Raw genomic sequence first — 470,394 nt, 5'->3', positions numbered from 1 at the left:
TTCCAGCTGGAAGCGGTGTTAATGGTGCCGGCGGTGGGGCGCTCGCCCTGAGGTCTGTGCGGGTCCCAATGCCCCAGTATAGTGACGGAGATGCTGTGTTGTAAAAGGGCGCTGTCTTTTGGATGAGATGTAAAACCGAGGTCACAGCGCTCTGTGGTCATTCAAAATGACCACCAAAACCTTTGACAAAAGCTCTTGGTAATTGATGGTCTTCAATAATGCTTCTCCTTTAGGTACATTTTAAATCAGCTGAAAAATGCTGTGAAATGGGGGGGCACTTCAGGCCAGTGTAGGATTTGGGTTACAAGAACCATGAAACTGCACGAGAAAGCCCGTACACTGAATTACACGGCTTTCTATTCAAAGGAGGACAAAAGAAATTCCCTGAGTTCGATTTTTTGCAGCACAGAGAGGAGCACTGTTGTGAGGCCGGTTAGCTCAGTTGGTTTGAGCGTGGTGCTAATAACGCCAAGGTCACGGGTTCGAGCCCCGTACTGGCCAGGTCCTTTTCTCCTCTCTTACCAAAGCTGTTAGGTTCCTTTCCGTGGTGAGAGGGGTTGTCATGCAACGCTGCCACATAGTGCCGACAGACAAGAGTGTTGCGGGAGAAGAGAAAAGTGTTTGAAGATTTAAGAGTGTCTTAGGTGGAGCCAAAATCAAGTGTCACAAATACAAGTGGGAGGATTTCCAATGTTTAATATGGTAAAAATAAGCGGAAGTTATCTGCCGGTCCGGCACAGTCTGCCATGCTTTTGTCATATACTGTAAAGTGGTGTCGAACTGGGTGTCGAACTGGAGCCTCACCATTTGCATATGTGAGGCTCCAGTTATACATCGAGTGTCACATTAAATGACAAAAATGAAGAGAGTTAAAGCAGCTGGAGAGGTTTTCTTACAACTTTTGAGCTGACACAGTTTTGGAAAATGTTTCCTTCACGCTGCACTGTACAACATAGGCAGCCAAGAGTCTCCAAAACAAAACAGAATTGACAGATAGGAGAAAATTCCCACTCATCCTGAAGTTCCCAAAATCCAGCACTGAGCGTAAACAAAGTGTCTAAGTAGCGTGGGAATGCTAACCCTAACCCTAGCTGGAGTTTGAGCAATCCAGCACTGAGCGTAAAAAGATGAGTCAAAGTAACGTCTAATCGGATTAGTTTCCTTAGAGCTGGTTCAGAGTCTGCTCAAGAGTTTACCTTTCACACATGCGCAAAGAAGAATGTTGGGGGTGCACGCTTCAAGGCGCCTTACAGCTGTAGGGAGTGATTCGAGACGATTCGTGGCGTGTGCTCGTTCCCATATACCGTACGCCCCGGGGTGCAGTGCTAGGATGATGTACAATACCGCTTGGGCACGTAACGGCGTTATACGCAAAGTTTTCGTTTGTTCGTTTTGTTTTGCTCTGCTTTGCTTTGTTTTGCTTTCCATCGCGTTGGTAAGAGCGTAAATAAAAAGGCGATTCCTGCGTCTACCACTAATGTAAGAGCTATTTCAAGTGCGACGTGGTGCGGCTTTTCAAATGCTTGTGGGCATTTCTCTGTTGTTGATTCTTTTTTTGTGTGTAACAAAGTGGCATTTTCATGTCCGGACGGGGAGACTTTATCATTCCGACATGAAGCCACCCTTAAGTCCTCTGAGGTGTGTCTGTCTGCAAGGCTTGTATTTTGGAAATGTTTTTTTGAAACGGAGAACGACTTTGAAATAGGCTTCCGCCGGCGCCTCGCGTTCCAGGTAAGATTGTAGCAAGAACGCAGCGGCAGTGGGGCTTGCTGTAGTCGTGGCCGAGTGGTTAAGGCGATGGACTAGAAATCCATTGGGGTCTCCCCGCGCAGGTTCGAATCCTGCCGACTACGTTATCCGCCTCCAGTCGGTGTGTTTCGGCGCAAGCAAAGAAGCGCGCCTCTTTGCTGTTCCTGGTGGTTTTAAAACGCCCAATCGCTTGTACCCGCTGCCTTGGAAATAAGTTCTTCAGCGTCCGCGAATGGCATTTTGCAGCTGGAAGCAGATGTCGACGCGTTTTGCACAGAGCACCAAAAAAGCGTCTTTTTTGACAGCCCAGGCACTGAGCATTAGTGGTTCAGTGGTAGAATTCTCGCCTGCCACGCGGGAGGCTCGGGTTCGATTCCCGGCCAATGCAGTGGCTTTTGCAGCGAGCGTCTCCATCACTTGCATCCCCTTGCAATTCGCAACTCAAAAAACCCACTGAAGCTAAGCAGGTGTGAGCCAGGTCAGTACCCGGATGAGGGTGAGCTACAGGGAAAAACAAAGCTTCCAGCTGGAAGCGGTGTTAATGGTGCCGGCGGTGGGGCGCTCGCCCTGAGGTCTGTGCGGGTCCCAATGCCCCAGTATAGTGACGGAGATGCTGTGTTGTAAAAGGGCGCTGTCTTTTGGATGAGATGTAAAACCGAGGTCACAGCGCTCTGTGGTCATTCAAAATGACCACCAAAACCTTTGACAAAAGCTCTTGGTAATTGATGGTCTTCAATAATGCTTCTCCTTTAGGTACATTTTAAATCAGCTGAAAAATGCTGTGAAATGGGGGGGCACTTCAGGCCAGTGTAGGATTTGGGTTACAAGAACCATGAAACTGCACGAGAAAGCCCGTACACTGAATTACACGGCTTTCTATTCAAAGGAGGACAAAAGAAATTCCCTGAGTTCGATTTTTTGCAGCACAGAGAGGAGCACTGTTGTGAGGCCGGTTAGCTCAGTTGGTTTGAGCGTGGTGCTAATAACGCCAAGGTCACGGGTTCGAGCCCTGTACTGGCCAGTTCCTTTTCTCCTCTCTTACCAAAGCTGTTAGGTTCCTTTCCGTGGTGAGAGGGGTTGTCATGCAACGCTGCCACATAGTGCCGACAGACAAGAGTGTTGCGGGAGAAAAGTGTTTGAAGATTTAAGAGTGTCTTAGGTGGAGCCAAAATCAAGTGTCACAAATACAAGTGGGAGGATTTCCAATGTTTAATATGGTAAAAATAAGCGGAAGTTATCTGCCGGTCCGGCACAGTCTGCCATGCTTTTGTCATATACTGTAAAGTGGTGTCGAACTGGGTGTCGAACTGGAGCCTCACCATTTGCATATGTGAGGCTCCAGTTATACATCGAGTGTCACATTAAATGACAAAAATGAAGAGAGTTAAAGCAGCTGGAGAGGTTTTCTTACAACTTTTGAGCTGACACAGTTTTGGAAAATGTTTCCTTCACGCTGCACTGTACAACATAGGCAGCCAAGAGTCTCCAAAACAAAACAGAATTGACAGATAGGAGAAAATTCCCACTCATCCTGAAGTTCCCAAAATCCAGCACTGAGCGTAAACAAAGTGTCTAAGTAGCGTGGGAATGCTAACCCTAACCCTAGCTGGAGTTTGAGCAATCCAGCACTGAGCGTAAAAAGATGAGTCAAAGTAACGTCTAATCGGATTAGTTTCCTTAGAGCTGGTTCAGAGTCTGCTCAAGAGTTTACCTTTCACACATGCGCAAAGAAGAATGTTGGGGGTGCACGCTTCAAGGCGCCTTACAGCTGTAGGGAGTGATTCGAGACGATTCGTGGCGTGTGCTCGTTCCCATATACCGTACGCCCCGGGGTGCAGTGCTAGGATGATGTACAATACCGCTTGGGCACGTAACGGCGTTATACGCAAGGTTTTCGTTTGTTCGTTTTGTTTTGCTCTGCTTTGCTTTGTTTTGCTTTCCATCGCGTTGGTAAGAGCGTAAATAAAAAGGCGATTCCTGCGTCTACCACTAATGTAAGAGCTATTTCAAGTGCAACGTGGTGCGGCTTTTCAAATGCTTGTGGGCATTTCTCTGTTGTTGATTCTTTTTTTGTGTGTAACAAAGTGGCATTTTCATGTCCGGACGGGGAGACTTTATCATTCCGACATGAAGCCACCCTTAAGTCCTCTGAGGCGTATCTGTCTGCAAGGCTTGTATTTTGGAAATGTTTTTTTGAAACAGAGAACGACTTTGAAATAGGCTTCCGCCGGCGCCTCGCGTTCCAGGTAAGATTGTAGCAAGAACGCAGCGGCAGTGGGGCTTGCTGTAGTCGTGGCCGAGTGGTTAAGGCGATGGACTAGAAATCCATTGGGGTCTCCCCGCGCAGGTTCGAATCCTGCCGACTACGTTATCCGCCTCCAGTCGGTGTGTTTCGGCGCAAGCAAAGAAGCGCGCCTCTTTGCTGTTCCTGGTGGTTTTAAAACGCCCAATCGCTTGTACCCGCTGCCTTGGAAATAAGTTCTTCAGCGTCCGCGAATGGCATTTTGCAGCTGGAAGCAGATGTCGACGCGTTTTGCACAGAGCACCAAAAAAGCGTCTTTTTTGAAGGCCCAGGCACTGAGCATTGGTGGTTCAGTGGTAGAATTCTCGCCTACCACGCGGGAGGCTCGGGTTCGATTCCCGGCCAATGTAGTGGCTTTTGCGGCGAGCGGCTCCATCACTTGCAACTCGCAACTGAAAACCTACTGAAGCTAAGCAGGTGTGAGCCAGGTCAGTACCCGGATGAGGGTGAGCTACAGGGAAAAACAAAGCTTCCAGCTGGAAGCGGTGTTAATGGTGCGCTCACCCTGACGTCACCCTTAACGCTCACCCTGAGGTCTGTGTGGGTCCCAATGCCACAGCATAGTGACAGACAAGAGTGTTGCGGGAGAAGAGAAATGTGTTTGAAGATTTAAGAGTGTCTTAGGTGCAGCAGAAATAAAGTGTCACAAATGCAAGTGGTTGGATTTCCATTGTTTAATATGGTAAAAATAAGCTGAAGTTATCTACCGGTCCGGCACAGTCTGCCATGCTTTTGTCATATACTGTAAAGTGGTGTCGAACTGGTAGTGTTACATTAAATGACAAAAATGAAGAGAGTTAAAGCAGCTGGAGAGGTTTTCTTACAACTTTTGAGCTGACACAGTTTTGGAAAATGTTTCCTTCACGCTGCACTGTACCACATAGGCAGCCAAGAGTCTCCAAAACAAAACAGAATTGACAGTCATATAATGTCCATTAACCCCGGTTTTAAAAGCAGCATCATGTCTGCCATCATAAGAATATGAGTCCAATATTTTAGAATATAGTCAGAATGACTTCTAACCTTACCTGTGGCGTCTTTAATCCCTATTGCTCAATGCACGGTGAAAGCATTGCATACGTGTCTGACAATGAGGAATGACAGTCATTTGCCTGTTTCACAAATGATCGTATTTTACTAGAGATTCTGTTTGGGATTCAGCTGTGCATTCGGACAGCAATCCCTTTCAAGAAATGATACGTTCTGGATGAGGTCAAAGGTGCTGAAACGCTGTATTTAGGATGTTTGCAGTGATTGTGTCTCCTGCTTCAACGCAGTGATATATAGATGTGCTCCTGTAATTTATTGGTACATGCCCTGGGCAGTAAGCAGTCTGAGGATTTATTTCCAGACGGCATAGAGCAGTGAAGTAGTGAAGTAGTGCAACACACTTTATCATTATATTATTAGAACCTATTCTACTTAAATTATAACATTATACACAATTTGAGTTCATTTTAAAAATTAAAAGGTAATGAAAGGAATGCATATTAATGAGAAAGATAATACCGATATGCATGTGATAATCTTCCTTATATCATGTAGTGCGTCATTTTGACACTTTGTGGGCATGAAATACAAAGAAAATCATGTTCTATGGTACAAGATAAATACAAAACTTAAGCTTTTATTTTAATAAGATTTGTTTATAAAGCATAAGCAATCATTTATTACATTAATATATGTGAAAATAACATTTTAGCATCATATTATTACATACAGGTCTTTAGCTTCAACACAGTGATATATATATATATGCTCACTGATTTTTTGGTACATGCCCAGGTCAATAATCAGAATGAGGATTTATTTCCAGACGGGCTACAGGTAGTGTTGTGAAATACTTCAACACACTGGATCGCAGATTTAGACCCCCTGCACTCTTACTCCTTAAAAACCAAAGAAATGAAGATATGTAGCAATCACATTGTAACAGGGGTGACAGTGACTTAATGCTTATACTAGTGGACTTCTGGTACCTTTAGGGTACGGTGTTCCCTGAAGGGCTCTCAAACCCCGCATTTCAGATGCCTAGCTGTATCGCTGATCTATTCCACCTCAGAATCACTTTTAAACCTTACCTCTGGTATCTTTAATCCCTATTGCTCAACGCATGGTGAAAGTATTGCATAAATGTGTCTGAAAATGAGCAATGGGCACCTGAGAGACTCATTTGCCTGTTTCACAAATGATCATATTTGACTAGAGATTCTGTTTGGGATTCAGTTGTGCATTCTGACAGCAATCCCTTTCAAAAAACGATACATTCTGGATGAGGTCAAAGGTGCAGGAACACTGTATTTAGGATGTGTTTTAAAATCCATTGACTGATCCCCGAATCCTGAAGTTTCTTCGCATGATATCGGGCTTGCAACCACTTTCTGAAAAATGATGAAAAATGCCAAAAATGAAAAAAAAGTTATCAATTCTAGAGCCTAATTTATATCTCCAAATAATTTTATGTGCTTCAGAAGAGCCCAGGAAAGTTTTTTGCATACATGAAACCACGCCCGTTTGCACGTAAGCAGACATGGTTGCACACACGACTTCATGAAAGCACGCGTGCATGCGAAGTCATCCTGTTGAGCATTTGAAAAGCCGCAACACGCCGCACTTGAAATAGCTCTTACATTAGTGGTAGACGCAGGAATCGCCTTTTTATTTACGCTCTTACCAACGCGATGGAAAGCAAAACAAAGCAAAGCAGAGCAAAACAACGAACAAACAAAAACCCTCACGTCCCGCACTTGCAAATAACGCCATTACGTGCCCAAGCGGTATTGTACGTCATCCTAGCACTGCACCCCCGGTGTACGGTATATGGGAACGAGCACACGCCACGAATCGTCTCGAATCACTCCCTACAGCTGTAAGGCACCTTGAAGCGTGCACCCCCAACATTCTTCTTTGCGCATCTGTGAAAGGGAAATTCTTGAGCAAACTCTGAACCAGCTCTAAGGAAAATAATCAGATTAGACATTACTTTGACTCATCTTTTTACGCTCAGTGCTGGATTGCTCAAACTCCAGCTAGGGTTAGGGTTAGCATTCCCACGCTACTTAGACACTTTGTTTATGCTCAGTGCTTGATTTTGGGAACTTCAGGACGAGTGGGAATTTTCTCCTATCTGTCAATTCTGTTTTGTTTTGGAGACTCTTGGCTGCCTATGTTGTACAGTGCAGCGTGAAGGAAACATTTTCCAAAACTGTGTCAGCTCAAAAGCTGTAAGAAAACCTCTCCAGCTGCTTTAACTCTCTTGATTTTTGTCATTTAACGTGACACTCGATGTATAACTGGAGCCTCACATATGCAAATGGTGAGGCTCCAGTTCGACACCCAGTTCCACACCACTTTACAGTATATGACAAAAGCATAGCAGACTGTGCCGGACCGGCAGATAACTTCTGCTTATTTTTACCATATTAAACATTGGAAATCCTCCCACTTGCATTTGTGACACTTGATTTTGGCTCCACCTAAGACACTCTTAAATCATCAAACACTTTTCTCTTCTCCCGCAACACTCTTGTCTGTCGGCACTATGTGGCAGCGTTGCATGACAACCCATCTCACCACGGAAAGGAACCTAACAGCTTTGGTAAGAGGGGAGAAAAGGACCTGGCCCGTACGGGGCTCGAACCCACGACCTTGGCGTTATTAGCACCACACTCTAACCAACTGAGCTAACCAGCCTCACGACAATGGTCCTCTCTGTGCTGACACTGCTCATGATGTTTCCCGAGCCGAAACACTGCGTTTTTCCAAGCCATTTGACAAAGCCCGCCCACTGAAAACTGCAGCAGATCGTGTAAAGACGTTCAACTTTGTAATTACTGCACGCACAGGAAGCAGAATAAATTCCTCTTTTCAAACTGTCAAAGGTTTGCTTTGCGAACGCTGCAGGACATCGCACAATCTCTTTTGAACGGGGACAAACGATTTCTTATGGGGCGCAGTAAGTACAGAAGATTAAAAAGCTCCACTCATGCCGACGATGCAGCATGAAGAAGCGCAACCTAACGTTTGACAGACAAAGGCCGGGCGCCGCTACGAGCAATATGAAATCAAACTGACAGCACACAGCGTTTCGCGCTTACTCAAAAGTGATCTCGACAGACGCTGTTCTCTGCATAACGCTGAAAGAGCTAAAGAGCGTTTCTGTTGAGACGTAACAAGCTCGTTTCTTTTTACCATGATGTCACCATGACAAAATCTGTCTTTAAACACCTTGCTCAGTCTCTGACGAGACTGTCAAAAATTGCTTTCGCCGATTGTATTGCAAACCGGCGGAAGCGGGGTATTGGGAAAAGTTTTCAACTAGCAATAATCGCGCCTCGGCTAAACCTCACAGGCTACGATACTGCCACTGCGCAAAGCTGATGGTTGCCAGGCAACCGCGGGGATCCTATGGAAATCGTTATCGATCGTCTCATGGCATGTCGTTGCTGTAACGCTTCATATTTGTCCTCTTCTTCATCTAGCTTGAGGTTTTGAAGAATTTCATGACAGACAAGGGCTCCGTCGGGAACAAAGGGCGTTGTGAGAAAACCGTTGCTTATTTTCAGCAGCAGAAATACAACCCTTTAAATACAAGATGACAGAACAATGACGAAGGGCATGCCGGGAGGAACTCATGCACTACAGAGGAAAGGGGGCGGGCACGTACAGTTCACATTCAAGCCACAAGTACTCTTCTCGGATGTTGCACAAACAAATCCTAACGTCTTGAAAGCATTGCAGCATGTTTGTGTCCCACTTCCCGTGGCTGCAGGACGACTGACACGAACGGACAAACACAATCTGTGGCGTTTAGCGTGACATAGTCTTGCAGGCATCGTGCTGTCTCACTGCAATACTATACCGCTGGAGGAAACAGTCCATCTGGCCATGAAACTCATTTAAACGTCTAGCTACAGCAACTAACTATATCATGATTTATTCAGGATGTGTGGAATCAGCACGTCCCGGAGACAGCTTCCGAAATCGTGAGCATTCTCTGGTGGTAGGGGCGTTCAAGATGGCGCTCAGGTGGGAGGTAAAGTTTAGTGGTTGAGGAGTTTTTTTGAGTTTTTCATGACCTGAATGTTAATTTTTGCTTTTTTTGACTACAGAAAAATAAAGACTTAACACTACTTGTTTAAACTTCAGTTATAATTGAAAGAAAAAAAAACGATTTTTTTTAGGTTTAAGAATTTCGATATGAGTAACACTGGGAAAAGAAAAGAGAGTGCTGGGTCCTCGAAGGAGAAATCTAAGATACCTCAATCGTATATGTATAGCACTACAAGAAAATCGATGGAACTACAGGGAAAAGTGAAGCAGCTGGAGGGGACGTGGAAAGAGTGCTGGAGATGCGCTCGTACGGTAGAGCCGGAGTCCCTGCCCAGCACCCCTGTGAAAACCCCGGCGGCCAAGAGAGGAAGGGGTGACCTGACGCTGGAGGAGCTCCAAACCAACATCTTTAACATGATGGGTGAGCTGAAGGAAATGATTCGATTTAATACAGTAGCAATCGAAAGTCTTAAAAAGTCCATGGACTGTGTGTTTAAAGAGGTTGAAGACTTAAAGAGTGAAGTAAAAGTTCTTAAACAAGTAAATACCGAACAAGAAAAGCATATTAAAGAACTTGAATTGAAAGTGAACGATGTAGATAGATACTGTCGACGATGGAATTTAAAATTATTTGGAGTTAAAGAGGAACGTGATAAGGACCTTGTTGCAACAGTGAAGGGTATCTGTAAAAGGACCCTGCCGGACCAGGAGGACGTAATATCGGCCATTGACTTTGTTCACAGGCTCGGGAGAGCGAACATGTCTGGGCAAGTGCGCCCCAGATCGATTATAATACAGTTCACCAAGAGGACGGCGAGGGACATGCTGTGGCGAGCGGCGAGGGGGAATGAGTATTTGAATGGGAACAAACTGAGGTTTGCAGAGGAACTGTCTGCCGCGGGCAGGAGCACCAGGAACCAGCTGTGGCCCCAGGTTGAAGCTGCCAGAAGAGAGGGGAGGAGAGCCTACTTTGTGGGAGCGAGGGCCTTTGTGGACGGGAAGGAGATTTGCTCTCAGTGACTGCTCAGTTAATGATTATGTTTGGTTTTATTTGTTATACCAGTATATACTAGTGTTTCTTTAGTGTTAGTTTGGAATGCTGTAGTTAAGTGTTAAGGACTGTTATAGTTCTGGTTCTTTGAAAAACTCAATAGTTTAGACAGTCTTAGAGTTAGTTATTTGCTTTTGTGTATGTCTTTTTCATGAATGCCAGAGGTACTCGAAATGTTGTTAAAAGAAAAACGTTTTTTTTGTTTTGTAAAAAACTGTGCTGAGTTTTATTTTTTTACAGGAAACGCATGCATGTTGAAACTAAAGTTTATAATTGAGAAATATTAAAGCAAGGAAAATATGATACGTGTAAAATATACAATTTGATCACATAATTACTTAATTACCTCTGGTAGTTAAATGTTTTTTTTTTCTGCTGCGTTTTTTTTCTCTTGTACATGACTCTGATCCTCTTGTTGTATTTGTATTTGTAAATTCTACATGTTTAATAAAAATAAAAAAAAAGCATTATAATCAAGTGCAGAAGCTGAGGGCTTTTGTTTTGTTTCGTTTTCCATGGCGTTCGTAAGCACGCAAATCAAAGGCAATTCTTGCGTCTAACACGAATGTAAATGCTTTTGAAAGTGCAGTGCAGGGAATGCGCCCTGCCCTACAAATAAAACAGGTCTACGGATCTGAAACCTGCTCCACGGAAAACAGTTCTGTTGCGCTTTTGATCAAAGGGAGATTCTCTGTTCTTACTTTTTGATGACATAACACCCAAAGGGGCTTCTTTGGAGCTGGATTCCAACCAACATCCTAAAGTTTCTTGGCGGTATCCTTTACAGTCCTCTGTTCGGTCGACAAGGAACAGAAGGGGGCAGCTTTCCTCAACATACAGCGCAATGTACTGTAGTGTTCCCCTTCATTGAATTCGCAGTTCTGCATCAGACCTCTAACTCGTTTCCTTAGCTTGGATTTAAGCCACGAAGCAGGCTTCTACTGTATAAACGTCTAGAGGAATCACAAACTATTTGAGAGGCCATCATCCCAGGGGGAACTGACAAAGTCTATCCCTAAACACCTAGCGCAGTCTCTCGAGAGACTGTCAAAAATCGCTTTCTCCGTTTGTGCTGCAAGTAAGTGAAAACGCGGTCTCAACCCAGAGCCACTTGGCAGCAGCGGCACGTAAATACTGTTACTGCCACTGCTCGATACCGACGTTAGCTTACTATACCATGTTCAGCCACCGCTAGAAAATGTAAGGCTCTAGTACTGGAGCAAACAAAGGGAGGGCCAACGTCGAACGGGCACACGTAGAGAGCAACGAAGATGGGACTCAAACCCATGCGTGCAGAGCACAATGGATTAGCAGTCCATCGCCTTAACCACTCAGCCACCTCGTCGACAAAACTGAGCTGTCCAGACATGGGTTGGCGCGCTCCAGATGATCTTTTTCTTTTTTTTCCCTCGTACTCGAGGGTCCTTTTCCTGTTCCACATGCGATTTCAACATTTTCCTTGGGAGATGTCAAGCCAGCAAGCCACTGCTGTGGTTCAGTGGCCAGTGTGGAGTTCAGTGGCCCTGTTGTACACAGAAAGCACATTGAGCTCCTTGGACATGAAAAGTTCCAGATAAAAGCCATTTGTCATCCTTTCTCTTGGTGTCGATGTTGCTATTGTATGTAAAGGTGGCAACTTGCTCAGCGAGCAGGCGGAGCACACACCGAATGCAGATGTGTCTGAGTGGTGTGTCCAAGTGGCTGCAAAAGGACAAGACTCCCGGGGCACCGTGGCTTAGTTGGTTAAAGCGCTTGTCTCTTAAACAGGAGATCCTGGGTCCGAATCCCAGTGGTGCCTTCTTTGTTCTGTCTTCTCGAACAGAACTGGTCCTTACAGACAACCGCCTATGGCTAGACTTAATTAGATGCAAGTATTCATTTCCTGTCTTTAACGCGACTTGTTTTTCTTAAAATGGATGGAACTTGCAAAACATGAAATACAAACATTGCTAATCAGCGCTAGCGGCTGGCAAAAAAAAAGAAGTCAGCAATGTTTTTTTTCTTTAACCTTAACCCTGCTAATAGAGAAGAGTTAAACGACCGAGTCTATGCAGCTTAAACGGTGCTCACGTCGGGTTCTTAGCTGAAACGGTGGTAAATCACGCTCACCGCAGTCCTTAATCTTTTAAAAGGATACAAAATTGAACCTAGTCGCCACATCACATACATCCTGTTCAACGATAAAAAGGTGACATCTATCCTCGATCCAGAGTAAATCTCACGTTGAGGGCATATTTTTTTCCACTTTACCATGAGTCAGGCTCAGCTGCACAGAGGCGAGAGCAGAGCAATGAGGTCACGGGGACAGGGGAGTCACACGCTGGCGGTTTAAACACGCGGAAGAAAACTGAGGGATCCACAGTATGTGGACCCTCCGTGCGCCATCAGTCCGCACTCCGGACTCTGAATCCTGCCATCCAAGTTAAGATCTCGGCGGAACCTGAGGCGCAGTTCCTTCTTAAAACGTAATCTGGTGAGCATTTCTAGAATCGTACTTGTATAGATGCAGCCCTTAATGTGTTGCTAGGTTAAAATTGATGACTTCTTGAACTTCAGTAGGCAACTGCCCTCTTGATTTCGGATTTAATTTCTTTATTACAGGGGCGCTTTTATGAAGACAGAGTCATGTTCAGGTACTTTGCTTGATGGAGGAAGCATATTTCGGACTCTGTGATCTGCTCACCTGGAAAGGTCTGCTGTACTACTACAAGAGAGAAGTAGAGTCTGGAAGAATGGACAATTTTATGATGCTTTGGAAGATAATGTTTTTTTTTCTTTGAAATCGAAATGAATCAGAATATCAGTGCAAAAGACAAACTCTTGGTTTGGTTTAAAGAGATATGGTTTTAAAACAGACAAAATGTAGAAAACAGGTGTTTCTCACTTTTGGAAAAGAATGGACCGGGGGTAATATTTTACTAGTTGCAGTGCTGATCTCACTGGGTTACAGTCCTGCAGTGTCACACCAGGGCCAGTGGTGCAATGGATAACGCGTCTGACTACGGCTCAGGAGATTGCAGGTTCGACTCCTGCCTGGCTCGGGTCGTTTTTAAACGCATCGGGCTACTCCCTAAGTAGTCTGTGCTACTTACTGCATTGTAATCGAACCCAGTAAGAGATTTCCTTCATGTAAATGAACTGCACCTGACAGCTTTAGAAAAACACCTGGGCTCAGTACGGTGCTGAGAGCTCAGCGTTGCTGTTCTAATTAGCACGCACTGCATCGACTATGAGCCCGAACTTTTCAATTATTCCGATCAGTAAGTCAACACGTAGTCCACATGAACGGTAGAAATATTCTCTTGTCTGTCTCTTGTTTGTATAGAACTGAATGTCCCTGACAATGTACTGTTAGTTTTAATTGAAGAACGGCATTTGTGTTCAAATATACCAGACAAGTTTATGTAACTGCTCATGCGACACTCAGTTGTAATTAGTCAAGAAATAAAGTCGAACAACAGCTGCGAGTTTGATTGTGAACGTATGAGATTGCAGCGCTTTTTACTTCCATTGACAAATGATAGATATTCGAAGAGAGATCCTTCAGACCAGCAAGCAAACCCACGGCTATTTCGGTTTTCTATCTAGGCAACGTTGGTGTCTGCAATAGCATACATGAAAGCGTGATGCAGGGTGAGCGCCCCCCCACCGGCACCATTAACACCGCTTCCAGCTGGAAACTTTGTTTTTCCCTGTAGCTCACCCTCATCCGGGTACTGACCTGGCTAACAAATGCTTTGCTTCAGTGGGTTTTCAGTTGCGAGTTGCAAGGGGATGCAAGTGATGGAGCCGCTCGCTGCAAAAGCTACTGCTTTGGCTGGGAATCGAACCAGAGCCTCCCACATGGTAAGCGAGAATTCTACCACTGAACCACCAATGCTCAGTACCCAGGCCTTCAAAAAAGACGCTTTTTTGGTGCTCTGTTAAAAAAGCGTCGACATTACCTCTTTCAAAAGGCTTCACTTTCCTAGTCACATTACAAGGCTCATTGAACCCGGGCTGTTTCCTCCAGCGGTATAGTATTGCAGTTAGACAGCACGATGCCTGCAAGACTATGTCACGCTCTGACGAGACTGTCAAAAATTGCTTTCGCCGATTGTATTGCAAACCGGCGGAAGCTGGGTATTGGGAAAAGTTTTCAACTAGCAATAATCGCGCCTCGGCTAAACCTCACAGGCTACGATACTGCCAATGCGCAAAGCTGACGGTTGCCAGGCAACCGCGGGGATCCTATGGAAATCGTCATCAATCGTCTCATGGCATGTCGTTGCTGTAACGCTTCATATTTGTCGTCTTCTTCTAGCTTGAGGTTTTGAAGAATGTCATGACAGACAAGGGCTCCGTCGGGAACAAAGGGCGTTGTGAGAAAACCGTTGCTTATTTTCAGCAGCAGAAATACAACCCTTTAAATACAAGATGACAGAATAATGACGAAGGGCATGCCGGGAGGAACTCATGCACTACAGAGGAAAGGGGGTGGGCACGTACAGTTCACATTCAAGCCACAAGTACTCTTCTCGGATGTTGCACAAACAAATCCTAACGTCCTGAAAGCATTGCAGCATGTTTGTGTCCCACTTCCCGTGGCTGCAGGACGACTGACACGAAGGGACAAACACAATCTGTGGCGTTTAGCGTGACATAGTCTTGCAGGCATCGTGCTGTCTCACTGCAATACTATACCGCTGGAGGAAACAGCCCGGGTTCGATGAGCATTGGAATGTGACTAGGAAAGTGAAGCCTTTTGAAAGAGGTAAAGCACTGCACAACGGAACTGAGGGAGAATCTTACAGGGGATTCTGAGCGGTGTCTGCATACACGCAGTCCGATACGGGTGCTGAAAGCTTGAGCTACTCTCAATGTCATGCTGCCTTTCCTCGGAGTAAATCTGTTACATTGAAAGAATGCTTCTGGCAGGTTCAAAAAGGGACCTTTGTTAATTGGAGAAATCAATGATTTCGAATGAATTCTGTATGCGTTAAAAGACAGCTATACACAGAAAACATGCAGGACACTGCTCATGATGTTTCCCGAGCCGAAACACAGTGCGTTTTTCCAAGCCATCTGACAAAGCCCGCCCACTGAAAACTGCAGCAGATCGTGTAAAGACGTTCAACTTTGTAACTACTGCACGCACAGGAAGCAGAATAAATTCCTCTTTTCAAACTGTCAAAGGTTTGCTTTGCGAACGCTGCAGGACATCGCACAATCTCTTTTGAACGGGGACAAACAATTTCTTATGGGGCGCAGTAAGTACAGACGTTTAAAAAGCTCCACTCATGCCGACGATGCAGCATGAAGAAGCGCAACCTAACGTTTGACAGACAAAGGCCGGGCGCCGCTATGAGCAATATGAAATCAAACTGACAGCACACGGCGTTTCGCGCTGACTCAAAAGTGATCTCGACAGACGCTGTTCTCTGCATAACGCTGAAAGAGCTAAAGAGCGTTTCTGTTGAGACGTAACAAGCTTGTTTCTTTCTACCATGATGTTACCATGACAAAATCTGTCTTTAAACACCTTGCTCAGTCTCTGACGAGACTGTCAAAAATTGCTTTCGCCGATTGTATTGCAAACCGGCGGAAGCGGGGTATTGGGAAAAGTTTTCAACTAGCAATAATCGCGCCTTGGCTAAACCTCACAGGCTACGATACTGCCACTGCGCAAAGCTGACGGTTGCCAGGCAACCGCGGGGATCCTATGGAAATCGTTGTCAATCGTCTCATGGCATGTCGTTGCTGTAACGCTTCATATTTGCGGCCGGACACTTCCCGCCTCCCAAAGAAAAGAGCGCCAATCAGACAGGCGGAGACCGAGGACTCGCAGAGCAGACGGCCACAGTCGCCGTAATAAGAGCGATTGTGAGCGGTTTTGTTTTCTCTCTTTGACCAGCCCAGCTGCGCCCCACCCGAAGGCAGGGAAGCACAAAAATTGTATGGAACTCATTCATGCTCCTCTCCATGGAAATCTTTAGTAAAAGGCAAAAGATTTGTACGAGATGAAGAGAAACCAGAGTGCGTGGCTGGACAGCTGCAGGAGCCCAGGCCGCCTTCAAGGCCTCTGCCCTGCCGGTCGTGGTTGGTAATGCACCTGGCCTTACAAACGAGCCAGTGGGGCCCGTTCAGCTCCGGGCTCATCGCCTGCGGCTCTCGGCTTACCTGGCAGGGGAGATACCTTGATCAGCCTGTAGTTGGAGTAGTTGGATTGTTTTCTTGTTTTGTGGAAGCAGTGTTTGTTTTGCAGTTTGAGATGGCAACCTTTGGATCCCGCAAGAATGCTGTACGTTTTGAGCTTTTGGGTGACCTCTTCATAGATAGATAGATAGATAGATACTTTATTGATCCCGTGAGGGAAATTGCAGTGCAACAGCAGCTTAACACACACAACACAGCCACAGTGTAGCGAATTATATACTAATAGTACAATACATACAATACAATACAAGAGTTACTCACAGTCCGGACACACAAGAGGAAACTAGAACAGAACAGTACACAGAAAATCGTATCACACGTATGAATATAAATATAGATGTAACCATAGATATAAATATAAATATAAATGTATTGCACAGGTCCCTGGCATATATTGCACAAAAGTGGTTGTAAACGGGAAAAAGAAAAAGAAAAAGAAAGAGAACAGATGTAGCAGTATATGTGTATATGCGTTTAGTCCAGAAACAGGTCACTGTCGCTGTTGCCTCTGCCAAGACGCAAGGTGGATGCGTTGTACAGTCTTATGGCAGACGGCAAGAATGACCTCCTGTAGCGCTCCCTGTCGCACCGTGGGTGAATCAGTCTATTGCTGAACATGCTCTTCATTCCTGCAAGCCTGTCATAGAGGGGATGGGAGAAGTTGTCCATGATGGCCTCCAGTTTGGACATCATTCTCCTCTCAGCCACTACCTCCAAGGGGTCCAGGTCAGACCCAATGACAGAGCTCGCTCTCCTGATGAGCTTGTTCAGCCTTTTGGAATCTACTGCTCTAATCCCAGAGCCCCAGCACACCACTGCGTAGAAAATGGCACTCGCTACCACCGACTGATAAAACATGTGTAGCATCTTACTACACACATTGAAGGACCTGAGCCTCCTCAAGAAGTAAAGTCGGCTCTGTCCGTTCTTATAGATGGCCTCGATGTTCTTAGACCATTCCAGTCTATCGTCGATGTGCACTCCCAGGTACTTGTACGAGTCCACCATCTCCACGCCACTCCCATGGATGTAGACAGGAGTAGGTTTGACCTTTTTCCTCCTGAAATCTACCACCAGTTCCTTTGTCTTTGTAACATTCAGTTCCAAGTGGTTCACCCCACACCACTCCACAAAGCTGCTGACCAGTCCTCTGTACTCCTCCTCCTGCTCACCCTTGATACACCCCACAATCGCAGAGTCATCTGAGAACTTTTGCAGGTGGCATGACTTTGAGTTGTACTTAAAGTCCGAAGTATAGAGGGTGAAGAGGAATGGAGAAAGAACTGTCCCTTGAGGTGCCCCTGTGTTACTCACTACCAGTTCAGACACGCAGTTCTGAAGTCTCACAGACTGTGGTCTGCCCGTCAGGTAGTCAGTGATCCACGAGGTCATGGAGGCATCGACTTGCATCTCCTCCAGCTTCCTCCTTAGAAGTAAGGGCTGGATGGTATTGAAGGCACTGGAGAAGTCGAAAAACATGATCCTTACAGTGTTGCCAGCCCTGTCCAGGTGTGAGTAGGCCCTTTGCAGCATGTAGATGATCGCATCCTCCACACCAACACTGGGCTGGTAGGCAAACTGTAGGGTGTCCAGTGATGAGCTGACCATGGGTCTCAGGTGGGATAAGACCAGTCTCTCCAGTGTCTTCATGATGTGAGAAGTCAGTGCAACTGGTCTGTAGTCGTTGAGGACAGAGGGGCGCCCTTTCTTTGGTACCGGGACCAGGCATGATGTCTTCCAGAGCACCGGGACTCTCTCCAAGCGCAGGCTCAGGTTGAACAGTCGCTGGAGCACTCCGCTCAGCTGATCAGCACAGGCCCTCAGAACTCTGGGACAGATGTTATCTGGTCCTGTGGCCTTACCCCCGTGCAGCCTCTTCAGCTCCTTCTTCACCTGGTCAGCTGTGATGGTCAGCCTGGCCCGGGGGATGATGCTCATAGTGCTTTCAGTGCCGGAGGTGTTAATGGCAGAGGTGTTGGAGAGTGGCAGCTGTGGGGGATGGGTGGGTGAGCAGCCGTCGGGGGTTGTAGCTGTAGGCGGCCATGTTTGTGGGGGGATGGAGGAGGTGTTGGGCAGTTGCAGCTGTGAAGGGTTAGGGAGCGTGTGGCTGTGGGGGGATGGGTGTTGCGCCACAGAGGACCCAGAATCAAACCTGTTAAAGAACTGGTTCAACTTGTTGGCCATCTCCAGGTTCCCTTCTGTTGCAACCCCAGCCTGTTTGAAGCCAGTGATCTCTCTCATGCTGCTCCATACATCTCTCACCCTATTCCTTTGCAGCTTGTCCTCTACCTTCCTCCTGTAGGCATCCTTGCTCTCTCTTAACTTCTGCTTTAGCTCCCTCTGTACACGCTTGACCTCTTCCTTATCTCCCCTCCTAAAGGCTCTCTTCTTGTCATTCAGAAGAGCCTTCAGGTCGCTGGTGATCCAGGGTTTGTTATTTGAAAAGCAGTGTACGTCTTTGGTGGGGATGGTGTTGTCTACGCAGAAGTTAATATAGTCAGTGACACAGTCCACCATGCTGTCTATGTCCTCCCCATGTGGTTCGCACAGCACATCCCAGTTGGTGGCCTCCAAAGCACCACGTAGATCCTCCATAGCCTCCTGAGACCATCTCCTCACGGTCCTCATGGTCACAGGTTGGCGCTGGACAATAGGCTTGTATAGTGGTGTAAGCAAGACAAGGTTGTGATCTGATCTGCCAAGGGGGGGAAGGGCTGTGGAACTATATGCATCCTTAGCATTGGCATATAATAAGTCCAGTGTTTTGTTTTCCCTGGTCGGGCACTTAACAAACTGGTGGAAAGTAGGCAGAGTGGTGGAAATAGATACGTGGTTAAAGTCTCCTGAAATAGCTATAAAAGCGCTTGGGTGCTTTGTTTGTAGCCTGGCTGTGACTGTGTTTATGACGTCACACGCTACCTCTGCATTTGCCGTAGGTGGAATGTAAACAACAACAAAGATGGCGCATGTAAACTCCCGCGGCAGATAGTACGGACGCAGTCCTACGGCTACCAGTTCAATGTCCGGGTTACAGACGCGCTCCTTAACATGAATATGTCCAGGATTACACCATCTGTTGTTTACAAGCACCGCGAGCCCCCCTCCTTTCCTCTTACCGCTTTCGGTATTTCTGTCCGCCCGCACCGTCTGAAAGCCGCCGATGGTAACGTTCGAGTCCGGAATAAGTTCCTGCAGCCACGTCTCGGTGAAACACATGATACTGCATTCACGATACTCCCTCTGGCTTCTCACCAATGCTCCCAGTTCGTCCATCTTGTTCGCTAAGGACCGCACATTTCCCATGATGATCGAAGGAAGGTAGGGTTTAAATCTCCTTCTCTTCGCCTTTCGCGTCGCACCAGCCCTACAGCCTCGGCTTCTCCTCCTCAGCTCCTCCGGCACCGATGGCTTCTCTCCAGTGAGTAGAGGCGGACGCGCTAGCGCGATCAGCTGGTCCCGCGTGTAGACAATGCCTCTGTGGCTATCGGCATTGCAACTCGATAGCCACAGAGGTCCGAGTATCAGAAAAAACAAGAAAAAGTTTCTCAGCTTCCTAGTATCCATCATGTTGTGATCGCAAATCTAGTTGCCGGCAAAGGTATGAAGAAAAAACACTAACACACTAGCATTTACTAACTGAAAGAAACAAAAAGACAACAAAAAGACACGGAGCTGCTGTAGCAGGCTGCCACTAACATGGCGCCATCTTGAATTACTGGCGTATGCAGTAATTGGATCGTATGCAGTTCAGCAGAAAAGTGTTACAGAAGGAACTTGGCTTTGAACCTCGGCACTTGGATTTCATCTTCGCTCTCCCAGGTCAGAAAGCATCTGAGGTTGTTTTTGCTACCTATTCTCTGTTTGAACAATGTGTGGATGTGTTTGAGGCAAAAAGAGGGAAAGTTCCTGCCCTTGAGAAGATCATCTTGCAGCCTCTGACACGGAGAGAGAGGAAAACGGTGCATGTTGTTGTGTTCTCGGAACTGGCAAAGACGGAGGACATTCACACCTGGCTTAACCAGTACTGCATCGTCCACCATGGAACTGAGGTTAGAGATGTTGACGGTATAAAAACAGGAGCAAGGAAATTCGAGGTTTGCTTGCTACCGGACAATGTAAATGGAGGCTTAAGGCACCTGCCCTCTACAATCCGGCTGGGCGCCTGCAATGGCTATGTTTTTTATGTGGGACAACCAAAGGTGTGTCGGCGCTGTGGTGCTGTGGGACACCTGGCATCGTCCTGCACTGTGAAATGCTGCAAGACCTGTGGCAAACAGGGACATTTAGCCTCTGACTGTTCAATGCTGCCAAAGTGCAATTTATGTGGCTCGGAAGGACACGTTTTTAAGAACTGCCCTCACGCCTACGCCAATAAACTCAAAATGAGAAAGGATGAGGCAGTGCTTGTTTCAGCCAAACCGGCCCGAAAAGCCAAAGCAAACAACAAGTCAAACAAAGAACCCTTGTTGGACAAAGAGTCTCAGGCTCCAGCCAGGATCAGTCCTGCTGTGGCGCTGGGGCCGGTGGAAGAGAAATCCACTACGCCCCCACAACCGCAGACTGCACCAGACAAGCACGAGGGTTTGAAAACCCCCGAGAACAGCGAGGACCCCTCCCCCATTCCTGCTCCTCAGAACGAGGGCCAGTGTGGGGCCCCCCGGTGGAGCGGGTCCAGCGAGGAGACCCAGGATTCAGCGGAGCTGCTTTTCTCAGACTCTGCAAGTGCTACAGATGCCCTCCTCTCCTCCATCCAGTCCATCACGGAGGATCTGCAGCAGCTGGTGGGTGAGGGGGAAGAGGAGACTGGTGCATTGGCTGCACCCCTTTCCCCTCAGTGCTCCCAGGAGCTGGACTTGAGGAAAAGGAAAAATGACCCTGTTTTCTCCCCGAGCGAGGAGGAAGGAGAGCATGGCGATGGGGACAGCTGGAACCCCTCCACCCCTCCCTCTACCCCCTTCCTTGAAATGGACTCCGTGAATGCTTTTACTGCTGCCACCCTGATGAAGGCTCATTCAGAGGATGGCTGGCAGGAAATTGGTAAGAAGAAAAAGAAAAAGAAGAAGGTAACTAGTGAGACAGAAAAGACTTTAAACTCTCAGACACATATAGATGTATATATCCCACAACAGCAGGATATACATGGTCAGGGAGGAATAGCAGCTCCAGAATTGACTATTGCTTTGTCTCAGAGAGAGTGAAAGTTGTTGGGGTCACTCTTCAGCCTGTCTTCTTCTCAGATCATCAGGCTTTAGGGTGTAGAGTGGAACTCCAGGGCGGGACTGTTTTTGGCCCAGGCCTCTGGAAACTCAACACAAAGCTGCTAGAGAACGAGGGGGTAGTATCCCGCTACAAGGAGAAACTATCACAGTGGCTGTCCTTGCAGTGTCTGTACGGGTCAGTAGGAGAGTGGTGGGAGGAGGTGAAGGTGAGGACAAAGGCCTTTTTCATGGCTGAGGGAAGGAAGGCTGCTGCCAGACGGAGAGGAGTGCTAGCCAGGAAACAGAGGCAGCTGCAGCGTCTCTACACGATGCTGCACAGTGGCTTCGATGTGCTCGAGGATATCGCCCTTTTAAAAAAGGACATCCGGAGCATAGCCGAAGAAAGTAGTCGAGGAGTGCTGTTAAGAAGCAGAGTGCAGTTCTTGGAAGAAAATGAGAAGTGTACTCGCTTCTTTTTCAGGAAAGTGGTAGGCTCCAAGTCTGTCATGGAAAGTGTAGTTGATGAGGAGGGACGAGAGAGAACAGAGCCGAGTGCTATTCTCTCCTGCACCGAGGCCTTCTACTCAAGACTGTACAGCTCTACAGAGGTAAAGGATGAAGAAATTCATTTTTTTACCTCAAAGCTAGAAAACGTTTTGAGTGAAGAAGATAGGGAAGTACTTGAGAGGGATTTGACAGTAGAAGAGCTGAGACAGGCTATGGAGAGCTTACAGCAGGGGAAAACTCCGGGTGCTGACGGGCTCCCTAAAGAATTTTATTGCACCTTTTGGGATCTGCTTCAGGATCCGCTACTGCTCCTATTCGTGGAAAGCTATAAGACAGAATTGCTGCCTGACTCCTTAAGAGAAGGCACTATCTCTCTCTTGTTTAAGAAAGGAGCAAAGAATAACATAAAGAACTGGAGACCCCTCAGCCTGTTAGGCGTGGACACTAAGATCCTCTCCAAAGCCCTTTTCCTGCGCCTACAAAATGTAGTGGCCTCACTGGTAGGGAAAGAACAGACTTGTGGGATAGCAGGACGCCTGATGAGCGACAACCTGGCCTTGTTGAGGGATGTCTGTCTGTACTCAGAGGATCGCTCCCTCCCTCTGTGCATTTTAAGTGTAGACCTAGAAAAGGCCTTTGACCGGTAGGCGGTGCGTGATTGGTTGACCGACAGGGGCACTCGTGGTCCATTGGTCTGTCGTAGAAAGACTTACTGTAAACGTCTTTACTGTGCCCGTTGTAGATATTGAATTTTGCCACTGAAGGGAAATCTTAGTACCTGAGCATAAAAAGAATAGGAGCATACTGTAACGCGTGTGAAGGCCATAAACGATATTAATTTTGGAACGTAAACATACAGTATATAGCTGGTCTTGGTACTTTAAAGAAAAAAATACACACCAGTATTCCATTTCTCCCTAACCATTGTAAGCTTCGAAGTCTTTAACTAACGTGATACCGGAGTCAACAAGCATACTTTTAGAATTTGATTAAAAGGGAATATAATATGGAATCACGTATCTCAAGAAATTAATAACGATATAATTATATTCATGTTGCAAAAGAACTGCAACGGACATAAAAACTCCCTTGCTTTTAACAGAGCGTTCCATAATTTCTAACTACGAAAATGCCAGGTGAAAGGATTTGTAAACATATTTTGTTAAAGCAAGTCAGTTTTTTCCGCAACACATAAAATACATTTTTCCAAGAAAGTTTAGCCTTTGTCACTAATGAAACCACTAAATAAAGACATAAATATAGAAATCTTAAGATTTGTTTTATTTAATGTTGGTAGCAGGATGAACTGTCAGAGTGTATATTTTGTCACAAAGTTGCTGCAAGATGTTAACAGTGAAAAAGGTATTTAGAAATGAGTTATTTCAAGATGAAAAAGAAAACATACACGAAACATGGTTTCATAACGACCAGAATCGGTCTTGAGATATTTTTAACTTGATTTACAGTATTTGAGAGGTATGTCTTAACACCGATACTACAGTGCTTAAGTACTGCTCACGTATATGTTTCTAGGTTTATATTATGCATTTCATACGGTCAAATTACTTTTGAGCAACTAATAAGAAGCGCGAAACGGTATGCGTTTTAGTTTCGTTTTGTGCTGGGACCCGTGGATTGATTAGAGATATCAAGTACATACAAGTCATTTTTTAAATGTTGTAGTTCGTCTTGAAAAAATGTTACGAGTACATCATCTATCAACAATTACACAGGTTCTGTTTCCATATTGCGGATTTTGGTTAGGTATTATCAAATCCAGTGGCGCTGTGTGTTAGTTTACTGAGTCCCATGTCACATGGTCTGTGATTGAAACCTGTAAAACCGGTTTAATTCGTCACAGCCAGCACTCTTCAGGTGTGAGGGTCTTCTGCTCAGAATGAAACGCTAAAATGTTTGTGTTTATTCTAATGGTAGTGGGGGCAGGGTGTGTGGGAACAGGTTTGGTTGAAATTGCATTGGACATCTATGTTCTTCACACCTGAAACATTTTCTCTGAAAGCATTTTCTTCGCAGTTTAACCGATCTTGTTACAGCATGTTACAGTTTACTATTATTAACCATATTAATTTTAAGTGCATTAAAGTGAATGTAAAATCTTGTAAAAATATATTTTCATTGTTCAAATATACATTAAGTCTGACTATCATATAATAAGTTAAATACAAAACTAAAGATAAAATAGGGTTAAATATAATTCAAAATATTTTGCTAACAATGTTAACTGTTTATGAATAATAAAATGTATTAACTAAGGAGTAGGATGGCACAGTTGTTAGTATGTTTTTTGTTTTGTTTCTTTTTCATAAATACAACAGTAGTACCTGATGTCTCAGTGGCTTTCAAAATTAAATTATGCATGCAAACCTGTGAACTTGAAAGATAACTAAGATATCCATCCATTATATTCCATAATATCCATGAAATATATGGCGCTGAAATATGTGTGACGCAGTGGTGGCCTGACACGGTGAGGTGCCCTGGCAGCTGTGTGATGCAGTGGTGGTCGGGTATGTAGAGGTGCACTGGCAGCTGTGTGTTGTGACGCAGTGGTGGCCTGGCACGGTGAGGTGCGCTGGCAGCTGTGTGATGCAGTGGTGGTCGGGTATGTAGAGGTGCACTGGCAGCTGTGTGTTGTGACGCAGTGGTGGCCTGGCACGGTGAGGTGCGCTGGCAGCTGTGTGATGCAGTGGTGGTCGGGTATGTAGAGGTGCACTGGCAGCTGTGTGTTGTGACGCAGTGGTGGCCTGGCACGGTGAGGTGCGCTGGAGCTGTGTGATGCAGTGGTGGTCGGGTATGTAGAGGTGCACTGGCAGCTGTGTGTTGTGACGCAGTGGTGGCCTGGCACGGTGAGGTGCGCTGGAGCTGTGTGATGCAGTGGTGGTCGGGTATGTAGAGGTGCACTGGCAGCTGTGTGTTGTGACGCAGTGGTGGCCTGGCACGGTGAGGTGCGCTGGAGCTGTGTGATGCAGTGGTGGTCGGGTATGTAGAGGTGCACTGGCAGCTGTGTGTTGTGACGCAGTGGTGGCCTGGCACGGTGAGGTGCGCTGGAGCTGTGTGATGCAGTGGTGGTCGGGTATGTAGAGGTGCACTGGCAGCTGTGTGTTGTGACGCAGTGGTGGCCTGGCACGGTGAGGTGCGCTGGCAGCTGTGTGATGCAGTGGTGGTCGGGTATGTAGAGGTGCACTGGCAGCTGTGTGTTGTGACGCAGTGGTGGCCTGGCACGGTGAGGTGCGCTGGCAGCTGTGTGATGCAGTGGTGGTCGGGTATGTAGAGGTGCACTGGCAGCTGTGTGTTGTGACACAGTGGTGGCCTGGCACGGTGAGGTGCGCTGGCAGCTGTGTGATGCAGTGGTGGTCGGGTATGTAGAGGTGCACTGGCAGCTGTGTGTTGTGACGCAGTGGTGGCCTGGCACGGTGAGGTGCGCTGGCAGCTGTGTGATGCAGTGGTGGTCGGGTATGTAGAGGTGCACTGGCAGCTGTGTGTTGTGACACAGTGGTGGCCTGGCACGGTGAGGTGCGCTGGCAGCTGTGTGATGCAGTGGTGGTCGGGTATGTAGAGGTGCACTGGCAGCTGTGTGTTGTGACGCAGTGGTGGCCTGGCACGGTGAGGTGCCCTGGCAGCTGTATGATGCAGTGGTGGCCTGGCACGGTGAGGTGCGCTTGCAGCTATATGACGCAGTGGTGGCCTGGTACGGTGAGGTGCGCTGGCAGCTGTGTGATGCACAGCTCAGTTGGTTTTGTCCAACTGAGCAATCTTGCTTTCATAAAATATACCAACATTTTAATGACTGATGATTAACATGCTGTAATACACAGTTCAAAATTAAAGGCTCAAATGCTGTACATGAGAGGTTAAGCTCCCCCTGGCGGTTTTACAAGGCGACGCCGGATAGTTAGTCACGTGACACACGTGAACCGCGTGATACCCCGGTGGGCGTGTCGCGGTATGCCGCGAAATACCTCACCCATTTTGAATGGCTGCATCTGTACGTTCAGAATCAAACCCGCAGCTGTTGTTTGACTTTATTTCTTGACTAATTACAACTGAGTGTCGCACGAGCAGTTACGTAAACTTGTCTGGTATATTTGAAAACAAATGCCGTTCTTCAATTAAAACTAACAGTACATTGTCAGGGACATTCAGTTCTATAAAAACAAGAGACAGACAAGAGAATATTTCTTCCTTTCATGTGGACTACGTGTTGACTTACTGGTCGGAATAATTGAAAAGTTCGGGTTCATAGCCGATGCAGTGCGTGCTAATTAGAACAGCAACGCTGAGTTCTCAGCACCGTACTGAGCCCAGGTGTTTTTCTAAAGCTGTCAGGTGCAGTTCATTTACATGAAGGAAATCTCTTACTGGGTGCAATTACAATGCAGTAAGTAGCACAGACTACTTAGGGAGCAGCCCGGTGCGTTTAAAAATGACCTGAGCCAGACAGGAGTCGAACCTACAATCTCCTGATTCGTAATCAGACGCGTTATCCATTGCACCACTGGACCTGGTGTGACACTGCAGGACTGTAACCCAGTGAGCTCAGCCCTGCAACTAGTAAAATATTACCCCCGGTCCATTCTTTTCCAAAAGTGAGAAACACCTGTTTTCTACATGTTGTCTGTTTTAAAACCATATCTCTTTAAACCAAACCAAGAGTTTGTCTTTTGCACTGCTATTCTGATTCATTTCGATTTCAAAGAAAAAAAAAACATTACCTTCCAAAGCATCATAAAATTGTCCCTTCTTCCAGACTCTACTTCTCTCTTGTAGTAGTACAGCAGACCTTTCCAGGTGAGCAGATCACAGAGTCCGAAATGAGCTTCCTCCATCAAGCAAAGTACCTGAACATGACTCTGTCATCATAAAAGCGCCCCTGTAATAAAGAAATTAAATCCGAAATCAAGAGGGCAGTTGCCTACTGAAATACAAGAAGTCATCAATTTTAACCTAGCAACACATTAAAGGCTGCATCTATACAAGTACGATTCTAGAAATGCTCACCAGATTACGTTTTAAGAAGGAACTGTGCCTCAGGTTCCGCCGAGATCTTAACTCGGATGGCAGGATTCAGAGTCCGGAGTGCGGACTGATGGCGCACGGAGGGTCCATATACTGTGGATCCCTCAGTGATCTTCCGCGTATTCAAACCGCCAGCGTGTGACTCCCCTGTCCCCGTGACCTCATTGCTCTGCTCTCTCCTCTGTGCAGCCGAGCCCGGCTCATGGTAAAGTGAAAAAAAATATGCCCTCAACGTGAGATTTAGTCTGGAGCGAGGATAGATGTTACCTTTTTATCATTGAACAGGATGTATGTGATGTGGCGATTAGGTTCAATTTTGTATCCTCTTTAAAAGATTAAGGACTGGGGTGAGCGTGATTTACCAGCTAAGAACCCGACGTGCGCACCGTTTAAGCTGCATAGACTCGGTCGTTTAACTCTTCTCCATTAGTAGGGTTAAGGTTAAAGAAAAAAACATTGCTGACTTATTTTTTTTTTTGCCAGCCGCTAGCGCTGATTAGCAAGGTTTGTATTTCATGTTTTGCAAGTTGCATCCATTTTAAGAAAAACAAGTCGCGTTAAAGACAGGAAATGAATACTTGCATTTAATTAAGTCTAGCTGTAGGCGGTTGTCCATAATGACCAGTACTGTTCAAGAAGACAGAACAAGGAAGGCACCGCTGGGATTCGAACCCAGGATCTCCTGTTTACTAGACAGGCACTTTAACCAACTAAGCCACAGCACCCCAGGAGTGTTGTCCTTTTGCAGCCACTTGGACACACCTTTAGAAAAACATTTTGTTAACAGGCATTCTGCCTCAGCCTAAACACCTATAGCTTGCAAAGCGCATGCTATTAGACAGGCACCTCTGCAAGACCTTAAGAGTCTCTTAAACTAGTGATAGTAAGGTGTTCCCAATGGGTGATGTTCGGCTTTCAAATCATCTCTCCGTGGAAGCGCCGAGATGCAGCTGTTTAAGGCTTAGAAGCAGCTGACTGTTTCACTACCTAGCTGATCACTGTCAGTCAGGGAGCTTAGAGGTGAAAAGCCTGTCTGAGAGACAATTCGCCGTCGATCAGTTCAATATGTTCCGTACCAGCTCGGCGCACCCGAGATCATCTTGGTAGCCGTGTAGCTCAGATGAGTGAGAGCTTGTGTGTATTTACCACCGTGATTGGATGCCGGCCCTTCTCAGGTCACAGTAAACCTTCTGCTCAAAAAAAGTGAGGTAAAACCTCACTCTGCACAGTAAAACCTAAAAAAGTGAGGTTTTATTTAATCTCTGACCAAGGGAAACGTTTCATTTTTTCAAAGAAATGTTTGTTAAAAAATAAAGTCATAGTTCCATGGGATTCAATCATAGACCGTGTGACATGGAAGTCAGGAACCTAACCCACTAAAGCACTACAGAAACATTATCGACAGACAATGTACAGCGTGTACTATTCTTGTGTTGTGGTACATGAATATAATTATATCGTTATTAATTTCAAATTTATAACTTTATTAACTTTATAAATTTATTAACGTTATTAATTAATTTCACGACGCACAGACAGAGCGTGGGGAGCTGCCGCCTGCAAACACGGCTCCAGGCAGGACTCCGCTCTGCAGGAGCCGCAGAGCAGAGGAGATGGGGGCAGCTTAGCTCCTGTGCAGAGACCTGAGCTGTTGTTGCTGCGGACGCTGTCTTTTCTGCACTCGGGGTAGGAGTGAATGTTGAGTTGCCCTTAGAAATGAAGCAAAGCACTTCAACGGCACGGGTGTGTGTGTGTGCGCCCTGGTGATTCTGGGAGACAGATCGAACCTGGGCTAAAAGAGAGGGGGCTTAGCCCTCTTCCATTTGCTACTTCAAAGTTGTACAACCCATTTGTATCTGCTAGGCGGCGCAGTCGTCGTGCACAAAGAACGCTTTGAAAAGCGTCAAAGGCAAGTCATTCTGAGTTGGTCGTTTGTGTTTTCCGTTCAGACGCGAAATGCTGAAATGATCTCTCGGCTCCTCGGTTGTCATTTCTGCTCCGTAAAGGAATCACAGCACGCGTCGGCTTCCAGCACGGTGGGTCAGGACACGATGCCGGGGGGTCGGAGAGAGCGATGTCTTCCTCGTTAGTATAGGACCTGTCACCTGTCCCCACCTGTCACGCGGGAGCAAGGGGTACATCAGGACGCGCATTGAAGTGAAAGCAGGATGCGCTGCGACATGCACTGTGCAGATCCTGCCACACTAAGAGGTGAGTGGGTCTGTTCGATCACAGCGCTAGGCGAATCCCCAATCCCCTTTTGTGCGTGGCGACAAAAGAAATCTGTTTGTTTTTCGCCCGGTTTCGAACTGGGGACCTTTCGCGTGTGAGGCGAACGTGATAACCACTACACTACGGAAACTGTGGTAAGACATGCCCAGCGGCCCAGTGCTGAGCTTCGCCAATGCGATTCAGCTGCTTCCAGTGCCTTTATTGGAGTGCGCTGATGGACCGTGCTCTCTCTCCAGAGACCAGCACGCCTCTCATGGACGGAGCAGGAAAGGCGGCGTCACATTCTACAGCCCTCTCCACGCAATCGACGAAATCGGGCTACTGACGTGGAGAAAATCGCCTCTCCAGAAAGTGCAAATATCATCTTGGAGAGTATAAATCCTATTGCCGAAGGTCAGCCCTGTCTACCAGAGTAACCCTCCCACCTCCTGCAGCGATGGTCAGCTGGTCTCACACGCGAGAAGTTTCGGCTGGAAACAAGCGCCCCCTCTTCTCGCACGTTTTGCACGTTCGAGTAGTTTTAATGCGGCTCCTTCGTACACGGTGCTGATCTTTTGGAAAGCAGGAGGCAAAACTGACACGTTCCCATACCAGGAGTCGAACCAGGGCCGCCTGGGTGAAAACCAGGAATCCTAACCACTAGACCATATGGCAGCGAACAACCCTGCTGTTCCCGGCATCATGCAAGCAAACTACATAAATATGAGAAAACACGCAAGAGAGTTGTCACTCAGAGTGTCGAAGGGTCGATGTATACTGGGACTCAGTTGAAATGCAACGTCAGGACTTTTCCGTTTATGTCACACGAAGAGAGCACAGCCTTTTCCGCCCTGCCACGTGTGTATCGGTAACTCGACGTGATCGTATAGTGGTCAGTACTTTGCGTTGTGGCCGCAACAACCCTGGTTCAAATCTGGGTCACGGCAGAATAGGGGTGTTTGCTTTTACTACTTGCATGAATGAAGGCAAAAAAAAGCCAATCGATGTGAACGAACGGCGCTTTACAGAGGAGTACTGCCTGACTGGATCGTTGATGAACGACAGAGGCCACTCCGACCTCTTCTCGGGGTTTCTTCAATGACTTACTAAGGATCTTCTTCACATTCGCCCATGCAGGGGAAGCCAGTTACACCATAGCAAACGCAGGAAAGTGCATTTCATGCAGAGACCAGGAGGGACCTGTTTACACCAAGAGTGGTCGGAGTATGGAACAATGCGCCCAGCCCTGTTGCTGGAGTCGATTCTTGATTAGATCTTGGGCTCACTAAGAGGCCCCCGCTGGGTACTAATCTTTCTGTTGTTCTCGCAGGTGTTGCGCTGCTTTTGAGCCGACAGAGCTCGTCTTGGTCTGTCGGGACAGCCCAATTGCAAATGATCGGCTCCAGGTACAGAAAAAACGTGCGTTTGGTACAAGAGTGCATGAAGGCACCGGAAATACATTGGGAACAAATGACTGGTGGTTCAAGACCTCTGTGAAGTGCAGGAGCGTGCAAGAAGAGGCTGTTTGCACCCGGTCTCGAACCTGGGACCTTTCACATGTTAGGCAAACGTGATAACCACTACACTACGGAAACCTGTAGGGTTTGTTGCTGGTGTATCGCTTGCGTTTCGGGCTGAGAAAGGGACGCGTCATTTTAGGCAGGGGGCGCTGGAGAGAGGAACAAAGGGAGCGATGAAACAAAATGCCGAAACCCGGGATCGAGCCAAGGACCTTTAGAACATACTCTCACGAATCGTTAGAATATGTGCGTTTGATCATCAATTGCGTAACAACCACATTCGTTCGACTTGAGCCATCAAGCTCATAGTTTTCAAATCTTGAAAGCTGTCATTGAGCACATCATAGTCTGCAGTACGCCCCGTAACTTGCGTACTTCAACAGAAAGAAGAGCAGACAGCTCCATAAATATGCGAGGCGCAGAGAGTGCAAGGCGAGCCGCACACGTTTCGGTGGCTGAGAGAGGGCAGTTTTTGCTTCTGCATTTCCCAAGTAAGGACGCATGACAACAAGCGATCGCGGTGCTCATTTACGACATAGTGGTGATGAGTTTTCAGTACGTGTTCTTTTGAACGAGCAATGAGGTTGCTGCCTTGGACAGCTGACTGCACGCTCTCATTGTGCCACGTGATGAGTATTCACCAGGCTCGTTCAGTCATTAGTCACATTCCATTGTTTGCCATAAGCAGATGCTGCAAGGTGATGTGGATATCAGTTCCCAGTCTTGTGGACGAGGACAGAAAGAGCACACAAGGGCTCAGCCGGGAGTTGAACCCGGGACCTCCCACACCCTAAGCGAGAATCATACCCCTAAACCAATGAGCCACAGCAGCACTTTCTATTTTATCCTGTCAGCGAGCTTGAGGATGGGGGAGAGGCGTCATTCGCTCGTCCAGTCAGACCTTCATCAATAAGTCAAGAAAGCCGCAATTACACGACTGCCTTGCAGACGAAGGGCAGTGAACTGCACCCGGTAAGAGGGGAACAAGCGGCACTAGGCGACACTGAGGCATGAGCCCCAGCGAGGGGGGTTAGCTTGCATGGTACAGCGCTCGCTTTGCATGCGAGAGGTAGCGGGATCGTTTCCCACGTCCTCCAGGTGTGTGCTTAGAGCTTGATGTGCCGAAAGGTGTCCTTTAGCCTGTGGTCACACCTTGCATGGAGAGCGTCATGCAGCTGTCAATCATTTCGCAGCCACGCCCCCTCTTCATCTTCTCTCTGCCTTAAGCGTCTCCGCCACTCTCTCTTGACATTTCATGTCAGCATGTCAGAAGTCCGAGTGACGTTTTTAATGGCTGAGTGAGGGCACGATGCTGAAGCAGAGAGGCCACTTCAGCCAGAGAGACTTGTGCTAGGTGAGATCTGAAAAACGGACTCGCAACAGAAACAGACCAAAAAAGTATCGGTGAGATCAAAAGGCAAATGCAACATCCAGCAGAGGGCGTCTAAAGATTAGGGAACGGGCGACTGAAATCCATATGAGGCAAACTTTCCGGCTGTGCACTGCAGCTGGCCTCGTTGGCGTAGTTGGTAGCGTGTCAGTCTCTTCATCTGAAGGTCCTGAGTTTGATCCTCACACGGGGCAGGGCTGCTTCTTCTCTTGCTCTTTTCAAACACTTGCGGCAACTGTTCGCTCATAACCACGTCTGGAATGCGTGACCTTTACACGGGGGAGAAGCAACGCCGCATCCCTTTTCTAAAGAACATTCACATTCAGAAATAAGTCAAGAAATTTGCCATTACTTTTGCTGTCAGCCTGCCCATGTTGCCAAAGAAAGATTCACTCGGCGTCAACATGACAGAACAGCGATCACTTGAAAACACTGTTCCACACTCCGTAAGCAAGAACTTCAGTGTTTGCAGTCACCCGATATGCCGATAGTCAAAGGAGCACAAAACACGAAACGTCAAAAGACAAGATGAGTTGATGGAAAGAGCGTTGAATTGATGAGCACAAAAGTTCAGCTCGTACAATAGGCAACGAAGGTCCCGGCGTCATCATCGCACTTGAAAGGACTGCCTTGCAGACTAAGGGCAGTGGGAGGTTGCTGTTTTGAGATGGAGGCATTGGGATGGTGGGCCGAGATCTATTCTTCTTAAGGAATTCTTCATCGTGAAAGATCGGTCCACAGATCATCCAAAGAACTTACAAATTTTTTTGACTCAGGGAATCACGTCTTGAAAATACGGCTTGGACGCGTAACGGCATTCTATCCAACTATCCAACTGCAGGACTTGAGGGTTTTTTGTGCTTTGTTCTGTTTTCGTTGACATCGCATTCGTAAGAGCGTCAAAAAAAGGCAATTCCAGCATCTAACACGAATAAAAGGGCTATTGAAACTGCAGGGCTGCGCAGCTTCTAAAATCCTTGCACACAATTCTCCGTTATTGTTACTTCCTTCTTTCTGTCTAACAAAGTTCCCTTTTCCTGACCGGACGGGGAGACTATCATTCCAACTTGAAGCCAGCCTTAAGTTCTCCGAGGCGCATTTGTCTGCTAGCATGCATTTTGTGAAATTTTTTTTTGTTGTTGTTAAACCGAAAGCGACTTTGAAAAAGGGTTCCGCCGCCGCCCGGCACTCTATGTTAGACTGTATCAAGAAGGCAGCGCGTGCTGCAGCCGTGGCCGAGTGGTTAGGGCGATGGATTAGAAAGCCGTCGGGGTCTCCCCGCGAAGCTTCAAGTCCTGCCGCCTACGGTGTCGTCGTGTGTCTGCGCAACAAAGGAAAAGCACCCGTTTCGCTTTTCCCGCGACTTTTAAAACACGAATGATCTGGATTTCTAAATGAATGGCTCTTAAAATGTGATCTGATCTTCATCTGACGCATAATAATAAATAAAGACAGTCTTGTTTAACAAACAACACACAACATTTTACATTGTCAATTCAGTTCAAATCAATGTATTTCTATATAGCGCCTTTCACAACAAGGTTGTCCCAAGGCACTTAACAATGCAAGTTGTTAAGAGCCTTGTGTCTAATATGCCGCCTAGGTTACGTGCTGTCTCTTTGAGGCAAATGTTTAAATCCTCTGAGTTAAGTGCTGAAGTTATAGTAGTCCTATCAGTATTGTTGCCTCCGATCAACAGATCCTCAGTTTTCTCAGAGTTGAGTAACAAAAAGTTTTCACACATCCAAGTCTTTCCTTCATTAATGCATTTAACTAAAGTGATAATAGAAGAGTTGTCGTTTGGTGTAAACAAAATGTTTATTTGAGTGTCATCAGCATATGAATGGAAGTTCATATTATTTTTTCGTATTATCCTACCTAGCAGCAGCATGTAGAGAGAGAGAGCAATATTGGTCCCGGCACTGATCCGTCTGGTACCCCAAATTGAACTGGTGACGTTGATGAAGCAGTACAATTATTAGATATTTGAACATAATGAAAACGATGAGTAAAATGTGAAGTAAACCACTGAAGGACGGTTCCAGATAAGCCAACCTCAAACTCAAGCCTGTGTAACAAAACAGAGAGGTCAACCGTGTCAAAGGCAGCTCTAAGATCTAGAAGCACAAGCACTGTTGCATTCCCTGCATCAGTAGCTAAGAGAATATCATTTACGACTCTCGTTAATGCAGTTTCAGAAACCAGACTGAAATTTCTCAATTATATTATTTGAATCCAGATACGATTGACGTTGGGCAACAACTATTCTCTCAAGACTTTTAGATTGAAATGGGACCTTTGAGACAGGCCTGTAGTTGTTAAGAACTTGTGGATCCAAATTTGACTTCTTAAGGAGCGGTCTAACAACTGCTACCTTAAATTGATCAGGTACAACGCCTGACGCAAGCGATGCATTCATCATACTAATTATAGGTCCTGCCAGTCCTTCGAGGGAATCTTTGACTAGCTGAGTGGGGATGGGATCTAGCGAACAGGTGGTTGACTTTGTCTTACGTCTGTGTTCATGAGTCCACCATAAGAAGAAATCTGAACAGGAGTGGTGATCATCCGAGGTCACCACGGAGGAAACCACTGATCTCCCCAACAAAAAAACCACCACTGCCCCTCTCAAGTTTGCTAAAGACCACATGGATGTTCCACAGCAACTCCTGGAACAATGTTCTGTGGACAGACGTGACAAAAGTTGAACTTGTTGGTAAATGTGCACAGCGTTATGTTTGGAGATAACAAAACACTGCATACCAACTCCAAAACCTCATCCCACCTGGGAAGCATGGCGGAGGCTGTAGGGCTTGCAATCATCGAGGGACCGATGAATTCCAAGATGTATCAGGAAATTCTACAGCAGAATGTCAGGGTGTCTGCCTGTGATCTAAAACTCGAAAGACGCTGGGTCATGCAGCATGACAAAAACAAAGGAGTACATCAACAACAGAGTGGCTGAAACAGAAGAAATTCCGTATTTTGGGATGGCCAAGTAAGAGTCCTGACCCCAATCCCATTGAAGTGCTGTGGCATGATCTGAAGCAGGCCGTTCAGCGCAAGACATCCCAAAAATATACATGAACTGAAAGTTTTGCATAGAGGAATAGGCCAAAATACCTCCTAACCGCTGCTCAGGTCTGACCAGCCGCTACAGAAAGTGGGGGTTGAGGTTTTTGTCAATAAAGGAGGTTCCACTAGCTCCTTAATATAAGGGTTCACGTACTTTTTCCATCAATGACCTTGATTGTTTAAAACATTTGTTAAAACAGCAATGTCAAATGTTGGGCGTGTGTTGTTTGTTAAATCAGACTCTCTTTATTGATTATTAAGACTAAGATAAAGATAAGATCACATGTTAGGAGCCATTCATGCAGAAATCCACATCATTCCGAAGGGCTGTTTACAAAAGTTTTTCTCCCAACTGTATGTGAGAGAAAAGCAGAGACGCTCACTGAGTAAGGTGGGGTTGCAGCTTCGCAAATTGCAAGGACATTTGTACTCTCAAAAGGGGACAGGAGCAACCCAGATGGGACTCGAACCCACAATCCCTGGCTTAGAGTGCCAGTGCCTTAGCCATTAGGCCACTGCGCCACACTGGGTGAGGTTGATCACGCTGATGAAGAGCCAGTTTTTTTTTCCTTTGCTTTTTCAAAGGGATCCCCAAAAATAAGGGAAGTTAGGCAGCAGAAGGTTTACTGTGACCTGAGAAGGACCGGCATCCAATCACGGTGGTACACACACACACGCTCTCGCTCATCTGAGCTACACGGCTACCAAGATGATCTCAGGTGCGCCGAGCTGGTACGGAACATATTGAACTCATCGACGGCGAATTGTCTCTCAGACAGGCTTTTCACCTCTGAGCTCCCTGACTGACAGTGATCAGCTAGGTAGTGAAACAGTCAGCTGCTTCTAAGCCTTAAACAGCTGCATCTCGGCGCTTCCAAGGAGAGATGATTTGAAAGCCGAACATCGCCCATTGGGAACACCTTACTATCACTAGTTTAAGAGACTCTTAAGGTCTTGCAGAGGTGCCTGTCTAATAGCATGCGCTTTTCAAGCTATAGGTGTTTAGGCTGAGGCAGAATGCCTGTTAACAAAATGTTTTTCTAAAGGGGCCTCGCACTCTTTTCCAAGCAATGGTCACCATCCCCACCGAGTGTCACAATGTAGTCATGTCCTAGGACGTCACCTGTTAGTCTCCATTTGTCTGCCACCAACACTTTCGGTTACGGGGTCACAACCGCACCCCGGAGAGCAGAGGAGCCGTTGGCGTTCTGGTGGCGCAGATTGGGCTGAAGGTGGGGCGCTTGAATCTCGCTGTTGGAGGCCGTCTGAAACTGACCCAAGCCTTTCCCTTGAATTAAATGTAAATAAGAAATGAACACCAGATGCACATGGAATCAATCACGTGTTTCCTTTGAGCCGTTTCAAAGACTGCTCCAGAGTTTACCTTGCACAGATGCGCAAAGATTAATGATGGGGGTGCATGCTTCCAGGCGCCTTACAACTGTAGGGACTGATTAGAGACAATTCGTAGCGTGTGTTCGTTTCCATATACGCCCCGTGTTGCAATGGTAGGATGAAGTCAAATACGGCTTGGACGTGTAACGGCATTCTATCCAACTGCAGGGCTTGAGGGTTTTTTTGTGCTTTGTTCTGTTTTCGTTGACATCGCATTCGTAAGAGCGTCAAAAATAGGCAATTCCAGCATCTAACACGAATAAAAGGGCTATTGAAACTGCAGGGCTGCGCAGCTTCTAAAATCCTTGCACACAATTCTCCGTTATTGTTACTTCCTTCTTTCTGTCTAACAAAGTTCCCTTTTCCTAACCGGACGGGGAGACTTTATCATTCCAACTTGAAGCCAGCCTTAAGTCCTCTGAGGCGCATTTGTCTGCTAGCATGATTTTGTGAAAGTTCAAATTCGGACAAACACAATCTGTGGCGTTTAGCGTGACATAGTCTTGCAGGCATCGTGCTGTCTCACTGCAATACTATACCGCTGGAGGAAACAGTCCATCTGGCCATGAAACTCATTTGAACGTCTAGCTACAGCAACTAACAATATCATGATTTATTCAGGATGTGTGGAATCAGAACGTCCCGGAGACAGCTTCCGAAATCGTGATCATTCTCTGGTGGTGTCCTGCTGGGATCCTGTGGGCGTGTGTTGGTGGTATAGTGGTGAGCATGCAAAAGCCACTGCATTGGCCAGGAATCGAACCCGAGCCTCTTACTTGGCAGGCAAGAATTCTTCCACTGAACCACCAATGCTCAATACCTGTACCTTCAAAAAAGACGCTTTTTTGGTGCTCTGTTCAAAAAGCGTCGACATCTGTTTCCAGCTGCAAAATGCCATCCGCGGACGCTGAAGAATTTATTTATTTAGACACTGCTCAGAATCCCCTGTAAGATTCTCCCTCAGTTCCTTTGAGCAGTGTTTTACCTCTTTCAAAAGGCTTCACTTTCCAAGTCACATTCCAAGGCTCATCGAACCCGGGCTGTTTCCTCCAGCGGTATAGTATTGCAGTGAGACAGCACGATGCCTGCAAGACTATGTCACTCTAAACGCCACAGATTGTGTTTGTCCGTTCGTGTCAGTCGTCGTGCAACCACGGGAAGTGGGACACAAACATGCTGCAATGCTTTCAGGACGTTAGGATTTGTTTATGCAACATCCGAGAAGAGTACTTGTGGCTTGAATGTGAACTGTACGTGCCCGCCCCCTTTCCTCTGTAGTGCATGAGTTCCTCCCGGCATGCCCTTCGTCATTGTTCTGTCATCTTGTATTTAAAGGGTTGTATTCCTGCTGCTGAAAATAAGCAACGGTTTTCTCACAACGGCCTTTGTTTCCGACGTTGCCCTTGTCTGTCATGAAATTCTTCAAAACCTCAAGCTAGAAGAAGAAGACGACAAATATGAAGCGTTACAGCAACGACATGCCATGAGACGATTGATAACGATTTCCGTAGGATCCCCGCGGTTTCCTGGCAACCGTCAGCTTTGCGCAGTGGCAGTATCGTAGCCTGTGAGGTTTAGCCGAGGCGCGATTATTACTAGTTGAAAACTTTTCCCAATACCCCCCTTCCACCGGTTTGCAATACAATCGGCGAAAGCAATTTTTGACAGTCTCGTCAGAGACTGAGCAAGGTGTTTAAAGACAGATTTTGTCATGGTGACATCATGATAGAAAGAAACGAGCTTGTTACGTTTCAACAGAAACGCTCTTTAGCTCTTTCAGCGTTATGCAGAGAACAGCGTCTGTCGAGATCACTTTTGAGTCAGCGCGAAACGCCGTGTGCTGTCAGTTTGATTTCATATTGCTCGTAGCGGCCCCCGGCTTTTGTCTGTCAAACGTTAGGTTGCGCTTCTTCATGCTGCATCGTCGGCATGAGTGGAGCTTTATAAACGTCTGTACTTACTGCGCCCCATAAGAAATCGTTTGTCCCCGTTCAAAAGAGATTGTGCGATGTCCTGCAGCATACCTTTGACAGTTTGAAAAGAGGAATTTATTCTGCTTCCTGTGCGTGCAGTAGTTACAAAGTTGAACGCCTTTACACGATCTGCTGCAGTTTTCAGTGGGCGGGCTTTGTCAAATGGCTTGGAAAAACGCACTGTGTTTCGGCTCGGGAAACATCATGAGCAGTGTCCTGCATGTTTTCTGTGTATAGCTGTCTTTTAACGCATACAGAATTCATTCGAAATCATTGATTTCTCCAATTAACAAGGGTCCCTTAAAGGATGAGTCAAAGTAACGTCTAATCGGATTAGTTTCCTTAGAGCTGGTTCAGAGTTTGCTCAAGAGTTTACCTTTCACAGATGCGCAAAGAAGAATGTTGGGGGTGCACGCTTCAAAGCGCCTTACAGCTGTAGGGAGTGATTCGAGACGATTCATGGCGTGTGCTCGTTCCCATATACCGTACGCCCCGGGGTGCAGTGCTAGGATGACATACAATACCGCTTGGGCACGTAACGGCGTTATATGCAAGTGCGGGACGTGAGGGTTTTCGTTTGTTCGTTTTGTTTTGCTCTGCTTTGCTTTGTTTCGTGGTCAAGAGGCGTAAGGTAAGTCGTAATCCAGGGAGAACACTGGTGGCAAACAGTCCGAGGTGAGAGGCGAGGTCCAAAGTCGAAAAGGCAGAAGGGGAGTCCAATATCCAGAATAAACGAGGTAATGGAAAAACGCCAGGTAGAGCTCTCAAGGAGTAGACTCAATACCGAGCAGCGGGAAGCAGGTAAAGATGGTAAAAATAGCACTGCGTACCGCACGGTGGAGTGTGTGCAGGTGGGTTAACTCGTGCGGCGGCGTTTGTTAATAATCACCCACTGCTGGTGCTGATTAGATCGCTTATGAGTTGGTCTTAACTGCCTGGCGGTCATGACAAGCTCCTCTTTAAGCTGTGGTTTAGTTTTGCATTCATGTGTTTCTAGAGCAGTTATTTATAGGGGTGGGTGGGTCTTTCACAGAGGCTCAGGACAAATCCCCCACATGAAATTTTACTGTGTGCGTTCAGACAGTCACAGGTCAAGAGCCAGGCAGGAGGACAGTGGACAGAAGAGCCAACGAACTAAAAATAAAAGAACGAATATGAAAAAGCCACCATCTTTTTCTTTTTGACATTTTCCGACTTTCATGCAAGCCAGGACAAAGTTGCTCGTACAGATGCAGCCATTCAAAGTAAGCGGTACAGACACGTACCGCAGGTAAGATGACACGCGATACCGGGGTGCGTGATTGGTTGACCGACAGGGGCACTCGTGGTCCGTTGGTCTGTCGTAGAAAGACTTACTGTAAACGTCTTTACTGTGCCCGTTGTAGATATTGAATTTTACCACTGAAGGGAAATCTTAGTAGCTGAGCATAAAAAGAATAGGAGCATACTGTAACGCGTGTGAAGGCCATAAACGATATTAATTTTGGAACGTAAACATACAGTATATAGCTGGTCTTGGTACTTTAAAGAAAAAAATACACACCAGTATTCCATTTCTCCCTAAACATTGTAAGCTTCGAAGTCTTTAACTAACGTGATACCGGAGTCAACAAGCATACTTTTAGAATTTGATTAAAAGGGAATATAATATGGAATCGCGTATCTAAAGAATTTAATAACGGTATGATTATATCCGTGTACTGCGGCAGAGCTATGTAGGGCTGTTTCGCCTGCCTGATCATGCGAGCTTTCTTGTAGCCTACTGGTCTAGGTGCGTGACTACCAACTGGCAGGTTGTGTGTTTGAATCCAGCTGCTGCTGGACTTTTCATTTTTATTTATTTATTTTTTAATCGCGTAACATAAACATATTACCGTATGCAAACTGTACTGTATACAGTATGTATATGTATATTTAATGTCTTAACTGTGCCCGTTTAATTGAATTAAAAAAAAAATTATTTAACACGAACATTAAGCTGTTTACATCTTCCGCCTGAGAACAGTCACCCGTTGCTACCCAACGCAGAATGGTGATTGGCTGACACCATCTGACACCCCTCTGATTGGAGAAAAAAGACGTGCTGGTGTGCTATACCAGGAAGAGGATTTCTTTCTATTCAAAACGTGTATTTTAAAAGTTTAAGAAGTAAAAACCTTACAGCGTACACAGATTTCTAAACTGATCAGGATCGTTATCTTTGTCTTATGCATAATAATGTTCACCGCTCTGTCCAGCAAATTAATAATAAACTTTATTTTATATAGCTTTTTAAACGAATAAGTAATTAGATTGCTCATAAACCTAATCACTTGCTTTTTCTTTTTATTTAGGCTCAGATTTCAACTATAGATCGTATTATTAATAACCATAATAACAACCAACCAACAAAAACAACCATATAAACATAATACCAACCAAAAACATAGATAACAACCACAATACAAAATCAAATAATCAAACCATTTTACACTCGCAAAGTCCTCCAATTATCATAATCCCGCCCCTTATGCAAAACCAAACCTTCCTCCCATCCCAGTTTATCCTGTTTATCATAAACAAAATCCACCTCAATTTTCAACATAAAGCATTACACAAAATCAATACCTCAACACTCCATACTCAACAACGATAATTCACAAACAGCCAGAACATGTAACTACACATTCCCAAACATACCTACTTTCCATAGCCCCGCCCCTTATGCAAAACCAACATCCCTCCCCTGTTCTCTCTTTCCCCTGGCGGTTGTAATTGTTTTTATTTTCAAATAAATTTTAGCAAAGTCATGTATTTTAAAAATCTTAAGATTTTTCTATTTATGTCTTTATTTAGTGGTTTCATTAGTGACAAAGGCTAAACTTTCTTGGAAAAATGTCTTTTATGTAAACCATGTTTGCTATTAATTCATTCAGGGCTAAAATATGTTCATTGTCTTCTAATGAAAGAAGGGTTCCTTTCGCCGTAGTCGGGAGCCTAGCCTTTAACTAGTAAGTACTGTATTTACTGGGTTTTTGAGGGGGTGTCTTTCGCTGGAAATCTCGCCTCCTACTTTGAAAATACCCGTGAAACCGGTTCAATTCGTCACAGCCAGCACTCCTGCAGAGAGTTGGGTTGTACAGTACTTGCAGTGTATACAGTACACGCGTTATGCTCTTCGTTAATGTCTGTGAAGTTTTATTTAATCTCTGAGCCATACTGATTCTTCTGGAAGCACACCAGTATTCCACTTTCTCCCTAAACATTTTTAGGATCAGAGTCTTACATGTGGTTATTTCGAAAACGTTTGTACGTGCTCCTTCTTACCATGTTACTGTTTACCGTTACTGACCATATTAAGTTTAAGTGCCTGTGGGCACTTTTCCTGTCCGTGGGGGGTGGACCGTCTTTCATTAGAAGGTTAGTCTGTTCTACTCTGAGAATGTAGAGGGGGTGGGAAGTGCCCGCGGTCATTTAATTAGTATTAAAATCTTAGTTATCTTTCTAGTTCACAGGTTTACATGCATAATTTAATTTTGAAAGCCACTGAGACATCAGGTACTACTGTTGTATTTATGAAAAAGAAACAAAACAAAAAACATACTAACAACTGTGCCATCCTACTCCTTAGTTAATACATTTTATTATTCATAAACAGTTAACATTGTTAGCAAAATATTTTGAATTATATTTAACCCTATTTTTTTCTTTAGTTTTGTATTTAACTTATTATATGATAGTCAGACTTAATGTATATTAATGTATATTTGAACAATGAAAATATATTTTTACAAGATTTTACATTAAGCACTTAAAATTAATATGGTTAATAATAGTAAACTGTAACATGCTGTAACAAGATCGGTTAAACTTCGAAGAAAATCCTTTCAGAGAAAATGTTTCAGGTGTGAAGAACAAACCTGTTCCCCCACACCCTGCCCCTACTACCATTAGAATATACACAAACATTTTAGCGTTTCATTCTGAGCAGAAGACCCTCACACCTGAAGAGTGCTGGCTGTGACGAATTAAACCGGTTTTACAGGTTTCAATCACAGATTGTGACTCAGTAAAGTAACACACAGCGCCACTGGATTTGATAATACTGTACCTAACCAAAATCCGCAATATGGAAACAGAACCTGTGTAATTGTTGATAGATGATGTACTCGTAACATTTTTTCAAGACGAACTACAACATTTAAAAAATGACTTGTATGTACTTGATATCTCTAATCAATCCACGGGTTCCAGCACAAAACGAAACTAAAACGCATACCGTTTCGCGCTTCTTATTAGTTGCTCAAAAGTAATTTGACCGTATGAAATGCATAATATAAACCTAGAAACATATACGTGAGCAGTACTTAAGCACTGTAGTATCGGTGTTAAGACATACCTCTCAAATACTGTAAATCAAGTTAAAAATATCTCAAGACCGATTCTGGTCGTAATGAAACCATGTTTCGTGTATGTTTTCTTTTTCATCTTCAAATAACTCATTTCTAAATACCTTTTTCACTGTTAACATCTTGTAGCAACTTTGCGACAAAATATACACTCTGACAGTTCATCCTGCTACCAACATTAAATAAAACAAATCTTAAGATTTCTATATTTATGTCTTTATTTAGTGGTTTCATTCGAAGCTTTAGGGAGAAATGGAATACTGGTGTGTATTTTTTTCTTTAAAGTACCGAGACCAGCCATATACTGTATGTTTATGTTAAGATTTCCCTTCATTAGATATTCATTAGATATGAATATTCAATACTTAAACGGGCACAGTTAAGACATTAAATAAACATATACATATTGTATACAGTACAGTTTGCATACGGTAATATGTTTATGTTACGCGATTAAAAAATAAATAAATAAAACTGGAAGGTCCAGCACCACCATTATGTTTATATGGTTGTTTTTGTTGGTTGGTTGTTATTATGGTTATTAATAATACGATCTATAGTTGAAATCTGAGCCTAAATAAAAAGAAAAAGCAAGTGATTAGGTTTATGAGCAATCTAATTACTTATTTGTTTAAAACGCTATATAAAATAAAGTTTATTATTAATTTGCTGGACAGAGCGGTGAACATTATTATGCATAAGACAAAGATAACGATCCTGATCAGTTTAGAAATCTGTGTACGCTGTAAGGTTTTTACTTCTTAAACTTTTAAAATACACGTTTTGAATAGAAAGAAATCCTCTTCCTGGTATAGCACACCAGCACGTCTTTTTTCTCCAATCAGAGGGGTGTCAGATAGTGTCAGCCAATCATCATTCTGCGTTGGGTAGCAACGGGTGACTGTTCTCAGGCGGAAGATGTAAACAGCTTAATGTTCGTGTTAAATATTTTTTTTTTTAATTCAATTAAACGGGCACAGTTAAGACATTAAATAAACATATACATATTGTATACAGTACAGTTTGCATACGGTAATATGTTTATGTTACGCGATTAAAAAATAAATAAATAAAAATGAAAAGTCCAGCAGCAGCTGGATTCGAACACACAACCTACCAGTTGGTAGTCATGCACCTAGACCAGTAGGCTACAAGACAGCTCGCATGATCAAGCAGGCGAAACAGCCCTACACAGTTCTGCCGCAGTAAACGGATATAATCATACCGTTATTAAATTCTTGAGATACGCGATTCCATATTATATTCCCTTTTAATCAAATTCTAAAAGTATGCTTGTTGACGTATCCGGTATCACGTTAGTTAAAGACTTCGAAGCTTACAATGTTTAGGGAGAAATGGAATACCGGTGTGTATTTTTCCTTGTGATATTTTAAGCTCTAGTTGAATGATAGGTGTCGCATTTTAAATCATTCTCGTAGTAGAAATTATGAAACGCCCTGTTAAAAGCAAGGAAGTTTTTATGCCCCGTTGAAGTAAAACAAAATGCCTGACAAAGTATGGCTTGGACAGATTCCAAGTGCTTGTACAAATGTGCTAAAGAAATTATACTTTGAGTATACAGCTTGTCCAAAGTCATCCATTATTAATACTATTAGTAATATCTTCAGTAAAGGCTTTGATGCATAAATATTTCTGATAAAGGTAGGTTGTGTACTTTTGTCCAACTGAGCAATCTTGCTTTCATAAAATATACCAACATTTGAATGACTGATGATTAACATGCTGTGATACACAGTTCAAAATTAAAGGCTCGAATGCTGTACATGAGAGGTTAAGCTCCCCCTGGCGGTTTTACAAGGCGACGCCGGATAGCTAGTCACGTGACACACGTGATACCGCGTGATACCCCGGTGGGCGTGTCGCGGTTTGCCGTGAAATACCTCACCCATTTTGAATGGCTGCATCTGTAGCTACTTGTGGATTCAAATACTCTATCGAGTGCTTTGATGAGTTTTTGCAATTTGATTGTCGTCCTGTCAGCCTGTTTCTGTTTTTTTTTTCAATCTAGTGATGGAAAGTAAGAGGGAAATGATGGAGCAATCCATAACCGCTCCGTAAAAATGGCAGAAAGAAATGGCCCGTCACTAAGGACATTTGTGAAGCAGAGGAGTGACATCACCACAAAGTGAATTATTCTGCTGATCGTTTTGGTGAATAATGATTGAGGCGCGTTAAGAGAAAGGTAGCTGCGTCAGCATGCTTAGGCTGCAAAGGATCAAGCAAAGGTTTACTCCATGCTGAAAAGAGAAGAAAAGAAGCACAACGTTTCGACTGTGGAGCCTTCTGCGCCATCTTCTTTAGCGGTGATGATGTTTACATTGGAAAAACTGAGACATGCGTCCCTGGGTGGGCTTGAACCACCAACCTTTCGGTTAACAGCCGAACGCGCTAACCGATTGCGCCACAGAGACTGACGGCCGCTTGTGCTCCCTACATTTGCAGGTTTATGGTCAAAGAAAACAATCACTTGCGCTTCTTGCAGCCGGCAATCTTTTTCCACTGACAACCAAGAAATGGATTTCATCTTTCACAAGCTGTATGGATTTCTTCAAAAACAAGTTATTCCAGAAAGGAAATGAATTCTTGCATTAAACTGAACCAAGCTGTACATGTTTGTCTGAAATGATACATTCGGCACAACAAGACACGGAGAGAGGCACCGCTGGTAATCAGACCCAGGATCGCCTGCTTACTAGGCGGGCACTTTAAGCCACTAGGGAACAGCGCCAGCGGAGCACCGCGCTTTTACAGACACTTGGACACATCTGCGTTCGGTGTGCACTTAACCTGCTCTCTGAGCCCGTTGCCTCCGTCCCATTTAATAGCAGAACTGACGCCAAGAGAAATGATGAGAAATGGCATTTATCGGGCACTTTTCATGTCCAAGCTGTGCATTCTTTGGCGACACCATTTTTTCTTTTGTTTAATTTCTATACTTATTGATAGAATAAAAACGATATGTCATGTACTGTAAGGGAAATGTCTCTTTTTTTTAATGGGGAAAGCTAGCACCAGCAAATGTTGTGTTTAGAAGAAGTGATTTAACATGACACGTGACCTAATTTACCGGAGCAAAAGTTCACCCAGCAAGCCCTGCTTTACTTCTACAGGAGAGAAGTACTGTAGAGTCTGCAAGATGTTCAGCTGGGTAGCTACGTCAGCATGCCTCGGCTGCAAAGGAACAAGCAATAGGTTTATTGCATGCTGAAAAGAGAAGAACGGAAACAGCGTTTCGACTGTGAGGTCTTCTCACACCTGTAAAAGGCTCCATGGTTTTCTTTCTTCTCTTTTCAACATGGAATACACCTATTGTCTGCAAGATGTGACAATTTCATGGTGTTTTGGAAGAAAACCTTTTTTCTTTGAATTCAAAATCAATCGGAATTTCAGCACGACACATCAACACTTTTTCTGTTTTAAGGAGATGATATTTTAAACCTGATAAAAATAGTAGGAAACACAAGTTTCTTGCTGTGAAAATTTAGATGGGGAAGTGTACTACTAGTAGCAGTGTAGAGCTCTCTGTGGTGGAGTGCAAGCGCATGTTCTATGGGCCAGTGGCGTAATGGATAACGCGTTTGACTTCGGATCAGAAGATTGTGGGTTCGAGTCCTGCCTGGCTCGTGAGGCTTTTAAACCTCTAAGGTTCCTCGGTAACAGGTTGCCGTCATGTATATGAACTATAGAAAAGCATTTGCCACAACCCGTAAATTAGCACGCAAGTGCGGGCTAGTGAACACAGAACTGTATGGAGATCATCTCCAGCTCCGAGCTCAATTGCAATGAAAAAACATGCAGAACAGAACTGGAGAGCAGCTGAATTTGTGCTCGGTAGGGTGGGGAGGACTCAGCATTGCTATTGTTCTAATTGGCATGAACTGCAGGGGATCTGAATCAGAACATGTCAGTTAGTTCGATCATTGCGTCAATATGTAGGCCACGTTAATACAGAATTATTACTTTGTCTGTCTCGTCTTTGTATATAGCTGAATGTCCCTGACAATTTCATGTTAGTTTTTAAGAACGACATTGATGCTAATATATACATATATAGCATATAAGGAACACGTAAAAGTTTAGTCCATGCTGAAAAGATAAGAAAACCGCCACAACGTTTCATCTTGGAATAAATCTTTACTTGTTGTTTTGCAGCCTACCCATTCTGACCTAACTCCTCCCTTGAAATTCCCTAACAGATAAGGGTACGTAACGGCTCATGCGATGCTGAGTTGCAATTTGTCCCAAAACAAACAAGAACAGCAGCTGAGGGTTTGAGTTTGAACATGCACTGTATTAAAGCAGCTTTTATTTCCATTGATAAATGCTAGATATTCCTACAGAGATTCTCCAGGTGAGTAAGCGATTCCTGTTTCTGTTTCTATTTCTGTTTCATATATAAATATATACAGTATATATATATAAGTTACATGTGTCTCTGCAATAGTATAAATGTGTTATACACTATCAGGGGCTGCTTTTTTGTGCACCTCATCTACATCAAGGGTTTTTTTTTCATTTGTTTGTGGACCTTCACCATTTGAGGAAGTGAGTTAGATAAGAAAGTTACAGGTATGGTGAGCAATGACTGACAAAGGCACGTACTGCGTATTCCTTACAGAAGTGTAAGCAATTTGTTCTAAAAAACACCGGCTAAAGTCCAACATCGTTAGCAATCTTATTACTTAAACAGAATTAACATCAATAAACTGTAAGGTGCTGGTACATGCGAGTAGATTTGATCTTCTATTAAACAAAAATGCAATTACAGCTCTAAAAAGGTCAACCTAGACTTCTGTAACAGATCTGTTCAGGTCATCGCTGTTCCTCTGACCTTGTGAGTCTTTGGAATTTTAAAAGTGTATTTTGCTTGCCTTTCATGTGGTCTGTGTACAAGTCACTGTGGCATATGCGGTCCTACACAGCCTTGCTATAGACGTGACGAGCCTCCGCTATGTTGCAATGGAGAACAGGTTCAGTACGGAGCTGCCGAGAAAATTCAGCTGGAAAGCTCGTTGCAGAAAAGCATCGGTATCTGTGTCCAGCGGCAAAGCGTCCTTCGTGGGTGCTGAAGAATCGATTTCACAGGCTGCGGGTCCAGGCGATTTAGAGTGTTAAAGGTCCCAGCGAAAACGAAACGGCGCTGGTCCTTTTACACGCACGCACGCAACCAAATGCAAAGGACACCGTAGTCGGCAGGATTTGAACCTGCGCGGGGAGACCCCAACGGATTTCAAGTCCGTAACCTTAACCACTCGGCCACGACTACGGCGGGCGCCGCGGCCGCTGCCTTCTTGCTACAATCGAACAGGGAGTGCGAGGCGGCGGCGGCAGCGGAGGCAACTTTTTTCAAGTTCGCTCTCCGTTTAAGAAACCTTTTACGCCATACGTGCAAGCACACACACACACACCTCAGAGGACTTAAGGGTGGCTTCAAGTTGGAATGATAAAGTCTTCCCGTTCGGACATGAAAACAGAACGTTCTTAGACAGAAAGCAATCAACAACGGAGACATGTGGACGACGATTTTAGTCACTGCACTTTGAATAGCATTTTTGCTCCAGTTACAGGAGATGCACCAATGGCCCTTGACCTACGCTCTTACCAATGCCTTGAACATTCAAACAAAACAGCCCTCAAGTCCTGCGGTTTAATATAACGCTGTTACGTGTCGAGGCAGTATTTGACTCTGTCCTACCGTTGAGACACGGGGCGTATATGGAAACGAACACATGCTACGGATCGTCTCTAATCGGTCCCTACAGTTGGAAGGCTCCTTGAAGCGTGCACCCCCATCATTCATCTTTGCGCATCTGTGAAAGGTAGACTCTTGAGCAATGTTTGAGCCAGCTCTAAGGCAACTAGTGCTATTGGACAGAGACCTCTGGAAGATCCTAAGAGTCTCTTAACACCACTTCCAGCAGCAAGCTTAATTGTTCGCTGGAGGTCTCCCACCCAGGTACTGACCAGGCAAAGAATCACCACTACATTGAATGAGGAAGTTAATCCTGAAATCCAATTACATATCTCAAGGTAAGACAAATCCATAAGAACATGTCTTAGTATTACTTCGTTTACATTAGTATGGCACTGAGTTGGAGCTCCTCTTTAAGCTGTTGTTTAGTTTTGCATTCATGTGTTTCTAGACCAGTTATTTATGGGGGTGGGTGGGTCTTTCACAGAGGCTCAGGACAAATCCCCCGCCTGAAAGTCTAATGTGTGCGTTCAGACAGTCACAGGTCAAGAGCCAGGCAGGAGGACAATGGACAGAAGAGCCAACGAACTAAAAATAAAAGAACAGATATGGAAAAGCCACCATCTTTTTCTTTTTGACATTTTCCGACTTTCATGCAAGCCAGGACAAAGTCTCTCGTAGCTACTTGTGGATTCAAATACTCTATCGAGTGCTTTGATGAGTTTTTGCAATTTGATTGTCGTCCTGTCAGCCTGTTTCTTTTTTTTTTTTTCAATCTAGGGATGGAAAGTATGAGGGAAATGATGGAGCAATCAATAACCGCTCCGGAAAAATGGCAGAAAGAAATGGTCCATCACTAAGGACATTTGTGAAGCAGAGGAGTGACATCACCACAAAGGCGACACATTCTGCTGATGGTTTTGGTGAATAATGATTGAGGCGCGTTAAGAGAAAGGTAGCTGTGTCAGCATGCGTAGGCTGCAAAGGATCAAGCAAAGGTTTACACCATGCTGAAAAGAGAAGAAAAGAAGCACAACGTTTCGACTGTGGAGCCTTCTGTGCCATCTTCTTTAGCGGTGATGATGTTTACTTTGGAAAAACTGAGACAGGCGTCCCTGGGTGGGCTTGAACCACCAACCTTTCGGTTAACAGCCGAACGCGCTAACCGATTGCGCCACAGAGACTGACAGCCGCTTGTGCTCCCTACATTTGCAGGTTTATGGTCAAAGAAAACAATCACTTGCGCTTCTTGCAGCCGGCAATCTTTTTCCACTGACAACCAAGAAATGGATTTCATCTTTCACAAGCTGTATGGATTTATTCAAAAACAAGTTATTCCAGAAAGGAAATGAATTATTGCATTAAACTGAACCAAGCTGTACATGTTTGTCTGAAATGAGACATTCGGCACAACAAGACACGGAGAGAGGCACCGCTGGTATTCAGACCCAGGATCGCCTGCTTACTAGGCAGGCACTTTAAGCCACTAGGGAACAGCGTCAGCGGAGCACCGCGCTTTTACAGACACTTGGACACATCTGCGTTCGGTGTGCACTCTGCTCTCTGAGCCCGTTGCCTCCGTCCCATTTAATAGCAGAACTGACGCCAAGAGAAATGATGAGAAATGGCATTTATCGGGCACTTTTCATGTCCAAGGAGCTCAATGCCCTTGACACCTCCCCAGGGCGACAGAGCTGTGCATTCTTTGGCGACACCATTTTTTCTTTTGTTTAATTTCTATACTTATTGATAGAATAAAAACGATATGTCATGTACTGTAAGGGAAATGTCTCTTTTCATGGGGAAAGCTAGCACCAGCAAATGTTGTGTTTAGAAGAAGTGATTTAACATGACACGTGACCTAATTTACCGGAGCAAAAGCTCACCCAGCAAGCCCTGCTTTACTTCTACAGGAGAGAAGTACTGTAGAGTCTGCAAGATGTTCAGCTGGGTAGCTACGTCAGCATGCCTCGGCTGCAAAGGAACAAGTAATAGGTTTATTGCATGCTGAAAAGAGAAGAACGGAAACACAGCGTTTCGACTGTGAGGTCTTCTCACACCTGAAGAAGCCTCACACCTGTAAAAGGCTCCATGGTTTTCTTTCTTCTCTTTTCAACATGGAATACACCTATTGTCTGCAAGATGTGACAATTTCATGGTGTTTTGGAAGAAAACCTTTTTTCTTTGAATTCAAAATCAATCGGAATTTCAGCACGACACATCAACACTTTTTCTGTTTTAAGGAGATGATATTTTAAACCTGATAAAAATAGTAGGAAACACAAGTTTCTTGCTGTGAAAATTTAGATGGGGAAGTGTACTACTAGTAGCAGTGTAGAGCTCTCTGTGGTGGAGTGCAAGCGCATGTTCTATGGGCCAGTGGCGTAATGTATAACGCGTCTGACTTCAGATCAGAAGGTTGTAGGTTCGAGTCCTGCCTGGCTCGTGAGGCTTTTAAACCTCTCAGGTTCCTCGGTAACAGGTTGCCGTCATGTATATGAACTATAGAAAAGCATTTGCCACAACCCGTAAATTAGCACGCAAGTGCGGGCTAGTGAACACAGAACTGTATGGAGATCATTTCCAGCTCCGAGCTCAATTGCAATGAAAAAACATGCAGAACAGAACTGGAGAGCAGCTGAATTTGTGCTCGGTAGGGTGGGGAGGACTCAGCATTGCTATTGTTCTAATTGGCATGAACTGCAGGGGATCTGAATCAGAACATGTCAGTTAGTTCGATCATTGCGTCAATATGTAGGCCACGTTAATACAGAATTATTACTTTGTCTGTCTCGTCTTTGTATATAGCTGAATGTCCCTGACAATTTCATGTTAGTTTTTAAGAACGACATTGATGCTAATATATACATATATAGCATATAAGGAACACGTAAAAGTTTAGTCCATGCTGAAAAGATAAGAAAACCGCCACAACGTTTCATCTTGGAATAAATCTTTACTTGTTGTTTTGCAGCCTACCCATTCTGACCTAACTCCTCCCTTGAAATTCCCTAACAGATAAGGGTACGTAACGGCTCATGCGATGCTCAGTTGCAATTTGTCCCAAAACAAACAAGAACAGCAGCTGAGGGTTTGAGTTTGAACATGCACTGTATTAAAGCAGCTTTTATTTCCATTGATAAATGCTAGATATTCCTACAGAGATTCTCCAGGTGAGTAAGCGATTCCTGTTTCTGTTTCTATTTCTGTTTCATATATAAATATATACAGTATATATATATGTTACATGTGTCTCTGCAATAGTACAAATGTGTTATACACTATCAGGGGCTGCTTTTTTGTGCACCTCATCTACAACAAGGGTTTTTTTTTCATTTATGTTTGTGGACCTTCACCATTTGAGGAAGTGAGTTAGATAAGAAAGTTACAGGTATGGTGAGCAATGACTGACAAAGGCACGTACTGCGTATTCCTTACAGAAGTGTAAGCAATTTGTTCTAAAAAACACCGGCTAAAGTCCAACATCGTTAGCAATCTTATTACTTAAACAGAATTAACATCAATAAACTGTAAGGTGCTGGTACATGCGAGTAGATTTGATCTTCTATTAAACAAAAATGCAATTACAGCTCTAAAAAGGTCAACCTAGACTTCTGTAACAGATCTGTTCAGGTCATCGCTGTTCCTCTGACCTTGTGAGTCTTTGGAATTTTAAAAGTGTATTTTGCTTGCCTTTCATGTGGTCTGTGTACAAGTCACTGTGGCATATGCGGTCCTACACAGCCTTGCTATAGACGTGACGAGCCTCCGCTATGTTGCAATGGAGAACAGGTTCAGTACGGAGCTGCCGAGAAAATTCAGCTGGAAAGCTCGTTGCAGAAAAGCATCGGTATCTGTGTCCAGCGGCAAAGCGTCCTTCGTGGGTGCTGAAGAATCGATTTCACAGGCTGCGGGTCCAGGCGATTTAGAGTGTTAAAGGTCCCAGCGAAAACGAAACGGCGCTGGTCCTTTTACACGCACGCACGCAACCAAATGCAAAGGACACCGTAGTCGGCAGGATTTGAACCTGCGCGGGGAGACCCCAACGGATTTCAAGTCCGTTACCTTAACCACTCGGCCACGACTACGGCGAGCGCCGCGGCCGCTGCCTTCTTGCTAAAATCGAACAGGGAGTGCGAGGCGGCGGCGGCAGCGGAGGCAACTTTTTTCAAGTTCGCTCTCCGTTTAAGAAACCTTTTACGCCATACGTGCAAGCACACACACACACACCTCAGAGGACTTAAGGGTGGCTTCAAGTTGGAATGATAAAGTCTCCCCGTTCGGACATGAAAACAGAACGTTCTTAGACAGAAAGCAATCAACAACGGAGACATGTGGACGACGATTTTAGTCACTGCACTTTGAATAGCATTTTTGCTCCAGTTACAGGAGATGCACCAATGGCCCTTGACCTACGCTCTTACCAATGCCTTGAACATTCAAACGAAACAGCCCTCAAGTCCTGCGGTTTAATATAACGCTGTTACGTGTCGAGGCAGTATTTGACTCTGTTCTACCGTTGAGACACGGGGCGTATATGGAAACGAACACATGCTACGGATCGTCTCTAATCGGTCCCTACAGTTGGAAGGCTCCTTGAAGCGTGCACCCCCATCATTCATCTTTGCGCATCTGTGAAAGGTAGACTCTTGAGCAATGTTTGAGCCAGCTCTAAGGCAACTAGTGCTATTGGACAGAGACCTCTGGAAGATCCTAAGAGTCTCTTAACACCACTTCCAGCAGCAAGCTTAATTGTTCGCTGGAGGTCTCCCACCCAGGTACTGACCAGGCAAAGAATCACCACTACATTGAATGAGGAAGTTAATCCTGAAATCCAATTACATATCTCAAGGTAAGACAAATCCATAAGAACATGTCTTAGTATTACTTCGTTTACATTAGTATGGCACTGAGATGGTGCTCCTCTTTAAGCTGTGGTTTAGTTTTGCATTCATCTAGACCAGTTATTTATGGGGGTGGGTGGGTCTTTCACAGAGGCTCAGGACAAATCCCCCGCCTGAAAGTCTAATGTGTGCGTTCAGACAGTCACAGGTCAAGAGCCAGGCAGGAGGACAATGGACAGAAGAGCCAACGAACTAAAAATGAAAGAACAAATATGAAAAAGCCACCATCTTTTTCTTTTTGACATTTTCCGACTTTCATGCAAGCCAGGACAAAGTTGCTCGTAGCTACTTGTGGATTCAAATACTCTATTGAGTGCTTTGATGAGTTTTTGCAATTTGATTGTCGTCCTGTCAGCCTGTTTCTGTTTTTTTTTTTCAATCTAGGGATGGAAAGTATGAGGGAAATGATGGAGCAATCAATAACCGCTCCGGAAAAATGGCAGAAAGAAATGGTCCGTCACTAAGGACATTTGTGAAGCAGAGGAGTGACATCACCACAAAGGCGACACATTCTGCAGATGGTTTTGGTGAATAATGATTGAGGCGCGTTAAGAGAAAGGTAGCTGTGTCAGCATGCGTAGGCTGCAAAGGATCAAGCAAAGGTTTACTCCATGCTGAAAAGAGAAGAAAAGAAGCACAACGTTTCGACTGTGGAGCCTTCTGCGCCATCTTCTTTAGCGGTGATGATGTTTACATTGGAAAAACTGAGACACGCGTCCCTGGGTGGGCTTGAACCACCAACCTTTCGGTTAACAGCCGAACGCGCTAACCGATTGCGCCACAGAGACTGACAGCCGCTCGTGCTCCCTACATTTGCAGGTTTATGGTCAAAGAAAACAATCACTTGCGCTTCTTGCAGCCGGCAATCTTTTTCCACTGACAACCAAGAAATGGATTTCATCTTTCACAAGCTGTATGGATTTCTTCAAAAACAAGTTATTCCAGAAAGGAAATGAATTCTTGCATTAAAATGAACCAAGCTGTACATGTTTGTCTGAAATGAGACATTCGGCACAACAAGACACGGAGAGAGGCACCGCTGGTATTCAGACCCAGGAATGCCTGCTTACTAGGCAGGCACTTTAAGCCACTAGGGAACAGCGCCAGCAGAGCACCGCGCTTTTACAGACACTTGGACACATCTGCGTTCGGTGTGCACTTAACCTGCTCTCTGAGCCCGTTGCCTCCGTCCCATTTAACAGCAAAACTGACGCCAAGAGAAATGATGAGAAATGGAATTTATCGGGCACTTTTCATGTCCAACTGCTGCAGTTTTCAGTGGGCGGGCTTTGTCAGATGGCTTGGAAAAAACGCACTGTGTTTCGGCTCGGGAAACATCATGAGCAGTGTCCTGCATGTTTTCTGTGTATAGCTGTCTTTTAATACAGAATTCATTCGAAATCATTGATTTCTCCAATTAACAAGGGTCCCTTTTTGAACCTGCCAGAAGCATTCTTTCAATGTAACAGATTCACTCCGGGGAAAGGCAGCATGACATTAAGAGTAGCTTTCAGCACCCGTATCGGACTGCGTGTATGCAGACACCGCTCAGAATCCCCTGTAAGATTCTCCTTCAATTCCGTTTTGCAGTGCTTTAGCTCTTTCAAAAGGCTTTGCTTTGCTAGTCACAATCCGAGGCTCATGACAGCATTTGGAACCAATCGCCACTGCGTTGGCTGGGAATCGAACCCAGGTCAACTGCTTGGAAGGCAGCTATGCTCACCACTATACCACCAACGCACACCCACAGGAGGCCTGCAGGACACCACCAGAGAATGCTCACGATTTCGGAAGCTGTCTCCGGGACGTGCTGATTCCACACATCCTGAATAAATCATGATATTCTTAGTTGCTGTAGCTAGACGTTCAAATGAGTTTCATGGCCAGATGGACTGTTTCCTCCAGCGGTATAGTATTGCAGTGAGACAGCACGATGCCTGCAAGACTATGTCACGCTAAACGCCACAGATTGTGTTTGTCCGTTCGTGTCAGTCGTCCTGCAGCCACGGGAAGTGGGACACAAACATGCTGCAATGCTTTCAGGACGTTAGGATTTGTTTGTGCAACATCCGAGAAGAGTACTTGTGGCTTGAATGTGAACTGTACGTGCCCACCCCCTTTCCTCTGTAGTGCATGAGTTCCTCCCGGCATGCCCTTCGTCATTGTTCTGTCATCTTGTATTTAAAGGGTTGTATTTCTGCTGCTAAAAAGAAGCAACGGTTTTCTCACAACGCCCTTTGTTCCCAACGGAGCCCTTGTCTGTCATGACATTCTTCAAAACCTCAAGCTAGAAGAACGTGAAATTAGAAAATAATATTACGTAACCAAAATTCGCAATATGGAAACAGAACCTGTGTAATTGTTGACAGATTATGTACTTGTAACATTTTTACAAGACGAACTACAACATTTAAAAAATGACTTGTATGTACTTGATATCTCTAATCAATCCACTGCACTGCATTAAAACAAAACGAAAACTAAAACGCCCTGGGCATACCGTTTCGCGCCACTGTAAAACGTCTTCTCCACTTGTCCTGCATATGTATTCGCTAATGAAGCTGTGTGTTCTGAGCCTGGATCTCTACATTTCTGTATGAACCAGCTTAGAGGGCTAAAGACAGCTTGTGTTTAAATTTAGTGTAAGGTAATTTATGCTTCTAAACTCATGGTCAGCATTTATTATTGTACTGTGCTGTAAACTTCTTCTGTGCCTAATTACATTATTTTATAGCTTTATCAAATTTGTACATTGTCGATAATGTTTCTGTAGTTTTCAGCCCTCAGCATGCGACTGGTGGTGCTGTGGGTTAGGTTCCTGACTTCCATGTCACATGGTCTGTGATTGAATCCCATGGAACTATGACTTTATTTTTTAACAAACATTTCTTTGAAAAAATTAAACGTTTCCCTGGGTCAGAGATTAAATAAAACCTCACTCGCACCAAACAAATTTATATTTCTAAATATCACAACATGATCGAATTTAAGTCTTTTTAATAACAATGAATAGTCACCTATGCGTTACAAAATAAACATTTATATTGATTTGAATCACGTTTTGATTTAAATCGTAAACGCGTGTTTAAATATATGTGTTTAAAGGCGACATACTGTATAAAAGCGCTGATTCTTATGGAATGTGTTCCGCCAGGGATTCACATTTTTTTATTTTTTTTAATCGCGTATCTAAGGAAAATTGCAGTATAACTTTGTTCATGCACATCATTATACAGTATCTCATTTTGTATTTCTATAAAAAAAAATCGTTTGCCCAGCCACTATTGTTGTTATTGTTTTTATCCTGTAAAGCGCTTTGAGGAGCACAGCTTTCTCACCACTTAGATTACTTTTTGACACCATCCTTACACAAAGCAGAAACTGATTGTATTTTCCGATGACATACAAGTGAAAAGATTACAGATTTTAATCGTCTTTTTTCTGAACCAGGGAAAATCTGATCATGTTTCTCTATAACAATAATAAAAAACTTTATTTTACATATCACCTTTAAAAGTGGCATCTCAAAACAATACAGTAGATGTAAACCACAGATTACAAAGTAAATACCCAGACAAACGCAAACGCGTTTTTAATAAAATGCTTTCATTCATTCAACAGAGAGAGAGAGCGTAAAACCTGGGTGTAACAGCTGTTCCTTTTTCTGATCACTCGCTCTCTGGATAAATGTCTCGCCTGTCCAGTTCTTTGTTTTCCTAATTTGCCAATTATGCCTGCTGTGATCCACTCCTACCCTCACACCTAAAGAAGACTATTTTAAATTTCTTTGCGCATAAATTTTATTGCACATAAAGGTGATATGTAAAATAATGTTTTTTTTTATTGTTGTTATAGAGAAACATGATCAGATTTTCCCTGGTTCTTCCTGTGCGTGCAGTAGTTACAAAGTTGAACGTCTTTACACGATCTGCTGCAGTTTTCAGTGGGCGGGCTTTGTCAGATGGCTTGGAAAAACGCACTGTGTTTCGGCTCGGGAAACATCATGAGCAGTGTCCTGCATGTTTTCTGTGTATAGCTGTCTTTTAACGCATACAGAATTCATTCGAAATCATTGATTTCTCCAATTAACAAGGGTCCCTTTTTGAACCTGCCAGAAGCATTCTTTCAATGTAACAGATTTACTCCGGGGAAAGGCAGCATGACATTGAGAGTAGCTCAAGCTTTCAGCACCCGTATCGGACTGCATGTTTGCAGACACCGCTCAGAATCCCCTGTAAGATTCTCTTTCAATTCCGTTTTGCAGTGCTTTAGCTCTTTCAAAAGGCTTCGCTTTGCTAGTCACAATCCAAGGCTCATGACAGCATTTGAAAACATTTTTCTGCTTGGAAGGCAGCTATGCTCACCACTATACCACCAACGCACGCCCACAGGAGGCCTGCAGGACACCACCAGAGAATGCTCACGATTTCGGAAGCTGTCTCCGGGACGTGCTGATTCCACACATCCTGAATAAATCATGATATTGTTATTTGCTGTAGCTAGACGTTCAAATGAGTTTCATGGCCAGATGGACTGTTTCCTCCAGCGGTATAGTATTGCAGTGAGACAGCACGATGCCTGCAAGACTATGTCACGCTACACGCCACAGATTGTGTTTGTCCGTTCGTGTCAGTCGTCCTGCAGCCACGAGAAGTGGGACACAAACATGCTGCAATGCTTTCAGGACGTTAGGATTTGTTTGTGCAACATCCAAGAAGAGTACTTGTGGCTTGAATGTGAACTGTACGTGCCCGCCCCCTTTCCTCTGTAGTGCATGAGTTCCTCCCGGCATGCCCTTCGTCATTGTTCTGTCATCTTGTATTTAAAGGGTTGTATTTCTGCTGCTAAAAAGAAGCAACGGTTTTCTCACAACGCCCTTTGTTCCCAACAGAGCCCTTGTCTGTCATGAAATTCTTCAAAACCTCAAGCTAGAAGAAGAAGAACACGACAAATATGAAGCGTTACCGCAACGACATGCCATGGGACGATCGATAACGATTTCCATAGGATCCCCGCGGTTGCCTGGCAACCGTCAGCTTTGCGCAGTGGCAGTATCGTAGCCTGTGAGGTTTAGCCGAGGCGCGATTATTGCTAGTTGAAAACTTTTCCCAATACCCCGCTTCCGCCGGTTTGCAATACAATCGGCGAAAGCAATTTTTGACAGTCTCGTCAGAGACTGAGCAAGGTGTTTAAAGACAGATTTGGTCATGGTGACATCATGGTAGAAAGAAACGAGCTTGTTACGTCTCAACAGAAACGCTCTTTAGCTCTTTCAGCGTTATGCAGAGAACAGCGTCTGTCGAGATCACTTTTGAGTCAGCGCGAAACGCCGTGTGCTGTCAGTTTGATTTCATATTGCTCGTCGCGGCGCCCGGCTTTTGTCTGTCAAACGTTAGGTTGCGCTTCTTCATGCTGCATCGTCGGCATGAGTGGAGCTTTTTAAACGTCTGTACTTACTGTATATGGTATATATACAGTATATGGCTGGTCTCGGTACTTTAAAGAAAACATACACGAAAGATGGTTTCATTATGACCAGTATCGGTCTTGAGATATTTTTAACTTGATTTACAGAAGCGCGAAACGGTATGCCCAGGGCGTTTTAGTTTTCGTTTTGTTTTAATGCAGTGCAGTGGATTGATTAGAGATATCAAGTACATACAAGTCATTTTTTAAATGTTGTAGTTCGTCTTGTAAAAATGTTACAAGTACATAATCTGTCAACAATTACACAGGTTCTGTTTCCATATTGCGAATTTTGGTTACGTAATATTATTTTCTAATTTCACGTTGTGAATATATGATTTGGGCAAACAGAGCCGCAAAGAAGTACATTATGGGTTGTTGTTTTTTTTTTGCAGTTTTATCTAGAACAAGCGATGCTTAAACCTTTGTCTGATTCTTGTGAAACTATCCACACGACAGTTACCTAGGAGTTGACTTCAGTGATGTCACTGATGGGATGTTTCTAAAAATCCATCCACTGTAAAACGTCTTCTCCACTTGTCCTGCATATGTATTCGCTAATGAAGCTGTGTGTTCTGAGCCTGGATCTCTACATTTCTGTATGAACCAGCTTAGAGGGCTAAAGACAGCTTGTGTTTAAATTTAGTGTAAGGTAATTTATGCTTCTAAACTCATGGTCAGCATTTATTATTGTACTGTGCTGTAAACTTCTTCTGTGCCTAATTACATTATTTTATAGCTTTATCAAATTTGTACATTGTCGATAATGTTTCTGTAGTTTTCAGCCCTCAGCATGCGACTGGTGGTGCTGTGGGTTAGGTTCCTGACTTCCATGTCACATGGTCTGTGATTGAATCCCATGGAACTATGACTTTATTTTTTAACAAACATTTCTTTGAAAAAATTAAACGTTTCCCTGGGTCAGAGATTAAATAAAACCTCACTCGCACCAAACAAATTTATATTTCTAAATATCACAACATGATCGAATTTAAGTCTTTTTAATAACAATGAATAGTCACCTATGCGTTACAAAATAAACATTTATATTGATTTGAATCACGTTTTGATTTAAATCGTAAACGCGTGTTTAAATATATGTGTTTAAAGGCGACATACTGTATAAAAGCGCTGATTCTTATGGAATGTGTTCCGCCAGGGATTCACATTTTTTTATTTTTTTTAATCGCGTATCTAAGGAAAATTGCAGTATAACTTTGTTCATGCACATCATTATACAGTATCTCATTTTGTATTTCTATAAAAAAAAATCGTTTGCCCAGCCACTATTGTTGTTATTGTTTTTATCCTGTAAAGCGCTTTGAGGAGCACAGCTTTCTCACCACTTAGATTACTTTTTGACACCATCCTTACACAAAGCAGAAACTGATTGTATTTTCCGATGACATACAAGTGAAAAGATTACAGATTTTAATCGTCTTTTTTCTGAACCAGGGAAAATCTGATCATGTTTCTCTATAACAATAATAAAAAACTTTATTTTACATATCACCTTTAAAAGTGGCATCTCAAAACAATACAGTAGATGTAAACCACAGATTACAAAGTAAATACCCAGACAAACGCAAACGCGTTTTTAATAAAATGCTTTCATTCATTCAACAGAGAGAGAGAGCGTAAAACCTGGGTGTAACAGCTGTTCCTTTTTCTGATCACTCGCTCTCTGGATAAATGTCTCGCCTGTCCAGTTCTTTGTTTTCCTAATTTGCCAATTATGCCTGCTGTGATCCACTCCTACCCTCACACCTAAAGAAGACTATTTTAAATTTATTTGCGCATAAATTTTATTGCACATAAAGGTGATATGTAAAATAATGTTTTTTTTTATTGTTGTTATAGAGAAACATGATCAGATTTTCCCTGGTTCTTCCTGTGCGTGCAGTAGTTACAAAGTTGAACGTCTTTACACGATCTGCTGCAGTTTTCAGTGGGCGGGCTTTGTCAGATGGCTTGGAAAAACGCACTGTGTTTCGGCTCGGGAAACATCATGAGCAGTGTCCTGCATGTTTTCTGTGTATAGCTGTCTTTTAACGCATACAGAATTCATTCGAAATCATTGATTTCTCCAATTAACAAGGGTCCCTTTTTGAACCTGCCAGAAGCATTCTTTCAATGTAACAGATTTACTCCGGGGAAAGGCAGCATGACATTGAGAGTAGCTCAAGCTTTCAGCACCCGTATCGGACTGCATGTTTGCAGACACCGCTCAGAATCCCCTGTAAGATTCTCTTTCAATTCCGTTTTGCAGTGCTTTAGCTCTTTCAAAAGGCTTCGCTTTGCTAGTCACAATCCAAGGCTCATGACAGCATTTGAAAACATTTTTCTGCTTGGAAGGCAGCTATGCTCACCACTATACCACCAACGCACGCCCACAGGAGGCCTGCAGGACACCACCAGAGAATGCTCACGATTTCGGAAGCTGTCTCCGGGACGTGCTGATTCCACACATCCTGAATAAATCATGATATTCTTAGTTGCTGTAGCTAGACGTTCAAATGAGTTTCATGGCCAGATGGACTGTTTCCTCCAGCGGTATAGTATTGCAGTGAGACAGCACGATGCCTGCAAGACTATGTCACGCTACACGCCACAGATTGTGTTTGTCCGTTCGTGTCAGTCGTCCTGCAGCCACGGGAAGTGGGACACAAACATGCTGCAATGCTTTCAGGACGTTAGGATTTGTTTGTGCAACATCCAAGAAGAGTACTTGTGGCTTGAATGTGAACTGTACGTGCCCGCCCCCTTTCCTCTGTAGTGCATGAGTTCCTCCCGGCATGCCCTTCGTCATTGTTCTGTCATCTTGTATTTAAAGGGTTGTATTTCTGCTGCTAAAAAGAAGCAACGGTTTTCTCACAACGCCCTTTGTTCCCAACGGAGCCCTTGTCTGTCATGAAATTCTTCAAAACCTCAAGCTAGAAGAAGAAGAACACGACAAATATGAAGCGTTACCGCAACGACATGCCATGGGACGATCGATAACGATTTCCATAGGATCCCCGCGGTTGCCTGGCAACCGTCAGCTTTGCGCAGTGGCAGTATCGTAGCCTGTGAGGTTTAGCTAAGGCGCGATTATTGCTAGTTGAAAACTTTTCCCAATACCCCGCTTCCGCCGGTTTGCAATACAATCGGCGAAAGCAATTTTTGACAGTCTCGTCAGAGACTGAGCAAGGTGTTTAAAGACAGATTTGGTCATGGTGACATCATGGTAGAAAGAAACGAGCTTGTTACGTCTCAACAGAAACGCTCTTTAGCTCTTTCAGCGTTATGCAGAGAACAGCGTCTGTCGAGATCACTTTTGAGTCAGCGCGAAACGCCGTGTGCTGTCAGTTTGATTTCATATTGCTCGTCGCGGCGCCCGGCTTTTGTTTGTCAAAGTTAGGTTGCGCTTCTTCATGCTGCATCGTCGGCATGAGTGGAGCTTTTAAAACGTCTGTACTTACTGTATATGGTTTATATACAGTATATGGCTGGTCTCGGTACTTTAAAGAAAACATACACGAAAGATGGTTTCATTATGACCAGTATCGGTCTTGAGATATTTTTAACTTGATTTACAGAAGCGCGAAACGGTATGCCCAGGGCGTTTTAGTTTTCGTTTTGTTTTAATGCAGTGCAGTGGATTGATTAGAGATATCAAGTACATACAAGTCATTTTTTAAATGTTGTAGTTCGTCTTGTAAAAATGTTACAAGTACATAATCTGTCAACAATTACACAGGTTCTGTTTCCATATTGCGAATTTTGGTTACGTAATATTATTTTCTAATTTCACGTTGTGAATATATGATTTGGGCAAACAGAGCCGCAAAGAAGTACATTATGGGTTGTTGTTTTTTTTTTGCAGTTTTATCTAGAACAAGCGATGCTTAAACCTTTGTCTGATTCTTGTGAAACTATCCACACGACAGTTACCTAGGAGTTGACTTCAGTGATGTCACTGATGGGATGTTTCTAAAAATCCATCCACTGTAAAACGTCTTCTCCACTTGTCCTGCATATGTATTCGCTAATGAAGCTGTGTGTTCTGAGCCTGGATCTCTACATTTCTGTATGAACCAGCTTAGAGGGCTAAAGACAGGTTGTGTTTAAATTTAGTGTAAGGTAATTTATGCTTCTAAACTCATGGTCAGCATTTATTATTGTACTGTGCTGTAAACTTCTTCTGTGCCTAATTACATTATTTTATAGCTTTATCAAATTTGTACATTGTCGATAATGTTTCTGTAGTTTTCAGCCCTCAGCATGCGACTGGTGGTGCTGTGGGTTAGGTTCCTGACTTCCATGTCACATGGTCTGTGATTGAATCCCATGGAACTATGACTTTATTTTTTAACAAACATTTCTTTGAAAAAATTAAACGTTTCCCTGGGTCAGAGATTAAATAAAACCTCACTCGCACCAAACAAATTTATATTTCTAAATATCACAACATGATCGAATTTAAGTCTTTTTAATAACAATGAATAGTCACCTATGCGTTACAAAATAAACATTTATATTGATTTGAATCACGTTTTGATTTAAATCGTAAACGCGTGTTTAAATATATGTGTTTAAAGGCGACATACTGTATAAAAGCGCTGATTCTTATGGAATGTGTTCCGCCAGGGATTCACATTTTTTTATTTTTTTTAATCGCGTATCTAAGGAAAATTGCAGTATAACTTTGTTCATGCACATCATTATACAGTATCTCATTTTGTATTTCTATAAAAAAAAATCGTTTGCCCAGCCACTATTGTTGTTATTGTTTTTATCCTGTAAAGCGCTTTGAGGAGCACAGCTTTCTCACCACTTAGATTACTTTTTGACACCATCCTTACACAAAGCAGAAACTGATTGTATTTTCCGATGACATACAAGTGAAAAGATTACAGATTTTAATCGTCTTTTTTCTGAACCAGGGAAAATCTGATCATGTTTCTCTATAACAATAATAAAAAACTTTATTTTACATATCACCTTTAAAAGTGGCATCTCAAAACAATACAGTAGATGTAAACCACAGATTACAAAGTAAATACCCAGACAAACGCAAACGCGTTTTTAATAAAATGCTTTCATTCATTCAACAGAGAGAGAGAGCGTAAAACCTGGGTGTAACAGCTGTTCCTTTTTCTGATCACTCGCTCTCTGGATAAATGTCTCGCCTGTCCAGTTCTTTGTTTTCCTAATTTGCCAATTATGCCTGCTGTGATCCACTCCTACCCTCACACCTAAAGAAGACTATTTTAAATTTCTTTGCGCATAAATTTTATTGCACATAAAGGTGATATGTAAAATAATGTTTTTTTTTATTGTTGTTATAGAGAAACATGATCAGATTTTCCCTGGTTCTTCCTGTGCGTGCAGTAGTTACAAAGTTGAACGTCTTTACACGATCTGCTGCAGTTTTCAGTGGGCGGGCTTTGTCAGATGGCTTGGAAAAACGCACTGTGTTTCGGCTCGGGAAACATCATGAGCAGTGTCCTGCATGTTTTCTGTGTATAGCTGTCTTTTAACGCATACAGAATTCATTCGAAATCATTGATTTCTCCAATTAACAAGGGTCCCTTTTTGAACCTGCCAGAAGCATTCTTTCAATGTAACAGATTTACTCCGGGGAAAGGCAGCATGACATTGAGAGTAGCTCAAGCTTTCAGCACCCGTATCGGACTGCATGTTTGCAGACACCGCTCAGAATCCCCTGTAAGATTCTCTTTCAATTCCGTTTTGCAGTGCTTTAGCTCTTTCAAAAGGCTTCGCTTTGCTAGTCACAATCCAAGGCTCATGACAGCATTTGAAAACATTTTTCTGCTTGGAAGGCAGCTATGCTCACCACTATACCACCAACGCACGCCCACAGGAGGCCTGCAGGACACCACCAGAGAATGCTCACGATTTCGGAAGCTGTCTCCGGGACGTGCTGATTCCACACATCCTGAATAAATCATGATATTGTTATTTGCTGTAGCTAGACGTTCAAATGAGTTTCATGGCCAGATGGACTGTTTCCTCCAGCGGTATAGTATTGCAGTGAGACAGCACGATGCCTGCAAGACTATGTCACGCTACACGCCACAGATTGTGTTTGTCCGTTCGTGTCAGTCGTCCTGCAGCCACGAGAAGTGGGACACAAACATGCTGCAATGCTTTCAGGACGTTAGGATTTGTTTGTGCAACATCCAAGAAGAGTACTTGTGGCTTGAATGTGAACTGTACGTGCCCGCCCCCTTTCCTCTGTAGTGCATGAGTTCCTCCCGGCATGCCCTTCGTCATTGTTCTGTCATCTTGTATTTAAAGGGTTGTATTTCTGCTGCTAAAAAGAAGCAACGGTTTTCTCACAACGCCCTTTGTTCCCAACAGAGCCCTTGTCTGTCATGAAATTCTTCAAAACCTCAAGCTAGAAGAAGAAGAACACGACAAATATGAAGCGTTACCGCAACGACATGCCATGGGACGATCGATAACGATTTCCATAGGATCCCCGCGGTTGCCTGGCAACCGTCAGCTTTGCGCAGTGGCAGTATCGTAGCCTGTGAGGTTTAGCCGAGGCGCGATTATTGCTAGTTGAAAACTTTTCCCAATACCCCGCTTCCGCCGGTTTGCAATACAATCGGCGAAAGCAATTTTTGACAGTCTCGTCAGAGACTGAGCAAGGTGTTTAAAGACAGATTTGGTCATGGTGACATCATGGTAGAAAGAAACGAGCTTGTTACGTCTCAACAGAAACGCTCTTTAGCTCTTTCAGCGTTATGCAGAGAACAGCGTCTGTCGAGATCACTTTTGAGTCAGCGCGAAACGCCGTGTGCTGTCAGTTTGATTTCATATTGCTCGTCGCGGCGCCCGGCTTTTGTCTGTCAAACGTTAGGTTGCGCTTCTTCATGCTGCATCGTCGGCATGAGTGGAGCTTTTTAAACGTCTGTACTTACTGTATATGGTATATATACAGTATATGGCTGGTCTCGGTACTTTAAAGAAAACATACACGAAAGATGGTTTCATTATGACCAGTATCGGTCTTGAGATATTTTTAACTTGATTTACAGAAGCGCGAAACGGTATGCCCAGGGCGTTTTAGTTTTCGTTTTGTTTTAATGCAGTGCAGTGGATTGATTAGAGATATCAAGTACATACAAGTCATTTTTTAAATGTTGTAGTTCGTCTTGTAAAAATGAATGTTACAAGTACATAATCTGTCAACAATTACACAGGTTCTGTTTCCATATTGCGAATTTTGGTTACGTAATATTATTTTCTAATTTCACGTTGTGAATATATGATTTGGGCAAACAGAGCCGCAAAGAAGTACATTATGGGTTGTTGTTTTTTTTTTGCAGTTTTATCTAGAACAAGCGATGCTTAAACCTTTGTCTGATTCTTGTGAAACTATCCACACGACAGTTACCTAGGAGTTGACTTCAGTGATGTCACTGATGGGATGTTTCTAAAAATCCATCCACTGTAAAACGTCTTCTCCACTTGTCCTGCATATGTATTCGCTAATGAAGCTGTGTGTTCTGAGCCTGGATCTCTACATTTCTGTATGAACCAGCTTAGAGGGCTAAAGACAGCTTGTGTTTAAATTTAGTGTAAGGTAATTTATGCTTCTAAACTCATGGTCAGCATTTATTATTGTACTGTGCTGTAAACTTCTTCTGTGCCTAATTACATTATTTTATAGCTTTATCAAATTTGTACATTGTCGATAATGTTTCTGTAGTTTTCAGCCCTCAGCATGCGACTGGTGGTGCTGTGGGTTAGGTTCCTGACTTCCATGTCACATGGTCTGTGATTGAATCCCATGGAACTATGACTTTATTTTTTAACAAACATTTCTTTGAAAAAATTAAACGTTTCCCTGGGTCAGAGATTAAATAAAACCTCACTCGCACCAAACAAATTTATATTTCTAAATATCACAACATGATCGAATTTAAGTCTTTTTAATAACAATGAATAGTCACCTATGCGTTACAAAATAAACATTTATATTGATTTGAATCACGTTTTGATTTAAATCGTAAACGCGTGTTTAAATATATGTGTTTAAAGGCGACATACTGTATAAAAGCGCTGATTCTTATGGAATGTGTTCCGCCAGGGATTCACATTTTTTTATTTTTTTTAATCGCGTATCTAAGGAAAATTGCAGTATAACTTTGTTCATGCACATCATTATACAGTATCTCATTTTGTATTTCTATAAAAAAAAATCGTTTGCCCAGCCACTATTGTTGTTATTGTTTTTATCCTGTAAAGCGCTTTGAGGAGCACAGCTTTCTCACCACTTAGATTACTTTTTGACACCATCCTTACACAAAGCAGAAACTGATTGTATTTTCCGATGACATACAAGTGAAAAGATTACAGATTTTAATCGTCTTTTTTCTGAACCAGGGAAAATCTGATCATGTTTCTCTATAACAATAATAAAAAACTTTATTTTACATATCACCTTTAAAAGTGGCATCTCAAAACAATACAGTAGATGTAAACCACAGATTACAAAGTAAATACCCAGACAAACGCAAACGCGTTTTTAATAAAATGCTTTCATTCATTCAACAGAGAGAGAGAGCGTAAAACCTGGGTGTAACAGCTGTTCCTTTTTCTGATCACTCGCTCTCTGGATAAATGTCTCGCCTGTCCAGTTCTTTGTTTTCCTAATTTGCCAATTATGCCTGCTGTGATCCACTCCTACCCTCACACCTAAAGAAGACTATTTTAAATTTCTTTGCGCATAAATTTTATTGCACATAAAGGTGATATGTAAAATAATGTTTTTTTTTATTGTTGTTATAGAGAAACATGATCAGATTTTCCCTGGTTCTTCCTGTGCGTGCAGTAGTTACAAAGTTGAACGTCTTTACACGATCTGCTGCAGTTTTCAGTGGGCGGGCTTTGTCAGATGGCTTGGAAAAACGCACTGTGTTTCGGCTCGGGAAACATCATGAGCAGTGTCCTGCATGTTTTCTGTGTATAGCTGTCTTTTAACGCATACAGAATTCATTCGAAATCATTGATTTCTCCAATTAACAAGGGTCCCTTTTTGAACCTGCCAGAAGCATTCTTTCAATGTAACAGATTTACTCCGGGGAAAGGCAGCATGACATTGAGAGTAGCTCAAGCTTTCAGCACCCGTATCGGACTGCATGTTTGCAGACACCGCTCAGAATCCCCTGTAAGATTCTCTTTCAATTCCGTTTTGCAGTGCTTTAGCTCTTTCAAAAGGCTTCGCTTTGCTAGTCACAATCCAAGGCTCATGACAGCATTTGAAAACATTTTTCTGCTTGGAAGGCAGCTATGCTCACCACTATACCACCAACGCACGCCCACAGGAGGCCTGCAGGACACCACCAGAGAATGCTCACGATTTCGGAAGCTGTCTCCGGGACGTGCTGATTCCACACATCCTGAATAAATCATGATATTGTTATTTGCTGTAGCTAGACGTTCAAATGAGTTTCATGGCCAGATGGACTGTTTCCTCCAGCGGTATAGTATTGCAGTGAGACAGCACGATGCCTGCAAGACTATGTCACGCTACACGCCACAGATTGTGTTTGTCCGTTCGTGTCAGTCGTCCTGCAGCCACGAGAAGTGGGACACAAACATGCTGCAATGCTTTCAGGACGTTAGGATTTGTTTGTGCAACATCCAAGAAGAGTACTTGTGGCTTGAATGTGAACTGTACGTGCCCGCCCCCTTTCCTCTGTAGTGCATGAGTTCCTCCCGGCATGCCCTTCGTCATTGTTCTGTCATCTTGTATTTAAAGGGTTGTATTTCTGCTGCTAAAAAGAAGCAACGGTTTTCTCACAACGCCCTTTGTTCCCAACGGAGCCCTTGTCTGTCATGAAATTCTTCAAAACCTCAAGCTAGAAGAAGAAGAACACGACAAATATGAAGCGTTACCGCAACGACATGCCATGGGATGATCGATAACGATTTCCATAGGATCCCCGCGGTTGCCTGGCAACCGTCAGCTTTGCGCAGTGGCAGTATCGTAGCCTGTGAGGTTTAGCTGAGGCGCGATTATTGCTAGTTGAAAACTTTTCCCAATACCCCGCTTCCGCCGGTTTGCAATACAATCGGCGAAAGCAATTTTTGACAGTCTCGTCAGAGACTGAGCAAGGTGTTTAAAGACAGATTTGGTCATGGTGACATCATGGTAGAAAGAAACGAGCTTGTTACGTCTCAACAGAAACGCTCTTTAGCTCTTTCAGCGTTATGCAGAGAACAGCGTCTGTCGAGATCACTTTTGAGTCAGCGCGAAACGCCGTGTGCTGTCAGTTTGATTTCATATTGCTCGTCGCGGCGCCCGGCTTTTGTCTGTCAAACGTTAGGTTGCGCTTCTTCATGCTGCATCGTCGGCATGAGTGGAGCTTTTTAAACGTCTGTACTTACTGTATATGGTATATATACAGTATATGGCTGGTCTCGGTACTTTAAAGAAAACATACACGAAAGATGGTTTCATTATGACCAGTATCGGTCTTGAGATATTTTTAACTTGATTTACAGAAGCGCGAAACGGTATCCCCAGGGCGTTTTAGTTTTCGTTTTGTTTTAATGCAGTGCAGTGGATTGATTAGAGATATCAAGTACATACAAGTCATTTTTTAAATGTTGTAGTTCGTCTTGTAAAAATGAATGTTACAAGTACATAATCTGTCAACAATTACACAGGTTCTGTTTCCATATTGCGAATTTTGGTTACGTAATATTATTTTCTAATTTCACGTTGTGAATATATGATTTGGGCAAACAGAGCCGCAAAGAAGTACATTATGGGTTGTTGTTTTTTTTTTGCAGTTTTATCTAGAACAAGCGATGCTTAAACCTTTGTCTGATTCTTGTGAAACTATCCACACGACAGTTACCTAGGAGTTGACTTCAGTGATGTCACTGATGGGATGTTTCTAAAAATCCATCCACTGTAAAACGTCTTCTCCACTTGTCCTGCATATGTATTCGCTAATGAAGCTGTGTGTTCTGAGCCTGGATCTCTACATTTCTGTATGAACCAGCTTAGAGGGCTAAAGACAGCTTGTGTTTAAATTTAGTGTAAGGTAATTTATGCTTCTAAACTCATGGTCAGCATTTATTATTGTACTGTGCTGTAAACTTCTTCTGTGCCTAATTACATTATTTTATAGCTTTATCAAATTTGTACATTGTCGATAATGTTTCTGTAGTTTTCAGCCCTCAGCATGCGACTGGTGGTGCTGTGGGTTAGGTTCCTGACTTCCATGTCACATGGTCTGTGATTGAATCCCATGGAACTATGACTTTATTTTTTAACAAACATTTCTTTGAAAAAATTAAACGTTTCCCTGGGTCAGAGATTAAATAAAACCTCACTCGCACCAAACAAATTTATATTTCTAAATATCACAACATGATCGAATTTAAGTCTTTTTAATAACAATGAATAGTCACCTATGCGTTACAAAATAAACATTTATATTGATTTGAATCACGTTTTGATTTAAATCGTAAACGCGTGTTTAAATATATGTGTTTAAAGGCGACATACTGTATAAAAGCGCTGATTCTTATGGAATGTGTTCCGCCAGGGATTCACATTTTTTTATTTTTTTTAATCGCGTATCTAAGGAAAATTGCAGTATAACTTTGTTCATGCACATCATTATACAGTATCTCATTTTGTATTTCTATAAAAAAAAATCGTTTGCCCAGCCACTATTGTTGTTATTGTTTTTATCCTGTAAAGCGCTTTGAGGAGCACAGCTTTCTCACCACTTAGATTACTTTTTGACACCATCCTTACACAAAGCAGAAACTGATTGTATTTTCCGATGACATACAAGTGAAAAGATTACAGATTTTAATCGTCTTTTTTCTGAACCAGGGAAAATCTGATCATGTTTCTCTATAACAATAATAAAAAACTTTATTTTACATATCACCTTTAAAAGTGGCATCTCAAAACAATACAGTAGATGTAAACCACAGATTACAAAGTAAATACCCAGACAAACGCAAACGCGTTTTTAATAAAATGCTTTCATTCATTCAACAGAGAGAGAGAGCGTAAAACCTGGGTGTAACAGCTGTTCCTTTTTCTGATCACTCGCTCTCTGGATAAATGTCTCGCCTGTCCAGTTCTTTGTTTTCCTAATTTGCCAATTATGCCTGCTGTGATCCACTCCTACCCTCACACCTAAAGAAGACTATTTTAAATTTCTTTGCGCATAAATTTTATTGCACATAAAGGTGATATGTAAAATAATGTTTTTTTTTTATTGTTGTTATAGAGAAACATGATCAGATTTTCCCTGGTTCTTCCTGTGCGTGCAGTAGTTACAAAGTTGAACGTCTTTACACGATCTGCTGCAGTTTTCAGTGGGCGGGCTTTGTCAGATGGCTTGGAAAAACGCAGTGTTTCGGCTCGGGAAACATCATGAGCAGTGTCCTGCATGTTTTCTGTGTATAGCTGTCTTTTAACGCATACAGAATTCATTCGAAATCATTGATTTCTCCAATTAACAAGGGTCCCTTTTTGAACCTGCCAGAAGCATTCTTTCAATGTAACAGATTTACTCCGGGGAAAGGCAGCATGACATTGAGAGTAGCTCAAGCTTTCAGCACCCGTATCGGACTGCATGTTTGCAGACACCGCTCAGAATCCCCTGTAAGATTCTCTTTCAATTCCGTTTTGCAGTGCTTTAGCTCTTTCAAAAGGCTTCGCTTTGCTAGTCACAATCCAAGGCTCATGACAGCATTTGAAAACATTTTTCTGCTTGGAAGGCAGCTATGCTCACCACTATACCACCAACGCACGCCCACAGGAGGCCTGCAGGACACCACCAGAGAATGCTCACGATTTCGGAAGCTGTCTCCGGGACGTGCTGATTCCACACATCCTGAATAAATCATGATATTGTTATTTGCTGTAGCTAGACGTTCAAATGAGTTTCATGGCCAGATGGACTGTTTCCTCCAGCGGTATAGTATTGCAGTGAGACAGCACGATGCCTGCAAGACTATGTCACGCTACACGCCACAGATTGTGTTTGTCCGTTCGTGTCAGTCGTCCTGCAGCCACGAGAAGTGGGACACAAACATGCTGCAATGCTTTCAGGACGTTAGGATTTGTTTGTGCAACATCCAAGAAGAGTACTTGTGGCTTGAATGTGAACTGTACGTGCCCGCCCCCTTTCCTCTGTAGTGCATGAGTTCCTCCCGGCATGCCCTTCGTCATTGTTCTGTCATCTTGTATTTAAAGGGTTGTATTTCTGCTGCTAAAAAGAAGCAACGGTTTTCTCACAACGCCCTTTGTTCCCAACGGAGCCCTTGTCTGTCATGAAATTCTTCAAAACCTCAAGCTAGAAGAAGAAGAACACGACAAATATGAAGCGTTACCGCAACGACATGCCATGGGACGATCGATAACGATTTCCATAGGATCCCCGCGGTTGCCTGGCAACCGTCAGCTTTGCGCAGTGGCAGTATCGTAGCCTGTGAGGTTTAGCCGAGGCGCGATTATTGCTAGTTGAAAACTTTTCCCAATACCCCGCTTCCGCCGGTTTGCAATACAATCGGCGAAAGCAATTTTTGACAGTCTCGTCAGAGACTGAGCAAGGTGTTTAAAGACAGATTTGGTCATGGTGACATCATGGTAGAAAGAAACGAGCTTGTTACGTCTCAACAGAAACGCTCTTTAGCTCTTTCAGCGTTATGCAGAGAACAGCGTCTGTCGAGATCACTTTTGAGTCAGCGCGAAACGCCGTGTGCTGTCAGTTTGATTTCATATTGCTCGTCGCGGCGCCCGGCTTTTGTCTGTCAAACGTTAGGTTGCGCTTCTTCATGCTGCATCGTCGGCATGAGTGGAGCTTTTTAAACGTCTGTACTTACTGTATATGGTATATATACAGTATATGGCTGGTCTCGGTACTTTAAAGAAAACATACACGAAAGATGGTTTCATTATGACCAGTATCGGTCTTGAGATATTTTTAACTTGATTTACAGAAGCGCGAAACGGTATGCCCAGGGCGTTTTAGTTTTCGTTTTGTTTTAATGCAGTGCAGTGGATTGATTAGAGATATCAAGTACATACAAGTCATTTTTTAAATGTTGTAGTTCGTCTTGTAAAAATGTTACAAGTACATAATCTGTCAACAATTACACAGGTTCTGTTTCCATATTGCGAATTTTGGTTACGTAATATTATTTTCTAATTTCACGTTGTGAATATATGATTTGGGCAAACAGAGCCGCAAAGAAGTACATTATGGGTTGTTGTTTTTTTTTTGCAGTTTTATCTAGAACAAGCGATGCTTAAACCTTTGTCTGATTCTTGTGAAACTATCCACACGACAGTTACCTAGGAGTTGACTTCAGTGATGTCACTGATGGGATGTTTCTAAAAATCCATCCACTGTAAAACGTCTTCTCCACTTGTCCTGCATATGTATTCGCTAATGAAGCTGTGTGTTCTGAGCCTGGATCTCTACATTTCTGTATGAACCAGCTTAGAGGGCTAAAGACAGCTTGTGTTTAAATTTAGTGTAAGGTAATTTATGCTTCTAAACTCATGGTCAGCATTTATTATTGTACTGTGCTGTAAACTTCTTCTGTGCCTAATTACATTATTTTATAGCTTTATCAAATTTGTACATTGTCGATAATGTTTCTGTAGTTTTCAGCCCTCAGCATGCGACTGGTGGTGCTGTGGGTTAGGTTCCTGACTTCCATGTCACATGGTCTGTGATTGAATCCCATGGAACTATGACTTTATTTTTTAACAAACATTTCTTTGAAAAAATTAAACGTTTCCCTGGGTCAGAGATTAAATAAAACCTCACTCGCACCAAACAAATTTATATTTCTAAATATCACAACATGATCGAATTTAAGTCTTTTTAATAACAATGAATAGTCACCTATGCGTTACAAAATAAACATTTATATTGATTTGAATCACGTTTTGATTTAAATCGTAAACGCGTGTTTAAATATATGTGTTTAAAGGCGACATACTGTATAAAAGCGCTGATTCTTATGGAATGTGTTCCGCCAGGGATTCACATTTTTTTATTTTTTTTAATCGCGTATCTAAGGAAAATTGCAGTATAACTTTGTTCATGCACATCATTATACAGTATCTCATTTTGTATTTCTATAAAAAAAAATCGTTTGCCCAGCCACTATTGTTGTTATTGTTTTTATCCTGTAAAGCGCTTTGAGGAGCACAGCTTTCTCACCACTTAGATTACTTTTTGACACCATCCTTACACAAAGCAGAAACTGATTGTATTTTCCGATGACATACAAGTGAAAAGATTACAGATTTTAATCGTCTTTTTTCTGAACCAGGGAAAATCTGATCATGTTTCTCTATAACAATAATAAAAAACTTTATTTTACATATCACCTTTAAAAGTGGCATCTCAAAACAATACAGTAGATGTAAACCACAGATTACAAAGTAAATACCCAGACAAACGCAAACGCGTTTTTAATAAAATGCTTTCATTCATTCAACAGAGAGAGAGAGCGTAAAACCTGGGTGTAACAGCTGTTCCTTTTTCTGATCACTCGCTCTCTGGATAAATGTCTCGCCTGTCCAGTTCTTTGTTTTCCTAATTTGCCAATTATGCCTGCTGTGATCCACTCCTACCCTCACACCTAAAGAAGACTATTTTAAATTTATTTGCGCATAAATTTTATTGCACATAAAGGTGATATGTAAAATAATGTTTTTTTTTATTGTTGTTATAGAGAAACATGATCAGATTTTCCCTGGTTCTTCCTGTGCGTGCAGTAGTTACAAAGTTGAACGTCTTTACACGATCTGCTGCAGTTTTCAGTGGGCGGGCTTTGTCAGATGGCTTGGAAAAACGCACTGTGTTTCGGCTCGGGAAACATCATGAGCAGTGTCCTGCATGTTTTCTGTGTATAGCTGTCTTTTAACGCATACAGAATTCATTCGAAATCATTGATTTCTCCAATTAACAAGGGTCCCTTTTTGAACCTGCCAGAAGCATTCTTTCAATGTAACAGATTTACTCCGGGGAAAGGCAGCATGACATTGAGAGTAGCTCAAGCTTTCAGCACCCGTATCGGACTGCATGTTTGCAGACACCGCTCAGAATCCCCTGTAAGATTCTCTTTCAATTCCGTTTTGCAGTGCTTTAGCTCTTTCAAAAGGCTTCGCTTTGCTAGTCACAATCCAAGGCTCATGACAGCATTTGAAAACATTTTTCTGCTTGGAAGGCAGCTATGCTCACCACTATACCACCAACGCACGCCCACAGGAGGCCTGCAGGACACCACCAGAGAATGCTCACGATTTCGGAAGCTGTCTCCGGGACGTGCTGATTCCACACATCCTGAATAAATCATGATATTCTTAGTTGCTGTAGCTAGACGTTCAAATGAGTTTCATGGCCAGATGGACTGTTTCCTCCAGCGGTATAGTATTGCAGTGAGACAGCACGATGCCTGCAAGACTATGTCACGCTACACGCCACAGATTGTGTTTGTCCGTTCGTGTCAGTCGTCCTGCAGCCACGGGAAGTGGGACACAAACATGCTGCAATGCTTTCAGGACGTTAGGATTTGTTTGTGCAACATCCAAGAAGAGTACTTGTGGCTTGAATGTGAACTGTACGTGCCCGCCCCCTTTCCTCTGTAGTGCATGAGTTCCTCCCGGCATGCCCTTCGTCATTGTTCTGTCATCTTGTATTTAAAGGGTTGTATTTCTGCTGCTAAAAAGAAGCAACGGTTTTCTCACAACGCCCTTTGTTCCCAACGGAGCCCTTGTCTGTCATGAAATTCTTCAAAACCTCAAGCTAGAAGAAGAAGAACACGACAAATATGAAGCGTTACCGCAACGACATGCCATGGGACGATCGATAACGATTTCCATAGGATCCCCGCGGTTGCCTGGCAACCGTCAGCTTTGCGCAGTGGCAGTATCGTAGCCTGTGAGGTTTAGCCGAGGCGTGATTATTGCTAGTTGAAAACTTTTCCCAATACCCCGCTTCCGCCGGTTTGCAATACAATCGGCGAAAGCAATTTTTGACAGTCTCGTCAGAGACTGAGCAAGGTGTTTAAAGACAGATTTGGTCATGGTGACATCATGGTAGAAAAAAACGAGCTTGTTACGTCTCAACAGAAACGCTCTTTAGCTCTTTCAGCGTTATGCAGAGAACAGCGTCTGTCGAGATCACTTTTGAGTCAGCGCGAAACGCCGTGTGCTGTCAGTTTGATTTCATATTGCTCGTCGCGGCGCCCGGCTTTTGTTTGTCAAAGTTAGGTTGCGCTTCTTCATGCTGCATCGTCGGCATGAGTGGAGCTTTTTAAACGTCTGTACTTACTGTATATGGTTTATATACAGTATATGGCTGGTCTCGGTACTTTAAAGAAAACATACACGAAAGATGGTTTCATTATGACCAGTATCGGTCTTGAGATATTTTTAACTTGATTTACAGAAGCGCGAAACGGTATGCCCAGGGCGTTTTAGTTTTCGTTTTGTTTTAATGCAGTGCAGTGGATTGATTAGAGATATCAAGTACATACAAGTCATTTTTTAAATGTTGTAGTTCGTCTTGTAAAAATGTTACAAGTACATAATCTGTCAACAATTACACAGGTTCTGTTTCCATATTGCGAATTTTGGTTACGTAATATTATTTTCTAATTTCACGTTGTGAATATATGATTTGGGCAAACAGAGCCGCAAAGAAGTACATTATGGGTTGTTGTTTTTTTTTTGCAGTTTTATCTAGAACAAGCGATGCTTAAACCTTTGTCTGATTCTTGTGAAACTATCCACACGACAGTTACCTAGGAGTTGACTTCAGTGATGTCACTGATGGGATGTTTCTAAAAATCCATCCACTGTAAAACGTCTTCTCCACTTGTCCTGCATATGTATTCGCTAATGAAGCTGTGTGTTCTGAGCCTGGATCTCTACATTTCTGTATGAACCAGCTTAGAGGGCTAAAGACAGCTTGTGTTTAAATTTAGTGTAAGGTAATTTATGCTTCTAAACTCATGGTCAGCATTTATTATTGTACTGTGCTGTAAACTTCTTCTGTGCCTAATTACATTATTTTATAGCTTTATCAAATTTGTACATTGTCGATAATGTTTCTGTAGTTTTCAGCCCTCAGCATGCGACTGGTGGTGCTGTGGGTTAGGTTCCTGACTTCCATGTCACATGGTCTGTGATTGAATCCCATGGAACTATGACTTTATTTTTTAACAAACATTTCTTTGAAAAAATTAAACGTTTCCCTGGGTCAGAGATTAAATAAAACCTCACTCGCACCAAACAAATTTATATTTCTAAATATCACAACATGATCGAATTTAAGTCTTTTTAATAACAATGAATAGTCACCTATGCGTTACAAAATAAACATTTATATTGATTTGAATCACGTTTTGATTTAAATCGTAAACGCGTGTTTAAATATATGTGTTTAAAGGCGACATACTGTATAAAAGCGCTGATTCTTATGGAATGTGTTCCGCCAGGGATTCACATTTTTTTATTTTTTTTAATCGCGTATCTAAGGAAAATTGCAGTATAACTTTGTTCATGCACATCATTATACAGTATCTCATTTTGTATTTCTATAAAAAAAAATCGTTTGCCCAGCCACTATTGTTGTTATTGTTTTTATCCTGTAAAGCGCTTTGAGGAGCACAGCTTTCTCACCACTTAGATTACTTTTTGACACCATCCTTACACAAAGCAGAAACTGATTGTATTTTCCGATGACATACAAGTGAAAAGATTACAGATTTTAATCGTCTTTTTTCTGAACCAGGGAAAATCTGATCATGTTTCTCTATAACAATAATAAAAAACTTTATTTTACATATCACCTTTAAAAGTGGCATCTCAAAACAATACAGTAGATGTAAACCACAGATTACAAAGTAAATACCCAGACAAACGCAAACGCGTTTTTAATAAAATGCTTTCATTCATTCAACAGAGAGAGAGAGCGTAAAACCTGGGTGTAACAGCTGTTCCTTTTTCTGATCACTCGCTCTCTGGATAAATGTCTCGCCTGTCCAGTTCTTTGTTTTCCTAATTTGCCAATTATGCCTGCTGTGATCCACTCCTACCCTCACACCTAAAGAAGACTATTTTAAATTTCTTTGCGCATAAATTTTATTGCACATAAAGGTGATATGTAAAATAATGTTTTTTTTTATTGTTGTTATAGAGAAACATGATCAGATTTTCCCTGGTTCTTCCTGTGCGTGCAGTAGTTACAAAGTTGAACGTCTTTACACGATCTGCTGCAGTTTTCAGTGGGCGGGCTTTGTCAGATGGCTTGGAAAAACGCACTGTGTTTCGGCTCGGGAAACATCATGAGCAGTGTCCTGCATGTTTTCTGTGTATAGCTGTCTTTTAACGCATACAGAATTCATTCGAAATCATTGATTTCTCCAATTAACAAGGGTCCCTTTTTGAACCTGCCAGAAGCATTCTTTCAATGTAACAGATTTACTCCGGGGAAAGGCAGCATGACATTGAGAGTAGCTCAAGCTTTCAGCACCCGTATCGGACTGCATGTTTGCAGACACCGCTCAGAATCCCCTGTAAGATTCTCTTTCAATTCCGTTTTGCAGTGCTTTAGCTCTTTCAAAAGGCTTCGCTTTGCTAGTCACAATCCAAGGCTCATGACAGCATTTGAAAACATTTTTCTGCTTGGAAGGCAGCTATGCTCACCACTATACCACCAACGCACGCCCACAGGAGGCCTGCAGGACACCACCAGAGAATGCTCACGATTTCGGAAGCTGTCTCCGGGACGTGCTGATTCCACACATCCTGAATAAATCATGATATTGTTATTTGCTGTAGCTAGACGTTCAAATGAGTTTCATGGCCAGATGGACTGTTTCCTCCAGCGGTATAGTATTGCAGTGAGACAGCACGATGCCTGCAAGACTATGTCACGCTACACGCCACAGATTGTGTTTGTCCGTTCGTGTCAGTCGTCCTGCAGCCACGAGAAGTGGGACACAAACATGCTGCAATGCTTTCAGGACGTTAGGATTTGTTTGTGCAACATCCAAGAAGAGTACTTGTGGCTTGAATGTGAACTGTACGTGCCCGCCCCCTTTCCTCTGTAGTGCATGAGTTCCTCCCGGCATGCCCTTCGTCATTGTTCTGTCATCTTGTATTTAAAGGGTTGTATTTCTGCTGCTAAAAAGAAGCAACGGTTTTCTCACAACGCCCTTTGTTCCCAACAGAGCCCTTGTCTGTCATGAAATTCTTCAAAACCTCAAGCTAGAAGAAGAAGAACACGACAAATATGAAGCGTTACCGCAACGACATGCCATGGGACGATCGATAACGATTTCCATAGGATCCCCGCGGTTGCCTGGCAATCGTCAGCTTTGCGCAGTGGTAGTATCGTAGCCTGTGAGGTTTAGCCGAGGCGCGATTATTGCTAGTTGAAAACTTTTCCCAATACCCCGCTTCCGCCGGTTTGCAATACAATCGGCGAAAGCAATTTTTGACAGTCTCGTCAGAGACTGAGCAAGGTGTTTAAAGACAGATTTGGTCATGGTGACATCATGGTAGAAAGAAACGAGCTTGTTACGTCTCAACAGAAACGCTCTTTAGCTCTTTCAGCGTTATGCAGAGAACAGCGTCTGTCGAGATCACTTTTGAGTCAGCGCGAAACGCCGTGTGCTGTCAGTTTGATTTCATATTGCTCGTCGCGGCGCCCGGCTTTTGTCTGTCAAACGTTAGGTTGCGCTTCTTCATGCTGCATCGTCGGCATGAGTGGAGCTTTTTAAACGTCTGTACTTACTGTATATGGTATATATACAGTATATGGCTGGTCTCGGTACTTTAAAGAAAACATACACGAAAGATGGTTTCATTATGACCAGTATCGGTCTTGAGATATTTTTAACTTGATTTACAGAAGCGCGAAACGGTATGCCCAGGGCGTTTTAGTTTTCGTTTTGTTTTAATGCAGTGCAGTGGATTGATTAGAGATATCAAGTACATACAAGTCATTTTTTAAATGTTGTAGTTCGTCTTGTAAAAATGTTACAAGTACATAATCTGTCAACAATTACACAGGTTCTGTTTCCATATTGCGAATTTTGGTTACGTAATATTATTTTCTAATTTCACGTTGTGAATATATGATTTGGGCAAACAGAGCCGCAAAGAAGTACATTATGGGTTGTTGTTTTTTTTTTGCAGTTTTATCTAGAACAAGCGATGCTTAAACCTTTGTCTGATTCTTGTGAAACTATCCACACGACAGTTACCTAGGAGTTGACTTCAGTGATGTCACTGATGGGATGTTTCTAAAAATCCATCCACTGTAAAACGTCTTCTCCACTTGTCCTGCATATGTATTCGCTAATGAAGCTGTGTGTTCTGAGCCTGGATCTCTACATTTCTGTATGAACCAGCTTAGAGGGCTAAAGACAGCTTGTGTTTAAATTTAGTGTAAGGTAATTTATGCTTCTAAACTCATGGTCAGCATTTATTATTGTACTGTGCTGTAAACTTCTTCTGTGCCTAATTACATTATTTTATAGCTTTATCAAATTTGTACATTGTCGATAATGTTTCTGTAGTTTTCAGCCCTCAGCATGCGACTGGTGGTGCTGTGGGTTAGGTTCCTGACTTCCATGTCACATGGTCTGTGATTGAATCCCATGGAACTATGACTTTATTTTTTAACAAACATTTCTTTGAAAAAATTAAACGTTTCCCTGGGTCAGAGATTAAATAAAACCTCACTCGCACCAAACAAATTTATATTTCTAAATATCACAACATGATCGAATTTAAGTCTTTTTAATAACAATGAATAGTCACCTATGCGTTACAAAATAAACATTTATATTGATTTGAATCACGTTTTGATTTAAATCGTAAACGCGTGTTTAAATATATGTGTTTAAAGGCGACATACTGTATAAAAGCGCTGATTCTTATGGAATGTGTTCCGCCAGGGATTCACATTTTTTTATTTTTTTTAATCGCGTATCTAAGGAAAATTGCAGTATAACTTTGTTCATGCACATCATTATACAGTATCTCATTTTGTATTTCTATAAAAAAAAATCGTTTGCCCAGCCACTATTGTTGTTATTGTTTTTATCCTGTAAAGCGCTTTGAGGAGCACAGCTTTCTCACCACTTAGATTACTTTTTGACACCATCCTTACACAAAGCAGAAACTGATTGTATTTTCCGATGACATACAAGTGAAAAGATTACAGATTTTAATCGTCTTTTTTCTGAACCAGGGAAAATCTGATCATGTTTCTCTATAACAATAATAAAAAACTTTATTTTACATATCACCTTTAAAAGTGGCATCTCAAAACAATACAGTAGATGTAAACCACAGATTACAAAGTAAATACCCAGACAAACGCAAACGCGTTTTTAATAAAATGCTTTCATTCATTCAACAGAGAGAGAGAGCGTAAAACCTGGGTGTAACAGCTGTTCCTTTTTCTGATCACTCGCTCTCTGGATAAATGTCTCGCCTGTCCAGTTCTTTGTTTTCCTAATTTGCCAATTATGCCTGCTGTGATCCACTCCTACCCTCACACCTAAAGAAGACTATTTTAAATTTCTTTGCGCATAAATTTTATTGCACATAAAGGTGATATGTAAAATAATGTTTTTTTTTATTGTTGTTATAGAGAAACATGATCAGATTTTCCCTGGTTCTTCCTGTGCGTGCAGTAGTTACAAAGTTGAACGTCTTTACACGATCTGCTGCAGTTTTCAGTGGGCGGGCTTTGTCAGATGGCTTGGAAAAACGCACTGTGTTTCGGCTCGGGAAACATCATGAGCAGTGTCCTGCATGTTTTCTGTGTATAGCTGTCTTTTAACGCATACAGAATTCATTCGAAATCATTGATTTCTCCAATTAACAAGGGTCCCTTTTTGAACCTGCCAGAAGCATTCTTTCAATGTAACAGATTTACTCCGGGGAAAGGCAGCATGACATTGAGAGTAGCTCAAGCTTTCAGCACCCGTATCGGACTGCATGTTTGCAGACACCGCTCAGAATCCCCTGTAAGATTCTCTTTCAATTCCGTTTTGCAGTGCTTTAGCTCTTTCAAAAGGCTTCGCTTTGCTAGTCACAATCCAAGGCTCATGACAGCATTTGAAAACATTTTTCTGCTTGGAAGGCAGCTATGCTCACCACTATACCACCAACGCACGCCCACAGGAGGCCTGCAGGACACCACCAGAGAATGCTCACGATTTCGGAAGCTGTCTCCGGGACGTGCTGATTCCACACATCCTGAATAAATCATGATATTGTTATTTGCTGTAGCTAGACGTTCAAATGAGTTTCATGGCCAGATGGACTGTTTCCTCCAGCGGTATAGTATTGCAGTGAGACAGCACGATGCCTGCAAGACTATGTCACGCTACACGCCACAGATTGTGTTTGTCCGTTCGTGTCAGTCGTCCTGCAGCCACGAGAAGTGGGACACAAACATGCTGCAATGCTTTCAGGACGTTAGGATTTGTTTGTGCAACATCCAAGAAGAGTACTTGTGGCTTGAATGTGAACTGTACGTGCCCGCCCCCTTTCCTCTGTAGTGCATGAGTTCCTCCCGGCATGCCCTTCGTCATTGTTCTGTCATCTTGTATTTAAAGGGTTGTATTTCTGCTGCTAAAAAGAAGCAACGGTTTTCTCACAACGCCCTTTGTTCCCAACAGAGCCCTTGTCTGTCATGAAATTCTTCAAAACCTCAAGCTAGAAGAAGAAGAACACGACAAATATGAAGCGTTACCGCAACGACATGCCATGGGACGATCGATAACGATTTCCATAGGATCCCCGCGGTTGCCTGGCAACCGTCAGCTTTGCGCAGTGGCAGTATCGTAGCCTGTGAGGTTTAGCCGAGGCGCGATTATTGCTAGTTGAAAACTTTTCCCAATACCCCGCTTCCGCCGGTTTGCAATACAATCGGCGAAAGCAATTTTTGACAGTCTCGTCAGAGACTGAGCAAGGTGTTTAAAGACAGATTTGGTCATGGTGACATCATGGTAGAAAGAAACGAGCTTGTTACGTCTCAACAGAAACGCTCTTTAGCTCTTTCAGCGTTATGCAGAGAACAGCGTCTGTCGAGATCACTTTTGAGTCAGCGCGAAACGCCGTGTGCTGTCAGTTTGATTTCATATTGCTCGTCGCGGCGCCCGGCTTTTGTCTGTCAAACGTTAGGTTGCGCTTCTTCATGCTGCATCGTCGGCATGAGTGGAGCTTTTTAAACGTCTGTACTTACTGTATATGGTATATATACAGTATATGGCTGGTCTCGGTACTTTAAAGAAAACATACACGAAAGATGGTTTCATTATGACCAGTATCGGTCTTGAGATATTTTTAACTTGATTTACAGAAGCGCGAAACGGTATGCCCAGGGCGTTTTAGTTTTCGTTTTGTTTTAATGCAGTGCAGTGGATTGATTAGAGATATCAAGTACATACAAGTCATTTTTTAAATGTTGTAGTTCGTCTTGTAAAAATGTTACAAGTACATAATCTGTCAACAATTACACAGGTTCTGTTTCCATATTGCGAATTTTGGTTACGTAATATTATTTTCTAATTTCACGTTGTGAATATATGATTTGGGCAAACAGAGCCGCAAAGAAGTACATTATGGGTTGTTGTTTTTTTTTTGCAGTTTTATCTAGAACAAGCGATGCTTAAACCTTTGTCTGATTCTTGTGAAACTATCCACACGACAGTTACCTAGGAGTTGACTTCAGTGATGTCACTGATGGGATGTTTCTAAAAATCCATCCACTGTAAAACGTCTTCTCCACTTGTCCTGCATATGTATTCGCTAATGAAGCTGTGTGTTCTGAGCCTGGATCTCTACATTTCTGTATGAACCAGCTTAGAGGGCTAAAGACAGCTTGTGTTTAAATTTAGTGTAAGGTAATTTATGCTTCTAAACTCATGGTCAGCATTTATTATTGTACTGTGCTGTAAACTTCTTCTGTGCCTAATTACATTATTTTATAGCTTTATCAAATTTGTACATTGTCGATAATGTTTCTGTAGTTTTCAGCCCTCAGCATGCGACTGGTGGTGCTGTGGGTTAGGTTCCTGACTTCCATGTCACATGGTCTGTGATTGAATCCCATGGAACTATGACTTTATTTTTTAACAAACATTTCTTTGAAAAAATTAAACGTTTCCCTGGGTCAGAGATTAAATAAAACCTCACTCGCACCAAACAAATTTATATTTCTAAATATCACAACATGATCGAATTTAAGTCTTTTTAATAACAATGAATAGTCACCTATGCGTTACAAAATAAACATTTATATTGATTTGAATCACGTTTTGATTTAAATCGTAAACGCGTGTTTAAATATATGTGTTTAAAGGCGACATACTGTATAAAAGCGCTGATTCTTATGGAATGTGTTCCGCCAGGGATTCACATTTTTTTATTTTTTTTAATCGCGTATCTAAGGAAAATTGCAGTATAACTTTGTTCATGCACATCATTATACAGTATCTCATTTTGTATTTCTATAAAAAAAAATCGTTTGCCCAGCCACTATTGTTGTTATTGTTTTTATCCTGTAAAGCGCTTTGAGGAGCACAGCTTTCTCACCACTTAGATTACTTTTTGACACCATCCTTACACAAAGCAGAAACTGATTGTATTTTCCGATGACATACAAGTGAAAAGATTACAGATTTTAATCGTCTTTTTTCTGAACCAGGGAAAATCTGATCATGTTTCTCTATAACAATAATAAAAAACTTTATTTTACATATCACCTTTAAAAGTGGCATCTCAAAACAATACAGTAGATGTAAACCACAGATTACAAAGTAAATACCCAGACAAACGCAAACGCGTTTTTAATAAAATGCTTTCATTCATTCAACAGAGAGAGAGAGCGTAAAACCTGGGTGTAACAGCTGTTCCTTTTTCTGATCACTCGCTCTCTGGATAAATGTCTCGCCTGTCCAGTTCTTTGTTTTCCTAATTTGCCAATTATGCCTGCTGTGATCCACTCCTACCCTCACACCTAAAGAAGACTATTTTAAATTTCTTTGCGCATAAATTTTATTGCACATAAAGGTGATATGTAAAATAATGTTTTTTTTTATTGTTGTTATAGAGAAACATGATCAGATTTTCCCTGGTTCTTCCTGTGCGTGCAGTAGTTACAAAGTTGAACGTCTTTACACGATCTGCTGCAGTTTTCAGTGGGCGGGCTTTGTCAGATGGCTTGGAAAAACGCACTGTGTTTCGGCTCGGGAAACATCATGAGCAGTGTCCTGCATGTTTTCTGTGTATAGCTGTCTTTTAACGCATACAGAATTCATTCGAAATCATTGATTTCTCCAATTAACAAGGGTCCCTTTTTGAACCTGCCAGAAGCATTCTTTCAATGTAACAGATTTACTCCGGGGAAAGGCAGCATGACATTGAGAGTAGCTCAAGCTTTCAGCACCCGTATCGGACTGCATGTTTGCAGACACCGCTCAGAATCCCCTGTAAGATTCTCTTTCAATTCCGTTTTGCAGTGCTTTAGCTCTTTCAAAAGGCTTCGCTTTGCTAGTCACAATCCAAGGCTCATGACAGCATTTGAAAACATTTTTCTGCTTGGAAGGCAGCTATGCTCACCACTATACCACCAACGCACGCCCACAGGAGGCCTGCAGGACACCACCAGAGAATGCTCACGATTTCGGAAGCTGTCTCCGGGACGTGCTGATTCCACACATCCTGAATAAATCATGATATTGTTATTTGCTGTAGCTAGACGTTCAAATGAGTTTCATGGCCAGATGGACTGTTTCCTCCAGCGGTATAGTATTGCAGTGAGACAGCACGATGCCTGCAAGACTATGTCACGCTACACGCCACAGATTGTGTTTGTCCGTTCGTGTCAGTCGTCCTGCAGCCACGAGAAGTGGGACACAAACATGCTGCAATGCTTTCAGGACGTTAGGATTTGTTTGTGCAACATCCAAGAAGAGTACTTGTGGCTTGAATGTGAACTGTACGTGCCCGCCCCCTTTCCTCTGTAGTGCATGAGTTCCTCCCGGCATGCCCTTCGTCATTGTTCTGTCATCTTGTATTTAAAGGGTTGTATTTCTGCTGCTAAAAAGAAGCAACGGTTTTCTCACAACGCCCTTTGTTCCCAACAGAGCCCTTGTCTGTCATGAAATTCTTCAAAACCTCAAGCTAGAAGAAGAAGAACACGACAAATATGAAGCGTTACCGCAACGACATGCCATGGGACGATCGATAACGATTTCCATAGGATCCCCGCGGTTGCCTGGCAACCGTCAGCTTTGCGCAGTGGCAGTATCGTAGCCTGTGAGGTTTAGCCGAGGCGCGATTATTGCTAGTTGAAAACTTTTCCCAATACCCCGCTTCCGCCGGTTTGCAATACAATCGGCGAAAGCAATTTTTGACAGTCTCGTCAGAGACTGAGCAAGGTGTTTAAAGACAGATTTGGTCATGGTGACATCATGGTAGAAAGAAACGAGCTTGTTACGTCTCAACAGAAACGCTCTTTAGCTCTTTCAGCGTTATGCAGAGAACAGCGTCTGTCGAGATCACTTTTGAGTCAGCGCGAAACGCCGTGTGCTGTCAGTTTGATTTCATATTGCTCGTCGCGGCGCCCGGCTTTTGTCTGTCAAACGTTAGGTTGCGCTTCTTCATGCTGCATCGTCGGCATGAGTGGAGCTTTTTAAACGTCTGTACTTACTGTATATGGTATATATACAGTATATGGCTGGTCTCGGTACTTTAAAGAAAACATACACGAAAGATGGTTTCATTATGACCAGTATCGGTCTTGAGATATTTTTAACTTGATTTACAGAAGCGCGAAACGGTATGCCCAGGGCGTTTTAGTTTTCGTTTTGTTTTAATGCAGTGCAGTGGATTGATTAGAGATATCAAGTACATACAAGTCATTTTTTAAATGTTGTAGTTCGTCTTGTAAAAATGTTACAAGTACATAATCTGTCAACAATTACACAGGTTCTGTTTCCATATTGCGAATTTTGGTTACGTAATATTATTTTCTAATTTCACGTTGTGAATATATGATTTGGGCAAACAGAGCCGCAAAGAAGTACATTATGGGTTGTTGTTTTTTTTTTGCAGTTTTATCTAGAACAAGCGATGCTTAAACCTTTGTCTGATTCTTGTGAAACTATCCACACGACAGTTACCTAGGAGTTGACTTCAGTGATGTCACTGATGGGATGTTTCTAAAAATCCATCCACTGTAAAACGTCTTCTCCACTTGTCCTGCATATGTATTCGCTAATGAAGCTGTGTGTTCTGAGCCTGGATCTCTACATTTCTGTATGAACCAGCTTAGAGGGCTAAAGACAGCTTGTGTTTAAATTTAGTGTAAGGTAATTTATGCTTCTAAACTCATGGTCAGCATTTATTATTGTACTGTGCTGTAAACTTCTTCTGTGCCTAATTACATTATTTTATAGCTTTATCAAATTTGTACATTGTCGATAATGTTTCTGTAGTTTTCAGCCCTCAGCATGCGACTGGTGGTGCTGTGGGTTAGGTTCCTGACTTCCATGTCACATGGTCTGTGATTGAATCCCATGGAACTATGACTTTATTTTTTAACAAACATTTCTTTGAAAAAATTAAACGTTTCCCTGGGTCAGAGATTAAATAAAACCTCACTCGCACCAAACAAATTTATATTTCTAAATATCACAACATGATCGAATTTAAGTCTTTTTAATAACAATGAATAGTCACCTATGCGTTACAAAATAAACATTTATATTGATTTGAATCACGTTTTGATTTAAATCGTAAACGCGTGTTTAAATATATGTGTTTAAAGGCGACATACTGTATAAAAGCGCTGATTCTTATGGAATGTGTTCCGCCAGGGATTCACATTTTTTTATTTTTTTTAATCGCGTATCTAAGGAAAATTGCAGTATAACTTTGTTCATGCACATCATTATACAGTATCTCATTTTGTATTTCTATAAAAAAAAATCGTTTGCCCAGCCACTATTGTTGTTATTGTTTTTATCCTGTAAAGCGCTTTGAGGAGCACAGCTTTCTCACCACTTAGATTACTTTTTGACACCATCCTTACACAAAGCAGAAACTGATTGTATTTTCCGATGACATACAAGTGAAAAGATTACAGATTTTAATCGTCTTTTTTCTGAACCAGGGAAAATCTGATCATGTTTCTCTATAACAATAATAAAAAACTTTATTTTACATATCACCTTTAAAAGTGGCATCTCAAAACAATACAGTAGATGTAAACCACAGATTACAAAGTAAATACCCAGACAAACGCAAACGCGTTTTTAATAAAATGCTTTCATTCATTCAACAGAGAGAGAGAGCGTAAAACCTGGGTGTAACAGCTGTTCCTTTTTCTGATCACTCGCTCTCTGGATAAATGTCTCGCCTGTCCAGTTCTTTGTTTTCCTAATTTGCCAATTATGCCTGCTGTGATCCACTCCTACCCTCACACCTAAAGAAGACTATTTTAAATTTCTTTGCGCATAAATTTTATTGCACATAAAGGTGATATGTAAAATAATGTTTTTTTTTATTGTTGTTATAGAGAAACATGATCAGATTTTCCCTGGTTCTTCCTGTGCGTGCAGTAGTTACAAAGTTGAACGTCTTTACACGATCTGCTGCAGTTTTCAGTGGGCGGGCTTTGTCAGATGGCTTGGAAAAACGCACTGTGTTTCGGCTCGGGAAACATCATGAGCAGTGTCCTGCATGTTTTCTGTGTATAGCTGTCTTTTAACGCATACAGAATTCATTCGAAATCATTGATTTCTCCAATTAACAAGGGTCCCTTTTTGAACCTGCCAGAAGCATTCTTTCAATGTAACAGATTTACTCCGGGGAAAGGCAGCATGACATTGAGAGTAGCTCAAGCTTTCAGCACCCGTATCGGACTGCATGTTTGCAGACACCGCTCAGAATCCCCTGTAAGATTCTCTTTCAATTCCGTTTTGCAGTGCTTTAGCTCTTTCAAAAGGCTTCGCTTTGCTAGTCACAATCCAAGGCTCATGACAGCATTTGAAAACATTTTTCTGCTTGGAAGGCAGCTATGCTCACCACTATACCACCAACGCACGCCCACAGGAGGCCTGCAGGACACCACCAGAGAATGCTCACGATTTCGGAAGCTGTCTCCGGGACGTGCTGATTCCACACATCCTGAATAAATCATGATATTGTTATTTGCTGTAGCTAGACGTTCAAATGAGTTTCATGGCCAGATGGACTGTTTCCTCCAGCGGTATAGTATTGCAGTGAGACAGCACGATGCCTGCAAGACTATGTCACGCTACACGCCACAGATTGTGTTTGTCCGTTCGTGTCAGTCGTCCTGCAGCCACGAGAAGTGGGACACAAACATGCTGCAATGCTTTCAGGACGTTAGGATTTGTTTGTGCAACATCCGAGAAGAGTACTTGTGGCTTGAATGTGAACTGTACGTGCCCACCCCCTTTCCTCTGTAGTGCATGAGTTCCTCCCGGCATGCCCTTCGTCATTGTTCTGTCATCTTGTATTTAAAGGGTTGTATTTCTGCTGCTAAAAAGAAGCAACGGTTTTCTCACAACGCCCTTTGTTCCCAACGGAGCCCTTGTCTGTCATGAAATTCTTCAAAACCTCAAGCTAGAAGAAGAAGAACACGACAAATATGAAGCGTTACCGCAACGACATGCCATGGGATGATCGATAACGATTTCCATAGGATCCCCGCGGTTGCCTGGCAACCGTCAGCTTTGCGCAGTGGCAGTATCGTAGCCTGTGAGGTTTAGCTAAGGCGCGATTATTGCTAGTTGAAAACTTTTCCCAATACCCCGCTTCCGCCGGTTTGCAATACAATCGGCGAAAGCAATTTTTGACAGTCTCGTCAGAGACTGAGCAAGGTGTTTAAAGACAGATTTGGTCATGGTGACATCATGGTAGAAAGAAACGAGCTTGTTACGTCTCAACAGAAACGCTCTTTAGCTCTTTCAGCGTTATGCAGAGAACAGCGTCTGTCGAGATCACTTTTGAGTCAGCGCGAAACGCCGTGTGCTGTCAGTTTGATTTCATATTGCTCGTCGCGGCGCCCGGCTTTTGTCTGTCAAACGTTAGGTTGCGCTTCTTCATGCTGCATCGTCGGCATGAGTGGAGCTTTTTAAACGTCTGTACTTACTGTATATGGTATATATACAGTATATGGCTGGTCTCGGTACTTTAAAGAAAACATACACGAAAGATGGTTTCATTATGACCAGTATCGGTCTTGAGATATTTTTAACTTGATTTACAGAAGCGCGAAACGGTATGCCCAGGGCGTTTTAGTTTTCGTTTTGTTTTAATGCAGTGCAGTGGATTGATTAGAGATATCAAGTACATACAAGTCATTTTTTAAATGTTGTAGTTCGTCTTGTAAAAATGTTACAAGTACATAATCTGTCAACAATTACACAGGTTCTGTTTCCATATTGCGAATTTTGGTTACGTAATATTATTTTCTAATTTCACGTTGTGAATATATGATTTGGGCAAACAGAGCCGCAAAGAAGTACATTATGGGTTGTTGTTTTTTTTTTGCAGTTTTATCTAGAACAAGCGATGCTTAAACCTTTGTCTGATTCTTGTGAAACTATCCACACGACAGTTACCTAGGAGTTGACTTCAGTGATGTCACTGATGGGATGTTTCTAAAAATCCATCCACTGTAAAACGTCTTCTCCACTTGTCCTGCATATGTATTCGCTAATGAAGCTGTGTGTTCTGAGCCTGGATCTCTACATTTCTGTATGAACCAGCTTAGAGGGCTAAAGACAGCTTGTGTTTAAATTTAGTGTAAGGTAATTTATGCTTCTAAACTCATGGTCAGCATTTATTATTGTACTGTGCTGTAAACTTCTTCTGTGCCTAATTACATTATTTTATAGCTTTATCAAATTTGTACATTGTCGATAATGTTTCTGTAGTTTTCAGCCCTCAGCATGCGACTGGTGGTGCTGTGGGTTAGGTTCCTGACTTCCATGTCACATGGTCTGTGATTGAATCCCATGGAACTATGACTTTATTTTTTAACAAACATTTCTTTGAAAAAATTAAACGTTTCCCTGGGTCAGAGATTAAATAAAACCTCACTCGCACCAAACAAATTTATATTTCTAAATATCACAACATGATCGAATTTAAGTCTTTTTAATAACAATGAATAGTCACCTATGCGTTACAAAATAAACATTTATATTGATTTGAATCACGTTTTGATTTAAATCGTAAACGCGTGTTTAAATATATGTGTTTAAAGGCGACATACTGTATAAAAGCGCTGATTCTTATGGAATGTGTTCCGCCAGGGATTCACATTTTTTTATTTTTTTTAATCGCGTATCTAAGGAAAATTGCAGTATAACTTTGTTCATGCACATCATTATACAGTATCTCATTTTGTATTTCTATAAAAAAAAATCGTTTGCCCAGCCACTATTGTTGTTATTGTTTTTATCCTGTAAAGCGCTTTGAGGAGCACAGCTTTCTCACCACTTAGATTACTTTTTGACACCATCCTTACACAAAGCAGAAACTGATTGTATTTTCCGATGACATACAAGTGAAAAGATTACAGATTTTAATCGTCTTTTTTCTGAACCAGGGAAAATCTGATCATGTTTCTCTATAACAATAATAAAAAACTTTATTTTACATATCACCTTTAAAAGTGGCATCTCAAAACAATACAGTAGATGTAAACCACAGATTACAAAGTAAATACCCAGACAAACGCAAACGCGTTTTTAATAAAATGCTTTCATTCATTCAACAGAGAGAGAGAGCGTAAAACCTGGGTGTAACAGCTGTTCCTTTTTCTGATCACTCGCTCTCTGGATAAATGTCTCGCCTGTCCAGTTCTTTGTTTTCCTAATTTGCCAATTATGCCTGCTGTGATCCACTCCTACCCTCACACCTAAAGAAGACTATTTTAAATTTCTTTGCGCATAAATTTTATTGCACATAAAGGTGATATGTAAAATAATGTTTTTTTTTATTGTTGTTATAGAGAAACATGATCAGATTTTCCCTGGTTCTTCCTGTGCGTGCAGTAGTTACAAAGTTGAACGTCTTTACACGATCTGCTGCAGTTTTCAGTGGGCGGGCTTTGTCAGATGGCTTGGAAAAACGCACTGTGTTTCGGCTCGGGAAACATCATGAGCAGTGTCCTGCATGTTTTCTGTGTATAGCTGTCTTTTAACGCATACAGAATTCATTCGAAATCATTGATTTCTCCAATTAACAAGGGTCCCTTTTTGAACCTGCCAGAAGCATTCTTTCAATGTAACAGATTTACTCCGGGGAAAGGCAGCATGACATTGAGAGTAGCTCAAGCTTTCAGCACCCGTATCGGACTGCATGTTTGCAGACACCGCTCAGAATCCCCTGTAAGATTCTCTTTCAATTCCGTTTTGCAGTGCTTTAGCTCTTTCAAAAGGCTTCGCTTTGCTAGTCACAATCCAAGGCTCATGACAGCATTTGAAAACATTTTTCTGCTTGGAAGGCAGCTATGCTCACCACTATACCACCAACGCACGCCCACAGGAGGCCTGCAGGACACCACCAGAGAATGCTCACGATTTCGGAAGCTGTCTCCGGGACGTGCTGATTCCACACATCCTGAATAAATCATGATATTGTTATTTGCTGTAGCTAGACGTTCAAATGAGTTTCATGGCCAGATGGACTGTTTCCTCCAGCGGTATAGTATTGCAGTGAGACAGCACGATGCCTGCAAGACTATGTCACGCTACACGCCACAGATTGTGTTTGTCCGTTCGTGTCAGTCGTCCTGCAGCCACGAGAAGTGGGACACAAACATGCTGCAATGCTTTCAGGACGTTAGGATTTGTTTGTGCAACATCCGAGAAGAGTACTTGTGGCTTGAATGTGAACTGTACGTGCCCACCCCCTTTCCTCTGTAGTGCATGAGTTCCTCCCGGCATGCCCTTCGTCATTGTTCTGTCATCTTGTATTTAAAGGGTTGTATTTCTGCTGCTAAAAAGAAGCAACGGTTTTCTCACAACGCCCTTTGTTCCCAACGGAGCCCTTGTCTGTCATGAAATTCTTCAAAACCTCAAGCTAGAAGAAGAAGAACACGACAAATATGAAGCGTTACCGCAACGACATGCCATGGGATGATCGATAACGATTTCCATAGGATCCCCGCGGTTGCCTGGCAACCGTCAGCTTTGCGCAGTGGCAGTATCGTAGCCTGTGAGGTTTAGCTAAGGCGCGATTATTGCTAGTTGAAAACTTTTCCCAATACCCCGCTTCCGCCGGTTTGCAATACAATCGGCGAAAGCAATTTTTGACAGTCTCGTCAGAGACTGAGCAAGGTGTTTAAAGACAGATTTGGTCATGGTGACATCATGGTAGAAAGAAACGAGCTTGTTACGTCTCAACAGAAACGCTCTTTAGCTCTTTCAGCGTTATGCAGAGAACAGCGTCTGTCGAGATCACTTTTGAGTCAGCGCGAAACGCCGTGTGCTGTCAGTTTGATTTCATATTGCTCGTCGCGGCGCCCGGCTTTTGTCTGTCAAACGTTAGGTTGCGCTTCTTCATGCTGCATCGTCGGCATGAGTGGAGCTTTTTAAACGTCTGTACTTACTGTATATGGTATATATACAGTATATGGCTGGTCTCGGTACTTTAAAGAAAACATACACGAAAGATGGTTTCATTATGACCAGTATCGGTCTTGAGATATTTTTAACTTGATTTACAGAAGCGCGAAACGGTATGCCCAGGGCGTTTTAGTTTTCGTTTTGTTTTAATGCAGTGCAGTGGATTGATTAGAGATATCAAGTACATACAAGTCATTTTTTAAATGTTGTAGTTCGTCTTGTAAAAATGTTACAAGTACATAATCTGTCAACAATTACACAGGTTCTGTTTCCATATTGCGAATTTTGGTTACGTAATATTATTTTCTAATTTCACGTTGTGAATATATGATTTGGGCAAACAGAGCCGCAAAGAAGTACATTATGGGTTGTTGTTTTTTTTTTGCAGTTTTATCTAGAACAAGCGATGCTTAAACCTTTGTCTGATTCTTGTGAAACTATCCACACGACAGTTACCTAGGAGTTGACTTCAGTGATGTCACTGATGGGATGTTTCTAAAAATCCATCCACTGTAAAACGTCTTCTCCACTTGTCCTGCATATGTATTCGCTAATGAAGCTGTGTGTTCTGAGCCTGGATCTCTACATTTCTGTATGAACCAGCTTAGAGGGCTAAAGACAGCTTGTGTTTAAATTTAGTGTAAGGTAATTTATGCTTCTAAACTCATGGTCAGCATTTATTATTGTACTGTGCTGTAAACTTCTTCTGTGCCTAATTACATTATTTTATAGCTTTATCAAATTTGTACATTGTCGATAATGTTTCTGTAGTTTTCAGCCCTCAGCATGCGACTGGTGGTGCTGTGGGTTAGGTTCCTGACTTCCATGTCACATGGTCTGTGATTGAATCCCATGGAACTATGACTTTATTTTTTAACAAACATTTCTTTGAAAAAATTAAACGTTTCCCTGGGTCAGAGATTAAATAAAACCTCACTCGCACCAAACAAATTTATATTTCTAAATATCACAACATGATCGAATTTAAGTCTTTTTAATAACAATGAATAGTCACCTATGCGTTACAAAATAAACATTTATATTGATTTGAATCACGTTTTGATTTAAATCGTAAACGCGTGTTTAAATATATGTGTTTAAAGGCGACATACTGTATAAAAGCGCTGATTCTTATGGAATGTGTTCCGCCAGGGATTCACATTTTTTTATTTTTTTTAATCGCGTATCTAAGGAAAATTGCAGTATAACTTTGTTCATGCACATCATTATACAGTATCTCATTTTGTATTTCTATAAAAAAAAATCGTTTGCCCAGCCACTATTGTTGTTATTGTTTTTATCCTGTAAAGCGCTTTGAGGAGCACAGCTTTCTCACCACTTAGATTACTTTTTGACACCATCCTTACACAAAGCAGAAACTGATTGTATTTTCCGATGACATACAAGTGAAAAGATTACAGATTTTAATCGTCTTTTTTCTGAACCAGGGAAAATCTGATCATGTTTCTCTATAACAATATTAAAAAACTTTATTTTACATATCACCTTTAAAAGTGGCATCTCAAAACAATACAGTAGATGTAAACCACAGATTACAAAGTAAATACCCAGACAAACGCAAACGCGTTTTTAATAAAATGCTTTCATTCATTCAACAGAGAGAGAGCGTAAAACCTGGGTGTAACAGCTGTTCCTTTTTCTGATCACTCGCTCTCTGGATAAATGTCTCGCCTGTCCAGTTCTTTGTTTTCCTAATTTGCCAATTATGCCTGCTGTGATCCACTCCTACCCTCACACCTAAAGAAGACTATTTTAAATTTCTTTGCGCATAAATTTTATTGCACATAAAGGTGATATGTAAAATAATGTTTTTTTTTTATTGTTGTTGTAGAGAAACATGATCAGATTTTCCCTGGTTCTTCCTGTGCGTGCAGTAGTTACAAAGTTGAACGTCTTTACACGATCTGCTGCAGTTTTCAGTGGGCGGGCTTTGTCAGATGGCTTGGAAAAACGCACTGTGTTTCGGCTCGGGAAACATCATGAGCAGTGTCCTGCATGTTTTCTGTGTATAGCTGTCTTTTAACGCATACAGAATGCATTCGAAATCATTGATTTCTTCAATTAACAAGGGTCCCTTTTTGAACCTGCCAGAAGCATTCTTTCAATGAAACAGATTTACTCCGGGGAAAGGCAGCATGACATTGAGAGTAGCTCAAGCTTTCAGCACCCGTATCGGACTGCATGTTTGCAGACACCGCTCAGAATCCCCTGTAAGATTCTCTTTCAATTCCGTTTTGCAGTGCTTTAGCTCTTTCAAAAGGCTTCGCTTTGCTAGTCACAATCCAAGGCTCATGACAGCATTTGAAAACATTTTTCTGCTTGGAAGGCAGCTATGCTCACCACTATACCACCAACGTACGCCCACAGGCGCCCTGCAGGACACCACCAGAGAATGCTCACGATTTCGGAAGCTGTCTCCGGGACGTGCTGATTCCACACATCCTGAATAAATCATGATATTGTTAGTTGCTGTAGCTAGACGTTCAAATGAGTTTCATGGCCAGATGGACTGTTTCCTCCAGCGGTATAGTATTGCAGTGAGACAGCACGATGCCTGCAAGACTATGTCACGCTAAACGCCACAGATTGTGTTTGTCCGTTCGTGTCAGTCGTCCTGCAGCCACGGGAAGTGGGACACAAACATGCTGCAATGCTTTCAAGACGTTAGGATTTGTTTGTGTAACATCCGAGAAGAGTACTTGTGGCTTGAATGTGAACTGTACGTGCCCACCCCCTTTCCTCTGTAGTGCATGAGTTCCTCCCGGCACGCCCTTCGTCATTGTTCTGTCATCTTGTATTTAAAGGGTTGTATTTCTGCTGCTGAAAATAAGCAACGGTTTTCTCACAACGCCCTTTGTTCCCAACGGAGCCCTTGTCTGTCATGAAATTCTTCAAAACCTCAAGCTAGAAGAAGAAGAAGAAGACGACAAATATGAAGCGTTACCGCAACGACATGCCATGAGACGATCGATAACGATTTCCATAGGATCCCCGCGGTTGCCTGGCTACTGTCAGCTTTGCGCAGTGGCAGTATCGCAGCCTGTGAGGTTTAGCCGAGGCGCGATTATTGCTAGTTGAAAACTTTTCCCAATACCCCGCTTCCGCCGGTTTGCAATACAATCGGCGAAAGCAATTTTTGACAGTCTCATCAGAGACTGAGCAAGGTGTTTAAAGACAGATTTGGTCATGGTGACATCATGGTAGAAAGAAACGAGCTTGTTACGTCTCAACAGAAACGCTCTTTAGCTCTTTCAGCGTTATGCAGAGAACAGCGTCTGTCGAGATCACTTTTGAGTCAGCGCGAAACGCCGTGTGCTGTCAGTTTGATTTCATATTGCTCGTAGCGGCGCCCGGCTTTTGTCTGTCAAACGTTAGGTTGCGCTTCTTCATGCTGTATCGTCGGCATGAGTGGAGCTTTTTAAACGTCTGTACTTACTGCGCCCCATAAGAAATGGTTTGTCCCCATTCAAAAGAGATTGTGCGATGTCCTGCAGCGTTCGCAAAGCACATCTTTGACAGTTTGAAAAGAGGAATTTATTCTGCTTCCTGTGTGTGCAGTAGTTACAAAGTTGAACGTCTTTACACGATGTGCTGCAGTTTTCAGTGGGCGGGCTTTGTCAGATGGCTTGGAAAAAACGCACTGAGACATCATGAGCAGTGTCCTGCATGTTTTCTGTGTATAGCTGTCTTTTAACGCTTACAGAATTCATTCGAAATCATTGATTTCTCCAATTAACAAGGGTCCCTTTTTGAACCTGCCAGAAGCATTCTTTCAATGTAACAGATTTACTCGGGGGAAAGGCAGCATGACATTGAGAGTAGCTCAAGCTTTCAGCACCCATATCGGACTGCGTGTATGCAGACACCGCTCAGAATCCCCTGTAAGATTCTCCTTCAATTCCGTTTTGCAGTGCTTTAGCTCTTTCAAAAGGCTTCGCTTTGCTAGTCACAATCCAAGGCTCATGACAGCATTTAGAACCAATCGCCACTGCGTTGGCCGGGAATCGAACCCGGGTCAACTGTTTGGAAGGCAGCTATGCTCACCACTATACCACCAACGCACACCCGCAAAAGCCCTGCAGGACACCACCAGAGAATGCTCACGATTTCGGAAGCTGTCTCCGGGACGTGCTGATTCCACAAATCCTGAATAAATCATGATATTGTTAGTTGCTGTAGCTAGACGTTCAAATGAGTTTCATGGCCAGATGGACTGTTTCCTCCAGCGGTATAGTATTGCAGTGAGACAGCACGATGCCTGCAAGACTATGTCACGCTAAACACTACAGATTGTGTTTGTGTTGGACAGTTGGACCCTACAGCTGGATCCTCGTCGACAACCTGAATAGCTTATTCAGAAGCAGTGCTGGTCCGGGAACGAACCAGCTTCTTCCCAGGCACAAGAGTGACTTGTGAGGACTCGCGGTCACACTCTGTGCATAGAGACTTTCTACCAGCCAGCCGGACTGCTGGTAGATCCCCTCGGAGCAACGACTGCCCTGCGCGCTGCAGTCAGATTCCTCCGCTCGTCCTACTCCGAGCTGCACCTTGACTGGTTGGCCGGTAGCCAGAGGACGCCGGGACAACGCCCATTGGACAACCGCTGGAACAGAGGCTGCAACAGAGCCTGTCAGCTGGTTTGGTGTTCGTGCCGGGAAATTCCAAATCCATACACAGTGGATAAGTAAACCCCATGTTCTACATTGCGTCTCGAGAATTCAATTGTACCTCAACACAAGTTGTTATCAATTTAATTCATGAGTAATGTATTTACTTCCGAGTTTAGAGTAACAGTGGGTAATAACACTGATTAGCGATTTGGTAACCGAACGATATATATTGACATATATTCTCTGTTGTGTATCTCTTTGTGTTTGCATCTCTTCGGGATTATATACCTTGTATATTGATAACACTCACAGTAAGGTCTGCCACTCGTATCCAGGCAGACTAGTATATGTTTGGTGCACAATTTATATTAATAAATGTATCTAGTGTATTGAACCCCTGTGTGTGCGTTGTTAGTTGTTCTGACGATTGATTTTCTAAAAGCCCCAACTAACAACCTTGTGATTACTGCTACAATAAATAATTGTCTCAGTAAACCCATCAAACCATTACATTTAATGGCGTCCCTGGGTGGGCGAGTTTAGAATGAAATGAGAATCAGTCGCACAGAATAACTGATGTTGCTGTGAGTTCAAGTTCAGCACAGCACCGCGGCTTCTATACGCGAATACCGGGTGTGCTGATAACTGCGTAAAGAAATCCCCCTGTTTTCTAGCGTTTAGTGTAACGTGTGCTGATTGGAAATCCATCTGCTCGGGTGTCTAGATTCCATACTGTATTTTGGAAAAAGAAAAAAAAAAGTAATACTCTTAAAGTTTCTCTGACGTGTAGCGGTGAGGCTTATTAATAGAAAGAATTAAGTGTTCTGAGCCTTCCCAAATGAGGCCCCATTTCTCTGTTCATCTCTGTGGTGCAGCCACAGAGAAACTATTCATGCAAGATGTTTTCTTTTGATAAGGACAGCTCCCAAAGGGGGATGCACTTAGCTAAGCCTGGCTATCATGATCAATGGTCATCCATTGGCGCCTATCTGTCTAGGGAGTGCCAGTTGGACATCTGGACTGCATTACTAAGTGTCAGGAGTAAGTGACTCATATCTCACCTTGATCAACCAATCAGGGACTGGTAGGGCCGAGTAACCCACATGGGACTCTGATGCCCATGGAACTTTCAGCCAATCAATGAGCTGAAGTTCCTCCAGGTAAAAACAGGCAACACAGAGAGCCTGGAGATTCAGATTCAGAAGGGAAGATTCAACAAGATTCAGATTCAGATTCAGATTCAACAATTCTAAAGGGAATTCAAAGGAGAATCCCAAGGGCAGGACATTCTCGCAGCGCGCCTCCTGACCATCCTGAGACTCAGCCCGGACAACCATGGAACGGCCAGTATGTCCGAGTGCCAGAACCTTCCTTTGTTCTAAGAGTCTAGAGTGGAGGTTGCCAGAGAGTAACCAGCAGCAGGCCTTGTGAACAGGTCGGAACTGTGGACAGCTGAATCACTATTCAGAACTAGCTCTTCATCAGGAACGAACCGGTCCTCTTCCTGACTTGCTGGGACCCACAGTCATCTTTTCTCCTGTGCACAAACTTTGCTAGTTAAAGCCAACAGTGAGCATCAGCAGCGCACCGTCGCAAGCCGCACAGCACAGCCTGGCACGGAGCCAGAGAGCGCGGATTGGACAGCAACAGCCTGCAACTGTTTCTTTGAGTCCGCAGGAGATCTGAATCCCCAAAGATTGGATGAGTATTCAACTTCAATGCATTACAGCTCGAGAATTCAATTGTTATCCCAACCAGTTGATATCAATTTAATTCCTAAGAGTTATGTACTTGTTTTGAGTATCTAATGTAGAAGTTGTAACCAAGTTCATTTATGAAACGGTCTTAATGAATGATATACTGAACGTATGTCCTCTTGATATGTGTAACACTTTGTAACTGATTGAATATATACCTTTTGTATTCTGATAACCCTCTCGATAAGATCTGTTAGGTTTATATGCATATTCTATGTATTAATAAATGTATCCTCGTGTATTAGTACCTGTGTGTGTGCGTTGTTTGAGTTATATCGCATGGTTGGATTCTAAAGCCATCAAAAGAATCAACTTTGTGATTTACTGCTACAATTAATAATTGTCTCAGTAAATGCCCAAACCCTACAGAACTGGTGCCTTCAGAGAGCCACTATGATTACATATTTGGCGTCCCTGAACCGGTTTTCCCTACAGACGTAATGACAATGGCTGCTAAAATGTCTGAAGTGGAGTCGCTTATAAGTACTATTTCTAGCGACGACAATCCTGGTTACTGGAGTGGTATCAAAAAGTTGAACTTTGATGATATTGAGAAGCTGCAAGTAGATTTAGTAGCTAAGGTAGCGAACCAGCTTAACACAGGAGGGTCTGTGAAAGCAGTTCTGGTCCTATCGAGTTTCACCTTAAATCTAGCTAAACAGCTGGAACTGTCTTTGTCCGAGCTGACAAAGTTTCAAAAGCTTCAGTGAACGCTAGAAAGATATAAGGCGGAGCGAGTTGAGTTGTTGGATATAATCAGAGAAAAGAGAGTGAAAAATGAGGAAAGTGAAGACTGACTCAGGGAAGTTTTAGGTAAATTAGATGACTTGTCTGCTAGAGAAACTGCGGCTGAGGTAGCTAGGAGAGACCTGGAAGCGAGCTTGAAAGAAAAAGAAAAAGAAATTGAGAGTTTAAATGAGCTCAGCCAGGAAAGGCAAAAGGAGTCAGATGCTGCCGTACTGGAAGCAAAATAGACTAGATCCCACTTGCATGCCAGCCCACCTAGCAGCCCGGAGCGCTCACCCAGCGCGCCGGGAGGAGGTTTCTCCCGGCCAGGGTCTGTGGTCGGATCGGCATGGGGGAGATCGCCGAGTCCTGCGCGAAACGCAAGGGCGAGTCAGTTCAGGCATAGACCCCCTGCTCCTGATCACGGCCGTCTCCCTGCCCGCGGAGAAACCGTAAAAATTAACCTCCACTCCCTGAGGCAGTTAGCCAAAGATGTAGAAAGGTTTGACCCGTCAGTGTCAGGGAATAATGTGGAGACCTACATCGATGAGCTGAGATATACTTTGCAGTTTATGCCCGAAGCGTCCGAACAGGAAAAGGCTATGTTAGTAAGGAAAACTACCAGCCGAGTGGTCCACGAGTGGATGTCTAGACAAGGACCGGAGGTCTGTAATAGCTTTGAGGAGCTGTGTCAGGCAATGATTGGAGAATTTTCGGCTTTTATCGATCCCATAGCTGCCGTGGCCGCTGTGCACCATATTAAGCACGAAAAAGCTGAAGCCCCTCGCGACTATTATCAGAGGCTTAGGCGCACTTATTTTGCAGGGCGGAATGAAGAGGGTTGCGAAGAGAACGTGAATTTCAAAGGTTTATTCATTGCTAATCTGCATCCCTCAGTCAGGAAAATGATTGTGATGCACACTGATGCAAAAGCGATGAAAATGTCTGACATTAGAAGGTTGGCTCAAAAAGCCTGGGGAGCTGAAGTCTCTGCTTCCTCAGAGCAAAAACCTGCTTAAACGGCCGTGTTCGCCACTAAAGCCAGCAGGGTTGACGACTCGCCTCAGCTCGAGGCAGCTGAGGTTCCTGAGCTCGCTAAGCCCCGGCGCAAAATAGGCAGGCAGGACCGCACTAAGCGTCAGAGCCGCCGTGAGCGCTACGGGGAAGGCAAGGGCTCAGGCAGAGCCTATCATAAGACTGGATGAAGGGAGTCAACTGCAGCCCGCCTGGCCAGGCTTGAACAAGCCCTGCCTGAGAGATCAGGACAGGGTAAACCTTCCGCACCGAATGCCGGAAGTGTGAATGAGCTTAGGGGGACCACGCCCCTTCTCACTGGAGGAGGCGGGGATCCGTCCCAAGCCCCTCCCTCAGTCTATCTGATTGGGTGGGAGGGTTCCTGCCTGGAAGAAGGCTGTGACTCTGAGTTGGGCGCTGACCCCGCCCCTGAAGTCAAAGAAAAGGCAGGCTTCCTACAATTCTTAGGGAATCTCAGCCAGAAAGGCAAAGCAAGGCGTATTTATATCAAGGTTTCTCTTGAAAACGTCTTAGATAGAGAAGCACTGATTGACACTGGGGCTGAAATTAGTTTGATGTCAGCCGATCTACTCAGCGAGCTCAAACGAGTAGCGAAAGGAAAAGGCATCAGACTTAAGGTAGAACCGTGTAAGATAGATATTTCCAGCTATACCCAGGATCATGCCAGGATCACACACCGAGTGTGGGTGGCACTTAGGTTCGGGCCAATGAACGTGGTGCATCCTGTTTACATCTCTAGGTTTAAAACAGAGCCACTACTCATTGGCCAAGACCTGCTTGACAGGCTGGAGCCTCTGGTGGACTGCCAGCGTGGAAAATTGTGGGCTCAGGTCAAAAACCCTAAGCCTGTTGCACAGCAAAAAGGGGGATTCAGTGGTTATGCTGTGATCACACAGTGCCCACTGAACACTATAGCTGAGTTGGAGGTTCCTCCTGGTTCCTCTGGACGAGAATAAATGTCTCTTCTTGCTTTCCAAAGCTACAGGGAAGTCCTGCCCAGGCCAGCACTCCCACGGTCTCCTAACTACAGGAGCAGTGCTCCAAGCAGCTGCTTGACCCGCCAGGTAAAGCACACCCCCTTTTCATCCCTGAAGAAGAGTGGATCTCCCTGTCCGGTAATGAATGGGAGTCCTTTCTGTGCACCCTGGTACCTCAGGGGGTCCAGGACTACCACCCCATGGTGGTGGGAGGGGGTCCAGGTGGCAGAAGTGCAGGTTGATGATGTAATTCTTAGCCTCAGCTCTGAGAAGTCCATAATCAGTGAAGGTCTGTTCGAGGACCTGTCGCGAAGCTGTCAGGTGACCCTGGTGACGCAGTCACAGGTTCTGTGGTGGGCACCCCCATCTCATAGGTCCATTTGGAGCAAAGGAAGCTGTGTAGCTTCCATCTCCATCGGAAAAAGGAAGTTTGCTCACTACTTCCTATTGGAAGTACCTATTGGTTCGACTGGGCGCCCAGCTGGACACAGTAAACAGTGTGCTGTGGACACGGGTGGACCCAGATGCCCACTCTCTAAGCGGTGACCCCGAGAACATTCGGTCAGGTCAGACGATTCCTCAGGCCTGCCAGGTAGTAAACGAATCGGACCTGATCGTTCCTGCGTCAACAGCAGGGTTTCCAGTACGCCTTGTCCTAAAGAAGGGACAGAGAATGGACGCTGAGATGGTTTTCTTCCAACCATCAGCTCAGTTTATCAGACTGAACCTAGCAGTCTGTTGTACCCCCAGACTGGAACGGAATGGCCGAGCCACCTGCCTGTTGGTGCAGAACATAGCAAAACAAGATGTCAAAATCCCTGCTCGCACTGACATGGGACTGGTAATTGACAATGGTTTCTATGATTTCGAACTAGCCATCCCAGTACTGGGGCAGCTCCCTGGTCCCTTGGCCAGGGAGGGGGGAACCGAGCAGGTGTACTACACCTACCCCCGGCGGATGATTGCAATTATGCCAATAGAGGGATTCTGCAACCAGGAGGTGTGCAGGGTGGACCTTAGCGATAAGGATGAGATGGTTGTGTACACAGTACACGCAGGTGTTCCGATGGACCACTCAGCCGAGAGTACGACCCGGGATACCGCCATGCCGTCAAAAGCGGGGTTCCTAGAGCAGGTACAGGAACAGGTTGGCAAGGCAGATGCCCTGGAAACGGAAAGCCAGCGTCAGCAGCTGCGTCAGAATTTCCAGGATTTCCGGGAAGTGTTTGCACGGGACGCCTATGACTGCGGGGTGACGGATTTGAACACAGTGCGCATTCCAACGGCCCCTGGCGCCCGCCCAACCTATGTCAGGCAGTATCGCATTCCCCTCACGGCATACGAGTCCATAAAGCAGACGTTGGATGCTCTACTAGAGCGTCAGATCATAAGGGAGTGTAACTCCACTTATAACTCCCCACTGTGGCCGGTGCTGAAACCCAATGGTAAATGGCGTCTGACCATTGACTACCGGCAGCTGAATAAACAGGTTCCTTTGTCACGATGGCCAATGATCTACCTAGATCAGGAGTTATTCAAGGTGACAACAGCGAAATATTTCACCACAGTGGATGTGGCCAATGGGTTCTGGACCCTTAAGGTAGAACCAACAGACCAGTACAAACTGGCCTTTTCCTTTGGAAACAGGCAGTTCACCTGGAGTCGATGCCCCTTTGGGTATTCCAACTCCCCAGCGGAGTTCAACATATTTCTGCACAAAGCCATGAGTCATGCAGCCGCCAGGGGCAACCTGGTCTATGTGGACGATATTCTGATGAGGAGTCAGACCTGGGAAGAACACATGGCCGAGATCAGGCATGTGTTGACCCAGCTCTCCTGTGCAGGGGCCAAACTGTCCCTGGCTAAGGGACAGTGGTGTAGGACCCAAGTGGAGTACGTGGGACTGTTGGTTGGAGCCCAAGGCATACAGCCACAGTCCAGCAGAGTCCAAGCTATCCAGAATATGAAGTCGCCCACTAACCTGTCTGAACTGCGCAGCTTTCTGGGAGTATGTAATTATTCCCAGCAGTTCATTGAGGATTACACTGAAATAGCAAGGCCCCTCCACAAGCTGTTGCAGAAAGACGTGCCCTTTGAGTGGGGGCCTTCCCCAGAACAGGCTGTGATGGAGCTGAAGCGCAGACTCGGTAGTGCGCCGAGCTTGGCCTACCCTGACACAAATAAGGTCTTCTACCTTGAAGCAGGGTTCTCAGAGCACTGCCTTGGGGCTGCTCTGAGTCAGGAATATAACCAAGAGCGAAGGGTGGTGGCATATGCCAGTCGAGCCCTGAGCCCAGTGGAGCAAAAGTTCTTGGACTGCGAGAAGGCCCTGTTGTCTACGGTCTGGTCGGTAGAACACTTCCGTAGTTATGTTGGGGGACAAAAGATCATCATCGAAACCTGCCACCAACCTGTGACATTCCTGCATAGCCAGAGACTGAAAGCGGGCAGGGTGTCAAATAGCAGGATTGTGGCATGAATGATGGCCCTACAAGGCTATGAGATAGAGGTACGTTATGCACAGAGCAAGAAAATGTACCTGGGACAGGGCCTGGCTTTGGGCCAAGTGTGTCACGGCTGTGACACTGACATGGAAGCTCCAGAAACAATTCCCGCTGCTGAGCTACCGAACAATCATCGGTACTACGATGAGAACGTGGGCCAGGGCTTACCCATGGCCTATGTTGACGGTTGCTCTTTTCGCCACGAACAGCAGGTGCTAGCAGGGGTAGGAGTAGTCTGGCAAGACAATACTCCCTGTGGGCCGACCCGCTATAAGCTAGGACCAAAGACTAGTCAGTATGCGGAAGTAGCTGGGGTGCTGATCACCCTCCAGCAGGCCCTGACACATGGCCTTAAACAGTTTGTCATCTGTAGTGACTCGAACTACGCCCGACATAGCTTCGTGTCTCACGTTCCGTATTGGAAAGGTAACGGCATGAAAAATGCCCGGGGCAAGGAAGTAAAGAACAAAGAGTTGTTCCTGGCCAGTGACAAGCTCACGACCGAGGCTGGAATGATGGTTTACTGGAGGAAGGTGAAGGGACACTCCCAGGTGAAGGGACCCGACAAAGACGGGAATGATGAGGCCGACCGGTTGGCCAAATCTGGCGCCTTAGAGGGTGAACCCTGGCAGTTCCAGCAGGAATGGCTACCCCCAGAATTCGTGGCTGAGGTCAAGGCGGTCACCCGAAGCAGGGCTAGACAGGATGTCGGAGCTGACCCTCAATCTGTAGTGCTTGGGTCACAGGGTTTTAACACCGATCTTGCGGAAATGCAGAAACAGGACCCAGCAATTGGGCAAATGTATCAGCATATCGCTGACCCAGTGCGTCAACCTCTTTCGGAGCAGGTGCTGAGCCAGTCTCTGGAGCTGAAGGAGCTGGCAGAGGTGAAAGACAACCTAAAAATTATAAAGGGGTTGTTGGTTTGTGTACCAGTTGCACAAGGTGTCCCAAAGTGGGTAGTTCCCCACTGTCATCGGGGGGTCATGATCCAACACGCTCATGACGAACCCTGTGGGGGTCACCGGGGAATCAAGGCTACATACGACACTATCCAGCAGGTGGCATTCTGGCCTCACATGGGCCAAGACATCGCCGCGTATGTAAAGGGGTGTCTGACGTGTAGCCAGTTCCAACCATCACGGCCCTTGCACCGTGCACCACTCCAGAAAAAGGGCATGACATTCACCTGGTCCAATCTTCAAATGGATTGGGTGGGGCCGCTGGTGAGGTCATCCAGAGGGAACAAATATTTCCTCACTGTTACGTGTGCATTCACAAAATGGATTGAGTGCCTCCCAGCACCCAACGTCACGGCAGAGACAACTGCAGTGCTGTTGGTGAACCATGTGTTCAGTCGATGGGGATTCCCCCTGACCGTGGTCTCGGATCGGGGAACCCATTTCACAGCTACAGTAATGGCAACCCTGTGGAATATGCTTGGGGTCAAGACCCAGTTGCATATCTCCTACCACCCTCAATCCTCGGGCCAGGCAGAAAGGGCAAACCGAACGGTGGTTAGTATGCTCAAAAAGTTTGTCTCCAACAGCAGTAGGGACTGAGACATTAAGCTGCCCCTGGTTCTGATGGCCATCCGAGGTAAGCCCCATTGCTCTACGGGGGTCCCACCTTTTGAGATGATGACAGGTCGGAAGATGACTCTTCCCCTACACTGTCTTTATGGGGTGGAGGACCTGAGCACGACGGGGGCTGCTACGGCCCATCAGTATGTGTCAGACCTGCGAGCACATCTGCAGGCAACCTTTGCTTTTGCCCAGAACAATCTGGGAAGGAGTGCAGAGGGTAGGAAAGCATACTATGACCGAAAGGCAGTTAACCAGGAACTCCAAGTAGGAGACAAGGACCTGTACTTCCAATTTGCCAAACCCACAGGGGTGGCCCGGAAGTTCTTACCCAGTTGGACAGGACCCCACGAGATTGTCGATAAGGTATCACCGGTAGCTTATCGAATTCAGATTGAGAAGGGAAGGCAATCTCTGGTCTACAAGTGGGTGCATCGCAACCACCTCCGGTTGTATCGCCCACCTCAAATGGCGCCGGAGAACACAGAATAGGGTTAAACGTCCAAACCCGATCAAAGAGGGGGGTGCCCCTTTGTAGCTGCAGGTAGTTAGGTACTGTACTGTAGGTCCTGCTAGGAAAATATATTCAAAATTATAGTGGAACTGTACCATGTGCCTCATCTATGTTCCAGAATGGGAATCCTAAAACTGCCAGGGCTGGTCCTGACAGTACTGTGGATCGCCTCGACACAGCCCCTTGAAGTTGTGGAACCTGGTCCTCCTACCGGCATAGTCCTGCAGGAAACCATAGTCCTCTCCATGGAAATCTTTATGGTACAATCTTTTTTTTTTCTTATAAAATATACTTTATTCCGAAAAAAAACACATCTCAAAGGGAAACGTCTCACACGATAACACTCCACAAAATTAAAACATCGGCGGAACGGCGGTGATTGTCCGTTATCAATCCTTGCAAGGGTGGGCGGATTTGCGCTATTATGAGAGTCCCTCCAAACCCTACCGCTTGCTGTAAACCATTAATCCCTGTACAGGGTCCATAGGCCTTTCCAGTGCTCCTTTGCCGTGGGGAAACCCCATTTAGCAACGTCGCGCTTCATCCTCCTCCTGAGGTCCGCCAGGATCCTCTCTTCCAGCTCCCTCGCTCCCCACTTGTTGTTGTGCCGGATGAGATTGTTTCTCGCGTCCCACAGGCCTTTCTTTGTGAGGGACAGCAGCAGCCACATCAGGAACTGCGTCCCCCTGTCCAGTCCGGTAGGTGCCAGCCCCAGCAGAATGTACTGGTAGCTGAGCACCGCATTCGTTTCCAGGAGTTGCATTATGTTGTCCATTCTGCCCCACACCGCCTTGGCGAAGGGGCAGCTCCTTCACTTTATTAAGATACTGAAGAAAGATGTGGAGACGGGGGTTTGAATTTAATCCTTTCTGTAGGGGGTTTAGACTTTCAAGTCACAAACTGGGGTTTATGGCAGGAAAGGGGGGTTAACTGATAAGGATTGCAGATGCAAGCTAGGAACCCCCCTGGGTGTAATGTTAAACTGACCATTTGTCCAGAACATCGTAAACTGGCCAAATACCATGAACCCCCCTCTTTACCATCAGACCGAGTGACGTCAGAAACGGAGTTGAAAACACTATATAACCCAAAAGTTTGTAACAGTACGGGGAACAATACTTCGGTTTTGTTGTTTCTTGCGGGAAACAAGACTTCGGCTTTATTGTTCCTTGCATGCAATAAACTCATCTGTTTTACTTCATCTCGGGATCAAGAACCTTATTTCTTCTGTTACAACAAATTTGGCGTAGTCGGCGGATGCTCCAGAAGGCGCAGAACTTCCCATCGGCAGGAGAGATGGTCAGCGCGCACATAACTAAGAGGTAAGGACTCCTCTTTTATTTAAAAGTCCCGACTCTCTCTGACCGATTGGGAAATCTCTGCTCCCTGCGAGAATCGCCCGAGATGACGGAGTAAACGTGAGTTTCTGAATTCCTCTGGCCCGGGGAAGACACTGGTGTATGTAATGGGTTGTTTGCTGTAAGCCCAGAATTTGGTCTGGCAGGGGTTCCGCGGTATTGTGTACAGGCGTTCGAAGCTGGTTTATGCCTTAATTGCGCGTGGAGTTTTTGAACGGGTTTTGGACCCTTACCGTGAAGTTCAGGACTGGTGTGGGCCTTAATTGCGCCCGGAGTTCTGAAGGTCAGAACTGGTTTGGGCCTTAATTGCGCCCGGAGTTCTGAGGCTCAGGATCGGTGTGGGCCTTAATTGCCTGATTAAGGCCTTAAATGGCCTTAATCAGCCATGCACTCTGGTTTCTTTTCATCTCGTACAAATCTTTCGCCTTTTACTAAAGATTTCCTTGGAGAGGAGCATGAATGAGTTCCATGCAATTTTTGCGCTTCCCTGCCTTCGGGTGGGTCGCAGCTGGGTTGGTCAAAGAGAGAAAACAAGCACGTTCGCAATCGCTCTTGTAATGGTGATTGTGGCCGTCTGCTCCGCGAGTCCTCGGTCTCCGGCCGTCTGATTGGCGCTCTTTTCTTTGGGGGGCGGGAAGTGTCCGGCCGCAGGGGATCTTGGGACCTCGCTTTGCATAGCGGCTTCCCAGAGTTCGTCGTTTCCGGCACAGTGTGGCCGGGTGTTTTCCGAGTTATCGCACGGATTGGGCAAGCTCGCAAGCCGTAAGCCGCAGGCGATGAGCCCGGAGCTGAACGGGCCCCACTGGCTAGTTTGTAAGGCCAGGTGCATTGCCAACCACGACCGGCAGGGCAGAGGCCTTGAAGGCGGCCTGGGCTCCTGCAGCTGTGCAGCCACGCACTCTGGTTTCTCTTCATCTCGTACAAATCTTTCGCCTTTTACTAAAGATTTCCGTGGAGAGAAGCATAAATGAGTTCCATGCAATTTTTGCGCTTCCCTGCCTTCGGGTGGGGCTCAGCCTAGCTGGTCAAAGAGAGAAAACAAAAACGCTTGCAATCGGTCTTGTTATGGCAATTGTGGCAGTCTGCTCGATGATTTCTCGGTCTCCGGCCGTCTGATTGGCGCTCTTTTCTTTGGTGGGTGGGAAGTGTCCGGCCGCAGGGGATCTTGGGACCTTGCTTGCATAGCGGCTTCCCAGAGTGCGTCGTTTCCGGCACAGTGACCGCACTTTTACAGACACTTGGACACATCTGCGTTCGGTGTGCACTTAACATGCCTTATGAGCCTGTTGCCTCCGTCCCATTTAATAGCAGAACTGACGCCAAGAGAAATGATGAGAAATGGCATTTATCTGGCACTTCTCATGTCCAAGGAGCTCAATGCCCTTGACACCTCCCCAAGGCGACAGAGCTGTGCATTCTTTGGCGACAACATTTTTTCTTTTGTTTTATTTGTATACTTATTGATAGAATACAAACGATATGTCATGTACTGTAAGGGAAATGTCTCTTTTCATGGGGAAAGCTAGCACCAGCAAATGTTGTGTTTAGAAGAAGTGATTTAACATGACACGTGACCTAATTTACCGGAGCAAAAGCTCACCCAGCAAGCCCTGCTTTACTTCTACAGGAGAGAAGTACTGTAGAGTCTGCAAGATGTTCAGCTGGGTAGCTACGTCAGCATGCCTCGGCTGCAAAGGAACAAGTAATAGGTTTATTGCATGCTGAAAAGAGAAGAACGGAAACACAGCGTTTCGGCCGTGAGGTCTTCTCACACCTGAAGAAGCCTCACACCTGTAAAAGGCTCCATGGTTTTCTTTCTTCTCTTTTCAACATGGAATACACCTATTGTCTGCAAGATGTGACAATTTCACAGTGTTTTGGAAGAAAACCTTTTTTCTTTGATTTCAAAATCAATCAGAATTTCAGCACGACACACCAACACTTTTTCTGTTTTAAGGAGATGATATTTTAAACCTGATAAAAATAGTAGGAAACACAAGTTTCTTGCTGTGAAAATTTAGATGGGGAAGTGTACTACTAGTAGCAGTGTAGAGCTCTCTGTGGTGGAGTGCAAGCGCGTGTTCTATGGGCCAGTGGCGTAATGGATAACACGTCTGACTTTGGATCAGAAGATTGTAGGTTCGAGTCCTGCCTGGCTCGTGAGGCTTTTAAACCTCTCAGGTTCCTCGGTAACAGGTTGCCGTCATGTATATGAACTATAGAAAAGCATCTGCCACAACCCGTAAATTAGCACGCAAGTGCTGGTTAGTTAACACAGAACTGTATGGAGATCATCTCCAGCTCCGAGCTCAATTGCAATGAAAAAACATGCAGAACAGAACTGGAGAGCAGCTGAATTTGTGCTCATTAGGGTGGGGAGGACTCAGCATTGCTATTGTTCTAATTGGCATGAACTGCAGGGGATCTGAATCAGAACACGTCAGTCAGTTCGATCATTGCGTCAATATGTAGGCCACGTTAATACAGAATTATTACTTTGTCTGTCTCGTCTTTGTATATAGCTGAATGTCCCTGACAATTTCATGTTAGTTTTTAAGAACGACATTGGTGCTAATATACACATATATAGCATATAAGGAACACATAAAAGTTTAGTCCATGCTGAAAAGATAAGAAAACCGCCACAACGTTTCATCTTGGAATAAATCTTTACTTGTTGTTTTGCAGCCTACCCATTCTGACCTAACTCCTCCCTTGAAATTCCCTAACAGATAAGGGTACGTAACGGCTCATGCGATGCTCAGTTGCAATTTGTCCCAAAACAAACAAGAACAGCAGCTGAGGGTTTGAGTTTGAACATGCACTGTATTAAAGCAGCTTTTATTTCCATTGATAAATGCTAGATATTCCTACAGAGATTCTCCAGGTGAGTAAGCGATTCCTGTTTCTGTTTCTATTTCTGTTTCATATATATATACAGTATATATACAGTATTGTACTATTATTATATAATTCGTTACACTGTGGCTGTGTTGTGTGTGTTAAGCTGCTGTTGCACTGCAATTTCCCTCACGGGATCAATAAAGTATCTATCTATAAGAAGACATTACCAACAACGACCACAAGATGGAGATATTGTCTAGACATTACCAACAATGACCACAAGATGGAGATATTGTCCAAAGAGGCAAGAAGGGCAAAGCCGCGATAAGGTTAAATCATTTTTTGTAAGAGATTGCTGTCAGAATGCACATCTGTATCCCAAAGAGAATCTCTAGTAAAATATGATCATTTGTGAAACAGGCAAATGAGTGTCTGCTACAATATGATTGCTACAGATGCAGCCATTCAAAATGCGCGGGCGATACCGCATTATTTTCCGGTACGCTGTACGCAGTCTACCTCGAGTTACCGGTAAATACCGCGAGTTACCGGTAAATACCGCTAGCAAAATAATAGTATCCGGAATTTCCGCAAGGTGGAGCTAATAAAGCTCAACTTCTCATGTTTGAGCTGTAGCCATCAAAGTCTTTAATGAAGTTATTACTAATAGTATTAATAATAAATGACCTTGGACAAGCTGTAAACTCAAAGTATTGCCCTGGTCCACATTATTTTTTTCATTGACCGTCTTTGTAAAAGTAACACCACAGCATTTCGCAATCACGCATTTTTTTCCAATCATGCAAAGTACAGTAATTTTTGAGAATCGATTCACCATGCCTTTCACATGCTCATAAAAGAGATTGATTTAGGAACATAAACATATTACCGTATGCAAACTGTACTGTATACAGTTTGTATATGTATATGTATAGGTATATTTAATGTCTTAACTGTGCCCGTTTAAGTATTGAATATTTATATGGAATTTTACCACTGAAGGGAAATCTTAGTGCCTGAGCATAAAAAGAATAGGAGCGTAATGCAACGCGTGTGAAGGCCATAAACGATATTAATTTTGGAACATAAACATACAGTATATGGCTGGTCTCGGTACTTTAAAGAAAACATACACGAAACATGGTTTCATTATGACCAGAATCGGTCTTGAGATATTTTTAACTTGATTTACAGTATTTGAGAGGTATGTCTTGACACCGATACTACGTAAATACTCCTCACGTATATGTTTCTAGGTTTATATTATGCATTTCATACGGTCAAATTGCTTTTGAGCAACTGATAAGAAGCGCGAAACGGTATGCCCAGGGCGTTTTAGTTTTCGTTTTGTTTTAATGCAGTGCAGTGGATTGATTAGAGATATCAAGTACATACAAGTCATTTTTTAAATGTTGTAGTTCGTCTTGTAAAAATGTTACGAGTACATCATCTGTCAACAATTACACAGGTTCTGTTTCCATATTGCGGTTTTTGGTTACGTAATACTATTTTCTAATTTCACGTTGTGAATATATGATTTGGGCAAACAGAGCCGCAAAGAAGTACATTATGGGTTGTTGTTGTTTTTTTGCAGTTTTATCTAAAATAAGCGATGCTTAAACCTTTGTCTGATTCTTGTGAAACTATCCACACGACAGTTACCTAGGAGTTGACTTCAGTGATGTCACTGATGGGATGTTTCTAAAAATCCATCCTCTGTAAAACATCTTCTCTAGTTGTTCTGCATATGTATTCGCTAATGAAGCTGTGTGTTCTGAGCCTGGTTCTCTACATTTCTGTATGAACCAGCTTAGAGGGCTAAAGACAGCTTGTGTTTAAATTGAGTGTAAGGTAATTTATGCTTCTAAAGTCATGGTCAGCATTTATTATTGTACTGTGCTGTAAACTTCTTCTGTGCCTAATTACATTATTTTATAGTCGATAATGTTTCTGTAGTGCTTTTTCAGCCCTCAGCATGTGACTGCGCTGGTGGTGCTGTGGGTTAGGTTCCTGACTCCTATGTCACATGGTCTGTGGTTGAATCTCATGGAACTATGACTTTAATTTTTAACAAACATTTCTTTGAAAAAATGAAACATTTCCCTTGGTCAGAGATTAAATAAAACCTCACTCGCATCAAAACAAATTTATATTTCTAAATATCACAACATGATCGAATTTACGTCTTTTTAATAACAATGAATAGTCACCTATGCGTTACAAAATAAACATTTATATTGATTTGAATCGAGTTTTGATTTAAATCGTAAACGCGTGTTTAAAGGCGATATACTGTATAAAAGCGCTGATTCTTATGGAATGTGTTTGGCCGGGGATTCAAAAAAATTATTTTTTTTAATCGCGTATCTAAGGAAAATTGCAGTATAACTTTGTTCATGCACAAACAGTGGCATGTTACATTATAATTTGGGTGTCTCCTCTTGCCAGAAAGCTCTAAATTGGATTTTGAGTGCGGTTTTTGACTTTTTCTAAATTGCAACCCATAAATAAAGCTGATACAGTTTAGACTTACTGTATTCTAAACTGTATTACAACATCACATTGGACAATGCAACGTAAATTGCAAAAATGCACTTGGAATCTGTCCAAGCCCTACTACGAAAATTATTAAAACTGCGACACTTATCATTCATCTTTAAATAAACTTTATTTTATATAGCGTTTTAAGCGAATAGGTAATTAGATTGCTCATAAACCTAATCGCTTTTTCTACATAAACACAGCGTGATTGCTCTCTGAAAATGCTTTTTTCTTTATATTTAGGCTCAGATTTCAACTATAGATTGTATTATTATAAACTTTCTTGGAAAAATGTCTTTTATGTAAACCATGTTTGCTATTAATTCATTTAGGGCTAAAATACGTTCATTGTCTTCCAATCGAGTCGAGTTGACATTGGAAGCTTGCCACGCCCGGACTGTTACACCAACGCATTAGCATGTTGAAGCGATTTCATTGAGGAGGCCATCTACTAGTTAACACTGTACTTCCTACTTTGAAAACACCTGTGAAATTGGTTTAATTCGTCACAGCCAGCACTCCGGCAGAGAGGGGGGTTGTACTCGTTAATGTCTGATGACATACAAGTGGAAAGATTACAGATTTTAATCGTTTTTTTTCTGAACCAGGGAAAATCTGATCATGTTTCTCTATAACAATAATAAAAAACTTTATTTTAAATTATTTTACATATCCCGCTTGCACATCGCACGACTTTAATAAATCTATTCTTTATTAATACTAAATAAATAATACTAAAAATACTACAGCAAAGAGGTCACTTGATTTTTGGAATAATTCCAAATAGCACAATGATCCACTGGCATTCCTGAAGTCTGTTTAGTGCATAATCTTCCAAATACAATCACTAAGCAATTATAAGAATTATACCATCATCGGCATCTGGGATCAGGTGTGTCCACAGTGCAGTAGTCTCAGCGTCCAGCTGGACCTCCTGTCTAACCTGTGAATGTTGCACCAGGGGCACCTGGCGGTGGCCCTGTGACAGCTGCTCAAGCAGATCCTCACTAATAGAGGACCTCTCAGGGCTAAGGGTGAGGGCTACATCACCAACCTGCTCTCCTGCCATCTGGATCCCTTCCACCACTGCAGGGTGGTGTTCCTGACCCCTCTTGGGTGCCAGGGTGCACAGGGAAAGCTCCTTTTCATCGCCAGGTGGGGAGATCTGCTCCTCTTTAGGGATGTAAAAGGTGTGTGCTTTACCTGGTGGATCAGGCGGCTGCTTGGAGCACCGCTCCTGTGGCATGGAGTCTGTTGGGACCTTGGCCGGGACACGACTTCCCTGTATATCCGGGGAACAAGGAAATATTTTTATTTCTTGTCCAGAGGGAACAGAAGGAATCTCCACATAGGCTTCTGTGTTCGGTGGGCACTGTGTGAGCACAGTCTGCCTCTTGGCCCCCCTTTCCTTCTGTACAGAAGGCTTAGGAGCCTTGACCTGTTTCCACACTTTGCCTTTCTGGTGATCCACCAAAGGTTCCTCTCTGAGTCGCATGCCCTTTTCTTTTTCAACCCGTTTGAGCTTGCCGTGTGACATCAAACACCTTTCAACCTCAGTGTCAATCAGTGTCTCACTGTGTAAGACATCTCCCATGGCAGCCTTGAGGTAAAAGCTACTTGCTTTTCCTCTGTGTTTTACTGCCTGCTCTGTGACTTCAGGGGTGGAGTCAGCACTGACTTGGGAGTGGCTGAATTCATCCAGGCAGGAACCCTTCCGCTCAATCAGATAGACTGAGGGAGGGAGAGGGGGCGGGTCTCCGCCTCCTCCAGTGGAGAGTATCAGCTCATTCACGCTTCCGGCAGCCTTGGGGAGCGGTTGTCCCTGTCCTAATAAAGCTTGTTCAAGCCTGGCCAGGCGGGCGGCTACTGAATCCTTTTGTTCGGCTTTATCTAGCCCTTTCCCTCCCCCGGTGTTCTCATGGCACTTAGGACACTGGGTGCGGTCCTGTGTGCATGCTTTGGAACGGGGCTTAGCCAGCTCAGGAGCCTGTGCTCCTTCGAGCAGGGGGGAATTAACCCTGCTGGCTCTGACGGCAAACACAGTCACTTTAACAGCTTTTTGCTCAGAGCGACTTTGGACATCATACTCCCAGGCTTTCTGCACGAATCTCTTAATATCAGTCATTTTCATGGTCTGTGCATCTGTATGCATTAAGATCATCTTTTTGACTGATTCGCAATGAATAAACCCTTGAAATGTGTGTTCTCTTCGCAACCCTCATCATTTCGCCCTGCAAAATAAGTTCGTCTAAGTCTCTCGTAATATTCGCGAGGGGACTCTGCTCTCTCGTGCTTAATGTTAAGAGCGGCGGCTATCGCAGCAGTCGGGTCAATAAACGCACTGTATTCTTCAATAAGTGCTTGACAAAGCTTCTCAAAATCATTACAGACTTCTTTCATCTGCCTAGCCATCCACTCATGTACAGCTCTGCTGGTAGTTTTCCTGACCAGAAACACTTTCTCCTGTTCTGTGGCGTTTGGCAGATACTGCAGGGTATACCTGAGGTCCTGAATATAACTCTCGATATTATTCTCTGACACTGCGGGGTCAAATCTCTCTATGTCCTTCGCTAGCTCTCTCAGAGAATGGAGATTTATCCTTCTAGCTTCTCCGCTGACGGAGATATGGAAGAGATCGTGGTCAGACCTGTCGCTGCTAGAGAGAGTGCTTAATAGCGACTCGAATTCAGACCTTTTAGCAACCATCGTTAAACTTAAAGAGTATTACTTTTAAGTACGAAATCACAGTTTTACCACAGAAAACCACAAGATCAAGTATGCAATCAACCCGGTAGATCGCAAAAGATCACAAAACAATCAAGCACTGCTTAAAGAGCAAGGGGAACTTTTTTTTCTTTCGGCTTTCAGCACACCGTATTGTTGTGTATGAAACCAGCGGCGTTTTATATTGAATTATTCCGCTTGGTTGACTCATTTCAGTCTTGCCACGCCCACCCAGGGACGCCAAATAATGTAAGAAAACCGGCTCAGGGACGCCAAATATGTAATGTTGCCATAGCAAAATTAAATGTAGTGGCTCTCTGAAGGCACCAGTTCTGTAGGGTTTGGGCATTTACTGAGACAATTATTAATTGTAGCAGTAAATCACAAAGTTGATTCTTTTGATGGCTTTAGAATCCAACCATGCGACATAACTCAAACAACGCGCACACACAGGTACTAATACACGAGGATACATTTATTAATACATAAAATATGCATGTAAACCTAACAGATCTTATCGAGAGGGTTATCAGAATACAAAAGATATATATTCAGTCAGTTACGAAGTGTTACACATATCAGGAGGACATACGTTCAGTATATATTTCATTAAGACCGTTTCGTTAATGAACTTGGTTATAACTTCTACATTAGATACTCAAACAAGTACATAACTCTTAGGAATTAAATTGATATCAACTGGTTGGGATAACAATTGAATTCTCGAGCTGTAATGCATTGAAGTTGAATACTCATCCAATCTTTGGGGATTCAGATCTTCCTGCGGGCACAAAGAAACAGTTGCAGGCTGTTGCTGTCCAATCCGCGCTCTCTGGCTCCGTGCCAGGCTGTGCTGTGCGGCTTGCGACGCTGCGCTGCTGATGCTCACTGACCGGCTAGTTAGTGTTGGCTTTAACTAGCAAAGTTTGTGCACAGGAGAAAAGATGACTGTGGGTCCGAGCAAGTCAGGAAGAGGACCGGTTCGTTTCTGATGAAGAGCTAGTTCTGAATAGTGATTCAGCTGTCCACAGTTCTGACCTGTTCACAAGGCCTGCTGCTGGTGCTAACCTCGGGTGGATCCTCTGGTTATTCTCTGGCAACCTCCGCTCTAGACTCTTAGAATAAAGGAAAGTTCTGGCACTCGGACACACTGGCCGTTCCGTGGTTGTCCGGGCTGAGTCTCAGGATGGTCAGGAGGCGCGCTGCGAGAATGTCCTGCCCTTGGGAGCCTTCTGCTCCTGGGCCGTCCTGCCCTGGAATTCTCCTTTGAATTCCCTTTAGAATTGTCCACAGAATCCTCTGAATCCTCCCTTCTGAATCTTACTGAATCTCACAGGCTCTCTGTGTTGCCTGTTTTTACCTGGAGGAACTTCAGCTCATTGATTGGCTGAAAGTTCCATGGGCATCAGAGTCCCACGTGGGTTACTCGGCCCTACCAGTCCCTGATTGATTGATCAAGGTGAGATATGAGTCACTTAGTCCTGACACTTAGTAATGCAGTCCAGATGTCCAACTGGCACTCCCTAGACAGATAGGCGCCAATGGATGACCATTGATCATGATAGCCAGGCTTAGCTAAGTGCATCCCCCTTTGGGAGCTGTCCTAGGACCTTAAATCACCCTGCATGAATAGTCTCTCTGTGGCTGCACCACAGAGATGAACAGAGAAATGGGGCCTCATTTGGGAAGGCTCAGAACACTTAATTCTGCCTTATTAATAAGCCTCGCCGCTATACACATATATTAATATAATAAATGATTGCTTATGCTTTATAAACAAATCTAATTAAAATAAAAGCTTAAGTTTTGTATTTATCTTGTACCATAGAACATGATTTTCTTTGTATTTCAATCCCACAAAGTGTCCAAATGACGCACTACATGATATAAGGAAGATTATCACATGCATATCGGTATTATCTTTCTTACGAAAATGCATTCCTTTCATTACCTTTTACTTTTTAAAATGAACTCAAATTGTGTATAATGTAATAATTTAAGTAGAATAGATTCTAATAATATAATGATCCAGTGTGTTGCACTACTTCACTGCTTCACTGCTCTATGCCGTCTGGAAATAAATCCTCAGACTGCTTACTGCCCTGGGCATGTACCAATGAATTACAGGAGCACATCTATTTCTCACTGCGTTGAAGCAGGAGACACACAGTCTCTGCAAACACATCCTAAATACAGTGTTCCAGCACCTTTGACCTCATCCAGAACGTATCATTTCTTGAAAGGGATTGCTGTCCGAATGCACATCTGAATCCCAAACAGAATCTCTAGTAAAATACGATCATTTGTGAAACAGGCAAATGACTGTCTCAGGGGCCCATTCCTCATTGTCAGACATATGTATGCAATGCTTTCACCGTGCATTGAGCAATAGGGATTAAAAACACAGCAGGTAAGGTTAGATGTCATGTTCTATGATCATTTCTTTCAGCATTAGGGACTAAATATACTAAACGTATGATACTAAAATGTTATTTTCACATATATTAATGTAATAAATGATTGCTTATGCTTTATAAATAAATCTAATTAAAATAAAAGCTTAAGTTTTGTATTTATCTTGTCCCATAGAACATGATTTTCTTTGTATTTCAAGCCCACAAAGTGTCCTTTGATCTCTATTCTGTGGTAATCCACGATGACCCCGTTCTTCAGGTGATTCATCATGTCCTCCCTCACCTGTTGAGAGGCCACCTGATCTCTTCTGCCGTGGCGTGCTTCATACACGCCCTCTTGAAGTGAGCAGGAAGCTGATCAAAAGTATTCAGGCACATCTTGCACACCAGGGGAATCCTCGCGGGTTTCCTTTGAAAAAAAATAATACCATCTGTGTATAGAAACAAGCTAAGACTGATTTCTTAAATTATCCTTAAAATTCTCTCTCATAGTTTGAGCATAATGATTTTATTGCATTCATATAAGAATTGCTCATTGCTCCAAAATAAATAATGGTCTCAGTCACAGACTTTCCAATAGAAGCCATTGTGGAGTTCAGCAACTGCAGGTCCTAGAAGTGGGGAAGGAATTTTAAAAGAGAAATTGAATTACAATACAGAAGGAATGGCTGAGGGTTCACTGAAATGTATAAATATACAAATTCCAAAGACTGAGTCCATATAGAAACAACTACTTTTCATTTTCAGTATAAGAAAAAAAAAACATTATCTTCCAAAGCATCATAAAATTGTCCCTTCTTCCAGACCCTACTTCTCTCTTGTAGTAGTACAGCAGACCTTTCCAGGTGAGCAGATCACAGAGTCCGAAATGAGCTTCCTCCATCAAGCAAAGTACCTGAACATGACTCTGTCTTCATAAAAGCGCCCCTGTAATAAAGAAATTCAATCCAAAATCAAGAGGGCAGTTGCCTACTGAAATACAAGAAGTCATCAATTTTAACCTAGCAACACATTAAAGGCTGCATCTATACAAGTGCGATTCTAGAAATGCTCACCAGATTACGTTTTAAGAAGGAACTGCGCCTCAGGTTCCGCCGAGATCTTAACTCGGATGGCAGGATTCAGAGTCCGGAGTGTGGACTGATGGCGAACGGAGGGTCCACATACTGTGGATCCCTCAGTGATCTTCCGCGTATTCAAACCGCCAGAGTGTGACTCCCCTGTCCCTGTGATCTCATTGCTCTGCTCTCTCCTCTGTGCAGCCGAGCCTGACTCACGGTAAAGTGAAAAAAAAGATGCCCTCAACGTGAGATTTACTCTGGAGCGAGGATAGATGTTACCTTTTTATCATTTAACAGGATGTATGTGATGTGGCGACTAGGTTCAATTTTGTATCCTCTTTTAAAGATTAAGGACTGGGGTGAGCGTGATTTACCACCCTATCAGCTAAGAACCCGACGTGCGCACCGTTTAAGCTGCATAGACTTGGTCGTTTAACTCTTCTCCATTAGGAGGGTTAAGGTTAAAGAAAAAAAACATTGCTGACTTTTTTTTTTTTGCCAGCTGCTAGCGCTGATTAGCAAGGTTTGTATTTCATGTTTTGCAAGTTGCATCCATTTTAAGAAAAACAAGTCGTGTTAAAGACAGGAAATGAATACTTGCATTTAATTAAGTCTAGCCGTAGGCGGTTGTCTGTAAGGACCAGTTCCGTTCGAGAAGACACAAAGAAGGCACCGCTGGGATTCGAACCCAGGATCTCCTGTTTACTAGACAGGCGCTTTAACCAACTAAGCCACGGTGCCCCAGGAGTGCTGTCCTTTTGCAGCCACTTGGACACACCACTCAGACACATCTGCATTCGGTGTGTGCTCCGCCTGCTCGCTGAGCAAGTTGCCACCTTTACATACAATAGCAACATCGACACCAAGAGAAAGGATGACAAATGGCTTTTATCTGGAACTTTTCATGTCCAAGGAGCTCAATGTGCTTTCTGTGTACAACAGGGCCACTGAACTCCACATTGGCCACTGAACCACAGCAGTGGCTTGCTGGCTTGACATCTCCCAAGGAAAATGTTGAAATCACATGTGGAACAGGAAAATGACCCTCGAGTACGTGGGGAAAAAAAGAAAAAGATCATCTGGAGCGCGCCAACCCATGTCCGGACAGCCCAGTTTTGTCGACAAGGTGGCTGAGTGGTTAAGGTGATGGACTGCTAATCCATTGTGCTCTGCAGGCATGGGTTCGAATCCCATTCTCATCGGTCTCCATGACTGACATGTATGCCTGTTCGACGTCGGCCCTCCTGTTGTTTGCTCCGGTGCTAGAGCCATACATTTTCTAGCAGTGGCTGAACATGGTATAGTAGGCCAACGTCGGTATCGAGCAGTGACAGTAACAGTACTTACTGCGCCCCATAAGAAATCGTTTGTCCCTGTTCAAAAGAGATTGTGCGATGTCCTGCGGCGTTCGTAAAGCAAACCTTTGACAGTTTGAAAAGAGGAATTTATTCTGCTTCCTGTGCGTGCAGTAGTTACAAAGTTGAACGTCTTTACACGATCTGCCGCAGTTTTCAGTGGGCGGGCTTTGTCAGATAGCTTGAAAAAACGCACTGTGTTTCAGCTCGGGAAACATCATGAGCTGTGTCCTGCATGTTTTCTGTGTATAGCTGTCTTTTAACGCATACAGAATTCATTCAAAATCATTGATTTCTCCAATTAACAAGGGTCCCTTTTTGAACCTGCGAGAAGCATTCTTTCAATGTAACAGATTTACTCCGGGGAAAAGCAGCATGACATTGAGAGTAGCTCAAGCTTTCAGCACCTGTATCGGACTGCGTGTTTGCAGACACCGCTCAGAATCCCCTGTAAGATTCTCCTTCAATTCCGTTTTTCAGTGCTTTAGCTCTTTCAAAAGGCTTCACTTTGCTAGTCACAATCCAAGGCTCATGACAGCATTTGAAAACATTCGCCACTGCGTTGGCCGGGAATCGAACCCGGGTCAACTGCTTGGAAGGCAGCTATGCTCACCACTATACCACCAACGCACACCCACAGGAAGCCTGCAGGACACCACCAGAGAATGCTTTTTTCAATTTTTTTTTTATTAAACAGAATTTACAAATACAAATACAACAAGAGGATCAGAGTCATGTACAAGAGAAAAAAAACGCAGCAGAAAAAAGCATTTAACTACCAGAGGTAATTAAGTAATTATGTGATCAAATTGTATATTTTACACGTATCATATTTTCCTTGCTTTAATATTTCTCAATTATTTATAAACTTTAGTTTCAACATGCATGCGTTTCCTGTAAAAAATAAAACTCAGCACACAGTTTTTCTTTTAACAACATTTCGAGTACCTCTGGCATTCATGAAAAAGACATACACAAAAGCAAATAACTAACTCTAAGACTGTCTAAACTATTGAGTTTTTCAAAGAACCAGAACTATAACAGTCCTTAACACTTAACTACACCATTCCAAACTAACACTAAAGAAACACTAGTATATACTGGTATAACAAATATAACCAAACATAATCATTAACTGAGCAGTCACTGGGAGCAAATCTCCTTCCCGTCCACAAAGGCCCTCGCTCCCACAAAGTAGGCTCTCCTCCCCTCTCTTCTGGCAGCTTCAACCTGGGGCCACAGCTGGTTCCTGGTACTCCTGTCCGCGGCAGACAGGTCCTCTGCAAACCTCAGTTTGTTCCCATTCAAATACTCATTCCCCCTCGCCGCTTGCCACAGCATGTCCCTCGCCGTCCTCTTGGTGAACTGTATTATAATCGATCTGGGGCGCACTTGCCCAGACATGTTCGCTCTCCCGAGCCTGTGAACAAAGTCAATGGCCGATATTACGTCCTCCTGGTCCGGCAGGGTCCTTTTACAGATACCCTTCACTGTTGCAACAAGGTCCTTATCACGTTCCTTTTTAACTCCAAATAATTTTAAATTCCATCATCGACGGTATCTATCTACATCGTTCACTTTCAATTCAAGTTCTTTAATATGCTTTTCTTGTTTGGTATTTACTTGTTTAAGAACTTTTACTTCACTCTTTAAGTACGCTGGGCAAACGTCCCGAGATCGAATTCTTCCGCGACGGGGGTACCTTTAAAGCGGAGACGACGGCACCGAAAATTTTTGGCGCGCCTTCTCTTTAAAGCCCTGGCCAAATACGAAGACAGTACGTACAGTTATAATTCAAACGGAATTAAAAACTACACATCCCAGTTACCATGGTGGTGCTTGTGATCATTGCGTTTAACCAACGAAACAGGGCGAAAAATCAGTCACATGACTTTGGGGCAGAGTTTCGAAAGCTTAACCTATCAGCAACAAAGCGAAATTTACACGATAGGCTACCTCAAACTGTCAGTTACACGACTGTGTATGTCGCTTAAGCCACTCCTATTTGGCATTTTAGTTATGGAGGCGAGACGACGCCCCCCCCCCCCCCTCTCTGGGTGCCTGATTTGCCGCCATCTTTAACCGCTTCGTGTCCAAATCGCAGTAGCTACGCGTACGAAATAAAGTTCATCCCAGCTACAAAACATATATATTTTTGTGGTAAGAGGGAGCAAAACATCAGTATTTACTGCTATTAATTAGTGTACGATTTATAGTTGAAATCTGAGCCTAAATATAAAGTTAAAATCTCGACAAAGCAATGTAGGAAATACAGAGAAAAGAAATCCTTTCTGACATCTAAAATCAGTTTCGATCAAGGTCTCTAAAACGAACAAGAAAAAGAGGATTTTCGGAGGGCAATTACGCTGTGTTTATATAGGATAAGTGATCTATGAGCAATCTAATTTCTTGTTCGTTTAAAACAGTGAAATGTCAGCTGCAAAAGATCGCACCAGAAACAGCACTCTCTCTGCCTGTCATAGACGTTCAGGAAAGGCTGAATGAAGTCATGTCAAGAACAATAATTCGGTGATCAATAATAACAGTTGTAGGACAAGAAACAAAAGATAATGAAAACTTCTTTAGGCTAAAACTCAAGTTCATTCTACAAATTAAGGCAAATGAAAATTCAGGATGTTAAAGTGCTAGAGGTGTAAAAAATACAAAAATGCACATGAGTAAAAAGTTTTAGAAATGGAGCAGGTGTTGCTTTGAAATAAGCAAACAGAAAAAAAGCCATGACTAAAGTGCAGAAGAGGGATGCAGGAACACTTGCTTAGATATACAAAAAAAATCACAAAAAGGTGTATGTTACAAAAGAACATGCAAACATGTTCATCATGTACATCAATTTCCCTTCACGATCAATAAATTCTTATCTATAAACATGAAACAGAGTGAGGAATCAGAAAATTAGCATGCATAAAAAACAGCAATTCTGTCAATAAGCCCTAAATGAATTAATAGCAACCATGGTTTCATGGAGGGCTTCTCAGATAGTTGGGCATTCAGGTAGATTGCCAGGTGAAAGGATTTGTAAACATACTTTGTTAAAGCAAGTCAGTTTTTTCTGCAACACATAAAAGACATTTTTCCAAGAAAGTTTAGCCTTTGTCACTAATGAAACCACTAAATAAAGACATAAATATAGAAATCTTAAGATTTTGTTATTCAATGTTGGTAGCAGGATGAACTGTGCTAAGTGTATATTTTGTCGCAGCTTTGCTGCAAGATGTTAACAGTGAAAAAAGGTATTTAGAAATGAGTTATTTCAAGAAGAAAATGTTCAGAATAATTGCAAATCTAGCAGGATAGAGAAAGCACAGAAAACAGGCAGTTAGATTGATCAGATTAATATGAAAAGTTATTTAGCAAAGGGAATGAGAAGAGTGACAAACTAGTATGCTTTAGATCTTTTTACAGTATCTGGACCAGGGAAAACTGATCATGTTTCTCTATAACAATAATAAAAAACTTTATTTTATATATCACCTTTAAAAGTGGCATCTCAAAGCAATACAGTAGATATAAAAACAGATAAAAGGACCACAGATTACAAAGTAAATACATATAAGAAAGACAAGCAGTTAGAGGTGCTACCAAAATTAGAAAATGAAGCAGATACAGACACTAAGTCTTCTGAAAAGAAAGGTTCTGAGGTTAGATTTACATGCACTCAGGGTACGTGACTGATATCACTGGGAATACAAATTGAGAGCTCTGGGGTGCAGCTAGAGAAGACCCTGTCACCCACAGAATGTAGATGTTCTTGAGGACAGCTAGAAGACCAGAGTCAGACGGACAAAGGTGGGGAGTAGACAGATAATAAGCCATATACTGTAGGTACTGAATGAGGATGAGGATTTTGAAGTTGACTCAAAACCTGATAGGTAACCAATGCAAGGACTTGAAAACAGGTGTAATGCATCCCTGATAGGATTCTCGCTGTCATATTCTGAACATATTGAAGATTGCTCAGTGTGGATTTAATTTCCCCAGTGAACAGGATGTGCATTTATTAATTCTAGAAAAAAAAGCCTTTCTTGATTTCTCTAGTTCTTAGTTTCTCTAGTTCCCTTTAAAATAAACTATTATTCCACAATGCAGATTATTATATGGACAGTATTTACACATGATATTTGTGATTTAAAGAAATGAACACAAGCAGCTTTTCGAGATTTAAGTGTTGGCTGAGTTATTGCAGGATAAAAAACTAGAGATGTTGGTAAGAAGATAATTTTGGGATAGCTGAGGAATACACTGATAACAAGAACACTTCCTAATGGGGTTAGGCATACTTTTGATGAAGATGATGAAGTTAACAGACTGTATGTTTACATAGATACTGAAATGAGGATTGTATTTTAGATTTTGTGTAGTTGCTAGCATTGAACTGTGTGTTGGATGGACATGAATTGAAGGAATGGGCAAACATCGCTGATGCGGATCCACAGAGCCAGCATATTAAGATGTTTATAATTAGAGGCAATTTGTTTAAATAACTAGGTATGGATACTGATGTGCAAGAGAGTTGGAAAGGCTGTTTACTTAAGCCAGCACTATAAAATATTTTATTCTCAGTGAGATGCTGCCATTTCATAGTGGGTTTCTAACACTGTGTATAGTTCAATCCACACAGTGCCTTTACTTCCATCCATTTCTAATCTCTTTATCCAGTACAGAGGATTTGGAGCCTATCCCAGTAAGCAACGGACACAAGGCAGAATACACCCTGGACATAGCGCCAGTCCATCACAGGACAGACAGACACAAACACACACACACCAGGGCCAGTTTTCCCATAAACCAATTAACTTACCAGTATGTTTTGGAGTGCAAGAGGGAGTCATATCACACATATGGAGAAAAACCATGTAACCCAGAGAGAACATGCAAACCCCACACACACAGGATGGGACCTGGGACCCCAGTGCTCCAAGATAGCAATGCTAACCACTTTGCCACCATTATAAATGGATGGATATCTTAGTTATCTTTCTAGTTCACAGGTTTGCATGCAAAATTTAATTTTGAAAGCCACTGAGACATCAGGTACTACTGTTGTATTTATGAAAAAGAAACAAAACAAAAAGCATACTAACAACTGTGCCATCCTACTCTTTAGTTAATACAATTTATTATTTATAAATAGTTAACATTGTTAGCAAAATATTTTGAATTATATTTAACCCTATTTTTTCTTTAGTTTTGTATTTAACTTATTATATGATAGTCAGATTTAATGTATATTTGAACAATGAAAATATATTTTTACAAGATGCGGGGGAAAGTGCAACAAATTATTACAGTGCTAAATTTAATATTGATTGCTAATAGTTTATGCTAACACCTAACTTTCTTAATTAGATGTATTTAAAACAGTGAACTAAGTGTAACATACCATTCAGAAATACAATCGAGAATAGTTTTGTGGTGTTTGTATGGATGAAACGTTTCTAAAATGTATAACGTAACAAAATTAAAGACGATTAAAATCTGTAATCTTTCCACTTGTAATGTCATTAGACAGAACAAGACGTTTCTGCTTTGTCTAAGGATGGTATCAAAAAGTAGTCTAGGTGGTGAGAAAGCTGTGTTTAATGATAATTAAGTGACTTAAAAGTAAAAAGAGATGGTTCATATTGCTTGATTAATTTTAAAAACTAAGTTATAAATGCAGACGCGATCGCTGCCGTAAGCGCTCCAGGCAGTAGAACGTTCGTTCTGTACTGCTGCGCTCCGCGCCTCCTCCCTCTCTCGGTGCCGCGCCCCTCTCTGACGGAGGGCAGTGGGCGGTACGCTATTTTCAGAGCCTCTGATTGGGAAAAAAAGACCTGCTGATCAGTTTCACACACCAGGAAGAGAAAAGAATGGGATTTTTTCTCTTCGAAACGTGTGTTGTCTTTATGAAATTCGTGTATTTTAAACGTTTAATTAAGAAGTAAAAACCTTACAGCGTACACAAAGATTCTGAGCTGATCACGAGGAAGAAAAATCACCCATTTTTCGCGCATAAAAAGTGGTTTTTAACTCTCGAAACCTGTTTTTATATGTTTTAAAGTCGTGCAATGTCTAAGTTAAGCAGGAAAACATCATTATATCTCATTATTTATTTATTTTTTTTAAAATTTAAAAATCGTTTGCCCAGCCTACTTTAAGTCTTCAACCTCTTTAAACACACAGTCCATGGACTTTTTAAGACTTTCGATTGCGACTGTATTAGATCAAATCACTTCCTTCAGCTCACCCATGCTCTGTGCCATCATGTTGAAGATGTTGGTCTGGAGCTCCTCCAGCGTCAGGTCGCCCCTTCCTCTCTTGGCTGCCGGGGTTTTCACAGGTGTGCTGGGCAGGGACTCCGGCTCTTCCTCTGGCAGCTGAGTCTCACTTGGGCTGCGAGCGCTCGCGTACGAGCGCATCTCCAGCACTCTTTCCACGTCCCCTCCAGCTGCTTCACTTTTCCCTTTAGTTGCCATCAATTTTCTTGTAGTGCTATACATATACGATTGAGGTTTCTTAGACTTCTCCTTCGAAGACCCAGCACTCTCTTTTCTTTTCCCAGTGTTACTCATATCGAAATTCTTAAACCTAAAAAAAATCGTTTTTTTTTCTTTCAATTATAACTGAAGTTTAAACAAGTAGTGTTAAGTCCTTATTTTTCTGTAGTCAAAAAAAGCAAAAATTAACATTTAGGTCATGAAAAACTCAAAAAAAATCCTCAACCACTAAACTTTACCTCCCACCTGAGCGCCATCTTGAACGCCCCTACCACCAGAGAATGCTCACGATTTCGGAAGCTGTCTCCGGGACGTGCTGATTCCACACATCCTGAATAAATCATGATATTGTTAGTTGCTGTAGCTAGACGTTCAAATGAGTTTCATGGCCAGATGGACTGTTTCCTCCAGCGGTATAGTATTGCAGTGAGACAGCACGATGCCTGCAAGACTATGTCACGCTAAACGCCACAGATTGTGTTTGTCCGTTCGTGTCAGTCATCCTGCAGCCACGGGAAGTGGGACACAAACATCCCGCAATGCTTTCAAGACGTTAGGATTTGTTTGTGCAACATCCGAGAAGAGTACTTGTGGCTTGAATGTGAACTGTACGTGCCCGCCCCCTTTCCTCTGTAGTGCATGAGTTCCTCCCGGCATGCCCTTCGTCATTGTTCTGTCATCTTGTATTTAAAGGGTTGTATTTCTGCTGCTGAAAAGAATCAACGGGTTTCTTTGTTCCCAACGGAGCCCTTGTCTGTCATGAAATTCTTCAAAACCTCAAGCTAGAAGAAGACGACAAATATGAAGCGTTACAGCAACGACATGCCATGAGACGATTGATAACGATTTCCATAGGATCCCCGCGGTTGCCTGGCAACCGTCAGCTTTGCGCAGTGGCAGTATCGTAGCCTGTGAGGGTTAGCCGAGGCGTGATTATTGCTAGTTGAAAACTTTTCCCAATACCCCGCTTCCGCCGGTTTGCAATACAATCGGCGAAAGCAATTTTTGACAGTCTCGTTAGAGACTGAGCAAGGTGTTTAAAGACAGATTTGGTCATGGTGACATCATGGTAGAAAGAAGCGAGCTTGTTCCCAGTGGGCATTGATTCGTCGAATATACGTATATTTACGGCGAACGTACGGCTATACGTATATATACGTCGCCTCAACGTCGAATTGCAACCGTAAAATTGACGACATTAACAAACGCATATATAACGTCGAAAACACATCTAACACAGTGCCTGAGGCTTTTTACTGTATGTATCGTGTGTGCCGCAACTAGGAGTATACGGCACTCTGCACAGTGTACGAAGTAAATTATTTTCGCAGCAATTTATTTGCACGTGTATAATAAATATAGTAAATATAATAAATTAATTACTGCGAAAATAATTTACTTCGTACACTGTGCAGAGTGCCGTATACTCCTAGTTGCGGCACACACGATACATACAGTAAAAAGCCTCAGGCACTGTGTTAGATGTGTTTTCGACGTTATATATGCGTTTATTCATGTCGTCGATTTTACGGTTGCAATTCGACGTTGATTATACGAACCCAGCATATTTTCCGGTTATATACCACAATGCATTGCTAGTATTCGTTGGTCACCATTTTGGACACGTTTTTCAAACGTAGAAGTATATCCGCAAATATCTCAGATATCCTCTTTTGACGAGTAAGTATGAACAATAATAATACTATCTGAATACACACAGATCTTTCTTAATATTATTTTGATTAAAATAGTATGTGAATAAGCAAAAAAATGGCACATAAAATAGTGTGAATGGGGAAGATGACACAAAATCGTTTTGCCGTTTCTCTTATTCTTATTCTATGTTGTACTTTCAAACTTTGGGTACTCTTTAATTAGGACAGACTTTATTGCTCAACTGCTATGATGCAAGCCAAATTTTATACATTTATTTCAGCTTTGAGCTTTCAGCTTTGACCAACCTTGAACTCACCGGCCGTGGTTAACGCGTGTTGGATTTTAACGGGCTCTGTGTGTTCGATGTACATAAGCCACTGAATGCTGGGTGTAGAAAATCGTTTTTGCTGGTGGTGGTAATTGTCATGGGGTAGCAACGCTATCGTCTCTTCCTGTAAAAACATAAGTCTGAACATGGCCATGCAGACACTAGCGATGGTCACAAACTGAAAGGGGTCGATGCACACAACGCAGGCGGCCCCTGACTCAGTCACGCGTGTCTGTCTGGTCATATTCATGACCTCGTCCCAAAACCTGACACAGCCTTCTCTTAGAATTGCCACATCCAACTGGCAGTAACGTTTCAACTCTCTCTGTAAGTTAAACACACTTCCCTTGCATTCTTCATACCAAACCAAAAACTCGGCTTTCTCCCTCGGCAGCATGTAGTTAACGCCGTAAAGTTCTGGCGGCGGCATCGGGCTGACATAATTTTGGTTTTCTGAAGTGTTCATCAAGTGTGGAAAATGACCCTTACCCCCGGGGAACCCCATGGCGGCCGACAGTTTGCTTAATTTCATAGGTAGAAAGTTTAAAGAATCGATAAATCTGATGTTCAGAGCTTTTACGGTCATACACATTATCTTACCACCCTGATTAATTAGTTCAACGTCCATCTTTTCATCTTACAACTGTCTGATTACTAGGTAATTGTCATATCCCTTGCCATTGTGCGATATGAATGTATGGTTTTTGAAACGTCTATCGATAAATTTACACACAAAATCCTTTAGACAAGTTTCACCATAAAATTCCCAGCTTCGTTTATTGTTAATATGAAGGGCATGGATGTAATTTGGTATGTGTGTCCCCGTTTCTTGCATGCATTCAAAGTAAAAAAAAATGTACTTGTTTGAAATTTTGGGGTTGTCCAAAGGCAGTATGTAGCACAAATGTGTGTCAGGGGTGTCGATCACGTTGTTACAATGCGAGCACAGTTTCTCTTTACATTTGTGACTAGAGAGGTTATAAACCTCACATTTCTCACAAAAGACCCTGCGCTCACACTTACTAACACCCGTCGCTGCATTCCGAAAGTGTCTCGCCAAACATTGAGAGCTACGACAAAAGACCTTACAGGCCGGGCAATTCTGAATTTCTGCATCAATTTCGCAACACTGGGGATCTAAACAGGTTTTACAAGCTTTAACACAGGCGTGTGCGTTCTTGTGGCTATACGCCGCATGGTAGTTAGTGCAAAAATATGCCGCCCCCACAAAAGCTTTAATATTTAAAACCCCATAAAAATGCTCTTCATGCAGTAGAACAAAAAGTATTTTAGAATTAGGTGGTGTGGGCCCCGTTGTAAAATATTTTCAATCACCCTGGTCGTGGTACAAAATTTTAATGACCACCTTTAAATGTTTTTCAAAAGCGGTAATGTCTGACAAACTCATTTTCTGATTCTCTGAAAAACCCAACTCTTGAAAGGAATGCATTTTCATAAGAAAGATAATACCGATATGCATGTGATAATCTTCCTTATATCATGTAGTGCATCATTTGGACACTTTGTGGGCTTCAAATACAAAGAAAATCATGTTCTATGGTACAAGATAAATACAAAACTTAAGCTTTTATTTTAATTAGATTTCTTTATAAAGCATAAGCAATCATTTATTACATCGCTTCTTGAATTAAATCTTTTGACAAGAGGTAAGACTTCTGTTACATTTAAACCCATGTTTAGCTGTGTTTTTTAGATTTAACTGAACCAATTTCTGTGTGTGATAATGTCCTTGAATTCTGACAACATCACACTAAATTACATGATATAAAACAGCTAATGTTTCTAGAGATAAAGTTTCTGAGATGCTTCTAATTACTTTTTATTACCAGGGACAGTTTAATTCACCTTGTACAGTACTGTAAGACCAAGATGCTTTTTTTAAAAGTTATTTAACATTTTATAGAACTTTGTCTACTATGGCAACATGATGTGCTTGGTGAAACTTGGAAAAATACTGCTTGGCCACTTATCTTAAGATAAAGATAGGATAAAGGTTTATCTTTTGCACCTACCTGACCCCCAGGGAAGGCCAATGCTTTCTAAGTTGATGGTTCCCTACAGTAGACTGTACTTTAATTTCAAAGGTAATGTATATTGACCCAAATCAGTTTTGGAATCCAATCTACTGACGAGATGGAGCACATCCTTTTTTCAGGATTTTAGCATCATACGTTTGGTATATTTAGTCCCTAATGCTGAAAGAAATGATCATAGAACATTTGGACACTTTGTGGGCTTGAAATACAAAGCAAATCATGTTCTATGGTACAAGATAAATACAAAACTTAAGCTTTTATTTTAATTAGATTTGTTTATAAAGCATAAGCAATCATTTATTACATTAATATATGTAAAAATAACATTTTAGCATCATACGTTTAGTATATTTAGTCCCTAATGCTGAAAGAAATGATCATAGAACATGACATCTAACCTTACCTGCGGTGTTTTTAATCCCTATTGCTCAATGCACGGTGAAAGCATTCCATACATGTGTCTGACAATGAGGAATGGGCCCCTGAGACAGTCATTTGCCTGTTTCACAAATGATCGTATTTTACTAGAGATTCTGCTTGGGATTCAGATGTGCATTCGGACAGCAATCCCTTTCAAGAAATGATATGTTCTGGATGAGGTCAAAGGTGCTGGAACACTGTATCTAGGATGTGTTTGCAGAGACTGTGTGTCTCCTGCTTCAACGCAGTGATAAACAGATGTGCTCCTTTAATTTATTGGTACATGCCCAGGGCAGTAAGCAGTCTGAGGATTTATTTCCAGATGGCATAGAGCAGTGAAGCAGTGAAGTAGTGCAAAACACTGGATCATTATATTATTAGAATCTATTCTACTTAAATTATTACATTATACTCAATTTGAGTTCATTTTAAAAAGTAAAAGGTAATGAAAGGAATGCATTTTCATAAGAAAGATAATACCGATATGCATGTGATAATCTTCCTTATATCATGTAGTGCGTCATTTGGACACTTTGTGGGCTTGAAATACAAAGAAAATCATGTTCTATGGTACAAGATAAATACAAAACTTAAGCTTTTATTTTAATTAGATTTGTTTCTAAAGCATAAGCAATCATTTATTACATTAATATATGTGAAAATAACATTTTAGCATCATATGTTTAGTATATTTAGTCCCTAATGCCGAAAGAAATGATCATTTGTTTAACATGCACGGGTCTGTCTCAAAGGATGCAGTACTCCTGAAGGGTCTCAAACCCTACATTTCGGATGCCTAGCTGTATCCCTCACCTGTGGCACCTCAGAATGACTTCTAACCTTACCTGTGGTGTATTCAGTCCCTATTGCTCAATGCACGGTGTACATACTGCATACATGTGTCTTGAGAATGAGGAATGGGCCCCTGAGACAGTCATTTGCCTGTTTCACAAACAGGGACCTGGACCTAGACCTGGCCCGTACAGGGCTCAAACCCGCGACCTTGGCGTTATTAGCACCACGCTCTAACCAACTGAGCTAACCAGCCTCACGACAGTGCTCCTCTCTGTGCTGCAAAAAATCAAACTCAGGGAATTTCTTTTGTCCTCCTTTGAATAGAAAGCCGTGTAATCAGTGTACGGGCTTTCTCGTGCAGTTTCATGGTTCTTGTAACCCAAATCCTACACTGGCCTGAAGTGCCCCCCCATTTCACAGCATTTTTCAGCTGATTTAAAATGTACCTAAAGGAGAAGCATTATTGAAGACCATCAATTACCAAGAGCTTTTGTCAAAGGTTTTGGTGGTCATTTTGAATGACCACAGAGCGCTGTGACCTCGGTTTTACATCTCATCCAAAAGACAGCGCCCTTTTACAACACAGCATCTCCGTCACTATACTGGGGCATTGGGACCCGCACAGACCTCAGGGTGAGCGCCCCCCCGCCGGCACCATTAACACCGCTTCCAGCTGGAAGCTTTGTTTTTCCCTGTAGCTCATCCTCATCCAGGTACTGACCTGGCTCACACCTGCTTAGCTTCAGTGGGTTTTCAGTTGCGAGTTGCAAGGGGATGCAAGTGATGGAGCCGCTCGCTGCAAAAGCCACTGCATTGGCCGGGAATCGAACCCGAGCCTCCCGCGTGGCAGGCGAGAATTCTACCACTGAACCACCAATGCTCAGTGCCTGGGCCTTCAAAAAAGACGCTTTTTTGGTGCTCTGTGCAAAACGCGTCGACATCTGCTTCCAGCTGCAAAATGCCATTTGCGGACGCTGAAGAACTTATTTCTAAGGCAGCGGGTACAAGCGATTGGGCGTTTTAAAACCACCAGGAACAGCAAAGAGGCGCGCTTCTTTGCTTGTGCCGAAACACACCGACTGAAAGCGGACAACGTAGTCGGCAGGATTGGAACCTGTGCGGGGAGACCCCAATGGATTTCTAGTCCATTGCCTTAACCACTCAGCCACGACTACAGCAAGCCCCACTGCCGCTGCGTTCTTGCTACAATCTTACCTGGATCGCGAGGCGCCGGCGGAAGCCTATTTCAAAGTCGTTCTCCGTTTCAAAAAAACATTTCCAAAATACAAGCCTTGCAGACAGACACGCCTCAGAGGACTTAAGGGTGGCTTCATGTCGGAATGATAAAGTCTCCCCGTCCGGACATGAAAATGCCACTTTGTTACACACAAAAAAAGAATCAACAACAGAGAAATGCCCACAAGCATTTGAAAAGCCGCACCACGTCGCACTTGAAATAGCTCTTACATTAGTGGTAGACACAGGAATCGCCTTTTTATTTACGCTCTTACCAACGCGATGGAAAGCAAAACAAAGCAAAGCAGAGCAAAACAAAACGAACAAACGAAAACCCTCACGTCCTGCACTTGCATATAACCCCGTTACGTGCCCAAGCGGTATTGTACGTCATCCTAGCACTGCACCCCGGGTCGTACGGTATATGGGAACGAGCACACGCCACGAATCGTCTCGAATCACTCCCTACAGCTGTAAGGCGCCTTGAAGCGTGCACCCCCAACATTCTTCTTTGCGCATCTGTGAAAGGTAAACTCTTGAGCAAACTCTGAACCAGCTCTAAGGAAACTAATCCGATTAGACGTTACTTTGACTCATCTTCTTACGCTCAGTGCCGGATTGCTCAAACTCCAGCTAGGGTTAGGGTTAGCATTCCCACGCTACTTAGACACTTTGTTTACGCTCAGTGCTGGATTTTGGGAACTTCAGGACGAGTGGGAATTTTCTCCTATCTGTCCATTCTGTTTTGTTTTGGAGACTCTTGGCTGCCTATGTTGTTCAGTGCACCGTGAAGGAAACATTTTCCAAAACTGTGTCAGCTCAAAAGTTGTAAGAAAACCTCTCCAGGTGCTTTAACTCTCTTCATTTTTGTCATTTAATGTGACACTCGATGTATAACTGGAGCCTCACATATGCAAATGGTGAGGCTCCAGTTCGACACCCAGTTCCACACCACTTTACAGTATATGACAAAAGCATGGCAGACTGTGCCGGACCAGCTGGTAACTTCCGCTTATTTTGACCATATTAAACATTGGAAATCTTCCCACTTGCATTTGTGACACTTGATTTTGGCTCCACCTAAGACACTCTTAAATCTTCAAACACTTTTCTCTTCTCCCGCAACACACTTGTCTGTCGGCACTATGTGGCAGCGTTGCATGACAACCCATCTCACCACGGAAAGGAACCTAACAGCTTTGGTAAGAGAGTAGAATTACCTGAAGAACTGCTTTCCATGGAAGCAGGACCAAGCGATGTAGCATTTTTATAGTACCAGGAAAGGAGAAGCGGCACTTCGCCTTTGCCGCACAGGCACAAGGTGACGTGCGGCAGACGCCGTAGTCGGCAGGATTCGAACCTGAGCGGGGAGTCCCCAATGGATTTCAAATCCATCGCCTTAACTACTCGGCCACGACTACAGCGAGCTCGCCGCCGCCGCATTCCTCCTATAATCTAACACGGAGTGCGAGGTGGCTGCGGAAACCTTTTTAAAGTCGCTCTCTGTTAAAAAAAAAACCTTTCACAAGATACATGCCGGCAGACAGACACGCCTCAGAGGGTTTAAGGCTGGCTTCACGTTCAAATGATAAAGTCTCCCCGTCCGGATGTCAAAATGCAACTTTGGCAGACAGAAAAAACATCAACAAACCACAAATGTGGACAAGGATTTTACAAGCTGCACCACACTGCACTTTCAAAAGCATTTACATTCGTGTTAGACGCAGGAATTGTCTTTGTTTTGCGCGCTTACGAACGCCATAGAAAACGAAACAAAACAAAAGCCCTCAGCTCCTGTACTTGATTATAACGCCGTTACGTGTCGAAGCTGGAATTTACGTCATCTTACCACTGCAACATGGGGAATAGAGGGAAATGAACACACGCTACGAATCGTCTCAATCACTCCCTAGAGTCGTAAGGCACATTGAAGGGTGCACCCCCATCATTAATCGTTGGGCCTCTGTAAAAGGAAAGCTGTTGAGCAGTCTTTGAAACAGCTCGGATGAAACACTTGATTGCTTCCATGTGCATCTGGAGCCCACTTCTTATTTTCACTTCACGCCGCCCAAAGCATTTCTAAAACAGGAGATTCGCGTTTGGGAATGCGCCCTGCCCTACAAATAAAACAGGTCTACGGGTCTGAAACCTGCTCCACGGAAAACAGTTCTGTTGCGCTTTTGATCAAAGGGAGATTCTCTGTTCTTACTTTTTGATTACATAACACCCAAAGGGGCTTCTTTGGAGCTGGATTCCAACCAGCATCCTAAAGTTTCTTGGCGGTATCCTTTACAGTCCTCTGTTCGGTCGACAAGGAACAGTAGGGGGCAGCTTTCCTCACACATACAGTGCAATGTACTGTAGTGTTCCCCTTCATTGAATTCGCAGTTCTGCATCAGACCTCTAACTCGTTTCCTTAGCTTGGATTTAAGCCACGAAGCAGGCTTCTACTGTATAAACGTCTAGAGGAATCACAAACTATTTGAGAGGCCATCATCCCAGGGGGAACTGACAAAGTCTATCCCTAAACACCTAGCGCAGTCTCTCGAGAGACTGTCAAAAATCGCTTTCTCCGTTTGTGCTGCAAGTAAGTGAAAACGCGGTCTCAACCCAGAGCCACTTGGCAGCAGCGGCACGTAAATACTGTTACTACCACTGCTCGATACCAACGTTAGCCTACTATACCATGTTCAGCCACCGCTAGAAAATGTAAGGCTCTAGTACTGGAGCAAACAAAAGGAGAGCCAACGTCAAACGTAGAGAGCGACGAAGATGGGATTCGAACCCATGCGTGCAGAGCACAATGGATTAGCAGTCCATCGCCTTAACCACTCGGCCACCTCGTCGATGAAACTGGGCTGTCCAGACATGGGTTGGCGCGCTCCAGATGATCTTTTTCTTTTTTTTCCCTCGTACTCAAGGGTCCTTTTCCTGTTCCACATGCGATTTCAACATTTTCCTTGGGAGATGTCAAGCCAGCAAGCCACTGCTGTGGTTCAGTGGCCATTGTGGAGTTCAGTGGCCCTGTTGTACACAGAAAGCACATTGAGCTCCTTGGACATGAAAAGTTCCAGATAAAAGCCATTTGTCATCCTTTCTCTTGGTGTCGATGTTGCTATTGTATGTAAAGGTGGCAACTTGCTCAGCGAGCAGGCGGAGCACACACCGAATGCAGATGTGTCTGAGTGGTGTGTCCAAGTGGCTGCAAAAGGACAACACTACCGGGGCGCCGTTGCTTAGTTGGTTAAAGCGCTTGTCTCTTAAACAGGAGATCCTGAGTCCGAATCCCAGTGGTGCCTTCTTTGTTCTGTCTTCTCGAACAGAACTGGTCCTTACAGACAACCGCCTACGGCTAGACTTAATTAAATGCAAGTATTCATTTCCTGTCTTTAACGCGACTTGTTTTTCTTAAAATGGATGGAACTTGCAAAACATGAAATACAAACATTGCTAATCAGCGCTAGCGGCTGGCAAAAAAAAAGAAGTCAGCAATGTTTTTTTTCTTTAACCTTAACCCTGCTAATGGAGAAGAGTTAAACGACCGAGTCTATGCAGCTTAAACGGTGCTCATGTCGGGTTCTTAGCTGAAAGGGTGGTAAATCACGCTCACCCCAGTCCTTAATCTTTTAAAAGGATACAATATTGAACCTAGTCGCCACATCACATACATCCTGTTCAACGATAAAAAAGTGACATCTATCCTCGATCCAGAGTAAATCCCACGATGAGGGCATATTTTTTTCCACTTTACCATGAGTCGGGCTCAGCTGCACAGAGGCGAGAGCAGAGCAATGAGGTCACAGGGACAGGGGAGTCACACGCTGGCGGTTTGAACACGCGGAAGATCACTGAGGGATCCACAGTATATGGACCCTCCGTGCGCCATCAGTCCACACTCCGGACTCTGAATCCTGCCATCCGAGTTAAGATCTCGGCGGAACCTGAGGCACAGTTCCTTCTTAAAACGTAATCTGGTGAGCATTTCTAGAATCGTACTTGTATAGATGCAGCCTTTAATGTGTTGCTGGGTTAAAATTGATGACTTCTTGAACTTCAGTAGGCAACTGCCCTCTTGATTTCGGATTTAATTTCTTTATTACAGGGGCGCTTTTATGAAGACAGAGTCATGTTCAGGTACTTTGCTTGATGGAGGAAGCATATTTCGGACTCTGTGATCTGCTCACCTGGAAAGGTCTGCTGTACTACTACAAGAGAGAAGTAGAGTCTGGAAGAATGGACAATTTTATGATGCTTTGGAAGATAATGTTTTTTTTTTCTTTGAAATCGAAATGAATCAGAATATCAGTGCAAAAGACAAACTCTTGGTTTGGTTTAAAGAGATATGGTTTTAAAACAGACAAAATGTAGAAAACAGGTGTTTCTCACTTTTGGAAAAGAATGGACCGGGGGTAATATTTTACTAGGTGCAGTGCTCATCTCACTGGGTTACAGTCGTGCAGTGTCACACCAGGGCCAGTGGCGCAATGGATAACGCGTCTGACTACGGATCAGGAGATTGCAGGTTCGACTCCTGCCTGGCTCGGGTTGTTTTTAAACACATCGGGCTACTCCCTAAGTAGTCTGTGCTACTTACTGCATTGTAATCGTACCCAGTAAGATATTTCCTTCATGTAAATGAACTGCACCTGACAGCTTTAGAAAAACACCTGGGCTCAGTACGGTGCTGAGAGCTTAGCGTTGCTGTTCTAATTAGCACGCACTGCATCGGCTATGAGCCCGAACCTTTCAATTATTCCGATCAGTAAGTCAACACGTAGTCCACATGAACGGTAGAAATATTCTCTTGTCTGTCTCTTGTTTGTATAGAACTGAATGTCCCTGACAATGTACTGTTAGTTTTAATTGAAGAACGGCATTTGTGTTCAAATATACCAGACAAGTTTATGTAACTGCTCATGCGACACTCAGTTGTAATTAGTCAAGAAAAAAAAAGTCGAACAACAGCTGCGGGTTTGATTCTGAACGTATGAGATTGCAGCGCCTTTTACTTCCATTGACAAATGATAGAGATTCGAAGAGAGATCCTTCAGACCAGCAAGCAAACCCACGGCTTTTTCGGTTTTCTATCTAGGCAACGTTGGTGTCTGCAATAGCATACATGAAAGCGTGATGCAATTTCTGTGGCTACATTTGTTGCACGTCATGCACAGTAAGAGTGTTTCTAACACCAAATAAAAAGTCAACAATTAGCGATCACGCCTTCTCCTCAGTTAACCCACTGAAACCCTTGCTGTTAACAGTTCTTTACTGCGTGCTTTACCAGCACCTACATATCGTGTCGGTTCTTTCAGCTTTATTCATTAGGTTTTCAAAGGCATAAGTAGAGCACCAGAGGTGCGAACGCAAAATGTGTAGTTATCTGAAGAATTGATTTCCATGGCAGCGGGTCCAAGCGATTTCGCGTTGTTATAGTACCAGGAAAGGAAAAGCGGCACTTCGCCTCTGCCGCGCAGGCACAAGGCGACGTGCGGCAGACGCCGGAGTCAGCAGGTTTCGCACCTGCGCGGGGAAGCCCCAACGCATTTCGAGCCCATCGCCTTAACCACTCGAGCACGACAAATGCGAGCTCGCCGCCGCCGCATTCCTCCTATAATCAAACACGGACTGCGATTTGGCTGCGGAAACCTTTTTAAAGTTGCTCTCCGTTAAAAAAAATACCTTTCACAAGATTCGTGCCGGCAGACAGACACGCCTCAGAGGGTTTAAGGCTGGCTTCACGTTCAAATGATAAAGTCCCCCAGTCCGGATGTCAAAATGCAACTTTGGCAGACAGAAAAAACATCAACAAACCAAAAATGTGGACAAGGATTTTACAAGCTGCACCACACTGCACTTTCAAAAGCATTTACATTCGTGTTAGACGCAGGAATTGCCTTTGATTTGCGCGCTTACGAACGCCATAGAAAACGAAACAAAACTAAAGCCCTCAGCTCCTGCACTTGATTATAATGCCGTTACGTGTCGAAGCAGGAATTTACGTCATCCTACCACTGCAACACGGGGAATAGAGGGAAATGAGCACAAGCTACGAATTGTCTCTAATCAGTCCCTACAGTTGTAAGACGCCTGGAAGCGTGCACCCCCATCATTAATCTTTGCGCATCTGTGCAAGGTAAACTCTGGAGCAGTCTCTGAAACGGCTCAAAGGAAACACGTGATTGATTCCATATGCATCTGGGGTTCATTTCTTATTTACATTTAATTCAAGGGAAAGGCTTGGGTCAGTTTCAGACGGCCTCCAACAGCGAGATTCAAGCGCCCCACCTTCAGCCCAATCTGCGCCGCCAGAACGACAACAGCTCCTCTGGTCTTTGGGGTGCGGTTGTGACCCCGTAACCTAAAGTGTTGGTGGCAGACAAATGGAGACTAACAGGTGATGTCCTAGGACATGACTACATTGTGACACTCGGTGGGGATGGTGACCATTGCTTGGAAAAGAGTGCGAGGCCCCTTTAGAAAAACATTTTGTTAACAGGCATTCTGCCTCAGCCTAAACACCTATAGCTTGCATAGCGCATGCTATTAGACAGGCACCTCTGCAAGACCTTAAGAGTCTCTTAAACTAGTGATAGTAAGGTGTTCCCAATGGGCGATGTTTGGCTTTCAAATCATCTCTCTGTGGAAGCGCCGAGATGCAGCTGTTTAAGGCTTAGAAGCAGCTGACTGTTTCACTACCTAGCTGATTACTGTCAGTCAGGGAGCTCAGAGGTGAAAAGCCTGTCTGAGAGACAATTCGCCGTCGATGAGTTCAATATGTTCCGTACCAGCTCGGCGCAACTGAGATCATCTTGGTAGCCGTGTAGCTCAGATGAGTGAGAGCGTGTGTGTGTGTACCACCGTGATTGGATGCCGGTCCTTCTCAGGTCACAGTAAACCTTCTGCTGCCTAACTTCCCTAATTTTGGGGATCCCTTTGAAAAAGCAAAGGAAAAAAAACTGGCTCTTCATCAGCATGATCGACCTCACCCAGTGTGGCGCAGTGGCCTAATGGCTAAGACACTGGCCTCCTAAGCCAGGGATTGTGGGTTTGAGTACCATCTGGGGTGCTCCTGTCCCATTTTGAGCGTACAAATGTCCTTTTGATTTGCAAAGCTACAACCCCACCTTACTCAGTGAGCGTCTCTTCTTTTCTCTCACATACAGTTGGGAGAAAAACTTTTGTAAACAGCCCTTCGGAATGATGTGGATTTCTGCATGAATGGCTCCTAACATGTGATCTTATCTTTATCTAAGTCATAATAATTAATAAAGAGAGTCTGATTTAACAAACAACACACGCCCAACATTTGACATTGCTGTTTCTTTATTGACCAAATGGTTTAAACAATCAAGGTCATTGATGGAAAAAGTACGTGAACCCTTATATTAAGGAGCTAGTGGAACCTCCTTTATGACAAAAACCTCAATCCCCACTTTCTGTAGCGGCTGGTCAGACCTGAGCAGCAGTTAGGAGGTATTTTGGCCTATTCCTCTATGCAAAACTGTTTCAGTTCATGTATATTTTTGGGATGTCTTGCGCTGAACGGCCTGCTTCAGATCACGCCACAGCACTTCAATGGGACTGGGGTCAGGACTCTTACTTGGCCATCCCAAAATACGGAATTTCTTCTGTTTCAGCCACTCTGTTGTTGATGTACTCCTTTGTTTTTGTCATGCTGCATGACCCAGCCTCTTTCGAGTTTTAGATCACAGGCAGACACCCTGACATTCTGCTGTAGAATTTCCTGATACATCTTGGAATTCATCGGTCCCTCGATGATTGCAAGCCGTACAGCCTCCGCCATGTTTCCCAGGTGGGATGAGGTTTTGGAGTTGGTATGCAGTGTTTTGTTATCTCCAAACATAACGCTGTGCACATTTACCAACAAGTTCAACTTTTGTCATGTCTGTCCACAGAACATTGTTCCAGGAGTTGCTGTGGAACATCCATGTGGTCTTTAGCAAACTTGAGAGGGGCAGTGGTGGTTTTTTTGGGGGGGAGAGCAGTGGTTTCCTCCGTGGTGACCTCGCATGATCACCGCTCCTGTTCAGATTTCTTCTTATGGTGGACTCATGGACATAGACGTAAGACAAAGTCAACCACCTGTTCGCTAGATCCCATCCCCACTCAGCTAGTCAAAGATTCCCTCGAAGGACTGGCAGGACCTATAATTAGTATGATGAATGCATCGCTTGCGTCAGGCGTTGTACCTGATCAATTTAAGGTAGCGGTTGTTAGACCGCTCCTTAAGAAGTCAAATTTGGATCCACAAGTTCTTAACAACTACAGGCCTGTCTCAAAGGTCCCATTTCAATCTAAAAGTTTTGAGAGAATAGTTGTTGCCCAATGTCAATCGTATCTGGATTCAAATAATATACTTGAGAAATTTCAGTCTGCTTTCTGAAACTGCATTAACGAGAGTCGTAAATGATATTCTCTTAGCTACTGATGTGGGGAATGCAACAGTGCTTGTGCTTCTAGATCTTAGAGCTGCCTTTGACACGGTTGACCTCTCTGTTTTGTTACACAGGCTTGAGTTTGAGGTTGGCTTATCTGGAACCGTCCTTCAGTGGTTTACTTCACATTTTACTCATCGTTTTCATTATGTTCAAATATCTAATAATTGTACTGCTTCATCAACGTCACCAGTTCAATTTGGGGTACCAGACGGATCAGTGCCGGGGCCAATATTGCTCTCTCTCTCTACATGCTGCTGCTAGGTAGGATAATACGAAAAAATAATATGAACTTTCATTCATATGCTGATGACACTCAAATAAACATTTTGTTCACACCAAACGACAACTTTTCTATTATCACTTTAGTTAAATGCATTAATGAAGGAAAGACTTGGATGTGTGAAAACTTTTTGTTACTCAACTCTGAGAAAACTGAGGATCTGTTGATCGGAGGCAACAATACTGATAGGACTACTATAACTTCAGCACTTAACTCAGAGGATTTAAACATTTGCCTCAAAGAGACAGCACGTAACCTAAGTGGCATATTAGACACAAGGCTCTTAACAACTTGCATTGTTAAGTGCCTTGAGACAACCTTGTTGTGAAAGGTGCTATATAGAAATACATTGATTTGAACTGAATTGACAATGTAAAATGTTGTGTGTGTTGTTTGTTAAACAAGACTGTCTTTATTTATTATTATGCGTCAGATGAAGATCAGATCACATTTTAAGAGCCAATCATGTAGAAATCCAGATCATTCGCGTTTTAAAAGTTGCGGGAAAAGCAAAACAGGTGCTTTTCCTTTGTTGCGCAGACACACGACGACACCGTAGGCGGCAGGACTCGAAGCTTCGCAGGGAGACCCCGATGGCTTTCTAGTCCATCGCCCTAACCACTCGGCCACCACCGCCACCACTGCCTTTTTGATGCAGTCTAACATAGAGTGCCGGGCAGCGGCGGAAACCTTTTTCAAAGTCGCTTTCCGTTTAACAACAACAAAAAAAACTTTCACAAAATGCATGCTAGCAGACAAATGCGCCTCAGAGGACTTAAGGCTGGCTTCAAGTTGGAATGATAAAGTCTCCCCGTTCGGACATGAAAACAGAACGTTCTTAGACTGAAAGCAATCAACAACGGAGACATGTGGACGACGATTTTAGTCACTGCACTTTGAATAGCATTTTTACTCCAGTTACAGGAGATGCACCAATGGCCCTTGACCTACGCTCTTACCAATGCCTTGAACATTCAAACAAAACAGCCCTCAAGTCCTGCGGTTTAATATAACGCTGTTACGTGTCGAGGCAGTATTTGACTCTGTCCTACCATTGCAACACGGGGCGTATATGGAAACGAACACACGCTACGAATTGTCTCTAATCAGTCCCTACAGTTGTAAGGCGCCTGGAAGCGTGCACCCCCATCATTAATCTTTGCGCATCTGTGCAAGGTAAACTCTGGAGCAGTCTTTGAAACGGCTCAAAGGAAACACGTGATTGATTCCATGTGCATCTGGGGTTCATTTATTTATTTACATTTAATTCAAGGGAAAGGCTTGGGTCAGTTTCAGACGGCCTCCAACAGCGAGATTCAAGCGCCCCACCTTCAGCCCAATCTGCGCCGCCAGAACGCCAACGGCTCCTCTGGTCTTTGGGGTGCGGTTGTGACCCCTTAACCTAAAGTGTTGGTGGCAGACAAATGGAGACTAACAGGTGATGTCCTAGGACATGACTACATTGTGACACTCGGTGGGGATGGTGACCATTGCTTGGAAAAGAGTGCGAGGCCCCTTTAGAAAAACATTTTGTTAACAGGCATTCTGCCTCAGCCTAAACACCTATAGCTTGCAAAGCGCATGCTATTAGACAGGCACCTCTGCAAGACCTTAAGAGTCTCTTAAACTAGTGATAGTAAGGTGTTCCCAATGGGCGATGTTTGGCTTTCAAATCATCTCTCTGTGGAAGCGCCGAGATGCAGCTGTTTAAGGCTTAGAAGCAGCTGACTGTTTCACTACCTAGCTGATTACTGTCAGTCAGGGAGCTCAGAGGTGAAAAGCCTGTCTGAGAGACAATTCGCCGTCGATCAGTTCAATATGTTCCGTACCAGCTCGGCGCACCTGAGATCATCTTGGTAGCCGTGTAGCTCAGATGAGTGAGAGCGTGTGTGTGTGTACCACCGTGATTGGATGCCGGTCCTTCTCAGGTCACAGTAAACCTTCTGCTGCCTAACTTTCCTAATTTTGGGGATCCCTTTGAAAAAGCAAAGGAAAAAAAAAACTGGCTCTTCATCAGCGTGATCGACCCAACCCAGTGTGCCCCAGTGGCCTAATGGATAAGGCACTGGCCTCCTAAGCCAGGGATTGTGGGTTCGAGTCCCATCTGGGGTGCTACTGTCCCTTTTTGAGCGTACAAATGTCCTTTTGATTTGCAAAGCTGCAACCCCACCTTACTCAGTGAGCGTCTCTGCTTTTCTCTCACATACAGTTGGGAGATGTCTTGCACTGAACGGCCTGCTTCAGATCACGCCACAGCACTTCAATGGGATTGGGGTCAGGACTCTTACTCGGCCATCCCAAAATACGGAATTTCTATTGTTTCAGCCACTCTGTTGTTGATGTACTCCTTTGTTTTTGTCATGCTGCATGACCCAGCGTCTTTCGAGTTTTAGATCACAGGCAGACACCCTGACATTCTGCTGTAGAATTTCCTGATACATCTTGGAATTCATCGGTCCCTCGATGATTGCAAGCCGTACAGCCTCCGCTATGCTTCCCAGGTGGGATGAGGTTTTGGAGTTGGTATGCAGTGTTTTGTTATCTCCAAACATAACGTTGTGCACATTTACCAACATGTTCAACTTTTGTCACTGTCCACAGAACATTGTTCCAGGAGTTGCTGTGGAACATCCATGTGGTCTTTAGCAAACTTGAGAGGGGCAGTGGTGGTTTTTTTGGGGGGGAGAGCAGTGGTTTCCTCCATGGTGACCTCGCATGATCACCACTCCTGTTCAGATTTCTTCTTATGGTGGACTCATAAACACAGACGTAAGACAAAGTCAACCACCTGTTCGCTAGATCCCATCCCCACTCAGCTAGTCAAAGATTCCCTCGAAGGACTGGCAGGACCTATAATTAGTATGATGAATGCATCGCTTGCGTCAGGCGTTGTACCTGATCAATTTAAGGTAGCGGTTGTTAGACCGCTCTTAAGAAGTCAAATTTGGATCAACAAGTTCTTAACAACTACAGGCCTGTCTCAAAGGTCCCATTTCAATCTAAAAGTCTTGGGAGAATAGTTGTTGCCCAACGTCAATCATATCTGGATTCAAATAATATACTTGAGAAATTTTAGTCTGGTTTCTGAAACTGCATTAACAAGAGTCGTAAATGATATTCTCTTAGCTACTGATGCAGGGAATGCAACAGTGCTTGTGCTTTGCTTCTAGATCTTAGAGCTGCCTTTGACACGGTTGACCTCTCTGTTTTGTTACACAGGCTTGAGTTTGAGGTTGGCTTATCTGGAACCGTCCTTCAGTGGTTTACTTCACATTTTACTCATCGTTTTCATTATGTTCAAATATCTAATAATTGTACTGCTTCATCAATGTCACCAGTTCAATTTGGGGTACCAGAAGATCAGTGCTGGGACCAATATTGCTCTCTCTCTCTACATGCTGCTGCTAGGTAGGATAATATGAAAAAATAATATGAACTTTCATTCATATGCTGATGACACTCAAATAAACATTTTGTTTACACCAAACGACAACTCTTCTATTATCAGTTTAGTTAAATGCATTAAGGAAGGAAATACTTGGATGTGTGAAAACTTTTTGTTACTCAACTCTGAGAAAAATGAGGATCTGTTGATCGGAGGCAACAATACTGATAGGACTACTATAACTTCAGCACTTAACTCAGAGGATTTAAACATCTGCCTCAAAGAGACAGCACGTTACCTAGGCGGCATATTAGACACAAGGCTCTTAACAACTTGCATTGTTAAGTGCCTTGGGACAACCTTGTTGTGAAAGGTGCTATATAGAAATACATTGATTTGAATTGAATTGACAATGTAAAATGTTGTGTGTGTTGTTTGTTAAACAAGACTGTCTTTATTTATCAAAAAATAAAAGGAATTTGCTAGGAATGCAAACGTTAGGTTGCGCTTCTTCATGCTGCATCGTCGGCATGAGTGGAGCTTTTTAAACGTCTGTACTTACTGTGCCCCATAAGAAATCGTTTGTCCCCATTCAAAAGAGATTGTGCGATGTCCTGCAGTGTTCGCAAAGCAAACCTTTGACAGTTTGAAAAGAGGAATTTATTCTGCTTCCTGTGCGTGCAGTAGTTACAAAGTTGAACGTCTTTACACGATCTGCTGCAGTTTTCAGTGGGCGGGCTTTGTCAGAGGGCTTGGAAAAACGCACTGTGTTTCGGCTCGGGAAACATCATGAGAAGTGTCCTGCATGTTTTCTGTGTATAGCTGTCTTTTAACGCATACAGAATTCATTCGAAATCATTGATTTCTCCAATTAACAAGGTTCCCTTAAAGGATGAGTCAAAGTAACGTCTAATCGGATTAGTTTCCTTAGAGCTGGTTCAGAGTTTGCTCAAGAGTTTACCTTTCACAGATGCGCAAAGAAAAATGTTGGGGGTGCACGCTTCAAGGTGCCTTACAGCTGTAGGGAGTGATTCGAGACGATTTGTGGCGTGTGCTCGTTCCCATATACCGTACGCCCCGGGGTGCAGTGCTAAGATGAAGTACAATACCGCTTGGGCACGTAACGGCGTTACACGCAAGTGCGGGACGTGAGGCTTTTCGTTTGTTCATTTTGTTTTGCTCTGCTTTGCTTTGTTTCGTGGTCAAGAGGCGTAAGGTAAGTCGTAATCCAGGGAGAACACTGGTGGCAAACAGTCCGAGGTGAGAGGCGAGGTCCAAAGTCGAAAAGGCAGAAGGGGAGTCCAATATCCAGAATAAACGAGGTAATGGAAAAAACGCCAGGTAGAGCTCTCAAGGAGTAGACTCAATACCAGCGGGAAGCAAGTAAAGATGGTAAAAATAGCACTGCGTACCCCACGGTGGAGTGTGTGCAGGTGGGTTAACTCGTGCGGCGGCGTTTGTTAATAATCACCCTCTGCTGGTGCTGTTTAGATTGCTTAAGAGTTGGTCTTAACTGCCTGGCGGTCATGACAAGCTCCTCTTTAAGCTGTGGTTTAGTTTTGCATTCATGTGTTTCTAGAGCAGTTATTTATGGGGGTGGGTGGGTCCTTCACAGAGGCTCAGGACAAATCCCCTGCATGAAAGTCTACTGTGTGCGTTCAAACAGTCACAGGTCAAGAGCCAGGCAGGAGGACAATGGACAGATGAGCCAACGAACTAAAAATAAAAGAACAGATATGAAAAAGCCACCATCTTTTTCTTTTTGACATTTTCCGACTTTCATGCAAGCCAGGACAAAGTTGCTCGTAGCTACTTGTGGATTCAAATACTCTATCGAGTGCTTTGATGAGTTTTTGCAATTTGATTGTCGTCCTGTCAGCCTGTTTCTGTTTTTTTTTTTTCAATCTAGGGATGGAAAGTATGAGGGAAATGATGGAGCAATCAATAACCGCTCCGGAAAAATGGCAGAAAGAAATGGTCCGTCACTAAGGACATTTGTGAAGCAGAGGAGTGACATCACCACAAAGGCGACTTATTCTGCTGATCGTTTTGGTGAATAATGATTGAGGCGTGTTAAGAGAAAGGTAGCTGCGTCAGCATGCTTAGGCTGCAAAGGATAAAGCAAAGGTTTACTCCATGCTGAAAAGAGAAGAAAAGAAGCACAACGTTTCGACTGTGGAGCCTTCTGCGCCATCTTCTTTAGCGATGGTGATGATGTTTACATTGGAAAAACTGAGACACGCATACTGGAGGGGCTTGAACCACCAACTTTTCAGCACCACAGAGTCTGACAGTCTTTTGTGCACCCTACATTTGCAGGTTTATGGTCAAAGAAAACAATCACTTGCGCTCCTTGCAGCCGGCAATCTTTTTCCACTGACAACCAAGAAATGGATTTCATCTTTCACAAGCTGTATGGATTTCTTCAAAAACAAGTTATTCCAGAAAGGAAATGAATTCTTGCATTAAACTGAACCAAGCTGTACATGTTTGTCTGAAATGATACATTCGGCACAACAAGACACGGAGAGAGGCACCGCTGGTATTCAGACCCAGGATCGCCTGCTTACTAGGCGGGCACTTTAAGCCACTAGGGAACAGCGCCAGCGGAGCACCGCGCTTTTACAGACACTTGGACACATCTGCGTTCGGTGTGCACTTAACCTGCTCTCTGAGCCCGTTGCCTCCGTCCCATTTAATAGCAGAACTGACGCCAAGAGAAATGATGAGAAATGGCATTTATCGGGCACTTTTCATGTCCAAGGAGCTCAATGCCCTTGACACCTCCCCAAGGCGACAGAGCTGTGCATTCTTTGGCGACACCATTTTTTCTTTTGTTTAATTTCTATACTTATTGATAGAATAAAAACGATATGTCATGTACTGTAAGGGAAATGTCTCTTTTCATGGGGAAAGCTAGCACCAGCAAATGTTGTGTTTAGAAGAAGTGATTTAACATGACACGTGACCTAATTTACCGGAGCAAAAGCTCACCCAGCAAGCCCTGCTTTACTTCTACAGGAGAGAAGTACTGTAGAGTCTGCAAGATGTTCAGCTGGGTAGCTACGTCAGCATGCCTCGGCTGCAAAGGAACAAGTACTAGGTTTATTGCATGCTGAAAAGAGAAGAACGGAAACACAGCGTTTCGACTGTGAGGTCTTCGCACACCTGAAGAAGCCTCACACCTGTAAAAGGCTCCATGGTTTTCTTTCTTCTCTTTTCAACATGGAATACACCTATTGTCTGCAAGATGTGACAATTTCATGGTGTTTTGGAAGAAAACCTTTTTTCTTTGAATTCAAAATCAATCGGAATTTCAGCACGACACATCAACACTTTTTCTGTTTTAAGGAGATGATATTTTAAACCTGACAAAAATAGTAGGAAACACAAGTTTCTTGCTGTGAAAATTTAGATGGGGAAGTGTACTACTAGTAGCAGTGTAGAGCTCTCTGTGGTGGAGTGCAAGCACATGTTCTATGGGCCAGTGGCGTAATGGATAACGCGTCTGACTTCGGATCAGAAGATTGGAGGTTCGAGTCCTGCCTGGCTCGTGAGGCTTTTAAACCTCTCAGGTTCCTCGGTAACAGGTTGCCGTCATGTATATGAACTATAGAAAAGCATTTGCCACAACCCGTAAATTAGCACGCAAGTGCGGGCTGGTGAACACAGAACTGTATGGAGATCATCTCCAGCTCCGAGCTCAATTGCAATGAAAAAACATGCAGAACAGAACTGGAGAGCAGCTGAATTTGTGCTCGGTAGGGTGGGGAGGACTCAGCATTGCTATTGTTCTAATTGGCATGAACTGCAGGGGATCTGAATCAGAACATGTCAGTTAGTTCGATCATTGCGTCAGTATGTAGGCCACGTTAATACAGAATTATTACTTTGTCTGTCTCGTCTTTGTATATAGCTGAATGTCCCTGACAATTTCATGTTAGTTTTTAAGAACGACATTGGTGCTAATATATACATATATAGCATATAAGGAACACGTAAAAGTTTAGTCCATGCTGAAAAGATAAGAAAACCGCCACAACGTTTCATCTTGGAATAAATCTTTACTTGTTGTTTTGCAGCCTACCCATTCTGACCTAACTCCTCCCTTGAAATTCCCTAACAGATAAGGGTACGTAACGGCTCATGCGATGCTCAGTTGCAATTTGTCCCAAAACAAACAAGAACAGCAGCTGAGGGTTTGAGTTTGAACATGCACTGTATTAAAGCAGCTTTTATTTCCATTGATAAATGCTAGATATTCCTACAGAGATTCTCCAGGTGAGTAAGCGATTCCTGTTTCTGTTTCTATTTCTGTTTCATATATATATACAGTATATATATGTTACATGTGTCTCTGCAATAGTATAAATGTGTTATACACTATCAGGGGCTGCTTTTTTGTGCACCTCATCTACAACAAGGGTTTTTTTTTTCATTTATGTTTGTGGACCTTCACCATTTGAGGAAGTGAGTTAGATAAGAAAGTTACAGGTATGGTGAGCAATGACTGACAAAGGCACGTACTGCGTATTCCTTACAGAAGTGTAAGCAATTTGTTCTAAAAAACACCGGCTAAAGTCCAACATCGTTAGCAATCTTATTACTTAAACAGAATTAACATCAATAAACTGTAAGGTGCTGGTACATGCGAGTAGATTTGATCTTCTATTAAACAAAAATGCAATTACAGCTCTAAAAAGGTCAACCCAGACTTCTGTAACAGATCTGTTCAGGTCATCGCTGTTTCTCTGACCTTGTGAGTCTTTGGAATTTTAAAAGTGTATTTTGCTTGCCTTTCATGTGGTCTGTGTACAAGTCACTGTGGCGTATGAGGTCCTACACAGCCTTGCTATAGACGTGACGAGCCTCCGCTATGTTGCAATGGAGAACAGGTTCAGTACGGAGCTGCCGAGAAAATTCAGCTGGAAAGCTCGTTGCAGAAAAGCATCGTTCTCTGTGTCCAGCGGCAAAGCGTCCATCGTGGGTGCTGAAGAATCGATTTCACAGGCTGTGGGTCCAGGCGATTTAGAGTGTTAAAGGTCCCAGCGAAAACGAAACGGCGCTGGTCCTTTTACACGCACGCACGCAACCAAATGCAAAGGACGCCGTAGTCGGCAGGATTTGAACCTGCGCGGGGAGACCCCAACGGATTTCAAGTCTGTCACCTTAACCACTCGGCCACGACTACAGCAAGCACCGCGGCCGCTGCCTTCTTGCTACAATCGAACAGGGAGTGCGAGGCGGCGGCGGCAGCGGAGGCAACTTTTTTCAAGTTCGCTCTCCGTTTAAGAAACCTTTTACGCCATACGTGCAAGCACACACACACACACCTCAGAGGACTTAAGGGTGGCTTCAAGTTGGAATGATAAAGTCTCCCCGTTCGGACATGAAAACAGAACGTTCTTAGACAGAAAGCAATCAACAACAGAGACATCTGGACGACGATTTTAGTCACTGCACTTTGAATAGCATTTTTACTCCAGTTACAGGAGATGCACCAATGGCCCTTGACCTACGCTCTTACCAATGCCTTGAACATTCAAACAAAACAGCCCTCAAGTCCTGCGGTTTAATATAACGCTGTTACGTGTCGAGGCAGTATTTGACTCTGTCCTACCGTTGAGACACGGGGCGTATATGGAAATGAACACATGCTACGGATCGTCTCTAATCGGTCCCTACAGTTGGAAGGCTCCTTGAAGCGTGCACCCCCATCATTCATCTTTGCGCATCTGTGAAAGGTAGACTCTTGAGCAATGTTTGAGCCAGCTCTAAGGCAACTAGTGCTATTGGACAGACACCTCTGGAAGATCCTAAGAGTCTCTTAACACCACTTCCAGCAGCAAGCTTAATTGTTCGCTGGAGGTCTCCCACCCAGGTACTGACCAGGCAAAGAATCACCAGTACATTGAATGAGGAAGTTAATCCTGAAATCCAATTACATATCTCAAGGTAAGACAAATCCATAAGAACATGTCTTAGTATTACTTCGTTTACATTAGTATGGCACTGAGTTGGAGCTCCTCTTTAAGCTGTGGTTTAGTTTTGCATTCATGTGTTTCTAGAGCAGTTATTTATGGGGGTGGGTGGGTCTTTCACAGAGGCTCAGGACAAATCCCCCGCCTGAAAGTCTAATGTGTGCGTTCAGACAGTCACAGGTCAAGAGCCAGGCAGGAGGACAATGGACAGAAGAGCCAACGAACTAAAAATAAAAGAACAGATATGAAAAAGCCACCATCTTTTTCTTTTTGACATTTTCCGACTTTCATGCAAGCCAGGACAAAGTTGCTCGTAGCTACTTGTGGATTCAAATACTCTATCGAGTGCTTTGATGAGTTTTTGCAATTTGATTGTCGTCCTATCAGCCTGTTTCTGTTTTTTTTTTTCAATCTTGGGATGGAAAGTATGAGGGAAATGATGGAGCAATCAATAACCGCTCCGGAAAAATGGCAGAATGAAATGGTCCGTCACTAAGGACATTTGTGAAGCAGAGGAGTGACATCACCACAAAGGCGACACATTCTGCTGATGGTTTTGGTGAATAATGATTGAGGTGCGTTAAGAGAAAGGTAGCTGTGTCAGCATGCGTAGGCTGCAAAGGATCAAGCAAAGGTTTACTCCATGCTGAAAAGAGAAGAAAAGAAGCACAACGTTTCGACTGTGGAGCCTTCTGCGCCATCTTCTTTACCGGTGATGATGATTACATTGGAAAAACTGAGACATGCGTCCCTGGGTGGGCTTGAACCACCAACTTTTCGGTTAACAGCCGAACGCGCTAACCGATTGCGCCACAGAGACTGACGGCCGCTTGTGCTCCCTACATTTGCAGGTTTATGGTCAAAGAAAACAATCACTTGCGCTTCTTGCAGCCGGCAATCTTTTTCCACTGACAACCAAGAAATGGATTTCATCTTTCACAAGCTGTATGGATTTCTTCAAAAACAAGTTATTCCAGAAAGGAAATGAATTCTTGCATTAAACTGAACCAAGCTGTACATGTTTGTCTGAAATGAGACATTCGGCACAACAAGACACGGAGAGAGGCACCGCTGGTATTCAGACCCAGGATCGCCTGCTTACTAGGCGGGCACTTTAAGCCACTAGGGAACAGCGCCAGCGGAGCACCGCGCTTTTACAGACACTTGGACACATCTGCGTTCGGTGTGCACTTAACCTGCTCTCTGAGCCCGTTGCCTCCGTCCCATTTAATAGCAGAACTGACGCCAAGAGAAACGATGAGAAATGGCATTTATCGGGCACTTTTCATGTCCAAGGAGCTCAATGCCCTTGACACCTCCCCAAGGCGACAGAGCTGTGCATTCTTTGGCGACACCATTTTTTCTTTTGTTTAATTTCTATACTTATTGATAGAATAAAAACGATATGTCATGTACTGTAAGGGAAATGTCTCTTTTCATGGGGAAAGCTAGCACCAGCAAATGTTGTGTTTAGAAGAAGTGATTTAACATGACACGTGACCTAATTTACCGGAGCAAAAGCTCACCCAGCAAGCCCTGCTTTACTTCTACAGGAGAGAAGTACTGTAGAGTCTGCAAGATGTTCAGCTGGGTAGCTACGTCAGCATGCCTCGGCTGCAAAGGAACAAGTACTAGGTTTATTGCATGCTGAAAAGAGAAGAACGGAAACACAGCGTTTCGACTGTGAGGTCTTCTCACACCTGAAGAAGCCTCACACCTGTAAAAGGCTCCATGGTTTTCTTTCTTCTCTTTTCAACATGGAATACACCTATTGTCTGCAAGATGTGACAATTTCATGGTGTTTTGGAAGAAAACCTTTTTTCTTTGAATTCAAAATCAATCGGAATTTCAGCACGACACATCAACACTTTTTCTGTTTTAAGGAGATGATATTTTAAACCTGACAAAAATAGTAGGAAACACAAGTTTCTTGCTGTGAAAATTTAGATGGGGAAGTGTACTACTAGTAGCAGTGTAGAGCTCTCTGTGGTGGAGTGCAAGCACATGTTCTATGGGCCAGTGGCGTAATGGATAACGCGTCTGACTTTGGATGAGAAGATTGGAGGTTCGAGTCCTGCCTGGCTCGTGAGGCTTTTAAACCTCTCAGGTTCCTCGGTAACAGGTTGCCGTCATGTATATGAACTATAGAAAAGCATTTGCCACAACCCGTAAATTAGCACGCAAGTGCGGGCTGGTGAACACAGAACTGTATGGAGATCATCTCCAGCTCCGAGCTCAATTGCAATGAAAAAACATGCAGAACAGAACTGGAGAGCAGCTGAATTTGTGCTCGGTAGGGTGGGGAGGACTCAGCATTGCTATTGTTCTAATTGGCATGAACTGCAGGGGATCTGAATCAGAACATGTCAGTTAGTTCGATCATTGCGTCAGTATGTAGGCCACGTTAATACAGAATTATTACTTTGTCTGTCTCGTCTTTGTATATAGCTGAATGTCCCTGACAATTTCATGTTAGTTTTTAAGAACGACATTGGTGCTAATATATACATATATAGCATATAAGGAACACGTAAAAGTTTAGTCCATGCTGAAAAGATAAGAAAACCGCCACAACGTTTCATCTTGGAATAAATCTTTACTTGTTGTTTTGCAGCCTACCCATTCTGACCTAACTCCTCCCTTGAAATTCCCTAACAGATAAGGGTACGTAACGGCTCATGCGATGCTCAGTTGCAATTTGTCCCAAAACAAACAAGAACAGCAGCTGAGGGTTTGAGTTTGAACATGCACTGTATTAAAGCAGCTTTTATTTCCATTGATAAATGCTAGATATTCCTACAGAGATTCTCCAGGTGAGTAAGCGATTCCTGTTTCTGTTTCTATTTCTGTTTCATATATACAGTATATATATGTTACATGTGTCTCTGCAATAGTATAAATGTGTTATACACTATCAGGGGCTGCTTTTTTGTGCACCTCATCTACAACAAGGGTTTTTTTTTCATTTATGTTTGTGGACCTTCACCATTTGAGGAAGTGAGTTAGATAAGAAAGTTACAGGTATGGTGAGCAATGACTGACAAAGGCACGTACTGCGTATTCCTTACAGAAGTGTAAGCAATTTGTTCTAAAAAACACCGGCTAAAGTCCAACATCGTTAGCAATCTTATTACTTAAACAGAATTAACATCAATAAACTGTAAGGTGCTGGTACATGCGAGTAGATTTGATCTTCTATTAAACAAAAATGCAATTACAGCTCTAAAAAGGTCAACCTAGACTTCTGTAACAGATCTGTTCAGGTCATCGCTGTTTCTCTGACCTTGTGAGTCTTTGGAATTTTAAAAGTGTATTTTGCTTGCCTTTCATGTGGTCTGTGTACAAGTCACTGTGGCGTATGCGGTCCTAACCAGCCTTGCTATAGACGTGACGAGCCTCCGCTATGTTGCAATGGAGAACAGGTTCAGTACGGAGCTGCCGAGAAAATTCAGCTGGAAAGCTCGTTGCAGAAAAGCATCGTTCTCTGTGTCCAGCGGCAAAGCGTCCATCGTGGGTGCTGAAGAATCGATTTCACAGGCTGTGGGTCCAGGCGATTTAGAGTGTTAAAGGTCCCAGCGAAAACGAAACGGCGCTGGTCCTTTTACACGCACGCACGCAACCAAATGCAAAGGACGCCGTAGTCGGCAGGATTTGAACCTGCGCGGGGAGACCCCAACGGATTTCAAGTCCGTCACCTTAACCACTCGGCCACGACTACAGCAAGCGCCGCGGCCACTGCCTTCTTGCTACAATCGAACAGGGAGTGCGAGGCGGCGGCGGCAGCGGAGGCAACTTTTTTCAAGTTCGCTCTCCGTTTAAGAAACCTTTTACGCCATACGTGCAAGCACGCACACACACACACACCTCAGAGGACTTAAGGGTGGCTTCAAGTTGGAATGATAAAGTCTCCCCGTTCGGACATGAAAACAGAACGTTCTTAGACAGAAAGCAATCAACAACAGAGACATCTGGACGACGATTTTAGTCACTGCACTTTGAATAGCATTTTTACTCCAGTTACAGGAGATGCACCAATGGCCCTTGACCTACGCTCTTACCAATGCCTTGAACATTCAAACAAAACAGCCCTCAAGTCCTGCGGTTTAATATAACGCTGTTACGTGTCGAGGCAGTATTTGACTCTGTCCTACCGTTGAGACACGGGGCGTATATGGAAATGAACACATGCTACGGATCGTCTCTAATCGGTCCCTACAGTTGGAAGGCTCCTTGAAGCGTGCACCCCCATCATTCATCTTTGCGCATCTGTGAAAGGTAGACTCTTGAGCAATGTTTGAGCCAGCTCTAAGGCAACTAGTGCTATTGGACAGACACCTCTGGAAGATCCTAAGAGTCTCTTAACACCACTTCCAGCAGCAAGCTTAATTGTTCGCTGGAGGTCTCCCACCCAGGTACTGACCAGGCAAAGAATCACCAGTACATTGAATGAGGAAGTTAATCCTGAAATCCAATTACATATCTCAAGGTAAGACAAATCCATAAGAACATGTCTTAGTATTACTTCGTTTACATTAGTATGGCACTGAGTTGGAGCTCCTCTTTAAGCTGTGGTTTAGTTTTGCATTCATGTGTTTCTAGAGCAGTTATTTATGGGGGTGGGTGGGTCTTCCACAGAGGCTCAGGACAAATCCCCCGCCTGAAAGTCTAATGTGTGCGTTCAGACAGTCACAGGTCAAGAGCCAGGCAGGAGGACAATGGACAGAAGAGCCAACGAACTAAAAATAAAAGAACAGATATGAAAAAGCCACCATCTTTTTCTTTTTGACATTTTCCGACTTTCATGCAAGCCAGGACAAAGTTGCTCGTAGCTACTTGTGGATTCAAATACTCTATCGAGTGCTTTGATGAGTTTTTGCAATTTGATTGTCGTCCTATCAGCCTGTTTCTGTTTTTTTTTTTCAATCTTGGGATGGAAAGTATGAGGGAAATGATGGAGCAATCAATAACCGCTCCGGAAAAATGGCAGAATGAAATGGTCCGTCACTAAGGACATTTGTGAAGCAGAGGAGTGACATCACCACAAAGGCGACACATTCTGCTGATGGTTTTGGTGAATAATGATTGAGGTGCGTTAAGAGAAAGGTAGCTGTGTCAGCATGCGTAGGCTGCAAAGGATCAAGCAAAGGTTTACTCCATGCTGAAAAGAGAAGAAAAGAAGCACAACGTTTCGACTGTGGAGCCTTCTGCGCCATCTTCTTTAGCGGTGATGATGTTTACATTGGAAAAACTGAGACATGCGTCCCTGGGTGGGCTTGAACCACCAACCTTTCGGTTAACAGCCGAACGCGCTAACCGATTGCGCCACAGAGACTGACGGCCGCTTGTGCTCCCTACATTTGCAGGTTTATGGTCAAAGAAAACAATCACTTGCGCTTCTTGCAGCCGGCAATCTTTTTCCACTGACAACCAAGAAATGGATTTCATCTTTCACAAGCTGTATGGATTTCTTCAAAAACAAGTTATTCCAGAAAGGAAATGAATTCTTGCATTAAACTGAACCAAGCTGTACATGTTTGTCTGAAATGAGACATTCGGCACAACAAGACACGGAGAGAGGCACCGCTGGTATTCAGACCCAGGATCGCCTGCTTACTAGGCGGGCACTTTAAGCCACTAGGGAACAGCGCCAGCGGAGCACCGCGCTTTTACAGACACTTGGACACATCTGCGTTCGGTGTGCACTTAACCTGCTCTCTGAGCCCGTTGCCTCCGTCCCATTTAATAGCAGAACTGACGCCAAGAGAAATGATGAGAAATGGCATTTAACGGGCACTTTTCATATCCAAGGAGCTCAATGCCCTTGACACCTCCCCAAGGCGACAGAGCTGTGCATTCTTTGGCGACACCATTTTTTCTTTTGTTTAATTTCTATACTTATTGATAGAATAAAAACGATATGTCATGTACTGTAAGGGAAATGTCTCTTTTCATGGGGAAAGCTAGCACCAGCAAATGTTGTGTTTAGAAGAAGTGATTTAACATGACACGTGACCTAATTTACCGGAGCAAAAGCTCACCCAGCAAGCCCTGCTTTACTTCTACAGGAGAGAAGTACTGTAGAGTCTGCAAGATGTTCAGCTGGGTAGCTACGTCAGCATGCCTCGGCTGCAAAGGAACAAGTACTAGGTTTATTGCATGCTGAAAAGAGAAGAACGGAAACACAGCGTTTCGACTGTGAGGTCTTCTCACACCTGAAGAAGCCTCACACCTGTAAAAGGCTCCATGGTTTTCTTTCTTCTCTTTTCAACATGGAATACACCTATTGTCTGCAAGATGTGACAATTTCATGGTGTTTTGGAAGAAAACCTTTTTTCTTTGAATTCAAAATCAATCGGAATTTCAGCACAACACATCAACACTTTTTCTGTTTTAAGGAGATGATATTTTAAACCTGACAAAAATAGTAGGAAACACAAGTTTCTTGCTGTGAAAATTTAGATGGGGAAGTGTACTACTAGTAGCAGTGTAGAGCTCTCTGTGGTGGAGTGCAAGCACATGTTCTATGGGCCAGTGGCGTAATGGATAACGCGTCTGACTTCGGATCAGAAGATTGGAGGTTCGAGTCCTGCCTGGCTCGTGAGGCTTTTAAACCTCTCAGGTTCCTAGGTAACAGGTTGCCGTCATGTATATGAACTATAGAAAAGCATTTGCCACAACCCGTAAATTAGCACGCAAGTGCGGGCTGGTGAACACAGAACTGTATGGAGATCATCTCCAGCTCCGAGCTCAATTGCAATGAAAAAACATGCAGAACAGAACTGGAGAGCAGCTGAATTTGTGCTCAGTAGGGTGGGGAGGACTCAGCATTGCTATTGTTCTAATTGGCATGAACTGCAGGGGATCTGAATCAGAACATGTCAGTCAGTTTGATCATTGCGTCAATATGTAGGCCACGTTAATACAGAATTATTACCTTGTCTGTCTCGTCTTTGTATATAGCTGAATGTCCCTGACAATTTCATGTTAGTTTTTAAGAACGACATTGGTGCTAATATATACATATATAGCATATAAGGAACACGTAAAAGTTTAGTCCATGCTGAAAAGATAAGAAAACCGCCACAACGTTTCATCTTGGAATAAATCTTTACTTGTTGTTTTGCAGCCTACCCATTCTGACCTAACTCCTCCCTTGAAATTCCCTAACAGATAAGGGTACGTAACGGCTCATGCGATGCTCAGTTGCAATTTGTCCCAAAACAAACAAGAACAGCAGCTGAGGGTTTGAGTTTGAACATGCACTGTATTAAAGCAGCTTTTATTTCCATTGATAAATGCTAGATATTCCTACAGAGATTCTCCAGGTGAGTAAGCGATTCCTGTTTCTGTTTCTATTTCTGTTTCATATATACAGTATATATATGTTACATGTGTCTCTGCAATAGTATAAATGTGTTATACACTATCAGGGGCTGCTTTTTTGTGCACCTCATCTACAACAAGGGTTTTTTTTTCATTTATGTTTGTGGACCTTCACCATTTGAGGAAGTGAGTTAGATAAGAAAGTTACAGGTATGGTGAGCAATGACTGACAAAGGCACGTACTGCGTATTCCTTACAGAAGTGTAAGCAATTTGTTCTAAAAAACACCGGCTAAAGTCCAACATCGTTAGCAATCTTATTACTTAAACAGAATTAACATCAATAAACTGTAAGGTGCTGGTACATGCGAGTAGATTTGATCTTCTATTAAACAAAAATGCAATTACAGCTCTAAAAAGGTCAACCTAGACTTCTGTAACAGATCTGTTCAGGTCATCGCTGTTTCTCTGACCTTGTGAGTCTTTGGAATTTTAAAAGTGTATTTTGCTTGCCTTTCATGTGGTCTGTGTACAAGTCACTGTGGCGTATGCGGTCCTACACAGCCTTGCTATAGACGTGACGAGCCTCCGCTATGTTGCAATGGAGAACAGGTTCAGTACGGAGCTGCCGAGAAAATTCAGCTGGAAAGCTCGTTGCAGAAAAGCATCGTTCTCTGTGTCCAGCGGCAAAGCGTCCATCGTGGGTGCTGAAGAATCGATTTCACAGGCTGTGGGTCCAGGCGATTTAGAGTGTTAAAGGTCCCAGCGAAAACGAAACGGCGCTGGTCCTTTTACACGCACGCACGCAACCAAATGCAAAGGACGCCGTAGTCGGCAGGATTTGAACCTGCGCGGGGAGACCCCAACGGATTTCAAGTCCGTCACCTTAACCACTCGGCCACGACTACAGCAAGCGCCGCGGCCGCTGCCTTCTTGCTACAATCGAACAGGGAGTGCGAGGCGGCGGCGGCAGCGGAGGCAACTTTTTTCAAGTTCGCTCTCCGTTTAAGAAACCTTTTACGCCATACGTGCAAGCACACACACACACACCTCAGAGGACTTAAGGGTGGCTTCAAGTTGGAATGATAAAGTCTTCCCGTTCGGACATGAAAACAGAACGTTCTTAGACAGAAAGCAATCAACAACAGAGACATCTGGACGACGATTTTAGTCACTGCACTTTGAATAGCATTTTTACTCCAGTTACAGGAGATGCACCAATGGCCCTTGACCTACGCTCTTACCAATGCCTTGAACATTCAAACAAAACAGCCCTCAAGTCCTGCGGTTTAATATAACGCTGTTACGTGTCGAGGCAGTATTTGACTCTGTCCTACCGTTGAGACACGGGGCGTATATGGAAATGAACACATGCTACGGATCGTCTCTAATCGGTCCCTACAGTTGGAAGGCTCCTTGAAGCGTGCACCCCCATCATTCATCTTTGCGCATCTGTGAAAGGTAGACTCTTGAGCAATGTTTGAGCCAGCTCTAAGGCAACTAGTGCTATTGGACAGACACCTCTGGAAGATCCTAAGAGTCTCTTAACACCACTTCCAGCAGCAAGCTTAATTGTTCGCTGGAGGTCTCCCACCCAGGTACTGACCAGGCAAAGAATCACCAGTACATTGAATGAGGAAGTTAATCCTGAAATCCAATTACATATCTCAAGGTAAGACAAATCCATAAGAACATGTCTTAGTATTACTTCGTTTACATTAGTATGGCACTGAGTTGGAGCTCCTCTTTAAGCTGTGGTTTAGTTTTGCATTCATGTGTTTCTAGAGCAGTTATTTATGGGGGTGGGTGGGTCTTTCACAGAGGCTCAGGACAAATCCCCCGCCTGAAAGTCTAATGTGTGCGTTCAGACAGTCACAGGTCAAGAGCCAGGCAGGAGGACAATGGACAGAAGAGCCAACGAACTAAAAATAAAAGAACAGATATGAAAAAGCCACCATCTTTTTCTTTTTGACATTTTCTGACTTTCATGCAAGCCAGGACAAAGTTGCTCGTAGCTACTTGTGGATTCAAATACTCTATCGAGTGCTTTGATGAGTTTTTGCAATTTGATTGTCGTCCTATCAGCCTGTTTCTGTTTTTTTTTTTCAATCTTGGGATGGAAAGTATGAGGGAAATGATGGAGCAATCAATAACCGCTCCGGAAAAATGGCAGAATGAAATGGTCCGTCACTAAGGACATTTGTGAAGCAGAGGAGTGACATCACCACAAAGGCGACACATTCTGCTGATGGTTTTGGTGAATAATGATTGAGGTGCGTTAAGAGAAAGGTAGCTGTGTCAGCATGCGTAGGCTGCAAAGGATCAAGCAAAGGTTTACTCCATGCTGAAAAGAGAAGAAAAGAAGCACAACGTTTCGACTGTGGAGCCTTCTGCGCCATCTTCTTTAGCGGTGATGATGTTTACATTGGAAAAACTGAGACATGCGTCCCTGGGTGGGCTTGAACCACCAACCTTTCGGTTAACAGCCGAACGCGCTAACCGATTGCGCCACAGAGACTGACGGCCGCTTGTGCTCCCTACATTTGCAGGTTTATGGTCAAAGAAAACAATCACTTGCGCTTCTTGCAGCCGGCAATCTTTTTCCACTGACAACCAAGAAATGGATTTCATCTTTCACAAGCTGTATGGATTTCTTCAAAAACAAGTTATTCCAGAAAGGAAATGAATTCTTGCATTAAACTGAACCAAGCTGTACATGTTTGTCTGAAATGAGACATTCGGCACAACAAGACACGGAGAGAGGCACCGCTGGTATTCAGACCCAGGATCGCCTGCTTACTAGGCGGGCACTTTAAGCCACTAGGGAACAGCGCCAGCGGAGCACCGCGCTTTTACAGACACTTGGACACATCTGCGTTCGGTGTGCACTTAACCTGCTCTCTGAGCCCGTTGCCTCCGTCCCATTTAATAGCAGAACTGACGCCAAGAGAAATGATGAGAAATGGCATTTATCGGGCACTTTTCATGTCCAAGGAGTTCAATGCCCTTGACACCTCCCCAAGGCGACAGAGCTGTGCATTCTTTGGCGACACCATTTTTTCTTTTGTTTAATTTCTATACTTATTGATAGAATAAAAACGATATGTCATGTACTGTAAGGGAAATGTCTCTTTTCATGGGGAAAGCTAGCACCAGCAAATGTTGTGTTTAGAAGAAGTGATTTAACATGACACGTGACCTAATTTACCGGAGCAAAAGCTCACCCAGCAAGCCCTGCTTTACTTCTACAGGAGAGAAGTACTGTAGAGTCTGCAAGATGTTCAGCTGGGTAGCTACGTCAGCATGCCTCGGCTGCAAAGGAACAAGTACTAGGTTTATTGCATGCTGAAAAGAGAAGAACGGAAACACAGCGTTTCGACTGTGAGGTCTTCTCACACCTGAAGAAGCCTCACACCTGTAAAAGGCTCCATGGTTTTCTTTCTTCTCTTTTCAACATGGAATACACCTATTGTCTGCAAGATGTGACAATTTCATGGTGTTTTGGAAGAAAACCTTTTTTCTTTGAATTCAAAATCAATCGGAATTTCAGCACAACACATCAACACTTTTTCTGTTTTAAGGAGATGATATTTTAAACCTGACAAAAATAGTAGGAAACACAAGTTTCTTGCTGTGAAAATTTAGATGGGGAAGTGTACTACTAGTAGCAGTGTAGAGCTCTCTGTGGTGGAGTGCAAGCGCATGTTCTATGGGCCAGTGGCGTAATGGATAACGCGTCTGACTTCGGATCAGAAGATTGTAGGTTTGAGTCCTGCCTGGCTCGTGAGGCTTTTAAACCTCTCAGGTTCCTAGGTAACAGGTTGCCGTCATGTATATGAACTATAGAAAAGCATTTGCCACAACCCGTAAATTAGCACGCAAGTGCGGGCTGGTGAACACAGAACTGTATGGAGATCATCTCCAGCTCCGAGCTCAATTGCAATGAAAAAACATGCAGAACAGAACTGGAGAGCAGCTGAATTTGTGCTCAGTAGGGTGGGGAGGACTCAGCATTGCTATTGTTCTAATTGGCATGAACTGCAGGGGATCTGAATCAGAACATGTCAGTCAGTTTGATCATTGCGTCAATATGTAGGCCACGTTAATACAGAATTATTACTTTGTCTGTCTCGTCTTTGTATATAGCTGAATGTCCCTGACAATTTCATGTTAGTTTTTAAGAACGACATTGGTGCTAATATATACATATATAGCATATAAGGAACACGTAAAAGTTTAGTCCATGCTGAAAAGATAAGAAAACCGCCACAACGTTTCATCTTGGAATAAATCTTTACTTGTTGTTTTGCAGCCTACCCATTCTGACCTAACTCCTCCCTTGAAATTCCCTAACAGATAAGGGTACGTAACGGCTCATGCGATGCTCAGTTGCAATTTGTCCCAAAACAAACAAGAACAGCAGCTGAGGGTTTGAGTTTGAACATGCACTGTATTAAAGCAGCTTTTATTTCCATTGATAAATGCTAGATATTCCTACAGAGATTCTCCAGGTGAGTAAGCGATTCCTGTTTCTGTTTCTATTTCTGTTTCATATATACAGTATATATATGTTACATGTGTCTCTGCAATAGTATAAATGTGTTATACACTATCAGGGGCTGCTTTTTTGTGCACCTCATCTACAACAAGGGTTTTTTTTTCATTTATGTTTGTGGACCTTCACCATTTGAGGAAGTGAGTTAGATAAGAAAGTTACAGGTATGGTGAGCAATGACTGACAAAGGCACGTACTGCGTATTCCTTACAGAAGTGTAAGCAATTTGTTCTAAAAAACACCGGCTAAAGTCCAACATCGTTAGCAATCTTATTACTTAAACAGAATTAACATCAATAAACTGTAAGGTGCTGGTACATGCGAGTAGATTTGATCTTCTATTAAACAAAAATGCAATTACAGCTCTAAAAAGGTCAACCTAGACTTCTGTAACAGATCTGTTCAGGTCATCGCTGTTTCTCTGACCTTGTGAGTCTTTGGAATTTTAAAAGTGTATTTTGCTTGCCTTTCATGTGGTCTGTGTACAAGTCACTGTGGCGTATGCGGTCCTACACAGCCTTGCTATAGACGTGACGAGCCTCCGCTATGTTGCAATGGAGAACAGGTTCAGTACGGAGCTGCCGAGAAAATTCAGCTGGAAAGCTCGTTGCAGAAAAGCATCGTTCTCTGTGTCCAGCGGCAAAGCGTCCATCGTGGGTGCTGAAGAATCGATTTCACAGGCTGTGGGTCCAGGCGATTTAGAGTGTTAAAGGTCCCAGCGAAAACGAAACGGCGCTGGTCCTTTTACACGCACGCACGCAACCAAATGCAAAGGACGCCGTAGTCGGCAGGATTTGAACCTGCGCGGGGAGACCCCAACGGATTTCAAGTCCGTCACCTTAACCACTCGGCCACGACTACAGCAAGCGCCGCGGCCGCTGCCTTCTTGCTACAATCGAACAGGGAGTGCGAGGCGGCGGCGGCAGCGGAGGCAACTTTTTTCAAGTTCGCTCTCCGTTTAAGAAACCTTTTACGCCATACGTGCAAGCACACACACACACACCTCAGAGGACTTAAGGGTGGCTTCAAGTTGGAATGATAAAGTCTCCCCGTTCGGACATGAAAACAGAACGTTCTTAGACAGAAAGCAATCAACAACAGAGACATCTGGACGACGATTTTAGTCACTGCACTTTGAATAGCATTTTTACTCCAGTTACAGGAGATGCACCAATGGCCCTTGACCTACGCTCTTACCAATGCCTTGAACATTCAAACAAAACAGCCCTCAAGTCCTGCGGTTTAATATGACGCTGTTACGTGTCGAGGCAGTATTTGACTCTGTCCTACCGTTGAGACACGGGGCGTATATGGAAATGAACACATGCTACGGATCGTCTCTAATCGGTCCCTACAGTTGGAAGGCTCCTTGAAGCGTGCACCCCCATCATTCATCTTTGCGCATCTGTGAAAGGTAGACTCTTGAGCAATGTTTGAGCCAGCTCTAAGGCAACTAGTGCTATTGGACAGACACCTCTGGAAGATCCTAAGAGTCTCTTAACACCACTTCCAGCAGCAAGCTTAATTGTTCGCTGGAGGTCTCCCACCCAGGTACTGACCAGGCAAAGAATCACCAGTACATTGAATGAGGAAGTTAATCCTGAAATCCAATTACATATCTCAAGGTAAGACAAATCCATAAGAACATGTCTTAGTATTACTTCGTTTACATTAGTATGGCACTGAGTTGGAGCTCCTCTTTAAGCTGTGGTTTAGTTTTGCATTCATGTGTTTCTAGAGCAGTTATTTATGGGGGTGGGTGGGTCTTTCACAGAGGCTCAGGACAAATCCCCCGCCTGAAAGTCTAATGTGTGCGTTCAGACAGTCACAGGTCAAGAGCCAGGCAGGAGGACAATGGACAGAAGAGCCAACGAACTAAAAATAAAAGAACAGATATGAAAAAGCCACCATCTTTTTCTTTTTGACATTTTCCGACTTTCATGCAAGCCAGGACAAAGTTGCTCGTAGCTACTTGTGGATTCAAATACTCTATCGAGTGCTTTGATGAGTTTTTGCAATTTGATTGTCGTCCTATCAGCCTGTTTCTGTTTTTTTTTTTCAATCTTGGGATGGAAAGTATGAGGGAAATGATGGAGCAATCAATAACCGCTCCGGAAAAATGGCAGAATGAAATGGTCCGTCACTAAGGACATTTGTGAAGCAGAGGAGTGACATCACCACAAAGGCGACACATTCTGCTGATGGTTTTGGTGAATAATGATTGAGGTGCGTTAAGAGAAAGGTAGCTGTGTCAGCATGCGTAGGCTGCAAAGGATCAAGCAAAGGTTTACTCCATGCTGAAAAGAGAAGAAAAGAAGCACAACGTTTCGACTGTGGAGCCTTCTGCGCCATCTTCTTTAGCGGTGATGATGTTTACATTGGAAAAACTGAGACATGCGTCCCTGGGTGGGCTTGAACCACCAACCTTTCGGTTAACAGCCGAACGCGCTAACCGATTGCGCCACAGAGACTGACGGCCGCTTGTGCTCCCTACATTTGCAGGTTTATGGTCAAAGAAAACAATCACTTGCGCTTCTTGCAGCCGGCAATCTTTTTCCACTGACAACCAAGAAATGGATTTCATCTTTCACAAGCTGTATGGATTTCTTCAAAAACAAGTTATTCCAGAAAGGAAATGAATTCTTGCATTAAACTGAACCAAGCTGTACATGTTTGTCTGAAATGAGACATTCGGCACAACAAGACACGGAGAGAGGCACCGCTGGTATTCAGACCCAGGATCGCCTGCTTACTAGGCGGGCACTTTAAGCCACTAGGGAACAGCGCCAGCGGAGCACCGCGCTTTTACAGACACTTGGACACATCTGCGTTCGGTGTGCACTTAACCTGCTCTCTGAGCCCGTTGCCTCCGTCCCATTTAATAGCAGAACTGACGCCAAGAGAAATGATGAGAAATGGCATTTATCGGGCACTTTTCATGTCCAAGGAGTTCAATGCCCTTGACACCTCCCCAAGGCGACAGAGCTGTGCATTCTTTGGCGACACCATTTTTTCTTTTGTTTAATTTCTATACTTATTGATAGAATAAAAACGATATGTCATGTACTGTAAGGGAAATGTCTCTTTTCATGGGGAAAGCTAGCACCAGCAAATGTTGTGTTTAGAAGAAGTGATTTAACATGACACGTGACCTAATTTACCGGAGCAAAAGCTCACCCAGCAAGCCCTGCTTTACTTCTACAGGAGAGAAGTACTGTAGAGTCTGCAAGATGTTCAGCTGGGTAGCTACGTCAGCATGCCTCGGCTGCAAAGGAACAAGTACTAGGTTTATTGCATGCTGAAAAGAGAAGAACGGAAACACAGCGTTTCGACTGTGAGGTCTTCTCACACCTGAAGAAGCCTCACACCTGTAAAAGGCTCCATGGTTTTCTTTCTTCTCTTTTCAACATGGAATACACCTATTGTCTGCAAGATGTGACAATTTCATGGTGTTTTGGAAGAAAACCTTTTTTCTTTGAATTCAAAATCAATCGGAATTTCAGCACAACACATCAACACTTTTTCTGTTTTAAGGAGATGATATTTTAAACCTGACAAAAATAGTAGGAAACACAAGTTTCTTGCTGTGAAAATTTAGATGGGGAAGTGTACTACTAGTAGCAGTGTAGAGCTCTCTGTGGTGGAGTGCAAGCGCATGTTCTATGGGCCAGTGGCGTAATGGATAACGCGTCTGACTTCGGATCAGAAGATTGTAGGTTTGAGTCCTGCCTGGCTCGTGAGGCTTTTAAACCTCTCAGGTTCCTAGGTAACAGGTTGCCGTCATGTATATGAACTATAGAAAAGCATTTGCCACAACCCGTAAATTAGCACGCAAGTGCGGGCTGGTGAACACAGAACTGTATGGAGATCATCTCCAGCTCCGAGCTCAATTGCAATGAAAAAACATGCAGAACAGAACTGGAGAGCAGCTGAATTTGTGCTCAGTAGGGTGGGGAGGACTCAGCATTGCTATTGTTCTAATTGGCATGAACTGCAGGGGATCTGAATCAGAACATGTCAGTCAGTTTGATCATTGCGTCAATATGTAGGCCACGTTAATACAGAATTATTACTTTGTCTGTCTCGTCTTTGTATATAGCTGAATGTCCCTGACAATTTCATGTTAGTTTTTAAGAACGACATTGGTGCTAATATATACATATATAGCATATAAGGAACACGTAAAAGTTTAGTCCATGCTGAAAAGATAAGAAAACCGCCACAACGTTTCATCTTGGAATAAATCTTTACTTGTTGTTTTGCAGCCTACCCATTCTGACCTAACTCCTCCCTTGAAATTCCCTAACAGATAATGGTACGTAACGGCTCATGCGATGCTCAGTTGCAATTTGTCCCAAAACAAACAAGAACAGCAGCTGAGGGTTTGAGTTTGAACATGCACTGTATTAAAGCAGCTTTTATTTCCATTGATAAATGCTAGATATTCCTACAGAGATTCTCCAGGTGAGTAAGCGATTCCTGTTTCTGTTTCTATTTCTGTTTCATATATACAGTATATATATGTTACATGTGTCTCTGCAATAGTATAAATGTGTTATACACTATCAGGGGCTGCTTTTTTGTGCACCTCATCTACAACAAGGGTTTTTTTTTCATTTATGTTTGTGGACCTTCACCATTTGAGGAAGTGAGTTAGATAAGAAAGTTACAGGTATGGTGAGCAATGACTGACAAAGGCACGTACTGCGTATTCCTTACAGAAGTGTAAGCAATTTGTTCTAAAAAACACCGGCTAAAGTCCAACATCGTTAGCAATCTTATTACTTAAACAGAATTAACATCAATAAACTGTAAGGTGCTGGTACATGCGAGTAGATTTGATCTTCTATTAAACAAAAATGCAATTACAGCTCTAAAAAGGTCAACCTAGACTTCTGTAACAGATCTGTTCAGGTCATCGCTGTTTCTCTGACCTTGTGAGTCTTTGGAATTTTAAAAGTGTATTTTGCTTGCCTTTCATGTGGTCTGTGTACAAGTCACTGTGGCGTATGCGGTCCTACACAGCCTTGCTATAGACGTGACGAGCCTCCGCTATGTTGCAATGGAGAACAGGTTCAGTACGGAGCTGCCGAGAAAATTCAGCTGGAAAGCTCGTTGCAGAAAAGCATCGTTCTCTGTGTCCAGCGGCAAAGCGTCCATCGTGGGTGCTGAAGAATCGATTTCACAGGCTGTGGGTCCAGGCGATTTAGAGTGTTAAAGGTCCCAGCGAAAACGAAACGGCGCTGGTCCTTTTACACGCACGCACGCAACCAAATGCAAAGGACGCCGTAGTCGGCAGGATTTGAACCTGCGCGGGGAGACCCCAACGGATTTCAAGTCCGTCACCTTAACCACTCGGCCACGACTACAGCAAGCGCCGCGGCCGCTGCCTTCTTGCTACAATCGAACAGGGAGTGCGAGGCGGCGGCGGCAGCGGAGGCAACTTTTTTCAAGTTCGCTCTCCGTTTAAGAAACCTTTTACGCCATACGTGCAAGCACACACACACACACCTCAGAGGACTTAAGGGTGGCTTCAAGTTGGAATGATAAAGTCTCCCCGTTCGGACATGAAAACAGAACGTTCTTAGACAGAAAGCAATCAACAACAGAGACATCTGGACGACGATTTTAGTCACTGCACTTTGAATAGCATTTTTACTCCAGTTACAGGAGATGCACCAATGGCCCTTGACCTACGCTCTTACCAATGCCTTGAACATTCAAACAAAACAGCCCTCAAGTCCTGCGGTTTAATATAACGCTGTTACGTGTCGAGGCAGTATTTGACTCTGTCCTACCGTTGAGACACGGGGCGTATATGGAAATGAACACATGCTACGGATCGTCTCTAATCGGTCCCTACAGTTGGAAGGCTCCTTGAAGCGTGCACCCCCATCATTCATCTTTGCGCATCTGTGAAAGGTAGACTCTTGAGCAATGTTTGAGCCAGCTCTAAGGCAACTAGTGCTATTGGACAGACACCTCTGGAAGATCCTAAGAGTCTCTTAACACCACTTCCAGCAGCAAGCTTAATTGTTCGCTGGAGGTCTCCCACCCAGGTACTGACCAGGCAAAGAATCACCAGTACATTGAATGAGGAAGTTAATCCTGAAATCCAATTACATATCTCAAGGTAAGACAAATCCATAAGAACATGTCTTAGTATTACTTCGTTTACATTAGTATGGCACTGAGTTGGAGCTCCTCTTTAAGCTGTGGTTTAGTTTTGCATTCATGTGTTTCTAGAGCAGTTATTTATGGGGGTGGGTGGGTCTTTCACAGAGGCTCAGGACAAATCCCCCGCCTGAAAGTCTAATGTGTGCGTTCAGACAGTCACAGGTCAAGAGCCAGGCAGGAGGACAATGGACAGAAGAGCCAACGAACTAAAAATAAAAGAACAGATATGAAAAAGCCACCATCTTTTTCTTTTTGACATTTTCCGACTTTCATGCAAGCCAGGACAAAGTTGCTCGTAGCTACTTGTGGATTCAAATACTCTATCGAGTGCTTTGATGAGTTTTTGCAATTTGATTGTCGTCCTATCAGCCTGTTTCTGTTTTTTTTTTTCAATCTTGGGATGGAAAGTATGAGGGAAATGATGGAGCAATCAATAACCGCTCCGGAAAAATGGCAGAATGAAATGGTCCGTCACTAAGGACATTTGTGAAGCAGAGGAGTGACATCACCACAAAGGCGACACATTCTGCTGATGGTTTTGGTGAATAATGATTGAGGTGCGTTAAGAGAAAGGTAGCTGTGTCAGCATGCGTAGGCTGCAAAGGATCAAGCAAAGGTTTACTCCATGCTGAAAAGAGAAGAAAAGAAGCACAACGTTTCGACTGTGGAGCCTTCTGCGCCATCTTCTTTAGCGGTGATGATGTTTACATTGGAAAAACTGAGACATGCGTCCCTGGGTGGGCTTGAACCACCAACCTTTCGGTTAACAGCCGAACGCGCTAACCGATTGCGCCACAGAGACTGACGGCCGCTTGTGCTCCCTACATTTGCAGGTTTATGGTCAAAGAAAACAATCACTTGCGCTTCTTGCAGCCGGCAATCTTTTTCCACTGACAACCAAGAAATGGATTTCATCTTTCACAAGCTGTATGGATTTCTTCAAAAACAAGTTATTCCAGAAAGGAAATGAATTCTTGCATTAAACTGAACCAAGCTGTACATGTTTGTCTGAAATGAGACATTCGGCACAACAAGACACGGAGAGAGGCACCGCTGGTATTCAGACCCAGGATCGCCTGCTTACTAGGCGGGCACTTTAAGCCACTAGGGAACAGCGCCAGCGGAGCACCGCGCTTTTACAGACACTTGGACACATCTGCGTTCGGTGTGCACTTAACCTGCTCTCTGAGCCCGTTGCCTCCGTCCCATTTAATAGCAGAACTGACGCCAAGAGAAATGATGAGAAATGGCATTTATCGGGCACTTTTCATGTCCAAGGAGTTCAATGCCCTTGACACCTCCCCAAGGCGACAGAGCTGTGCATTCTTTGGCGACACCATTTTTTCTTTTGTTTAATTTCTATACTTATTGATAGAATAAAAACGATATGTCATGTACTGTAAGGGAAATGTCTCTTTTCATGGGGAAAGCTAGCACCAGCAAATGTTGTGTTTAGAAGAAGTGATTTAACATGACACGTGACCTAATTTACCGGAGCAAAAGCTCACCCAGCAAGCCCTGCTTTACTTCTACAGGAGAGAAGTACTGTAGAGTCTGCAAGATGTTCAGCTGGGTAGCTACGTCAGCATGCCTCGGCTGCAAAGGAACAAGTACTAGGTTTATTGCATGCTGAAAAGAGAAGAACGGAAACACAGCGTTTCGACTGTGAGGTCTTCTCACACCTGAAGAAGCCTCACACCTGTAAAAGGCTCCATGGTTTTCTTTCTTCTCTTTTCAACATGGAATACACCTATTGTCTGCAAGATGTGACAATTTCATGGTGTTTTGGAAGAAAACCTTTTTTCTTTGAATTCAAAATCAATCGGAATTTCAGCACAACACATCAACACTTTTTCTGTTTTAAGGAGATGATATTTTAAACCTGACAAAAATAGTAGGAAACACAAGTTTCTTGCTGTGAAAATTTAGATGGGGAAGTGTACTACTAGTAGCAGTGTAGAGCTCTCTGTGGTGGAGTGCAAGCGCATGTTCTATGGGCCAGTGGCGTAATGGATAACGCGTCTGACTTCGGATCAGAAGATTGTAGGTTCGAGTCCTGCCTGGCTCGTGAGGCTTTTAAACCTCTCAGGTTCCTAGGTAACAGGTTGCCGTCATGTATATGAACTATAGAAAAGCATTTGCCACAACCCGTAAATTAGCACGCAAGTGCGGGCTGGTGAACACAGAACTGTATGGAGATCATCTCCAGCTCCGAGCTCAATTGCAATGAAAAAACATGCAGAACAGAACTGGAGAGCAGCTGAATTTGTGCTCAGTAGGGTGGGGAGGACTCAGCATTGCTATTGTTCTAATTGGCATGAACTGCAGGGGATCTGAATCAGAACATGTCAGTCAGTTTGATCATTGCGTCAATATGTAGGCCACGTTAATACAGAATTATTACTTTGTCTGTCTCGTCTTTGTATATAGCTGAATGTCCCTGACAATTTCATGTTAGTTTTTAAGAACGACATTGGTGCTAATATATACATATATAGCATATAAGGAACACGTAAAAGTTTAGTCCATGCTGAAAAGATAAGAAAACCGCCACAACGTTTCATCTTGGAATAAATCTTTACTTGTTGTTTTGCAGCCTACCCATTCTGACCTAACTCCTCCCTTGAAATTCCCTAACAGATAAGGGTACGTAACGGCTCATGCGATGCTCAGTTGCAATTTGTCCCAAAACAAACAAGAACAGCAGCTGAGGGTTTGAGTTTGAACATGCACTGTATTAAAGCAGCTTTTATTTCCATTGATAAATGCTAGATATTCCTACAGAGATTCTCCAGGTGAGTAAGCGATTCCTGTTTCTGTTTCTATTTCTGTTTCATATATACAGTATATATATGTTACATGTGTCTCTGCAATAGTATAAATGTGTTATACACTATCAGGGGCTGCTTTTTTGTGCACCTCATCTACAACAAGGGTTTTTTTTTCATTTATGTTTGTGGACCTTCACCATTTGAGGAAGTGAGTTAGATAAGAAAGTTACAGGTATGGTGAGCAATGACTGACAAAGGCACGTACTGCGTATTCCTTACAGAAGTGTAAGCAATTTGTTCTAAAAAACACCGGCTAAAGTCCAACATCGTTAGCAATCTTATTACTTAAACAGAATTAACATCAATAAACTGTAAGGTGCTGGTACATGCGAGTAGATTTGATCTTCTATTAAACAAAAATGCAATTACAGCTCTAAAAAGGTCAACCTAGACTTCTGTAACAGATCTGTTCAGGTCATCGCTGTTTCTCTGACCTTGTGAGTCTTTGGAATTTTAAAAGTGTATTTTGCTTGCCTTTCATGTGGTCTGTGTACAAGTCACTGTGGCGTATGCGGTCCTACACAGCCTTGCTATAGACGTGACGAGCCTCCGCTATGTTGCAATGGAGAACAGGTTCAGTACGGAGCTGCCGAGAAAATTCAGCTGGAAAGCTCGTTGCAGAAAAGCATCGTTCTCTGTGTCCAGCGGCAAAGCGTCCATCGTGGGTGCTGAAGAATCGATTTCACAGGCTGTGGGTCCAGGCGATTTAGAGTGTTAAAGGTCCCAGCGAAAACGAAACGGCGTTGGTCCTTTTACACGCACGCACGCAACCAAATGCAAAGGACGCCGTAGTCGGCAGGATTTGAACCTGCGCGGGGAGACCCCAACGGATTTCAAGTCCGTCACCTTAACCACTCGGCCACGACTACAGCAAGCGCCGCGGCCGCTGCCTTCTTGCTACAATCGAACAGGGAGTGCGAGGCGGCGGCGGCAGCGGAGGCAACTTTTTTCAAGTTCGCTCTCCGTTTAAGAAACCTTTTACGCCATACGTGCAAGCACACACACACACACCTCAGAGGACTTAAGGGTGGCTTCAAGTTGGAATGATAAAGTCTCCCCGTTCGGACATGAAAACAGAACGTTCTTAGACAGAAAGCAATCAACAACAGAGACATCTGGACGACGATTTTAGTCACTGCACTTTGAATAGCATTTTTACTCCAGTTACAGGAGATGCACCAATGGCCCTTGACCTACGCTCTTACCAATGCCTTGAACATTCAAACAAAACAGCCCTCAAGTCCTGCGGTTTAATATAACGCTGTTACGTGTCGAGGCAGTATTTGACTCTGTCCTACCGTTGAGACACGGGGCGTATATGGAAATGAACACATGCTACGGATCGTCTCTAATCGGTCCCTACAGTTGGAAGGCTCCTTGAAGCGTGCACCCCCATCATTCATCTTTGCGCATCTGTGAAAGGTAGACTCTTGAGCAATGTTTGAGCCAGCTCTAAGGCAACTAGTGCTATTGGACAGACACCTCTGGAAGATCCTAAGAGTCTCTTAACACCACTTCCAGCAGCAAGCTTAATTGTTCGCTGGAGGTCTCCCACCCAGGTACTGACCAGGCAAAGAATCACCAGTACATTGAATGAGGAAGTTAATCCTGAAATCCAATTACATATCTCAAGGTAAGACAAATCCATAAGAACATGTCTTAGTATTACTTCGTTTACATTAGTATGGCACTGAGTTGGAGCTCCTCTTTAAGCTGTGGTTTAGTTTTGCATTCATGTGTTTCTAGAGCAGTTATTTATGGGGGTGGGTGGGTCTTTCACAGAGGCTCAGGACAAATCCCCCGCCTGAAAGTCTAATGTGTGCGTTCAGACAGTCACAGGTCAAGAGCCAGGCAGGAGGACAATGGACAGAAGAGCCAACGAACTAAAAATAAAAGAACAGATATGAAAAAGCCACCATCTTTTTCTTTTTGACATTTTCCGACTTTCATGCAAGCCAGGACAAAGTTGCTCGTAGCTACTTGTGGATTCAAATACTCTATCGAGTGCTTTGATGAGTTTTTGCAATTTGATTGTCGTCCTATCAGCCTGTTTCTGTTTTTTTTTTTCAATCTTGGGATGGAAAGTATGAGGGAAATGATGGAGCAATCAATAACCGCTCCGGAAAAATGGCAGAATGAAATGGTCCGTCACTAAGGACATTTGTGAAGCAGAGGAGTGACATCACCACAAAGGCGACACATTCTGCTGATGGTTTTGGTGAATAATGATTGAGGTGCGTTAAGAGAAAGGTAGCTGTGTCAGCATGCGTAGGCTGCAAAGGATCAAGCAAAGGTTTACTCCATGCTGAAAAGAGAAGAAAAGAAGCACAACGTTTCGACTGTGGAGCCTTCTGCGCCATCTTCTTTAGCGGTGATGATGTTTACATTGGAAAAACTGAGACATGCGTCCCTGGGTGGGCTTGAACCACCAACCTTTCGGTTAACAGCCGAACGCGCTAACCGATTGCGCCACAGAGACTGACGGCCGCTTGTGCTCCCTACATTTGCAGGTTTATGGTCAAAGAAAACAATCACTTGCGCTTCTTGCAGCCGGCAATCTTTTTCCACTGACAACCAAGAAATGGATTTCATCTTTCACAAGCTGTATGGATTTCTTCAAAAACAAGTTATTCCAGAAAGGAAATGAATTCTTGCATTAAACTGAACCAAGCTGTACATGTTTGTCTGAAATGAGACATTCGGCACAACAAGACACGGAGAGAGGCACCGCTGGTATTCAGACCCAGGATCGCCTGCTTACTAGGCGGGCACTTTAAGCCACTAGGGAACAGCGCCAGCGGAGCACCGCGCTTTTACAGACACTTGGACACATCTGCGTTCGGTGTGCACTTAACCTGCTCTCTGAGCCCGTTGCCTCCGTCCCATTTAATAGCAGAACTGACGCCAAGAGAAATGATGAGAAATGGCATTTATCGGGCACTTTTCATGTCCAAGGAGTTCAATGCCCTTGACACCTCCCCAAGGCGACAGAGCTGTGCATTCTTTGGCGACACCATTTTTTCTTTTGTTTAATTTCTATACTTATTGATAGAATAAAAACGATATGTCATGTACTGTAAGGGAAATGTCTCTTTTCATGGGGAAAGCTAGCACCAGCAAATGTTGTGTTTAGAAGAAGTGATTTAACATGACACGTGACCTAATTTACCGGAGCAAAAGCTCACCCAGCAAGCCCTGCTTTACTTCTACAGGAGAGAAGTACTGTAGAGTCTGCAAGATGTTCAGCTGGGTAGCTACGTCAGCATGCCTCGGCTGCAAAGGAACAAGTACTAGGTTTATTGCATGCTGAAAAGAGAAGAACGGAAACACAGCGTTTCGACTGTGAGGTCTTCGCACACCTGAAGAAGCCTCACACCTGTAAAAGGCTCCATGGTTTTCTTTCTTCTCTTTTCAACATGGAATACACCTATTGTCTGCAAGATGTGACAATTTCATGGTGTTTTGGAAGAAAACCTTTTTTCTTTGAATTCAAAATCAATCGGAATTTCAGCACGACACATCAACACTTTTTCTGTTTTAAGGAGATGATATTTTAAACCTGACAAAAATAGTAGGAAACACAAGTTTCTTGCTGTGAAAATTTAGATGGGGAAGTGTACTACTAGTAGCAGTGTAGAGCTCTCTGTGGTGGAGTGCAAGCACATGTTCTATGGGCCAGTGGCGTAATGGATAACGCGTCTGACTTCGGATCAGAAGATTGGAGGTTCGAGTCCTGCCTGGCTCGTGAGGCTTTTAAACCTCTCAGGTTCCTCGGTAACAGGTTGCCGTCATGTATATGAACTATAGAAAAGCATTTGCCACAACCCGTAAATTAGCACGCAAGTGCGGGCTGGTGAACACAGAACTGTATGGAGATCATCTCCAGCTCCGAGCTCAATTGCAATGAAAAAACATGCAGAACAGAACTGGAGAGCAGCTGAATTTGTGCTCGGTAGGGTGGGGAGGACTCAGCATTGCTATTGTTCTAATTGGCATGAACTGCAGGGGATCTGAATCAGAACATGTCAGTTAGTTCGATCATTGCGTCAGTATGTAGGCCACGTTAATACAGAATTATTACTTTGTCTGTCTCGTCTTTGTATATAGCTGAATGTCCCTGACAATTTCATGTTAGTTTTTAAGAACGACATTGGTGCTAATATATACATATATAGCATATAAGGAACACGTAAAAGTTTAGTCCATGCTGAAAAGATAAGAAAACCGCCACAACGTTTCATCTTGGAATAAATCTTTACTTGTTGTTTTGCAGCCTACCCATTCTGACCTAACTCCTCCCTTGAAATTCCCTAACAGATAAGGGTACGTAACGGCTCATGCGATGCTCAGTTGCAATTTGTCCCAAAACAAACAAGAACAGCAGCTGAGGGTTTGAGTTTGAACATGCACTGTATTAAAGCAGCTTTTATTTCCATTGATAAATGCTAGATATTCCTACAGAGATTCTCCAGGTGAGTAAGCGATTCCTGTTTCTGTTTCTATTTCTGTTTCATATATACAGTATATATATGTTACATGTGTCTCTGCAATAGTATAAATGTGTTATACACTATCAGGGGCTGCTTTTTTGTGCACCTCATCTACAACAAGGGTTTTTTTTTCATTTATGTTTGTGGACCTTCACCATTTGAGGAAGTGAGTTAGATAAGAAAGTTACAGGTATGGTGAGCAATGACTGACAAAGGCACGTACTGCGTATTCCTTACAGAAGTGTAAGCAATTTGTTCTAAAAAACACCGGCTAAAGTCCAACATCGTTAGCAATCTTATTACTTAAACAGAATTAACATCAATAAACTGTAAGGTGCTGGTACATGCGAGTAGATTTGATCTTCTATTAAACAAAAATGCAATTACAGCTCTAAAAAGATCAACCTAGACTTCTGTAACAGATCTGTTCAGGTCATCGCTGTTTCTCTGACCTTGTGAGTCTTTGGAATTTTAAAAGTGTATTTTGCTTGCCTTTCATGTGGTCTGTGTACAAGTCACTGTGGCGTATGCGGTCCTACACAGCCTTGCTATAGACGTGACGAGCCTCCGCTATGTTGCAATGGAGAACAGGTTCAGTACGGAGCTGCCGAGAAAATTCAGCTGGAAAGCTCGTTGCAGAAAAGCATCGTTCTCTGTGTCCAGCGGCAAAGCGTCCATCGTGGGTGCTGAAGAATCGATTTCACAGGCTGTGGGTCCAGGCGATTTAGAGTGTTAAAGGTCCCAGCGAAAACGAAACGGCGCTGGTCCTTTTACACGCACGCACGCAACCAAATGCAAAGGACGCCGTAGTCGGCAGGATTTGAACCTGCGCGGGGAGACCCCAACGGATTTCAAGTCCGTCACCTTAACCACTCGGCCACGACTACAGCAAGCGCCGCGGCCGCTGCCTTCTTGCTACAATCGAACAGGGAGTGCGAGGCGGCGGCGGCAGCGGAGGCAACTTTTTTCAAGTTCGCTCTCCGTTTAAGAAACCTTTTACGCCATACGTGCAAGCACACACACACACACCTCAGAGGACTTAAGGGTGGCTTCAAGTTGGAATGATAAAGTCTCCCCGTTCGGACATGAAAACAGAACGTTCTTAGACAGAAAGCAATCAACAACAGAGACATGTGGACGACGATTTTAGTCACTGCACTTTGAATAGCATTTTTACTCCAGTTACAGGAGATGCACCAATGGCCCTTGACCTACGCTCTTACCAATGCCTTGAACATTCAAACAAAACAGCCCTCAAGTCCTGCGGTTTAATATAACGCTGTTACGTGTCGAGGCAGTATTTGACTCTGTCCTACCGTTGAGACACGGGGCAGATATGGAAATGAACACATGCTACGGATCGTCTCTAATCGGTCCCTACAGTTGGAAGGCTCCTTGAAGCGTGCACCCCCATCATTCATCTTTGCGCATCTGTGAAAGGTAGACTCTTGAGCAATGTTTGAGCCAGCTCTAAGGCAACTAGTGCTATTGGACAGACACCTCTGGAAGATCCTAAGAGTCTCTTAACACCACTTCCAGCAGCAAGCTTAATTGTTCGCTGGAGGTCTCCCACCCAGGTACTGACCAGGCAAAGAATCACCAGTACATTGAATGAGGAAGTTAATCCTGAAATCCAATTACATATCTCAAGGTAAGACAAATCCATAAGAACATGTCTTAGTATTACTTCGTTTACATTAGTATGGCACTGAGTTGGAGCTCCTCTTTAAGCTGTGGTTTAGTTTTGCATTCATGTGTTTCTAGAGCAGTTATTTATGGGGGTGGGTGGGTCTTCCACAGAGGCTCAGGACAAATCCCCCGCCTGAAAGTCTAATGTGTGCGTTCAGACAGTCACAGGTCAAGAGCCAGGCAGGAGGACAATGGACAGAAGAGCCAACGAACTAAAAATGAAAGAACAAATATGAAAAAGCCACCATCTTTTTCTTTTTGACATTTTCCGACTTTCATGCAAGCCAGGACAAAGTTGCTCGTAGCTACTTGTGGATTCAAATACTCTATCGAGTGCTTTGATGAGTTTTTGCAATTTGATTGTCGTCCTGTCAGCCTGTTTCTGTTTTTTTTTTTTCAATCTAGGGATGGAAAGTATGAGGGAAATGATGGAGCAATCAATAACCGCTCCGGAAAAATGGCAGAAAGAAATGGTCCGTCACTAAGGACATTTGTGAAGCAGAGGAGTGACATCACCACAAAGGCGACACATTCTGCTGATGGTTTTGGTGAATAATGATTGAGGCGCGTTAAGAGAAAGGCAGCTGTGTCAGCATGCGTAGGCTGCAAACGATCAAGCAAAGGTTTACTCCATGCTGAAAAGAGAAGAAAAGAAGCACAACGTTTCGACTGTGGAGCCTTCTGCGCCATCTTCTTTAGCGGTGATGATGTTTACATTGGAAAAACGGAGACATGCGTCCCTGGGTGGGCTTGAACCACCAACCTTTCGGTTAACAGCAGAACGCGCTAACCGATTGCGCCACAGAGACTGACGGCCGCTTGTGTTCCCTACATTTGCAGGTTTATGGTCAAAGAAAACAATCACTTGCGCTTCTTGCAGCCGGCAATCTTTTTCCACTGACAACCAAGAAATGGATTTCATCTTTCACAAGCTGTATGGATTTCTTCAAAAACAAGTTATTCCAGAAAGGAAATGAATTCTTACATTAAACTGAACCAAGCTGTACATGTTTGTCTGAAATGAGACATTCGGCACAACAAGACACGGAGAGAGGCACCGCTGGTATTCAGACCCAGGATCGCCTGCTTACTAGGCGGGCACTTTAAGCCACTAGGGAACAGCGCCAGCGGAGCACCGCGCTTTTACAGACACTTGGACACATCTGCGTTCGGTGTGCACTTAACCTGCTCTCTGAGCCCGTTGCCTCCGTCCCATTTAATAGCAGAACTGACGCCAAGAGAAATGATGAGAAATGGCATTTATCGGGCACTTTTCATGTCCAAGGAGCTCAATGCCCTTGACACCTCCACAAGGCGACAGAGCTGTGCATTCTTTGGCGACACCATTTTTTCTTTTGTTTAATTTCTATACTTATTGATAGAATAAAAATGATATGTCATGTACTGTAAGGGAAATGTCTCTTTTCATGGGGAAAGCTAGCACCAGCAAATGTTGTGTTTAGAAGAAGTGATTTAACATGACACGTGACCTAATTTACCGGAGCAAAAGCTCACCCAGCAAGCCCTGCTTTACTTCTACAGGAGAGAAGTACTGTAGAGTCTGCAAGATGTTCAGCTGGGTAGCTACGTCAGCATGCCTCGGCTGCAAAGGAACAAGTACTAGGTTTATTGCATGCTGAAAAGAGAAGAACGGAAACACAGCGTTTCGACTGTGAGGTCTTCTCACACCTGAAGAAGCCTCACACCTGTAAAAGGCTCCATTGTTTTCTTTTTTCTCTTTTCAACATGGAATACACCTATTGTCTGCAAGATGTGACAATTTCACGGTGTTTTGGAAGAAAACGTTTTTTCTTTGAATTCAAAATCAATCGGAATTTCAGCACGACACATCAACACTTTTTCTGTTTTAAGGAGATGATATTTTAAACCTGATAAAAATAGTAGGAAACACAAGTTTCTTGCTGTGAAAATTTAGATGGGGAGGTGTACTACTAGTAGCAGTGTAGAGCTCTCTGTGGTGGAGTGCAAGCGCCTGTTCTATGGGCCAGTGGCGTAATGGATAACGCGTCTGACTTCGGATCAGAAGATTGTAGGTTCGAGTCCTGCCTGGCTCGTGAGGCTTTTAAACCTCTCAGGTTCCTCGGTAACAGGTTGCCGTCATGTATATGAACTATAGAAAAGCATCTGCCACAACCCGTAAATTAGCACGCAAGTGCGGGCTAGTTAACACAGAACTGTATGGAGATCATCTCCAGCTCCGAGCTCAATTGCAATGAAAAAACATGCAGAACAGAACTGGAGAGCAGCTGAATTTGTGCTCAGTAGGGTGGGGAGGACTCAGCATTGCTATTGTTCTAATTGGCATGAACTGCAGGGGATGTGAATCAGAACATGTCAGTTAGTTCGATCATTGCGTCAATATGTAGGCCACGTTAATACAGAATTATTACTTTGTCTGTCTCGTCTTTGTATATAGCTGAATGTCCCTGACAATTTCATGTTAGTTTTTAAGAACGACATTGGTGCTAATATATACATATATAGCATATAAGGAACACGTAAAAGTTTAGTCCATGCTGAAAAGATAAGAAAACCGCCACAACGTTTCATCTTGGAATAAATCTTTACTTGTTGTTTTGCAGCCTACCCATTCTGACCTAACTCCTCCCTTGAAATTGCCAAACAGATAAGGGTACGTAACGGCTCATGCGATGCTCAGTTGCAATTTGTCCCAAAACAAACAAGAACAGCAGCTGAGGGTTTGAGTTTGAACATGCACTGTATTAAAGCAGCTTTTATTTCCATTGATAAATGCTATATATTCCTACAGAGATTCTCCAGGTGAGTAAGCGATTCCTGTTTCTGTTTCTATTTCTGTTTCATATATATATATACAGTATATATACAGTATTGTACTATTATTATATAATTCGTTACACTGTGGCTGTGTTGTGTGTGTTAAGCTGCTGTTGCACTGCAATTTCCCTCACGGGATCAATAAAGTATCTATCTATAAGAAGACATTACCAACAACGACCACAAGATGGAGATATTGTCTAGACATTACCAACAACGACCACAAGATGGAGATATATTCCAAAGAGGCAAGAAGGGCAAAGCCGCGATAAGGTAAAATCATTTTTTGTAAGAGATTGCTGTCAGAATGCACATCCGTATCCCAAACAGAATCTCTAGTAAAATATGATCATTTGTGAAACAGGCAAATTAGTGTCTGCTACAATATGATTGCTACAGATGCAGCCATTCAAAATGTGCGGGCGATACTGCATTATTTTCCGGTACGCTGTACGCAGTCTACCGCGAGTTACCGGTAAATACCGCGAGTTACCGGTAAATACCGCTAGCAAAATAATAGTATCCGGAATTTCCGCAAGGTGGAGCTAATAAAGCTCAACTTCTCATGTTTGAGCTGTAGCCATCAAAGTCTTTAATGAAGATATTACTAATAGTATTAATAATAAATGACCTTGGACAAGCTGTAAACTCAAAGTATTGCCCTGGTCCACATTATTTTTTTCACTGACCTTCTTTGTAAAAGTAACACCACAGCATTTCGCAATCACGCATTTTTTTCCAATCATGCAAAGTACAGTAATTTTTGAGAATCGATTCACCATGCCTTTCACATGCTCATAAAAGAGATTGATTTAGGAACATAAACATATTACCGTATGCAAACTGTACTGTATACAGTTTGTATATGTATATGTATATGTATATGTATATTTAATGTCTTAACTGTGCCCGTTTAAGTATTGAATATTTATATGGAATTTTACCACTGAAGGGAAATCTTAGTGCCTGAGCATAAAAAGAATAGGAGCGTAATGCAACGCGTGTGAAGGCCATAAACGATATTAATTTTGGAACATAAACATACAGTATATGGCTGGTCTCGGTACTTTAAAGAAAACATACACGAAACATGGTTTCATTATGACCAGAATCAGTCTTGAGATATTTTTAACTTGATTTACAGTATTTGAGAGGTATGTCTTGACACCGATACTACGTAAATACTCCTCACGTATATGTTTCTAGGTTTATATTATGCATTTCATACGGTCAAATTGCTTTTGAGCAACTGATAAGAAGCGCGAAACGGTATGCCCAGGGCGTTTTAGTTTTTGTTTTGTTTTAATGCAGTGCAGTGGATTGATTAGAGATATCAAGTACATACAAGTCATTTTTTAAATGTTGTAGTTCGTCTTGTAAAAATGTTACGAGTACATCATCTGTCAACAATTACACAGGTTCTGTTTCCATATTGCGGTTTTTGGTTACGTAATACTATTTTCTAATTTCACGTTGTGAATATATGATTTGGGCAAACAGAGCCGCAAAGAAGTACATTATGGGTTGTTGTTGTTTTTTTGCAGTTTTATCTAAAATAAGCGATGCTTAAACCTTTGTCTGATTCTTGTGAAACTATCCACACGACAGTTACCTAGGAGTTGACTTCAGTGATGTCACTGATGGGATGTTTCTAAAAATCCATCCTCTGTAAAACATCTTCTCTAGTTGTTCTGCATATGTATTCGCTAATGAAGCTGTGTGTTCTGAGCCTGGTTCTCTACATTTCTGTATGAACCAGCTTAGAGGGCTAAAGACAGCTTGTGTTTAAATTGAGTGTAAGGTAATTTATGCTTCTAAAGTCATGGTCAGCATTTATTATTGTACTGTGCTGTAAACTTCTTCTGTGCCTAATTACATTATTTTATAGTCGATAATGTTTCTGTAGTGCTTTTTCAGCCCTCAGCATGTGACTGCGCTGGTGGTGCTGTGGGTTAGGTTCCTGACTCCTATGTCACATGGTCTGTGGTTGAATCTCATGGAACTATGACTTTAATTTTTAACAAACATTTCTTTGAAAAAATGAAACATTTCCCTTGGTCAGAGATTAAATAAAACCTCACTCGCATCAAAACAAATTTATATTTCTAAATATCACAACATGATCGAATTTACGTCTTTTTAATAACAATGAATAGTCACCTATGCGTTACAAAATAAACATTTATATTGATTTGAATCGAGTTTTGATTTAAATCGTAAACGCGTGTTTAAAGGCGATATACTGTATAAAAGCGCTGATTCTTATGGAATGTGTTTGGCCGGGGATTCAAAAAAATTATTTTTTTTAATCGCGTATCTAAGGAAAATTGCAGTATAACTTTGTTCATGCACAAACAGTGGCATGTTACATTATAATTTGGGTGTCTCCTCTTGCCAGAAAGCTCTAAATTGGATTTTGAGTGCGGTTTTTGACTTTTTCTAAATTGCAACCCATAAATAAAGCTGATACAGTTTAGACTTACTGTATTCTAAACTGTATTACAACATCACATTGGACAATGCAACGTAAATTGCAAAAATGCACTTGGAATCTGTCCAAGCCCTACTACGAAAATTATTAAAACTGCGACACTTATCATTCATCTTTAAATAAACTTTATTTTATATAGCGTTTTAAGCGAATAGGTAATTAGATTGCTCATAAACCTAATCGCTTTTTCTACATAAACACAGCGTGATTGCTCTCTGAAAATGCTTTTTTCTTTATATTTAGGCTCAGATTTCAACTATAGATTGTATTATTATAAACTTTCTTGGAAAAATGTCTTTTATGTAAACCATGTTTGCTATTAATTCATTTAGGGCTAAAATACGTTCATTGTCTTCCAATCGAGTCGAGTTGACATTGGAAGCTTGCCACGCCCGGACTGTTACACCAACGCATTAGCATGTTGAAGCGATTTCATTGAGGAGGCCATCTACTAGTTAACACTGTACTTCCTACTTTGAAAACACCTGTGAAATTGGTTTAATTCGTCACAGCCAGCACTCCGGCAGAGAGGGGGGTTGTACTCGTTAATGTCTGATGACATACAAGTGGAAAGATTACAGATTTTAATCGTTTTTTTTCTGAACCAGGGAAAATCTGATCATGTTTCTCTATAACAATAATAAAAAACTTTATTTTAAATTATTTTACATATCCCGCTTGCACATCGCACGACTTTAATAAATCTATTCTTTATTAATACTAAATAAATAATACTAAAAATACTACAGCAAAGAGGTCACTTGATTTTTGGAATAATTCCAAATAGCACAATGATCCACTGGCATTCCTGAAGTCTGTTTAGTGCATAATCTTCCAAATACAATCACTAAGCAATTATAAGAATTATACCATCCTATTTCTTTGTGATGTCCTGTAAAAACTAAACCTATTTTTATAAGGCTTTTACTCAAAAGGTTTCCAAACACACAAAGCATTTGTGAAGTACTATAGTATTTCTAAAGGTTACTGGTACAACATCAATCATTAAAGCTTAACAATAAAGTTTAGATTGCTGACTATGGACTAACTACATTAACTAACTGCAATGCAACATTATACATTTTACAAGAATATCTGGTTGAATTCTTGCATTTGTAGCCAATTTAATGCGAGAGAAATAAGCCAATTTAATTATTTCACAAAAAATAATGTAATATAAAATGGATGTTTTTAACTTTATTGTAGTGTTTTAGAAACTAATATGTCTTCAAAAATGGTTGTTTTTCACTCCTAGGAATGAAAGCTGTTGTTATATGATGTTTATTTTCAAATTTGGAAAAATCAAAGGATTCTAGCTTTCTCCCCTTGCAGGCATCGGACACAGAGAACCTCATGGTTTTCCTAAAAATCATTTTTTATGTTCCCTGGTGTTCCAAACTTAGTTTTAATTTGTTATTATGTTAAAAACAGGGTAATAAATTTCTAATTGGACTATAAATAATGTCATATTGTCTGCTATAAAACTGATGTTTTCAACTCTATTGTAGAGATTCTAGAATCATCTAATAGAGAATTGAAATAAAAAAAGGGCATAAGAAAACATTACCAACAACGACCACAAGATGGAGATATTGTCTAGACATTACCAACAACGACCACAAGATGGAAATATTGTCCAAAAAGGCAAGAAGGGCAAAGCCGCGATAAGGTAAAATCATTTTTTGAAAGAGATTGCTGTCAGAATGCACAACTGAATCCCAAACAGAATCTCTAGTCAAATATGATCATTTGTGAAACAGGCAAATGAGTCTCTCAGGTGCCCATTGCTCATTTTCAGACACATTTATGCAATACTTTCACCATGCGTTGAGCAATAGGGATTAAAGATACCAGAGGTAAGGTTTAAAAGTGATTCTGAGGTGCAACACATCAGCAATACAGCTAGGCATCTGAAATGCGGGGTTTGAGAGCCCTTCAGGGAACACCGTACCCTAAAGGTACCAGAAGTCCAGTAGTATAAGCATTAAGTCACTGTCACCCCTGTTACAATGTGATTGCTACATATCTTCATTTCTTTGGTTTTTAAGGAGTAAGAGTGCAGGGGGTCTAAATCTGCGATCCAGTGTGTTGAAGTATTTCACAACATTACCTGTAGCCCGTATGGAAATAAATACTAATTCTGATTATTGCCCTGGGCATGTACCAATAAATCACTGAGCATATATATATATATCACTGTGTTGAAGCTAGAGACCTGTATGTAATATTATGGTGCTAAAATGTCATTTTCACATATATTAATGTAATAAATGATTGCTTATGCTTTATAAACAAATCTAATTAAAATAAATGATTAAGTTTTGTATTTATCTTGTACCATAGAACATGATTTTCTTTGTATTTCAAGCCCACAAAGTGTCCAAATGACGCACTACATGATATAAGGAAGATTATCACATGCATATCGGTATTATCTTTCTTATGAAAATGCATTCCTTTCATTACCTTTTACTTTTTAAAATGAACTCAAATTGTGTATAATGTAATAATTTAAGTAGAAGTGCTTCACTGCTCTATGCCGTCTGGAAATAAATCCTCAGACTACTTACTGCCCTGGGCATGTACCAATAAATTACAGGAGCACATCTATATATCACTGCGTTGAAGCAGGAGACACACAATCACTGCAAACACATCCTAAATACAGTGTTCTAGCACCTTTGACCTCATCCAGAACATATCATTTCTTGAAAGGGATTGCTGTCCGAATGCACATCTGAATCCCAAACAGAATCTCTAGTAAAATACGATCATTTGTGAAACAGGCAAATGACTGTCTCAGGGGCCCATTCCTCATTCTCAAGACACATGTATGCAGTACGTACACCATGCATTGAGCAATAGGGATTAAAGACACCACAGCTAAGGTTAGAAGTCATTCTGACTATATTCTAAAATATTGGACTCATATTCTTATGATGGCAGACATGATGCTGCGTTTAAAACCGGGGTTAATGGACATTATATGACTGTCAATTCTGTTTTGTTTTGGAGACTCTTGGCTGCCTATATGGTACACTGCAGCGTGAAGGAATTATTTTCCAAAACTGTGTCAGCTCAAAAGTTGTAAGAGAACCTCTCCAGCTGCTTTAACTCTCTTCATTTTTGTCATTTAATTGTCTGTCGGCACTATGTGGCAGCGTTGCATGACAACCCCTCTCACCACGGAAAGGAACCTAACAGCTTTGGTAAGAGAGGAGAAAAGGACCTGGCCAGTAAGGGGCACCAACCCGTGACTTTGGCGTTATTAGCACCATGCTCTAACCAACTGAGCTAACCGGCCTCACGACAGTGGCTCTCTCTGTGCTGCAAAAAATCGAACTCAGGGAATTTCTTTTGCCCTCCTTTGAATAGAAAGCCGTGTAATTCAGTGTACGGGCTTTCTCATGCAGTTTCATGGTTCTTGTAACCCAAATCCTACACTGGCCTGAAGTGCCCCCCATTTCACAGAATTTTTCAGCTGATTTAAAATGTACCTAAAGGAGAAGCATTATTGAAGACGATCAATTACCAAGAGCTTTTGTCAAAGGTTTTGGTGGTCATTTTTAATGACCACAGAGCGCTGTGACCTCGGTTTTACATCTCATCCAAAAGACAGCACCCTTTTACAACACAGCGTCTCCGTCACTATGCTGGGGCATTGGGACCCGCACTGACCTCAGGGTGAGCGCCCCACCGCCAGCACCATTAACACCGCTTCCAGCTGGAAGCTTTGTTTTTCCCTGTAGCTCACCCTCATCCGGGTACTGACCTGGCTCACACCTGCTTTGCTTCAGTGGGTTTTCAGTTGCGAGTTGCAAGGGGATGCAAGTGATGGAGCAGCTCGCTGCAAAAGCCACTGCATTGGCCGGGAATCAAAGCCGAGCCTCCCGCGTGGCAGGCGAGAATTCTACCACTGAACCACCAACGCTCAGAACCCGGGCCTTCAAAAAAGACGCTTTTTTGGTGCTCTGTGCAAAAAGCGTCGACATCTGCTTCCAGCTGTAAAATGCCATTCGCGGACGCTGAAGAACTTATTTGCAAGGGAGCGGGTACAAGCAATTTGGCATTTTAAAACCACCAGGAACACCGAACAGGCGCGCTTCTTTGCTTGCGCCGAAACACAACGACAGGAGGTGGACAACGTAGTCGGCAGGATTCGAACCTCTTTCTGTCTATTATATACTAAATGTTCTCTTGTCTGTCTTTTGTTTGTATAGAACTGAATGTCCCTGACAATGTACTGTTAGTTTTAATTGAAGAACGGCATTTGTGTTCAAATATATCAGACAAGTTTACGTAACTGCTCATGCGACACTCAGTTGTAATTAGTCAAGAAATAAAGTCGAACAACAGCTGCGGGTTTGATTCTGAACGTATCAGATTGCAGCACCTTTTACTTCCATTGACAAATGATAGAGATTCGAAGAGAGATCCTTCAGACCAGCAAGCAAACCCACGGCTATTTCGGTTTTCTATCTAGGCAACGTTGGTGTCTGCAATAGCATACATGAAAGCCTGATGCAATTTCTGTGGCTAAATTTGTTGCACGTCATGCACAGTAAGAGTGTTTCTAACACCAAATAAAAAGTCAACAATTAGCGATCACGCCTTCTCCTCAGTTAACCCACTGAAACCCTTGCTGTTAACAGTTCTTTAATGCATGCTTTACGAGCACCTACATATTGTGTCGGTTCTTTCAGTTTTATTCATTAGGTTTTCAAAGGCATAAGTAGAACACCAGAGGTGCGAACGCAAGATGTGTGGTTATCTGAAGAACTCATTTCCATGGCAGCGGGGCCAAGCTATTTAGTGTTTTTATAGTACCAGGGAAGGAGAAGCGGCACTTCACCTTTGCCGCGCAGGCACAAGGAGACGTGCGGCAGACGTCGTAGTCGGCAAGATTTGAACCTGCATGGGGAGTCCCCAACGGATTTCGAGTCCATCGCCTTAACCACTCGGCCACGACTACAGCGAGTTCACCATCGCCGCATTCCTCCTTTAATCTAACACGGAGTGCGACGTGGCTGCGGAAACCTTTTCAAAGTCGCTCTCCGTTAAAAAAAAATAATACCTTTGACAAAATACGTGCCGGCAGACAGACACGCCTCAGAGGGTTTAAGGCTGGCTTCATGTCGGAATGATAAAGTCTCCCCGTCCGGACATGAAAATGCCACTTTGTTACACACAAAAAAAGAATCAACAACAGAGAAATGCCCACAAGCATTTGAAAAGCCGCACCACGTCGCACTTGAAATAGCTCTTACATTAGTGGTAGACGCAGGAATCGCATTTTTATTTACGCTCTTACCAACGCGATGGAAAGCAAAACAAAGCAAAGCAGAGCAAAACAAAACGAACAAACGAAAACCCTGCACATAACGCCGTTACGTGCCCAAGTGGTATTGTACGTCATCCTAGCACTGCACCCCGGGGCGTACGGTACATGGGAACGAGCACACGCCACGAATCGTCTCGAATCACTCCCTACAGCTGTAAGGCGCCTTGAAGCGTGCACCCCCAACATTCTTCTTTGCGCATCTGTGAAAGGTAAACTCTTGAGCAAACTCTGAACCAGCTCTAAGGAAACTAATCCGATTAGACGTAACTTTGACTCATCTTTTTACGCTCAGTGCTGGATTGCTCAAACTCCAGCTAGGGTTAGGGTTAGCATTACCACGCTACTTAGACACTTTGTTTACGCTCAGTGCTGGATTTTGGGAACTTCAGGACGAGTGGGAATTTTCTCCTATCTGTCCATTCTGTTTTGTTTTGGAGACTCTTGGCTGCCTATGTTGTACAGTGCAGCGTGAAGGAAACATTTTCCAAAACTGTGTCAGCTCAAGAGTTGTAAGAAAACCTCTCCAGCTGCTACAACTCTCTTCATTTTTGTCATTTAATGTGACACTCGATGTATAACTGGAGCCTCACATATGCAAATGGTGCGGCTCCAGTTCGACACCCAGTTCGACACCACTTTACAGTATATGACAAAAGCATGGCAAACTGTGCCGGACCAGCAGATAACTTCCGCTTATTTTGACCATATTAAACATTGGAAATCTTCCCACTTGCATTTGTGACACTTGATTTTGGCTCCACCTAAGAAACTCTTAAATCTTCTAACACTTTTCTCTTCTCCCGCAACACACTTGTCTGTCGGCACTATGTGGAAGCGTTGCATGACAACCCATCTCACCACGGAAAGGAACCTAACAGCTTTGGTAAGAGAGTAGAATTACCTGAAGAACTGCTTTCCATGGAAGCAGGACCAAGCGATGTAGCATTTTTATAGTACCAGGAAAGGAGAAGCGGCACTTCGCCTTTGCCACACAGGCACAAGGCGACGTGCAGCAGACGCCGTAGTCAGCAGGATTCGAACCTGAGCGGGGAGTCCTCAATGGATTTCAAGTCCATCGCCTTAACTACTCGGCCACAACTACAGCGAGCTCGCCGCCGCCGCATTCCTCCTCCGGAGTGCGAGGTGTCTGCGGAAACCTTTTTAAAGTCGCTCTCCGTTAAAAAAAAAATACCTTTCACAAGATACATGCCGGCAGACAGACACGCCTCAGAGGGTTTAAGGCTGGCTTCACGTTCAAATGATAAAGTCTCACCGTCCGGATGTCAAAATGCAACTTTGGCAGACAGAAAAAAAACATCAACAAACCACAAATGTGGACAAGGATTTTACAAGCTGCACCACACTGCACTTTCAAAAGCATTTACATTCGTGTTAGACGCAGGAATTGTCCTTGTTTTGCGCGCTTACGAACGCCATACAAATAAAACAGGTCTACGGGTCTGAAACCTGCTCCACGGAAAACAGTTCTGTTGCGCTTTTGATCAAAGGGAGATTCTCTGTTCTTACTTTTTCATGACATAACACCCAAAGGGGCTTCTTTGGAGCTGGATTCCAACCAGCATCCTAAAGTTTCTTGGTCGTATCCTTTACAGTCCTCTGTTCGGTCGACATGGAACAGAAGGGGGCAGCTTTCCTCACACATACAGTGCAGTTCTGCATCAGACCTCTAACTCGTTTCCTTAGCTTGGATTTAAGCCACGAAGCAGGCTTCTACTGTATAAACGTCTAGAGGAATCACAAACTATTTGAGAGGCCATCATCCCAGGGGGAACTGACAAAGTCTATCCCTAAACACCTAGCGCAGTCTCTCGAGAGACTGTCAAAAATCGCTTTCTCCGTTTGTGCTGCAAGTAAGTGAAAATGCGGTCTCAACCCAGAGCCACTTGGCAGCAGCGGCACGTAAATACTGTTACTGCCACTGCTCGATACCGACGTTAGCCTACTATACCATGTTCAGCCACCGCTAGAAAATGTACAGCTCTAGTACTGGAGCAAACAGAAGGAGGGCCAACATCTAACAGGCACACGTGTCAGACATAGAGAGCGCCGAGGATGGGATTCGAACCCATGCGTGCAGAGCACAATGGATTAGCAGTCCATCGCCTTAACCACTCGGCCACCTCGTCAATGAAACTGGGCTGTCCAGACACGGGTTGGCACGCTCCAGATGATCTTTTTCTTTTTTTTCCCTCGTACTCGAGGGTCCTTTTCCTGTTCCACATGCGATTTCAACATTTTCCTTGGGAGATGTCAAGCCAGCAAGCCACTGCTGTGGTTCAGTGGCCAGTGTGGAGTTCAGTGGCCCTGTTGTACACAGAAAGCACATTGAGCTCCTTGGACATGAAAAGTTCCAGATAAAAGCCATTTGTCATCCTTTCTCTTGGTGTCGATGTTGCTATTGTATGTAAAGGTGGCAACTTGCTCAGCGAGCAGGCGGAGCACACACCGAATGCAGATGTGTCTGAGTGGTGTGTCCAAGTGGCTGCAAAAAAACAGTACTCCCGGGGCGCCGTGGCTTAGTTGGTTAAAGCGCCTGTCTAGTAAACAAGAAATCCTGGGTCCGAATCCCAGCGGTGCCTTTTTTTGTGCTGTGTTCTCGAACAGAACTGGTCATTATGGACAACCGCATACGCCTAGACTTAATTAAATGCAAGTATTCATTTCCTGTCTTGAACGACTTGTTTTTCTTAAAATGGATGCAACTTGCAAAACATGAAATACAAACCTCGCTAATCAGCGCTCGCGGCTGGCAAAAAAAAAAGAAGTCAGCAATGTTTTTTTTCTTTAACCTTAACCCTGCTAATGGAGAAGAGTTAAACGACCGAGTCTATGCAGCTTAAACGGTGCTCACGTCGGGTTCTTAGCTGAAAGGGTGATAAATCCCGCTCACCCCAGTCCTTAATCTTTTAAAAGGATACAAAATTGAACCTAGTCGCCACATCACATACATCCTGTTCAACGATAAAAAGGTGACATCTATCCTCGATCCAGAGTAAATCCCACGTTGAGGGCATATTTTTTTCCACTTTACCATGAGTCGGGCTCGGCTGCACAGAGGCGAGAGCAGAGCAATGAGGTCACGGGGACAGGAGAGCCACACGCTGGCGGTTTAAACACGCGGAAGAAAACTGAGGGATCCACAGTATGTGGACCCTCCGTGCGCCAACAGTCCGCACTCCGGACTCTGAATCCTGCCATCCGAGTTAAGATCTCGGCGGAACCTGAGGCGCAGTTCTTTCTTAAAACGTAATCTGGTGAGCATTTCTAGAATCGTACTTGTATAGATGCAGCCTTTAATGTGTTGCTAGGTTAAAATTGATGACTTCTTGAACTTCAGTAGGCAACTGCCCTCTTGATTTTGGATTTAATTTCTTTATTACAGGGGCGCTTTTATGAAGACCGAGTCATGTTCAGGTACTTTGCTTGATGGAGGAAGCATATTTCGGACTCTGTGATCTGCTCACCTGGAAAGGTCTGCTGTACTACTACAAGAGAGAAGTAGAGTCTGGAAGAATGGACAATTTTATGATGCTTTGGAAGATAATGTTTTTTTTTTTCTTTGAAATTGAAATGAATCAGAATATCAGTGCAAAAGACAAACTCTTGGTTTGGTTTAAAGAGATATGGTTTTAAAACAGACAAAATGTAGAAAACAGGTGTTTCTCACTTTTGGAAGAGAATGGACCGGGGGTAATATTTTACAAGTTATATAATAGTAAAATATTATATAATAGGGGTAATAGTCGCGAGGGGCTTCAGCTTTTTCGTGCTTAATATGGTGCGCTGTGGCCACGGCAGATATGGGATCTATAAAAGCCGAAAATTCTCCGATCATTGCCTGACACAGCTCCTCAAAGCTATTACAGACCTCAGGTCCTTGTCTAGACATCCACTCGTGGACCGCTCGGCTGGTAGTTTTCCTTACTAACATAGCCTTTTCCTGTTCGGACGCTTCGGGCATAAACTGCAAAGTATATCTCAGCTCATCAATGTAGGTCTCCACATTATTCCCTGACACTGTCGGGTCAAACCTTTCTACATCTTTGGCTAACTGCCTCAGGGAGTGGAGGTTAATTTTTACAGTTTCTCCGTGGGCAGGGAGACGGCCGTGATCAGGAGCAGGGGGTCTATGCCTGAATTGAATCGCCCTTGCGTCTCGCGCAGGACTCGGCGATCTCCCCCATGCCGATCCGACCACAGACCCTGGCCGGGAGAAACCTCCTGGGTGAGCGCTCCGGGCTGCTAGGTGGGCTGGCATGTAAGTGGGATCTAGCCTGTTTGGCTTCCAGTACGGCAGCATCTAACTCCTTTTGCCTTTCCTGGCTGAGCTCATTTAAACTCTCAATTTCTTTTTCTTTTTCTTTCAAGCTCGCTTCTAGGTCTCTCCTAGCTACCTCAGCCGCAGTTTCTCTAGCAGACAGGTCATCTAATTTACCTAAAACTTCCCTGAGTCTGTCTTCACTTTCCTCACTTTTCACTCTCTTTTCTCTGATTATATCCAACAACTCAACTCGCTCCGCCTTATATCTTTCTAGCTTTCCCTGAAGCGTTTGAAACTTTGTCAGCTCGGACAAAGACAGTTCCAGCTGTTTAGCTAGATTTAAGGCGAAACTAGATAGGACCTGAACTGCGTTCACAGACCCTCCTGTGTTAAGCTGGTTCGCTACCTTAGCTACTAAATCTACTTGCAGCTTCTCAATATCATCAAAGTTCAACTTTTCGATACCGCTCCAGTAACCAGGATTGTCGTCGCTAGAAATAGTACTTATAAGCGACTCCACTTCAGACATTTTAGCAGCCATTGTCATTACGTCAGAGAAACTTTAAGAGTATTACTTTTTTTCCTTTTACCAAAATACAGTATGGAATCTAAACACCCGAGCAGATGGATTTCCAATCAGCACACGTTACACTAAACGCTAGAAAACAGGGGGATTTCTTTACGCAGTTATCAGCACACCCGGTATTCGCGTATAAAAGCCACGGTGCTGTGCTGAACTTGAACTCACAGCAACATCAGTTATTCTGTGCGATTGAGTCTCATTTCATTCTAAACTCGCCCACCCAGGGACGCCATTAAATGTAGTGGTTTGATGGGTTTACTGAGACACTTATTAATTGTAGCAGTAATCACGAGGTTGTTCGTTGGGGCTTTTAGAAAATCAATCGCCAGAACAACTAACAACGCACACACACGGGTTCAATACACGAGATACATTTATTAATATAAATTGTGCACCAAACATATACTAGTCTGCCTGGATACGAGCGGCAGACCTTACTGTGAGGGTTATCAATATACAAGATATATAATCTCGAAGAGATGCAAACACAAAGAGATACACAACAGAGAATATATGTCAATATATATCGTTCGGTTACCAAATCGCTAATCAGTGTTATTACCCATTGTTACTCTAAACTCGGAAGTAAATACATTACTCATGAATTAAATTGATAACAACTTGTGTTGAGGTACAATTGAATTCTCGAGACGCAATGTAGAACATGGGGTTAACTTATCCACTGTGTATGGATTTGGAATTTCCCGGCACGAACACCAAACCAGCTGACAAGCTCTGTTGCAGCCTCTGTTCCAGCGGTTGTCCAATGGGCGTTGTGTCGGCGTCCTCTGGCTACCAGCCAACCAGTCAAGGTGCAGCTCGGAGTAGGACGGGCGGAGGAATCTGACTGCGGCGCGCAGGGCAGTCGTTGCTCCGAGGGGATCTACCAGCAGTCCGGCTGGCTAGTAGAAAGTCTCTATGCACAGAGTTTGACCGCGAGTCCTCACAAGTCACTCTTTTGCCTGGGAAGAAACTGGTTCGTTCCCGGTCCAGCGCTGCTTCTGAATAAGCTATTCAGGTTGTCGGCGAGGGTCCAACTGTAGGCTGCCGTTGATCAAACGGAGCATTCACGTTAGTAGAATTCTGAGTACGTACGGGATGCTTGGCCTCGCGCTTAGAACAAAGTCCAAGTCCCTATGCAGACAACAGCAGTTGTCACGTGATTGTCTCTGAGGATGCGCGAAAATGGCCAAGGAGAGCCCCGATCTGAGCTTGCGCTCCCTTTTTGACCAAGACACAGATGTGTGCTGATTGGTTGAGAGTTTGGCGGGCATTGGAGACCCACGTGGTATTACCACGCCCTGCCAGTCCCTGATTGGTTGGTCAAGGTGAGATATAAGTCACTTACTCTTGACACTTAAGAATGCAGTCCAGATGTCCATTCAGCACTCCCTAGACAGATAGGCGCCAATGGATGACCATTGATCATGATAGCCAGGCTTAGCTAAGTGCATCCCTGTCTGGGAGCTGTTCCCTATCAAAAGAAAACAACTTAAATCAGTCTGCATGAATACTTTCTCTGTGGCTGCACCACAGAGATGGGGGGTGAGATGGGGCTTCATTTAGGACAGCATACCAACGCTTAATTCTGTCTTATTAACAAGCATTGCCGCTACACTTGTATCCCAACTTTTGCAACTCGCAACTGAAAACCCACTGAAGCTAAGCAGGTGTGAGCCAGGTCAGTACCAGGATGAGGGTGAGCTACAGGGAAAAACAAAGCTTCCAGCTGGAAGTGGTGTTAATGGGCGCTCACTCTGAGGTCTGTACGGGTCCCAATGTCCCAATATAGTGACGGAGAAGCTGTGTTGGAAAAAGGGCGCTGTCTTTTGGATGAGATGTAAAACCGAGGTCATAGTGCTCTGTGGTCATTAAAAATGACCACCAAAACCTTTGACAAAAGCTCTTGGTAATTGATGGTCTTCAATAATGCTTCTCCTTTAGGTACATTTTAAATCAGCTGAAAAATGCTGTGAAATGGGGGGGCACTTCAGGCCAGTGTAGGATTTGGGTTACAAGAACTATGAACTGCACGAGAAAGCCCGTACACTGAATTACACGGCTTTCTATTCAAAGGACAAAAGAAATTCCCTGAGCTTGATTTTTTGCAGCACAGAGAGGACCACTGTTGTGAGGTCGGTTAGCTCAGTTGGTTAGATGGTGGTGCTAGTAACGCCAAGGTTGCGGGTTTGAGCCGCGTACGGGCCAGGTCCTTTTCTCCTCTCTTACCAAAGCTGTTAGGTTCCTTTCCGTGGTGAGATGGGTTGTCATGCAACGCTGCCACATAGCGCCGACAGACAAGAGTGTTGCGGGAGAAGAGAAATGTGTTTGAAGATTTAAGAGTGTCTTAGGTGCAGCCAAAATCAAGTGTCACAAATGCAAGTGGTTGGATTTCCATTGTTTAATGTGGTAAAAATAAGCGGAAGTAATCTGCCGGTCCGGCACAGTCTGCCATGCTTTTGTCATTTACTGTAAAGTGGTATTGAACTGGGTGTCGAACTGGAGCCTCACCATTTGCATATGTGAGGCTCCAGTTATACATCGAGTGTCACATTAAATGACAAAAATGAAGAGAGTTAAAGCAGCTGGAGAGGTTTTCTTACAACTTTTGAGCTGACAGTTTTGGAAAATGTTTCCTTCACGCTGCACTGTACAACATAGGCAGCCAAGAGTCTCCAAAACAAAACAGAATTGACAGATAGGAGAAAATTCCCACTCGTCCTGAAGTTCCCAAAATCAAGCACTGAGCGTAAACAAAGTGTCTAAGTAGCGTGGGAATGCTAACCCTAACCCTAGCGTAAAAAGATGAGTCAAAGTAACGTCTAATCGGATTAGTTTCCTTAGAGCTGGTTCAGAGTTTGCTGAAGAGTTTACCCAGTGGGCACTGATTCGTCGAATATACGTATATTCACGGCGAAAATACGGCTATACGTATATATACGTCGCCTCGACGTATAATCAAAGTCGAATTGCAACCGTAAAATCGACGACATTAATAAACGCATATATAACGTCGAAAACACATCTAACACAGTGCCTGAGGCTTTTTACTGTATGTAGCGTGTGTGCCGCAACTAGGAGTATACGGCACTCTGCACAGTGTACGAAGTAAATTATTTTCGCAGTAATTAATTTACACGTGTATAATAAATATAGTAAATATAATAAATTAATTACTGCGAAAATTACTTCGTACACTGTGCAGAGTGCCGTATACTCCTAGGTAAGTTAGGTACATCTTTTTGCCCAAAACTGAAGGGGCGACATTCCTCCCTCCCCCCGTGATGCCAGGCCTGTCCCCATCCTATTCCATAATGTCATTATACTGTATATAATACCATACAACAGTGACCGATCCTTACTAACTGCATGCGTTAAAATTGCACATCAGCTCATAGCAGGGGGCACATAGCCGCGATGTATTATCAATGTTAAATTTCAACCATAATATCGACAACATTAATAAACGCATACGTTGAGAAAATATCGAACCCAGCATATTTTCCGGTTATATACCACAATGCATTGCTAGTATTCGTTGGTCACCATTTTGGACACGTTTTTCAAACGTAGAAGTATATCCGCAAATATCTCAGCAATCCTCTTTTGACGAGTAAGTATGAACAATAATAATACTATCTGAATACATACAGATCTTTCTTAATATTATTTTGATTAAAATAGTAAGTGAATAAGCAAAAAATGGCACATAAAAATAGTGGAGCTTTTTAAACGTCTGTACTTACTGCGCCCCATAAGAAATCGTTTGTCCCCGTTCAAAAGAGGTTGTGCGATGTCCTGCAGCGTTCGCAAAGCAAACCTTTGACAGTTTGAAAAGAGGAATTTATTCTGCTTCCTGTGCGTGCAGTAGTTACAAAGTTGAACGTCTTTACACGATCTGCTGCAGTTTTCAGTGGGCGGGCGTTGTCAAATGGCTTGGAAAAACGCACTGTGTTTCGGCTCGGCAAACATCGTGAGCAGTGTCCTGCATGTTTTCTGTGTATAGCTGTCTTTTAACGCATACAGAATTCATTCGAAATGGGGAATGGTGTGAATGGGGAAGATGACACTAAATCGTTTTGCCGTTTCTCTATTCTTATTCTATGTTGTACTTTCAAACTTTGGGTACTCTTTAATTAGGACAGACTTTATTGCTCAACTTCTATGATGCAAGCCAAATTTTATACATTTATTTCAGCTTTGAGCTTAGTAAACCGTTCATTTTTTAGATTATACTAAAGAAGATATTAATCATCATTAATTTGGGAAGTAATATTATATAATTTTCTCCTAGCTGCGGTGCTGAAGTCCCGCCCTAAATCAGCAGAAAAAGAAATAAAGGAGCACGCAATGTGTTACTTGAAGAATGCATATGCAAGGCAGGGGGCCAGGAGATCTGGACACTGAAAATACTAGGTTTTTGGTTCTAACTGTTAGGACAATTACACAGGGTTTGCAAATAGTGGACAAAAATCGTCTTAACTTCCATTGTAATATTTTTTTTCTTGGAAATATAGAAGTTGTACATTTTAAAATGTATATTTGAATCAAAATGTGGTTTTGAGTTAGTGTGTTAATGTAATTAGTTTGTGTTTGCCGTTACTATACTGTATATTGCCATATTACCAGAATTTGTAGCTGAAGTTTAAGACTAGTTGTGTTTTTTATGATTATTGCCCATATGTTGATTGTTGATTGATTGTATACAATGTATAATTTGAAATACATATTTTTCAGGTGTGAATGTGTATTTTCAGAATAAATTTCTAAACCAAATCATTGGGTTGATTTACTAGTTTCTACACCTGTAAAACCTAACTTTGATGTATAATAGACCTCTACCCATATACGTATAATAGACCTCTAAAGTTATCCGTATAATAGACCTCTAACCATATACATATAATAGACCTCTAAAGTTATCCGTATAATAGACCTCTACCCATATACGTATAATAGACCTCTAAAGTTATCCGTATAATAGACCTCCAACCATATACGTAGAATAGTCCTCTAAAGTTATCTGGAACTCCTACCATATATGTATAATAGTCCTCTAAATTTATCCGTATAATAGAACTCCAACCATTTACGTATAATGAACATCTAATCATAGACGTATAATTGACGTATAACAATAGACGTATATTAGAATTTCATTCTAGACGAATTGCAGACCACATTTAGACGTCTAAGGTATGCGTTTAATAGACGTATATTATACATCTTTTGCCCACTGGGTTACGTCTCAACAGAAACGCTCTTTAGCTCTTTCAGTGTTATGCAGAGAACAGCGTCTGTCGAGATCACTTTTGAGTCAGCGCGAAACGCCGTGTGCTGTCAGTTTGATTTCATATTGCTCGTAGCGGCGCCCGGCTTTTGTCTGTCAAACGTTAGGTTGCGCTTCTTCATGCTGCATCGTCGGCATGAGTGGAGCTTTTTAAACGTCTGTACTTACTGCGCCCCATAAGAAATCGTTTGTCCCCGTTCAAAAGAGATTTTGCGATGTCCTGCAGAGTTCGCAAAGTAAACCTTTGACAGTTTGAAAAGAGGAATTTATTCTGCTTCCTGTGCGTGCAGTAGTTACAAAGTTGAACGTCTTTACACGATCTGCTGCAGTTTTCAGTGGGCGGGCTTTGTCAGATGGCTTGGAAAAACGCACTGTGTTTCGGCTCGGGAAACATCATGAGCAGTGTCCTGCATGTTTTCTGTGTATAGCTGTCTTTTGACGCATACAGAATTCATTCGAAATCATTGATTTCTCCAATTATCAAGGGTCCCTTAAAGGATGAGTCAAAGTAACGTCTAATCGGATTAGTTTCCTTAGAGCTGGTTCAGAGTTTGCTCAAGAGTTTACCTTTCACAGATGTGCAAAGAAGAATGTTGGGGGTGCACGCTTCAAGGTGCCTTACAGTGCGTTGTTTCCGACACAGTGTGGCCGGGTGTTTTCCGAGTTATCGCACGGATTGGGCACGCCCACAAGCCGAGAGCCGCAGGCGATGAGCCCGGGGCTGAACGGGCCCCACTGGCTAGTTTGTAAGGCCAGGTGCATTGCCAACCACGACCGGCAGCGCAGAGGCTTTGAAGGCGGTCTGGGCTCCTGCAGCTGTGCAGCCACGCACTCTGGTTTCTCTTCATCTCGTACAAATCTTTCGCCTTTTATTAAAGATTTCCGTGGAGAGGAGCATGAATAAGTTCCATGCAATTTTTGTGCTTCCCTGCCTTCGGGTGGGGCGCAGCCTGGCTGGTCAAAGAGAGAAAACAAAAACGTTCGCAATCACTCTTGTTATGGCAATTGTGGCCGTCTGCTCCGCGAGTCCTCGGTCTCCGGCTGTCTGATTGGCGCTCTTTTCTTTGGGGGGCGGGAAGTGTCCGGCCGCAGGGGATCTTGGGACCTCGCTTTGCATAGCGGCTTCCCAGAGTGCGTCGTTTCCGGCACAGTGTGGCTGGGTGTTTTCCGACTTATCGCACGGATTGGGCACGGCCGCAAGCTGAGAGCCGCAGGCGATGAGCCCGGAGCTGAACGGGCCCCACTGGCTCGTTTGTAAGGCCAGGTGTATTGCCAACCATGACCGGCAGCGCAGAGGCTTTGAAGGCGGACTGGGCTCCTGCAGCTGTGCAGCCACGCACTCTGGTTTCTCTTCATCTCGTACAAATCTTTCGCCTTTTACTAAAGATTTCCGTGGAGAGGAGCATGAATGAGTTCCATGCAATTTTTGTGCTTCCCTGCCTTCGGGTGGGGCGCAGCCTGGCTGGTCAAAGAGAGAAAACAAAAACGCTCGCAATCGGTCTTGTTATGGCGATTGTGGCAGTCTGCTCCGCGAGTCCTCGGTCTCCGGCCGTCTGATTGGCGCTCTTTTCTTTGGGGGGTGGGAAGTGTCCGGCCGCAGGGGATCTTGGGACCTCGCTTTGCATAGTGGCTTCCCAGAGTGCGTCGTTTCCGGCACAGTGTGGCCGGGTGTTTTCCGAGTTATCGCACGGATTGGGCACGCTCGCAAACCGTGAGCCGCAGGCGATGAGCCCGGAGCTGAACGGGCCCCACTGGCTCGTTTGTAAGGCCAGGTGTATTGCCAACCACGACCGGCAGGGCAGAGGCCTTGAAGGCGGCCTGGGCTCCTGCAGCTGTGCAGCCATGCACTCTGGTTTCTCTTCATCTCGTACAACTCTTTCGCCTTTTACTAAAGATTTCCGTGGAGAGGAGCACGAATGAGTTCCCTGCAATTTTTGTGATTTCCTGCTTTCGGGTCGCGGGCAGCTGGGCTGGTCAAAGAGAGAAAACAAGCACGTTCGCAATCGCTCTTGTAATGGTGATTGTGGCCGTCTGCTCCGCGAGTCCTCGATCTCCGGCCGTCTGATTGGCGCTCTTTTCTTTGGGGGGCGGGAAGTGTCCGGCCGCAGGGGAGCTTGGGACCTCGCTTTGCATAGCGGCTTCCCAGAGTGCGTCGTTTCCGGCACAGTGTGGCCGGGTGTTTTCCGAGTTATCGCACGGATTGGGCACGCTCGCAAGCCGTGAGCCGCAGGCGATGAGCCCCGAGCTGAACGGGCCCCACTGGCTCGTTTGTAAGATCTGCGGCAGATCGTATAAAGACGTTCAACTTTGTAACTACTGCACGCACAGGAAGCAGAATAAATTCCTCTTTCAAACTGTCAAAGGTTTGCTTTGCGAACGCTGCAGGACATCGCACAATCTGTTTTGAACGGGGACAAACGATTTCTTATGAGGCGCAGTAAATACAGACGTTTAAAAAGCTCCACTCATGCCGACGATGCAGCATGAAGAAGGGCAACCTAACGTTTGACAGACAAAAGCCGGGCGCCGCTACGAGCAATATGAAATCAAACTGACAGCACACGGCGTTTCGCGCTGACTCAAAAGTGATCTCGACAGACGCTGTTCTCTGCATAACGCTGAAAGAGCTAAAGAGTGTTTCTGTTGAGACGTAACAAGCTTGTTTCTTTCTACCATGATGTTACCATGACAAAATCTGTCTTTAAACACCTTGCTCAGTCTCTGACGAGACTGTCAAGAATTGCTTTCGCCGATTGTATTGCAAACCGGCGGAAGCGGGGTATTGGGAAAAGTTTTCAACTAGCAATAATCGCGCATCGGCTAAACCTCACAGGCTACGATACTGCCACTGCGCAAAGCTGACGGTTGCCAGGCAACCGCGTGGATCCTATGGAAATCGTTATCAATCGTCTCATGGCATGTCGTTGCTGTAACGCTTCATATTTGCGGCCGGACACTTCCCGCCCCCCAAAGAAAAGAGCACCAATCAGACAGGCGGAGACCGAGGACTCGCAGAGCAGACGGCCACAGTCGCAGTAATAAGAGTGATTGTGAGCGGTTTTGTTTTCTCTCTTTGACCAGCCCAGCTGCGCCCCACCCGAAGGCAGGAAAGCACAAAAATTGTATGGAACTCATTCATGCTCCTCTTCATGGAAATCTTTAGTAAAAGGCAAAAGATTTGTACGAGATGAAGAGAAACCAGAGTGCGTGGCTGGACAGCTGCAGGAGCCCAGGCTGCCTTCAAGGCCTCTGCCCTGCCGGTCGTGGTTGGCAATGCACCTGGCCTTACAAACGAGCCAGTGGGGCCCGTTCAGCTCCGGGCTCATCGCCTGCGGCTCTCGGCTTACCTGGCAGGGGAGATACCTTGATCAGCCTGTAGTTGGAGTAGTTGGATTGTTTTCTTGTTTTGTGGAAGCAGTGTTTGTTTTGCAGTTTGAGATGGCAACCTTTGGATCCCGCAAGAATGCTGTACGTTTTGAGCTTTTGGATGACCTGTTCATGGATCGTATGCAGTTCAGCAGAAAAGTGTTACAGAAGGAACTTGGCTTTGAACCTCGGCACTTGGATTTCATCTTTGCTCTCCCAGGTCAGAAAGCATTTGAGGTTGTATTTGGTACCTATCCTCTGTTTGAACAATGCGTGGATGTGTTTGAGGCAAAAAGAGGGAAAGTTCCTGCACTTGAGAAGATCAACTTGCAGCCTCTGACACAGAGAGAGAGGAAAACGGTGCATGTTGTTATGTTCTCGGAACTGGCAAAGACGGAGGACATTCACACCTGGCTTAACCAGTACTGCACCGTCCACCATGGAACTGAGGTTAGAGATGTTGACGGTATAAAAACAGGAGCAAGGAAATTCGAGGTTCGCTTACTACCGGACAATGTAAATGGAGGCTTAAGGCACCTGCCCTCTACAATCCGGCTGGGCGCCTGCAATGGCTATGTTTTTTATGTGGGACAACCAAAGGTGTGTCGGCGCTGTGGTGCTGTGGGACACCTGGCATCTTCCTGCACTGTGAAATGCTGCAAGACCTGTGGCAAACAGGGACATTTAGCCTCTGACTGTTCAATGCTGCCAAAGTGCAATTTATGTGGCTCGGAAGGACACGTTTTTAAGAACTGCCCTCACGCCTACGCCAATAAACTCAAAATGAGAAAGGATGAGGCAGTGCTTGTTTCAGCCAAACCGGCCCGAAAAGCCAAAGCAAACAACAAGTCAAACAAAGAACCCTTGTTGGACAAAGAGTCTCAGCCTCCAGCCAGGATCAGTCCTGCTGTGGCTCCGGGGCCGGTGGAAGAGAAATCCACTACGCTCCCACAACCGCAGACTGCACCAGACAAGCACGAGGGTTTGAAAACCCCCGAGAACAGCGAGGACCCCTCCCCCACTCCTGCTCCTCAGAACGAGGGCCAGTGTGGGGCCCCCCGGTGGAGCGGGTCCAGCGACGATACCCAGGATTCAGCGGAGCTGCTTTTCTCAGACTCTGCAAGTGCTACAGATGCCCTCCTCTCCTCCATCCAGTCCATCACGGAGGATCTGCAACAGCTGGTGGGTGAGGGGGAAGAGGAGACTGGTGCATCGGCTGCACCCCTTTCCCCTCAGTGCTCCCAGGAGCTGGACTTGAGGAAAAGGAAAAATGACTCTGTTTTCTCCCCGAGCGAGGAGGAAGGAGAGAATGGTGATGGGGACAGCTGGAACCCCTCCACCCCTCCCTCTACCCCCTTCCTTGAAATGGACTCCGTGAATGCTTTTACTGCTGCCACCCTGATGAAGGCTCATTCAGAGGATGGCTGGCAGGAAATTGGTAAGAAGAAAAAGAAAAAGAAGAAGGTAACAGGTGAGACCGAAGAGAAATGTGTTTTGTAAAGACTGGTTCCACTTTCTTATGTAATATGGCTCTAAACATAATTTCTCTTAACACCAGAGGTATCAATGACGGAGTTAAATGTCAGTGTGTCTTTGATTACCTCCAGCAGAGAGAGGGAGATGTGTTGATGTTGCAGGAGTGTGCTTTAGCCTATCAAGAGAGGTATAAAAGCTTTGAAGATAGGTGGGATAAAGGGCCTTCTGTTTGGTCAGGGGACAATAACAACAGAGCCTCTGGCGTGGCCATTCTTTTCAAAGGATGGGCTTTCAAATTGAAAAGTATTCAGAGGGTCATAGATGGCAGGTTGCTGTGTGTGGATGTGGAATGGGGGACCGTTAACCTGCGGCTAATCAATGTGTATTGTCCTACTGACGTGGGAGGAAGGGTGGAGCTACTCAAGGCACTCTCTCCCCTATTGTTAAGTAGCACAGACGTGATAGTGGGAGGGGATTTTAATTGTATCTTAGAGCACAGAGACAGGCAGTCTAGCTCTCCGATAAAATTGGATTCCAGCTCACTGGCCCTGCAAAACTTAGTTCAAGACTTTAAACTCTCAGACACATATAGATGTATATATCCCACAACAGCAGGATATGCATGGTCAGGGAGGAATAGCAGCTCCAGAATTGACTATTGCTTTGTCTCAGAGAGAGTGAAAGTTGTTGGGGTCACTCTTCAGCCTGTCTTCTTCTCAGATCATCAGGCTTTAGGGTGTAGAGTGGAACTCCAGGGCGGGACTGTCTTTGGCCCAGGCCTCTGGAAACTCAACACAAAGCTGCTAGAGAACGAGGGGGTAGTATCCCGCTACAAGGAGAAACTATCACAGTGGCTGTCCTTGCAGTGTCTGTACGGGTCAGTAGGAGAGTGGTGGGAGGAGGTGAAGATGAGGACAAAGACCTTTTTCATGGCTGAGGGAAGGAGGGCTGCTGCCAGACGGAGAGGAGTGCTAGCCAGGAAACAGAGGCAGCTGCAGCGTCTCTACACGATGCTGCACAGTGGCTTCGATGTGCTCGAGGATATCACCCTTTTAAAAAAGGACATCCGGAGCATAGCCGAAGAAAGTAGTCGAGGAGTGCTGTTAAGAGGCAGAGTGCAGTTCTTGGAAGAAAATGAGAAGTGTACTCGCTTCTTTTTCAGGAAAGTGGTAGGCTCCAAGTCTGTCATGGAAAGTGTAGTTGATGAGGAGGGACGAGAGAGAACAGAGCCGAGTGCTATCCTCTCCTGCACCAAGGCCTTCTACTCAAGACTGTACAGCTCTACAGAGGTAAAGGATGAAGAAATTCATTTTTTTACCTCAAAGCTAGAAAACGTTTTGAGTGAAGAAGATAGGGAAGTACTTGAGAGGGATTTGACAGTAGAAGAGCTGAGACAGGCTATGGAGAGCTTACAGAAGGGGAAAACTCCAGGTGCTGACGGGCTCCCTAAAGAATTTTATTGCACCTTTTGGGATCTGCTTCAGGATCCGCTACTGGTCCTATTCGAGGAAAGATATAAGACAGAATTGCTGCCTGACTCCTTAAGAGAAGGCACTATCTCTCTCTTGTTTAAGAAAGGAGCAAAAAATGACATAAAGAACTGGAGACCCCTCAGCCTGTTAGGCGTGGACACTAAGATCCTGTCCAAAGCCCTTTTCCTGCACCTACAAAATGTAGTGGCCTCACTGGTAGGGAAAGAACAGACTTGTGGGATAGCAGGACGCCTGATGAGCGACAACCTGGCCTTGTTGAGGGATGTCTGTCTGTACTCTGAGGATCGCTCCCTCCCTCTTTGCATTTTAGGTGTAGACCTAGAAAAGGCCTTTGACCGCCTAAACCGGCAGTACTTAACATCGGGACTTGAGCACATGAAGTTTGGCCCCATCATGAGAAAGTGGATTAACCTGCTGTACACAGGTAGCAACAGCAGAGTCATGGTTAATGGCAATAGATCACGCCCCTTTGAAGTCTGTTCAGGGGTGAGGCAGGGCTGCCCATTATCCCCCTTGTTATGCGTTTTGGCTATGGAGCCCTTAGCCTGTGCCTTGCGCCAGGATCAGGCCATTAATGGGATACCAGTGCCTGGAAGTGGGGGAGGAGAGGTAAAGACATCTCTATACATGGATGACGTCACCCTGCTCCTCTCTGACAATGCCTCAATTAGCAGAGCTCTGCAGTGCTGTGATCGTTTCTCTTTGGCTTCCTCCGCAAAAATTAACAAATCTAAGAGTGAGATTTTTTATCAGAACTGGAGGGAGCCAAAAGAAGGACATGATCTCAGGCTGCAAGAGAAGAGAATTAAGGTCCTGGGGGTGTATTTTGGAGAAGAGATGGGAACAGTAAATTGGCAGAACAAATTGCCAATCTTAAACAAAAAACTGATGCAATGGAAGGACCGAGACCTCACCATGACAGGGAAGGTGCTGGTCATCAAAGCCGAGCTCTTGCCTGTCTTGAATTTTCTGGCTTCTACCTTCCCAATCCCACACCGTGTTGCGGCGGTGATGAGGAGATTGATGTTTCAATTTCTATGGGGTGGGAAGCAGGAAAGACTCAGAAGGGAAATAATGTACAGGCCGCTACCCTCAGGGGGGAAGTCTGTCCCAGATATTGCTACGAAGCTGCTGTGCATTTTCCTGGCCTCTGTGCTGAGAGGCTTTGCAACAGCACCTGCAGCGCGTACCTGGACTTATTTTTCCAGGCTCTGGGTAGGTAGGGAGGTGTTCAGAGTGTGGGGTGTCAGACCCAAGCTGGACGTCCCACTCTCTGACACATGCCCTTCAATTTATGGGACAGTTAAAAGTTTTCTAAGATCTCACCCAATTGGCCATATTCCCCTCCGAGATGTCAGCGTCCAAAAACTGGAAGATTTCGTTGCACCCCAGAACAATAGGCAGACCCATGTGGGCATTTTAACATCAGCCCAAACAAGGAAGGTGTGGAAACACACATCCTCTAAGTTTCTGTGCAACATTCACAGAGATTTAGCCTGGAGTGTCGTCCACCAGTGCTTACCGGTACGAACTTTCTTGTACCGTAGGGGCCTCACCCCCAGCCCTCGCTGCGTTAGGGTGGGCTGCGGCGAGGAGGAGACTGTATCCCATCTCCTGTGGTCCTGCTTTTTTGCTAAGGCCTTCTGGGCACAGTTTGAAGATTGGTTGCTGGCTCTCTCGCCCCAATTTACCCTGACCGCTGCTTTCGTCATATACGGCATCTCTCCTGTCAAACTTCCTCCTGACGTGTTTGACAGGATCTGGGCCGTGGTGAACAGTGGGAAAGTTGCCCTGTGGAGAGTGAGGAACATGGGGCTGTTCAAAGGCATCGAGATCCCAGTCAAGGCAGCAGGTAGCCTGGCCCTGTTCATCACCCGAGAGAACTATTACCTCAGAGATCTGTGGAGAGAAGGGAGGGAGGAAGCAGAAAATCTGTGGGAAATAGAGAGCATAGGTCAATATCTCAAGAAACTGTGAAAAACATTATCAAGTTTAAGTAAAGAATGTGATTTGCACCAGAAAAAAAGAAAATTGTTGCTATGTAACTGTTACCATGTCAAAATGTAATGAGATGTGATCATATATACTGTTTTAAGTATGTATATGAATGTAAAGCTTTCTGATTTGTGATGTCCTGTATTTTTTTGTGAAAAGAAAATAAAGTTCTTAAAAATCGAAATCGGTTCACCCAGGGCGAGGCTCGGCCATTGCACTCCGGCTGTGCTGACCCCTGCGAATTCCCCAAATGTGGGAATCTCGACTGCATAATTTCTGGTAGTGGGGGACTGCGTTCGCGCTCTCCCCTGATGTGCTTGGTCCAAAATCAGATACGGGAGGGTTAGGACACCACGAGCTGCGTGGCTGCGGAAGGATCCCGGTTCGAAAGGAGTCGACGCCGCTGCTGGTTCTCGCTGGCTTTTAGTTAGGGGTCCGGAGAAGCATCTCAAGCTAGTTCCACTACTCCTTCCGGACGTTCATTCCCTTTTCAAAGTCAGTCGTTTTGCTATAGTCTGCGTTCTTTAGGCTGATTATCGAGGTTAGCCTTTATTTGGTCATGGGGGGCCTCGGTACTGTATGCTGAGTCTAAAGACAGTTTCACCCGTTTTCTGATTGCTCGGTTCTGTACCAGTGCAGACATGTCAAACAGTGAATGGCTGTACCTCTATTGTATCCGTGCTCAATGAATGAAATCGGTAACAAATGAATATATGTCTAGTTATACGAAAAACGAGTGGTTTATCGACTCATCTTCATTTGCAGATTTAGAGGCAGCTTCGATATTCGTTTTACAGACGGGTTTTTTTTTGGGAATATGGGTCACACACATGCCACAGCAACAAAACATCTCTAGAGATGAGGCTATAGATCACCTTTCCATCCTGCAGGTTTTCCTCCCAAAGCCTACGGCACCAACGGCGACCCCTGCTGGCCGGGAGAGCAAAAGCTTACAGCACCTGGTATTCCCAGGCAGTCTCCCATCCAAGTACTAACCAGGCCCGACGCTGCTTAGCTTCCGAGATCAGACGAGATCGGGCGTGTTCAGGGTGGTGTGGCCGTAAGCGAAAGCCCCAGCGCCTGACTCGCTACTTGAAGCTGTGTGTGGCGGGGGTTCCGTGCCCCCCGAGCGGGACTGAAGGATCGTTCGTGTGCAACTCTTTGGAAAGGAGCTGCTTTCCAAATCGCATTGCGTGCCTGGATGTTGGCGAATGCGCTCCCTTGTGTTGGCTCGTCCCGCACTGGAGGAGGACAAACAATCTGCACGGAGGAGCACCAGGCAAGTCTTCACCAGACAAAAACCTCCAGTGCACAGCACTCTGGAAACATTTCGGGGCTTTCGCGTGTTTATTTCAGCACGTAAAGCGCACCGGTCCAACACGTCGGCCGGGCGCGCGGCGCCTCCGCTCTCTTGTGGCCTTGCGGCGTCAGAGCAAGAGGCTCCTTCTCGCTGCTCTTCCGCTGTGTTGCAGGGCCCCGAGAGGGAACCCGGAGCGCGCACTTTGTGGGGGGCGGGGGACCGCGTTCGCGCTCTGCCCCCGGTCTCTTGCGCGAGTACTAAATCTCACGGACAGGGGGGCCTCGTCATTGATTGTTACAGGTGAGACGGGGATTAGGAGGAGACCCCGACTGATGTGTAAAGGGGAGCACTAACACCAGAGGGACACCCCCGGCGTCTCTTTTTGAGAGACGCCCTGGGGTTTCCTAATGGCCAAGGAGGGTCGGGACCTCGGTTTGACGCCTCCCCCGAAGGACGGCGCCTGTTTGTGCAGCAGAGTGTCGCCATCAGAAGGCTGGGGCGTAAGAGAGCCACACAGCCCGCAGGGTGAGCGCTCCCTACTGGTCCCAGTCACACCTCTTGCAGGAGCAGCAGCAACCGGAGCTTTTCCGGGGTGGAATCTCCCATCCGGGTGCCGGCCAGGCTCACACCTGCTGGGCTGCCCCGGGGGTGAGCCCAGTCGAGAGTCGCAGGGCCAGATCTAGTCACCGGGGAGAAACGATACAAGTGAAGGATTGCTCGGCTCTCGGCACTTGAAAAGACCGACAAATGTCTCGTTCCCGCCGGAGCTGAATGTACCCGCATGTGTGGTGTCGTCTTCTTCCCCCGCCCCGCTGTGTTTGCTGTATTGTCTCTGAAGCCGGCCCCCCCGAGACGAGACGGGCTGTTCCTGTGCCCCAATTAACACTTTACAGGTGCCATTCCCCGGCATTGTGGCCATTGTCGGTGCTCACACGCGATAAGATAAGGCGGAGGAGAGCGGGGCATGCCCAGCGGCAGACATTCAAGGAGGGGGCAGTGCGAGGTGAGGTGAGGTCCGACACGCCGGAGCCCCGACGCAGCTAATGCGGAGCACTTGTTGGACTGGCATCGAAAGGACGTGTGCGCACGGAGCGAGCCTTCCCTGCGGCGGAGCGCGGGAACTTTCTCCCCCCCTCCCGCTGCAGGAGTTGTGTGCGCTGCAGCTGTGCCGAGAGAAAAGCACAGAAGGCAGCAGGCTCTGGAGAGCAGGTAAGAGACGGAGCCTTGTGGGCAGGCGAGCAGGCCCGTTTTTTGGAAATTGCTGATAAGGTTTGTTCGGTGTGTGGCAGGCGCACGTCGCGAGCTTGCGTGGCGATCTGCCGGTCTGGAGTTATGCAAATGAGGCCGAATTGCATCCCGGGACATGCTGCGAATGCGCAACGGCGACTGCAGATGTGTAGGAAACGGCGCGCTCGTTTTCTCGTTTTGCCCACACTTTTGAGTGTTAGTGTGGCGTGTGAGTGTGTGAAAGAGTGGGCCCAGCAGGAGGCGGTGGCGTGCGGGGCGAGGAGGTGGCCTAGGTTGCGCGATTTGTGCTGTGGGTGCGGGCCGCTTGCAGGGGCCTGTTTAACTCATACTTACCTGGCAGGGGAGATACCTTGATCAAGAAGGAGGTTCACCCAGGGCGAGGCTCGGCCATTGCACTCCGGCTGTGCTGACCCCTGCGAATTCCCCAAATGTGGGAATCTCGACTGCATAATTTCTGGTAGTGGGGGACTGCGTTCGCGCTCTCCCCTGATGTGCTTGGTCCAAAATCAGATACGGGAGGGTTAGGACACCACGAGCTGCGTGGCTGCGGAAGGATCCCGGTTCGACAGGAGTGGACGCCGCTGCTGGTTCTCGCTGGCTTTTAGTTAGGGGTCCGGAGAAGCATCTCAAGCTAGTTCCACTACTCCTTCCGGACGTTCATTCCCTTTTCAAAGTCAGTCGTTTTGCTGTAGTCTGCGTTCTTTAGGCTGATTATCGAGGTTAGCCTTTATTTGGTCATGGGGGGCCTCGGTACTGTATGCTGAGTCTAAAGACAGTTTCACCCGTTTTCTGATTGCTCGGTTCTGTACCAGTGCAGACATGTCAAACAGTGAATGGCTGTACCTCTATTGTATCCGTGCTCAATGAATGAAATCGGTAACAAATGAATATATGTCTAGTTATACGAAAAACGAGTGGTTTATCGACTCATCTTCATTTGCAGATTTAGAGGCAGCTTCGATATTCGTTTTACAGACGGGTTTTTTTTTTTGAATATGGGTCACACACATGCCACAGCAACAAAACATCTCTAGAGATGAGGCTATAGATCACCTTTCCATCCTGCAGGTTTTCCTCCCAAAGCCTACGGCACCAACGGCGACCCCTGCTGGCCGGGAGAGCAAAAGCTTACAGCACCTGGTATTCCCAGGCAGTCTCCCATCCAAGTACTAACCAGGCCCGACGCTGCTTAGCTTCCGAGATCAGACGAGATCGGGCGTGTTCAGGGTGGTGTGGCCGTAAGCGAAAGCCCTGGCGCCTGACTCGCTACTTGAAGCTGTGTGTGGCGGGGGTTCCGTGCCCCCCGAGCGGGACTGAAGGATCGTTCGTGTGCAACTCTTTGGAAAGGAGCTGCTTTCCAAATCGCATTGCGTGCCTGGATGTTGGCGAATACGCTCCCTTGTGTTGGCTCGTCCCACACTGGAGGAGGACAAACAATCTGCACGGAGGAGCACCAGGCAAGTCTTCACCAGACAAAAACCTCCAGTGCACAGCACTCTGGAAACATTTCGGGGCTTTCGGGTGTTTATTTCAGCACGTAAAGCGCACCGGTCCAACACGTCGGCCGGGCGCGCGGCGCCTCCGCCCTCTTGTGGCCTTGCAGCGTCAGAGCAAGAGGCTCCTTCTCGCTGCCCTTCCGCTGTGTTGCAGGGCCCCGAGAGGGAACCCGGAGCGCGCACTTTGTGGGGGGCGGGGGACCGCGTTCGCGCTCTGCCCCCGGTCTCTTGCGCGAGTACTAAATCTCACGGACAGGGGGGCCTCGTCATTGATTGTTACAGGTGAGACGGGGATTAGGAGGAGACCCCGACTGATGGGTAAAGTGGAGCACTAACACCAGAGGGACACCCCCGGCGTCTCTTTTTGAGAGACGCCCTGGGGTTTCCTAATGGCCAAGGAGGGTCGGGACCTCGGTTTGACGCCTCCCCCGAAGGACGGCGCCTGTTTGTGCAGCAGAGTGTCGCCATCAGGAGGCTGGGGCGTAAGAGAGCCACACAGCCCGCAGGGTGAGCGCTCCCTACTGGTCCCAGTCACACCTCTTGCAGGAGCAGCAGCAACCGGAGCTTTTCCGGGGTGGAATCTCCCATCCGGGTGCCGGCCAGGCTCACACCTGCTGGGCTGCCCCGGGGGTGAGCCCAGTCGAGAGTCGCAGGGCCAGATCTAGTCACCGGGGAGAAACGATACAAGTGAAGGATTGCTCGGCTCTCGGCACTTGAAAAGACCGACAAATGTCTCGTTCCCACCGGAGCTGAATGTACCCGCATGTGTGGTGTCGTCTTCTTCCCCCGCCCCGCTGTGTTTGCTGTATTGTCTCTGAAGCCGGCCCCCCCGAGACGAGACGGGCTGTTCCTGTGCCCCAATTAACACTTTACAGGTGCCATTCCCCGGCATTGTGGCCATTGTCGGTGCTCACACGCGATAAGATAAGGCGGAGGAGAGCGGGGCATGCCCAGCGGCAGACATTCAAGGAGGGGGCAGTGCGAGGTGAGGTGAGGTGCGACACGCCGGAGCCCCGACACAGCTAATGCGGAGCACTTGTTGGACTGGCATCGAAAGGACGTGTGCGCACGGAGCGAGCCTTCCCTGCGGCGGAGCGCGGGAACTTTCTCCCCCCCTCCCGCTGCAGGAGTTGTGTGCGCTGCAGCGGTGCCGAGAGAAAAGCACAGAAGGCAGCAGGCTCTGGAGAGCAGGTAAGAGACGGAGCCTTGTGGGCAGGCGAGCAGGCCCGTTTTTTGGAAATTGCTGAAAAGGTTTGTTCGGTGTGTGGCAGGCGCACGTCGCGAGCTTGCGTGGCCTAGGCTGCGCGATTTGTGCTGTGGGTGCGGGCCGCTTGCAGGTGCCTGTTTAACTCATACTTACCTGGCAGGGGAGATACCTTGATCAAGAAGGAGGTTCACCCAGGGTGAGGCTCGGCCATTGCACTCCGGCTGTGCTGACCCCTGCGAATTCCCCAAATGTGGGAATCTCGACTGCATAATTTCTGGTAGTGGGGGACTGCGTTCGCGCTCTCCCCTGATGTGCTTGGTCCAAAATCAGATACGGGAGGGTAAGGACACCACGAGCTGCGTGGCTGCGGAAGGATCCCGGTTCGACAGGAGTGGACGCCGCTGCTGGTTCTCGCTGGCTTTTAGTTAGGGGTCCGGAGAAGCATCTCAAGCTTGTTCCACTACTCCTTCCGGACGTTCATTCCCTTTTCAAAGTCAGTCGTTTTGCTGTAGTCTGCGTTCTTTAGGCTGATTATCGAGGTTAGCCTTTATTTGGTCATGGGGGGCCTCGGTACTGTATGCTGAGTCTAAAGACAGTTTCACCCGTTTTCTGATTGCTCGGTTCTGTACCAGTGCAGACATGTCAAACAGTGAATGGCTGTACCTCTATTGTATCCGTGCTCAATGAATGAAATCGGTAACAAATGAATATATGTCTAGTTATACGAAAAACGAGTGGTTTATCGACTCATCTTCATTTGCAGATTTAGAGGCAGCTTCGATATTCGTTTTACAGACGGGTTTTTTTTTTTGAATATGGGTCACACACATGCCACAGCAACAAAACATCTCTAGAGATGAGGCTATAGATCACCTTTCCATCCTGCAGGTTTTCCTCCCAAAGCCTACGGCACCAACGGCGACCCCTGCTGGCCGGGAGAGCAAAAGCTTACAGCACCTGGTATTCCCAGGCAGTTTCCCATCCAAGTACTAACCAGGCCCGACGCTGCTTAGCTTCCGAGATCAGACGAGATCGGGCGTGTTCAGGGTGGTGTGGCCATAAGCGAAAGCCCCGGCGCCTGACTCGCTACTTGAAGCTGTGTGTGGCGGGGGTTCCGTGCCCCCCGAGCGGGACTGAAGGATCGTTCGTGTGCCACTCTTTGGAAAGGAGCTGCTTTCCAAATCGCATTGCGTGCCTGGATGTTGGCGAATGCGCTCCCTTGTGTTGGCTCGTCCCGCACTGGAGGAGGACAAACAATCTGCACGGAGGAGCACCAGGCAAGTCTTCACCAGACAAAAACCTCCAGTGCACAGCACTCTGGAAACATTTCGGGGCTTTCGCGTGTTTATTTCAGCACGTAAAGCGCACCGGTCCAACACGTCGGCCGGGCGCGCGGCGCCTCCGCCCTCTTGTGGCCTTGCGGCGTCAGAGCAAGAGGCTCCTTCTCGCTGCCCTTCCGCTGTGTTGCAGGGCCCCGAGAGGGAACCCGGAGCGCGCACTTTGTGGGGGGCGGGGGACCGCGTTCGCGCTCTGCCCCCGGTCTCTTGCGCGAGTACTAAATCTCACGGACAGGGGGGCCTCGTCATTGATTATTACAGGTGAGACGGGGATTAGGAGGAGACCCCGACTGATGGGTAAAGGGGAGCACTAACACCAGAGGGACACCCCCGGCGTCTCTTTTTGAGAGACGCCCTGGGGTTTCCTAATGGCCAAGGAGGGTCGGAACCTCGGTTTGACGCCTCCCCCGAAGGACGGCGCCTGTTTGTGCAGCAGAGTGTCGCCATCAGGAGGCTGGGGCGTAAGAGAGCCACACAGCCCGCAGGGTGAGCGCTCCCTACTGGTCCCAGTCACACCTCTTGCAGGAGCAGCAGCAACCGGAGCTTTTCCGGGGTGGAATATCCCATCCGGGTGCCGGCCAGGCTCACACCTGCTGGGCTGCCCCGGGGGTGAGCCCAGTCGAGAGTCGCAGGGCCAGATCTAGTCACCGGGGAGAAACGATACAAGTGAAGGATTGCTCGGCTCTCGGCACTTGAAAAGACCGACAAATGTCTCGTTCCCGCCGGAGCTGAATGTACCCGCATGTGTGGTGTCGTCTTCTTCCCCCGCCCCGCTGTGTTTGCTGTATTGTCTCTGAAGCCGGCCCCCCCGAGACGAGACGGGCTGTTCCTGTGCCCCAATTAACACTTTACAGGTGCCATTCCCCGGCATTGTGGCCATTGTCGGTGCTCACACGCGATAAGATAAGGCGGAGGAGAGCGGGGCATGCCCAGCGGCAGACATTCAAGGAGGGGGCAGTGCGAGGTGAGGTGAGGTGCGACACGCCGGAGCCCCGACACAGCTAATGCGGAGCACTTGTTGGACTGGCATCGAAAGGACGTGTGCGCACGGAGCGAGCCTTCCCTGCGGCGGAGCGCGGGAACTTTCTCCCCCCCTCCCGCTGCAAGAGTTGTGTGCGCTGCAGCGGTGCCGAGAGAAAAGCACAGAAGGCAGCAGGCTCTGGAGAGCAGGTAAGAGACGGAGCCTTGTGGGCAGGCGAGCAGGCCCGTTTTTTGGAAATTGCTGAAAAGGTTTGTTCGGTGTGTGGCAGGCGCACGTCGCGAGCTTGCGTGGCCTAGGCTGCGCGATTTGTGCTGTGGGTGCGGGCCGCTTGCAGGGGCCTGTTTAACTCATACTTACCTGGCAGGGGAGATACCTTGATCAAGAAGGAGGTTCACCCAGGGTGAGGCTCGGCCATTGCACTCCGGCTGTGCTGACCCCTGCGAATTCCCCAAATGTGGGAATCTCGACTGCATAATTTCTGGTAGTGGGGGACTGCGTTCGCGCTCTCCCCTGATGTGCTTGGTCCAAAATCAGATAAGGGAGGGTTAGGACACCACGAGCTGCGTGGCTGCGGAAGGATCCCGGTTCGACAGGAGTGGACGCCGCTGCTGGTTCTCGCTGGCTTTTAGTTAGGGGTCCGGAGAAGCATCTCAAGCTAGTTCCACTACTCCTTCCGGACGTTCATTCCCTTTTCAAAGTCAGTCGTTTTGCTGTAGTCTGCGTTCTTTAGGCTGATTATCGAGGTTAGCCTTTATTTGGTCATGGGGGGCCTCGGTACTGTATGCTGAGTCTAAAGACAGTTTCACCCGTTTTCTGATTGCTCGGTTCTGTACCAGTGCAGACATGTCAAACAGTGAATGGCTGTACCTCTATTGTATCCGTGCTCAATGAATGAAATCGGTAACAAATGAATATATGTCTAGTTATACGAAAAACGAGTGGTTTATCGACTCATCTTCATTTGCAGATTTAGAGGCAGCTTCGATATTCGTTTTACAGACGGGTTTTTTTTTTTGAATATGGGTCACACACATGCCACAGCAACAAAACATCTCTAGAGATGAGGCTATAGATCACCTTTCCATCCTGCAGGTTTTCCTCCCAAAGCCTACGGCACCAACGGCGACCCCTGCTGGCCGGGAGAGCAAAAGCTTACAGCACCTGGTATTCCCAGGCAGTCTCCCATCCAAGTACTAACCAGGCCCGACGCTGCTTAGTTTCCGAGATCAGACAAGATCGGGCGTGTTCAGGGTGGTGTGGCCGTAAGCGAAAGCCCCGGCGCCTGACTCGCTACTTGAAGCTGTGTGTGGCGGGGGTTCCGTGCCCCCCGAGCGGGACTGAAGGATCGTTCGTGTGCCACTCTTTGGAAAGGAGCTGCTTTCCAAATCGCATTGCGTGCCTGGATGTTGGCGAATGCGCTCCCTTGTGTTGGCTCGTCCCGCACTGGAGGAGGACAAACAATCTGCACGGAGGAGCACCAGGCAAGTCTTCACCAGACAAAAACCTCCAGTGCACAGCACTCTGGAAACATTTCGGGGCTTTCGCGTGTTTATTTCAGCACGTAAAGCGCACCGGTCCAACACGTCGGCCGGGCGCGCGGCGCCTCTGCCCTCTGGTGGCCTTGCGGCGTCAGAGCAAGAGGCTCCTTCTCGCTGCCCTTCCGCTGTGTTGCAGGGCCCCGAGAGGGAACCCGGAGCGCGCACTTTGTGGGGGGCGGGGGACCGCGTTCGCGCTCTGCCCCCGGTCTCTTGCGCGAGTACTAAATCTCACGGACAGGGGGGCCTCGTCATTGATTATTACAGGTGAGACGGGGATTAGGAGGAGACCCCGACTGATGGGTAAAGGGGAGCACTAACACCAGAGGGACACCCCCGGCGTCTCTTTTTGAGAGACGCCCTGGGGTTTCCTAATGGCCAAGGAGGGTCGGAACCTCGGTTTGACGCCTCCCCCGAAGGACGGCGCCTGTTTGTGCAGCAGAGTGTCGCCATCAGGAGGCTGGGGCGTAAGAGAGCCACACAGCCCGCAGGGTGAGCGCTCCCTACTGGTCCCAGTCACACCTCTTGCAGGAGCAGCAGCAACCGGAGCTTTTCCGGGGTGGAATATCCCATCCGGGTGCCGGCCAGGCTCACACCTGCTGGGCTGCCCCGGGGGTGAGCCCAGTCGAGAGTCGCAGGGCCAGATCTAGTCACCGGGGAGAAACGATACAAGTGAAGGATTGCTCGGCTCTCGGCACTTGAAAAGACCGACAAATGTCTCGTTCCCGCCGGAGCTGAATGTACCCGCATGTGTGGTGTCGTCTTCTTCCCCCGCCCCGCTGTGTTTGCTGTATTGTCTCTGAAGCCGGCCCCCCCGAGACGAGACGGGCTGTTCCTGTGCCCCAATTAACACTTTACAGGTGCCATTCCCCGGCATTGTGGCCATTGTCGGTGCTCACACGCGATAAGATAAGGCGGAGGAGAGCGGGGCATGCCCAGCGGCAGACATTCAAGGAGGGGGCAGTGCGAGGTGAGGTGAGGTGCGACACGCCGGAGCCCCGACGCAGCTAATGCGGAGCACTTGTTGGACTGGCATCGAAAGGACGCGTGCGCACGGAGCGAGCCTTCCCTGCGGCGGAGCGCGGGAACTTTCTCCCCCCCTCCCGCTGCAGGAGTTGTGTGCGCTGCAGCGGTGCCGAGAGAAAAGCACAGAAGGCAGCAGGCTCTGGAGAGCAGGTAAGAGACGGAGCCTTGTGGGCAGGCGAGCAGGCCCGTTTTTTGGAAATTGCTGAAAAGGTTTGTTCGGTGTGTGGCAGGCGCACGTCGCGAGCTTGCGTGGCGATCTGCCGGTCTGGAGTTATGCAAATGAGGCCGAATTGCATCCCGGGACATGCTGCGAATGCGCAACGGCGACTGCAGATGTGTAGGAAACGGCGCGCTCGTTTTCTCGTTTTGCCCACACTTTTGAGTGTTAGTGTGGCGTGTGAGTGTGTGAAAGAGTGGGCCCAGCAGGAGGCGGTGGCGTGCGGGGCGAGGAGGTGGCCTAGGCTGCGCGATTTGTGCTGTGGGTGCGGGCCGCTTGCAGGGGCCTGTTTAACTCATACTTACCTGGCAGGGGAGATACCTTGATCAAGAAGGAGGTTCACCCAGGGTGAGGCTCGGCCATTGCACTCCGGCTGTGCTGACCCCTGCGAATTCCCCAAATGTGGGAATCTCGACTGCATAATTTCTGGTAGTGGGGGACTGCGTTCGCGCTCTCCCCTGATGTGCTTGGTCCAAAATCAGATACGGGAGGGTTAGGACACCACGAGCTGCGTGGCTGCGGAAGGATCCCGGTTCGACAGGAGTGGACGCCGCTGCTGGTTCTCGCTGGCTTTTAGTTAGGGGTCCGGAGAAGCATCTCAAGCTAGTTCCACTACTCCTTCCGGACGTTCATTCCCTTTTCAAAGTCAGTCGTTTTGCTGTAGTCTGCGTTCTTTAGGCTGATTATCGAGGTTAGCCTTTATTTGGTCATGGGGGGCCTCGGTACTGTATGCTGAGTCTAAAGACAGTTTCACCCGTTTTCTGATTGCTCGGTTCTGTACCAGTGCAGACATGTCAAACAGTGAATGGCTGTACCTCTATTGTATCCGTGCTCAATGAATGAAATCGGTAACAAATGAATATATGTCTAGTTATACGAAAAACGAGTGGTTTATCGACTCATCTTCATTTGCAGATTTAGAGGCAGCTTCGATATTCGTTTTACAGACGGGTTTTTTTTTTTGAATATGGGTCACACACATGCCACAGCAACAAAACATCTCTAGAGATGAGGCTATAGATCACCTTTCCATCCTGCAGGTTTTCCTCCCAAAGCCTACGGCACCAACGGCGACCCCTGCTGGCCGGGAGAGCAAAAGCTTACAGCACCTGGTATTCCCAGGCAGTTTCCCATCCAAGTACTAACCAGGCCCGACGCTGCTTAGCTTCCGAGATCAGACGAGATCGGGCGTGTTCAGGGTGGTGTGGCCATAAGCGAAAGCCCCGGCGCCTGACTCGCTACTTGAAGCTGTGTGTGGCGGGGGTTCCGTGCCCCCCGAGCGGGACTGAAGGATCGTTCGTGTGCCACTCTTTGGAAAGGAGCTGCTTTCCAAATCGCATTGCGTGCCTGGATGTTGGCGAATGCGCTCCCTTGTGTTGGCTCGTCCCGCACTGGAGGAGGACAAACAATCTGCACGGAGGAGCACCAGGCAAGTCTTCACCAGACAAAAACCTCCAGTGCACAGCACTCTGGAAACATTTCGGGGCTTTCGCGTGTTTATTTCAGCACGTAAAGCGCACCGGTCCAACACGTCGGCCGGGCGCGCGGCGCCTCCGCCCTCTTGTGGCCTTGCGGCGTCAGAGCAAGAGGCTCCTTCTCGCTGCCCTTCCGCTGTGTTGCAGGGCCCCGAGAGGGAACCCGGAGCGCGCACTTTGTGGGGGGCGGGGGACCGCGTTCGCGCTCTGCCCCCGGTCTCTTGCGCGAGTACTAAATCTCACGGACAGGGGGGCCTCGTCATTGATTATTACAGGTGAGACGGGGATTAGGAGGAGACCCCGACTGATGGGTAAAGGGGAGCACTAACACCAGAGGGACACCCCCGGCGTCTCTTTTTGAGAGACGCCCTGGGGTTTCCTAATGGCCAAGGAGGGTCGGAACCTCGGTTTGACGCCTCCCCCGAAGGACGGCGCCTGTTTGTGCAGCAGAGTGTCGCCATCAGGAGGCTGGGGCGTAAGAGAGCCACACAGCCCGCAGGGTGAGCGCTCCCTACTGGTCCCAGTCACACCTCTTGCAGGAGCAGCAGCAACCGGAGCTTTTCCGGGGTGGAATATCCCATCCGGGTGCCGGCCAGGCTCACACCTGCTGGGCTGCCCCGGGGGTGAGCCCAGTCGAGAGTCGCAGGGCCAGATCTAGTCACCGGGGAGAAACGATACAAGTGAAGGATTGCTCGGCTCTCGGCACTTGAAAAGACCGACAAATGTCTCGTTCCCGCCGGAGCTGAATGTACCCGCATGTGTGGTGTCGTCTTCTTCCCCCGCCCCGCTGTGTTTGCTGTATTGTCTCTGAAGCCGGCCCCCCCGAGACGAGACGGGCTGTTCCTGTGCCCCAATTAACACTTTACAGGTGCCATTCCCCGGCATTGTGGCCATTGTCGGTGCTCACACGCGATAAGATAAGGCGGAGGAGAGCGGGGCATGCCCAGCGGCAGACATTCAAGGAGGGGGCAGTGCGAGGTGAGGTGAGGTGCGACACGCCGGAGCCCCGACACAGCTAATGCGGAGCACTTGTTGGACTGGCATCGAAAGGACGTGTGCGCACGGAGCGAGCCTTCCCTGCGGCGGAGCGCGGGAACTTTCTCCCCCCCTCCCGCTGCAAGAGTTGTGTGCGCTGCAGCGGTGCCGAGAGAAAAGCACAGAAGGCAGCAGGCTCTGGAGAGCAGGTAAGAGACGGAGCCTTGTGGGCAGGCGAGCAGGCCCGTTTTTTGGAAATTGCTGAAAAGGTTTGTTCGGTGTGTGGCAGGCGCACGTCGCGAGCTTGCGTGGCCTAGGCTGCGCGATTTGTGCTGTGGGTGCGGGCCGCTTGCAGGGGCCTGTTTAACTCATACTTACCTGGCAGGGGAGATACCTTGATCAAGAAGGAGGTTCACCCAGGGTGAGGCTCGGCCATTGCACTCCGGCTGTGCTGACCCCTGCGAATTCCCCAAATGTGGGAATCTCGACTGCATAATTTCTGGTAGTGGGGGACTGCGTTCGCGCTCTCCCCTGATGTGCTTGGTCCAAAATCAGATAAGGGAGGGTTAGGACACCACGAGCTGCGTGGCTGCGGAAGGATCCCGGTTCGACAGGAGTGGACGCCGCTGCTGGTTCTCGCTGGCTTTTAGTTAGGGGTCCGGAGAAGCATCTCAAGCTAGTTCCACTACTCCTTCCGGACGTTCATTCCCTTTTCAAAGTCAGTCGTTTTGCTGTAGTCTGCGTTCTTTAGGCTGATTATCGAGGTTAGCCTTTATTTGGTCATGGGGGGCCTCGGTACTGTATGCTGAGTCTAAAGACAGTTTCACCCGTTTTCTGATTGCTCGGTTCTGTACCAGTGCAGACATGTCAAACAGTGAATGGCTGTACCTCTATTGTATCCGTGCTCAATGAATGAAATCGGTAACAAATGAATATATGTCTAGTTATACGAAAAACGAGTGGTTTATCGACTCATCTTCATTTGCAGATTTAGAGGCAGCTTCGATATTCGTTTTACAGACGGGTTTTTTTTTTTGAATATGGGTCACACACATGCCACAGCAACAAAACATCTCTAGAGATGAGGCTATAGATCACCTTTCCATCCTGCAGGTTTTCCTCCCAAAGCCTACGGCACCAACGGCGACCCCTGCTGGCCGGGAGAGCAAAAGCTTACAGCACCTGGTATTCCCAGGCAGTCTCCCATCCAAGTACTAACCAGGCCCGACGCTGCTTAGTTTCCGAGATCAGACAAGATCGGGCGTGTTCAGGGTGGTGTGGCCGTAAGCGAAAGCCCCGGCGCCTGACTCGCTACTTGAAGCTGTGTGTGGCGGGGGTTCCGTGCCCCCCGAGCGGGACTGAAGGATCGTTCGTGTGCCACTCTTTGGAAAGGAGCTGCTTTCCAAATCGCATTGCGTGCCTGGATGTTGGCGAATGCGCTCCCTTGTGTTGGCTCGTCCCGCACTGGAGGAGGACAAACAATCTGCACGGAGGAGCACCAGGCAAGTCTTCACCAGACAAAAACCTCCAGTGCACAGCACTCTGGAAACATTTCGGGGCTTTCGCGTGTTTATTTCAGCACGTAAAGCGCACCGGTCCAACACGTCGGCCGGGCGCGCGGCGCCTCTGCCCTCTGGTGGCCTTGCGGCGTCAGAGCAAGAGGCTCCTTCTCGCTGCCCTTCCGCTGTGTTGCAGGGCCCCGAGAGGGAACCCGGAGCGCGCACTTTGTGGGGGGCGGGGGACCGCGTTCGCGCTCTGCCCCCGGTCTCTTGCGCGAGTACTAAATCTCACGGACAGGGGGGCCTCGTCATTGATTATTACAGGTGAGACGGGGATTAGGAGGAGACCCCGACTGATGGGTAAAGGGGAGCACTAACACCAGAGGGACACCCCCGGCGTCTCTTTTTGAGAGACGCCCTGGGGTTTCCTAATGGCCAAGGAGGGTCGGAACCTCGGTTTGACGCCTCCCCCGAAGGACGGCGCCTGTTTGTGCAGCAGAGTGTCGCCATCAGGAGGCTGGGGCGTAAGAGAGCCACACAGCCCGCAGGGTGAGCGCTCCCTACTGGTCCCAGTCACACCTCTTGCAGGAGCAGCAGCAACCGGAGCTTTTCCGGGGTGGAATATCCCATCCGGGTGCCGGCCAGGCTCACACCTGCTGGGCTGCCCCGGGGGTGAGCCCAGTCGAGAGTCGCAGGGCCAGATCTAGTCACCGGGGAGAAACGATACAAGTGAAGGATTGCTCGGCTCTCGGCACTTGAAAAGACCGACAAATGTCTCGTTCCCGCCGGAGCTGAATGTACCCGCATGTGTGGTGTCGTCTTCTTCCCCCGCCCCGCTGTGTTTGCTGTATTGTCTCTGAAGCCGGCCCCCCCGAGACGAGACGGGCTGTTCCTGTGCCCCAATTAACACTTTACAGGTGCCATTCCCCGGCATTGTGGCCATTGTCGGTGCTCACACGCGATAAGATAAGGCGGAGGAGAGCGGGGCATGCCCAGCGGCAGACATTCAAGGAGGGGGCAGTGCGAGGTGAGGTGAGGTGCGACACGCCGGAGCCCCGACGCAGCTAATGCGGAGCACTTGTTGGACTGGCATCGAAAGGACGCGTGCGCACGGAGCGAGCCTTCCCTGCGGCGGAGCGCGGGAACTTTCTCCCCCCCTCCCGCTGCAGGAGTTGTGTGCGCTGCAGCGGTGCCGAGAGAAAAGCACAGAAGGCAGCAGGCTCTGGAGAGCAGGTAAGAGACGGAGCCTTGTGGGCAGGCGAGCAGGCCCGTTTTTTGGAAATTGCTGAAAAGGTTTGTTCGGTGTGTGGCAGGCGCACGTCGCGAGCTTGCGTGGCGATCTGCCGGTCTGGAGTTATGCAAATGAGGCCGAATTGCATCCCGGGACATGCTGCGAATGCGCAACGGCGACTGCAGATGTGTAGGAAACGGCGCGCTCGTTTTCTCGTTTTGCCCACACTTTTGAGTGTTAGTGTGGCGTGTGAGTGTGTGAAAGAGTGGGCCCAGCAGGAGGCGGTGGCGTGCGGGGCGAGGAGGTGGCCTAGGCTGCGCGATTTGTGCTGTGGGTGCGGGCCGCTTGCAGGGGCCTGTTTAACTCATACTTACCTGGCAGGGGAGATACCTTGATCAAGAAGGAGGTTCACCCAGGGTGAGGCTCGGCCATTGCACTCCGGCTGTGCTGACCCCTGCGAATTCCCCAAATGTGGGAATCTCGACTGCATAATTTCTGGTAGTGGGGGACTGCGTTCGCGCTCTCCCCTGATGTGCTTGGTCCAAAATCAGATACGGGAGGGTTAGGACACCACGAGCTGCGTGGCTGCGGAAGGATCCCGGTTCGACAGGAGTGGACGCCGCTGCTGGTTCTCGCTGGCTTTTAGTTAGGGGTCCGGAGAAGCATCTCAAGCTAGTTCCACTACTCCTTCCGGACGTTCATTCCCTTTTCAAAGTCAGTCGTTTTGCTGTAGTCTGCGTTCTTTAGGCTGATTATCGAGGTTAGCCTTTATTTGGTCATGGGGGGCCTCGGTACTGTATGCTGAGTCTAAAGACAGTTTCACCCGTTTTCTGATTGCTCGGTTCTGTACCAGTGCAGACATGTCAAACAGTGAATGGCTGTACCTCTATTGTATCCGTGCTCAATGAATGAAATCGGTAACAAATGAATATATGTCTAGTTATACGAAAAACGAGTGGTTTATCGACTCATCTTCATTTGCAGATTTAGAGGCAGCTTCGATATTCGTTTTACAGACGGGTTTTTTTTTTTGAATATGGGTCACACACATGCCACAGCAACAAAACATCTCTAGAGATGAGGCTATAGATCACCTTTCCATCCTGCAGGTTTTCCTCCCAAAGCCTACGGCACCAACGGCGACCCCTGCTGGCCGGGAGAGCAAAAGCTTACAGCACCTGGTATTCCCAGGCAGTTTCCCATCCAAGTACTAACCAGGCCCGACGCTGCTTAGCTTCCGAGATCAGACGAGATCGGGCGTGTTCAGGGTGGTGTGGCCATAAGCGAAAGCCCCGGCGCCTGACTCGCTACTTGAAGCTGTGTGTGGCGGGGGTTCCGTGCCCCCCGAGCGGGACTGAAGGATCGTTCGTGTGCCACTCTTTGGAAAGGAGCTGCTTTCCAAATCGCATTGCGTGCCTGGATGTTGGCGAATGCGCTCCCTTGTGTTGGCTCGTCCCGCACTGGAGGAGGACAAACAATCTGCACGGAGGAGCACCAGGCAAGTCTTCACCAGACAAAAACCTCCAGTGCACAGCACTCTGGAAACATTTCGGGGCTTTCGCGTGTTTATTTCAGCACGTAAAGCGCACCGGTCCAACACGTCGGCCGGGCGCGCGGCGCCTCCGCCCTCTTGTGGCCTTGCGGCGTCAGAGCAAGAGGCTCCTTCTCGCTGCCCTTCCGCTGTGTTGCAGGACCCGGAGCGCGCACTTTGTGGGGGGCGGGGGACCGCGTTCGCGCTCTGCCCCCGGTCTCTTGCACGAGTACTAAATCTCACGGACAGGGGGGCCTCGTCATTGATTGTTACAGGTGAGACGGGGATTAGGAGGAGACCCCGACTGATGGGTAAAGGGGAGCACTTACACCAGAGGGACACCCCCGGCATCTCTTTTTGAGAGACGCCCTGGGGTTTCCTAATGGCCAAGGAGGGTCGGGACCTCGGTTTGACCTCTGTTTGTGCAGCAGAGTGTCGCCATCAGGAGGCTGGGGCGTAAGAGAGCCACACAGCCCGCAGGGTGAGCGCTCCCTACTGGTCCCAGTCACACCTCTTGCAGGAGCAGCAGCAACCGGAGCTTTTCCGGGGTGGAATCTCCCATCCGGGTGCCGGCCAGGCTCACACCTGCTGGGCTGCCCCGGGGGTGAGCCCAGTCGAGAGTCGCAGGGCCAGATCTAGTCACCGGGGAGAAACGATACAAGTGAAGGATTGCTCGGCTCTCGGCACTTGAAAAGACCGACAAATGTCTCGTTCCCGCCGGAGCTGAATGTACCCGCATGTGTGGTGTCGTCTTCTTCCCCCGCCCCGCTGTGTTTGCTGTATTGTCTCTGAAGCCGGCCCCCCCGAGACGAGACGGGCTGTTCCTGTGCCCCAATTAACACTTTACAGGTGCCATTCCCCGGCATTGTGGCCATTGTCGGTGCTCACACGCGATAAGATAAGGCGGAGGAGAGCGGGGCATGCCCAGCGGCAGACATTCAAGGAGGGGGCAGTGCGAGGTGAGGTGAGGTGCGACACGCCGGAGCCCCGACGCAGCTAATGCGGAGCACTTGTTGGACTGGCATCGAAAGGACGTGTGCGCACGGAGCGAGCCTTCCCTGCGGCGGAGCGCGGGAACTTTCTCCCCCCCTCCTGCTGCAGGAGTTGTGTGCGCTGCAGCGGTGCCGAGAGAAAAGCACAGAAGGCAGCAGGCTCTGGAGAGCAGGTAAGAGACGGAGCCTTGTGGGCAGGCGAGCAGGCCCGTTTTTTGGAAATTGCTGAAAAGGTTTGTTCGGTGTGTGGCAGGCGCACGTCGCGAGCTTGCGTGGCGATCTGCCGGTCTGGAGTTATGCAAATGAGGCCGAATTGCATCCCGGGACATGCTGCGAATGCGCAACGGCGACTGCAGATGTGTAGGAAACGGCGCGCTCGTTTTCTCGTTTTGCCCACACTTTTGAGTGTTAGTGTGGCGTGTGAGTGTGTGAAAGAGTGGGCCCAGCAGGAGGCGGTGGCGTGCGGGGCGAGGAGGTGGCCTAGGCTGCGCGATTTGTGCTGTGGGTGCGGGCCGCTTGCAGGGGCCTGTTTAACTCATACTTACCTGGCAGGGGAGATACCTTGATCAAGAAGGAGGTTCACCCAGGGTGAGGCTCGGCCATTGCACTCCGGCTGTGCTGACCCCTGCGAATTCCCCAAATGTGGGAATCTCGACTGCATAATTTCTGGTAGTGGGGGACTGCGTTCGCGCTCTCCCCTGATGTGCTTGGTCCAAAATCAGATACGGGAGGGTTAGGACACCACGAGCTGCGTGGCTGCGGAAGGATCCCGGTTCGACAGGAGTGGACGCCGCTGCTGGTTCTCGCTGGCTTTTAGTTAGGGGTCCGGAGAAGCATCTCAAGCTAGTTCCACTACTCCTTCCGGACGTTCATTCCCTTTTCAAAGTCAGTCGTTTTGCTGTAGTCTGCGTTCTTTAGGCTGATTATCGAGGTTAGCCTTTATTTGGTCATGGGGGGCCTCGGTACTGTATGCTGAGTCTAAAGACAGTTTCACCCGTTTTCTGATTGCTCGGTTCTGTACCAGTGCAGACATGTCAAACAGTGAATGGCTGTACCTCTATTGTATCCGTGCTCAATGAATGAAATCGGTAACAAATGAATATATGTCTAGTTATACGAAAAACGAGTGGTTTATCGACTCATCTTCATTTGCAGATTTAGAGGCAGCTTCGATATTCGTTTTACAGACGGGTTTTTTTTTTTGAATATGGGTCACACACATGCCACAGCAACAAAACATCTCTAGAGATGAGGCTATAGATCACCTTTCCATCCTGCAGGTTTTCCTCCCAAAGCCTACGGCACCAACGGCGACCCCTGCTGGCCGGGAGAGCAAAAGCTTACAGCACCTGGTATTCCCAGGCAGTTTCCCATCCAAGTACTAACCAGGCCCGACGCTGCTTAGCTTCCGAGATCAGACGAGATCGGGCGTGTTCAGGGTGGTGTGGCCATAAGCGAAAGCCCCGGCGCCTGACTCGCTACTTGAAGCTGTGTGTGGCGGGGGTTCCGTGCCCCCCGAGCGGGACTGAAGGATCGTTCGTGTGCCACTCTTTGGAAAGGAGCTGCTTTCCAAATCGCATTGCGTGCCTGGATGTTGGCGAATGCGCTCCCTTGTGTTGGCTCGTCCCGCACTGGAGGAGGACAAACAATCTGCACGGAGGAGCACCAGGCAAGTCTTCACCAGACAAAAACCTCCAGTGCACAGCACTCTGGAAACATTTCGGGGCTTTCGCGTGTTTATTTCAGCACGTAAAGCGCACCGGTCCAACACGTCGGCCGGGCGCGCGGCGCCTCCGCCCTCTTGTGGCCTTGCGGCGTCAGAGCAAGAGGCTCCTTCTCGCTGCCCTTCCGCTGTGTTGCAGGACCCGGAGCGCGCACTTTGTGGGGGGCGGGGGACCGTGTTCGCGCTCTGCCCCCGGTCTCTTGCGCGAGTACTAAATCTCACGGACAGGGGGGCCTCGTCATTGATTGTTACAGGTGAGACGGGGATTAGGAGGAGACCCCGACTGATGGGTAAAGGGGAGCACTTACACCAGAGGGACACCCCCGGCATCTCTTTTTGAGAGACGCCCTGGGGTTTCCTAATGGCCAAGGAGGGTCGGGACCTCGGTTTGACCTCTGTTTGTGCAGCAGAGTGTCGCCATCAGGAGGCTGGGGCGTAAGAGAGCCACACAGCCCGCAGGGTGAGCGCTCCCTACTGGTCCCAGTCACACCTCTTGCAGGAGCAGCAGCAACCGGAGCTTTTCCGGGGTGGAATCTCCCATCCGGGTGCCGGCCAGGCTCACACCTGCTGGGCTGCCCCGGGGGTGAGCCCAGTCGAGAGTCGCAGGGCCAGATCTAGTCACCGGGGAGAAACGATACAAGTGAAGGATTGCTCGGCTCTCTGCACTTGAAAAGACCGACAAATGTCTCGTTCCCGCCGGAGCTGAATGTACCCGCATGTGTGGTGTCGTCTTCTTCCCCCGCCCCGCTGTGTTTGCTGTATTGTCTCTGAAGCCGGCCCCCCCGAGACGAGACGGGCTGTTCCTGTGCCCCAATTAACACTTTACAGGTGCCATTCCCCGGCATTGTGGCCATTGTCGGTGCTCACACGCGATAAGATAAGGCGGAGGAGAGCGGGGCATGCCCAGCGGCAGACATTCAAGGAGGGGGCAGTGCGAGGTGAGGTGAGGTGCGACACGCCGGAGCCCCGACGCAGCTAATGCGGAGCACTTGTTGGACTGGCATCGAAAGGACGTGTGCGCACGGAGCGAGCCTTCCCTGCGGCGGAGCGCGGGAACTTTCTCCCCCCCTCCCGCTGCAGGAGTTGTGTGCGCTGCAGCGGTGCCGAGAGAAAAGCACAGAAGGCAGCAGGCTCTGGAGAGCAGGTAAGAGACGGAGCCTTGTGGGCAGGCGAGCAGGCCCGTTTTTTGGAAATTGCTGAAAAGGTTTGTTCGGTGTGTGGCAGGCGCACGTCGCGAGCTTGCGTGGCGATCTGCCGGTCTGGAGTTATGCAAATGAGGCCGAATTGCATCCCGGGACATGCTGCGAATGCGCAACGGCGACTGCAGATGTGTAGGAAACGGCGCGCTCGTTTTCTCGTTTTGCCCACACTTTTGAGTGTTAGTGTGGCGTGTGAGTGTGTGAAAGAGTGGGCCCAGCAGGAGGCGGTGGCGTGCGGGGCGAGGAGGTGGCCTAGGCTGCGCGATTTGTGCTGTGGGTGCGGGCCGCTTGCAGGGGCCTGTTTAACTCATACTTACCTGGCAGGGGAGATACCTTGATCAAGAAGGAGGTTCACCCAGGGTGAGGCTCGGCCATTGCACTCCGGCTGTGCTGACCCCTGCGAATTCCCCAAATGTGGGAATCTCGACTGCATAATTTCTGGTAGTGGGGGACTGCGTTCGCGCTCTCCCCTGATGTGCTTGGTCCAAAATCAGATACGGGAGGGTTAGGACACCACGAGCTGCGAGGCTGCGGAAGGATCCCGGTTCGACAGGAGTGGACGCCGCTGCTGGTTCTCGCTGGCTTTTAGTTAGGGGTCCGGAGAAGCATCTCAAGCTAGTTCCACTACTCCTTCCGGACGTTCATTCCCTTTTCAAAGTCAGTCGTTTTGCTGTAGTCTGCGTTCTTTAGGCTGATTATCGAGGTTAGCCTTTATTTGGTCATGGGGGGCCTCGGTACTGTATGCTGAGTCTAAAGACAGTTTCACCCGTTTTCTGATTGCTCGGTTCTGTACCAGTGCAGACATGTCAAACAGTGAATGGCTGTACCTCTATTGTATCCGTGCTCAATGAATGAAATCGGTAACAAATGAATATATGTCTAGTTATACGAAAAACGAGTGGTTTATCGACTCATCTTCATTTGCAGATTTAGAGGCAGCTTCGATATTCGTTTTACAGACGGGTTTTTTTTTTTGAATATGGGTCACACACATGCCACAGCAACAAAACATCTCTAGAGATGAGGCTATAGATCACCTTTCCATCCTGCAGGTTTTCCTCCCAAAGCCTACGGCACCAACGGCGACCCCTGCTGGCCGGGAGAGCAAAAGCTTACAGCACCTGGTATTCCCAGGCAGTCTCCCATCCAAGTACTAACCAGGCCCGACGCTGCTTAGCTTCCGAGATCAGACGAGATCGGGCGTGTTCAGGGTGGTGTGGCCGTAAGCGAAAGCCCCGGCGCCTGACTCGCTACTTGAAGCTGTGTGTGGCGGGGGTTCCGTGCCCCCCGAGCGGGACTGAAGGATCGTTCGTGTGCCACTCTTTGGAAAGGAGCTGCTTTCCAAATCGCATTGCGTGCCTGGATGTTGGCGAATGCGCTCCCTTGTGTTGGCTCGTCCCGCACTGGAGGAGGACAAACAATCTGCACGGAGGAGCACCAGGCAAGTCTTCACCAGACAAAAACCTCCAGTGCACAGCACTCTGGAAACATTTCGGGGCTTTCGCGTGTTTATTTCAGCACGTAAAGCGCACCGGTCCAACACGTCGGCCGGGCGCGCGGCGCCTCCGCCCTCTTGTGGCCTTGCGGCGTCAGAGCAAGAGGCTCCTTCTCGCTGCCCTTCCGCTGTGTTGCAGGACCCGGAGCGCGCACTTTGTGGGGGGCGGGGGACCGCGTTCGCGCTCTGCCCCCGGTCTCTTGCGCGAGTACTAAATCTCACGGACAGGGGGGCCTCGTCATTGATTGTTACAGGTGAGACGGGGATTAGGAGGAGACCCCGACTGATGGGTAAAGGGGAGCACTTACACCAGAGGGACACCCCCGGCATCTCTTTTTGAGAGACGCCCTGGGGTTTCCTAATGGCCAAGGAGAGTCGGGACCTCGGTTTGACCTCTGTTTGTGCAGCAGAGTGTCGCCATCAGGAGGCTGGGGCGTAAGAGAGCCACACAGCCCGCAGGGTGAGCGCTCCCTACTGGTCCCAGTCACACCTCTTGCAGGAGCAGCAGCAACCGGAGCTTTTCCGGGGTGGAATATCCCATCCGGGTGCCGGCCAGGCTCACACCTGCTGGGCTGCCCCGGGGGTGAGCCCAGTCGAGAGTCGCAGGGCCAGATCTAGTCACCGGGGAGAAACGATACAAGTGAAGGATTGCTCGGCTCTCGGCACTTGAAAAGACCGACAAATGTCTCGTTCCCGCCGGAGCTGAATGTACCCGCATGTGTGGTGTCGTCTTCTTCCCCCGCCCCGCTGTGTTTGCTGTATTGTCTCTGAAGCCGGCCCCCCCGAGACGAGACGGGCTGTTCCTGTGCCCCAATTAACACTTTACAGGTGCCATTCCCCGGCATTGTGGCCATTGTCGGTGCTCACACGCGATAAGATAAGGCGGAGGAGAGCGGGGCATGCCCAGCGGCAGACATTCAAGGAGGGGGCAGTGCGAGGTGAGGTGAGGTGCGACACGCCGGAGCCCCGACGCAGCTAATGCGGAGCACTTGTTGGACTGGCATCGAAAGGACGTGTGCGCACGGAGCGAGCCTTCCCTGCGGCGGAGCGCGGGAACTTTCTCCCCCCCTCCCGCTGCAGGAGTTGTGTGCGCTGCAGCGGTGCCGAGAGAAAAGCACAGAAGGCAGCAGGCTCTGGAGAGCAGGTAAGAGACGGAGCCTTGTGGGCAGGCGAGCAGGCCCGTTTTTTGGAAATTGCTGAAAAGGTTTGTTCGGTGTGTGGCAGGCGCACGTCGCGAGCTTGCGTGGCGATCTGCCGGTCTGGAGTTATGCAAATGAGGCCGAATTGCATCCCGGGACATGCTGCGAATGCGCAACGGCGACTGCAGATGTGTAGGAAACAGCGCGCTCGTTTTCTCGTTTTGCCCACACTTTTGAGTGTTAGTGTGGCGTGTGAGTGTGTGAAAGAGTGGGCCCAGCAGGAGGCGGTGGCGTGCGGGGCGAGGAGGTGGCCTAGGCTGCGCGATTTGTGCTGTGGGTGCGGGCCGCTTGCAGGGGCCTGTTTAACTCATACTTACCTGGCAGGGGAGATACCTTGATCAAGAAGGAGGTTCACCCAGGGTGAGGCTCGGCCATTGCACTCCGGCTGTGCTGACCCCTGCGAATTCCCCAAATGTGGGAATCTCGACTGCATAATTTCTGGTAGTGGGGGACTGCGTTCGCGCTCTCCCCTGATGTGCTTGGTCCAAAATCAGATACGGGAGGGTTAGGACACCACGAGCTGCGTGGCTGCGGAAGGATCCCGGTTCGACAGGAGTGGACGCCGCTGCTGGTTCTTGCTGGCTTTTAGTTAGGGGTCCGGAGAAGCATCTCAAGCTAGTTCCACTACTCCTTCCGGACGTTCATTCCCTTTTCAAAGTCAGTCGTTTTGCTGTAGTCTGCGTTCTTTAGGCTGATTATCGAGGTTAGCCTTTATTTGGTCATGGGGGGCCTCGGTACTGTATGCTGAGTCTAAAGACAGTTTCACCCGTTTTCTGATTGCTCGGTTCTGTACCAGTGCAGACATGTCAAACAGTGAATGGCTGTACCTCTATTGTATCCGTGCTCAATGAATGAAATCGGTAACAAATGAATATATGTCTAGTTATACGAAAAACGAGTGGTTTATCGACTCATCTTCATTTGCAGATTTAGAGGCAGCTTCGATATTCGTTTTACAGACGGGTTTTTTTTTTTGAATATGGGTCACACACATGCCACAGCAACAAAACATCTCTAGAGATGAGGCTATAGATCACCTTTCCATCCTGCAGGTTTTCCTCCCAAAGCCTACGGCACCAACGGCGACCCCTGCTGGCCGGGAGAGCAAAAGCTTACAGCACCTGGTATTCCCAGGCAGTCTCCCATCCAAGTACTAACCAGGCCCGACGCTGCTTAGCTTCCGAGATCAGACGAGATCGGGCGTGTTCAGGGTGGTGTGGCCGTAAGCGAAAGCCCCGGCGCCTGACTCGCTACTTGAAGCTGTGTGTGGCGGGGGTTCCGTGCCCCCCGAGCGGGACTGAAGGATCGTTCGTGTGCCACTCTTTGGAAAGGAGCTGCTTTCCAAATCGCATTGCGTGCCTGGATGTTGGCGAATGCGCTCCCTTGTGTTGGCTCGTCCCGCACTGGAGGAGGACAAACAATCTGCACGGAGGAGCACCAGGCAAGTCTTCACCAGACAAAAACCTCCAGTGCACAGCACTCTGGAAACATTTCGGGGCTTTCGCGTGTTTATTTCAGCACGTAAAGCGCACCGGTCCAACACGTCGGCCGGGCGCGCGGCGCCTCCGCCCTCTTGTGGCCTTGCGGCGTCAGAGCAAGAGGCTCCTTCTCGCTGCCCTTCCGCTGTGTTGCAGGACCCGGAGCGCGCACTTTGTGGGGGGCGGGGGACCGCGTTCGCGCTCTGCCCCCGGTCTCTTGCGCGAGTACTAAATCTCACGGACAGGGGGGCCTCGTCATTGATTGTTACAGGTGAGACGGGGATTAGGAGGAGACCCCGACTGATGGGTAAAGGGGAGCACTTACACCAGAGGGACACCCCCGGCATCTCTTTTTGAGAGACGCCCTGGGGTTTCCTAATGGCCAAGGAGGGTCGGGACCTCGGTTTGACCTCTGTTTGTGCAGCAGAGTGTCGCCATCAGGAGGCTGGGGCGTAAGAGAGCCACACAGCCCGCAGGGTGAGCGCTCCCTACTGGTCCCAGTCACACCTCTTGCAGGAGCAGCAGCAACCGGAGCTTTTCCGGGGTGGAATCTCCCATCCGGGTGCCGGCCAGGCTCACACCTGCTGGGCTGCCCCGGGGGTGAGCCCAGTCGAGAGTCGCAGGGCCAGATCTAGTCACCGGGGAGAAACGATACAAGTGAAGGATTGCTCGGCTCTCGGCACTTGAAAAGACCGACAAATGTCTCGTTCCCGCCGGAGCTGAATGTACCCGCATGTGTGGTGTCGTCTTCTTCCCCCGCCCCGCTGTGTTTGCTGTATTGTCTCTGAAGCCGGCCCCCCCGAGACGAGACGGGCTGTTCCTGTGCCCCAATTAACACTTTACAGGTGCCATTCCCCGGCATTGTGGCCATTGTCGGTGCTCACACGCGATAAGATAAGGCGGAGGAGAGCGGGGCATGCCCAGCGGCAGACATTCAAGGAGGGGGCAGTGCGAGGTGAGGTGAGGTGCGACACGCCGGAGCCCCGACGCAGCTAATGCGGAGCACTTGTTGGACTGGCATCGAAAGGACGCGTGCGCACGGAGCGAGCCTTCCCTGCGGCGGAGCGCGGGAACTTTCTCCCCCCCTCCCGCTGCAGGAGTTGTGTGCGCTGCAGCGGTGCCGAGAGAAAAGCACAGAAGGCAGCAGGCTCTGGAGAGCAGGTAAGAGACGGAGCCTTGTGGGCAGGCGAGCAGGCCCGTTTTTTGGAAATTGCTGAAAAGGTTTGTTCGGTGTGTGGCAGGCGCACGTCGCGAGCTTGCGTGGCGATCTGCCGGTCTGGAGTTATGCAAATGAGGCCGAATTGCATCCCGGGACATGCTGCGAATGCGCAACGGCGACTGCAGATGTGTAGGAAACGGCGCGCTCGTTTTCTCGTTTTGCCCACACTTTTGAGTGTTAGTGTGGCGTGTGAGTGTGTGAAAGAGTGGGCCCAGCAGGAGGCGGTGGCGTGCGGGGCGAGGAGGTGGCCTAGGCTGCGCGATTTGTGCTGTGGGTGCGGGCCGCTTGCAGGGGCCTGTTTAACTCATACTTACCTGGCAGGGGAGATACCTTGATCAGCCTGTAGGTGGAGTAGTTGGATTGTTTTTCTTTTGTTGGAAGCAGTGTTCGATTTGCGGTTTTTGAAATGGCAACCTTTGGATCCCGTAAGAATGCTGTACGTTTTGAGCTCTTGGATGACCTCTTCATGGATCGTATGCAGTTCAGCAGAAAAGTGTTACAGAAGGAACTTGGCTTTGAACCTCGGCACTTGGATTTCATCTTCGCTCTCCCAGGTCAGAAAGCATTTGAGGTTGTATTTGCTACCTATCCTCTGTTTGAACAATGCGTGGATGTGTTTGAGGCAAAAAGAGGCAAAGTTCCTGCACTTGAGAAGATCAACTTGCAGCCTCTGACACAGAGAGAGAGGAAAACGGTGCATGTTGTTATGTTCTCGGAACTGGCAAAGACGGAGGACATTCACACCTGGCTTAACCAGTACTGCACCGTCCACCATGGAACTGAGGTTAGAGATGTTGATGGTATAAAAACAGGAGCAAGGAAATTCGAGGTTCGCTTGCTACCGGACAGCGTAAATGGAGGCTTAAGGCACCTGCCCTCTACAATCCGGCTGGGCGCCTGCAATGGCTATGTGTTTTATGTGGGACAACCAAAGGTGTGTCGGCGCTGTGGTGCTGTGGGACACCTGGCATCGTCCTGCACTGTGAAATGCTGCAAGACCTGTGGCAAACAGGGACATTTAGCCTCTGACTGTTCAATGCTGCCAAAGTGCAATTTATGTGGCTCGGAAGGACACGTTTTTAAGAACTGCCCTCACGCCTACGCCAATAAACTCAAAATGAGAAAGGATGAGGCAGTGCTTGTTTCAGCCAAACCGGCCCGAAAATCCAAAGCAAACAACAAGTCAAACAAAGAACCCTTGTTGGACAAAGACTCTCAGCCTCCAGCCAGGATCAGTCCTGCTGTGGCTCCGGGGCTGGTGGAAGAGAAATCCACTACGCCCCCACAACCGCAGACTGCACCAGACAAGCACGAGGGTTTGAAAACCCCCGAGAACAGCGAGGACCCCTCCCCCACTCCTGCTCCTCAGAACGAGGGCCAGTGTGGGGCCCCCCGGTGGAGCGGGTCCAGCGAGGATACCCAGGATTCAGCGGAGCTGCTTTTCTCAGACTCTGCAAGTGCTACAGATGCCCTCCTCTCCTCCATCCAGTCCATCACGGAGGATCTGCAGCAGCTGGTGGGTGAGGGGGAAGAGGAGACTGGTGCATCGGCTGCACCCCTTTCCCCTCAGTGCTCCCAGGAGCTGGACTTGAGGAAAAGAAAAAATGACTCTGTTTTCTCCCCGAGCGAGGAGGAAGGAGAGCATGGCGATGGGGACAGCTGGAACCTCTCCATCCCTCCCTCTACCCCCTTCCTTGAAATGGACTCTGTGAACGCTTTTACTGCTGCCACCCTGATGAAGGCTCATTCAGAGGATGGCTGGCAGGAAATTGGTAAGAAGAAAAAGAAAAAGAAAAAGGTAACAGGTGAGACCGAAGAGAAATGTGTTTTGTAAAGACTGGTTCCACTTTCTTATGTAATATGGCTCTTAACATAATTTCTCTTAACACAAGAGGTATCAATGACAGAGTTAAATGCCAGTCTGTCTTTGATTACCTCCAGCAGAGAGAGGGAGATGTGTTGATGTTGCAGGAGTGTGCTTTAGCCTATCAAGAGAGGTATAAAAGTTTTGAAGATAGGTGGGATAAAGGGCCTTCTGTTTGGTCAGGGGACAATAACAACAGAGCCTCTGGCGTGGCCATTCTTTTCAAAGGATGGGCATTCAAATTGAAAAGTATTCAGAGGGTCATAGATGGCAGGTTGCTGTGTGTGGATGTGGAATGGGGGACCGTTAACCTGCGGCTAATCAATGTGTATTGCCCTACTGACGTAGGAGGAAGGGTGGAGCTACTCAAGGCACTCTCCCCCCTATTGTTATGCAGCACAGACGTGATAGTGGGAGGGGATTTTAATTGTATCTTAGAGCACACAGACAGGCAGTCTAGCTCGCCGATAAAATTGGATTCCAGCTCACTGGCCCTGCAAAACTTAGTTCAAGACTTTAAACTCTCAGACACATATAGATGTATATATCCCACAACAGCAGGATATACATGGTCAGGGAGGAATAGCAGCTCCAGAATTGACTATTGCTTTGCCTCAGAGAGAGTGAAAGTTGTTGGGGTCACTCTTCAGCCTGTCTTCTTCTCAGATCATCAGGCTTTAGGGTGTAGAGTGGAACTCCAGGGCGGGACTGTCTTTGGCCCAGGCCTCTGGAAACTCAACACAAAACTGCTAGAGAACGAGGAGGTAGTATCCCGCTACAAGGAGAAACTATCACAGTGGCTGTCCTTGCAGTGTCTGTACGGGTCAGTAGGAGAGTGGTGGGAGGAGGTGAAGGTGAGGACAAAGGCCTTTTTCATGGCTGAGGGAAGGAAGGCTGCTGCCAGACGGAGAGGAGTGCTAGCCAGGAAACAGAGGCAGCTGCAGCGTCTCTACACGATGCTGCACAGTGGCTTCGATGTGCTCGAGGATATCGCCCTTTTAAAAAAGGACATCCGGAGCATAGCCGAAGAAAGTAGTCGAGGAGTGCTGTTAAGAAGCAGAGTGCAGTTCTTGGAAGAAAATGAGAAGTGTACTCGCTTCTTTTTCAGGAAAGTGGTAGGCTCCAAGACTGTCATGGAAAGTGTAGTTGATGAGGAGGGACGAGAGAGAACAGAGCCGAGTGCTATCCTCTCCTGCACCGAGGCCTTCTACTCAAGACTGTACAGCTCTACAGAGGTAAAGGATGAAGATATTCATTTTTTTACCTCAAAGCTAGAAAACATTTTGAGTGAAGAAGATAGGGAAGTACTTGAGAGGGATTTGACAGTAGAAGAGCTGAGACAGGCTATGGAGAGCTTACAGAAGGGAAAAACTCCGGGTGCTGACGGGCTCCCTAAAGAATTTTATTGCACCTTTTGGGATCTGCTTCAGGATCCGCTACTGCTCCTATTCGAGGAAAGCTACAAGACAGAATTGCTGCCTGACTCCTTAAGAGAAGGCACTATCTCTCTCTTGTTTAAGAAAGGAGCAAAAAATGACATAAAGAACTGGAGACCCCTCAGCCTGTTAGGCGTGGACACTAAGATCCTGTCCAAAGCCCTTTTCCTGCGCCTACAAAATGTAGTGGCCTCACTGGTAGGGAAAGAACAGACTTGTGGGATAGCAGGACGCCTGATGAGCGACAACCTGGCCTTGTTGAGGGATGTCTGTCTGTACTCTGAGGATCGCTCCCTCCCTCTGTGCATTTTAGGTGTAGACCTAGAAAAGGCCTTTGACCGCCTAAACCGGCAGTACTTAACATCGGTACTTGAGCACATGAAGTTTGGCCCCATCATGAGAAAGTGGATTAACCTGCTGTACACAGGTAGCAACAGCAGAGTCATGGTTAATGGCAATAGATCACGCACCTTTGAAGTCTGTTCAGGGGTGAGGCAGGGCTGCCCATTATCCCCCTTGTTATTCGTTTTGGCTATGGAGCCCTTAGCCTGTGCCTTGCGCCAGGATCAGGCCATTAATGGGATACCAGTGCCTGGAAGTGGGGGAGGAGAGGTAAAGACATCTCTATACATGGATGACGTCACCCTGCTCCTCTCTGACAATGCCTCAATTAGCAGAGCTCTGCAGTGCTGTGATCGGTTCTCTTTGGCTTCCTCCGCAAAAATTAACACATCTAAGAGTGAGATTTTTTATCAGAACTGGAGGGAGCCAAAAGAAGGACATGATCTCAGGCTGCAAGAGAAGAGAATTAAGGTCCTGGGGGTGTATTTTGGAGAAGAGATGGGAACAGTAAATTGGCAGAACAAATTGCCAATCTTAAACAAAAAACTGATGCAATGGAAGGACCGAGACCTCACCATGACAGGGAAGGTGCTGGTCATCAAAGCCGAGCTCTTGCCTGTCTTGAATTTTCTGGCTTCTACCTTCCCAATCCCACACCGTGTTGCGGCGGTGCTGAGGAGATTGATGTTTCAATTTCTATGGGGTGGGAAGCAGGAAAGACTCAGAAGGGAAATAATGTACAGGCCGCTACCCTCAGGGGGGAAGTCTGTCCCAGATATTGCTATGAAGCTGCTGTGCATTTTCCTGGCCTCTGTGCTGAGAGGCTTTGCAACAGCACCTGCAGCGCGTACCTGGACTTATTTTTCCAGGCTCTGGGTAGGTAGGGAGGTGTTCAGAGTGTGGGGTGTCAGACCCAAGCTGGACGTCCCACTCTCTGACACATGCCCTGCAATTTATGGGACAGTTAAAAGTTTTCTAAGATCTCACCCAATTGGCCATATTCCCCTCCGAGATGTCAGCGTCCAAAAACTGGAAGATTTCGTAGCACCCCAGAACAATAGGCAGACCCCTGTGGGCATTTTAACATCAGCCCAAACAAGGAAGGTGTGGAAACACACATCCTCTAAATTTCTGTGCAACATTCACAGAGATTTAGCCTGGAGTGTCGTCCACCAGTGCTTACCGGTACGAACTTTCTTGTACCGTAGGGGCCTCACCCCCAGCCCTCGCTGCGTTAGGGTGGGCTGCGGCGAGGAGGAGACTGTGACCCATCTCCTGTGGTCCTGCTTTTTTGCGAAGGCCTTCTGGGCCCAGTTTGAAGATTGGTTGCAGGCTCTCTCGCCCCAATTTACCCTGACCGCCGCTTTCATCATATACGGCATCTCTCCTGTCAAACTTCCCCCTGACGTGTTTGACAGGATCTGGGCCGTGGTGAACAGTGGGAAAGACGCCCTGTGGAGAGTGAGGAACATGGGGCTGTTCAAAGGCATCGAGGTCCCAGTCAAGGCAGCAGGTAGCCTGGCCCTGTTCATCACCCGAGAGAACTATTACCTCAGAGATCTGTGGAGAGAAGGGAGGGAGGAAGCAGAAAATCTGTGGGAAATAGAGAGCATAGGTCAACATCTCAAGAAACTGTGAAAAACATTATCATGTTTAAATAAAGAATGTGATTTGCACCAGAAAAAAAGAAAATTGTTGCTATGTAACTGTTACCGTGTCAAAATGTAATGAGATGTGATCATATATACTGTTTTAAGTATGTATATTAATGTAAAGCTTTCTGATTTGTGATTTCCTGTATTTTTTTGTGAAAAGAAAATAAAGTTCTTAAAAATCGAAATCGGTTCACCCAGGGTGAGGCTCGGCCATTGCACTCCGGCTGTGCTGACCCCTGCGAATTCCCCAAATGTGGGAATCTCGACTGCATAATTTCTGGTAGTGGGGGACTGCGTTCGCGCTCTCCCCTGATGTGCTTGGTCCAAAATCAGATACGGGAGGGTTAGGACACCACGAGCTGCGTGGCTGCGGAAGGATCCCGGTTCGACAGGAGTGGACGCCGCTGCTGGTTCTCGCTGGCTTTTAGTTAGGGGTCCGGAGAAGCATCTCAAGCTAGTTCCACTACTCCTTCCGGACGTTCATTCCCTTTTCAAAGTCAGTCGTTTTGCTGTAGTCTGCGTTCTTTAGGCTGATTATCGAGGTTAGCCTTTATTTGGTCATGGGGGGCCTCGGTACTGTATGCTGAGTCTAAAGACAGTTTCACCCGTTTTCTGATTGCTCGGTTCTGTACCAGTGCAGACATGTCAAACAGTGAATGGCTGTACCTCTATTGTATCCGTGCTCAATGAATGAAATCGGTAACAAATTAATATATGTCTAGTTATACGAAAAACGAGTGGTTTATCGACTCATCTTCATTTGCAGATTTAGAGGCAGCTTCGATATTCGTTTTACAGACGGGTTTTATTTTTGAATATGGGTCACACACATGCCACAGCAACAAAACATCTCTAGAGATGAGGCTATAGATCACCTTTCCATCCTGCAGGTTTTCCTCCCAAAGCCTACGGCACCAACGGCGACCCCTGCTGGCCGGGAGAGCAAAAGCTTACAGCACCTGGTATTCCCAGGCAGTCTCCCATCCAAGTACTAACCAGGCCCGACGCTGCTTAGCTTCCGAGATCAGACGAGATCGGGCGTGTTCAGGGTGGTGTGGCCGTAAGCAAAAGCCCCGGCGCCTGACTCGCTACTTGAAGCTGTGTGTGGCGGGGGTTCCGTGCCCCCCGAGCGGGACTGAAGGATCGTTCGTGTGCCACTCTTTGGAAAGGAGCTGCTTTCCAAATCGCATTGCGTGCCTGGATGTTGGCGAATGCGCTCCCTTGTGTTGGCTCGTCCCGCACTGGAGGAGGACAAACAATCTGCACGGAGGAGCACCAGGCAAGTCTTCACCAGACAAAAACCTCCAGTGCACAGCACTCTGGAAACATTTCGGGGCTTTCGCGTGTTTATTTCAGCACGTAAAGCGCACCGGTCCAACACGTCGGCCGGGCGCGCGGCGCCTCCGCCCTCTTGTGGCCTTGCGGCGTCAGAGCAAGAGGCTCCTTCTCGCTGCCCTTCCGCTGTGTTGCAGGACCCGGAGCGCGCACTTTGTGGGGGGCGGGGGACCGCGTTCGCGCTCTGCCCCCGGTCTCTTGCGCGAGTACTAAATCTCACGGACAGGGGGGCCTCGTCATTGATTGTTACAGGTGAGACGGGGATTAGGAGGAGACCCCGACTGATGGGTAAAGGGGAGCACTTACACCAGAGGGACACCCCCGGCATCTCTTTTTGAGAGACGCCCTGGGGTTTCCTAATGGCCAAGGAGGGTCGGGACCTCGGTTTGACCTCTGTTTGTGCAGCAGAGTGTCGCCATCAGGAGGCTGGGGCGTAAGAGAGCCACACAGCCCGCAGGGTGAGCGCTCCCTACTGGTCCCAGTCACACCTCTTGCAGGAGCAGCAGCAACCGGAGCTTTTCCGGGGTGGAATCTCCCATCCGGGTGCCGGCCAGGCTCACACCTGCTGGGCTGCCCCGGGGGTGAGCCCAGTCGAGAGTCGCAGGGCCAGATCTAGTCACCGGGGAGAAACGATACAAGTGAAGGATTGCTCGGCTCTCGGCACTTGAAAAGACCGACAAATGTCTCGTTCCCGCCGGAGCTGAATGTACCCGCATGTGTGGTGTCGTCTTCTTCCCCCGCCCCGCTGTGTTTGCTGTATTGTCTCTGAAGCCGGCCCCCCCGAGACGAGACGGGCTGTTCCTGTGCCCCAATTAACACTTTACAGGTGCCATTCCCCGGCATTGTGGCCATTGTCGGTGCTCACACGCGATAAGATAAGGCGGAGGAGAGCGGGGCATGCCCAGCGGCAGACATTCAAGGAGGGGGCAGTGCGAGGTGAGGTGAGGTGCGACACGCCGGAGCCCCGACGCAGCTAATGCGGAGCACTTGTTGGACTGGCATCGAAAGGACGTGTGCGCACGGAGCGAGCCTTCCCTGCGGCGGAGCGCGGGAACTTTCTCCCCCCCTCCCGCTGCAGGAGTTGTGTGCGCTGCAGCGGTGCCGAGAGAAAAGCACAGAAGGCAGCAGGCTCTGGAGAGCAGGTAAGAGACGGAGCCTTGTGGGCAGGCGAGCAGGCCCGTTTTTTGGAAATTGCTGAAAAGGTTTGTTCGGTGTGTGGCAGGCGCACGTCGCGAGCTTGCGTGGCGATCTGCCGGTCTGGAGTTATGCAAATGAGGCCGAATTGCATCCCGGGACATGCTGCGAATGCGCAACGGCGACTGCAGATGTGTAGGAAACGGCGCGCTCGTTTTCTCGTTTTGCCCACACTTTTGAGTGTTAGTGTGGCGTGTGAGTGTGTGAAAGAGTGGGCCCAGCAGGAGGCGGTGGCGTGCGGGGCGAGGAGGTGGCCTAGGCTGCGCGATTTGTGCTGTGGGTGCGGGCCGCTTGCAGGGGCCTGTTTAACTCATACTTACCTGGCAGGGGAGATACCTTGATCAAGAAGGAGGTTCACCCAGGGTGAGGCTCGGCCATTGCACTCCGGCTGTGCTGACCCCTGCGAATTCCCCAAATGTGGGAATCTCGACTGCATAATTTCTGGTAGTGGGGGACTGCGTTCGCGCTCTCCCCTGATGTGCTTGGTCCAAAATCAGATACGGGAGGGTTAGGACACCACGAGCTGCGTGGCTGCGGAAGGATCCCGGTTCGACAGGAGTGGACGCCGCTGCTGGTTCTCGCTGGCTTTTAGTTAGGGGTCCGGAGAAGCATCTCAAGCTAGTTCCACTACTCCTTCCGGACGTTCATTCCCTTTTCAAAGTCAGTCGTTTTGCTGTAGTCTGCGTTCTTTAGGCTGATTATCGAGGTTAGCCTTTATTTGGTCATGGGGGGCCTCGGTACTGTATGCTGAGTCTAAAGACAGTTTCACCCGTTTTCTGATTGCTCGGTTCTGTACCAGTGCAGACATGTCAAACAGTGAATGGCTGTACCTCTATTGTATCCGTGCTCAATGAATGAAATCGGTAACAAATGAATATATGTCTAGTTATACGAAAAACGAGTGGTTTATCGACTCATCTTCATTTGCAGATTTAGAGGCAGCTTCGATATTCGTTTTACAGACGGGGTTTTTTTTTTTGAATATGGGTCACACACATGCCACAGCAACAAAACGTCTCTAGAGATGAGGCTATAGATCACCTTTCCATCCTGCAGGTTTTCCTCCCAAAGCCTACGGCACCAACGGCGACCCCTGCTGGCCGGGAGAGCAAGAGCTTATAGCACCTGGTATTCCCAGGCAGTCTCCCATCCAAGTACTAACCAGGACCAACCCTGCTTAGCTTCCAAGATCAGACGAGATCAGGCGTGTTCAGGGTGGTGTGGCCGTAAGCGAAAACCCCGCCACCTGACTCGCTACTTGAAGCTGTGTGTGGCGGGGGCTCCGTGTCCCCCGAGCGGGACTGAAGGATCGTTCGTGTGCAACTCTTTGGAAAGGAGCTGCTTTCCAAATCGCATTGCGTGCCTGGATGTTGGCGAATGCGCTCCCTTGTGTTGGCTCGTCCCGCACTGGAGGAGGACAAACAATCTGCACGGAGGAGCACCAGGCAAGTCTTCAGTGCACAGCCCTCTTGCTGCCCCTGCAGCTGCTTCACTTTTCCCTTTAGTTGCCATCGATTTTTTTGTAGTGCTATACATATACGATTGAGGTATCTTAGAATTCTCCTTCGAAGACCCAGCACTCTCTTTTCTTTTCCCAGTGTTACTCATATCAGACTTTTTAAACCTAAAAAAAAATCGTTTTTTCTTTCAATTATAACTGAAGTTTAAACAACTAGTGTTAAGTCCTTATTTTTCTGTAGTCAAAAAAAGCAAAAATTAACATTCAGGTCATGAAAAACTCAAAAAAACTCCCCAACCACTAAAGTTTACCTCCCACCTGAGCACCATCTTGAACGCCCCTACCACCAGAGAATGCTCACGATTTCGGAAGCTGTCTCCGGGACGTGCTGATTCCACACATCCTGAATAAATCATGATATTGTTAGTTGCTGTAGCTAGACGTTCAAATGAGTTTCATGGCCAGATGGACTGTTTCCTCCAGCGGTATAATATTGCAGTGAGACAGCACGATGCCTGCACGACTATGTCACGCTAAACGCCACAGATTGTGTTTTTCCGTTCGTGTCAGTCGTCCCGCAGCCACGGGAAGTGGGACACAAACATGCTGCAATGCTTTCAAGACGTTAGGATTTGTTTGTGCAACATCCAAGAAGAGTACTTGTGGCTTGAATGTGAACTGTACGTGCCCGCCCCCTTTCCTCTGTAGTGCATGAGTTCCTCCCGGCACGCCCTTCGTCATTGTTCTGTCATCTTGTATTTAAAGGGTTGTATTTCTGCTGCTGAAAATAAGCAACGGTTTTCTCACAACGCCCTTTGTTCCCAACGGAGCCCTTGTCTGTCATGAAATTCTTCAAAACCTCAAGCTAGAAGAAGAAGAAGACGACAAATATGAAGCGTTATAGCAACGACATGCCATGAGACAATCGATAACGATTTCCATAGGATCCCCGCGGTTGCCTGGCAACCGTCAGCTTTGCGCAGTGGCAGTATCGTAGCCTGTGAGGTTTATCCGAGGCGCGATTATTGCTAGTTGAAAACTTTTCCCAATACCCCACTTCCGCCGGTTTGCAATACAATCGGCGAAAGCAATTTTTGACAGTCTCGTCAGAGACTGAGCAAGGTGTTTAAAGACAGATTTGGTCACGGTGATATCATGGTAGAAAGAAACGGTCTTTAGCTCTTTCAGCTTTATGCAGAGAACAGCGTCTGTCGAGATTACTTTTGTGTCAGCGCGAAACGCCGTGTGCTGTCAGTATGATTTCATATTGCTCGTAGCGGCGCCTGGCTTTTGTCTGTCAAACGTTAGGTTGCGCTTCTTCATGCTGCATCGTCGGCATGAGTGGAGCATTTTAAACGTCTGTACTTACTGCGCCCCATAAGAAATCGTTTGTCCCCATTCAAAAGAGATTGTGCGATGTCCTGCAGCGTTCGCAAAGCAAACCTTTGACAGTTTGAAAAGAGGAATTTATTCTGCTTCCTGTGCGTGCAGTAGTTACAAAGTTGAACGTCTTTACACGATCTGCTGCAGTTTTCAGTGGGTGGGCTTTGTCAAATGGCTTGGAAAAACGCACTGTGTTTCGGCTCGGGAAACATCATGAGCAGTGTCCTGCATGTTTTCTGTGTATAGCTGTCTTTTAACGCATACAGAATTCATTCGAAATCATTGATTTCTCCAATTAACAAGGGTCCCTTTTTGAACCTGCCAGAAGCATTCTTTCAATGTAACAGATTTACTCCGGGGAAGGGCAGCATGACATTGAGAGTAGCTCAAGCTTTCAGCACCTTTATCTGACTGCATGTATGCAGACACTGCTCAGAATCCCCTGTAAGATTCTCCTTCAATTCCGTTTTGCAGTGCTTTAGCTCTTTCAAAAGGCTTCGTTTTGCTAGTCACAATCCAAGGCTCATGACAGCATTTGAAAACATTCGCTAATGCGTTGGCCGGGAATCGAACCTGGGTTAACTGCTTTGAAGGCAGCTATGCACAACACTGGCTCGCTCCAGAATAAATCTCACGTCGAGGACATATTTTTTTCCATTTTACCGTGAGTCGGGCTCAGCTGCACAGAGGAGAGAGCAGAGCAATGAGGTCACGGGGACAGGGGAGTCACACGCTGGCGGTTTGAATACGCGGAAGATCACTGAGGGATCCACAGTATATGGACCCTCCGTGCGCCATCAGTCCGCACTCCGTACTCTGAATCCTGCCATCCGAGTTAAGATCTCGGCGGAACCTGAGGCGCAGTTCCTTCTTAAAACGTAATCTGGTGAGCATTTCTAGAATCGTACTTGTATAGATGCAGCCTTTAATGTGTTGCTAGGTTAAAATTGATGACTTCTTGTATTTCAGTAGGCAACTGCCCTCTTGATTTCGGATTTAATTTCTTTATTACAGGGGCACTTTTATGAAGACAGAGTCATGTTCAGGTACTTTGCTTGATGGAGGAAGCTCATTTCGGACTCTGTGATCTGCTCACCTGGAAAGGTCTGCTATACTACTACAAGAGAGAAGTAGAGTCTGGAAGAAGGGACAATTTTATGATGCTTTGGAAGATAATGTTTTTTTTTTTATACTGAAAATGAAAGGTAGTTGTTTCTATATGGACTCAGTCTTTGGAATTTATATATATATATTTCAGTGATCCCTCAGCCATTCCTTCTGTATTGTAATTCAATTTCTCTTTTAAAATTCCTTCCCCACTTCTAGGACCTGCAGTTGCTGAACTCCACAATGGCTTCTATTGGAAAGTCTGTGACTGAGACCAAGTAAGTGTTCACTTTTTTATGAAACCATTATTTATTTAGGAGCAATGAGCAATTCTTATATAAATGCAATAAAATCATTATGCTCAAACTATGAGAGAGAAAATTAAGGATAATTTAAGAAATCAGTCTTAGCTTGTTTCTATACACAGATGGTATTATTTATTTTCAAAGGAAACCCGCGAGGATTCCCCTGGTGTGCAAGATGTGCCTGAATACTCTTGATCAGCTTCCTGCTCACTTGAAGAGGGCGTGTATGAAGCACGCCACGGCAGAAAAGATCAGGATGGCCTCTCAACAGGCGAGGGAGGACATGATGAATCACCTGAAGAACGGGGTCATCGTGGATTACCACAGAATAGAGATCGTGTCTGGTGAGGCAAACAGGATAGTGGTTGTAAGACTGCTAGAGTCCTTGGGCCTTTTTGTACATGGGAAGCCTGAAGACACATTGGCAAGGTGAGATATTTTTAATCTGTAAGGCTTCTGTAGTTTCTTTTTGAAATCATTGTTACAACATATTATGTAAAAGCATGTTGAAAAGAATCTACCTGCATTCCAGCGGCCCTGAGCAAGAGGCCGCTGTCCAGGAGGAAGAGATGCCAGAGGTTGCTCTAGAAACTGAAACAGAAGCGGATAAGGAAGGGGAAGATGTGAGCTCTGAAGAACTCTATCAGCAGTAAGACTTTTTATTATTCAGATGTATCTATTTTTTACTAAAATTCTAATTTGTCTTATAGGTATAAAATGTTTAAACCGGTGTTTTATATCCTTACAGGCCCTGAGTAGTTAAAAAGTATCAGCAGGCCGGAAGAGAGTGGCCCAAGCTGGACTCTATAGAAAGCACTCCCTGGATGCTCCTCTCCTGATTGGATTCAAACAGTACCTTACCAAGGATCTGGGAGTGGCAAATTATTCTCAGGAGGTATTTATTTTTTAAAGGCATTTAAAATTAAGCAATGGTATCTTCATTGTAAATGTTTTTATTTCTTAGCTTAAAATTCACCCATGTGAAATGATGTCAGCCATAAACATCATGACTCTATATTTCCTACCTGAATCTATTCTACTTAAATTATTACATTATACACAATTTGAGTTCATTTTAAAAAGTAAAAGGTAATGAAAGGAATGCATTTTCATAAGAAAGATAATACCGATATGCATGTGATAATCTTCCTTATATCATGTAGTGCATCATTTGGACACTTTGTGGGCTTCAAATACAAAGAAAATCATGTTCTATGGTACAAGATAAATACAAAACTTAAGCTTTTATTTTAATTAGATTTCTTTATAAAGCATAAGCAATCATTTATTACATCGCTTATTGAATTAAATCTTTTGACAAGAGGTAAGACTTCTGTTACATTTAAACCCATGTTTAGCTGTGTTTTTTAGATTTAACTGAACCAATTTCTGTGTGTGATAATGTCCTTGAATTCTGACAACATCACACTAAATTACATGATATAAAACAGCTAATGTTTCTAGAGATAAAGTTTCTGAGATGCTTCTAATTACTTTTTATTACCAGGGACAGTTTAATTCACCTTGTACAGTACTGTAAGACCAAGATGCTTTTTTTAAAAGTTATTTAACATTTTATAGAACTTTGTCTACTATGGCAACATGATGTGCTTGATGAAACTTGGAAAAATACTGCTTGGCCACTTATCTTAAGATAAAGATAGGATAAAGGTTTATCTTTTGCACCTACCTGACCCCCAGGGAAGGCCAATGCTTTCTAAGTTGATGGTTCCCTACAGTAGACTGTACTTTAATTTCAAAGGTAATGTATATTGACCCAAATCAGTTTTGGAATCCAATCTACTGACGAGATGGAGCACATCCTTTTTTCAGGATTTTAGCATCATACGTTTGGTATATTTAGTCCCTAATGCTAAAAGAAATGATCATAGAACATTTGGACACTTTGTGGGCTTGAAATACAAAGAAAATCATGTTCTATGGTACAAGATAAATACAAAACTTAAGCTTTTATTTTAATTAGATTTGTTTATAAAGCATAAGCAATCATTTATTACATTAATATATGTAAAAATAACATTTTAGCATCATATGTTTAGTATATTTAGTCCCTAATGCCGAAAGAAATGATCATTTGTTTAACATGCACGGGTCTGTCTCAAAGGATGCAGTACTCCTGAAGGGTCTCAAACCCTACATTTTGGATGCCTAGCTGTATCCCTCACTTGTGGCACCTCAGAATGACTTCTAACCTTACCTGTGGTGTATTCAGTCCCTATTGCTCAATGCACAGTGTACATACTGCATACATGTGTCTTGAGAATGAGGAATGGGCCCCTGAGACAGTCATTTGCCTGTTTCACAAACAGGGACCTGGACCTGGACCTAGACCTAGACCTGGCCCGTACAGGGCTCAAACCCACGACCTTGGTGTTATTAGCACCACGCTCTAACCAACTGAGCTAACCTGCCTCACGACAGTGCTCCTCTCTGTGCTGCAAAAAATCAAACTCAGGGAATTTCTTTTGTCCTCCTTTGAATAGAAAGCCGTGTAATTCAGTGTACGGGCTTTCTCGTGCAGTTTCATGGTTCTTGTAACCCAAATCCTACACTGGCCTGAAGTGCCCCCCCATTTCACAGCATTTTTCAGCTGATTTAAAATGTACCTAAAGGAGAAGCATTATTGAAGACCATCAATTACCAAGAGCTTTTGTCAAAGGTTTTGGTGGTCATTTTGAATGACCACATAGCGCTGTGACCTCGGTTTTACATCTCATCCAAAAGACAGCACCCTTTTACAACACAGCATCTCCGTCACTATACTGGGGCATTGGGACCCGCACAGACCTCAGGGTGAGCGCCCCCCCGCCGGCACCATTAACACCACTTCCAGCTGGAAGCTTTGTTTTTCCCTGTAGCTCATCCTCATCCAGGAACTGACCTGGCTCACACCTGCTTAGCTTCAGTGGGTTTTTTGAGTTGCGAGTTGCAAGGGGATGCAAGTGATGGAGCCGCTTGCTGCAAAAGCCACTGCATTGGCCGGGAATCGAACCCGAGCCTCCCACGTGACAGGCGAGAATTCTACCACTGAACCACCAATGCTCAGTGCCTGGGCCTTCAAAAAAGGAGGTTTTTTGGTGCTCTGTGCAAAACGCGTCGACATCTGCTTCCAGCTGCAAAATGCCATTTGCGGACGCTGAAGAACTTATTTCCAAGGCAGCGGGTACAAGCGATTGGGCGGTTTAAAACCACCAGGAACAGCAAAGAGGCGCGCTTCTTTGCTTGTGCCGAAACAAACCGACTGAAGGCGGACAACGTAGTCGGCAGGATTGGAACCTGTGCGGGGAGACCCCAATGGATTTCTAGTCCATCGCCTTAACCACTCAGCCACGACTACAGCAAGCCCCACTGCCGCTGTGTTCTTGCTACAATCTTACCTGGATCGCGAGGCGCCGGCGGAAGCCTATTTCAAAGTCGTTCTCCGTTTCAAAAAAACATTTCCAAAATACAAGCCTTGCAGACAGACACGCCTCAGAGGACTTAAGGGTGGCTTCATGTCAGAATGATAAAGTCTCCCCGTCCGGACATGAAAATGCCACTTTGTTACACACAAAAAAAGAATCAACAACAGAGAAATGCCCACAAGCATTTGAAAAGCCGCACCACGTCGCACTTGAAATAGCTCTTACATTAGTGGTAGACACAGGAATCGCCTTTTTCTTTACGCTCTTACCAACGCGATGGAAAGCAAAACAAAGCAAAGCAGAGCAAAACAAAACAAACAAACGAAAACCCTCACGTCCTGCACTTGCATATAACGCCGTTACGTGCCCAAGCGGTATTGTACGTCATCCTAGCACTGCACCCCGGGTCGTACGGTATATGGGAACGAGCACACCCCACGAATCGTCTCGAATCACTCCCTACAGCTGTAAGGCGCCTTGAAGCGTGCACCCCCAACATTCTTCTTTGCGCATCTGTGAAAGGTAAACTCTTGAGCAAACTCTGAACCAGCTCTAAGGAAACTAATCCGATTAGACGTTACTTTGACTCATCTTCTTACGCTCAGTGCCGGATTGCTCAAACTCCAGCTAGGGTTAGGGTTAGCATTCCCACGCTACTTAGACACTTTGTTTACGCTCAGTGCTGGATTTTGGGAACTTCAGGACGAATGGGAATTTTCTCCTATCTGTCCATTCTGTTTTGTTTTGGAGACTCTTGGCTGCCTATGTTGTTCAGTGCAGCGTGAAGGAAACATTTTCCAAAACTGTGTCAGCTCAAAAGTTGTAAGAAAACCTCTCCAGGTGCTTTAACTCTCTTCATTTTTGTCATTTAATGTGACACTCGATGTATAACTGGAGCCTCACATATGCAAATGGTGAGGCTCCAGTTCGACACCCAGTTCCACACCACTTTCCAGTATATGACAAAAGCATGGCAGACTGTGCCGGACCAGCTGGTAACTTCCGCTTATTTTGACCATATTAAACATTGGAAATCTTCCCACTTGCATTTGTGACACTTGATTTTGGCTCCACCTAAGACACTCTTAAATCTTCAAACACTTTTCTCTTCTCCCGCAACACACTTGTCTGTCGGCACTATGTGGCAGCGTTGCATGACAACCCATCTCACCACGGAAAGGAACCTAACAGCTTTGGTAAGAGAGTAGAACTACCTGAAGAACTGCTTTCCATGGAAGCAGGACCAAGCGATGTAGCATTTTTATAGTACCAGGAAAGGAGAAGCAGCACTTCGCCTTAGCCGCACAGGCACAAGGTGACGTGCGGCAGACGCCGTAGTCGGCAGGATTCGAACCTGAGTGGGGAGTCCCCAATGGATTTCAAATCCATCGCCTTAACTACTCGGCCACGACTACAGCGAGCTCGCCGCCGCCGCATTCCTCCTATAATCTAACACGGAGTGTGAGGTGGCTGCGGAAACCTTTTTAAAGTCGCTCTCCGTTAAAAAAAAAAATACCTTTCACAAGATACATGCCGGCAGACAGACACGCCTCAGAGGGTTTAAGGCTGGCTTCACGTTCAAATGATAAAGTCTCCCCGTCCGGATGTCAAAATGCAACTTTGGCAGACAGAAAAAACATCAACAAACCACAAATGTGGACAAGGATTTTACAAGCTGCACCACACTGCACTTTCAAAAGCATTTACATTCGTGTTAGACGCAGGAATTGTCTTTGTTTTGCGCGCTTATGAACGCCATAGAAAATGAAACAAAACAAAAGCCCTCAGCTCCTGTACTTGATTATAATGCCGTTACGTGTCGAAGCAGGAATTTACGTCATCTTACCACTGCAACATGGGGAATAGAGGGAAATGAACACACGCTACGAATCGTCTCAATCACTCCCTAGAGTCGTAAGGCACATTGAAGGGTGCACCCCCATCATTAATCGTTGGGCCTCTGTAAAAGGAAAGCTGTTGAGCAGTCTTTGAAACAGCTCGGATGAAACACTTGATTGCTTCCATGTGCATCTGGAGCCCACTTCTTATTTTCACTTCACGCCGCCCAAAGCATTTCTAAAACAGGAGATTCGCGTTTGGGAATGCGCCCTGCCCTACAAATAAAACAGGTCTACGGGTCTGAAACCTGCTCCACGGAAAACAGTTCTGTTGCGCTTTTGATCAAAGGGAGATTCTCTGTTCTTACTTTTTGATTACATAACACCCAAAGGGGCTTCTTTGGAGCTGGATTCCAACCAGCATCCTAAAGTTTCTTGGCGGTATCCTTTACAGTCCTCTGTTCGGTCGACAAGGAACAGAAGGGGGCAGCTTTCCTCACACATACAGTGCAATGTACTGTAGTGTTCCCCTTCATTGAATTTGCAGTTCTGCATCAGACCTCTAACTCGTTTCCTTAGCTTGGATTTAAGCCACGAAGCAGGCCTCTACTGTATAAACGTCTAGAGGAATCACAAACTATTTGAGAGGCCATCATCCCAGGGGGAACTGACAAAGTCTATCCCTAAACACCTAGCGCAGTCTCTCGAGAGACTGTCAAAAATCGCTTTCTCCGTTTGTGCTGCAAGTAAGTGAAAACGCGGTCTCAACCCAGAGCCACTTGGCAGCAGCGGCACGTAAATACTGTTACTACCACTGCTCGATACCAACGTTAGCCTACTATACCATGTTCAGCCACCGCTAGAAAATGTAAGGCTCTAGTACTGGAGCAAACAAAAGGAGAGCCAACGTCAAACGTAGAGAGCGACGAGGATGGGATTCGAACCCATGCGTGCAGAGCACAATAGATTAGCAGTCCATCGCCTTAACCACTCGGCCACCTCGTCGATGAAACTGGGCTGTCCAGACATGGGTTGGCGCGCTCCAGATGATCTTTTTCTTTTTTTTCCCTCATACTCGAGGGTCATTTTCCTGTTCCACATGCGATTTCAACATTTTCCTTGGGAGATGTCAAGCCAGCAAGCCACTGCTGTGGTTCAGTGGCCAGTGTGGAGTTCAGTGGCCCTGTTGTACACAGAAAGCACATTGAGCTCCTTGGACATGAAAAGTTCCAGATAAAAGCCATTTGTCATCCTTTCTCTTGGTGTCGATGTTGCTATTGTATGTAAAGGTGGCAACTTGCTCAGCGAGCAGGCGGAGCACACACCGAATGCAGATGTGTCTGAGTGGTGTGTCCAAGTGGCTGCAAAAGGACAACACTACCGGGGCGCCATTGCTTAGTTGGTTAAAGCGCTTGTCTCTTAAACAGGAGATCCTGAGTCCGAATCCCAGTGTTGCCTTCTTTGTTCTGTCTTCTCGAACAGAACTGGTCCTTACAGACAACCGCCTACGGCTAGACTTAATTAAATGCAAGTATTCATTTCCTGTCTTTAACGCGACTTGTTTTTCTTAAAATGGATGGAACTTGCAAAACATGAAATACAAACATTGCTAATCAGCGCTAGCGGCTGGCAAAAAAAAAGAAGTCAGCAATGTTTTTTTTCTTTAACCTTAACCCTGCTAATGGAGAAGAGTTAAACGACCGAGTCTATGCAGCTTAAACGGTGCTCATGTCGGGTTCTTAGCTGAAAGGGTGGTAAATCACGCTCACCCCAGTCCTTAATCTTTTAAAAGGATACAAAATTGAACCTAGTCGCCACATCACATACATCCTGTTCAACGATAAAAAGGTGACATCTATCCTCGATCCAGAGTAAATCCCACAATGAGGGCATATTTTTTTTCCACTTTACCATGAGTCGGGCTCAGCTGCACAGAGGCGAGAGCAGAGCAATGAGGTCACGGGGACAGGGGAGTCACACGCTGGCGGTTTAAACACGCGGAAGAAAACTGAGGGATCCACAGTATGTGGACCCTCCGTGCGCCATCAGTCCGCACTCCGGACTCTGAATCCTGCCATCCAAGTTAAGATCTCGGCGGAACCTGAGGCGCAGTTCCTTCTTAAAACGTAATCTGGTGAGCATTTCTAGAATCGTACTTGTATAGATGCAGCCTTTAATGTGTTGCTAGGTTAAAATTGATGACTTCTTGAACTTCAGTAGGCAACTGCCCTCTTGATTTCGGATTTAATTTCTTTATTACAGGGGCGCTTTTATGAAGACAGAGTCATGTTCAGGTACTTTGCTTGATGGAGGAAGCATATTTCGGACTCTGTGATCTGCTCACCTGGAAAGGTCTGCTGTACTACTACAAGAGAGAAGTAGAGTCTGGAAGAATGGACAATTTTATGATGCTTTGGAAGATAATGTTTTTTTTTTCTTTGAAATCGAAATGAATCAGAATATCAGTGCAAAAGACAAACTCTTGGTTTGGTTTAAAGAGATATGGTTTTAAAACAGACAAAATGTAGAAAACAGGTGTTTCTCACTTTTGGAAAAGAATGGACCGGGGGTAATATTTTACTAGGTGCAGTGCTCATCTCACTGGGTTACAGTCCTGCAGTGTCACAGCAGGGCCAGTGGCGCAATGGATAACGCGTCTGACTACGGATCAGGAGATTGCAGGTTCGACTCCTGCCTGGCTCGGGTCGTTTTTAAACGCATCGGGCTACTCCCTAAGTAGTCTGTGCTACTTACTGCATTGTAATCGTACCCAGTAAGAGATTTCCTTCATGTAAATGAACTGCACCTGACAGCTTTAGAAAAACACCTGGGCTCAGTACGGTGCTGAGAGCTCAGCGTTGCTGTTCTAATTAGCACGCACTGCATCGGCTATGAGCCCGAACCTTTCAATTATTCCGATCAGTAAGTCAACACGTAGTCCACATGAACGGTAGAAATATTCTCTTGTCTGTCTCTTGTTTGTATAGAACTGAATGTCCCTGACAATGTACTGTTAGTTTTAATTGAAGAACGGCATTTGTGTTCAAATATACCAGACAAGTTTATGTAACTGCTCATGCGACACTCAGTTGTAATTAGTCAAGAAATAAAGTCGAACAACAGCTGCGGGTTTGATTCTGAACGTATGAGATTGCAGCGCCTTTTACTTCCATTGACAAATGATAGAGATTCGAAGAGAGATCCTTCAGACCAGCAAGCAAACCCACGGCTATTTCGGTTTTCTATCTAGGCAACGTTGGTGTCTGCAATAGCATACATGAAAGCGTGATGCAATTTCTGTGGCTACATTTGTTGCACGTCATGCACAGTAAGAGTGTTTCTAACACCAAATAAAAAGTCAACAATTAGCGATCACGCCTTCTCCTCAGTTAACCCACTGAAACCCTTGCTGTTAACAGTTCTTTACTGCGTGCTTTACCAGCACCTACATATCGTGTCGGTTCTTTCAGCTTTATTCATTAGGTTTTCAAAGGCATAAGTAGAGCACCAGAGGTGCGAACGCAAAATGTGTAGTTATCTGAAGAATTGATTTCCATGGCAGCGGGTCCAAGCGATTTCGCGTTGTTATAGTACCAGGAAAGGGAAAGCGGCACTTCGCCTCTGCCGCGCAGGCACAAGGCGACGTGCGGCAGACGCCGGAGTCGGCAGGTTTCGAACCTACGCGGGGAAGCCCCAACGCATTTCGAGCCCATCGCCTTAACCACTCGAGCAGGACAAATGCGAGCTCGCCGCTGCCGCATTCCTCCTATAATCAAACACGGACTGCGATTTGGCTGCGGAAACCTTTTTAAAGTTGCTCTCCGTTAAAAAAAATACCTTTCACAAGATTCGTGCCGGCAGACAGACACGCCTCAGAGGGTTTAAGGCTGGCTTCACGTTCAAATGATAAAGTCCCCCAGTCCGGATGTCAAAATGCAACTTTGGCAGACAGAAAAAACATCAACAAACCAAAAATGTGGACAAGGATTTTACAACCTGCACCACACTGCACTTTCAAAAGCATTTACATTCGTGTTAGACGCAGGAATTGCCTTTGATTTGCGCGCTTACGAACGCCATGGAAAACGAAACAAAACTAAAGCCCTCAGCTCCTGCACTTGATTATAATGCCGTTACGTGTCGAAGCAGGAATTTACGTCATCCTACCACTGCAACACGGGGAATAGAGGGAAATGAGCACAAGCTACGAATTGTCTCTAATCAGTCCCTACAGTTGTAAGACGCCTGGAAGCGTGCACCCCCATCATTAATCTTTGCGCATCTGTGCAAGGTAAACTCTGGAGCAGTCTCTGAAACGGCTCAAAGGAAACACGTGATTGATTCCATGTGCATCTGGGGTTCATTTCTTATTTACATTTAATTCAAGGGAAAGGCTTGGGTCAGTTTCAGACGGCCTCCAACAGCGAGATTCAAGCGCCCCACCTTCAGCCCAATCTGCGCCGCCAGAACGCCAACGGCTCCTCTGGTCTTTGGGGTGCGGTTGTGACCCCGTAACCTAAAGTGTTGGTGGTAGACAAATGGAGACTAACAGGTGATGTCCTAGGACATGACTACATTGTGACACTCGGTGGGGATGGTGACCATTGCTTGGAAAAGAGTGCGAGGCCCCTTTAGAAAAACATTTTGTTAACAGGCATTCTGCCTCAGCCTAAACACCTATAGCTTGCAAAGCGCATGCTATTAGACAGGCACCTCTGCAAGACCTTAAGAGTCTCTTAAACTAGTGATAGTAAGGTGTTCCCAATGGGCGATGTTTGGCTTTCAAATCATCTCTCTGTGGAAGCGCCGAGATGCAGCTGTTTAAGGCTTAGAAGCAGCTGACTGTTTCACTACCTAGCTGATTACTGTCAGTCAGGGAGCTCAGAGGTGAAAAGCCTCTCTGAGAGACAATTCGCCGTCGATCAGTTCAATATGTTCCGTTCCTGCTCGGTGCAACTGAGATCATCTTGGTAGCCGTGTAGCTCAGATGAGTGAGAGCGTGTGTGTGTGTACCACCGTGATTGGATGCCGGTCCTTCTCAGGTCACAGTAAACCTTCTGCTGCCTAACTTCCCTAATTTTGGGGATCCCTTTGAAAAAGCAAAGGAAAAAAAAACTGTCTCTCATCAGCGTGATTGACCCTACCCAGTATGCCCCAGTGGCCTAATGGCTAAGACACTGGCCTCCTAAAACAGGGATTGTGGGTTTGAGTCCCATCTGGGGTGCTCCTGTCCCATTTTGAGCGTACAAATGTCCTTGTGATTTGCAAAGCTACAACCCCACCTTACTCAGTGAGCGTCTCTGCTTTTCTCTCACATACAGTTGGGAGAAAAACTTTTGTAAACAGCCCTTCGGAATGATGTGGATTTCTGCATGAATGGCTCCTAACATGTGATCTTATCTTTATCTAAGTCATAATAATTAATAAAGAGAGTCTGATTTAACAAACAACACACGCCCAACATTTGACATTGCTGTTTCTTTATTGACCAAATGGTTTAAACAATCAAGGTCATTGATGGAAAAAGTACGTGAACCCTTATATTAAGGAGCTAGTGGAACCTCCTTTATGACAAAAACCTCAATTCCCACTTTCTGTAGTGGCTGGTCAGACCTGAGCAGCGGTTAGGAGGTATTTTGGCCTATTCCTCTATGCAAAACTGTTTCAGTTCATGTATATTTTTGGGATGTCTTGTGCTGAATGGCCTGCTTCAGATCACGCCACAGCACTTCAATGGGATTGGGGTCAGGACTCTTACTTGGCCATCCCAAAATATGGAATTTCTTCTGTTTCAGCCACTCTGTTGTTGATGTACTCCTTTGTTTTTGTCATGCTGCATGACCCAGCGTCTTTCGAGTTTTAGATCACAGGCAGACACCCTGACATTCTGCTGTAGAATTTCCTGATACATCTTTGAATTCATCGGTCCCTTGATGATTGCAAGCCGTACAGCCTCCGCCATGCTTCCCAGGTGGGATGAGGTTTTGGAGTTGGTATGCAGTGTTTTGTTATCTCCAAACATAACGCTGTGCACATTTACCAACAAGTTCAACTTTTGTCACGTCTGTCCACAGAACATTGTTCCAGGAGTTGCTGTGGAACATCCATGTGGTCTTTAGCAAACTTGAGAGGGGCAGTGGTGGTTTTTTTTGGGGGGGAGAGCAGTGGTTTCCTCCGTGGTGACCTCGCATGATCACCACTCCTGTTCAGATTTCTTCTTATGGTGGACTCATGGACACAGACGTAAGACAAAGTCAACCACCTGTTCGCTAGATCCCATCCCCACTCAGCTAGTCAAAGATTCCCTCGAAGGACTGGCAGGACCTATAATTAGTATGATGAATGCATCGCTTGCGTCAGGCGTTGTACCTGATCAATTTAAGGTAGCGGTTGTTAGACCGCTCCTTAAGAAGTCAAATTTGGATCCACAAGTTCTTAACAACTACAGGCCTGTCTCAAAGGTCCCATTTCAATCTAAAAGTTTTGAGAGAATAGTTGTTGCCCAACGTCAATCGTATCTGGATTCAAATAATATACTTGAGAAATTTCAATCTGGTTTCTGAAACAGCATTAACAAGAGCCTTAAATGATATTCTCTTAGCTACTGATGCGCGGAATGCAACAGTGCTAGGTTGCAACAGAGCTAGGAATGCAAACGTTAGGTTGCGCTTCTTCATGCTGCATGGTCGGCATGAGTGGAGCTTTTTAAACGTCTGTACTTAGTGCGCCTCATAAGAAATCGTTTGTCCCCGTTCAAAAGAGATTGTGCGATGTCCTGCAGCGTTCGCAAAGCAAACCTTTGACAGTTTGAAAAGAGGAATTTATTCTGCTTCCTGTGCGTGCAGTAGTTACAAAGTTGAACGTCTTTACACGATCTGCTGCAGTTTTCAGTGGGCGGGCTTTGTCAGATGGCTTGGAAAAACGCACTGTGTTTCGGCTCGGGAAACATCATGAGCAGTGTCCTGCATGTTTTCTGTGTATAGCTGTCTTTTAACGCATACAGAATTCATTCGAAATCATTGATTTCTCCAATTAACAAAGGTCCCTTAAAGGATGAGTCAAAGTAACGTCTAATCGGATTAGTTTCCTTAGAGCTGGTTTAGAGTTTGCTCAAGAGTTTACCTTTCACAGATGCGCAAAGAAGAATGTTGGCGGTGCACGCTTCAAGGCGCCTTACAGCTGTAGGGAGTGATTCGAGACGATTCGTGGCGTGTGCTCGTTCCCATATACCGTACGCCCCGGGGTGCAGTGCTAGGATGACGTATAATACCGCTTGGGCACGTAACGGCGTTATACGCAAGTGCGGGACATGAGGGTTTTCGTTTGTTCGTTTTGTTTTGCTCTGCTTTGCTTTGTTTTGCTTTCCATCGCGTTGGTAAGAGCGTAAATAAAAAGGCGATTCCTGCGTCTACCACTAATGTAAGAGCTATTTCAAGTGCGACGTGGTGCGGCTTTTCAAATGCTTGTGGGCATTTCTCTGTTGTTGATTCTTTTTTTGTGTGTAACAAAGTGGCATTTTCATGTCCGGACGGGGAGACTTTATCATTCCGACATGAAGCCACCCTTAAGTCCTCTGAGGCGTGTCTGTCTGCAAGGCTTGTATTTTGGAAATGTTTTTTTGAAACGGAGAACGACTTTGAAATAGGCTTCCGCCGGCGCCTCGCGATCCAGGTAAGATTGTAGCAAGAACGCAGTGGCAGTGGGGCTTGCTGTAGTCGTGGCCGAGTGGTTAAGGCCATGGACTAGAAATCCATTGGCGTCTCCCCGCGCAGATTCGAATCCTGCCGACTACGTTGTCCGCCTCCAGTCGGTGTGTTTCGGCGCAAGCAAAGAAGCGCGCCTCTTTGCTGTTCCTGGTGGTTTTAAAACGCCCAATCGCTTGTACCCGCTGCCTTGGAAATAAGTTCTTCAGCGTCCGCGAATGGCATTTTGCAGTTGGAAGCAGATGTCGACGCGTTTTGCACAGAGCACCAAAAAAGCGTCTTTTTTGAAGGCCCAGGCACTGAGCATTGGTGGTTCAGTGGTAGATTTCTCGCCTGCCACGCAAGAGGCTCGGGTTCGATTCCCGGCCAATGCAGTGGCTTTTGCAGCGAGCGGCTCCATCACTTGCACCCCCTTGCAACTCGCAACTCAAAAAACCCACTGAAGCTAAGCAGGTGTGAGCCAGGTCAGTACCCGGATGAGGGTGAGCTACAGGGAAAAACAAAGCTTCCAGCTGGAAGCGGTGTTAATGGTGCCGGCGGGGGGGGGCGCTCACCCTGAGGTCTGTGCGGGTCCCAATGCCCCAGTATAGTGACGGAGATGCTGTGTTGTAAAAGGGTGCTGTCTTTCGGATGAGATGTAAAACCGAGGTCACAGCGCTCTGTGGTCATTAAAAATGACCACCAAAACCTTTGACAAAAGCTCTTGGTAATTGATGGTCTTCAATAATGCTTCTCCTTTAGGTACATTTTAAATCAGCTGAAAACTGTTGTGAAATGGGGGGGCACTTCAGGCCAGTGTAGGATTTGGGTTACAAGAACCATGAAACTGCACGAGAAAGCCCGTACACTGAATTACACGGCTTTCTATTCAAAGGAGGGCAAAAGAAATTCCCTGAGATCGATTTTTGCAGCACAGAGAGGAACACTGTCGTGAGGCCGTTTAGCTCAGCTGGTTAGAGCGTGGTGCTAATAATGCCAAGGTCTCGGGTTCGATCCCTGTACGGGCCAGGTCCTTTTCTCCTCTCTTACCAAAGCTGTTAGGTTCCTTTCCGTGGTGAGAGGGGTTGTCATGCAACGCTGCCACATAGTGCCGACAGACAAGAGTGTTGCGGGAGAAGAGAAAAGTGTTTGAAGATTCAAGAGTGTCTTAGGTGGAGCCAAAATCAAGTGTCACAAATGCAAGTGGGAGGATTTCCAATGTTTAATATGGTAAAAATAAGCGGAAGTTATCTGCCGGTCCGGCACAGTCTGCCATGCTTTTGCCATATACTGTAAAGTGGTGTCGAACTGCAAATGGTGAGGCTCCAGTTATACATCGAGTGTCACATTAAATGACAAAAATGAAGAGAGTTAAAGCAGCTGGAGAGGTTTTCTTACAACTTTTGAGCTGACACAGTTTTGGAAAATGTTTTCTTCACGCTGCACTGTACAACATAGGCAGCCAAGAGTCTCCAAAACAAAACAGAATGGACATATAGGAGAAAATTCCCACTCGTCCTGAAGTTCCCAAAATCCATCACTGAGCGTAAACAAAGTGTCTAAGTAGCGTGGGAATGCTAACCCTAACCCTAGCTGGAGTTTGAGCAATCCAGCACTGAGCGTAAAAAGATGAGTCAAAGTAACGTCTAATCGGATTGGTTTCCTTAGAGCTGGTTCAGAGTTTGCTCAAGAGTTTACCTTTCACAGATGCGCAAAGAAGAATGTTGGGGGTGCACGCTTCAAGGCGCCTTACAGCTGTAGGGAGTGATTCGAGACGAATCGTGGCGTGTGCTCGTTCCCATATACCGTACGCCCCGGGGTGCAGCGCTAAGATGACGTACAATACCGCTTGGGCACGTAACGGCGTTATATGCAAGTGCGGGACGTGAGGGTTTTCGTTTGTTCGTTTTGTTTTGCTCTGCTTTGCTTTGTTGTCTTTCCATCGCGTTGGTAAGAGCGTAAATAAAAAGGCGATTCCTGCGTCTACCACTAATGTAAGAGCTATTTCAAGTGCGACGTGGTGCGGCTTTTCAAATGCTTGTGGGCATTTCTCTGTTGTTGATTCTTTTTTTGTGTGTAACAAAGTGGCATTTTCATGTCCGGACGGGGAGACTTTATCATTCCGACATGAAGCCACCCTTAAGTCCTCTGAGGCGTGTCTGTCTGCAAGGCTTGTATTTTGGAAATGTTTTTTTGAAACGGAGAACGACTTTGAAATAGGCTTCCGCCGGCGCCTCGCGATCCAGGTAAGATTGTAGCAAGAACGCAGCGGCGGTGGGGCTTTCTGTAGTCGTGGCCGAGTGGTTTAGGTGATGGACTAGAAATCCATTGGGGTCTCCCCGCGCAGGTTTGAATCCTGCCGACTACGTTGTCCGCCTCCAGTCGGTGTGTTCCGGCGCAAGCAAAGAAGCGCGCCTCTTTGCTGTTCCTGGTGGTTTTAAAATGCCCAATTGCTTGTACCCGCTGTCTCGGAAATAAGTTCTTCAGCGTCCGCGAATGGCATTTTGCAGCTGGAAGCAGATGTCGACGCGTTTTGCACAGAGCACCAAAAAAGCGTCTTTTTTGAAGGCCCAGGCACCGAGCATTGGTGGTTCAGTGGTAGAATTCTCGCCTGCCACGCGGGAGGCTCGGGTTCGATTCCCGGCCAATGCAGTAGCTTTTGCAGCGAGCGGCTCCATCACTTGCATCCCCTTGCAACTCGCAACTGAAAACCCACTGAAGCTAAGCAGGTGTGAGCCAGGTCAGTACCCGGATGAGGGTGAGCTACAGGGAAAAGAAAGCTTCCAGCTGGAAGCGGTGTTAATGGTGCCGGCGGGGGGGCATTCACCCTGAGGGCTGTGCGGGTCCCAATTCCCCAGCATAGTGACAGAGAAATAATCATGTTTGGGCAACTTTGGTCACCCCCATTTAACTTCTGGGGCAGGAAAAGCACACTTTTCAAAACGTGTTTTTCAGCTCGCTGTGACCTCTGTTTTACATCTCATCCAAAAGACAGCGCCCTTTTACAACACAGCGTCTCTGTCACTATCATAAGTGACTGCCATCATAAGAATATGAGTCCAATATTTTAGAATATAGTCAGAATGACTTCTAACCTTACCTGTGGTGTCTTTAATCCCTATTGCTCAATGCATGGTGTACGTACTGGATAGATGTGTCTTGAGAATGAGGAATGGGCCCCTGAGACCGTCATTTACCTGTTTCACAAATGATCGTATTTTACTAGAGATTCTGTTTGGGATTCAGATGTGCATTCGGACAGCAATCCCTTTCAAGAAATGATACGTACTGGATGAGGTCAAAGGTGCTGGAACACTGTATTTAGGATGTGTTTGCAGTGATTGTGTGTCTCCTGCTTCATCGCAGTGATATATAGATGTGCTCCTGTAATTTATTGGTACATGCCCAGGGCAGTAAGCAGTCTGAGGATTTATTTCCAGACGGCATAGAGCAGTGAAGCAGTGAAGTAGTGCAACACACTGGATCATTATATTATTAGAATATATTCTACTTAAATTATTACATTATACACAATTTGAGTTCATTTTAAAAAGTAAAAGGTAATGAAAGGAATGCATTTTCATAAGAAAGATAATACCGATATGCATGTGATAATCTTCCTTATATCATGTAGTGCGTCAGTTGGACACTTTGTGGGCTTGAAATACAAAGCAAATCATGTTCTATGGTACAAGATAAATACAAAACGTAAGCTTTTATTTTAATTAGATTTGTTTATAAAGCATAAGCAATCATTTATTACATTAATATATGTGAAAATGACATTTTAGCATCATAATATTACATAAAGGTCTCTAGCTTCAACACAGTGATATATATATATGCTCAGTGATTTATTGGTACATGCCCAGGTCAATAATCAGAATGAGGATTTATTTCCAGACGGGCTACAGGTAGTGTTGTGAAATACTTCAACACACTGGATCGCAGATTTAGACCCCCTGCACTCTTACTCCTTAAAAACCAAAGAAATGAAGATATGTAGCAATCACATTGTAACAGGGGTGACAGTGACTTAATGCTTATACTAGTGGACTTTTGGTACCTTTAGGGTACGGTGTTCCCTGAAGGGCTCTCAAACCCCACATTTCAGATGCCTAGCTGTATCGCTGATGTGTTGCACCTCAGAATCACTTTTAAACCTTACCTCTGGTATCTTTAATCCCTATTGCTCAACGCATGGTGAAAGTATTGCATAATTGTGTCTGAAAATGGGCACCTGAGAGACTCATTTGCCTGTTTCACAAATGATCATATTTGACTAGAGATTCTGTTTGGGATTCAGTTGTGCATTCTGACAGCAATCCCTTTCAAAAAACGATACATTCTGGATGAGGTCAAAGGTGCAGGAACACTGTATTTAGGATGTGCTTGCAGTTATTCTGTGTCTCTAGCTTCAACACAGTGATATATATATATATGCTCAGTGATTTTTTGGTACATGCCCAGGGCAATAATCATTATGAGGATTTATTTCCAGATGTGCTAGGGGTAGTGTTGTGAAATACTTCAACACACTGGATCGCAGGTTTAGACCCCCTGCACTCTTACTCCTTAAAAACCTGAAGCGTCTGGCGTCTCGCCGACGTCGAACACCCCCCTCAGGCTGTACTCGTACTCGGCTAACTGCTGTGGAACCCTGCGTGAGCAGCCGCTGCGCCACGGTGACGGCTGGCGACCCACGGACGCCCCACTATCGGCCGGCTCCAGCCCCGGCTGGTCCTCTAGAGCCTCCCCACACGGCTCCTCCTCCCGGGCCCGGTAGGGGGCCAGGCGGTCTCGGTGCAGGACCACCACTCTCCCCCATGTTCGCAACCGGACACGGTAGCAGACCTCGCCCACCACCCAGAGTACCTCAGCGGGCCCCTCCCACGACGGCGCCAGCTTAGGGCTGAGGCATTTGCGGTGGCGCTGGTTGTACACCCAAACCGAGTCCCCGGGCTGGAAGGCAGGCCCCCTGCAGCGCAGGTCGTAGTGCCGCTTCTGCCGGACCCCCGCCTGTGTCAGGTGGGTCCGTGCAAAGCTGTGCACCTGCTGCATCCGCTGCCGCAGGTCCCACTCGTTGTCCGGTCCAGCCAGCGGTGCCGACCAGTCTCCGGGCGGCGGGCCGAAGACCAGGTCCACCGGGGTTCACATTTCCCGGCCCAGCATGAGTGAGGCCGGGGTGCACCCGGTGGATTCCTGGACCGCGGTCCTATACGCCCAGAGCGCAAGGGGGAGGTGGCGGTCCCAGTCCCGTTGGTGCCGGGACACCAGGGTGGCCAGCTGGGTGGTGAGCGTACGATTAAACCGCTCCACCAACCCGTTGCTCTGGGGATGCAGCGGTGTGGTCCGCGTCTTAGTGATCCCCAGGCGCTGGCACACTCTGGCTAAGACCTGGGACTCGAAGTTACGCCCCTGGTCACTATGTAATTCCTCCGGCACCCCCAGCCAGGCAAACATCCCCTCCAGCAGTGCATCGGCCACCGTGGGGGCACTCTGGTCCGGGAGGGCGTAGGCCTCCGGCCACTTCATAAAATAATCCATGGCCACCAAGACGTAGAGGTTCCCGGCCTCGGTGCGCGGAAACGGGCCCAAAACGTCCACCCCCACCCGCTCCATAGGAGCCCCCACCTGGTGTTGTTGGAGGGGGGCCCGAGAGCGCTCGGGGGGACCCTTCTGCGCCACGCACACTGCACACGTTCGGCAGTACCGCTCCACGTCCCGGTGGCAAAGACCCCAATAAAAATGGCCTCGGAGGTGCTGCAGGGTTTTTTTACCGCCAAAGTGCCCCACGCCCGGCTGGCCATGCACTGCTCGGAGCACCGCCCCGCGGAGCGACCAAGGCACCATCAGCCGCCACCGTACCTCGCCACTGGAGGGTACCCGCCACCCCCGGCGCAGCACCCCGTCCTTTACCTCCAAGGCCTCCCACAGGGCGCAGAGGGCCTTGACGGACTTTGGGTTTGGGGCGAGCTTCTCTCGCATAGGCCGCACTCCGGCTACCACTCCCAGCATGCCCAGCGGTACTACGAGCGCCTAGGGGCGCTTCCTCCTCACCACCAGGCGAGGGCGTTACAATACATAGAATATGCATGTAAAACGAACAGATCTTATCGAGAGGGTTATCAGAATACAAAAGGTATATATTCAGTCAGTTACAAAGTGTTACACATATCAAGAGGACATACGTTCAGTATATCATTCATTTAGACCATTTCATAAATGAACCTGGTTATAACTTCTACATTAGATACTGAAAACAAGTACATAACTCTTAGGAATTAAATTGATATCAACTGGTTGGGATAACAATTGAATTCTCGAGCAGTAATGCAGTGAAGTTGAATACTCATCCAATCTCTGGGGATTCAGATCTCCTGCGGGCACAAAGAAGCAGTTGCACGCTTGTTTCTGTCCAATCCGCGCTCTCTGTCTAGGTGCCAGGCTGTGCTGTGCGGGTTGCGACGGTGCCCTGCTGATGCTCACTGACCGGCTAGTTAGTGTTGGCTTTAACTAGCAAAGTTTGTGCACAGGAGAAAAGATGACTATGGGTCCCAGCAAGTCAAGAAGAAGACCGGTTCGTTCCTGATGAAGAGCTAGTTCTGAATAGTGATTCAACTGTCCACAGTTCCGACCTGTTCACGAGGCCTGCTGCTGGTGCTAACCTCGGGTGGATCCTCTGGTTACTCTCTGGCAACCTCCGCTCTATACTCTTAGAAGGAAAGTTCTGGCACTCGGACACACTGGCCGTTCCGTGGTTGTCCGGGCTGAGTCTCAGGATGGTCAGGAGGTGCGCTGTGAGAATGTCCTGCCCTTGGGAGCCTTCTGCTCCTGGGCTGTCCTGCCCTGGAATTCTCCTTTGAATTCCCTTTAGAAAACTCCACAGAAATCTCTACTGAATTCCCACTGAATCTCTCAGGCTCTCTGTGTTGCCTGTTTTTACCTGGAGGAACTTCAGCTTTCGGCTGAAAGATCCATGGGCATCAGAGTCCCACGTGGGTTACTCGGCCCTACCAGTCCCTGATTGGTTGATCAAGGTGAGATATGAGTCACTTACTCCTGACACTTAGGAATGCAGTCCAGATGTCCATCTGGCACTCCCTAGACAGATAGGCGCCAATGGATGACCATTGATCATGATAGCCAGGCTTAGCTAAGTGCATCCCCCTTTGGGAGCTGTCCCTTATCAAGGGAAACCTTAAATCAGCCTGCATGAATAGATTCTCTGTGGCTGCACCACAGAGATGAACAGAGAGATGAGGCCTAATTTGTGAAAGCTCAGAAACACTTAATTCTTTCTTATTAATAAGCCTCACTTCTAAAACAGGAGATTCGCGTTTGGGAATGCGCCCTGCCCTACAAATAAAACAGGTCTACAGGTCTGTTCTTTCTTTTTAAAGAAAAAAACATTGCTGACTTCTTTTTTTTTTGCCAGCCGCTAGCGCTGATTAGCAAGGTTTGTATTTCATGTTTTGCAAGTTGCATCCATTTTAAGAAAAACAAGTCGCGTTAAAGACAGGAAATGAATACTTGCATTTAATTAAGTCTAGCCGTAGGCGGTTGTCTATAATGACCAGTACTGTTCAAGAAGACAGAACAAAGAAGGCACCGCTGGGATTCGAACCCAGGATCTCCTGTTTACTAGGCAGGCACTTTAACCAACTAAGCCACAGCGCCCCAGGAGTGTTGTCCTTTTGCAGCCACTTGGACACACCTTTAGAAAAACATTTTGTTAACAGGCATTCTGCCTCAGCCTAAACACCTATAGCTTGCAAAGCGCATGCTATTAGACAGGCACCTCTGCAAGACCTTAAGAGTCTCTTAAACTAGTGATAGTAAGGTGTTCCCAATGGGTGATGTTCGGCTTTAAAATCATCTCTCCGTGGAAGCGCCGAGATGCAGCTGTTTAAGGCTTAGAAGCAGCTGACTGTTTCACTACCTAGCTGATCACTGTCAGTCAGGGAGCTTAGAGGTGAAAAGCCTGTCTGAGAGACAATTCGCCATCGATCAGTTCAATATGTTCCGTACCAGCTCGGCGCACCCGAGATGAGTGAGAGCCGTGTAGCTCAGATGAGTGAGAGCTTGTGTGTATTTACCACCGTGATTGGATGCCAGCCCTTCTCAGGTCACAGTAAACCTTCTGCTCAAAAAAAGTGAGGTAAAACCTCACTCTGCACAGTAAAACCTAAAAAAGTGAGGTTTTATTTAATCTCTGACCAAGGGAAACGTTTCATTTTTTCAAAGAAATGTTTGTTAAAAAATAAAGTCATAGTTCCATGGGATTCAATCATAGACCGTGTGACATGGAAGTCAGGAACCTAACCCACTAAAGCACTACAGAAACATTATCGACAGACAATGTACAGCGTGTACTATTCTTGTGTTGCGGTACATGAATATAATTATATCGTTATTAATTTCTAATTTATAACTTTATTAACTTTATAAATTTATTAACGTTATTAATTAATTTCACGACGCACAGACAGAGCGTGGGGAGCCGCCGCCTGTAAACACGGCTCCAGGCAGGACTCCGCTCTGCAGGAGCCGCAGAGCAGAGGAGATGGGGGCAGCTTAGCTCCTGTGCAGAGACCTGAGCTGTTGTTGCTGCGGACGCTGTCTTTTCTGCACTCGGGGTAGGAGTGAATGTTGAGTTGCCCTTAGAAATGAAGCAGAGCACTTCAACGGCACGGGTGTGTGTGTGTGCGCCCTGGTGATTCTGGGAGACAGATCGAACCTGGGCTAAAAGAGAGGGGGCTTAGCCCTCTTCCATTTGCTACTTCAAAGTTGTAGAACCCATTTGCATCTGCTAGGCGGCGCAGTCGTCATGCACAAAGAACGCTTTGAAAAGCGTCCAAAGCAAGTCATTCCGAGTTGGTCGTTTGTGTTTTCCGTTCAGACGCGAAATGCTGAAATGATCTCTCGGCTCCTCGGTTGTCATTTCTGCTCCGTAAAGGAATCACAGCACGCGTCGCCTTCCAGCACGCTGGGTCGGGACACGATGCCGGGGGTGGGAGCATCCGATGTCTTCCTCGTTAGTATAGTGGCAAGTATCCCTGCCTGTCACGTGGGAGACCGGGGTTCGATTCCCCGACGGGGCGTAGCTTTTCTTTTACCTCCTTAGAGAAAGGACTGCCTTTCACTTCTCTGTTTTCTAACACAGCGTCGTGCACCTTTTCATTGCTCTCGCTTTCAGAGCCTCCGCACAGCACACGACTCGACATCAGGAAGCACATTGAAGTGAAAGCAGGGAGCGCTGCGACATGCACTGTGCAGATCCCGCCACACTAAGAGGTGAGTGGGTCTGTTCGATGCACAAAGAACGCTTTGATAAGCGTCAAAGGCAAATCATTCCGAGTTGGTCGTTTGTGTTTTCCGTTCAGACGCGAAATGCTGAAATGATCTCTCGGCTCCTCGGTTGTCATTTCTGCTCCGTAAAGGAATCACAGCACGAGTCGGCTTCCAGCACGGTGGGTCGGGACACGATGCCGGGGGTCGGAGAGAGCGATGTCTTCCTCGTTAGTATAGGACCTGTCACGCGGACCTGTCACCTGTCTCCACCTGTCACGCGGGAGACCGGGGTACATCAGGACGCGCATTGAAGTGAAAGAAGGATGCGCTGCGACATGCACTGTGCAGATCCCGCCACACTAAGAGGTGAGTGGGTCTGTTCGATCACAGCGCTAGGCGAATCCCCAATCCCCTTTTGTGCGTGGCGACAAAGGAAGTCTGTTTTCGCCCGGTTTCAAACCGGGGACCTTTCGCGTGTGAGGCGAACGTGATAACCACTACACTACGGAAACGGTGGTAAGACATGCCCAGCGGCCCAGTGCTGAGCTTCGCCAATGCGATTCAGCTGCTTCCAGTGCCTTTATTGGAGTGCGCTGATGGACCGTGCTCTCTCTCCAGAGACCAGCACGCCTGTCATGGACGGAGCAGGAAAGGCGGCGTCACATTCTACAGCCCTCTCCACGCAATCGACGAAATCGGGCTGCTGACGTGGAGAAAATCGCCTCTCCAGAAAGTGCAAATATCATCTTGGAGAGTATAGATCCTATTGCCGAAGGTCAGCCCTGTCTACCAGAGTAACCCTCCCACCTCCTGCAGCGATGGTCAGCTGGTCTCACACGCGAGAAGTTTCGGCTGGAAACAAGCGCCCCCTCTTCTCGCACGTTTTGCACGTTCGAGTAGTTTTAATGCGGCTCCTTCGTACACGGTGCTGATCTTTTGGAAAGCAGGAGGCAAAACTGACACGTTCCCATACCGGGAGTCGAACCAGGGCCGCCTGGGTGAAAACCAGGAATCCTAACCACTAGACCATATGGCAGCGAACAACCCTCCTGTTCCCGGCATCATGCAAGCAAACTACATAAATATGAGAAAACGCAAGAGAGTTGTCACTCAAAGTGTCGAAGGGTCGATGTATACTGGGACTCAGTTGAAATGCAACGTCAGGACTTTTCCGTTTATGTCACACGAAGAGAGCACAGCCTTTTCCGCCCTGCCACGTGTGTATCGGTAACTCGCCGTGATCGTATAGTGGTCAGTACTTTGCGTTGTGGCCGCAACAACCCTGGTTCAAATCTGGGTCACGGCAGAATAGGGGCGTCTGCTTTTACTACTTGCATGAATGAAGGCAAAAAAAAGCCAATCGATGTGAACGAACGGCGCTTTACAGAGGAGTACTGCCTGACTGGATCGTTGATGAACGACAGAGGCCACTCCGACCTCTTCTCGGGTTTCTTCAATGACTTACTAAGGATCTTCTTCACATTCGCCCATGCAGGGGAAGCCAGTTACACCAAAGCAAACGCAGGAAAGTGCATTTCATGCAGAGACCAGGAGGGACCTGTTTACACCAAGAGTGGTCGGAGTATGGAACAATGCGCCCAGCCCTGTTGCTGGAGTCGATTCTTGATTAGATTTTGGGCTCACTAAGAGGCCCCCGCTGGGTACTAATCTTTCTGTTGTTCTCGCAGGTGTTGCGCTGCTTTTGAGCCGACAGCTCGTCTTGGTCTGTCGGGACAGCCCAATTGCAAATGATCGGCTCCAGGTACAGAAAAAACGTGCGTTTGGTACAAGAGTGCATGAACGCACCGGAAATACATTGGGAACAAATGACTGGTGGTTCAAGACCTCTGTGAAGTGCAGGAGCGTGCAAGAAGAGGCTGTTTGCACCCAGTCTCGAACCTGGGACCTTTCGCATGTTAGGCAAACGTGATAACCACTACACTACGGAAACCTGTACGGTTTGTTGCTGGTGTATCGCTTGCGTTTCGGGCTGAGAAAGGGACGCGTCATTTTAGGCAGGGGGCGCTGGAGAGAGGAACAAAGGGAGCGATGAAACAAAATGCCGAAACCCGGGATCGAGCCAGGGACCTTTAGAACATACTCTCACGAATCGTTAGAATATGTGCGTTTGATCATCAATTGCGTAACAACCACATTCGTTCGACTTGAGCCATCAAGCTCATAGTTTTCAAATCTTGAAAGCTGTCATTGAGCACATCATAGTCTGCAGTACGCCCCGTAACTTGCGTACTTCAACAGAAAGAAGAGCAGACAGCTCCATAAATATGCGAGGCGCAGAGAGTGCAAGGCGAGCCGCACACGTTTCGGTGGCTGAGAGAGGGCAGTTTTTGCTTCTGCATTTCCCAATTTTTAATGGCTGAGTGAGGGCACGATGCTGAAGCAGAGAGGCCACTTCAGCCAGAGAGACTTGTGCTAGGTGAGATCTGAAAAACGGACTCGCAACAGAAACAGACCAAAAAAGTATCGGTGAGATCAAAAGGCAAATGCAACATCCAGCAGAGGGCGTCTGAAGATTAGGGAACGGGCGACTGAAATCCATATGAGGCAAACTTTCCGGCTGTGCACTGCAGCTGGCCTCGTTGGCGTAGTTGGTAGCGCGTCAGTCTCTTTATCTGAAGGTCCTGAGTTTGATCCTCACACGGGGCATGGCTGCTTGCTCTTTTCAAACACTTGCGGCAACTGTTCGCTCATAACCACGTCTGGAATGCGTGACCTTTACACGGGGGAGAAGCAATGCCGCATCCCTTTTCTAAAGAACATTCATATTCAGAAATAAGTCAAGAAATTTGCCATTACTTTTGCTGTCAGCCTGCCCATGTTGCCAAAGAAAGATTCACTCGGCGTCAACATGACAGAACAGCGATCACTTGAAAACACTGTTCCACACTCCGTAAGCAAGAACTTCAGTGTTTGCAGTCACCCGATATGCCGATAGTCAAAGGAGCACAAAACACGAAGCGTCAAAAGACAAGATGAGTTGATGGAAAGACCGTTGAATTGATGAGCACAAAAGTTCAGCTCGTACAATAGGCAACGAAGGTCCCGGCGTCATCATCGCACTTGAAAGGACTGCCTTGCAGACTAAGGGCAGTGGGAGGTTGCTGTTTTGAGATGGAGGCATTGGGATGGTGGGCCGAGATCTATTCTTCTTAAGGAATTCTTCATCGTGAAAGATCGGTCCACAGATCATCCAAAGAACTTACAAATTTTTGGGACTCAGGGAATCACGTCTTGAAAATACGGCTTGGACGCGTAACGGCATTCTATCCAACTATCCAACTGCAGGACTTGAGGGTTTTTTGTGCTTTGTTCTGTTTTCGTTGACATCGCATTCGTAAGAGCGTCAAAAAAAGGCAATTCCAGCATCTAACACGAATAAAAGGGCTATTGAAACTGCAGGGCTGCGCAGCTTCTAAAATCCTTGCACACAATTCTCCGTTATTGTTACTTCCTTCTTTCTGTCTAACAAAGTTCCCTTTTCCTGACCGGACGGGGAGACTATCATTCCAACTTGAAGCCAGCCTTAAGTTCTCCGAGGCGCATTTGTCTGCTAGCATGCATTTTGTGAAATTTTTTTTTGTTGTTGTTAAACCAAAAGCGACTTTGAAAAAGGTTTCCACCGCCGCCCGGCACTCTATGTTAGACTGTATCAAGAAAGCAGCATGCGCTGCAGCCGTGGCCGAGTGGTTAGGGCGATGGATTAAAAAGCCGTCGGGGTCTCCCCGCGAAGCTTCGAGTCCTGCCCCCTACGGTGTTGTCGTGTGTCTGCGCAACAAAGGAAAAGCACCCATTTCGCTCTTCCCGCGACTTTTAAAACACGAATGATCTGGATTTCTACATGAATGGCTCTTAAAATGTGATCTGATCTTCATCTGACGCATAATAATAAATAAAGACAGTCTTGTTTAACAAACAACACACAACATTTTACATTGTCAATTCAGTTCAAATCAATGTATTTCTATATAGCGCCTTTCACAACAAGGTTGTCCCAAGGCACTTAACAATGCAAGTTGTTAAGAGCCTTGTGTCTAATATGCCGCCTAGGTTACGTGCTGTCTCTTTGAGGCAAATGTTTAAATCCTCTGAGTTAAGTGCTGAAGTTATAGTAGTCCTATCAGTATTGTTGCCTCCGATCAACAGATCCTCAGTTTTCTCAGAGTTGAGTAACAAAAAGTTTTCACACATCCAAGTCTTTCCTTCATTAATGCATTTAACTAAAGTGATAATAGAAGAGTTGTCATTTGGTGTAAACAAAATGTTTATTTGAGTGTCATCAGCATATGAATGAAAGTTCATATTATTTTTTCGTATTATCCTACCTAGCAGCAGCATGTAGAGAGAGAGAGCAATATTGGTCCCGGCACTGATCCGTCTGGTACCCCAAATTGAACTGGTGACGTTGATGAAGCAGTACAATTATTAGATATTTGAACATAATGAAAACGATGAGTAAAATGTGAAGTAAACCACTGAAGGACGGTTCCAGATAAGCCAACCTCAAACTCAAGCCTGTGTAACAAAACAGAGAGGTCAACCGTGTCAAAGGCAGCTCTAAGATCTAGAAGCACAAGCACTGTTGCATTCCCCGCATCAGTAGCTAAGAGAATATCATTTACGACTCTCGTTAATGCAGTTTCAGAAACCAGACTGAAATTTCTCAATTATATTATTTGAATCCAGATACGACTGACGTTGGGCAACAACTATTCTCTCAAGACTTTTAGATTGAAATGGGACCTTTGAGACAGGCCTGTAGTTGTTAAGAACTTGTGGATCCAAATTTGACTTCTTAAGGAGCGGTCTAACAACCGCTACCTTAAATTGATCAGGTACAACGCCTGACGCAAGCGATGCATTCATCATACTAATTATAGGTCCTGCCAGTCCTTCGAGGGAATCTTTGACTAGCTGAGTGGGGATGGGATCTAGCGAACAGGTGGTTGACTTTGTCTTACGTCTGTGTTCATGAGTCCACCATAAGAAGAAATCTGAACAGGAGTGGTGATCATCCGAGGTCACCACGGAGGAAACCACTGCTCTCCCCAACAAAAAAACCACCACTGCCCCTCTCAAGTTTGCTAAAGACCACATGGATGTTCCACAGCAACTCCTGGAACAATGTTCTGTGGACAGACGTGACAAAAGTTGAACTTGTTGGTAAATGTGCACAGCGTTATGTTTGGAGATAACAAAACACTGCATACCAACTCCAAAACCTCATCCCACCTGGGAAGCATGGCGGAGGCTGTACGGCTTGCAATCATCGAGGGACCGATGAATTCCAAGATGTATCAGGAAATTCTACAGCAGAATGTCAGGGTGTCTGCCTGTGATCTAAAACTCGAAAGACGCTGGGTCATGCAACATGACAAAAACAAAGGAGTACATCAACAACAGAGTGGCTGAAACAGAAGAAATTCCGTATTTTGGGATGGCCAAGTAAGAGTCCTGACCCCAATCCCATTGAAGTGCTGTGGCATGATCTGAAGCAGGCCGTTCAGCGCAAGACATCCCAAAAATATACATGAACTGAAACAGTTTTGCATAGAGGAATAGGCCAAAATGCCTCCTGACCGCTGCTCAGGTCTGACCAGCCGCTACAGAAAGTGGGGGTTGAGGTTTTTGTCAATAAAGGAGGTTCCACTAGCTCCTTAATATAAGGGTTCACGTACTTTTTCCATCAATGACCTTGATTGTTTAAAACATTTGTTAAAACAGCAATGTCAAATGTTGGGCGTGTGTTGTTTGTTAAATCAGACTCTCTTTATTGATTATTATGACTTAGATAAAGATGAGATCACATGTTAGGAGCCATTCATGCAGAAATCCGGCATTCTATCCAACTGAAGGACTTGAGGGTTTTTTTGTGCTTTGTTCTGTTTTCGTTGACATCGCATTCGTAAGAGCGTCAAAAAAAGGCAATTCCAGCATCTAACACGAATAAAAGGGCTATTGAAACTGCAGGGCTGCGCAGCTTCTAAAATCCTTGCACACAATTCTCCGTTATTGTTACTTCCTTCTTTCTGTCTAACAAAGTTCCCTTTTCCTAACCGGACGGGGAGACTTTATCATTCCAACTTGAAGCCAGCCTTAAGTCCTCTGAGGCGCATTTGTCTGCTAGCATGCTTTTGTGAAAGTTCAAATTTGGACAAACACAATCTGTGGCGTTTAGCGTGACATAGTCTTGCAGGCATCGTGCTGTCTCACTGCAATACTATACCGCTGGAGGAAACAGTCCATCTGGCCATGAAACTCATTTGAACGTCTAGCTACAGCAACTAACAATATCATGATTTATTCAGGATGTGTGGAATCAGCACGTCCCGGAGACAGCTTCCGAAATCGTGAGCATTCTCTGGTGGTGTCCTGCTGGGATCCTGTGGGCGTGTGTTGGTGGTATAGTGGTGAGCATGCAAAAGCCACTGCATTGGCCAGGAATCGAACCCGAGCCTCTTACTTAGCAGGCAAGAATTCTTCCACTGAACCACCAATGCTCAATACCCGTACCTTCAAAAAAGACGCTTTTTTGGTGCTCTGTTCAAAAAGCGTCGACATCTGTTTCCAGCTGCAAAATGCCATCCGCGGACGCTGAAGAATTTATTTATTTAGACACCGCTCAGAATCCCCTGTAAGATTCTCCCTCAGTTCCTTTGAGCAGTGTTTTACCTCTTTCAAAAGGCTTCACTTTCCTAGTCACATTCCAAGGCTCATCGAACCCGGGCTGTTTCCTCCAGCGGTATAGTATTGCAGTGAGACAGCACGATGCCTGCAAGACTATGTCACGCTAAACGCCACAGATTGTGTTTGTCCGTTCGTGTCAGTCGTCCTGCAACCACGGGAAGTGGGACACAAACATGCTGCAATGCTTTCAGGACGTTAGGATTTGTTTATGCAACATCCGAGAAGAGTACTTGTGGCTTGAATGTGAACTGTACGTGCCCGCCCCCTTTCCTCTGTAGTGCATGAGTTCCTCCCGGCATGCCCTTCGTCATTGTTCTGTCATCTTGTATTTAAAGGGTTGTATTCCTGCAGCTGAAAATAAGCAACGGTTTTCTCACAACGCCCTTTGTTTCCGACGGAGCCCTTGTCTGTCATGAAATTCTTCAAAACCTCAAACTAGAAGAAGAAGACGACAAATATGAAGCGTTACAGCAACGACATGCCATGAGACGATTGATAACGTTTCCGTAGGATCCCCGCGGTTGCCTGGCAACCGTCAGCTTTGCGCAGTGGCAGTATCGTAGCCTGTGAGGTTTAGCCGAGGCGTGATTATTACTAGTTGAAAACTTTTCCCAATACCCCGCTTCCGCCGGTTTGCAATACAATCGGCGAAAGCAATTTTTGATAGTCTCGTCAGAGACTGAGCAAGGTGTTTAAAGACAGATTTTGTCATGGTGACATCATGATAGAAAGAAACGAGCTTGTTACGTTTCAACAGAAACGCTCTTTAGCTCTTTCAGCGTTATGCAGAGAACAGCGTCTGTCGAGATCACTTTTGAGTCAGCGCGAAACGCCGTGTGCTGTCAGTTTGATTTCATATTGCTTGTAGCGGCGCCCGGCTTTTGTCTGTCAAACGTTAGGTTGCGCTTCTTCATGCTGCATCGTCGGCATGAGTGGAGCTTTATAAACGTCTGTACTTACTGCGCCCCATAAGAAATCGTTTGTCCCCGTTCAAAAGAGATTGTACGATGTCCTGCAGCAAACCTTTGACAGTTTGAAAAGAGGAATTTATTCTGCTTCCTGTGCGTGCAGTAGTTACAAAGTTGAACGCCTTTACACGATCTGCTGCAGTTTTCAGTGGGCGGGCTTTGTCAAATGGCTTGGAAAAACGCACTGTTTCGGCTCGGGAAACATCATGAGCAGTGTCCTGCATGTTTTCTGTGTATAGCTGTCTTTTAACGCATACAGAATTCATTCGAAATCATTGATTTCTCCTATTAACAAGGGTCCCTTTTTGAACCTGCCAGAAGCATTCTTTCAATGTAACAGATTTACTCAGGGGAAAGGCAGCATGACATTGAGAGTAGCTCAAGCTTTCAGCACCCGTATCGGACTGTGTGTATGCAGACACCGCTCAGAATCCCCTGTAAGATTCTCCTTCAATTCCGTTTTGCTCTTTCAAAAGGCTTCGCTTTGCTAGTCACAATCCAAGGCTCATGACAGCATTTGGAACCAATCGCCACTGCGTTGGCCGGGAATCGAACCCGGGTCAACTGCTTGGAAGGCAGCTATGCTCACCACTATACCACCAACGCACGCCCACAGGCGCCCTGCAGGACACCACCAGAGAATGCTCACGATTTCGGAAGCTGTCTCCGGGACGTGCTGATTCCACACATCCTGAATAAATCATGATATTGTTAGTTGCTGTAGCCAGACGTTCAAATGAGTTTCATGGCCAGATGGACTGTTTCCTCCAGCGGTATAGTATTGCAGTGAGACAGCACGATGCCTGCAAGACTATGTCACGCTAAACGCCACAGATTGTGTTTGTCCGTTCGTGTCAGTCGTCCTGCAGCCACGGGAAGTGGGACACAAACATGCTGCAATGCTTTCAAGACGTTAGGATATGTTTGTGTAACATCCGAGAAGAGTACTTGTGGCTTGAATGTGAACTGTACGTGCCCGCCCCCTTTCCTCTGTAGTGCATGAGTTCCTCCCGGCACGCCCTTCGTCATTGTTCTGTCATCTTGTATTTAAAGGCTTGTATTTCTGCTGCTGAAAATAAGCAACGGTTTTCTCACAACGCCCTTTGTTCCCAACGGAGCCCTTGTCTGTCATGAAATTCTTCAAAACCTCAAGCTAGAAGAAGAAGAAGACGACAAATATGAAGCGTTACCGCAACGACATGCCATGAGACGATCGATAACGATTTCCATAGGATCCCCGCGGTTGCCTGGCTACTGTCAGCTTTGCGCAGTGGCAGTATCGTAGCCTGTGAGGTTTAGCCGAGGCGCGATTATTGCTAGTTGAAAACTTTTCCCAATACCCCGCTTCCGCCGGTTTGCAATACAATCGGCGAAAGCAATTTTTGACTGTCTCGTCAGAGACTGAGCAAGGTGTTTAAAGACAGATTTGGTCATGGTGACATCATGGTAGAAAGAAACGAGCTTGTTACGTCTCAACAGAAACGCTCTTTAGCTCTTTCAGCGTTATGCAGAGAACAGCGTCTGTCGAGATCACTTTTGAGTCAGCGCGAAACGCCGTGTGCTGTCAGTTTGATTTCATATTGCTCGTAGCGGCGCCCGGCTTTTGTCTGTCAAACGTTAGGTTGCGCTTCTTCATGCTGCATCGTCGGCATGAGTGGAGCTTTTTAAACGTCTGTACTTACTGCGCCCCATAAGAAATGGTTTGTCCCCGTTCAAAAGAGATTGTGCGATGTCCTGCAGCGTTCGCAAAGCAAACCTTTGACAGTTTGAAAAGAGGAATTTATTCTGCTTCCTGTGCGTGCAGTAGTTACAAAGTTGAACGTCTTTACACGATGTGCTGCAGTTTTCAGTGGGCGGGCTTTGTCAGATGGCTTGGAAAAACGCACTGAGACATCATGAGCAGTGTCCTGCATGTTTTCTGTGTATAGCTGTCTTTTAACGCATACAGAATTCATTCGAAATCATTGATTTCTCCAATTAACAAGGGTCCCTTTTTGAACCTGCCAGAAGCATTCTTTCAATGTAACAGATTTACTCCGGGGAAAGGCAGCATGACATTGAGAGTAGCTCAAGCTTTCAGCACCCGTATCGGACTGCGTGTATGCAGACACCGCTCAGAATCCCCTGTAAGATTCTCCTTCAATTCCGTTTTGCTCTTTCAAAAGGCTTCGCTTTGCTAGTCACAATCCAAGGCTCATGACAGCATTTGGAACCAATCGCCACTGCGTTGGCCGGGAATCGAACCCGGGTCAACTGCTTGGAAGGCAGCTATGCTCACCACTATACCACCAACGCACGCCCACAGGCTCCCTGCAGGACACCACCAGAGAATGCTCACGATTTCGGAAGCTGTCTCCGGGACGTGCTGATTCCACACATCCTGAATAAATCATGATATTGTTAGTTGCTGTAGCTAGACGTTCAAATGAGTTTCATGGCCAGATGGACTGTTTCCTCCAGCGGTATAGTATTGCAGTGAGACAGCACGATGCCTGCAAGACTATGTCACGCTAAACGCTACAGATTGTGTTTGTGTTGGACAGTTGGACCCTACAGCTGGACCCTCGTCGACAACCTGAATAGCTTATTCAGAAGCAGTGCTGGACCGGGAACGAACCAGCTTCTTCCCAGGCACAAGAGTGACTTGTGAGGACTCGCGGTCACACTCTGTGCATAGAGACTTTCTACCAGCCAGCCGGACTGCTGGTAGATCCCCTCGGAGCAACGACTGCCCTGCGCGCCGCAGTCAGATTCCTCCGTCCGTCCTACTCCGAGCTGCACCTTGACTGGTTGGCCGGTAGCCAGAGGATGCCGGGACAACGCCCATTGGACAACCGCTGGAACAGAGGCTGCAACAGAGCCTGTCAGCTGGTTTGGTGTTCGTGCCGGGAAATTCCAAATCCATACACAGTGGATAAGTAAACCCCATGTTCTACATTGCGTCTCGAGAATTCAATTGTACCTCAACACAAGTTGTTATCAATTTAATTCATGAGTAATGTATTTACTTCCGAGTTTAGAGTAACAGTGGGTAATAACACTGATTAGCGATTTGGTAACCGAACGATATATATTGACATATATTCTCTGTTGTGTATCTCTTTGTGTTTGCATCTCTTCGGGATTATATACCTTGTATATTGATAACCCTCACAGTAAGGTCTGCCACTCGTATCCAGGCAGACTAGTATATGTTTGGTGCACAATTTATATTAATAAATGTATCTAGTGTATTGAACCCCTGTGTGTGCGTTGTTAGTTGTTCTGACGATTGATTTTCTAAAAGCCCCAACGAACAACCTCGTGATTACTGCTACAATTAATAATTGTCTCAGTAAACCCATCAAACCATTACATTTAATGGCGTCCCTGGGTGGGCGAGTTAAGAATGAAATGAGAATCAGTCGCACAGAATAACTGATGTTGCTGTGAGTTCAAGTTCAGCACAGCACCGCGGCTTCTATACGCGAATACCGGGTGTGCTGATAACTGCGTAAAGAAATCCCCCTGTTTTCTAGCGTTTAGTGTAACGTGTGCTGATTGGAAATCCATCTGCTCGGGTGTCTAGATTCCATACTGTATTTTGGAAAAAGAAAAAAAAAAGTAATACTCTTAAAGTTTCTCTGACGTAATGACAATGGCTGCTAAAATGTCTGAAGTGGAGTCGCTTATAAGTACTATTTCTAGCGACGACAATCCTGGTTACTGGAGTGGTATCGAAAAGTTGAACTTTGATGATATTGAGAAGCTGCAAGTAGATTTAGTAGCTAAGGTAGCGAACCAGCTTAACACAGGAGGGTCTGTGAAAGCAGTTCTGGTCCTATCGAGTTTCACCTTAAATCTAGCTAAACAGCTGGAACTGTCTTTGTCCGAGCTGACAAAGTTTCAAAAGCTTCAGGGAACGCTAGAAAGATATAAGGCGGAGCGAGTTGAGTTGTTGGATATAATCAGAGAAAAGAGAGTGAAAAATGAGGAAAGTGAAGACTGACTCAGGGAAGCTTTAGGTAAATTAGATGACTTGTCTGCTAGAGAAACTGCGGCTGAGGTAGCTAGGAGAGACCTGGAAGCGAGCTTGAAAGAAAAAGAAAAAGAAATTGAGAATTTAAATGAGCTCAGCCAGGAAAGGCAAAAGGAGTCAGATGCTGCCGTACTGGAAGCAAAATAGACTAGATCCCACTTGCATGCCAGCCCACCTAGCAGCCCGGAGCGCTCACCCAGCGCGCCGGGAGGAGGTTTCTCCCGGCCAGGGTCTGTGGTCGGATCGGCATAGGGGAGATCGCCGAGTCCTGCGCGAAACGCAAGGGCGAGTCAGTTCAGGCATAGACCCCCTGCTCCTGATCACGGCCGTCTCCCTGCCCGCGGAGAAACCGTAAAAATTAACCTCCACTCCCTGAGGCAGTTAGCCAAAGATGTAGAAAGGTTTAACCCGTCAGTGTCAGGGAATAATGTGGAGACCTACATCGATGAGCTGAGATATACTTTGCAGTTTATGCCCGAAGCGTCCGAACAGGAAAAGGCTATGTTAGTAAGGAAAACTACCAGCCGAGCGGTCCACGAGTGGATGTCTAGACAAGGACCGGAGGTCTGTAATAGCTTTGAGGAGCTGTGTCAGGCAATGATTGGAGAATTTTCGGCTTTTATCGATCCCATAGCTGCCGTGGCTGCTGTGCACCATATTAAGCACGAAAAAGCTGAAGCCCCTCGCGACTATTATCAGAGGCTTAGGCGCACTTATTTTGCAGGGCGGAATGAAGAGGGTTGCGAAGAGAACGTGAATTTCAAAGGTTTATTCATTGCTAATCTGCATCCCTCAGTCAGGAAAATGATTGTGATGCACACTGATGCAAAAGCGATGAAAATGTCTGACATTAGAAGGTTGGCTCAAAAAGCCTGGGGAGCTGAAGTCTCTGCTTCCTCAGAGCGAAAACCTGCTAAAACGGCCGTGTTCGCCACTAAAGTCTGCAGGGTTGACGACTCGCCTCAGCTCGAGGCAGCTGAGGTTCCTGAGCTCGCTAAGCCCTGGCGCAAAATAGGCAGGCAGGACCGCACTAAGTGTCAGAGCCGCCGTGAGCGCTACGGGGAAGGCAAGGGCTCAGGCAGAGCCTATCATAAGACTGGACGAAGGGAGTCAACTGCAGCCCGCCTGGCCAGGCTTGAACAAGCCCTGCCTGAGAGATCAGGACAGGGTAAACCTTCCGCACAGAATGCCGGAAGTGTGAATGAGCTTAGGGGGACCACGCCCCTTCTCACTGGAGGAAGCGGGGATCCGTCCCAAGCCCCTCCCTCAGTCTATCTGATTGGGTGGGAGGGTTCCTGCCTGGAAGAAGGCTGTGACTCTGAGTTGGGCGCTGACCCCGCCCCTGAAGTCAAAGAAAAGGCAGGCTTCCAACAATTCTTAGGGAATCTCAGCCAGAAAGGCAAAGCAAGGCGTATTTATATCAAGGTTTCTCTTGAAAACGTCTTAGATAGAGAAGCACTGATTGACACTGGGGCTGAAATTAGTTTGATGTCAGCCGATCTACTCAGCGAGCTCAAACGAGTAGCGAAAGGAAAAGGCATCAGACTTAAGGTAGAACCGTGTAAGATAGATATTTCCAGCTATACCCAGGATCATGCCAAGATCACACACCGAGTGTGGGTGGCACTTAGGTTCGGGCCAATGAACGTGGTGCATCCTGTTTACATCTCTAGGTTTAAAACAGAGCCACTACTCATTGGCCAAGACCTGCTTGACAGGCTGGAGCCTCTGGTGGACTGCCAGCGTGGAAAATTGTGGGCTCAGGTCAAAAACCCTAAGCCTGTTGCACAGCAAAAAGGGGGATTCAGTGGTTATGCTGTGATCACACAGTGCCCACTGAACACTATAGCTGAGTTGGAGGTTCCTCCTGGTTCCTCTGGACGAGAATAAATGTCTCTTCTTGCTTTCCAAAACTACAGGGAAGTCCTGCCCAGGCCAGCACTCCCACGGTCTCCCAACTACAGGAGCAGTGCTCCAAGCAGCTGCTTGACCCGCCAGGTAAAGCACACCCCCTTTTCATCCCTGAAGAAGAGTGGATCTCCCTGTCCGGTAATGAATGGGAGTCCTTTCTGTGCACTCTGGTACCTCAGGGGGTCCAGGACTACCACCCCATGGTGGTGGGAGGGGGTCCAGGTGGCAGAAGTGCAGGTTGATGATGTAATTCTTAGCCTCAGCTCTGAGAAGTCCATAATCAGTGAAGGTCTGTTCGAGGACCTGTCGCGAAGCTGTCAGGTGACCCTGGTGACGCAGTCACAGGTTCTGTGGTGGGCACCCCCATCTCATAGGTCCATTTGGAGCAAAGGAAGCTGTGTAGCTTCCATCTCCATTGGAAAAAGGAAGTTTGCTCACTACTTCCTATTGGAAGTACCTATTGGTTCGACTGGGCGCCCAGCTGGACACAGTAAACAGTGTGCTGTGGACACGGGTGGACCCAGATGCCCACTCTCTAAGCGGTGACCCCGAGAACATTCGGTCAGGTCAGACGATTCCTCAGGCCTGCCAGGTAGTAAGCGAATCGGACCTGATCGTTCCTGTGTCAACAGCAGGGTTTCCAGTACGCCTTGTCCTAAAGAAGGGACAGAGAATGGACGCTGAGATGGTTTTCTTCCAACCATCAGCTCAGTTTATCAGACTGAACCTAGCAGTCTGTTGTACCCCCAGACTGGAACGGAATGGCCGAGCCACCTGCCTGTTGGTGCAGAACATAGCAAAACAAGATGTCAAAATCCCTGCTCGCACTGACATGGGACTGGTAATTGACAATGGTTTCTATGATTTCGAACTGGCCATCCCAGTACTGGGGCAGCTCCCTGGTCCCTTGGCCAGGGAGGGGGGAACCGAGCAGGTGTACTACACCTACCCCCGGCGGATGATTGCAATTATGCCAATAGAGGGATTCTGCAACCAGGAGGTGTGCAGGGTGGACCTTAGCGATAAGGATGAGATGGTTGTGTACACAGTACACGCAGGTGTTCCGATGGACCACTCAGCCGAGAGTACGACCCGGGATACCGCCATGCCGTCAAAAGCGGGGTTCCTAGAGCAGGTACAGGAACAGGTTGGCAAGGCAGATGCCCTGGAAACGGAAAGCCAGCGTCAGCAGCTGCGTCAGAATTTCCAGGATTTCCGGGAAGTGTTTGCACGGGACGCCTATGACTGCGGGGTGACGGATTTGAACACAGTGCGCATTCCAACGGCCCCTGGCGCCCGCCCAACCTATGTCAGGCAGTATCGCATTCCCTCACGGCATACGAGTCCATAAAGCAGACGTTGGATGCTCTACTAGAGCGTCAGATCATAAGGGAGTGTAACTCCACTTATAACTCCCCACTGTGGCCGGTGCTGAAACCCAATGGTAAATGGCGTCTGACCATTGACTACTGGCAGCTGAATAAACAGGTTCCTTTGTCACGATGGCCAATGATCTACCTAGATCAGGAGTTAGCCAAGGTGACAACAGCGAAATATTTCACCACAGTGGATGTGGCCAATGGGTTCTGGACCCTTAAGGTAGAACCAACAGACCAGTACAAACTGGCCTTTTCCTTTGGAAACAGGCAGTTCACCTGGAATCGATGCCCCTTTGGGTATTCCAACTCCCCAGTGGAGTTCAACATATTTCTGCACAAAGCCATGAGTGATGCAGCCGCCAGGGGCAACCTGGTCTATGTGGACAATATTCTGATGAGGAGTCAGACCTGGGAAGAACACATGGCCGAGATCAGGCATGTGTTGACCCAGCTCTCCTGTGCAGGGGCCAAACTGTCCCTGGCTAAGGGACAGTGGTGTAGGACCCAAGTGGAGTACGTGGGACTGTTGGTTGGAGCCCAAGGCATACAGCCACAGTCCAGCAGAGTCCAAGCTATCCAGAATATGAAGTCGCCCACTAACCTGTCTGAACTGCGCAGCTTTCTGGGAGTATGTAATTATTCCCAGCAGTTCATTGAGGATTACGCTGAAATAGCAAGGCCCCTCCACAAGCTGTTGCAGAAAGACGTGCCCTTTGAGTGGGGGCCTTCCCCAGAACAGGCTGTGATGGAGCTGAAGCGCAGACTCGGTAGTGCTTTACCTAGCTTGGCCTACCCTGACAAAAATAAGGTCTTCTACCTTGAAGCAGGGTTCTCAGAGCACTGCCTTGGGGCTGCTCTGAGTCAGGAATATAACCAAGAGCGAAGGGTGGTGGCATATGCCAGTCGAGCCCTGAGCCCAGTGGAGCAAAAGTTCTTGGACTGCGAGAAGGCCCTGTTGTCTACGGTCTGGTCGGTAGAACACTTCCGTAGTTATGTTGGGGGACAAAAGATCATCATCGAAACCTGCCACCAACCTGTGACATTCCTGCATAGCCAGAGACTGAAAGCGGGCAGGGTGTCAAATAGCAGGATTGTGGCATGAATGATGGCCCTACAAGGCTATGAGATAGAGGTACGTTATGCACAGAGCAAGAAAATGTACCTGGGACAGGGCCTGGCTTTGGGCCAAGTGTGTCACGGCTGTGACACTGACATGGAAGCTCCAGAAACAATTCCCGCTGCTGAGCTACCGAACAATCATCGGTACTACGATGAGAACGTGGGCCAGGGCTTACCCATGGCCTATGTTGACGGTTGCTCTTTTCGCCACGAACAGCAGGTGCTAGCAGGGGTAGGAGTAGTCTGGCAAGACAATACTCCCTGTGGGCCGACCCGCTATAAGCTAGGACCAAAGACTAGTCAGTATGCGGAAGTAGCTGGGGTGCTGATCACCCTCCAGCAGGCCCTGACACATGGCCTTAAACAGTTTGTCATCTGTAGTGACTCGAACTACGCCCGACATAGCTTCGTGTCTCACGTTCCGTATTGGAAGGGTAACGGCATGAAAAATGCCCGGGGCAAGGAAGTAAAGAACAAAGAGTTGTTCCTGGCCAGTGACAAGCTCACGACCGAGGCTGGAATGATGGTTTACTGGAGGAAGGTGAAGGGACACTCCCAGGTGAAGGGACCAGACAAAGACGGGAATGATGAGGCCGACCGGTTGGCCAAATCTGGCGCCTTAGAGGGTGAACCCTGGCAGTTCCAGCAGGAATGGCTACCCCCAGAATTCGTGGCTGAGGTCAAGGCGGTCACCCGAAGCAGGGCTAGACAGGATGTCGGAGCTGACCCTCAATCTGTAGTGCTTGGGTCACAGGGTTTTAACACCGATCTTGCGGAAATGCAGAAACAGGACCCAGCAATTGGGCAAATGTATCAGCATATCGCTGACCCAGTGCGTCAACCTCTTTCGGAGCAGGTGCTGAGCCAGTCTCTGGAGTTGAAGGAGCTGGCAGAGGTGAAAGACAACCTAAAAATTATAAAGGGGTTGTTGGTTTGTGTACCAGTTGCACAAGGTGTCCCAAAGTGGGTAGTTCCCCACTGTCATCGGGGGGTCATGATCCAACATGCTCATGACGAACCCTGTGGGGGTCACCGGGGAATCAAGGCTACATACGACACTATCCAGCAGGTGGCATTCTGGCCTCACATGGGCCAAGACATCGCCGCGTATGTAAAGGGGTGTCTGACGTGTAGCCAGTTCCAACCATCACGGCCCTTGCACCGTGCACCACTCCAGAAAAAGGGCATGACATTCACCTGGTCCAATCTTCAAATGGATTGGGTGGGGCCGCTGGTGAGGTCATCCAGAGGGAACAAATATTTCCTCACTGTTACGTGTGCATTCACAAAATGGATTGAGTGCCTCCCAGCACCCAACGACACGGCAGAGACAACTGCAGTGCTGTTGGTGAACCATGTGTTCAGTCGATGGGGATTCCCCCTGACCGTGGTCTCGGATCGGGGAACCCATTTCACAGCTACAGTAATGGCAACCCTGTGGAATATGCTTGGGGTCAAGACCCAGTTGCATATCTCCTACCACCCTCAATCCTCGGGCCAGGCAGAAAGGGCAAACCGAACGGTGGTTAGTATGCTCAAAAAGTTTGTCTTCAACAGCAGTAGGGACTGAGACATTAAGCTGCCCCTGGTTCTGATGGCCATCCGAGCTACGCCCCATTGCTCTACGGGGGTCCCACCTTTTGAGATGATGACAAGTCGGAAGATGACTCTTCCCCTACACTGTCTTTATGGGGTGGAGGACCTGAGCACGACTGGGGCTGCTACGGCCCATCAGTATGTGTCAGACCTGCGAGCACATCTGCAGGCAACCTTTGCTTTTGCCCAGAACAATCTGGGAAGGAGTGCAGAGGGTAGGAAAGCATACTATGACTGAAAGGCAGTTAACCAGGAACTCCAAGTAGGAGACAAGGTCCTGTACTTCCAATTTGCCAAACCCACAGGGGTGGCCCGGAAGTACTTACCCAGTTGGACAGGACCCCACGAGATTGTCGATAAGGTATCACCGGTAGCTTATCGAATTCAGATTGAGAAGGGAAGGCAATCTCTGGTCTACAAGTGGGTGCATCGCAACCACCTCCGGTTGTATCGCCCACCTCAAATGGCGCCGGAGAACACAGAATAGGGTTAAACGTCCAAACCCGATCAAAGAGGGGGGTGCCCCTTTGTAGCTGCAGGCAGTTAGGTACTGTACTGTAGGTCCTGCTAGGAAAATATATTCAAAATTATAGTGGAACTGTACCATGTGCCTCATCTATGTTCCAGAATGGGAATCCTAAAACTGCCACGGCTGGTCCTGACAGTACTGTGGATCGCCTCGACACAGCCCCTTGAAGTTGTGGAACCTGGTCCTCCTACCGGCATAGTCCTGCAGGAAACCATAGTCCTCTCCATGGAAATCTTTATGGTACAATCTTTTTTTTTTCTTATAAAATATACTTTATTCCGAAAAAAAACACATCTCAAAAGGAAACATCTCACACGATAACACTCCACAAAATTAAAACATCAGCGGAACGGCGGTGATTGTCCGTTATCAATCCTTGCAAGGGTGGGCGTATTTGCGCTATTATGAGAGTCCCTCCAAACCCTACCGCTTGCTGTAAACCATTAATCCCTGTACAGGGTCCATAGGCCTTTCCAGCGCTCCTTTGCCGTGGGGAAACCCCATTTAGCAACGTCGCGCTTCATCCTCCTCCGCCAGGATCCTCTCTTCCAGCTCCCTCGCTCCCCACTTGTTGTTGTGCCGGATGAGATTGTTCCTCGCGTCCCACAGGCCTTTCTTTGTGAGGGACAGCAGCAGCCACATCAGGAACTGCGTCCCCCTGTCCAGTCCGGTAGGTGCCAGCCCCAGCAGAATGTACTGGTAGCTGAGCACCGCATTCGTTTCCAGGAGTTGCATTATGTTGTCCATTCTGCCCCACGCCGCCTTGGCGAAGGGGCAGCTCCTTCACTTTATTAAGATACTGAAGAAAGATGTGGAGACGGGGGTTTGAATTTAATCCTTTCTGTAGGGGGTTTAGACTTTCAAGTCACAAGCTGGGGTTTATGGCAGGAAAGGGGGGTTAACTGATAAGGATTGCAGATGCAAGCTAGGAACCCCCCTGGGTGTAATGTTAAACTGACCATTTGTCCAGAACATCGTAAACTGGCCAAATACCATGAACCCCCCTCTTTACCATCAGACCGAGTGACGTCAGAAACGGAGAAGAAAACACTATATAACCCAAAAGTTTGTAACAGTACGGGGAACAATACTTCGGTTTTGTTGTTTCTTGCGGGAAACAAGACTTCGGCTTTATTGTTCCTTGCATGCAATAAACTCATCTGTTTTACTTCATCTCGGGATCAAGAACCTTATTTCTTCTGTTACAACAAATTTGGCGTAGTCTGGATGCTCCAGAAGGCGCAGAACTTCCCATCGGCAGGAGAGATGGTCAGCGCGCACATAACTAAGAGGTAAGGACTCCTCTTTTATTTAAAAGTCCTGACTCTCTCTGACCGATTGGGAAATCTCTGCTCCCTGCGAGAATCGCCCGAGATGACGGAGTAAACGTGAGTTTCTGAATTCCTCTGGCCCGGGGAAGACACCGGTGTATGTAATGGGTTGTTTGCTGTAAGCCCAGAATTTGGTCTGGCAGGGGTTCCGCGGTATTGTGTACAGGCGTTCGAAGCTGGTATATGCCTTAATTGCGCGTGGAGTTTTTGAACGGGTTTTGGACCCTTACCGTGAAGTTCAGGACTGGTGTGGGCCTTAATTGCGCCCGGAGTTCTGAAGGTCAGAACTGGTTTGGGCCTTAATTGCGCCCGGAGTTCTGAGGCTCAGGATCGGTGTGGGCCTTAATTGCGCCCGGAGTTCTGTGGCTCGGGATCGGTGTGGGCCTTAATTGCGCCCGGGGTTCTGGAGTGGTGCATTAAATGCACGTATAATCCAGGATTGGTGTGGGCCTTAATTGCGCCCGGGGTCCTGAGATTAGCTACGCCTTGATTGTGCACAGATTGGCATGGCGTGGTTTTTTTGTTTTAAAGGAAACAGGAGTAGAAGAGATATATATATATATGTATGTATGTTTTTGGTGTTTTCCTTGTTTGTGAAATACATATACACACGCACGACACTAACATAAACACACCTCATAATAAAAGAGCAAAGCATTAAGTAGCAGGATTTAAAGGACGTTGAGACCCGAGAATCGCCCTGATTGAGCTCAGTGCGTAAGTCCACCCCGGGGCAAAAGCAGCGATGCTGGCGTTCTGGGGATGGTGAATTACTGATCAAGAAAGGGGGTTTTCGAGGTCTCGTTTCTTACCTGTGAACAGTGCGGTGTAAGCCCTCTCTAAAGTCTCGGAGAGGCATTTAGATCTGGAGGTAACAGACGCCCTTAGCTGAATGAGTGCAGTAATGCACAGGTTTTTCCAAGTGAAAACATCCCCCTACTGAATGAGCTGTTACCTCACACACGACAAAAGTAAATCTTAAAGAAACCAAACATGTGTGCTAATTGGGTGTTTGAGAAAGTGGTGGAAGTATCTGATTACATATCGGAAAAGTGTAAATTGACTGAAAGGGAAGAGAAATATAGGAAGAAGCTGAGTCTGTCAGAAGGAGTTTGGGGCGAAGATGCCTGTAAAAAAGCGTATGAACATTGGAACAAAAACAAAGATTTAGCTGCAGCCCTGGTGATCGGCCGACACCTGAGGTGGCAGATTAGCATGAAGGAGAAATCAGAATGGGATAAAAAAGAGAAGGAGTTCACAGAAAAAATAAAAGCGTTAAATGAGAGGAAAGATAATTTATTCGCGGCAAAAGAGGTACTAGAAAAAAAGCTAAAAGAGGGAGTACAGGAGAATGAGAAACTAAAGAAGGAATTAACTCCTGGTCACGCTGCACTGGTTAATGTGCTACAGCCGGCGACTAAGTTATATCCTGCTCTCCCACAGGGGAACAAACAGGCAGGAAACGAAAATAATTGGGATCAATTCCCACTGTGGCCATATGGAGATGGGGGGTCGGATTGGGATAACACTTGGTATGAGTGTGATAAAGACGGATCAAAGTCTCTCCTGTTAGAGGGAGGGCGCCCGTAGGTCTGTACTCTCACTCGAAGTGGGAAAGGACTTGATGTAGCAGGGGCTGGCGCCGTTGATGACAGCGCCACTCTAGCTCCGTCTCGCACCCCGCCGAGGGGGTCCGTTCTCGCACCTACCTTCCCTGAATCCCCAATACGATCAAATCCAAAACCGGAGGATATTGACCGGTGGGCTAGAGAAGTACCGCACCCAAAATTAGGGATGCAGCGAACCTGGAGTGCGCTTCAGGAATTAAAAGATACTTATGGTATCTCCCCCCTGACTGCCGCTATGATCCTCAGAAGGACAGGGGAAAAGCGTCTCGGAGAACTTAAACAATTGTGTGAGGATAACGGCAGGGGAGGGCGATGGGAATGGGTTTGGCGATGGCTTAAACAAAATTATCCACCAAAGACAGATTGGAAAAAGATATCTGCGCGTCAGCAAAAAGAAAGCGAGGATGTGGCTGACTTCACTGACCGCTTCGTCACACTCTGGCTGGAATGCTCAGGACTAAGTGACGAAGATGATGTGAATAGCGACGCCTCTGCTGTGATTAAACAAATTTATTTGGGCGGTCTTAAGCCTGATATAGCCAAAGCCCTTCAGTTAAAAGAGCCCGAAATAGGGCAAGATACGACTAAACAATTTGAGGAAATAGTTAAAATGGCACGGCAAATCGAGAGAAATATGTATGCTAAGGTGCGGGCAATACAAACAGGGTGGACACCCCCCATACTGAAGGGTGGAGCTGGCCCTGACACCCGACTAAATCCAAAAGGCGAAATTACAACTCGGTGCCATTATTGTAAAAATTTCGGACATTGGCAAAAGAATTGCAAAAAGCGATTAGGCAGTGAGGGCAGGATTGGAAGATACCGAGATCCCCCTTTCAATCCCTCGAATCGAGAGGGGCAAAAAAACCTGTTGTCACAATTACAGGATTTGAGCGAAGCAGACAAACGCGCTATCAGGGAGCTTTTAAACTAGGACTCCCCCTAGTGGCCTCCCTACGCCTATCTCAGGAACTGAGTGAAAAAGAGCTCAAATTACAATGCACGATTAATGGGATTCAAATGTCACTTTTATGGGACACTGGGGCTCAATTATCGTGTTTATCTGAACAGTCAGCCAAACGGTGTGGTGTCATGTTCACAGGGAGGGAGCTGGAGGCCACTGGTGTAGGGGGTAATCGAATAACACTCAGAGAAACTCAAAAACTCAAGATTAGACTAGGAGATGGGGAGGTAACATTTAATGCTGTCATGTGGGTAGGATCTACCCCAGATCTGTTGGGATGGGATGCTCTGAAATACCTACAAGGGGTTACATTAACCATACATGAGGAGAGGGTGGAGGTAAACATCTGGTCCCTCCAAAAAGACGAACTAAAAGGGCATTCAATTTGGACTATGGATAAGGACGAATGCGGGCTTCTGGATATGGAACCCGCCACATTTACTGGGAAATCCCCGCCATACACAAAGCCATATAAAATCAACAAAGAGGCGGAGGAAGGGGTTCGACCAGTAATACAAAAACTATTGACTCAAGGCATTGTACGAAAAACACATAGTACAAGCAACAGTCCAATATGGCCCGTAAAGAAAGCCAGCGGAGCATGGCGATTCACAGTTGATTACACAAAAGCTAATCAACACATCAACCGTCTCACCCCCTTGGTAGCAGACCCCTCTGCTATTTTTCAACTACTGACCCCTGAGCACCAGGTGTTTTCAGTAATTGACATGGCTAATGGGTTCTGGTCTGTTCCTCTACACCCAGAGTTACAAGATTGGTTCGCTTTTGTTGTAGATGGAGAACAATATACTTGGACCAGGTTACCACAGGGGTTTCATAACAGCCCCACCGTGTATCACATGGCACTTCGGAGGCATCTCCGGGAGCTGCCTCAAGTGTCCTCCGTCGTTATCCAATATGTGGATGATATTTTAATCGCGTCTCCTGACGAGGAAACCCACAAGAAGGACCTCCAAATTATTCTCAACCAACTGGTTAAAAAAGGACACAAGGCTAGTTATAGCAAAGCACAGTTATGCCTAGACACCGTAATTTACTTGGGACAAAAGATTAGTCAGGGAAAAAGGGAATTGACAGAAGATCGGGCCTAGGCAATCCGAACACACCCTAGTCCCAATACGGTGAGAGAGCTCCGATCATTTCTGGGTCTGTGCAATTTCAATAGAAATTGGGTTGATGCTTTTTCTGAAAGGGCCAAACCACTTACAGACCTATTAAAGGGGGGAGGGAGGTCCCTTGATCCTATTGCTTGGAGTCCTGAAGCTGAACATGCTTTTAATGATTTAAAACAAGCTCTGTTACAGGCTCCTGCATTGGGGTTTCCTCAGACAGATCAACCATTCTACCTCTACGTAAGTGAAAAGAATGGATTTTGGACAGCTGTACTAACACAGGAACATGGGGGCAGGTACCGCCCGGTAGGGTATTACTCTGGATCCTTGGACGAGGTAGCCAGGGGCTGGGGTCCATGTCTACGAGCCGTTCAGGCCGTCTGTCTAGCAGTACAGGCAGTCAATAACATAGTACTAGATCAACAACTGATTGTTCGATGCCCACATGCGGTACACACCCTCATGTCCCTGAATCGGGTCAGTCAGGTTAATGCGATACGATGGAGCAAGTGGCAGGTCTTGTTAGAGGCTCCAAATATTACCATTGAACGTGAAGGAGCTCTAAATCCAGCCACATTGTTACCTGACCCATCAGAAGCCTACATGTTAGAACACAGCTGTGATGTTTGGGCAATGGGAGAAGATGAGGGCATCAAAATAGCCGAGCAACCACTAAGGAATGAAGACCTCATCCTCTTCACTGATGGAACTTAATTCACAAATTCTAGTGGGGAGAGGAAAGCGGGTTGGGCTGTGACTACAGAACATGATATCCAATGTGGGGGAAGATTTGAGGTACCCACGTCAGCACAGTGAGCTGAACTGAAAGCTTTGGTGGAAGCCTGTAAATTAGCAAAAGGCAAGACCACCATAATATACACAGACTCACGATACGCATTTGGAGTATGCCATGACTTTGGAAGGTTATGGAGTAATAGGGATTTTTTAACCTCTGCTGGCACTCCGGTAAAGAATGCAGATCTGGTGTCTGAGCTGCTTGAGGCTCTCCAACTCCCAAAGCAGGTAGCTGTAATCAAATGTAAGGGCCACAGCAGAGAGGACACTCCCGAGGCCAGGGGCAATAAGCTGGCAGACTGGACAGCACATCAAGCTGCCCTGGGGCAATGGGAGGAGTGGGCTATAGAAAAACCTCTTCAGATTATTTCAGTTTGCACAGTGAACATACAGGCACTCCGGACGGAACAGCTCAGCGAGCTCCAGGCCCAGGCCCTAAGGATTGAGAAATGGACCTGGATGGAACGCAATGTGGGGCTGCAGAAGGATGGGACCTGGAGGTGCCAGCGTACAGGCAGACCCGCCTGTCCCAAGCAACTAATGCCCTACCTGGCACAGCAAATACACTCCACAGGGCACCCAGGTGTTAGCCAAATGACTCGACACTTTGCTCAGAGCTGGGTGGGCACAGGCTTCACACCCTTCGCAGCTGATGTGGTACAACGCTGTGGCGAGTGCCAAAAAGCCTCTGGAGCACCGCCGGTTCGGGCTCCTAATCTTCGACGTCCTGCACCCGAGGGGCCCTTTAGACACTGGCAAATAGACTATTGTTCACTGCCACCCTGTAAAGGGAAAACAGGTCTCCTAGTGATGGTGGACCAGTTTTCTAGATGGGTGGAGGCTGTCCCTGTCAAACGAGAGACTGCGCAGACAACTGCCAAATATCTCGTGACAGAAGTAATTCCCCGATGGGGACTCCCGTGTCGCATAGACTCAGACCAGGGCACACATTTTACTGGAAAAGTGTGTCAGGTGGTGGCAGACCTACTAGGGATCAAATGGGACCTGCATTGCCCTCATCACCTGCAGTCCTCTGGCATGGTGGAACGGGTGAACCGGACTTTGAAAGCTAAATTGACAAAGTACCACCTGGGAGGGATCCCCTGGGTGGATGCATTGCCCGCCGTACTGTGCAGCATCTGGGCTGGAACAAATCGAATAGTGGGGCTGAGCCCGTTTGAGGTGATCACGGGGCGTCCCATGAGACTGAGTGACTCTCCAGGACATGACAGAGTAGGCTTGAGTATACTAACTGATTCTCTGTTACAGTATTGCAAGTTGCTGACAGAGGCCACCCAAGGAGCCCGCGAGCAGGTCCTGGAGGCGTGGGGACCACCACCTGAAGGAGGGCACGACCTCATCCCAGGAGAGTGGGTGTGGATCAGGAAATTTCCTTCACAGGTTCTCCAGCCCAGGTGGGACGGACCCTACCAGATCCTGTTGACAACTGAGTCTGCGGTTCGAGTGGAAGGAAAAGATCGCTGGATCCACGCGTCACACTGCCGACGAGCCTCATCCCCATTTACAGACTCAGAATGAAATAATTTCTGTCAATAACGATAATTGTTGCTGTAGGACTATGTTCCGCAGGGATTAATGATCATCTCTCCCACAAAGGAGAACATGGAATTAATTCCTTTTTAGGCCTCTCCTATCTGACAGCTAAGAAAACCAACCAAAGTGCCTGCTGGGTGTGTGCCGCATTACCCAAATATGTACAGGAAGGACTTCCTATGGGGGCCATTCCTTGGCGTCTCGAGGAAGTCATAGGCATGATCATTTGGAGGGATAATTTAGGAGATTTTAATATGACAAACTATGGGGGTTGCCATAACACGACTTTAACCTGCACAACATTACAATATCTACAGGAGCGAGGCTTAGAGCCCACGAGTTTCACAGGCTCTTACGCTCCTAAATATAACAGAAGCCATACACCACCATACCTGACTCTAAATAAGGAACGTGAGGGAAACATATGTTTTCAGCACACTAATGGTCTGCACTTGGTTGGATGGAGTCGTTGCAACCTTACCATCGCTGCAAATATATTCACCTCTACCTTCCAAATTCCAGGATGGGATCGGCACACCCCACAATTTGGTATAAGCTTCTTATTTTCAGAGGCATGGGGAGCGCCAAACGGAACATATTTCATTTGTGGAAAACGAGCCTACCCATGGTTGCCAGCCCAGTGGTCTGGCTCATGTTATTTAGGATATGTGGTTCCTCATATCCGTGTTCAAACCCACAGCCCCTTCGGACCTAACCACAGACCACAAAGAAAATTGGCTGATTGGGAATATTATTTAGGTATAATATTTCCACAAGCCGGCATGAACTTTCTGAGTCGAGAGTTAATTCAAATGGCCTCGACTTTAGAAGAATTAGCAAATTCTACCTCATCTAGTCTGAAGGCTGTTAATGATGAGATGGTAGCCCTCAGAACAGTGGCCATGCAGAACCGACTAGCTTTAGATTATGTACTGGCGGCCCAAGGAGGAACTTGTGCAGTAATTGGCACTGAATGCTGCACATATATCCCTGATAATTCTGAGCACATCTCAGATCTGGCCCAACACATTTACAATGAGGGACAGAAATATCAGGACTATTATACTGAAAATTGGGGAATTGGGTCTTGGGTAAAGTCTGTGTTTGGGGCCTGGGGTGGAACCTTTTTACAGTGTTTATTTGTAGGAATAGTATTGTTTATATGTATAATTGTAATCATCACGTGCACAAAAACATGTATCACATCTTGCTATAACCGTGGAACGTACAATGTCATGGCAATACATACCTGTTCGCCAAGAAAGGAAAGATCTGCCCTGACATTGTATGTATAAAAATAGGCTACACTGACGTATGCCATATTTTATAAGGGGGGAATGAAAAAAGATGTGAAGACGGGGGTTTGAATTTAATCCTTTCTGTAGGGGGTTTAGACTTTCAAGTCACAAGCTGGGGTTTATGGCAGGAAAGGGGGGTTAACTGATAAGGATTGCAGATGCAAGCTAGGAACCCCCCTGGGTGTAATGTTAAACTGACCATTTGTCCAGAACATCGTAAACTGGCCAAATACCATGAACCCCCCTCTTTACCATCAGACCGAGTGACGTCAGAAACGGAGAAGAAAACACTATATAACCCAAAAGTTTGTAACAGTACGGGGAACAATACTTCGGTTTTGTTGTTTCTTGCGGGAAACAAGACTTCGGCTTTATTGTTCCTTGCATGCAATAAACTCATCTGTTTTACTTCATCTCACGATCAAGAACCTTATTTCTTCTGTTACAACAATACTTAGAAGACAAAGATACTGTATCAATTTATGTTGCATTAGCCTGATTATGATTAAAAAAACACATATAATTAAACACGCGTTTACGATTTAAATCAAAACACGATTTAAATCAATATAAATGTTTATATTGTAACGCATACTGTCCAGCCTCCATTTCTCTATAAAAATTTACTCTATTACACACACACACACAATAGAAGCAGGAAGCAGAAGCAGTGACCGTTGTCAGAAGGGAAGAAGGTGACTATTCATTGTTATCAAAAATGACTTAGAATCGATCATGTTGTGATTTTTGAAATATAAAAGTCAATTGATTGTCCATAATATTGCTATTCTATTTTTTCGAAGAAATGTTTGTTAAAAGAAAAGTCCAGCACCAGCTGGATTTGAACACACAACCTGTGAGCTGGTAATCGCGCACGTAGACCAGTAGGCTACAAGGGAAGTCGCATGAAGATGGAGGCTAAACAGCCCTACACAGCCCTGTCGCAGTACACGAATATAATCATATCGTTATTAAATTCTTTAGATACGCGATTCCATATTATATTAGCAGAAAAGCTTAAAACTACCACTTTTTCACACGCTATTTCACATGCTAGTTAAATACTTCGATGCTTAAAATCGTTAGGGAGAAATGGAATACCGGTGTGTATTTTTCCTTTAAAGTACCGATTCCTGGAATCTGACTGGCTGACACCCTTCTGAAGTGGTTCCATAAAATCTGGTATACGGAAAAGAAAGCGTTGATAAAAAAGCCTGGATTCTCATGTATCTCATACAAGTATCTTTTAAAACAGTCTTTGCTGTGCTCTTGAGGATCCTTGTGATATTTTGAGCTCTAGTTGAATGATAAGTGTCGCATTTTAAATCATTTTCGTAGTTAAAAATTATGAAACGCCCTGTTAAAAGTAAGGGAGTTTTTATGCCCGTTGAAGTAAAACAAAATGCCTGACAAAGTATGGCTTGGACAGATTCCAAGTGCTTGTACAAATGTGCTAAAGAAATTATACTTTGAGTATACAGCTTGTCCAAAGTCATTCATTATTAATACTATTAGTAATATCTTCGGTAAAGGCTTTGATGCATAAATATTTCTGATAAAGGTAGGTTGTGTACTTCTGTCCAACTGAGCAATCTTGCTTTCATAAAATATACCAACATTTTAATGACTAATGATTAACATGCTGTAATACACAGTTCAAAATTAAAAGCTCAAATGCTGTACATGAGAGGTTAAGCTCCCCCTGGCGGTTTTACAAGGTGACGCCGGATAGTTTCCAGCATGACGTCAAATGATGCGATTAACCGCGTGATACCGCGACACACCGACCGGGGTATGCCGCGAAATACCCCACCCATTTTGAATGGCTGCATCTGTATACAGTACAGTTTGCATACAGTACTGTGTTTATGTTCCTAAACTGATCTCTTTTATGAGCAGGTGAAAGGCGTGGTGAATAGGAGATTTTCAAAAATTACTGTGCTTTGCATGATTGGAAACAAATGCGTGATTGCGAAATGCTGTGGTGTTACTTTTACAAAGACGGTCGATGAAAAAAAGAATGTGGACCAGGGCAATACTTTGAGTTTACAGCTTGTCCAAGGTCATTCATTATTAATACTATTAGTAATATCTTCGGTAAAGACTTTGATGGCGACAGCTCAAACATGAGAGGATGAGCTTTATTAGCTCCACCTTGTGGAAATTCCGGATACTATTATTTTAATTGCGGTACTATAGGAGAATTTACGGTAAGTCGTGGTAGACTGAGTAAAGCGCACCGCAAAATATTGCGGTATCGCCCGCTTGTTTTGAATGGCTGCATCTGTAAACCACAGCTTAAAGAAGAGCACCATCTCAGTGCCATACTAATGTAAATGAAGTAATACTAAGACATGTTCTTATGGATTTGTCTTACCTTGAGATATGTAATTGGATTTCAGGATTAACTTCCACATTCAATGTACTGGTGATTCTTTGCCTGGTCAGTACCTGGGTGGGAGACCTCCAGTGAACAATTAAGCTTGCTGCTGGAAGTGGTGTTAAGAGACTCTTAGGATCTTCCAGAGGTGTCTGTCCAATAGCACTAGTTGCCTTAGAGCTGGCTCAAACATTGCTCAAGAGTCTACCTTTCACAGATGCGCAAAGATGAATGATGGGGGTGCACGCTTCAAGGAGCCTTCCAACTGTAGGGACTGATTAGAGACGATCCGTAGCATGTGTTCGTTTCCATATACGCCCCGTGTCTCAACGGTAGGACAGAGTCAAATACTGCCTCGACACGTAACAGCGTTATATTAAACCGCAGGACTTGAGGGCTGTTTTGTTTGAATGTTCAAGGCATTGGTAAGAGCGTAGGTCAAGGGCCATTGGTGCATCTCCTGTAACTGGAGTAAAAATGCTATTCAAAGTGCAGTGACTAAAATCGTCGTCCACATGTCTCCGTTGTTGATTGCTTTCTGTCTAAGAAAGTTCTGTTTTCATGTCCGAACGGTGAGACTTTATCATTCCAACTTGAAGCCACCCTTTAGTCCTCTGAGGTGTGTGTGTGTGCTTGCACGTATGGCGTAAAAGGTTTCTTAAACGGAGAGCGAACTTGAAAAAAGTTGCCTCCGCCGCCGCCGCCTCGCACTCCCTGTTCGATTGTAGCAAGAAGGCAGCGGCCGTGGCACTCGCTGTTGTCGTGGCCGAGTGGTTAAGGTGACGCACTTGAAATCTGTTGGGGTCTCCCCGCGCAGGTTCAAATCCTGCCGACTACGGCGTCCTTTGCATTTGGTTGCGTGCGTGCGTGTAAAAGGACCAGCGCCGTTTCGTTTTCGCTGGGACCTTTAACACTCTAAATCGCCTGGACCCGCAGCCTGTGAAATCGATTCTTCAGCACCCACGAAGGACGCTTTGCAGCTGGACACAGGTAACGATGCTTTTCTGCAACAAGCTTTCCAGCTGAATTTTCTCGGCAGCTCCGTACTGAACCTGTTCTCCATTGCAACATAGCGGAGGCTCGTCACGTCTATAGCAAGGCTGTGTAGGACCGCTTACGCCACAGTGACTTGTACACAGACCACATGAAAGGCAAGCAAAATACCCTTTTAAAATTCCAAAGACTCACAAGGTCAGAGGAACAGCGATGACCTGAACAGATCTGTTACAGAAGTCTAGGTTGACCTTTTTAGAGCTGTAATTGCATTTTTGTTTAATAGAAGATCAAATCTACTCGCATGTACCAGCACCTTACAGTTTATTGATGTTAATTCTGTTTAAGTAATAAGATTGCTAACGATGTTGGACTTTAGTCTGTGTTTTTTAGAACAAATTGCTTACACTTCTGTAAGGAATACGCAGTACGTGCCTTTGTCAGTCATTGCTCACCATACCTGTAACTTTCTTATCTAACTCACTTCCTCAAATGGTGAAGGTCCACAAACATAAATGAAAAAAAAACCCTTGTTGTAGATGAGGTGCACAAAAAAGCAGCCCCTGATAGTGTATAACACATTTATACTATTGCAGAGACACATGTAACATATTGTAGCGTTTGCAGGTTCTTTTTCAGAACTAAAGAAAAGTGGAGACGCGATTAACCAAGCACTGACTTTATTTAACAACCACACCAAAACCAAACACAGGATCTACACACACATGAGGAGACTGACGAACACGTACACACATTTAGGGTGGTAATTACCTAACAACACACTCTACTTTTACAGGACTACACAGGGCACTAGAATTACTAGGACATTATTTACACAGGTAGGGTCAGCCGCTGGTCATCGTGCTGACCCTCAGACTCTTCCCGGCTACCACTCCCATCATGCCCAGCTGTACTACGAGCGCCTAGGGGCGCTTCCTCCTCACCACCAGGCGAGGGCGTTACACTGCCCCCACCTGAAGCGTCTGGCGTCTCGCCGACGTCGAACACCCCCCTCAGGCTGTACTCGTATTCGGCCAACTGCTGCGGAACCCTGCGTGAGCGGCCGCTGCGCCGCGGTGACGGCTGGCGATCCACGGACGCCACACTATCGGCCGGCTCCGGCCCCGGCTGCTCCTCTGGAGCCTCCCCACACGGCTCCTCCTCCCGGGCCCGGTAGGGGGCCAGGCGGTCTCGGTGCAGGACCACCACTCTCCCCCGTGTTCGCAACCGGACACGGTAGCAGACCTCGCCCACCACCCCGAGTACCTCAGCGGGCCCCTCCCACGACGGCGGCAGCTTAGGGCTGAGGCCTTTGCGGCGGCGCGGGTTGTACACCCAAACCGAGTCCCCGGGCTGGAAGGCAGGCCCCCTGCAGCGCAGGTCGTAGTACCGCTTCTGCCGGACCCCCGCCTGTGTCAGGTGGGTCCGTGCAAAGCTGTGCACCCGCTGCATCCGCTGCCGCAGGTCCCACTCGTAGTCCGGTCCAGCCGGCGGTGCCGACCCGTCTCCGGGCGGCGGGCTGAAGACCAGGTCCACCGGTGTTCGCATTTCCCGGCCCAGCATGAGCGAGGCCGGGATGCACCCGGTGGATTCCTGGACCGCGGTCCTATACGCCCAGAGCGCAAGGGGGAGGTGGCGGTCCCAGTCCCGTTGGTGCCGGGACACCAGGGTGGCCAGCTGGGTGGCGAGCGTCCGATTAAACCGCTCTACCAACCCGTTGCTCTGGGGATGCAGCGGTGTGGTCCGCGTCTTAGTAATCCCCAGGCGCTGGCACACTCTGGCGAAGACCTGGGACTCGAAGTTACGCCCCTGGTCACTGTGTAACTCCTCCGGCACCCCCAGCCTGGCAAACATCCCCTCCAGCAGTGCATCGGCCACCGTGGGGGCACTCTGGTCCGGGAAAGCGTAGGCCTCCGGCCACTTCGTAAAGTAATCCATGGCCACCAAGACGTAGCGGTTCCCGGCCTCAGTGCGCGGAAACGGGCCCAAAACGTCCACTCCCACCCGCTCCATAGGAGCCCCCACCTGGTGTTGTTGGAGGGGGGCCCGAGAGCGCTCGGGGGGACCCTTCTGCGCCACGCACACCGCACACGTTCGGCAGTACCGCTCCACGTCCCGGTGGCAAAGACCCCAATAAAAATGGCCTCGGAGACGCTGCAGGGTTTTTTTACCGCCGAAGTGCCCCACACCCGGCTGGCCGTGCACCGCTCGGAGCACCGCCCCGCGGAGCGACCGAGGCACCACCAGCTGCCACCGTACATCGCCACTGGAGGGTACCCGCCACCCACGGCGCAGCACCCCGTCCTTTACCTCCAAGGCCTCCCACAGGGCGCAGAGGGCCTTGACGGACTTCGGGTGCGGGGCGAGCTCCTCTCGCGTAGGCCGCACTCCTGCTGCCCTCCAGCGGAGCACCGGCCCCACGTCAGGATCAGCTGCCTGACGTTGCGCCAGGTCTGGCAGGCCCACCCCCAGCAGCCCCTCCCGGGCCGTGGCCGCGGCGCTCACCCCCGCCACGGTGCGGACAGCCTCCTCACGCTGCTCCCGCCGGGCGCAGTGATGGCAGTCCGCGGCCTCGCAGGGGCGCCGCGAGAGAGCGTCGACATTGAGATGGCGAGACCCCGCACGGTGCACGACAGTGAAGTCGTACTCCTGCAGGATCTCTATCCATCGCGCCATCTGCCCCTCTGGCTCCTTAAAGTGGAGCAGCCAGGTGAGGGACGCATGGTTGGTCCTCAACCGGAACCGGGTCCCGAACAGGTACGGCCTGAAGTGGTGGACCGCCGCCATCACCGCCAGCAGCTCGCGACGGGTCACGCAGTAGTTCCGCTCAGGCCTAGTCAGAGCCCGACTATAGTAAGCCACTACGCGCTCCCCATCCGGCCCCTCCTGCGCCAACACCGCCCCCACTCCCGAGTCACTCGCGTCGGTGTCGAGAATATACGGCAACCGCGGGTCAGGGTAGGCCAGCACGGGGGCCCCCACCAGAGCTTCACGCAACCGGCCAAAGGCAGTCTCACAGCCAGAGTCCCAGTCAAAACGGCGGCCCTTGTCGGTGAGGCGGTGCAGCGGGGCAGCGATGCTGGCAAAGTCCCGGACGAACCTCCGATAGTACGAGGCCAACCCCAGAAAGCTGCGGAGCTCCGCGACGGTGCGTGGAGTCGGCCAGCCCCTCACTGCGGCGACCTTACCTGGGTCCGTAGCCACCCCTCGCGGTCCAACAACATGTCCCAGGAAGGTCACCTCCCGCCGCAGGAGCTCGCACTTGCGGGGGTTGAGCCTCAGGCCAGCACGGCGGATGCAAGCCAGCACCGCCTGGAGGTTCGTCAAGGCCTGGTCGAAACTCCGTGCATGAACCAGCAGATCGTCCAGATACAACACACACTGGTTCCGCGGGACCGATGCCAGCACCCTCTCCATCAGCCTCTCGAACGTCGCCGGGGCATTGCACAGGCCAAAAGGCATGACAGTAAACTGCCAGAGGCCCTGGCCGATGGAAAAGGCCATCTTCGGGCGAGCATCGGGAGCAAGCGGTACCTGCCAGTAGCCGCAGCGGAGGTCCAGGGAGCTGAACCAGGTCGACCCGGTGATGTAGTCCAGGGCGTCATCTATCCTCGGCAGGGGGTAGGAATCCTTCCGGGTGACCTCGTTCAGCTTGCGGTAGTTGACGCAGAACCTCCACGAGCCGTCTTTTTTTTTAACCAGTACGGCTGGCGCCGACCACGGGCTCGCGGAGGGCTCAATTACCCCCGCTGCGGCCATCTCCCGGATCTTTTCCTCGGCGGCGGTCCGCTTGGCGTGGACCATGCGTCCCGGTGGGATGCGGATGGGCCGAGCGTCGCCGGTGTTGATCTCGTGTTGGACCAGGGCAGTGCGGGTGCAGTCCTCATCCCTCGCCGCAAAGAGGTCTTCGTTCTGGGTGAGTAGCTCCTGGAGCCGCTGCCGCTGGTCCTGATCGAGGCCCTCGCAGCTCCACTGGAAGAGGTCCTCAACGGCACGCCTCGCTTCCATGCAACGCTCGGCCCCCGCCGCCGCCTTGTCTGACTCAGGGGCAGGATACGGCACGCTCGCTCCCCGCGCCGATGGGTGTGGGAATCGCTGATCGGCTCCGGCAGGGAGGGCATCCTCTCTCCGGGGCGGCCGCCCCAATTCTACTGGACCACTACTGGGTAGCCCCTGTAAGGGCTGTGGCCACCTGTCGCACCCAGGAGTTGCTCAGGCTCCCTATGTGCGCCGCCGATGGGTTCTGCGTCTTTCAGCGTCAGCCGGCGCTTTACGGAATCGGGTAGTGTCTGCCACGAGATGTTCATTCTGCCCGCTTCTGACACCAATGTAGCGTTTGCAGGTTCTTTTTCAGAACTAAAGAACAGTGGAGACGCGATTAACCAAGCACTGACTTTATTTAACAACCACACCAAAACCAAACACAGGATCTACACACACATGAGGAGACTGACGAACACGTACACACATTTAGGGTGGTAATTACCTAACAACACACTCTACTTTTACAGGACTACACAGGACACTAGAATTACTAGGACATTATTTACACAGGTAGGGTCAGCCGCTGGTCATCGTGCTGACCCTCAGACTCTTCCCGGCTACCACTCCCATCATGCCCAGCGGTACTACGAGCGCCTAGGGGCGCTTCCTCCTCACCACCAGGCGAGGGCGTTACAATATATATATATACTGTATATATATATGAAACAGAAATAGAAACAGAAACAGGAATCGCTTACTCACCTGGAGAATCTCTGTAGGAATATCTAGCATTTATCAATGGAAATAAAAGCTGCTTTAATACAGTGCATGTTCAAACTCAAACCCTCAGCTGCTGTTCTTGTTTGTTTTGGGACAAATTGCAACTGAGCATCGCATGAGCCGTTACGTACCCTTATCTGTTAGGGAATTTCAAGGGAGGAGTTAGGTCAGAATGGGTAGGCTGCAAAACAACAAGTAAAGATTTATTCCAAGATGAAACGTTGTGGCGGTTTTCTTATCTTTTCAGCATGGACTCAACTTTTACGTGTTCCTTATATGCTATATATGTATATATTAGCACCAATGTCGTTCTTAAAAACTAACATGAAATTGTCAGGGACATTCAGCTATATACAAAGACGAGACAGACAAAGTAATAATTCTATATTAACGTGGCCTACATATTGACGCAATGATCGAACTAACTGACATGTTCTGATTCAGATCCCCTGCAGTTCATGCCAATTAGAACAATAGCAATGCTGAGTCCTCCCAACCCTACTGAGCACAAATTCAGCTGCTCTCCAGTTCTGTTCTGCATTTTTTTTCATTGCAATTGAGCTCGGAGCTGGAGATGATCTCCATACAGTTCTGTGTTAACTAGCCCACACTTACGTGCTAATTTACGGGTTGTGGCAAATGCTTTTCTATAGTTCATATACATGACGGCAACCTGTTACCGAGGAACCTGAGAGGTTTAAAAGCCTCATGAGCCAGGCAGGACTCGAACCTACAATCTTCTGATCCGAAGTCAGACGCATTATCCATTACGCCACTGGCCCATAGAACAGGCGCTTGCACTCCACCACAGAGAGCTCTACACTGCTACTAGTAGTACACTTCCCCATCTAAATTTTCACAGCAAGAAACTTGTGTTTCCTACTATCTTTATCAGGTTTAAAATATCATCTCCTTAAAACAGAAAAAGTGTTGGTGTGTCGTGCTGAAATTCTGATTGATTTTGAATTCAAAGAAAAAAGGTTTTCTTCCAAAACACCGTGAAATTGTCACATCTTGCAGACAATAGGTGTATTCCATGTTGAAAAGAGAAGAAAGAAAACCATGGAGCCTTTTACAGGTGTGAGGCTTCTTCAGGTGTGAGAAGACCTCACGGCCGAAACGCTGTGTTTCCGTTCTTCTCTTTTCAGCATGCAATAAACCTATTACTTGTTCCTTTGCAGCCGAGGCATGCTGACGTAGCTACCCAGCTGAACATCTTGCAGACTCTACAGTACTTCTCTCCTGTAGAAGTAAAGCAGGGCTTGCTGGGTGAGCTTTTGCTCCGGTAAATTAGGTCACGTGTCATGTTAAATCACTTCTTCTAAACACAACATTTGCTGGTGCTAGCTTTCCCCATGAAAAGAGACATTTCCCTTACAGTACATGACATATCATTTTTATTCTATCAATAAGTATAGAAATAAAACAAAAGAAAAAATGTTGTCGCCAAAGAATGCACAGCTCTGTCGCCTTGGGGAGGTGTCAAGGGCATTGAGCTCCTTGGACATGAGAAGTGCCAGATAAATGCCATTTCTCATCATTTCTCTTGGCGTCAGTTCTGCTATTAAATGGGACGGAGGCAACGGGCTCAGAGAGCAGGTTAAGTGCACACTGAACGCAGATGTGTCCAAGTGTCTGTAAAAGCGCGGTGCTCTGCTGGCGCTGTTCCCTAGTGGCTTAAAGTGCCTGCCTAGTAAGCAGGCGATCCTGGGTCTGAATACCAGCGGTGCCTCTCTCCGTGTCTTGTTGTGCCGAATGTCTCATTTCAGACAAACATGTACAGCTTGGTTCAGTTTAATGCAAGAATTCATTTCCTTTCTGGAATAACTTGTTTTTGAAGAAATCCATACAGCTTGTGAAAGATGAAATCCATTTCTTGGTTGTCAGTGGAAAAAGATTGCCGGCTGCAAGAAGCGCAAGTGATTGTTTTCTTTGACCATAAACCTGCAAATGTAGGGCGCACAAAAGACTGTCAGACTCTGTGGTGCTGAAAAGTTGGTGGTTCAAGCCCCTCCAGTATGCGTGTCTCAGTTTTTCCAAAGTAAACATCATCACCATCGCTAAAGAAGATGGCGCAGAAGGCTCCACAGCCGAAACGTTGTGCTTCTTTTCTTCTCTTTTCAGCATGGAGTAAACCTTTGCTTGATCCTTTGCAGCCTAAGCATGCTGACGCAGCTACCTTTCTCTTCACACGCCTCAATCATTATTCACCAAAACGATCAGCAGAATAAGTCGCCTTTGTGGTGATGTCACTCCTCTGCTTCACAAATGTCCTTAGTGACGGGCCATTTCTTTCTGCCATTTTTCCGGAGCGGTTATTGATTGCTCCATCATTTCCCTCTTACTTTCCATCACTAGATTGAAAAACAAAACAGAAACAGGCTGACAGGACGACAATCAAATTGCAAAAACTCATCAAAGCACTCGATAGAGTATTTGAATCCACAAGTAGCTACGAGCAACTTTGTCCTGGCTTGCATGAAAGTCGGAAAATGTCAAAAAGAAAAAGATGGTGGCTTTTTCATATTCGTTCTTTTATTTTTAGTTCGTTGCTTCTTCTGTCCATTGTCCTCCTGCCTGGCTCTTGACCTGTGACTGTTTGAACGCACACAGTAGACTTTCATGCAGGGGATTTGTCCTCAGCCTCTGTGAAAGACCCACCCACCCCCATAAATAACTGCTCTAGAAACACATGAATGCAAAACTAAACCACAGCTTAAAGAGGAGCTTGTCATGACCGCCAGGCAGTTAAGACCAACTCTTAAGCAATCTAAACAGCACCAGCAGCGGGTGATTATTAACAAACGCCGCCGCACGAGTTAACCCACCTGCACACACTCCACCGTGCGGTACGCAGTGCTATTTTTACCAGCTTCCCGCTGGTATTGAGTCTACTCCTTGAGAGCTCTACCTGGCGTTTTTTCCATTACCTCGTTTATTCTGGATATTGGACTCCCCTTCTGCCTTTTCGACTTTGGACCTCGCCTCTCACCTCGGACTGTTTGCCACCAGTGTTCTCCCTGGATTACGACTTACCTTACGCCTCTTGACCACGAAACAAAGCAAAGCAGAGCAAAACAAAATGAACAAACGAAAACCCTCACGTCCCGCACTTGCATATAACACTGTTACGTGCCCAAGCGGTATTGTACGTCATCCTAGCACTGCACCCCGGGGCGTACGGTATATGGGAACGAGCACACGCCACGAATCGTCTCGAATCACTCCCTACAGCTGTAAGGCACCTTGAAGCGTGCACCCCCAACATTCTTCTTTGCGCATCTGTGAAAGGTAAACTCTTGAGCAAACTCTGAACCAGCTCTAAGGAAACTAATCCGATTAGACGTTACTTTGACTCATCCTTTAAGGGACCCTTGTTAATTGGAGAAATCAATGATTTCGAATGAATTCTGTATGCGTTAAAAGACAGCTATACACAGAAAACATGCAGGACACTTCTCATGATGTTTCCCGAGCCGAAACACAGTGCGTTTTTCCAAGCCATCTGACAAAGCCCGCCCACTGAAAACTGCAGCAAATCGTGTAAAGACGTTCAAGTTTGTAACTACTGCACGCACAGGAAGCAGAATAAATTCCTCTTTTCAAACTGTCAAAGGTTTGCTTTGCGAACACTGCAGGACATCGCACAATCTCTTTTGAACGGGGACAAACGATTTCTTATGGGGCACAGTAAGTACAGACGTTTAAAAAGCTCCACTCATGCCGACGATGCAGCATGAAGAAGCGCAACCTAACGTTTGCATTCCTAGCAAATTCCTTTTATTTTTTGATAAATAAAGACAGTCTTGTTTAACAAACAACACACACAACATTTTACATTGTCAATTCAATTCAAATCAATGTATTTCTATATAGCGCCTTTCACAACAAGGTTGTCCCAAGGCACTTAACAATGCAAGTTGTTAAGAGCCTTGTGCCTAATATGCCGCCTAGGTTACCTGCTGTCTCTTTGAGGCAAATGTTTAAATCCTCTGAGTTAAGTGCTGAAGTTATAGTAGTCCTATCAGTATTGTTGCCTCCGATCAACAGATCCTCATTTTTCTCAGAGTTGAGTAACAAAAAGTTTTCACACATCCAAGTATTTCCTTCCTTAATGCGTTTAACTAAACTGATAATAGAAGAGTTGTCGTTTGGTGTAAACAAAATGTTTATTTGAGTGTCATCAGCATATGAATGAAAGTTCATATTATTTTTTCATATTATCCTACCTAGCAGCAGCATGTAGAGAGAGAGAGCAATATTGGTCCCAGCACTGATCTTCTGGTACCCCAAATTGAACTGGTGACATTGATGAAGCAGTACAATTATTAGATATTTGAACATAATGAAAACGATGAGTAAAATGTGAAGTAAACCACTGAAGGACGGTTCCAGATAAGCCAACCTCAAACTCAAGCCTGTGTAACAAAACAGAGAGGTCAACTGTGTCAAAGGCAGCTCTAAGATCTAGAAGCACAAGCACTGTTGCATTCCCCGCATCAGTAGCTAAGAGAATATCATTTACGACTCTTGTTAATGCAGTTTCAGAAACCAGACTGAAATTTCTCAAGTATATTATTTGAATCCAGATACGATTGACGTTGGGCAACAACTATTCTCCCAAGACTTTTAGATTGAAATGGGACCTTTGAGACAGGCCTGTAGTTGTTAAGAACTTGTGGATCCAAATTTGACTTCTTAAGGAGCGGTCTAACAACCGCTACCTTAAATTGATCAGGTACAACGCCTGACGCAAGCGATGCATTCATCATACTAATTATAGGTCCTGCCAGTCCTTCGAGGGAATCTTTGACTAGCTGAGTGGGGATGGGATCTAGCGAACAGGTGGTTGACTTTGTCTTACGTCTGTGTTCATGAGTCCACCATAAGAAGAAATCTGAACAGGAGTGGTGATCATGCGAGGTCACCATGGAGGAAACCACTGCTCTCCCCCCAAAAAAACCACCACTGCCCCTCTCAAGTTTGCTAAAGACCACATGGATGTTCCACAGCAACTCCTGGAACAATGTTCTGTGGACAGACGTGACAAAAGTTGAACTTGTTGGTAAATGTGCACAGCGTTATTTTTGGAGATAACAAAACACTGCATACCAACTCCAAAACCTCATCCCACCTGGGAAGCATAGCGGAGGCTGTACAGCTTGCAATCATCGAGGGACCGATGAATTCCAAGATGTATCAGGAAATTCTACAGCAGAATGTCAGGGTGTCTGCCTGTGATCTAAAACTCGAAAGACGCTGGGTCATGCAGCATGACAAAAACAAAGGAGTACATCAACAACAGAGTGGCTGAAACAGAAGAAATTCCGTATTTTGGGATGGCCAAGTAAGAGTCCTGACCCCAATCCCATTGAAGTGCTGTGGCGTGATCTGAAGCAGGCCGTTCAGCGCAAGACATCCCAAAAATATACATGAACTGAAACAGTTTTTCATAGAGGAATAGGCCAAAATACCTCCTAACCGCTGCTCAGGTCTGACCAGCCGCTACAGAAAGTGGGGATTGAGGTTTTTGTCATAAAGGAGGTTCCACTAGCTCCTTAATATAAGGGTTCACGTACTTTTTCCATCAATGACCTTGATTGTTTAAACCATTTGGTCAATAAAGAAACAGCAATGTCAAATGTTGGGCGTGTGTTGTTTGTGAAATCAGACTCTCTTTATTAATTATTATGACTTAGATAAAGATAAGATCACATGTTAGGAGCCATTCATGCAGAAATCCACATCATTCCGAAGGGCTGTTTACAAAAGTTTTTCTCCCAACTGTATGTGAGAGAAAAGCAGAGACGCTCACTGAGTAAGGTGGAGTTGTAGCTTTGCAAATCACAAGGACATTTGTACGCTCAAAATGGGACAGGAGCACCCCAGATGGGACTCAAACCCACAATCGCTGTTTTAGGAGGCCAGTGTCTTAGCCATTAGGCCACTGGGGCACACTGGGGAGGGTCAATCACGCTGATGAGAGCCAGTTTTTTTTTCCTTTGCTTTTTCAAAGGGATCCCCAAAATTAGGGAAGTTAGGCAGCAGAAGGTTTACTGTGACCTGAGAAGGACCGGCATCCAATCACGGTGGTACACACACACACGCTCTCACTCATCTGAGCTACACGGCTACCAAGATGATCTCAGGTGCGCCGAGCTGGTACGGAACATATTGAACTGATCGACGACGAATTGTCTCTCAGACAGGCTTTTCACCTCTGAGCTCCCTGACTGACAGTGATCAGCTAGGTAGTGAAACAGTCAGCTGCTTCTAAGCCTTAAACAGCTGCATCTCGGCGCTTCCACGGAGAGATGATTTGAAAGCCGAACATCGCCTATTGGGAACACCTTTCTATCACTAGTTTAAGAGACTCTTAAGGTCTTGCAGAGGTGCCTGTCTAATAGCATGTGCTTTGCAAGCTATAGGTGTTTAGGCTGAGGCAGAATGCCTGTTAACAAAATGTTTTTCTAAAGGGGCCTCGCACTCTTTTCCAAGCAATGGTCACCATCCCCACCGAGTGTCACAATGTAGTCATGTCCTAGGACATCACCTGTTAGTCTCCATTTGTCTGCCACCAACACTTTAGGTTACGGAGTCACAACCGCACCCCGGAGACCAGAGGAGCCATTGGCGTTCTGGCGGCGCAGATTGGGCTGAAGGTGGGACGCTTGAATCTCGCTGTTGGAGGCCGTCTGAAACTGACCCAAGCCTTTCCCTTGAATTAAATGTAAATAAGAAATGAACCCCAGATGCACATGGAATCAATCACGTGTTTCCTTTGAGCCGTTTCAGAGACTGCTCCAGAGTTTACCTTGCACAGATGCGCAAAGATTAATGATGGGGGTGCACGCTTCCAGGCGTCTTACAACTGTAGGGACTGTTTAGAGACAATTCGTAGATTGTTCTCATTTCCCTCTATTCCCCGTGTTGCAGTGGTAGGATGACGTAAATTCCTGCTTCGACACGTAACGGCATTATAATCAAGTGCAGGAGCTGAGGGCTTTAGTTTTGTTTCGTTTTCCATGGCGTTCGTAAGCGCGAAAATCAAAGGCAATTCCTGCGTCTAACACGAATGTAAATGCTTTGGAAAGTGCAGTGTGGTGCAGCTTGTAAAATCCTTTTCCACATTTGTGGTTTGTTGATGTTTTTTCTGTCTGCCAAAGTTGCATTTTGACATCCGGACTGGGGGACTTCATCATTTGAACGTGAAGCCAGCCTTAAACCCTCTGAGGCATGTCTGTCTGCCGGCACGAATCTTGTGAAAGGTATTTTTTTTTTTAACGGAGAGCGACTTTAAAAAGGTTTCCGCAGCGACTTCGCACTCCGTGTTAGATTATAGGAGGAATGCGGCGGCAGCGAGCTCGCTTTTGTCATGGCCGAGTGGTTAAGGCGATGGACTCGAAATGCGTTGGGGCTTCCCCGCGCAGGTTCGAAACCTGCCGACTCCGGCGTCTGCCGCACGTCGCCTTGTGCCTGCGCGGCAAAGGCAAAGTGCCGCTTCTCCTTTCCCGGTACTATAAAAATGCTAAATCGCTTGGACCCGCTGCCATGGAAAGCAGTTCTTCAGATAACCACACATTCTGCGTTCGCACCTCTGGTGCTCTACTTATGCCTTTGAAAACCTAATGAATAAAGCTGAAAGAACCGACACGATATGTAGGTGCTCGTAAAGCACGCATTCAAGAACTGTTAACAGCAAGGGTTTCAGTGGGTTAACTGAGGAGAAGGCGTGATCGCTAATTGTTGACTTTTTATTTGGTGTTAGAAACACTCTTACTGTGCATGATGTGCAACAAATGTAGCCACAGAAATTGCATCACGCTTTCATGTATGCTATTGCAGACACCAACGTTGCCTAGATAGAAAACCGAAATAGCCGTGGGTTTGCTTGTTGGTCTGAAGGATCTCTCTTCGAATCTCTATCATTTGTCAATGGAAGTAAAAGGCGCTGCAATCTCATACGTTCAGAATCAAACCCGCAGCTGTTGTTCGACTTTATTTCTTGACTAATTACAACTGAGTGTCGCATGAGCAGTTACGTAAACTTGTCTGGTATATTTGAACACAAATGCCGTTCTTCAATTAAAACTAACAGTACATTGTCAGGGACATTCAGTTCTATACAAACAAGAGACAGACAAGAGAATATTTCTACCTTTCATGTGGACTACGTGTTGACTTACTGATCGGAATAATTGAAAAGTTCGGGTTCATAGCCGATGCAGTGCGTGCTAATTAGAACAACAGCAACGCTGAGCTCTCAGCACCGTACTGAGCCCAGGTGTTTTTCTAAAGCTGTCAGGTGCAGTTCATTTACATGAAGGAAATCTCTTACTGGGTACGATTACAATACAGTAAGTAGCACAGGCTACTTAGGGAGTAGCCTGATGCGTTTAAAAACGACCCGAGCCAGGCAGAAGTCGAACCTACAATCTTCTGATCCGTAGTCAGACGTGTTATCCATTGCACCACTGACCCTGGTGCAACACTGCAGGACTGCAACCCGGTGAGCTCAGCACTGCAACTAGTAAAATACCCCCGGTCCATTCTTTTCCAAAAGTGAGAAACACCTGTTTTCTACATTTTGTCTGTTTTAAAACCATATCTCTTTAAACCAAACCAAGAGTTTGTCTTTTGCTCTGATATTCTGATTCATTTCGATTTCAAAGAAAAAAAAACTACCTTCCAAAGCATCATAAAATTGTCCCTTCTTCCGGACTCTACTTCTCTCTTGTAGTAGTACAGCAGACCTTTCCAGGTGAGCAGATCACAGAGTCCGAAATGAGCTTCCTCCATCAAGCAAAGTACCTGAACATGACTCTGTCATCATAAAAGCGCCCCTGTAATAAAGAAATTCAATCTGAAATCAAGAGGGCAGTTGCCTACTGAAATACAAGAGGTCATCAATTTTAACCTAGCAACACATTAAAGGCTGCATCTATACAAGTACGATTCTAGAAATGCTCACCAGATTACGTTTTAAGAAGGAACTGCGCTTCAGGTTCTGCCGAGATCTTAACTCAGATGGCAGGATTCAGAGTCCGGAGTGCGGACTGATTGCGCACGGAGGGTCCATATACTGTGGATCCCTCAGTGATCTTCCACGTATTCAAACCGCCAGCGTGTGACTCCCCTGTCCCCGTGACCTCATTGCTCTGCTCTCTCCTCTGTGCAGCCGAGCCCGATTCATGGTAAAGTGAAAAAAAAATATGCCCTCAACGTGAGATTTACTCTGGAGCAAGGATAGATGTTACCTTTTTATCATTGAACAGGATGTATGTGATGTGGCGACTAGGTTCAATTTTGTATCCTCTTTAAAAGATTAAGGACTGGGGTGAGCGTGATTTACCACCCTTTCAGCTAAGAACCCGACGTGCGCACCGTTTAAGCTGCATAGACTCGGTCGTTTAACTCTTCTCCATTAGCAGGGTTAAGGTTAAAGAAAAAAAACATTGCTGACTTCTTTTTTTTTTTGCCAGCTGCTAGCGCTGATTAGCAAGGTTTGTATTTCATGTTTTGCAAGTTGCATCCATTTTAAGAAAAACAAGTCGTGTTAAAGACAGGAAATGAATACTTGCATTTAATTAAGTCTAGCCGTAGGCAGTTATCCACTGGGATTCAGACCCAGGGTCTCCTGTTTACTAGACAGGCGCTTTAACCAACTAAGCCACAGAGCCCCGGGAGTGCTGTCCTTTTGCAGCCACTTGGACACACCACTCAGACACATCTGCATTCGGTGTGTGCTCCGCCTGCTCGCTGAGCAAGTTGCCACCTTTACATACAATAGCAACATCGACACCAAGAGAAAGGATGACAAATGGCTTTTATCTGGAACTTTTCATGTCCAAGGAGCTCAATGTGCTTTCTGTGTACAACAGGGCCACTGAACTCCACGCTGGCCACTGAACCACAGCAGTGGCTTGCTGGCTTGACATCTCCCAAGGAAAATGTTGAAATCGCATGTGGAACAGGAAAATGACCCTCGAGTACGAAGGAAAAAAAAGAAAAAGATCATCTGGAGCGCGCCAACCCAGTTGGGACAGCCCAGTTTTGTTGACGAGGTGGCCGAGTGGTTAAGGCGATGGATTGCTAGTCCATTGTGCTTTGCACGCATGGGTTCAAATCCCATCCTTGTCTGTTTCCATTCTGTTTTTGATCCCTATTGCTCAATGCACAGTGAAAGCATTGCATACATGTGTCTGACAATGAGAAATGGGCCCCTGAGACAGTCATTTGCCTGTTTCACAAATGATCGTATTTTACTAGAGATTCTGTTTGGGATTCAGATGTGCATTCGGACAGCAATCCCTTTCAAGAAATGATACGTTCTGGATGAGGTCAAAGGTGCTGGAACACTGTATTTAGGATGTGTTTGCAGTTATTCTGTGTTTCTAGCTTCAACCCAGTGATATATATATATATGCTCACTGATTTTTTGGTACATGCCCAGGGCAATAATCATTATGAGGATTTATTTCCATATGTGCTAGAGGTAGTGTTGTGAAATTCTTCAACACACTGGATCGCAGGTTTAAACCTGCACTCTTACTCCTTAAATACCAACAAATGCAGATATGTAGCAATCATATTGTAGCGGACACTCATTTGCCTGTTTCACAAATGATCATATTTTACTAGAGATTCTGTTTGGGATACGGATGTGCATTCTGACAACAATCTCTTTCAAAAAATGATTTTACCTTATCGCAGCTTTGCCCCTCTTGCCTCTTTGGAAAATATCTCCATCTTGTGGTCGTTGTTGGTAATGTTTAGACAATATCTCCATCTTGTGGTCGTTGTTGGTAATGTCTAGACAATATCTCCATCATGTGGTCGTTGTTGGTAATGTCTTCTTATGCCCTTTTTTATTTCAATTCTTTATTAGTTGATTCTAGAATCTCTACAATAGAGCTGAAAATATCAGTTTTGTAGCAGACAATATGACATTAGTTATAGTCCAATTAAGACTTTATTACCCTGTTTGTAACATAACAAATTAAAATTGATTAAAACTAAGTTTGGAACACCAGGGAACATAAAAAATGATTTTTAGGAAAACCATGAGGTTCTCTGTGTCCGATGCCTGCAAGGGGAGAAAGCTAGAATCCTTTGCTTTTTCAAAATTTGAAAATAAACATCATATAACAACAGCTTTCATTCCTAGGAGTGAAAAATAACCATTTTTGAAGACATATTAGTTTCTAAAACACTACAATAAAGTTAAAAACATCCGTTTTATATTACTTTTAGTATTTTTAGTGAAATTAGTCATTTATTGCACTATTTTTAATATAATCTCTAATTAAAAGTGAATAGAATTAAGTTTGGAGCAACAAGGAACACAAAAAAAAAAGATTTTAAGGAAAAAAATGATGTCTTCTGTGCCAGGTGCCTGCAAGGGGAGAAAGCTAGAATCCTACCCAGGCTCCTGGAGCTCTGTCCTGGCTAAAGGAGGGTGAATCCATCCCCTTCAAAGCTCCATGAAAAAATGATCATTTAAAATTTGAAAAAAAAAACATCATATAACAACAGTTTTCATTCATAGGAGTGAAAAACAACCATTTTTGAAGACATATTAGTTTCTAAAACACTACAATAAAGTTGAAAACATCCGTTTTATATTACATTAATTTTTGTGAAATTAGTCATTTATTGCACTATTTTTAATAAAATCTCTAATTAAAAGTGATTAAAATTAAGTTTGGAACAACAAGGAACACACAAAAAAAAGATTTTAAGGAAAAAAATATTGTCTTCTGTGCCAGGTGCCTGCAAGGGGAGAAAGCTAGAATCCTACCCAGGCTCCTGGAGCTCTGTCCTGGCTAAAGGAGGGTGAATCCATCCCATTCAAAGCTCCATGAAAAAATGATATTTTTAAATTTGAAAAAAAAAAACATTATAGAACAACATCTCTTGGTCCACAGAGTGCAAAAATCCAACTTTGAAGAAAATCCATTGACTGATCCCCGAATCCTGAAGTTTCTTCGCATGATATCGGGCTTGCAACCACTTTCTGGAAAATTTTCAGCTCCATTGTAGAGATACTAGAATCAACTAATAGAGAATTAAAATAAAAAAGGGCATAAGAAGACATTACCAACAACGACCACAAGATGGAGATGTTGTCTAGACATTACCAACAACGACCACAAGATGGAGATATTGTCTAGACATTACCAACAACGACCACAAGATGGAGATATTTTCCAAAGAGGCAAGAAGGGCAAAGCTGCGATAAGGTAAAATCATTTTTTGAAAGAGATTGTTGTCAGAATGCACATCCGTATCCCAAACAGAATCTCTAGTAAAATATGATCATTTGTGAAACAGGCAAATGAGTGTCCGCTACAATATGATTGCTACATATCTGCATTTGTTGGTATTTAAGGAGTAAGAGTGCAGGGGGTTTAAACCTGCGATCCAGTGTGTTGAAGAATTTCACAACACTACCTCTAGCACATATGGAAATAAATCCTCATAATGATTATTGCCCTGGGCATGTACCAAAAAATCAGTGAGCATATACATATATCGCTGTGTTGAAGCTAGAGACACAGAATAAGTGCAAACACATCCTAAATACAGTGTTCCTGCACCTTGACCTCATCCAGAATGTATCGTTTTTTGAAAGCGATTGCTGTCAGAATGCACAACTGAATCCCAAACAGAATCTCTAGTCAAATATGATCATTTGTGAAACAGGCAAATGAGTCTCTCAGGTGCCCATTGCTCATTTTCAGACACATTTATGCAATACTTTCACCATGCGTTGAGCAATAGGGATTAAAGATACCAGAGGTAAGGTTTAAAAGTGATTCTGAGGTGCAACACATCAGCGAAACAGCTAGGCATCTGAAATGCGGGGTTTGAGAGCCCTTCAGGGAACACCGTACCCTAAAGGTACCAGAAGTCCACTAGTATAAGCATTAAGTCACTGTCAGCCCTGTTGCAATGTAATTGCTACATATCTTCATTTCTTTGGTTTTTAAGGAGTAAGAGTGCAGGGGGTCTAAATCTGCGATCCAGTGTGTTGAAGTATTTCACAACACTACCTGTAGCCCGTCTGGAAATAAATCCTCATTCTGATTATTGACCTGGGCATGTACCAATAAATCACTGAGTATATATATATATCACTGTGTTGAAGCTAGAGACCTGTATGTAATAATATGATGCTAAAATGTTATTTTCACATGTAAGAAAACCGGCTCAGGGACGCCAAATATGTAATGTTGCCATAGCAAAATTAAATGTAGGGGGTCTCTGAAGGCACCAGTTCTGTAGGGTTTGGGCATTTACTGAGACAATTATTAATTGTAGCAGTAAATCACAAAGTTGATTCTTTTGATAGCTTTAGAATCCAACCATGTGACATAACTCAAACAACGCGCACACACAGGTACTAATACACGAGGATACATTTATTAATACATAAAATATGCATGTAAACCTAACAGATCTTATCAAGAGGGTTATCAGAATACAAAAGATATATATTCAGTCAGTTACGAAGTGTTACACATATCAAGAGGACATACGTTCAGTATATCATTCATTAAGACCGTTTCGTTAATGGACTTGGTTATAACTTCTACATTAGATACTCAAACAAGTACATAACTCTTAGGAATTAAATTGATATCAACTGGTTGGGATAACAATTGAATTCTCGAGCTGTAATGCATTGAAGTTGAATACTCATCCAATCTTTGGGGATTCAGATCTTCCTGCGGGCACAAAGAAACAGTTGCAGGCTGTTGCTGTCCAATCCGCGCTCTCTGGCTCCGTGCCAGGCTGTGCTGTGCGGCTTGCGACGCTGCACTGCTGATGCTCACTGTTGGCTTTAACTAGCAAAGTTTGTGCACAGGAGAAAAGATGACTGTGGGTCCCAGCAAGTCAGGAAGAGGACCGGTTCGTTCCTAATGAAGAGCTAGTTCTGAATAGTGATTCAGCTGTCCACAGTTCCGACCTGTTCACGAGGCCTGCTGCTGGTGCTAACCTCGGGTGGATCCTCTGGTTATTCTCTGGCAACCTCCGCTCTAGACTCTTAGAACAAAGGAAAGTTCTGGCACTCGGACACACTGGCCGTTCCGTGGTTGTCCGGGCTGAGTCTCAGGATGGTCAGGAGGCGCGCTGCGAGAATGTCCTGCCCTTGGGAGCCTTCTGCTCCTGGGCCGTCCTGCCCTGGAATTCTCCTTTGAATTCCCTTTAGAATTGTCCACAGAATCCTCTGAATCCTCCCTTCTGAATCTTACTGAATCTCACAGGCTCTCTGTGTTGCCTGTTTTTACCTGGAGGAACTTCAGCTCATTGATTGGCTGAAAGTTCCATGGGCATCAGAGTCCCACGTGGGTTACTCGGCCCTACCAGTCCCTGATTGATTGATCAAGGTGAGATATGAGTCACTTAGTCCTGACACTTAGTAATGCAGTCCAGATGTCCAACTGGCACTCCCTAGACAGATAGGCGCCAATGGATGACCATTGATCATGATAGCCAGGCTTAGCTAAGTGCATCCCCCTTTGGGAGCTGTCCTAGGACCTTAAATCACCCTGCAGAACAGTTTCTCTGTGGCTGCACCACAGAGATGAACAGAGAAATGGGGCCTCATTTGGGAAGGCTCAGAACACTTAATTCTGCCTTATTAATAAGCCTCGCCGCTACATATCCCCCCTTTTTGAAGGTCATGAGGTCCTGAGGCGTTGTTGCCTTCAAAACAAAACAGAGTTAAGTGATGTCCCTTGCCATTAGAACATTAATCTTAAATGTCCACATTACTCCTCGAGAATTCATACCGGAACCAGCGTTGGATACAAACAGGATGAATAACATCTGGAGTATGTATAAACACGGTAGGAGACATTATCTAAGTCTAGGAATTACACATCAGGAAGTTCACTGTCAATATCTGATACCTCTGTAGTACATATTTGGGGAGAAATCACTTCCTTTCTTTTGACATGCTACCTTTGACTCATTCATGCTACCCAGATTACATTTTGATGCAAGAGTACAGCATTCAGAGTACACTGTCAGTCATGATCCAGCTTCCCAGCAGCAGTGTTACAATAACAACAGTTCCTGTTCCCAGCCCCGCGATAAACCACAACACCTGTGTTGGGTATCTGCTTGGGTGGTTTGGAGGTTTGTTCCATTAAAGCAAACTAACTACCTGTACCTCTTCAGGGCTTACTGTTTCTTGGATTTCTATCCAATTCAATAGTGTGGCACCTGAAGGCATCCATGACCTCAAGTTTGGTCTTATGTTGTCTGGTTCCAGACCGTACAGTGTTAAGTTACCATGCTGTACTATGGCCTCCTCGGGAACTTGCAGGAAAACTGTTTGATTAGGTAGCTGCATTGTGGTAGCTGTATCATGCCTGTCACAAGTCATAGTGTCAGTTAAATGTGGTGTGCTGACCAGCCATTTACTTCCTACCTGCTCTTCATGGGGTTCATTAACCTCCCTCTGCTCGTTAGTAGCTTTACACCCTTCATTGGTGAATCGTTTAGACACAGCCAATGGATAGCTTTGGTAGCCATACCCATCTCAAGATTTGGAACCAAATTCAATCTTGGATTGCCTTCTGGGTGAGCTATGAGCGATGGGGTTAATGTCACATACTCCTCTACTGAGAAGAGTGGAATCAAGTGGGTTGGGAATCGTGCCGTGGTTAGACTAGCTACAGTGGCACTAAGCTCCCTTAATAGGTCTTGTGTCAACATTCTGGCCTGTTGCACACAAGCATAAACCCACTGTATAACACCAACAATCATGTCCACTGGTTGGGGAATAAGGTTTAACCCTGTTGCATAGGAAATTGCCTGTAGGGTTTTCCCTAAGCTTTCCAACTTTTGCTGCTGTCGATACAGTCTGTCACTACCCTCCGGCATCTCTGACCCCTGCCTTCTTGGGGCAGTCAGGGTGAGAGTGCCAGTAGCACACAAACCTACCAGAAAAAAGCAAACGTGCAACAGTGGCGGCAGCAATCAGTCCTCCCAAAAGTCTTTTCGGGTGGCTGATCCCAGTCATCTCCTTCTGAGTGACTGTCGCCTTTCTAAGCTGGCGCAGCGTGTACATGGTGTCTTTCTCAGTATGCCCTGTGGCATCTTGGGCACCAACATCCTGGAAATATGGGGAGATCTGACGCAGCTGCTGATGCTGCTCCTCCTTTTCCAGGGCATCTGCTTTTTCGATTTGTTCATGCCTGTGCTCTAGGAACCCTGCAGGGGGTGGTGCAGCGGTAGAGCATGCCTGACCCTCGGCTGAGTGGTCATCTGGAGCACCTGAGTGATCTGGGATTGTTACCCCATTCTCACTGTTCAGGTCCACCCTGTACACTTCCTGATTGAGGAATCCCTTTATCGGCATGTTTACAATCGTTCGCTGGGCGTGGGTGTAGGACACCTGCTCGCTCCCCCCTTCCCTTGCTAGGGGTTCAGGGAGCTGCCCCAGCACTGGGATAGCTAGTTCACTGTCTTTGAACTTACTATCACTCACCAGGCCCATGTCAGTGCAGGCGGGGATTCTGACACCCCTCTTTGCGATGTCCTGCACTGGCAGGCGGGTGACTTGACCATCCAGCTCCAGTCTGGCTGAACCACTGTTGGTCAGACTCAGACTGACAGACTGAGCTGGTGGCTGTAAGAAAACCGGCTCGGCTTTCATTCCCTGTCCCTTCTGGGGGACTGGGTGTGTTGGCAACCCTGCCGTTGAGGCAGGAACAATCAGGTCAGTCTCACTCACTACCTGGTAGTTGTGAGAAATAATGTTACCTGACTGCAGGTTCCCTGGGTCACAGCAGAGGGAATCGGCATCTGGGATCAGGTGTGTCCACAGCGCAGTAGTCTCAGCGTCCAGCTGGACCTCCTGTCTAACCTGTGAATGTTGCACCAGGGGCACCTGGCGGTGGCCCTGTGACAGCTGCTCAAGCAGATCCTTACTAATAGAGGACCTCTCAGGGCTAAGGGTGAGAGCTACATCACCAACCTGCTCTCCTGCCATCTGGATCCCTTCCACCACTGCAGGGTGGTGTTCCTGACCCCTCTTGGGTGCCAGGGTGCACAGGGAAAGCTCCTTTTCATCGCCAGGTGGGGAGATCTGCTCCTCTTTAGGGATGTAAAAGGTGTGTGCTTTACCTGGTGGATCAGGCGGCTGCTTGGAGCACCGCTCCTGTGGCATGGAGGCTGTTGGGACCTTGGCCGGGACACGACTTCCCTGTATATCCGGGGAACAAGGAAATATTTTTATTTCTTGTCCAGAGGGAACAGAAGGAATCTCCACATAGGCTTCTGTGTTCGGTGGGCACTGTGTGAGCACAGTCTGCCTCTTGGCCCCCCTTTCCTTCTGTACAGAAGGCTTAGGAGCCTTGACCTGTTTCCACACTTTGCCTTTCTGGTGATCCACCAAAGGTTCCTCTCTGAGTCGCATGCCCTTTTCTTTTTCAACCCGTTTGAGCTTGCCGTGTGACATCAAACACCTTTCAACCTCAGTGTCAATCAGTGTCTCACAGTGTAAGACATCTCCCATGGCAGCCTTGAGGTAAAAGCTTCTTGCTTTTCCTCTGTGTTTTACTGCCTGCTCTGTGACTTCAGGGGTGGAGTCAGCACTCACTTGGGAGTGGCTGAATTCATCCAGGCAGGAACCCTTCCGCTCAATCAGATAGACTGAGGGAGGGAGAGGGGGCGGGTCTCCGCCTCCTCCAGTGGAGAGTATCAGCTCATTCACGCTTCCGGCAGCCTTGGGGAGCGGTTGTCCCTGTCCTAATAAAGCTTGTTCAAGCCTGGCCAGGCGGGTGGCTACTGAATCCTTTTGTTCAGCTTTATCTAGCCCTTTCCCTCCCCCGGTGTTCTCATGGCACTTAGGACGCTGGGTGTGGTCCTGTGTGCATGCTTTGGAACGGGGCTTAGCCAGCTCAGGAGCCTGTGCTCCTTCGAGCAGGGGGGAATTAACCCTGCTGGCTCTGACGGCAAACACAGTCACTTTAACAGCTTTTTGCTCAGAGCGACTTTGGACATCATACTCCCAGGCTTTCTGCACGAATCTCTTAATATCAGTCATTTTCATGGTCTGTGCATCTGTATGCATTAAGATCATCTTTCTGACTGACGGGTGGAGATTCGCAATGAATAAACCCTTGAAATGTGTGTTCTCTTCGCAACCCTCATCATTTCGCCCTGCAAAATAAGTTCGTCTAAGTCTCTCGTAATATTCGCGAGGGGACTCTGCTCTCTTGTGCTTAATGTTAAGAGCGGCGGCTATCGCAGCAGTCGGGTCAATAAACGCACTGTATTCTTCGATAAGTGCTTGACAAAGCTGCTCAAAATCATTACAGACTTCTTTCATCTGCCTAGCCATCCACTCATGTACAGCTCTGCTGGTAGTTTTCCTGACCAGAAACACTTTCTCCTGTTCTGTGGCGTTTGGCAGATACTGCAGGGTATACCTGAGGTCCTGAATATAACTCTCGATATTATTCTTTGACACTGCGGGGTCAAATCTCTCTATGTCCTTCGCTAGCTCTCTCAGAGAATGGAGATTTATCCTTCTAGCTTCTCCGCTGACGGAGATATGGAAGAGATCGTGGTCAGACCTGTCGCTGCTAGAGAGAGTGCTTAATAGCGACTCGAATTCAGACCTTTTAGCAACCATCGTTAAACTTAAAGAGTATTACTTTTAAGTACGAAATCACAGTTTTACCACAGAAAACCACAAGATCAAGTATGCAATCAACCCGGTAGATCGCAAAAGATCACAAAACAATCAAGCACTGCTTAAAGAGCAAGGGGAACTTTTTTTTCTTTCGGCTTTCAGCACATCGTATTGTTGTGTATGAAACCCGCGGCGTTTTATATTGAATTATTCCGCTTGGTTGACTCATTTCAGTCTTGCCACGCCCACCCAGGGACGCCAAATAATGTAAGAAAACCGGCTCAGGGACGCCAAATATGTAATGTTGCCATAGCAAAATTAAATGTAGTGGCTCTCTGAAGGCACCAGTTCTGTAGGGTTTGGGCATTTACTGAGACAATTATTAATTATAGCAGTAAATCACAAAGTTGATTCTTTTGATGGCTTTAGAATCAAACCATGCGACATAACTCAAACAACGCGCACACACAGGTACTAATACATGAGGATACATTTATTAATACATAAAATATGCATGTAAACCTAACAGATCTTATCAAGAGGGTTATCAGAATACAAAAGATATATATTCAGTCAGTTACGAAGTGTTACACATATCAAGAGGACATACGTTCAGTATATCATTCATTAAGACCGTTTCGTTAATGAACTTGGTTATAACTTCTACATTAGATACTCAAACAAGTACATAACTCTTAGGAATTAAATTGATATCAACTGGTTGGGATAACAATTGAATTCTCGAGCTGTAATGCATTGAAGTTGAATACTCATCCAATCTTTGGGGATTCAGATCTTCCTGCGGGTACAAAGAAACAGTTGCAGGCTGTTGCTGTCCAATCCGCGCTCTCTGGCTCGGTGCCAGGCTGTGCTGTGCGGCTTGCGACAGCGCTGCTGATGCTCACTGACCGGCTAGTTAGTGTTGGCTTTAACTAGCAAAGTTTGTGCACAGGAGAAAAGATGACTGTGGGTCCCAGCAAGTCAGGAAGAGGACCGGTTCGTTCCTAATGAAGAGCTAGTTCTGAATAGTGATTCAGCTTTCCACAGTTCCGACCTGTTCACGAGGCCTGCTGCTGGTTACTCTCTGGCAACCTCCACTCTAGACTCTTAGAACAAAGGAAAGTTCTGGCACTCAGACACACTGGCCGTTCCGTGGTTGTCCGGGCTGAGTCTCAGGATGGTCAGGAGGCGCGCTGCGAGAATGTCCTGCCCTTGGGAGCCTTCTGCTCCTGGGCCGTCCTGCCCTGGAATTCTCCTTTGAATTCCCTTTAGAATTGTCCACAGAATCCTCTGAATCCTCCCTTCTGAATCTTACTGAATCTCACAGGCTCTCTGTGTTGCCTGTTTTTACCTGGAGGAACTTCAGCTCATTGATTGGCTGAAAGTTCCATGGGCATCAGAGTCCCACGTGGGTTACTCGGCCCTACCAGTCCCTGATTGATTGATCAAGGTGAGATATGAGTCACTTAGTCCTGACACTTAGTAATGCAGTCCAGATGTCCAACTGGCACTCCCTAGACAGATAGGCGCCAATGGATGACCATTGATCATGATAGAAAGGCTTAGCTAAGTGCATCCCCCTTTGGGAGCTGTCCTAGGACCTTAAATCACCCTGCATGAATAGTCTCTCTGTGGTTGCACCACAGAGATGAACAGAGAAATGGGGCCTCATTTGGAAAGGCTCAGAACACTTAATTCTGCCTTATTAATAAGCCTCGCCGCTACACACATATATTAATGTAATAAATGATTGCTTATGCTTTATAAATAAATCTAATTAAAATAAAAGCTTAAGTTTTGTATTTATCTTGTACCATAGAACATGATTTTCTTTGTATTTCAAGCCCACAAAGTGTCCAAATGTTCTATGATCATTTCTTTCATCATTAGGGACTAAATATACCAAACGTATGATGCTAAAATCCTGAAAAAAGGATAGGCTCCATTTCATCAGTAGATTGGAGTCCAAAACTGATTTGGGTCAATATACATTACCTTTGAAGATAAGGTACAGTCTACTGTAGGGAACCATCAACTTAGAAAGCATTGGCCTTCCCTGGGGGTCAGGTAGGTGCAAAAGATAAACCTTTATCCTATCTTTATCTTAAGATAAGTGTCCAAGCAGTATTTTTCCAAGTTTCACCAAGCTCATCATGTTGCCATAGTAGACAAAGTTCTATAAAATGTTAAATAACTTTAGAAAAAAGCATCTTGGTCTTTCAGTACTGTACAAGGTGAATTAAACTGTCCCTGGTAATAAAAAGTAATTAGAAGCATCCCAGAAACTTTATCTCTAGAAACATTAGCTGTTTTATATCATGTAATTTAGTGTGATGTTGTCAGAATTCAAGGACATTATCACACACAGAAATTGGTTCAGTTAAATCTAAAAAATACAGCTAAACATGGGTTTAAATGTAAAATAGAAGTCTTACCTCTTGTCAAAAGATTTAATTCAAGAAGCGATGTAATAAATGATTGCTTATGCTTTATAAACAAATCTAATTAAAATAAAAGCTTAAGTTTTGTATTTATCTTGTACCATATAACATGGTTTTCTTTGTATTTCAATCCCACAAAGTGTCCAAATGACGCACTACATGATATAAGGAAGATTATCACATGCATATCGGTATTATCTTTCTTACGAAAATGCATTCCTTTCATTACCTTTTACTTTTTAAAATGAACTCAAATTGTGTATAATGTAATAATTTAAGTAGAATAGATTCTAACAATATAATGATCCAGTGTGTTGCACTACTTCACTGCTTCACTGCTCTATGCCGTCTGGAAATAAATCCTCAGACTGCTCACTGCCCTGGGCTTGTACCAATAAATTACAGGAGCACGTCTATATATCACTGCGTTGAAGCAGAAGACACACAATCACTGCAAACACATCCTAAATACAGTGTTCCAACACCTTTGACCTCATCCAGAACGTATCATTTATTGAAAGGGATTGCTGTCAGAATGCACATCTGAATCCCAAACAGAATCTCTAGTAAAATACGATCATTTGTGAAACAGGCAAATGACTGTCTCAGGGGCCCATTCCTCATTGTCAGACATATGTATGCAATGCTTTCACCGTGCATTGAGCAATAGGGATTAAAAACACCGCAGGTAAGGTTAGATGTCATGTTCTATGATCATTTCTTTCAGCATTAGGAACTAAATATACTAAATGTATGATACTAAAATGTTATTTTCACATATATTAATGTAATAAATGATTGCTTATGCTTTATAAATAAATCTAATTAAAATAAAAGCTTAAGTTTTGTATTTATCTTGTACCATAGAACAAGATTTTCTTTGTATTTCAAGCCCACAAAGTGTCCTTTGATCTCTATTCTGTGGTAATCCACAATGACCCCGTTCTTCAGGTGATTCATCATGTCCTCCCTCGTCTGTTGAGAGGCCATCCCGATCTCTTCTGCCGTGGCATGCTTCATACACGCTCTCTTGAAATGAGCAGGAAGCTGATCAAAAGTATTCAGGCACATCTTGCACACCAGGGGAATCCTCGCGGGTTTCCTTTGAAAATAAATAATACCATCTGTGTATAGAAACAAGCTAAGACTGATTTCTTAAATTATCCTTAAAATTCTCTCTCATAGTTTGAGCATAATGATTTTATTGCATTTATATAAGAATTGCTCATTGCTCCAAAATAAATAATGGTTTCATAAAAAAGTGAACACTTACTTGGTCTCAGTCACAGACTTTCCAATAGAAGCCATTGTGGAGTTCAGCAACTGCAGGTCCTAGAAGTGGGGAAGGAATTTTAAAAGAGAAATTGAATTACAATACAGAAGGAATGGCTGAGGGTTCACTGAAATATATAAATATACAAATTCCAAAGACTGAGTCCATATAGAAACAACTACTTTTCATTTTCAGTATAAGAAAAAAAAAACATTATCTTCCAAAGCATCATAAAATTGTCCCTTCTTCCAGACTCTACTTCTCTCTTGTAGTAGTACAGCAGACCTTTCCAGGTGAGCAGATCACAGAGTCCGAAATAAGCTTCCTCCATCAAACAAAGTACCTGAACATGACTCTGTCTTCATAAAAGCGCCCCTGTAATAAAGAGATTAAATCCAAAATCAAGAGGGCAGTTGCCTACTGAAATACAAGAAGTCATCAATTTTAACCTAGCAACACATTAAAGGCTGCATCTATACAAGTGCGATTCTAGAAATGCTCACCAGATTACGTTTTAAGAAGGAACTGCGCCTCAGGTTCCGCTGAGATCTTAACTCGGATGGCAGGATTCAGAGTCCGGAGTGCGGACTGATGGCGAACGGAGGGTCCACATACTGTGGATCCCTCAGTGATCTTCCGCGTATTCAAACCGCCAGCGTGTGACTCCCCTGTCCCTGTGACCTCATTGGTCTGCTCTCTCCTCTGTGCAGCCGAGCCCGACTCACGGTAAAGTGAAAAAAAAGATGCCCTCAACGTGAGATTTACTCTGGAGCGAGGATAGATGTTACCTTTTTATCATTGAACAGGATGTATGTGATGTGGCGACTAGGTTCAATTTTGTATCCTCTTTAAAAGATTAAGGACTGGGGTGAGTGTGATTTACCACCCTTTCAGCTAAGACTTTCACCCGACTTGCGCATCGTTTAAGCTGCATAGACTCGGTCGTTTAACTCGTCTCCATTAGCAGGGTTAAGGTTAAAGAAAAAAACATTGCTGACTTCTTTTTTTTTTGCCAGCCGCTAGCGCTGATTAGCAAGGCTTGTATTTCATGTTTTGCAAGTTGCATCCATTTTAAGAAAAACAAGTCGCGTTAAAGACAGGAAATGAATACTTGCATTTAATTAAGTCTAGCCGTAGGCGGTTGTCTGTAAGGACCAGTTCTGTTCGAGAAGACACAACAAAGAAGGCACCGTTGGGATTCAAACCCAGGATCTTCTGTTTACTAGGCAGGCGCTTTAACCAACTAAGCCACGGCGCCCCAGGAGTGCTGTCCTTTTGCAGCCACTTGGACACACCACTCAGACACATCTGCATTCGGTGTGTGCTCCGCCTGCTTGCTGAGCAAGTTGCCACCTTTACATACAATAGCAACATCGACACCAAGAGAAAGGATGACAAATGGCTCTTATCTGGAACTTTTCATGTCCAAGGAGCTCAATGTGCTTTCTGTGTACAACAGGGCCACTGAACTCCACACTGGCCACTGAACCACAGCAGTGGCTTGCTGGCTTGACATCTCCCAAGGAAAATGTTGAAATCACATGTGGAACAGGAAAATGACCCTCGAGTACGAGGGAAAAAAAAGAAAAAGATCATCTGGAGCGCGCCAACCCATGTCCGGACAGCCCAGTTTCGTCGACAAGGTGGCTGAGTGGTTAAGGTGATGGACTGCTAATACATTGTGCTCTGCAGTCATGGGTTCAAATCTCATTCTCGTCGCTCTCCATGTCCGACACATGTGCCTGTTTGACGTCGGCCCTCCTGTTGCTTGCTCCGGTGCTAGAGCCGTACATTTTCTAGCGGTGGCTGAACATGGTATAGTAGGCCAACGTCGGTATCGAGCAGTGACAGTAACAGTACTTACTGCGCCCCATAAGAAATCGTTTGTCCCTGTTCAAAAGAGATTGTGCGATGTCCTGCAGCGTTCGTAAAGCAAACCTTTGACAGTTTGAAAAGAGGAATTTATTCTGCTTCCTGTGCGTGCAGTAGTTACAAAGTTGAACGTCTTTACACGATCTGCTGCAGTTTTCAGTGGGCGGGCTTTGTCAGATGGCTTGAAAAAAAGCACTGTGTTTCGGCTGAACTCCACACTCATGAGCAGTGTCCTGCATGTTTTCTGTGTATAGCTGTCTTTTAACGCATACAGAATTCATTTGAAATCATTGATTTCTCCTATTAACAAGGGTCCCTTTTTGAACCTGCGAGAAGCATTCTTTCAATGTAACAGATTTACTCCGGGGAAAGGCAGCATGACATTGAGAGTAGCTCAAGCTTTCAGCACCCGTATCGGACTGCGTGTATGCAGACACCACTCAGAATCCCCTGTAAGATTCTCCCTCAATTCCGTTTTTCAGTGCTTTAGCTCTTTCAAAAGGCTTCGCTTTGCTAGTCACAATCCAAGGCTCATGATAGCATTTGAAAACATTCACCACTGCGTTAGCCGGGAATCGAACCCGGGTCAACTGCTTGGAAGGCAGCTATGCTCACCACTATACCACCAACGCATGCCCACAGGAAGTCTGCAGGACACCACCAGAGAATGCTTTTTTTTTAATTTTTTTTATTAAACATAGAATTTACAAATACAAATACAACAAGAGGATCAGAGTCATGTACAAGAGAAAAAAAACGCAGCAGAAAAAAGCATTTAACTACCAGAGGTAATTAAGTAATTATGTGATCAAATTGTATATTTTACACGTATCATATTTTCCTTGCTTTAATATTTCTCAATTATTTATAAACTTTAGTTTCAACATGCATGCGTTTCCTGTAAAAAATAAAACTCAGCACACAGTTTTTCTTTTAACAACATTTCGAGTACCTCTGGCATTCATGAAAAAGACATACACAAAAGCAAATAACTAACTCTAAGACTGTCTAAACTATTGAGTTTTTCAAAGAACCAGAACTATAACAGTCCTTAACACTTAACTACACCATTCCAAACTAACACTAAAGAAACACTAGTATATACTGGTATAACAAATAAAACCAAACATAATCATTAACTGAGCAGTCACTGGGAGCAAATCTCCTTCCCGTCCACAAAGGCCCTCGCTCCCACAAAGTAGGCTCTCCTCCCCTCTCTTCTGGCAGCTTCAACCTGGGGCCACAGCTGGTTCCTGGTACTCCTGTCCGCAGCAGACAGGTCCTCTGCAAACCTCAGTTTGTTCCCATTCAAATACTCATTCCCCCTCGCCGCTCGCCACAGCATGTCCCTCGCCGTCCTCTTAGTGAACTGTATTATAATCGATCTGGGGAGCACTTGCCCAGACATGTTCGCTCTCCCGAGCTTGTGAACAAAGTCAATGGCCGATATTACATCCTCCTGGTCCGGCAGGGTCCTTTTACAGATACCCTTCACTGTTGCAACAAGGTCCTTATCACGTTCCTCTTTAACTCCAAATAATTTTAAATTCCATCATCGACGGTATCTATCTACATCGTTCACTTTCAATTCAAGTTCTTTAATATGCTTTTCTTGTTTGGTATTTACTTGTTTAAGAACTTTTACTTCACTCTTTAAGTCTTCAACCTCTTTAAACACACAGTCCATGGACTTTTTAAGACTTTCGATTGCGACTGTATTAGATCAAGTCATTTCCTTCAGCTCACCCATGCTCTGTGCCATCATGTTGAAGATGTTGGTCTGGAGCTCCTCCAGCGTCAGGTCGCCCCTTCCTCTCTTGGCTGCCGGGGTTTTCACAGGTGTGCTGGGCAGGGACTCCGGCTCTTCCTCTGGCAGCTGAGTCTCACTTGGGCTGCGAGCGCTCGCGTACGAGCGCATCTCCAGCACTCTTTCCACGTCCCCTCCAGCTGCTTCACTTTTCCCTTTAGTTGCCATCAATTTTCTTGTAGTGCTATACATATACGAGTGAGGTATCTTAGAGTTCTCCTTCGAAGACCCAGCACTCTCTTTTCTTTTCCCAGTGTTACTCATATCGAAATTCTTAAACCTAAAAAAAATCGTTTTTTTTTCTTTCAATTATAACTGAAGTTTAAACAAGTAGTGTTAAGTCCTTATTTTTCTGTAGTCAAAAAAAGCAAAAATTAACATTCAGGTCATGAAAAACTCAAAAAAAATCCTCAACCACTAAACTTTACCTCCCACCTGAGCGCCATCTTGAACGCCCCTACCACCAGAGAATGCTCACGATTTCGGAAGCTGTCTCCGGGACGTGCTGATTCCACACATCCTGAATAAATCATGATATTGTTAGTTGCTGTAGCTAGACGTTCAAATGAGTTTCATGGCCAGATGGACTGTTTCCTCCAGCGGTATAGTATTGCAGTGAGACAGCACGATGCCTGCAAGACTATGTCACGCTAAACGCCACAGATTGTGTTTGTCCGTTCATGTCAGTTGTCCTGCAGCCACGGGAAGTGGGACACAAACATGCCGCAATGCTTTCAAGACGTTAGGATTTGTTTGTGCAACATCCGAGAAGAGTACTTGTGGCTTGAATGTGAACTGTACGTTCCCGCCCCCTTTCCTCTGTAGTGCATGAGTTCCTCCCGGCATGCCCTTCGTCATTGTTCTGTCATCTTGTATTTAAAGGGTTGTATTTCTGCTGCTGAAAAGAATCAACGGGTTTCTTTGTTCCCAACGGAGCCCTTGTCTGTCATGAAATTCTTCAAAACCTCAAGCTAGAAGAAGACGACAAATATGAAGCGTTACAGCAACGACATGCCATGAGACGATTGATAACGATTTCCATAGGATCCCCGCGGTTGCCTGGCAACCGTCAGCTTTGCGCAGTGGCAGTATCGTAGCCTGTGAGGTTTAGCCGAGGCGGGATTATTGCTAGTTGAAAACTTTTCCCAATACCCCGCTTCCGCCGGTTTGCAATACAATCGGCGAAAGCAATTTTTGACAGTCTCGTTAGAGACTGAGCAAGGTGTTTAAAGACAGATTTGGTCATGGTGACATCATGGTAGAAAGAAGCGAGCTTGTTCCCAGTGGGCATTGATTCGTCGAATATACGTATATTTACGGTGAAATTACGGCTATACGTATATATACGTCGCCTCGAAGTATAATCAACGTCGAATTGCAACCGTAAAATTGACGACATTAACAAACGCATATATAACGTCGAAAACACATCTAACACAGTGCCTGAGGCTTTTTACTGTATGTATCGTGTGTGCCGCAACTAGGAGTATACGGCACTCTGCACAGTGTACGAAGTAAATTATTTTCGCAGCAAATAATTTACACGTGTATAATAAATATAGTAAATATAATAAATTAATTACTGCGAAAATAATTTACTTCGTACACTGTGCAGAGTGCCGTATACTCCTAATTGCGGCACACACGATACATACAGTAAAAAGCCTCAGGCACTGTGTTAGATGTTTTTTCGACGTTATATATGCGTTTATTCATGTCGTCGATTTTACGGTTGCAATTCGACGTTGATTATACGTCGAGGCGACGTATATATACGTATAGCCATAATTTCGCCGAATCAATGCCCACAGCTTGGCATACAAGGGTTTTGCTGAGGGGGTCTTGCCACCTGCCTGAAAAAAAACAGTAAAATGTTTGAGTGCCTATAGAGTTTCTATTTTTATTTTCTTGACAAAAGTCCCCCATCAGTGCGCGGTGCCCGAGGAAAAATCTGTAGGGGGGCGTCTGAAATTCTGAGGGGGGAGTGATATTTCGGTTGAAACGGAGCTGTACGGTGCAGCTACCCAAATGAAATCTCGCAGCTATGCCATTGATTAGTGCTTCATGATAGAAGATAACGACTAGCAATCTGGTATTTGCGATGAAGTTCAGTTTCACATTTTTCGTCACTCTCAAGGTTTGTATTGCCTGGAGCGAAAAGTACCATAAGCGTTCATTTTTGCAGCTACATGGACGTTCTGAATCGTTAAGAAAAAAATGTTGTAAAACCAACAGAAAGCACAGACTGCTATAACTAGTCCTAGTTATATAACGATTTTAAGTATAATGATAAACTACTGCAAGGAATCGGTCCACCTGAGCAAACAGGATCGTAATGTTGACACTCAATAATATGTGCAGTTCCTGGACGGATAGCCCTCCTGCCCATCAAACAGACTGAGTGACTGTTCGTGTCATTTAGTGTTGTCTGACCATTGACAAAGTACAACTATTTTTTTAGGGTGCAAATTAAGTTAGGTAAAACTTTTTGCCCAAAACTGAAGGGGCGACATTCCCCCCTCCCCCCGTGATGCCAGGCCTGTCCCCATCCTATTCCATAATGTCATTATATATAATACCATACAACAGTGACCGATCCTTACTTATTGCATGCGTTAAAATTGCACATCAGCTCATAGCAGCGATGTATTATCAATGTTAAATTTCAACCATAATATCGACAACATTAATAAACGCATACGTTGAGAAAATATCGAACCCAGCATATTTTCCGGTTATATACCACAATGCATTGCTAGTATTCGTTGGTCACCATTTTGGACACGTTTTTCAAACGTAGAAGTATATCCGAAAATATCTCAGCAATCCTCTTTTGACGAGTAAGTATGAACAATAATAATACTATCTGAATACATACAGATCTTTCTTAATATTATTTTGATTAAAATAGTATGTGAATAAGCAAAAAAATGGCACATAATATAGTGTGAATGGGGAAGATGACACAAAATTGTTTTGCCGTTTCTCTTATTCTTATTCTATGTTGTACTTTCAAACTTTGGGTACTCTTTAATTAGGACAGACTTTATTGCTCAACTGCTATGATGCAAGCCAAATTCTATACATTTATTTCAGCTTTGAGCTTAGTAAACCGTTCATTTTTTAGATTATACTAAAGAAGATATTAATCATCATTTATTTGGGAAGTAATATTATATAATTTTCTCCTAGCTGCGGTGCTGAAGTCCCACCCTACATCAACAGAAAAAGAAATAAAGGAGCACGCAATGTGTTACTTGAAGAATGCATATGCAAGGCAGGGGGCCAAGAGATCTGGACTCTGAAAATAATAGGTTTTTGGTTCTAACTGTTAGGACAATTAGACAGGGTTTGCAAATAGTGGACAAAAATCGTCTTAACTTCCATTGTAATATTTTATATTTTATGTAATATTTTTTTCTTGGAAATATAGAAGTTGTACATTTTAAAATGTATATTTGAATCAAAATGTGGTTTTGAGTTAGTGTGTTAATGTAATTAGTTTTGTGTTTGTCATTACTATACTGTATATTGCCATGTTACCAGAATTTGTAGCTGAAGTTTAAGACTAGTTGTGTTTTTTATGATTATTGCCCATATGTTGATTGTTGATTGATTGTATACAATGTATAATTTGAAATACATATGTTTCAGGTGTGAATGTGTATTTTCAGAATACATTTCTAAACCTAATCATTGGCTTGTTTTACTTGTTTCTACACCTATAAAATCTATCTTTGATGTATAATAGACCTCTACCCATATACGTATAATAGACCTCTAATGTTATCCGTATAATAGACCTCTAACCATATACGTATAATAGACCTCTAAAGTTATACGTATAATAGACCTCTAACCATATACGTATAATAGACCTCTAAAGTTATCCGGAACTCCAACCATATATGTATAATAGTCCTCTAAATTTATCCGTATAATAGAACTCCAACCATTTATGTATAATGAACGTCTAAATATAGACGTATAATTGACGTTTAACTTTAGACGTATATTAGAATTTCATTCTAGACGAATTGTAGACCACATTTAGACGTCTAAGATATGCGTTTAATGGACGTATATTATACGTCTTTTGCCCAATGGGTTACATCTCAACAGAAACGCTCTTTAGCTCTTTCAGCGTTATGCAGAGAACATCGTCTGTCGAGATCACTTTTGAGTCAGCGCGAAACGCCGTGTGCTGTCAGTTTGATTTCATATTGCTCGTAGCGGCGCCCGGCTTTTGTCTGTCAAACGTTAGGTTGCGCTTCTTCATGCTGCATCGTCGGCATGAGTGGAGCTTTATAAACGTCTGTACTTACTGCGCCCCATAAGAAATCGTTTGTCCCCGTTCAAAAGAGATTGTGCGATGTCCTGCAGCAAACCTTTGACAGTTTGAAAAGAGGAATTTATTCTGCTTCCTGTGCGTGCAGTAGTTACAAAGTTGAACGCCTTTACACGATCTGCTGCAGTTTTCAGTGGGCGGGCTTTGTCAAATGGCTTGGAAAAACGCACTGTGTTTCGGCTCGGGAAACATCATGAGCAGTGTCCTGCATGTTTTCTGTGTATAGCTGTCTTTTAACGCATACAGAATTCATTCGAAATCATTGATTTCTCCAATTAACAAGGGTCCCTTAAAGGATGAGTCAAAGTAACGTCTAATCGGATTAGTTTCCTTAGAGCTGGTTCAGAGTTTGCTCAAGAGTTTACCTTTCACAGATGCGCAAAGAAGAATGTTGGGGGTGCACGCTTCAAGGCGCCTTACAGCTGTAGGGAGTGATTCGAGACGATTCGTGGCGTGTGCTCGTTCCCATATTCCGTACGACCCGGGGTGCAGTGCTAGGATGACGTACAATACCGCTTGGGCACGTAACAGCATTATATGCAAGTGCGGGACTTGAGGGTTTTCGTTTGTTCGTTTTGTTTTGCTCTGCTTTGCTTTGTTTTGCTTTCCATCGCGTTGGTAAGAGCGTAAATAAAAAGGCGATTCCTGTGTCTACCACTAATGTAAGAGCTATTTCAAGTGCGACGTGGTGCGGCTTTTCAAATGCTTGTGGGCATTTCTCTGTTGTTGATTCTTTTTTTGTGTGTAACAAAGTGGCATTTTCATGTCCGGACGGGGAGACTTTATCATTCCGACATGAAGCCACCCTTAAGTCCTCTGAGGCGTGTCTGTCTGCAAGGCTTGTATTTTGGAAATGTTTTTTTGAAACGGAGAACGACTTTGAAACAGGCTTCCGCCGGCGCCTCGCGATCCAGGTAAGATTGTAGCAAGAACGCAGCGGCGGCGGGGCTTGCTGTAGTCGTGGCCGAGTGGTTAAGGCGATGGACTAGAAATCCATTGGGGTTTCCCCGCACAGGTTCCAATCCTGCCGACTACGTTGTCCGCCTTCAGTCGGTGTGTTTCGGCACAAGCAAAGAAGCGCGCCTCTTTGCTGTTCCTGGTGGTTTTAAAACGCCCAATCGCTTGTACCCGCTGCCTTGGAAATAAGTTCTTCAGCGTCCGCAAATGGCATTTTGCAGCTGGAAGCAGATGTCGACGCGTTTTGCACAGAGCACCAAAAAAGCGTCTTTTTTGAAGGCCCAGGCACTGAGCATTGGTGGTTCAGTGGTAGAATTCTCGCCTGCCACGCGGGAGGCTCGGGTTCGATTCCCGGCCAATGCAGTGGCTTTTGCAGCGAGCGGCTCCATCACTTGCATCCCCTTGGAACTCGCAACTGAAAACCCACTGAAGCTAAGCAGGTGTGAGCCAGGTCAGTACCTGGATGAGGATGAGCTACAGGGAAAAACAAAGCTTCCAGCTGGAAGCGGTGTTAATGGTGCCGGCGGGGGGGCGCTCACCCTGAGGTCTGTGCGGGTCCCAATGCCCCAGTATAGTGACGGAGACGCTGTGTTGTAAAAGGGCGCTGAATTTTGGATGAGATGTAAAACCGAGGTCACAGCGCTCTGTGGTCATTCAAAATGACCACCAAAACCTTTGACAAAAGCTCTTGGTAATTGATGGTCTTCAATAATGCTTCTCCTTTAGGTACATTTTAAATCAGCTGAAAAATGCTGTGAAATGGGGGGGCACTTCAGGCCAGTGTAGGATTTGGGTTACAAGAACCATGAAACTGCACGAGAAAGCCCGTACACTGAATTACACGGCTTTCTATTCAAAGGAGGACAAAAGAAATTCCCTGAGTTTGATTTTTTGCAGCACAGAGAGGAGCACTGTCGTGAGGCCGGTTAGCTCAGTTGGTTAGAGCGTGGTGCTAATAACGCCAAGGTCGCGGGTTTGAGCCCTGTACGGGCCAGGTCTAGGTCCAGGTCCCTGTTTGTGAAACAGGCAAATGACTGTCTCAGGGGCCCATTCCTCATTCTCAAGACACATGTATGCAGTATGTACACCGTGCATTGAGCAATAGGGACTGAATACACCACAGGTAAGGTTAGAAGTCATTCTGAGGTGCCACATGTGAGGGATACAGCTAGGCATCCGAAATGTAGGGTTTGAGACCCTTCAGGAGTACTGCATCCTTTGAGACAGACCCGTGCATGTTAAACAAATGATCATTTCTTTCGGCATTAGGGACTAAATATACTAAACATATGATGCTAAAATGTTATTTTCACATATATTAATGTAATAAATGATTGCTTATGCTTTATAAACAAATCTAATTAAAATAAAACATTAAGTTTTGTATTTATCTTGTACCATAGAACATGATTTTCTTTGTATTTCAAGCCCACAAAGTGTCCAAATGACGCACTACATGATATAAGGAAGATTATCACATGCATATCGGTATTATCTTTCTTATGAAAATGCATTCCTTTCATTACCTTTTACTTTTTAAAATGAACTCAAATTGAGTATAATGTAATAATTTAAGTAGAATAGATTCTAATAATATAATGATCCAGTGTTTTGCACTACTTCACTGCTTCACTGCTCTATGCCATCTGGAAATAAATCCTCAGACTGCTTACTGCCCTGGGCATGTACCAATAAATTAAAGGAGCACATCTGTTTATCACTGCGTTGAAGCAGGAGACACACAGTCTCTGCAAACACATCCTAGATACAGTGTTCCAGCACCTTTGACCTCATCCAGAACGTATCATTTCTCGAAAGGGATTGCTGTCCGAATGCACATCTGAATCCCAAACAGAATCTCTAGTAAAATACGATCATTTGTGAAACAGGCAAATGACTGTCTCAGGGGCCCATTCCTCATTGTCAGACACATGTATGGAATGCTTTCACCGTGCATTGAGCAATAGGGATTAAAAACACCGCAGGTAAGGTTAGATGTCATGTTCTATGATCATTTCTTTCAGCATTAGGGACTAAATATACTAAACGTATGATGCTAAAATGTTATTTTCACATATATTAATGTAATAAATGATTGCTTATGCTTTATAAACAAATCTAATTAAAATAAAAGCTTAAGTTTTGTATTTATCTTGTACCATAGAACATGATTTGCTTTGTATTTCAAGCCCACAAAGTGTCCAAATGTTCTATGATCATTTCTTTCAGCATTAGGGACTAAATATACCAAACGTATGATGCTAAAATCCTGAAAAAAGGATGTGCTCCATCTCGTCAGTAGATTGGATTCCAAAACTGATTTGGGTCAATATACATTACCTTTGAAATTAAAGTACAGTCTACTGTAGGGAACCATCAACTTAGAAAGCATTGGCCTTCCCTGGGGGTCAGGTAGGTGCAAAAGATAAACCTTTATCCTATCTTTATCTTAAGATAAGTGGCCAAGCAGTATTTTTCCAAGTTTCACCAAGCACATCATGTTGCCATAGTAGACAAAGTTCTATAAAATGTTAAATAACTTTTAAAAAAAGTATCTTGGTCTTACAGTACTGTACAAGGTGAATTAAACTGTCCCTGGTAATAAAAAGTAATTAGAAGCATCTCAGAAACTTTATCTCTAGAAACATTAGCTGTTTTATATCATGTAATTTAGTGTGATGTTGTCAGAATTCAAGGACATTATCACACACAGAAATTGGTTCAGTTAAATCTAAAAAACACAGCTAAACATGGGTTTAAATGTAACAGAAGTCTTACCTCTTGTCAAAAGATTTAATTCAAGAAGCGATGTAATAAATGATTGCTTATGCTTTATAAAGAAGCTTAAGTTTTGTATTTATCTTGTACCATAGAACATGATTTTCTTTGTATTTGAAGCCCACAAAGTGTCCAAATGACGCACTACATGATATAAGGAAGATTATCACATGCATAGCGGTATTATCTTTCTTATGAAAATGCATTCCTTTCATTACCTTTTACTTTTTAAAATGAACTCAAATTGTGTATAATGTAATAATTTAAGTAGAATAGATTCAGGTAGGAAATATAGAGTCATGATGTTTATGGCTGACATCATTTCACATGGGTGAATTTTAAGCTAAGAAATAAAAACATTTACAATGAAGATACCATTGCTTAATTTTAAATGCCTTTAAAAAATAAATACCTCCTGAGAATAATTTGCCACTCCCAGATCCTTGGTAAGGTACTGTTTGAATCCAATCAGGAGAGGAGCATCCAGGGAGTGCTTTCTATAGAGTCCAGCTTGGGCCACTCTCTTCCGGCCTGCTGATACTTTTTAACTACTGAGGGCCTGTAAGGATATAAAACACCGGTTTAAACATTTTATACCTATAAGACAAATTAGAATTTTAGTAAAAAATAGATACATCTGAAAAATAAAAAAGTCTTACTGCTGATAGAGTTCTTCAGAGCTCACATCTTCCCCTTCCTTATCCGCTTCTGTTTCAGTTTCTAGAGCAGCCTCTGGCATCTCTTCCTCCTGGACAGCGGCCTCTTGCTCAGGGCCGCTGGAATGCAGGTAGATTCTTTTCAACATGCTTTTACATAATATGTTGTAACAATGATTTCAAAAAGAAACTACAGAAGCCTTACAGATTTAAAATTTCTCACCTTGCCAATGTGTCTTCAGGCTTCCCATGTACAAAAAGGCCCAAGGACTCTAGCAGTCTTACAACCACTATCCTGTTTGCCTCACCAGACACGATCTCTATTCTGTGGTAATCCACGATGACCCCGTTCTTCAGGTGATTCATCATGTCCTCCCTCGCCTGTTGAGAGGCCATCCTGATCTTTTCTGCCGTGGCGTGCTTCATACACGCCCTCTTCAAGTGAGCAGGAAGCTGATCAAGAGTATTCAGGTACATCTTGCACACCAGGGGAATCCGCGCGGGTTTCCTTTGAAAATAAATAATACCATCTGTGTATAGAAACAAGCTAAGACTGATTTCTTAAATTATCCTTAATTTTCTCTCTCATAGTTTGAGCATAATGATTTTATTGCATTTATATAAGAATTGCTCATTGCTCCTAAATAAATAATGGTTTCATAAAAAAGTGAACACTTACTTGGTCTCAGTCACAGACTTTCCAATAGAAGCCATTGTGGAGTTCAGCAACTGCAGGTCCTAGAAGTGGGGAAGGAATTTTAAAAGAGAAATTGAATTACAATACAGAAGGAATGGCTGAGGGTTCACTGAAATATATAAATATACAAATTCCAAAGACTGAGTCCATATAGAAACAACTACCTTTCATTTTCAGTATAAGAAAAAAAAAACATTATCTTCCAAAGCATCATAAAATTGTCCCTTCTTCCAGACTCTACTTCTCTCTTGTAGTAGTATAGCAGACCTTTCCAGGTGAGCAGATCACAGAGTCCGAAATGAGCTTCCTCCATCAAGCAAAGTACCTGAACATGACTCTGTCTTCATAAAAGCGCCCCTGTAATAAAGAAATTAAATCCGAAATCAAGAGGGCAGTTGCCTACTGAAATACAAGAAGTCATCAATTTTAACCTAGCAACACATTAAAGGCTGCATCTATACAAGTACGATTCTAGAAATGCTCACCAGATTACGTTTTAAAAGGAACTGCGCCTCAGGTTCCGCCGAGATCTTAACTCGGATGGCAGGATTCAGAGTCCGGAGTGTGGACTGATGGCGCACGGAGGGTCCATATACTGTGGATCCCTCAGTGATCTTCCGCGTATTCAAACCGCCAGCGTGTGACTCCCCTGTCCCCGTGACCTCATTGCTCTGCTCTCTCCTCTGTGCAGCTGAGCCCGACTCACGGTAAAATGGAAAAAAATATGCCCTCGACGCGAGATTTATTCTGGAGCGAGCCAGTGTTGCGCATAGCTGCCTTCAAAGCAGTTAACCTAGGTTCGATTCCCGGCCAACGCAGTTGCGAATGTTTTCAAATGCTGTCATGAGCCTTGGATTGTGACTAGCAAAGCGAAGCCTTTTGAAAGAGCTAAAGCACTGCAAAACGGAATTGAAGGAGAATCTTACAGGGGATTCTGAGCAGTGTCTGCATACATGCAGTCAGATAAAGGTGCTGAAAGCTTGAGCTACTCTCAATGTCATGCTGCCCTTCCCCGGAGTAAATCTGTTACATTGAAAGAATGCTTCTGGCAGGTTCAAAAAGGGACCCTTGTTAATTGGAGAAATCAATGATTTCGAATGAATTCTGTATGCGTTAAAAGACAGCTATACACAGAAAACATGCAGGACACTGCTCATGATGTTTCCCGAGCCGAAACACAGTGCGTTTTTCCAAGCCATTTGACAAAGCCCACCCACTGAAAACTGCAGCAGATCGTGTAAAGACGTTCAACTTTGTAACTACTGCACGCACAGGAAGCAGAATAAATTCCTCTTTTCAAACTGTCAAAGGTTTGCTTTGCGAACGCTGCAGGACATCGCACAATCTCTTTTGAATGGGGACAAACGATTTCTTATGGGGCGCAGTAAGTACAGACGTTTAAAATGCTCCACTCATGCCGACGATGCAGCATGAAGAAGCGCAACCTAACGTTTGACAGACAAAAGCCAGGCGCCGCTATGAGCAATATGAAATCATACTGACAGCACACGGCGTTTCGCGCTGACACAAAAGTAATCTCGACAGACGCTGTTCTCTGCATAAAGCTGAAAGAGCTAAAGAGCGTTTCTGTTGACACGTAACAAGCTCGTTTCTTTCTACCATGATATCACCGTGACCAAATCTGTCTTTAAACACCTTGCTCAGTCTCTGACGAGACTGTCAAAAATTGTTTTCGCCGATTGTATTGCAAACCGGTGGAAGCGGGGTATTGGGAAAAGTTTTCAACTAGCAATAATCGCGCCTCGGCTAAACCTCACAGGCTACGATACTGCCACTGCGCAAAGCTGACGGTTGCCAGGCAACCGCGGGGATCCTATGGAAATCGTTATCGATCGTCTCATGGCATGTCGTTGCTGTAACGCTTCATATTTGTCGTCTTCTTCTTCTTCTAGCTTGAGGTTTTGAAGAATTTCATGACAGACAAGGGCTCCGTTGGGAACAAAGGGCGTTGTGAGAAAACCGTTGCTTATTTTCAGCAGCAGAAATACAACCCTTTAAATACAAGATGACAGAACAATGACGAAGGGCATGCCGGGAGGAACTCATGCACTACAGAGGAAAGGGGGCGGGCACGTACAGTTCACATTCAAGCCACAAGTACTATTCTTGGATGTTGCACAAACAAATCCTAACGTCTTGAAAGCATTGCAGCATGTTTGTGTCCCACTTCCCGTGGCTGCGGGACGACTGACACGAACGGACAAACGCAATCTGTGGCGTTTAGCGTGACATAGTCTTGCAGGCATCGTGCTGTCTCACTGCAATATTATACCGCTGGAGGAAACAGTCCATCTGGCCATGAAACTCATTTGAACGTCTAGCTACAGCAACTAACAATATCATGATTTATTCAGGATGTGTGGAATCAGCACGTCCCGGAGACAGCTTCCGAAATCGTGAGCATTCTCTGGTGGTAGGGGCGTTCAAGATGGCGCTCAGGTGGGAGGTAAAGTTTAGTGGTTGGGGAGTTTTTTTGAGTTTTTCATGACCTGAATATTAATTTTTGCTTTTTTTGACTACAGAAAAATAAGGACTTAACACTAGTTGTTTAAACTTCAGTTATAATTGAAAGAAAAAAAAACGATTTTTTTTTAGGTTTAAAAAGTCCGATATGAGTAACACTAGGAAAAGAAAAGAGAGTGCTGGGTCTTCGAAGGAGAACTCTAAGATACCTCAATCGTATATGTATAGCACTACAAAAAAATCGATGGCAACTAAAGGGAAAAGTGAAGCAGCTGCAGGGGCAGCAACAGGGCGGAAGCGCCGCGCGCCCGGCCGACGTGTTGGACCGGTGCGCTTTACGTGCTGAAATAAACACGCGACAGCCCCGAAATGTTTCCAGAGTGCTGTGCACTGAAGACTTGCCTGGTGCTCCTCCGTGCAGATTGTTTGTCCTCCTCCAGTGCGGGACGAGCCAACACAAGGGAGCGCATTCGCCAACATCCAGGCACGCAATGCGATTTGGAAAGCAGCTCCTTTCCAAAGAGTGGCACACGAACGATCCTTCAGTCCCGCTCGGGGAGCACGGAACCCCCGCCACACACAGCTTCAAGTAGCGAGTCAGGCGCCGGGGCTTTTGCTTACGGCCACACCACCCTGAACACGCCCGATCTCGTCTGATCTCGGAAGCTAAGCAGCGTCGGGCCTGGTTAGTACTTGGATAGGAGACTGCCTGGGAATACCAGGTGCTGTAAGCTTTTGCTCTCCCGGCCAGCAGGGGTCGCCGTTGGTGCCGTAGGCTTTGGGAGGAAAACCTGCAGGATGGAAAGGTGATCTATAGCCTCATCTCTAGAGATGTTTTGTTGCTGTGGCATGTGTGTGACCCATATTCAAAAAAAAAAAACCCGTCTGTAAAACGAATATCGAAGCTGCCTCTAAATCTGCAAATGAAGATGAGTCGATAAACCACTCGTTTTTCGTATAACTAGACATATATTCATTTGTTACCGATTTCATTCATTGAGCACGGATACAATAGAGGTACAGCCATTCACTGTTTGACATGTCTGCACTGGTACAGAACCGAGCAATCAGAAAACGGGTGAAACTGTCTTTAGACTCAGCATACAGTACCGAGGCCCCCCATGACCAAATAAAGGCTAACCTCGATAATCAGCCTAAAGAACGCAGACTACAGCAAAACGACTGACTTTGAAAAGGGAATGAACGTCCGGAAGGAGTAGTGGAACTAGCTTGAGATGCTTCTCCGGACCCCTAACTAAAAGCCAGCGAGAACCAGCAGCGGCGTCCACTCCTGTCGAACCGGGATCCTTCCGCAGCCACGCAGCTCGTGGTGTCCTAACCCTCCCGTATCTGATTTTGGTCCAAGCACATCAGGAGAGCGCGAACGCAGTCCCCCACTACCAGAAATTATGCAGTCGAGATCACCACATTTGGGGAATTCGCAGGGGTCAGCACAGCCGGAGTGCAATGGCCGAGCCTCGCCCTGGGTGAACCTCCTTCTTGATCAAGGTATCTCCCCTGCCAGGTAAGTATGAGTTAAACAGGCCCCTGCAAGCGGCCCGCACCCACAGCACAAATCGCGCAGCCTAGGCCACCTCCTCGCCCCGCACGCCACCGCCTCCTGCTGGGCCCACTCTTTCACACACTCACACGCCACACTAACACTCAAAAGTGTGGGCAAAACGAGAAAACGAGCGCGCCGTTTCCTACACATCTGCAGTCGCCGTTGCGCATTCGCAGCATGTCCCGGGATGCAATTCGGCCTCATTTGCATAACTCCAGACCGGCAGATCGCGACGTGCGCCTGCCACACACCGAACAAACCTTTTCAGCAATTTCCAAAAAACGGGCCTGCTCGCCTGCCCACAAGGCTCCGTCTCTTACCTGCTCTCCAGAGCCTGCTGCCTTCTGTGCTTTTCTCTCGGCACCGCTGCAGTGCACACAACTCCTGCAGCGGGAGGGGGGGAGAAAGTTCCCGGGCTCCGCCGCAGGGAAGGCTCGCTCCGTGCGCACACGTCCTTTCGATGCCAGTCCAACAAGTGCTCCGCATTAGCTGCGTCGGGGCTCCGGCGTGTCGCACCTCACCTCACCTCGCACTGCCCCCTCCTTGAATGTCTGCCCCTGGGCATGCCCTGCTCTCCTCCGCCTTATCTTACCGCGTGTGAGCACCGACAATGGCCACAATGCCGGGGAATGGCACCTGTAAAGTGTTAATTGGGGCACAGGAACAGCCCGTCTCGTCTCGGGGGGGCCGGCTTCAGAGACAATACAGCAAACACAGCGGGGCTGGGGAAGAAGACGACACCACACATGCGGGTACATTCAGCTCCGGCGGGAACGAGACATTTGTCGGTCTTTTCAAGTGCCGAGAGCCGAGCAATCCTTCACTTGTATCGTTTCTCCCCGGTGACTAGATCTGGCCCTGCGACTCTCGACTGGGCTCACCCCCGGGGCAGCCCAGCAGGTGTGAGCCTGGCCGGCACCCGGATGAGAGATTCCACCCCGGAAAAGCTCCGGTTGCTGCTGCTCCTGCAAGAGGTGTGACTGGGACCAGTAGGGAGCGCTCACCCTGCGGGCTGTGTGGCTCTCTTACGCCCCAGCCTCCTGATGGCGACACTCTGCTGCACAAACAGGCGCCGTCCTTCGGGGGAGGCGTCAAACCGAGGTCCCGACCCTCCTTGGCCATTAGGAAACCCCAGGGCGTCTCTCAAAAAGAGACGCCGGGGGTGTCCCTCTGGTGTTAGTGCTCCCCTTTACCCATCAGTCGGGGTCTCCTCCTAATCCCCGTCTCACCTGTAACAATCAATGACGAGGCCCCCCTGTCCGTGAGATTTAGTACTCGCGCAAGAGACCGGGGGCAGAGCGCGAACACGGTCCCCCGCCCCCCACAAAGTGCGCGCTCCGGGTTCCCTCTCGGGGCCCTGCAACACAGCGGAAGGGCAGCGAGAAGGAGCCTCTTGTTCTGACGCCGCAAGGCCACAAGAGGGCGGAGGCGCCGCGCGCCCGGCCGACGTGTTGGACCGGTGCGCTTTACGTGCTGAAATAAACACGCGAAAGCCCCGAAATGTTTCCAGAGTGCTGTGCACTGGAGGTTTTTGTCTGGTGAAGACTTGCCTGGTGCTCCTCCGTGCAGATTGTTTGTCCTCCTCCAGTGCGGGACGAGCCAACACAAGGGAGCGCATTCGCCAACATCCAGGCACGCAATGCGATTTGGAAAGCAGCTCCTTTCCAAAGAGTTGCACACGAACGATCCTTCAGTCCTGCTCGGGGGGGCACGGAACCCCCGCCACACACAGCTTCAAGTAGCGAGTCAGGCGCTGGGTCTTTCGCTTACGGCCACACCACCCTGAACACGCCCGATCTTGTCTGATCTCGGAAGCTAAGCAGCGTTGGGCCTGGTTAGTACTTGGATGGGAGACTGCCTAGGAATACCAGGTGCTGTAAGCTTTTGCTCTCCAGGCCAGCAGGGGTCGCCGTTGGTGCCGTAGGCTTTGGGAGGAAAACCTGCAGGATGGAAAGGTGATCTATAGCCTCATCTCTAGAGATGTTTTGTTGCTGTGGCATGTGTTTGACCCATATTCAAAAAAAAAAACCCGTCTGTAAAACGAATATCGAAGCTGCCTCTAAATCTGCAAATGAAGATGAGTCGATAAACCACTCGTTTTTCGTATAACTAGACATATATTCATTTGTTACCGATTTCATTCATTGAGCACGGATACAATAGAGGTACAGCCATTCACTGTTTGACATGTCTGCACTGGTACAGAACCGAGCAATCAGAAAACGGGTGAAACTGTCTTTAGACTCAGCATACAGTACCGAGGCCCCCCATGACCAAATAAAGGCTAACCTCGATAATCAGCCTAAAGAACGCAGACTACAGCAAAACGACTGACTTTGAAAAGGGAATGAACGTCCGGAAGGAGTAGTGGAACTAGCTTGAGATGCTTCTCCGGACCCCTAACTAAAAGCCAGCGAGAACCAGCAGCGGCGTCCACTCCTGTCGAACCGGGATCCTTACGCAGCCACGCAGCTCGTGGTGTCCTAACCCTCCCGTATCTGATTTTGGACCAAGCACATCAGGGGAGAGCGCGAACGCAGTCCCCCACTACCAGAAATTATGCAGTCAAGATTCCCACATTTGGGGAATTTGCAGTGGTCAGCACAGCCGGAGTGCAATGGCCGAGCCTCGCCCTGGGTGAACCTCCTTCTTGATCAAGGTATCTCCCCTGCCAGGTAAGTATGAGTTAAACAGGCCCCTGCAAGCGGCCCGCACCCACAGCACAAATCGCGCAGCCTAGGCCACCTCCTCGCCCCGCACGCCACCGCCTCCTGCTGGGCCCACTCTTTCACACACTCACACGCCACACTAACACTCAAAAGTGTGGGCAAAACGAGAAAACGAGCGCGCCGTTTCCTACACATCTGCAGTCGCCGTTGCGCATTCGCAGCATGTCCCGGGATGCAATTCGGCCTCATTTGCATAACTCCAGACCGGCAGATCTCCACGCAAGCTCGCGACGTGCGCCTGCCACACACCGAACAAACCTTTTCAGCAATTTCCAAAAAACGGGCCTGCTCGCCTGCCCACAAGGCTCCGTCTCTTACCTGCTCTCCAGAGCCTGCTGCCTTCTGTGCTTTTCTCTCGGCACCGCTGCAGTGCACACAACTCCTGCAGCGGGAGGGGGGGAGAAAGTTCCCGCGCTCCGCCGCAGGGAAGGCTCGCTCCGTGCGCACACGTCCTTTCGATGCCAGTCCAACAAGTGCTCCGCATTAGCTGCGTCGGGGCTCCGGCGTGTCGCACCTCACCTCACCTCGCACTGCCCCCTCCTTGAATGTCTGCCGCTGGGCATGCCCCGCTCTCCTCCGCCTTATCTTATCGCGTGGAAGCACCGACAATGGCCACAATGCAGGGGAATGGCACCTGTAAAGTGTTAATTGGGGCACAGGAAAAGCCCGTCTCGTCTCGGGGGGGGCGGCTTCAGAGACAATACAGCAAACACAGCGGGGCGGGGGAAGAAGACGACACCACACATGCGGGTACATTCAGCTCCGGCGGGAACGAGACATTTGTCGGTCTTTTCAAGTGCCGAGAGCCGAGCAATCCTTCACTTGTATCGTTTCTCCCCGGTGACTAGATCTGGCCCTGCGACTCTCGACTGGGCTCACCCCCGGGGCAGCCCAGCAGGTGTAAGCCTGGCCGGCACCCGGATGGGATATTCCACCCCGGAAAAGCTCCGGTTGCTGCTGCTCCTGCAAGAGGTGTGACTGGGACCAGTAGGGAGCGCTCACCCTGCGGGCTGTGTGGCTCTCTTACGCCCCAGCCTCCTGATGGCGACACTCTGCTGCACAAACAGAGGTCAAACCGAGGTCCCGACCCTCCTTGGCCATTAGGAAACCCCAGGGCGTCTCTCAAAAAGAGACGCCGGGGGTGTCCCTCTGGTGTTAGTGCTCCCCTTTACCCATCAGTCGGGGTCTCTTCCTAATCCCCGTCTCACCTGTAACAATCAATGACGAGGCCCCCCTGTCCGTGAGATTTAGTACTCGCGCAAGAGACCGGGGGCAGAGCGCGAACGCGGTCCCCCGCCCCCCACAAAGTGCGCGCTCCGGGTTCCCTCTCGGGGCCCTGCAACACAGCGGAAGGGCAGCGAGAAGGAGCCTCTTGCTCTGATGCCGCAAGGCCACAAGAGGGCGGAGGCGCCGCGCGCCCGGCCGACGTGTTGGACCGGTGCGCTTTACGTGCTGAAATAAACACGCGAAAGCCCCGAAATGTTTCCAGAGTGCTGTGCACTGGAGGTTTTTGTCTGGTGAAGACTTGCCTGGTGCTCCTCCGTGCAGATTGTTTGTCCTCCTCCAGTGAGGGACGAGTCAACACAAGGGAGCGCATTCGCCAACATCCAGGCACGCAATGCGATTTGGAAAGCAGCTCCTTTCCAAAGAGTTGCACACGAACGATCCTTCAGTCCCGCTCGGGGGGCACGGAACCCCCGCCACACACAGCTTCAAGTAGCGAGTCAGGCGCCGGGGCTTTCGCTTACGGCCACACCACCCTGAACACGCCCGATCTCGTCTGATCTCGGAAGCTAAGCAGCGTCGGGCCTGGTTAGTACTTGGATGGGAGACTGCCTGGGAATACCAGGTGCTGTAAGCTTTTGCTCTCCCGGCCAGCAGGGGTCGCCGTTGGTGCCGTAGGCTTTGGGAGGAAAACCTGCAGGATGGAAAGGTGATCTATAGCCTCATCTCTAGAGATGTTTTGTTGCTGTGGCATGTGTGTGACCCATATTCAAAAAAAAAAACCCGTCTGTAAAACGAATATCGAAGCTGCCTCTAAATCTGCAAATGAAGATGAGTCGATAAACCACTCGTTTTTCGTATAACTAGACATATATTCATTTGTTACCGATTTCATTCATTGAGCACGGATACAGTAGAGGTACAGCCATTCACTGTTTGACATGTCTGCACTGGTACAGAACCGAGCAATCAGAAAACGGGTGAAACTGTCTTTAGACTCAGCATACAGTACCGAGGCCCCCCATGACCAAATAAAGGCTAACCTCGATAATCAGCCTAAAGAACGCAGACTACAGCAAAACGACTGACTTTGAAAAGGGAATGAACGTCCGGAAGGAGTAGTGGAACTAGCTTGAGATGCTTCTCCGGACCCCTAACTAAAAGCCAGCGAGAACCAGCAGCGGCGTCCACTCCTGTCGAACCGGGATCCTTCCGCAGCCACGCAGCTCGTGGTGTCCTAACCTTCCTGTATCTGATTTTGGACCAAGCACATCAGGGGAGAGCGCGAACGCAGTCCCCCACTACCAGAAATTATGCAGTCGAGATTCCCACATTTGGGGAATTCGCAGGGGTCAGCACAGCCGGAGTGCAATGGCCGAGCCTCGCCCTGGGTGAACCGATTTCGATTTTTAAGAACTTTATTTTCTTTTCACAAAAAAATACAGGACATCACAAATCAGAAAGCTTTACATTCATATACATACTTAAAACAGTATATATGATCACATCTCATTACATTTTGACATGGTAACAGTTACATAGCAACAATTTTCTTTTTTTCTGGTGCAAATCACATTCTTTTCTTAAACTTGATAATGTTTTTCACAGTTTCTTGAGATATTGACCTATGCTCTCTATTTCCCACAGATTTTCTGCTTCCTCCCTCCCTTCTCTCCACAGATCTCTGAGGTAATAGTTCTCTCGGGTGATGAACAGGGCCAGGCTACCTGCTGCCTTGACTGGGATCTCGATGCCTTTGAACAGCCCCATGTTCCTCACTCTCCACAGGGCAACTTTCCCACTGTTCACCACGGCCCAGATCCTGTCAAACACGTCAGGAGGAAGTTTGACAGGAGAGATGCCGTATATGACGAAAGCAGCGGTCAGGGTAAATTGGGGCGAGAGAGCCAGCAACCAATCTTCAAACTGTGCCCAGAAGGCCTTAGCAAAAAAGCAGGACCACAGGAGATGGGATACAGTCTCCTCCTCGCCGCAGCCCACCCTAACGCAGCGAGGGCTGGGGGTGAGGCCCCTACGGTACAAGAAAGTTCGTACCGGTAAGCACTGGTGGACGACACTCCAGGCTAAATCTCTGTGAATGTTGCACAGAAACTTAGAGGATGTGTGTTTCCACACCTTCCTTGTTTGGGCTGATGTTAAAATGCCCACATGGGTCTGCCTATTGTTCTGGGGTGCAACGAAATCTTCCAGTTTTTGGACGCTGACATCTCGGAGGGGAATATGGCCAATTGGGTGAGATCTTAGAAAACTTTTAACTGTCCCATAAATTGAAGGGCATGTGTCAGAGAGTGGGACGTCCAGCTTGGGTCTGACACCCCACACTCTGAACACCTCCCTACCTATCCAGAGCCTGGAAAAATAAGTCCAGGTACGCGCTGCAGGTGCTGTTGCAAAGCCTCTCAGCACAGAGGCCAGGAAAATGCACAGCAGCTTCGTAGCAATATCTGGGACAGACTTCCCCCCTGAGGGTAGCGGCCTGTACATTATTTCCCTTCTGAGTCTTTCCTGCTTCCCACCCCATAGAAATTGAAACATCAATCTCCTCATCACCGCCGCAACACGGTGTGGGATTGGGAAGGTAGAAGCCAGAAAATTCAAGACAGGCAAGAGCTCGGCTTTGATGACCAGCACCTTCCCTGTCATGGTGAGGTCTCGGTCCTTCCATTGCATCAGTTTTTTGTTTAAGATTGGCAATTTGTTCTGCCAATTTACTGTTCCCATCTCTTCTCCAAAATACACCCCCAGGACCTTAATTCTCTTCTCTTGCAGCCTGAGATCATGTCCTTCTTTTGGTTCCCTCCAGTTCTGATAAAAAATCTCACTCTTAGATTTGTTAATTTTTGCGGAGGAAGCCAAAGAGAAACGATCACAGCACTGCAGAGCTCTGCTAATTGAGGCATTGTCAGAGAGGAGCAGGGTGACGTCATCCATGTATAGAGATGTCTTTACCTCTCCTCCCCCACTTCCAGGCACTGGTATCCCATTAATGGCCTGATCCTGGCGCAAGGCACAGGCTAAGGGCTCCATAGCCAAAACGCATAACAAGGGGGATAATGGGCAGCCCTGCCTCACCCCTGAACAGACTTCAAAGGGGCGTGATCTATTGCCATTAACCATGACTCTGCTGTTGCTACCTGTGTACAGCAGGTTAATCCACTTTCTCATGATGGGGCCAAACTTCATGTGCTCAAGTCCCGATGTTAAGTACTGCCGGTTTAGGCGGTCAAAGGCCTTTTCTAGGTCTACACCTAAAATGCAAAGAGGGAGGGAGCGATCCTCAGAGTACAGACAGACATCCCTCAACAAGGCCAGGTTGTCGCTCATCAGGCGTCCTGCTATCCCACAAGTCTGTTCTTTCCCTACCAGTGAGGCCACTACATTTTGTAGGTGCAGGAAAAGGGCTTTGGACAGGATCTTAGTGTCCACGCCTAACAGGCTGAGGGGTCTCCAGTTCTTTATGTCATTTTTTGCTCCTTTCTTAAACAAGAGAGAGATAGTGCCTTCTCTTAAGGAGTCAGGCAGCAATTCTGTCTTATATCTTTCCTCGAATAGGACCAGTAGCGGATCCTGAAGCAGATCCCAAAAGGTGCAATAAAATTCTTTAGGGAGCCCGTCAGCACCTGGAGTTTTCCCCTTCTGTAAGCTCTCCATAGCCTGTCTCAGCTCTTCTACTGTCAAATCCCTCTCAAGTACTTCCCTATCTTCTTCACTCAAAACGTTTTCTAGCTTTGAGGTAAAAAAATGAATTTCTTCATCCTTTACCTCTGTAGAGCTGTACAGTCTTGAGTAGAAGGCCTTGGTGCAGGAGAGGATAGCACTCGGCTCTGTTCTCTCTCGTCCCTCCTCATCAACTACACTTTCCATGACAGACTTGGAGCCTACCACTTTCCTGAAAAAGAAGCGAGTACACTTCTCATTTTCTTCCAAGAACTGCACTCTGCCTCTTAACAGCACTCCTCGACTACTTTCTTCGGCTATGCTCCGGATGTCCTTTTTTAAAAGGGTGATATCCTCGAGCACATCGAAGCCACTGTGCAGCATCGTGTAGAGACGCTGCAGCTGCCTCTGTTTCCTGGCTAGCACTCCTCTCCGTCTGGCAGCAGCCTTCCTTCCCTCAGCCATGAAAAAGGTCTTTGTCCTCATCTTCACCTCCTCCCACCACTCTCCTACTGACCCGTACAGACACTGCAAGGACAGCCACTGTGATAGTTTCTCCTTGTAGCGGGATACTACCCCCTCGTTCTCTAGCAGCTTTGTGTTGAGTTTCCAGAGGCCTGGGCCAAAGACAGTCCCGCCCTGGAGTTCCACTCTACACCCTAAAGCCTGATGATCTGAGAAGAAGACAGGCTGAAGAGTGACCCCAACAACTTTCACTCTCTCTGAGACAAAGCAATAGTCAATTCTGGAGCTGCTATTCCTCCCTGACCATGCATATCCTGCTGTTGTGGGATATATACATCTATATGTGTCTGAGAGTTTAAAGTCTTGAACTAAGTTTTGCAGGGCCAGTGAGCTGGAATCCAATTTTATCGGAGAGCTAGACTGCCTGTCTGTGTGCTCTAAGATACAATTAAAATCCCCTCCCACTATCACGTCTGTGCTACTTAACAATAGGGGAGAGAGTGCCTTGAGTAGCTCCACCCTTCCTCCCACGTCAGTAGGAAAATACACATTGATTAGCCGCAGGTTAACAGTCCCCCATTCCACATCCACACACAGCAACCTGCCATCTATGACCCTCTGAATACTTTTCAATTTGAAAGCCCATCCTTTGAAAAGAATGGCCACGCCAGAGGCTCTGTTGTTATTGTCCCCTGACCAAACAGAAGGCCCTTTATCCCACCTATCTTCAAAGCTTTTATACCTCTCTTGATAGGCTAAAGCACACTCCTGCAACATCAACACATCTCCCTCTCTCTGCTGGAGGTAATCAAAGACACACTGACATTTAACTCCGTCATTGATACCTCTGGTGTTAAGAGAAATTATGTTTAGAGCCATATTACATAAGAAAGTGGAACCAGTCTTTACAAAACACATTTCTCTTCGGTCTCACCTGTTACCTTCTTCTTTTTCTTTTTCTTCTTACCAATTTCCTGCCAGCCATCCTCTGAATGAGCCTTCATCAGGGTGGCAGCAGTAAAAGCATTCACGGAGTCCATTTCAAGGAAGGGGGTAGAGGGAGGGGTGGAGGGGTTCCAGCTGTCCCCATCGCCATTCTCTCCTTCCTCCTCGCTCGGGGAGAAAACAGAGTCATTTTTCCTTTTCCTCAAGTCCAGCTCCTGGGAGCACTGAGGGGAAAGGGGTGCAGCCGATGCACCAGTCTCCTCTTCCCCCTCACCCACCAGCTGTTGCAGATCCTCCGTGATGGACTGGATGGAGGAGAGGAGGGCATCTGTAGCACTTGCAGAGTCTGAGAAAAGCAGCTCCGCTGAATCCTGGGTATCGTCGCTGGACCCGCTCCACCGGGGGGCCCCACACTGGCCCTCGTTCTGAGGAGCAGGAGTGGGGGAGGGGTCCTCGCTGTTCTCGGGGGTTTTCAAACCCTCGTGCTTGTCTGGTGCAGTCTGCGGTTGTGGGAGCGTAGTGGATTTCTCTTCCACCGGCCCCGGAGCCACAGCAGGACTGATCCTGGCTGGAGGCTGAGACTCTTTGTCCAACAAGGGTTCTTTGTTTGACTTGTTGTTTGCTTTGGCTTTTCGGGCCGGTTTGGCTGAAACAAGCACTGCCTCATCCTTTCTCATTTTGAGTTTATTGGCGTAGGCGTGAGGGCAGTTCTTAAAAACGTGTCCTTCCGAGCCACATAAATTGCACTTTGGCAGCATTGAACAGTCAGAGGCTAAATGTCCCTGTTTGCCACAGGTCTTGCAGCATTTCACAGTGCAGGAAGATGCCAGGTGTCCCACAGCACCACAGCGCCGACACACCTTTGGTTGTCCCACATAAAAAACATAGCCATTGCAGGCGCCCAGCCGGATTGTAGAGGGCAGGTGCCTTAAGCCTCCATTTACATTGTCCGGTAGTAAGCGAACCTCGAATTTCCTTGCTCCTGTTTTTATACCGTCAACATCTCTAACCTCAGTTCCATGGTGGACGGTGCAGTACTGGTTAAGCCAGGTGTGAATGTCCTCCGTCTTTGCCAGTTCCGAGAACATAACAACATGCACCGTTTTCCTCTCTCTCTGTGTCAGAGGCTGCAAGTTGATCTTCTCAAGTGCAGGAACTTTCCCTCTTTTTGCCTCAAACACATCCACGCATTGTTCAAACAGAGGATAGGTACCAAATACAACCTCAAATGCTTTCTGACCTGGGAGAGCAAAGATGAAATCCAAGTGCCGAGGTTCAAAGCCAAGTTCCTTCTGTAACACTTTTCTGCTGAACTGCATACGATCCATGAACAGGTCATCCAAAAGCTCAAAACGTACAGCATTCTTGCGGGATCCAAAGGTTGCCATCTCAAACTGCAAAACAAACACTGCTTCCACAAAACAAGAAAACAATCCAACTACTCCAACTACAGGCTGATCAAGGTATCTCCCCTGCCAGGTAAGCCGAGAGCCGCAGGCGATGAGCCCGGAGCTGAACGGGCCCCACTGGCTCGTTTGTAAGGCCAGGTGCATTGCCAACCACGACCGGCAGGGCAGAGGCCTTGAAGGCAGCCTGGGCTCCTGCAGCTGTCCAGCCACGCACTCTGGTTTCTCTTCATCTCGTACAAATCTTTTGCCTTTTACTAAAGATTTCCATGAAGAGGAGCATGAATGAGTTCCATACAATTTTTGTGCTTTCCTGCCTTCGGGTGGGGCGCAGCTGGGCTGGTCAAAGAGAGAAAACAAAACCGCTCACAATCACTCTTATTACTGCGACTGTGGCCGTCTGCTCTGCGAGTCCTCGGTCTCCGCCTGTCTGATTGGTGCTCTTTTCTTTGGGGGGCGGGAAGTGTCCGGCCGCAAATATGAAGCGTTACAGCAACGACATGCCATGAGACGATTGATAACGATTTCCATAGGATCCACGCGGTTGCCTGGCAACCGTCAGCTTTGCGCAGTGGCAGTATCGTAGCCTGTGAGGTTTAGCCGATGCGCGATTATTGCTAGTTGAAAACTTTTCCCAATACCCCGCTTCCGCCGGTTTGCAATACAATCGGCGAAAGCAATTCTTGACAGTCTCGTCAGAGACTGAGCAAGGTGTTTAAAGACAGATTTTGTCATGGTAACATCATGGTAGAAAGAAACAAGCTTGTTACGTCTCAACAGAAACACTCTTTAGCTCTTTCAGCGTTATGCAGAGAACAGCGTCTGTCGAGATCACTTTTGAGTCAGCGCGAAACGCCGTGTGCTGTCAGTTTGATTTCATATTGCTCGTAGCGGCGCCCGGCTTTTGTCTGTCAAACGTTAGGTTGCCCTTCTTCATGCTGCATCGTCGGCATGAGTGGAGCTTTTTAAACGTCTGTATTTACTGCGCCTCATAAGAAATCGTTTGTCCCCGTTCAAAACAGATTGTGCGATGTCCTGCAGCGTTCGCAAAGCAAACCTTTGACAGTTTGAAAGAGGAATTTATTCTGCTTCCTGTGCGTGCAGTAGTTACAAAGTTGAACGTCTTTATACGATCTGCCGCAGATCTTACAAACGAGCCAGTGGGGCCCGTTCAGCTCGGGGCTCATCGCCTGCGGCTCACGGCTTGCGAGCGTGCCCAATCCGTGCGATAACTCGGAAAACACCCGGCCACACTGTGCCGGAAACGACGCACTCTGGGAAGCCGCTATGCAAAGCGAGGTCCCAAGCTCCCCTGCGGCCGGACACTTCCCGCCCCCCAAAGAAAAGAGCGCCAATCAGACGGCCGGAGATCGAGGACTCGCGGAGCAGACGGCCACAATCACCATTACAAGAGCGATTGCGAACGTGCTTGTTTTCTCTCTTTGACCAGCCCAGCTGCCCGCGACCCGAAAGCAGGAAATCACAAAAATTGCAGGGAACTCATTCGTGCTCCTCTCCACGGAAATCTTTAGTAAAAGGCGAAAGAGTTGTACGAGATGAAGAGAAACCAGAGTGCATGGCTGCACAGCTGCAGGAGCCCAGGCCGCCTTCAAGGCCTCTGCCCTGCCGGTCGTGGTTGGCAATACACCTGGCCTTACAAACGAGCCAGTGGGGCCCGTTCAGCTCCGAGCTCATCGCCTGCGGCTCACGGTTTGCGAGCGTGCCCAATCCGTGCGATAACTCGGAAAACACCCGGCCACACTGTGCCGGAAACGACGCACTCTGGGAAGCCACTATGCAAAGCGAGGTCCCAAGATCCCCTGCGGCCGGACACTTCCCACCCCCCAAAGAAAAGAGCGCCAATCAGACGGCCGGAGACCGAGGACTCGCGGAGCAGACTGCCACAATCGCCATAACAAGACCGATTGCGAGCGTTTTTGTTTTCTCTCTTTGACCAGCCAGGCTGCGCCCCACCCGAAGGCAGGGAAGCACAAAAATTGCATGGAACTCATTCATGCTCCTCTCCACGGAAATCTTTAGTAAAAGGCGAAAGATTTGTACGAGATGAAGAGAAACCAGAGTGCGTGGCTGCACAGCTGCAGGAGCCCAGTCCGCCTTCAAAGCCTCTGCGCTGCCGGTCATGGTTGGCAATACACCTGGCCTTACAAACGAGCCAGTGGGGCCCGTTCAGCTCCGGGCTCATCGCCTGCGGCTCTCAGCTTGCGGCCGTGCCCAATCCGTGCGATAAGTCGGAAAACACCCAGCCACACTGTGCCGGAAACGACGCACTCTGGGAAGCCGCTATGCAAAGCGAGGTCCCAAGATCCCCTGCGGCCGGACACTTCCCGCCCCCCAAAGAAAAGAGCGCCAATCAGACAGCCGGAGACCGAGGACTCGCGGAGCAGACGGCCACAATTGCCATAACAAGAGTGATTGCGAACGTTTTTGTTTTCTCTCTTTGACCAGCCAGGCTGCGCCCCACCCGAAGGCAGGGAAGCACAAAAATTGCATGGAACTTATTCATGCTCCTCTCCACGGAAATCTTTAATAAAAGGCGAAAGATTTGTACGAGATGAAGAGAAACCAGAGTGCGTGGCTGCACAGCTGCAGGAGCCCAGACCGCCTTCAAAGCCTCTGCGCTGCCGGTCGTGGTTGGCAATGCACCTGGCCTTACAAACTAGCCAGTGGGGCCCGTTCAGCCCCGGGCTCATCGCCTGCGGCTCTCGGCTTGTGGGCGTGCCCAATCCGTGCGATAACTCGGAAAACACCCGGCCACACTGTGTCGGAAACAACGCACTGTAAGGCACCTTGAAGCGTGCACCCCCAACATTCTTCTTTGCACATCTGTGAAAGGTAAACTCTTGAGCAAACTCTGAACCAGCTCTAAGGAAACTAATCCGATTAGACGTTACTTTGACTCATCCTTTAAGGGACCCTTGATAATTGGAGAAATCAATGATTTCGAATGAATTCTGTATGCGTCAAAAGACAGCTATACACAGAAAACATGCAGGACACTGCTCATGATGTTTCCCGAGCCGAAACACAGTGCGTTTTTCCAAGCCATCTGACAAAGCCCGCCCACTGAAAACTGCAGCAGATCGTGTAAAGACGTTCAACTTTGTAACTACTGCACGCACAGGAAGCAGAATAAATTCCTCTTTTCAAACTGTCAAAGGTTTACTTTGCGAACTCTGCAGGACATCGCAAAATCTCTTTTGAACGGGGACAAACGATTTCTTATGGGGCGCAGTAAGTACAGACGTTTAAAAAGCTCCACTCATGCCGACGATGCAGCATGAAGAAGCGCAACCTAACGTTTGACAGACAAAAGCCGGGCGCCGCTACGAGCAATATGAAATCAAACTGACAGCACACGGCGTTTCGCGCTGACTCAAAAGTGATCTCGACAGACGCTGTTCTCTGCATAACACTGAAAGAGCTAAAGAGCGTTTCTGTTGAGACGTAACCCAGTGGGCAAAAGATGTATAATATACGTCTATTAAACGCATACCTTAGACGTCTAAATGTGGTCTGCAATTCGTCTAGAATGAAATTCTAATATACGTCTATTGTTATACGTCAATTATACGTCTATGATTAGATGTTCATTATACGTAAATGGTTGGAGTTCTATTATACGGATAAATTTAGAGGACTATTATACATATATGGTAGGAGTTCCGGATAACTTTAGAGGACTATTCTACGTATATGGTTGGAGGTCTATTATACGGATAACTTTAGAGGTCTATTATACGTATATGGGTAGAGGTCTATTATACGGATAACTTTAGAGGTCTATTATATGTATATGGTTAGAGGTCTATTATACGGATAACTTTAGAGGTCTATTATACGTATATGGGTAGAGGTCTATTATACATCAAAGTTAGGTTTTACAGGTGTAGAAACTAGTAAATCAACCCAATGATTTGGTTTAGAAATTTATTCTGAAAATACACATTCACACCTGAAAAATATGTATTTCAAATTATACATTGTATACAATCAATCAACAATCAACATATGGGCAATAATCATAAAAAACACAACTAGTCTTAAACTTCAGCTACAAATTCTGGTAATATGGCAATATACAGTATAGTAACGGCAAACACAAACTAATTACATTAACACACTAACTCAAAACCACATTTTGATTCAAATATACATTTTAAAATGTACAACTTCTATATTTCCAAGAAAAAAAATATTACAATGGAAGTTAAGACGATTTTTGTCCACTATTTGCAAACCCTGTGTAATTGTCCTAACAGTTAGAACCAAAAACCTAGTATTTTCAGTGTCCAGATCTCCTGGCCCCCTGCCTTGCATATGCATTCTTCAAGTAACACATTGCGTGCTCCTTTATTTCTTTTTCTGCTGATTTAGGGCGGGACTTCAGCACCGCAGCTAGGAGAAAATTATATAATATTACTTCCCAAATTAATGATGATTAATATCTTCTTTAGTATAATCTAAAAAATGAACGGTTTACTAAGCTCAAAGCTGAAATAAATGTATAAAATTTGGCTTGCATCATAGAAGTTGAGCAATAAAGTCTGTCCTAATTAAAGAGTACCCAAAGTTTGAAAGTACAACATAGAATAAGAATAGAGAAACGGCAAAACGATTTAGTGTCATCTTCCCCATTCACACCATTCCCCATTTCGAATGAATTCTGTATGCGTTAAAAGACAGCTATACACAGAAAACATGCAGGACACTGCTCACGATGTTTGCCGAGCCGAAACACAGTGCGTTTTTCCAAGCCATTTGACAACGCCCGCCCACTGAAAACTGCAGCAGATCGTGTAAAGACGTTCAACTTTGTAACTACTGCACGCACAGGAAGCAGAATAAATTCCTCTTTTCAAACTGTCAAAGGTTTGCTTTGCGAACGCTGCAGGACATCGCACAACCTCTTTTGAACGGGGACAAACGATTTCTTATGGGGCGCAGTAAGTACAGACGTTTAAAAAGCTCCACTATTTTTATGTGCCATTTTTTGCTTATTCACTTACTATTTTAATCAAAATAATATTAAGAAAGATCTGTATGTATTCAGATAGTATTATTATTGTTCATACTTACTCGTCAAAAGAGGATTGCTGAGATATTTGCGGATATACTTCTACGTTTGAAAAACGTGTCCAAAATGGTGACCAACGAATACTAGCAATGCATTGTGGTATATAACCGGAAAATATGCTGGGTTCGATATTTTCTCAACGTATGCGTTTATTAATGTTGTCGATATTATGGTTGAAATTTAACATTGATAATACATCGCGGCTATGTGCCCCCTGCTATGAGCTGATGTGCAATTTTAACGCATGCAGTTAGTAAGGATCGGTCACTGTTGTATGGTATTATATACAGTATAATGACATTATGGAATAGGATGGGGACAGGCCTGGCATCACGGGGGGAGGGAGGAATGTCGCCCCTTCAGTTTTGGGCAAAAAGATGTACCTAACTTACCTAGGAGTATACGGCACTCTGCACAGTGTACGAAGTAATTTTCGCAGTAATTAATTTATTATATTTACTATATTTATTATACACGTGTAAATTAATTACTGCGAAAATAATTTACTTCGTACACTGTGCAGAGTGCCGTATACTCCTAGTTGCGGCACACACGATACATACAGTAAAAAGCCTCAGGCACTGTGTTAGATGTGTTTTCGACGTTATATATGCGTTTATTAATGTCGTCGATTTTACGGTTGCAATTCGACTTTGATTATACGTCGAGGCGACGTATATATACGTATAGCCGTATTTTCGCCGTGAATATACGTATATTCGACGAATCAGTGCCCACTGGGTAAACTCTTCAGCAAACTCTGAACCAGCTCTAAGGAAACTAATCCGATTAGACGTTACTTTGACTCATCTTTTTACGCTAGGGTTAGGGTTAGCATTCCCACACTACTTAGACACTTTGTTTACGCTCAGTGCTTGATTTTCGGAACTTCAGGATGAGTGGGAATTTTCTCCTATCTGTCAATTCTGTTTTGTTTTGGAGACTCTTGGCTGCCTATGTTGTACAGTGCAGCGTGAAGGAAACATTTTCCAAAACTGTCAGCTCAAAAGTTGTAAGAAAACCTCTCCAGCTGCTTTAACTCTCTTCATTTTTGTCATTTAATGTGACACTCGATGTATAACTGGAGCCTCACATATGCAAATGGTGAGGCTCCAGTTCGACACCCAGTTCAATACCACTTTACAGTAAATGACAAAAGCATGGCAGACTGTGCCGGACCGGCAGATTACTTCCGCTTATTTTTACCACATTAAACAATGGAAATCCAACCACTTGCATTTGTGACACTTGATTTTGGCTGCACCTAAGACACTCTTAAATCTTCAAACACATTTCTCTTCTCCCGCAACACTCTTGTCTGTCGGCGCTATGTGGCAGCGTAGCATGACAACCCATCTCACCACGGAAAGGAACCTAACAGCTTTGGTAAGAGAGGAGAAAAGGACCTGGCCCGTACGCGGCTCAAACCCGCAACCTTGGCGTTACTAGCACCACCATCTAACCAACTGAGCTAACCGACCTCACAACAGTGGTCCTCTCTGTGCTGCAAAAAATCAAGCTCAGGGAATTTCTTTTGTCCTTTGAATAGAAAGCCGTGTAATTCAGTGTACGGGCTTTCTCGTGCAGTTTCATAGTTCTTGTAACCCAAATCCTACACTGGCCTGAAGTGCCCCCCCATTTCACAGCATTTTTCATCTGATTTAAAATGTACCTAAAGGAGAAGCATTATTGAAGACCATCAATTACCAAGAGCTTTTGTCAAAGGTTTTGGTGGTCATTTTTAATGACCACAGAGCACTATGACCTCGGTTTTACATCTCATCCAAAAGACAGCGCCCTTTTTCCAACACAGCTTCTCCATCACTATATTGGGACATTGGGACCCGTACAGACCTCAGAGTGAGCGCCCATTAACACCACTTCCAGCTGGAAGCTTTGTTTTTCCCTGTAGCTCACCCTCATCCTGGTACTGACCTGGCTCACACCTGCTTAGCTTCAGTGGGTTTTCAGTTGCGAGTTGCAAAAGTTGGGATACAAGTGTAGCGGCAATGCTTGTTAATAAGACAGAATTAAGCGTTGGTATGCTGTCCTAAATGAAGCCCCATCTCACCCCCCATCTCTGTGGTGCAGCCACAGAGAAAGTATTCATGCAGACTGATTTAAGTTGTTTTCTTTTGATAGGGAACAGCTCCCAGACAGGGATGCACTTAGCTAAGCCTGGCTATCATGATCAATGGTCATCCATTGGCGCCTATCTGTCTAGGGAGTGCTGAATGGACATCTGGACTGCATTCTTAAGTGTCAAGAGTAAGTGACTTATATCTCACCTTGACCAACCAATCAGGGACTGGCAGGGCGTGGTAATACCACGTGGGTCTCCAATGCCCGCCAAACTCTCAACCAATCAGCACACATCTGTGTCTTGGTCAAAAAGGGAGCGCAAGCTCAGATCGGGGCTCTCCTTGGCCATTTTCGCGCATCCTCAGAGACAATCACGTGACAACTGCTGTTGTCTGCATAGGGACTTGGACTTTGTTCTAAGCGCGAGGCCAAGCATCCCGTACGTACTCAGAATTCTACTAACGTGAATGCTCCGTTTGATCAACGGCAGCCTACAGTTGGACCCTCGCCGACAACCTGAATAGCTTATTCAGAAGCAGCGCTGGACCGGGAACGAACCAGTTTCTTCCCAGGCAAAAGAGTGACTTGTGAGGACTCGCGGTCACACTCTGTGCATAGAGACTTTCTACTAGCCAGCCGGACTGCTGGTAGATCCCCTCGGAGCAACGACTGCCCTGCGCGCCGCAGTCAGATTCCTCCGCCCGTCCTACTCCGAGCTGCACCTTGACTGGTTGGCTGGTAGCCAGAGGACGCCGACACAACGCCCATTGGACAACCGCTGGAACAGAGGCTGCAACAGAGCTTGTCAGCTGGTTTGGTGTTCGTGCCGGGAAATTCCAAATCCATACACAGTGGATAAGTTAACCCCATGTTCTACATTGCGTCTCGAGAATTCAATTGTACCTCAACACAAGTTGTTATCAATTTAATTCATGAGTAATGTATTTACTTCCGAGTTTAGAGTAACAATGGGTAATAACACTGATTAGCGATTTGGTAACCGAACGATATATATTGACATATATTCTCTGTTGTGTATCTCTTTGTGTTTGCATCTCTTCGAGATTATATATCTTGTATATTGATAACCCTCACAGTAAGGTCTGCCGCTCGTATCCAGGCAGACTAGTATATGTTTGGTGCACAATTTATATTAATAAATGTATCTCGTGTATTGAACCCGTGTGTGTGCGTTGTTAGTTGTTCTGGCGATTGATTTTCTAAAAGCCCCAACGAACAACCTCGTGATTACTGCTACAATTAATAAGTGTCTCAGTAAACCCATCAAACCACTACATTTAATGGCGTCCCTGGGTGGGCGAGTTTAGAATGAAATGAGACTCAATCGCACAGAATAACTGATGTTGCTGTGAGTTCAAGTTCAGCACAGCACCGTGGCTTTTATACGCGAATACCGGGTGTGCTGATAACTGCGTAAAGAAATCCCCCTGTTTTCTAGCGTTTAGTGTAACGTGTGCTGATTGGAAATCCATCTGCTCGGGTGTTTAGATTCCATACTGTATTTTGGTAAAAGGAAAAAAAGTAATACTCTTAAAGTTTCTCTGACGTAATGACAATGGCTGCTAAAATGTCTGAAGTGGAGTCGCTTATAAGTACTATTTCTAGCGACGACAATCCTGGTTACTGGAGCGGTATCGAAAAGTTGAACTTTGATGATATTGAGAAGCTGCAAGTAGATTTAGTAGCTAAGGTAGCGAACCAGCTTAACACAGGAGGGTCTGTGAACGCAGTTCAGGTCCTATCTAGTTTCGCCTTAAATCTAGCTAAACAGCTGGAACTGTCTTTGTCCGAGCTGACAAAGTTTCAAACGCTTCAGGGAAAGCTAGAAAGATATAAGGCGGAGCGAGTTGAGTTGTTGGATATAATCAGAGAAAAGAGAGTGAAAAGTGAGGAAAGTGAAGACAGACTCAGGGAAGTTTTAGGTAAATTAGATGACCTGTCTGCTAGAGAAACTGCGGCTGAGGTAGCTAGGAGAGACCTAGAAGCGAGCTTGAAAGAAAAAGAAAAAGAAATTGAGAGTTTAAATGAGCTCAGCCAGGAAAGGCAAAAGGAGTTAGATGCTGCTGTACTGGAAGCAAAACAGGCTAGATCCCACTTACATGCCAGCCCACCTAGCAGCCCGGAGCGCTCACCCAGGAGGTTTCTCCCGGCCAGGGTCTGTGGTCGGATCGGCATGGGGGAGATCGCCGAGTCCTGCGCGAGACGCAAGGGCGATTCAATTCAGGCATAGACCCCCTGCTCCTGATCACGGCCGTCTCCCTGCCCACGGAGAAACTGTAAAAATTAACCTCCACTCCCTGAGGCAGTTAGCCAAAGATGTAGAAAGGTTTGACCCGACAGTGTCAGGGAATAATGTGGAGACCTACATTGATGAGCTGAGATATACTTTGCAGTTTATGCCCGAAGCGTCCGAACAGGAAAAGGCTATGTTAGTAAGGAAAACTACCAGCCGAGCGGTCCACGAGTGGATGTCTAGACAAGGACCTGAGGTCTGTAATAGCTTTGAGGAGCTGTGTCAGGCAATGATCGGAGAATTTTCGGCTTTTATAGATCCCATATCTGCCGTGGCCACAGCGCACCATATTAAGCACGAAAAAGCTGAAGCCCCTCGCGACTATTACCCCTATTATATAATATTTTACTATTATATAACTTGTAAAATATTACCCCCGGTCCATTCTCTTCCAAAAGTGAGAAACACCTGTTTTCTACATTTTGTCTGTTTTAAAACCATATCTCTTTAAACCAAACCAAGAGTTTGTCTTTTGCACTGATATTCTGATTCATTTCAATTTCAAAGAAAAAAAAAACATTATCTTCCAAAGCATCATAAAATTGTCCATTCTTCCAGACTCTACTTCTCTCTTGTAGTAGTACAGCAGACCTTTCCAGGTGAGCAGATCACAGAGTCCGAAATATGCTTCCTCCATCAAGCAAAGTACCTGAACATGACTCGGTCTTCATAAAAGCGCCCCTGTAATAAAGAAATTAAATCCAAAATCAAGAGGGCAGTTGCCTACTGAAGTTCAAGAAGTCATCAATTTTAACCTAGCAACACATTAAAGGCTGCATCTATACAAGTACGATTCTAGAAATGCTCACCAGATTACGTTTTAAGAAAGAACTGCGCCTCAGGTTCCGCCGAGATCTTAACTCGGATGGCAGGATTCAGAGTCCGGAGTGCGGACTGATGGCGCACGGAGGGTCCACATACTGTGGATCCTTCAGTTTTCTTCCACGTGTTTAAACCGCCAGCGTGTGGCTCTCCTGTCCCCGTGACCTCATTGCTCTGCTCTCGCCTCTGTGCAGCCGAGCCCGACTCATGGTAAAGTGGAAAAAAATATGCCCTCAACGTGGGATTTACTCTGGATCGAGGATAGATGTCACCTTTTTATCGTTGAACAGGATGTATGTGATGTGGCGACTAGGTTCAATTTTGTATCCTTTTAAAAGATTAAGGACTGGGGTGAGCGGGATTTATCACCCTTTCAGCTAAGAACCCGACGTGAGCACCGTTTAAGCTGCATAGACTCGGTCGTTTAACTCTTCTCCATTAGCAGGGTTAAGGTTAAAGAAAAATAACATTGCTGACTTCTTTTTTTTTTGCCAGCCGCGAGCGCTGATTAGCGAGGTTTGTATTTCATGTTTTGCAAGTTGCATCCATTTTAAGAAAAACAAGTCGTTCAAGACAGGAAATGAATACTTGCATTTAATTAAGTCTAGGCATATGCGGTTGTCCATAATGACCAGTTCTGTTCGAGAACACAGCACAAAAAAAGGCACCGCTGGGATTCGGACCCAGGATTTCTTGTTTACTAGACAGGCGCTTTAACCAACTAAGCCACGGCGCCCCGGGAGTACTGTTTTTTTGCAGCCACTTGGACACACCACTCAGACACATCTGCATTCGGTGTGTGCTCCGCCTGCTCGCTGAGCAAGTTGCCACCTTTACATACAATAGCAACATCGACACCAAGAGAAAGGATGACAAATGGCTTTTATCTGGAACTTTTCATGTCCAAGGAGCTCAATGTGCTTTCTGTGTACAACAGGGCCACTGAACTCCACACTGGCCACTGAACCACAGCAGTGGCTTGCTGGCTTGACATCTCCCAAGGAAAATGTTGAAATCGCATGTGGAACAGGAAAAGGACCCTCGAGTACGAGGGAAAAAAAAGAAAAAGATCATCTGGAGCGTGCCAACCCGTGTCTGGACAGCCCAGTTTCATTGACGAGGTGGCCGAGTGGTTAAGGCGATGGACTGCTAATCCATTGTGCTCTGCACGCATGGGTTCGAATCCCATCCTCGGCGCTCTCTATGTCTGACACGTGTGCCTGTTAGATGTTGGCCCTCCTTCTGTTTGCTCCAGTACTAGAGCTGTACATTTTCTAGCGGTGGCTGAACATGGTATAGTAGGCTAACGTCGGTATCGAGCAGTGGCAGTAACAGTATTTACGTGCCGCTGCTGCCAAGTGGCTCTGGGTTGAGACCGCATTTTCACTTACTTGCAGCACAAACGGAGAAAGCGATTTTTGACAGTCTCTCGAGAGACTGCGCTAGGTGTTTAGGGATAGACTTTGTCAGTTCCCCCTGGGATGATGGCCTCTCAAATAGTTTGTGATTCCTCTAGACGTTTATACAGTAGAAGCCTGCTTCGTGGCTTAAATCCAAGCTAAGGAAACGAGTTAGAGGTCTGATGCAGAACTGGACTGTATGTGTGAGGAAAGCTGCCCCCTTCTGTTCCATGTCGACCGAACAGAGGACTGTAAAGGATACGACCAAGAAACTTTAGGATGCTGGTTGGAATCCAGCTCCAAAGAAGCCCCTTTGGGTGTTATGTCATGAAAAAGTAAGAACAGAGAATCTCCCTTTGATCAAAAGCGCAACAGAACTGTTTTCCGTGGAGCAGGTTTCAGACCCGTAGACCTGTTTTATTTGTATGGCGTTCGTAAGCGCGCAAAACAAGGACAATTCCTGCGTCTAACACGAATGTAAATGCTTTTGAAAGTGCAGTGTGGTGCAGCTTGTAAAATCCTTGTCCACATTTGTGGTTTGTTGATGTTTTTTTTCTGTCTGCCAAAGTTGCATTTTGACATCCGGACGGTGAGACTTTATCATTTGAACGTGAAGCCAGCCTTAAACCCTCTGAGGCGTGTCTGTCTGCCGGCATGTATCTTGTGAAAGGTATTTTTTTTTTAACGGAGAGCGACTTTAAAAAGGTTTCCGCAGACACCTCGCACTCCGGAGGAGGAATGCGGCGGCGGCGAGCTCGCTGTAGTTGTGGCCGAGTAGTTAAGGCGATGGACTTGAAATCCATTGAGGACTCCCCGCTCAGGTTCGAATCCTGCTGACTACGGCGTCTGCTGCACGTCGCCTTGTGCCTGTGTGGCAAAGGCGAAGTGCCGCTTCTCCTTTCCTGGTACTATAAAAATGCTACATCGCTTGGTCCTGCTTCCATGGAAAGCAGTTCTTCAGGTAATTCTACTCTCTTACCAAAGCTGTTAGGTTCCTTTCCGTGGTGAGATGGGTTGTCATGCAACGCTTCCACATAGTGCCGACAGACAAGTGTGTTGCGGGAGAAGAGAAAAGTGTTAGAAGATTTAAGAGTTTCTTAGGTGGAGCCAAAATCAAGTGTCACAAATGCAAGTGGGAAGATTTCCAATGTTTAATATGGTCAAAATAAGCGGAAGTTATCTGCTGGTCCGGCACAGTTTGCCATGCTTTTGTCATATACTGTAAAGTGGTGTCGAACTGGGTGTCGAACTGGAGCCGCACCATTTGCATATGTGAGGCTCCAGTTATACATCGAGTGTCACATTAAATGACAAAAATGAAGAGAGTTGTAGCAGCTGGAGAGGTTTTCTTACAACTCTTGAGCTGACACAGTTTTGGAAAATGTTTCCTTCACGCTGCACTGTACAACATAGGCAGCCAAGAGTCTCCAAAACAAAACAGAATGGACAGATAGGAGAAAATTCCCACTCGTCCTGAAGTTTCCAAAATCCAGCACTGAGCGTAAACAAAGTGTCTAAGTAGCGTGGTAATGCTAACCCTAACCCTAGCTGGAGTTTGAGCAATCCAGCACTGAGCGTAAAAAGATGAGTCAAAGTTACGTCTAATCGGATTAGTTTCCTTAGAGCTGGTTCAGAGTTTGCTCAAGAGTTTACCTTTCACAGATGCGCAAAGAAGAATGTTGGGGGTGCATGCTTCAAGGCGCCTTACAGCTGTAGGGAGTGATTCGAGACGATTCGTGGCGTGTGCTCGTTCCCATGTACCGTACGCCCCGGGGTGCAGTGCTAGGATGACGTACAATACCACTTGGGCACGTAACGGCGTTATGTGCAGGGTTTTCGTTTGTTCGTTTTGTTTTGCTCTGCTTTGCTTTGTTTTGCTTTCCATCGCGTTGGTAAGAGCGTAAATAAAAATGCGATTCCTGCGTCTACCACTAATGTAAGAGCTATTTCAAGTGCGACGTGGTGCGGCTTTTCAAATGCTTGTGGGCATTTCTCTGTTGTTGATTCTTTTTTTGTGTGTAACAAAGTGGCATTTTCATGTCCGGACGGGGAGACTTTATCATTCCGACATGAAGCCAGCCTTAAACCCTCTGAGGCGTGTCTGTCTGCCGGCACGTATTTTGTCAAAGGTATTATTTTTTTTTAACGGAGAGCGACTTTGAAAAGGTTTCCGCAGCCACGTCGCACTCCGTGTTAGATTAAAGGAGGAATGCGGCGATGGTGAACTCGCTGTAGTCGTGGCCGAGTGGTTAAGGCGATGGACTTGAAATCCGTTGGGGACTCCCCATGCAGGTTCAAATCTTGCCGACTACGGCGTCTGCCGCACGTCTCCTTGTGCCTGCGCGGCAAAGGTGAAGTGCCGCTTCTCCTTCCCTGGTACTATAAAAACACTAAATAGCTTGGCCCCGCTGCCATGGAAATGAGTTCTTCAGATAACCACACATCTTGCGTTCGCACCTCTGGTGTTCTACTTATGCCTTTGAAAACCTAATGAATAAAACTGAAAGAACCGACACAATATGTAGGTGCTCGTAAAGCATGCATTAAAGAACTGTTAACAGCAAGGGTTTCAGTGGGTTAACTGAGGAGAAGGCGTGATCGCTAATTGTTGACTTTTTATTTGGTGTTAGAAACACTCTTACTGTGCATGACGTGCAACAAATTTAGCCACAGAAATTGCATCACGCTTTCATGTATGCTATTGCAGACACCAACGTTGCCTAGATAGAAAACCGAAATAGCCGTGGGTTTGCTTGCTGGTCTGAAGGATCTCTCTTCGAATCTCTATCATTTGTCAATGGAAGTAAAAGGTGCTGCAATCTGATACGTTCAGAATCAAACCCGCAGCTGTTGTTCGACTTTATTTCTTGACTAATTACAACTGAGTGTCGCATGAGCAGTTACGTAAACTTGTCTGATATATTTGAACACAAATGCCGTTCTTCAATTAAAACTAACAGTACATTGTCAGGGACATTCAGTTCTATACAAACAAGAGACAGACAAGAGAACATTTAGTATATAATAGACAGAAAGAGGTTCGAATCCTGCAGACTACGTTGTCCACCTCCTGTCGTTGTGTTTCGGCGCAAGCAAAGAAGCGCGCCTGTTCGGTGTTCCTGGTGGTTTTAAAATGCCAAATTGCTTGTACCCGCTCCCTTGCAAATAAGTTCTTCAGCGTCCGCGAATGGCATTTTACAGCTGGAAGCAGATGTCGACGCTTTTTGCACAGAGCACCAAAAAAGCGTCTTTTTTGAAGGCCCGGGTTCTGAGCATTGGTGGTTCAGTGGTAGAATTCTCGCCTGCCACGCGGGAGGCTCGGCTTTGATTCCCCGCCAATGCAGTGGCTTTTGCAGCTAGCTGCTCCATCACTTGCATCCCCTTGCAACTCGCAACTGAAAACCCACTGAAGCTAAGCAGGTGTGAGCCAGGTCAGTACCCGGATGAGGGTGAGCTACAGGGAAAAACAAAGCTTCCAGCTGGAAGCGGTGTTAATGGTGCCGGCGGTGGGGCGCTCACCCTGAGGTCTGTGCGGGTCCCAATGCCCCAGCATAGTGACGGAGACACTGTGTTGTAAAAGGGCGCTGTCTTTTGGATGAGATGTAAAACCGAGGTCACATCGCTCTGTGGTCATTAAAAATGACCACCAAAACCTTTGACAAAAGCTCTTGGTAATTGATCGTCTTCAATAATGCTTCTCCTTTAGGTACATTTTAAATCAGCTGAAAAATTCTGTGAAATGGGGGGCACTTCAGGCCAGTGTAGGATTTGGGTTACAAGAACCATGAAACTGCATGAGAAAGCCCGTACACTGAATTACACGGCTTTCTATTCAAAGGAGGGCAAAAGAAATTCCCTGAGTTCGATTTTTTGCAGCACAGAGAGAACCACTGTCGTGAGGCCGGTTAGCTGAGTTGGTTAGAGCATGGTGCTAATAACGCCAAAGTCACGGGTTGGTGCCCCTTACTGGCCAGGTCCTTTTCTCCTCTCTTACCAAAGCTGTTAGGTTCCTTTCCGTGGTGAGAGGGGTTGTCATGCAACGCTGCCACATAGTGCCGACAGACAATTAAATGACAAAAATGAAGAGAGTTAAAGCAGCTGGAGAGGTTCTCTTACAACTTTTGAGCTGACACAGTTTTGGAAAATAATTCCTTCACGCTGCAGTGTACCATATAGGCAGCCAAGAGTCTCCAAAACAAAACAGAATTGACAGTCATATAATGTCCATTAACCCCGGTTTTAAACGCAGCATCATGTCTGCCATCATAAGAATATGAGTCCAATATTTTAGAATATAGTCAGAATGACTTCTAACCTTAGCTGTGGTGTCTTTAATCCCTATTGCTCAATGCATGGTGTACGTACTGCATACATGTGTCTTGAGAATGAGGAATGGGCCCCTGAGACAGTCATTTGCCTGTTTCACAAATGATCGTATTTTACTAGAGATTCTGTTTGGGATTCAGATGTGCATTCGGACAGCAATCCCTTTCAAGAAATGATATGTTCTGGATGAGGTCAAAGGTGCTAGAACACTGTATTTAGGATGTGTTTGCAGTGATTGTGTGTCTCCTGCTTCAACGCAGTGATATATAGATGTGCTCCTGTAATTTATTGGTACATGCCCAGGGCAGTAAGTAGTCTGAGGATTTATTTCCAGACGGCATAGAGCAGTGAAGCACTTCTACTTAAATTATTACATTATACACAATTTGAGTTCATTTTAAAAAGTAAAAGGTAATGAAAGGAATGCATTTTCATAAGAAAGATAATACCGATATGCATGTGATAATCTTCCTTATATCATGTAGTGCGTCATTTGGACACTTTGTGGGCTTGAAATACAAAGAAAATCATGTTCTATGGTACAAGATAAATACAAAACTTAATCATTTATTTTAATTAGATTTGTTTATAAAGCATAAGCAATCATTTATTACATTAATATATGTGAAAATGACATTTTAGCACCATAATATTACATACAGGTCTCTAGCTTCAACACAGTGATATATATATATATGCTCAGTGATTTATTGGTACATGCCCAGGGCAATAATCAGAATTAGTATTTATTTCCATACGGGCTACAGGTAATGTTGTGAAATACTTCAACACACTGGATCGCAGATTTAGACCCCCTGCACTCTTACTCCTTAAAAACCAAAGAAATGAAGATATGTAGCAATCACATTGTAACAGGGGTGACAGTGACTTAATGCTTATACTACTGGACTTCTGGTACCTTTAGGGTACGGTGTTCCCTGAAGGGCTCTCAAACCCCGCATTTCAGATGCCTAGCTGTATTGCTGATGTGTTGCACCTCAGAATCACTTTTAAACCTTACCTCTGGTATCTTTAATCCCTGTTGCTCAACGCATGGTGAAAGTATTGCATAAATGTGTCTGAAAATGAGCAATGGGCACCTGAGAGACTCATTTGCCTGTTTCACAAATGATCATATTTGACTAGAGATTCTGTTTGGGATTCAGTTGTGCATTCTGACAGCAATCTCTTTCAAAAAATGATTTTACCTTATCGCGGCTTTGCCCTTCTTGCCTTTTTGGACAATATCTCCATCTTGTGGTCGTTGTTGGTAATGTCTAGACAATATCTCCATCTTGTGGTCGTTGTTGGTAATGTTTTCTTATGCCCTTTTTTTATTTCAATTCTCTATTAGATGATTCTAGAATCTCTACAATAGAGTTGAAAACATCAGTTTTATAGCAGACAATATGACATTATTTATAGTCCAATTAGAAATTTATTACCCTGTTTTTAACATAATAACAAATTAAAACTAAGTTTGGAACACCAGGGAACATAAAAAATGATTTTTAGGAAAACCATGAGGTTCTCTGTGTCCGATGCCTGCAAGGGGAGAAAGCTAGAATCCTTTGATTTTTCCAAATTTGAAAATAAACATCATATAACAACAGCTTTCATTCCTAGGAGTGAAAAACAACCATTTTTGAAGACATATTAGTTTCTAAAACACTACAATAAAGTTAAAAACATCCATTTTATATTACATTATTTTTTGTGAAATAATTAAATTGGCTTATTTCTCTCGCATTAAATTGGCTACAAATGCAAGAATTCAACCAGATATTCTTGTAAAATGTATAATGTTGCATTGCAGTTAGTTAATGTAGTTAGTCCATAGTCAGCAATCTAAACTTTATTGTTAAGCTTTAATGATTGATGTTGTACCAGTAACCTTTAGAAATACTATAGTACTTCACAAATGCTTTGTGTGTTTGGAAACCTTTTGAGTAAAAGCCTTATAAAAATAGGTTTAGTTTTTACAGGACATCACAAAGAAATAGGATGGTATAATTCTTATAATTGCTTAGTGATTGTATTTGGAAGATTATGCACTAAACAGACTTCAGGAATGCCAGTGGATCATTGTGCTATTTGGAATTATTCCAAAAATCAAGTGACCTCTTTGCTGTAGTATTTTTAGTATTATTTATTTAGTATTAATAAAGAATAGATTTATTAAAGTCGTGCGATGTGCAAGCGGGATATGTAAAATAATTTAAAATAAAGTTTTTTATTATTGTTATAGAGAAACATGATCAGATTTTCCCTGGTTCAGAAAAAAAACGATTAAAATCTGTAATCTTTCCACTTGTATGTCATCAGACATTAACGAGTACAACCCCCCTCTCTGCCGGAGTGCTGGCTGTGACGAATTAAACCAATTTCACAGGTGTTTTCAAAGTAGGAAGTACAGTGTTAACTAGTAGATGGCCTCCTCAATGAAATCGCTTCAACATGCTAATGCGTTGGTGTAACAGTCCGGGCGTGGCAAGCTTCCAATGTCAACTCGACTCGATTGGAAGACAATGAACGTATTTTAGCCCTAAATGAATTAATAGCAAACATGGTTTACATAAAAGACATTTTTCCAAGAAAGTTTATAATAATACAATCTATAGTTGAAATCTGAGCCTAAATATAAAGAAAAAAGCATTTTCAGAGAGCAATCACGCTGTGTTTATGTAGAAAAAGCGATTAGGTTTATGAGCAATCTAATTACCTATTCGCTTAAAACGCTATATAAAATAAAGTTTATTTAAAGATGAATGATAAGTGTCGCAGTTTTAATAATTTTCGTAGTAGGGCTTGGACAGATTCCAAGTGCATTTTTGCAATTTACGTTGCATTGTCCAATGTGATGTTGTAATACAGTTTAGAATACAGTAAGTCTAAACTGTATCAGCTTTATTTATGGGTTGCAATTTAGAAAAAGTCAAAAACCGCACTCAAAATCCAATTTAGAGCTTTCTGGCAAGAGGAGACACCCAAATTATAATGTAACATGCCACTGTTTGTGCATGAACAAAGTTATACTGCAATTTTCCTTAGATACGCGATTAAAAAAAATAATTTTTTTGAATCCCCGGCCAAACACATTCCATAAGAATCAGCGCTTTTATACAGTATATCGCCTTTAAACACGCGTTTACGATTTAAATCAAAACTCGATTCAAATCAATATAAATGTTTATTTTGTAACGCATAGGTGACTATTCATTGTTATTAAAAAGACGTAAATTCGATCATGTTGTGATATTTAGAAATATAAATTTGTTTTGATGCGAGTGAGGTTTTATTTAATCTCTGACCAAGGGAAATGTTTCATTTTTTCAAAGAAATGTTTGTTAAAAATTAAAGTCATAGTTCCATGAGATTCAACCACAGACCATGTGACATAGGAGTCAGGAACCTAACCCACAGCACCACCAGCGCAGTCACATGCTGAGGGCTGAAAAAGCACTACAGAAACATTATCGACTATAAAATAATGTAATTAGGCACAGAAGAAGTTTACAGCACAGTACAATAATAAATGCTGACCATGACTTTAGAAGCATAAATTACCTTACACTCAATTTAAACACAAGCTGTCTTTAGCCCTCTAAGCTGGTTCATACAGAAATGTAGAGAACCAGGCTCAGAACACACAGCTTCATTAGCGAATACATATGCAGAACAACTAGAGAAGATGTTTTACAGAGGATGGATTTTTAGAAACATCCCATCAGTGACATCACTGAAGTCAACTCCTAGGTAACTGTCGTGTGGATAGTTTCACAAGAATCAGACAAAGGTTTAAGCATCGCTTATTTTAGATAAAACTGCAAAAAAACAACAACAACCCATAATGTACTTCTTTGCGGCTCTGTTTGCCCAAATCATATATTCACAACGTGAAATTAGAAAATAGTATTACGTAACCAAAAACCGCAATATGGAAACAGAACCTGTGTAATTGTTGACAGATGATGTACTCGTAACATTTTTACAAGACGAACTACAACATTTAAAAAATGACTTGTATGTACTTGATATCTCTAATCAATCCACTGCACTGCATTAAAACAAAACAAAAACTAAAACGCCCTGGGCATACCGTTTCGCGCTTCTTATCAGTTGCTCAAAAGCAATTTGACCGTATGAAATGCATAATATAAACCTAGAAACATATACGTGAGGAGTATTTACGTAGTATCGGTGTCAAGACATACCTCTCAAATACTGTAAATCAAGTTAAAAATATCTCAAGACCGATTCTGGTCATAATGAAACCATGTTTCGTGTATGTTTTCTTTAAAGTACCGAGACCAGCCATATACTGTATGTTTATGTTCCAAAATTAATATCGTTTATGGCCTTCACACGCGTTGCATTACGCTCCTATTCTTTTTATGCTCAGGCACTAAGATTTCCCTTCAGTGGTAAAATTCCATATAAATATTCAATACTTAAACGGGCACAGTTAAGACATTAAATATACATATACATATACAAACTGTATACAGTACAGTTTGCATACGGTAATATGTTTATGTTCCTAAATCAATCTCTTTTATGAGCATGTGAAAGGCATGGTGAATCGATTCTCAAAAATAACTGTACTTTGCATGATTGGAAAAAAATGCATGATTGCGAAATGCTGTGGTGTTACTTTTACAAAGAAGGTCAGTGAAAAAAATAATGTGGACCAGGGCAATACTTTGAGTTTACAGCTTGTCCAAGGTCATTTATTATTAATACTATTAGTAATATCTTCATTAAAGACTGATGGCTACAGCTCAAACATGAGAAGTTGAGCTTTATTAGCTCCACCTTGCGGAAATTCCGGATACTATTATTTTGCTAGCGGTATTTACCGGTAACTCGCGGTATTTACCGGTAACTCGCGGTAGACTGCGTACAGCGTACCGGAAAATAATGCAGTATCGCCCGCACATTTTGAATGGCTGCATCTGTAGCAATCATATTGTAGCAGACACTCATTTGCCTGTTTCACAAATGATCATATTTTACTAGAGATTCTGTTTGGGATACGGATGTGCATTCTGACACCAATCTCTTACAAAAAATGATTTTACCTTATCGCGGCTTTGACCTTCTTGCCTCTTTGGACAATATCTCCATCTTGTGGTCGTTGTTGGTAATGTCTAGACAATATCTCCATCTTGTGGTCGTTGTTGGTAATGTCTTCTTATAGATAGATACTTTATTGATCCCGTGAGGGAAATTGCAGTGCAACAGCAGCTTAACACACACAACACAGCCACAGTGTAACGAATTATATAATAATAGTACAATACTGTATATATACTGTATATATATATATGAAACAGAAATAGAAACAGAAACAGGAATCGCTTACTCACCTGAAGAATCTCTGTAGGAATATATAGCATTTATCAATGGAAATAAAAGCTGCTTTAATACAGTGCATGTTCAAACTCAAACCCTCAGCTGCTGTTCTTGTTTGTTTTGGGACAAATTGCAACTGAGCATCGCATGAGCCGTTACGTACCCTTATCTGTTTGGCAATTTCAAGGGAGGAGTTAGGTCAGAATGGGTAGGCTGCAAAACAACAAGTAAAGATTTATTCCAAGATGAAACGTTGTGGCGGTTTTCTTATCTTTTCAGCATGGACTAAACTTTTACGTGTTCCTTATATGCTATATATGTATATATTAGCACCAATGTCGTTCTTAAAAACTAACATGAAATTGTCAGGGACATTCAGCTATATACAAAGACGAGACAGACAAAGTAATAATTCTGTATTAACGTGGCCTACATATTGACGCAATGATCGAACTAACTGACATGTTCTGATTCACATCCCCTGCAGTTCATGCCAATTAGAACAATAGCAATGCTGAGTCCTCCCCACCCTACTGAGCACAAATTCAGCTGCTCTCCAGTTCTGTTCTGCATGTTTTTTCATTGCAATTGAGCTCGGAGCCGGAGATGATCTCCATACAGTTCTGTGTTAACTAGCCCGCACTTGCGTGCTAATTTACGGGTTGTGGCAGATGCTTTTCTATAGTTCATATACATGACGGCAACCTGTTACCGAGGAACCTGAGAGGTTTAAAAGCCTCACGAGCCAGGCAGGACTCGAACCTACAATCTTCTGATCCGAAGTCAGACGCGTTATCCATTACGCCACTGGCCCATAGAACATGCGCTTGCACTCCACCACAGAGAGCTCTACACTGCTACTAGTAGTACACCTCCCCATCTAAATTTTCACAGCAAGAAACTTGTGTTTCCTACTATTTTTATCAGGTTTAAAATATCATCTCCTTAAAACAGAAAAAGTGTTGATGTGTCGTGCTGAAATTCCGATTGATTTTGAATTCAAAGAAAAAACGTTTTCTTCCAAAACACCGTGAAATTGTCACATCTTGCAGACAATAGGTGTATTCCATGTTGAAAAGAGAAAAAAGAAAACAATGGAGCCTTTTACAGGTGTGAGGCTTCTTCAGGTGTGAGAAGACCTCACGGCCGAAACGTTGTGTTTCCTTTCTTCTCTTTTCAGCATGCAATAAACCTATTACTTGTTCCTTTGCAGCCGAGGCATGCTGACATAGCTACCCAGCTGAACATCTTGCAGACTCTACAGTACTTCTCTCCTGTAGAAGTAAAGCAGGGCTTGCTGGGTGAGCTTTTGCTCCGGTAAATTAGGTCACGTGTCATGTTAAATCACTTCTTCTAAACACAACATTTGCTGGTGCTAGCTTTCCCCATGAAAAGAGACATTTCCCTTACAGTACATGACATATCGTTTTTATTCTATCAATAAGTATAGAAATTAAACAAAAGAAAAAATGGTGTCGCCAAAGAATGCACAGCTCTGTCGCCTTGGGGAGGTGTCAAGGGCATTGAGCTCCTTGGACATGAAAAGTGCCCGATAAATGCCATTTCTCATCATTTCTCTTGGCGTCAGTTCTGCTATTAAATGGGACGGAGGCAACGGGCTCAGAGAGCAGGTTAAGTGCACACCGAACGCAGATGTGTCCAAGTGTCTGTAAAAGCGCGGTGCTCCGCTGGCGCTGTTCCCTAGTGGCTTAAAGTGCCCGCCTAGTAAGCAGGCGATCCTGGGTCTGAATACCAGCGGTGCCTCTCTCCGTGTCTTGTTGTGCCGAATGTATCATTTCAGACAAACATGTACAGCTTGGTTCAGTTTAATGCAAGAATTCATTTCCTTTCTGGAATAACTTGTTTTTGAAGAAATCCATACAGCTTGTGAAAGATGAAATCCATTTCTTGGTTGTCAGTGGAAAAAGATTGCCGGCTGCAAGAAGCGCAAGTGATTGTTTTCTTTGACCATAAACCTGCAAATGTAGGGAGCACAAGCGGCCGTCAGTCTCTGTGGCGCAATCGGTTAGCGCGTTCGGCTGTTAACCGAAAGGTTGGTGGTTCAAGCCCACCCAGGGACGCATGTCTCCGTTTTTCCAATGTAAACATCATCACCGCTAAAGAAGATGGCGCAGAAGGCTCCACAGTCGAAACGTTGTGCTTCTTTTCTTCTCTTTTCAGCATGGAGTAAACCTTTGCTTGATCGTTTGCAGCCTACGCATGCTGACACAGCTACCTTTCTCTTAACGCGCCTCAATCATTATTCACCAAAACCATCAGCAGAATGTGTCGCCTTTGTGGTGATGTCACTCCTCTGCTTCACAAATGTCCTTAGTGACGGACCATTTCTTTCTGCCATTTTTCCGGAGCGGTTATTGATTGCTCCATCATTTCCCTCATACTTTCCATCCCTAGATTGAAAAAAAAAAAACAGAAACAGGCTGACAGGACGACAATCAAATTGCAAAAACTCATCAAAGCACTCGATAGAGTATTTGAATCCACAAGTAGCTACGAGCAACTTTGTCCTGGCTTGCATGAAAGTCGGAAAATGTCAAAAAGAAAAAGATGGTGGCTTTTTCATATCTGTTCTTTTATTTTTAGTTCGTTGGCTCTTCTGTCCATTGTCCTCCTGCCTGGCTCTTGACCTGTGACTGTCTGAACGCACACATTAGACTTTCAGGCGGGGGATTTGTCCTGAGCCTCTGTGGAAGACCCACCCACCCCCATAAATAACTGCTCTAGAAACACATGAATGCAAAACTAAACCACAGCTTAAAGATGAGCTCCAACTCAGTGCCATACTAATGTAAACGAAGTAATACTAAGACATGTTCTTATGGATTTGTCTTACCTTGAGATATGTAATTGGATTTCAGGATTAACTTCCTCATTCAATGTACTGGTGATTCTTTGCCTGGTCAGTACCTGGGTGGGAGACCTCCAGCGAACAATTAAGCTTACTGCTGGAAGTGGTGTTAAGAGACTCTTAGGATCTTCCAGAGGTGTCTGTCCAATAGCACTAGTTGCCTTAGAGCTGGCTCAAACATTGCTCAAGAGTCTACCTTTCACAGATGCGCAAAGATGAATGATGGGGGTGCACGCTTCAAGGAGCCTTCCAACTGTAGGGACCGATTAGAGACGATCCGTAGCATGTGTCCGTTTCCATATACGCCCCGTGTCTCAACGGTAGGACAGAGAAAAATACTGCCTCGACACGTAACAGCGTTATATTAAACCGCAGGACTTGAGGGCTGTTTTGTTTGAATGTTCAAGGCATTGGTAAGAGCGTAGGTCAAGGGCCATTGGTGCATCTCCTGTAACTGGAGTAAAAATGCTATTCAAACTGCAGTGACTAAAATCGTCGTCCACATGTCTCCGTTGTTGATTGCTTTTAGTCTAAGAATGTTCTGTTTTCATGTCCGAACGGGGAGACTTTATCATTCCAACTTGAAGCCACCCTTAAGTCCTCTGAGGTGTGTGTGTGTGTGTCTGCTTGCACGTATGGCGTAAAAGGTTTCTTAAACGGAGAGCGAACTTGAAAAAAGTTGCCTCCGCTGCCGCCGCCGCCTCGCACTCCCTGTTCGATTGTAGCAAGAAGGCAGCGGCCGCGGCGCTCGCTGTAGTCGTGGCCGAGTGGGGTTAAGGTGACGGACTTGAAATCCGTTGGGGTCTCCCCGCGCAGGTTCAAATCCTGCCGACTACGGCGTCCTTTGCATTTGGTTGCGTGCGTGCGTGTAAAAGGACCAGCGCCGTTTCGTTTTCGCTGGGACCTTTAACACTCTAAATCGCCTGGACCCGCAGCCTGTGAAATCGATTCTTCAGCACCCACGATGGACGCTTTGCCGCTGGACACAGATAACGATGCTTTTCTGCAACGAGCTTTCCAGCTGAATTTTCTCGGCAGCTCCGTACTGAACCTGTTCTCCATTGCAACATAGCGGAGGCTCGTCACGTCTATAGCAAGGCTGTGTAGGACCGCATACGCCACAGTGACTTGTACACAGACCACATGAAAGGCAAGCAAAATACACTTTTAAAATTCCAAAGACTCACAAGGTCAGAGAAACAGCGATGACCTGAACAGATCTGTTACAGAAGTCTAGGTTGACCTTTTTAGAGCTGTAATTGCATTTTTGTTTAATAGAAGATCAAATCTACTCGCATGTACCAGCACCTTACAGTTTATTGATGTTAATTCTGTTTAAGTAATAAGATTGCTAACGATGTTGGACTTTAGCCGGTGTTTTTTAGAACAAATTGCTTACACTTCTGTAAGGAATACGCAGTACGTGCCTTTGTCAGTCATTGCTCACCATACCTGTAACTTTCTTATCTAACTCACTTCCTCAAATGGTGAAGGTCCACAAACATAAATGAAAAAAAAACCCTTGTTGTAGATGAGGTGCACAAAAAAGCAGCCCCTGATAGTGTATAACACATTTATACTATTGCAGAGACACATGTAACATATATATACTGTATATATGAAACAGAAATAGAAACAGAAACAGGAATCGCTTACTCACCTGGAGAATCTCTGTAGGAATATCTAGCATTTATCAATGGAAATAAAAGCTGCTTTAATACAGTGCATGTTCAAACTCAAACCCTCAGCTGCTGTTCTTGTTTGTTTTGGGACAAATTGCAACTGAGCATCGCATGAGCCGTTACGTACCCTTATCTGTTAGGGAATTTCAAGGGAGGAGTTAGGTCAGAATGGGTAGGCTGCAAAACAACAAGTAAAGATTTATTCCAAGATGAAACGTTGTGGCGGTTTTCTTATCTTTTCAGCATGGACTAAACTTTTACGTGTTCCTTATATGCTATATATGTATATATTAGCACCAATGTCGTTCTTAAAAACTAACATGAAATTGTCAGGGACATTCAGCTATATACAAAGACGAGACAGACAAAGTAATAATTCTGTATTAACGTGGCCTACATATTGACGCAATGATCAAACTGACTGACATGTTCTGATTCAGATCCCCTGCAGTTCATGCCAATTAGAACAATAGCAATGCTGAGTCCTCCCCACCCTACTGAGCACAAATTCAGCTGCTCTCCAGTTCTGTTCTGCATGTTTTTTCATTGCAATTGAGCTCGGAGCTGGAGATGATCTCCATACAGTTCTGTGTTCACCAGCCCGCACTTGCGTGCTAATTTACGGGTTGTGGCAAATGCTTTTCTATAGTTCATATACATGACGGCAACCTGTTACCTAGGAACCTGAGAGGTTTAAAAGCCTCACGAGCCAGGCAGGACTCGAACCTCCAATCTTCTGATCCGAAGTCAGACGCATTATCCATTACGCCACTGGCCCATAGAACATGCGCTTGCACTCCACCACAGAGAGCTCTACACTGCTACTAGTAGTACACTTCCCCATCTAAATTTTCACAGCAAGAAACTTGTGTTTCCTACTATTTTTGTCAGGTTTAAAATATCATCTCCTTAAAACAGAAAAAGTGTTGATGTGTTGTGCTGAAATTCCGATTGATTTTGAATTCAAAGAAAAAAGGTTTTCTTCCAAAACACCATGAAATTGTCACATCTTGCAGACAATAGGTGTATTCCATGTTGAAAAGAGAAGAAAGAAAACCATGGAGCCTTTTACAGGTGTGAGGCTTCTTCAGGTGTGAGAAGACCTCACAGTCGAAACGCTGTGTTTCCGTTCTTCTCTTTTCAGCATGCAATAAACCTAGTACTTGTTCCTTTGCAGCCGAGGCATGCTGACGTAGCTACCCAGCTGAACATCTTGCAGACTCTACAGTACTTCTCTCCTGTAGAAGTAAAGCAGGGCTTGCTGGGTGAGCTTTTGCTCCGGTAAATTAGGTCACGTGTCATGTTAAATCACTTCTTCTAAACACAACATTTGCTGGTGCTAGCTTTCCCCATGAAAAGAGACATTTCCCTTACAGTACATGACATATCGTTTTTATTCTATCAATAAGTATAGAAATTAAACAAAAGAAAAAATGGTGTCGCCAAAGAATGCACAGCTCTGTCGCCTTGGGGAGGTGTCAAGGGCATTGAGCTCCTTGGACATGAAAAGTGCCCGATAAATGCCATTTCTCATCATTTCTCTTGGCGTCAGTTCTGCTATTAAATGGGACGGAGGCAACGGGCTCAGAGAGCAGGTTAAGTGCACACCGAACGCAGATGTGTCCAAGTGTCTGTAAAAGCGCGGTGCTCCGCTGGCGCTGTTCCCTAGTGGCTTAAAGTGCCCGCCTAGTAAGCAGGCGATCCTGGGTCTGAATACCAGCGGTGCCTCTCTCCGTGTCTTGTTGTGCCGAATGTATCATTTCAGACAAACATGTACAGCTTGGTTCAGTTTAATGCAAGAATTCATTTCCTTTCTGGAATAACTTGTTTTTGAAGAAATCCATACAGCTTGTGAAAGATGAAATCCATTTCTTGGTTGTCAGTGGAAAAAGATTGCCGGCTGCAAGAAGCGCAAGTGATTGTTTTCTTTGACCATAAACCTGCAAATGTAGGGTGCACAAAAGACTGTCAGACTCTGTGGTGCTGAAAAGTTGGTGGTTCAAGCCCCTCCAGTATGCGTGTCTCAGTTTTTCCAATGTAAACATCATCACCATCGCTAAAGAAGATGGCGCAGAAGGCTCCACAGTCGAAACGTTGTGCTTCTTTTCTTCTCTTTTCAGCATGGAGTAAACCTTTGCTTTATCCTTTGCAGCCTAAGCATGCTGACGCAGCTACCTTTCTCTTAACACGCCTCAATCATTATTCACCAAAACGATCAGCAGAATAAGTCGCCTTTGTGGTGATGTCACTCCTCTGCTTCACAAATGTCCTTAGTGACGGACCATTTCTTTCTGCCATTTTTCCGGAGCGGTTATTGATTGCTCCATCATTTCCCTCATACTTTCCATCCCTAGATTGAAAAAAAAAAACAGAAACAGGCTGACAGGACGACAATCAAATTGCAAAAACTCATCAAAGCACTCGATAGAGTATTTGAATCCACAAGTAGCTACGAGCAACTTTGTCCTGGCTTGCATGAAAGTCGGAAAATGTCAAAAAGAAAAAGATGGTGGCTTTTTCATATCTGTTCTTTTATTTTTAGTTCGTTGGCTCATCTGTCCATTGTCCTCCTGCCTGGCTCTTGACCTGTGACTGTTTGAACGCACACAGTAGACTTTCATGCAGGGGATTTGTCCTGAGCCTCTGTGAAGGACCCACCCACCCCCATAAATAACTGCTCTAGAAACACATGAATGCAAAACTAAACCACAGCTTAAAGAGGAGCTTGTCATGACCGCCAGGCAGTTAAGACCAACTCTTAAGCAATCTAAACAGCACCAGCAGAGGGTGATTATTAACAAACGCCGCTGCACGAGTTAACCCACCTGCACACACTCCACCGTGGGGTACGCAGTGCTATTTTTACCATCTTTACTTGCTTCCCGCTGGTATTGAGTCTACTCCTTGAGAGCTCTACCTGGCGTTTTTTCCATTACCTCGTTTATTCTGGATATTGGACTCCCCTTCTGCCTTTTCGACTTTGGACCTCGCCTCTCACCTCGGACTGTTTGCCACCAGTGTTCTCCCTGGATTACGACTTACCTTACGCCTCTTGACCACGAAACAAAGCAAAGCAGAGCAAAACAAAATGAACAAACGAAAAGCCTCACGTCCCGCACTTGCGTGTAACGCCGTTACGTGCCCAAGCGGTATTGTACTTCATCTTAGCACTGCACCCCGGGGCGTACGGTATATGGGAACGAGCACACGCCACAAATCGTCTCGAATCACTCCCTACAGCTGTAAGGCACCTTGAAGCGTGCACCCCCAACATTTTTCTTTGCGCATCTGTGAAAGGTAAACTCTTGAGCAAACTCTGAACCAGCTCTAAGGAAACTAATCCGATTAGACGTTACTTTGACTCATCCTTTAAGGGAACCTTGTTAATTGGAGAAATCAATGATTTCGAATGAATTCTGTATGCGTTAAAAGACAGCTATACACAGAAAACATGCAGGACACTTCTCATGATGTTTCCCGAGCCGAAACACAGTGCGTTTTTCCAAGCCCTCTGACAAAGCCCGCCCACTGAAAACTGCAGCAGATCGTGTAAAGACGTTCAACTTTGTAACTACTGCACGCACAGGAAGCAGAATAAATTCCTCTTTTCAAACTGTCAAAGGTTTGCTTTGCGAACACTGCAGGACATCGCACAATCTCTTTTGAATGGGGACAAACGATTTCTTATGGGGCACAGTAAGTACAGACGTTTAAAAAGCTCCACTCATGCCGACGATGCAGCATGAAGAAGCGCAACCTAACGTTTGCATTCCTAGCAAATTCCTTTTATTTTTTGATAAATAAAGACAGTCTTGTTTAACAAACAACACACACAACATTTTACATTGTCAATTCAATTCAAATCAATGTATTTCTATATAGCACCTTTCACAACAAGGTTGTCCCAAGGCACTTAACAATGCAAGTTGTTAAGAGCCTTGTGTCTAATATGCCGCCTAGGTAACGTGCTGTCTCTTTGAGGCAGATGTTTAAATCCTCTGAGTTAAGTGCTGAAGTTATAGTAGTCCTATCAGTATTGTTGCCTCCGATCAACAGATCCTCATTTTTCTCAGAGTTGAGTAACAAAAAGTTTTCACACATCCAAGTATTTCCTTCCTTAATGCATTTAACTAAACTGATAATAGAAGAGTTGTCGTTTGGTGTAAACAAAATGTTTATTTGAGTGTCATCAGCATATGAATGAAAGTTCATATTATTTTTTCATATTATCCTACCTAGCAGCAGCATGTAGAGAGAGAGAGCAATATTGGTCCCAGCACTGATCTTCTGGTACCCCAAATTGAACTGGTGACATTGATGAAGCAGTACAATTATTAGATATTTGAACATAATGAAAACGATGAGTAAAATGTGAAGTAAACCACTGAAGGACGGTTCCAGATAAGCCAACCTCAAACTCAAGCCTGTGTAACAAAACAGAGAGGTCAACCGTGTCAAAGGCAGCTCTAAGATCTAGAAGCAAAGCACAAGCACTGTTGCATTCCCTGCATCAGTAGCTAAGAGAATATCATTTACGACTCTTGTTAATGCAGTTTCAGAAACCAGACTAAAATTTCTCAAGTATATTATTTGAATCCAGATATGATTGACGTTGGGCAACAACTATTCTCCCAAGACTTTTAGATTGAAATGGGACCTTTGAGACAGGCCTGTAGTTGTTAAGAACTTGTTGATCCAAATTTGACTTCTTAAGAGCGGTCTAACAACCGCTACCTTAAATTGATCAGGTACAACGCCTGACGCAAGCGATGCATTCATCATACTAATTATAGGTCCTGCCAGTCCTTCGAGGGAATCTTTGACTAGCTGAGTGGGGATGGGATCTAGCGAACAGGTGGTTGACTTTGTCTTACGTCTGTGTTTATGAGTCCACCATAAGAAGAAATCTGAACAGGAGTGGTGATCATGCGAGGTCACCATGGAGGAAACCACTGCTCTCCCCCCCAAAAAAACCACCACTGCCCCTCTCAAGTTTGCTAAAGACCACATGGATGTTCCACAGCAACTCCTGGAACAATGTTCTGTGGACAGTGACAAAAGTTGAACATGTTGGTAAATGTGCACAACGTTATGTTTGGAGATAACAAAACACTGCATACCAACTCCAAAACCTCATCCCACCTGGGAAGCATAGCGGAGGCTGTACGGCTTGCAATCATCGAGGGACCGATGAATTCCAAGATGTATCAGGAAATTCTACAGCAGAATGTCAGGGTGTCTGCCTGTGATCTAAAACTCGAAAGACGCTGGGTCATGCAGCATGACAAAAACAAAGGAGTACATCAACAACAGAGTGGCTGAAACAATAGAAATTCCGTATTTTGGGATGGCCGAGTAAGAGTCCTGACCCCAATCCCATTGAAGTGCTGTGGCGTGATCTGAAGCAGGCCGTTCAGTGCAAGACATCTCCCAACTGTATGTGAGAGAAAAGCAGAGACGCTCACTGAGTAAGGTGGGGTTGCAGCTTTGCAAATCAAAAGGACATTTGTACGCTCAAAAAGGGACAGTAGCACCCCAGATGGGACTCGAACCCACAATCCCTGGCTTAGGAGGCCAGTGCCTTATCCATTAGGCCACTGGGGCACACTGGGTTGGGTCGATCACGCTGATGAAGAGCCAGTTTTTTTTTTCCTTTGCTTTTTCAAAGGGATCCCCAAAATTAGGAAAGTTAGGCAGCAGAAGGTTTACTGTGACCTGAGAAGGACCGGCATCCAATCACGGTGGTACACACACACACGCTCTCACTCATCTGAGCTACACGGCTACCAAGATGATCTCAGGTGCGCCGAGCTGGTACGGAACATATTGAACTGATCGACGGCGAATTGTCTCTCAGACAGGCTTTTCACCTCTGAGCTCCCTGACTGACAGTAATCAGCTAGGTAGTGAAACAGTCAGCTGCTTCTAAGCCTTAAACAGCTGCATCTCGGCGCTTCCACAGAGAGATGATTTGAAAGCCAAACATCGCCCATTGGGAACACCTTACTATCACTAGTTTAAGAGACTTTTAAGGTCTTGCAGAGGTGCCTGTCTAATAGCATGCGCTTTGCAAGCTATAGGTGTTTAGGCTGAGGCAGAATGCCTGTTAACAAAATGTTTTTCTAAAGGGGCCTCGCACTCTTTTCCAAGCAATGGTCACCATCCCCACCGAGTGTCACAATGTAGTCATGTCCTAGGACATCACCTGTTAGTCTCCATTTGTCTGCCACCAACACTTTAGGTTAAGGGGTCACAACCGCACCCCAAAGACCAGAGGAGCCGTTGGCGTTCTGGCGGCGCAGATTGGGCTGAAGGTGGGGCGCTTGAATCTCGCTGTTGGAGGCCGTCTGAAACTGACCCAAGCCTTTCCCTTGAATTAAATGTAAATAAATAAATGAACCCCAGATGCACATGGAATCAATCACGTGTTTCCTTTGAGCCGTTTCAAAGACTGCTCCAGAGTTTACCTTGCACAGATGCGCAAAGATTAATGATGGGGGTGCACGCTTCCAGGCGCCTTACAACTGTAGGGACTGATTAGAGACAATTCGTAGCGTGTGTTCGTTTCCATATACGCCCCGTGTTGCAATGGTAGGATGAAGTCAAATACGGCTTGGACGCGTAACGGCATTCTATCCAACTGCAGGACTTGAGGGTTTTTTGTGCTTTGTTCTGTTTTCGTTGACATCGCATTCGTAAGAGCGTCAAAAAAAGGCAATTCCAGCATCTAACACGAATAAAAGGGCTATTGAAACTGCAGGGCTGCGCAGCTTCTAAAATCCTTGCACACAATTCTACGTTATTGTTACTTCCTTCTTTCTGTCTAACAAAGTTCCCTTTTCCTGACCGGACGGGGAGACTTTATCATTCCAACTTGAAGCCAGCCTTAAGTCCTCTGAGGCGCATTTGTCTGCTAGCATGCATTTTGTGAAAGTTTTTTTTGTTGTTGTTAAACGGAAAGCGACTTTGAAAAAGGTTTCCGCCGCTGCCCGGCACTCTATGTTAGACTGCATCAAAAAGGCAGTGGCGGCGGCGGCGGCCGAGTGGTTAGGGCGATGGACTAGAAAGCCATCGGGGTCTCCCTGCGAAGCTTCGAGTCCTGCCGCCTACGGTGTCGTCGTGTGTCTGCGCAACAAAGGAAAAGCACCTGTTTTGCTTTTCCCGCAACTTTTAAAACGCGAATGATCTGGATTTCTACATGATTGGCTCTTAAAATGTGATCTGATCTTCATCTGACGCATAATAATAAATAAAGACAGTCTTGTTTAACAAACAACACACACAACATTTTACATTGTCAATTCAGTTCAAATCAATGTATTTCTATATAGCACCTTTCACAACAAGGTTGTCTCAAGGCACTTAACAATGCAAGTTGTTAAGAGCCTTGTGTCTAATATGCCACTTAGGTTACGTGCTGTCTCTTTGAGGCAAATGTTTAAATCCTCTGAGTTAAGTGCTGAAGTTATAGTAGTCCTATCAGTATTGTTGCCTCCGATCAACAGATCCTCAGTTTTCTCAGAGTTGAGTAACAAAAAGTTTTCACACATCCAAGTCTTTCCTTCATTAATGCATTTAACTAAAGTGATAATAGAAAAGTTGTCGTTTGGTGTGAACAAAATGTTTATTTGAGTGTCATCAGCATATGAATGAAAGTTCATATTATTTTTTCGTATTATCCTACCTAGCAGCAGCATGTAGAGAGAGAGAGCAATATTGGCCCCGGCACTGATCCGTCTGGTACCCCAAATTGAACTGGTGACGTTGATGAAGCAGTACAATTATTAGATATTTGAACATAATGAAAACGATGAGTAAAATGTGAAGTAAACCACTGAAGGACGGTTCCAGATAAGCCAACCTCAAACTCAAGCCTGTGTAACAAAACAGAGAGGTCAACCGTGTCAAAGGCAGCTCTAAGATCTAGAAGCACAAGCACTGTTGCATTCCCCACATCAGTAGCTAAGAGAATATCATTTACGACTCTCGTTAATGCAGTTTCAGAAAGCAGACTGAAATTTCTCAAGTATATTATTTGAATCCAGATACGATTGACATTGGGCAACAACTATTCTCTCAAAACTTTTAGATTGAAATGGGACCTTTGAGACAGGCCTGTAGTTGTTAAGAACTTGTGGATCCAAATTTGACTTCTTAAGGAGCGGTCTAACAACCGCTACCTTAAATTGATCAGGTACAACGCCTGACGCAAGCGATGCATTCATCATACTAATTATAGGTCCTGCCAGTCCTTCGAGGGAATCTTTGACTAGCTGAGTGGGGATGGGATCTAGCGAACAGGTGGTTGACTTTGTCTTACGTCTGTGTCCATGAGTCCACCATAAGAAGAAATCTGAACAGGAGCGGTGATCATGCGAGGTCACCACGGAGGAAACCACTGCTCTCCCCCCAAAAAAAACCACCACTGCCCCTCTCAAGTTTGCTAAAGACCACATGGATGTTCCACAGCAACTCCTGGAACAATGTTCTGTGGACAGACATGACAAAAGTTGAACTTGTTGGTAAATGTGCACAGCGTTATGTTTGGAGATAACAAAACACTGCATACCAACTCCAAAACCTCATCCCACCTGGGAAACATGGCGGAGGCTGTACGGCTTGCAATCATCGAGGGACCGATGAATTCCAAGATGTATCAGGAAATTCTACAGCAGAATGTCAGGGTGTCTGCCTGTGATCTAAAACTCGAAAGAGGCTGGGTCATGCAGCATGACAAAAACAAAGGAGTACATCAACAACAGAGTGGCTGAAACAGAAGAAATTCCGTATTTTGGGATGGCCAAGTAAGAGTCCTGACCCCAATCCCATTGAAGTGCTGTGGCGTGATCTGAAGCAGGCCGTTCAGCGCAAGACATCCCAAAAATATACATGAACTGAAACAGTTTTGCATAGAGGAATAGGCCAAAATACCTCCTAACCGCTGCTCAGGTCTGACCAGCCGCTACAGAAAGTGGGGATTGAGGTTTTTGTCATAAAGGAGGTTCCACTAGCTCCTTAATATAAGGGTTCACGTACTTTTTCCATCAATGACCTTGATTGTTTAAACCATTTGGTCAATAAAGAAACAGCAATGTCAAATGTTGGGCGTGTGTTGTTTGTTAAATCAGACTCTCTTTATTAATTATTATGACTTAGATAAAGATAAGATCACATGTTAGGAGCCATTCATGCAGAAATCCACATCATTCCGAAGGGCTGTTTACAAAAGTTTTTCTCCCAACTGTATGTGAGAGAAAAGAAGAGACGCTCACTGAGTAAGGTGGGGTTGTAGCTTTGCAAATCAAAAGGACATTTGTACGCTCAAAATGGGACAGGAGCACCCCAGATGGTACTCAAACCCACAATCCCTGGCTTAGAAGGCCAGTGTCTTAGCCATTAGGCCACTGCGCCACACTGGGTGAGGTCGATCATGCTGATGAAGAGCCAGTTTTTTTTCCTTTGCTTTTTCAAAGGGATCCCCAAAATTAGGGAAGTTAGGCAGCAGAAGGTTTACTGTGACCTGAGAAGGACCGGCATCCAATCACGGTGGTACACACACACACGCTCTCACTCATCTGAGCTACACGGCTACCAAGATGATCTCAGTTGCGCCGAGCTGGTACGGAACATATTGAACTCATCGACGGCGAATTGTCTCTCAGACAGGCTTTTCACCTCTGAGCTCCCTGACTGACAGTAATCAGCTAGGTAGTGAAACAGTCAGCTGCTTCTAAGCCTTAAACAGCTGCATCTCGGCGCTTCCACAGAGAGATGATTTGAAAGCCAAACATCGCCCATTGGGAACACCTTACTATCACTAGTTTAAGAGACTCTTAAGGTCTTGCAGAGGTGCCTGTCTAATAGCATGCGCTTTGCAAGCTATAGGTGTTTAGGCTGAGGCAGAATGCCTGTTAACAAAATGTTTTTCTAAAGGGGCCTCGCACTCTTTTCCAAGCAATGGTCACCATCCCCACCGAGTGTCACAATGTAGTCATGTCCTAGGACATCACCTGTTAGTCTCCATTTGTCTGCCACCAACACTTTAGGTTACGGGGTCACAACCGCACCCCAAAGACCAGAGGAGCCGTTGTCGTTCTGGCGGCGCAGATTGGGCTGAAGGTCTGAAACTGACCCAAGCCTTTCCCTTGAATTAAATGTAAATAAGAAATGAACCCCAGATGCATATGGAATCAATCACGTGTTTCCTTTGAGCCGTTTCAGAGACTGCTCCAGAGTTTACCTTGCACAGATGCGCAAAGATTAATGATGGGGGTGCACGCTTCCAGGCGTCTTACAACTGTAGGGACTGATTAGAGACAATTCGTAGCTTGTGCTCATTTCCCTCTATTCCCCGTGTTGCAGTGGTAGGATGACGTAAATTCCTGCTTCGACACGTAACGGCATTATAATCAAGTGCAGGAGCTGAGGGCTTTAGTTTTGTTTCGTTTTCCATGGCGTTCGTAAGCGCGCAAATCAAAGGCAATTCCTGCGTCTAACACGAATGTAAATGCTTTTGAAAGTGCAGTGTGGTGCAGCTTGTAAAATCCTTGTCCACATTTTTGGTTTGTTGATGTTTTTTCTGTCTGCCAAAGTTGCATTTTGACATCCGGACTGGGGGACTTTATCATTTGAACGTGAAGCCAGCCTTAAACCCTCTGAGGCGTGTCTGTCTGCCGGCACGAATCTTGTGAAAGGTATTTTTTTTAACGGAGAGCAACTTTAAAAAGGTTTCCGCAGCCAAATCGCAGTCCGTGTTTGATTATAGGAGGAATGCGGCGGCGGCGAGCTCGCATTTGTCGTGCTCGAGTGGTTAAGGCGATGGGCTCGAAATGCGTTGGGGCTTCCCCGCGCAGGTGCGAAACCTGCCGACTCCGGCGTCTGCCGCACGTCGCCTTGTGCCTGCGCGGCAGAGGCGAAGTGCCGCTTTTCCTTTCCTGGTACTATAACAACGCGAAATCGCTTGGACCCGCTGCCATGGAAATCAATTCTTCAGATAACTACACATTTTGCGTTCGCACCTCTGGTGCTCTACTTATGCCTTTGAAAACCTAATGAATAAAGCTGAAAGAACCGACACGATATGTAGGTGCTGGTAAAGCACGCAGTAAAGAACTGTTAACAGCAAGGGTTTCAGTGGGTTAACTGAGGAGAAGGCGTGATCGCTAATTGTTGACTTTTTATTTGGTGTTAGAAACACTCTTACTGTGCATGATGTGCAACAAATGTAGCCACAGAAATTGCATCACGCTTTCATGTATGCTATTGCAGACACCAACGTTGCCTAGATAGAAAACCGAAATAGCCGTGGGTTTGCTTGCTGGTCTGAAGGATCTCTCTTCGAATCTCTATCATTTGTCAATGGAAGTAAAAGGCGCTGCAATCTCATACGTTCAGAATCAAACCCGCAGCTATTGTTCGACTTTATTTCTTGACTAATTACAACTGAGTGTCGCATGAGCAGTTACATAAACTTGTCCGGTATATTTGAACACAAATGCCGTTCTTCAATTAAAACTAACAGTACATTGTCAGGGACATTCAGTTCTATACAAACAAGAGACAGACAAGAGAATATTTCTACCGTTCATGTGGACTACGTGTTGACTTACTGATCGGAATAATTGAAAGGTTCGGGCTCATAGCCGATGCAGTGCGTGCTAATTAGAACAGCAACGCTGAGCTCTCAGCACCGTACTGAGCCCAGGTGTTTTTCTAAAGCTGTCAGGTGCAGTTCATTTACATGAAGGAAATCTCTTACTGGGTACGATTACAATGCAGTAAGTAGCACAGACTACTTAGGGAGTAGCCCCATGCGTTTAAAAACGACCCGAGCCAGGCAGGAGTCGAACCTGCAATCTCCTGATCCGTAGTCAGACGCGTTATCCATTGCGCCACTGGCCCTGGTGTGACACTGCAGGACTGTAACCCAGTGAGATGAGCACTGCACCTAGTAAAATATTACCCCCGGTCCATTCTTTTCCAAAAGTGAGAAACACCTGTTTTCTACATTTTGTCTGTTTTAAAACCATATCTCTTTAAACCAAACCAAGAGTTTGTCTTTTGCACTGATATTCTGATTCATTTCGATTTCAAAGAAAAAAAAAACATTATCTTCCAAAGCATCATAAAATTGTCCATTCTTCCAGACTCTACTTCTCTCTTGTAGTAGTACAGCAGACCTTTCCAGGTGAGCAGATCACAGAGTCCGAAATATGCTTCCTCCACCAAGCAAAGTACCTGAACATGACTCTGTCTTCATAAAAGCGCCCCTGTAATAAAGAAATTAAATCCGAAATCAAGAGGGCAGTTGCCTACTGAAGTTCAAGAAGTCATCAATTTTAACCCAGCAACACATTAAAGGCTGCATCTATACAAGTACGATTCTAGAAATGCTCACCAGATTACGTTTTAAGAAGGAACTGTGCCTCAGGTTCCGCCGAGATCTTAACTCGGATGGCAGGATTCAGAGTCCGGAGTGTGGACTGATGGCGCACGGAGGGTCCATATACTGTGGATCCCTCAGTGATCTTCCGCGTGTTCAAACCGCCAGCGTGTGACTCCCCTGTCCCTGTGACCTCATTGCTCTGCTCTCGCCTCTGTGCAGCTGAGCCCGACTCATGGTAAAGTGGAAAAAAATATGCCCTCATCGTGGGATTTACTCTGGATCGAGGATAGATGTCACTTTTTTATCGTTGAACAGGATGTATGTGATGTGGCGACTAGGTTCAATATTGTATCCTTTTAAAAGATTAAGGACTGGGGTGAGCGTGATTTACCACCCTTTCAGCTAAGAACCCGACATGAGCACCGTTTAAGCTGCATAGACTCAGTCGTTTAACTCTTCTCCATTAGCAGGGTTAAGGTTAAAGAAAAAAAACATTGCTGACTTCTTTTTTTTTGCCAGCCGCTAGCGCTGATTAGCAATGTTTGTATTTCATGTTTTGCAAGTTCCATCCATTTTAAGAAAAACAAGTCGCGTTAAAGACAGGAAATGAATACTTGCATTTAATTAAGTCTAGCCGTAGGCGGTTGTCTGTAAGGACCAGTTCTGTTCGAGAAGACAGAACAAAGAAGGCACCACTGGGATTCGGACTCAGGATCTCCTGTTTAAGAGACAAGCGCTTTAACCAACTAAGCAACGGCGCCCCGGTAGTGTTGTCCTTTTGCAGCCACTTGGACACACCACTCAGACACATCTGCATTCGGTGTGTGCTCCGCCTGCTCGCTGAGCAAGTTGCCACCTTTACATACAATAGCAACATCGACACCAAGAGAAAGGATGACAAATGGCTTTTATCTGGAACTTTTCATGTCCAAGGAGCTCAATGTGCTTTCTGTGTACAACAGGGCCACTGAACTCCACAATGGCCACTGAACCACAGCAGTGGCTTGCTGGCTTGACATCTCCCAAGGAAAATGTTGAAATCGCATGTGGAACAGGAAAAGGACCCTTGAGTACGAGGGAAAAAAAAGAAAAAGATCATCTGGAGCGCGCCAACCCATGTCTGGACAGCCCACTTTCATCGACGAGGTGGCCGAGTGGTTAAGGCGATGGACTGCTAATCCATTGTGCTCTACACGCATGGGTTCGAATCCCATCCTCGTCGCTCTCTACGTTTGATGTTGGCTCTCCTTTTGTTTGCTCCAGTACTAGAGCCTTACATTTTCTAGCGGTGGCTGAACATGGTATAGTAGGCTAACGTTGGTATCGAGCAGTGGTAGTAACAGTATTTACGTGCCGCTGCTGCCAAGTGGCTCTGGGTTGAGACCGCGTTTTCACTTACTTGCAGCACAAACGGAGAAAGCGATTTTTGACAGTCTCTCGAGAGACTGCGCTAGGTGTTTAGGGATAGACTTTGTCAGTTCCCCCTGGGATGATGGCCTCTCAAATAGTTTGTGATTCCTCTAGACGTTTATACAGTAGAAGCCTGCTTCGTGGCTTAAATCCAAGCTAAGGAAACGAGTTAGAGGTCTGATGCAGAACTGCGAATTCAATGAAGGGGAACACTACAGTACATTGCACTGTATGTGTGAGGAAAGCTGCCCCCTACTGTTCCTTGTCGACCGAACAGAGGACTGTAAAGGATACCGCCAAGAAACTTTAGGATGCTGGTTGGAATCCAGCTCCAAAGAAGCCCCTTTGGGTGTTATGTAATCAAAAAGTAAGAACAGAGAATCTCCCTTTGATCAAAAGCGCAACAGAACTGTTTTCCGTGGAGCAGGTTTCAGACCCGTAGACCTGTTTTATTTGTAGGGCAGGGCGCATTCCCAAACGCGAATCTCCTGTTTTAGAAATGCTTTGGGCGGCGTGAAGTGAAAATAAGAAGTGGGCTCCAGATGCACATGGAAGCAATCAAGTGTTTCATCCGAGCTGTTTCAAAGACTGCTCAACAGCTTTCCTTTTACAGAGGCCCAACGATTAATGATGGGGGTGCACCCTTCAATGTGCCTTACGACTCTAGGGAGTGATTGAGACGATTCGTAGCGTGTGTTCATTTCCCTCTATTCCCCATGTTGCAGTGGTAAGATGACGTAAATTCCTGCTTCGACACGTAATGGCGTTATAATCAAGTACAGGAGCTGAGGGCTTTTGTTTTGTTTCGTTTTCTATGGCGTTCGTAAGCGCGCAAAACAAAGACAATTCCTGCGTCTAACACGAATGTAAATGCTTTTGAAAGTGCAGTGTGGTGCAGCTTGTAAAATCCTTGTCCACATTTGTGGTTTGTTGATGTTTTTTCTGTCTGCCAAAGTTGCATTTTGACATCCGGACGGGGAGACTTTATCATTTGAACGTGAAGCCAGCCTTAAACCCTCTGAGGCGTGTCTGTCTGCCGGCATGTATCTTGTGAAAGGTTTTTTTTTTAACAGAGAGCGACTTTAAAAAGGTTTCCGCAGCCACCTCGCACTCCGTGTTAGATTATAGGAGGAATGCGGCGGCGGCGAGCTCGCTGTAGTCGTGGCCGAGTAGTTAAGGCGATGGATTTGAAATCCATTGGGGACTCCCCGCTCAGGTTCGAATCCTGCCGACTACGGCGTCTGCCGCACGTCACCTTGTGCCTGTGCGGCAAAGGCGAAGTGCCGCTTCTCCTTTCCTGGTACTATAAAAATGCTACATCGCTTGGTCCTGCTTCCATGGAAAGCAGTTCTTCAGGTAATTCTACTCTCTTACCAAAGCTGTTAGGTTCCTTTCCGTGGTGAGATGGGTTGTCATGCAACGCTGCCACATAGTGCCGACAGACAAGTGTGTTGCGGGAGAAGAGAAAAGTGTTAGAAGATTTAAGAGTGTCTTAGGTGGAGCCAAAATCAAGTGTCACAAATGCAAGTGGGAAGATTTCCAATGTTTAATATGGTCAAAATAAGCGGAAGTTACCAGCTGGTCCGGCACAGTCTGCCATGCTTTTGTCATATACTGTAAAGTGGTGTGGAACTGGGTGTCGAACTGGAGCCTCACCATTTGCATATGTGAGGCTCCAGTTATACATCGAGTGTCACATTAAATGACAAAAATGAAGAGAGTTAAAGCACCTGGAGAGGTTTTCTTACAACTTTTGAGCTGACACAGTTTTGGAAAATGTTTCCTTCACGGTGCACTGAACAACATAGGCAGCCAAGAGTCTCCAAAACAAAACAGAATGGACAGATAGGAGAAAATTCCCACTCGTCCTGAAGTTCCCAAAATCCAGCACTGAGCGTAAACAAAGTGTCTAAGTAGCGTGGGAATGCTAACCCTAACCCTAGCTGGAGTTTGAGCAATCCGGCACTGAGCGTAAGAAGATGAGTCAAAGTAACGTCTAATCGGATTAGTTTCCTTAGAGCTGGTTCAGAGTTTGCTCAAGAGTTTACCTTTCACAGATGCGCAAAGAAGAATGTTGGGGGTGCACGCTTCAAGGCGCCTTACAGCTGTAGGCAGTGATTCGAGACGATTCGTGGCGTGTGCTCGTTCCCATGTACCGTACGACCCGGGGTGCAGTGCTAGGATGACGTACAATACCGCTTGGGCACGTAACGGGGTTATATGCAAGTGCAGGACGTGAGGGTCTTCGTTTGTTCGTTTTGTTTTGCTCTGCTTTGCTTTGTTTTGCTTTCCATTGCGTTGGTAAGAGCGTAAATAAAAAGGCGATTCCTGTGTCTACCACTAATGTAAGAGCTATTTCAAGTGCGACGTGGTGCGGCTTTTCAAATGCTTGTGGGCATTTCTCTGTTGTTGATTCTTTTTTTGTGTGTAACAAAGTGGCATTTTCATGTCCGGACGGGGAGACTTTATCATTCCGACATGAAGCCACCCTTAAGTCCTCTGAGGCGTGTCTGTCTGCAAGGCTTGTATTTTGGAAATGTTTTTTTGAAACGGAGAACGACTTTGAAATAGGCTTCCGCCGGCGCCTCGCGATCCAGGTAAGATTGTAGCAAGAACGCAGCGGCAGTGGGGCTTGCTGTAGTCGTGGCTGAGTGGTTAAGGCAATGGACTAGAAATCCATTGGGGTCTCCCCGCACAGGTTCCAATCCTGCCGACTACGTTGTCCGCTTTCAGTCGGTGTGTTTCGGCACAAGCAAAGAAGCGCGCCTCTTTGCTGTTCCTGGTGGTTTTAAAACGCCCAATCGCTTGTACCCGCTGCCTTAGAAATAAGTTCTTCAGCGTCCGCAAATGGCATTTTGCAGCTGGAAGCAGATGTCGACGCGTTTTGCACAGAGCACCAAAAAAGCGTCTTTTTTGAAGGCCCAGGCACTGAGCATTGGTGGTTCAGTGGTAGAATTCTCGCCTGCCACGCGGGAGGCTCGGGTTCGATTCCCGGCCAATGCAGTGGCTTTTGCAGCGAGCGGCTCCATCACTTGCATCCCCTTGCAACTCGCAACTGAAAACCCACTGAAGCTAAGCAGGTGTGAGCCAGGTCAGTACCTGGATGAGGATGAGCTACAGGGAAAAACAAAGCTTCCAGCTGGAAGCGGTGTTAATGGTGCCGGCGGGGGGGCGCTCACCCTGAGGTATGTGCGGGTCCCAATGCCCCAGTATAGTGACGGAGATGCTGTGTTGTAAAAGGGCGCTGTCTTTTGGATGAGATGTAAAACCGAGGTCACAGCGCTCTGTGGTCATTCAAAATGACCACCAAAACCTTTGACAAAAGCTCTTGGTAATTGATGGTCTTCAATAATGCTTCTCCTTTAGGTACATTTTAAATCAGCTGAAAAATGCTGTGAAATGGGGGGGCACTTCAGGCCAGTGTAGGATTTGGGTTACAAGAACCATGAAACTGCACGAGAAAGCCCGTACACTGATTACACGGCTTTCTATTCAAAGGAGGACAAAAGAAATTCCCTGAGTTTGATTTTTTGCAGCACAGAGAGGAGCACTGTCGTGAGGCTGGTTAGCTCAGTTGGTTAGAGCGTGGTGCTAATAACGCCAAGGTCGCGGGTTTGAGCCCTGTACGGGCCAGGTCTAGGTCCAGGTCCCTGTTTGTGAAACAGGCAAATGACTGTCTCAGGGGCCCATTCCTCATTCTCAAGACACATGTATGCAGTATGTACACCGTGCATTGAGCAATAGGGACTGAATACACCACAGGTAAGGTTAGAAGTCATTCTGAGGTGCCACATGTGAGGGATACAGCTAAGCATCCGAAATGTAGGGTTTGAGACCCTTCAGGAGTACTGCATCCTTTGAGACAGACCCGTGCATGTTAAACAAATGATCATTTCTTTCGGCATTAGGGACTAAATATACTAAACATATGATGCTAAAATGTTATTTTCACATATATTAATGTAATAAATGATTGCTTATGCTTTATAAACAAATCTAATTAAAATAAAAGCTTACGTTTTGTATTTATCTTGTACCATAGAACATGATTTGCTTTGTATTTCAAGCCCACAAAGTGTCCAAATGTTCTATGATCATTTCTTTCAGCATTAGGGACTAAATATACCAAACGTATGATGCTAAAATCCTGAAAAAAGGATGTGCTCCATCTCGTCAGTAGATTGGATTCCAAAACTGATTTGGGTCAATATACATTACCTTTGAAATTAAAGTACAGTCTACTGTAGGGAACCATCAACTTAGAAAGCATTGGCCTTCCCTGGGGGTCAGGTAGGTGCAAAAGATAAACCTTTATCCTATCTTTATCTTAAGATAAGTGGCCAAGCAGTATTTTTCCAAGTTTCACCAAGCACATCATGTTGCCATAGTAGACAAAGTTCTATAAAATGTTAAATAACTTTTAAAAAAAGCATCTTGGTCTTACAGTACTGTACAAGGTGAATTAAACTGTCCCTGGTAATAAAAAGTAATTAGAAGCATCTCAGAAACTTTATCTCTAGAAACATTAGCTGTTTTATATCATGTAATTTAGTGTGATGTTGTCAGAATTCAAGGACATTATCACACACAGAAATTGGTTCAGTTAAATCTAAAAAACACAGCTAAACATGGGTTTAAATGTAACAGAAGTCTTACCTCTTGTCAAAAGATTTAATTCAAGAAGCGATGTAATAAATGATTGCTTATGCTTTATAAAGAAATCTAATTAAAATAAAAGCTTAAGTTTTGTATTTATCTTGTACCATAGAACATGATTTTCTTTGTATTTGAAGCCCACAAAGTGTCCAAATGATGCACTACATGATATAAGGAAGATTATCACATGCATATCGGTATTATCTTTCTTATGAAAATGCATTCCTTTCATTACCTTTTACTTTTTAAAATGAACTCAAATTGTGTATAATGTAATAATTTAAGTAGAATAGATTCAGGTAGGAAATATAGAGTCATGATGTTTATGGCTGACATCATTTCACATGGGTGAATTTTAAGCTAAGAAATAAAAACATTTACAATGAAGATACCATTGCTTAATTTTAAATGCCTTTAAAAAATAAATACCTCCTGAGAATAATTTGCCACTCCCAGATCCTTGGTAAGGTACTGTTTGAATCCAATCAGGAGAGGAGCATCCAGGGAGTGCTTTCTATAGAGTCCAGCTTGGGCCACTCTCTTCCGGCCTGCTGATACTTTTTAACTACTCAGGGCCTGTAAGGATATAAAACACCGGTTTAAACATTTTATACCTATAAGACAAATTAGAATTTTAGTAAAAAATAGATACATCTGAAAAATAAAAAGTCTTACTGCTGATAGAGTTCTTCAGAGCTCACATCTTCCCCTTCCTTATCCGCTTCTGTTTCAGTTTCTAGAGCAGCCTCTGGCATCTCTTCCTCCTGGACTGCGGCCTCTTGCTCAGGGCCGCTGGAATGCAGGTAGATTCTTTTCAACATGCTTTTACATAATATGTTGTAACAATGATTTCAAAAAGAAACTACAGAAGCCTTACAGATTAAAAATATCTCACCTTGCCAATGTGTCTTCAGGCTTCCCATGTACAAAAAGGCCCAAGGACTCTAGCAGTCTTACAACCACTATCCTGTTTGCCTCACCAGACACGATCTCTATTCTGTGGTAATCCACGATGACCCCGTTCTTCAGGTGATTCATCATGTCCTCCCTCGCCTGTTGAGAGGCCATCCTGATGTTTTCTGCCGTGGCGTGCTTCATACACGCCCTCTTCAAGTGAGCAGGAAGCTGATCAAGAGTATTCAGGCACATCTTGCACACCAGGGGAATCCTCGCGGGTTTCCTTTGAAAATAAATAATACCATCTGTGTATAGAAACAAGCTAAGACTGATTTCTTAAATTATCCTTAATTTTCTCTCTCATAGTTTGAGCATAATGATTTTATTGCATTTATATAAGAATTGCTCATTGCTCCTAAATAAATAATGGTTTCATAAAAAAGTGAACACTTGGTCTCAGTCACAGACTTTCCAATAGAAGCCATTGTGGAGTTCAGCAACTGCAGGTCCTAGAAGTGGGGAAGGAATTTTAAAAGAGAAATTGAATTACAATACAGAAGGAATGGCTGAGGGATCACTGAAATATATATATACAAATTCCAAAGACTGAGTCCATATAGAAACAACTACCTTTCATTTTCAGTATAAGAAAAAAAAAACATTATCTTCCAAAGCATCATAAAATTGTCCCTTCTTCCAGACTCTATTTCTCTCTTGTAGTAGTATAGCAGACCTTTCCAGGTGAGCAGATCACAGAGTCCGAAATGAGCTTCCTCCATCAAGCAAAGTACCTGAACATGACTCTGTCTTCATAAAAGCGCCCCTGTAATAAAGAAATTAAATCCGAAATCAAGAGGGCAGTTGCCTACTGAAATACAAGAAGTCATCAATTTTAACCTAGCAACACATTAAAGGCTGCATCTATACAAGTACGATTCTAGAAATGCTCACCAGATTACGTTTTAAGAAGGAACTGCGCCTCAGGTTCCGCCGAGATCTTAACTCGGATGGCAGGATTCAGAGTCCGGAGTGCGGACTGATGGCGCACGGAGGGTCCATATACTGTGGATCCCTCAGTGATCTTCCGCGTATTCAAACCGCCAGCGTGTGACTCCCCTGTCCCCGTGACCTCATTGCTCTGCTCTCTCCTCTGTGCAGCTGAGCCCGACTCACGGTAAAATGGAAAAAAATATGCCCTCGACGTGAGATTTATTCTGGAGCGAGCCAGTGTTGCGCATAGCTGCCTTCAAAGCAGTTAACCCAGGTTCGATTCCCGGCCAACGCAGTTACGAATGTTTTCAAATGCTGTCATGAGCCTTGGATTGTGACTAGCAAAGCGAAGCCTTTTGAAAGAGCTAAAGCACTGCAAAACGGAATTGAAGGAGAATCTTACAGGGGATTCTGAGCAGTGTCTGCATACATGCAGTCAGATAAAGGTGCTGAAAGCTTGAGCTACTCTCAATGTCATGCTGCCCTTCCCCGGAGTAAATCTGTTACATTGAAAGAATGCTTCTGGCAGGTTCAAAAAGAGACCCTTGTTAATTGGAGAAATCAATGATTTCGAATGAATTCTGTATGCGTTAAAAGACAGCTATACACAGAAAACATGCAGGACACTGCTCATGATGTTTCCCGAGCCGAAACACAGTGCGTTTTTCCAAGCCATTTGACAAAGCCCACCCACTGAAAACTGCAGCAGATCGTGTAAAGACGTTCAACTTTGTAACTACTGCACGCACAGGAAGCAGAATAAATTCCTCTTTTCAAACTGTCAAAGGTTTGCTTTGCGAACGCTGCAGGACATCGCACAATCTCTTTTGAATGGGGACAAACGATTTCTTATGGGGCGCAGTAAGTACAGACGTTTAAAATGCTCCACTCATGCCGACGATGCAGCATGAAGAAGCGCAACCTAACGTTTGACAGACAAAAGCCAGGCGCCGCTACGAGCAATATGAAATCATACTGACAAGCACACGGCGTTTCGCGCTGACACAAAAGTAATCTCGACAGACGCTGTTCTCTGCATAAAGCTGAAAGAGCGTTTCTGTTGACACGTAACAAGTTCGTTTCTTTCTACCATGATATCACCGTGACCAAATCTGTCTTTAAACACCTTGCTCAGTCTCTGACGAGACTGTCAAAAATTGCTTTCGCCGATTGTATTGCAAACCGGCGGAAGCGGGGTATTGGGAAAAGTTTTCAACTAGCAATAATCACGCCTCGGCTAACCCTCACAGGCTACGATACTGCCACTGCGCAAAGCTGACGGTTGCCAGGCAACCGCGGGGATCCTATGGAAATCGTTATCGATCGTGTCATGGCATGTCGTTGCTATAACGCTTCATATTTGTCGTCTTCTTCTTCTTCTAGCTTGAGGTTTTGAAGAATTTCATGACAGACAAGGGCTCCGTTGGGAACAAAGGGCGTTGTGAGAAAACCGTTGCTTATTTTCAGCAGCAGAAATACAACCCTTTAAATACAAGATGACAGAACAATGACGAAGGGCATGCCGGGAGGAACTCATGCACTACAGAGGAAAGGGGGCGGGCACGTACAGTTCACATTCAAGCCACAAGTACTCCTCTTGGATGTTGCACAAACAAATCCTAACGTCTTGAAAGCATTGCAGCATGTTTGTGTCCCACTTCCCGTGGCTGCGGGACGACTGACACGAACGGACAAACACAATCTGTGGCGTTTAGCGTGACATAGTCTTGCAGGCATCGTGCTGTCTCACTGCAATATTATACCGCTGGAGGAAACAGTCCATCTGGCCATGAAACTCATTTGAACGTCTAGCTACAGCAACTAACAATATCATGATTTATTCAGGATGTGTGGAATCAGCACGTCCCGGAGACAGCTTCCGAAATCGTGAGCATTCTCTGGTGGTAGGGGCGTTCAAGATGGCGCTCAGGTGGGAGGTAAAGTTTAGTGGTTGGGGAGTTTTTTTGAGTTTTTCATGACCTGAATGTTAATTTTTGCTTTTTTTGACTACAGAAAAATAAGGACTTAACACTAGTTGTTTAAACTTCAGTTATAATTAAAAGAAAAAAAAACGATTTTTTTTTAGGTTTAAAAAGTCCGATATGAGTAACACTGGGAAAAGAAAAGAGAGTGCTGGGTCTTCGAAGGAGAACTCTAAGATACCTCAATCGTATATGTATAGCACTACAAAAAAATCGATGGCAACTAAAGGGAAAAGTGAAGCAGCTGCAGGGGCAGCAAGAGGACGGAGGCGCCGCGCGCCCGGCCGAAGTGTTGGACCGGTGCGCTTTACGTGCTGAAATAAACACGCGACAGCCCCGAAATGTTTCCAGAGTGCTGTGCACTGAAGACTTGCCTGGTGCTCCTCCGTGCAGATTGTTTGTCCTCCTCCAGTGCGGGACGTGCCAACACAAGGGAGCGCATTCGCCAACATCCAGGCACGCAATGCGATTTGGAAAGCAGCTCCTTTCCAAAGAGTGGCACACGAACGATCCTTCAGTCCCGCTCGGGGGGCACGGAACCCCCGCCACACACAGCTTCAAGTAGCGAGTCAGGCGCCGGGGCTTTCGCTTACGGCCACACCACCCTGAACACGCCCGATCTCGTCTGATCTCGGAAGCTAAGCAGCGTCGGGCCTGGTTAGTACTTGGATGGGAGACTGCCTGGGAATACCAGGTGCTGTAAGCTTTTGCTCTCCCGGCCAGCAGGGGTCGCCGTTGGTGCCGTAGGCTTTGGGAGGAAAACCTGCAGGATGGAAAGGTGATCTATAGCCTCATCTCTAGAGATGTTTTGTTGCTGTGGCATGTGTGTGACCCATATTCAAAAAAAAAAACCCGTCTGTAAAACGAATATCGAAGCTGCCTCTAAATCTGCAAATGAAGATGAGTCGATAAACCACTCGTTTTTCGTATAACTAGACATATATTCATTTGTTACCGATTTCATTCATTGAGCACGGATACAATAGAGGTACAGCCATTCACTGTTTGACATGTCTGCACTGGTACAGAACCGAGCAATCAGAAAACGGGTGAAACTGTCTTTAGACTCAGCATACAGTACCGAGGCCCCCCATGACCAAATAAAGGCTAACCTCGATAATCAGCCTAAAGAACGCAGACTACAGCAAAACGACTGACTTTGAAAAGGGAATGAACGTCCGGAAGGAGTAGTGGAACTAGCTTGAGATGCTTCTCCGGACCCCTAACTAAAAGCCAGCGAGAACCAGCAGCGGCGTCCACTCCTGTCGAACCGGGATCCTTCCGCAGCCACGCAGCTCGTGGTGTCCTAACCCTCCCGTATCTGATTTTGGTCCAAGCACATCAGGGGAGAGTGCGAACGCAGTCCCCCACTACCAGAAATTATGCAGTCGAGATTCCCACATTTGGGGAATTCGCAGGGGTCAGCACAGCCGGAGTGCAATGGCCGAGCCTCGCCCTGGGTGAACCTCCTTCTTGATCAAGGTATCTCCCCTGCCAGGTAAGTATGAGTTAAACAGGCCCCTGCAAGCGGCCCGCACCCACAGCACAAATCGCGCAGCCTAGGCCACCTCCTCGCCCCGCACGCCACCGCCTCCTGCTGGGCCCACTCTTTCACACACTCACACGCCACACTAACACTCAAAAGTGTGGGCAAAACGAGAAAACGAGCGCGCCGTTTCCTACACATCTGCAGTCGCCGTTGCGCATTCGCAGCATGTCCCGGGATGCAATTCGGCCTCATTTGCATAACTCCAGACCGGCAGATCGCCACGCAAGCTCGCGACGTGCGCCTGCCACACACCGAACAAACCTTTTCAGCAATTTCCAAAAAACGGGCCTGCTCGCCTGCCCACAAGGCTCCGTCTCTTACCTGCTCTCCAGAGCCTGCTGCCTTCTGTGCTTTTCTCTCGGCACCGCTGCAGCGCACACAACTCCTGCAGCGGGAGGGGGGGAGAAAGTTCCCGCGCTCCGCCGCAGGGAAGGCTCGCTCCGTGCGCACACGTCCTTTCGATGCCAGTCCAACAAGTGCTCCGCATTAGCTGCGTCGGGGCTCCGGCGTGTCGCACCTCACCTCACCTCGCACTGCCCCCTCCTTGAATGTCTGCCGCTGGGCATGCCCCGCTCTCCTCCGCCTTATCTTATCGCGTGTGAGCACCGACAATGGCCACAATGCCGGGGAATGGCACCTGTAAAGTGTTAATTGGGGCACAGGAACAGCCCGTCTCATCTCGGGGGGGCCGGCTTCAGAGACAATACAGCAAACACAGCGGGGCGGGGGAAGAAGACGACACCACACATGCGGGTACATTCAGCTCCGGCGGGAACGAGACATTTGTCGGTCTTTTCAAGTGCCGAGAGCCGAGCAATCCTTCACTTGTATCGTTTCTCCCCGGTGACTAGATCTGGCCCTGCGACTCTCGACTGGGCTCACCCCCGGGGCAGCCCAGCAGGTGTGAAACTGGCCGGCACCCGGATGGGAGATTCCACCCCGGAAAAGCTCCGGTTGCTGCTGCTCCTGCAAGAGGTGTGACTGGGACCAGTAGGGAGCGCTCACCCTGCGGGCTGTGTGGCTCTCTTACGCCCCAGCCTCCTGATGGCGACACTCTGCTGCACAAACAGGCGCCGTCCTTCGGGGGAGGCGTCAAACCGAGGTCCCGACCCTCCTTGGCCATTAGGAAACCCCAGGGCGTCTCTCAAAAAGAGACGCCGGGGGTGTCCCTCTGGTGTTAGTGCTCCCCTTTACCCATCAGTCGGGGTCTCCTCCTAATCCCCGTCTCACCTGTAACAATCAATGACGAGGCCCCCCTGTCCGTGAGATTTAGTACTCGCGCAAGAGACCGGGGGCAGAGCGCGAACGCGGTCCCCCGCCCCCCACAAAGTGCGCGCTCCGGGTTCCCTCTCGGGGCCCTGCAACACAGCGGAAGGGCAGCGAGAAGGAGCCTCTTGCTCTGATGCCGCAAGGCCACAAGAGGGCGGAGGCGCCGCGCGCCCGGCCGACGTGTTGGACCGGTGCGCTTTACGTGCTGAAATAAACACACGAAAGCCCCGAAATGTTTCCAGAGTGCTGTGCACTGGAGGTTTTTGTCTGGTGAAGACTTGCCTGGTGCTCCTCCGTGCAGATTGTTTGTCCTCCTCCAGTGCGGGACGAGTCAACACAAGGGAGCGCATTCGCCAACATCCAGGCACGCAATGCGATTTGGAAAGCAGCTCCTTTCCAAAGAGTTGCACACGAACGATCCTTCAGTCCCGCTCGGGGGGCACGGAACCCCCGCCACACACAGCTTCAAGTAGCGAGTCAGGGGCTGGGCTTTCGCTTACGGCCACACCACCCTGAACACGCCCGATCTCGTCTGATCTCGGAAGCTAAGCAGCGTCGGGCCTGGTTAGTACTTGGATGGGAGACTGCCTGGGAATACCAGGTGCTGTAAGCTTTTGCTCTCCCGGCCAGCAGGGGTCGCCGTTGGTGCCGTAGGCTTTGGGAGGAAAACCTGCAGGATGGAAAGGTGATCTATAGCCTCATCTCTAGAGATGTTTTGTTGCTGTGGCATGTGTGTGACCCATATTCAAAAAAAAAAACCCGTCTGTAAAACGAATATCGAAGCTGCCTCTAAATCTGCAAATGAAGATGAGTCGATAAACCACTCGTTTTTCGTATAACTAGACATATATTCATTTGTTACCGATTTCATTCATTGAGCACGGATACAATAGAGGTACAGCCATTCACTGTTTGACATGTCTGCACTGGTACAGAACCGAGCAATCAGAAAACGGGTGAAACTGTCTTTAGACTCAGCATACAGTACCGAGGCCCCCCATGACCAAATAAAGGCTAACCTCGATAATCAGCCTAAAGAACGCAGACTACAGCAAAACGACTGACTTTGAAAAGGGAATGAACGTCCGGAAGGAGTAGTGGAACTAGCTTGAGATGCTTCTCCGGACCCCTAACTAAAAGCCAGCGAGAACCAGCAGCGGCGTCCACTCCTGTCGAACCGGGATCCTTCCGCAGCCACGCAGCTCGTGGTGTCCTAACCTTCCTGTATCTGATTTTGGACCAAGCACATCAGGGGAGAGCGCGAACGCAGGGGTCAGCACAGCCGGAGTGCAATGGCCGAGCCTCGCCCTGGGTGAACCTCCTTCTTGATTAAGGTATCTCCCCTGCCAGGTAAGTATGAGTTAAACAGGCCCCTGCAAGCGGCCCGCACCCACAGCACAAATCGCGCAGCCTAGGCCACCTCCTCGCCCCGCACGCCACCGCCTCCTGCTGGGCCCACTCTTTCACACACTCACACGCCACACTAACACTCAAAAGTGTGGGCAAAACGAGAAAACGAGCGCGCCGTTTCCTACACATCTGCAGTCGCCGTTGCGCATTCGCAGCATGTCCCGGGATGCAATTCGGCCTCATTTGCATAACTCCAGACCGGCAGATCGCCACGCAAGCTCGCGACGTGCGCCTGCCACACACCGAACAAACCTTTTCAGCAATTTCCAAAAAACGGGCCTGCTCGCCTGCCCACAAGGCTCCGTCTCTTACCTGCTCTCCAGAGCCTGCTGCCTTCTGTGCTTTTCTCTCGGCACCGCTGCAGCGCACACAACTCCTGCAGCGGGAGGGGGGGAGAAAGTTCCCGCGCTCCGCCGCAGGGAAGGCTCGCTCCGTGCGCACACGTCCTTTCGATGCCAGTCCAACAAGTGCTCCGCATTAGCTGCGTCGGGGCTCCGGCGTGTCGCACCTCACCTCACCTCGCACTGCCCCCTCCTTGAATGTCTGCCGCTGGGCATGCCCCGCTCTCCTCCGCCTTATCTTATCGCGTGTGAGCACCGACAATGGCCACAATGCCGGGGAATGGCACCTGTAAAGTGTTAATTGGGGCACAGGAACAGCCCGTCTCATCTCGGGGGGGCCGGCTTCAGAGACAATACAGCAAACACAGCGGGGCGGGGGAAGAAGACGACACCACACATGCGGGTACATTCAGCTCCGGCGGGAACGAGACATTTGTCGGTCTTTTCAAGTGCCGAGAGCCGAGCAATCCTTCACTTGTATCGTTTCTCCCCGGTGACTAGATCTGGCCCTGCGACTCTCGACTGGGCTCACCCCCGGGGCAGCCCAGCAGGTGTGAAACTGGCCGGCACCCGGATGGGAGATTCCACCCCGGAAAAGCTCCGGTTGCTGCTGCTCCTGCAAGAGGTGTGACTGGGACCAGTAGGGAGCGCTCACCCTGCGGGCTGTGTGGCTCTCTTACGCCCCAGCCTCCTGATGGCGACACTCTGCTGCACAAACAGGCGCCGTCCTTCGGGGGAGGCGTCAAACCGAGGTCCCGACCCTCCTTGGCCATTAGGAAACCCCAGGGCGTCTCTCAAAAAGAGACGCCGGGGGTGTCCCTCTGGTGTTAGTGCTCCCCTTTACCCATCAGTCGGGGTCTCCTCCTAATCCCCGTCTCACCTGTAACAATCAATGACGAGGCCCCCCTGTCCGTGAGATTTAGTACTCGCGCAAGAGACCGGGGGCAGAGCGCGAACGCGGTCCCCCGCCCCCCACAAAGTGCGCGCTCCGGGTTCCCTCTCGGGGCCCTGCAACACAGCGGAAGGGCAGCGAGAAGGAGCCTCTTGCTCTGATGCCGCAAGGCCACAAGAGGGCGGAGGCGCCGCTCGCCCGGCCGACGTGTTGGACCGGTGCGCTTTACGTGCTGAAATAAACACACGAAAGCCCCGAAATGTTTCCAGAGTGCTGTGCACTGGAGGTTTTTGTCTGGTGAAGACTTGCCTGGTGCTCCTCCGTGCAGATTGTTTGTCCTCCTCCAGTGCGGGACGAGTCAACACAAGGGAGCGCATTCGCCAACATCCAGGCACGCAATGCGATTTGGAAAGCAGCTCCTTTCCAAAGAGTTGCACACGAACGATCCTTCAGTCCCGCTCGGGGGGCACGGAACCCCCGCCACACACAGCTTCAAGTAGCGAGTCAGGGGCTGGGCTTTCGCTTACGGCCACACCACCCTGAACACGCCCGATCTCGTCTGATCTCGGAAGCTAAGCAGCGTCGGGCCTGGTTAGTACTTGGATGGGAGACTGCCTGGGAATACCAGGTGCTGTAAGCTTTTGCTCTCCCGGCCAGCAGGGGTCGCCGTTGGTGCCGTAGGCTTTGGGAGGAAAACCTGCAGGATGGAAAGGTGATCTATAGCCTCATCTCTAGAGATGTTTTGTTGCTGTGGCATGTGTGTGACCCATATTCAAAAAAAAAAACCCGTCTGTAAAACGAATATCGAAGCTGCCTCTAAATCTGCAAATGAAGATGAGTCGATAAACCACTCGTTTTTCGTATAACTAGACATATATTCATTTGTTACCGATTTCATTCATTGAGCACGGATACAATAGAGGTACAGCCATTCACTGTTTGACATGTCTGCACTGGTACAGAACCGAGCAATCAGAAAACGGGTGAAACTGTCTTTAGACTCAGCATACAGTACCGAGGCCCCCCATGACCAAATAAAGGCTAACCTCGATAATCAGCCTAAAGAACGCAGACTACAGCAAAACGACTGACTTTGAAAAGGGAATGAACGTCCGGAAGGAGTAGTGGAACTAGCTTGAGATGCTTCTCCGGACCCCTAACTAAAAGCCAGCGAGAACCAGCAGCGGCGTCCACTCCTGTCGAACCGGGATCCTTCCGCAGCCACGCAGCTCGTGGTGTCCTAACCTTCCTGTATCTGATTTTGGACCAAGCACATCAGGGGAGAGCGCGAACGCAGGGGTCAGCACAGCCGGAGTGCAATGGCCGAGCCTCGCCCTGGGTGAACCTCCTTCTTGATTAAGGTATCTCCCCTGCCAGGTAAGTATGAGTTAAACAGGCCCCTGCAAGCGGCCCGCACCCACAGCACAAATCGCGCAGCCTAGGCCACCTCCTCGCCCCGCACGCCACCGCCTCCTGCTGGGCCCACTCTTTCACACACTCACACGCCACACTAACACTCAAAAGTGTGGGCAAAACGAGAAAACGAGCGCGCCGTTTCCTACACATCTGCAGTCGCCGTTGCGCATTCGCAGCATGTCCCGGGATGCAATTCGGCCTCATTTGCATAACTCCAGACCGGCAGATCGCCACGCAAGCTCGCGACGTGCGCCTGCCACACACCGAACAAACCTTTTCAGCAATTTCCAAAAAACGGGCCTGCTCGCCTGCCCACAAGGCTCCGTCTCTTACCTGCTCTCCAGAGCCTGCTGCCTTCTGTGCTTTTCTCTCGGCACCGCTGCAGCGCACACAACTCCTGCAGCGGGAGGGGGGGAGAAAGTTCCCGCGCTCCGCCGCAGGGAAGGCTCGCTCGGTGCGCACACGTCCTTTCGATGCCAGTCCAACAAGTGCTCCGCATTAGCTGCGTCGGGGCTCCGGCGTGTCGCACCTCACCTCACCTCGCACTGCCCCCTCCTTGAATGTCTGCCGCTGGGCATGCCCCGCTCTCCTCCGCCTTATCTTATCGCGTGTGAGCACCGACAATGGCCACAATGCCGGGGAATGGCACCTGTAAAGTGTTAATTGGGGCACAGGAACAGCCCGTCTCGTCTCGGGGGGGCCGGCTTCAGAGACAATACAGCAAACACAGCGGGGCGGGGGAAGAAGACGACACCACACATGCGGGTACATTCAGCTCCGGCGGGAACGAGACATTTGTCGGTCTTTTCAAGTGCCGAGAGCCGAGCAATCCTTCACTTGTATCGTTTCTCCCCGGTGACTAGATCTGGCCCTGCGACTCTCGACTGGGCTCACCCCCGGGGCAGCCCAGCAGGTGTGAGCCTGGCCGGCACCCGGATGGGAGATTCCACCCCGGAAAAGCTCCGGTTGCTGCTGCTCCTGCAAGAGGTGTGACTGGGACCAGTAGGGAGCGCTCACCCTGCGGGCTGTGTGGCTCTCTTACGCCCCAGCCTCCTGATGGCGACACTCTGCTGCACAAACAGGCGCCGTCCTTCGGGGGAGGCGTCAAACCGAGGTCCCGACCCTCCTTGGCCATTAGGAAACCCCAGGGCGTCTCTCAAAAAGAGACGCCGGGGGTGTCCCTCTGGTGTTAGTGCTCCCCTTTACCCATCAGTCGGGGTCTCCTCCTAATCCCCGTCTCACCTGTAACAATCAATGACGAGGCCCCCCTGTCCGTGAGATTTAGTACTCGCGCAAGAGACCGGGGGCAGAGCGCGAACGCGGTCCCCCGCCCCCCACAAAGTGCGCGCTCCGGGTCCTGCAACACAGCGGAAGGGCAGCGAGAAGGAGCCTCTTGCTCTGACGCCGCAAGGCCACAAGAGGGCGGAGGCGCCGCGCGCCCGGCCGACGTGTTGGACCGGTGCGCTTTACGTGCTGAAATAAACACGCGAAAGCCCCGAAATGTTTCCAGAGTGCTGTGCACTGGAGGTTTTTGTCTGGTGAAGACTTGCCTGGTGCTCCTCCGTGCAGATTGTTTGTCCTCCTCCAGTGCGGGACGAGCCAACACAAGGGAGCGCATTCGCCAACATCCAGGCACGCAATGCGATTTGGAAAGCAGCTCCTTTCCAAAGAGTTGCACACGAACGATCCTTCAGTCCCGCTCGGGGGGCACGGAACCCCCGCCACACACAGCTTCAAGTAGCGAGTCAGGCGCTGGGGCTTTCGCTTACGGCCACACCACCCTGAACACGCCCGATCTCGTCTGATCTCGGAAGCTAAGCAGCGTCGGGCCTGGTTAGTACTTGGATGGGAGACTGCCTGGGAATACCAGGTGCTGTAAGCTTTTGCTCTCCCGGCCAGCAGGGGTCGCCGTTGGTGCCGTAGGCTTTGGGAGGAAAACCTGCAGGATGGAAAGGTGATCTATAGCCTCATCTCTAGAGATGTTTTGTTGCTGTGGCATGTGTGTGACCCATATTCAAAAAAAAAAACCCATCTGTAAAACGAATATCGAAGCTGCCTCTAAATCTGCAAATGAAGATGAGTCGATAAACCACTCGTTTTTCGTATAACTAGACATATATTCATTTGTTACCGATTTCATTCATTGAGCACGGATACAGTAGAGGTACAGCCATTCACTGTTTGACATGTCTGCACTGGTACAGAACCGAGCAATCAGAAAACGGGTGAAACTGTCTTTAGACTCAGCATACAGTACCGAGGCCCCCCATGACCAAATAAAGGCTAACCTCGATAATCAGCCTAAAGAACGCAGACTACAGCAAAACGACTGACTTTGAAAAGGGAATGAACGTCCGGAAGGAGTAGTGGAACTAGCTTGAGATGCTTCTCCGGACCCCTAACTAAAAGCCAGCGAGAACCAGCAGCGGCGTCCACTCCTGTCGAACCGGGATCCTTCCGCAGCCACGCAGCTCGTGGTGTCCTAACCCTCCCGTATCTGATTTTGGTCCAAGCACATCAGGGGAGAGCGCGAACGCAGTCCCCCACTACCAGAAATTATGCAGTCGAGATTCCCACATTTGGGGAATTCGCAGGGGTCAGCACAGCCGGAGTGCAATGGCCGAGCCTCGCTCTGGGTGAACCTCCTTCTTGATCAAGGTATCTCCCCTGCCAGGTAAGTATGAGTTAAACAGGCCCCTGCAAGCGGCCCGCACCCACAGCACAAATCGCGCAGCCTAGGCCACCTCCTCGCCCCGCACGCCACCGCCTCCTGCTGGGCCCACTCTTTCACACACTCACACGCCACACTAACACTCAAAAGTGTGGGCAAAACGAGAAAACGAGCGCGCCGTTTCCTACACATCTGCAGTCGCCGTTGCGCATTCGGAGCATGTCCCGGGATGCAATTCGGCCTCATTTGCATAACTCCAGACCGGCAGATCGCCACGCAAGCTCGCGACGTGCGCCTGCCACACACCGAACAAACCTTTTCAGCAATTTCCAAAAAACGGGCCTGCTCGCCTGCCCACAAGGCTCCGTCTCTTACCTGCTCTCCAGAGCCTGCTGCCTTCTGTGCTTTTCTCTCGGCACCGCTGCAGCGCACACAACTCCTGCAGCGGGAGGGGGGGAGAAAGTTCCCGCGCTCCGCCGCAGGGAAGGCTCGCTCCGTGCGCACACGTCCTTTCGATGCCAGTCCAACAAGTGCTCCGCATTAGCTGCGTCGGGGCTCCGGCGTGTCGCACCTCACCTCACCTCGCCCTACCCCCTCCTTGAATGTCTGCCGCTGGGCATGCCCCGCTCTCCTCCGCCTTATCTTATCGCGTGTGAGCACCGACAATGGCCACAATGCCGGGGAATGGCACCTGTAAAGTGTTAATTGGGGCACAGGAACAGCCCGTCTCGTCTCGGGGGGGCCGGCTTCAGAGACAATACAGCAAACACAGCGGGGCGGGGGAAGAAGACGACACCACACATGCGGGTACATTCAGCTCCGGCGGGAACGAGACATTTGTCGGTCTTTTCAAGTGCCGAGAGCCGAGCAATCCTTCACTTGTATCGTTTCTCCCCGGTGACTAGATCTGGCCCTGCGACTCTCGACTGGGCTCACCCCCGGGGCAGCCCAGCAGGTGTGAGCATGGCCGGCACCCGGATAGGAGATTCCACCCCGGAAAAGCTCCGGTTGCTGCTGCTCCTGCAAGAGGTGTGACTGGGACCAGTAGGGAGCGCTCACCCTGCGGGCTGTGTGGCTCTCTTACGCCCCAGCCTCCTGATGGCGACACTCTGCTGCACAAACAGAGGTCAAACCGAGGTCCCGACCCTCCTTGGCCATTAGGAAACCCCAGGGCGTCTCTCAAAAAGAGACGCCGGGGGTGTCCCTCTGGTGTTAGTGCTCCCCTTTACCCATCAGTCGGGATCTCCTCCTAATCCCCGTCTCACCTGTAACAATCAATGACGAGGCCCCCCTGTCCGTGAGATTTAGTACTCGCGCAAGAGACCGGGGGCAGAGCGCGAACGCGGTCCCCCGCCCCCCACAAAGTGCGCGCTCCGGGTCCTGCAACACAGCGGAAGGGCAACGAGAAGGAGCCTCTTGCTCTGACGCCGCAAGGCCACAAGAGGGCGGAGGCGCCGCGCGCCCGGCCGACGTGTTGGACCGGTGCGCTTTACGTGCCGAAATAAACACGCGAAAGCCCCGAAATGTTTCCAGAGTGCTGTGCACTGGAGGTTTTTGTCTGGTGAAGACTTGCCTGGTGCTCCTCCGTGCAGATTGTTTGTCCTCCTCCAGTGCGGGACGAGCCAACACAAGGGAGCGCATTCGCCAACATCCAGGCACGCAATGCGATTTGGAAAGCAGCTCCTTTCCAAAGAGTGGCACACGAACGATCCTTCAGTCCCGCTCGGGGAGCACGGAACCCCCGCCACACACAGCTTCAAGTAGCGAGTCAGGCGCCGGGGCTTTCGCTTATGGCCACACCACCCTGAACACGCCCGATCTCGTCTGATCTCGGAAGCTAAGCAGCGTTGGGCCTGGTTAGTACTTGGATGGGAGACTGCCTGGGAATACCAGGTGCTGTAAGCTTTTGCTCTCCCGGCCAGCAGGGGTCGCCGTTGGTGCCGTAGGCTTTGGGAGGAAAACCTGCAGGATGGAAAGGTGATCTATAGCCTCATCTCTAGAGATGTTTTGTTGCTGTGGCATGTGTGTGACCCATATTCAAAAAAAAAAACCCGTCTGTAAAACGAATATCGAAGCTGCCTCTAAATCTGCAAATGAAGATGAGTCGATAAACCACTCGTTTTTCGTATAACTAGACATATATTCATTTGTTACCGATTTCATTCATTGAGCACGGATACAATAGAGGTACAGCCATTCACTGTTTGACATGTCTGCACTGGTACAGAACCGAGCAATCAGAAAACGGGTGAAACTGTCTTTAGACTCAGCATACAGTACCGAGGCCCCCCATGACCAAATAAAGGCTAACCTCGATAATCAGCCTAAAGAACGCAGACTACAGCAAAACGACTGACTTTGAAAAGGGAATGAACGTCCGGAAGGAGTAGTGGAACTAGCTTGAGATGCTTCTCCGGACCCCTAACTAAAAGCCAGCGAGAACCAGCAGCGGCGTCCACTCCTGTCGAACCGGGATCCTTCCGCAGCCACGCAGCTCGTGGTGTCCTAACCCTCCCGTATCTGATTTTGGACCAAGCACATCAGGGGAGAGCGCGAACGCAGTCCCCCACTACCAGAAATTATGCAGTCGAGATTCCCACATTTGGGGAATTCGCAGGGGTCAGCACAGCCGGAGTGCAATGGCCGAGCCTCGCCCTGGGTGAACCTCCTTCTTGATCAAGGTATCTCCCCTGCCAGGTAAGTATGAGTTAAACAGGCCCCTGCAAGCGGCCCGCACCCACAGCACAAATCGCGCAGCCTAGGCCACCTCCTCGCCCCGCACGCCACCGCCTCCTGCTGGGCCCACTCTTTCACACACTCACACGCCACACTAACACTCAAAAGTGTGGGCAAAACGAGAAAACGAGCGCGCCGTTTCCTACACATCTGCAGTCGCCGTTGCGCATTCGCAGCATGTCCCGGGATGCAATTCGGCCTCATTTGCATAACTCCAGACCGGCAGATCGCCACGCAAGCTCGCGACGTGCGCCTGCCACACACCGAACAAACCTTTTCAGCAATTTCCAAAAAACGGGCCTGCTCGCCTGCCCACAAGGCTCCGTCTCTTACCTGCTCTCCAGAGCCTGCTGCCTTCTGTGCTTTTCTCTCGGCACCGCTGCAGTGCACACAACTCCTGCAGCGGGAGGGGGGGAGAAAGTTCCCGCGCTCCGCCGCAGGGAAGGCTCGCTCCGTGCGCACACGTCCTTTCGATGCCAGTCCAACAAGTGCTCCGCATTAGCTGCGTCGGGGCTCCGGCGTGTCGCACCTCACCTCACCTCGCACTGCCCCCTCCTTGAATGTCTGCCGCTGGGCATGCCCCGCTCTCCTCCGCCTTATCTTATCGCGTGTGAGCACCGACAATGGCCACAATGCCGGGGAATGGCACCTGTAAAGTGTTAATTGGGGCACAGGAACAGCCCGTCTCGTCTCGGGGGGGCCGGCTTCAGAGACAATACAGCAAACACAGCGGGGCGGGGGAAGAAGACGACACCACACATGCGGGTACATTCAGCTCCGGCGGGAACGAGACATTTGTCGGTCTTTTCAAGTGCCGAGAGCCGAGCAATCCTTCACTTGTATCGTTTCTCCCCGGTGACTAGATCTGGCCCTGCGACTCTCGACTGGGCTCACCCCCGGGGCAGCCCAGCAGGTGTGAGCCTGGCCGGCACCCGGATGGGAGATTCCACCCCAGAAAAGCTCCGGTTGCTGCTGCTCCTTCAAGAGGTGTGACTGGGACCAGTAGGGAGCGCTCACCCTGCGGGCTGTGTGGCTCTCTTACGCCCCAGCCTCCTGATGGCGACACTCTGCTGCACAAACAGGCGCCGTCCTTCGGGGGAGGCGTCAAACCGAGGTCCCGACCCTCCTTGGCCATTAGGAAACCCCAGGGCGTCTCTCAAAAAGAGACGCCGGGGGTGTCCCTCTGGTGTTAGTGCTCCCCTTTACCCATCAGTCGGGGTCTCCTCCTAATCCCCGTCTCACCTGTAACAATCAATGACGAGGCCCCCCTGTCCGTGAGATTTAGTACTCGCGCAAGAGACCGGGGGCAGAGCGCGAACGCGGTCCCCCCGCCCCCCACAAAGTGCGCGCTCCGGGTTCCCTCTCGGGGCCCTGCAACACAGCGGAAGGGCAGCGAGAAGGAGCCTCTTGCTCTGATGCCGCAAGGCCACAAGAGGGCGGAGGCGCCGCGCGCCCGGCCGACGTGTTGGACCGGTGCGCTTTACGTGCTGAAATAAACACGCGAAAGCCCCGAAATGTTTCCAGAGTGCTGTGCACTGGAGGTTTTTGTCTGGTGAAGACTTGCCTGGTGCTCCTCCGTGCAGATTGTTTGTCCTCCTCCAGTGCGGGACGAGTCAACACAAGGGAGCGCATTCGCCAACATCCAGGCACGCAATGCGATTTGGAAAGCAGCTCCTTTCCAAAGAGTTGCACACGAACGATCCTTCAGTCCTGCTCGGGGGGCACGGAACCCCCGCCACACACAGCTTCAAGTAGCGAGTCAGGCGCCGGGGCTTTCGCTTACGGCCACACCACCCTGAACACGCCCGATCTCGTCTGATCTCGGAAGCTAAGCAGCGTCGGGCCTGGTTAGTACTTGGATGGGAGACTGCCTGGGAATACCAGGTGCTGTAAGCTTTTGCTCTCCCGGCCAGCAGGAGTCGCCGTTGGTGCCGTAGGCTTTGGGAGGAAAACCTGCAGGATGGAAAGGTGATCTATAGCCTCATCTCTAGAGATGTTTTGTTGCTGTGGCATGTGTGTGACCCATATTCAAAAAAAAAAACCCATCTGTAAAACGAATATTGAAGCTGCCTCTAAATCTGCAAATGAAGATGAGTCGATAAACCACTCGTTTTTCGTATAACTAGACATATATTCATTTGTTACCGATTTCATTCATTGAGCACGGATACAGTAGAGGTACAGCCATTCACTGTTTGACATGTCTGCACTGGTACAGAACCGAGCAATCAGAAAACGGGTGAAACTGTCTTTAGACTCAGCATACAGTACCGAGGCCCCCCATGACCAAATAAAGGCTAACCTCGATAATCAGCCTAAAGAACGCAGACTACAGCAAAACGACTGACTTTGAAAAGGGAATGAACGTCCGGAAGGAGTAGTGGAACTAGCTTGAGATGCTTCTCCGGACCCCTAACTAAAAGCCAGCGAGAACCAGCAGCGGCTTCCACTCCTGTCGAACCGGGATCCTTCCGCAGCCACGCAGCTCGTGGTGTCCTAACCCTCCCGTATCTGATTTTGGTCCAAGCACATCAGGGGAGAGCGCGAACGCAGTCCCCCACTACCAGAAATTATGCAGTCGAGATTCCCACATTTGGGGAATTCGCAGGGGTCAGCACAGCCGGAGTGCAATGGCCGAGCCTCGCTCTGGGTGAACCTCCTTCTTGATCAAGGTATCTCCCCTGCCAGGTAAGTATGAGTTAAACAAGCCCCTGCAAGCGGCCCGCACCCACAGCACAAATCGCGCAGCCTAGGCCACCTCCTCGCCCCGCACGCCACCGCCTCGTGCTGGGCCCACTCTTTCACACACTCACACGCCACACTAACACTCAAAAGTGTGGGCAAAACGAGAAAACGAGCGCGCCGTTTCCTACACATCTGCAGTCGCCGTTGCGCATTCGGAGCATGTCCCGGGATGCAATTCGGCCTCATTTGCATAACTCCAGACCGGCAGATCGCCACGCAAGCTCGCGACGTGCGCCTGCCACACACCGAACAAACCTTTTCAGCAATTTCCAAAAAACGGGCCTGCTCGCCTGCCCACAAGGCTCCGTCTCTTACCTGCTCTCCAGAGCCTGCTGCCTTCTGTGCTTTTCTCTCGGCACCGCTGCAGTGCACACAACTCCTGCAGCGGGAGGGGGGGAGAAAGTTCCCGCGCTCCGCCGCAGGGAAGGCTCGCTCCGTGCGCACACGTCCTTTCGATGCCAGTCCAACAAGTGCTCCGCATTAGCTGCGTCGGGGCTCCGGCGTGTCGCACCTCACCTCACCTCGCCCTACCCCCTCCTTGAATGTCTGCCGCTGGGCATGCCCCGCTCTCCTCCGCCTTATCTTATCGCGTGTGAGCACAGACAATGGCCACAATGCCGGGGAATGGCACCTGTAAAGTGTTAATTGGGGCACAGGAACAGCCCATCTCGTCTCGGGGGGGCCGGCTTCAGAGACAATACAGCAAACACAGCGGGGCGGGGGAAGAAGACGACACCACACATGCGGGTACATTCAGCTCCGGCGGGAACGAGACATTTGTCGGTCTTTTCAAGTGCCGAGAGCCGAGCAATCCTTCACTTGTATCGTTTCTCCCCGGTGACTAGATCTGGCCCTGCGACTCTCGACTGGGCTCACCCCCGGGGCAGCCCAGCAGGTGTGAGCATGTCCGGCACCCGGATAGGAGATTCCACCCCGGAAAAGCTCCGGTTGCTGCTGCTCCTGCAAGAGGTGTGACTGGGACCAGTAGGGAGCGCTCACCCTGCGGGCTGTGTGGCTCTCTTACGCCCCAGCCTCCTGATGGCGACACTCTGCTGCACAAACAGAGGTCAAACCGAGGTCCCGACCCTCCTTGGCCATTAGGAAACCCCAGGGCGTCTCTCAAAAAGAGACGCCGGGGGTGTCCCTCTGGTGTTAGTGCTCCCCTTTACCCATCAGTCGGGGTCTCCTCCTAATCCCCGTCTCACCTGTAACAATCAATGACGAGGCCCCCCTGTCCGTGAGATTTAGTACTCGCGCAAGAGACCGGGGGCAGAGCGCGAACGCGGTCCCCCGCCCCCCACAAAGTGCGCGCTCCGGGTCCTGCAACACAGCGGAAGGGCAGCGAGAAGGAGCCTCTTGCTCTGACGCCGCAAGGCCACAAGAGGGCGGAGGCGCCGCGCGCCCGGCCGACGTGTTGGACCGGTGCGCTTTACGTGCTGAAATAAACACGCGAAAGCCCCGAAATGTTTCCAGAGTGCTGTGCACTGGAGGTTTTTGTCTGGTGAAGACTTGCCTGGTGCTCCTCCGTGCAGATTGTTTGTCCTCCTCCAGTGCGGGACGAGCCAACACAAGGGAGCGCATTCGCCAACATCCAGGCACGCAATGCGATTTGGAAAGCAGCTCCTTTCCAAAGAGTTGCACACGAACGATCCTTCAGTCCCGCTCGGGGGGCACGGAAGCCCCGCCACACACAGCTTCAAGTAGCGAGTCAGGCGCCGGGGCTTTCGCTTACGGCCACACCACCCTGAACACGCCCGATCTCGTCTGATCTCGGAAGCTAAGCAGCGTCGGGCCTGGTTAGTACTTGGATGGGAGACTGCCTGGGAATACCAGGTGCTGTAAGCTTTTGCTCTCCCGGCCAGCAGGGGTCGCCGTTGGTGCCGTAGGCTTTGGGAGGAAAACCTGCAGGATGGAAAGGTGATCTATAGCCTCATCTCTAGAGATGTTTTGTTGCTGTGGCATGTGTGTGACCCATATTCAAAAAAAAAAACCCGTCTGTAAAACGAATATCGAAGCTGCCTCTAAATCTGCAAATGAAGATGAGTCGATAAACCACTCGTTTTTCGTATAACTAGACATATATTCATTTGTTACCGATTTCATTCATTGAGCACGGATACAATAGAGGTACAGCCATTCACTGTTTGACATGTCTGCACTGGTACAGAACCGAGCAATCAGAAAACGGGTGAAACTGTCTTTAGACTCAGCATACAGTACCGAGGCCCCCCATGACCAAATAAAGGCTAACCTCGATAATCAGCCTAAAAAACGCAGACTACAGCAAAACGACTGACTTTGAAAAGGGAATGAACGTCCGGAAGGAGTAGTGGAACTAGCTTGAGATGCTTCTCCGGACCCCTAACTAAAAGCCAGCGAGAACCAGCAGCGGCGTCCACTCCTGTCGAACCGGGATCCTTCCGCAGCCACGCAGCTCGTGGTGTCCTAACCCTCCCGTATCTGATTTTGGTCCAAGCACATCAGGGGAGAGCGCGAACGCAGTCCCCCACTACCAGAAATTATGCAGTCGAGATTCCCACATTTGGGGAATTCGCAGGGGTCAGCACAGCCGGAGTGCAATGGCCGAGCCTCGCTCTGGGTGAACCTCCTTCTTGATCAAGGTATCTCCCCTGCCAGGTAAGTATGAGTTAAACAGGCCCCTGCAAGCGGCCCGCACCCACAGCACAAATCGCGCCGCCTAGGCCACCTCCTCGCCCCGCACGCCACCGCCTCCTGCTGGGCCCACTCTTTCACACACTCACACGCCACACTAACACTCAAAAGTGTGGGCAAAACGAGAAAACGAGCGCGCCGTTTCCTACACATCTGCAGTCGCCGTTGCGCATTCGCAGTATGTCCCGGGATGCAATTCGGCCTCATTTGCATAACTCCAGACCGGCAGATCGCCACGCAAGCTCGCGACGTGCGCCTGCCACACACCGAACAAACCTTTTCAGCAATTTCCAAAAAACGGGCCTGCTCGCCTGCCCACAAGGCTCCGTCTCTTACCTGCTCTCCAGAGCCTGCTGCCTTCTGTGCTTTTCTCTCGGCACCGCTGCAGCGCACACAACTCCTGCAGCGGGAGGGGGGGAGAAAGTTCCCGCGCTCCGCCGCAGGGAAGGCTCGCTCCGTGCGCACACGTCCTTTCGATGCCAGTCCAACAAGTGCTCCGCATTAGCTGCGTCGGGGCTCCGGCGTGTCGCACCTCACCTCACCTCGCCCTACCCCCTCCTTGAATGTCTGCCGCTGGGCATGCCCCGCTCTCCTCCGCCTTATCTTATCGCGTGTGAGCACCGACAATGGCCACAATGCCGGGGAATGGCACCTGTAAAGTGTTAATTGGGGCACAGGAACAGCCCGTCTCGTCTCGGGGGGGCCGGCTTCAGAGACAATACAGCAAACACAGCGGGGCGGGGGAAGAAGACGACACCACACATGCGGGTACATTCAGCTCCGGCGGGAACGAGACATTTGTCGGTCTTTTCAAGTGCCGAGAGCCGAGCAATCCTTCACTTGTATCGTTTCTCCCCGGTGACTAGATCTGGCCCTGCGACTCTCGACTGGGCTCACCCCCGGGGCAGCCCAGCAGGTGTGAGCATGGCCGGCACCCGGATAGGAGATTCCACCCCGGAAAAGCTCCGGTTGCTGCTGCTCCTGCAAGAGGTGTGACTGGGACCAGTAGGGAGCGCTCACCCTGCGGGCTGTGTGGCTCTCTTACGCCCCAGCCTCCTGATGGCGACACTCTGCTGCACAAACAGAGGTCAAACCGAGGTCCCGACCCTCCTTGGCCATTAGGAAACCCCAGGGCGTCTCTCAAAAAGAGACGCCGGGGGTGTCCCTCTGGTGTTAGTGCTCCCCTTTACCCATCAGTCGGGATCTCCTCCTAATCCCCGTCTCACCTGTAACAATCAATGACGAGGCCCCCCTGTCCGTGAGATTTAGTACTCGCGCAAGAGACCGGGGGCAGAGCGCGAACGCGGTCCCCCGCCCCCCACAAAGTGCGCGCTCCGGGTCCTGCAACACAGCGGAAGGGCAGCGAGAAGGAGCCTCTTGCTCTGACGCCGCAAGGCCACAAGAGGGCGGAGGCGCCGCGCGCCCGGCCGACGTGTTGGACCGGTGCGCTTTACGTGCTGAAATAAACACGCGAAAGCCCCGAAATGTTTCCAGAGTGCTGTGCACTGGAGGTTTTTGTCTGGTGAAGACTTGCCTGGTGCTCCTCCGTGCAGATTGTTTGTCCTCCTCCAGTGCGGGACGAGCCAACACAAGGGAGCGCATTCGCCAACATCCAGGCACGCAATGCGATTTGGAAAGCAGCTCCTTTCCAAAGAGTGGCACACGAACGATCCTTCAGTCCCGCTCGGGGAGCACGGAACCCCCGCCACACACAGCTTCAAGTAGCGAGTCAGGCGCTGGGGCTTTCGCTTACGGCCACACCACCCTGAACACGCCCGATCTCGTCTGATCTCGGAAGCTAAGCAGCGTTGGGCCTGGTTAGTACTTGGATGGGAGACTGCCTGGGAATACCAGGTGCTGTAAGCTTTTGCTCTCCCGGCCAGCAGGGGTCGCCGTTGGTGCCGTAGGCTTTGGGAGGAAAACCTGCAGGATGGAAAGGTGATCTATAGCCTCATCTCTAGAGATGTTTTGTTGCTGTGGCATGTGTGTGACCCATATTCAAAAAAAAAAACCGTCTGTAAAACGAATATCGAAGCTGCCTCTAAATCTGCAAATGAAGATGAGTCGATAAACCACTCGTTTTTCGTATAACTAGACATATATATATTTGTTACCTATTTCATTCATTGAGCACGGATACAATAGAGGTACAGCCATTCACTGTTTGACATGTCTGCACTGGTTCAGAACCGAGCAATCAGAAAACGGGTGAAACTGTCTTTAGACTCAGCATACAGTACCGAGGCCCCCCATGACCAAATAAAGGCTAACCTCGATAATCAGCCTAAAGAACGCAGACTACAGCAAAACGAATGACTTTGAAAAGGGAATGAACGTCCGGAAGGAGTAGTGGAACTAGCTTGAGATGCTTCTCCGGACCCCTAACTAAAAGCCAGCGAGAACCAGCAGCGGCGTCCACTCCTGTCGAACCGGGATCCTTCCGCAGCCACGCAGCTCGTGGTGTCCTAACCCTCCCGTATCTGATTTTGGACCAAGCACATCAGGGGAGAGCGCGAACGCAGTCCCCCACTACCAGAAATTATGCAGTCGAGATTCCCACATTTGGGGAATTCGCAATGGCCGAGCCTCGCCCTGGGTGAACCTCCTTCTTGATCAAGGTATCTCCCCTGCCAGGTAAGTATGAGTTAAACAGGCCCCTGCAAGCGGCCCGCACCCACAGCACAAATCGCGCAGCCTAGGCCACCTCCTCGCCCCGCACGCCACCGCCTCCTGCTGGGCCCACTCTTTCACACACTCACACGCCACACTAACACTCAAAAGTGTGGGCAAAACGAGAAAACGAGCGCGCCGTTTCCTACACATCTGCAGTCGCCGTTGCGCATTCGCAGCATGTCCCGGGATGCAATTCGGCCTCATTTGCATAACTCCAGACCGGCAGATCGCCACGCAAGCTCGCGATGTGCGCCTGCCACACACCGAACAAACCTTTTCAGCAATTTCCAAAAAACGGGCCTGCTCGCCTGCCCACAAGGCTCCGTCTCTTACCTGCTCTCCAGAGCCTGCTGCCTTCTGTGCTTTTCTCTCGGCACCGCTGCAGTGCACACAACTCCTGCAGCGGGAGGGGGGGAGAAAGTTCCCGCGCTCCGCCGCAGGGAAGGCTCGCTCCGTGCGCACACGTCCTTTCGATGCCAGTCCAACAAGTGCTCCGCATTAGCTGCGTCGGGGCTCCGGCGTGTCGCACCTCACCTAACCTCGCACTGCCCCCTCCTTGAATGTCTGCCGCTGGGCATGCCCCGCTCTCCTCCGCCTTATCTTATCGCGTGTGAGCACCGACAATGGCCACAATGCCGGGGAATGGCACCTGTAAAGTGTTAATTGGGGCACAGGAACAGCCCGTCTCGTCTCGGGGGGGCCGGCTTCAGAGACAATACAGCAAACACAGCGGGGCGGGGGAAGAAGACGACACCACATATGCGGGTACATTCAGCTCCGGCGGGAACGAGACATTTGTCGGTCTTTTCAAGTGCCGAGAGCTGAGCAATCCTTCACTTGTATCGTTTCTCCCCGGTGACTAGATCTGGCCCTGCGACTCTCGACTGGGCTCACCCCCAGGGCAGCCCAGCAGGTGTGAGCCTGGCCGGCACCCGGATGGGAGATTCCACCCCGGAAAAGCTCCGGTTGCTGCTGCTCCTGCAAGAGGTGTGACTGGGACCAGTAGGGAGCGCTCACCCTGCGGGCTGTGTGGATCTCTTACGCCCCAGCCTCCTGATGGCGACACTCTGCTGCACAAACAGGCGCCGTCCTTCGGGGGAGGCGTCAAACCGAGGTCCCGACCCTCCTTGGCCATTAGGAAACCCCAGGGCGTCTCTCAAAAAGAGACGCCGGGGGTGTCCCTCTGGTGTTAGTGCTCCCCTTTACCCATCAGTCGGGGTCTCCTCCTAATCCCCGTCTCACCTGTAACAATCAATGACGAGGCCCCCTGTCTGTGAGATTTAGTACTCGCGCAAGAGACCGGGGGCAGAGCGCGAACGCGGTCCCCCGCCCCCCACAAAGTGCGCGCTCCGGGTTCCCTCTCGGGGCCCTGCAACACAGCGGAAGGGCAGCGAGAAGGAGCCTCTTGCTTTGACGCCGCAAGGCCACAAGAGGGCGGAGGCGCCGCGCGCCCGGCCGACGTGTTGGACCGGTGCGCTTTACGTGCTGAAATAAACACGCGAAAGCCCCGAAATGTTTCCAGAGTGCTGTGCACTGGAGGTTTTTGTCTGGTGAAGACTTGCGTGGTGCTCCTCCGTGCAGATTGTTTGTCCTCCTCCAGTGCGGGACGAGCCAACACAAGGGAGCGCATTCGCCAACATCCAGGCATGCAATGCGATTTGGAAAGCAGCTCCTTTCCAAATAGTTGCACACGAACGATCCTTCAGTCCCGCTCGGGGGGCACGGAACCCCCGCCACAGTTAGTACTTGGATGGGAGACTGCCTGGGAATACCAGGTGCTGTAAGCTTTTGCTCTCCCGGCCAGCAGGGGTCGCCGTTGGTGCCGTAGGCTTTGGGAGGAAAACCTGCAGGATGGAAAGGTGATCTATAGCCTCATCTCTAGAGATGTTTTGTTGCTGTGGCATGTGTGTGACCCATATTCCAAAAAAAAAAACCGTCTGTAAAACGAATATCGAAGCTGCCTCTAAATCTGCAAATGAAGATGAGTCGATAAACCACTCGTTTTTCGTATAACTAGACATATATTCATTTGTTACCGATTTCATTCATTGAGCACGGATACAATAGAGGTACAGCCATTCACTGTTTGACATGTCTGCACTGGTACAGAACCGAGCAATCAGAAAACGGGTGAAACTGTCTTTAGACTCAGCATACAGTACCGAGGCCCCCCATGACCAAATAAAGGCTAACCTCGATAATCAGCCTAAAGAACGCAGACTATAGCAAAACGACTGACTTTGAAAAGGGAATGAACGTCCGGAAGGAGTAGTGGAACTAGCTTGAGATGCTTCTCCGGACCCCTAACTAAAAGCCAGCGAGAACCAGCAGCGGCGTCGACTCCTTTCGAACCGGGATCCTTCCGCAGCCACGCAGCTCGTGGTGTCCTAACCCTCCCGTATCTGATTTTGGACCAAGCACATCAGGGGAGAGCGCGAACGCAGTCCCCCACTACCAGAAATTATGCAGTCGAGATTCCCACATTTGGGGAATTCGCAGGGGTCAGCACAGCCGGAGTGCAATGGCCGAGCCTCGCCCTGGGTGAACCGATTTCGATTTTTAAGAACTTTATTTTCTTTTCACAAAAAAATACAGGACATCACAAATCAGAAAGCTTTACATTCATATACATACTTAAAACAGTATATATGATCACATCTCATTACATTTTGACATGGTAACAGTTACATAGCAACAATTTTCTTTTTTTCTGGTGCAAATCACATTCTTTACTTAAACTTGATAATGTTTTTCACAGTTTCTTGAGATATTGACCTATGCTCTCTATTTCCCACAGATTTTCTGCTTCCTCCCTCCCTTCTCTCCACAGATCTCTGAGGTAATAGTTCTCTCGGGTGATGAACAGGGCCAGGCTACCTGCTGCCTTGACTGGGATCTCGATGCCTTTGAACAGCCCCATGTTCCTCACTCTCCACAGGGCAACTTTCCCACTGTTCACCACGGCCCAGATCCTGTCAAACACGTCAGGAGGAAGTTTGACAGGAGAGATGCCGTATATGACGAAAGCAGCGGTCAGGGTAAATTGGGGCGAGAGAGCCAGCAACCAATCTTCAAACTGTGCCCAGAAGGCCTTAGCAAAAAAGCAGGACCACAGGAGATGGGATACAGTCTCCTCCTCGCCGCAGCCCACCCTAACGCAGCGAGGGCTGGGGGTGAGGCCCCTACGGTACAAGAAAGTTCGTACCGGTAAGCACTGGTGGACGACACTCCAGGCTAAATCACTGTGAATGTTGCACAGAAACTTAGAGGATGTGTGTTTCCACACCTTCCTTGTTTGGGCTGATGTTAAAATGCCCACATGGGTCTGCCTATTGTTCTGGGGTGCAACGAAATCTTCCAGTTTTTGGACGCTGACATCTCGGAGGGGAATATGGCCAATTGGGTGAGATCTTAGAAAACTTTTAACTGTCCCATAAATTGCAGGGCATGTGTCAGAGAGTGGGACGTCCAGCTTGGGTCTGACACCCCACACTCTGAACACCTCCCTACCTACCCAGAGCCTGGAAAAATAAGTCCAGGTATGCGCTGCAGGTGCTGTTGCAAAGCCTCTCAGCACAGAGGCCAGGAAAATGCACAGCAGCTTCGTAGCAATATCTGGGACAGACTTCCCCCCTGAGGGTAGCGGCCTGTACATTATTTCCCTTCTGAGTCTTTCCTGCTTCCCACCCCATAGAAATTGAAACATCAATCTCCTCATCACCGCCGCAACACGGTGTGGGATTGGGAAGGTAGAAGCCAGAAAATTCAAGACAGGCAAGAGCTCGGCTTTGATGACCAGCACCTTCCCTGTCATGGTGAGGTCTCGGTCCTTCCATTGCATCAGTTTTTTGTTTAAGATTGGCAATTTGTTCTGCCAATTTACTGTTCCCATCTCTTCTCCAAAATACACCCCCAGGACCTTAATTCTCTTCTCTTGCAGCCTGAGATCATGTCCTTCTTTTGGCTCCCTCCAGTTCTGATAAAAAATCTCACTCTTAGATTTGTTAATTTTTGCGGAGGAAGCCAAAGAGAAACGATCACAGCACTGCAGAGCTCTGCTAATTGAGGCATTGTCAGAGAGGAGCAGGGTGACGTCATCCATGTATAGAGATGTCTTTACCTCTCCTCCCCCACTTCCAGGCACTGGTATCCCATTAATGGCCTGATCCTGGCGCAAGGCACAGGCTAAGGGCTCCATAGCCAAAACGCATAACAAGGGGGATAATGGGCAGCCCTGCCTCACCCCTGAACAGACTTCAAAGGGGCGTGATCTATTGCCATAACCATGACTCTGCTGTTGCTACCTGTGTACAGCAGGTTAATCCACTTTCTCATGATGGGGCCAAACTTCATGTGCTCAAGTCCCGATGTTAAGTACTGCCGGTTTAGGCGGTCAAAGGCCTTTTCTAGGTCTACACCTAAAATGCAAAGAGGGAGGGAGCGATCCTCAGAGTACAGACAGACATCCCTCAACAAGGCCAGGTTGTCGCTCATCAGGCGTCCTGCTATCCCACAAGTCTGTTCTTTCCCTACCAGTGAGGCCACTACATTTTGTAGGTGCAGGAAAAGGGCTTTGGACAGGATCTTAGTGTCCACGCCTAACAGGCTGAGGGGTCTCCAGTTCTTTATGTCATTTTTTGCTCCTTTCTTAAACAAGAGAGAGATAGTGCCTTCTCTTAAGGAGTCAGGCAGCAATACTGTCTTATATCTTTCCTCGAATAGGACCAGTAGCGGATCCTGAAGCAGATCCCAAAAGGTGCAATAAAATTCTTTAGGGAGCCCGTCAGCACCTGGAGTTTTCCCCTTCTGTAAGCTCTCCATAGCCTGTCTCAGCTCTTCTACTGTCAAATCCCTCTCAAGTACTTCCCTATCTTCTTCACTCAAAACGTTTTCTAGCTTTGAGGTAAAAAAATGAATTTCTTCATCCTTTACCTCTGTAGAGCTGTACAGTCTTGAGTAGAAGGCCTTGGTGCAGGAGAGGATAGCACTCGGCTCTGTTCTCTCTCGTCCCTCCTCATCAACTACACTTTCCATGACAGACTTGGAGCCTATCACTTTCCTGAAAAAGAAGCGAGTACACTTCTCATTTTCTTCCAAGAACTGCACTCTGCCTCTTAACAGCACTCCTCGACTACTTTCTTCGGCTATGCTCCGGATGTCCTTTTTTAAAAGGGTGATATCCTCGAGCACATCGAAGCCACTGTGCAGCATCGTGTAGAGACGCTGCAGCTGCCTCTGTTTCCTGGCTAGCACTCCTCTCCGTCTGGCAGCAGCCTTCCTTCCCTCAGCCATGAAAAAGGCCTTTGTCCTCATCTTCACCTCCTCCCACCACTCTCCTACTGACCCGTACAGACACTGCAAGGACAGCCACTGTGATAGTTTCTCCTTGTAGCGGGATACTACCCCCTCGTTCTCTAGCAGCTTTGTGTTGAGTTTCCAGAGGCCTGGGCCAAAGACAGTCCCGCCCTGGAGTTCCACTCTACACCCTAAAGCCTGATGATCTGAGAAGAAGACAGGCTGAAGAGTGACCCCAACAACTTTCACTCTCTCTGAGACAAAGCAATAGTCAATTCTGGAGCTGCTATTCCTCCCTGACCATGCATATCCTGCTGTTGTGGGATATATACATCTATATGTGTCTGAGAGTTTAAAGTCTTGAACTAAGTTTTGCAGGGCCAGTGAGCTGGAATCCAATTTTATCGGAGAGCTAGACTGCCTGTCTGTGTGCTCTAAGATACAATTAAAATCCCCTCCCACTATCACGTCTGTGCTACTTAACAATAGGGGAGAGAGTGCCTTGAGTAGCTCCACCCTTCCTCCCACGTCAGTAGGACAATACACATTGATTAGCCGCAGGTTAACGGTCCCCCATTCCACATCCACACACAGCAACCTGCCATCTATGACCCTCTGAATACTTTTCAATTTGAAAGCCCATCCTTTGAAAAGAATGGCCACGCCAGAGGCTCTGTTGTTATTGTCCCCTGACCAAACAGAAGGCCCTTTATCCCACCTATCTTCAAAGCTTTTATACCTCTCTTGATAGGCTAAAGCACACTCCTGCAACATCAACACATCTCCCTCTCTCTGTTGGAGGTAATCAAAGACACACTGACATTTAACTCCGTCATTGATACCTCTGGTGTTAAGAGAAATTATGTTTAGAGCCATATTACATAAGAAAGTGGAACCAGTCTTTACAAAACACATTTCTCTTCGGTCTCACCTGTTACCTTCTTCTTTTTCTTTTTCTTCTTACCAATTTCCTGCCAGCCATCCTCTGAATGAGCCTTCATCAGGGTGGCAGCAGTAAAAGCATTCACGGAGTCCATTTCAAGGAAGGGGGTAGAGGGAGGGGTGGAGGGGTTCCAGCTGTCCCCATCGCCATTCTCTCCTTCCTCCTCGCTCGGGGAGAAAACAGAGTCATTTTTCCTTTTCCTCAAGTCCAGCTCCTGGGAGCACTGAGGGGAAAGGGGTGCAGCCGATGCACCAGTCTCCTCTTCCCCCTCACCCACCAGCTGTTGCAGATCCTCCGTGATGGACTGGATGGAGGAGAGGAGGGCATCTGTAGCACTTGCAGAGTCTGAGAAAAGCAGCTCCGCTGAATCCTGGGTATCGTCGCTGGACCCGCTCCACCGGGGGGCCCCACACTGGCCCTCGTTCTGAGGAGCAGGAGTGGGGGAGGGGTCCTCGCTGTTCTCGGGGGTTTTCAAACCCTCGTGCTTGTCTGGTGCAGTCTGCGGTTGTGGGAGCGTAGTGGATTTCTCTTCCACCGGCCCCGGAGCCACAGCAGGACTGATCCTGGCTGGAGGCTGAGACTCTTTGTCCAACAAGGGTTCTTTGTTTGACTTGTTGTTTGCTTTGGCTTTTCGGGCCGGTTTGGCTGAAACAAGCACTGCCTCATCCTTTCTCATTTTGAGTTTATTGGCGTAGGCGTGAGGGCAGTTCTTAAAAACGTGTCCTTCCGAGCCACATAAATTGCACTTTGGCAGCATTGAACAGTCAGAGGCTAAATGTCCCTGTTTGCCACAGGTCTTGCAGCATTTCACAGTGCAGGACGATGCCAGGTGTCCCACAGCACCACAGCGCCGACACACCTTTGGTTGTCCCACATAAAAAACATAGCCATTGCAGGCGCCCAGCCGGATTGTAGAGGGCAGGTGCCTTAAGCCTCCATTTACATTGTCCGGTAGTAAGCGAACCTCGAATTTCCTTGCTCCTGTTTTTATACCGTCAACATCTCTAACCTCAGTTCCATGGTGGACGGTGCAGTACTGGTTAAGCCAGGTGTGAATGTCCTCCGTCTTTGCCAGTTCCGAGAACATAACAACATGCACCGTTTTCCTCTCTCTCTGTGTCAGAGGCTGCAAGTTGATCTTCTCAAGTGCAGGAACTTTCCCTCTTTTTGCCTCAAACACATCCACGCATTGTTCAAACAGAGGATAGGTACCAAATACAACCTCAAATGCTTTCTGACCTGGGAGAGCAAAGATGAAATCCAAGTGCCGAGGTTCAAAGCCAAGTTCCTTCTGTAACACTTTTCTGCTGAACTGCATACGATCCATGAAGAGGTCATCCAAAAGCTCAAAACGTACAGCATTCTTGCGGGATCCAAAGGTTGCCATCTCAAACTGCAAAACAAACACTGCTTCCACAAAACAAGAAAACAATCCAACTACTCCAACTACAGGCTGATCAAGGTATCTCCCCTGCCAGGTAAGCCGAGAGCCGCAGGCGATGAGCCCGGAGCTGAACGGGCCCCACTGGCTCGTTTGTAAGGCCAGGTGCATTGCCAACCACGACCGGCAGGGCAGAGGCCTTGAAGGCAGCCTGGGCTCCTGCAGCTGTCCAGCCACGCACTCTGGTTTCTCTTCATCTCGTACAAATCTTTTGCCTTTTACTAAAGATTTCCATGAAGAGGAGCATGAATGAGTTCCATACAATTTTTGTGCTTTCCTGCCTTCGGGTGGGGCGCAGCTGGGCTGGTCAAAGAGAGAAAACAAAACCGCTCACAATCACTCTTATTACTGCGACTGTGGCCGTCTGCTCTGCGAGTCCTCGGTCTCCGCCTGTCTGATTGGTGCTCTTTTCTTTGGGGGGCGGGAAGTGTCCGGCCGCAAATATGAAGCGTTACAGCAACGACATGCCATGAGACGATTGATAACGATTTCCATAGGATCCACGCGGTTGCCTGGCAACCATCAGCTTTGCGCAGTGGCAGTATCGTAGCCTGTGAGGTTTAGCCGATGTGCGATTATTGCTAGTTGAAAACTTTTCCCAATACCCCGCTTCCGCCGGTTTGCAATACAATCGGCGAAAGCAATTCTTGACAGTCTCGTCAGAGACTGAGCAAGGTGTTTAAAGACAGATTTTGTCATGGTAACATCATGGTAGAAAGAAACAAGCTTGTTACGTCTCAACAGAAACACTCTTTAGCTCTTTCAGCGTTATGCAGAGAACAGCGTCTGTCGAGATCACTTTTGAGTCAGCGCGAAACGCCGTGTGCTGTCAGTTTGATTTCATATTGCTCGTAGCGGCGCCCGGCTTTTGTCTGTCAAACGTTAGGTTGCCCTTCTTCATGCTGCATCGTCGGCATGAGTGGAGCTTTTTAAACGTCTGTACTTACTGCGCCTCATAAGAAATCGTTTGTCCCCGTTCAAAACAGATTGTGCGATGTCCTGCAGCGTTCGCAAAGCAAACCTTTGACAGTTTGAAAGAGGAATTTATTCTGCTTCCTGTGCGTGCAGTAGTTACAAAGTTGAACGTCTTTACACGATCTGCCGCAGATCTTACAAACGAGCCAGTGGGGCCCGTTCAGCTCCGGGCTCATCGCCTGCGGCTCACGGCTTGCGAGCGTGCCCAATCCGTGCGATAACTCGGAAAACACCCGGCCACACTGTGCCGGAAACGACGCACTCTGGGAAGCCGCTATGCAAAGCGAGGTCCCAAGATCCCCTGCGGCCGGACACTTCCCGCCCCCCAAAGAAAAGAGCGCCAATCAGACGGCCGGAGACCGAGGACTCGCGGAGCAGACGGCCACAATCACCATTACAAGAGCGATTGCGAACGTGCTTGTTTTCTCTCTTTGACCAGCCCAGCTGCCCGCCACCCGAAAGCAGGAAATCACAAAAATTGCAGGGAACTCATTCGTGCTCCTCTCCACAGAAATCTTTAGTAAAAGGCGAAAGAGTTGTACGAGATGAAGAAAAACCAGAGTGCATGGCTGCACAGCTACAGGAGCCCAGGCCGCCTTCAAGGCCTCTGCCCTGCCGGTCGTGGTTGGCAATACACCTGGCCTTACAAACGAGCCAGTGGGGCCCGTTCAGCTCCGGGCTCATCGCCTGTGGCTCACGGTTTGCGAGCGTGCCCAATCCGTGCGATAACTCGGAAAACACCCGGCCACACTGTGCCGGAAACGACGCACTCTGGGAAGCCGCTATGCAGGCAAGGTCCCAAGATCCCCTGCGGCCGGACACTTCCCGCCCCCCAAAGAAAAGAGCGCCAATCAGACGGCCGGAGACCGAGGACTCGCGGAGCAGACGGCCACAATCACCATTACAAGAGCGATTGCGAACGTGCTTGTTTTCTCTCTTTGACCAACCCAGCTGCACCCCACCCGAAGGCAGAGAAGCACAAAAATTGCATGGAACTCATTCATGCGCCTCTCCACGGAAATCTTTAGTAAAAGGCGAAAGATTCGTATGAGATGAAGAGAAACCAGAGTGCGTGGCTGCACAGCTGCAGGAGCCCAGGCCGCCTTCAAAGCCTCTGCGCTGCCGGTCATGGTTGGCAATGCACCTGGCCTTACAAACTAGCCAGTGGGGCCCGTTCAGCTCCGGGCTCATCGCCTGCGGCTCTCAGCTTGCGGCCGTGCCCAATCCGTGCGATAAGTCGGAAAACACCCAGCCACACTGTGCCGGAAACGACGCACTCTGGGAAGCCGCTATGAAAAGCGAGGTCCCAAGATCCCCTGCGGCCGGACACTTCCCGCCCCCCAAAGAAAAGAGCGCCAATCAGACGGCCGGAGACCGAGGACTCGCGGAGCAGACGGCCACAATCACCATTACAAGAGCGATTGCGAACGTGCTTGTTTTCTCTCTTTGACCAGCCCAGCTGCCCGCCACCCGAAAGCAGGGAAGCACAAAAACTGCAGGGAACTCATTCGTGCTCCTCTCCATGGAAATTTTTAGTAAAAGGTGAAAGATTTGTACGAGATGAAGAGAAACCAGAGTGCGTGGCTGCACAGCTGCAGGAGCCCAGGCCGCCTTCAAGGCCTCTGCCCTGCCAGTCGTGGTTGGCAATACACCTGGCCTTACAAACGAGCCAGTGGGGCCCGTTCAGCTCCGGGCTCATCGCCTGCGGCTCACGGCTTGCGAGCGTGCCCAATCCGTGCGATAACTCGGAAAACACCCGGCCACACTGTGCCGGAAACGACGCACTCTGGGAAGCCGCTATGCAAAGCGAGGTCCCAAGATCCCCTGCGGCCGGACACTTCCCGCCCCCCAAAGAAAAGAGCGCCAATCAGACGGCCGGAGACCGAGGACTCGCGGAGCAGACGGCCACAATCGCCATAACAAGACCGATTGCGAGCGTTTTTGTTTTCTCTCTTTGACCAGCCCAGCTGCGCCCCACCCGAAAGCAGAGAAGCACAAATATTGCATGGAACTCATTCATGCTTCTCTCCGCGGGAATCTTTAGTAAAAGGCGAAAGATTTGTACGAAATGAAGAGAAACCAGAGTGCGTGGCTGCACAGCTGCAGGAGCCCAGTCCACCTTCAAAGCCTCTGCGCTGCCGGTCGTGGTTTGCAATGCACCTGGCCTTACAAACGAGCCAGTGGGGTCCGTTCAGCTCCGGGCTCATCGCCTGCGGCTCACGGCTTGCGAGCGTGCCCAATCCGTGCGATAACTCGGAAAACACCCGGCCACACTGTGCCGGAAACGACGCACTCTGGGAAGCCGCTATGCAAAGCGAGGTCCCAAGATCCCCTGCGGCCGGACACTTCCCGCCCCCCAAAGAAAAGAGCACCAATCAGACGGCCGGAGACCGAGGACTCGCGGAGCAGACTGCCACAATCGCCATAACAAGACCGATTGCGAGCGTTTTTGTTTTCTCTCTTTGACCAGCCCAGCTGCGCCCCACCCGAAAGCAGAGAAGCACAAATATTGCATGGAACTCATTCATGCTTCTCTCCGCGGGAATCTTTAGTAAAAGGCGAAAGATTTGTACGAAATGAAGAGAAACCAGAGTGCGTGGCTGCACAGCTGCAGGAGCCCAGTCCGCCTTCAAAGCCTCTGCGCTGCCGGTCGTGGTTTGCAATGCACCTGGCCTTACAAACGAGCCAGTGGGGCCCGTTCAGCTCCGGGCTCATCGCCTGCGGCTCACGGCTTGCGAGCGTGCCCAATCCGTGCGATAACTCGGAAAACACCCGGCCACACTGTGCCGGAAACTACGCACTCTGGGAAGCCGCTATGCAAAGCGAGGTCCCAAGATCCCCTGCGGCCGGACACTTCCCACCCCCCAAAGAAAAGAGCGCCAATCAGACGGCCGGAGACCGAGGACTCGCGGAGCAGACTGCCACAATCGCCATAACAAGACCGATTGCGAGCGTTTTTGTTTTCTCTCTTTGACCAGCCAGGCTGCGCCCCACCCGAAGGCAGGGAAGCACAAAAATTGCATGGAACTCATTCATGCTCTTCTCCACGGAAATCTTTAGTAAAAGGCGAAAAATTTGTACGAGATGAAGAGAAACCAGAGTGCGTGGCTGCACAGCTGCAGGAGCCCAGGCCGCCTTCAAAGCCTCTGCGCTGCCGGTCATGGTTGGCAATACACCTGGCCTTACAAACGAGCCAGTGGGGCCCGTTCAGCTCCGGGCTCATCGCCTGCGGCTCTCAGCTTGCGGCCGTGCCCAATCCGTGCGATAAGTCGGAAAACACCCAGCCACACTGTGCCGGAAACGACGCACTCTGGGAAGCCGCTATGCAAAGCGAGGTCCCAAGATCCCCTGCGGCCGGACACTTCCCGCCCCCCAAAGAAAAGAGCGCCAATCAGACAGCCGGAGACCGAGGACTCGCGGAGCAGACGGCCACAATTGCCATAACAAGAGTGATTGCGAACGTTTTTGTTTTCTCTCTTTGACCAGCCAGGCTGCGCCCCACCCGAAGGCAGGGAAGCACAAAAATTGCATGGAACTTATTCATGCTCCTCTCCACGGAAATCTTTAATAAAAGGCGAAAGATTTGTACGAGATGAAGAGAAACCAGAGTGCGTGGCTGCACAGCTGCAGGAGCCCAGACCGCCTTCAAAGCCTCTGCGCTGCCGGTCGTGGTTGGCAATGCACCTGGCCTTACAAACTAGCCAGTGGGGCCCGTTCAGCCCCGGGCTCATCGCCTGCGGCTCTCGGCTTGTGGGCGTGCCCAATCCGTGCGATAACTCGGAAAACACCCGGCCACACTGTGTCGGAAACAACGCACTGTAAGGCACCTTGAAGCGTGCACCCCCAACATTCTTCTTTGCACATCTGTGAAAGGTAAACTCTTGAGCAAACTCTGAACCAGCTCTAAGGAAACTAATCCGATTAGACGTTACTTTGACTCATCCTTTAAGGGACCCTTGATAATTGGAGAAATCAATGATTTCGAATGAATTCTGTATGCGTCAAAAGACAGCTATACACAGAAAACATGCAGGACACTGCTCATGATGTTTCCCGAGCCGAAACACAGTGCGTTTTTCCAAGCCATCTGACAAAGCCCGCCCACTGAAAACTGCAGCAGATCGTGTAAAGACGTTCAACTTTGTAACTACTGCACGCACAGGAAGCAGAATAAATTCCTCTTTTCAAACTGTCAAAGGTTTGCTTTGCGAACGCTGCAGGACATCGCAAAATCTCTTTTGAACGGGGACAAACGATTTCTTATGGGGCGCAGTAAGTACAGATGTTTAAAAAGCTCCACTCATGCCGACGATGCAGCATGAAGAAGCGCAACCTAACGTTTGACAGACAAAAGCCGGGCGCCGCTACGAGCAATATGAAATCAAACTGACAGCACACGGCGTTTCGCGCTGACTCAAAAGTGATCTCGACAGACGCTGTTCTCTGCATAACACTGAAAGAGCTAAAGAGCGTTTCTGTTGAGACGTAACCCAGTGGGCAAAAGACGTATAATATACGTCTATTAAACGCATACCTTAGACGTCTAAATGTGGTCTGCAATTCGTCTAGAATGAAATTCTAATATACGTCTATTGTTATACGTCAATTATACGTCTATGATTAGATGTTCATTATACGTAAATGGTTGGAGTTCTATTATACGGATAAATTTAGAGGACTATTATACATATATGGTAGGAGTTCCGGATAACTTTAGAGGACTATTCTACGTATATGGTTGGAGGTCTATTATACGGATAACTTTAGAGGTCTATTATACGTATATGGGTAGAGGTCTATTATACGGATAACTTTAGAGGTCTATTATATGTATATGGTTAGAGGTCTATTATACGGATAACTTTAGAGGTCTATTATACGTATATGGGTAGAGGTCTATTATACATCAAAGTTAGGTTTTACAGGTGTAGAAACTAGTAAATCAACCCAATTATTTGGTTTAGAAATTTATTCTGAAAATACACATTCACACCTGAAAAATATGTATTTCAAATTATACATTGTATACAATCAATCAACAATCAACATATGGGCAATAATCATAAAAAACACAACTAGTCTTAAACTTCAGCTACAAATTCTGGTAATATGGCAATATACAGTATAGTAACGGCAAACACAAACTAATTACATTAACACACTAACTCAAAACCACATTTTGATTCAAATATACATTTTAAAATGTACAACTTCTATATTTCCAAGAAAAAAAATATTACAATGGAAGTTAAGACGATTTTTGTCCACTATTTGCAAACCCTGTGTAATTGTCCTAACAGTTAGAACCAAAAACCTAGTATTTTCAGAGTCCAGATCTCCTGGCCCCCTGCCTTGCATATGCATTCTTCAAGTAACACATTGCGTGCTCCTTTATTTCTTTTTCTGCTGATTTAGGGCGGGACTTCAGCACCGCAGCTAGGAGAAAATTATATAATATTACTTCCCAAATTAATGATGATTAATATCTTCTTTAGTATAATCTAAAAAATGAACGGTTTACTAAGCTCAAAGCTGAAATAAATGTATAAAATTTGGCTTGCATCATAGAAGTTGAGCAATAAAGTCTGTCCTAATTAAAGAGTACCCAAAGTTTGAAAGTACAACATAGAATAAGAATAGAGAAACGGCAAAACGATTTAGTGTCATCTTCCCCATTCACACCATTCCCCATTTCGAATGAATTCTGTATGCGTTAAAAGACAGCTATACACAGAAAACATGCAGGACACTGCTCACGATGTTTGCCGAGCCGAAACACAGTGCGTTTTTCTAAGCCATTTGACAACGCCCGCCCACTGAAAACTGCAGCAGATCGTGTAAAGACGTTCAACTTTGTAACTACTGCACGCACAGGAAGCAGAATTCCTCTTTTCAAACTGTCAAAGGTTTGCTTTGCGAACGCTGCAGGACATCGCACAACCTCTTTTGAACGGGGACAAACGATTTCTTATGGGGCGCAGTAAGTACAGACGTTTAAAAAGCTCCACTATTTTTATGTGCCATTTTTTGCTTATTCACTTACTATTTTAATCAAAATAATATTAAGAAAGATCTGTATGTATTCAGATAGTATTATTATTGTTCATACTTACTCGTCAAAAGAGGATTGCTGAGATATTTGCGGATATACTTCTACGTTTGAAAAACGTGTCCAAAATGGTGACCAACGAATACTAGCAATGCATTGTGGTATATAACCGGAAAATATGCTGGGTTCGATATTTTCTCAACGTATGCGTTTATTAATGTTGTCGATATTATGGTTGAAATTTAACATTGATAATACATCGCGGCTATGTGCCCCCTGCTATGAGCTGATGTGCAATTTTAACGCATGCAGTTAGTAAGGATCGGTCACTGTTGTATGGTATTATATACAGTATAATGACATTATGGAATAGGATGGGGACAGGCCTGGCATCACGGGGGGAGGGAGGAATGTCGCCCCTTCAGTTTTGGGCAAAAAGATGTACCTAACTTACCTAGGAGTATACGGCACTCTGCACAGTGTACGAAGTAATTTTCGCAGTAATTAATTTATTATATTTACTATATTTATTATACACGTGTAAATTAATTACTGCGAAAATAATTTACTTCGTACACTGTGCAGAGTGCCGTATACTCCTAGTTGCGGCACACACGATACATACAGTAAAAAGCCTCAGGCACTGTGTTAGATGTGTTTTCGACGTTATATATGCGTTTATTAATGTCGTCGATTTTACGGTTGCAATTCGACTTTGATTATACGTCGAGGCGACGTATATATACGTATAGCCGTATTTTCGCCGTGAATATACGTATATTCGACGAATCAGTGCCCACTGGGTAAACTCTTCAGCAAACTCTGAACCAGCTCTAAGGAAACTAATCCGATTAGACGTTACTTTGACTCATCTTTTTACGCTAGGGTTAGGGTTAGCATTCCCACGCTACTTAGACACTTTGTTTACGCTCAGTGCTTGATTTTGGGAACTTCAGGACGAGTGGGAATTTTCTCCTATCTGTCAATTCTGTTTTGTTTTGGAGACTCTTGGCTGCCTATGTTGTACAGTGCAGCGTGAAGGAAACATTTTCCAAAACTGTGTCAGCTCAAAAGTTGTAAGAAAACCTCTCCAGCTGCTTTAACTCTCTTCATTTTTGTCATTTAATGTGACACTCGATGTATAACTGGAGCCTCACATATGCAAATGGTGAGGCTCCAGTTTGACACCCAGTTCAATACCACTTTACAGTAAATGACAAAAGCATGGCAGACTGTGCCGGACCGGCAGATTACTTCAGCTTATTTTTACCATATTAAACAATGGAAATCCAACCACTTGCATTTGTGACACTTGATTTTGGCTGCACCTAAGACACTCTTAAATCTTCAAACACATTTCTCTTCTCCCGCAACACTCTTGTCTGTCGGCGCTATGTGGCAGCGTTGCATGACAACCCATCTCACCACGGAAAGGAACCTAACAGCTTTGGTAAGAGAGGAGAAAAGGACCTGGCCCGTACGCGGCTCAAACCCGCAACCTTGGCGTTACTAGCACCACCATCTAACCAACTGAGCTAACCGACCTCACAACAGTGGTCCTCTCTGTGCTGCAAAAAATCAAGCTCAGGGAATTTCTTTTGTCCTTTGAATAGAAAGCCGTGTAATTCAGTGTACGGGCTTTCTCGTGCAGTTTCATAGTTCTTGTAACCCAAATCCTACACTGGCCTGAAGTGCCCCCCCATTTCACAGCATTTTTCAGCTGATTTAAAATGTACCTAAAGGAGAAGCATTATTGAAGACCATCAATTACCAAGAGCTTTTGTCAAAGGTTTTGGTGGTCATTTTTAATGACCACAGAGCACTATGACCTCGGTTTTACATCTCATCCAAAAGACAGCGCCCTTTTTCCAACACAGCTTCTCCGTCACTATATTGGGACATTGGGACCCGTACAGACCTCAGAGTGAGCGCCCATTAACACCACTTCCAGCTGGAAGCTTTGTTTTTCCCTGTAGCTCACCCTCATCCTGGTACTGACCTGGCTCACACCTGCTTAGCTTCAGTGGGTTTTCAGTTGCGAGTTGCAAAAGTTGGGATACAAGTGTAGCGGCAATGCTTGTTAATAAGACAGAATTAAGCGTTGGTATGCTGTCCTAAATGAAGCCCCATCTCACCCCCCATCTCTGTGGTGCAGCCACAGAGAAAGTATTCATGCAGACTGATTTAAGTTGTTTTCTTTTGATAGGGAACAGCTCCCAGACAGAGATGCACTTAGCTAAGCCTGGCTATCATGATCAATGGTCATCCATTGGCGCCTATCTGTCTAGGGAGTGCTGAATGGACATCTGGACTGCATTCTTAAGTGTCAAGAGTAAGTGACTTATATCTCACCTTGACCAACCAATCAGGGACTGGCAGGGCGTGGTAATACCACGTGGGTCTCCAATGCCCGCCAAACTCTCAACCAATCAGCACACATCTGTGTCTTGGTCAAAAAGGGAGCGCAAGCTCAGATCGGGGCTCTCCTTGGCCATTTTCGCGCATCCTCAGAGACAATCACGTGACAACTGCTGTTGTCTGCATAGGGACTTGGACTTTGTTCTAAGCGCGAGGCCAAGCATCCCGTACGTACTCAGAATTCTACTAACGTGAATGCTCCGTTTGATCAACGGCAGCCTACAGTTGGACCCTCGTCGACAACCTGAATAGCTTATTCAGAAGCCGCGCTGGACCGGGAACGAACCAGTTTCTTCCCAGGCAAAAGAGTGACTTGTGAGGACTCGCGGTCACACTCTGTGCATAGAGACTTTCTACTAGCCAGCCGGACTGCTGGTAGATCCCCTCGGAGCAACGACTGCCCTGCGCGCCGCAGTCAGATTCCTCCGCCCGTCCTACTCCGAGCTGCACCTTGACTGGTTGGCTGGTAGCCAGAGGACGCCGACACAACGCCCATTGGACAACCGCTGGAACAGAGGCTGCAACAGAGCTTGTCAGCTGGTTTGGTGTTCGTGCCGGGAAATTCCAAATCCATACACAGTGGATAAGTTAACCCCATGTTCTACATTGCGTCTCGAGAATTCAATTGTACCTCAACACAAGTTGTTATCAATTTAATTCATGAGTAATGTATTTACTTCCGAGTTTAGAGTAACAATGGGTAATAACACTGATTAGCGATTTGGTAACCGAACGATATATATTGACATATATTCTCTGTTGTGTATCTCTTTGTGTTTGCATCTCTTCGAGATTATATATCTTGTATATTGATAACCCTCACAGTAAGGTCTGCCGCTCGTATCCAGGCAGACTAGTATATGTTTGGTGCACAATTTATATTAATAAATGTATCTCGTGTATTGAACCCGTGTGTGTGCGTTGTTAGTTGTTCTGGCGATTGATTTTCTAAAAGCCCCAACGAACAACCTCGTGATTACTGCTACAATTAATAAGTGTCTCAGTAAACCCATCAAACCACTACATTTAATGGCGTCCCTGGGTGGGCGAGTTTAGAATGAAATGAGACTCAATCGCACAGAATAACTGATGTTGCTGTGAGTTCAAGTTCAGCACAGCACCGTGGCTTTTATACGCGAATACCGGGTGTGCTGATAACTGCGTAAAGAAATCCCCCTGTTTTCTAGCGTTTAGTGTAACGTGTGCTGATTGGAAATCCATCTGCTCGGGTGTTTAGATTCCATACTGTATTTTGGTAAAAGGAAAAAAAGTAATACTCTTAAAGTTTCTCTGACGTAATGACAATGGCTGCTAAAATGTCTGAAGTGGAGTCGCTTATAAGTACTATTTCTAGCGACGACAATCCTGGTTACTGGAGCGGTATCGAAAAGTTGAACTTTGATGATATTGAGAAGCTGCAAGTAGATTTAGTAGCTAAGGTAGCGAACCAGCTTAACACAGGAGGGTCTGTGAACGCAGTTCAGGTCCTATCTAGTTTCGCCTTAAATCTAGCTAAACAGCTGGAACCGTCTTTGTCCGAGCTGACAAAGTTTCAAACGCTTCAGGGAAAGCTAGAAAGATATAAGGCGGAGCGAGTTGAGTTGTTGGATATAATCAGAGAAAAGAGAGTGAAAAGTGAGGAAAGTGAAGACAGACTCAGGGAAGTTTTAGGTAAATTAGATGACCTGTCTGCTAGAGAAACTGCGGCTGAGGTAGCTAGGAGAGACCTAGAAGCGAGCTTGAAAGAAAAAGAAAAAGAAATTGAGAGTTTAAATGAGCTCAGCCAGGAAAGGCAAAAGGAGTTAGATGCTGCCGTACTGGAAGCAAAACAGGCTAGATCCCACTTACATGCCAGCCCACCTAGCAACCCGGAGCGCTCACCCAGGAGGTTTCTCCCGGCCAGGGTCTGTGGTCGGATCGGCATGGGGGAGATCGCCGAGTCCTGCGCGAGACGCAAGGGCGATTCAATTCAGGCATAGACCCCCTGCTCCTGATCACGGCCGTCTCCCTGCCCACGGAGAAACTGTAAAAATTAACCTCCACTCCCTGAGGCAGTTAGCCAAAGATGTAGAAAGGTTTGACCCGACAGTGTCAGGGAATAATGTGGAGACCTACATTGATGAGCTGAGATATACTTTGCAGTTTATGCCCGAAGCGTCCGAACAGGAAAAGGCTATGTTAGTAAGGAAAACTACCAGCCGAGCGGTCCACGAGTGGATGTCTAGACAAGGACCTGAGGTCTGTAATAGCTTTGAGGAGCTGTGTCAGGCAATGATCGGAGAATTTTCGGCTTTTATAGATCCCATATCTGCCGTGGCCACAGCGCACCATATTAAGCACGAAAAAGCTGAAGCCCCTCGCGACTTTTACCCCTATTATATAATATTTTACTATTATATAACTTGTAAAATATTACCCCCGGTCCATTCTCTTCCAAAAGTGAGAAACACCTGTTTTCTACATTTTGTCTGTTTTAAAACCATATCTCTTTAAACCAAACCAAGAGTTTGTCTTTTGCACTGATATTCTGATTCATTTCAATTTCAAAGAAAAAAAAAACATTATCTTCCAAAGCATCATAAAATTGTCCATTCTTCCAGACTCTACTTCTCTCTTGTAGTAGTACAGCAGACCTTTCCAGGTGAGCAGATCACAGAGTCCGAAATATGCTTCCTCCATCAAGCAAAGTACCTGAACATGACTCGGTCTTCATAAAAGCGCCCCTGTAATAAAGAAATTAAATCCAAAATCAAGAGGGCAGTTGCCTACTGAAGTTCAAGAAGTCATCAATTTTAACCTAGCAACACATTAAAGGCTGCATCTATACAAGTACGATTCTAGAAATGCTCACCAGATTACGTTTTAAGAAAGAACTGCGCCTCAGGTTCCGCCGAGATCTTAACTCGGATGGCAGGATTCAGAGTCCGGAGTGCGGACTGATGGCGCACGGAGGGTCCACATACTGTGGATCCCTCAGTTTTCTTCCGCGTGTTTAAACCGCCAGCGTGTGGCTCTCCTGTCCCCGTGACCTCATTGCTCTGCTCTCGCCTCTGTGCAGCCGAGCCCGACTCATGGTAAAGTGGAAAAAAATAAGCCCTCAACGTGGGATTTACTCTGGATCGAGGATAGATGTCACCTTTTTATCGTTGAACAGGATGTATGTGATGTGGCGACTAGGTTCAATTTTGTATCCTTTTAAAAGATTAAGGACTGGGGTGAGCGGGATTTATCACCCTTTCAGCTAAGAACCCGACGTGAGCACCGTTTAAGCTGCATAGACTCGGTCGTTTAACTCTTCTCCATTAGCAGGGTTAAGGTTAAAGAAAAAAAACATTGCTGACTTCTTTTTTTTTTGCCAGCCGCGAGCGCTGATTAGCGAGGTTTGTATTTCATGTTTTGCAAGTTGCATCCATTTTAAGAAAAACAAGTCGTTCAAGACAGGAAATGAATACTTGCATTTAATTAAGTCTAGGCGTATGCGGTTGTCCATAATGACCAGTTCTGTTCGAGAACACAGCACAAAAAAAGGCACCGCTGGGATTCGGACCCAGGATTTCTTGTTTACTAGACAGGCGCTTTAACCAACTAAGCCACAGCACCCCGGGAGTACTGTTTTTTTGCAGCCACTTGGACACACCACTCAGACACATCTGCATTCGGTGTGTGCTCCGCCTGCTCGCTGAGCAAGTTGCCACCTTTACATACAATAGCAACATCGACACCAAGAGAAAGGATGACAAATGGCTGTTATCTGGAACTTTTCATGTCCAAGGAGCTCAATGTGCTTTCTGTGTACAACAGGGCCACTGAACTCCACACTGGCCACTGAACCACAGCAGTGGCTTGCTGGCTTGACATCTCCCAAGGAAAATGTTGAAATCGCATGTGGAACAGGAAAAGGACCCTCGAGTACGAGGGAAAAAAAAGAAAAAGATCATCTGGAGCGTGCCAACCCGTGTCTGGACAGCCCAGTTTCATTGACGAGGTGGCCGAGTGGTTAAGGCGATGGACTGCTAATCCATTGTGCTCTGCACGCATGGGTTCGAATCCCATCCTCGGCGCTCTCTATGTCTGACACGTGTGCCTGTTAGATGTTGGCCCTCCTTCTGTTTGCTCCAGTACTAGAGCTGTACATTTTCTAGCGGTGGCTGAACATGGTATAGTAGGCTAACGTCGGTATCGAGCAGTGGCAGTAACAGTATTTACGTGCCGCTGCTGCCAAGTGGCTCTGGGTTGAGACCGCATTTTCACTTACTTGCAGCACAAACGGAGAAAGCGATTTTTGACAGTCTCTCGAGAGACTGCGCTAGGTGTTTAGGGATAGACTTTGTCAGTTCCCCCTGGGATGATGGCCTCTCAAATAGTTTGTGATTCCTCTAGACGTTTATACAGTAGAAGCCTGCTTCGTGGCTTAAATCCAAGCTAAGGAAACGAGTTAGAGGTCTGATGCAGAACTGCACTGTATGTGTGAGGAAAGCTGCCCCCTTCTGTTCCATGTCGACCGAACAGAGGACTGTAAAGGATACGACCAAGAAACTTTAGGATGCTGGTTGGAATCCAGCTCCAAAGAAGCCCCTTTGGGTGTTATGTCATGAAAAAGTAAGAACAGAGAATCTCCCTTTGATCAAAAGCGCAACAGAACTGTTTTCCGTGGAGCAGGTTTCAGACCCGTAGACCTGTTTTATTTGTATGGCATTCGTAAGCGCGCAAAACAAGGACAATTCCTGCGTCTAACACGAATGTAAATGCTTTTGAAAGTGCAGTGTGGTGCAGCTTGTAAAATCCTTGTCCACATTTGTGGTTTGTTGATGTTTTTTTTCTGTCTGCCAAAGTTGCATTTTGACATCCGGACGGTGAGACTTTATCATTTGAACGTGAAGCCAGCCTTAAACCCTCTAAGGCGTGTCTGTCTGCCGGCATGTATCTTGTGAAAGGTATTTTTTTTTTAACGGAGAGCGACTTTAAAAAGGTTTCCGCAGACACCTCGCACTCCGGAGGAGGAATGCGGCGGCGGCGAGCTCACTGTAGTTGTGGCCGAGTAGTTAAGGCGATGGACTTGAAATCCATTGAGGACTCCCCGCTCAGGTTCGAATCCTGCTGACTACGGCGTCTGCTGCACGTCGCCTTGTACCTGTGTGGCAAAGGCGAAGTGCCGCTTCTCCTTTCCTGGTACTATAAAAATGCTACATCGCTTGGTCCTGCTTCCATGGAAAGCAGTTCTTCAGGTAATTCTACTCTCTTACCAAAGCTGTTAGGTTCCTTTCCGTGGTGAGATGGGTTGTCATGCAACGCTTCCACATAGTGCCGACAGACAAGTGTGTTGCGGGAGAAGAGAAAAGTGTTAGAAGATTTAAGAGTTTCTTAGGTGGAGCCAAAATCAAGTGTCACAAATGCAAGTGGGAAGATTTCCAATGTTTAATATGGTCAAAATAAGCGGAAGTTATCTGCTGGTCCGGCACAGTTTGCCATGCTTTTGTCATATACTGTAAAGTGGTGTCGAACTGGGTGTCGAACTGGAGCCGCACCATTTGCATATGTGAGGCTCCAGTTATACATCGAGTGTCACATTAAATGACAAAAATGAAGAGAGTTGTAGCAGCTGGAGAGGTTTTCTTACAACTCTTGAGCTGACACAGTTTTGGAAAATGTTTCCTTCACGCTGCACTGTACAACATAGGCAGCCAAGAGTCTCCAAAACAAAACAGAATGGACAGATAGGAGAAAATTCCCACTCGTCCTGAAGTTCCCAAAATCCAGCACTGAGCGTAAACAAAGTGTCTAAGTAGCGTGGTAATGCTAACCCTAACCCTAGCTGGAGTTTGAGCAATCCAGCACTGAGCGTAAAAAGATGAGTCAAAGTTACGTCTAATCGGATTAGTTTCCTTAGAGCTGGTTCAGAGTTTGCTCAAGAGTTTACCTTTCACAGATGCGCAAAGAAGAATGTTGGGGGTGCACGCTTCAAGGCGCCTTACAGCTGTAGGGAGTGATTCGAGACGATTCGTGGCGTGTGCTCGTTCCCATGTACCGTACGACCCGGGGTGCAGTGCTAGGATGACGTACAATACCACTTGGGCACGTAACGGCGTTATGTGCAGGGTTTTCGTTTGTTCGTTTTGTTTTGCTCTGCTTTGCTTTGTTTTGCTTTCCATCGCGTTGGTAAGAGCGTAAATAAAAATGCGATTCCTGCATCTACCACTAATGTAAGAGCTATTTCAAGTGCGACGTGGTGCGGCTTTTCAAATGCTTGTGGGCATTTCTCTGTTGTTGATTCTTTTTTTGTGTGTAACAAAGTGGCATTTTCATGTCCGGACGGGGAGACTTTATCATTCCGAAATGAAGCCAGCCTTAAACCCTCTGAGGCGTGTCTGTCTGCCGGCACGTATTTTGTCAAAGGTATTATTTTTTTTTAACGGAGAGCGACTTTGAAAAGGTTTCCGCAGCCACGTCGCACTCCGTGTTAGATTAAAGGAGGAATGCGGCGATGGTGAACTCGCTGTAGTCGTGGCCGAGTGGTTAAGGCGATGGACTCGAAATCCGTTGGGGACTCCCCATGCAGGTTCAAATCTTGCCGACTACGGCGTCTGCCGCACGTCTCCTTGTGCCTGCGCGGCAAAGGTGAAGTGCCGCTTCTCCTTCCCTGGTACTATAAAAACACTAAATAGCTTGGCCCCGCTGCCATGGAAATGAGTTCTTCAGATAACCACACATCTTGCGTTCGCACCTCTGGTGTTCTACTTATGCCTTTGAAAACCTAATGAATAAAACTGAAAGAACCGACACAATATGTAGGTGCTCGTAAAGCATGCATTAAAGAACTGTTAACAGCAAGGGTTTCAGTGGGTTAACCGAGGAGAAGGCGTGATCGCTAATTGTTGACTTTTTATTTGGTGTTAGAAACACTCTTACTGTGCATGACGTGCAACAAATTTAGCCACAGAAATTGCATCACGCTTTCATGTATGCTATTGCAGACACCAACGTTGCCTAGATAGAAAACCGAAATAGCCGTGGGTTTGCTTGCTGGTCTGAAGGATCTCTCTTCGAATCTCTATCATTTGTCAATGGAAGTAAAAGGTGCTGCAATCTGATACGTTCAGAATCAAACCCGCAGCTGTTGTTCGACTTTATTTCTTGACTAATTACAACTGAGTGTCGCATGAGCAGTTACGTAAACTTGTCTGATATATTTGAACACAAATGCCGTTCTTCAATTAAAACTAACAGTACATTGTCAGGGACATTCAGTTCTATACAAACAAGAGACAGACAAGAGAACATTTAGTATATAATAGACAGAAAGAGGTTCGAATCCTGCCGACTACGTTGTCCACCTCCTGTCGTTGTGTTTCGGCGCAAGCAAAGAAGCGCGCCTGTTCGGTGTTCCTGGTGGTTTTAAAATGCCAAATTGCTTGTACCCGCTCCCTTGCAAATAAGTTCTTCAGCGTCCGCGAATGGCATTTTACAGCTGGAAGCAGATGTCGACGCTTTTTGCACAGAGCACCAAAAAAGCGTCTTTTTTGAAGGCCCGGGTTCTGAGCATTGGTGGTTCAGTGGTAGAATTCTCGCCTGCCACGCGGGAGGCTCGGCTTTGATTCCCCGCCAATGCAGTGGCTTTTGCAGCTAGCTGCTCCATCACTTGCATCCCCTTGCAACTCGCAACTGAAAACCCACTGAAGCTAAGCAGGTGTGAGCCAGGTCAGTACCCGGATGAGGGTGAGCTACAGGGAAAAACAAAGCTTCCAGCTGGAAGCGGTGTTAATGGTGCCGGCGGTGGGGCGCTCACCCTGAGGTCTGTGCGGGTCCCAATGCCCCAGCATAGTGACGGAGACGCTGTGTTGTAAAAGGGCGCTGTCTTTTGGATGAGATGTAAAACCGAGGTCACATCGCTCTGTGGTCATTAAAAATGACCACCAAAACCTTTGACAAAAGCTCTTGGTAATTGATTGTCTTCAATAATGCTTCTCCTTTAGGTACATTTTAAATCAGCTGAAAAATTCTGTGAAATGGGGGGCACTTCAGGCCAGTGTAGGATTTGGGTTACAAGAACCATGAAACTGCACGAGAAAGCCTGTACACTGAATTACACGGCTTTCTATTCAAAGGAGGGCAAAAGAAATTCCCTGAGTTCGATTTTTTGCAGCACAGAGAGGATGGCTGTCGTGACGCTGGTTAGCTCAGTTGGTTAGAGCGTGGTGCTAATAACGCCAAGGTCGTGGGTTCGATCTCCGTACAGGCCAGGTCCTTTTCTCCTCTCTTACAAAAGCTGTTAGGTTCCTTTCCGTGGTGAGATGGGTTGTCATGCAACGCTACCACATAGTGCCGACAGACAATTAAATGACAAAAATGAAGAGAGTTAAAGCAGCTGGAAAGGTTTTCTTACAACTTTTGAGCTGACACAGTTTTGGAAAATGTTTTCTTCACGCTGCACTGTACCACATAGGCAGCCAAGAGTCTCCAAAACAAAACAGAATTGACAGTCATATAATGTCCATTAACCCCGGTTTTAAACACAGCATCATGTCTGCCATCATAAGAATATGAGTCCAATATTTTAGAATATAGTCAGAATGTCTTCTAACCTTACCTGTGGTGTCTTTAATCCCTATTGCTCAATGCATGGTGTACGTACTGCATACATGTGTCTTGAGAATGAGGAATGGGCCCCTGAGACATTTACCTGTTTCACAAATGATCGTATTTTACTAGAGATTCTGATTGGGATTCAGATGTGCATTCGGACAGCAATTCCTTTCAAGAAATTATACGTTCTGGATGAGGTCAAAGGTGCTGGAACACTGTATTTAGGATGTGTTTGCAGTGATTGTGTCTCCTGCTTCAACGCAGTGATATATAGATGTGCTCCTGTAATTTATTGGTACATGCCCAGGGCAGTAAGTAGTCTGAGGATTTATTTCCAGACGGCATAGAGCAGTGAAGCAGTGAAGTAGTGCAACACACTGGATCATTATATTATTAGAATCTATTCTACTTAAATTATTACATTATACACAACTTGAGCTCTCTGCACCGTACTGAGCCCAGGTGTTTTTCTAAAGCTGTCAGATGCAGTTCATTTACATGAAGGAAATCTCTTACTGGGTACGATTACAATGCAGTAAGTAGCACAGGCTACTTAGGGAGTAGGCTGATGTGTTTAAAAACAACCAGCGCCAGGCAGGAGTCGAACCTCCAAACTCCTAATCCATAGTCAGATACATTATCCATTGCACCACTGGCCCTGGTGTGACAGTGCAGGACTGTAACTCAGTGAGCTTAGCACTGCAACTAGTAAAATATTACCCCCGGTCCATTCTTTTCCAAAAGTGAGAAACACCTGTTTTCTACATTTTGTCTGTTTTAAAACCATATCTCTTTAAACCAAACCAAGAGTTTGTCTTTTGCACTGATATTCTGATTCATTTCGATTTCAAAGAAAAAAAAAACATTACCTTCCAAAGCATCATAAAATTGTCCCTTCCTCCAGACTCTACTTCTCTCTTGTAGTAGTACAGCAGACCTTTCCAGGTGAGCAGATCACAGAGTCCGAAATGAGCTTCCTCCATCAAGCAAAGTACCTGAACATGACTCTGTCATCATAAAAGCGCCCCTGTAATAAAGAAATTAAATCCGAAATCAAGAGGGCAGTTGCCTACTGAAATACAAGAAGTCATAAATTTTAACCTAGCAACACATTAAAGGCTGCATCTATACAAGTACGATTCTAGAAATGCTCACCAGATTACGTTTTAAGAAAGAACTGCGCCTCAGGTTCCGCCGAGATCTTAACTCGGATGGCAGGATTCAGAGTCTGGAGTGTGGAATGATGGCGCACGGAGGGTCCACATACTGTGGATCCCTCAGTGATCTTCCGCGTGTTCAAACTGCCAGCGTGTGACTCCCCTGTCCCCGTGACCTCATTGCTCTGCTCTCGCCTCTGTGTAGCTGAGCCCGACTCATGGTAAAGTGGAAAAAAATATGCCCTCAACGTGAGATTTACTCTCGAGTGAGGATAGTTGTTACCTTCTTATCGTTGAAACGGATGTATGTGATATGGCAACTAGGTTCTTCTCCATTAGCAGGCTTAAGGTTAAAGAAAAAAACATTGCTGACTTCTTTTTTTTTTGCCAGCCGCGAGCGCTGATTAGCGAGGTTTGTATTTCATGTTTTGCAAGTTGCATCCATTTTAAGAAAAACAAGTCGTTCAAGACAGGAAATGAATACTTGCATTTAATTAAGTCTAGGCGTATGCGGTTGTCCATAATGACCAGTTCTGTTCGAGAACACAGCACAAAAAAAGGCACCGCTGGGATTCGGACCCAGGATTTCTTGTTTACTAGACAGGCGCTTTAACCAACTAAGCCACGGCGCCCCGGGAGTGCTGTTTTTTTGCAGCCACTTGGACACACCACTCAGACACATCTGCATTCGGTGTGTGCTCCGCCTGCTCGCTGAGCAAGTTGCCACCTTTATATACAATAGCAACATCGACACCAAGAGAAAGGATGACAAATGGCTTTTATCTGGAACTTTTCATGTCCAAGGAGCTCAATGTGCATTCTGTGTACAACAGGGCCACTGAACTCCACAATGGCCACTGAACCACAGTAGTGGCTTGCTGGCTTGACATCTCCCAAGGAAAATGTTGAAATCGCATGTGGAACAGGAAAATGACCCTCGAGTACGAGGGAAAAAAAAGAAAAAGATCATCTGGAGCGCGGCAACCCATGTCTGGACAGCCCAGTTTCCTAGATGAGGTGGCCGAGTGGTTAAGGCGATGGACTGCTAATCCACTGTACTCTGCACGCATGGGTTCGAGTCCCATTCTCGTCACTCTCCATGTGTGCCCGTGCGCCTTTGGCCCTCCTGTTGTTTGCTCCAGTACTAGAGCCGTACATTTCCTAGCGGTGGCTGAACATGGTATAGTAGGCTAACGTCAGTATCGAGCAGTGACAGTAACAGTATTTACGTGCCGCTGCTGCCAAGTGGCTCTGGTTTGAGACCGTGTTTTCACTTACTTGCAACGCAAACGGAGAAAGCGATTTTTGACAGTCTCTCGAGAGATTGCGCTAGGTGTTTAGGGATAGACTTTGTCAGTTCCCCCTGGGATGATGGCCTCTCAAATAGTTTGTGATTCCTCTAGACGTTTATACACTAGAAGCCTGCTTAATGGCTTAAATCCAAGCTAATGTAACGAGTTAGAGGTCTGATGCAGAACTGCGAATTCAATGAACGGGAACACTACAGTACATTGCACTGTATGTGTGAGGAAAGCTGCCCCCTTCTGTCCCTTGTTGACCAAACAGAGGACTGCAAAGGATACCGCCAAGAAGCTTTAGGATGCTGGTTGGAATACAGCTCCAAAGAAGCCCCTTTGGGTGTTATGTCATCAAAAAGTAAGAACAGCGACTCTCCCTTTGATCAAATGCGCAACAGAGCTGTTTTCCGTGGAGCAGGTTTCAGACCCGTAGACCTGTTTTATTTGTAGGGCAGGGCGCATTCCCAAACGCGAATCTCCTGTTTTAGAAATGCTTTGGGCGGCATGAAGTGAAAATAAGAAATGGGCTCCAGATGCACATGGAAGCAATCAAGTGTTTCATCCGAGCTGTTTCAAAGACTGCTCAAAAGCTTTCCTTTCACAGAGGCGCAACGATTAATGATGGGGGTGCACCCTTCAATGCGCCTTACGACTCTAGGGAGTGATTGAGACGATTCGTAGCGTGTGCTCATTTCCCTCTATTCCCCGTGTTGCAGTGGTAGGATGACGTAAATTCCTGCTTCGACACGTAACGGCATTATAATCAAGTGCAGGAGCTGAGGGCTTTTGTTTTGTTTCGTTTTCCATGGCGTTTGTAAGCACGCAAATCAAAGGCAATTCCTGCGTCTAACAGGAATGTAAATGCTTTTGAAAGTGCAGTGTGGTGCAGCTTGTAAAATCCTTATCCACATTTGTGGTTTGTTGCTGTTTGTTCTGTCTGCCAAAGCTGCATTTTGACATCCGGACGGGGAGACTTTATCATTTGAACGTGAAGCCAGCCTTAAACCCTCTGAGGCGTGTCTATCTGCCGGCACGTATTTTGTCAAAGGTATTTATTTTTTTTAACGGAGAGCGACTTTGAAAAGGTTTCCGCAGCCACGTGGCACTCCGTGTTAGATTAAAGGAGGAATGCGGCGATGGCGATCTCGCTGTAGTCGTGGCCGAGTGGTTAAGGCGATGGACTCGAAATCCATTGGGGACTCCCCGCGCAGGTTCGAATCCTGCCGACTACGGCGTCTGCTGCACGTCTCCTTGTGCCTGCGCGGCAAAGGTGAAGTGCTGCTTTTCCTTTCCTGGTACTATAAAAACGCTAAATCGCTTGGCCCCGCTGCCATGGAAATGAGTTCTTCAGATAACCACACATCTTGCGTTCGCACCTCTGGTGTTCTACTTATGCCTTTGAAAACCTAATGAATAAAACTGAAAGAACCGACACAATATGTAGGTGCTCGTAAAGCACGCATTAAAGAACTGTTAACAGCAAGGGTTTCAGTGGGTTAACTGAGGAGAAGGCGTGATCGCTAATTGTTGACTTTTTATTTGGTGTTAGAAACACTCTTACTGTGCATGACGTGCAACAAATGTAGCCACAGAAATTGCATCACGCTTTCATGTATGCTATTGCAGACACCAACGTTGCCTAGATAGAAAACCGAAATAGCCGTGGGTTTGCTTGCTGGTCTGAAGGATCTCTCTTCGAATCTCTATCATTTGTCAATTGAAGTAAAAGGTGCTGCAATCTGATACGTTCAGAATCAAACCCGCAGCTGTTGTTCGACTTTATTTCTTGACTAATTACAACTGAGTGTCGCATGAGCAGTTACGTAAACTTGTCTGATATATTTGAACACAAATGCCGTTCTTCAATTAAAACTAACAGTACATTGTCAGGGACATTCAGTTCTATACAAACAGGAGACAGACAAGAGAATATTTAGTATATAATAGACAGAAAGAGGTTCGAATCCTGCCGACTACGTTGTCCACCTCCTGTCGTTGTGTTTCGGCGCAAGCAAAGAAGCGCGCCTGTTTGGTGTTCCTGGTGGTTTTAAAATGCCAAATTGCTTGTACCCGCTCCCTTGCAAATAAATTATTCAGCGTCCGCGAATGGCATTTTGCAGCTGGAAGCAGATGTCGACGCTTTTTGCACAGAGCACCAAAAAAGCGTCTTTTTTGAAGGCCCGGGTACTGAGCATTGGTGGTTCAGTGGTAGAATTCTCGCTTGCCACGCAGGAGGCTCGGCTTTGATTCCCGGCCAATGCAGTGGCTTTTGCAGCGAGCTGCTCCATCACTTGCATCCCCTTGCAACTCGCAACTGAAAACCCACTGAAGCTAAGCAGGTGTGAGCCAGGTCAGAATCCGGATGAGGGTGAGCTACAGGGAAAAACAAACCTTCCAGCTGGAAGCGGTGTTAATGGTGCCGGCGGCGGGGCGCTCACCCTGAGGTCTGTGCGGGTCCCAATGCCCCAGCATAGTGACGGAGACGCTGTGTTGTAAAAGGGCGCTGTCTTTTGGATGAGATGTAAAACCGAGGTCACATTGCTCTGTGGTCATTAAAAATGACCACCAAAACCTTTGACAAAAGCTCTTGGTAATTGATGGTCTTCAATAATGCTTCTCCTTTAGGTACATTTTAAATCAGCTGAAAAATGCTGTGAAATGGGGGGGCACTTCAGGCCAGTGTAGGATTTGGGTTACAAGAACCATGAAACTGCATGAAAAAAGCCCGTACACTGAATTACACGGCTTTCTATTCAAAGGAGGGCAAAAGAAATTCCCTGAGTTCGATTTTTTGCAGCACAGAGAGGACCACTGTCGTGAGGCTGGTTAGCTCAGTTGGTTAGAGCGTGGTGCTAATAACGCCAAAGTTGCGGGTTCGAGCCCCTTACTGGCCAGGTCCTTTTCTCCTCTCTTACCAAAGCTCTTAGGTTCCTTTCCGTGGTGAGATGGGTTGTCATGCAACGCTGCCACATAGTGCCGACAGACAATTAAATGACAAAAATGAAGAGAGTTAAAGCAGCTGGAGAGGTTCTCTTACAACTTTTGAGCTGACACAGTTTTGGAAAATGTTTCCTTCACGCTGCACTGTACCATATAGGCAGCCAAGAGTCTCCAAAACAAAACAGAATTGACAGTCATATAATGTCCATTAACCCCGGTTTTAAACGCAGCATCATGTCTGCCATCATAAGAATATGAGTCCAATATTTTAGAATATAGTCAGAATGACTTCTAACCTTACCTGTGGTGTCTTTAATCCCTATTGTTCAATTCATGGTGTACGTACTGCATACATGTGTCTTGAGAATGAGGAATGGGCCCCTGAGACAGTCATTTGCCTGTTTCACAAATGATCGTATTTTACTAGAGATTCTGTTTGGGATTCAGATGTGCATTCGGACAGCAATCCCTTTCAAGAAATGATATGTTCTGGATGAGGTCAAAGGTGCTGGAACACTGTATCTAGGATGTGTTTGCAGAGACTGTGTGTCTCCTGCTTCAATGCAGTGATAAACAGATGTGCTCCTTTAATTTATTGGTACATGCCCAGGGCAGTAAGCAGTCTGAGGATTTATTTCCAGATGGCATAGAGCAGTGAAGCAGTGAAGTAGTGCAAAACACTGGATCATTATATTATTAGAATCTATTCTACTTAAATTATTACATTATACTCAATTTGAGTTCATTTTAAAAAGTAAAAGGTAATGAAAGGAATGCATTTTCATAAGAAAGATAATACCGATATGCATGTGATAATCTTCCTTATATCATGTAGTGCGTCATTTGGACCCTTTGTGGGCTTGAAATACAAAGAAAATCATGTTCTATGGTACAAGATAAATACAAAACGTAATCATTTATTTTAATTAGATTTGTTTATAAAGCATAAGCAATCATTTATTACATTAATATATGTGAAAATAACATTTTATCATCATACGTTTAGTATAGTTAGTCCCTAATGCTGAAAGAAATGATCATAGAACATGACTTCTAACCTTATCTGTGGCGTCTTTAATCCCTATCGCTCAATGCACGGTGAAAGCATTGCATACATGTGTCTGACAATGAGGAATTGACCCTGAGACAGTCATTTGCCTGTTTCACAAATGATCGTATTTTACTAGAGATTCTGTTTGGGATTCAGATGTGCATTCGGACAGCAATCCCTTTCAAGAAATGATACGTTCTGGGTGAGGTCAAAGGTGCTGGAACACTGTATTTAGGATGTGTTTACAGTGATTGTGTGTCTCCTGCTTCAACGCAGTGATATATAGATGTGCTCCTGTAATTTATTGGTACAAGCCCAGGGCAGTAAGCAGTCTGAGGATTTATTTCCAGATGGCATAGAGCAGTGAAGCAGTGAAGTAGTGCAAAACACTGGATCATTATATTATTAGAATCTATTCTACTTAAATTATTACATTATACTCAATTTGAGTTCATTTTAAAAAGTAAAAGGTAATGAAAGGAATGCATTTTCATAAGAAAGATAATACCGATATGCATGTGATAATCTTCCTTATATCATGTAGTGCGTCATTTGGACACTTTGTGGGCTTGAAATACAAAGAAAATCATGTTCTATGGTACAAGATAAATACAAAACGTAATCATTTATTTTAATTAGATTTGTTTATAAAGCATAAGCAATCATTTATTACATTAATATATGTGAAAATAACATTTTATCATCATACGTTTAGTATAGTTAGTCCCTAATGCTGAAAGAAATGATCATAGAACATGACTTCTAACCTTATCTGTGGCGTCTTTAATCCCTATTGCTCAATGCACGGTGAAAGCATTGCATACATGTGTCTGACAATGAGGAATTGACCCTGAGACAGTCATTTGCCTGTTTCACAAATGATCGTATTTTACTAGAGATTCTGTTTGGGATTCAGATGTGCATTCGGACAGCAATCCCTTTCAAGAAATGATACGTTCTGGGTGAGGTCAAAGGTGCTGGAACACTGTATTTAGTGCGGAGTGCGGACTGATGGCGCACGGAAGGTCCACATACTGTGGATCCCTCAGTGATCTTCCGCGTATTCAAACCGCCAGCGTGTGACTCCCCTGTCCCTGTGATCTCATTGCTCTGCTCTGTCCTCTGTGCAGCCGAGCCCGACTCACGGTAAAGTGAAAAAAAAGATGCCCTCAACGTGAGATTTACTCTGGAGCGAGGATAGATGTTACCTTTTTATCATTGAACAGGATGTATGTGATGTGGCGACTAGGTTCAATTTTGTATCCTCTTTAAAAGATTAAGGACTGGGGTGAGCGTGGTTTACCACCCTTTCAGCTAAGAACCCGACGTGCGAACCGTTTAAGCTGCATAGACTCGGTCGTTTAACTCTTCTCCATTAGCAGGGTTAAGGTTAAAGAAAAAAAACATTACTGACTTATTTTTTTTTTGCCAGCCGCTAGCGCTGATTAGCAAGGTTTGTATTTCATGTTTTGCAAGTTGCATCCATTTTAAGAAAAACAAGTCGTTCAAGACTGGAAATGAATACTTGCATTTAATTAAGTCTAGGCGTATGCGGTTGTCCATAATGACCAGTTCTGTTCGAGAACACAGCACAAAAAAAGGCACCGCTGGGATTCGGACCCAGGATTTCTTGTTTACTAGACAGGCGCTTTAACCAACTAAGCCACGGCGCCCCGGGAGTACTGTTTTTTTGCAGCCACTTGGACACACCACTCAGACACATCTGCATTCGGTGTGTGCTCCGCCTGCTCGCTGAGCAAGTTGCCACCTTTACATACAATAGCAACATCAACACCAAGAGAAAGGGTGACGAATGGCTTTTATCTGGAACTTTTCATGTCCAAGGAGCTCAATGTGCTTTCTGTGTACAACAGGGCCACTGAACTCCACACTGGCCACTGAACCACAGCAGTGGCTTGCTGGCTTGACATCTCCCAAGGAAAATGTTGAAATCGCACGTGGAACAGGAAAATGACCCTCGAGTACGAGGGAAAAAAAAGAAAAAGATCATCTGGAGCGCGCCAACCCATGTCCGGACAGCCCAGTTTCGTCAACGAGGTGGCCGAGTGGTTAAGGTGATGAACTGCTAATCCATTGTGCTCTGCACGTGTGGGTTTGAATCCCATCCTCGTCGCTCTCCATATCTAACACATGTGCCTGTTAAACGTTGGCCCTCCTGTCGTTTGCTCTGGTACTAGAGCCGTACATTTCCTAGCGGTGGCTAAACATGGTATTGTAGGCTAACGTCGGTATCGAGCAGTAACAGTATTTACGTGCCGCTGCTGCCAAGTGGCCCTGGGTTGAGACCACGTTTTTACTTACTTGCAGCACGAATGGAGAAAGTGATTTTTGACAGTCTCTCTAGAGACATCGCTAGGTGTTTAGGGATAGACTTTGTCAGTTCCCCCTAGGATGATGGCCTCTCAAATAGTTTGTGATTCCTCTAGACCTTTATACAGAAGAAGCCTGCTTCGTGGCTTAAATCCAAGCTAAGGAAACGAGTTAGAGGTCTGATGCAGAACTGTGAATTCAATGAATGGGAGCACTACAGTACATTGCACTGTATGTGTGAGGAAAGCTGCCCCCTTTAGTCCCTTGTCGACCGAACAGAGGACTGTAAAGGATACCGCCAAGAAACTTTAGGATGCTGGTTGGAATCCAGCTCCAAAGTAGCCCCTTTGGGTGTTATGTCATCAAAAAGTAAGAACAGCGAATCTCCCTTTGATCAAAAGCGCAACAGAACTGTTTTATTTGTAGGGCAGGGCGCATTCCTAAACGCGAATCTCCTGTTTTAGAAATGCTTTGGGCGGCGTGAAGTGAAAATAAGAAATGGGCTCCAGATGCACATGGAAGCAATCAAGTGTTTGATCTGAGCTGTTTCAAAGACTGCTCAAGAGCTTTCCTTCACAGAGGCGCAACGATTAATGATGGGGGTGCACCCTTCAATGCGCCTTACGACTCTAGGGAGTGATTGAGACGATTCGTAGCTTGTGCTCATTTCCCTCTATTCCCCGTGTTGCAGTGGTAGGATGATGTAAATTACTGCTTCGACACGAAATGGCATTATAATCAAGTGCAGGAGCTGAGGGCTTTTGTTTTGTTTCGTTTTCCATGGCGTTCGTAAGCGCGCAAAACAAAGGCAATTCCTGCGTCTAACAGGAATGTAAATGCTTTTGAAAGTGCAGTATGGTGCAGCTTGTAAAATCCTTGTCCACATTTGTGGTTTGTTGATGTTTTTTCTGTCTGCCAAAGTTGCATTTTGACATCCGGACGGGGAGACTTTATCATTTGAACGTGAAGCCAGCCTTAAACCCTCTGAGGTGTTACTGTCTGCAGGCACGTATTTTGTCAAAGGTATTTATTTTTTTTTAACGGAGAGCGACTTTGAAAACGTATCCGCAGCCACCTCGCACTCCGTGTTAGATTATAGGAGGAATGCGGCGGCGAATGAACTAGGTTCAATTTTGATTCCTGCGGCGATTCCTGTGTCTACCACTAATGTAAGAGCTATTTAAAGTGTGGCGTGGTGCAGCTTTTCAAATGCTCAACAGGATGACTTCGCATGCACGCGTGCTTTCATGCAGTCGTTTGTGCAACCATGTCTGCTTACGTGCAAACGGGCGTGGTTTCATGTATGCAAAAAACTTTCCTGGGCTCTTCTGAAGCACATAAAATTATTTGGAGATATACATTTGTCTTGTTTTCCTCTTAGGCTCTAGAATTGATAACTTTTTTTTCATTTTTGGCCTTTTTCTTCGTTTTCCAGAAAGTGGTTGCAAGCCCAATATCATGCGAAGAAACTTCAGGATTCGGGGATCAGTCAATGGATTTTGTTCAAAGTTGGATTGTTGCTCTCTGTGGACCAAGAGATGTTGTTCTATAATGTTTTTTTTTTCAAATTTAAAAATATCATTTTTTCATGGAGCTTTGAAGGGGATGGATTCACCCTCCTTTAGCCAGGACAGAGCTCCAGGAGCCTGGGTAGGATTCTAGCTTTCTCCCCGTGCAGGCACCTGGCACAGAAGACATCATTTTTTTCCTTAAAATATTTTTTTTTGTGTTCCTTGTTGTTCCAAACTTAATTTTAATCACTTTTAATTAGAGATTTTATTAAAAATAGTGCAAAAAATGACAAATTTCACAAAAAATAATGTAATATAAAATGGTTGTTTTTAACTTATTGTAGTGTTTTAGAAACTACTATGTCTTCAAAAATGGTTGTTTTTCACTCCTAGGAATGAAAGCTGTTGTTATATGATGTTTATTTTCAAATTTTGAAAAAATCAAAGGATTCTAGCTTTCTCCCCTTGCAGGCATCGGACACAGAGAACCTCATGGTTTTCCTAAAAATCATTCGTTATGTTCCCTGGTGTTCCAAACTTAGTTTTAATCAATTTTAATTTGTTATTATGTTAAAAACAGGGTAATAAGTTTCTAATTGGACTATAAATAATGTCATATTGTCTGCTATAAAACTGATGTTTTCAACTCCATTGTAGAGATTCTAGAATCAACTAATAGAGAATTTAAATAAAAAAGGCATAAGAAGACATTACCAACAACGACTACAAGATGGAGATATTGTCTAGACATTACCAACAACGACCACAAGATAGAGATATTGTCCAAAGAGGCAAGAAGGGCAAAGCTGTGATAAGGTAAAATCATATTTTGAAAGAGATTGCTGTCAGAATGCACATCCGTATCCCAAACAGAATATCTAGTAAAATATGATCATTTGTGAAACTGGCAAATGAGTGTCTGCTACAATATGATTGCTACATATCTGCATTTGTTGGTTTTTAAGGAGTAAGAGTGCAAGGGGTTTAAACCTGCGATCCAGTGTGTTGAAGTATTTCACAACACTACCCCTAGCACATCTGGAAATAAATCCTCATAATGATTATTGCCCTGGGGATGTACCAAAAAATCAGTGAGCATATATATATATATATCACTGTGTTGAAGCTAGAGACACAGAATAACTGCAAACACATCCTAAATACAGTGTTCCTTCACCTTTGACCTCATCCAGAATGTATCGTTTTTTTAAAGGGATTGCTGTCAGAATGCACAACTGAATCCCAAACAGAATCTCTAGTCAAATATGATCATTTGTGAAACAGGCAAATGAGTCTCTCAGGTGCCCATTGCTCATTTTCAGACACATTTATGCAATACTTTCACCATGCGTTGAGCAATAGGGATTAAAGATACCAGAGGTAAGGTTTAAAAGTGATTCTGAGGTGCAACACATCAGCGATACAGCTAGGCATCTGAAATGCGGGGTTTGAGAGCCCTTCAGGGAACACCGTACCCTAAAGGTACCAGAAGTCCACTTGTATAAGCATTAAGTCACTGTCACCCCTGTTACAATGTGATTGCTACATATCTTCATTTCTTTGGTTTTTAAGGAGTAAGAGTGCAGGGGGTCTAAATCTGCGATCCAGTGTGTTGAAGTATTTCACAACACTACCTGTAGCCCGTCTGGAAATAAATCCTCATTCTGATTGTTGCCCTGGGCATGTACCAATAAATCACTGAGCATATATATATATAGCACTGTGTTGAAGCTAGAGACCTGTATGTAATAATATGATGCTAAAATGTTATTTTCAGATATATTAATGTAATAAATGATTGCTTATGCTTTATAAACAAATCTAATTAAAATAAAAGCTTAAGTTTTGCATTTATCTTGTACCATAGAACATGATTTTCTTTGTATTTCAAGCCCACAAAGTGTCCAAATGACGCACTACATGATATAAGGAAGATTATCACATGCATATCGGTATTATCTTTCTTACGAAAATGCATTCCTTTCATTACCTTTTACTTTTTAAAATGAACTCAAATTGTGTATAATGTAATAATTTAAGTAGAATAGATTCTAAAAATATAATGATCCAGTGTGTTGCACTTCTTCACTTCTTCACTGCTCTATGCCATCTGGAAATAAATCCTCAGACTGCTTACTGCCCTGGGCATGTACCAATAAATTACAGGAGCACATCTATATATCACTGCGTTGAAGCAGGGGACACACAATCACTGCAAACACATCCTAAATACAGTGTTCCAGCACCACTGACCTCATCCAGAACGTATCATTTCTTGAAAGGGATTGCTGTCCGAATGCACATCTGAATCCCAAACAGAATCTCTAGTAAAATACGATCATTTGTGAAACAGGTAAATGACTGTCTCAGGGGCCCATTCCTCATTCTCAAGACACATGTATGCAGTACGTACACCATGCATTGAGCAATAGGGATTAAAGACACCACAGGTAAGGTTAGAAGTCATTCTGACTATATTCTAAAATATTGGACTCATATTCTTATGATGGCAGACATGATGCTGCGTTTAAAACCGGGGTTAATGGACATTATATGACTGTCAATTCTGTTTTGTTTTGGAGACTCTTGGCTGCCTATGTGGTACAGTGCAGCGTGAAGGAAACATTTTCCAAAACTGTGTCAGCTCAAAAGTTGTAAGAAAACCTCTCCAGCTGCTTTAACTCTCTTCATTTTTGTCATTTAATTGTCTGTCAGCACTATGTGGCAGTGTTGCATGACAACCCATCTCACCACGGAAAGGAACCTAACAGCTTTGGTAAGAGAGGAGAAATGGACCTGGCCCGTACAGGGCTCGAACCCACAACCTTGGCGTCACTAGCACCACGCTCTAACCCACTGAGCTAACCGGCCTCACGACAGTGGTCCTCTCTGTGCTGCAAAAAATCGAACTCAGGGAATTTCTTTTGTCCTCCTTTGAATAGAAAGCTGTGTAATTCAGTGTACGGGCTTTCTCATGCAGTTTCATGGTTCTTGTAACCCAAATCCTACACTGGCCTGAAGTGCCCCCCCATTTCACAGCATTTTTCAGCTGATTTAAAATGTACCTAAAGGAGGAGCATTATTGAAGATCATCAATTACCAAGAGCTTTTGTCAAAGGTTTTGGTGGTCATTTTTAATGACCACAGAGCGCTGTGACCTCGGTTTTACATCTCATCCAAAGGACAGCACCCTTTTACAACACAGCGTCTCCGTCACTATGCATTGGGACCCGCACAGACCTCAGGGTGAGCGCCCCCCCGCCGGCACTGTTACGTCCCAGTGTGTGTTCTGTGTGTTTTTCTGTTATGTCCACACTGCTGACCCTTGATTGTTCTCCCTTCCCCATTGGCCAACCATCACACCACTGTTTCAATATGATGTCATCATCAATCAGCCTTCAGCCAATCAGAACACATTTTATTCACTATATAACATGGAGGCTTTCAGAAAGAAAAGGCCTTTTGTTTGACTTCGGTCCCGTTCGGTTTTGGTTTTCGCTTCGCTTCGCTTCGCTTCTTGTTATTGCTTCGGCTTCGTTTGTTGGTTTGTTTTGCTTTGTGTTTGTGTATTTTCGTATAGCTTCGGCTTTGTTGTTTTGTTGGTTTTACGTTAGTTTCTTTGTACTTTTGTTTGTTTGTGTGTTCATCCTTGATTTGTCTTTACCTTGCCCAAGTGTTACATGTTCAACTTACAGATGCAGCCATTCAAAGTGCGCGGTGCAGACACCGCAGTACAGATACCGCAGGTAAGATGACACGCGATACTGCGGTGCGTGATTGGTTGACCGACAGGGGCACTCGTGGTCCATTGGTCTGTCGTAGAAAGACTTACTGTACTGTAAACGTCTTTACTGTGCCCGTTGTAGATATTGAATTTTACCACTGAAGGGAAATCTTAGTAGCTGAGCATAAAAAGAATAGGAGCATACTGTAACGCGTGTGAAGGCCATAAACGATATTAATTTTGGAACGTAAACATACAGTATATGGCTGGTCTTGGTACTTTAAAGAAAAAAATACGCACCAGTATTCCATTTCTCCCTAAACATTGTAAGCTTCGAAGTCTTTAACTAACGTGATACCGGAGTCAACCAGCATACTTTTAGAATTTGATTAAAAGGGAATATAATATGGAATCGCGTATCTAAAGAATTTAATAACGGTATGATTATATCCGTGTACTGCGGCAGGACTGTGTAAGGCTGTTTCGCCTGCCTGATCATGCGAGCTGTCTTGTAGCCTACTGGTCTAGGTGCGTGACTACCAGCTGGCAGGTTGTGTGTTCGAATCCAGCTGGTGCTGGACTTTTCATTTTTATTTATTTATTTTTTAATCGCGTAACATAAACATATTACCGTATGCAAACTGTACTGTATACAGTATGTATATGTATATTTAATGTCTTAACTGTGCCCGTTTAATTGAATTTAAAAAAAATATTTAACACGAACATGAAGCTGTTTACATGTTCCGCCTGAGAACAGTCACCCGTTGCTACCCAACGCAGAATGGTGATTGGCTGACACCATCTGACACCCCTCTGATTGGAGAAAAAAGACGTGCTGGTGTGCTATACCAGGAAGAGGATTTCTTTCAATTCTAAACGTGTATTTTAAAAGTTTAAGAAGTAAAAACCTTACAGCGTACACAGATTTCTAAACTGATCAGGATCGTTATCTTTGTCTCATGCATAATAATGTTCACCGCTCTGTCCAGCAAATTAATAATAAACTTTATTTTATATAGCTTTTTAAACGAATAAGTAATTAGATTGCTCATAAACCTAATCACTTGCTTTTTCTTTTTATTTATGCTCAGATTTCAACTATAGATCGTATTATTAATAACCATAATAACAACCAACCAACAAAAACAACCATATAAACATAATACCAACCAAAAACATAGATAACAACCACAATACAAAATCAAATAATCAAACCATTTTACACTCGCAAAGTCCTCCAATTATCATAATCCCGCCCCTTATGCAAAACCAAACCTTCCTCCCATCCCAGTTTATCCTGTTTATCATAAACAAAATCCACCTCAATTTTCAACATAAAGCATTACACAAAATCAATACCTCAACACTCCATACTCAACAACGATAATTCACAAACAGCCAGAACATGTAACTACACATTCCCAAACATACCTACTTTCCATAGCCCCGCCCCTTATGCAAAACCAACATCCCTCCCCTGTTCTCTCTCTCCCCTGGCGGTTGTAATTGTTTTTATTTTCAAATAAATTTTAGCAAAGTCATGTATTTTAAAAATCTTAAGATTTTTCTATTTATGTCTTTATTTAGTGGTTTCATTAGTGACAAAGGCTAAACTTTCTTGGAAAAATGTATTTTATGTAAACCATGTTTGCTATTAATTCATTCAGGGCTAAAATATGTTCATTGTCTTCTAATGAAAGAAGGGTTCCTTTCGCCGTAGTCGGGAGCCTAGCCTTTAACTAGTAAGTACTGTATTTACTGGGTTTTTGAGGGGGGGTGTCTTTCGCTGGAAATCTCGCCTCCTACTTTGAAAATACCCGTGAAACCGGTTCAATTCGTCACAGCCAGCACTCCTGCAGAGAGTTGGGTTGTACTTGCAGTGTATACAGTACACGCGTTATGCTCTTCGTTAATGTCTGTGAAGTTTTAATCTCTGAGCCATACTGATTCTTCTGGAAGCACACCAGTATTCCACTTTCTCCCTAAACATTTTTAGGATCAGAGTCTTACATGTGGTTATTTCGAAAACGTTTGTACGTGCTCCTTCTTACCATGTTACTGTTTACCGTTACTGACCATATTAAGTTTAAGTGCCTGTGGGCACTTTTCCTGTCCGTGGGGGGTGGACCGTCTTTCATTAGAAGGTTAGTCTGTTCTACTCTGAGAATGTAGGGGGGTGGGAAGTGCCCGCGGTCATTTAATTAGTATTAAAATCTTAGTTATCTTTCTAGTTCACAGGTTTGCATGCATAATTTAATTTTGAAAGCCACTGAGACATCAGGTACTACTGTTGTATTTATGAAAAAGAAACAAAACAAAAAACATACTAACAACTGTGCCATCCTACTCCTTAGTTAATACATTTTATTATTCATAAACAGTTAACATTGTTAGCAAAATATTTTGAATTATATTTAACCCTATTTTTTCTTTAGTTTTGTATTTAACTTATTATATGATAGTCAGACTTAATGTATATTAATGTATATTTGAACAATGAAAATATATTTTTACAAGATTTTACATTAAGCACTTAAAATTAATATGGTTAATAATAGTAAACTGTAATATGCTGTAACAAGATCGGTTAAACTGCTAAGAAAATCCTTTCAGAGAAAATGTTTCAGGTGTGAAGAACAAACCTGTTCCCACACACCCTGCCCCCACTACCATTAGAATATACACAAACATTTTAGCGTTTCATTCTGAGCAGAAGACCCTCACACCTGAAGAGTGCTGGCTGTGACGAATTAAACCGGTTTTACAGGTTTCAATCACAGATTGGGACTCAGTAAAGTAACACACAGCGCCACTGGATTTGATAATACTGTACCTAACCAAAATCCGCAATATGGAAACAGAACCTGTGTAATTGTTGATAGATGATGTACTCGTAACATTTTTTCAAGACGAACTACAACATTTAAAAAATGACTTGTATGTACTTGATATCTCTAATCAATCCACGGGTTCCAGCACAAAACGAAACTAAAACGCATACCGTTTGGCGCTTCTTATTAGTTGTTCAAAAGTAATTTGACCGTATGAAATGCATAATATAAACCTAGAAACATATACGTGAGCAGTACTTAAGCACTGTAGTATCGGTGTTAAGACATACCTCTCAAATACTGTAAATCAAGTTAAAAATATCTCAAGACCGATTCTGGTCGTAATGAAACCATGTTTCGTGTATGTTTTCTTTTTCATCTTGAAATAACTCATTTCTAAATACCTTTTTCACTGTTAACATCTTGTAGCAACTTTGCGACAAAATATACACTCTGACAGTTCATCCTGCTACCAACATTAAATAAAACAAATCTTAAGATTTCTATATTTATGTCTTTATTTAGTGGTTTCATTCGAAGCTTACAATGTTTAGGGAGAAATGGAATACTGGTGCGTATTTTTTTCTTTAAAGTACCGAGAGCAGCCATATACTGTATGTTTATGTTAAGATTTCCCTTCAGTGGTAAAATTAGATATGAATATTCAATACTTAAACGGGCACAGTTAAGACATTAAATATACATATACATATTGTATACAGTACAGTTTGCATACGGTAATATGTTTATGTTACGCGATTAAAAAATAAATAAATAAAACTGGAAGGTCCAGCACCACCATTATGTTTATATGGTTGTTTTTGTTGGTTGGTTGTTATTATGGTTATTAATAATACGATCTATAGTTGAAATCTGAGCATAAATAAAAAGAAAAAGCAAGTGATTAGGTTTATGAGCAATCTAATTATTCGTTTAAAAAGCTATATAAAATAAAGTTTATTATTAATTTGCTGGACAGAGCGGTGAACATTATTATGCATGAGACAAAGATAACGATCCTGATCAGTTTAGAAATCTGTGTACGCTGTAAGGTTTTTACTTCTTAAACTTTTAAAATACACGTTTAGAATTGAAAGAAATCCTCTTCCTGGTATAGCACACCAGCACGTCTTTTTTCTCCAATCAGAGGGGTGTCAGATGGTGTCAGCCAATCACCATTCTGCGTTGGGTAGCAACGGGTGACTGTTCTCAGGCGGAACATGTAAACAGCTTCATGTTCGTGTTAAATATTTTTTTTAAATTCAATTAAACGGGCACAGTTAAGACATTAAATATACATATACATACTGTATACAGTACAGTTTGCATACGGTAATATGTTTATGTTACGCGATTAAAAAATAAATAAATAAAAATGAAAAGTCCAGCACCAGCTGGATTCGAACACACAACCTGCCAGCTGGTAGTCACGCACCTAGACCAGTAGGCTACAAGACAGCTCGCATGATCAGGCAGGCGAAACAGCCTTACACAGTCCTGCCGCAGTACACGGATATAATCATACCGTTATTAAATTCTTTAGATACGCGATTCCATATTATATTCCCTTTTAATCAAATTCTAAAAGTATGCTGGTTGACTCCGGTATCACGTTAGTTAAAGACTTCGAAGCTTACAATGTTTAGGGAGAAATGGAATACCGGTGTGTATTTTTCCTTGTGATATTTTAAGCTCTAGTTGAATGATAGGTGTCGCATTTTAAATCATTTTCGTTGCTAGAAATTATGAAACGCCCTGTTAAAAGCAAGGAAGTTTTTATGCCCCGTTGAAGTAAAACAAAATGCCTGACAAAGTATGGCTTGGACAGATTCCAAGTGCTTGTACAAATGTGCTAAAGAAATTATACTTTGAGTATACAGCTTGTCCAAAGTCATCCATTATCAATACTATTAGTAATATCTTCAGTAAAGGCTTTGATGCATAAATATTTCTGATGAAGGTAGGTTGTGTACTTTTGTCCAACTGAGCAATCTTGCTTTCATAATATATACCAACATTTTAATGACTGATGATTAACATGCTGTAATACACAGTTCAAAATTAAAGGCTCAAATGCTGTACATGAGAGGTTAAGCTCCCCCTGGCGGTTTTACAAGGCGACGCCGGATAGTTAGTCACGTGACACAGGTGACACACGTGATACCGCGTGATACTGCGTGATACTGTGACACGCCCACCGCGGTATGCCATGAAATACCTCACCCATTTTGAATGGCTGCATCTGTATGTGTTCTTTTGTACCCTGTCCTGTTGATTACTCTTGTTTTTCCTTATTTGTATTCCTGGTTCACTTGTGTTTTTGTGTGAACTTTTGTATATAAGGTTAGTTTAGGTTGTTGGGTACACTTACACACTTAGTTAATTTTGTATTAGTACACTAGTTTAGTACGGGTGAGTGCCATTTGTCTTGTATGGTTTTGGGTAGTCAGTGCAGGTTAACTAGGGTGTTGAAGACGCAGAAGACCGTGTGTTTCTCGTTTTCTTTTGTAGTCGGATTAGCTTTCCCTCACTGTCCTAGCCAGCTCCATTTTGTTTGTTATTTTCTTTTCTTTGGCACCACTCTAGTTCCTTACCCTTATCACGCTTCCTAGTCCCTCACCAAAACCCATCTGCTTCCAAAAGAATTATCCTAAATGTTACACCCCTTTTCCCCTAGACACTTGGGGTCGTAACATTATTGGGGGCTCGTCCGGGATATCAAATTCCCGTCCTAAGGATTTTTTTTTGTGTTGCAGAATTTTGGTGTTGGTACAGGATTTTGATTTGTGGATTGTGTTTTGGCAAGGTACTGTAGTTATGGCTACTTTTGATTTGCGAAAGTTTGTGGAGGAACCTTCCTTTGAGCAGCTGGATAAGTGTAGGAAGGACGAATTGCTCCAAATTGCTGATTACTTCCAGATTCAGGTTTCGACGCAAGCTCTTAAAAGGGACGTCAAGAGAGCTGTGATGGATAGGTTGGTAGAGTTAGAGGTCATTGCATTAACGAGCAGGTATGCCGGTTCTCCTGGGGCTGCTGCTAAACCTGCTATGGTGGTGGAAGAACAGGACGAGGTGCAGGGGGTGGCTGAAGACTTAGTGGAGGCTGAGGTCAAGGCCACCTTGCCTCCCTTTGAACCGTTCTCTCCGGTCTCCACCGGGTCAAAAAGCGATACTCGCCTGAAAGTTCATTTGGCCCGCTTGCACATGGAGGCGCAGGAAAAAGCCCAAGTACGCCAGGCAGAATTTGAATTGCGCCTTGCAATTCGTAAGATGGAGATCGAGGCGGAGAAAGAGGTTAAGCTCCGACAGCTTGAGCTAGAAGCACGAAAGAATGCTCCTGCTGTGCAGCCGACCCACTCCGAGGCCTCTAGCGTGTCTCCTTTGCAAGATCCACTCTCTACCACCTTTGATGTAAGTAAGCACATTGCTTTAGTTCCTCTGTTTAGGGAGACGGAAGTTGATTCGTACTTTGGTGCATTCGAGCGAATTGCCACATCACTTCGTTGGCCTAAGGAGGTTTGGTCACTGCTTTTGCAGTGTAGATTAGTGGGCAAAGCTCAGGAAGTTTGTTCTACACTTTCTTTAGAAGAAAGTTTGAATTACAATACTGTGAAAGCTGCTATCTTACGGGCTTATGAATTAGTTCCTGAGGCTTATAGACAACGCTTCAGAAATCATCGTAAAGTGTCAGACCAGACATTTGTTGAATTTGCTAGAGAGAAGGGCACTCTCTTTGATAAATGGGTTGTAGCCAGTAAAGTGAGGGACTTTAACTCATTGCGTGAGTTAATGCTCTTAGAGGAATTTAAGAACTGTTTGCCTGAACGCATTGTTGTGTATTTGAATGAGCAAAAAGTAACTACTTTATCGCAAGTCGCTGTTTTGGCAGATGAGTTCGTGCTCACTCATAAGAATGTTTTCATGTCTGTGCGTGCGGAGAAGACTTTGTCTACTCTAAGTTCCCAGTCTCAGTCTCCCCCAGTAAAAACTAGTTCCTCACGTTCTAAAGAGGAGCGTGAATGTTTTTATTGTCACAAGAGAGGTCATATAATTGCAGATTGTTTGGCCCTAAAACGTAAGCAGCAGCAACAGCAACAACCTAAGAGTGCTGGGTTTGTGTTTCCCGTTCTGCTATTCCTTTGTCTAGTGAAAACAGTCTCCCTGACCCTAGTTATGAACCATTTATTATGGAAGGATTCGTTTCGCTAACAGGTAAACCAGAAGACCAGAAAACAATTCCAATATTAAGAGATACTGGAGCAGCCCAGTCATTTATTGTTGTGGATGCACTGCCTTTGTCTGATAAATCTATCTGT

General features: G+C 46.0%; 167 non-coding genes and 7 pseudogenes across 167 annotated transcripts; 87 read left to right on the top strand and 87 right to left on the bottom strand.

The window, feature by feature from the left end:
* Positions 1 to 427: 427 nt before the first annotated feature.
* trnai-aau (transfer RNA isoleucine (anticodon AAU)) lies at positions 428 to 501 on the top strand. The gene has a single exon. It is a non-coding gene; the product is annotated as a tRNA-Ile (tRNA).
* Positions 502 to 1,771: 1,270 nt separating this feature from the next.
* Positions 1,772 to 1,853, top strand: trnas-aga (transfer RNA serine (anticodon AGA)). The gene has a single exon. It is a non-coding gene; the product is annotated as a tRNA-Ser (tRNA).
* An 843-nt stretch (positions 1,854 to 2,696) lies between these two features.
* trnai-aau (transfer RNA isoleucine (anticodon AAU)) lies at positions 2,697 to 2,770 on the top strand. The gene has a single exon. It is a non-coding gene; the product is annotated as a tRNA-Ile (tRNA).
* Positions 2,771 to 4,035: 1,265 nt separating this feature from the next.
* Positions 4,036 to 4,117, top strand: trnas-aga (transfer RNA serine (anticodon AGA)). The gene has a single exon. It is a non-coding gene; the product is annotated as a tRNA-Ser (tRNA).
* Positions 4,118 to 4,330: 213 nt separating this feature from the next.
* Positions 4,331 to 4,401, top strand: trnag-acc (transfer RNA glycine (anticodon ACC)). The gene has a single exon. It is a non-coding gene; the product is annotated as a tRNA-Gly (tRNA).
* A 3,269-nt stretch (positions 4,402 to 7,670) lies between these two features.
* trnai-aau (transfer RNA isoleucine (anticodon AAU)) lies at positions 7,671 to 7,744 on the bottom strand. The gene has a single exon. It is a non-coding gene; the product is annotated as a tRNA-Ile (tRNA).
* A 543-nt stretch (positions 7,745 to 8,287) lies between these two features.
* LOC148634598 (U4 spliceosomal RNA) lies at positions 8,288 to 8,429 on the bottom strand. Its single transcript, XR_015933579.1, has one exon. It is a non-coding gene; the product is annotated as a U4 spliceosomal RNA (small nuclear RNA).
* A 2,988-nt stretch (positions 8,430 to 11,417) lies between these two features.
* trnas-gcu (transfer RNA serine (anticodon GCU)) lies at positions 11,418 to 11,499 on the bottom strand. The gene has a single exon. It is a non-coding gene; the product is annotated as a tRNA-Ser (tRNA).
* A 379-nt stretch (positions 11,500 to 11,878) lies between these two features.
* Positions 11,879 to 11,952, top strand: trnak-cuu (transfer RNA lysine (anticodon CUU)). Its single transcript has one exon. It is a non-coding gene; the product is annotated as a tRNA-Lys (tRNA).
* A 1,170-nt stretch (positions 11,953 to 13,122) lies between these two features.
* Positions 13,123 to 13,195, top strand: trnar-acg (transfer RNA arginine (anticodon ACG)). The gene has a single exon. It is a non-coding gene; the product is annotated as a tRNA-Arg (tRNA).
* A 1,020-nt stretch (positions 13,196 to 14,215) lies between these two features.
* On the bottom strand, positions 14,216 to 14,357 carry LOC148634594 (U4 spliceosomal RNA). The gene has a single exon (XR_015933612.1). It is a non-coding gene; the product is annotated as a U4 spliceosomal RNA (small nuclear RNA).
* Positions 14,358 to 15,684: 1,327 nt separating this feature from the next.
* LOC148634593 (U4 spliceosomal RNA) lies at positions 15,685 to 15,826 on the bottom strand. Its single transcript, XR_015933596.1, has one exon. It is a non-coding gene; the product is annotated as a U4 spliceosomal RNA (small nuclear RNA).
* Positions 15,827 to 16,056: 230 nt separating this feature from the next.
* On the bottom strand, positions 16,057 to 16,173 carry LOC148634592 (U5 spliceosomal RNA). The gene has a single exon (XR_015933532.1). It is a non-coding gene; the product is annotated as a U5 spliceosomal RNA (small nuclear RNA).
* Positions 16,174 to 27,742: 11,569 nt separating this feature from the next.
* Positions 27,743 to 27,816, bottom strand: trnat-agu (transfer RNA threonine (anticodon AGU)). Its single transcript has one exon. It is a non-coding gene; the product is annotated as a tRNA-Thr (tRNA).
* A 2,089-nt stretch (positions 27,817 to 29,905) lies between these two features.
* trnae-uuc (transfer RNA glutamic acid (anticodon UUC)) lies at positions 29,906 to 29,977 on the bottom strand. The gene has a single exon. It is a non-coding gene; the product is annotated as a tRNA-Glu (tRNA).
* Positions 29,978 to 32,333: 2,356 nt separating this feature from the next.
* Positions 32,334 to 32,406, top strand: trnak-cuu (transfer RNA lysine (anticodon CUU)). The gene has a single exon. It is a non-coding gene; the product is annotated as a tRNA-Lys (tRNA).
* A 5,814-nt stretch (positions 32,407 to 38,220) lies between these two features.
* LOC148634588 (U4 spliceosomal RNA) lies at positions 38,221 to 38,362 on the top strand. The gene has a single exon (XR_015933626.1). It is a non-coding gene; the product is annotated as a U4 spliceosomal RNA (small nuclear RNA).
* A 7,039-nt stretch (positions 38,363 to 45,401) lies between these two features.
* trnan-guu (transfer RNA asparagine (anticodon GUU)) lies at positions 45,402 to 45,475 on the bottom strand. Its single transcript has one exon. It is a non-coding gene; the product is annotated as a tRNA-Asn (tRNA).
* Positions 45,476 to 46,615: 1,140 nt separating this feature from the next.
* On the top strand, positions 46,616 to 46,688 carry trnar-ucg (transfer RNA arginine (anticodon UCG)). The gene has a single exon. It is a non-coding gene; the product is annotated as a tRNA-Arg (tRNA).
* A 1,560-nt stretch (positions 46,689 to 48,248) lies between these two features.
* Positions 48,249 to 48,330, bottom strand: trnas-uga (transfer RNA serine (anticodon UGA)). Its single transcript has one exon. It is a non-coding gene; the product is annotated as a tRNA-Ser (tRNA).
* A 1,536-nt stretch (positions 48,331 to 49,866) lies between these two features.
* Positions 49,867 to 49,940, bottom strand: trnan-guu (transfer RNA asparagine (anticodon GUU)). The gene has a single exon. It is a non-coding gene; the product is annotated as a tRNA-Asn (tRNA).
* Positions 49,941 to 52,762: 2,822 nt separating this feature from the next.
* trnas-uga (transfer RNA serine (anticodon UGA)) lies at positions 52,763 to 52,844 on the bottom strand. Its single transcript has one exon. It is a non-coding gene; the product is annotated as a tRNA-Ser (tRNA).
* A 1,530-nt stretch (positions 52,845 to 54,374) lies between these two features.
* Positions 54,375 to 54,448, bottom strand: trnan-guu (transfer RNA asparagine (anticodon GUU)). The gene has a single exon. It is a non-coding gene; the product is annotated as a tRNA-Asn (tRNA).
* An 880-nt stretch (positions 54,449 to 55,328) lies between these two features.
* Positions 55,329 to 55,400, bottom strand: trnag-ucc (transfer RNA glycine (anticodon UCC)). Its single transcript has one exon. It is a non-coding gene; the product is annotated as a tRNA-Gly (tRNA).
* A 3,294-nt stretch (positions 55,401 to 58,694) lies between these two features.
* LOC148634580 (U4 spliceosomal RNA) lies at positions 58,695 to 58,836 on the top strand. Its single transcript, XR_015933578.1, has one exon. It is a non-coding gene; the product is annotated as a U4 spliceosomal RNA (small nuclear RNA).
* A 3,329-nt stretch (positions 58,837 to 62,165) lies between these two features.
* On the top strand, positions 62,166 to 62,307 carry LOC148634579 (U4 spliceosomal RNA). The gene has a single exon (XR_015933608.1). It is a non-coding gene; the product is annotated as a U4 spliceosomal RNA (small nuclear RNA).
* Positions 62,308 to 65,635: 3,328 nt separating this feature from the next.
* Positions 65,636 to 65,777, top strand: LOC148634578 (U4 spliceosomal RNA). Its single transcript, XR_015933576.1, has one exon. It is a non-coding gene; the product is annotated as a U4 spliceosomal RNA (small nuclear RNA).
* Positions 65,778 to 69,110: 3,333 nt separating this feature from the next.
* Positions 69,111 to 69,252, top strand: LOC148634577 (U4 spliceosomal RNA). The gene has a single exon (XR_015933590.1). It is a non-coding gene; the product is annotated as a U4 spliceosomal RNA (small nuclear RNA).
* A 3,332-nt stretch (positions 69,253 to 72,584) lies between these two features.
* Positions 72,585 to 72,726, top strand: LOC148634576 (U4 spliceosomal RNA). Its single transcript, XR_015933575.1, has one exon. It is a non-coding gene; the product is annotated as a U4 spliceosomal RNA (small nuclear RNA).
* Positions 72,727 to 76,055: 3,329 nt separating this feature from the next.
* On the top strand, positions 76,056 to 76,197 carry LOC148634575 (U4 spliceosomal RNA). Its single transcript, XR_015933589.1, has one exon. It is a non-coding gene; the product is annotated as a U4 spliceosomal RNA (small nuclear RNA).
* Positions 76,198 to 79,525: 3,328 nt separating this feature from the next.
* LOC148634574 (U4 spliceosomal RNA) lies at positions 79,526 to 79,667 on the top strand. The gene has a single exon (XR_015933583.1). It is a non-coding gene; the product is annotated as a U4 spliceosomal RNA (small nuclear RNA).
* A 3,329-nt stretch (positions 79,668 to 82,996) lies between these two features.
* On the top strand, positions 82,997 to 83,138 carry LOC148634573 (U4 spliceosomal RNA). Its single transcript, XR_015933574.1, has one exon. It is a non-coding gene; the product is annotated as a U4 spliceosomal RNA (small nuclear RNA).
* Positions 83,139 to 86,467: 3,329 nt separating this feature from the next.
* LOC148634572 (U4 spliceosomal RNA) lies at positions 86,468 to 86,609 on the top strand. Its single transcript, XR_015933573.1, has one exon. It is a non-coding gene; the product is annotated as a U4 spliceosomal RNA (small nuclear RNA).
* Positions 86,610 to 89,938: 3,329 nt separating this feature from the next.
* Positions 89,939 to 90,080, top strand: LOC148634571 (U4 spliceosomal RNA). Its single transcript, XR_015933607.1, has one exon. It is a non-coding gene; the product is annotated as a U4 spliceosomal RNA (small nuclear RNA).
* A 3,329-nt stretch (positions 90,081 to 93,409) lies between these two features.
* LOC148634570 (U4 spliceosomal RNA) lies at positions 93,410 to 93,551 on the top strand. The gene has a single exon (XR_015933606.1). It is a non-coding gene; the product is annotated as a U4 spliceosomal RNA (small nuclear RNA).
* Positions 93,552 to 96,882: 3,331 nt separating this feature from the next.
* LOC148634569 (U4 spliceosomal RNA) lies at positions 96,883 to 97,024 on the top strand. The gene has a single exon (XR_015933565.1). It is a non-coding gene; the product is annotated as a U4 spliceosomal RNA (small nuclear RNA).
* Positions 97,025 to 97,858: 834 nt separating this feature from the next.
* On the bottom strand, positions 97,859 to 97,930 carry trnag-ucc (transfer RNA glycine (anticodon UCC)). Its single transcript has one exon. It is a non-coding gene; the product is annotated as a tRNA-Gly (tRNA).
* Positions 97,931 to 109,320: 11,390 nt separating this feature from the next.
* Positions 109,321 to 109,434, top strand: LOC148634567 (U5 spliceosomal RNA). The gene has a single exon (XR_015933546.1). It is a non-coding gene; the product is annotated as a U5 spliceosomal RNA (small nuclear RNA).
* A 394-nt stretch (positions 109,435 to 109,828) lies between these two features.
* Positions 109,829 to 109,945, top strand: LOC148634566 (U5 spliceosomal RNA). The gene has a single exon (XR_015933526.1). It is a non-coding gene; the product is annotated as a U5 spliceosomal RNA (small nuclear RNA).
* A 1,075-nt stretch (positions 109,946 to 111,020) lies between these two features.
* Positions 111,021 to 111,093, top strand: trnaq-uug (transfer RNA glutamine (anticodon UUG)). Its single transcript has one exon. It is a non-coding gene; the product is annotated as a tRNA-Gln (tRNA).
* Positions 111,094 to 121,184: 10,091 nt separating this feature from the next.
* Positions 121,185 to 121,258, bottom strand: trnat-agu (transfer RNA threonine (anticodon AGU)). The gene has a single exon. It is a non-coding gene; the product is annotated as a tRNA-Thr (tRNA).
* A 1,172-nt stretch (positions 121,259 to 122,430) lies between these two features.
* trnag-ucc (transfer RNA glycine (anticodon UCC)) lies at positions 122,431 to 122,502 on the bottom strand. The gene has a single exon. It is a non-coding gene; the product is annotated as a tRNA-Gly (tRNA).
* A 6,749-nt stretch (positions 122,503 to 129,251) lies between these two features.
* On the top strand, positions 129,252 to 129,393 carry LOC148634562 (U4 spliceosomal RNA). The gene has a single exon (XR_015933597.1). It is a non-coding gene; the product is annotated as a U4 spliceosomal RNA (small nuclear RNA).
* A 5,041-nt stretch (positions 129,394 to 134,434) lies between these two features.
* Positions 134,435 to 134,505, bottom strand: trnag-gcc (transfer RNA glycine (anticodon GCC)). The gene has a single exon. It is a non-coding gene; the product is annotated as a tRNA-Gly (tRNA).
* Positions 134,506 to 136,200: 1,695 nt separating this feature from the next.
* trnas-uga (transfer RNA serine (anticodon UGA)) lies at positions 136,201 to 136,282 on the bottom strand. Its single transcript has one exon. It is a non-coding gene; the product is annotated as a tRNA-Ser (tRNA).
* Positions 136,283 to 137,625: 1,343 nt separating this feature from the next.
* On the bottom strand, positions 137,626 to 137,707 carry trnas-gcu (transfer RNA serine (anticodon GCU)). Its single transcript has one exon. It is a non-coding gene; the product is annotated as a tRNA-Ser (tRNA).
* A 1,624-nt stretch (positions 137,708 to 139,331) lies between these two features.
* On the top strand, positions 139,332 to 139,404 carry trnar-acg (transfer RNA arginine (anticodon ACG)). The gene has a single exon. It is a non-coding gene; the product is annotated as a tRNA-Arg (tRNA).
* Positions 139,405 to 145,639: 6,235 nt separating this feature from the next.
* Positions 145,640 to 145,712, top strand: trnar-ccu (transfer RNA arginine (anticodon CCU)). The gene has a single exon. It is a non-coding gene; the product is annotated as a tRNA-Arg (tRNA).
* Positions 145,713 to 150,466: 4,754 nt separating this feature from the next.
* Positions 150,467 to 150,539, top strand: trnar-ucg (transfer RNA arginine (anticodon UCG)). Its single transcript has one exon. It is a non-coding gene; the product is annotated as a tRNA-Arg (tRNA).
* A 1,555-nt stretch (positions 150,540 to 152,094) lies between these two features.
* trnas-uga (transfer RNA serine (anticodon UGA)) lies at positions 152,095 to 152,176 on the bottom strand. Its single transcript has one exon. It is a non-coding gene; the product is annotated as a tRNA-Ser (tRNA).
* Positions 152,177 to 153,712: 1,536 nt separating this feature from the next.
* trnan-guu (transfer RNA asparagine (anticodon GUU)) lies at positions 153,713 to 153,786 on the bottom strand. Its single transcript has one exon. It is a non-coding gene; the product is annotated as a tRNA-Asn (tRNA).
* A 2,816-nt stretch (positions 153,787 to 156,602) lies between these two features.
* trnas-uga (transfer RNA serine (anticodon UGA)) lies at positions 156,603 to 156,684 on the bottom strand. Its single transcript has one exon. It is a non-coding gene; the product is annotated as a tRNA-Ser (tRNA).
* A 1,540-nt stretch (positions 156,685 to 158,224) lies between these two features.
* Positions 158,225 to 158,298, bottom strand: trnan-guu (transfer RNA asparagine (anticodon GUU)). Its single transcript has one exon. It is a non-coding gene; the product is annotated as a tRNA-Asn (tRNA).
* Positions 158,299 to 159,491: 1,193 nt separating this feature from the next.
* Positions 159,492 to 159,564, top strand: trnar-ucg (transfer RNA arginine (anticodon UCG)). Its single transcript has one exon. It is a non-coding gene; the product is annotated as a tRNA-Arg (tRNA).
* A 1,550-nt stretch (positions 159,565 to 161,114) lies between these two features.
* Positions 161,115 to 161,196, bottom strand: trnas-uga (transfer RNA serine (anticodon UGA)). Its single transcript has one exon. It is a non-coding gene; the product is annotated as a tRNA-Ser (tRNA).
* Positions 161,197 to 162,732: 1,536 nt separating this feature from the next.
* trnan-guu (transfer RNA asparagine (anticodon GUU)) lies at positions 162,733 to 162,806 on the bottom strand. Its single transcript has one exon. It is a non-coding gene; the product is annotated as a tRNA-Asn (tRNA).
* A 1,193-nt stretch (positions 162,807 to 163,999) lies between these two features.
* On the top strand, positions 164,000 to 164,072 carry trnar-ucg (transfer RNA arginine (anticodon UCG)). Its single transcript has one exon. It is a non-coding gene; the product is annotated as a tRNA-Arg (tRNA).
* A 1,550-nt stretch (positions 164,073 to 165,622) lies between these two features.
* trnas-uga (transfer RNA serine (anticodon UGA)) lies at positions 165,623 to 165,704 on the bottom strand. The gene has a single exon. It is a non-coding gene; the product is annotated as a tRNA-Ser (tRNA).
* A 1,536-nt stretch (positions 165,705 to 167,240) lies between these two features.
* Positions 167,241 to 167,314, bottom strand: trnan-guu (transfer RNA asparagine (anticodon GUU)). Its single transcript has one exon. It is a non-coding gene; the product is annotated as a tRNA-Asn (tRNA).
* Positions 167,315 to 168,507: 1,193 nt separating this feature from the next.
* trnar-ucg (transfer RNA arginine (anticodon UCG)) lies at positions 168,508 to 168,580 on the top strand. Its single transcript has one exon. It is a non-coding gene; the product is annotated as a tRNA-Arg (tRNA).
* Positions 168,581 to 170,130: 1,550 nt separating this feature from the next.
* trnas-uga (transfer RNA serine (anticodon UGA)) lies at positions 170,131 to 170,212 on the bottom strand. Its single transcript has one exon. It is a non-coding gene; the product is annotated as a tRNA-Ser (tRNA).
* A 1,536-nt stretch (positions 170,213 to 171,748) lies between these two features.
* Positions 171,749 to 171,822, bottom strand: trnan-guu (transfer RNA asparagine (anticodon GUU)). Its single transcript has one exon. It is a non-coding gene; the product is annotated as a tRNA-Asn (tRNA).
* Positions 171,823 to 173,015: 1,193 nt separating this feature from the next.
* Positions 173,016 to 173,088, top strand: trnar-ucg (transfer RNA arginine (anticodon UCG)). Its single transcript has one exon. It is a non-coding gene; the product is annotated as a tRNA-Arg (tRNA).
* Positions 173,089 to 174,638: 1,550 nt separating this feature from the next.
* On the bottom strand, positions 174,639 to 174,720 carry trnas-uga (transfer RNA serine (anticodon UGA)). Its single transcript has one exon. It is a non-coding gene; the product is annotated as a tRNA-Ser (tRNA).
* Positions 174,721 to 176,256: 1,536 nt separating this feature from the next.
* trnan-guu (transfer RNA asparagine (anticodon GUU)) lies at positions 176,257 to 176,330 on the bottom strand. The gene has a single exon. It is a non-coding gene; the product is annotated as a tRNA-Asn (tRNA).
* A 1,193-nt stretch (positions 176,331 to 177,523) lies between these two features.
* Positions 177,524 to 177,596, top strand: trnar-ucg (transfer RNA arginine (anticodon UCG)). Its single transcript has one exon. It is a non-coding gene; the product is annotated as a tRNA-Arg (tRNA).
* A 1,550-nt stretch (positions 177,597 to 179,146) lies between these two features.
* trnas-uga (transfer RNA serine (anticodon UGA)) lies at positions 179,147 to 179,228 on the bottom strand. Its single transcript has one exon. It is a non-coding gene; the product is annotated as a tRNA-Ser (tRNA).
* Positions 179,229 to 180,765: 1,537 nt separating this feature from the next.
* Positions 180,766 to 180,839, bottom strand: trnan-guu (transfer RNA asparagine (anticodon GUU)). Its single transcript has one exon. It is a non-coding gene; the product is annotated as a tRNA-Asn (tRNA).
* Positions 180,840 to 182,032: 1,193 nt separating this feature from the next.
* trnar-ucg (transfer RNA arginine (anticodon UCG)) lies at positions 182,033 to 182,105 on the top strand. Its single transcript has one exon. It is a non-coding gene; the product is annotated as a tRNA-Arg (tRNA).
* Positions 182,106 to 190,228: 8,123 nt separating this feature from the next.
* Positions 190,229 to 190,310, bottom strand: trnas-cga (transfer RNA serine (anticodon CGA)). The gene has a single exon. It is a non-coding gene; the product is annotated as a tRNA-Ser (tRNA).
* Positions 190,311 to 191,699: 1,389 nt separating this feature from the next.
* Positions 191,700 to 191,781, bottom strand: trnas-uga (transfer RNA serine (anticodon UGA)). Its single transcript has one exon. It is a non-coding gene; the product is annotated as a tRNA-Ser (tRNA).
* Positions 191,782 to 192,744: 963 nt separating this feature from the next.
* On the bottom strand, positions 192,745 to 192,826 carry trnas-gcu (transfer RNA serine (anticodon GCU)). Its single transcript has one exon. It is a non-coding gene; the product is annotated as a tRNA-Ser (tRNA).
* An 8,836-nt stretch (positions 192,827 to 201,662) lies between these two features.
* LOC148634532 (U5 spliceosomal RNA) lies at positions 201,663 to 201,779 on the top strand. The gene has a single exon (XR_015933552.1). It is a non-coding gene; the product is annotated as a U5 spliceosomal RNA (small nuclear RNA).
* A 391-nt stretch (positions 201,780 to 202,170) lies between these two features.
* Positions 202,171 to 202,287, top strand: LOC148634531 (U5 spliceosomal RNA). The gene has a single exon (XR_015933528.1). It is a non-coding gene; the product is annotated as a U5 spliceosomal RNA (small nuclear RNA).
* A 391-nt stretch (positions 202,288 to 202,678) lies between these two features.
* LOC148634530 (U5 spliceosomal RNA) lies at positions 202,679 to 202,793 on the top strand. The gene has a single exon (XR_015933554.1). It is a non-coding gene; the product is annotated as a U5 spliceosomal RNA (small nuclear RNA).
* Positions 202,794 to 203,552: 759 nt separating this feature from the next.
* LOC148634529 (U4 spliceosomal RNA) lies at positions 203,553 to 203,694 on the bottom strand. The gene has a single exon (XR_015933619.1). It is a non-coding gene; the product is annotated as a U4 spliceosomal RNA (small nuclear RNA).
* Positions 203,695 to 203,927: 233 nt separating this feature from the next.
* On the bottom strand, positions 203,928 to 204,041 carry LOC148634528 (U5 spliceosomal RNA). The gene has a single exon (XR_015933541.1). It is a non-coding gene; the product is annotated as a U5 spliceosomal RNA (small nuclear RNA).
* A 5,264-nt stretch (positions 204,042 to 209,305) lies between these two features.
* LOC148634527 (U1 spliceosomal RNA) lies at positions 209,306 to 209,475 on the top strand. Its single transcript, XR_015933647.1, has one exon. It is a non-coding gene; the product is annotated as a U1 spliceosomal RNA (small nuclear RNA).
* Positions 209,476 to 210,111: 636 nt separating this feature from the next.
* On the bottom strand, positions 210,112 to 210,230 carry LOC148634526 (5S ribosomal RNA). Its single transcript, XR_015933508.1, has one exon. It is a non-coding gene; the product is annotated as a 5S ribosomal RNA (ribosomal RNA).
* A 1,807-nt stretch (positions 210,231 to 212,037) lies between these two features.
* LOC148634525 (U1 spliceosomal RNA) lies at positions 212,038 to 212,201 on the top strand. Its single transcript, XR_015933599.1, has one exon. It is a non-coding gene; the product is annotated as a U1 spliceosomal RNA (small nuclear RNA).
* Positions 212,202 to 212,837: 636 nt separating this feature from the next.
* Positions 212,838 to 212,956, bottom strand: LOC148634524 (5S ribosomal RNA). Its single transcript, XR_015933507.1, has one exon. It is a non-coding gene; the product is annotated as a 5S ribosomal RNA (ribosomal RNA).
* Positions 212,957 to 214,560: 1,604 nt separating this feature from the next.
* Positions 214,561 to 214,724, top strand: LOC148634523 (U1 spliceosomal RNA). Its single transcript, XR_015933525.1, has one exon. It is a non-coding gene; the product is annotated as a U1 spliceosomal RNA (small nuclear RNA).
* A 636-nt stretch (positions 214,725 to 215,360) lies between these two features.
* On the bottom strand, positions 215,361 to 215,479 carry LOC148634522 (5S ribosomal RNA). The gene has a single exon (XR_015933517.1). It is a non-coding gene; the product is annotated as a 5S ribosomal RNA (ribosomal RNA).
* A 1,604-nt stretch (positions 215,480 to 217,083) lies between these two features.
* Positions 217,084 to 217,247, top strand: LOC148634521 (U1 spliceosomal RNA). Its single transcript, XR_015933524.1, has one exon. It is a non-coding gene; the product is annotated as a U1 spliceosomal RNA (small nuclear RNA).
* A 636-nt stretch (positions 217,248 to 217,883) lies between these two features.
* LOC148634520 (5S ribosomal RNA) lies at positions 217,884 to 218,002 on the bottom strand (annotated as a pseudogene).
* A 1,807-nt stretch (positions 218,003 to 219,809) lies between these two features.
* Positions 219,810 to 219,973, top strand: LOC148634519 (U1 spliceosomal RNA). The gene has a single exon (XR_015933515.1). It is a non-coding gene; the product is annotated as a U1 spliceosomal RNA (small nuclear RNA).
* A 636-nt stretch (positions 219,974 to 220,609) lies between these two features.
* On the bottom strand, positions 220,610 to 220,728 carry LOC148634518 (5S ribosomal RNA). The gene has a single exon (XR_015933516.1). It is a non-coding gene; the product is annotated as a 5S ribosomal RNA (ribosomal RNA).
* A 1,604-nt stretch (positions 220,729 to 222,332) lies between these two features.
* On the top strand, positions 222,333 to 222,496 carry LOC148634517 (U1 spliceosomal RNA). The gene has a single exon (XR_015933504.1). It is a non-coding gene; the product is annotated as a U1 spliceosomal RNA (small nuclear RNA).
* Positions 222,497 to 223,132: 636 nt separating this feature from the next.
* Positions 223,133 to 223,251, bottom strand: LOC148634516 (5S ribosomal RNA; annotated as a pseudogene).
* A 1,807-nt stretch (positions 223,252 to 225,058) lies between these two features.
* Positions 225,059 to 225,222, top strand: LOC148634515 (U1 spliceosomal RNA). Its single transcript, XR_015933652.1, has one exon. It is a non-coding gene; the product is annotated as a U1 spliceosomal RNA (small nuclear RNA).
* A 636-nt stretch (positions 225,223 to 225,858) lies between these two features.
* Positions 225,859 to 225,977, bottom strand: LOC148634514 (5S ribosomal RNA). Its single transcript, XR_015933514.1, has one exon. It is a non-coding gene; the product is annotated as a 5S ribosomal RNA (ribosomal RNA).
* Positions 225,978 to 227,752: 1,775 nt separating this feature from the next.
* On the top strand, positions 227,753 to 227,916 carry LOC148634513 (U1 spliceosomal RNA). The gene has a single exon (XR_015933644.1). It is a non-coding gene; the product is annotated as a U1 spliceosomal RNA (small nuclear RNA).
* Positions 227,917 to 228,552: 636 nt separating this feature from the next.
* On the bottom strand, positions 228,553 to 228,671 carry LOC148634512 (5S ribosomal RNA). The gene has a single exon (XR_015933513.1). It is a non-coding gene; the product is annotated as a 5S ribosomal RNA (ribosomal RNA).
* A 1,775-nt stretch (positions 228,672 to 230,446) lies between these two features.
* Positions 230,447 to 230,610, top strand: LOC148634511 (U1 spliceosomal RNA). Its single transcript, XR_015933635.1, has one exon. It is a non-coding gene; the product is annotated as a U1 spliceosomal RNA (small nuclear RNA).
* Positions 230,611 to 231,246: 636 nt separating this feature from the next.
* LOC148634510 (5S ribosomal RNA) lies at positions 231,247 to 231,365 on the bottom strand. The gene has a single exon (XR_015933506.1). It is a non-coding gene; the product is annotated as a 5S ribosomal RNA (ribosomal RNA).
* A 1,775-nt stretch (positions 231,366 to 233,140) lies between these two features.
* Positions 233,141 to 233,304, top strand: LOC148634509 (U1 spliceosomal RNA). The gene has a single exon (XR_015933594.1). It is a non-coding gene; the product is annotated as a U1 spliceosomal RNA (small nuclear RNA).
* A 636-nt stretch (positions 233,305 to 233,940) lies between these two features.
* Positions 233,941 to 234,059, bottom strand: LOC148634508 (5S ribosomal RNA). Its single transcript, XR_015933505.1, has one exon. It is a non-coding gene; the product is annotated as a 5S ribosomal RNA (ribosomal RNA).
* A 6,908-nt stretch (positions 234,060 to 240,967) lies between these two features.
* On the top strand, positions 240,968 to 241,137 carry LOC148634507 (U1 spliceosomal RNA). The gene has a single exon (XR_015933642.1). It is a non-coding gene; the product is annotated as a U1 spliceosomal RNA (small nuclear RNA).
* A 635-nt stretch (positions 241,138 to 241,772) lies between these two features.
* Positions 241,773 to 241,891, bottom strand: LOC148634506 (5S ribosomal RNA). Its single transcript, XR_015933503.1, has one exon. It is a non-coding gene; the product is annotated as a 5S ribosomal RNA (ribosomal RNA).
* A 1,775-nt stretch (positions 241,892 to 243,666) lies between these two features.
* LOC148634505 (U1 spliceosomal RNA) lies at positions 243,667 to 243,830 on the top strand. Its single transcript, XR_015933498.1, has one exon. It is a non-coding gene; the product is annotated as a U1 spliceosomal RNA (small nuclear RNA).
* A 637-nt stretch (positions 243,831 to 244,467) lies between these two features.
* LOC148634504 (5S ribosomal RNA) lies at positions 244,468 to 244,586 on the bottom strand (annotated as a pseudogene).
* Positions 244,587 to 245,784: 1,198 nt separating this feature from the next.
* On the top strand, positions 245,785 to 245,926 carry LOC148634503 (U4 spliceosomal RNA). Its single transcript, XR_015933595.1, has one exon. It is a non-coding gene; the product is annotated as a U4 spliceosomal RNA (small nuclear RNA).
* Positions 245,927 to 250,600: 4,674 nt separating this feature from the next.
* On the bottom strand, positions 250,601 to 250,671 carry trnad-guc (transfer RNA aspartic acid (anticodon GUC)). Its single transcript has one exon. It is a non-coding gene; the product is annotated as a tRNA-Asp (tRNA).
* A 1,695-nt stretch (positions 250,672 to 252,366) lies between these two features.
* On the bottom strand, positions 252,367 to 252,448 carry trnas-uga (transfer RNA serine (anticodon UGA)). The gene has a single exon. It is a non-coding gene; the product is annotated as a tRNA-Ser (tRNA).
* Positions 252,449 to 253,794: 1,346 nt separating this feature from the next.
* Positions 253,795 to 253,876, bottom strand: trnas-gcu (transfer RNA serine (anticodon GCU)). Its single transcript has one exon. It is a non-coding gene; the product is annotated as a tRNA-Ser (tRNA).
* A 1,625-nt stretch (positions 253,877 to 255,501) lies between these two features.
* On the top strand, positions 255,502 to 255,574 carry trnar-acg (transfer RNA arginine (anticodon ACG)). The gene has a single exon. It is a non-coding gene; the product is annotated as a tRNA-Arg (tRNA).
* Positions 255,575 to 263,134: 7,560 nt separating this feature from the next.
* On the top strand, positions 263,135 to 263,205 carry trnag-gcc (transfer RNA glycine (anticodon GCC)). The gene has a single exon. It is a non-coding gene; the product is annotated as a tRNA-Gly (tRNA).
* A 4,954-nt stretch (positions 263,206 to 268,159) lies between these two features.
* Positions 268,160 to 268,233, bottom strand: trnat-agu (transfer RNA threonine (anticodon AGU)). The gene has a single exon. It is a non-coding gene; the product is annotated as a tRNA-Thr (tRNA).
* Positions 268,234 to 270,811: 2,578 nt separating this feature from the next.
* Positions 270,812 to 270,883, bottom strand: trnae-uuc (transfer RNA glutamic acid (anticodon UUC)). The gene has a single exon. It is a non-coding gene; the product is annotated as a tRNA-Glu (tRNA).
* A 1,558-nt stretch (positions 270,884 to 272,441) lies between these two features.
* trnak-cuu (transfer RNA lysine (anticodon CUU)) lies at positions 272,442 to 272,514 on the top strand. Its single transcript has one exon. It is a non-coding gene; the product is annotated as a tRNA-Lys (tRNA).
* Positions 272,515 to 277,089: 4,575 nt separating this feature from the next.
* LOC148634494 (U4 spliceosomal RNA) lies at positions 277,090 to 277,231 on the top strand. The gene has a single exon (XR_015933609.1). It is a non-coding gene; the product is annotated as a U4 spliceosomal RNA (small nuclear RNA).
* Positions 277,232 to 278,054: 823 nt separating this feature from the next.
* On the bottom strand, positions 278,055 to 278,126 carry trnag-ucc (transfer RNA glycine (anticodon UCC)). Its single transcript has one exon. It is a non-coding gene; the product is annotated as a tRNA-Gly (tRNA).
* Positions 278,127 to 278,779: 653 nt separating this feature from the next.
* LOC148634492 (U4 spliceosomal RNA) lies at positions 278,780 to 278,921 on the top strand. Its single transcript, XR_015933585.1, has one exon. It is a non-coding gene; the product is annotated as a U4 spliceosomal RNA (small nuclear RNA).
* An 822-nt stretch (positions 278,922 to 279,743) lies between these two features.
* On the bottom strand, positions 279,744 to 279,815 carry trnag-ucc (transfer RNA glycine (anticodon UCC)). The gene has a single exon. It is a non-coding gene; the product is annotated as a tRNA-Gly (tRNA).
* Positions 279,816 to 299,911: 20,096 nt separating this feature from the next.
* trnas-uga (transfer RNA serine (anticodon UGA)) lies at positions 299,912 to 299,993 on the top strand. The gene has a single exon. It is a non-coding gene; the product is annotated as a tRNA-Ser (tRNA).
* Positions 299,994 to 305,621: 5,628 nt separating this feature from the next.
* trnar-ucg (transfer RNA arginine (anticodon UCG)) lies at positions 305,622 to 305,694 on the bottom strand. Its single transcript has one exon. It is a non-coding gene; the product is annotated as a tRNA-Arg (tRNA).
* Positions 305,695 to 314,970: 9,276 nt separating this feature from the next.
* Positions 314,971 to 315,052, top strand: trnas-gcu (transfer RNA serine (anticodon GCU)). Its single transcript has one exon. It is a non-coding gene; the product is annotated as a tRNA-Ser (tRNA).
* A 14,661-nt stretch (positions 315,053 to 329,713) lies between these two features.
* trnag-ucc (transfer RNA glycine (anticodon UCC)) lies at positions 329,714 to 329,785 on the bottom strand. Its single transcript has one exon. It is a non-coding gene; the product is annotated as a tRNA-Gly (tRNA).
* Positions 329,786 to 332,031: 2,246 nt separating this feature from the next.
* LOC148634486 (U4 spliceosomal RNA) lies at positions 332,032 to 332,173 on the top strand. The gene has a single exon (XR_015933605.1). It is a non-coding gene; the product is annotated as a U4 spliceosomal RNA (small nuclear RNA).
* Positions 332,174 to 336,557: 4,384 nt separating this feature from the next.
* trnag-gcc (transfer RNA glycine (anticodon GCC)) lies at positions 336,558 to 336,628 on the top strand. The gene has a single exon. It is a non-coding gene; the product is annotated as a tRNA-Gly (tRNA).
* Positions 336,629 to 342,061: 5,433 nt separating this feature from the next.
* LOC148634484 (U4 spliceosomal RNA) lies at positions 342,062 to 342,203 on the bottom strand. The gene has a single exon (XR_015933611.1). It is a non-coding gene; the product is annotated as a U4 spliceosomal RNA (small nuclear RNA).
* Positions 342,204 to 343,495: 1,292 nt separating this feature from the next.
* On the top strand, positions 343,496 to 343,614 carry LOC148634483 (5S ribosomal RNA). The gene has a single exon (XR_015933650.1). It is a non-coding gene; the product is annotated as a 5S ribosomal RNA (ribosomal RNA).
* A 635-nt stretch (positions 343,615 to 344,249) lies between these two features.
* On the bottom strand, positions 344,250 to 344,413 carry LOC148634482 (U1 spliceosomal RNA). The gene has a single exon (XR_015933640.1). It is a non-coding gene; the product is annotated as a U1 spliceosomal RNA (small nuclear RNA).
* A 1,795-nt stretch (positions 344,414 to 346,208) lies between these two features.
* LOC148634481 (5S ribosomal RNA) lies at positions 346,209 to 346,327 on the top strand (annotated as a pseudogene).
* A 636-nt stretch (positions 346,328 to 346,963) lies between these two features.
* Positions 346,964 to 347,127, bottom strand: LOC148634480 (U1 spliceosomal RNA). Its single transcript, XR_015933639.1, has one exon. It is a non-coding gene; the product is annotated as a U1 spliceosomal RNA (small nuclear RNA).
* A 1,788-nt stretch (positions 347,128 to 348,915) lies between these two features.
* Positions 348,916 to 349,034, top strand: LOC148634479 (5S ribosomal RNA). The gene has a single exon (XR_015933502.1). It is a non-coding gene; the product is annotated as a 5S ribosomal RNA (ribosomal RNA).
* A 636-nt stretch (positions 349,035 to 349,670) lies between these two features.
* On the bottom strand, positions 349,671 to 349,840 carry LOC148634478 (U1 spliceosomal RNA). The gene has a single exon (XR_015933646.1). It is a non-coding gene; the product is annotated as a U1 spliceosomal RNA (small nuclear RNA).
* Positions 349,841 to 355,104: 5,264 nt separating this feature from the next.
* LOC148634477 (U5 spliceosomal RNA) lies at positions 355,105 to 355,218 on the top strand. Its single transcript, XR_015933540.1, has one exon. It is a non-coding gene; the product is annotated as a U5 spliceosomal RNA (small nuclear RNA).
* Positions 355,219 to 355,451: 233 nt separating this feature from the next.
* LOC148634476 (U4 spliceosomal RNA) lies at positions 355,452 to 355,593 on the top strand. Its single transcript, XR_015933618.1, has one exon. It is a non-coding gene; the product is annotated as a U4 spliceosomal RNA (small nuclear RNA).
* Positions 355,594 to 356,352: 759 nt separating this feature from the next.
* LOC148634475 (U5 spliceosomal RNA) lies at positions 356,353 to 356,467 on the bottom strand. The gene has a single exon (XR_015933553.1). It is a non-coding gene; the product is annotated as a U5 spliceosomal RNA (small nuclear RNA).
* Positions 356,468 to 356,858: 391 nt separating this feature from the next.
* On the bottom strand, positions 356,859 to 356,975 carry LOC148634474 (U5 spliceosomal RNA). The gene has a single exon (XR_015933527.1). It is a non-coding gene; the product is annotated as a U5 spliceosomal RNA (small nuclear RNA).
* Positions 356,976 to 357,366: 391 nt separating this feature from the next.
* Positions 357,367 to 357,483, bottom strand: LOC148634473 (U5 spliceosomal RNA). The gene has a single exon (XR_015933551.1). It is a non-coding gene; the product is annotated as a U5 spliceosomal RNA (small nuclear RNA).
* Positions 357,484 to 366,319: 8,836 nt separating this feature from the next.
* Positions 366,320 to 366,401, top strand: trnas-gcu (transfer RNA serine (anticodon GCU)). Its single transcript has one exon. It is a non-coding gene; the product is annotated as a tRNA-Ser (tRNA).
* A 963-nt stretch (positions 366,402 to 367,364) lies between these two features.
* On the top strand, positions 367,365 to 367,446 carry trnas-uga (transfer RNA serine (anticodon UGA)). The gene has a single exon. It is a non-coding gene; the product is annotated as a tRNA-Ser (tRNA).
* A 1,389-nt stretch (positions 367,447 to 368,835) lies between these two features.
* Positions 368,836 to 368,917, top strand: trnas-uga (transfer RNA serine (anticodon UGA)). Its single transcript has one exon. It is a non-coding gene; the product is annotated as a tRNA-Ser (tRNA).
* An 8,109-nt stretch (positions 368,918 to 377,026) lies between these two features.
* On the bottom strand, positions 377,027 to 377,099 carry trnar-ucg (transfer RNA arginine (anticodon UCG)). The gene has a single exon. It is a non-coding gene; the product is annotated as a tRNA-Arg (tRNA).
* Positions 377,100 to 378,292: 1,193 nt separating this feature from the next.
* trnan-guu (transfer RNA asparagine (anticodon GUU)) lies at positions 378,293 to 378,366 on the top strand. Its single transcript has one exon. It is a non-coding gene; the product is annotated as a tRNA-Asn (tRNA).
* Positions 378,367 to 379,907: 1,541 nt separating this feature from the next.
* trnas-uga (transfer RNA serine (anticodon UGA)) lies at positions 379,908 to 379,991 on the top strand. The gene has a single exon. It is a non-coding gene; the product is annotated as a tRNA-Ser (tRNA).
* Positions 379,992 to 386,367: 6,376 nt separating this feature from the next.
* On the bottom strand, positions 386,368 to 386,440 carry trnar-ccu (transfer RNA arginine (anticodon CCU)). The gene has a single exon. It is a non-coding gene; the product is annotated as a tRNA-Arg (tRNA).
* Positions 386,441 to 392,664: 6,224 nt separating this feature from the next.
* Positions 392,665 to 392,737, bottom strand: trnar-acg (transfer RNA arginine (anticodon ACG)). The gene has a single exon. It is a non-coding gene; the product is annotated as a tRNA-Arg (tRNA).
* A 1,624-nt stretch (positions 392,738 to 394,361) lies between these two features.
* On the top strand, positions 394,362 to 394,443 carry trnas-gcu (transfer RNA serine (anticodon GCU)). Its single transcript has one exon. It is a non-coding gene; the product is annotated as a tRNA-Ser (tRNA).
* Positions 394,444 to 395,786: 1,343 nt separating this feature from the next.
* trnas-uga (transfer RNA serine (anticodon UGA)) lies at positions 395,787 to 395,868 on the top strand. Its single transcript has one exon. It is a non-coding gene; the product is annotated as a tRNA-Ser (tRNA).
* A 1,695-nt stretch (positions 395,869 to 397,563) lies between these two features.
* trnag-gcc (transfer RNA glycine (anticodon GCC)) lies at positions 397,564 to 397,634 on the top strand. Its single transcript has one exon. It is a non-coding gene; the product is annotated as a tRNA-Gly (tRNA).
* Positions 397,635 to 402,309: 4,675 nt separating this feature from the next.
* Positions 402,310 to 402,451, bottom strand: LOC148634461 (U4 spliceosomal RNA). The gene has a single exon (XR_015933601.1). It is a non-coding gene; the product is annotated as a U4 spliceosomal RNA (small nuclear RNA).
* Positions 402,452 to 403,743: 1,292 nt separating this feature from the next.
* On the top strand, positions 403,744 to 403,862 carry LOC148634460 (5S ribosomal RNA). Its single transcript, XR_015933501.1, has one exon. It is a non-coding gene; the product is annotated as a 5S ribosomal RNA (ribosomal RNA).
* A 636-nt stretch (positions 403,863 to 404,498) lies between these two features.
* On the bottom strand, positions 404,499 to 404,662 carry LOC148634459 (U1 spliceosomal RNA). Its single transcript, XR_015933630.1, has one exon. It is a non-coding gene; the product is annotated as a U1 spliceosomal RNA (small nuclear RNA).
* A 1,806-nt stretch (positions 404,663 to 406,468) lies between these two features.
* Positions 406,469 to 406,587, top strand: LOC148634458 (5S ribosomal RNA). The gene has a single exon (XR_015933500.1). It is a non-coding gene; the product is annotated as a 5S ribosomal RNA (ribosomal RNA).
* Positions 406,588 to 407,155: 568 nt separating this feature from the next.
* On the bottom strand, positions 407,156 to 407,332 carry LOC148634457 (U1 spliceosomal RNA; annotated as a pseudogene).
* Positions 407,333 to 409,138: 1,806 nt separating this feature from the next.
* Positions 409,139 to 409,257, top strand: LOC148634456 (5S ribosomal RNA). Its single transcript, XR_015933499.1, has one exon. It is a non-coding gene; the product is annotated as a 5S ribosomal RNA (ribosomal RNA).
* A 568-nt stretch (positions 409,258 to 409,825) lies between these two features.
* On the bottom strand, positions 409,826 to 410,002 carry LOC148634455 (U1 spliceosomal RNA; annotated as a pseudogene).
* Positions 410,003 to 411,796: 1,794 nt separating this feature from the next.
* LOC148634454 (5S ribosomal RNA) lies at positions 411,797 to 411,915 on the top strand. Its single transcript, XR_015933657.1, has one exon. It is a non-coding gene; the product is annotated as a 5S ribosomal RNA (ribosomal RNA).
* Positions 411,916 to 412,551: 636 nt separating this feature from the next.
* On the bottom strand, positions 412,552 to 412,715 carry LOC148634453 (U1 spliceosomal RNA). Its single transcript, XR_015933633.1, has one exon. It is a non-coding gene; the product is annotated as a U1 spliceosomal RNA (small nuclear RNA).
* A 1,775-nt stretch (positions 412,716 to 414,490) lies between these two features.
* On the top strand, positions 414,491 to 414,609 carry LOC148634452 (5S ribosomal RNA). The gene has a single exon (XR_015933510.1). It is a non-coding gene; the product is annotated as a 5S ribosomal RNA (ribosomal RNA).
* Positions 414,610 to 415,245: 636 nt separating this feature from the next.
* Positions 415,246 to 415,409, bottom strand: LOC148634451 (U1 spliceosomal RNA). Its single transcript, XR_015933588.1, has one exon. It is a non-coding gene; the product is annotated as a U1 spliceosomal RNA (small nuclear RNA).
* A 1,808-nt stretch (positions 415,410 to 417,217) lies between these two features.
* On the top strand, positions 417,218 to 417,336 carry LOC148634450 (5S ribosomal RNA). Its single transcript, XR_015933656.1, has one exon. It is a non-coding gene; the product is annotated as a 5S ribosomal RNA (ribosomal RNA).
* Positions 417,337 to 417,972: 636 nt separating this feature from the next.
* Positions 417,973 to 418,136, bottom strand: LOC148634449 (U1 spliceosomal RNA). Its single transcript, XR_015933632.1, has one exon. It is a non-coding gene; the product is annotated as a U1 spliceosomal RNA (small nuclear RNA).
* Positions 418,137 to 419,911: 1,775 nt separating this feature from the next.
* On the top strand, positions 419,912 to 420,030 carry LOC148634448 (5S ribosomal RNA). Its single transcript, XR_015933655.1, has one exon. It is a non-coding gene; the product is annotated as a 5S ribosomal RNA (ribosomal RNA).
* A 636-nt stretch (positions 420,031 to 420,666) lies between these two features.
* Positions 420,667 to 420,830, bottom strand: LOC148634447 (U1 spliceosomal RNA). Its single transcript, XR_015933631.1, has one exon. It is a non-coding gene; the product is annotated as a U1 spliceosomal RNA (small nuclear RNA).
* A 1,775-nt stretch (positions 420,831 to 422,605) lies between these two features.
* Positions 422,606 to 422,724, top strand: LOC148634446 (5S ribosomal RNA). The gene has a single exon (XR_015933651.1). It is a non-coding gene; the product is annotated as a 5S ribosomal RNA (ribosomal RNA).
* Positions 422,725 to 423,359: 635 nt separating this feature from the next.
* LOC148634445 (U1 spliceosomal RNA) lies at positions 423,360 to 423,500 on the bottom strand (annotated as a pseudogene).
* A 2,454-nt stretch (positions 423,501 to 425,954) lies between these two features.
* On the bottom strand, positions 425,955 to 426,124 carry LOC148634444 (U1 spliceosomal RNA). The gene has a single exon (XR_015933645.1). It is a non-coding gene; the product is annotated as a U1 spliceosomal RNA (small nuclear RNA).
* Positions 426,125 to 431,387: 5,263 nt separating this feature from the next.
* On the top strand, positions 431,388 to 431,501 carry LOC148634443 (U5 spliceosomal RNA). Its single transcript, XR_015933539.1, has one exon. It is a non-coding gene; the product is annotated as a U5 spliceosomal RNA (small nuclear RNA).
* Positions 431,502 to 431,734: 233 nt separating this feature from the next.
* On the top strand, positions 431,735 to 431,876 carry LOC148634442 (U4 spliceosomal RNA). The gene has a single exon (XR_015933624.1). It is a non-coding gene; the product is annotated as a U4 spliceosomal RNA (small nuclear RNA).
* A 759-nt stretch (positions 431,877 to 432,635) lies between these two features.
* On the bottom strand, positions 432,636 to 432,750 carry LOC148634441 (U5 spliceosomal RNA). Its single transcript, XR_015933562.1, has one exon. It is a non-coding gene; the product is annotated as a U5 spliceosomal RNA (small nuclear RNA).
* A 390-nt stretch (positions 432,751 to 433,140) lies between these two features.
* On the bottom strand, positions 433,141 to 433,257 carry LOC148634440 (U5 spliceosomal RNA). Its single transcript, XR_015933557.1, has one exon. It is a non-coding gene; the product is annotated as a U5 spliceosomal RNA (small nuclear RNA).
* Positions 433,258 to 433,650: 393 nt separating this feature from the next.
* Positions 433,651 to 433,765, bottom strand: LOC148634439 (U5 spliceosomal RNA). Its single transcript, XR_015933564.1, has one exon. It is a non-coding gene; the product is annotated as a U5 spliceosomal RNA (small nuclear RNA).
* A 391-nt stretch (positions 433,766 to 434,156) lies between these two features.
* On the bottom strand, positions 434,157 to 434,273 carry LOC148634438 (U5 spliceosomal RNA). The gene has a single exon (XR_015933560.1). It is a non-coding gene; the product is annotated as a U5 spliceosomal RNA (small nuclear RNA).
* Positions 434,274 to 434,664: 391 nt separating this feature from the next.
* Positions 434,665 to 434,781, bottom strand: LOC148634437 (U5 spliceosomal RNA). Its single transcript, XR_015933559.1, has one exon. It is a non-coding gene; the product is annotated as a U5 spliceosomal RNA (small nuclear RNA).
* Positions 434,782 to 435,172: 391 nt separating this feature from the next.
* LOC148634436 (U5 spliceosomal RNA) lies at positions 435,173 to 435,289 on the bottom strand. The gene has a single exon (XR_015933543.1). It is a non-coding gene; the product is annotated as a U5 spliceosomal RNA (small nuclear RNA).
* A 391-nt stretch (positions 435,290 to 435,680) lies between these two features.
* LOC148634435 (U5 spliceosomal RNA) lies at positions 435,681 to 435,797 on the bottom strand. The gene has a single exon (XR_015933550.1). It is a non-coding gene; the product is annotated as a U5 spliceosomal RNA (small nuclear RNA).
* An 8,834-nt stretch (positions 435,798 to 444,631) lies between these two features.
* trnas-gcu (transfer RNA serine (anticodon GCU)) lies at positions 444,632 to 444,713 on the top strand. The gene has a single exon. It is a non-coding gene; the product is annotated as a tRNA-Ser (tRNA).
* A 963-nt stretch (positions 444,714 to 445,676) lies between these two features.
* Positions 445,677 to 445,758, top strand: trnas-uga (transfer RNA serine (anticodon UGA)). Its single transcript has one exon. It is a non-coding gene; the product is annotated as a tRNA-Ser (tRNA).
* A 1,389-nt stretch (positions 445,759 to 447,147) lies between these two features.
* trnas-cga (transfer RNA serine (anticodon CGA)) lies at positions 447,148 to 447,229 on the top strand. Its single transcript has one exon. It is a non-coding gene; the product is annotated as a tRNA-Ser (tRNA).
* A 5,608-nt stretch (positions 447,230 to 452,837) lies between these two features.
* Positions 452,838 to 452,919, top strand: trnas-cga (transfer RNA serine (anticodon CGA)). The gene has a single exon. It is a non-coding gene; the product is annotated as a tRNA-Ser (tRNA).
* Positions 452,920 to 470,394: the final 17,475 nt, after the last annotated feature.

Source organism: Lepisosteus platostomus, unplaced genomic scaffold, assembly GCF_059453375.1.
Source record: "Lepisosteus platostomus isolate fLepPlt1 unplaced genomic scaffold, fLepPlt1.hap1 Scaffold_32_H1, whole genome shotgun sequence".
Lineage (NCBI taxonomy): Eukaryota > Metazoa > Chordata > Actinopteri > Semionotiformes > Lepisosteidae > Lepisosteus > Lepisosteus platostomus.
This window is presented reverse-complemented; position numbering and strand designations above follow the sequence as displayed.